We start from the raw sequence: 576,716 nt of genomic DNA, 5'->3' as shown, positions 1-576,716 counted from the left end.
ATAAATAAAAGTAGATATGGTAGGTTTTTACTAAACCGTCGCGCAACGCCCAATAACAAGTCACGGGTATTTGACCATAGGCTCCCGCAGACATTTTTCTAGAAGGGGGGTGGCAATGTTAGGATTTGAGGATAGATATTATAATTTTACTAGGTGTTTTAAAATAATAACCTTTTTTATTATACTCGTATACAATATATTATATTTTATTATATTACAACTTATTTTATAATTAATATTGGTATTAGATACATAGGTATAAGTAAAAGGTAAAGGTAACTAATTCTCAAAAAGAAATTGTAATCGTCTCACATCTCTTCTAAAACGATCAACAATTTCTTCATAATATTTGTTATTAATAATTATAGATCAATTAAATCTAATCTAATGTGATGTTTAATGTTTTTAATGATATCCTACTATTTTTATAATCACTTTCAATTTGTTGTATAGTATATAGTAATTTATCTTTAAACATTCAATTTAAAAAAATATTTTGAAAAAGCCAGGGAGGGCAAATGCCCCAGTTTGCCCCCTCCCTGCGGGCGCCTATGTATTTGATCAATACTTATACGGTTATATTACAGACACTCTACAGAAATTTAAAAATAATAAATATTACAGAAAATGAATCTTGCAACAATCATCGTTGGTGATATTTTCCGTAATCGCCGTCATCGATATTTTATTCTACTATAATATGTATAGGTGGACAATTTATTTAAATGATTCATTTTTATAATTTTGTTTTTATATATTAAAAATGCAATAATAATTTTTTTGGTTGTCAATTAAACCACGTTCCAATGCTTTCGTAAAAAAAAATTGAATGCCAACATTTTGGCATTGTTCAGTGTAATATACTCTCATAAAAAGTGCACGGGTCCAGCTAGTATTAATATAAATTTTTAATTTAAAATGTATTTATATAAATATAATCTAACTAACCAAGAGTCATGTCTGTTGTATATACTCTATAATAAACAAAATTTGTAAATTCTGAATCATTGAAAAAATATACAAAACTTTTTAAATGTTTTACTATATGTTATAAATCCTATGTTTCGGGAATATATTACTAAATTGTTATTTGTAATTTTTCTTTATTGGATTAACCACATTTTTATTTAACCAACTTTTTAATATAATCTATACATATATGAAATTTGACAAAAAATATACATATAAAAACTTTAATTTTAATTATTTAATTTTGATTTTGTATAATTGGTTTGAATTATATTTTATAGTATTATCTCCTGTATTCAACATATTTCCTACCTATTATTTATTTATTTCATAATATAAGTAAGAGTTACCTGCAGATGAGTTGAATTATTGATGTAAATTTTTAATTAGAAAATTAAAACTAATATCTAATAAAATATAACATAATTTTCCCATGATTCAGTTAATATACACAATTAGTCACAGATGAATAAATTCAAATTAATTAACACAATAGTATGAGTACAAAATATTTTACAATAGGGATGAGACGTGAACATGTTTATGTTTAACTCATTTATACTCAATAGCAATAAACGATATATCTATAATAAACATTCTGTTGTTCTTCTGACTCTCTGCAGATACATGGTATTCTATTTGTCGTTCGTAAAATACACCGTTTATATCCCACCATATACCTATATATTATATGTATAAATTTGTTCCAAACTAACTGTTCATTTATTATATTGTGTATATATAATAGGTGCATTATTATAATTTATAATGTAATATGATGTATACATATTTAAATTGTACCACTATAATAAACTGTTAAATCAACCACGGGTGTTTACGTACAGAGACAAATATAAAAGCATTCAGATGTAATATTAAAACATGATATGTATCCAGTAAATATATACATTATGTAAACGTTAAATGCTACGCATTATTTGCTATGCTTATTTGTATATAGGTATACATATATAGTAGACGGTGGCATAGTCCGGATTATGGAATGTAGGGGTGGGGTTAAGTATAAATGAAACCTATTTTTTTTACAGTTTTCGTATTTAACTAACTCATTTATTAGTGAGGAAATGTCAATAGGGGGAGGGGTAGTGATAAACACTCAAACCCTCTACTGGATAGCTACTGATAGTAAATATTAAACGCATATTTATATTTTCTATGCAGAACGGAAAATATAAAATATTAGTCTGTTAAATGACTAATGACTATTTGATGACTATTTGAAGTTCAAAAATCATTACAAAATATCAACTCTATACATACATTTTTTCCTATACTTTGTAATTTTGCTATTTTAGATTTTGTAAAGATTTCACAATTTGTATATTGCCCATTTTTTTTTTTACGTAAAATGTATTATAATTATGTATCAGAATGACTAACCTAATTCAAAATGTATACAAATTTGGTAAAACATCCAATATATTATCTAGATAAAAAAAAAAACCAAGTATATTTTTAAAAACTTTTTTTTTAGAATTTGTGAATAACAAAAAATAACAGCAATAGTGAAATTTATCTGCATTAAATTAAATCATAATATTATATATTAATGTTTTGCATCTTTGCATATATTTTAATGTTATTTTATGATTGGTTTATCATTTTTAATAATATAAAATACAATCTAAATTATATCCAACATATATATAAATGTCCGGTTGTTAATCGGATGTGTCTTTTTAAACTATTTATCATTAACTTTTAATCTGGGATTCTTGATATTATATTATTATCTGATACACATAAAATTAAATTACATTAACTAATGTTAAATTAAAAAAAAATAACAATGGAATATAATATAATATATTATATGCATGCACAATGGACGAGACATAATTAATTATGTGAGTCATTAAATTAACATGAATTCTTACAGTGTTATATAAAATGGGAATGTAAATGATAAAATAATATTTAGAATACGGATAAAAGTTAAGTCAATAGATAATAATGTGAATTAAGTTAAAATATTACTTAGTTATAGAATAAGTTAACAAAAGATTACATACCTACTTAGTGTTCAAGTCAGAAAAAATTATAGTTTTGAGAAAAATACATATAAACATCAATGCTTATAGGTACGTTTTATGTATTTGTAAAACATATTATAATAATGTTCATACTGTCACTGAAAAAATAAATATGTTCATTTTCATTAATCATTTTTCATTTTCAATGTGAAAAAATGAACATGTCCACGTTCACGTTATATATTTTTTTAATGAATAAGGCCATTTTCATTATCCTTATAAAAATTAACACATATTATATATATATATGTTTGATTCATTTCGATGCATATTTCTAAAAGCTAAAAAGCTAGGTATAATATGTAGAAAATTAAAAAATACCGACCCTATTGAATTGTATTTTTGTATAACATGGCGTATAGATATACTTGTCAACGTGTAATCACGATACTTTGAGTCAATCGAGTCGTTGGTTTCCACTATGATTATACCGTGTCACGAAGAGTTGAATATTTAGGTATTTAACTTATGGGTAATATGTATGATAATGTTAAATATTAGGTATAGGTATACTGACATTTTGATATCAATGATTTAAATAAAAGAAATATTACGCGACACCGTGACCGCGTAGTCGTAACCCAGTTTTATTTTTTATGTAAAGTAATTTTCGATCAAATGTCTTTTTCTAGTAACCCTCCACGTGTGTGTAATCGCCATAATAACCATGTACAACATAGCGGTGACCAAGTACCGCATTTAACCTATATATAAACGTTTCAATGTTTTCGATCTTTTACACCTTTTCGGACGTGAAGCGCGTTGCTCATTTCTCAAAAATATTTTCCACTATTGTTGTCACGCTAAGGCAAAGAAGTGAGCATCGGTTTCAACATCATTCGATTATATTCATATTTATTTATTTAATATTTCTAATATTTTAACACCAACACACTTAATTTACAGATATATTTATACTTTTCACAACCGCTTATTATTGCACAGAAATAGCTTTATAATAAATTGCCCCTTTAAATAGTTCCACTAGATTAGCTAATAATACCTATTTTTTTTTTAATTTTACCTTATTATTGAGTCTTTTTGTAGTTATATTAATAGATGTTATTGATAATCACATTTATGTTTCTATTATACTCAAATTATTATGATATTATTACTTTTCTACAGTTTTCCATTTGATTTATACTGTTACTCATTATAATTTATATTTAATCTCACCTATTATTATAAAATATCTATTGGGCTTTAAAGCTGTTTAAATAACAATTAATTAAAAGGTTCATAAACGTACACCTCTTCTCGGACTGAAATATATGTAATATCTGTATACCAACACAGTTATATACCTAAGTACCTATTATATTATTATTATAATTCTTTACAACTTTAATCATATGTTTCTAAATTAAAAAATCTAATTGATACGTCACTGCGGTGAAATAGTATACGATGAATTTAAGTAAAGTTTATAAAAAATAAATATTATGAAGTATTAATGTATATAATTATTGCGTTCATATGGAAGATCGTATATCATATAAATAGATCTACTATTGGACCATTCTTGAAACGTGTCATATTACCATAGTTTATCAAAGGCGACGCATTTGAAACAGGAAATATAGTTTTTAATATTCTTTAAAATGATAAGATTGTATCCATTAAAATCGGTTTGGCTGTCGATTAGTCTACTGCGATTGCAGCAGTGATACGATTTATAGTCGAAGATTAATTTTATAACATTTTTTATAATATTATCAATTATTATTATAATGACTGATGATTATTGTTCCTCTTTAGCGCTTGGTTAGCTATTATTTACGCATTTATTCATTAATCATCACTTCCAAAAATAGCCGGTTAAGTTGAATTTAGTTGTTAAAAATTAAAATTACACAAAAAAAAAATGCATCCTACTAACTTAATCGTATACTTGCCTTAAATAAACAAAGTTTAATCGATACAATATCCATAAAATAGAGAAAAAAATAGTATTTTACAAACATTGCTACTTGCTATAAAGTAATAATATATTGATTGAACTTAATACTATTAAGTATATATAATATGTGTAGTATCTCCCCGCCCCAAGAACAGACTTTGGAATGGGCTACCTAGGGTATATTGACTTAATGACTTGGATACATCTAAAAAAAAATTTCAAAAAATACATATTTTCGCTTCACTTTGCTCAGAATTCAAAATATTTACACGTTGGTATTATAAATATAATAAAAATTGTTAGAAACATTTCGACTATATTAAGGTGAATATAATATAACAGTTTTGTTTAGTGACTGTTATAATTAATGTTAACATAAAAATTATTTAACTAAATGAAATGATTGCCATTGAATTCAAATTGTGTAAATATACCTACCTAATACAATTTATTTATAAATTGAAATAATAAATCATATGGGGAGAGGGAATATTATTAAAAAATTAATTGATTTATATTGTTTTTAATATATACCTTATACCTATATTGAAAACATTTAGTCGATAATGTAATAACGCAAAACATACAATCATGATGTGTGAGCATATCATTACAATAACAAGTTACGAACATGATAGTACATATAATGTATGTATTATTATTTGAGACTACCGATCGCGATATAGGTATAAATAGAAAATAATATTATACGACTGTCTTTATAGGCGTAATTTTTTGTTTGATTGATTAACGTTTGTATAAACTATACAGTCTATGGGTGACGAACCTATGGCACGTTGACCAAAATTCAGTGGTACGCCAAATTTTAAAACTTAATAAAACATTTATCTTAAAAAAAATGTTATTTTAAAACTTTAGTATGAGCAATTTTAAGAATCAAATTTAGAAGTCTGTAATAATAGGTAAGAAAATGTGTTTATAAATGTTATAATAAATAATATTTATGGTTTTTGTACTTTTAACGCTACAATAGAAATACATTCAAAGTACCCAACATTCGAATACCAAGTTTATTTTAAATTTACCAATACCGCGATCGGTTGCGATAATAACAATTTCAAATTTGTCAGCCGTTTAAACGAACCTATAATTTAGTTAGTGATTATTTGTTGTTTTATAGTACTAGTAATATTTTATTAATATGCCACTTAAAAAAAAAAAAAAATGAAATGTTCTGAAGAATCAACGAGTCAAAACTTTCAAGGATGGTGCAATTCAAATATGGTATGGTATTGAAAAATAATAAAGCGTTATGAAGTATACTGTATTCAGAAAGTGTTTTATGTCGGACTTCATCTATCAATCGTCTTTATGAAACTATTCATAAAACACTGCCTATGAACTAAAATGTTTTATTTCACGTGCAATATCATATAATAATGCTCAAAATGATAAATAAATTAAATTTGTTAAGAAATCTTATAATTTAGTGTCTGCCAGTTTTGATGTTGCAAAGTCTATTGCTATTCGGGGAAAACTGTTAAGTGATGGAGATTTTATTAAAATGTCTTGGTTAGATTGTGCCTAACCTAACCTTTTTCGTGACTTAAATAATAAAGATGCAATTATACAACGTATTAAAGACTTGTCAATCAGTAGAAATACTATTAAAGAGAAAATTCTATATTTTTCTATTTGCATCGATGAGTGTACAGATATAACATCGTCTGCGCGTCTTTCAATAATTTCTCGTTTCTGTATTAATGATGAAGTTCGTGAAGAACTTATAAAATTAGCATCTATACCAGCTAAAACTACCGTTGAAAATATATTTATAGTATGTTATAATATAGATTATAGTTGTTGTAAATGTTCTTGAAGATATTGGATTAAATTTATCTAAAATTGTATCAGTAACTATATCGGTGGCGCTCCTTGTATGAGTGGAAAATATCGTGATTTTGTTAACCTTTTTTCAAAGAAAATTGGACATCCTTTAATTGGTTTTCATTCTATTATTCATCAGGAAGCGTTATGTGCTAAGAACGGACTAATGCAGTATAAAAATATTTTAAACTTTATAAACGCCATGTCGCCATCAGAAAATTAAATAAAAGGAAATTTAGTTTATTATTAGAAGATGTAAATTCTATTCATAAAGGACTCGTGATTTACAATAATGTTCGTTGGCTTAGTAGAGGCGTTTTTTAGAACGATTTGTAGAATTTTTACACGAAATTCAATTATTTTTGAGTGTAAACCAAAAAAATTACACGGAATTAACAGATATAAATTGGTTGTGTAATTTAATGTTATTTACTGATTTTTGTTTGCATTTAAATGAAATCAATTTAAAATTACAATGTACCTACCGGAAAAAAATTAGATTTCATGTTTAGTTTAATAAAAAGCTTTGAACTAAAATCAAACGTGATATAGAAAATCGTAAATTTAAATATTTTCAACATTTAAACAAATTCCTGAGTGAAATTGAAATCCACGAGACTCCTAAATTAGATGAAAATATAAATAATTTTTTAAGTATTATGATGGAAACAATTCAGCAGTTCAATAACAGGTTTATAGATTTTAAAAAGTTCAAATGTAATATTAAGTTTCTTGAATGCCCTGAAACTCGTTACTTGCAATTTCGATGAATTAGATTTACATTATTTTGAATGGATGAATACAAATACATTTGAATTTGAGTTAATTGATATTCAATCCTGTAATACGTAGAAACGAAAATTTATTGACTTAAGACAACTAATCGAAGAAATAGAAATCAACCGTCTTAAAGAAAACGTGTTAAAAATGCAAATACTGAAATTCTTAAAGTCTGGAACTCACTTCCAAACACATTTAATACATTTAAAAAAGTAGCTCAATCTATCCTATCAATTTTTTCGTCAACTTATGCTTATGAAAGTTTATTCTCCATGATGAATTTAATAAAAACGAAACAAAGAAATACATTAATCGATGAAACTAGTGCTGCTTGTGTTTCACTGAAAATTACCAATTACACTCCAGACATTAAAATGTAATCTTATAAAAAACAACGACAAAAATCAAATTAATAAATGAAAATAGAAATTTACAAATAAAAATGTGTATAATTATTGCATGCTGTTTCTTTTCATCTTACCTAGTAAAAATCATTTTTTAGATTCTGAACGAAGTGATGAATGTATTGATTTTACAATGATGTGTTTTTTTTTTTTTTTTTGTGTCTGTGTACAGCATAACTAGTCGAAATAATGCTTCGATTTCAAACTTTGGGGGTGGTTTCCGATGTAAAAGTGAAGATCCTTGGTGCATTATAGAGGTCAAAAGCAAACATTTTCCAATATTTTTCAAAAAAATCGAGAAAAACAAAAAAAAAATGACAGAAAAACGGGAATTTTTACGCAAAACCAGTTTTCGACCAAATTGATTTTTTTATATGGTTGTAATTCAAAAACTAATCACTGTTTTTCAAAAATTTTGACTTTCTTTGAGTTATTTATAGACCACTGAAATTTTCAATTTTTATTTGAAGTGTCGGTAAAAAAATGTTGGATGACCAAAAAAACTTGAAAATTTAATAGAAGGTTCCTTATGAGTTGTTCTTATTGTAGATAAAAAAAATTAAAAATCGTAAGTCACGATTTTTAATAAACGGTTATAGTTCAAAATTTTTCGAAATCTGTAGAAAACGCGAAAATTTGCAAGTAATTTTGAAGTTGAAAAATCATAAAATTTTTTGCGTTTATAACTAAGGATTAAAAATACAACACTAAGTTTTCCATAAGTTTTCCTTTAAGTAGCTATAGAGAAAACTCGAAGCATCATTATAGGAAAAATTTTAAGTGCGTTTGAATTTTAAATTTTTACGAAATAGCGTACCGCGATAACGATTTATCCTGAAACGATTTTAAATATTTATTATTATTCAAAAAGTATAAGTCCTAGATACTGGAAAATTTTACGAGTTATTAGGATTGGCATTTTCTTTACATGATTTAATTTTCAAAATATTTTGACTTTTTTGAGATATTTATAAACGACTGAAATTTTCAATTTGTCTGAAAATTTTTGTTTTGAAGTGTCGATAATTTTCCTTTTATATCTAAGATTTGAAAATTTAATACAAGGCGCCTAACATATTTTTACAATAGCAGTTGAAAAATAAAATAAATATATAGTCACAAATTTTTTTTATAAGAATTTACAGTTTAAAATTTGATTAAATACATAAAAAATACGGCAATGTTCAAAATTATCTTAGATAGAAATTCATAAAAGTTTTTCTTTTTAATTCTCAGATTTGAGAATTTAATACAAGGCTCATAATATAGTTTTGCAATAGCAGTTGAAAAATAAAAGAAATATATAGCCACATTTTTTTTTTTTACATGCATTCAAATTTTAATTTTGACAACATACGTAAAAATCACGAAAATTAGTAAATTATTTTATTCTAGAAATTCATAAAAAATTTTCTTTTTAAATCTAAGATTTGAAAATTTAATACAAGATTCCTTACAAATTTGTCAATCTTTATCACAAAAAAAATGTCCACCGGAAATTCAAATTAAATTTTTATTAGCATTTGAATTTCAAATATTGAGAAAAATTCTCCAAAACCATGAATATTTGCAAATTATTTTGTAGTTCAAAATTCATAATATTGTTTGTATTTATATCTAAGGTTATAAAATTTAACACCAAGTTTTCCATAAGTTTTGTTTCAAATAGCTATAGAGAAAATTTGAAGTGTCGTTATGGGAAAAATGTTTTGAGCGTTTTAAATTTTTATGAAATCGCGTAATGATAACGATTTATCCTCAAACCAGGTACATGTATATCTATGATAATATAAAGTATTATGAATTATGATAACTACATGATAACTACACTAATTGATTAACCATGCCATATGCAAAATGCGTCTTAATTGAAAAATAAAATATTTGTTTCAAAATAGAATATATGACAATATTTAAATATAATATATCCTAGACTGACAAATCATCTCCGTTCAGAATCGTTTTTCGTATACAATGATACCTATCATTGCATTCAAATTTAATCCCATCCATTACAGTAACCTACAGTACAGCAGAGCGACATCCACGACTTACCCGCTTTTTTTTTTGGCACGCCGCGAGTATATTTCAAAAAGCTTGATTTTAAGTTTTGGCACTTAACCCAAAAAAGGTTCGCCACCCCTGGACTCTATACAAAATCATATAATGAGTGAATGAGAAACAGGGTAAGTATAATTAAATATATAAAGTAAGTACCTACCAATATTTATAGCTTAGTAATTATTATTAGTTAGCGTATAGGTATATTATCCGCATCACAATATTATGCATAGAACTTCAATAATGCGACAAACCGGTCAATTTAGAAAATCTTTGATTAATAATAAAATAAACGTATTTCGAATATCTCTCGCGGTTTCCCACGCGTGTACAACAATATTATGTTGCCTATAAATTATATTTTAATATAATATAGCAGCAGCTACCATCGGCTCTCTCTATATATAAATACTAAAATACCAAATATTATATTATGATGCGGTAGCTTCACTAGCTACTCCGGCGGGCGAATACCCGTGTATACTATAATATTATAATAATAAAATTTAAAACATTTCACGATTCGCGCGCGCCCGCGCACACACACACACACACACAATATAATATGAAATATTATTATCAATAATGTCACACAATAATATTACATATTGTATTCATGTTATATATACAATGTGTGGTGTGTGTGTGGCTGTCGGAAATCGTGTGCAAAAAGGTTTGCGCGGCCCATCGTCGTCGTAGTCGTAATCTTGTCGAGTACATGCCAAACCACGTCGCCCGAGTTTGTCATAATGTTTTAAAGAAATAATAACAACAACAACATCAACAACAACAGCGGCTGCACGTAATATTATTGTCATTGTCGTGGTGCGTGTGCGTTCGCCGCGTAATCCGTTTGAAGACGCGCGCGCGCGTTATTGCAACAAAAACCCTGCGCGACGTAAGTATATTATTGTTGTGAAAAATTCACGGACACACACACACACACACACACACACACATGATACGTTAGCCCGTGTGTCACGCGTCTATGAAAAGGAAAAAATAATAATAACAATAATCGTAATAATATAAAACGTCGTGTATATACCACCCAAGTCGTGGCGGTGGCGGCGGCGATCGTCGCTTACGCCGGGCGCGCAACACTATTATGCGTATATTATATACATCGTAAACACATTATACGTGTACGTCGCTGACAGGTGGTAACCGCAGTGTTTCCCTAGGCGCGCGTAGCGTAAGGGCTGTTTGACAATTTCAAGTGGTGCACTCGACGCGTTTTGTCCCCGCGCCGAGGCGGCGGAGCAGCAACCACTGCAGCGCCGATATACACAATATAATATAATATTTTACGCTTATTTATAATATATACGCACAATAATAATATATAATATGATATGATCGACGACGACGATTCCCGTACTTGTTGTTTTCATTATTACTATTATTTATATATATTATATGTGTGTATACCCGCGCGCACACATTCTGCCGTCACTCGAAGGCCCGCCGACCGGCCGGCACGCACGCACACGCCCCCCCCCCCTCGCCGCCGCCGCCGCTGGTACTCGAACGTCCCACGACCATATAATATTAATATCTATAATATTTTAGATTATAATATTATACGTCGTCAGCCAGCTCGCCGCGCGCTCTCATACGTTATTGTGCGTGTGGAGTAAAAAAAAAAAAAAGTTCGAGTGGATTATTTGAACGGTTCGAAAAACGGTCGGACGTCTTGTTGTGCTGCCCGGGCGCGCGCGTGTGTTATATATTATATTATATACAAGTGAACACGGAAAGAGAAAATCCCTGCTCGTATGTACTGGGTATATATATATATATATATATATGATATATAGGTACGTACACATACATGCACAGCTATATATGTACTATGTACCATGTACATAGCTCGTAGTATATATTATTATACAATACGCGAGCTACCGCTGGGTTCCGCGCGCGCGTATAATGTATATGTGGTGCGCGTTGTGTGTGTGGGTGGTGCGCGGTTCTTTTTCACCGTACATTATATTATTATTATTTCGACTAAGCAGTGGCGTTTGTAGAACAGCTCTCTCCCGCCGATGTATATTATATATATATATATATACGATATATATAATACAACATTATAGCATGCACTCGTAATCCTCCTCCAAGCGTAAAATATTTTAATATATATCGCGCATAAATAATATACCACCGAGTAGTTCTTTACACATTATTATTATACGCATAATGCGAGAGAAGCTCACGGCGTGTAATATATAATAATGTATATATACATTCGTCGTCGTCGCCTCTGTATAGATGCTGCGCGACGGTCTCATTTTGCAGCCGTATATATATATATTTAGGAAATATAACATATTGTCGATGATAATAATAATATATATGAATTAATAATTACAATTATTGATGACCGATCGCTGTAATATTATTATTGTTATTATGACGTGTTGTTGTGTCGTCTTCGGGGAGAAGGGTGAGAAAAATTATCGGTGCAAAAAAACATATTTACCGCGCGATACATATTATACATTATAGTGCATTGCGTATACGGTTTATAGGTACATGTATACATGTAATAGTTCGTCCCACGAGGATTTACTGATTTAAAACGGCGTGTGTGTGTGCGACGTGTGTATACAGAGCGTTATGTGAAAACAAATCGTGTTTAAATCGCTCGATCCGACACGATACAGTTATTACACACACACACCTACACACACGTATATAATATGTACGCTATAATAATATTATATTATTGTATTTGTTGTAGAGCTATATCGTTATTTGTCCAATAACGATTCGATAATATTTACAAGCAGTATACGCGCGCATTACAAATATACAAGTATAATATATAATATAGACTCACTGCAAGTATACAATATATCGTTACATATGTATATCGACGATAGAAGGACGTGTATTATAGTGGTCGTGTTATTAAATATTTATACGCGGGGAGGGGTTATTAATCGTTGGCGGCGGCAATTAAACGTCTACTAGGTATACTTATTGCTGCAGTGCATTTGTTTTGTTATAATGCACATTAAATAGGGTATAATATTTTAATAAATAAACGCTTGTATAATATATATATATATATTATATTACATTTGTGAGCATGATCCTTGTGTATGTGTGTGTGTGTGTGTGTGTGTGTTATAAATATTTGTCAGTCAACACCGCGACGGTGGACACGGTGACGGTGGCGGAGTAAGTTGAATTTACTCGCGAGTAATGTGATTATCCGACAAAAACAAACAGCAGTGGCTGTGGTGGTGCAAACATAAACTCACCTCTACAACACGATGATTATCAAATAAATATTTATTGTTAAATATTATTATTATTATTATGTTGTGGCGTGGTGTCGCACTGGGTCGTTGTTTAAAAAAGAGTAAACGACAGTGCGTCGAGCGATAAACACTACAATGGTATTTGCCGCGGATGTTATGGTTAGGGGGTGGGTGGTCGGTTGATGACCGGGGTTCGCGTGATTTGATTTCCGCTGGGAAAAACGGCTACAAAAACTATTCGGCGCCACTATCAAATAATTTTACTATAATACAATAATGACGAATATATATTGATATACATCAGCGAATAATAGATAATAAGGCGATTATAATTGTTTTCACAGGATGAATATAATACATTTGTTAACCGCTTCCCGCTCACCTGCACCATATATATATCTACGGCCATCATGACCAAATCGAATGTTACAACGAATATAGTAGAAATAATAAAACTAACCGTGACTGCAGATTACGGAACTCGGATATAATATATTCGTGCGACGACGTTCATTTTTAATAATATGATCATCATAAAATTGTTTAGTTATCTAAGTATAGTAAGTATATAATACGGCGAGACGGAATATAACTCTCGGCGGTGAGAGACGCCGCGACGAGCAGTCATGGAAACGGCGGCGGCAGCGGCAAAGGCGAAGGCGCGTACAACTAATAGTCGACGACTATACATAGGGAGGGGTGTGTAGGTGCACTTGAAAATCGCAATCTCGACGACCGTCGTCGCAGTCGTCGTTGTCGAAAACGCGTCCCTTAAGCCCAACGGCAAACATAACCGCGCCCGGTCCCTGCTGCTGCCGCCGCCGCTCCGTCGATCCGCACGCATAGTTTGGCGGCATCCGGCCCGCAGGCACTTTTTCCCCTCGACCACCTCTCCGCTGACGTTTCCCGCGTTTGGGGTACTCTCTCTTTCTATACACACACACACACACATATATATAAGCATATAGCACACAATCAAAACACCCCCTACCCGCTTTCACTATCTTCACAAACCCCTAGCCACCCTCCCCCCTCACACCACGCCGACGAGTCGCCCCGCAGACGACCCGTTTTTGAACGACGTCGATGATCGCCGCCGAGGCGTCCTCCCTGCAGGCGTTGTCGTCGTCCCGTGCAGTAGTCCGTCATCATCCTTTCCACCATCATCATTCGGAATCGTAGTAAATATACAATATATATCGTATTATACGCATATATATATTTTATATTATATGTGTGTGATGCGTGCACAAAACGAAGGGCCCCAGGACGAATATTGGCAAACCCGTGCCACCGTGATTCGGTCGTAATACGCCTACAATGTTGTTAAATATATATATATTATATATACGATGGCCGGGCGTCACGACGTCTATAACTATTCGTACGGTTCTCCGCGTACTCGCAATCCGCAACGATGACGGACGAGAAACCGGAGAAACAGCGAGCACGCAGCCCTTTCATAATAAATCTCGGTTTTATTTTTCACTCATCGGTATGATAAAATATTAATATGTATACGATATAAGTATACAACTCGTATAGACTAATGAAATAAAACGATTTACAGAAAAAAGAATTATAATATTATACCTATATGTGCAGATTTATTATGATATACCTAATATTATTTATTGTTCACGATTGCGTATGTAGATATATATATTTTTTTTTTTTTTAGAAATACTTATAAGCAATCTTCGAGTGGGTTTGTTCATACAATATTATAAATTTGCAATATACATATTTTATATACAGCTTTAATGATGCAAAGCATAGGCATCTTTATTGACTATGTATTCTTAACAATATGACGTCGTTATATATATTCCATACAATACACGACGATGAACAGTTATTATGAATTATAATAATGTTATGTCCTCCCGCGGCTTACCATCGACTCGAATCATGATCAACAAAATATATGGTAACGTTGCTTTAAATAATTGTTTAACGTGCGCAACACTCATATCCCACAAACGTGTATACAACGAGTACATGGTGTAATAATCGATTAAAATATACATTTTAATACGCGCGCCATATTTACGTCTCGCGTCGGTGGCGTCGGTGGTGGCAGGCGGCACGTGGCGGGCCGCTCAATAAAAGATGCGCGTGCGATATCATCGTACACTGCTATAATATTTTACTCGTCTCTCACGCGGCTCGACTCGGTTATTCATTTTTTTGGTTATATTTCGATCGAAATCCTTTTACGAATTCTCGTTCACACGACACGTCATTGTATGCGTAATACGTAATTATAGTGATCGCCGCGCCGAAGAGACTGCAGTGTAAAGTGATGTTTACCGCAACGACATTGAATACTAATAAAAAATGTACAATGTAATATTATTAACATTATATTTATATTTATATACCACTCTAAAGAGTGGAAGCCGAAAAGTTGATATTTAAAAAATATTCAAAAATGAATAACTGTAGATTTAGGTACTTTAAAATATTTGCACCAAATATTTACAATAATATATATATAACTAATATACTATAATAAATAATAATATATATTAACAGCTCACTGTTATAGACATTTGACATTTTTTTTCTTCAAATAACGATACCAATTTTTCGTTTCGCCAAAAAGCATGAAAATTTAATACAACTATACCTAAACAAGCTTCTTGACAATTTGAAAAGATAAAAATATATTATATATATATATATTTAAAAAAAAAGCATTTGATCTTAAATTGTTATCAAAATTCGTTAAAACCGCACAAGTTGAACCAAAACGTCACAATTTAATTTAAAGATAATTCAAGTTCAATTAAGTACAAACTCAAATATTTAAATGAAGAAAAACGATTTTAGTATTTCTATTGTAATTTAAAAATATTTTTTAGGGATTTGAAAAATTAACGCGTTTTATACTATATTTTATATACCTATTTAATACAATTTTCAAATGCATTGTTTTCGGCAAAAAATATGTAAAATAATCTACTCTTCTAGTGTATAGGTAAGTATTTACTAATTATTAATAGTAAAATAAATGTTTTATTATTAATCAAGTATTAATCATTGACGACTACTGCGCGATTATTAGCTAACATAATATAGGTACCTACCTATGTTGAATGTTTGTTCACATTAAATTAATATTAGGTATCTATATCAAGTTATGTAAATTATTATCGAAAATTTAATAAAACTGCAGGGCACTAACTAGTTATAGAAAGTTAAAGTTAAATTGGAAAGTTACTTTCCATCTAATCTCAAGCGTGATAAAAACAAAAAGTAACTATAGTTATATTTTTATAATTATGTGTGCATAATAATAATTTCAAGATTTCGTAAAGCTGCCACTCTATATAGCGACTATACTGACTGCCGATTGGATAATAGTAAAATTAATAATATTATTTAGCTACAATATTTTTTAATATTTGGTGCATTTCTTATCATTATGTGATATTCTACAGTTTAATCCGAAATTCCATTTCCACGCTGCAGTTGGGTATCCAATTATAGGTATCATGTCTATTGTCTAATTATTAGGTGGCTAAAAATAATAAAAAATGCCCTAAAAACGTCTAAAAGTTCACTTGAACATTAAAAATTCCGAAAAATAAGAAATTTATATTTTTTAGCATAATGTGTACTCGTATTACATTTGTATCTTAGATAACATTGTGTCGACCATTCCAGAAAAAACACATAAATTCATAATAATTAAATCCTTATTATCATCACCAATAATTTAAATTGAAAAGATATTAATTCAATAAAATATTTGTACTTTTACAATTAAATTTGAACGAACGAGTAAAAATTTTAAGCTTCATTAAGAAAGACATATGATATATGCATGTTCAATGCAATAATAATTAACTTGCAGCTTCGCAATTTGAATTTTAAAAGCTGAACATTTGAATATTTGAATATTTAATTAGTTAAATTTATAATGTATTTCAACTTGCATTTAAAACCATTTAAGTCGCAATAAGACTCCAATTTAAAAAAATATATGTATTTATGGGTTTAAACATAAATATATATTATTAATACAATACGAGTATATTAGTATTAAATAACAATGAAGTTTATTGTTTTTCAAATATTATAGTTGTCACCATATTATAACTTTTATGATGTGTTTATAGTATTCGTAGTTTTGAGTAGGTAATAATAATATTTATAATTTTAATAAAAAGTTGTAAGCCACTATTTAGGTACGATATAGGTACCACAATATATAAGTAGCTACCTTCATAAAATATGTTGTATACATTCAGTTAATTAAAAATCATCAAGTAATTGAAAATAAAATTATATAAAATATATTTTTCATAACACATTAAATTTTTTTATAGCAATGTTTTAGATAAAAAATTTTTATTGTGAACTATGTACCTATAATATTTTATCCAGACAATTTCACTTTCTTTTTTTATATTTTTAATAATAATACTTATACGGCTACCTATACATTCTAAAGTTAGTCATACATTTTAGATTTTGAATTTTAAAGTCGTAGAATTTTTTTTTTGTATTGAGCATATTTTCATCGACAACAAAGGCCATTAATTACACTTATTTATACAGTAATTGTATAATATAATATGTATCGCAGAATTTTATGTAGACAATTTCAAGATAAATTAATAGATTGGTATTATAAGACAAAAATCTCACTGTGTACATACAACTGGCGTGATAATATATATATATATATATAGTTATTATTGATAACTAATCTTCATCAAATGAGACGTATCCCAAACATTCGCTATTTGTATCTGTCAGCCTATTTTCATTGAGTTTTTATCAAGAAATAATTGTTACAATTATTATACTGTTACAACTATTTAATGATAAATAAAAGAAAAAATAATGAAATAAAATAGACGGTTATAGTAAATATCCAAACATCAAACACTAATTATTAAGAGAGTCGGCAAATTAACACAAAGTATTATTTTTATAATTAGTACACGAAGGTTAAAATGTTAAGTAGATTGGCAATGTAAATAATAAATATATATATACATTAATTGTAAATAACGCAACAAAAATAAATACCATCAAGTTCACACAACCTTTAAGTCACAAAAGTCCGTAAATATAAAAAGAGTAGGTTCTTATCTTTATACTACCTAAATAGTAGTCTAACACTAAACATAATTAAATTTCGTTCCTTATGAAATAATTATTTTTTATAAGTTAAAACGATTTATCTTCTACACCATGTGTGTAACCATATTATGCTTATTTATTGTATTAAAAGTCTAACGATATACGTACATTCTCGTTTTTATCTAAACAAAATTAATGTTCTGTGTCTATATTGCAAAACGAAAAATGTAAATTTCTTAAGTACACAAAAACTGTCATTGTTTATTTTAGACGAATTATTTTATAAATTCCAAGTGAAACAATGAATCACGTTTTAGAGCGGAAAATTTACTGATTTCTGCTAAAAATTGTCAATTTGATTTTAACAGAACGTACAATAGGAAGGGAGAATAATCTAATAAAAATCCAGTACTTTTCTAATTTTTTTTGACAAAGCACAATAAAATATATTTCGTCGAAAACTGATATTGCATAAATATTTCCACTCTCCGTAATTGTTTAGCATTTCCCGATCATTTTGAAAAATATTGGCCATTTTTTACTTTTGACTTAGGTAATTTGCCAACTTAATTTAATTTCTACCAGTGTCCCACCCTTAAAGTTGATTGAAGATTTTATACTGTTCGTAGTATTATGCTGCAAACGTCAAAATCAACAAAAATAAAAAATAAAATCCACATCATTGTAAAAACAATTTATAAATGTATGCTAATGGTCTCAGATGTCGAAACAGAAATTATTAATAATTTCAAGATCAATAAAAAAAAATATATATATATAAATATATTCATCTTTCCGCTAAGAATTTAAAAGGTATTTTTGCATACCAACTCAAAATTCACATTGAAAAAAATAAAAAAGTAAAAAATAAATCAAAATGTTTGTGATACTTTTAATCGATGACCACCAAGGAGAAATAATAATACATATAAAGTGATTCATTAACAATGCTCCCCCCCTTCATCATTTTCAATAATGCAATGATTCAAAATCATATTTTTGGAATTTTTAAAAATAGGTGTATATTAAAATCAAAATTCGAACGGGTATAGTTTTTGACTTATTTAACTTTTTATAATAGGTAATAACTAATAATATATGATTATATGTTTGAAGATATGGAGGAGGGAGGCTTTGGTAATTTGAAACATTTACGGATACAGGTGTGTGATAAAATGTATATCTATTATCCATACATTTTTATAATACATATATTCTCGTATCTTTGTAATTTACACTTTATACTCTAAATGTTTATAAACGCAATACATACTCGTACAAATTGATATTATATTTTTTTAATTCAAATTTACACACTATATAGGTAGGTACCTATTTACATATATGTCAACATTGTCAACGCATAAAACACGCCGCTGAGAAATCGTTTTCTGCGTTAACAATACTATAATAATATTTAATATATAATTACCTATAAACGAGTATATATATATATATGCGGCCGCTATACATTATTATAAATATTTAATATATTATACGTAAAGTAAAAAAAAAAGTTAACGCTGTTGGTATAAGCGGTACCTATATAGATAATAAACACATCATCGTTTTTTTTTTTCTTAGAAGGCGTTGTAAACGTTATGTAATACTATATAACGTGGAAAAAGTTATTATTATGAGCGTCGGCTTCCGTCGTCATTTACACACCCTCTGCAGCGTACATATTATACATATATATAGTGTCGACGACGTGTGAAAACGTCCCTCGTTCATAAAATATACGCGTTTGAAAAGTAAAAACGAAAATAAAATATTGTACGAAAAAAAATTACCGTCGCGCCACCGGCCGGTAGGTACATAACGTGTATTATGTATATATCATATAATAGCCGCAGGTATATATTATGTTATAGTATCATTATATTATATGTCGACTACTGGTTTCATCGATTTCACGCAGTGGATCCGACCATCATCGCTGCACATATATTATATGTATATATAGATATACGCATAAACACACTGCCTACACACACACACGCACATACAATACGCATATTCGTACAATAAATAATATTGCCTTGCATCGCGTATATATAGACAGGCTATTGCGAAGAAAAAATTACCGTTTTTTTATTTTATTTTTTGCCGGATCGGTCTTGTTTGTACGTGCCGTGAGAATATTTTATTTTATCATTATTATTATTTCTCCATATAACCCACGCAAAAAAAGATCAATAAAATGCGTACCCGTGAACCACCTTATCGTGTACCTATATGTGTTTTGTATACAATAAACATAATATACATTATACATGGTAGGTATAGTCCGGCAATATAAACGTATTATACACTCATCCATAGGTATACTATTATTCGGGTACGCGACCGTCTGATCTGGTCATGTTATATTGGTATTATATTGTGTCCGACAGGCGACGATCAACAGCCGTGTAATAGCGTCTAGACATCCGGACCACAAATAATATAGGTAAGTGTATTGCTGCGACACATTTCCGTGTACATATTTATATGTACCTATATTAATATATATTATATAATACCCATGTCCTGTATATTTATTTAATTGGACGTTATTCTGTGAAACGGTAGTGTCGCGAGCTGGGGACCGGAGAAGAAGTATTGGCAACATAATTTCATTTCCGGTCCTCGGTACCATAAAGGGGGAAAAATACCGTGTGCTAACTAAACAAAAGAAGGCGACACGATGACCGCGTGTATATTAACAGAAACGTTAACGTTCCCATTTAATGTGCGTTAAAATTTTGGTATTCTTTACCAAGGTCGTATAAATGGACCCAATCGTCAGAATGAGGAATCAATCGATACCAGTTTTGCTCACATTAAATACGTTGACATGGCATACATCAAAATATTGCTATAGAATTGAAACTATATAGTTGAACTATAGTTTAATACGTCGAATCGATTAATTTTTTAATATTTTGTGTGATTTTATATACTAGGTAGGTATGTATTATTTGTTCAGTCGGTAATAATAATAATTATTATTTTGTCTTATAATAATATTATTTACAAAGTAATTTTATAGTTTTAAAACTGACTTTTTAGTAAAAGGTTTTATACATTTTTTTGGCATATTATTACTCATGCAGTATAGTAACTATTATTTAATGCGGACGATTATATTATTATAAAACTTGAAAATTTTGATTTTTTTTTAATAATATTATATAATAATATATTATTTTAGTTTATAAAGTCGACTGAGGAATTCGTATGAACTACATTTTACCTGTTTTACCGTTTTCCCCAGTAGAGTTAATACTCTAAAAAGGTATTTGTGCAGGCGGGAGTTTACGTGGGTGCTATTATTATCAACCCGCAAACCGCAATCTCCCATTATCCGCTTGCAACGACTTGACTTCGGAGTCGGTAAATTGCGTCTCCCCAAAAAAAGTCATATATTCATATACTACGAGTATGTAAATTGTGGCTCGGGTACTTTTAAAATATACGTAAATTGCGTCCCGGCTATTATATTTGAAATGTACGTAAATTGCTACCTAGTATATTCCGATTTTCGATGTTCTGTACAATTTAAAGACATGTATTAATATTATTATCGATCGATGAAGATACGTAATATGTTTACTTACCTATAAAATATTACTAGCAGCCAGTGTGACAATAGGCATTTAAAAAAAACGTGCAATGTGAATGTACGTACCTATATAACATTGATAATATTTAGGAAAAAAGGTTAAAAAATTACTATAACAAAGAAACATTTATACATGTCAATAAAATTCATTAATTGCTAACAAAAAAAATGCAATTTTATACCAGTTTAATAATTCACATTTTTACCATACACATTTTTACAGATACATAACTATTACTAATTTTAATAGTATATTTTTTTAATTATAATAAAAAACAGCAAAACTAATATATCTATAGCCATGTATTAATACAATATTATACTTCCGGTTTCAAGTCTGAAAAATGGGAAGGAAAATATTGATCTTGCGAAAAAAAGCGTTAGACGCAATCGGCGTATGTGAATAAAACCTATTTAATAGGTTACATATGTACGAAAATATATCCTGCAGGCTGCAATTTACGTAATATGTAAAAAATATACCAGGGCCACAGTTTACATAAAAAATGTTCAATGGGATGAAAATAAAAGCGATCCAACGACTTATTTGCACGTCTTATATAATATTATATTGGTTTAAAAGACAGTGGTATACAATTTCATCTTTTGTCTTCTCAATCCGGCAACTTATATTATATTTTGTAACATTATTCGTATTGAATTTCTGTTTTCATATATATTATTTAGACCAAAGTCCCCAAAGTCCACCCATCCATTTGTTTGTAATGATGGTACTCAGCAGTGTCATTAAAATTTAATTCTGCAGTATCAAATATGATGGCTGATCTATATTCTAATAAAATATAATATAAAATTATACATTTTAATACAATCAACGGTTGAACTAGTGCGTGAGCTTCGGTTCAATATTATTTAAAGATAAAAATATATATATATAAAGGTGTATTGAATTTAAAAATGAGATTATTAAATCTGTTACATTTCGGGTACAATAAATAATGACGTTTAGAATTGAGTGTAGGTATATAAAGTTTTAATTTTCATAATAAAATGTATTTACAAAATATATAAGTAGCTATCTACATATAGCATTTATATATAATATAAAACATTGTAATTAAATAGAGTTGATCCTATACGGCATCGTCCGTGATGGATTTATCCCGTCTTATAAACTCCGTTAAATGTAAACAATATACAGATTTTTAGCACAGTAATTTGAGTGGTTTTTACCAAATAAAACAAATAGGTCTAAAATTATATCCAATCATAATAACATTTTTATTTTCCCATCACCCCTAAATATAAATATGAAAGTATTCATTTTTATTAGCAAACAAATCTCTGCTAAAATCACAAAATCCCTTATTAAAGCATCTATAATTATTATAGTACTTATATTAATAATAGTATATAAAGATAAATAAACATATAGTTCGCTATAGTTTCGGCTGTAAACGTTGATTATACATAATTCGATAAGCGAATCAGTCATCCAGGAATTCTTCTTCTATATATACAATAAGATACATACTATATGTAGGTATGTAATATATATTATATTATTATATTATTATTTATACTATTGTGTGCTAGATATAAAAGTTTATCAGTTATCTATATTGTATAGTTAATATACAAATTAATCGTCAAGTTTAGCATTGATAAATATACAATATTCAATCTGGTAGTATACAAATTATTGAAAATTCAAGGTTACATTAACTCTAGCCTCCAGGCCACCTCATCAAAAGGAGCCTATACAAGTAAATAACTATAGGAAGTAGTGGAAGTATTAAATACTATAATATACATATAAAGCTTTTTTAGGATGTACGTGTGCAGCTGATAGATTTTTAATTCATTATATAAAAAAAAAAAAAAAATAACTTGCTATAAGCTTTATGTAAGACACATTAAGCCCCATGGTTCGAAAAAAATCATTTCTACCTTACCACTCTAACTTAAAGAAAATACATACTTGAATATTATAGTACTACCTCATAGTAAAAAACATTGCCTATTGCGAATCACGCGTCCATATGTTCAAGTGCATGTATCGTATATCAAACAAGACGTAATAATAACACATTTTTTTCTTTACCATAACATTTTTTTACACCCAATTCACGAAGCATATCCTTGTCCCTTGGACACTCATGGAAACATGAGCAATAAATAAAATAGTTAAATTACGTAAGCTTCAACCTTTGTCCACGACAGCATACAGCACTGTACACCATGAGCACATTTAGTCTATATTTTCGTGCACTTACGAGTATTTCATATAAGTTGGTACTGACTTGTGTTTAACTTAATAAACATCTGTAACTTAAGATACATCTGTATTACAAAGAAGGAATAAAATATTACCTACTTTATGTCTATTCATTGTTCGATATAACAGAATTTGTATGGTGAAAATGCCGGTATAATAGTTAAGTATAATATTATAGCCCATAGGACTATATTTTAATGCCGACATATCATTTATGTTTATCGTATCACACTATATAATATAACTAATAATAAACTAATGTACAATAACAATTTTATATCGTTATATAACCTAATAACTATAACAACTACATCCATGTGCGTAAAATATATCCTATAATAGCTATTACTGCGACCCAGCTAGGGTGATAAATTTGGCCAAATAGTATACTCAGTTATTTACTTCTTTATATATATGTGTGTGTGTGTGTAACAGTAGATGCCTTTTGGTAAAGTCAATAAGATCATCGGCTGTACAACAAGCGTGTCGATTATTCGCAATTCGCATTCAAATCGAATTCGAATCAATTCCATAGTATTATATGTATATAAAACATACATTTTTGGTCTGATTAGAAACGACATGGAATAAATGTAGTTTGCCTGTGTGATATAATACTCATAGGTATTATACCATGCGTATAATAAAAACTAGGTAAAGGTAACGTGTGTAATACGACTGTAATATGGTTGTACAAATTAAATAGTTGTACCGCGGGCATTAATGTGTGCAGCGAGATACGTAAAGAAAAACTTGCGCTAAATTACTTTAAGCTACATAATATATATTGTTAAATGCTCTGTTGCCGAGAAAAATGTGGTTGTACACGTACGTATTATATAGTTTATAAATAATAATTTGTGTTTAACGTTCGCCTCGTTATATAATATGTGCACACCGTAAATCATGTGAAAATGTCTGTACACACGATAACGTGCACACACACGTAAGCCCAAGCGATCACGCACACAAGCATAATATACTTACATGCGCGCACACACACACCATTACGGGGACTTAAAGCGTATGACCCGGATTTGACAAACGTATATAAAATTGATGCAATTTTATACTATTGTCACCACATAATATTATATTATTGTGATCGACGTGAACACAAATACAAAAAATTACTTAGGTAAGTATTATTATTATATTATATACATGCACGTATATATACCTAGCATATAATAATAATGTAGGTACACACGAGAAATATATTTTATATACGTTTGTGTATGTAGGAACATACATTTGTATTTGTGTGCGTATACTATATATGCATACAAAAATATATCCACACACTATATATATATACGTATGTGCGCTGTTACAATACGAGACGGTTTCAACAACCCTCTTAAAGTAGTGGCTTATATACGTTGGCTTAACGGTAGACTTGATGTACCGTCGTTAATTTGTTCGATTGGTCGTATAATATTATATAATAACCGTTTGTGTATCATGATATCTCCGTGTATACGTTTGTTGTGGCATTTACGAAATAATCCAATAACGCTGTTACTGACTGACAGATACCGTAACGTATTTTGACAAAACAGTGTCGAACTGACAACCTGTTCAAATATATATATATATATATATATATATATATATATATATATCGATTTCATGCGGCCAGGTAACCTGCACATAAATACCTTACAATATATTATTATTATGTACTGTACCTATATATGGTTTATACTGTACCATCACCACAGGCCACAGGTCTCCGACAGAAGCGCATAATATAATATTATGTTATTATATTGAATGTGACGTATATATAATAATGTAGCTCCGGCAATAGGCGTGCAACGATTGTATTGTAAGGTACTCACTACTCATACATCACATATTATACACCGTCTATTGTCGAATCGTTTTCATTCATCATTACACAATTATTTTCATCTGCAGCCGAAGTCGAGTACGCCGCCGCCGCCGCTGTATTATTTTTTTTCTACATCTGCCGTGTTTTACGTATTTTTTATTTTTGTTTTATTACGTATGAGCATGAATGCACAAACACTTGACCGCCACAACTTGATTTTTTAAGAGATATTGCTATTAGACTTGAAAAAAAATGATTACGAAAATAAAACCTATTAAAAGTCGCCTGATGTATACGTATAGGTACTTTATAGTTTATATTCTATACTGAAGATTATAACCGTGAATTTATGGGCTGTAGCTGCAGGATATTGCTCTTCGGCCGCCGTGTATCGAACATAACGTTTGTAAATATTTGTAGTACGAGTGTATATACTATTAATACCTACCAATTACACCATTTTGATTTTTGTGTGACAATGAAACTGTTACGTAACACATTTGTAGTATACACGTATTATATTATTACAAACGCGTATAATTGATTTTTTTTTTTAGTACACTTATAGTATATATTAGTTTAATTAGAATATAATATATAAAACTGTGATTTATGTGGTAGAACACTTAACGGAACGAGATGCTTATGCGTTTTAAATTTCATTGTTGATTCACCTCATTATCTCGTTTATTTTCGTGAATATCCGTACCTATACTATACGTATATATAATGCGAGTATAATAATAGCAACCCAATACAGACCGTGTGTCGGCCTATTTGATTTGGGCATGGCTGCTAAAAGGGGGCAGGTAAAAAGCTTTCATACATAGTGGTGATGGTGGATGGTAGTGGCGGTGGTGATGATGGTGGTGCAAGAGACCTCTGTGTAAACAGGAATTTAATATAGTATAAGAAAACAAGGGGACAGAGTTAAGGGTAAATTTACCTCCGGGGAATATAGAGTAATAAACATGAGCACAATATCGCAAGGGCATAATATTATCGGTTTGAATATAAATATAATATATATATACAAGATATACATAAATATAAACTATATAATATGGTCAAATATGAAACACAAACAAAGAACGATTTTTAATTCAATTTTAAGAAGAATAAAAAAATATTAATATTAGGTACTTATATTATAATATTGTATACGCGATTTGAATAGATGCACATATTCGACTTTACACATGGATAGTTAATATATATATATATATATATATATATATGTTCGTTGTTTGTATAAGTTATTATAATTTATAATGCTGAATAGCAAACTATGAGATAAATAAGAATAAAACGACGATGTTTCCAGTACACGAAATGTAGAAGAGTACCTACATATATTATATATAATGGTATATACGAGTACATATAATTAATAGGTACGCATTATATAATATATACTAGGCATTATATAGATATAGAGATATAGTTATTTTTTTTATAATATTTCACGTAGGTTTTACATATATCTATGGGCTGCAATGTTTTCCAATTTGAATCGACAGCTTTCTGAGACTACCTCGATATCTATACCTATACCTATATCTACATATATAACTGAAATATATACTTAAAACGACTACAACTGTGCAGCAGTCGTATATCTATATGTTATGAACCCCGATTATTATTATTATTATTAATTATTACTATATAATTTAGCATTATAATATTACTACTATATGAACAATTATTTGTATTGTGCGTTCATTACGCTGACTCGACGTGCGTACAATGTAATAGACTGTCCCGTACGGGCTAGTCAGTCGATGTATGTCTGCGTCCGTTAAAGATAGTGTGTAGCAAATTTTGTCTTCAATAAATATTTTTTCTTATATAATTAAACCTATCAGTTTATTATCACATCTCATCTTCCTTTTTGAGAGACTTCCGAATTGACGAACTCAACGATATCTGGTGTCAGCGGATCAACCCGGTGAGACCATAACACCTATATATGAGCCATGAGGACAAAATTTAAAAACAGATATCAACGTTGCCCCAGTCTTACAAGCACAGTACATTTTTGTTCAGCAGTTTAATCAATTTTGTATTGCTTTATTAATATTTAGAATCAAACTATTATCAAACTTGAAGGTAAGAATATTATAAAGACCCTTGGGCAACTCATAAAAGTTTTTATTGATGTTTTAATTTTAAAGTTAGTTATTACTATGTAAAACATTACAATTTTGCAACGTTCATAATGATTATAAAATAATATCAACAAACGCTTATTAGTTATTATGATAGGTACAGATAATGTTCTTAACTTTACATTTTATTATAAGTTGATTTATTTTAATATTAAAGCTAACGACAAATAATCGAACATAAATTCGCTATGTTTTATAGGTTTGTAACTTTTTACCTGAATAAGACAAAGGCAACACTGAATACACCGAAGTTCGGGTTCGGACGACCTCGTAAGGGGTTGCAAAAATTATATATTAACAAACAAAAGTTTGACGGTTATTTGTTTTCGGGTTTTAATGATCAATATAGGTAAGGATGAGGACAGCGTAGTGTGTAGAACTACGTCTACGTACAGAATATGTATATTATATAATATATTTTATAAATTATTTTACGCTATTATACGTTGGTATACGAATATTAAAATAGAAAAAAAAATTAATATAGGTGTACATCTTAAGATGATAATTATTAATTATGTCTATATTATGCATTGTTACTACGGACAAAGGCACTTTGTTCTTTATACATTTGTGTTTTGTTTATATGAAATGTGAATTCAAATATATAATGGTTCATAATAATAATAATTGATTTAGTTTTTATCGCATCTATACACAAACATTTAAACATAAAACGTTTTCATTTCTGTAATTAGAATAAAATAATTACATTATATTATAGGTATATACATGATCTTTTTAATAGAACGTAGTTTTAGACTATTAGTATAATTTGATATCGTTGTTTTGCTGATAATCATAATGTCATTTAATTTGTTTACGGGAGACGTATATAATTTATTTAGAGTCGCATATTATGCATTATTTACATCATAACATAATATAACAATATAATAACATTATGCTTTACTTAGGAGCGGAGCGTATTCTACTTTTAATATAGAAAAACTTAAGTGAATAGGATTTCAACGAAATCAGCGCCTAACAAATACGACTGCAGTATTATTTTATGATGTTCTAAAGTTAATTTGATGTTTATATCTTTTGTGCGCGGGACAAGACCAAAAGCGACGAAAATCATAAAACGAACATTGTTAGATCTGATGCGATTCAATCCCACGCCATTATGCTGGGGCGTCCCTAGTAAGGACCAATGGCACTTACATGCGCGCGCACTCTGGTGTATATCAGCATTAAAATATTGATCTTTAAATTTGTGCCCGTGTACCAGGGACTACAGGTTATTTTTCGTGTACAAACACACAGACACGCGCGTTAATATTATGTCAAACAAAAGCATAAAATATTACTTTACCGTATACGACATAATAAAACAAATACGAGTGCATAACGCCCGATGGTCATTATAATAATTATTATAGGCACATTATTTACGCATATTGCATTATACGCAGTATAAATATACGTATACTAAATTGGTACATTAATTTAGTTCTCCGTTTTTTTTTTTTTTGTCATTATTTATTATTATTTTTCAAAAGCTAATGCATATTATTGTATGGCCATAATTATGAATGGTTCTGTTTCTTAGTGTTTCATGAAAGAATATGTATTATGTACGTTAAACACGTTATCCTGTACCAATATAATAATTAATATATGCATTGTGTGCTCTAAAAATATCAATATATGGTAATAAAGTGTCGAATAAGTAATTTAATAAATACTTATACCTAAAATGGTATGATTATATTTGTAATACATATATATGTGTGTGTATGTGTATACACTATAGGTACCTATACATTTTACATGGTATTGTAATAATATACAAAGCGTATAATGTACAACGAGTTTTATTTGTAATTGTGGTTATAATTATATGCAGTGGCGTCCCTAGACCCTTTTACAGGGGGAGGGGGTGAACTTCATACATTGTGTATATAAAAATACATCAATTACTAAATGTTTTACCTGATTTAACTAGGGGTACCTATGTTATGTAATTATAGTGCATCTGACATAGGCTATACAAAAAACAAAGTATAATTATAATGATATGGTGTCCTATACCTACATCGGAACTAAGTGTTATGTCACTTATCTTTATGGTACAAGAAGTAATAGTTGAGATAATTTTTACATCAGCACATTTCAATATCGGTAAAATACCGGCAAGGACTGATGTATTTTCTGTTTTTGACGATTCGTTAGAATTTATATTTTTGCGCGTTTAACCATATGTTGCAAGAGAATTTATTTGTACTGCATCGCGTTTCTTATTGTTTTTATCCATGTTCACACTGTTAACTGTTACACAAAGAAAAACAAAACATAAAACTATAAAAGTACCTATTATTCAAAATATTAATTTATCGTTATTATAAAACTAGTATCACAAGGCAGAAACTGTTATAGCGTTTTCCACCACACTGCACTGACTACACCAGTGTATATTTTTATGTTCCATCGGCTGCAAGATTATAATGTGCACCGAATGAACTTTATTTTGTTTCACATTAATGCACTACACCAGTTTTTTGCACCCAGTGCAATAATTATAAGCACCACAATACCCATTCAATATTTTATTATCTTAATATATCAGTGATAATTATAGATTTTATGTTTCATCTACATTTGCACCAGCCCGCAACTAGGACGATTATAAGTGAACTTTACCAGTGTCACCTTGGTGGAATAGTGCAGTATAGTGAAAAACGCTATTATAATATTATTTTATCACATATCATGTTATTATCATATGTATAGGGTACAGCGAGGATAGTCTATTTCTGTAAACTTTTCAGGATAGCAAAAATAAAGTTAGACTATTCAATATTTCTTCTCCAGTATACCTTATCTTTTCCATTGAATAACTGTTGACTGAATGATATTTTCACTAAATCAATTTCAACTGTCAATACTACTCCTAATTTGGTATCGAATCAAACAATAAAATCAAAATCGAAAAAAATGGACTACTACCGTTTTCCCCCTGTACCCTTCATATAATTATATCCCCGAATATACATGGTTGAACTTCAAGAGAATAATCAGATACCAGAAGAGCCATCTACCACCTGTAATTAATGATATTCAGATAGCAGCTGCCTCGTTATAACTGATAATAGGTTTTTTTTCGTAGTGTTAACATTGGTGTTTTTGGTCTAATATGCAATATCGCATGATTTTACAGCGTACTTATAAAATTATTTTTTATTGTGATATTTTAATATAAATTATGAACATTTTAAGAAAGAAATTAAAGGTCAAGGGGGGGCTACTACTGCCCCATTCACACCCCCTTGAGGACGACCCTGATTATATGTATACTGTGTATAGGTGCATTATTATAACTATAATTCATAATACATTACTATTTATCGATGATGTGTTTATTCTGAATAGCCACATAGATACCGTTAATACGCTTTGTGTACTCAGGGATAAGGAATATTATTACATACATCACATGTCACATACCTATATATAACGCAAAGGCATCACGTTTCGATCTTGTCTGTAAAATGTGGGTAAAAGCTAAGTTGTGTTGGTTGAGATGTTGAAATATGTTCATCCTACTATAGTTAGGTCCTTAAAAAAGAAACTCGTTCATTTTTTCAACGAGTTCATTATTAGGACGCTTATTTAATTTTTTTTATGAATAGTTTACTATCAGTTAATATAAAAACCCATAAACATATAGGACTCAATCCAAAAATTAAAACAAAATTTAGATCATATTATACATCTTTTTAAGTATGTAAATTATATACATTATTTTATAAAATAGTGAATCAATTGAGAGTCTTAGAAATCGTTCAAATTCATTAAAAACATAAACGTCGTTTACGTTCACGATCTATTTTTTAAAAAAACGAGTGATGTTCGCGTATCGTTCACTAACATATTAAATTGAACGTGAACGTGTGAACGTGCGTTCATGAACGACGTTCTTTCCAAACACTGATTATAACTTAACCCGTATGGCTGTATTATTTTGTCGGAACAAATAGATCATTTCCGCCGAATCGGAATTCGGTCATTTACTCAGTAATAAATTATCGTTTTAGTGGCGACGTGACGTGCACAAAGCGATATATGGGTATACCTAATAAATGGTATAAATGGTACAAATGTACAACAAATTAATCAAAACAACCAGAGAGATCAAAGATAAATTTGTCATTTATTTTATAAAATAGCTAGGTAGTGTTTTGTTTCAATATTTAATAGTCTACAATCATGTATTTGGATAAACTTATCATCGAAGAATTCTATACATTATTGTTTGTTTCTGCTCTATATAATTTGAAAAAAATATTATTACCATCACCGATCTCTGTTGAGTTGACCGAATTCGCGTGTGATCGCTTTATTTACCTATACAGGGTGTCCCACAGAGATCTGACAAATGAAATAACTTTTGTTCTAATCAATATTTAAAAAAAATTCTTTTAAATATAATTCATAGACATTTGCGCTACATTTTTTATTTTTTATTTTTTAATACCTACTGAAAATAAAAACTTAAAAATTGATAAAAATTTTTTCGAAATATTCAATATGGCCAATTTGTAAATCTGATTTTTAGAAAAATTTATATGGTAAAAACACTTATTTAAGTCAAATGGCTGATTTTTTACAATTTTTTTAAATATCAATATTTTCGTTAAGTAAATTATAGTAAATTATAGTAATTTATAGTTTATAATCACATATTATTAAAATAAATGCAATAAAAAAAATAATTATATTTTAACATGCACCTATTTAAAAATTTTCTTATAAAATATTTTTAAAAAACTTTATATTATTTGAAATTAAAATGTTTCTAAGATAAACTAGATCGTAATTTACGAAAATATTGATATTTAAAAAAATTGTAAAAAATCAGCCATTTGACTTAAATAAGTGTTTTTATCATATACATTTTTCTAAAAATCAGATTTACAAATTGGCTATAATGAATATTTCGAAAAAATTTTTATCAATTTTTAAGTTTTTTATTTTCAGTATTAAAAAATAAAAAATGTATTCTAAAAATGTAGCTCAAGTGTTTATGGATTATATTTAAAAGACATTTAAAAAAAATATTGATTAGAACAAAAGTTATTTCATTTGTCAGAATGTCAGATCTCTTTGGGACACCCTGTATTTCATCTAAACAGAGTGTCCCATGGAAATCTGACATTCTGGCAAATTAAATAACTTTTGTTCTAATCAGTTTAAAAAAAAAAAAAAAATTAATATAATGCATAGACACTTGCGCTACATTTTTAATTTTTTAATATTGAAAATAAAAACTTCAAAATTGATATAAAATTTCTGAACCATTCAACTGCCAATTTGTAAATCTCATTTTGAGAAAAATTTATATGGTATAAAATGTATTTAAGTTAAATGGCTAATTTAACCCTTTGTAGACCAACATTAAATGGTGATAGAAATTTGATTTTTTTTTTGCACCTTTTTAAATTATTATTTTTTTGATGAATTTAGAAATTAAGAAATTTAAAATTGGAGGTTTTTTAATATTTTTTTAAGGAGTGGGACAAATAAGTCCCATTGGTCATTTAAGGACTATACTTAAAAGTCCCTATGGTCAGTTACGACACTACTATTTTCTTATTCCCTATGATAAATAAGTAATAATAATAAGTAATTAGTTAAAATTTAATTAATTAATTAATTAAAAATATAATGACCATTTAAATATGTATATAATTCATGTTTCAAATTAACAACAATATAAACTTAAAGAAAATAGTTATAGTATCAAAAACTAAATGGTCAATTTTTTTATATAGCAGACTAATATTAAGAACATTGAGTGGTTACTATGTTTAATATTATAAATGTTCAATTCATAATTTATCATATAATAAGACTTTTATTAAAAATATATAAACATAATAGTAATGTACAAAAAAAAAAAAATAATAATAATTTTAAAAATGAACACATTATTTTGAATGATATTCATTAAAACATGGTTTCTTTTCATTCAAACATAAAAAAATATTACAAGTAGAACATTTAGTATATGGTTTAGATTCTATATTATTTTTGCTGCACACTTCACATCTACCTCTTGTTTTACTAAATTGTAACCAGTGGGCCCCTAAGTTCCCTAACCTCACATCTGAAGTTGTTGAAAACAACTGTTTGCCCCTTCTTGGTTGTAGACATGGTCTACCTTTTGAAGTCCCTGGAGATATATCCGTTGTTCTTTTTAGGCCACATTTACCTTGTGTTATTAGTCCTTGGGCAACTGCTCTTCGAAACTGAAGAACGGTTAATTTTGATTCACTAAGCTTGTTATTAATAACAAATTAATTGACAAATATAATATCAATAACATCCCAAAACAATCTATGCCACCATTTTTTTGATTTTCTATTGATATTATATAGAGCTCGTAATTGATCTGCTTTGTCTACTCCCCCCATGTATTTATTATAATCATTAACTACAGTAGGACATTTTATAGTTTTATAGTCATTTCACCAATTAAATAAATTAAAAAAATTAACGAGTAAATAATAATTAATAAATGAACAAACAACACTCAAGAGCGAAAAAAATAGCATGCGTATAAACAATATACTTGGCGCGCGAGTGCTTGACTGAGAATATTCGTCAAAACTATAAAAATGTCGCAATAGACCATAGGGACTTCAAAGTCCGTTGTGATTATTGTCAATAAACACATATTTATACACAATAATAATGATATTCAATGGTACGTTCTGTTTCTCGGGATTATAACGAAAAGAATAATAATAAAACCCATTGCTTATCTATACTGGTTCGCGCTGTGGCTATTTATATAAATATCGATATTTATTTTATGGGCTAAACTATATTTATTTTGTTATGTGATGTATTTAACGCTATCTATTGATTTCACAGAAAATTTTCGGGAACATTATTGATTAAAAATGGAGTGACTTATAAGTCACTATGGTCAGATAGTACTTAATTTATTTTACCTATGTTTAAATGGACAAAATACACAGCGGACTCAAAAGTCCCGTTGGTCGGCAAAGGGTTAAAAAAATAAATATTCTCGTTATCAGTAAATTACGATCGTTATTATGTGAGAAATATTACAATTTTAAAAAATATAAATTTTTAAAAAATATTTAATTTAAACATTTGTAAATACCATATGCACCTTAAGTAAATTTATATTTTTTGAGATTATAATGTTTCTCACATAATAACGATATCTAACTAGATCGTAGTTTATTTAATGAGAATATTGATATTTAAAAAATTGTAAAAAAATCAACCATTTGACTTAAATAATTTTTTTCAAAATAAGATTTACAAATTGTCTATATTAAATTGTTTTGGATTTTTTTTTTATCAATTTTTAAGTTTTTTACTTTCAATATTAAATAATAAATAATGAAAAATGTAGTGCAAGTGTCTATGCATTATATTTAAATTTTTTTTTTAAATATTGATCAGAACAAAAGTTATTTCATTTGTCAGAATGTCAGATCTTCTTGGAACACTCTGTATACAAGTCGCGGCGCAGCAGTTGTCGCCGTTATGGCGGTCGGTCTGTTTGCAATGTTTGCACTGCGCGTATACGACTATACGTATATAGTGTACCTCTAGGTGCAACAACGGGTCTTACGCACGTTCTCATAACATATGACACAAACAATAAAATATGTCGTTTACCCACGTGTAATTGAGGTCATTCGTGTGCACCGTTGAATATTAGAAATTTAGAAATCATCAAAAATATATAGGTACCGGGGTTGGTAAATTGAGTCCCGGGGAAAAATAGGTAGTAGGTAAGTTGAGTCCCAGATAAAATAAGGTAGTAGGTAATTTGAGTCCCAGGGAAAAACGATTTATATGCATTTAAAATTTAAAAATGTGCACTATACAATTTTTATTTGTGATTTGTGGACATTCATTGACAGCATGTATATGATTTTGAAAATAGCAACATGCACTTTTATTGCATAAAAAATAATTATATAATATTAATGAAAATGCAATAAAAATGCATGTTGCTATTTTCAAAATCATATACATGCTGTCAATGAATGTCCACAAATCACAAATAAAAATTGTATAGTGCACATTTTTAAATTTTAAGTGCATATAAATCGTTTTTCCCTGGGATTCAAATTGCCTACTGCTTTATTTTTTCCGGGACTCAATTTACCGCTTTCAAAATGTACCAAACTTATCTCGGACACAATTTACCTAGCCCCATAGGTACCTACACGAAAATCGAATATGCGATTTATAAGCACTGAGGCTGCAGTAGCATGCACAATTGTTCAGGTTTATATTAAATATAATTATGAGTATAGGATATAAGGAATACTATAACTATAATAATTAACTATCGATAGATCAAACCTGCACTTGTCGATGTATCGCTAGTACCTATTCACTTTCACGAAGGCCCGGACTAAGGAGCGAGCCAATAGGGAGTCATATATCTGGACCCTGTATATAAAATAGAGGCACCATAATATAATATTATATTATTGTCGGCTAAGAAGGAAAAGAAAGAAATATAGCAAAAGTCAATGAACTGACATGGACACGTGTGATAGAAATCTTGCTACCACCTGCAGAATGTAGGACATAATCTAATATAAGTACGAGGCATGTGGAATACATGCACGCAATAGGGGTCGCCAGGACCAAGAAAAATGTAGTAAAATGGAAAAAAGAAGATAGTGGCCTCTGTGAATGCGGAAACGTCCTGTACGAAAAACACTTATTGGAATACCCAATGACGTGGTCACAAAATTCATTAATTACTGGCCAGGAAGAGGAATTTAAGGTGACTAACACAAGACTAACTATTGTCAGTTTAAAATTGTATTAATAATTGATAATTTGTACTTGACTTAATTTTTGTAGTGAAAATATTAAATTTTAAGATAAATGAGTGATAATAACGAGTTCCACGATGGCGATAATAATAATAGTAAAACTATTATTATACTACTAGTAGTAGTATATTACAAGTAGACAAGTATACAATATATTGTAAGTACTGAATATGTTTATTTTTTATATTATAAAAATAAGTGTATAAGTCATTAAATATAATAATTAAAAAAATCTATTGACTTCTGAAGCAAAAAGTAACTCAGTTGAGCAGAAAGGAGAAAAATAAAGGAAAACATGAACAATATTTGATTTTCGTAACTCTAATTCCGAAAGTTTAATTTTCGATGCCGACTGAGCGTAAAATGGCCTTTTCCAGTCCAGTGAGAATGGTAATTACATTTTATTTTTGCACAGTGTATGGAAAAGTAACTATAGTGTATCTAAATTGCCAATTGGATTAATATACCTACATAAACCTATCGATACCATTTTGTCTAGTACGTCAAATATAGTAAATACACTTACTTGGTAGATAGATTATTCCCGTAGCCTTTTATAACTATTGTATGAAAATATCCATGATATAATAATAGGTACCTAGCTAATAGGTATAATTAAGAGGTTAGGTTAGCATTATAATTAATGCTACACCCACGTATATATTGTCCTCCCCATCTTACACGATGTAATGCATAGCAAAAACTGCAGTTTTGCGTGGGAAAGAACCGAGCAGGATACAGTTAAATCACTCTAAAATAACTAAGAAACGGAATATTCACACTATAAAGATGAGAACATTTTTACTGTGCAACGAGAGCCACGGTGGGCCTGCCTCACCGCGTCCGGCCCCAAGGAGAATCAGTCGTTGTTAATCCAACAGAGCCTAGGTGCCATGCACATGGGTCTTGTACTGTGGAAAGATTTTTTTTCAACACTACGAAGATTAAAAATATTTTTAAAGTCTACAAGACACAAAATCGTCTTAACGATATTGCTATATTGCATGTCCATCATAATGAAGATAATATAGATAATGAGCAAATAGCTAGCGCATTTATAAATTCAACTAAAATACGTCTAAACACATTTTTTTTTTTTAACAGTTCTAAATGGCAAGACCGATTGCGACAAAATCTGGTACATAGGTATGTTAGACTTATGGGAAGAAGATAGGCTTTATGTTATGTGCGAAAAGATACCCCCCCCCCTGGATATTTAACCAATAATATTATAGATATTAAATGCATTTAAGAAGTTTGAGTTATGTATTTATAGTGTTTGAAAATTTCATGAAATTTAAAAAAATGTAATATTTCAATTATCATTATTTTTGTAGTTTTGTCTTGTAAAATATTAAATAACTAATCTAAATAAATTAAATACTTCATTAGTCATTGACACACATTTTTTACTCAGTTTCAATGTATAATAATATGTTGTATTTTTTTGCTGTACCTATTATTTGATGTAAAAATGTAAAATAAATAAGGAATAGGTAGGTATCGTATATTGTATATGTACCATGAACGTGGTTACTTATATAGTTATATACTTATATGTTAAAAATCAGATCATGAATATTTATGACATTTATTTGTATAAGAAACCAGTACTTATATTATAAAGATCATAGTTTTCTTACTAATAATCAACATGTAATTATATAATTAAATATAACAAAAAACAAAATAAAAATATTAAATATAATAATTAATAAATATTAAAAAGAAACATTAAAGCCCTGACTTTTAGGATACCAGTACTTAGGTATATTATAGTATATATTATAAAGATCATAGTTTTTTTGCTAATGAACTTGAAATAATATAAATTATAATTACTGTAATCTAGTTATCTCCTAAATTGACGGGAAGATAATATTGATAATGCAGTAGGGCCAAATAGTGAAATAATTAATAAAAATCCAATATTTCACAAAACATTGAAATATTTCTCATACTTCAAACACTATGTATTTACCTAGAACATGCTTTATATTTAAGAATTATATATATATATATAAATGGAGCCAAAAATGTATAACAATTCATCAATTGAGAACGGCTGGGCCGATTTGGCTATTTTTTTTTTTTGCCGAGTTCGTAATTGTCAGGAGAAAGATCTTATAGATGAAAAATTTGAGAAAGTTACAGGGTTAGAGGAATATGGCGCCATCTATCCAGCAAAAAGTAAACTTAATAAATAACATAAAATAAATCATATATTTTAAAAATGTTTCGTATCAGCATACCAACAAAACTGTTTATTTACGTGCCAGAAAATAAAACAAAGAATGTTATATATCCAGGGGTGTTCCCATAGGGTATGCTACATATACGCCGTATACTCTCAAGAATTTTTTTCAATATTATGGGTATACTGCGTATGCTATCAATCATAATCGATATTATACCATTATTATACAATATTTATAAAGATTGACGAAATATACATAATATTATAGGAATGTATAAAAAATTTGGTTAAACATTTTTTCCATATTATTGACACACTCTTTACTGGCTTTACTTCTATAAACCATAAGAAAAATATTTTTACTGTATTAAATATTTATATTTGATGATAATATAGTATACTCTCAAAAAAATTAATGGGAACACTTCTGTATATATCATTAAGTATTAGAATAATAAACATGAAGTTTTTTTTTAGTTAGATTTTTTAAGTTCCGGAATGTTTTTTCGAATTGGAAAAATTGAGAATTTTTTGCTTGACTAATGCCTCCTATTAGAAAATCAAACATTGGACGACGTACACTATACGTAATGCAATAATTTGTGAGAATGTCCATTATAATCAAACGCAAGAGGAACGTACAGAAGCAAATTAATTGAGACCTGCTCATTTTACTTAGGTTCACGCTGCACAAACACCACCTCAAATTCGACAACATGGTACCTAATAGAAGAAAAAGAAGTTCAAATGTAGTCTTGAATCGCGCTGCTTTCGAATACGATTCCACAATCACCTACAAAGATCTTAGCTGTGTTGATATCGGTTCATTGTCTATTGTATGTCAGCATTGCAATGTATTAAAGTTTCGATCGGAAACCCTCGACTTATGCTGCGCTGGTGGCAAGGTGAAATTGCCCGCTTTGGCTCAACCACCAGAGCCATTGTATTCGTTTCTCTATGGAAATACAATCCAATCAAAACATTCCCTAGCGTATACACAAAAATATAACGGATTTTTTCAAATTACGTCATTTGGAGCCAAAGTTGTTGATCAACCAGGTTACAAACCGAGTTATAATAAGCTTATAACTCAGTATTCTGAATTATTTTTACACTTAAAATTAATATCAATGAACGTTAAATATCAATTCACCAATGTTTTAATGTAGAATTTAATTTACTTTGATTAAGTTTATAAATTTAAGGGAACTATTGTAGGTGAAATGTGCACAAGAGAGTATACAAACAAAATTTAAATAGTACTTGTGATAAATTTACTAACATTTTATACATAAAATGAATTTATTTTGAAAATCTTTGTATATTTATACAACACATTTAGTTGAAATTTACACGGAAATGTGTGTTTGAACATTATTTATCTTAATATTTGTGACAAATTTACTTACCTTTACATGCAAAATTAACTAGCATACGTATTCTGTGTAAATTTACATTGCGTCGTTAATTGAAATTAAACAACATTTTTTACAGTGAGGTAATGGCGTTTTTTTTAATAATTATAACTAGCTGAGTCCGTGCACTTCGTAGTCTGTTAAAAGTTTTACCTATTTTATAGCTCAAACTATATTTCTATCTATCTAGCAAGATAGCTATAGGTATCTATAAAAATTAGTGTCTGAGTTTATGCATAAAGGCATTCAAATTTCAATTGGTGGACCGAAATTTGGTATAATTATAATTACAAAATTCATCCAAGCGTTGTTATTGGAAAAAATGATAAATTATGCATAATTATTATACAGCATTCAAATTTAAGAATAAAGCACCAGGTATATTCTGTGCTGTATATATATAACTGTGTATTATTATAATAAATATGGTACCATAATTTGTTATCATAGTACCTATTATTAATGATATTATTGTCATAAAAACATAACAATTTTGTATTTTTAATTCAGAAACTTGTAATATTATATCTACATATATTTTACTATTAAAATTTTATATACCTACTCGTACATATGTATAGTTATTAGTTATATATTTACTATTTAGAGATATTAAACAGGTACCTACTCAAAATCAATTATCATAGTCATAGTTATGACAATTCATTGATAACATATGGAAATATATTTGATTTTTTTTGTTAAAAAAAAAAGTTAAAATAATAATCGTTAAAATTTTTTATTCGAAAAAGTAAAAGTATTCGTATATTTTGACTAAAGTTGGCGTTGTTACTTCCGTCGACCTAGTTTTGTCAGCCGATTTTTGATTCTAAAAATAATTTTTATTAGGTATATTAGACAACATTTTATGCATGTATTAAAATTTTGTGTCCAAATTAAATTAGTGAATCTCCATGTCATTGAAGTTATAATTGCAGTGATGTAGAATATATACTGATTTTGTTGATAGTGCAAACTAGATTTATAAATATTTTACTATTCGTTGGCAATAGTATAATAATAAATAGTTTGTTTTCCCTGTCGGAAATTAACTTGAGTTACTTGAGTAACCTAGTGTAAAATAATAATCGTTAACATTTTTATTTAAAAAAGTATTCATATATTTTGACTAAAATTGACAAAATATGTGTACCTTTGCCTATTTGTACCCATTTGACATCTGCTTATCATTTTGACAAGGGCTGTAACCGACATTAATAATTGTTAAATTTTTCTTCAAACCGTTACCGCTATTAAACAAGCATCTGGAATAACAATTATTACACATATTTTTGATTAACTTACTTTTGGACTATATATTAAATTTATATTACCTTGTCCTAGATTTTGTATACAAAATGTTTGAATGTTGGATTGTTAAAATATTGCGTTTTATAAATTGTTTTTCAATAATTTGCAGACATAATTAATATGAAAAGCGTAAAATTCTATTGCAAAACTTAGAATTTTTTTAAATAAATAGTTATTATTACTGTTGGTAAAAAATAATTAATATCAATAAATATTTATATTTACTGTTGTTTACATATTGTTTCTATGGTACTAAATTCATAATATATTAACAAACTTTCAGCTGATTAATATTTAAGTTACTGTTATTATATTATAAATTATTATATACATATATAATTATTATTATTATTGTTATAAATTACTATTATAATAATTATAATATAGGTATATCATTGAAATTCCATTATTCCATGATAAATAATGATAACATTTTTTGGGGGGATATTGATTATCTATTATTTATTGGTCAAGCTATTGAAACTATTTAAAGACCCACTTCAGGAATATTGTACCTATTCCAATTAGTATTCAATAATTTTTATTTATTATATATCAAACATCAAATAATTATATTATTCTAGACTGCAGTGGTTTTCAACTTTTTTTGGATCGCGACCCCCTTCAAAAAAAAAATTTGTTTTATTAATCAAAATTTTATTTAATTACTGATAAAACATTTTTATGGTTTACGATTTTGATTAATTTCCACTTAAAAATTTAATTAATTCATAATACAACACTATTTTAAATAATAATAGGTACAAGCATATTATACAATAAATTTTAATATAAAAAAATACACAAATCAAATTTTAAAAATGTACAATTTAACTTATTATTCAACTGTTTGTTCATCTGTTCACTTGTTTGTTTACTTTGTTCATAGGATACTTGAGCTTGAATTTTTGATATTATTGATTCCCTATCAGATTTTATATTAGAGACTGCAACTCTTAGATCTGATTCTACATTTAATTTTGTCCTATATTTGTTTTTTATTACGATAAGAGCTGAAAACGCCTGGTTTTTTTTCGTTAGGATCAATACTTAAAGTTTTTTTTCTTCCAATTCCTCATTGATAGGCTGGTCCGTTGTAGTTTCCGACACTTGACGTTTTTTATTTTCACTTGCATTTGCACTAGCGCGATTAATTAAAAATGTTTCCATTTTAAACAGTATAGTAGTTACGTAATTTATACCACGTGACATATCACATATACATGTACTGCCCGAATGACACTTAGATAGAAACTGATTATTATAAATATTTGCGACTGAAACTGTTCAAATATAGGTACCAACGTAAACAATACGAGTTACGAACAATTTATTTAATAATCTATATCCGCTACCTATTGATAAGAACAGGGACGGATTAGGAGATCAAAATTTGGACTGAAAATTATAAACACGGAGGCCCATTTGTATTGACCAATATATAAACTTACTAAAATGCTTAGTAATTTATTATAAAACAATATTTTAAAATTCAAATGAACTCTTTATTTTTTTGTATTACAAATTTTAAACATAGTTTCAACTTACAACATTAGACTTTTATACAGCAAATCACTTTGTTGAAAGACTACTCTACAAAATATTAGTTAATAATAATCAAACAGTAAAAAAATAGTTTCATCACTATAAAAAAACCAACAATATGACAATTCTCATAAGTCACTTAAAAATTAAAATATCGTAAACCACGATATGAAATTCGCTTTATATAATTATGTTTACATTAAAAAATGCTGTATCAACATTTTGAAAGACTTCAACAACACGTAAGAGTGTATAGTGTCCTCTTAATTAGTATAGTTACATTAATTTATTTTGGTAAGTATAAAATTTAATGTGCCTAATTATTTTGGAAATTGTAATAATTCATATATTTCTGCTATATTTCAGATACCAAAAAGTAAAATCCAATATTCCAATCCTATATATACTAAGTATAACTAATAGTATATACTAAGTTAAATGTTTAAAGTTATGTTGTTACTGGTTATGAAAATAATGATGAAATAAAAATTTGAACTGGTGGGTAATTCTGTCATTGTGATAACAAGAAAGCTGCAGTTACCACTTAACATTATAATGCTTCACTACAAAAACGAAAAAATATAAAATCTTGAGAAATTACGGATAATTTTTTTCCGGAAATCGCGGTTTACGAAGAAGTGTGAAGTCGCCTTTAAGTCTTAAAACACCGTTGAAGAGAAAATTTAAAAATTTAAACATGTAGTATTATATATTATACATATTATATTATATTTATCTGTATAGGATTATAATTTAATTTGAAATTCCAGAAATCTAATCGTGGTTTATTATGACGTATAGGTACTTACTTCATTTCTTTGCATACATCTTCAGGTTCACTACAATGTTTATCGTTGATAAACATGAAACACTGATAAAATAAAGCATTATTTATACATACCTATATATTTTATTTTATGTTGGTACAAACAATATACAAAGTACACTATAGATCTAAAACAAATTACACTCCTATAAAACTTTAATTATGTTATGTATAATGTAAAATTAATGTATTAATTTTGTATTGTGTTTAATGTAGATATAAGTACGTATATTTTCATAGTATAATATAATTATTTAAAAAAAACTATATCAACATTATTACAACAATAAAATAAATAATTGTATTAATTGAAATTTACATACTTACTATATAGCAGTTCATTTAAATATGTTATACAATTTACAAATATTTGTACTCATATTCGAACAACATTTAATTTAACTGTTTGGATCATATAAAAATGATACAAATCTACTAGGTAAAGCTGGTATAGCCGTGAATAGACATAGTATATATAGTATATGCATCTACATTGGAGATAAATCATGTATTATGGTAATTCAATGTATTCATATATAACATAAGTAATACAATTGCCAACATATATGTTTAACAACTTTCTGTAGTTATAATAGTTATAGGTGAACAACATAATAATTCTAAGAGTACTATACCTATACTATACTGATATACGGCACATTATATAGTATATTACGATAAAAACAATAGTCAAATAATAATATTATTATTAAAGATACCTTTTATACATTGATTTTTATATAATATATTATATTAAATTGGAGTTTTCATCCAGTAATGATGATTAAAACTCATGATAAAACTACCGTTTCCTAACGTAATTTTTAACGAACGAAGTATATCCACATTATTTAAAATAAATTTATATAGGGTAAATTATAAGCCACACGATGGAATTTAAATCGTTGACAGCGTTTCATTAGACTCTTTTGTATACACTTGAATCAACAAACTTCTAGTGTACTTGCCAGATGTAATCATCACACCTGTATTTGTTCTCCTACTACCCCCCTCCACCCATCTATATTATCTGACTACTGACTATTCATCAATTTTTAAACAATAATTTCGGCTTTTTTTTATGTTTGTGTTTGTGTGTGTGTGTGTCTCATTACGCAGTGTTTATTATATCTATGTTAAGTCACCGTATACGCCGGTACAATATGTTTAGGTAAACGCAATATAATATGTAGGTAAATTTATATAATTAATATTATATGCACGGTTAGACACAGCAGCATAATATATACCTATAATAACTAGTCTATTGTCGCGAACGTACGATAATAATAATTCAATTTATACAATATGACACGCAGTTTAAGCATCAACGTTAAATGAATAGGGTATAGTTAAGAGGAGTATTATACCAATTATTACACAGCGTCGTAAATAATATGTATAACAGCCATAAGCAGCACGAACATAATATATATATATATATTGAAGCCTATGGGTGGGAGAACCATAAGTCCGCCCAAAACGTTAAAATATATCTACAGTTGTATAATAAAATTATACAATATATATATATATATATTATGTTCCTGTCACCAATGAAATACATTGCCTGGTCTATACTTTCTGTACTATACTTTGCTCGAATTTTGGGAAACTCGATTTGCCTTGCAAGCATGCAGGGTAATACGTTGTCCGATCAAAGAATAATTTGAACTTAATAATCATGAAAATAATTTTAGAAAAAATACACTTAATTGGCACACAAATGGACCCTAATATATAATGACCGGACCACGTATTAATAAGGTACACATTGTCCGGAAGTCCATTTTTACCGTAAAATTTGAAATAATAAATAGTATATCCTAGAAAAAGACAAAAGTAAATTTTCACATTTTGTCATTATAATCAATTCTGATTTCAACTATTAAATATATAGGTATTTATAAAGGCATTAAACTATATTAAAATGATTTCATAGTAATTGTTAAATTCACCAGTGCAGTATTGCGAGTTGTTTTAGAAAAATAAAAATTTTTTTGACATTAAAACCAAACAATTTAGTTCTACTTAAAAATTTTTTTATTCAATTAATGGCTGATTCGATAAGCCGGCGATCACGCTAAGTTAGCTCACTGTATCACGTTTGCGCAAAGACAATATTATATTATCATTCACTATACGGTATTACGGTGTACATACATGTTGTCGTCAGACAACAAGCCGTTGTGGACACAACTCGGTGAATAAATATGTACGGATAAAGTACAACAACAATCGTCTATTTATTCTCGGTGCAGGTTTGTGATCTGTTTTTTTTTATAAACTTTTGCAGACACCATATTAACATTATGTTATGTTAATAGGGACTTTGTCACTAGGTATATATACATATAATATATGTTTATCTGCTTGGTATATCAACTAACTCGTGCGCGCGTGTATACATAATACAATATTTGGTTTGAAATCAAACACAATAATTATTGAACCCAAAAAGATATAATAATAATATTATTTATTATTTAGTCCGACACGATTTCTTTAATTTATATAAACACATCACGCGTATTTTCACATAAAATAATAAGATGTGCAATGTACTTAATGATATATAAGTGATAACTATTAATTATAAATATACATACAATGTATTAAAAAAGTATAAACTTCCACGAACGGGTGGCGTTGGCTGTTTGAAAATCCTATTTACCCACCCCTATATAAACGACGGCTGCATGCGCGTAAATGTATATTATTCACATTAATAATATATAATGTGTACACACACACAAACATACAACGTTTATACTTTGTTTTCGACGCAAACACACTTAATAATAACATTGATTCGGTAAATTTGGGTATATATACCGCCGAACATCGATATATATTACTGGTGCAGTGACATTGCGGCCAAGTGGAATATTATATGTAGGTAACCGTCGTGGTGGTGTTTTGTGTACTTGTGCCGTTGTACTTTTCAAATGGATGTTCTTTGCCAAACATCAATATTTGTCCGCAATAAACCAGAAACGAACCGCCGCCGCCGCCGCCGCCGCTGCCCAGGCCGAGTACGCGAGGAGGGCTCGCGCGACGCGAGAAGAATGCGCGACGGTGGTGCGGCGGCGTCGGCGCTGGATTGCCATACTTACACGTTACATACCGCGGTATACGATCGCCGTGGTCCATACGACCAACATCCTACGGCATCGGCGTCACCGTGAATTTATAATAATGATGCTCGGAGACGGTGGGCGAAAATCTTTGATAAAATTGGTCATCGCCACCGCGTAATTGAATATATGTTACGTCAGTGCTGGTACCTATACACGGATTTTTGGACTAATATTATCTATATTCATTCCAACCAATAATATACCATTTTTTATTTGTAAGATTTATGAGAATAAATATTTTGATGAGCATTTCCAAGCATATAAGGTGCAATTAACTGAAAAATTAATATGTTGTTCAGTTGAACAATTAGACTGTGTACATCCCACTGTTCATTGTGTCTTATCAAATGGTGTTTATTTTATATATCTTCATAAACATGTTTAATACAAAAATTGTATGTATGATGTATCTACTATGTATAAAAAAACATTTCTTTATTAATAAATATTTTATTATTCTTAATGAATCTGTATTTTTTTTTTTTGAAATTTATATTGTTTATATTTACAGGTCCTTGTACTTTCTTTTTCCTACTTCTTGATCACCCCTAAAAATATTAGTAGTTTAAATTAAACTATCTAATAGACTTGGAAAAATCTGCTATATTTTTAGCAATTCCAAACACAAATGATTAGTAAATTTAACTAAAATTATAGCAATGACTATAAAAGGTTTAGTTCTATTTACTATAAATGTCAAAAATAACAATAGTTGGCTTAACTAAATATTTAGTTAGAGAAATTGTCAACTGCATTGTTTAGTTGTTTCAGAAAATTGACTTGGTTAATTTGACTGTTGCTATAGTAAGACTAATACATCTTTTGGTTGTACCAACTATATATTTACAATAGATTAATAGTTGACTTAACTAAATAATATTGTTAAAAAAATTAGCAACTACATATTGTAGTCAAATTAACTATTAATCTTGCAACTATAACCGTTTGGTACTTGCAACTAAATGTTGGGCTATGCCATACGGAACTACATTTTGTGGCTAGTGTACATATATTTTTAGTTAAACCAACTAATTATTTTTTTCCGTGTAGCTTACCTTATACACAGCAGAAGATGATAGTATACTCCGGGTTCAGACCCCCCCCCCCCCACCACCCCATCAACACCACCATAACCACAAGTTGTAGTGTAGCATTTTATTGTGAACACTACAGCAATTGATATTAAATTTATTTTTGTTTTACTATATCCTAGATAATACTTTTTATTAAAAAAGCCATATACGAATAATATTTATAATGTAATATTTCAACGCAACTTTCATAAAAAAAAGTTGATAAATGTAATGAATTAAAACTACCTTGCAAAAAATAATAGTTACTTACATATTATATTATATGCATATACATTATACCTGCAACTAATATTTATGTAGATATTATTTATTACACAATACATGACTAGTTGTTATATTTGCCTTGAGAAATATGCGGTGGTGGCGTATTATCATTATCTACGATTATCGTAATCATTAACACACATACAGATTATTGACGTAAAATTTATTGTGTGTAAATACATAATAATATACAGAGACCTACGTGCCGGAAGAATATTTCATTTCCTCCAGTCTGCGTATTGGACGCGCACGTGCAGTGTACATATAACATGTATTATTTTCTCCCTGTATATGTGGGCTGTGTCATCGGCGTACCACGCGCACAAAAAAGGTTTCATGGATAGAAAAAAGGCGATAAAAACGTACACAAATATAAAACGATCGATTCGTGTATGACGACTGTAAGTTGGGTTTTTGTTTTTTAATGAAAACTCAAACAGTCAAACAGCGTGCAAAAACATATACATTGGTACAATATTTATATATACAGGGAGATTCTTTTAAGTGGGTACACTAATTATCTCGAAAATTATTTACTTTTTTCAAAATATTTTTTACATAGTTTCAAGTTGTTAAAAAACCAACGTATTTATTAAGAAATTATATTTTTAAATATTTTTTATCCTTATCATTTTTTAAAGTTTTTTACTTTTTTGAATGACAACATAGAGTTTTAATTTCATATTCCAAAGCAGAATATTTTTCTAAGTATTTTGATTCATAAAAATCGAATTTAGGACGAGTAGTTTATGAGTTATATGTATTTAAAGTTTAGTCAACGGAGTAGTGGACAAACATTTTGCGGGGTAACCCCGTACCACTCCAATCGCCAATCTAACTTTTAAATATTAAAATATTTTTATATAAGCTCTCGGTAAACTATTCATAAACAAAAAATTAGATGAACGCGTTCATTTTTTCAAAGAACGTAAACGAATTCATTTTTTTTAGTGAACGTTCCGAACACTGATTTTTGTTATGATGAGAACCATGTCTTTCCTGACTTTCCTTCCTGCACACACAGTACGATTTACATATTATCAAATATACATTATAATATCAATGTGTAAAATATCGCAAAAAGATAGAAAAAAAACGTCATTGGTATCACGCCATGGATGTAATTTGATACGATCCATATCTTGAGATATTGGTGTAAATGTATAACAATATAAGTTAATGATGTTTAGTAAACGTTATAAATGTAAAATGAACATTGAATTCCGTACTCAGAAAAAAATTGTGCTATTGAAAAATTATAATACAAAACATATTATAAGGTACTATATTATAATAAATAATTTAATTATTAATTTTGATTTTAGTTAAAAATCTATAAGAAAATCTTAATCTCAAAAATGATAAAAATAAAAATAATCTAAATGACTGAGTATAAATAAAAAAACACTACTAGATTCTATTGACGAGTTCGAACAATTATTATTAAATAAAACTTATTTTTTTTTTATTAATTAATATAATTGTTTCAATATAATACCAAGTATTGAAACAATGCTTTTACGATCAAACAAAAAGTATACTATATCGTGTGTACCTAATATTTTTTATGATATCATAATATTTTTGATAAAAGTCAAACTATAAGTTGTAATTGACCTAAAAAAAATATTACTTTATGGCCGCAGAAATGTACGGAAATATGTTTTGACGAGCTATAGTAAAGCTGAGATTTCTAATTATTTCTTAAACATCGATACATTTTAAAAGAATTTCGGTTTTCACAAAAATGTCTTTAAATGTATGATCCATCTTCAGTTTACGTAAATCAACCAGCTTATTAAAAACTTTTATGAGTTTCTACATATTAGGTTGAACTGCAATTTCATAAAACTTCAGTTAGATCATCGTGGTTTTCAACACAACGTATTTCAAACATATAGTCGATAAAAAAGTCTATTTAAAATATTTAGTGATTACGTAACAAATTTTTCAAAATGTTTGCTCACATAGGTACCTATAACTGAATTTTAATGCTTTAATGCGCTTCAGCTGTGTAGTCTAAAAGCTTTGTAAACATTCAATGAAAATGTTTTAAAACAGAATTGAATGTTCCTATACACAATTTCTTGTATTAGGTTAATGAACTTGTGCTAAACATAAAGTAATGTGTTAGAGTAAACACTAAACTTTAGTTGCAGGTGTGTGATTTTCCTTAATGATAACATTCATATCCTTGTCCAACTAAATATTAAATGTTAATTAATGTCAACCTCAATTTCTAAGGATATTTTATAATTTAATTGTAATACTACTATAGTAATTTATTTTTCTATCATATTATAGTTAAGCGATATTATGATGAATACATTTTTTCCGATGTAGCATATTATTAGTTATTATAATATTATAAAATAAATTTTTATTAATTTTTGGGTTAAAATACCAAATACCACATTTGGAACCAAATTATGACGCTGTGAATAGCTTCGTATAGTATAAACTTTAAATAATTTAATATTGATCTAATTATCATTTTTGAAATTGTATTTTTCGCTTAGAAAATAATGATATACGTAAGATTACTAAAAGTTTAAAGTTCTTAAGATTTATGACTGATATTATTTTTAATTACTGTAGCATACTCGTATTAACAACAATCGTTTGAGGAGAAACTGTTGTTAAAATTTTAACACTTACCCTATATCTTACGTATCCAATATATGGATCCTATTATGTTAGCAAACATTTTCCTTCAAACGCTAATAAAAAAATTATATGGCTTTGTGGTAAACTTTTTTTTTCACTTTAAGTAACAACAATTTACTAGGAATCTTGTATTACATTTTCAAGATTGTAATGAGTAGGAAATCTCAAAAACATCTTTTTTAAATTATATCTCTTGTCTAAAAAAATTAAAAATAAATAAGTAGTAAAAATTCAAGTTCCAACGGTTATTTCTTTTTGAATTACAATAAAAATCGATTTTGTTAAAAACCGTAGGTGTTCATAAGCATTCGTGTATTCCTATTTTTCAGTAGTTTTTCTTCTAGATTATTTTAAAAAGTATTTTGAACGGATTTTTACTTTTTATTTTAATCCGATAAGGACAAACTAGATCCATTCGGCAAGCAAAAGTTTACCGCAGTTAAATATTTAATATTTAACTGTTCCTAATAAGGTATCTACAGACACAAAATTAGGTAAATTAAAAAATTAAAACAAACACATAATTTGTAATACCTATAAATTGATATATGATATATATATATACACATACCTTCATTGTACGATCATATTCAATAGAAATCGTTAATTCCACTCGAGATGTTTACTAATTAAAGGACCCCTGAATCTTCCTGGATATTTTATACGACAGGTTGCGGTAACGATGTGTTACCGCTTATATCGTTATACTCTAAGTCAAGAGACTGGCCATGCCTGCAGATGTTTGTTGTTTTTTCACGGAAATGTTTTTCATTACGCTGTGATAATATGGATGCATTATACATATAGCCATATAGGTATAATAGTGTATAACATATTATAATATATCTCGATAAATTGCAGTTTATGGACTCTACAGTATATAGTACACAACGTAATCCGTTGGGAATATTAAGTATCACACCGGTAACAGAGTGTTTAATACTGTTTACACTAGTTGTTAAAATATATATTATTATATACAAGGTGTCAGATGATTCACCAAGTATATACTCACACCCCCGTTTTTTCTTTAATAATGAATTTATTTAAATTCTGAACATTGGTATTTTACCTACACTTTAAGACCGTATTATTATTTAAGGAGTATATCCAATGGCGGTACAAAACTTCTGCTTGTCAAATTTGAACTTATTTATTCAATTATTATTATACATTTTATTTAAACCTAAAAAATGGCCTTAGGTAATTTTTAATTTAGAATTTTGCGGGCCTCGAGTTGAGCGTTGCCACAATTTATCGAATACTGAGATGATCACTGTATAATAAATTAAACGTATGAACATTAAAGTCTTTATCAGATTTAAGATTGTTTTCTAATTTTCGCAGAAAAATTTCATTCATTCGATAAAATAACGTAGTATCTATTTTACGTAATTCTTAAATATTTTTTTATACGAAACACATTAAATGTATATATCACTGGTGCAGCTGTTCAGCTGATAAAAAGCAATATGATCACCACAAGTTATACAATTAAAGAAGTTCACGTATTTTAATAATTGCATAATAATATCTATTATGTATACTACTACTTAAAATAGTTCTTTGATTTCAATAAAATTTTGTATGAGTTCTTTATCTACAGATTAATTTCATAATTTACAACTTTTATTTCTCATAATTGTATTAAAAAAATATTATAAAACATAAAATTTAAAATGAATCATAAAATGTATGATGGTTCATCCTTAATAATTGACCTATAATATTCGTCGTTTATTTCACCCAGCTTTACTTGAGCTTCGAGACTCGAGTACATAATACTTTACGTAAAGGTAACTCAATATAAACGTACATATAGACATAGAGCCATCAAGAACGAAAGGTGTAAGCGTGAAATTGAAGAACCCAATACAATTTGAAGAGAGACGACAAATGTAGATTGACGAGTAATGTGTTGCTTATATTTTTAATTGTAATTTGTTTTCAATTGTTTTCGTATACATAATATATAATGATTAATGACAATACATCTTTTTTATATATATATAATATGTTTTTTTTTTAAATTTTTATCATCTTTCTTAACTTTAAATACTCTGTGGAGATGATAACGCACAATATTTTAATAGAGTATATTGGTCATAAATGTCGTAATATAGCCTTAACAATGAACAATATGAAAGTTTTATTCAAATAAATAAACTAATATTACTTTTGAAAGAATTTGAATTTAGTTTAAAACATAATAGTTCTAATAATTAGTTTTGAAAATATTGAAAATCAAAAGATAGGAGTGATTGCGAACCTTTCGATGCGTTTGCAAATACTAACTTGGTGTAATTAAGTTGTTTGAAATCGTACTAAACTAAACACTAACAAGTTAATAACTACAGTAGAGCCTCGATAGTCCGGACCCCCAATAATCCGGTGAACGCGGTAATCCGGACGGCGAAATTCCATTTTGTTCATAAATTAATTTTACGAGAATTCCCGCAACGCAATTAATCTATAAAATATTGTTATCGACATATACAATTTCGTCATTTTTATTACCTACTGTTCCTAGTAAAGACTAATACATGCACCTATGTGGGTACATAATAATAGTGAAATTAAAAATAAAATCTTAGTAATTATTTGAGTATAGGTAATTTTGAAAAACCTCCGGTAATCCGGAAAAATCGATAGTCCGGACGAATTCAGACCGAGCATCGTCCGGATTATCGATTTTTCCGTTCGAGGCTCTACTGTAATGCAAAAATGTAAGGAGATAGAACCGATTTACATAATATATCATACTTGTGTCTTATTTATAAGTTTTACCCAATCGAGTTAATTCCACACTAGATTAGTGGCTGTATCATAACAAATACCAATAAGGTCAATATTAATTTAGTTTACATATTGATTTTAAAGTTTTTTACTTTTTTGAATGACAATATAGAGTTTTAATTTCATATTCCAAAGCTGAATATTTTTCTAAATATTTTGATTCATAAAAATCGAATTTAGGACTAGTAGTTTATGAGTTATATGTATTTAAAGTTTAGACAAGCGGAGTAGTGGACAAACATTTTGCGGGGTAACTCCGCCGTATACCACTCCACTCTGCCAATCTAAACTTTAAATACTTATAACTCAAAAACTACTTGCCCTAAATTCGATTTTTATGAATCAAAATACTTAGAAAAATATTCTGCTTTGGAATATGAAATTAAAACTCTATGTTGTCATTCAAAAAAGTAAAAAATTTAAAAAATGATAAGGATAAAAAATATTTAAAAATATAATTTTTTAATAAAAACGTTGGTTTTTTAACAACTTGAAACCATGTAAAAAATATTTTGAAAAAAGTAAATACTTTTCGAGATAATTAGTGTACCCACTTAAAAGAATCACCCTGTATATATTACAGTATTACCTACTATAGACTCGATATCGTGTAAATATAGTGTCATTTACATACCTAACCATAGCGGAGAATTCATCGAGTATTTTCGATGGTATTTTAAGATTCTTTCTCAATAATGACATTTCTTGCAGTTTTTGGATAGAATGTCGTTCACACATTCACGTTCATACTTAGTGAACGATACGCGAACATCAATCGTTTTTTTTTTTTTTCAAAGAACGTAAACGAATTCATTTTTTTTTAGTGAACGTTCCGAACACTGATTTTTGTTATGATGAGAACCAAATCTTTCCTGACTTTCCTTCCTGCACACACAGTACGATTTACATATTATCAAATATACATTATAATATATCAATGTGTGAAATATCGTAAAAAAAAAAGAAAAAAAACGTCATTGGTATGACGCCATGGATATAATTTGATACGATCCATATCTTGAGATATTGGTGTAAATGTATAACAATATAAGTTAATGATTATTAGTAAACGTTATAAATGTAAAATGAACATTGAATTCCGTACCCAGAAAAAAATTGTGCTATTTCTTGTATAATGTAATGTTTTACATTACAAGGAAATGTGTGAAAATATTGAAAATCAAAAGATAGGAGTGATTGAACCTTTCGATGCGTTTGCAAATACTAACTTGGTGTAATTAAGTTGTTTGAAATCGTACTAAACTAAACACTAACAAGTTAATAACTAATGCAAATATGTAAGGAGATAGAACCGATTTACATAATATATCATACTTGTGTCTTATTTATAAGTTTTACCCAATCGAGTTAATTCCACACTAGATTAGTGACTATATCAAAACAAATACCAATGAGGTCAATATTAATTTATGTTGTATACATATTGATTATTTGTATTTGCTAGTTCGAACTTTTTGTTTTCAAACCACAGTGTTTCGACACAATAAACCGGAAAAAAAAGGTAGCTTACATTCGAATCTAAATAATAATAATATTGTATATACTCTGTACCTCTGCGTCATACGCATAGTGATAGTGCGAATATGCGGAGTGAAAAGTAACATTTCGTTAAAGAATTATTGGACGAGCTTAATAATAATAATAATAATAAAAATAATATATAAATTGAAAATCACCGTTATCGAAACAACACGTGCATATATATATATGTAATATATTATTGATTTGTCGTGTTTTGTTGTCTTTGTGACTCAATATAATATAAGAACGACATGACAAAACACACACACATAAACAGACCGCTGCTCGACACAGCTGTCTTGAAGCGTCGGCGATCATCACCCCTGCACACCCCCCTCAACACGAAAAACACTCACACACATCGTTGATAACGGTGTTGCGGCTGGCGGACAGGGGCGGGTCACGATACTCGCCGTGTTATTATTACGGAGCTAACGTCCGACGACTCTCCTCTCCTGTGTACTTATACACACACACACAACCCCACCCCACCCCCTACACACGCACACACGCGCATATATATATATAGCATCGTACTTGTACGTACAATTTGCAGAGAACCCCGCATTACGCCCCGCACTCAGGCGGAGGGTCGTCAAGTTCGCGTACGGCACGCCAAACGCGATCGTATATATAGCGCGGCGGCGGCGACGACGACGACGTTTATACAAGTCATATAGGGGTCGTGACGGGGAGTGTTTGCAAACATTCACAATCGCCCTACACACGCACACACATCGTGTTCTATATCGCACTCTCTTCCTCCGCTCACTCTCTCGCTCTCTCGTCGCACACGGCGAGCGCCCATAATATATATCCGCTGCTCCTCTTCTGTAGGGCGCACGCACGCGCACACCATATTATTATTGCAGTACAGCATAATATAATATATAAATATATACCTACTTCCGCCCGTGTGTCTCATCTTCCCATTGTACGCACCCGGCACCCATCACCTGGATTGTGCGCGCTTGTTTACCGCGCGCGGCAACGGCGTCGCTGGACATCCGAATAATAATATCACGCCGCCCTATATATAAACACGATTTTAAATACGTTAAACATATATTATATGGATACACACACACATATATACGTATATTTATATTGTTATTGCTGTTGTTGTTATATTTAATATACGTTTTGACAAAACCGTTTATACAACGTATGTATACAAAATATGTGCCTATGCCAGCCAACCTATGATTCAGCGGAATAAATACCTTGTAGATACGACTGGAACAATTTATTGATCTATTTATCGATTCCGTGTAATCCGTATAATGTGCAGTGTTATTGCGCGTGCTTGCCTATACATAATATTTACTTGTGTATAATATATAAACAAAACATGCCAATGGCCAAAAACATTATAACAATATAAAATAAATACAAATTTGATAATTCGTCCATAAGAGACAACATAAATATTGCAATATAAAATTGGAATCGAAAAAATTATTTATTAAAATATTATAAAAATAATAATAATTATTATCATTATTCATTTTATACCTGCAAGTAAAATGTAAGTAATGAATTTTACTATTTGAGCCAATCAGTGGTGAACGCAGGGGGAGGGGTGTATCCCCCACCCCGAAATAGCAGGTGCAAAAAATAAATAATCTGACCTACAAATGTATTACCATTGATTATATAGTAATATAGTTATATAGTAATTATAAACTAATAACATTTCAAAAAATAATTAGTTAATCTATAATACGTAATATGTATATGTATATAGTATAAGTGCCTAAAATAAAATATAGTATAAGAGTATAGATAATACAATATGAATAATATGATATTTATGCATGCCTACTTTAAATTTTTCAACCCCGCCCCCCCCCCCGAAATTTTTTCCTGCGTTCGCCCCTGGAGCCAATCTTAATTGGTAAATAAATAGATATGTAACATATAAAGTACCTAATATACATGGGTCTTTGTTTATTTTCTTAAACCAAAATATCATATATCATATATGTATTTTACCGCTATAGTATTGGGACGTATAAAAAAATTTCTATGTATTTATAAATATATGTTTATTTTGTTTTTATATTTAAATATAGTTCGATACCTTTGACAGCAGTGATCATTGAGATCTGAGTGGCATAGTGTGCACGCAGGATATGCATAACGTGACCCTATGTCCCGCTTTGGGCGAGACAGACCCGCTTTCGAGATAAATGTCCCGCGCTGTCCCCAAAGAACCTAAAAATGTCACGCTTTCAAAAAAGTCGACTTGTAGTAAGTATTTATTGATCACATATTACAATCATACTTTTATACTGTACACAGTTTACAGAATATGTATATTGTACACCTACATATTTTACATGTACCTACTGTTAAACACCAAAACCCATAGTCCATAGATTGTTGGGAGCCTATTATGATTAATAATATGTTATCTGCGTTTTTCTGTTGTCATTTTTATAGAAACAATTAGGTATTAATGTATTTTTTTTCAATAAAAAAAATTATGGTCACGTTAGGTATGCAGAATACGTGCTTGAATTACCAGCAGAAAACTTTTTTTATAGAAGATACCTATACATGAATAAAGTCCCAAAATAACAATTAAAATATAAAAAATACTTCAAATAATCAAATAATTATTTTTCAAAGAAATATTTTTATTTTGTGGGTACATATAATAATACTTATTATAATATGAAATTTTTAATTTTTAATTCAAAATAATCAAATTATTGGCACGACCGATAAATGTTACACATATACGGGTTTTCATTAGCAATAGGTTAGGCTAGGTTAGGCACCTATAAGGCTATAACGATAATTCCATACCCATAATGGTCGAATAACAATTATGTGTTTTTCTATGATTATTTACAAAACATCTATGAATAATAATATTTATAACAGCAACATACTTTTTGAATTATGTATTTGGATTTTGGAAAGTATTTTAAAATTTAAATACCGTATTGGATGTATTTGAAATTCATATATTTTTATGTAAATTGTGAAATGTAAATACTTTAAACATTTAAGACAATAATTATTCGTCAGTCATCATGTGTCAGATTATTTTTGATACTAATTATATTATTTTATTTTTGATACTTGTTCACTAAAAAAATATGTTCAGACTTTGAGTGCATCTATTTTCGATGTATCGTTTATGTTTATTACAAATAATAATAGAATAAAAAATAAAGTAATTAAATTAATTTAAGTTAATTAATAAACCTAATGATAAAGTATTTCAAAATTATTATATGACAAGCTTTATTCATTTTCATTTTTCAGTATAAATTTAAGAGGGAGGTTCAAAAATTTCCGAAATTTATAATTAAATATAACATTACACTATTTTAAATAAGCAATTAAAATTAAATTAACTTTGCAACCTACTTATATCAAGTAAAATTAAAATAATATTTAAAAACATGACAAGAGTTTATATATTTTGTTATTATAAATACTAGCTTTAACTTAAAAGTTAAAACTATTTGAAATGTATTTTAAATACTTTTTGAATAGATGTATTTGTATCTTTATATAAATACAATTTTAAAGTATATTTTACAAGATTGGACCAAGTTATGACTTATAAGTAAAAGATCTACCTAAAAAGCAATAGGTTAATTTAAAGAAATGGAATTGAAATCTGAACGGATTTTTTTAAGAATCGAACCAGAACTATAACTGAAAAATCCTAAAGGTTCCAGTCCCTGCAGTGTATAGTAATAACTAATAATATATATTATTTTTAAAGTGATGGAATGAGCATTTATATTTTTGGGAAGCACATTTTATCAGCCATAATGTTCACATCCTCTGCGATCAAAAAATGCGCACGCCTATGTTTGTTTCACAGGTATTTATTTACATAATATGGATCACATAATACACCATTAACAAACACACATATTATAAGTAAATTACAATATAAAAACGAATTTATATGGTCAGTTATGAGATTATAGTATATAGATAGTACTATAATAATTGCTATATAGTCTAGAGTTTATTTGCGAGTAAATTGGTACCGACAATAAATTTAATGGGGGCGAAGATAGTCTTACTCTAATATTCTACAAATCCTTAAATTATTGAACGCACAAGTGCACAAGTACACAAAGCACAACAACAATATTAATTAATGCCATTTTCAGATATTATAAGAAGCCAAGAAGGCACTACAATCGCTACATAATACTATACAGTTGGTTTATAGAAACAATGGTCGTTTGTCATTATTCATAAATAATTGATTATATTATTCTATTTAATAACCTTAGTTTTTATATAAACAATTATAATCTACACTAATCGTATTATGGAATTACATCTCATCTTATCAACTATTATAATAATGTTATTATAATACAATGTCGAAAAATTTAAAATTAATTTAATCAAACCTCGTGGAAAAAAACAATACAATTAATGATATAATTAAGAAACAGCTTTTAGTGGTAACTTTATACTAACTGTTTATTAAACGTATTGGTAATTAATGGAGAAAAAATAATGATAATGGTTTTAATAAAGACGCAGTCCTTGTTATTTGTTAACATATAAATTTAAAATTGTTATAAAACTATGCAAGTATACCAATATAAAAATAACCATAGTAGTATTTAAATTAAGATAGCATTTACAACAAAAACATTTTTCACGCTAAGTAGGTACATTTGTATCACATGAGGTTAATGTTTCAGAATTAATATTCCGTTGAGGTATTAATAGAAATGCACCACTGCTATATTAATAGATAGGTACTATAGGTAGAAACTAGTAAGATACCTACTAAATTATGTGTGATATGAGTGGACGAGTGGTTTAATTTTTAAGTGAATTGGATCATATAGTTTTGTTTACAATGATTTTTTGCTATTTTTTTGTTTATCAGCTTATACATCTTGCATTAATAGATCGTTTTTGTAATTATCAATCACCATTAAGGTACATTTAATATTATTTGCATTTATATTAAAACACAACAGTATATTATACAATTTTAATGTTTGATTTTACCTTAATAGATTATAATATTAAGTGCTCAAAATTAATGACACCTGCTGCTATACTAATCATTATTGAGTAAAGTCGCCGAGAATAAATTCAAACTTACACAGAAAATCTACTAATATAATATAGTAGGTACCTATATAATATTTTCCACAAATACACACAAGTACACTATACACTTACCCAAACACATCGTTACACTATATAAATGTGATGTACCTGTTTATTAAACTATTATCATTTTATATACCTACATTAAATATCAATTATTCTCATTTCGTTGTATGTGTTAAGTTAATCAAATCGACTGCTATTGAGTATTTTATTATGTCTATATATACCAGTTGAAACATAAGAATAAATAGTGACAGTAAATAAGTATATACATAATATTGACAAATAAAAATATAATATTTGTTTATAAACTAGTATAATTATTATGCATACAAATTGACAATTGTTAAGTATAAAATATTAACTCAAACAATAATTTGTATTGCTTTATTTGCAATAATTATGATGATATGTTTAATATTTTAAACACACAAATCTAACATATCTATATAGCTTATTGTTAAAATTAAAATTAAACCTATTTGTACATAACTAATGCTTATTAGTATAATGTATATAGTATTATGTATTATATATACATAATACATATAATGTGCTTCTGATCTTCTGGACTTAATGCTATTGTGACAATATTATAACGTAGGTATGGTATGTGAAAAGTTGCAGTATATGATTCTACAAACATAGAAACACAATATATTCTTTGCAATGTATAAATATTAAGTAGGTACTTACTCTTTTCTTTGGGAACCTGAAATTTTCCAATATGATTCACTAAGTATAAAAAATAAAAATAAATGACTACTACTTATTTTTTTACAGGAATAAAACAAATGCAATTCCACATTCAACGTAATATAGCATTAACTACCTATTTATAAATAGCACTAAATAATAGTAGGTACACTTACTTTATATTATTCTGTAACTGTTATTTTTTTTTTTTTTTTGTTACAGTCATTGAAAATATACATATATAAGCGGCTAACCTACATTATAGTACATATTGTATGCACAACCATTGTAGGTTAAGTTAAGTCATTTAAAAAAAATTAATTGTAGCCTTAGTATTTGTCAATCAGTAACCAAAGTCATTTTTTCATCGTTTAAGTTTAATATTTAATCAAAACACCTATCTCAATTTATTTTGGATCAGTGTTTCAACAATTTTTATGGTAATTACTAACTAATTACTTATATTAAAAACGACTTCTACAAATGTTGACATTTCGCCCTCAATATTTGTCCTCATATATATGAAATTTTCAACTACACCGTATTTAAATTTTAAGCATATATAGATGAAACAAAAGATTTTCTAATTATGACAGCTAACTTACAAATAATTAATTTTAATGAGTAGATACACTGTAGTTCATCATTAACGCAATTAATTCAATTTTTCTCAATTACTTGTCATCTTCTTAATCTATTGTCTAAAATGTGTATAAGTATTAATAAACGAATAACACTGTTTCATAATATGTTCAAAATAATAAAACCATTATAATAATATTGTGTTACACCTTGGCGTAATACGTGTGATATACATGCACATAATCTCCTTTTATAGGAATTATTAGTTCGTGGTCATTGCATCGGTGGTGGTTATCTAATCCCTCACGTTAGCACCTTTTAATTTAGTTGGTATTTTGATGCTATTAAAAATCTGCCGGTAGGTCACCACGGGTATTAAAGATCCCACCTTTGGCTTAAAATTATTACGATATTTATGTAACGTGAACCGTGGTTTATTAATTAACTTGTGGTATACTGAGCACTTTTTATGCCCGTATAATGAGATATTTATATTATATATGCAACAAATAATATTATAATTGTGTATAGAAAATGTGAGCTCTAAAAAATGAACAGTTGCAGGTTACGATAATACCTACTGTAAACTATAACGACGAATTAATTTTAGATCGGAAAGACAATATTATATGGGATAAAATTGCGATTGGTTTGACCCGGGATAGGTATCAATATATATTTTATAATTGAAATAATTCTTGATTGCTATATATTACAAACCATATCATTCAAAAAACGTATTGTCATAAACGATAATATACTCGCAGATAAATATTTAAAATACCGCATATTGCCTTGTATATATATATACCTATCTATTACCCACAACGTCTATTTTATGATCGATGCGATATCATAGTCAAGTATAATGATATTATTATATTATAATATTGTCATCGTGACATTTCGAGTATATAGTATTGTATATTAATATATTTTTTCAAAAGAACGTTTTGTTCCTTTTTTTTTTTTTTTCAAAAACGTTATCTGTGGCCGTGCTACGCCACCGCTATATCATATTATATTATTATAAAGCGCGTATAATATTATGATATACGTGGTATACTTGGTACGATCGTGTGGCCTGTGTGTGTGAGTGGGTGAGCTGACGAGATAATGTGAATCATTGGGTAAACACCGGGCGGCACCCCATGCGACAGTTGTGGCGTCGTCGTCGACGTTCGGCCGGCGGGCGGGGTTGCGGGAGTAGTGTTGATGATGGATGAGTGAGGGAGAGAGGTTGAGCGACCGAGCGAGCGACAGAGATAGAGATAGCACTGTCGACGCGTTATCAACGATTATTATGACCCGACTTTCCGAACGCGTTGTATTTACGCGGTGATTAGCTCTTATCATCCGCGCGCCTCACCTATACAGGGCCATTGTTGGTGGCGGCGGATAACGCGCGGTTGACGGATGTCGTTTATTGTTAAAACCGTCGCATGACTACGAAACGCTACAGGAGATTAGTTAACCCTACGCACACACACAAACGCACGCACGCCAACTTGCATACACGCTATCGCACACGCACGCACGCACGCGCACACACACACACACACACACTCATAAATTACGCCTATACGTCTCTATGTGTTTACTTATGTAAATATCCCACTCGGGTATAGGTATATAATATATGGTACATAGGTATTATAGATATTATACACGCGGTAACCGGTGATTTTTAAACAAGTTCATACCTATACGTATAGATATACGTACGCCAGTGTATTATAAATTATACAATGTACAGGCATAATGTGTTATAAATAATTTGTTGTCTTATTCTGTGGTATACCACCTATATATAGGTATATTCTGTGATAGACGAGCTGCAGCAGGTATACCTATATAACTTGTATATTATATAGTTATATCGAATACTTATATATATATCCGCTGTTTAATAATGTCGCTGTCATTATAATATTATATGTACCTATACGTACGAAATCCTAATAAATATGCATTTGTTTGTAATCTTGTACAGATTTCCAAACGGTTATTATTACGTCACACACGACGTCATTTTACTAAATGGATATTATAATATGCGTATACCGTAGATTGGCTATGTCATTGTGCAGACATAAGTATGTAGAAGCTTATTGCGTAACGCAGCTAACCAAAAGTGTTAAAAAGAATTTCCGAACATAATATTATGCTTACATCATAAAATGCAATTGAACGTATTATAAGTAATCAACTAATAAAACACATAATATAGTTTAACATAATAATATTACCTATGTTGGTGGCTTTGTGTAATACGTTCATCTGCGGAAAAGCTCTGACTCTGAGTGTACTTATCGGTCGGTGTTGCTAACTCCCGGATGGGTGATCACCCATAGTTGCCGAGCTTATGATCAACAAAAATAAATAAAAACAAAATATGATGTTGATTACAAGATTTAACACTGAATCAATACCATAACACTTATATCCATACGAATATACAAGTATACAACATATTATAATCGTATCTACTTATTTATAATATAGGTAGATAGGTCGTAGGGTAACTACATATACATATTCGTTAACGGTAAAACAATAAATATATGAATGTCACGTTGACCGTCATTCCTCATTATTAATACTAACAACTAATGGTTTTTTAAAACAAAAATATTCTTCGCTTTTAAGAAGGACCTTCGCATGATTTTCTCAGTCCACAAGAGTAGGTAAATATCGGCACCGTGCATTTCAAAAAGAGCACATATTATTTACTTACTAGAGAAGAATAAATGAACACAATACATATACCCGAGAACACTTTTACTAAGTTGTAATACTTATTTATCACAAAAAGTATGTAAACATAAACATATTCGATGCTGACAAGTATTTATTAATTATTATACTCACTAAATATTTAACTCTTTTTTTTCTTTATTTTATATAATTCATTTTAAATCCACAATGTTTTTTTTTTAAATAATACAAAATCTTAAATCACCATTTAAGATATATATTTAATTGATTTATAACTCAGCAATTAAGGAAGGTATGCTTTTGTAGAGATATCTTTGGTGTAGATTTCGAACAGTACTTTCATATGTGTTTACTGATAATAACAGTAAATAAAATCGATGATCATATTATATTTGATATACATATATTATATTAGAACATTTAGAACGCATGAAAACTCCATCGATTGCTACCTTTTAGATTCTGAAGGAAGTGATGAATGTATTTTAAAATGTTTTCTTTTAAATTCTAACAGTATACCTACTTTTTTTTCCTGAAAAAATTATTTTTTATTTTCTCTAAACTATGACAATGAATTTGAAATGTTGATTATTGACTATAGAAAAATGAAATATAAATTTAATTTCCAATAGTCAGGAAGATTTTTTAACCAGTGCTTTGGATACGAAAAAATGGGTTATCGAACGATTGAGAACATTATATTTTTTTGGCCGAACGATTGAGAACACTTAAAAATAACAAAGAACTTACCGCTGACCAAAAAAAAACACAAAAAAGAATACGATTGAGAACGAATTTACGTGAAACGTTGCCATATCATTTATTATTTATCATTTAACAAATATTCTTGAAGAAAGTTATATGTAATATAAATATTATGTTTAAAAATGATAAAAATTTAAAATTATAAGAATATGTATAAAAAATGTAATAAATATGTTATGACAAATGAGTTACCTTATATAATTAGTTAAAGCGGGATAGCATAATCCAACATACTCTAGATATTTTAATAAATTATTAGAACTTTTGTTTGCTACATAGGTACCACACATAGGTATTTATTATGAATATTAATTAATTTTTCCTTTTGTTTTATTGACATTTCTTTTTTTTTACCCTGTTCTATCGCAACTATTTTTAACCGACTATAATACGAATATTTCGTTGAAGTTTGTGCGACGACTAAAACGCCTATTAAGTCATTCTCTCGTATATCTGGTATCAAAGTTACAAATAACATACGGTTAATCCGATAAATATTAAAAATCAACTGTATTAATCGTTCAGTCAAAAAGGTATTACGTTCTTAATCGTTCGATAGACGATTATCGTGCTCAAATTATTGTTCGATTAAATTTGGCAACGTTGAAAATAAATAAAAATATCGAACGTTCTCAATCGTGTTACCAAAAATAACGTTCTCAATCGTATTTTACCGAAAAAATGTACACAAACACTGAAACATACAGCTCAAATAAAACCCCACTGTGGTAAAACCAATATATTACAAAATGTTCACATACAGAATCTAAAATGACCAAAATTAATTTGTAAATATTGTGTTGAATAAATACAAATATTTATGTAACGAGTATAATATTATTATTTACCAACGTTAAGTCCTCATATAGCTATACAATAACGTAATTGTGTGTAATTATATGTAACATGCAGTTAGCTGAAGTATTATCTGATAATAAAACATATCGTCATCATCATGCGCTTATCGTCTAGTAGATAATATCTGAAGACAAAAAATTAAAATTTGTGCAAATTTAAATTTCAGTCTTTCATTTCTTTTTGACTCTTCGAACACTGTGCGGCTATTATTGTGGTTTAATGCATCCGTTTACTTTTATGTCTCCGGTATTCCAAACACGACTGACAGAAATTTATGATCTCATTGTACTCTCTTCGCATCCGGCATTGTCATTACTTATACACATATTGTATGTCCAACACGTATTATTATTATTATTATTACTATTGCGGGGTTTCGCGTACAAAAGTAGGGTGGCGATCTACAATTGCCCGTAAAATTCGTACCCATTGTGTCGCTAAGCTGCGTTTATAATCGGCGTACATGTAATAGGCTAGTTATATCAGTTTAGCAACAAGAAGTCATCTCCACGCGTCGTTATACTGACACATTATTATATAACAATATCAAACGGGAAACGCACACCGTTTCATTATTTGTCATTTGACTACAATAATACATTATTGCTACCCGTGTTTTGTAACCAGATTAACTTTTGCGTGCATGTTGAAAATCCGACTATACATCATATTGACAGAAAAATACAACAGGAACAAAACTGATGCACATATAAAAAGTGTCGGTCTTGCATACCAGGTGTTTTCTTTTAAACGCAATATACATAAATAACATTGTATTAATAACGTTTATTATTTTTCAAAAACCTGCATAACGAAAGAAAAGATACCTATATGGGTACACATTTTGGTAAATGCTTCCATATGATGGGGCTATCTATTCTTCCTATATAAGCTACACTATACACCATAATATTATGTTGATGTATATATGTACATATAGAAGGTATTCTTAATTATTACCAATAATAATTTTTTATGATAATTCTTATGATCTGTATCATATTAGTACAAATACATACATATTAATTATTCAACCTCCAACTAATAACATATATCATTAGTTCATTACTTTTATGATTTTTGTACATACCTGAATACTTGATGATAATCAAATTACTATTATAGTTGACATTTTAAATCACAAATAAAAATAAGCTTAAATTTATGTTATATTAATAATATATATATTATTATGATATAATTTGAATGAATATTCAATATTATAAGGTTACCTATATAATAATAAACACATTTATTATATTATTTTTAAATTGTTTTTAATTTTAACATTTAAATTTAATTACATGAATAAAACTATAAAAACACATCAACTAATCACAACAAAATAATAAATTCTACATAATATACTATATATATGTTTTGTTTAATTTAATTTATCCAAATGTTATATATCATTTTCAATATTAGTCTATATTGTTGGTTTTATACTGTAGTTGTATTTCATTCAAAACATGGTGTATTTATTGTGGAAAATCATAATTAGGTATTAAGTACAATTTATTCAAAACAACTTGATGTATTTTAATACAATAATCACTTAATATTATTTAATATTATTACAATAGGTACCTTACGTTATTATTTGGTTTATACTTTAGAATTATTTATTTAATGAGTGATTTAAAGAAAAAAATGTTCACTAAGCATTCGTGATAAGAACTTGCGATTAGTTATAATTTGTAGCTACACTGATATTGTATGTTTATTTTATTAAATTTCTATACTTACTCTATTTATAAATATGTATCACACTATGGCATATAGGTACAAAATACAAATTAAAATCATTTAACATGCCAGTTATTCTTTATTATTAATTATTTGTTGAAAATTTCAATATGGTATCTTTTTTCCCTTAAATACAAATAAGACTAATAAGTATATAATCACAAAATCAGACATATTAATTAATAGGTAGCTTAAAGTTGTCGACCCAAGGGCCAAAGTATTAGGTAAAATTGTACCAGTCAATATAAAAATTGATTTGATAAATTTATATTTTTGCAAAAAAAAATTTTGTTTTACCTTCATCACTATTAATAATTCTTATTTAGTTTTATATACTTCATTGAATGATCATAACGTAAAATTGAGCGTGTAAAAATGTTTTTCAAGCATTTCAAACAAATAGCTACTACTATTCTAGTATCTCTAAGCTTTATAACTTAACAATAGCGTGGTTCTCAAAACAATCCCAAATATCTTTAACTTATAAGTAGTTATAAACAAAAATGTGTACAACCAAGAACGAGTTGAGCACAGGATATCATACAACCTGGACTCGGTCCCAATCTTAAAAATAACTCAGATTTATTGAATTTTCTAAAACACTCCAAATTGTACAATCATATATTAAAAAAATGTACATCCCATATTATTTATAACTCATCTTTATAAATATCGTTGTAAACACTTAGTCATGTATATCTTTTACTTTCTGTAACTAATGGCATTCGCTGTCGCCTGTCAATGTTTTTTGTGATCAATAAAAAATGTAATAACCAAATAAAAGTAATCAGAGTTTTTGCTTATATGTTTATTCCTTGTGATTTATTTAAGCATACTTAAGTAGGTATCTACAGAGGTGCCAACGTTTATTTATTTTTTGTAAAAGAAAAAGTAAAAATCAACTGATAATATTGTTTATTTAAGAAAGTACCTAGACTAAAAAGTAAAAAATGATAATTATCTATTAAAGTTAAGTTGTCAAATGCTAAAATATATATATATATATATATATATATATATATATTATATACACAGACTTACAGTCAATATAAGTACTATATATAGCAACAGCATTCTCCAAAAGTGATTTTTGTAACAAAGTGTGATTCGGCGAGAAGAAATTTACAGAAACTCTGAATTGGCCGTTTATTGCAGAAGCTGCTGTTTTCAATATTTCTAATACACAGTCAATATCGTTTTTTCTTCAACATCTAGTCTGTGTTAAAGAGGTTTATAATAAAAAAAATTTCATTAAGCAAAATCGTTTGGTCGTTTGGTGGTACCTACTAAGTGGCAAGTTACGTGCCACGTGGTACCTATAACTATATATACATTGTTACACCACGATAATACTATTTATGGATAATGGATGCAATTTTATAAAACTTTTGGAATAAACCTATGTAATTGTAATTTATATTTTCCTACTCGTATTATAATTTGTACTTAAATAACAAATGTATTTTTATGTAATTATTTAAATATAAAGTCAACCAGGTATATTATATCAGTATTATTCTTGTAAGTATTCTATACACAAAACAATTCGTTAAATTATATTATTAAGACAATAATAACTACAGTTTAAACTGTTCATTTTTATTTACTAATTTTAAAACACGTAATGCACTACTGCGGTGTATGTCGAGTGCGATATCATGACTAATTTAATCAATAGGTTATTGATACAGAATACTAATTAACTATTGTTTACACTGTATAATGTGCAGTGAATCAAATTCACAATTTACAATAGATATTATAATTCCTAGAATAGACGGTAAATTGATAGGTAGGTAGTAGGTACCATTGAATTTTAACAAGTACTGTACTAATAACTATATTAGTTATCAAATATATATAAAACATGGATTCCTATACTAATATATCTCAAATCTCAATCCTCGAAACGTTTTTATAAGAGTGTAAATTTGTTTATCGATAATATATATATATATAAATAATTATTATAAGTATCCAACATACCAGTTTTTTTTTTTTTTAATTTCTCGAATTGTTTTAAATAAAACGATATCTATTATTTAATGATATTATGTCTGCACTACAGTTTAATTTTATTAATTACTAATAAAATATTGTTGATAATGTATAACTGTTAATTGCCATAGTGTTATACTGTTATATTTACCGAAGATATATTGGATTTTGTTTATGTATATTATTATATATTTGTATAGTATAACACTATATTAAACGGATTCAGGAAATTTCCATAGATCAATTTAATCAGTTGAATGCTTTCTAAACATATTATATGTATATATAGGTACCGTGGATATGTCTATATTATATTCAAAAGAGTTATTTGACATTTAGTTAGTCATAGATTAAAAAAAAAATAATAATAAATAATATTTATACATAATAAAAAATGTTGAGTTATAGTAATTGAAGGTTTGTGCATTATAATTATTAATAAAGTATCTAGGTATTATTTTATGCAAACTTTGGGGTTGATGCAATAGCGCGGTGGCATTGGGTCACGTGTCAGTCACGTGCATTTGCCTAAGTACCGGATATTAAAAAGTATAAAATGCCTACTCGTCTCATAAATGTCACATATTGTTATTGTTAGAGAACAATTACGTTTGTATAATATTTACCATAAATCAATAAAAAAAAATATGGTTCACCTTATAAATTAATAAATTAAAATCGAAACATACCTATAATTATTACCTATATGGCTATACATATTGTATACATAGGGGCATTAGTCTCCATCCAAATCATTAATTAAATGTTTATAACATAACTACAAATTAGAAATATTGCAGCCTAATATGGCAAATGTACATTGGATGTCACTTACATAACACATGAGCGTGGACATTAAATTAATAAAATAATTGCTATAAATTGAAAATATTGAACTATACATTTTGTTTAAAAATTAGTTTTTTAAACAAATGTAACGGCTATTGGTTAAAATAAATTCAAATATAATACACAATATATTGTATATATTGTATATACAATATTGTTTACAATCTCCAAAATAAGAGACTACACCAACGGCGTCATTTAGTAAATAGGGGAGAGAATTTTCCCCTATCTGATTATAAAAACAGCTTAATGAGACAGTTATTGCCGTTCGACCGTTAGTTTTTTTTATCATTTATAAAAAATATAATATTAAGTACTGGGAAATTGATGATAATAATTAATAGTTAGAAAACATAGACGTCTGAACTTGTATAAAATATGTGTAGTAAGTAAGGTATGTGTGTATGTGTGGTTATGTGAAGAATATATTAGGTATATCTATACCCATCATATGTATTTCTAAGTGCGTACCATAATTATTGTTCATTCTTATCTGTCGGACGAAAAGACTACGTCATTCATATATACAGAATGATTCACTAAGTACCTATCTATTTTCATTCTCGTTTGTCTTTTAGTTATATTTACATTTATAAAATTCTCATATTTGGACCATATTATATTCAAATGTTTATATTTTATTCTCCATTTAAAAAGTGTCATGCGCGATACATTATATTAAATGCTTTTAGATTCCGACAGGAGCGATAAAGATATTGAATTTACTAAATTATGTGTGTTTTATTTTTTGTCTTTTATTGCCTTTTGGGGAAGTAAAATGTTTTTATCTGGCAGGAAAGTGAGTCAAAATGGTACTTTGGGTTGTCAAAAATAACAAATATTCTCAGTAGTTTTTAAAACGTAGGGAAAAAGAAAAAGTTGACTTTGTTTTTTAGTGTAACTCAAAAATGAATTACTGTAGATAGTTCAATTTTCACTAAATATTTAAATTACTATTTTCCATTTATGATACAATTTTATATATTAACTCTTGAACTCTTCTTGAGTTATTTAAATGTATGAGACATTTTAAATTATTATCGATGAATAATTTTTCGCTTGGTCCAAAATCTGAAATTTGACAAAATGTTCTTCACGAGTTGTTGTTAATATAATTTTAAAAAAAGTTGAACATAAATTTACAATCAAATTTAGGGACGTAAGAAGTTAGAATTTTGATTTAGAAATGTTTAAATCAATTTCCTTTAGATATAGGATTTTAAAATTTAAAACAAGTTTTTATAAATAGGTATATCATTTATAACATAACAATATTAATTATGATATAATATTTTTTTAAATATATTGGTTCCATCGTACCGACAACATTTAAGACTATTAAAAATGGTGTGAAAATTCTTATTGTGTGAAAAATATGGTTCTTATGCATACTTAAAGATCCATAAATCAGAATTGATATAAATATATATTATTAAAGCAAAATATCAGAGTAGTCATTCTGCTGTCTTGTATAGGTGTTATATTATGTTGACTCTTTCGTCTACTCGTCTAGTGTATCTTTAGCTCGTCATTGAGTACCAATTGAGTAGCGGGTCATTGTAATAGATTGTTAAATTTGAATTCAATGATAAATCACTGTACAATGAAAAACGGGTATGAGAAAATATATGGTCTGCCATCTCTATTTCTAAGGATATTTTGTTATATACCTATCTTTATAGCTATTATTAGTTAATTTTATAATATTTTTATCAATGTGACAATGCCATATAGTCATGAAATTTCATAAAAATTTACAAGTTAAACTATTGTTCAAATAAAGTAATATAAAACTATATCTAAATTTCTAATGCAGTATTTTATTAATATTCGAAAAGAGTACAATATTATGTAAATTAAAACTATTTAAAAATTACAACAGTACCTATAGGTAGTATATAAGCACCTATAACTAGTAGCTAAATTGTATTATAATTAAATGAATTATAATTTAGAATGTTTTTTATTTTCTTGTGCTTCTGTTGGTAGGTATATATAAATTGAATATACACCTTATATTTACACTCGAACGTTCTTTATATATTAAACGACGATGACTATAATATATTTACATATTATTTATATGCGTATATATATATAAAGGGCTATAGAAATATACAGTAAAATTTCTTTCTTGAGACATGAATATTTTTTTTATTTTTTTTCAAATGTCATCGAAAAGGTGGGAGAGGTCTAAGACGTTAATTCAGGTACGCGTTATAAAAACTATGAATGAAATAGGTTTATAATGGTTCACCTTATATTATTATTATCATTATACATGAACGGGCTGAATCCAAGAAGCCGGCGCAACGTCGTGTGGGGTCCCAGGTGCCTAGTCCGAGGATGTGGTTTTGTTTGGACACTCGGGCACTCAAAAATTATTTACACAGTCACTCTACACTTCTCTATACCTCACTAATAACAATAAAACTCGAAGCGGGACACCCCTTCCATATAGTACTTTATGCTTTTTATTAAATTATGACCGTTGGCGCGCATCACACGATTTTTCGGTTGTAATAAATAATAATTCACCTATATATATAGGCACCTACTATCCGCACGTCCAGCACCGAACACACTTTGTTCTTTTAAATTCTTTTTTTTTTCTCTAAATATCTTATTATTTTAACATCGATATTCTAATAAATATTTTAAATTAAATAAATGCCTTGGAATATAAATCTAAAAACATTTATACATAGGGAGTCAGAGCGAGGGAAAGGGAGTTTGTCAATAACGTGTACTCTATTTGCAAGCTTTTATCTTCTACATACATTGAAAAAGGGTCATTCATAATACAACTAATATATAATCGACCACGCCAATAGCCAATCAAACAGAAACCTAGTAATATTTACTTACTTGCAAAGCGGATAATAGTAGCCATTTCCGTTTCGTATGAAAAACAAAGATGAGAGTTCGGTATCATATTTCCGTCTAGTCGAGTACACAAAAAAGACTCGTCCTTCGTTTGCTAATGGATATGTCGGTTAAGCGAAAACGAAAATAATGTAACTTCAGACTTTCACAACTATCCCTTGGAAGTTTATTTAGAATGTTTTACTATGTACCTACCTCTTAATTAAATAATCTGCATTGTTTACTGTTATTAATTTCCACCTTGGATTGTTTACACATAATATACGCAACGTACACCTTTTTGTTATTTTATGTTGTTTAATATATATAGGTATATTGATATTGTGTTGAAACTAGGGTTTAAATACTAAATACCTATATATAATAATTTTCGTATCTTGTAATATAGTATGAAAAATGATATTTCAAATTAGATATAATATATGGGTATAGATACTCTTTGAACGCATTAAAAATATTATATACGAGTATTTACTGATTATGATATGTTTACTCGCATAACTCGTATACCTGCCAAAAGATATGCATTTATATTTAATTAATTGTATCAATCAATAAGTTATAGGTCAAATAATTTAACACCATGATTGTTTTAACAGTTAAAAAAAGTGAGTACAAAACAAAATAAAATAGTATTATTAATTTCTTGTGTAACCTAATCAAAATCATAAATAAAAACGGTTTAATTTGCATATTTATAAATCGACCCGGGTAATATAATATGGCTTATGGATGTGTGATTAATAGTAATAAATACATAAATAATAGGTACCTATTATATTAAATATTAAAGACAGCATTAATTACAAAACTTGAGAGCTGCGAGAGTTAAACAATAATATTATTATAATATTATCTATAGCTAATCTCAAACAACTATTGTGTAAGTGTAATAGGTACTGTATACGGCTTTTGATGAATTTATTTTAAATAATTTTAATTATTTAAAGTAAATACAAACTATATGTCTGTATTGAAAACTTGTCTAGTTATACTTGTTGTAATTATAGTTTAAATATTTTTTTTTTCAACTAATGTAATATATTTATTAATTTAGATGAATTAGTATTAATGTTAAAACGTTAAACTTAAACAGTTCTAACTTTGATGTAATCTTCCTGATAATAAAAATATACCTAATATTACTTACGTTATGTTATAGGTAGCTAGCTGGTGATATCAATATTACTTAATTCGACTATATCTTATGAGTATAATAGACACAATTTTAAGTGCTTAAGCTATGAATTTTATCATATTAGTTTTTTTTTGTAAGGAGAAGTTTTTGATATATAAACAAGAACATTATTTGAGAATGCTAATTTTAAAATTGGAGGTGCTAATACCCTCTAAGCTCCCTCCCATATTTGCGCCTATGCTTGTAGGGCCCGGATTTAAATGCTATAAATGCTATAAAAAATAGCCATAAACGTCCTTAAAAAATGCATTTTACCTCAAAAATGGCCTTAAAAATGCCATTTATATTTTTTAAATATATAATTTGGTATTTTGATTTGGAATTTATTATTATAATATATATATTACTTATTATTTTGTTAAAAAAAAAAGAAAAAGAAAAATTGACTTGATGCTGCGATGATATTGACAGGCATATGTTTTGGGGCAATATTATTCATTCTAAACATAGATACTAAAATATATATTAATAAATATGCTAAATTTGTATTATAGTATATTAAACAGATATGCATTAAAAACTATAAAAATGACCCAATAATGATGAATATTCTCTTAAAATAAAATTTTTAGCTTTGAAACATTCGTTACATGAAACGAATTATGTACTTGAAGGCATTGCTTTGATCAACTAAAAAAAGATGCACTTTGCATTGAAATCCAAGCCCTACTTATGAGTTATGAATATCTTATGGCAAGCCATCATTAAATTGCATGTATAAAGAACCATACTCATATTATATATGTTACCGGAAATGTTGACATTTAGGAAATGATGACAGTTCCTAGGAAATGATGACAATTCCTATAATAGCGGAAGAAAATGATATCATTGCCTAGTTCATGTTATCATTTCCTAACGATATCAGGCAAAGATGCCATATGGCATATATATTTTTCTTAGATATTTTAATTTAATCTGTCACAATTATTAATTACCCTGCTATTACACTAATAAATAATCAAATATCAATGATCAATAATCAATAAAAAATTAAATATTATTATTTTTTTAATCACTTTATTAAATTCACTTCGCATTTTATTCAAATCCATTTTAACGAAATAATACGTACTGCACTAAGATAGATAGAACACTACCTACTAAGCGAACCGTGTTGTATGGACAGGTAGGGACACTTTTAATAAAACACGTAAATGGTACGTAAACATATTATGCGATACCTATGTGATAGGCGATAGCCATGACATTTTCCAATCAACCGTTTTAACGATATTAGTCATTACCCACCAGATATTTTTTTATAGAACACGGACAATATTTACGGTAATGGCAGAGTATAATGGTTTTTAGCATCTCACCGTTCTGAGTTAGTTAATAGTTACATTGTAAAGCTACATGACCTGCAACATCATATAATCGCCAATGCTTTCGTGTAAGAACTGATACGTAATAACTAGGGCTCGAATGTTTCACTTAAAAACTACTCTAATATAAATAAATAAAATTATAAAATATGTATTTTTAGCCAATAAAAACACAAAAATATGTAAAATAAAAATAGTATTATTTGATTCAGTATAACATGAATTAAATTTGTAACTAGGTTAACATTAAATTGAATAAATAGAAAAAAATTTGCAATTTCACAAACATCCGAGTACTAGTGATAACATTGCCACATTTCCGGTAACATATAGGTACACAACCAAATTTTTTGAATATGAAATACTAATTATACACATAAAAACACGAAACCTACCTATAAAGTTTAAATCTCTCTCTTTAATGATATAAGAAAATTAATTCTAATAGTATTATAATCAGTGGCGTAGCTAGGATTATGAAACGATGGAGGGGGGGGGGGGGGTTTAGAAAGGAAAAAAAACACAAATTTTATTTCTCTACATTAACTACGCCTTTAACTGTTCCGGATAGACATTATAATATACTGTTTATTTTAATAATTACTGGACTAATAAATAATAATAATTAATACCTGGCTTTGACTGTACTACCATAGGCGTAGCATGGTTGATTTTTATGAGGGGGCTATAGCCTTTTTTTCCTCGTAGAATCAATGATGCTGCTGGAACTTCTTGTGAATTATTTCAGCGAAGGGGCTAGGTCTATAATTTGGGTACAAACATATATAAGTACTAACAATTTAACTAAAGAAAAATTTAAAGGAATAAAATATAAAAAGAACTAAATAAGCATATATTTAAGTTTAATATAAATAAATAAAATACCATATATCATATTATCAAATACATATTTTATAATTGAATTAAGTGTAAAAAAAAACATTTTAAATAGGAAATTATTACCTACAGTATCAAGTTTAAACGTCTACTTTTTTGCGCAAATATATTAAGAACATCTTCAGAATTAATAATATTAGCTAAGTCCCTTTCAATATGAAGTAATGATAGATTTTCAAATCTATCATAAGTCATAGAATTTCTAAGCCATGTTTTTATTCGCCGCATTACTGAAAACGATCTTTCGCATGACGCAGAACTTACTGGAATAGTAAGTGCTACTTGTAATAGTTTATATAAATTTGGAAAAACTTTTTTGTTAATTTCTGATACAATAGAATCTATATCAAAATTATCTTTATCAATACAATTCTCCATAATTAGCATTTCAGCTTTAAGTTGGTCCTTATCAATACATAAAGCTTTCTAAAAACAAAACCTTATATTAACATAAATATTATATATTTTTATATATTTTACTAACCTCGTAATGTTCAATAAAATATAAACTTTCAGGATATTTTAACTTCATAAAGTTATCAATACTAAGTCCCATTTTCAAGCTTTCTGTTGAAAATCTGCTTCTCAAACCAGATATAACACAGTCAAGTATCCTAAAATAACCATTAATTTTCCAGTATTCAAACTGTGCGTCTTCATCACTCATTCCTTCATCCATATTATCAACAGAACATTCAGCACCAGTAGTATTACTAACAAAATAGTTTTGTTTAATGTGTTTAATGTGTTGTTTCTCTACGATGGCGATAACATTATATTAGTCTAATAATGATTATTAGCTATATTCATAAATCACACTAAGTGGAAATTCAGTGTATATCATATTTTAATATATAAATAACATTATATTATAACAAAATATTATTATTGCTAATGATATCGATGTAATAAAATGTATAAATAACTGAATAATTTAAAATTTGAATTATCAATTAAAATATTCTTTGGAAATAAAAATACAAATAAATAATAGAACAATTATTCTTCAGTTCTCATAGTACATGGACCATGGACGTATAAAATATTTCATTTTTACACAAGGGGCTAAGAAGAATTTTAGGGAGGCTTAACAAAATTTTTTTTTGGGGGGGGGGGGGCTATAGCCCCCTTAACCCCCCCCCCCCCCCCTCATTCTACGCCTATGTGTACTACTGCATTATGTGTAGATACATACTATACTAATACCTATATTATATATGTCTACATTAATTATTATATTTCATGTGATTTTTGTAGATACTTATACTTTTCTTACTCCTTACACATTGAATATTTGACAGGAAATTGACATAATTTGAATTTCTAAGTAGTTTTTGAATAATCACAAGATGTCGTATGGAAAAGATTATGCAAGCAAGCTAGGTTATAATTCTGTTGCAATTTATAAATAATCATAAACAAATGGAGATTAATAGGTAGCTAATTTGAGCTCCACATAGATGATAGATCATTTTTCAAAAACAATGGATTATAAATAACTTTTGTAAATATAATTTTGAATTTTAAATGTGACTAAATCAATTAAATGCAGATTCTTTTTAAAAAACAACTTTTACCTTTATTTTGGAGTTTCTCAACTAATATTGAATAATTTATTGAAAAAATATATTGAAACACTGATAATATAATTAATATTCATATGTTAGTCAAATTTCCTATACTTATTGAATACTCTTTAAAAATGTTACTGTTAGAACCTTTAAGGTTAAGGGCGTTATTTTTAATACAAAACATGTCTTACCTGAAAAACTTTAAGCCCTGATTAACAGTAGGATTTGGTCAATTATTTTTTAAAAAAGAAAAGATTTTGCAGGTTAGTTCAAAGCCAAATTTTCAAAATTATTATTATAGAAGCTAAAATATGGACAATATGGATTTGAATATTGTACATTATTTGTTATTTTTCTATTACTATTTAAAGTAAAATGAAAATACGTGCTTTGATCCGATCAGAAAAAGTTCTGATTTTTTAGATTAAAAAAAAATTATCAAAATTCGACACATACTAATGAGGCTTAAGAATCACTTTTGTTGATATAAAACTCCAAATCAATCTCCCCATAGAAAAAAGATTGGGCAGTAGATATATGGGAAAGTATTATAATTAAAGAAGCAACTAAAATATAATTATCAAATTTTATAAATGAACGGAAAATTGGAAAAACCAGCTCAGTCACCTTTAAGGTTAGATCATACAATATAATCTAAAAAACACAAACCATTTATTAATATTTTTTAATTGCTAATTTATTAGAATAAATTCATTATTAAAATGAAAAACGAGAGTGCCCTTACTAGGTGAATCTTCCTATGTACAATGTACATTGTACATAAGTAGTTAAAATAAGAAATATAGTATTATACTACATTTATATAATGTATTAGTAAAATATGTGACTAAATTTATATATTTTTCAACACAATTACCAAAGTGGACTAACCTGTGGCTAAAAAAAAAAAATACTATAAAATATAAAAAATACATTAATCTTGGTCAGTGTAAAAGAATAAACATGTAATGAATACTAATTTTCAAGCAGTTATTAGGGAAACATTTTAATGACTTTAATTCTATAGCAGTTAGACCTTAAGACTCAAGTAAAAAGATTTTCTGTAGATGTGATGTGGTTAGTTCTGAGAAATATTTTTACATTTTGGGCAGAGCCAAGGAAGAATGAAGGTTACAGTAACTACATGGTTTTACAATAATGAAATATTATTAGTATTATATGCTTTTAAGTTTACAAATCTTTATATGAATAACAGAGATTTTACTTCAGAATCAAGTTTTCTGGTAAGTGTTAGTTATAATAAAATAATGATAATAATAATAATAAAAAAGCGGGTAAGTCGTGGATGTCGCTCTGCTGTACAGTAGGTTACTGTAATGGATGGGATTAAATTTGAATGCAATGATAGGTATCATTGTATACGAAAAACGATTCTGAACGGAGATGATTTGTCAGTCTAGGATATATTATATTTAAATATTGTCATATATTCTATTTTGAAACAAATATTTTATTTTTCAATTAAGACGCATTTTGCATAAGGCACGGTTAATTAATTAGTGTAGTTATCATAATTCATAATACCTTATATTATCATAGATATACGAATACCTGGTTTGAGGATAAATTGTTATCATTACGCGATTTCATAAAAATTTAAAACTCAAACGCTCAAAACATTTTTCCTATAATGACGCTTCAAATTTTCTCTATAGCTATTTGAAGCAAAACTTATGGAAAACTTGGTGTTAAATTGTATAACCTTAGATATAAATACAAACAATATTATGAATTTTGAACTACAAAATAATTTGCAAATATTCATGGTTTTGACGAATTTTTGTCAATATTTGAAATTCAAATGCTAATAAAAATTTAATTTGAATTTCCGATGGACATTTTTTTTGTGATAAAGATTGAAAAACTTGTAAGGAGCCTTGTATTAAATTTTCAAATCTTAGGTATAAAAGGAAAATTTTTTATGAATTTATAGAATAAAATAATTTACGAATTTTCGTGATTTTTACGTATGTTGTCAAAATTAAAATTTGAATGCATGTAAAAAAAAAATGTAGCTATATATTTCTTTTATTTTTCAACTGCAATTGTAAAAATATATTATGAGCCTTGTATTAAATTCTCAAATCTTAGAATTAAAAAGAAAAACTTTTATGAATTTCGATCTAACATAATTTGAACATTGCCGTAATTTTTATGTATTTGGTTAAAATTTGAACTGTAAAATCTTATAAAAAAAATTTGTGACAACATATTTCTTTTATTTTTCAACTGCTATTGTAAAAAAATATGATAGGAGCCTTGTATTAAATTTTCAAATCTTAGATCAAAAAAGGAAAATTTTTATGAATTTCTATCTAAGATAATTTGAACATTGCCGTAATTTGTACGTATTAAGTCAATATTTGAACTTCAAATGCTAATAAAAAAAATTGTGCCTATGTATTTTTATAATTTTTTGATTACTATAAGAATAACTTATGAGGAACTTTGTATTCAATTTTCAAGTATTTTGATAGGGCCAAAAAAATTTTATCGACCCTTCCAAAAAAATTTTCAGAAGTATTGAAAATTTCAGTTGTCTATAAATATCTCAAAAAAAGTCAAAATATTTTGAAAATTAAATCATGTAAAGAAAATGCCAATCTTAATAACTGGTAAAATTTTCAAGTATCTAGGACTCATACTTTTTGAATAATAACAAATATTTAAAATCGTTTCAGGATAAATCGTTATCGTTAGGCTATTTCGTAAAAATTTAAAATTCAAACGCAATTAAAATTTTTCCTATAATGACGCTTCGAGTTTTCTCTATAGCTACTTGAAGTAAAACTTATGGAAAACTTAGTGATGTATTCTTAATCTTTAGTTATAAACACGAAAAATTTTATGATTTTTCAGCTTCAAAATTACTTGCAAATTTTCACATTTTCGACAGATTTCGTAAAAATTTGAACTATAAACGCTTATAAAAAAAAATTGTGCCTATGTATTCCTATAATTTTTTAATCACTTTAAGAATAACTTATGAGGAACTTTGTATTAAATTTTCAAGTATTTTGATAGGGCCAAAAAAATTTTATCGACACTTCAAAAAAAATTTTTCAGAAATATTGAAAATTTCAGTTGTCTATAAATATCTCAAAAAAAGTCAAAATATTTTGAAAATTTAATCATGTAAAGAAAATACCAATCCTAATAACTGGTAAAATTTTCAAGTATCTAGGACTTATACTTTTTGAATAATAACAAATATTTAAAATCGTTTCAGGATAAATCGTTATCGTTACGCTATTTCGTAAAAATTTAAAATTCAAACGCACTTGAAATTTTTTCTATAATGATACTTCGAGTTTTCTCTATAGCTACTTGAAGGAAAACTTATGGAGAACTTAGTGTTGTATTTTTAATCTTTAGTTATAAACGCAAAAAATTTTATGATTTTTCAACTTCAAAATTACTTGCAAATTTTCGCGTTTTCGATAGATTTCGTAAAATTTTGAACTATAAAAGCTTATTAAAAAAAATTGTGACTTACGATTTTTAATTTTTTTTAGCTACAATAAGAAAAACTCATAAGGAACCTTGTATTAAATTTTCAAGTTTCTTTGGTCGTCCAACATTTTTTTAGCGACACTTCAAAAAAAAATTCTCAAAAAAAGTGTAAATTTCAGTGGTCTATAAATAACTCAAAAAAAGTCAAAAATTTTTGAAAATTAAACTGTATATAGAGAACACTAACATAAACATTTGGTGAAAATTTCAAGTATTTAAAATGATTATTTTTTGAATTACAGCCATATAAAAAATCGATTTGGTCGAAAACTGATTTTGCGTAAAAATTCCCGTTTTTCTGTCATTTTTTTTTTGTTTTTTCGATTTTTTTGAAAACTGTTGGAAAATGTTTACTTTTCGAAGCATTATTTCGACTAGTTATGCTGTACACAGACACACAAAAAAAAAAACAAAAAAAAAAAAAAAAAAAAACACACATCATTGTAAAATCAATACATTCATCACTTCGTTCAGAATCTAAAAAAAAAGAATGTTATTAACTGAACCATTTTTGTTGGTGTATAAATTCAAATAATTCAAATAAGTTTTATTTCATTATACTACTTTATTAAGGTTGTATATTTAAAAAAAATTCCATAATTCCCCCCCTCTAATATATTAATCCATTTAATTGCATTACAAAAAAATAAATAGATAAATATTTGATAAGGTTAAAAAACAAAAAAAAAACAAATATGTGTTAGGTATAATAACTGAAATATTTAATTAAAATCTAATAACAAATAACACAATGTCTAAACACTAATTATAAAAACTGAAATTAAATAAATTTGTTCATATCATAAGTCATGACACATAACACATTTTTTTCAAACAAATTCATTTTACATAATGTTATTTTTATATTATCCCACAAATTTAGTGTGTGAACCTTGAGCTAAAATAACCTTATCATCTTTCCTGAACAATGTCACTTTTAGAAATGCTAAATTTCTTCCCAGCTTAACAGTTTCAGAATTAATAACTATTTTGTCACCAATTTTTGCTGAATTTAAATACCTGAAAAAAAAAATAATAATAAAATAAATAAAATGTACGTTTAAAAGTAATTTTGTTTTTTTTTTTAAATAATAATTATAATATTTTGTTCGAAACTTATAATAAATGTAATTATATTAATCAAAAACAAATGTAATAATTTCAAATATTAATTTGTGTAAAATAATTGGTTTATTATTTTTCATCTTATAAATAGATAGTAGTGATTGACCTAACCTCTGAACAAGCTTGTGTAGGTGTGCAAATATAAAATATTTATAAATGTATATTTATTCATATTTCATACACCAAAAATAATATTAATAAACTTATGATATATTAGAAATATTTCTACTGGAAATATATTTAAAAGGATATATTGCAACAAAAAATATACATACGAAATATGAATATCAACTGAAACACCGGAGTTAGGCACTGAATCAATGTCCTCAACAACTCGTGGATGAGTCAATACAGCCATACTCGACAAAACATCTACAGCAGAAGCTGTAAAACCTCCATGTAGTGTACCAAATCTATTGGTATGTTCTTTTTCAACAACCATCTCAGCAACACATTGGCCATTTCCAGCTGATATTATATTCACCTTGTGCAAACAAAAAATCAATTTGATCAGTGAACCTATAATATTTCAAAATGTGTTATTTTAAATAGATTCTTTATTTGCAATCAACCAATTCTATTAATATATATAAATATATATATATATATAATATATACCATTAAAGAAATCATGCAATTGCATACTTAGAAATTTCACAAAGAAGGAATCCAGATAATTTTCTAAACATATTTAAGTTAGGGACCCCTCCCCCCAACATCTCACTGAAATTGGAATTAAATTTATTAGAATACATTTAAAAAAACACTGATATCAATAATTATTTATTTTTATTACATAAAAGAACATTCATAATATAAAATCTAATCTTCTAAAACAACAGTTCCCAAACTGTGCTCTACACAACCCTTGGTGGCTTGGTGCAATGGCTTATCAAGAGCTTTGTTTGTAACACCACAAAAAAATTAAAAATTGTTTGTTATTTAAAATGAATATATAAATATGCATATATATATATATATATCATGAATACTTGAATGATATAATTTACCGATATGTATACCTACTGCCTAAAATCTCAATAAGAAACAAAATTAAATTTTAAATAATACCTAAATAATATTTTCTCTAGTTCTCTGAACACTATTATTCCAACTTTATTCATAAATATAATCTTATTTTGACTCTTGTATGTATACAATTCATATTTATTATACTTCATAGAAGATAGAACACAGGCAGATAAAAATAAATGTTTAATACTTCTTGAGAGCTCTATCAGAAAATTCTACTCTTATTGGGTTTTGAGGCTGAGAAAGTTTGGCAACTGCTGTTTTAGGACTTAATATGTGCCAATTCATTGATTATTTCAAAAAAAAAAACTAGATATAATATGTTTCAATGAATGGACATCATAACTATTTGCTAGTCCATTTAGCCTCGTAATAATACAATGATAGCAGTTCCAGACCCCATAGACTCCCCTTAATTTGCCACTGAACCGTGAATACATTTAAAAATTATTGTTTTTTGCATTATATCAAACCAAAAGTTTTGATTAACAAATTACTAATAGGATACTTTTGAATATTACTTTACACTTATATCCTGACAGTGGTTGAATTGGAGGAGGATGCAGGAGGATTGAGATAATCTACATTTTTTTTCCATATTATAGCATACCTACCCTTTTATTATATTCATCAAGGAATAGGGTTACTATTATATTAATTTGCTTTGGAACGCTAATCAACTTCATTTAGAGTCCACCTTAATTTTTTTCTCCAATTTAATCACTATACCTTGGTTAATATATATATCTACTTGTTATTTTATGTTCTCTAACAATGTTATATTGGTTATTTTAAATGGCTGATTTTATTAAGTGCCGAATAGTTGACAGTTGTTGAGTACAACATTTATAGAATAAATAGTTTAGTATATAAAAATGAATTAGAAAGCTAGTAACCATTAATAATTATGCAACAGAATTAATTATACCTTTTCAAAAATTTTATCATGTCCATTACGTTTGATTGAAAAGTTTAAAATTTTTCTTACTGATTCTAATACTTTGTTACTATTCATTATAATATTATGTACAATCAATAATAAATCCTGATTAACAAAGTATATATTCTGAAGAAAATTAAAACTATCTAAGCATAAAGTAATTTATACTATTAAATTTGTAAATACTATTAGTTATAAGTTATAACAAATTAAAAAACTTGATTTACCATTAACGGCATTAACTATTTCATTAGAAAATCATGTTTTCACTTTTTAATAGTTAGTTGACTTGGTCCACTGACCAGTAATCACTATCACTATTCAGTGATAACACAAGAACATTGTGATACGATCGCTTGTGGACATACATAAGTCAGCGGTTCCCAACCTATTTAGTTGTGCGGATCACGAATAATTTGAAGAAAAAAAAATTGAGAGGCCCACTTACCTAATATACAGGTATATGTATGATATTAACACGCACAAATAAGGCGATAGAAGAATATCGACGTGTATAAAATTATATAAAAATCTCAATGTTCATTCCAGTAAAAATTTTCAGATCCTTGGCATAGACACTTAATCAGTGTCCGCGTCCCAGTACCACATTTGCCCAGGGCCCATAAGTGAGCCCCGGCCCATGGGTTTGGAACCGCTGACATAAGTCTTAAATACTATTAATATGTTACGTCACGCACGGCTTAAAATATTATAATATTTAAGTATATTTTTAACCATGACGTCATGGATTATGTCGTACGTCGTACGGATTACTTGTCAGCAGTCTACGTTTACGACAGGGATAATAATGTAAGACCATTGGATAAATGTGGGTAATATAATACGCAGTCATGTAGAAAATAATGTAGAATAGAGATAAGAAAGCAAGAAGACAAAACTCCTTTAATACTAATAGTGATACTCACAGGGCTATGATTATGATTTATGATATCTACATGTCATCACTCATCAGGTGTCCTATGACAGTATTACAATATATGGCTATTATACGAGTTACGACTTACGATATTAAAACTACAGCGTCTTGCCACAAGGCAGAATCTTAAGAAATAATAATTACAAACCGTTTAAAGAATACTATTTCGATCTAGCCCAACAGTAAGAATTAGAAATGTAGTAACATTTCTAGTTTCTATTACTACCAAACAAAAGCGAAGAGCATAACACTGATAGTTCTCGATAAATTGTTAATCAATTTCATACTCTTCAAACCCTGAACTCGGTTTTTAATGAGCATTTAGATGGTTTAAATTTTATTTAAATTAATATATAAATAAGTTTTCAATTATTCACAGCCATTAATTAACGACTACCGACTACTTATTCGTTATTGTCTGTTTAAATATTTATATAGTATCAAAATGTGAACATCAAGTCTATAAAATAAATTTATGTATAATAGGTTATACGTTCTTTAAAAATTTAGGTTTCAGCAAGTACTACTCACGGGAAACCCTGTAAAATGATTCAGTCTTAGTAGTAAAAATAGTTGTTGTTACCTAAACATATTTAACTAATTTTCCCCTAAACGTATCTAAACACGATATTGACCAACATTATTAATTACCTACCACTTACATTTATACAATTTACAAACATGTCACCAAACTGTCAATACCTATAAACTTTTCCAAAATAATATAAAAATATACAGTCAAATCTTGTATTTAATTTTACCATTTCACAAAACAAATTTATGTCTAGCTAAAAATAATCTACGATCATCGTTCACTATAGAAATATAAGCTGAGGCAAGATGAGAAAACGCACATTTACTATAAAGGGTAATAGAAATTAGAATCATAGGTGTTTATGAAAACTTTTAGATTATTTGAAAGTGATTACCTATATATTTAATGTTTTTTAGTTACCTACAAAAGTCGGGCACTGAGCAGTCCTCAATTGGCACTTCAGCACGTTTTGTGCTTATTATCAGTTAACAAACCATTTTTTATTGAAAAGTTCTTATCTTCAAGTAAGTACCTATCAAATAAATAAGTGTTTAAAATATAAAAACTCAAAATGGTCTTAGCACCTTATCGTATTATATTATCAACAATCATAATCGTTATCATTATCGGTACGCGGCATATAATATTAATGAATAGGAGGCTTAGAGCCTAGAGGCGACAGCCGAATATTCTTGTGACATTTTAAATTAAAACCTTTAAAACCTTTAACATTCAATTGCTCATAGACCACAGTATTACTAATAATTTATCGCATTATATCTCAGCGTTACTGCAATACAAATTTTTACGTTTTACAATTTCTATGTTCATTATTCTAATTAATTATAATTTATTATGCATTTAAAAATGTATTTTCGTGTTATTTGTAATTTATATTTAACTTTATTCATTAGTTGAGTTCAGAGTTGAGTATGGGAGAAAGAAAATTCACTAAAGGCTTAGGGCGGCCAGGAATGGCAGCTCAACTTCGAGAAACTGTATCTCAAGTTGTCCGCGATAGTTCGAATAATGTAAGTATTCATTAGTAAATTAACTTTGGTTTTAAAAAATATTTATTTAAAATCACTTAGTACAAAATTTTTTTTGTTATTCAATTTAAAAATTAATAACACAAATTTTGTTTTGAAGTAATTTGACCTGGGTATCTAATTTGTAATCAATTTTTGCCCATTCTTGCTAGATTTATATATCTACTCTATGGTTTTATTCAATAATTGGAGTGTAATTTTGACAAAGCTTTTTAAATGTTTAATGATAGTTACTATATGCAACTATTCCTTAATTTCGATTTTTTAATTAGATCATAGAATATAGAATAATTAGATAGTTGAACAAAAGTTTCTGAACCATAGGTCATAACTGTCCTAATAACAGATATTATCATTATTATTAGTAATTGTTATTCTTTTTTATTTCTCTAAAAAAAGGTATTCTCTGTTGAAATTTTATAATTGCTCAATAATAATTTATTAACTATATGACCAAAATAAAAATATTTATCTTCAAATTTTAAAGTTAATTTAGGTCATTTCAGTATTTTAGGTCAAAAAGTCCAGAGCTTTAAAGTTTATTTAGAAAATAAAATTCCATACATTATTTAAATGTTTGAAAAAGGTAGTTAATTAACAAATTACTCAATCTTAATATATTATTATTAATAAAAATAAAATAAATATAATTCATATTTTTAAGCTGCATGATATGTTTTTTCATAAAGTATAATAAGTTTTAATTATTCTATTTATAAATAATGCATAAATAATATTATTTTATTTTGTGGTAGCAAAAATGTTTTCAAGTAGATCCATTAGACTTCGAAGACTATATTGCTAAAAACCATACAGTTTTTCAGAATGATCCTCAAAGAGAATTATTACTTTATCCTTCAGATGATGTTTCAGTAAGTTTATAACTAAATCAAATACTAAAAATCTCATTATGTAATAGGTATTTAATATTAATTTTTTTAAATAGCAAGTGGTTTTACCGAGAAGATATCGTACTATGGACCCCAGTATTCCTTCAAATGCAGACACCACAGAATGTTCACTTTTAACAAAAAGATGTATAGAAAGTTATTTAGCTAACTGGCATGTTATACATTATAAATATAGTGCATATTCAGGATCGTATATTCAATTTCCACCAGAGTAATTATGATTATATAATTGATGCATGTTAACTTAAACAGTATATAATACTTTTATATATTCAGTGCTTACTCAAATTTTTTAGGATATTTAAAAATGATGATTTCAAAGAAGAAGTTTATGAAATTGACACAGATCTAGATGGATTAGATAAAGTAAATTGTTATATTTTATAATATTGTATTACAACAATCTAAATTGATTTTTTGCTCACAGGATTGGAAAACAATAAAAAATGATAGTGCTTTATTTAAACAAGGATATTTATATAAAGGTCCTGATGGTGGCGGAGGTGCCTCAGAACGAATGTTTGCTAATTTAGCTGGTTCAAAATCTTTTAAAAGACGTTTCTGTATATTGAAGTAAATTTATAAATATCATTACTCGTGTTTTTTTTTAAGTAATAATGTTTTAATTATTGATTGAAAGTCTGAAAAGTGAAAATACATATTTCTTAATCTCTATAAAAGTAATTATATGCATTTTAAATCAAATGTATATTTATAGACAACAAGTTGATGGCACATATATATTAGAGGTTTACAAAGATGATAAAAAAGGAGATACTAAGGCAACAATTGTTATGGATTTATGTGACAAAGTAATTCGGGTAAATATTTTTGATTAAGATATACTTATCATATTAGAATATTAAAGTTTCCTTATATTTTATGGTGTTTTTATAGTACTATTTTTTTGAACTTTCAGAACAGTAAAAAAGGCAGATTTTGCTTTGAGCTTCGGATGGTTGATACTGACAAAAGTTATTGTTTAGCTTCAGATACAGAGCCTGAACTTATGGATTGGATGACCAAATTACAATTAGCATTACAGTACAGTAATGACAAACGAGATGATAAAATATCAGAAAATAATAGTATGAACAATTAAATTTAATCATTAAAATCATGTGATGAGCAGAATTTTTAGCTATACTATACAAACATTTAAAAAATTTAGAAAATATAATTATTAGTAATCATAATAAGTTTTTTATAAAATGTCTTGACTTTAAAATAACTATTTTGATTGGTAATGGGTTATAATTCTTAAAATTGGCTTTTACTGTATAGTTAGTAATAACTTTGATAATTATATTATTTTCGAATATCAGGCAAGGGTGCTATTTGGGAGGGGGATTATTCTCCTGTTTATCATAAATTAATGTTTTTATTTTTCTTTAATTCTAAAATTATTGTAGTTAGGCATCTCAAAATTATAATTTAAGCGTTATACAGTTTTATAACTTGAATTTTATTGATATATTTTTGAAATTTAAATAGTAAAAAGTAAAAACAATAATATCATATTAAAATATATTATATATTATTTATCAGTAAATATTTATTAGCTTTATTTTCTAGCTTTGCCTAAATCTAAACAATTTTTTTTTTTGCTAATTATAATATTTAAATGACATTACTACATTAGAATTTAAGCTTTTAAGCTTTTACTTAGAAAATCAATTTTCAAAATTTTTGGTAATATAATTAAGAATTAAAATCTAGTTTAATTTTAAAGTAAACATTTATAGTTTGGGTGTTAAGAACTGCATTATAGATACTTATAAACATTAAAATAATAAATTTAATTACAAAAGCAGATACAAATTTTTTATACCTTCATAATATTTTAGAAATTTTTAATTTTTTTGTTTAGTACAAAAATTCAGTCAACTCTCAATTCTCCACAGAATTGGGTGGCAATGTAACTACAAATAAAAAAATGTTGACATGAGCAGGCAAAAACTTTGCAAAAAAGTATAGCCATTTTCTGATTTCAAAACTCCTGGATAGGACGCCCTATTATTAGAAATACAGCCTTATGAAGTTTTAATGCTTGAGATATTCTTAAACTGTTCTCAAATGAACAAATGTATGCATAATTATTATGGTTCCACATAATATCACATATAATTGAAAGTTTTGTATATTACCTTAAGAAATAAACAAATTTTTGGAGGAATAGACTTATTGACCATGGGTTGGAAAATTTCTATTCTAACTCAGTTCGTGTTTAAAATAAGACCTGTTGGGTATAGGCGTAATTTTAATAAAAAAAAAAAAGACTAAGGGTGCTGAAGCTATGCATTTTCTCATTTTATTTTTTATTTATTTTTGTAAGAAGATATTTTTGATACTTAAACATGAATATTATTTGAGGGTACTAATAACCCCTAAGTCCTTACCCTTATTTGCACCTAGGCTGTTGGCCCAGTTGAATTAATAGAGCTAACTGGGATACATGCAGAATACAGCATGTTTCCAAATAGTAACCAATTATTTTGATCTGCATTTGATCCTATTTGAGTTCAAAAATGATTGAAAAGCTCATAAATTATTTATTCATGAACCCATTATTTAATATTTTTAAATCAATTTGAATGGCTTTGTTTTACACCATAATTTTTGTGTAAAATTTTTGGTATCTATGTTAACTTTATTATATTGATGGATTATTTAGAAGAAATCATTCCTGTTGACAAGAACATGGTACCTAATGATAGTTTTGGCACATTGAAAGGCTTGGAACATAGTGTAAATCCCCAATTGATGAGATATGCGAGAGAAACTGATTCATTAAATTCACATGCACGTCAAGAAAATAGAAGAAGGCTTTTTGCAGTTTATCCATTTTTACAACAAGTAAATTATTCTTAGTTATACTATTGTTTATTTTGGATATTGGAAATTTAATAATATTCATAACAATAATTAATGACATTACTTTTAATTTACAGCCTAGTAGTTGTATTAGACAAGATGTTCTAAATCAACCAGCTGATAGTATATCTGAACCGTACAAAGAAAAGTTTGGTCAGAGAGTTCTAATTGAATGCCAGGCATTGAACTTTCGATTACAGATAAACAGTGAAGAAAACAATGATTCCGTAAATCAAGTAAGTTGTTAGGTGTTTATAATTTAAAATATATCAAATTATTATATTTTAGTTTCTTTTAAAACATTGGATTTTATTCTAAAAAATAATTTTTGAGTACCTAGTAAAAAACTAAAAATACATCACTTAGCATTATTTAAGATATTATTATTTATTTATTTTTTTTAGAACTTTCAGTATAACTATTATAGTTCAACAATTACAATATTGATTGATACAGTGATACAATAAGTAATAATTGGTAATTAATAATAATGAGCATATGATATAATGATAGATAAGTTAATTATGTCAGATAAAAATAAACAGAACGGAATATTAGTGTTTAATGATTAGTAACAGAAATAATATTAAAAGTAAATTTCATAATTATAATTAATTGGTTATTATCATAGCGGAAAGAAAAAAATTAATTATGAACGTTAAATCAGATAGGAATTTTGATAGAGCTAATTTTAAATTTGAGTTTTGTGGATTGATGTTCGGTTTTAAACCAGAAGTAGCAGCCGCATATGACGGAATTGATTGAGAGGGGTCAATGGGGAGGGACTCTGAGGATAAGTTTTTTGTATGTGTGATATTTTTTTTTGGAGTTTGGAGACTTGATTTTGTAGCGATTTAGAATGGTTTGGTAGAACTGGCATCCCTCATCCCTTGAAGCTGGCCGTATGATTTTTGGAACAGTGGACGCATTTAGCTTGGTTGGAGTGATCCTTGATGCAGCTATCTGAATCATTTGACGCAACGGGATGGATGATGGTAGTAGTTTTGTGTGTGACCATAGTCTCGACAATTGAAAAGATATTATTATAAATTGAAAATAGAATGCCGGTTGTAATGTCAAGTGATGTATTTTTGAATTTGTGTTTAATTATTTTTTTGTGTTTGTAGTAAAAAAAACAAATAATAAAATGTTTTACTTCACAATTGAAGGGTCTATTATATGTCCAATTCCTAAGTAGCTAAACTTAATTAAACTATACAAACAATTTAGAGATTTAGACAAAGTTTATCTTAATAATGAGCCATTTTCTTGTAAAAAGTATTTATTCAGTACTTCTCAATCAAATATTAATACTTTTAGGGGGTGGAGTGGCCGAGCGGACTAAGGCATTGTTTGCGACCACGGCTATCAACACAGGTTGGAGCTCGCGTCGAAGTGGCGACCAGAGGTACTAACAGCGCTAGATGTTACTGGCCCGACATTAACACGTCTCATATAGGATATTACTAATTATTGCTAAATTATGTTATTTAGAAGATAGAAACAAAAAACCATTTAATATCCTATATGAGACGTGTTAATGTCGGGCCAGTAACACCTAGCGCTGTTAGTACCTCTGGTCGCCACTTCGACACGGCAGCTACACGTGCAGCATATCCGCAAGCTCCAACCTGAGTAGATAACCGTGTTTGCGACGTACACAGTCGCCGGTTTGAATCTCGGTCACGGACGGCATCGCTCTTTGGGCATTTTGCAGTGTCTGGAGAGAGAGGCCGCCGCCTCCCAACCGGGCATGGCAGAAACCTACTGGTGCCCATTCAAAATTCTGCCAAAAACCCAAGTGTTAAAACCTATAGTACCTTCCCCTACAGTTCCCCAGGCTAATGACCTCAGTTGTCTAAGCCATAACCCTAAAAAAAAAACTTTTAATTTCTATAGTGTTATTTATCATAATAGTTAACTAGTTGTTACCTATGTAAATATTTAAATTATTATATACAATTACAATCCTTGTTAATCATTATAGTGGTTCAATTAATGTTATGTAAAACAATTTAATGCAAAAATGTTTTAATTCATTAGTTTTTTCTTTTTTATAGGTTGAACCATATTTTACAACCATGGCATTGTTTGATGTACGTTCTGGTAAAAAAATATCTGAAGATTTTCATTTTGATATTAACCATGACAGTATGAAAAATCTAGTTAATCATGAAAATCAAATTGACGGTCATAAGTTAATTGAGTTATCAAAAAATTGTAAAGTGACAAAGAATTGGCTATTCAAACAAAAACAAGTAATATACTTATATTATGCTTTGTCAATTTTTACTCAAATTGCTATTTTGAGATTTATTGACAAATAAAAATTAATGATTCTATAGATAACTACAATATATTTTGATAAAATTTTAATTTAACTTATTTTTTGATAATAAGCATTTTAACTATACTAAATTAAATGTATAATATGCATTGTTTCAAATATTTAAAAATAGACATCATAAATAATTAAAATAAATTTGTTTTTGGATTGCTGTAATATTTTACTAGAATGAATAGTGGAAGAAAATATATCATAAAAATTATCAATGAATTATCACTTATTTATTCACACTGTTATGTATATTATATTAAAAGCGTTTTTATTATATTTTTAGGCAATAATGTGTATATCAAAACCACATTCAGATATATACTTAGTGTTAAGAATTGACAAAGTACTTCAGGGTGGCATAGTACGTGTTTCTGAACCATATATTAAAGCAACAACAAATAATAAAGATAATGGTCTGAAAGTATTTAAAGCTGTTAAAAATATTTGTCATAGGTAAATCATAAGCATAAAAAAGCATGATGAATCTTTATCTATTAGAGTAAAAAATATGTTATAACTTTGGTTTTTTTTAGGTTAGGCAATTACCGAATGCCATTTGCTTGGTCTGCTAGACCTTTGTTTCGATTATATAGCTGTGAACTAGATACATCTTCTGATTTTATGATATTGTATAGGCAAGAGCTTTCCAAGCTGGGAGATGATGATATGGTAAAAATATTGATGGAATATCGGAAGTAAGTTGTGTTGATTATAGATATTTTTTAGTTTTAAGATAATACAATAAAAATAATGTATTTTAAGGCCTGAAAAAATGAACAAATGCGTTATAATTCCTGGTCATGTTCAGATAAAAATTCAACAGTTAACCAATACTCTTCCAGAAAGTAAGGATCAACAATTAATTGTATTTCTTTTAAATAAGTTATCACGGCATCATGTGGGTTATTAGATGGTGGGTGGTGGCAGAAATGTGTCTCTTTGGGTTTTTGCTATATTTATTATATTAAGAGGATGTCGTACTTGCATGTATTGTTTCTATTTTACATACATACAACATTTAAATTTTTGTTCACTAGTTTTGATATTAGAAAATTTAAATTATTTAAAACCTTATCAGATGATATAAAAATAGTTCTATGAATATTTGAAATAATTCTCTAAAGTTGAGTTTCTCAAATATGTTTTTGACCTTTGCAATACTAAAAAATTGCATTCATTAGTATATAAAACATTTCAAAAATATATAAAATAAATAAATATGAAGTACAAAAATAAAAATCAATAAAAAACACTATTTTGTGTAAGTAAACTCAGCTTGGTATAAACAAACACAAATGTTATTGTAGTAAAATGTACATGAAATAAAAGTTATTGATAAGATATTTTCAAAAAAGCGTGTGACCACCTAACTATACCTCTTGGCAATAGTTACCAACTGGTTATTAGTGTTATGACAATTATCCATAATTTCCAGTATTCGTTTTCTTATGGTAAAGTTTTGTCCATGAGCAACATTGTGATAGATTATGTAACAAAATAAAGATATAAATTTAAAAATCAATAAAATGCAATTTATAAATATGAATATGCCCTTGCTACAAAGCTTGATTTAATAAATTATATAAATTCTCCTCTAGTTTTTTTAAATATGCTTTTATATATTTTTTGTTATGTCATTGTTTTTTATTTAGACATATTGACTACATGTTGGACTGCAGTTAAACCATTTCCTATTCCACCGAGTCGAAATCATCCGATTATTGAAATTGCTGAATTATATCCAGATCCTCAACCACAAACATCTTATATTAATCACTTGTATGTGTATCCATTGTCGCTAGCATTTGATACACAAAAAAATATTCCTCGAGCCCGAAACATTACATGTATGGTCCAATTATTTGATAACGATAATATAGACTCTAAGCCTATTAAGGTAATTTCATATTTAAGTTGTTTCTCTAAAAATTTGTTATAAAAAAATTTAAAAATGTATTCAAAATATTATAGTGTATCTATGGGACACATGGCCAATTATTGAGTTCTATGTGTACTTATGTTTTATACCATACTACAAACCCAATTTGGTATGATGAAATCAAAATAAGACTTCCAGTGCACATAACTCCAAAACACCACCTACTGTTTACTTTTAAACATATTTCTGTTGATGGTTCACGTAAAAAGCAATCAAATATTTCAGTCGAAACAATAGTGGGATACTCATGGCTACCACTTATCTTCAAATCCAAGTAATAATAACAATATTTATTTTATCATATAGTGTGTTATTAACATATTAACATTACATTATAATATTATATTTATTATATTTTGTTAATTTAGAATCAATATGGATGCAAAATGTTTACCTGTATCTGTAGGTTTACCAGCAGGGTATTTATCAGTACAGCCATTTGGTCTTGGAAAAGGAGTGAGTTATTTATTTTTTCTAATACATTTAATTGTTATTTGTAGATATTATAATACAAATGATACTAATGAATGTCTTGCATTAAATTGATCATCCAAATATATATATATATATATATATATATATATGTAATTATAATGATTAGGGCTCGGATTTATTTGTATTTAAATTTATCACTTTTCAAAATTAGTTAATCCTAATGATGAAATATTGATATTAGATGATACAAATTTATATGATGATAAAATAAGTTATCATTCATTTAACAAAAACATTTAAGTTAATTTATATTGTACTTCATATTTATTATTTTAAACTTTTGCTTTTTTAATAGTATAATTTTGTCTTTAAATTTTTTTAAATTATATAACATAGAAATATAATAAATCAAAAAATAATATATTTGGAAAAATTAGGTTTATTGAAATATATCTATTTGTTTAGACTTAAGATTTGCAATTAAATATTAATAGTTAATATTTAACTATTTTTATTTAAAAATAATAATTTAAAATTAATTGATTTATAAAATAAACTTAAAAAACTATATTTAATTATATTTTTTTGTTAATACTGAACATATTAAAATAATGTAAAAACATTTAAACTTACAATGTACTCTAAAGTATATATAGAAAGTCCACTAAGTCCTCATTTAAGGTTGAGGTTGTGTTCCTGAAAAACACAACATTAACTGAAATAAACGTTAAGTGAATCATTTTATTATAGTGAGTTACTATTAATAATTAAAAATGTACCAAAACAAGATTGGTGATCTAAAAACATTTTCCATTTTGAACCTAAACACTATTTTAATTTTAGTGATGTTATCTTCTTATCTAATAAATAACCGTAACTAAACATATGCATTGTTAAATATTATAAATTATAGATTTTAATTTTAATTTTTATGCATTAATTTAGTATTGTGGGCCTGAAGTATGTTGGATTGATGGACAAAAACCTTTATTTTCATTCAAGTGCCATTTGTTATCCAGTATATATTCATCAGATAATCATATGCAAAACTTTTTTGCTCATGCAGAACGTTTGGAACATAGTAAAATAACTACCATTATACCTCCTGAAACAGAAACATGTAAAATATTAAAAGTAATATTAACTTATAACTAAAAAAATATGCACAATACCTATACAAAAATAAATTATTTTTATTTTGTATTTCTCAGGCATCTCATGCAATTGATTTAATTTCTGTAATCAATTTTTTACCAACGTTATTCAATCAGTTATTTAATCTGCTAGCATTCACATCTTGTACCAATATTGCAAGCAATATAATCAGATTATTGGTCCATATAGTAGATTCAATTCAAGAATCTGGTCGATGCGACACATTAAACATATACATAAAGGTATTTGGTATTATTTACATTATTTTGATTAGTTATTATTAGACAATGAATTGTTAAAAATAATAATAAAAAGAATAAATAATCTCTATTATGTAATAAGTTTGTATTAATTGTAAGTTTTAAGTTATAATAATTTTGTATTACCAAATTTTTAAATTCTATAGATTGATAATAATAAATTTTATTCGAGTTTTTTTTATTATCTTTGAACTGATTAAATAAATTTAAAAAAAAAATATTTTAACTGTACAATCATTACATAAATCTGAGCTAATTAAATTGATGTTATTGAATCCATAGATTTATAAACTATATAAATGATAAAAAGTAGGATTTGGTTAGTCACTTCTCAGTAAAAAGTAAAAAACTGTATTTTGTTAAACTTTTTAATGGAATAAAATATTTTTAAGGCTTTTTAAATGTATAGCCATTTGTATAAATCAACTATATTTATTTTATTTTAATTGGAAATGTCAAGTTTGAAATAGTTAAAATGAAAATATTTAATTAAATTTTAAATTTTATAGGGTCTATACCCATTATAACTCTTGGTAGGTTTGAAAAAAAAATCAACCCGTTGTTTTAAATAAAATCACAAATAAATTACTAATCAATAATAAGTAAATAATGTAATAAAGTTTACGAAAAAATATTAACATAATTATTTCATATTAATTTGACTTATTAGCTACTTTGTAAAATGTGTATAAATTAAAATATTAGTTTAATAGTCTATACGAATATTATTTAATACTGACTATTTTAATTAATAAATAATAATGTAAATATTTGTGATTTAAAATGTTATGTTTATTTTCAGTATGTTTTTACTACTCCAACAACAAACACACCTAATAACACTGTGCACGATCAACTCCTAGCTCATTTACCAAATTTACTCAACCCGGATAATACAGATTTCTTATTGATTAATAAATTTTTAGTCAACTCAAACTTTTTCTTTCAAATTGTAATAAAGAGTATGGGACAATATCTATTGACATCAAACAGAATTAAGGTATAATTATAATTTTATTAAAAACAGTGTATTCACAAATCCCTCTTTCCTTTTACTAAGTTAGTTTTTTAAAAGGCAAATAACAATACTTCAAAACATTTAAGACGACGCTACACACCCATTAGTTGTTTATGTCTTACTAGTGTATAACATAGAAAATTTACCCTTAGAAAATCACGTTTAGCTTGTTAGTTTAATTATTAGAGTGAATCAACCTATTATAAAACTCAATGTGAAGAAGATTATCTGTGATTGTATGTGGGTTTTTACAATAGTTTAATTTTGTAACAAATTATGGGTGTACAAAAAAGCATAAATTAAAAATGCTCATAACTCACTAAAAACTAAGTTATCATAGAAAACCCACATACAAACACAGATAATGTTCTTACCATTAAGTTTCATAATAGGCCAATTTACTCTAATTTTTAAACTAACAGAGCTAAACGTGATCTGCTAAGCATAAATTTGCCAAGTTTTACCCTTGTAAGATGGAGACAGCAAATATGTGTGTGGCATTCTCTTAAATGTGAATCATTAAACAGTATTCAAATATGATTTAAATCTAAAAATACCCATATCATGAAAAGTCTCTATATTATTTAAAACTAGTGCAATGCAGTTTTAGTGGTTACTGATAAGTTGAGTATTAATTCCTCTATTATTATTATTACAATAACATTATAATGAATATTATATAATTCATATATGTATATAATATATTCTATAAATAACAACAGTTTCAATTGAACCGCCTCTAAAGTCCACCCTCATATTTTATTTTTTCAAATTGAAATAACAATAACTTATCTGTATGGTAAAAGTTTTCTAGTTCATTTTTCTTATACAAATGTTTTATCTAGCCGAGACTCAAATTGGCTTCCCAGACTTAAAACTCCTTTCCCTCTTCATAAATCTCAAACACTATTTTATATTGGAGTTATAATATGACTTTCTGTGTAAGTATTAAGCATAGTAAATGTGAATTGATGAATAAAAATAATTATTTTTAAAATTTTGCCTTAATATTTAATCAAAAAATCAACTACCTATAATAAAATGCAAAGGTTGTAATACTTTAAAAATTGTATACAAGAACACACTATACACTAATAAATAAAGTAAATATTTTATTAAATATTGTAATTTTAAAAATGTTTACTTGGATGTGTGAGCGTGTATACATAAACAATTTTTGAAAATCCATTAATATTTTTCACAGATGCGTCGTAATGAAAGATTTTCTTCAGAATATCAGTCTCGTGTTCATCATCTCTTAATAGATGTACTATTGCCATATGTTACTGTTAAACACAAAGAAATGCCATCACAAGTTGCCAAGTTGAATATGGCTGCAGCTCATTTCTTAAAGAAATGTTTGACATTTATGGATCGAGGATTTGTATTTCGACTGATAAATGTATATATTAACAGCTTGTCCACTTGTGATTCAACTTTTGTTAGAAGCGCAAAGTTGTTATTCATGAAAATAGTTATATCACACGAACACTATGTCTCATTTAATTTACCAGTCCAGAACGGACAAACGCCACAAGGATGGTCACCACATTCTCGATATTACATGTCAGATGAATATTGTCGTCATCATTTCCTAACAGCAATATTGTTACGTGAAGTTTCAAATTCATTTTGTTCACCATATGAATACCGTCACTCAGCTATTGCGTGTTTTCGTGATTTACTTGCCAAACACGAGCTTGATGATCGATATCAATCAAAAGTATGTAATAATTTAGTGAAGTGCATAATTTTTATAATTTCAAATTTAAATATACTTAGTAGATATTTGATAAATTGAAGAATTGTTTATTGATTTTAATATACAAGGTTCCACTTAATATATTTAGTTATCCTGTGTGTCACACTAGTATTATATCATTTGTTTTCAGGGACAAATGGCCCGAATTGCTTCATTATACTTACCTTGGCTCGGAGTTGTTATTGAAAATATTGGACGTTTAGATTATAGAAAACGAAAAGTTAATCAAGTTATGAAGCGTCCTATAAATTTATCTTCACAAAGGTAATTCAAGAGAGAATTTGATTACCAAACATATTATTATGTTTGTGTATTAATTATACAACGTATTGTAATAACTTTTAAACTTTTGAATTTTAGACCAATTAATCTTACTAACGAAATTGGTCCAAGAATGTCTTTGAACTTGAGAGATTCCACATATTTTGCAGCAATTGCTAGCCACCGTAAGTTTTTCTTATTATAATTTTATACATACTAGGAAATTTAGAACTATAGGTAATTGCTCTTCTGTACAGTAAATGTTAAATGTACCTTGTCATTGAGTAAGTTACTGTAATATACAGAATGTCCCACGGAGATCTGACAAATGAAATAACTTTTATTCTAATCAATATTAAAAAAAATTTTTTATTAAATATAATTCATAGACACTTGCGCTACATTTTTAGAAAACATTTTTATTTTTTAATACTGAAAATAAAAAACTTAAAAATTGATAAAATTTTTTTCGAAATATTCAGTATAGGCGTATAGCCAATTTGTAAATTTGATTTTCCGAAAAATGTATACGGAAAAAATACTTATTTAAGTCAAATGGCTGATTTTTTTAAATTTTTTTAAATATCAATATTTTTGCTAAGTAAATTATGATCTAGTTTATATTAGAAACATTTAATTTTGAATAATATAAAGTTTAAAAAAAATATTTTATAAGAACATTTTTAATATTAAATAATTAATTAATTAGATTTTAACATGAACCCATAAAATGTTCATATAAAATATTTTTTGAAATTGAAATGTTTCTAACATAAACTAGATCATAATTTACTTACCAAAAATGTTGATATTTAAAATTTTTTTTAAAAATCAGCCATTTGACTTAAATAAGGGTTTTTATCTTATACATTTTCCTGAAAATCAGATTTACAAATTGACTATATTGAATTATTGAATATTTCGAAAAAATTTTTTATCAATTTTTAAGTTTTTTATTTTCAATATTAAAAAAAAAAAAATGTATTCTGAAAATGTAGCGCAATTTTCTTTGAATTATATTTAAAAGAAATTTTTAAAAAATATCGATTGGAACAAAAGTTATTTTATTAGTCAGATCTCCGTGGGAGACCCTATATATGTTACAGACAAAGTGGGGTAGTCAGATATTGTGCAACAATGATCTGTCATTTTGCACAGTGCCCATCAGTTTCGAGTAAAGTTATAAGTTAGTAATAATAATTATTGTTTACTATGATCAGTCATGCTATAACAATGTCTAGTTAATTTGGATTGCTCAACATACTGTAAAAATATAAAAAAAATAAAATTATACTATTATGCAGCATAATGTATGTAAAATTGGCGAGAATGTGATGATAAGAATACCAAAATAATAATAATGTAGATAGAGCAAGATAATGTGATCTTTGAAATATTCTAGGTGTCATACTTTCTGGTAATTTAAAACTTTAAATATATTGTTATTTGTTAGTATAAATGTAAACTTATATTTTATAGTAAAATACAATTTACAGGGTGATTCGTTTATCAAACAACACTCATTATTTATAAAAGTATTGACTTTTTTCAAAATATTGTTTTACATAGTTTCAAGTTGTTAAAAAACCAACGCTTTTATTAAAAAATTATATTTTTAAATATTTTTTATCCTTATCATTTTTTAAGTTTTTTACTTTTTTGAATGGCAACATAGTTTTTTAATTTCATATTCCAAAGCAGAATATTTTTCTAAAAATTTTGATACATAAAAATCGAATTTAGGACTAGTAGTTTATGAGTTATAAGTATTTAAAGTTTAGACAAGCGGAGTAGTGGACAAACATTTTGCGGGGTAACCCCGTACCACTCCACTCTGCCAATCTAAACTTTAAATACCTATAACTCATAAACTACTAGCGCTAAATTCAAAATTTTAACGTAATAATTAATTAAAAAAATAGCTTTATTAAATTATGAAATTTGAAGTATAGGTTACCATTTGAAAATCAAAAGTTGATGGTGGTGTATATAATAAATATAAGGGTGAAAAATATAAAAATAATAAACAATTCAAGAAGAGTGTAAATCTACAATTTTGAAAAAAAAAAAAATTGAAAAAAGTCAATACTTTTTTAAATAATGAGTGTTGTTTGATAAAAGAATCACCCTGTATATGAAATTAGAAGCAAGGAAAAAAAATTAAATGTACAGTTGTGACCAATTTAAGTTATGCAAGGAGTTTTTAATTACGATTGACAAAGTATCTGAAAACATAATTTTACTAAGGGAGGTAGCTCTACAATTGTAACTTAGGTGGTTAAGGATATAATAGATGTGGTTGTACACAAAAGTGTCAAACAAATAAGTGTACATTTAAACCGCCAGATAAACTGTGTAACTCTACACAGTAGCAATTCGTGCTCAAACAAATAAATATAGTTGCTTTTTAATGTTATTAAACATTATTATGTATATTAATATGTATCTAATCAATAATAATAAATAAATGAATACAATATTTTTTTTAATAGGTAAGTTATCCATACTAACATCATTGTAAACAATGTCTGAGCATTGTGTTTTATTTTCACTTTACCCTCTAAAATTGGGCATTTTGCACAATGCCCAACTATCCCATTTTACTCGTAACATATTATATTACATAATATAAATTAAATGATAAATAAAAAAATCATTGCATACGAAAAAAGATACTGAACAAGGACAGTTTATCTACCTATATTACTAAATTTATTTTTTAATATAAATATATTGCTTCACTTTATTATAATTTATTTTACTACAATTTCTTCCAAATTTTCGTGATTTTAACAAATTTTGTAAAAAATTGAACAATATGCTCATTAAAAAAATGGTTTTCCACTTTGCTTCAAATATAATGTATTCTATGTAATAAAAATTGTAATAATATATTTTGTTTTTGTTTTTTTAGTAACGCCGTCAAAAAAGTTAATTAATCTGGATCATCAGCAGCAAGAGAAACTGATTAAAACCGATTCTAACTTAAGTATAAATACATGTGCTTCGAATTCGTCTTCTCCCGATCGAACAAATTCCTTGTCAATTTTTTCACAAGAAACTGCCATTAGAAGAAATTCTTATGTATCCGAATCGGACATTTCAAATAAAAATCGTCATTCTAGATCTATAAGTGGTACACAGACATTTCACATTACTACTGATAACTCAGTGAATGTAGTAAGCAAATTAGAACCAACTGAAGTCAAAGATGTCCTTGTATGTTTTTTGTTTATTTTGAAATATTCTTCTCAAGATCAATTAATATCGTGGTGGCGTTACTGTACAGAATCAGATATTGTGGCATTTTTTAAAATTATGGAGTATGTAGAACTTATCTTTTATAAGATATAATTTATATCATCTACAATATCTACATGGTGTATCTTATATAATTTATCATATAAGGTATTTTTTAATTGTTTTGAAATGAGAAACCTGTATTAATTCTTTACTTTGTAATGACCTATTTTTTTTATAGTGAAATATTGAATTAATTATCAATTCTTCATGATTTGATTTTTAAAATTAGTTACTTTATGCTCCATTCACATTAAGAAGAAATATCAGTGGCCTCTGAATGTGAATGAAGTATAGTATAATTAATTTTAAAGATCATATTCATCTTAAAACAATAAAAATATTATTCAAAATAACTCAATAGCAATTAACTGTATATATTGTTAATTTTTGAGTAAGCGTCAAACATAATATGAATCTATATATTTTTTTAATGTGTAGGTTAAGTTTACAAGAGTTTCGGTACATGGGACGCCGGCATATAGTGGAAGAGACATTAGCTGCAAATAACCGAGATAATGTTCAGCCAATTTCTACTACTACAACAAAGAAATCTATGACATTACCTGCTCGAATGCAACCACCATCTGAATTTAATGCTGAAACAACAGCTAATTCAAATTGTCAAACACAACTATCACAATTAACACCTACCATATTAAGTAGCAATGGTACAGGCAGCATTGGCCGGGTAGAAAATTCAAAAAAAGGTTATATCTTAGTAACAAATATTTATTATTTTTTAGTGTAATCCGAGTTTTAGTTTGGTATTTGTAAAAAGTATATTCTAATAATATTTTAAAACCCTTTAAATCACCTATATTAGTATTTATTCAAATAAGTAATTAATTAAGAAACCTTGGTGTTTTTATTAGTAACTATTTTATTTATAATATATTTATTTATAATTTTGTGAGAATATATAATTATTTAATATATTATGTTAATGTTTAATTATTTTAGATACCGCTACTACTGATGACAACATGACATTTCGAGTACAATCTGAAGCTAATCTTACTGCAGAAGTGGGTTTAGTTATCCTCGATGCTCTTTCATCTTATTGTGTTCATTTTAAGGATACTTTGATGGCGTACAACGGTGAAAATGACATCATGGAGAGCGTTTTTTCCACTCTCTTGGCGTTTTTATGCATCCCACAATCTACATTAGTCTGTGGACATGTGTTCGCTACTTTAAGATCATTTATTAATAACTTTTCTCGTGTATTATTTAAAGGTATTTAAATTTGGTACATTATCAAACTAATTTAAAACTATCATAAATTTTATATATTATCATTGTTTGTTAAGGTACTGCTCAGTTAGTTGGCAAACTTTGTTCCCAATTATTAAATGGTTGTAATAGTCGATCTCCCAAGGTACGACAAGAATCCTGTGCTGCTCTTTATCTGTTAATGCGAAGCAATTTCGAACTTTCTTCGTCAAATATTACCAGAGTTCATTTGCAAACTGTTATTGCCGTGTCACAGTTGTTAGGTGACTTGACGTCTGCCGGTCTCAATAACTCACGGTTTCAAGAAAGTCTCTCATTAATCAATAGCTACGCTAATAGTGATAAAGTTATGAAAAATACTGGTACGTACAAATTAATAATATTAATAAAGAAGTTTTACTTTTCGAAAAATATACTAAACACATTATTTTAATATTTCAAACATCTTTAATCTAAATTTACAGTTTATTATTTGTAATTAGCAGAAAATTTAATTTCTATAGATTATATTTTAGCCTAACTTAACCATATATATAGTTAATTTTATTAAGGTTTGTGTAATTTTTCAATTTTAAGTTCAATACTATCAAAATAAATTGAAATATTGTTTTTTTTTCAATCGTGTTCAAAAACAACTTATTAGTTACCAATTTCTCAGGTTATTTCACTCATCACTTAATACTTATAAGTTATTAAAAGAATGTCAGTACAATATTTGTTTTCTCTCTCAGACTTATGTGTAACATAAATAAATACATTTACCCACTCATGTAAATAATTTTTTATTATTTTTGGAGTAAACTAAGAGCAGTTACCCGTCACAAAAAGTATAGAGAATTTTTTTATTTGAGAGTTTGACATAGGTTTTAAGTTTTATATTTTGAATTATAAATTTAATTGTTCTAAGTCAATACTTCGACAAGTTTATGTGTCAAAACCTCAAAAATTGTATCCACTATAATTTTCGTAATAAGTTATTTTACTCTAAAATAACTCAAAAACACAAATAACACGTTTTGTCTGTATTACGCATGGTCCTGAGAGAGAAAACATACAATGCTACGATATCCTCTAAAGACTTATTTTGAATAAGAAAATTATGTGAGTACTTAATCATGAAATATTAATTTTATATAATATATTTAACTAAAGTTTTTACGTTGAACTTTCGAGTATAGATAATAATTTTAAGTTGTGATATTTCTTACTTAAATTTGTATCCTTGTGACCATGTTAAGTAAATCTCCTTATTACTTTTAAGTTCTGGCTATACAATTAAAAACATGATAACTAATGTTTATTTGTATTAAAAAGCTTTTATATTTAAAAGCGTATTCATAAATACATTTTTATTTATAATCACCTAAATGAGTTTTGGTCTTAGGATTTCCAATGCAAGTGAAGGATTTAACAAGACGCGTAAGGACCGTGCTAATGGCAACTGCTCGTATGAAGGACCTGAACCACGACCCTGAAATGCTGGCTGATCTCCAACATAGTTTGGCGAACTCATATGCTTCAACGCCCGAATTGCGTTTAACTTGGTTACAGACTATGGCTCGAAATCACGATGACAACGGTGACTTTTCAGAGGTTCGGACGGCTCATCTCATTAATACTTTTCGGGATTCAAAGCATTTACATGTCTGTACTCTGGACGTACCAATACACCAGGGAGATTTAAATCTGAAATTTAATTTTGCATATCCAACGATTAGCGTTGATAAATTTTGGAATTATTCTTAAATTTTAATGTATATCACTATTTAACATTAGCAAATGTAAAGTAGGTATTTCTTTTTTAAACAATAGATTAGGAAAAAAATAATGTTTGATACTTAACGTGGGTAATCACTAATAGTGTATTCGTAAGTTATAAGAAGTCCCAAACCCCGCTCATAATCTATAATAAAAAGCAGCACGTGTTTTAACTTTTAACACTATGTAGGTATCTACATTCTACGTATATACCATACGTCCATACAAATAACTATATATGATGTCAGTATAATATTATGCAATTAAAGATAATCGAATTTTTGAAAAATGAATGTTAGGTATCTACAGGGCCGGCGCAAGAAGTTTTGGCGCCCTGGGCGAAACCATGTTTTGGCGCCCTTAACACAGCACCCCCCCCCCCCCGCCAAGACTAGTTTGAGTAGTATTAAAATTAAGTTTTTTAGTAAGTTAAATAAAATTAGCATGTATTTTGTATCATAACAATATTGTAATAAGGTTAGACATATTATTTTATTAACTTATAAAATTGTACAACGAAAATAATATTAAATTTATATTATCATATTTATAGATACTGCGAAAAACGTGTTAAGTTAATAATACTAATTTTCATAATAATAAATATGCGAATGTGCGATTCACCACGTTATATCGACCGTTGCGCCATATATTAATTATTATATATCATCATATATTCATATCAATTATCAAAATTCAAAGTATATCCATTAACATAAAATATCAAATCAAATTATATTATATTATTTCACGTCACCAGCCCACCACTGCCTATAATATAGGAATATTGTGTTTCTGGTTTCACTAACTACTTATTAATTAAAACGAAATTTATTGTAAAAAAGAAACCAAAATACTATGTACAAATTTACTAAACAAAATATATGATCATATGAATATTGATTACCTGTTGGCGCCCACAGAAATTTTTCTAGGGGGGGGGGGGCAATGTTAGGATTTGAGGATAAATATTATAATTTTACTAGGTGTTTTAAAATAATAACGTTTTTTATTATACTCGTTTACAATGTATTATATTACAACTTATTTTATATTTTAAATTTGTTGTATAGTATATAGTCATCTATTTATCTTAAAACATTCAATTAAAAAAAATATTTTGAAAAAGCCAGGGGGTCAAATGCCCCAGCTTGCACCCCCCTGCGGGCGCCTATGGTTGGCAGTTACTTGTTAGCTTATACATTTGAGTATTTGACATTACACAGCAGACCGTACGGAGCGAGAGCTCGTCGAAAACAATAAATTGAATAAATAATTGTGTGTGTCAAACAATAAAATTGTGTCTTTTTGATTTACGCTTTACTCTGCGGTATTTTCACCGTAAGGTCCGAATGGGTTTTACCGCCACGGTTTTTCTAACGAATCTAGCCTTAATCGTCTAGTTATATGATTTTATTTATAAATAGGTAAATATTATAATAAGATACGACCATCTATATTCTATATATTTTATTGACAGTTGACACACACTAATGCGGTGATATGCTTCCGTAGTTCCGTGTATTATTTTTACATCAAAACCAGCGGTATCGATGCACTAGCTGTTATATTATTCTTATATTCTACTAATATGACTTATATGAGACAATTGAAGATGCATCTTCAATTAAAACGACATTAGATAATGAAAATATTTCAAATTGTATAGATTGTTAATGTGTTTTAAAAGATAAATAAATAAAAATAATTTTCAGTTTGGCATCCCTCCGTGCTGGCGCTCTGGGCAGTCGCCCAGGTCGCCCATAGCTTTCGCCGGCTCTGGGTATCTATATAACTATCAAGTTATTATTGTTTTCAGGCGGCCTGCTGTAGGCTCCACATTGCGGCGCTTGTAGCGCAATACCGGAAACTGAAGGGAACGCAGTCATGGGGTGCTGAAGCATTTGAGAAAATCTCGTCGAACATTTCCAGGGACGAGACGGGCCTGCAGCTGGACTCCGGTGGCGGCAGCGTGGCAGTAAACGACACGCTTTACGGAGAGCAGGCTCTTCTTGAGCGACTGGAGGCGTGCGCAGTCAGTCTACGCCGGGCCGAGCTGTACGAGTGTTTCGGCGAGCTGTACAAGCTGGTCATACCTGTGTATGAGCAACGCAAGGACTACCACGCGTTGGCCGACTGTTATCGGACCGTCGGCATTGCGTACGACGCGGCCGTGTCCGCCCGCCAGTCTGGCCGCCGGATGCTTGGCCGTTATTATAGGGTTACGCTGTTTGGACAGGTATATAATATGCACCACAAATATACATATATTCCGTGTTACCTACAGGCTGCAGTAGCGTTATATAGGATTTTAAAATGGGATGGGAGCACACACGAATATACCTACTATATGGTGGCAAACCTATTGAACACATTTGCCAAAAATTACCTTTTTTTTCGAGCGTGCCATGAAAAATATTTTGTTAGTTGTTTTAGGTACCTAGTTAGGTCTTAGCCTCTTAGGTACATACAATATTGTAATAATATTACTTGTTAATTATTTATTTTGATGTGATGTTTGTAGTTGATGCCAATTCGTTAACATTTGGTTTATAATTAGTAACTTTTAATAAAGTACACGCAGCACTGCATTCATCAGTTAGTCGTTTTTCTAAATCAGATTTTTACCTATTATGTATAGTAAAAATATTGTAATTTTTCACGTACCATGGACAAAAATAATAAATGTCCATTACTATATTTAATAATTATTAAAATAATAACCATCAATTTAATGGGAGGCATGACTGCTAGCCCCCCTCCTATATATACACCACTGCATATATAATTATTGTTATTGTTCAGTGATCGTAATAAACAGTCATGATGGTTTAGATACCCATTATTAAGTTTTAAAAATACTTTCATAAAATATAAAAATAAGAATAAATGTTTAAATAATGATTAACTAGAACAAAAGTTATTTCATTTTTCAGGTCTTCCTGTTACACCTTACACCTTATATAATATAATTTTAATATTTTATACGTAAATAACTTACAATTAACCAATGACCTACATTACTTTGGTAATAAGTTTTCATAATCATTATATTATATAGGTATATAGATTATATCAATATACTTAATAAGCGTTATGTATTCATATTTCATAAAGTTCCTTATACTATTATAATTTTTGTGTTCAATAATGAAACGTATTTCTTATTTTGTTTGCAATGTTTGTTTGTTTTTGTTCAGGCATATTTTGGCGATCAACACGGCATCGAATTCGTGTATAAAGAACCAAAGCTAACACCTTTATCAGACGTATCTGAACGATTACTGTGTCAATATGGCGATAAATTTGGCCGGGACAATGTACGCATAATTATGGATTCAAGTACTGTAAGCATTTTTATAAATATTCCAATATAGGCATAATTATGTTTGAATATTTGATAGACTGTAGATTGTGTTGTTTATTGAATTAATTTGATTTGACTGTTTTTAACTTTTGTATTATTGTTTTATATTATTGGCCGTATAGATTTCCACTTCTGAGTTGGATGTGAAATTCGCGTACATACAAATTACTCACGTCGTGCCATACCACGGAGAAAAATATATGGATATTGATAACGATTCCGTTTCCGAGTTTGAACGCAACCATGACATTGATAGTTTTGTTTTTGAAACACCGTTTACACTTGGCGGCGGCCAATCTCAAAGTGGTCCGCGTGAGCAATGGAAACGACAGACAATTATAAAAAGTAAAATTTTAGAGTATTTTATTATATGAAATAAAAATTGAAATAAACTGCAACAGAACAAAACTTATCAATTTATCATCAAAAATTATTATTCTCTAGCCGAGTATAAGTTTCCATATGTTAAGAAACGTTTACGAGTATGTGCTAGACGTGAAAAAGAACAATGTCCTATACAAGTAGCCATAGATGAAATGTGCCAGCGAGTTCGAGAATTGAGACAAACTGTATCTGCTCAGCCAACGGATGTAAAAAAATTGCAGCTACGTTTACAAGTAAATTTTTTTTTACTTTTAATAGTATTCAAAGCCTTTACATATATAGTTATAAAAAATATTAACTAGGTAGAAGTAGTCATCTAACAAAATTTAAGTATTTATTAATCAATTGTTTTAATTGTTTCTTATTCTTGTTTTAATTTCGTCGGTTTCAGATAAATGTATTAATAGTGTGTAACATCCTAACAACAACCTTCACCTTCAAGTTAGGAAATATCCTTTAAATCTAAAACTAAAAGACTTTTACCTTAAATTCAGAAACAAATTAACATATTTAATAAAAGAAACTAAAACTAAATATAACAAAAAAGAAATACATAAATCTGGGAAAACCACCAAACATAAATGGCAATTAATCAATGATATCATATCCAGAAACAATAAAAAAAATAATCTTAATGAATTACTAAATAATATAAAAGCTAATACTGAACCTAATGATAGGAAACCAGCTTCAATCTTAGCCGATAATTTTGACTATTTTATAAATGTGGCAACTGATCTAGTAACACAACTAAAAAACGATGCAAATGTAAATAATTTGTCCAACAATACAATTATGCCAAATGCTTCCCCCTTAAATAAATTTGAGCTGATAACACATAAAGATATTATACTAGAAGCAACTTCTAAATTAAAAAATGGCGCATCGCCCGGTATCAACAACATATCCTCTAATCTTCTAAAGAAAATATATTACTTTCCTTGTTAAACCCCTCACACACCTTTTTAATCTATGTATAACCCAAAATAAAATTCCAGATGTTTTTAAAGTAGCAATTATAACACCCATTTACAAGAAAGGTCTAACTTCTATCATTAGTAATTTTCGGCCAATATCTGTAATATCAAATGTAGCAAAAATATTTGAAAAAATTATAAAAGCTAGATTAGTACACTACTTAAAATCGAATAATTTACTCTTTGAACACCAATATGGTTTTAGTTCCGATAAAAGCACTGATCAAGCCATAGCTAATGTAACCAAAATTATCTATAGTACACTGAAAGAAGGAAAAAAATGTGCAACTATTTATCTTGACCTGGCGAAAGCATTCGATACTGTGGACCATGTAAAACTACTAAAAAAAATGCACTACATAGGTATTACTGGTTCGACTCACTCACTATTCGAATCATATTTGGAAAAAGGGAAACAGAGGGTTAAAATAAATGATACCATCTCTAGTGAGCAAACTATTGTATGTGGTGTTCCTCAGGGTACACCACATACAATAGTTGTACAGGTTTTCTCCTGTACTATTCAATATTCAGTTAAATGATATTAAACTTCTGAACTTAAATAGTAATATTATTTGTTACGCTGATGATACTGTATTGATTTGTAGTGGTTTAACCTGGGAAGAAGTTTTCGCTAATATTGAGGCTGATTCACTGTCAATTAAAATCTGGTTAAAGAAAAACAATCTATTTCTTAATTTAGATAAATCAGCCATACTACTTCACTCCCTGTCTGCATGTACCCTACCTACCTTAAATGAACTAAAAATTCACGAATGTAATACTTTATTATTAAATCACTGCCAGTGTAAATTGGTTTCAATTGTCAAAAATTATAAATACATATAGGTATCGATATGTCTCATGATATGAAATGGAAAAATCAAATTAATAATACTACCTATAAGTTGAGAAAGATGATTTTCATCATGAAATCTCTACGTGAAATACTAGATTGTAAAGACATAAAACTTATATATTTAATTCTCTTTGAACCTTTAATCACATATGGCATTATTGGTTGGGGTAGCGCCTATGATAATGTGCTATTACGTCTTCAAAAATGCCAAAATACTATTATTAGAGTTGCTTGAAACAAAAAATAGAGATATCCATCAAAAAAATTATATGAAGAATTTAATGTACTTAATATAAATAAACTATACATAAAAACCTGTACCATTTTCCTAAAAAAACATAACCTGTTATCCTCTGTAAATCACAAAGTTAACACTAGATATGCTACTATTCGCTAAAATTTCCCAAAAAAGCTTGATGTCGTAAAATGTATGATTTTGTTGGGACACATATACATAATATAATGCCCAAAGAAGTGGCTAATATTTTTGATGCTACTATACTGAAGTATCAGGATTAATTTTGTTTTTACATTAACATTGTTTATTTATATTTGCTGTTCAAACTTATATTATTGTATTTCTGTTTTTGATTTTTTATTGTATATTTGAGTAGGTATTTTAAGGAGAAAATGATAAATGTAAATGTGTTGTATATAAGATAACTCTTAGGCCTCCACACGAGTTTAAACTCAGTGAGGCCTAGTAATCTTTACCGATATTAAATAATAAAAAAAAAAAAAACAGAAAATTTTAGTGGCATTTTACACTCAGCAGTTGTTCCAAATAAGCTCCTTTAGTTTAAAATTTAGAGTGAATTTACCTCTTATAAAAATTAAAGGTAACATTATTTAGGTTACCACAGAGGATTTATATTTAATTTTATTTAAAAGCGAGTTATTAGTATTTTGTTAACTGTTTGTATATCTTACAAACATCTATATACATCTATATAGGTAACTCGCTTTAAAATTAAAATATAATATTAATCCTCTGTGATAATCATGTTACCTTTAATTTTTATAAGAGGTAAATTCACTCTAAATTTTAAACTAAAAGAGCTTATTTGGAACTACTGCTGAGTGTAAAATTTGCTATGTTACGCACTTGTAATACTGAGACAACACATGCGAGTGTGAAAATATTTGTGAAAATTTAAATTTTTCTTTTTTTGCATTCAATCTTTTTTATAAGCATATTATATAATTTTTCTATATGAATAGATGGAATTGATACTAAACATTATATGTATTTGGTATTATGACATATTATTGGCATTCCTAACTTCACTAAAAAATAAAAATACACCTTAGGTCAGCATTACTAAAAAATAATTTCATAAAATTTTAATTTTTTTTTTCGTTTTAGTATTAAAAAATAAGAATAAATGTTTAAGTAATGATTAGAACTAGAACAAAAGTTATTTCATTTGTCAGGTCTTCCTGTTACATCTTATATAATATAATTTTAATATTTTATATGTAAATAACTTACACTAAACCAATGATCTACATTACTTTGTTAATTAGTTTTGGTATGTAGTCAATACATTTACCATATCATAATACCTATCTTTTTTATAGTCATATAAATATTTTTCTATGCAAAATAGAAAGGTTCATCACTTTGCACAACTTTTATTGATTTGTCACTTTACAGGGAAGTGTATGTGTTCAAGTCAATGCCGGTCCATTGGCATATGCCAGAGCATTTTTGGAACCACAAGCTGTTCTTGAATTACAGGCTGATAAAGTTCAAGACCTTAAAGATACGTTTAGGTAAGTCTATGTAATAATATACTTATGCAATGTGTGTTTATACTGAGATATATTAATTAAAACAACTATTTTGTATAACGACTTTATAAAATGTACGAGAATAAAATGCACAAATTATTCTGATCCAAGGGCAGGAGTTCATGTGGATATACAATGCATCAAACCATTTTTTATTTTAAGCAAGTTGTTTTCCTCATGTGAATTAAACGTATTGCTATAAGAGATATAGTCGAAGTAGTGATTATTGACATTTGTATTGATAAAATTTATTTTTTAATTATCAGACTTTATAGAAGACTAGCTGTGAGTATATAGTTCAAATTATGTAGGTAAATGATGATGAAATTAACTGCAGCTAATGGTCACAGCACATACTGCATAAACATTTACCTACTTCAAATTATGATCTAAACTTAACATCTGATTTAATTATGATAACAGTTAACTGAAAGCGATTACCTTTAACGATGAGTATAATAATTGTTTCGCGTTATTTAAGTTTTCAACTGTAATATAATATTACTTCCAACTTATTAACAGCCATTCATATTATTGATTCACATTCGTTTACAATTTTTTCACTTTAGTATTTTACTAAACATCAAGCACGAGCCTTTTCCCGTTTTGATTGGAAAAAAAATAATTTATTATAATTTGTTTTAATCTTTATTATTTGTTTTTTTTTGTTTTTAAAAAATCAGAGAATTTATCAGCGCATGTTTCGATGCGTTGAAGTTGAATAGAATGTTAGTATCTGCCGATCAAATGGAATACCAAGATGTGATGCAAGAAAACTTTTTGAAAATGTGTCGGGAACTTTCAGAGTGCATTGAAAGCGATTCACTGTGGCGAGATGTATTGCAATCCTGTACATCTCCGAGTAACGATAGCCGAACACTTTTTACTGCAATTAGTGGAGCGAGTCAAGATTCGTCTAACGCATAACACCTGAAATACAGGTCTTATTTGAAAAAAAACATGATTTATGTGAGGTTTCATTTTTATTTTTCGAATTGTTACTAAGCTAAATTAAATTATTTTACGTTATTATTACATACTATTATTTATTATTATTATTATTATTATAATAAATTACTATATTATGACTATTATGACTATTATGACTATTGCCATTGTATAACTATCGCCTCTCCAACTTTTGCCATTGGGGCTTTGTTATTAATTTGATAGGATATTTTTAAAGAAAGTATATTATAATATAACTGATAATCTATCTTACTTGTAATTTCTAAAGTGTAAAATATTTAGACATTAAAGTTAGGTTGGACTTATTAAGTTTAAATATTTCGTTCAGTCATATTGAGATATTGATATAATTTCAATCAAAATTGACTATTTAACTATCCTTATACTCATTATAAGTTTATTATACAGTCTTTATTATACATAGTGCAATTTTCCTGAATAAGATCAATTAAAATTAATTTTTTATACTGTATTACAAATTATTATTATAAGTAGGTTATTGATCATTTGTCAGATTTGATGCTCTTTAGATTACATAAATAATTATTGTTATATGATAATTTTAATGAGAAAATATTGTAATTTGTAACTTATTGAGAAACCAGGAAGGAATATATTTGTTGAAAAGTAAATAAAACAAATTGTGCCACATATTTCATATTTGTTATAACTCATACCTATATTAATATTCTATGAATTAAAACTTGGTACCTACTAAAGAGAGTACTCATCTTGTATGCTATTTAATGTCAAAGTGTGACAGTTTTTAGAATACCTACCAAATCAAAATCTGTTATATAATAATGTAGTGAAGGAAAATATAAGTTAATATCAAACTACTGAATGTTGCTTTAACTATTTTCACTGGTATTTAGTTTAAATCCACTATCCATGCCGTAACTACCCTCTGTGGGACCCTTGAAAATTTTTATTTTGTTTCATTTTATAGGTATAATTTTAATATAAATGTAATAATAATACATTCTTATGCTTTAATCAAAAAACCGCTTTTTTTTTTTAAATAATTGAGTCTTAATAGTTAATGAGTTATATATTATATATATAACTCGTATATTCCTATGTTTCATACAAGAAAAAATAAAATATATATTGGTAATATATAAATGTAAAAGTAGTAAACACTAATAAATTAACATCATCAAGGCACAATCCAGTATATAATTTTTGTGTATTACACATTTACTCTTGATTTTTAAAAAACTTTAAATAATTCATGAGAAAAAACAATGTTTGAAAAAAAAAACTAATTTTAATTTAACTCAAATGCGCCCTCGGTAGGGCTCATTTTACCACCTTTAGTTATGGCATTAGTTATATCAATTTATTTTAGATAAATAATATAACTAAAAATATGATCTAACTCAAAAAGGGTAAAAATATTATGAAAATGTTATCATATATCCTAAATGATAAAATAAACATTCAATAAAAATGTTAAGTATTTCAGGTTATAATTTTTTATGTAATACAAAAAAAATAAAATAATCTTGACAAATCTGGTTTTGCATTTTTAAACAATTTAGATTTTTTATTTTTGATCCTCCAATATACAATCTTTTTTTTTTTTTTAAAGAAATTTACAATCTATACCTTAGGCACAATGAGTAAATGTGAAACAGAATATATATAAGGTATCAAAACAATTAATATTAATAATAAAAAGAGTTTACAATAAATTATATAGTACATGTTACGTTTGATGAGAGCAGCCGCCCATTAATGACACTCTCGTAATATACAACCTAGATTCATTTAAAAAAAAAAGACTGAAATAGTTAATCTAAGGGTTTTTACTATCTTAAAAGATGAAAATTAATTTTAAAACAATACATTCTTTGCTCTAGTCAGTATCTAAAACAGTAATTTTTTATATTAAATATTTCTTTTTTATTTTACAACATACTATACTCACCCAATAAATCATATTAGATAACTTTTTAATTTCAGGTCTGTATTTTTTAATTTGTTACTTTTAGATTTTTATAAAACACAAGCAGAAATAGTTTAATCTGTCCCTGTTTTGATTTAATCATATTTAATGTGGAAAATAAACTTTAACAACTTTATCTTAATGTGAATATTGAAAGCGAGGGGTGAGCAATTATTTTTAGTAAATATCTGAAAGTGACTATCAACATCATATTTGTTATTATCTAGTATCAATAATGGATGGCTTCTTATTCAAAATTTACATTTTAATTTTATCGTGTCATTACATATATCTTATAACTACCTATTGTACTAAATGTAAATTAGCCTAATGTAATGTAAATTTAAAAAAAAAATTATTTTTCATTAAATACAATATTTAACAATGAAGTACTTAAGACTTAACCTAAATAGCTATGGTGCCAAACACCTAAGCCTTTCACATGTATCTCATAAATCCACCACTCCTGCCATGTAGAAACATTAGATACAAAGTTTTTTTTTTAAGTAAAAATTGGTCTGTTCAATGTACTCCTCCCAATGTTCTCTATTCAAATAACATTAGTAAAGATAACAAAAAATGTATTCATGCAATAAAAAAACAATACTTTTGATTTATTTAACATAGACAAATACTTGTAATTCATTTATAGGGGATTGTCATCATATCAATTGGTATTAAATGCAAAAATTTAAAAAAATAAATAAATAAAATAATCATTTAATTGTGTTACTTTATATAAATAAAAAAAAGAGCTTCCTATTTTCCAATGATGATTAATATTTTTACCTGAAAAATTGATCTGATATTAAATATTTATAATGTTCAGCATTATTTTAGAAATTAAAAATCTTTTGCTTATTAATATACATGTAGATATGTAACATTGTAACATATAATTAATACACAATGAATTACATTTTATTGATTCATTATTTTATTTAAAAAAAAAAATACATATAATAGTAGTGTACAATTGTTCTTGAAAATCATTTTTCAAGTGGTGCATAATTGAGAAGTTTTTCAATCAAATCAACATGACCGAGTAACATACGTCTACAACAATAACGTTTAAGTCCAAGAGCATCCAGAGCATCACTGAAAAAATAAAAATAATAAAATGTATAGGTAAATTTCAATTAAAGGAAATTTAAAAATTTGACATGTAAATGGCAGAATGTTGGCAAATTGCAAGTTTTCAAATATTTGACAATTGAGTAATTGGTGTAGGTCCACTCATTAAATTGCGCATATCCGGATATCAGAAATTTACCTGATGGGTCAGCCTTTGTGTGGGCTACTTCCTAATTCATTAAGTAATTTATGGCAAGCATTTTTTATTTAGTGTAAATTGTTTTACAGGGAACTTAGCAATTAAGAGTCAGTTTTTTTTATGTTCTCTTTGTAATAAATAAATAACATATTAATAAGTAGTTAAGTCTTGAATATTGTATTATTGTATATTTTAACTATGAAATTAAAAGTTTTGATTTGTATTGAATTTGTAACTTCATTATTTTAAGCCAAAGAGCAATAGAACTATTAAAAAAGAGAATAGAAAAGAGTACAGAAGATTATAAAAAAGGAAAGAAAAAAAGTTATTGTGGGCTGCTAGAATTTAAATTTCTAAGGCTGAAAATATTACTATACAGGACCCATTTGATATCTTGAATAAAATAATGCGTGAATTGTAAGTAATCGACAAAAGTTTAAAAAATATACTAAGCTATTTTTAAATGACTAGGTAGTTAACACTTAGGAAAATGGAAGGGCCATAAAAATTTGATACTAGGGGGTAAGTATCACAATTGAATTATAACAGACTCAAAATTCAAATATCTATGATTCTAATGACAAGTCAAATAACTAAATCATGTTTAATCAAGCTCATTATGGAATTATTAAATGAGTAGTAATTGTTTATATAACCCAGCATTTGACAAATTCATAGCTAGGAAGGAATTACAAGTGTTTTTAGATTTTCATACTCATAGAATAGAATTGTATAACAAAAAATAAATTTTTATATCGGAGAGTCTCTTCTCGCCATCTATTATCTAACCGCCATATCGATTATACACAATACATAACAAACAAATAATCGTACATAGTGCTGCTTTATGCCAAATAAATAACCACATTAATAAACTCACCCTTCTGTGTATTCGGCTTGTAATAAGCCCAAGTAACTCTCCCATTTGTTTGCTATGACCTTTCCACAAGTAAAGCATCGGATTGGAATGATCATTTTGATTGATTTACAGCAAAAACCTTCGTCAGTATGTTAACTAATCGACAATTATTGTCAATAAACAGTAAACACAGAACAGTAGAACACTAAATTGTAAAATAGTGCGGTTATTATCAACGAACTACAATTACAATTATTTCGCTAGACGCATTCCGGTTATCATTAGGTACCCCCCCGAAATTCAGCACAGCCCACGACGTTAGTAACCTTTTATCGTATTATGAATTATGATTGGGCGTTGTAATCATGTTATCATTCATTATCACTACGTCTTGTCGGCTGTCGGGAAATTTTCCAGAGTTGGGTCCATCTCAACTTTTAGAATATAGATATCTGATACAGATACACCATTCACGACGACGCAACAATCGACATTATGGCTTTATGTTAGCCACAGCTAGATCAGACATCAGCTCGGTACCGCATTGCAATAAATATCCCCTCGTCAGTACGCCCATCAATAAAATTTTTGGTTTCCAATGTGAATGTATTGATTTTACTCTGAAGTTTTTTTTATTTGTGTCTTAGAGCGCAATCAATAGTAATTAATGCTTCGATTTTCAACTTCAGTATCTTTTCCGATAGGAAAGTGAATCTAGTTGGTGCACTCAGCAGGTCAAAATTTAAAATTTACAGTATTTTTCAAAACTATAGGTATATGCAATTTTCGATTTTTATTGATTTTTTTTTAACTATCAAATTTTGTTAAACAAAATAATTTTTGCTCAGTCAAAAAACTCGTAAATGTAATAATGTAACACAAGGTTCTTCATAATTTGAGAATAAAAAAATATGTTGAGCGGAAATTTACAATAATTTGTTGAGTTTGTATTTTCACAGAATTCATATAAATCTCGAAAATTTGCAAATTATTTCTGGTTAGAAATTCATAAACAATTTTCTTTTTATGACCAAGAATTGAACATTTCATACAATTATAAATTTGTCTACCTTCATGAAAAAAAATTTCTACCAGAATGTCAAATTAATTTTTATGAGCATTAGAATGTACAACATTACATTAATTATTCACTCAATTTCTCTTGTTGGTGCCGATATTCTTCTTTTGTTGTTATTCAAGAATGAATTAAGTAAAAATTTGAAATTTATATCATATGGCCATATGTTTATTTTATCAATTCCTATACTTGATAAAATTTTCAAAATTTAAAATTCGTTTTTATCTTACCATAACTCTTTCTACGTGTATTCAGGCACTAGCTATGTTTTTTGCACGAATTACTTCACTAGGCGTAAATTGTGAAGTCGTTAAAAACGGAGGAATGTTCAAGGAAGTTCCAGGAGGCAAAATGTCAGATGTTAAAATTCTTTTGTCGGCTAAAACTAAGTCACCTGGTTGTAATATTTCTAAAATTCCACAATGACTTACAATTTTTTTGTCTGAAGTAGATCCTGGGTACAACTTACTAGCATAAGTAATTACACCATTAGGAGCCACTCCAACAAGTCCTTTGGGTATTTCTCTATTTATATGAGCTGTAAGTCAATTTCTGATCAACTAATGAATTTGGGATATCACAGGACATTTCAGTGCAGTCTAAAGTAATCCTACAGTTTTTAAAATCATTGAAGCAATTAAGTAAACAGTTTTGATTTTGATTTTGAGATGGTACTTTACTCATTAAGCTGACAAATAAAATTTCACGGAGAACGCTAATGAAAGTTATTATAATATTGCCAACTGTAGATTCACTAATACCAAATCTGAATGCTAAGTCTGTATAACATAAATTTAATCTTAATTTCATTAGTCATTAGAACTTGGTCATTTAAACATAACTTCTTCACACTCCAAGTATAATAATAATTGATTTCAACTTTAGAAACCAATTCAATAATAAGATCAAACATAACTTTAGTAATGCCACAATAAAAATCAAACATTTTGCCATTGGATTCTATAGAGTGGTGACCAAAAGAACGGTTTTTAAGAAAAATTATTTCCTTTTTTAAACTATCATTTTTAGATTGAAGTGACTCAATTAATTGATTTTTTCTATTTTAACATTGTTACTGGAAGCATTGTTCTTCTTCATTGGGCATACTCAAAGTTTCAATTTCACAATTAAGTTTAGTGTTCATACATTCATCATTATCAATATCATTTCCAGTTTCAACAAGTATTTTTTGGCGCCTTTAATATTAAAAATATCATTATTCTACAGGAATGTAAATTAATTAATTAAATAAAATACAACATAAAACTAATGGAAAAATGTATTCTAAATCAATCATCTTCATTTACATTTAATAATTGGTATATTAGTAATTATAAATAGTTCATGCACTATCTAATAAAAATAATATTTTGGACATAAATAATGTTTTACAAATTCAATAAATACTTCTCCACACATAGAAATAACAGTTATCGAAACATACAAAAGTAATATGACAAAGTTTAACCATAAAGTTTATAATTAAACACGGTTTAATACAGTAACATAATTGAAGACCTTGGAGCAACAATAAGATGTCTCCATATTTTGGTCAAGATTAGTTTTTGATTGCATAGTAAGAAAAAAAACTTGAGCATTAGTTTGGAGGAAACAGAAAATATTAATTAATTTAGGTAATTTAAATATAGGTACATTTATCAGTAGAATTTTTTTAATTAATTTTTTAAACAAAGATTTTCAATTTTTATTGATTAAAATTAAATCTTTTATTTCAAAGAAAATTTATGATAATTTTAAATAGCATTTTTTTTATTTCCACCAACTGGAAACTTACCCCATTGGTCCACTCTGGGAACAGTGGGAACAAACATTGACATAATTAATAGTCACAACATATATCGTGCATCAAAAATCAACTTGGAAAAAAACTACAAAAGGATATTATAACATACTTTGTGAATTTTTCTAGAGAAGCAAAATTAAAATGTGGATTTATATTCCACGTAAAAATACTAGGACCATTGATTTTTAATCTTTCCTTAAAATTACAATTGCAAATTTTTGTGTTTTTTGTTGGTATAACATCTGATCTTCTACATACAATAACAAGAAAATGTTACCAATATAAATAGCACGAATTAAGATAATATACAGAACTGTCGAGGGTCATGACAAGGTTGGAGGGTGTGGGGGGTTGACTACGAAATGTATTACAACAGGCGGAGTTCGGGGGGATATTTTCCTTTTAGCATTACTAGCGCCGTCTTAAATACACCAATCTTCAAGGTTTTTGAATTAAAATTTGTCAAAATATGTATATTTTAAATTATGAATGGTTATATTAAATGAATATCTAGTTCAAATTATTTTTTGTCTGTGTAATTTAAATGGGGACAAGCCGTGGTGAACCGTGAATCGTGATAACGGTTTGTTTTGAACCGTTCGTAATTCTTATCACATATTCGTTATCAAACTATTTGTTATTAATTGTTCCTATTCGGTTAGGTGGGTGCCTCGTCAACCACGATTGTCTTCTGGACGTTTTCATCTAGTGCATTGGGTAACTGAATCGTTAATTTCTAATCGTATTTTGCCAGTTGCCTTGCCACAAGACTGATGTGCTACATTCTGTTGATACTTTTAAGCTGAATTTTTAATTTTGTATTCATTATGTAGTGACATTATCTAGAACAAGGACCATAAGATCCAATATGATTATCAAAACGCCTGTAAGTATAATGATGGTACCCATTATCTTTCTTTTACTAACATAAATATAGATTATCACTAATTAACTATACTTACATGGTATGTTTGTACAGTCTTATTCTACTTCGGATAAAGTCTCTTTGGACGAAAACAATGGAGAATTTGATACCTCCCCTTCAGTGTATGAGCCAGCCGAGGATACGTTTCTAATGTTGGACGTTTTTGAATTGGATTTGGAGCAAGTGATAAAGACTCGGTTGTCAAAAACAAATATTGATTCATCTGCTAAATGTGGACCACTGATGGTTGTTGAATTAGGTAGTGGTTTTGGCATACTTACTGCTGCTATATCAAAGGCTCTGAATGATACACTTTCTTCGATTGCTGTTGGAGCTCACTGTATAGCAGTAGACATGAATCCAACTGCTTGTCTTAAGACTATTATGACATGCAGAATTAATGATGTTGAAGTGAGTGTATAGTTGTATAGTTATATGATTATTTTTAAATATTATAATTGTTTGTGACTCATTTGTGTTTTTATATCTAGGTGGATGCAGTACGTGGTGACTTACTAACATGGATGCGACGTCCTGAAACAACTAAAACCAATAATGACTCTAACAAAGAAGTGTATGGCCCTATTGATATACTTTTATTCAATCCACCATATGTTCGAGGCCCTGATGGTGAACATGCCCCTACACCTAGAGTAACAAAAATTAACGCTAACGACCAGGCACATGAATATCAAAAGCTAGTAGCTATGGAAGATGCCGCTTGGCTGGGTGGTGGCCCAGATGGTGTAGATGTTCTTAAAAGGTTGGTATGAGCGTGACTACTTCATGTACCTAGCAGTTATACCTATACCATGATTATAAAGATTATGTAATGTGGGCTAGATCGGCGGTCAGAACTTGTTACGCCATTGTTCCATTAACTGCCGAGCGCTGCTAGTCAGATGTGTCGAAATTTCATAATTTCATATTATTATGTGTATAATCTATCATAGTTTAGATAAAATTTCACTTAAGTTACCCGCATTTTTCTTTAGAAGTTAACTGATGTTTTGAAAACTATGGTGCCAAAACAATTCTCCCGAATCATTAGTTTAAAAGTTATAATCACTTAAAGTTTGCTATTTTCTGTATTTATATATATGCACAACGCTCTTGTTTACCATTTTCTGTATTTATATATATGCACAACGCTCTAGTTTACCACGTATTTTATGAATTTATATATTATTTTTAGGAACTTAAGTATTTTATTGAATGTACGCTTTAATGTAATTAATCGAGAACTTTAAGTGACTACATCTTGCAAACAGTAAAAAAAAAAAAATGTTTTAATACCTTAATATGTTCTATTCTGTAATTTTGCTGTATTTTTATTTAATTTTTTTTAAATAATATATTAGGAAAATAACAAATACCAATTAGATTTAGATGCCTACATACAGAGGTAGCATGAACTTTTTTTCCTATGGAGTAACTACCTTAAATTAGTACTTACCCACACCAATTTTTTTACATTTTACACTCGTCATTTACACATTGTAAATGCAGGTCTTACATGACCGTGTGAGTATAAACTATAAACAAGTATAGTTCCAGGTCTTGGAGACTGGACTACTGGAGTCATTGCTTCATTGGGATACACACCCGGCAAATTAAGTATTAAAACAGACTTTTATTAGTCCTCAAAATGAATGTGCTGAATATTCAACAGGTGGCAACACAAATTTTCTTTTTTGGTACCAATTTTGTATAGAAATTTCCAACCTACTATAAAATACATATTGTATAGAGTATTTATTTTCCAGGAAAAATGACACTTTCTCGTTGTTTAATTTGTAGCCAGATGTGCAATACACAACATAGCATGAATATGGCATTTTACAAAAGTCGAAAGTTACATAGGACTTATTAATTATAGATAGTTTTTACGATTCAGTCTATAAATAAAACTATCGAAGAGTTCTTCGGTAGATTTTACTATTCAATTGACCTGGAATAAAACTATATGTACGCCCATATGAAATAATATGAAAATCTGACACGTCTGACTAGCAGCGCTCGGCAGATAATGAAACTACGCCGTAACGAGTTGTGACCAGGCGCTCATGTACAAATTGTACTACTGATAACTAACCTGTTTTATAATCTTGACTTATACTAATATAATATATTTTGTATGCATTTTTATTAATTAGAGCCCTGCATCAAGCGGCAGATCTTCTATCAGAGTATGGAGTATTTTATGCACTGATGATTGATTACAATTATGATGCACTAGTGCGAGATGAGATGCAAGCCCGGTGTGAACGAGGTGACCAAAATATTTACGATGATGACTTGAACAATTTAGAGTTGACAACTTTTGGAAGCAGCCCCGGTAGCAGACGATTAGTATGCCATCGTATCTTGTCCCGAAATATCATTGGTGAACGTTTATCTGTGTATCGAATTTATCGTTATACATTTTAATTCATTGCATCCTACATTATATCAGAGTATCAGACTGACTATTATCATTAATTTCATTAACACTTTTTTATATTTATTTTTCATTTTAATATTTGGCATATTGTGTGGGCATTTACTGTGGAACTTAATGTATCCAATTCAATGTATTTCTATTATACTATATGTATTACTCAAGTCAATTAAATTAAGCATATTAATACAATGTCTATTTTATAATTAGATATTATAACTCATTTTTTTTTTATATACTGTGAAATATAAATATATTGTTATAAAATAATCTATTCTTTTAATTTTGTATTATTTTTATTTTTTAGTTGTTTTTATTATTATTTTTTTAAACTGTGTTAAACTCTGAAGCCAATTAGTTAATGAAAATGTTATTTTATACTCTTAGAACTATTAATTATTATTTTTATATTAAAATACATTTCGTTTCTAGTCATATAGTTACTTGGAAAATACATTTATTTTATAGTTATCAATTTATTAAGAATTATAAATGTTGTAAAATATCAATGGCTATTCTAAATTTTTTCATCTTTTCAAGTTAAAATATCTAAATTATGAAGAACCTTCAGCCATGGTTTTTCCGTGTTTTGATGGCCCTTGAGGAAGGGCCTTTTTATGTTGTTGGTTGTTTTCTGCTACATTTATAAATAATATAATATAATTATAAATGTCAATATCTAAATTAACAAAATTAAGATTATTAGTGAAATTTAACAGTAGTCAAACAAATGACAGTAATTATTTTATTAGTATTAATACTTAATAGGTATAAAATATTAATTACCTATTAGTTAATTAACGAATTAATGTGTTTTATTTCACAAGTATTATTAATGTTTAAACTTTCAGCAAAGTTGACAAAATGTATTGACTAATGTTATAAGACAATTGACGTTTATAGTAATTACAAAATTGAAGATGTAGTTAAATATATTTATTTATTTAAAGTATGATGGGACTTCTACCCATGCAAAGCTTGTACATAAAACAATATACAACACCTTGACTAGGAGAATACATTAACCATTGCCGTTTACATTTCTCGCCATTTGGTAACTTTCTTTGAAAAAAAGTTAGTGATAGATGCCTTGTGTGATCATTGTCTAAAATATAAAAATAACTAACAATAGTAATATAATAATTAATGTTCAAGTCAAAGAAAACTAATTATAATAAATATAATGATTTATATTTTAAACTGATATAATATTTTTTAAACTTTTCTATATTCACCAATCACTTTTCTTTCTAGCTGACTTTTCAAATGAACAATTATCATTTTGAAAAAATGCTGGTCCCTTTTCAATAAAATAGGATAAAAAGTTGTCATCAATTATGCTTAGCCAGTAAAAGGAATCCTTGCAGTGCATATTATACATCACTACTGACTGAACTAATACATTCTTTGGTAATCGGAAAAAAAATCCCCGGTAAATAAAATCCCCAAAGCAACTATTTAAAAAATTACATAATTATAATAATATACCTAATTAGTATATTAGACTATTAGAGTATGTATATTAGTTGGTAAAAAAAAAAATAATAATAAATAATAATAATTATACATTAATATACATATACAGCATAAAACATTTAATTTCTATACAATTATAAAATTACATTTAAAACATTAAATTTTTTTAATAAATATGAATTTTTAATTTGTACCAACATATTATTTTATAAGAAATGCACTATAAAATGCATTTAAATTATATTTATTATATCATATATGTAGTTTAAAAATTAGAAAAAAATTGTATATATTGTTTTTATTTTTATAGTGTTGTTACTGTAGTATTTGTTACTTGTTTAGTTCTGGACGTACTAATTGGTAACTAATTCAGTAATAGGTACCTATCGAGGCCTATGATAAAATATTGTTATCGACAATAACTTGTCGTGCTATACAATTTATTATTCGTACCGTCGCCGTTGGCAGTTTGCAGAAAGTTTCTTTTTAATCGCAACAATTTTCGTTTATGTTATGAACGAAATTGGAAAAAATTCTCTAAAAACTAAGAAAATGCACTAAAATCGTCAAAAAATGGCCTAAATAAATGGCAAAAATTTTTTTACCTACCAGCTTAAAATATAACTAGGTTTATCTCAAATTAATTATGACAAAATAATTAAAATTTGAGGACATATTTATAACACATAAATATATAAGTGTCCTAACTATATGTAAAATTATTAAATCAATATAAATCTTACCATTTTTATCGGCAGAATGATTGTGTTCATGGATCTCCCTTGGATTACTATTTTGATGCGATGTTTTCAAAATAGCTAAACATTTAAATTAACTATATTTTGCACACCTCCATCTCTTGAAAAACTTACAGTCTTTTTGATGTACATAAGTATAACCATTTAAGCAAATTTTATCGTTCCCTTGATTAGATTTAACGATTTCCATAGTCACACAGTCACACAAATTAAAGTTACTTAACAGGAACTGAAGATGTACTAACCGTAACCGTTATAATAACGTATAGATAGACGTGTAAATAATTATTTTATAACTTGTATTTTCCCAATTTCACATTTTATTGCTCTATGCAACTGTAGCCCGCGAACCTTTTTTATCTGTAAAATGCTTTCTTATTGCACACTAAATTTGTGGTATGAATGTGAACATTTTGGTCGGTAACAGTCATATTTATTTATACGTGTTCTTATTTATACATTTATATTTTATTATTTTATATTTTTTTCATACTTAGTACAACTTTGAATTTTTAAATATAAATTTTGTAAATGAATATTTGTTGCATATATTAATTAATAATATAGGTATAAAGATATAATATAAGATAATATAATTATTTTTATTATTATAATTTAAATACTTATTAGTTGCTTTGGGGATTTTTTATTATCATTATTATTTTTTTCCGGGGATTTTTTTACGGGGATTTTTTTTCCGGGGATTTTTATTCCGGGATTCCATTCTTTGCATCATTTGAATTATTTATTTCAGAATCTTGAGAATTGAGATACATTCATAAATTACATAAGCATGTTAGTTTTGAATCAATAATTTCATTTAAAAAATTTCTACACTTTTTTTCTTAGGTACCTGAATTTCAGATATTAAACACTAACAATACCTATTGTAAAATAATAAACTAAAAATTTAAATATGTTATGACGTATTTATTACCTGTACAAGAGTTATGAATTTGTTGTTTATCATTATCAATTTGAATTACTGCCGATTGTATTGGTAAATCTGTTATTTTATGTACTTCAGAATCTTGAGATAACATCTATAAAATGCATAACATAATTGTTTTTATTGAGGTGTATATTTAATTTATATATTTAATAATAGTATACCTAATAGTTAACAATAGTTAATTAAATATATTTTTTATATAATATATTACCTAAGATATTAACCTTTCTTAGAACCAGCTGAAGAATTAACACAAAATGTAGGTATCGATTTTTGGTAATTTTTGTATTTTGTCTTGATTTTCTTTTCTCAATTTTCTTTTTTGGCTACCACTTCAATATTTTGTATTTGCAGCTGACATAATGTAAACGCCAATTATACGTATTAATAAAAATAATTCAAAACGAACTATAAAACATTAACTGTTCATCTTTACGACTACACATAAACAATAACATTATATTATACGAAAGAAATAATATAATGTAATGACTTATAAACTATAAAGATAGTTGACAGTTTAGTCAGTAGGTATCTGAATTCTGAGTATCCACGGCCGAGACGGTCACGTCATGAACAAATTTTCCCAATTCTATTTTTAAATACAGTGATAACAAAATTTATGCCTATTCACTATACAGTATACACACAAACCTGGCTATGACGCTATGTGTCCCCACTTACCATGCTATTGGTTGTAAACACGGTCGACGGTCCCCATCGCATGTTAGCAGTGGCGGTTTTTGGAATTTTTTCTGGGGGGGGGGGGTCCTTTAACATTATCTTATAATACATAATGACAAAAAAGTATAACCCATTAATAATAACTAAATATAATTTATAAACCCGAGCTCCTAGAACCCATAATCATTGATTATAAATCAATAAAATCAATGCCATAATGTATCACAGCCTAAACACGGGATCTAGGGGGGTCCAGACCCCGTAAAACCGCCACTGCATGTTAGTTCAAACAAGAAAAGAATAAAAATTAAAAATATTCTTGTAGGTACTATAAAAAGTAGAAATTATCTATCACTCGATGTAATTTTAACCTAACCTAACCTTTACACATGTGAACCCCGGGGACATGCCCCCCTGGCCCCCCTTAATCCGGGTTTGGACATCCACTAGGCCCGATTTTTTATATTCATTTTACTTAGAAAAAGTTCTGTTTTTTTTGTTTAAATGTTCTGTAGAAAATATGTCATATCTTGCATTCTTATCATTATTCTTAAGTTGCTGTTCTAATTGACTGATTAGTTCTATGAAGTAATCGACAACATCTATTTTCTGAAAATATAGGCATAAATAGCTGTTCACCATGAACAAGTCAAAAATTATCATTATAGCCTGTATTTAAAAAAAGTACAACATCAATCGTATGTAGGTAAACAACTATTTTATGAAATAATTAAAGTTTTAAAGTACTCTCTAATTATAAACATATGCCTATATATTGATGCGTATTATCGCCCCAAATTTTCAGCAAAAAGAAAAGAAATAAACAATAGTTGCAGCACATTCTCTGCCGAAATGTTAGCAATAATAAACTCTGCTATAAAATACATACAAAAATCTCTCAACTACCTTATAATTATATTATATTAACAGTCTCATTAAGCTCAGTAAAATGTTTAAGTAACCATAGAAACCACAAGAGTATTAAATCAAAAGTAATAGAAGCAGTAAACATCCATGAAAATAGAGTAATTAATATTGTATGGATACCACAACTTTATTGTCTGTCACAGCAACATATAGAAGAAAATGAAATATCAGATCGTTTATAGCAAAAGAAGCAGAGAAGATAGCATGAGAAATTGAAATAAGCGACAGATTAGAAAAAAATGGTCACCCGAATGCAGAACAAAATAAACTTAACTCGGCGAAATAAAACTTGTAACAGAACATTGAAAAAGCATAACTAATCCTAAAAAGACTCCGCACCCTCATATTGTCCCCGTCTTACGAGTGCGTATAGCATACCAAATTTCACGATCAGCAGATCACGTTTAACTCCATTAGTTTAGAATTTAGAATAAATTGACCTTTTACAAAATTTAAAGGTTAGGGTATTATTTAGTCAAACTCATAGACTTTTTATTATATTTTAATTTAAAAGCGAGTTGTGAGTATTTTAAAATTGTAAATTGTTTGTAGGTACATCTTAAAATACTCATTACTTAAGCTAAAATAAAAATATGGTAAAAAGCCTGTTTGATTGACTTATGTAATAATCTTAACTTTAAATTTTATAAGATGTAGAGTCACTCAAATTTCTAAACTAACGGAGCTAAATGTGATCTTCTGAGCGTAAAATTTGGATATGTTACGGCACTTGTAAGACAGCGACAATACGTGTGGGTGCGAAATCTTCTTAATATAAATGAAGAAGACACGATAAGAGTAGGACATAATCGCTACACACACGGCTATTTATAATGAACAGAGAAAAACAAACCAAGTGCGTAACACGTGAAGTCCATTTGACAATTACTTAGTTCTTAGTTCTTACTCTCTGATGCAGATAAGTAGAAACTGCCAGAACTGAACACAACATTCAAACCTCCAGGGTTTCTGTATTAGTTACTAGGTCCGAACGTATTATATACATCAAACAGACACTAAACATCATGAATGATGTACATATTTAAAATTTATTGTAAATAATTAATATAGTAATAAATTAATTATGTAGGTAATAATAAAAATGTTTGTAAAAATATTTTAAAAAAAATATAAATAATTGTAAATATATTAAGTACGTAATTATTATTTACTCTACTTATTATCAAATGTCATCCTATGGCTTAAGTTAATAAAAAATTATTTTTATTACTGCCTTTATATTAATACAAATAAAAATCAATACATTACCTATATATTTAACTCCTATAGGGGTTTCACACAAAATCTTATAAAACTTTATATTTAATTTTTAAGCTTTTACAGACCTCTGGACTGCCGCCCTCCCACTAAAGTAATAGGTTTGGAAAACGGTGACTAAAACCACCTCAATACTTCTACTCATCGCCATCAAGATGGTTATCATTTACTTGTATAAAACAAATAGAAACGAAAGTATCGTATGTAAATTGTCAGGTGAACAACTACTGCTTTAGTATTTTAATAAATACTCAATGCTGTATTTCTCAGTAAACACCAAAGCTAGTGCTTAAGGAGGTAAATCATTTTTAATATTACATTTTTATTATATGTAACTACTGTTACAACTAAAAGAAGTGCAACTTATAATAAATTGTTTTAATGGACCAATGGGATCATAGTAATATTTTATATTTTATGTTTTCCAATTTCAAAATCGTAGAGTTTATCGCCCTATACCTAATTATATAGCATTGCCCTGGCTTTATTGTAAGGTGCAGTTAGACATTAATTGAGCATTAGGAAAAATAAAATGTGTAGTTGACTTAATAAAGATATTGACAGCAGGTGCGTACAGTTTTGAATATTTTTTTACTGTTTAATAAGATTTTATTAGAAAATAGAAATACCATAATATCACATTATTACCGAACGTTGCCGATTATTTTCGACTTGACATTTTATATCTGAAACCGTATAGGTACATGCTTTTATTTTTCCATTAATTTGCGAAATAACAAAGAGTCATTTGTTTTGCAATATTCACGGGCTTATTGTCACTGTCGTAAATGAAAAATTAATTATTAATATTAATAAGTAAGTAATTTCATACGTTAAATTATTATTATTTTTAATTTGTGACGACGGATCTTGTACTAATGAAGTAATGATGACTGTACGTGGATGGTACATTACAGACTACAGTAGCTATTTTTTAAAGTTTTCAGACTGCACAATCATAATTGGGTTTGTTAAATTGGTTTTTCAAAAGAGTGGATGAGTAGTGAGTGCAAACTATGGCTTATATTTTATAAGTCACTACCTCACGACAAATTAGATAGGTGCACGCTTTTATTTTTAAGGGTACACATTTGGAATTTCAAAGTCCACAATATTTGTATAAATTTTTTTATAGTTTAAATAGAGTATTCAGTGTAGTGAATGTAGGTTAAAACGCGTTGTTTATATAAGTGGGGGACTTATCACTGTAACATATATTTTATTAAAAATTATTTATAAATTTTCCGTTATTATGTTTTATACAACATATATATATATGACTTGGCAACAATAAACAAGTGGATACGAAGACCGTAAAATAAGTTAATACAATATTACTTATTAGATATTAATATGAAATGGATTGACGATTTTGTGTTTATCTGTATCTAGTCACAACTGCACTGTGTCTATATCATAAAATATAATATTTAATAAAAGCTCAATCATTATTTGATGTAATCACGAACGATTGTGGCATGTTCAGATATTCTACAGTATTATAGTAACGTACATGTTCGATGTTAATTTTGTTAGTGCAGATGAAGTTCACACATTTCTAATTTGTATGAATATTTGATTTTAGATTCTGAACGAAGTGATGAATATATTGATTTTACCATGATGTGTGATTTTTTTTTTTGTGTGTGTGTCTGTGTACAGCAAAACTAGTCGAAATAATGCTTCGATTTCAAACTATGGGGGTGGTTTCCGATGTAAAATTGAGGATAATTGGTACATTATAGAGGTCAAAACATTTTCCAATAGTTTTCAAAAAAATCGAGAAAAACAAAAAAAAAATGACAGAACAACGGGAATTTTTACGCAAAATCAGTTTTCGACCAAATCGATTTTTTTACATGGTTGTAATTCAAAAACTAATCACTTGAAATACTTGAAATTTTCACCAAATGTTTATGTTAGTGTTATCTATATACAGTTTAATTTTCAAAAATGTTTGACTTTTTTTGAGTTATTTATAGACCACTGAAATTTTCAATTTTTTTGATAATTTTTTTTTTGAAGTGTCGGTAAAAAAATTTTGGACGACCAAAAAAACTTGAAAATTTAATACAAGGTTCCTTATGAGTTGTAATTATTGTAGCTAAAAAAAATTAAAAATCGTAAGCCACAATTCTTTTTTATAAGCGTTTATAGTTCAAAATTTTACGAAATCTGTCGAAAACGCGAGAATTTGCAAGTAATTTTGAAGTTGAAAAATCATAAAATTTTTTGCGTTTATAACTAAGGATTAAAAATACAACACTAAGTTCTCCATAAGTTTTGCTTCAAGTAGCTATAGAGAAAATTCGAAGTATCATTATAGGAAAAATTTTAAGTGCGTTTGAATTTTAAATTTTTACGAAATAGCGTAACGATAACGATCCTGAAACGATTTTAAATAATTGTTATTATTCAAAAAGTATAAGTCCTAGGTACTTGAAAATTTTACCAGTTATTAAGATTGGAATTTTCTTTACATGATTTAATTTTCAAAATATTTTGACTTTTTTTAGGATATTTATAGACGACTGAGATTTTCAATTTGTCTGAAGATTTTTTTTTTGAAGTGTCGATAAAAATTTTTTGGCCATATCAAAATACTTGAAAATTTAATATAAAGTTCCTCATAAGTTATTATTATAGTGATTAAAAAATTATAAGAATACATAGGCAATTTTTTTTTTATTAGTACTTGAAGTTCAAATATTGACTTAACACGTAAAAATTACGGCAATTTTTAAATTATCTTAGATCGAAATTCATAAAAGTTTTTGTTTTTAGATCTAAGATTTGAAAATTTAATACAAGGCTCGTAACATATTTTTACAATAGCAGTTGAAAAATAAAAGAAATATACATGAGTACATTTTTTTTTTAAAGCATTCAAAGTCTGAATTTTGACAACATACGTAAAAATCACGAAAATTCGTAAATTATTTTATTCTAGAAATTCATAAAAAATTTTCCTTTTATACCTAAGATTTAAAAATTTAATACAAGATTCCTTACAAATTTGTCAATCTTTATCACAAAAAAAATGTCCACCGGAAATTCAAATTAAATTTTTATTAGCATTTGAATTTCAAATATTGACAAAAATTCGTCAAAACCATGAATATTTGCAAATTATTTTGTAGTTCAAAATTCATAATATTGTTTGTATTTATATCTAAGGTTATAAAATTTAACACCAAGTTTTCCATAAGTTTTGCTTCAAATAGCTATAGAGAAAATTTGAAGTGTCATTATAGGAAAAATGTTTTGAGCGTTTGAGTTTTAAATTTTTATGAAATCGCGTAATGATAACGATTTATCCTCAAACCAGGTACATGTATATCTATGATAATATAAAGTATTATGAATTATGATAACTACATGATAACTACACTAATTGATTAACCATGCCATTTGCAGAATGCGTCTTAATTGAAAAATAAAATATTTGTTTCAAAATAGAATATATGACAATATTTAAATATAATATATCCTAGACTGACAAATCATCTCCGTTCAGAATCGTTTTTCGTATACAATGATACCTATCATTGCACTCAAATTGAATCCCATCCATTACAGTAACCTACAGTACAGCAAAGCGACATCCACGACTTACCCGCTTTTTTTTTTTATTCTGATTTGTCACTTATTTAATAAAACTAGTAAAATGAGTGACGGTCGATCACGTTTAAGTAGCTATAAGTATGAAAAATAAGGTATTTTAAGACCTTTTTTCGGCCCCGTTCGCGTTCTTCCTAGAGTTTCACGGTTCCTTGTTAAGCCGGGTCTATACGATGATAGTTATTAGTTACCTACTCTCATACTATCACCGCGTGAACACTATCGTGAGAGCCACACGAATTAAGATATCTTAATTCGTGGTGAGAGCAGCTTTTGCATTATCATACATGCATGAAAGTTGAGAACTACTATCACGATAGCGACTATGCCAGAGTAGTGAGTACTTATAACTTACTATCATTTATCATCGTTTGGACCCTACTTTAGAGTCCGGTTTTCTTTCGTGTGCCATCCGATTTTAAAATTGTAAAATTTAAAACACTGAGTGTTACATACAACAAGTGGTAATTGGTAAAAGATATACACTTAGCAATCAATGTAACAGTGCTGTTTAATTTTTTTACTTTTTAATTATTAAAGTATTATCTTTAATCCTATGAAATTGGTAAGATATTAAGGTATATCTATTATCTGATGGTAAATTGGTTAGGATAGGTACCTATATAAACTGTCATAATTAACACCAATTGACACTACTAAAATAATAAATACAAATATATTTTATTATATTTTTTTAAAGAATCAAACAGAATAAATTGTTCTTACATAAGTAGAAAACCTAAACAGGAAACGTAGAGTTGATATTTAAGAATCGAAACCAAAATCATAGTTTTTTTTTTAAACCAAAAAGAAACCTAATTCGAAATTTTAGTTTTTATAGGAACCGAACCGAAACCAAAACCGTAGAAAACGTCAAGGGTTTCAGTTCGTGATCTATATGTATACATATTTTTGTTTAAAGTTTAAATTCAATAAATATTACATTGTACTGGTTTAGTTTACAACCGCCATTTATATTTTTCATATTTTTTATTATTTATTTTCCATAAAATTAGAATATTATATTAGGTAGGTATTTAAAAAAAATAACTATTTATAACACAATAAAAACGAAAGTATGAAATATTATATTAAATATTTTATCTATGAATCCATTTGAGGAAATACTTAACATATCAGAGTTTTGGACACCTGCATAAGTTAATGTAATTTTAATTTTAACGATTATTTAAAAATATTATCCATAAATGGAATATTTAACAAAATTGTTCATAGTTTTATATTTTAATAACTATTATTTTTAAATACCTAGTTCCAAATTTTGGCCACCTGCATTTTATATTATGTATATATTCATATATAAAATATTTAAAATACGTTTTCATACTTTTTTATTTATTGTGTTATAATTATTATTATTTTTAAATACCTACCTATAGTTCCTAATTTTTTGAAAGTGATTAATATAAAATACGAGTAAATATAGTGGTGGGCGTCAATTAAACCAGTACCCTTTTATTATTATTATACCTGTATGACCCTATCCGCTATCGTATACGTAGACCTTGGTAAATACGTTCGATGTACTACATAATCCATAACGTCATGATTTAAAATATACTTTATTATTATAATATTTTAAACCGTGCGCGATTTAGGTAACATATAGGTACCTGTATGGCTGTATATTTATAGGTAAGTGGGTCTCTCGGTGTTTTTTTTTTTTTTACATTATTTTTGGTCCGCAGTCCGCACAATTAAAAAGGTTGAGAACAATGAGAACCACGGCTGTCTTATGTGATTATGTCCACAGCCATCGTATCATAATGTTCTTGTGTTATCACTGAATAGTGATGTGATTATTGTGATTACTGTTCAGTCGAGAGTCGAGACTCGTGAAGTCGTGAGTCGACCAAGTCAACAAATTACTAAAAAATAAAAACATAATTTTCATAATTTTCTAATAAAATAGTTAATAAATCAAGTTTGTAATTTGTTAAAACTAATATTATTTACAAATTGAATAACATAAATTACTTTATGCTTAGATACTTTAAAATTTTCTTGCATATACTTTGTTAATCAGGATTTATTATTGATTGCACAAAATACTATAATGAATAGTAACAAAGTGTTAGAATCAGTAAGAAAAATTTTAAACTTTTCAATCAAACATAATGGACATGATAAAATTTTTGAAAAGGTATAATTAATTTTGTTGAATAGTTATTAATAGTTAATAGCTTTCTACACTAGTCTATTTATACAATAATATATCAGATTTATTTAAATATTTTAACTTCTCAATACATTGATATCAGGTATTTTAACATTAACTGTGATAGAAGTTATAATAAATATACACAAATATTTTATAAATTTAACTTAAGGTATAGATATGTGGGAGTTGGATCTAGGAATAAATAAGGCTGATACAAAATATGTACTTGCCTATATACTTCAAACTAATATAAATTAAATAGGTAGGTACTCATAGATTTAAAAAGTGATCAACTATAAATTATAAACACATTAAGTATTACCAGTATTTACCAAAAAAACTTGAATGCAATTCACATTTCTGTTAATTAACTATACTCAATCTCAAAAGAAAATAATCAGTTTGTTGGATTTACGTCAGTGCTACACATTTCCCACCGACTTTCTGCCTTTCCGGTATTAGGTTTATAACATTAATCTCATAAATTACATCATTCACAATGTGAAAAAAGTGATTGCTTTTTTTGACATAAAGTAATCCTACCTAATAAAAATGTGAAAGTATGTTTGGAATTCTATGAGGAAATCATTAGCTTTCTTTATATTTGCTCTTGTTTGCACTAAACAACTTTTTGTCTTCAATAAAATCAGCCATTCTAAATAACCAATATAACTTTGTTAAGGAACACAAATTACAAGTAAGTATATATATTAACTAAGCCACCAAGGTATAAGTGTAAAGTAATATTCAAAAAATATATCCTATTAGTAATTTGTTAGTCAAAAATTTTGGTTTGATATAATTCAAAAAATAATAATTTAAAATGTATACACGGTTTCAGTGGCAAATAGGGGGGTGTATGGAGTCTAGACCTGCTATAATTGTTTTATTACGAGGCTAAACAGACTAGAAAATAGCTATGATGTCCATTCATCGAGACATACATCTAGTTCTTTTTGAAATTAACAATGAATTGGAGCATATGAATTATGAAGTCTTAAAACAGCGGTTCCCAAACTTTCTCAGCCTTAGAGCCTATTTTCAAGTAGAAGTTTATGATGGAGCCCCCAAGAAGTATTTAACGTTAATTTTTATCTACTTGATGTGTTCTATATTCTATGAAGTATAATAAATATGAATTGTACACATACGAGAGTCAAAGTAAAACATATATTTATGAATAAAGGTGAAATAATTGTATTAAAAGAAATTGAGAAAATATTATTTATTATTTAAAATATAATTTTGTTTACAAATTTCTTATAGAGATTTTAGGCAGTCGACTTATTGGTAAATTATGTCATTCAATTCTTCATGATGTATATATTCATTATAAATAACATACAATTTTCAAATTGTTTGTGGTGTTACAAACGAAGCCCTTGATTAGCCATTGCACTAAGGGTTGTGCAGAGCACAGTTTGGGAACCACTGATTTAAAAGATTGGACTTTGATACTTTATATTATTAATGTTCTTTTATGTAATAAAATTAAATAATTATTTATATCAATGTTAATTTCTAAGTATGTAATTGCATGATTTCTTTAATGGTATATATTATATATATATATAAATGGAATTGGTTGATTCCGAAATAAAGTACCAATTTAAAATAACACATTTTGAAGTGTGATAGGTTCACTAATTAAATTGATTTTTTGTTAACACAAGGTGAATATAATATCAGCTGGAAATGGCCAATGTGTTGCTGAGATGGTTGTTGAAAAACAACATACAAATGTATTTGGTACACTACATGGAGGTTTTACAGCTTCTGCTGTAGATTTTTTGTCGACTATGGCTGTATTGACTCATCCACGAGTTGTCGAGAACATCGATTCGGCATCTAACAGAGGTGTTTCAGTTGATATAAATATTTCGTATGTATATTTTTTTTTACAATACATCTTTTTAATTTTATTTCTAGTAAAAATATTTATAATATGTATTAAGTTTATTAATATTATTTTTGATGTATAAAATATGAATGATATACATTTATCAATATTTTATATTTGTACCTCTACACAAGTCTGTTCAGAGGAGTCAGTCACTACTATCTACTTGTAATATGAAAAATAATAAACCAATCATTTTACATAAATTAATATTTGAAATTGTTGCATTTGTTTTTGATTAATATAATTACATTTATTATAACTTATAAGTTTCGAATAAAATATTATAATTTTTATTTAAAAAAAAAACAAAATTACTTTTATTTGTACATTTTATTTATTTAATTATTATTATTTTTTCAGGTATTTAAATTCAGCAAAAATTGGTGACAAAATAGTTATTAATTCTGAAACTGTTAAGTTGGGAAGAAATTTAGCATTTCTAAAAGTGACATTGTTCAGGAAAGATGATAATGTTATTTTAGCTCAAGGTTCACACACTAAATTTGTGGGATAATATAAAAATAACATTATGTAAAATGGATTTGTTTGAAAAAAACGTGTTATGTGTCATGACTTATGATATGAACTAATTTATTTATTTCAGTTGTTAAGTAAAAAAATTTTTTTTTTATAATTACTGTTTAGGTATTGTGTTATTTGTTATTAGATTTAAATAAAATATTTCAGTTTAGACCTTATACATATTTAGTTTTTTTTTTTTTTGCTTTTAACCTCAACTGATTATTTATTTATTTCTTAATGAAATTAGATGAACTATTTTGTTTGCAATTTAGAGGTGTCAAACAATAGATTTCTTTGAAAAATAGTCAAAATGTAGTTAAGAACATAATTGATTCTTTTTTTTTTTTTTGAAGTTTATAATGATTTTATTATAACTAGTATTTATCAGAAAACTTGATTCTGAAGTAAAATCTTTGTTTATCATATAAAGATATGTAAACTTAAAAACATATAAATTCTAATAATTTTTAATTATTGTAAAACCATGTAATTACTGTAACCTTCATTGTTCCTTTGTTCTGCACAAAATGTAAAAATGTTTATCAAAACTAACCATATCACATCCACACTCTACAGAATATCTTTTTACTTCAAGTTTAAGGTCTAACTGTAATAGAGTTAAAGTTACTAAAATGTTTCCCTAACTACTTGATTTAGTAAGAATTAACAACTAACATTCATTATTAAATGTGTTATGTACAAAAATAGTACTGATAAAATTTACAATTATGTCAGTAGGAAAAAAAAATATACATATAATAACAACATAGTTATTTTGTTTTTTAAGTTAGCAATAATATTCCTGATCCAGTTAGTACTTTTATAATTGAATCCATATTGAAACATGTTAAAACTAAATTTTGGCTCAATATCGTGAAAATCCATGAATTTTTCAAGTTTATAAAATATCCTTTGTTTAAATGAAGTATATTTTATTTCAAAAAAATCTGTTAATTCCATTGTATCTGAATATGAAATTAAATTTATTTTACAATCGTCTGAGATTTTGGCTAAAAGGTTTTTACAAATTTTAAAATGGTTTGTTACAGTACACAAACTTACATCATTTTTGCTTAAATTAATAAAATATTCTTGGTCTATGGTTATGGGTATAAACTTAAATCTAGGCTGTATAAACATAAATATATTATGTTCAATATGTACTGGATTAGGTAGTACATTATACAATTTATACATATTGAAGGAATTGTATTGATAAATATAACTAAATCATTATTTTTAACATTGTTGTCTGCATAATTATAAAAATTTCATCTAATTTAACAGGAATATTTAAGTCTGATGGAAGATTTAATTTTATCAATTTCATTTCCTCTAATAATTGCCTTGATGATACTTCTAAAGGGTGTAATTTTCGGATTTTTCCAAGTATAGCCGAATGTAAGATTTGAGTTATTAATCCTAATTCTAAAAAAAATTGGTTAAATATTAAATTTAAATTTTGACTTTTTATTATAATTTCTATATTTTCATCATTAAATTATTTTCTGTCTGAATCTATGAAATGGCGATTTTTTCTTATATTATTTTGTATTTCTGTCATTACTTCTAATGTTGGCTTATTTATCATTATTGTATCATTATTACCTGCAGGAGTAATATTATAAGTTTACTTTCTGCTAAATTTTGTGATGTTTGTCCATTTTTTATCATCATTTTGATGTTTGAATATAGTTTATATACATCATCCAGCTCGATTGATCCGAACAGTGTATATATCATTTCTTTTACCTACTTTATTAGATAAATGTCGCTTATATTTGGGATGATCCTCTTCTTTAATTATTTGGAGCATTTTGTTAGTTTCAGATTTAAATTTGGTCAAAACTTTTTTTGACGAAGTTTTAAACATTAAACAAATTTCCGGTTATGAAATCGTTTTTTAAAGTAAAAGAAACTGCATTCATGATGAATGATTCATCGTCAAAACTTTTAGTTGCTTCATTACAAAGTGCTAATGTTTCTTGTTAAATTAAATCATGTGTATGATAAATGGACATATTTAAATATATTGCTATCTCCCAATTTGCACTTTGCAGCTGTTGTATGCATGTCTGAAATGTAATCGAAATAGATTTCTGGTACATTGAAACCTCCTTTAACGGACACCTCTCAATAGTGGACACCTCCAAATAACGGACGGAATTTTGGGAACGGTGAAATGTGTACTCACTGTATTTCCCCTCTTAATAGCGGACACCTCCAAATAGCGGACGACATTTAAGCGACCGAGAGTGTCCGGTATTTAGAGGTTTCACTGTAATTCTTTTTCATAAGAGATGTTGTATAATAATTCTGCTTTAATGAGAGACCACATTGTACATATTATTGTGAAACATCATTGTGAATAATGTGAATTATTCGACCACACTAAAATATGTGTTATAATGTACCTAGTATAATAATAATTATTACACCACATTTTTTTTTAAATTGTTATATTCACTCGTTCCGTGACTGTTGTCCTCAACACACGTATCATTTATCCATGCTCGCAGTTTCTTTTGTTTCTCAAGTCTAACCTAACCAATTTAATGGTGAATGGTGTCAAAAAAATCCGCGTACCGGCCTGTATATCCTCCTACTGTCATTGCCAAGGAATTTCAACCTCTCAAGCCCAAATCATCCAAAAATCGGTAATTATAATTACTTTACATCATATACGTAATTATAATTGTCGTCCACCCTCCCCGTCGTTGCCGGTGGCAGCTATTTATCTAATCTAACACAAGTCGCAATAACGACAATACGCATAATGAACCGCAACAATAATATAAATAATACTAACATGAAAAATAAAATCTCAAATAAAAATAAAACAAATTCCACTTCGTCCAGTCGTATTTTTTGCATTAAGTGATGTGTTTGAAAATTCTTTCATATACAAAGACGATACCGTAAATAATTCTAAAAAATCCGGTAGGATTCTTTCATAATCTGGCGAACCTTGCGCAAACAAAATACCTAAGACGACACAAAAAAGTATTATTATTATATTTTCAAAAACAAATAGATATTCCTGCCTTCATGTCGAGGACAACCATGAGATAGCGTAATTTTTATGTATTTAGTCAAAATTTGAACTGTAAATGCTTATAAAAAAAATTTGTTACTATATATTTCTTTTATTTTTCAAATGCTATTGTAAAACTATTTTAGGAGCCTTGTATTAAATTTTCAAATCTTAGGTATAAAAGGAAAATTTTTTATGAATTTCTAGGATAAAATAATTTACGAATTTTTGTGATTTTTACGTATGTTGTCAAAATTAAAATTTGAATACATGTAAAAAAAAAATTGTGGCTGTATATTTATTTTATTTTTCAACTGCTATTGTAAAAATATATTATGAGCCTTGTATTAAATTCTCAAATCTTAGAATTAAAAAGAAAAACTTTTATGAATTTCGATCTAAGATAATTTAAAAATTGCCGTAATTTTTACGTGTTAAGTCAATATTTGAACTTCAAGTACTAATAAAAAAAAAATTGCCTATGTATTCTTATAATTTTTTAATCACTATAATAATAACTTATGAGGAACTTTATATTAAATTTTCAAGTATTTTGATATGGCCAAAAAATTTTTATCGACACTTCAAAAAAAAAATCTTCAGACAAATTGAAAATCTCAGTCGTCTATAAATATCCTAAAAAAAGTCAAAATATTTTGAAAATTAAATCATGTACAGAAAATGCCAATCCTAATAACTGGTAAAATTTTCAAGTATCTCGGACTTATACTTTTTTAATAATAACAAATATTTAAAGTCGTTTCAGGATGAATCGTTATCGTTACACTATTTCGTAAAAATTTGAAATTTAAACGCACTTAAAATTTGTTCTATAATGATGCTTCGAGTTGTCTCTATAACTACTTTAAAGGAAAACTTATGGAAAACTTAGTGTTGTATTTTTAATCCTTAGTTATAAACAAAAAAAATTTTTTGATTTTTCAGCTTCAAAATTACTTGCAAATTTTCGCATTTTCGACAGATTTCGTAAAAATTTGAACTATAACCGCTTATAAAAAAAATGTTGCCTATGTATTCTTATAATTTTTTTAATTACTATAAGAATAACCTATGAGGAACTTAATATTAAATTTTCAAGTATTTTGATAGGGCCAAAAAGTTTTTATCGACACTTCAAAAAAAAATTTTCAGACAAATTGAAAATTTCAGTCGTCTATAAATATCTCAAAAAAAGTCAAAATATTTTGAAAATTAAATCATGTAAAGAAAATGCCAATCCTAATAACTGGTAAAATTTTCAAGTATTTCGTAAAATTTTGAACTATAAACGCTTATTAAAAAAAATCGTGACTTACGATTTTTAATTTTTTTTAGCTACAATAAGAACAACTCATTAGGAACCTTGTATTAAATTTTCAAGTTTTTTTGGTCGTCCAACATTTTTTTACCGACACTTCAAAAAAAATTCTCAAAAAGTCGACAATTTCAGTGGTCTATAAATAACTCAAAAAACGTCAAACATTTTTGAAAATTAAACTGTATATAGATAACACTAACATAAACATTTGGTGAAAATTTCAAGTATTTAAAGTGATAAAAAATCGATTTGGTCAAAAACTGATTTTGCGTAAAAATTCCCGTTTTTCTGTCATTTTTTTTTTGTTTTTCTCGATTTTTTTGAAAAATGTTTACTTTTGACCTCTATAATGCACCAAGGATCTTCACTTTTACATCGGAAACCACCCCTAAAGTTTGAAATCAAAGCATTATTTTGACTAGTTATGCTGTACACAGACACAAAAAAAAAAAAAAACACACACATCATTGTAAAATCAATACATCCATCACTTCGTTCAGAATCTAAAATGTATAATGTAAGCAATATTTTAAATTCTTATAAAATAAAATTTGGGTATAACAACATCTGGTTATAACGACGTATATTTTACGGTCCCTTGACCGTCGTTATAGATGATACGGACTGTATTGTGAGTCAACGACTGTTCTGCTATGGAACAGCATTAGAGTCGCAGCGGCCGGCGGCTGTACTCGTCAGTGAGAAGTATGGTGCGGCCGGTCGCTGCGTCCAGCCGTCGCCACTAGCTGCGCCTTGGACACCGTACCTTTATTGCGCTATTTGCCTATTTATTAGGTTTATTTTAACTATTGTCGATACAACATTTTTCGGTTGGTCAAAATACTTGAAAATAAAATATAATGTTCCTCATAAGTAATTATAATAGCATTTGATAAATATTAATGATCCCTAGTCACGATTTTTAATTAAAATTCAAAGTTTGAAAAAAATCTCAAAAATTATCAACTATTATAATTTTATATAATTTTATTAAAACGTATGAATACTTAATAAAACATATTATAACCTTCTTCTAATATATGAAAATCTCTTGTCACAGTGTTAGGCTGTGATTATACATGGCGATGGCGTATTCGCAGCGTATTCCGTCGAATTAAAAATGCATTGATTTATATCTGAGTGAAATTTTGAGAAATAATTTCCTAGTAGAAATTAATTTTTATTTATTATTGGTTGCCCTTGGTTATTCAGGCAGATCAGGTACAAGCATGCATCAAATCGCATTTTTGAACATTACCTACCATTTACCAAGGTGGATGAGATTCACTTACTGCAGCGAGTTGACAATCATAAGTTTGTTAAGAGTTGCCATTCGTTTGGAACAAAGTGCATTAGATCAGTAGTTTATAGTAGCATATAGTCATATTCGTATACCTACATAAACCAGGTGCTATTATTGTATGTTTTTCAGTCATTATTAATTTATAGATAGGTACAAATAAACTAAATTATATAAGAATAAATTGAATCAAATAAAATATTAAATCAATATTTAGTAGTCAACAAAGTGTATATTTTAAATAAAAGTATTTAGCATTGGATTTTGCCAAATTTGGTACTGGAATAGGTAAAAAAATAAAATGCTGGGTAGCTAAAGTGTATTTATGCCTATTTTGTGTAATTGTGTATACATTTCCTACATTTTTATCCATATAATATGAAATTTACTATTACAGTAAGAAAGTTGGTAAATTATTTTTTCAACAAAAAGTGGACGTCATAGAATTTTGTTAGCCCCGGCCCGCGGGTGACAAATATTGTTCTAGAACATCACTAGTAGGAGGATAGAAGTACGCACGTATTTGTTATACAACCAATAAGCGGTGGTAAATGAAACATGCTTCAAAATGTCAGATTTTAATTTTGAATGTATCTAAATGTATGAATTATTTAACAGCAAAATATCTGTTTTTTAGGAAGTCAATTTCTAATTTTAAATTATAAAGAACGTTATAAAATTAAGAACTTTTATAATTCAGCGAAATAATTGCATTAAGTTTTTATTTATTTTGGGCACATTAGGTTTTTAATAGAAAAAATGAATCCGAAATAGCTAGGTCTAGAAATTTACGAATTCAATAATTTTTTCGAAATCTTCAGGAAGTCCGAAGTATGTTAAATTGCTTCCGCATTTATAACAATAGTATGCAAAAAAATATATTTCATTTTCTGTGACGTATTAATAAAATATTACACACTACCACAGCCTAATGAATTCCCTAAACATTACTCCTTAAAAAATGGTATGCTCCAGCATAAATTGTGGCGTTCTTGAACCAGGTGATCTACTACGGGATGGTGGTGATCTATCAATTATAAAAATACACAATACACCAAATACACATTGTCCTACCAGGGAGGCTGAAGAGGTACCCAAAAGGAGTTGAACAATCCCGATTTAAATATAACAGCTAACAAATGTTGAACAGTTGATGAAGTTTCACGGTCAATATTGATAGAGAAAGTTCTTTCATTGTCATGATTAGCTTTATATTATGAAAAAATAACACTTAGTACTCGGTGATGTGAGATTCAACAGGTATTTGGGAAACTTGTTATCTTACATGTCTTACAAATTCTTTTATTACGATACCATTTTTAAACTTATGATGGTGCAAATTTTTAGGTTCTTGTGAAAGGTAATATCCATTGCAAAATTCCAATAAATGACTTGTTACTAAATATCGATAAATGTAGTTATAACAATCCCCATCGTAAATGAGTAGTTAATAGTTATTACCAATTATCAGTAGGTAATACTGTAATATTGTAATACTATAACCATGTATGATTTTCAAAATAAAAATAATAACTACCTAGTTAAAATTCTCCAACAAACTTTATTATAAAACTGAAATAATTATTTCAAGTACAGAACACAAATTACGAAACTTTTATGAAGACTCAGAAATAGCTTTGTTATGTTTGCAGACATTTAATTCAATCCCGAATATCAACAAAGATAATAATAAATTTGCTATACAAGTAGTTGACCATAATAATAATAATAATGATCGTATGTGGACATGTGGTGTAATATTAAACTGCAAATAGAGATGTTATGAAATTAAAGATTTTAAGCATAGAGTTATGGCACAAATAAATATTTATAATGAAAAATTCAAAACCCGGTTAACATTTGACATTTCGATTGATCCTAACGATTTCAGATCATATATAAAATGTAATGGAATACTACACTTTAAATTTTTACATAGCATCCCTCTTAACAATAAAAAAAATAAATATTATTTCGTAATTTGTGTTCTGAACTTAAAAGAATTGTTTCAGTTTGAAATAAGGTTTGTTGGGGAAAAAAAATATTGGTGTGTACACAGAAAATATTTTTGAGTAAGGGACAAAACCGATTTCGAGTGTGAAAACTCCCTGTAATTTTAAAATAGGTAAATATTTTGTGTAAGCAGAGAATTCGTGGACAAAAAATGTGAAATCCACATGTAAAATGCTATTCGGTAAATATTTTTGTGTGAGGTGCACATAGGTGGACAACGAGTGTGAAATCTCCCCGTGATTTTTGTTACGGTAAAATCATTGTATTCAATTGGAGATCATCTCTTAAACGTTGTGAAATTACCACGGTGAAAAAAAAACGTACTGTGAAGATACAAATGTATTCTACTTAAGTGTATTATTTTTTCCTTAAAATTTAAAAAAAGCGATAAATACAAATCAATTTGTTATCAATATATTTTAATTATCATGCACAATATATTATCACATATTCACATGAAAATCATCGTGGTATTGGGCGTGGAAGTTTAGAAATCACTGATTCTTTTCCGGCATATTACGTTCCGGGATTTTACATTCTGGAATTTTACGTTCCGGAATATTACGGTCTGGGATATTAAATTCCGGGATCGTACGTTCCGGATTATTACGTTCAGTGGTTTTACATTCCGGATTATTACGATCCGAGATTGTACGTTTCGGATTATTACGTTCTGGATTATTTATTTTCCGGACTTCAACCATTCCGGGTTTTTACATTCCGTAATATTACGATCAGGGATTTTACATTCCGGATTATTACATTCCGTAATTTTACGTTCCGGAATTTTAATTTTCCGTGATTTTATCATTCCGGACATTTATTTTCCGGACAATTACGGCCTACCTAGTATTTTGGTTTTAATCAATGGAACTCTACAAAGTTGGTACTTTATACAAGTAAGAATTATTATGCTATATGAATCTTCTTCTGTAGTCCATCTTCCAAAAGCGGAGGTTTGGTGAACCATCAATTGGCGTTGGCAACAATCCCTTTCCAGATCTCACGATTTTCTGCCGATCGAATGGCCTCCCCCAGTGGATAGCCAGTGATGGCTTTGATTTGGTCTATCCAATGCATTGGTGTTCTTCCACGGCTTCTTTTTCCTTCTATTTTTCCTTCGATCACTAGCTTCTCCAGGCTCGATTCATCCCTTCTTTTAATGTGGGCAAAGAATCTTAGGATCCTCTGCTTACACACCACTGCCAGTCTTGTTTCTATATTTAGCATGGTCAAAATTGAGAATTTGGTTCTTCTTTCCATCTAAGAGATTCTCAACATCATCCGTCTGTAGGCCCACATCTCAAAGGTGTTTATGTGCTTTACGTCTTCTGCTTTGAGTGTCCATGTTTCAGATCCATCGAGCATCACTGAGAAGGTGAGTGCCTTGAGCAGTCGTAACTTGCTATTCCTGGAGATATGATTATCCTTCTAAATAGGTGTTAATCTGCTAACTGCTTCTCTCCCAAGTGTAACGCGACGCTTGATCTCTCTGGATGATCCGCCATCTGTTTGTACAATTGAACCTAAATATGTAAACTCATTCACTTTTTGGTAGTTGTTCAGTACATTGGTGTGTGATAATACTCCTGATTGATCTATAACAATAACCTTTGTTTTACTCCTGTTGATTGTCAGTCCATACTTATTGCTTACTTCTTCAACACGTTTTATTAATTGGCTCAATTCCAATTCAGACTTGGTGCATAATGTAGTGTCATCCACGAACCGCAAATTATTGATCTTTCTACCTCTAATAACTACTCCGCCATTCCATTCCTGGAGTGACTCTCTTAATACTGCTTCACTGTAGATATTAAAGAGAATAGGTGATAAAATGCATCCTTGTAGTAGGCCCCTTAGTAGGTTGAAACTGATCTGATACTGCATTTTGCGCTGTGATAACTGCTTTTGATTTTGTGTATGAATTCTTGATTAAGTGAATGATATGTTCAGGGACTCCCATTTATTGTATGACTATCCATAGTTTAATCCATTGTACACAGTCAAAAGCTTTGTTATAGTCAATGAAGCACAATATCAGTGGTTGATTGAATTCTCTACTCTTCTCTATGAGTTGGCATATATTCAAAATTTGTTCACGTGTTCCTAGGAGGAACACTAGGTAGGTGAGGTATTTGTATTTGACTATCTACGTAGTGCCTCAGTCTTGCATGAATGACGTTCAGTAGGACTTTGGAGGCTAGTGAGATGAATGAGATGGTGCGGTGGTTACTGCAGTCTTCGGTAGACCCTTTTTTGTGAAGTGGTATGAAGATTGATTTCACCCAGTCTTCAGGCCATACTCCTGTAGTCCAAACTTCATTACACAGTTTCCATAAGATCTTTACTCCTTTATCTACAGATAGTTTCAAAATTTCAGCAGTGATTTCATCTGATCCGGGTGCCTTATTGTTTTTCAGCTTTAACACTGCCTGTTCAATTTCCTCTGAGAGAATTCCTGGTTCTTGTTCACCATCCGTGTTTTTATTGTCAGAGTGTTCATCTGAGTCTGTGTACAACTTTTGGCAGTAAGTACTCCAGCATTCCAGAATATTGCTTGGATCTGTCTGCACTTTTCCATACACATCTTTTATAGCTGATCTTTTTAGCTTGAAGTCCCCAGTGATCTTCTTAATTTCCTGGAACAGTTCACATATGGTTCTTGTCTGAAAAAGCTTCAATTCTTTTGCTCGTCTCAGTAATGATCTGATTTTTGTCTCGGCGGATTTCCCTTCTGATCTGCGCTGAGAGTTGCTTGTATTGAGGGGTGCAACGTAGGCCCTTGACTTTCAGTTGACGGCACTGTTCGATGATATCAATGGTTTCCTTAGAAAACCAGCAGTTCTTTTTTTGGTTTCTCGGCCGTTCTTTTATAGTCTCATTCTTAGTAGTCCTAAACACTTGTTTAAGATCAGCCCAGTTGTTAGTGTTAATCTTCATGTTTGAGCTTTTGCTGTAGGATTATTATTATTATTATGCTATATGAATATGTGCGTAAAAAAGATGTTGGATGGTGAATCTGTGAGATGTTGCCCTAGTCTAACAAAAACTAAAATTACGACAATAATATTTCATACTATCATATATTATCGATTTGAGTACTAATTACTGGCACAAAGAAAATTGTGAAAAGTTAAATTTAGAAGGTGGGTGGGGCAGGGGTAACGATACCCCAGCCCCACCCGGGGAAAATTCGACTTTTCAGGAAAACCGTTAGAGCTGCAGGAATTCCGGGGTTTCCGGCAGGAATTGGCAGGAATTGAGCACTAATTACTGGCGCAAAAAAATTGCAAAAATCAAATTGGGGGGGGGGGGCTGGGGTAACGTACGTTCATAATCCGGTGTTTTCTCATTGTTTTGTTTTTTGCATAACACATGCTAGCGTGTGTGAGCTCACCTCGGATACCTATAATAACGTAATTATATTATATGCAAGTAGAAATAACATATTGTTAATATACTAACCATTCTCAATCATTAAAAGCATTTCGTAATCCGACAGTAGCTCTAATTTGATATCCGTGTATTTTAACATCACGTCAAAGAAAAATGCTGCAGCTGTAAAAGTTAGGTTAGGTTACGAAAATTTTCAAAAACATCAACCAGAAGTAAAATATCATTTTTTAGATATAAATCTGAATACTTTCCCAGCGTTTGACAATTAAAATGGTTCCAAACCTCTGTCACAAATCGATATTACGTTTCATTAACGTGCTGTTCTGTTAAAGTGCTAAAAAGTCTTCAATCGGAGGCAGAGTTGTTTATTCGAGCTTGGACCAATCATCAGTGAAATCATAAGGATACACATCTTGTTTTGTCGTGGCGCACAGTTTGGGATCCACTTGGTTAGGGTACATTTAGTCAATCTCATAGGCTTTTTATTATATTTTAATTTAAAAACAATTTATGAGTATTTCAAAATTGTAAATTGTTTGTACATCTTAAAATACTCATAACTCGGATTTAAACAAAATGATTATAAAATGTCTGTTTGATTGACGTAACTATATAATAATCTTAACTTGGTTTAAATTTTAATAGAGATCGATTCACTCTGAATTCTAAACTAACGGAGCTAAACATGATCTTCTGAGCTAAAATTTGTTGTGCTGCGGCACTTGTAAGACAGTGACAATACACGTTTGTGCGAAATTCTCTTAATATAAATTAATAAGACATGATGAGAATAGAACATAAACGCTACACTCTACACACATGGCTATTTATAATGAACAGAGAAAAACAAACCAAGTGCGCAATATGTGGAGTCCATTTGACGATTAACTACTTACTCTCTAATGCAGATAATCAGAAACCGCCAGAACTGAACACAACACTCCAACCTCCTGGGTTTCTGTATTAGTAACTAGGTCCTAAAGTATTATCCAAAAAATAGACGCTTAACTTCATATAATATATGCATGGGTGCAATTTGAGTTTGAAATGTGTGGGGCTGTTATTATTTACATGTATGTACTGAGTGTATGCTCCCAGCGATGTAATAATATGACATGAGTTAAGTAAGTTGACAATATTGTGTTTATTAGACTTGGTTAGTATTTCGAATACTTTTAAAATAGTTTTATTGAAGTATTCAATACGGTATTTTAAATACTTTTTCTGAATACGGTATTCATAATATTTTTTTAATATCCAATCATATTTAAAAAATAATTTTATTCTTTTTCCGTCATATAAATTGATTATGTACATGTTACTTGTATATACTATATTTCTATACAAAATATTTTGTAGTAATATACAATTTTGTTTTCTACTATTTTCAGTTAGACAGTAATAGTTACTTAATGTTAATATTTTCCAATTTTGTTGCAACGAGATAACGAAGACGTTAAGATTAAATTAATTTTTAATATCTATGTTTTTATGAATAGTGTCCACGGTTTAAGATCTTAAGATCTGTTCGCGCCAGACAGCATCGCTGCGCCGCAGTTGGCAGTGCCGATATTTATGCGTGCTAGTCTCCCTCCGTGGGCCCCATCGTGCGGGTTGATTGTTGCTGTTATCACGGTGACACGGTCGCTGTTTTTAGTGTGGTTGTTATTGTAGTCAACGAACGCCGACTTTTATACGCAATTAATTTAATATTATTATTTTTTATATACCTTCGTCCGCTTTTTGAAGCTTTGGGAATTTTCCAAATTAACGAAAGAAAAGATTTTTCTTTCTTCAAAACTCCGTCTATCGAAGTTTTGATTTCTTCCAAACAAAAACCGGTTACTTGTTTCGGCCGTTGTGCTTCGACCGTGTTGCGCTCGAGCGTTAGTCAAGGAATTTGTCCAGAGGCAAGGTGCCTCCAGCCCTCTACCAAGAAGCTGCCGGAAGATACAGTGAAGAGGAGGAAACGGCTGTCGGCTCTGAGATTAGCGCCGTACGTATATTATAAATTGTAAATATAATTATAAATTTTGTTTTATTTATGCAAATTAGTCCAAGTATTCCAATATTGTAAAGAGAATAATAATCAGAAGGATATTATTGTTATTATTAATTTGTTTATTTGTGCTTTAATCCAATTTGTAATTCTCCCGAATCATTTGTAATTAAGTCGTCGGGGCTAACTGCGTGGTAAGATCCCCGTCTGGCGAACTGTGACGCAACCAGGTGGTGGGAGAGTGATTTTTTTATATGTTTAGCCCTTCCATAAGCTATTATAATATTCATTTATTAACAATGAATTCAAAAAAAAATATTTTTTAACTAAAAAAAAGTAGGTATTCGAAGAACTTTTGATATACTTTTTGTGAAGTATTCTGAATACTTTGGAATGTTATTATCATGAAGTATTCGAATACATTTTCTAAATACTTTTAGATTCTGAAAGGAGTGATGAATGAATTGATGTGTGCTTTTTTTTGTGACTGTGTATAAACTAGTCGAAATAATGCTTCAATTTCAAACTTTGCGGGTGGTTTCCGGTGGAAAAGTGAATATCCTTGGTGCATTATAGAGGTCAAAAGTGACAGAAAAACGGGAATTTTTACGCAAAACAAGTTTTCGACCAAATAGATTTTTTTATATGGTTGTAATTCAAAAACTAATCACTGTCAATACTTGAAATTTTTACCAAATGTTTAAGTTAATGTTATCTATATACAGTTTAATTTTCAAAATTTTTTGACTTTTTTTGAGATGTTTATAGACAATTGAAAATTTTATTTTGAAGTGTTGATAAAATTATTTTGGCCCAATCAAAATACTTGAAAATGTAATACAAAATTCCTCACAAGTTTCTCAATCTTAATCACAAAAAAAAAGTTAAATTTTGATGAGCATTTTAAATTTAAATTTTTACAACATTGGATTTTCATTGAATTTCATATTTAGCGATTTTCTTATTTTGGTGTAACTGAGTAACTCTAAAACATATGACTGCAGATACTTGAAATTTCCACTGAATGGTTATATAGGCATTTTCTATATTTGATACAATTTTCAAAATATTTAGATTTATTTTGAGCTGTTTTTGAACTGACATTTTAATTTTTCAATTTTTTAGTTTTTTTCTTCTATAAATAAAATATTAAATATCGATAAAAATGTATTTGTTGGATAGAAAAGCTTGAAAATTTAATACATGCTTTTAACACATTGTAACAATAGCGGTTGAAAAATATTAAAAATACATAGGCATGATTTTTTTTTATAAGCATTTAAAGTTCTAATTTTGACTAAATACGTAAAAATTACGACAATGTTCAAATTATCTTATATTGAAATTCATAAAAATTTTCCTTTTATATCTAAGATTTAAACATTTAACACAAGGATCCTAAAATATTTTTACAATAGCAGTTGAAAAATAAAAGAAATACATAGTCACAATTTTTTTTACAAGGATTCAAATTTTAATTTTAACAACATGACAACATACGTACAAATCACGGAAATTTGCAAATTATTTTAAGCTAGAAATTCATATAAATTTTTCTTTTTAAATCTTAAGATTTGAAATTTTTTAATAATCTCTAATATATCCTAGACTTATGGCCCTGACACTGATAGGAATTAACACATACCAACAGCATAGGCCGAACGAAAAATCGTGGCGGCCATCTTCCCAACAGGCCAACAGTGTGACCATTCTGTAAAACTAAACTTATTGTTTTCAATTAGTATACAATATAATTATTAGTATTTAATTAATATTAAAATTAATTAAAATACATGGGATAGCAAAGCTAAATTGCTGTTTAATAAGTAAAAACTGTAAAAGTTTAAACTTAAAAGATTTAAAATTTAATGTTTTGAATAAATGAAAACACATTTATCTAATGAAAAATGATAACTGATGAGAATTTTTCCTGTTAGGAAGATGGCCGCCAATCCGTCGTGATTTTGTTTACATCTAGACCTAGAGTGTCCTTTCTGATTGTATCTATTCTGTGGATAAACCGTCTCCGCTCAGAATCGTTTTTCGTATAAAATGATATAATATCATTAGATTAAATTTAATTAATTACAGTAACCCACTTGTAAACTACTGTAGTACTGTACAATAGAGCGACATCCACGACTTACCCGCTTTTTTTACTTTGCTCATGAAATCAACAAGTTTAATAGTGAATACCAACCTTGTTATGTTTATGTACAGTGTACACTCTACGGCAATAGTCGCCGTGATCGTCGTCATCGTCCGCTAATGAGTGATGACATCGGAGTTTGTTATCCCGATACCGCTGTTATCAGACGATTTGACAGAAATGCTGGCACTGTATACAGTTGTAGTACAGACATACATTACGCACCTTTAACTTTACACTATTATAACTATTGTGTTTTGTATTTACTATAATATGATATGTGATATTTAATTAATTTTTACATCTTAGTTTTTACTGCCACGCCTCGTATAAACGTCACAATCCGAATCTAGCGAAGCACTATACCCCGTATGTATATGAGCATAAATTCTTATAGTTGTTTACTTAATAATCTGACACTTTCAGTGAACTGAAAACCTATCTTAACAGCCGTACCCGACTACTCAAGCCAACTCGAATCCGTGTAGTCCATGGATAACGAAATTTCTGCAGCCGAGCCTATCGGTACCACCGTCCTGGACATGCCATCGAACCGTTCAGAGGCGGTCTCGGTAGACTACTCACCAGACAATGAAGACCTAGACGAAGCGGCAGCTGCTGCCGTTGCCGCATCAGAGGCTACTCGTGACACACTGGCTGATGGTCTGGTTGCCAATCTGCTCAGACCGTGTGTTGACCGTTTGGATGCAACTGTACAATGTACCAGGTAAAAATATGTGATAGTAATATTTTCATCCTACACCATTGTCTAACTAATAAAAATATACTACTGGTATTCATTTAATTATTTGTATAACACAATTTATTGCTGTTTCTGTGATTTACCTATGTCTGTTAGACTGAGCCAACTCGACCTGAAACTACAGCTTGACTCATTGGCTTCCGAGCTTAAGCGATTGTCATTGACACAGCACGATTACTTGTTTGTTGCAAAGTTAATATCATCAACAAAGTTGCCAGTTTCTGCTGACAAGACCATTTCATCTACAGTAACTGCTACGACAAAAACCGCCACTGACACATGTGTCTTACTAGAAGGGTATGCTCATAGATTAAGTGATGCACGTGCCAAGATAGCCGTTGTTGGAAATATACTGGAGTCTACTCAGGTATCATTGGTTCTGCTTGTACTTCTATTATTATTATATGTGTTTAGGTAAGGATCTGCAATTTCTTAAACTTTTCCATCAGAAAGTTTTTACCAAAATTTTAAGCAACGCTGTGCTTAAAGTAATCAATGAGAAAATAATTTTTCTGAGCAAAGTGGGAGCTAAGACATGTTGTTAGAATACACTTTAAATAGCATAACATTTTAAGGTTACTTTTTAAGAGGACGTTTCACCCGCATGTGTTGTCTCCGTCTTACAAGTGCGTAACATTGCAAAATCTGTTTTGCGCGGGAAAGAACCGAGAAAGACACAGTTATAACTAAGAAACGAAATTTTCACCACATAAAGAGGAGAATTTTGTCTGTGCAATATCGTTTTTATTTTTTCGATATCACTTGTACAAAAAAAATTCTTATTGTTTTATAATACATTAATTTTGCGTTTTTTAAGCATGAATAACTTTTTTTGTAGTTCTGATGTCGAAAAAATAAAAACGATATTGCACAGACAAAATTCTCCTTTTTATGTGATGAAAATTTCGTTTCTTAGTTATAACTTTATCTTTCTCGGTTCTTTCCCGCGCGAAACAGTTTTTGCAATGTTACGCACTTGTAAGACGGAGACAACACATGCGGGTGAAACGTCCTCTTAAGCTTGTCTTGTAGATATTGCTTATTATACCATAAAAAGTGTTCTAATTATTGTTTATCCCATTTAAATTATTGTTTTATGCTTTTATTACAGTAAAATAAATGTTTATAGTATTTTCACCTTTATAGATATAATCAGATGTCTTCTATATTCAAGTTAAGAAACTATACTGTACATTAATTAAACTACATCCGTTCTTTATCCTTACAGGATCAAAAATCTGTATGTCTGTTGTGCTGTAAAATAATGCCCCCATGCTCAATTTGATGACTGTATCAGTTAGATCAGCGTTTCTCAACAAGGGGATCGCGTAGGTCAAAAATAATAAAAAACTGATTTAAAATTGATATTTATAATGATAGGATATTTTTACTGTTCAAATTTTTACTTAATATAGATGGAGGGAGGGATCATGAAGTGATTGACCATATTTATACTTATTTTGGGGATCGCGTCACTAAAAAGGTTGAGAAATGATGAGTTAGATAGATCCCTCCATGACTTTTTTTCAATGTTTAGTATCTGATAACCATAAATTATGTTTGCATAATTAAATAAATATAGCTCATAGAAAATAATATACCTAAAATAAAATAAAATATAGTTTAAATTAGCTATAAAGCTATAATATATTAAAATAATTTAGTTCTTTAAAAAATCAGCTATATTCCCCCTTCCACATGAACAAATAATTTGAATAATTATGTATCATGCTTAGCTCTAATAAAATTTGGATTTTTTCATTTAATTATAAAAATATTTTTTCCAAGACATGAATACATTGTAATCAGGGTTGGGCAGTATCAAAGATACAAAATACAATTGGATCTTATATCTTGTATCATGATATATAATTTTAAAGTATTAAGTATCATGTATCATGATACATTTTATAACAATATCTTGTATCTTTTGCAAAATAAGATACATGATACTTTTATCGTAAAAATGTGTAATTAATAGTACCTAGACATTTTGATTTTTGATATTAGATAATTTGAAGTGGATTTCATTTTCACGAACAATTTTTTAGGTGCGATCAAGTTGAAATTAAAGGTAACGAAAAAATGTACCACACAATTTTATTATTTGTAAAGCAGTAAAAACATAAAATTAAATTAAGGTGCCATTATAGCACATATACGTTATACGTATCTGCAGTTATACAGATAAGCACTTAACTGAAATGCATGATTAAAGATATACCTAAGTATATCTTTAATCATGCTGAAATGTTCATTCTCATATAATATGAATCCGCTACCTTTTTTTTTTTTTTCCGTTTTAACCGATGTTGCCGCAGGATCTGCTTTCGCATTGCTTCCGCGGCGCCGCCATCGTTTATTGACAGTATCAAATATTAATACATACATGGGAGGCAGACGGGACAGCTCCCCGACTTACCTCGTTCAAGCATTTCAAAGTTTTGCTTTAACAAATGAATCCGCTACCTAGATATGAATGTAACCGTGAAGGTATTTCCGCATAAAATAGAAAATAAAATCAAAAGTAAATTTAAGCAATTATTATAGTATACTATTCACATTGTTATACTATTCTATACATTTTACTATTTTTTCTGTCTTCAGTGTGACTGTGACATTGTGTCAACTGACCGTTCACTATTTTTCATATTTTGTTGTTTTATAATTATGGATTTTAAATTTTTTTTAATGGATTATCTTACTGTATTTATGTATTGACAGTATAGTGAATTACGTATAAACATTTTAAGTTTAATAGCAAATAAAATTTGATTAGAAATATAAAAGTATCATGTATCTTGATACACTAAATTAATGTATCATGTATCATGATACTTTTTTTGAGTATCTTGCCCAACCCTGATTGTAATGTCTAGTTTATAATTGTTTATTATCAGTATGTATTACTATTAAGTATTTAATACTTTTTAAAGTATCTATTCTTAATCCTATTACAATGTATGTATGTATATACAATATATACATATTGTTCACTGTGTGTTCACCAATTTAGGGAACACTGAATTTCTCGGCCGGATTATGTTGGAATAAATTGAATTTTTTTTTACAAGCTATTTGTATATAAATACATATTATTTACAGATAAATTTCAAAATTTTAACCCTCTAGGTATGCACATGCGCAATGCAACTTAATTTTTTTAACAGCAACCAGTATTTTTAATGCCAAATTTGGATAGACTGAATTTTCTTAAGTCATTTTGACCTATTAACTATGGCTCTAAAACCAAAATTGACTGAATGAAAGCCATTGTTAACTGGTCAAATTACTTTAAAAAAATCAGTCTATTCGAATTTGGTACCAAAAATACTGTTTGCTATTAAAAAGAAATAAGTTGCATTGTGCATGCGCCTACCGAGAGGATTAACATTTTGAAATTTATCTGAAAATGTGTATTTATATACCACTAGCTTGTAAAAAAATTCAATTTATTCCACCATAATCCGGCCAAAAAATTCAGTGTTCCCTAAATTGGTGAACACACGGTATAAAACATTAGTGCATTAAATTCACTGTCAATAAAAATAAAACGTACATCCTGACAAAATTATTTATTTATGTATTTTTGTTTGTTTATAATGTTAATAAAACAGGAACGCTTACGAGCGCTTTCTCACCGAATAGGTCGTGAGCACAACAACCGTCGATCACTCCTAGAGCCCCAAGCTGTGGTAATTGGTGTGGAAGATAAAATGGAATTGGAGAGAGAAAATGAAAAATTAAATGATAACGTAGAGGAGATAAACGACAACAAAGAGGAGGTTCAGCCAAATAAGAACCTCACAGTTTCTAATGAAGACAACATGGAAGAACGTCAACCTGAAGAAGATGCTTCAGTGATAGCAACATCACTGGCTGCATCGGAAATACCAAAAAAGACATGATGAACCGTGCGAGTCATGCTGGCTCAAAGATATCCAGGTATGTATGCAGTCTTCTGTTGATTTAATAAATATAACATTTATTTATGTAATGTGCACAGGCAGATGCATTGCTTTATGACTTGCTGGCGTTGATGTGGAAACCTGAATCTGCCATCACTATCAATCAATACCTCTATTTTAAATACTTCACGAATTATAATCCAAAATTTAGTTTGGTAGAAGCTCCGTGAGCAGGTCACTAGCATGGTGCTAATATATGCCCTGCGATTTATTAACCATCTACCAAGTGAACCAGCATCTAAGACTACACTAAAGCAATTCTGCAGTGCAGATGTTTTATTAACATTCCAATACGTATTATTGTTCTTGGCATAATTTATCAAAACATTTTACATTATATGATATGTATCAATAATGTTTTAAATATTACTTATGTTGTATTTTAATATATCTGTTATATAAATTTATTTGTGCAACCATGACATTATTAGATTTGATTTATTTAAATAATAAAATAATTATTTATTTATTTATATATATAATAATATAAAAATATATATATAATATAATATAATATAATATATATAATATAATATAATATAATATAATAAAAATAAAAATATAATAATATATAATAAATAATAAAATAAAAATAAAAATATTTATTGATATAAGATGGTATTCGTATTATGTATTTGAACTCTAGGCTTATATAGTTGTCTTTATATCAGAGTTAAAATGTATTTATTTATTTAATTACTGATATATATGGATAATGTTATCTCTGAAGATCCATCATGTACTATACTGATATTGATATTGAATATGGAGATACTTATATATTATTTGCAAATACTAGTTTACTTAAAACCACTGAGATAGATAAGATATACTGGAGCGCAGACTCCCTATTCTCACAATGATACAAAAAACGAGCCGTCCTGAATCCCGCTTTCCCCAACATCGGAGGGCAAAACATTTAATTTTTACGTACGATGGACGTGTAGTCATGATTATTTTTGTACATAATTCTTAATTTATTTAAATTATTTTTTTAATTCTTTAACAAATTAAATGTAGTAGTCATTGCCTTATTGTATTACGGTGATTATAATATATGATATAATGATATGGGAAGATATTAAAAAAAAATAATAACACATATTTTAAAATAGTATATTTATTATTTATACATTTATTACATTAATAAACATTTTAATCTAACATACAATTTAAGACAATTTCTGTAGGATCAACTTAATATAAATAAACATAATATATAAAGGTAATCTAAAAAGTAAAAACATACATCTAATTCACAAATTTTTAAATAAAATTAATTTTGATAATTTTTTTCGGATTGAACATTTATTTTTTAACACTTGTTTCAAATTATATTCTTAAATAATAATAAAAAAAGATTAGCATATTAATCTTAGATAACATACACATTACACAGTAATAATAGTAAAAATAATAATAATAATGTTATATCAATACCAATAACTTTGATCAACTGTTTCATTCTCAACTAATAGTTCAGTACCCTGCTCACTACTTGTAGATTGTTGTTCAACTTTTACATCAACGTAATTTGTCTAAAATAAATATATATCATTACATTTTGATTTGTGATATTTGTAAAGGTAGATAGGTAATAAGTATAGTTAATTCTAACCATAATTCTGTTTAATTTACGACGTTTAACTGGTATTGTTTTTTGTAAATGACTTGGAAACGCTTTGAATATAGATGGAAATGCATCAGTTTTTAAAAGTTTTACTGTTGCTAAAGGCCGAATCTGATAATCTTCAATCTTGAAGTGTTCACTACATAAATAGCTATACTTTTGTAGGTATAAAATTCTTCCTTTTAACTTCAATCAACCATTTTTTAAGTAATTCAGGATTATTATGTGGAAATCTGTATATAAAATATTAATATTTAGGTATAATAGATATGTTAATGTTACCTAATACCTACCTATATTTATTAAATATTTAATTGTATAAAATGACAAAATGTTAATATTTACTTGTGGAGTTGAATACTTTAACCACCTATTAGTACATCCAAAGGCTGAACACGAGACAACCATTATTGAAGATACAATACAAAATTGTTACAAATTACAAACTATTAAACTAATGATGAGGCTTGAGATTATAATTTACTTATAATATAGACATTTATTTTATAGAGCAAATATCTCAGCGATTATGAACGAAAATAAATCATTATTTACAATTCCATTGTATTTTCCTATGTAAAAATGAAATGTGTTGCCCTTCGATGGTGGGGGTAACATCAAACGAGCCGTCGCGTTTTCACGGCCGAGTCCGCGCTCCAGTATATCTTATCTATCTCAGTGCTTAAAATTAATAATAGTAGAAACCATAGAGGAAACAGATCCTTCTTATAATCTATATGGCTGTATAATAAAAATAAAAATCTGTTTGTAACCTCATCAATTGATTAAGGCTGAATTGATTATGTTTGTAATATTTCGAATGAGATTTATATAGAAAACAAAATTGGACAATTTTGAAAAACTTAAAATAAATTATAATAAATTTATTTAAATGGGATTTTTGCTTAGGTATAAATGGTTACTATTAGTTGTATATTATGATAAATTTATATTAGCAAATTATAGTAATTGGTATTACAGGTGCCATAGGTTACATAATATAATACAATTGATGTTTTTCAGAAGTTAATAGATTCATAAAGTACTGGAATTAAAAAAAAAAGTTTTATCAATAGATTCTTTGAGACTTAGAGAGTTCTTATAGTTTGTTTTTTCAGAGATTCCTAATATCTTGGAATTTAAAAGGTAGCTCATAAATGGATTCAGCTCACAATGAAAGAAGATATTATTTGTTGTTTATTTATATGGTTACCATTGGTTATAATATATTTATATTTTATGTATTATATTACTACTAGGTATAATAAAAATATCTCAAATATGGTGCATAGCATATTTTTTTTTACAAATCTGTGGCATGGATAATACCCGACAGAATAGCTAAAATAATAATATTCACTTATATTTAGAATATCATAACAAATAATATATCATAAAGTATATTATTTTAAATATATTTTTACTACATTGTTGTACGTCTGATTTCCAAACAATATTTTTTTACTAAATAGTCCAAATATTAAATAATTTGCTCAATTTCATAGTGAATAATTTAAATCATGACTAGTAATCGATCATGTTTAATTTATCTTATACTACACACGATTTATACTGTTATTCAAGCACATTTTTTTTTTTTAATTTAGAATTTAATTAGGTCTGAATCCCATTAATATTTTATCTTAAGTGTAGTTAACAAATATATAAATCTACTCTAATTAGTTTAATAAAATTATATTTGAATTTGTTATTTAATTATTGATTAACATTTATATTATAACAAATTAGTTGAAAATTCTGATGACTATTTAGTTACTGGGAAATTCAGTAGTAAATCATTAGTAAAAGATTCAAACAGGTTAGTTCAAAAAATAAAATTATTTAATAAATTTGAATGTACCTATTACACAGTATATACATACTCTTAAAAATGTTATGTGCTGAAGTTCAACATTTTGACGAAATTGGAAAATCAAGAGTTATGTAACGAATTTCAACAAACGTATTTAGTAGTAGAAGTATTTTGTTGTAGAAGTGGCAGTTTATGCCATGGCACACAGTACCAGCCAAAAAATTATTAGATTCCATGGTAACTTATAATTGGTTAAAACGGAAATTAACTGTAATAAAAAATATCATTTGCAGCTTTTCATGTTGAGAAGTGGCTCAATTTAACAATTTGCTGAGTCCCCATTTTATTGTGCTCTAGGCAGCAGCTGTATAAATATTATAACTACACGCATTAACATGTTGGTTTATTACTAATTCTTATGCTACTGTTGTTTGTAGCACATTTTGTGTAAACCAGACAATATGTTTGACAAGACGATATGTTTATCGAGCCGCAATGTTGCATCGATTGTCGAAACCATGGCTAAATAATAAAGGTCATGTTCAAAACAATGAAACAATAATGCACCACCGTATATTGGCAATTAAATTCAGGTAAGTAAATATATAAAATATATTACTTGGGTATGCCCCAAAAACAAAATTAATATAATTTATGTAGATAGATCTAGTGTTGTAAGAAATAATTTATAAAAATAGTTGTTATATAATAGAAATATAATAATATAGCAATGAATTATCAAATTCCATAGTCAGTTGATTATTTGCAATTTCTTATAAACATTTTTTGTAAGAAAATAATTTGCAGTTCTTAAGCAAACTTGTTTCAAAATTACAAAAATGTATAAAATATTTTGTAATTTGTATACCTTAGACTTAAAATGATAGTACACAAATACATATAAGTTTTTCTTATTGGAATTAAAAAAAAAAGTTAAGCGTATAATCATATTATAAACTTTTTAAAACTAGGTACTTATTTGAATTTTTGACTTTTTTACCTCATTTAACTCAAGAATTAGAAGTTTTAAATTTTAACATGTATATTCTAACCTATATAATAATGATATCTCCTCAAATGGGTATTATGTTTCGAATTTTAAGATAACATAAAATGTAATTTTTTGAAATATTACATTGAATTATCATGAAACATTTCATTTTCATACTAAATTTCTAAAAAAAAAGTTTATATATAAAACGAATATAATATATAACATATATATATTTATAAAATCAATTATGAAAAATATATAATTGAAAAAAACCAGCAGTTTTATATTTAAATGCATTTATTTTAAGATATAATAAATTAAATATAAAATTTTGAATAAGAGTATAAAAATTATAAATGTTTAAGTATAATAATCATAGGCATGTGCATGGCATATGCAGGGTATGCGCTCGCGTAACTTATTGTCTGTGGCAGTCAATTTTTTTAAATAACATAATATCAATGAAGTTCGAAAAATAATAAAAAATAACAATCCATGTTCATAGCTCAAATGAATTATGATATTATATAATACATTATTTTCAATAAACATGTGTTTATAACTAAATATTGATATCATTTTTTAGCCAATAAGAAGTAATATGAGTTCAAAATGTTATTGTAAGTATTTTAAGGCAGTACTATAATTATTAATATTTTTAGGTAGAACATTTTATCATTCAATCACCCTGCCATCAGTCTGCACACGTCTATGATGATACTAATAATAATAATAATAATAATAATAACCATAATAATAAACTAAAATACAAATATTAACAGAGAATTTTGAAAAAAAAAACTAAATTTGTATATAATAATAAAATATTAATTTTATTGTTAATGAATGATGATTGACGATAAGTTGGACTATAAATAAAATTACATTAGAATATAAGTAATTTTCAGTGCTAAATAAATAAATATTGACATTGATTATTATTGTATAAACTATAATTATTGGAATAAATTCTTTTGAATTATACAATTAAAACAAAACTTCTACTTTTGGTGGAACATGCCATAATTATACTACTGGCAGAATCTAAAGTACACCCCAATAATACATACTACTGTTTATTGTCTATCATAATAGAATATTAACAATACTAAAGAAACCAATCACTAAGCTACAAAGATTAATATATTATTATAACTTTATAAATTTATAATATTAGAATTGAGTAGAATAAGATATATAATAAATAATAATGGATACTGAAGAGAATATTAATTTTGTTGATTATATTGATAGTAAATCTAGATAAATATATACCTATTATAATAAATTTATAAATTGTTAACTAAAAGTAATAATAATATTAATTGCGAGTATTACGCTTGTTGACTACTAACAACTACAAACAATTAATATTAAAAATAAATCCTTGTAAACTAAACCAGTAATACATTAAAAAAATAATTACGACTAAAGCTAATGACATAAAAATTTAATTGTTCGGCCATACAACTCATTTTATAAATAGTTTAAATTGTATGACCAAGCAAAAAAAAAAAAATTGTATTATTCATATAACTAATATTTTTTTAAATGTTTGATAATGGCTCAGTATTAATTGGAGAAAATGAAGTGCATACTAGGGTTACATCAGAGTAAATAATAAACTAATAATGAGATAAATTTAATAAAAAATTAAATAATTAATTATAAAAGTATACAACACTAAATAAGATCTCTCCAAAATCTCATGTAACCTAGCAAAAGTATAGTAAGGATTTAAAATAAATGGTTATGGTATTATGTCTAGAAAATCAGTAAAAGATTTATATCAATATTGATGGTTCTGTTGTCTGGGTCTAGTATAATAATATCTTGTGTGCAACTGGTTTACGGCAAATGGGACAAGGTTGGCCAGGGGCCATACGATCACCGCACAGTTGGCATGTTCCATGCCCACACATAAACACCATATTTTTAATTCGATCCAAGCACACAGGGCACATATTCTGTAAAAAAAAAGAAAATTATTAGTGATGTATTAAATTATACAATAAGTATACTACAGTATATTACAGTATATCACAGTATTATACACGTACCATTTCCTTGAGATCATTCAACTGCTGCATGAGCTTTTCCACTAGTCCTGGCTCCTGAACACCAGGAGGATTTGCTGCAGCCACGTCCATGGGGGAATTTTGTAGTCCTTCCTGTGATGGCGCATTTGCAATGTTAATTTGCTCCTGTTTTAACTCATTAGTTCGCTTGTCTCGTGATCGAGACATTGTGTTATTTATAACTGATAGATCACATGAAGTGGAAGGTTGGCTATTGTTGCTTCCACCGGCTGCTATGTCCATATGATTGCGTGTAGTAGGTGCTCTACTGTAATGAGTAAAAATATGATGGAGGTTAACGTAAATAATAAATAATATTATCATACAATATAAATAAATTGTACAATCTTAATGAAAAGATTTGAAATTTTTAATATGTTATTAAACGTTTTTGTACGTATAATGGGTGATAAACAATATTTTAAGGTATAAGGAAAGAAATCAGTGGTGATCTAATGATTTCGTCATACTTTGTTCTATTTTTTATCATACATTATTCGATTATTTCAAATATAATTTATGGTTTTAGAAAATATAAGCCAGAAGGTGTATTTGACAGATAAATATTTTAACTTTTAAGCTTAAACTTTACCTATTATTACTATTCTCAATCACTATGCTACCGTTAGCATTACTAGTGATGCTTAAAATGCTTTCGTCATCCATAGATTCTGGTTCTGGGTCATTTCTGTTAACGTCATTGACTGTTTCTCTCATCAAGTTTCTATCCACTCTCTCACCAGAATCGCTACCAACAGGCATAGTGGCACTGGAAGTAGAGGGCCTAACATTCAAAAGAACCGCCGGTGTATTATCTCCTAGCAACATCATACTAGGCGACGGGGGAGGAATCCCGATGCTCAAAAAACGGTCGGCGACTGATTTCGAAAGACTAAGGAATGCTGCATCACTTCGAGCAGCGAATGTCTTGTAGCAATCTTTTGGAGGGTCTAGCTCTTTTGACATCAATGGGGCGTACGCATCATGATACGGCGCCTTGATAGAGTAGTCTGGTGGCATATTGTTAAGCATCAGTTGGGATTGATGAGACCGCTCGGAGAGAGTCGGTGCACTGGTTTCGCCTACAGCGGTGGCAGTGGTGTTAGTAGTTTGAACGTTGCGGGCTTGTGCAGCCGCATCACAACACTTTATCAAAGCACGGCGCAAAGGTTGGTCAGCAGGACAAAGATCCAATGGTGTTTGTCCACGGTTGTTGCGCACCCATAAATCAGCGCGACCCGTGCCAGCAAGCACGCAAACAACTACTGTGGCATTCGGTGGTGGCGGAATCACGTTATCATTAATTGGTGAAGCTGGTGCAGATCGGGACACAGGGCCACGCGTAGGCCGTCTGAGATTATCTTGATTACCCTGTTCAGAAGTCGCAGTCTGAGCGTCCGGGCGCCCTTCTCCGTCCATATTATGATCAGAACTTGGTCCAGGTCGACGTGTTGGTCGTTCACCAAGGTTCCGACTACCATAACCAGAAATAGCCATGGCGGCTTCCAGGGCAGCAGTACGTGCCTCTCCGGCCAATTTCGGACCGGTTTGATCGTCGACGGTCTGTTGACGTACAGTTCGCAGTGGAGATTTCTTTACCCGACGGCAGTTTATTATTTTCTTCGATTTATTATTCTTGATCGGGGGTGGCATGTTGTTCAAGACGGGCTGTAAAAAAAAAAAAAAATTAAAAAAAATCAAATTAATAAGTTTTGGAACCAGTATATTCAATGTATATATAATTAGCCTTACCGTGGCATCGACTGTAGAAAGGTCATTTTCATTATTGTCATCTGCATCGTTGTCACTGCTAGAACCGATGCGCAAACGTCTAAACTCATCGGCTGCACCAAGGAGTTCGGCCATCAATCTTTGCACTGCGGACACCGGCGATGCGAACATTTCCAAGTATGCGGGACCCTTGGCCGCCCAAAGTGATGCCGCCTGTTCAACAGGACAGGGCTGGCTCGTTACGGTACGGCTGACTGATGAATACAAGTTTTCTCCGTCATTTGCCAGTTGCGCGTAATCACGAACGACCCTGTTGCCAGCGAGAATGTTTCGCAGTGATATGCCACCACCGCCGTCAAACCGGAACTTAGTGTTGGGATCCCTAGGACTGTTTCCCAAGCCCACTCCAGGCGGAGGTGGTGTGCCGACTGTCTTGAGTTGTAGCAACGTGTGATGGCGCAAAGCCTCGTGCATGGGCGTGTCCCCGTCTTTATCAGGGATGTTCGGATCGGCATTGTGGTGAACGAGGAGCTACAAAAAATATCAAAGGATAACGTACATACTACATAAGAACAGGAATGGCGAACAAATAGTGCACATCAGTAAATAATCGCCACGACTAAATCAATGGGTACGACCCTACGTACCCTGACGATATCTGCGTGCTGACGTTCCACGGCCAGATGAAGAGCCGTCTGCTTGTTGACGTTTCGTTTGTTTGGGTCGGCTCGGCCACGAACCAGTAGCAATGCCGCCACACGGTTGTGATTGTTGAGAGCAGCCAAATGCAGAGCGGTGTATCCGTCGTCTTTGGGCTCATCCACGACCCAGAAGCGATGACCTGTGGTGTTGTTGCCACGGCCGCCATTTGTGGCGATCCAGTCCAATATGATGGCGGTAGCTCTATATCAGCAAAATAAAAATTATCAGCAATTAGTCGAGTAGAATAATAATGATTAATGACACGATACTTATATAAAAACGACGTTTCTTGTAAATAATAAAATAATATTATCTGTATATATATTGAGAAGCCATTGAGATTTTCCACGTTAGGCTCAAGAAAAGCGTAGTAGCCCACCCGATATGTTAATAAATCAAAATGTATTACCTAATATCGACGTCAATATAATGCAAAGAGAGTGCAGTATCAACGCCGATGTTACGACGGGACGGGATGTATTGAAAGTTATTGGACTGAATAATACTACGGTTAGGTGCAAGCGAATTTAAAGGGATCAGCAGAAAGCTTTGCCATTCACGAGAGCTTTATTAATGTATAAATAATCCTCAACATATAGACATACATATTTATAGCATTCATAGTATTCACACACTCATACATATATACAAACAAAATGCTGTCTTTAAAACTCATACACGTTCTGTCCCAATTCGGACTCTTAAATGTTTGTTCACAAATACTTTTTATAGAAAATATACGAGGAAATTGAAAAGATGGTTTAAAAGAAAATATAAACATGGCAAAAACAAAATATTCTGATTTTTTAAGAAAATTCTGTTTTGTTTTAAAAGCGTATTAGATGTTTCACATCAATGATCAATAATAGAAATTTTAATAAATACATGGAAAATTTAACGTAAATTAAACGGAATTGCTGTGATTACGCTTCGTATATATTAAACATTTATTGTTCTTTGGTTTAGTAATTTAATTTAAATTTTGTAGGTAGCTTAATAAATGAAGCTTTGTTTAGCATGTCTATTGCCCATAATTACATTTCAAAATATTACTTAAACACGCTAATGTATTTAAGTGGTATAATATATAATTATTTGTTGACTATAATATTTGGTTTTCGATTATTTATATTTTTTTTAATAATCACAAATAACAATAACTATTAAATAAAAAAGTCGTTTTTTTGGATTCTAATATAAGTTAAAGAATATTATCTGCGTGACTATATTAATTATTGCATGGAATGCATAGTATGTACAGGAATAACAGATCAACTAAAAACCAATAGACGCTTTTACGTATTTTTTATAACGTTATTAAACACACAAGTTCATAAATATTATATGATAGAAAATTAATAAATGATATAGGGCGCGTCTAGATTGTATACGGAAAAAGGCATAGCGCAGATGAGGTCACTTTGGGATCATCCCAAAGTATTATGCAACTATTGATCATTGACCGCTATAAATTGTTGTGACCCTAAAATTTGTGTTGTACATTTTTACTATTTATGGCCCGGGCATACACATACTATTCAATGGTTATAGAAGATACGTTAATAGCGTAGTGATATATAGCGTACTAAAATTTAATATAAGCTGCAGGTCATGTGTGCGTGCATTATTATATTATACCTATATACGCTGTGGCGAGAGCTTTGTGTTTTCGATTTAGTAGAAAAAGAGAAGCATGAATATGTGTGCCAGTGATCATATATACAGCAGAAGCTATCGTCGCTGCCACCAGAGAGCCGAATTGCACAAATTGTTTTTTATAAAAATTAATATATGTATATAACATATTTTTTTATCCAAACATTTATTGAATATGGGTAATCAAAGGATTACTAACTTTCCCCTCGAGTTTATCGTTTCCTTTATATCAATATATTATTATTTATGAGCACACGTGATACATAATATATTACGTGCAATATCGTATAATAAAACATATCGAAATCGTCTACCCCGCAAATTGCACCTCCATCACCAAATCGACACACACAACACGTGTATATAGCACAACATCAGTATAAAATATGTTATATATATCAAACATATTATAATTGGATAATATTATTCGTTTGATGTATAGAGCTTTTGAGAAGAGACCCTCTCCCAGCAGACAAACCCGTGCAGAGGGCTCTATGTGTGTGGATATATTACCTACTAATTAATATTTATTTTATACACGCGTAGTACCATGACCTGCAGCCGAATTGAAGTATATTTAAATATAATTTAACACTACCCGAAATACGCGTACTCAAAGGATGAGTTTGAACGATCCAAAAATCCGTATACGACGATGAGTAAAAAACGATGTATACTTATGGTTAAATGTATATATAATCTATTTCTGACTTATAATGTAAGCTATCAAAATGACTATATACACTTCATAAATCGTGATGTGGCGAATTCTAACCCAATTTGATGGTAAAAATTCTTTTCAATTCCAATGTCATCGTAATTCTATTTAATTAGGTATATCAATAACTAAAAATATTCGTCTATTTAAAAGTCAACTCTACTAACTCTCATAGAATATAAGTCAATATTAATCACCATCAATCATATACTACATAGGAATAAATCTACGGGAAACTACGAATTGACTCTCTATATCATATTATTAGCAGGAGCGACACGATATTTTAACGACACACAAAAATATTTTTATTGGTAAATCTTGCTTTAATGAAAGACGATAAAAAAAAAAAATAACGTAATTTCTAAATTATGAGTAATATATTTGTCAGTATATATGTAATTATAAAATGCTGAAAAATCAAAATTTACCTAAAGACAGATTTTGTCCTAAAAATATGGTTTATTATTCCACACCATAAATGTTCGAGTAAACTAACAGTTATGAAAGTTTATTTTCCGCAATGATTTAATTAAATCGAAACGAAGATGAACGAAGCTAGTGCTGCTTGTGTTTCATTAAAACTAAGGAAATACATACCCGATATCAAAAAACATTCAGTGCATGGGTAGTAAAGTTCAATTATCAGTTATAAAACAGACATAATATAAAAATATTCTTAAATAATTCAGATTTGTAATTTTTTTTGACAAATTTCACCTATACGATTCGTCCTATACGATTACTCAGAAAAAATGGTTATTGATAAATATATATAGCTATTATTACCTATCAGCTATACATAATAATATATATAATATGTATTTAAATTGAATATTAAACATTTAATTTTCAATGAGTACGAAATTAAAATTAAGCAATTAGGTAATATAAAGATCAATTTAATGTTTGATTTTAAAACATTAATAATTATTCATCTTAGAAAATTAAATAAATGTTAAATATTAAGATTTACCTAAGCAATTTAAAATTTGTATTAACTTTAAAATATTTTTTCTCGAATATTAATTAATTCTTGAATTAAACATTACAATCATAACATAAAAAGTTCCACTCGAAATCTAAAATTAAATAACTGTTCAATATTTGATAAAGTTTTAATTTTAAATATTTAAATTCCAATCAATGTTAAACATTAATGCAATTGTTATGATTGACAAATGCTATATGTGGGATACAAATATACATATGTATAACTGCCACGTAAAATTTGCAATAACTTCGATAACAAAATATTGGCATAAAGACTTACGTGACCTGAAAAATATTCGGTACTCTTGATCCATCATATACGAGTACATTAAACAGTAACGCGCTATTTGTAAATACATTCGGTTATATTCTACATCGATATTATATTAAGAAAAACAATTTTAATATTATTTCAACATATTTCATGGGAATTGATTTGGCCGTAACATCTGGTTTTCAAAAAGTACGCGGTTCATATAATATCTATCTACCAATTCTGTTGAGCTTTAAATTTATAAAAATTTTAGAAAGGCAGTCGTGAATTTCAAACTTAAAAATAAATTTAAAAATGTTAACATAAGTCATGTTTTTATTTCTATTTCGACAATTAGGTGATTCATAATGTTTAACGTATTTATGTATTATACTATAGTACAAATATTATTTAAATTAATTTATCAAAATTATTATAACGTAGGCACTTTATCATCACTTATTATAATATGACTACTTTTTAGTCTTTTTACGATTTAAAAAAAATTTAAAGTTCAGTGGAATCCATTCAGCAAATGAACTCGATAGAAAATCGACGAATTCGATATAATATGCCCCGTTTCGTGGGTCAAGCGAGATTATAGGCGCGGTTGGGTCTTACAGTTTTATAGTAAGTTAGAAACCAAGCATTATTTTTCCAGCAGAACTAACTCAGCTTTTATATCGTTTTCGTGTGATGTATACAAGACAATATAACGTCCGGGACGGAGGAAGACACATCTCCTGCAGTATACGACCAGTGTACCATATATATGTGTATGCATGTTGCATATATATATATATATATATACATCAGCAAGCACACGGGACTTTATACAAAAATAAGCCGTCGTCGGCAGAAACGGGAGTAATGACCGTGCGTGACGGATTTGGCGGCGGTGTCGAGTTACCACCTCATCGTCATCATCTTACCGACCTGCAGGGATTATCCTATTCTCAAAATGTAACGGAAACGCTCATCGAAAACATTGCAATAATATTCTATTAAACGTGTCAGTATACGCTTCGTTGCGGGTAGCCTCAGATAAATATACATAAAAGTAATAAAATATTATGTAGGTATAATATAGATACCATCATTATTTTGAAAAAAAAATATGTGCACTAATGATACATAGGAATTAAGTATATTGCACCAACGATCCGTGGGACGCTGCAGTTACACACAATGGCCGAACGGCTGCAACTGCATTCGTCGCGTACAACTTAGAACACCAGTCGGAGCGGTTGCGTATAATATTATAATGTATTATTAGCGTCGAATCCAAGCAATCTGGCGACCCAATGAGATTTTTATACCCCCGATACACGACATTGTTATATTATAATTAAATAAAAAGTAGGGTAGAAAACGATTTCGTTCGTAAAAGTCAAAAGTTCTACAATAAATAATTCCTATGCCTTAAGGATTTTGCCCTACATTTTCGTTTGGTTCACTGATTTAACCCTTTAAGAATTTAATTTTTAATAATTTAATTTAAAAATTTAATAATTTAAGAACACTAGATTTTATTTTTCAACCGGGCAACGTTAGATTTAATAGGGACTTTTTTGAAAGCTAGCTGTCATTACATATCATTATATCAATTCATAGAAACATTTCATATTTCTAACCCTAATTCCATACGAAACACAACATCAATTTTCTTTATAGTATGCGAAACTTATATTTATTAATGCTACATTTTGCCTTATTCTTTAAGCCGATTGACGAAACAACCTGACTCTAAAATCAAAATTGATTTAATTAGAGCTGCTACTTCAAATTTAATCACAAACAAATTTTTTTTGATTTATTAGATTTTTAAAATGTTCGTATATGTAACCGAAAAAGTTAAAATCCTTGCATAAGAGATGGAAACTTTTAATCTCTTTTCCTAAAAGTAAATACGCCAATAAAACGCGTGGAAAAAAACAAAAAATGTTGTATTACAGCTTATCAAAATAAGCTTTCATTAACAAATTAAAGGTAGTTTCAGAATCCATAAAAAATAAAATAGCAAACATTGATCGAAAATAAAAGTAAATTGACTATGAAATTGTAATGAAGGCTAAAACTGAGTGTAAGACGAACTTAACGATAATGGTAATGGTGGTTTTATAGATTTTCAGTCTGATAAATTTAAGTTTTAAACGTATTTTTCATCATTAATAAGAAGACTTAAACTAGTATTATGTTTAAAAATGATTATACTGAACAGAAACTCTTATACGCCTTGTTCACCCGATCGTCGTTATGGTAACTTAATATTATGATATAATGTATGTAACCAAACCTTATAGTTTTATATGTATTATGATTCCTAGTAAATATCAAAAGGTTTAAATGTAATAAAGGTCTTTATAAACATTGAAAGTCGCAATTTTGATAAAATTGGACAATTAAACGAAAAATAACGATTTAAGATTTTAGTTATTATTTTGTAATTCAAGAAATATTAAACACAAGCTTAAACTCTTACCAATTGTATTATTATTTTTTATATACAATGAAATGTTTAAAATACAGGGTACATTAGATCTAACTCACAAAGTTAATGGGGGCATCAGTCAGTAATAAGATAGGCGCGTGACTTTATTAGTGACCCTTTTTAAATTCGATGATCATACCGATTTTATATGTAATTATTAAATTATGGTTTGATGAACAGTTCAGGTGTGCATTAAGGTTTCGTGATACATGCGTAATACAGCCATTTAAAAATTCGTCAGTAGGCTCTACTTTATTCTATATTTAGATTAATTTTAACTTAATGGCACTTGCGAACCTTAAAAACTTATTTACACTGTTCTGTAGCGGTACATAGCATTAACTTTTGAGTTAAGAACACAATAATGTTATGTTATTTGTTAAATAATATATGCAATGTTTTTTACATAAATTAATTCAACGAAACGTATTAATAATAAAGAAAAATAAATTTCTATTAGGAGGACGCCACACCCGCATGTGTTGTCTTCGTCTTTCAAGTGCGTAACATGACAAATTTTATGCTCAGCAGTTCCAATTTAGCTCCGTTAGTTTACAACTTAGAGTAAATTGACCTCTTATAAGAATTAAAGGTAACATTATTATCTAGGTTTTTACAGAGGCTTTTTATTATATTCCAATTTTGAAGCAACTTATGAGTATTTTTTAAACTGTGAATTGCTTGTATATCTTAAAATACTCATAACTCGCTTCAAAATTGAAATATCATAAAAAGCCTCAGTGAAAACCTAGATAATAATGTTACCTTTAATTCTTATAAGAGGTCAATTTACTCTAAGTTGTAAACTAACGGAGCTAAATTGGAACTGCTGAGCATAAAATTTGTCATGTTACGCACTTGAAAGACGAATAGACAACACATGCGGGTGTGGCGTCCTCTTAACAATAAAAATAAGTACTTAATACAATATCCTTAGCAACAGAGGCAGGTTTTAACACACACTATCTCATCCACTCAAAATCATTTTTCATATAATGCAATTATATATATTTTAATTCAAATTTAAGTCATTCATAAGAGTAGTAGCCTGGTCAATGATGAGGTAAACCTATTATACAACAGAAATACTTCCTAGGTTTATTTTTCTATTTAGCAATATAAGATATAGAATTATTCATTCAACATTTTTTTAAATTATGAGATATTTTATTTAAAAAAAAAACCCCCAAAACATGGCATAATATTTACAAAATTTAATATTCAACAATAGAAAATGTAGGTAATATTAAGAGAGGTACCTAATTAAATAATGTAACGATTTCAAAAAAATAAAATACAGAAACCTGATTAGTATGTTTGGCAAGGAGGTCAGTCTATCGATAATATTATTTGCAATTATATACATTGTATATTAGATAGATAATATATATTTGATAAATATTTTAATAATCTTACCAACAATAAAGTTCGAAAATTTGAAATGATTTTACACATCTAAATAACATTGAGTTAAGTTTATAAAAGGAATAACGCACATCGAATCATATACTATAGATAATATAGCGGCAATGGCGCGGCGAGGTCATCATCACTGCAGTATAAATTATCATCTAGTCTAGTCTATAGTGTGTGCGTTGTGGGCTAACCGGCCAGATATAGGAGATTATAACGGTCGAAAAGGATTTGGCTGGACCGAAACCGCTGCCGGGATGAGGTGACCGCAGGTTGTTGAATATATACAGCCGCATATAGGGAAAAGGTGGTAAACATGCAGTGATGGCGGTTTGTTTCGTCGAATAACTTACCATATTAGCGAATCGATTTTACATGACCGCCAGCCGAATTTGAGTTTGTTTTTCGGGATAACAGCTTTTGACGAATAGTCCCGATAAACTCTAGTGACGTGTTACAAATAGCAAATATATGTACTCAAATTAAAAACCCAAAATCATACCTCATAGTAAATCGCCATGAATATACTTTGATTTATTTCACGAACAATGTCACGAGAAAAAGGTTCATAAGTGTCGAGCCATGGCCTGAAAGGTCAAACCTTCTCATGACACAAAATACAGCGTTCAATTGTGTTGTCTTTATAATTAGCCACGCCACTAAAATGTTATGGTGTCAGGGAAATTGTTTTCATTCCTGTTCCTCATCGTGCACGCACATGCAGGAGAGTTCAATACAAAACTACATAATACAGCACCGTAGAATGATAAAAAATTTTTTTTACTGGAATTCGACTACATAACATTATTATTTTACACCATTCAATATACAGCCAACAACATCAAATTTAAGCGCACGACGATTAAAATATTATAAACACGCGCGAAGGCGGCAGCGATTTTTTATAGCCGTCGTAACGTGCTATATACAATATGTGTGGTGCGTGCAGTGCGGAGTCATGACGTTAAACAAGTTCAAATACAAATACTTTATGACGGAGTGTTCGCTTATTAGAATTTTAAAGTTTTTTATGTTTGTGCATATTATACCTACAATGCGTTTAAAGTATTCTTAAAAACGATTTTATGATGTTTTTAACACAATTAATACACTCCATATTATCATTTTTTTGATTTACTCGTAACTTTCAAGTTCTTTTATACAATTATAATGTCGTAGCCAAGTATTAGCACATATAACGCGGATAATATTCGACTGTTTCAGCATTTTTCAGCAAGAGATTTTTATCGAAATTGTTATGTTTTTTTTTCAATCGTGGTTGATATTTATTTTATTCAAGTATTATTCAAGTATTATTCGATTAAATTTTTTATTTATGCCAGCAATAATGCTCGAGTAGTTTATTTTAAATACTTTCAAGTTGTGTTTATACTTAAGTATTTTTTATAATACAACCTTTTCAATAAATACCATACCGGTGATTTAGGTACCAGCGACTGCTCATTACGTACATATTGTCAACAGCTGCATGAGAGGAAGGAAAACTATTAGTATCATTGGCCTGCAAGATGCTATTTTCAAAAGTGAGAATTGTTATTTCCCATAAAAGTATAAAGTCTTTCCAGTTCCAATTTCAAAAAGGGTATAAAGATTACTGTTTTTTTCACATCTGTTGTAAAAGTTAGATAATATTAATGGCTAATGTGAATTATTACACTAACATATTATAAACAATTACAGAAATACGATAAGAGACTATATTAGATAAATAAATGAATAGGAGTAATTTTAAACAATGTTTATACTATGCGACGAGTTTTTAAACATCGATGGCATATACAATAAAAAAATAAACTTTTCCAGATAAAATAATTTTTCAAGTTATAGTTCAACTATAAACAAGAATAACAATTAACAAAATATTAATTATCAAGTTAGATATTAACTAATAAATGAAAAATAAATTAGACATTGACATCAATATACCATAATATTTATATATAATAACTATAATAATAAAATTCAGCATTTTGGAGGTGGTTCGTCTCTTCGGTCCTCGGATAGGATAATGTAATTTTATTGGATTTGAATGCAATGATTGCGTTGGATAAAAAACGATTCTTAGCGGACGAGGGGAAAACAAAGAAAAGAAAAGAAAAAACTCAAATGTTTTGAAAATTTTACCATATAAGTAAACAACCCAAATTTCAAGTTTTTACGAATATTTTTAACTGAACTACAACAAAAAAACTCCCAAAATTAAAATGTCTGTAAATAACTAAAAAATGGCTAAAATTTTCCGAACTTTAAACCACAAGGAACAAAATCCAAAATACAAAGAAAAAATCTCTTGTAATTTTACATTTTAAGCAATATATCTAGTAGAAAACGTCGTCCGTATTTAATAAATTTTTTAAAATCATGAAATCGTACGTTTTTTCTCCTTTAACCGCTTTTATTTCGAGTACCGTTTCGAAAATCGAAAAATGACCTTTTTAAGTACCAGCTCAAGAACATTACTTTTCAGAAAAAATGTTACACTTGATACTTTTGAGCAAGTTTAGAGGTAGAAGAAGTGTTTACAGAATAAAAAAGAAATAAACATCATTGTAAAACCAATACAGTAGATACTTTATCAAAAATAATCCATAAGAAAACTGACTTGTTAAAAAAAAAAAAAAACGCTCGAGTCTATAATCAGGTTTAAATAGGGTGTACTTTATTTTTATATTTATTTTAGATTACATATTGTGGACTCGACCGTAAAAAAAAAAATCATTTCTATAATCAAAAATTACTCCATCATATAATACGTACAATACCTATTATTATATTACAGTGTGATATACAAATAAATATCAAGTGCTTAGTATTATTTTATTAATGTACCGTGGCTATATACGTGTTATTATTACTATTATTATTATTATTATTAGTATATAGTAACGCGGTTAGAAATTCAACGAAAAAATCAATATTTTAACATTTAAAACTGCGAGATGCCCAAAAATGGCTTCCTAATAAAAAAAAAAAACAAACGTCCATACAGAATTAATACAATACTGTCGATTATACTTACATATATGTTTAAAATAATAATCTTGTATGTTTTATATCGAACTAAATGGTAATAAATTACTTTTTTTTATACTCCAGTAATCCTAGTATACATCCCCAGGTGTATTGGATTACCGATACAGTACACAATAATACGTCATATTAGTACGAGAGCCGATGTCATTGTAACTGAAATACTTTTATGATTGCACACGATACATTGGCAATAGTGTTATTATAGCAAACGATAGACTGAGAGAGGATTTATATATTAATTAATTAACTTCAGTTTGTTTTATTAGAAGCCGTTGGATAAAAATATGATTTTGTTGTACAAACAATAATTAGTGAAATTTAACTACCTAAAAATCAAACAGAATATTTTAACAAACTTAAATATTTATATATTTTCATGATATTATATTTATTATTGAGCACCAATTGCTTTTGATATCCAACTTTAATACAAAATACAACGTTGAATTTATACACCGTAACAAAATAATAATATGTATATATTATCCATAAATTACATTTCATTCCATAATAATTGTTTACTCAACTACTTTTTGTTTAATTTGAGTGATACATTAAATAATAAATATATCTACCTACAATTGAAAATATATAAATAAATAAATAATTATTCGTAGAATATAATACGCGTATTTTCATCGTTTCGAGCTCATCATATATAATATACTATAAAAATTGTTTTGGTATTAAATCGTTCTTTACTATGTATAGATTATTTTATTAATATTGGTGTGTGTCACATATTATCTTAGTGCGTGCGATTATTCATTGGGACTTTTTAAATGCATATAGATACAAATATATTATCCTAAAAGCAGTAAAAGCACATATAAATCTACTGCCTAATAATGATATCCGATAGTTGTGAGAAAAAAAAATCCCAAGTACTGTCGCCGCGATATTATTATTGCGACAGCTATTATACGACGAAATCGTCGAATCGCCGTCGTTTGTGTGCAAGTCAGTAAGTGATCGACGACGGGTGTGTGTGTGGTGCGTATTGCTTTACGAAACTTTGGCGGGTTGACAATAATATTCGTCTCGGTCCGACTGTCGTCGTGGCCGTAAAACTGCGCTTTAAACTTTCAGTTTTGTCGATTTCGAACATACAACATATTATATATTATATGGTAAAAAACGGATATTACGTGTTTTCGAAATCCCGGCTAGTGCAGCCAATAGCGACGGCGCTGCGCACAATAATATAACAATGACGAAAAGACGATGACGTGGGTCGGTGTTGTATTTCACCGGCCATTCCTGCAACACGCATACTTCTTCCTCCCCATCCCGCCCCTCAACAAACGCCGACGGTTCCTGTCAATCGCACTCTGCCGATGGTCACACACCGCCTCATCGTTCGACGATGCGCGTCTTTATAGGCATATTAAACATACACACACAAGCGCGATAATAATAATATATAATATATACGGTAACGCGCACACGCGTACAGCGGCAACACGGCTATTCGACTTGTGTGCGGGAGCCTGTATAGCTCTGGTGCGGCGGGGCAGTGGTTATTTATAGAAACTCGGTACGCAAGCGGGTTACGTGTATTATTTTAATGTATTCAGACTCTTCTTGAGCGGCTCCGGAGAGATGACCGTAAATGGCGAGCGGCGGCGGGAGAGAAGGATGCCGAAGAAACGTCGGGTGTATGTGGGGGTTACGAGACGGTGCTGGAGGGATATGCGGCGCGGTTCCTGAACCAACGACGACGTTCCGCAGCTGCAGCCGTCGCCGTCGCCGGTGCTCGAGAACGACCAACGCGGAGAGACCCCCCCCTCCCCCGTTAGCGGTCGATGGTTTTGGGATCACGGGTGGGGAAGGGGCACCGGCACAGGAGTTTTTATTATAGAACGGGACCGGTGGCTGCAGCGGGAGAACAAGCCACCACCGGTGCGAGACGCACACGTGTGCCATGTGTGTACCGCGCTTATTATAAACACACACGGACGGCGGCGAGGAGACGTCGCATTCTTGCCGCACGCATTCGGGCTGGTTTATATATATATATATATAAAGAGAAAGAGAGAGATACCAAAAGAGAACGAGACACAGTTAACGGATATCGCGGTAGAAGCGGCAACGGTGGAGGTCCGATCTTTACACGGAGTGGGGGTAGAAGCTGAGGGACGGCGGTCGTATGGGTAGGCAGGCAGCAATAGCAGATCTGAGAACCTGATGCGTGTGCCAATAGTCGCTCGTATAAGTGCCACAGCCAGCGGACTTTTGGCGTCAGTCGACCATCAGCAGCGACCGAAGGATCAAAACGGAGACCACCATCAGAACATTTCAGAACGCAACTTCTTCGACCACGGTAAAGACGGCGACTAGACAGACGAGACGGCGGGACCGACCAACACCGCCGCGAAGACGGACAAGAGCAGCTACGATGTCGACCATATAATAAGTAATACCTTTAATCTCTTCGGCCAGATCACTAACGATAAAATAATATTGAGCATAACTATAGTTTACTATTTTGATTCCAAATCGTTATTCCCGAATTAGTTTTTAGATTTTTTTTTTTTTTTTGATTTCGATTTTTATACAACATGTATATACGTATGTGAACGTAACCGTAACACGGCCAAATATTGTATAATAGAACAACACCATAATGTAATCGATTATTACAAAGTCGGGTGGACGCTGTACGCGGCGCGCCGCAGTATATATAGTCTCACCGGAATCATATATAGTACTATCGTCATCACACTCACACACACTCACACATACACACACACATTTACAACGTGTATATTATGTACCTATATGAAAGTGCACACGCACACAATATAACGCAATTTCGAATTGTGAGTATACGCGCGTCGTCGTCATCGTCACACAAACGGTACACGACGGCGCGCGGTCGATTCGATTATTCGGTAGGTAAGGTACACGGAGCACACACACCACTCAACCATAGCACACACGCACGAGGAGTTTAGCCCGGTGACTATAGCGGCGGCGGCCTAAATTTCAGGCACCCCCGACGATTATAATATTATCGAAGTCAGTTTCGGTGCCTATACACAATACCAGTGCATAACGATAATAAATACGTTTTCACCACTCCCCCATCACCGGTTTACACGCGAATCAAGTGCGATATTATCGCCGTGCTACATTACAGTAATGTAATACACAATGTACCTACATAATGTTATAAACGTCGTTATATATGAGCATTACCATTATTTACTATGTTATACTGTATATAGACAGAAGTGTACCGATGTAATTAAAGCATAATATACGTACACTGGATACGTTATAAATAGATAACGGGCGATTGCACGGATTTGGCTAGCTACGCGTTGGCGACGGCGCCAACGGCGGTGTAAGTATAAGCGGACGGCGGGGGGAGGGGGGAAATGCGATCGGTCTGCCCGATCTAATAATAGTGACAGCGAGTTGCTGCATTATTTTTAGCGACGATCCGCGGCCACTGGCACCGTACCGTCGTGTCCGTGTACGCCCGTAGGTACCCTGACGCCGCCTCCGCGAACGGCTATCGAACCGCGGTTGGCGGACGTGTACCGATGACAGAGTATAATATTATTGTTGTTAGAACATAGCGAGTGCTGCGGTACACGAAATCACGACACGACGGTTTCGATTCATCATCATCATCCGGCGGACCAGCACGCGGCACCATCGCACCGTGGAACACCCGGCACCAGAGTTCCGTACTTCTTGTATGTTCGCATAGTGTGCGCGAGCCGTTTGGCCGAATTTAACGACGTATGGAATGTAAAGAAGTATGGAGCGGCGGGCCGGGCGACACATCACCGGCACTCACCTTCGACTTTATAATAATAATAATATTATAATATACATGAACCGGAAATTATTGTAATTTGTGTGTGTTTAAACCGTGTAAACTATTTTATCGTTGTATCAAAATAATAATATTATAATGTATAGGTATTGCGTAAACGACGGGGAGGTATACACCATGGTGGCCAAGTACGTGTGTTGCACCAATACGTTGTTTTCTGTTATCTTTATAATAACATATTATATTTATAGAAGGTAAGCACTTACAATATACGAACGCGACCCGAAAACGCGCATCGACGAGGTTCGAATGTGCATTTATAATGTCGCGTGTGTCCCTTTAATTATAATATGAATTGTACAGTGTCATAAATAACAATTAAAAGTCGTGTATACGCCTGTTATACGTTTATTCGTAATATATAACTCCGTTTGATGTACGGGAAAGGGGTTGTAACATTTTTTTCAACAGAAAGATTTATTTAATGTTTATGATTTATTTTATTAATAGCGATTAGTTTATAACATATTATTATTGTTATTAATAATAATACCAAATGATTATTGTACGGTAGGTAATTAAAATTTTTTTTCATAGACGCGTAGGTTCTGTAAAAGTTAATAGTATTCGGATTGTTGGTACAATGGCACGTCAGACAAACGATGCTGTCATCGCGTATAACGTTACTATGATTATAATTATTACGTTATTGTCAACTACAGTTACCGCACGCTAGCTGTATAATTTGTATTCAATTCCGAGATTCGTATTACTGCGGTATTAGTGGTATATTATTATGCTCTTTAGTCAGTTACACCGAATACGTATTACGTGTAAATAATAAGCGCATTTACATGTTTATAGCATATACGTATTTTAGCGTTGTGTTAGTTATATAAATGTCTACATCACACCACCGTAGACGAACTCATGAGGTATAATAAATTATGAATATTTATGATCAATTTATACGACGGAAAAATAAGACATGCAGGCGAGTATAATATAAACGTATACGGTATAAACGTATTATAAAAAATATAAACTAAACGAATAAATGAATATTATATGTGTGCAATTTTATGACATTAGAATAATAAATTGTATAATATAGTAGCAAATGGATTTTTTGGTAACCATCCGAAATAATGGTGCACAAACGTCAATTATTTATGTATGCGTACATACAATAATACTATATAATATAACATTCCCGGTTGCTCTCTTTATGTCTATATAATATATGTATACATATAGTGTGTGTGAGTGTTGTAGTTTAGAGAAGAATTCTGCGAGACGGAGGCGGTGGGAAGTATTTATAACCACACACGGGTCTTCAACGTATACGCACACAGCACGCGGTCCTTGACGAAGAGACAAGTGGGAGGGGTGTCGCGAGGACGGGACGGGCAGCATGATAAAAGGGGAAAAGCGGCAGCGATCCGTTCCGTGCGCGAAAATCGACCGTGGCGGCGCATCGTTAACGCCGCACAGCTTATACACATCTCTGTCGTCGTCGACTCCCTCACCTACCACACACTTACGCGCGGGTGGTTAGGACGGTTCACGGCGGTGTTACGCGCGCGCACGAGGGCCCATCCCGTAGAGCGACGACGACACCGCCGGCAGTGGTATCGATTGCACGGTGGCGGCGGCGGCGGCGGCGGCAGTAAACGACCGCCGATGCGGGCCGACTAGCTGGCTGGCGGTGGCGAACGGAGCGGCGAGGCGGGCGAGAGAGCTGGCGTTAACGCGACGGCGATGCGTATAGCGTGGGCGGCCCGGGCCGCGTACGTGGTACTACTCAATATAGGTTGGATAGTGACTCGACAGCGTCGTCGGAAAGGCTTATGGCGAATAAACGTCGTCTCATATTGTTTCGTCGTCATCGAGCGACCAGAAGAAATACTCTTCTTTCGCCCGTTGTTTTTCTGCACCGTCGCAACGATGTATAAAATATTATATTTACGTATGGCAGGGTCGTCGGAATACATAACCTATAACTTAATAATAATACGATATTTATTCTTGACTGGCGATGGCCCAGATGGGCCCCAGATCCTAACTGCAGACACAGTAAAGGACTCGCTGTATCACGATACATAATATTATTTAAACACGGCGTATACGTCTATGACTAGATACATTTTGTTTTTCAAATATGGACCCCCAAAACTCGTATAACCAACGAATATAATATTATAATAATTTAATACACCTTTAACATATTATCGCACGGTGTACGACGTGTACGTCATATTTTACCAGAATCTCATCTCAGTCTCACATAATTTTTACCTCCAACACTTTTTACTATTTATCTATGATCGTATGCGCTGTCTAAAATGATTTTAAAGTACTATTCTGAATGTGTTTCCTTGAACACAACTGGGGTGGTTGAGCAATACAACTAAAACTCTCAACCTTTACAATTATCAGTTATTTTTAATTGTTTGGCTAAAATACGAAACATAACATAATGAATAATAAATACTATAAGTGTTCATCAAATTGGTTGCATATATTATGAAACAAACTAGTACATCTATCCGCTATCAAAACTCATTTTTAAAGTCACCTTGTGCTTCAATAATACACCAGAAAAATTGAAATAATTAACAGTGGAACTAACCGATATCATAATAAACCATACAAATTAAATTATGACTCTTTCAGTAAATAATATCACCAAATTATCTTTTAGTACTTAGCATATATATTTTAGTACCTTTAGCAGTTAGTATGTTACTGAGAGTCTGAGTAACATCTAATGTGCAATGACTAATAATAGATGAGTTCATTCTACCTCATTGTGATGTAAATAAATTGTAGATTAAAAGAAATAATAAAAACCTATACATATTAGGTAATACTTATTTTATTGGATTTTCAAATGTTTGTATATTACTCTGGACACAAATATTTTTTGTAAACATTTATGTTTACATTTATATCACAATATGCAGAATATAATATACTCTGGTCCCTGGCACGCACGATAACTTATGTCTAGACTTTAGACAATTGTAACTGATGACTGCCGTGACGTACCAAAAAAAAAACCACGATGTAAATTAATCATTTCTTTTCTAAAGTAACAGTTTCAAGTGTGATTATTCATTTATTATTACTATATATGCTACAGTTATGCGATGAAAGTAATAAATATTTAATGGTATAAATACTTTTAATTTTAATCTACTCTTTTAACAGTCTAACAGTCTTATACAAATTGCGGACATTTCTCCTCAGGCTGTTATCGTTTTGATAGGAAATCTTTTTTTATTTAAATCTTTGCCCGATACATTTTTTGATATGGATATTTCTCTTCCCTCTAAACTTTTTTTAGATTTACTATTTAATAATATTATATTATGTACTATTTAGTATGAAAATACTATTATTTGCCTATCGTATAGATTTTTCCTGCAAATACAGAATAAAATTCCAAATATTTTTATAAATATTATAAATTGCAGATATATATTTTTGATCATTATTACTTTAAATAATAAAAATTGCAACTAAAATAATAAAAAGTAATAACTTATTTTTAAAACAAGTATTATAAATTATAAATTATAATACATAGTATCTAGATCTACATATATGACACAATAAAAGAAATGTTTTAAAAACATTAAGTAGTAAGTAGTAATTTTAAATAAACATAAATATAAAAAATAATTAATAAAAATATTTGGATTTCTGTATACAGACAAAATCAAAAGAAAAAAGGCGGGTAAGTCGTGGATGTCGCTCTGCTGTACAGTAGGTTGTCAAGTGGGTTACTGTAATGGATGGAATTAAATTTGAATTCAATGATATTATATCATTGTATACGAAAAACGATTCTGAGCGAAGACGGTTTATCTGTCTAGGATATATTATAGACTATTAAAAATTTTCAAATCTTAGATTTAAAAAGAATATTTTTTATGAATTTCTAGTTTGAAATAATTTGCGAATTTTCGTGATTTTCGTGATTTTGACATATGTTGTCAAAATTCAAATTTTGAATGCTTGTAAAAAAAAATTGTGACTACGCGTTTCTTTTATTTTTCAATTGCTACTGTAAAAATATGATAGGAGCTATGTATTAAATTTTCAAATCTTAGATAAAAAAGGAACATTTTTTATGAATTTCTAGCATAAAATAATTTATGAATTTTCGTGATTTTTACATAATATGTTGTCAAAACTCAAACTTTGAATGCTTTTAAAAAAATTTGTGACAATGTATTCCTTTTATTTTGCAACTGCTATTGTAAAAATATGTTAGGAGCCTTGTATTAAATTTTCAAATCTTAGAATTAAAAAGAAAATTTTTTATGAATTTCTATCTAAGATAATTTGAACATTGCCGTAATTTTTACGTATTTAGTCAAAATTTCAACTTTAAATGCTTATAAAAAAAATCGTGCCTACGAATTTTTAATATTTTTCAACTGTTATTGTTACAATGTGTTAGAAGCCTTGTATTAAATTTTCAAGCTTTTCTACCGAACAAATAAATTTTTATCGATATTTATAGAAAAAAAAAACTAAAAAAGTTGAATATTAAAACGTCAGTAAACAGCTTAAAACAAATCTAAATATTTTGAAAATTTTATCAAATATATAAAATGCCTATATAAACATTCAGTGAAAATTTCAAATATCTGCGGTCATTTGTTTTAGAGTTACACCAAAATAAGGAAATCGCTAAAAGTGAAAATCCAATGTTGTAAAAATTTAAATTTCAAATGCTCATAAAAATTTAATTTGAATTTCCGGTGGAATTTTTATTTGTGATAAAGATTGAAAAACTTGTAAGGAATCTTGTATTAAATTTTGAAATCTTAGATTTAAAAAGAAAATTTTTTATGAATTTCTAGCTTTAAATAATTTGTGAATTTTCGTGATTATTACGTATTAATTCAAAATTTGAACTTTGAATGCTTATAAAAAATAAGTTGTGGCTATGAATTTATTTTATTTTTCAACTGCTATTGTAACAATATGTTAAGAGTCTTGTATTAAATTTTCAAGCTTTTCTGCCTAACAAATAAATTTTTATCGATATTAATTTAAAAAAAACTAATAATGATCGAAAATTTCAAATGCCTATGAATAGTTCAACTTAAGTCGAAAATTTTGGAAATTGCATGGTGGATAGAATATACTTATATAAACATTCGGTGAAAATTTCATGTACCTATGGTCATTCGTTTTAAAGTTACATCAAAAACCAAAATCGATTTTGTCGAAAAATGAGTGTGCGTAATATTTCCCGTTTTTCCCTTAATTTTTAGTTTGTTTTTCTCGATTATTTAGAAAAGTATTAAGAATTTTTTACTTTTGACCCCCCAAAGTACCAACTAAATTCACTTTCTGATCGAATAACGTACTGAAGTCAAAAATCGAAGCACTTTTACTGCCCCAAAATGAGATGACAGAGATAAAAAAAAAATAAATTAAAAATTAAAAAATAAAAACACACATCATGGTAAAATCAATACATTCATCGCTCCGCTCAGAATCTAAAATCATATTAAATAATAAATAACATAAACTTATTTTTTATTTACATATTTTTTGTACGATATAGAATCTATACATCATTAAGTTTTTAATACTAAGTAGTAATTGTCGATGATAATTATTAATCGATAAAGATACCTATTATTTAAGGACAATTCATTTTGAAAAAATTTTCTCTAAACGTTATCCAAACATGATATTGTACGGTAACATTAAATAATTTAAAAGGTGAAATTAGGTACCCACAGCAACATCTACAGTAGTTGTCAAGACAAGAGTCTACACTCATCATTGAGCAAGTTGCTGTAATAGCATGTAATATGTATGAGATTAACTGGAATTCAATAATAAAACATTAAATATGAAAAACCAATCTGAGCTACGACGGTCTCACGCCGTCATCTCTAGTCAGCCTCTATTACTAAGTATATCTTATATTGCTATAAGGTACGATTTATTTTACTTAACCAATGCAGAACATCCTATTAATAATTAATACGGTAGGTTGATTTAATTTTTGCCAAAAACATTGCATTTAAAAAAATTATTGTGTGTAAAATATAATAGTATATATTTATAAATTTTAAAAGTTTAAATTGCAATGTAACAAGTAAAAATGTTATTCTTTGTTTAAATATCTATAAAAAAATTGGATTTACACTTTTTTTTTTTTTTTTGTTACAGTATTTATACTATATACGATAAACTTCTTTTAAAATGTCTAATCCTTAGCTATGAAAATTAAACATTTTATTTGTTCTTTAACTGAAAATAGTTATTTTTTGATAAAGCTTATCGACATTTAAACTTTAAATGCTTATTAAAAAAATGCATGCTTATATGACGTATCTTTAATATTTTTAAACTGATGTAAAAAAAATGTAATTTAAATCTTTTATTAAAATGTCAAGCTTTTTTAAAGAGGTGGAAAATTATTAATCGATGTTTATAGAAAAAAAAAAAAACTACAAATGACTGAAAACTAAAATTAAAAATATTTTGAAAATAATACTTAAATAGTTTATATACAGAAAAATCTAATATAAACATTTGGTGAATATTTCATGTATACGCACTTTTTTTTTTTAGTTAGGTACGATAAAAACCAGAACCAATTTAAGTCAAATAGGTACTGTTTTTGTGTAAAATTAGTCGAAATAAAACTTCAGAATTATTTTCTTTTGATAGGTGAATCTAGTTGGTACATTTCGAAAGTCAAATTTAAATTCAATAGTTTACATAAGCGTCAGAGGAAAAAAGTTAAGAAAAACGGGAATTTTTATGTGAAATTAGCTTTCCCTAAAATCGATTAAAGTTTTTGGTGTAATTCTTAAGAAATAACTGCATAATATACAGATTTTACAAATTGTTTATATATATATATTGGCATTTTCTAGTCTATACACCATATAATTTTCAATTAATTTTAATTCATGTTGATCTAATACTTATTACAGGAATATAAAGTTTTCGATTTTTACAAGTTTTTTTTTTTTTTTTTTTAATTTATATCGATAAAATATTTTCGCTCGAACAGAAAGCGTGAAAATGTAATAAGGTTTTTTAAAATTATTGATAGATAAATTAACAATAATGAGCGTCAGTCAAAGTATGAATTTTAACAAAATTTGCAAATTATTTTCAGCAAGTAATTATCTAAGATTTGAAAATTGAATACGACATTCTTATTATAGTATGTCTGCCTTTATAAAAAAAAACAAAATAAAAAAATATGCCTACCGGAAAGTCAAATTACATTTTTTATGAGCGTGAAGTTAAAATGTTTACAACAGTGAATATTCTCATGAAACGATTTTTTTTTTTTGTTTATATGTCAATAAAATTGTATTCGTCGGAAAATTCAATGCATGGCCTCATCAAATATTTTTAGGATATTAATTTTAAAATATCAAAATATAAAGGCAAGGCTTTTTTAAAAGCCTTTGAGGTTAAAAATTAATAAAATGTTCAATTTTTATACCTAAATTCTATAACCAAGGAATTACGTTTATATAATATGATATAGCAACCTATGTCGTATACTATATATTGCATACATGCAATTATATTTTACATTCAAAATGTATATTCTCGATACATTTAAAAATATCACTTCATAACCTTATTTTTGAGCCATTAATATTGTATTACTACATTTATTTAATTATCATAAAATAATATTGAATTAACTATTAAAAACACTATATTTTTAATACAAAAGAATCAACAATTTATCATACAGTGGAAATCTAAATAGAAAGAGAAAAGCGAAGAACAAATTCATACATAGGTATAGGATAGATAGCACTTAGCATCGAATCAAACCCTGCGTAAGTTTAAAGTTTGATAATGTATTATACATATTTATGTATAATAAATTATTATCAGCACACTATTACAACGATTTATGAAGAAAAATAACTCTCACACGCACACGTAATACAATGATGTATTCTGATGAAAATGTTGTATACACATGGTTGGCAGGGGAATAAAATAATATCGTTAAAGCTAAGGAAAATAGAAAATCAAAAGTCTCTGTCGCTATTATTTGTTAGTTTGTTTGTTGCTATATTATAATTGTAACATTATATAATTTCAAGAATAATCATTATATACTCAACAAAAGAGGGAATACACATCATGCACATACGTTTTCATCGTTACCTACAGGCTACAATATAGGTACACCGACACCGTTCGCAAATCATTTACATAATACATAATATAGTTTGCAAAGTTTTCGAAAGATTTGATTATGTGCCCTGCAGTACGTACGAGCTAAAATGTGTTCAACATTTTAAAGCGAGCAATATATTTCAATATTCCACGACAACTATATAATATATGTGTGTGTTAAGGGAAGCGCTTGACATCGTCTCCGTGTAAAAGTCGAGACTATATACCTGGTAATCTATATCTAGCACGTCAAAATACAATGGCCTACTATATAGCCACATTGATCAGCGTGTATTGTCGGTCGACACGAAGGCAGTCATGAAACGGCGTGCATGTATGTACTAATATAACTCCGGTCGACAGTCGTATGTTATTTGAACGCAAAATTGATACTGAATTCAGTTCACTAACCATTGCAGAAATGTCAAGGTTTTTTTTTATCATTTATTACAATTTACAGCAATATATTATGTATTAGGTATAGTAGTTTAAATATAATTTACTACTATTTATAATACACATAATAAAATATTTAGTGTAAGTAAGTTATCCGAATATATTATAAATTATATAAATAGGTAGTGCCTTCGTCATGTGAGGTATGACCTTATTATTTTGGGCGTATGTAATTTGCGCCAAAATCAACCAAAAAAAAAAAAAATATATTTGTAATTTGCGCCACATCTAAAAATGTATTTTGGTAATTTGCGCCACTTTTTAAATTTGTAAATTGCGCCAAATAAAATTAAATAAAAAGGAATTATGTAATCTGTGCCCTAGAGTACCTACTAAAATAGTAATTTGCGCCACTTATATTATAATAATATAAATAACTCCATGTATATTAAATATGTAAAATATCGTTAAGTAATAAAACATATTATAAAATTCAGTCATATTAAACTCGTAATTATAAATAAATGTATATAAAAAATCAAACTCCATGCATATTAAACATCTAAATTGTCGTTAATTAATAAAACATATAAAAATCATAATTATAAATAATTCAACGATATTGAGACGATATGTGACACGCGTCGGACGCATCAGAACGTATTATTGTATATCCTATGCGATATTTAAATTTATCTGCTGGTAAATTCCAACTGCTATTAAAGTTGAAAGTGTTGCGAAAATTACATATTCCATTTTGTTTTCTTTAGTGGCGCAAAATACCAAAATTAATTAGTATATGTGGCGCAAAATACATGTTATATTTTTATAATTTGACGCAAATTACATACGTACTTAAATGTACCTATTCGTGGCGCAAATTACCATCTCCCATTATTTTGTGTAGGAAGCGATTTGCGATTGCGTTTTTACCATTATTTAAAAACCACCTACTTAAATGGAAAATTCACGACTTTCATCCAATGCGTGTTTTTCGATAAATGGCCTTTATCACGTATATATAGAAATCAAAATAGCCCTACAACCAAACTATATAACTTTTATACATATACATACATCATATTAAATACAATATAAAATATGTAGGGTAGTTTATATATTTGCAATTTTAAAACCACTCGATCTCACGATCGTTCTTATCACACAAATCATATTCGGTGGGAGCGTGGGGCTATAGCAGTATTATCTTTATTTTATCGGGGCAGCAACACACTGGTAAATATAAGCGAAGAAAAAACTTCATGAGTCCAGGGGTCATCGATATAGCTTTTGTACCGTAAAAATACGATATAAAAAATACTTCAAATGTAATAGAAAAATATTCCATATCGAGCAGATATATTCTGAACGTGAAGTATGGTAATATAAAACTTTAAACGCTTATGAAATTATAATGCAAAAAGCAATTTTCTTGGACATTTCTAGTCTCAATATTATAATGTATAATATAAATTATGAGTTGAGAATACAATTTTAAACTCTTTTAATATTAAATATTTATGAATGTTTATAAATACTAATAATACAAACTGAAATATTTTCAAGAATATTACATTTAAATGCTTGTTTAAGAATCCATGAGTAATAATTTGTTTCATTGTTTAGCACGTAAATAAGTTAATAGAAATTGATATTTCGTTTTTTAAACATGTAAATGTACCTATCTTAGTAAAATATTGCTTTAGTTGAAATAGAAAATAGTATAACTTTAATTTATAGTTGTTAAAATTGATTATTAATTACGATTTTTTTAAATAGTTCTAATGAATAAATATAATTTAATAACATAGACGTGTGCACGGAGATTTATTGGAACGGTAAAAATATTTGAACATTTTATTAAACACATTTTTAAATTACAAATTTAAAAATAGTATACACTAATATTAAATCATTGTATTTTAAAAACGTATATTTGAGAAAGTTTTTAAATCATTTTTATTTATGTTTAATGGCTAGGTAGTTGAAAATTTAAAAAGAAGAAACATAAAATAAAATAAAAGATTTTGAAAATTGATCAAAGTAAAAAGTCCAAGGCCTATATGCTAACATATAAACACAAATTTTTAGTTCTAATCTATGTTTTATGCAATGTATAAAAATATCGTAAAATTTTAATGCATAATGAAGTTATAACAAGTAATATTTTTTCAAAATAATTAGGAATTGAGATTAAAATAGTTAAGTAATTTTTATGGATGCTAATATTACCTAACCAAACAGTCAGATAAGTGTATATTATTGTATGATAATTAGATAATATTAAATCGACTATCAAAATCAAATCATAAAACACTAACCAGCATTTTGAAACATTTTTAATACTTCATAAAATCATAACAATATTATCAGCTATCATAGGCGTGTCTAGGCCTCCATGGCTGGGGAGGCCATTTATAAAATTTAAATTTTTTACTAACTACAACGATATAAATATTTGTGACTTTTTATTTTTGTATTGAAATTATATAGCACTACTAACCATATAGAAATCTGTGTTTCAACCACGGTAGATTATACACCAAGAGGCCAAGTCGCCAAGAATCAAGTCACTGGGGAGGCCGGTGCCCACCCTGCCTCCCCCGTAGACACGCCTATGTCAGCTACCACGATTCACGACCAAGTAGGTATCGGGCGATACCCGTTTGCGCACATTGTCCTTTTTTGCGACTCATTTGCTTACAAATGTATAACTCGATTGCGCACACGAGATTTTAAAACCTGTGATAAATGACCCAAAACGTAGAAGTCGTTTGCGTACATAAAGTATAGTTTTAGTCTACTAAAACCCTTAACAAAAATAATGTTTAAGATTGTTTTCAAACATTTTCCTTCTCACTTTTACAGGCTTATGACTGTCTGTTTACAACTGGCGTGATTAAAAATTTCTTTTTTTTTGTTAATTTAATTTAAATTAAATTTGTCATGTTTTTTCAATGTTATGTTTGTATTTACTATTTTAATAATTTTAATGTAATGCTTCTTTAGAACCGCACACTAGTTAATCAATTACGTGTATCTTATTAAAATTTGTTCACACGTAACAATATAAGTCTAATTTAATAACTGTACGCAAACGTGAAACGAGTAGTCATTTTTCAGGTCAAAATTAGAATTAACCGGGTTTTCACGTTTTTCGATGTATGCAAACGAGTTGTCAGTTTACGGGTAAAAAATTGTGTACTGTGCGCAAACGAGTATCACCGTAAATATCGTGTGTTGTTTATAATTTGATATAGTGAAATAAAAAGGAAAATAGCTACCTATATCCCCTTGAACACGTTTTTAATTTTTATAATATTATACCTGCGTAGGCCAAGCACGTATCCAGGATCAATTTTCGGGGGAGGGGAACCCCTAACCACCCCCACCCCATGTATACGGGCCTGGAATAGGTAATGTGTTTTGATTGTGGTTTAAATCTGATCTTAAGGTAAACATTGCGTATAAAAAAAACTTAAAATGTTCACATCTTCATCAAATTAAAATAATATGTAGGTATTATTTTACAACTTTAAGTTTCGATTAAAAATGCTAAACTTATTATTTTTTATCCAATACGAGTGTAAGACAACAAAAAATCTCAAGAATTCAAATAGGTATAATACTATTCAGATCTCAGAAGGAATAAATAAATAAGGAAATTTATATGACTGAGACTTTCTATAAAAACGATTCGGAATATTTCAGTTTAGTAAAACTATAGTGATGTAATATATATTGATAGTATTCATAGGTGATGCCTAACTATAAACTAAAACACATAGACAATATTAATAATTAACCAACAGTCGCATGATTCAAATAGAATATATTTGGATAAAATGTGGAGATACGAGAATATGACAAATCATCGCAAAACCAACAGCAAGCAACTTAATGTCATCGCTCAGAAGGTTTAAATAAAAATACATTTATACTATTATATTTACTATAAGAAAAATAAGTTTTTTTTTCAACTCTGATTTTTAAACATTTACATCACAATACTAAATATACTAAAATTTGTAAATTAGGAAACTGAGTTTTATACTTTATGCGATAAGTATCATAATAACTATTACGTTGTAAATCATAATTTATAAATAAATACATATGTTCAAATTATTATTTTATTTCCTAATTCCATCCAGGTTATTAAATATGTACATAGGTATTATTTGCCGTTGATAACTTCATCATAGGTACTCGAAATATTTAAGACAATCAAAATAAAACCTCTATATATCATTATGATAAATAAAAATGTTAAATATGTTATAGAAACGTGAGTGTTTTAGAGTAAATAAATTATTATTAAGTTAAATTCATATTTATATTAAATAGGTATACATTTAATGATATATTTCCTTAATAGATGTGTTTGAACAGAAATATTTTTTTTAAATTAAAACGGTAAAAATGTAATTGTTATAGTAAAAAGGTATATGCTATTTTATACTCCCATAGTCCCATGTGGCTGTATACAATTTGTTCAGCCTTTCCACTCTTAAAATCCCAATACGATTCAGGTAGGAAAATCGGAAATATAGTTTATGACGTTTTTTAAAATACTTTTTTTCCGAAGGCATAAAATAACTATTAACGAATAATTATAATTTTATAACTGAAGAAACTTTTCAGAAAAACCAAATTATTATATAATTGAACTGGATAGACATAATTTTTTTTAAATTTCCTGCTAATTGAATTCTGTAGCATGCGCACGGCTGCTGCACCAGCATTTATATATATATATATATATAAGGCCCTGACGTGTAGTGGCTGCAGTAAAATAGCGAATGGAAATATCGTTTTAAAAGGGATAAACTGTACGAGGGGTTGAAGTCAATGTCCAATTATAATAACGACAATAATAACATTATATTTATGTGACACTCGGTAATTGGCGAATGCGCAATTAATATATAATATAAATAATTGTTACGTTGGATATTATACGTGTGTAGATGGTGATTAGGCAGTCGTGGTGATGTAACGACGATAATATTATAATACACAACGATAACAATAATTATGTCGTGTATTATATCGAGAAAGTCACTGGTGGTGGGGACGTAGTCGTTTGCAAAGCAGAAAACGAGTTCAACGAGAATATAGTAGCTGGCGGCGGAAAAAGCCGTCGCGGAAAAGCGGAGACCACGCGATTTATTATTATTATTCGCGCCTCGTCTCACCCGTCTACCCGCCAACCCGACGGTTGGTCGTCTGCCGCCGAGAGCCGCCGGTGATGCGCAAAACACCCTCCCCGACTAACCAACGGGATACAGCGGCGGTATAACGGGATGAGATTGCAAACTATACACGCTTGACGTGTACGCTATACACACACACACACACACATATTCAGCCTCACTGCAGATAAAAAGGCATCGGCGGAGGGGGTAGTACGACCAGATGGCTGACGGAGGAGAGGACAGTTTCTGCTCTCGTCGGGAGGGCAGAGAGGCAACCGCCGCTATTATCACCCCTCGCATCGTCGAGCGAGCTGGTGGCACAGCGCTTAAATACCACCGCCGTCGCTCACCCGGCCAAACGCCCTCATCCTACCCATCTTCACCACTGGCCCACAACCAACCCCCACGCATTCATTTCAGATCAGCCGGGCAAAAAATGTACGTACACAGAAACGGTGGCGACAATTGTTGTTATCGTTGTGTGCGGCGGAACAGACAGAGGTGCAGGAAACAACGAACACAGTGAAGGGAGGGAATAGGGCTGCAACAGCGCGCGGGCCACACCCTCGCCGTAACTAAAACACCACTCCGGCGTCACGCTGAGTGGCGAGAGGCCACGAGAAGGCTCGCTCGCAGGCTGCCAGCTCCGCGGCGATGGAGGCGGTCGACCGACTGGCCCGGGGGCCCGGGCTCAGGCCGCAGCCGAATAGCCGCCGCTGCAGCCCCGCGCACCGCGCCACTACAGCCGGCCGAACGGGTCCCGGGGATATTCTAGGCGGCACGAGTGCCGCGGCCGCTGCGCAGACGCTACTGAACGACAACGCTCCTCCTAATACACGCTGACAGTATTTTACACAGCGGCGGCAGTACGCTGCACCAGTTACACCCACCCCCCGTCCACCCGCGCATAACGCTAGCAAGCTGGTTAGCGTACCGCCACCGCCGCCGAGCTGCTGCTGCTTGGCTGCTGCTGCCAGAGGTCCCGCCGTCGTCCGTTCAGTCCGCGGCCGGCCGTCGCGACGACAGTGCACATTAAAATAATAGTCGAAGTTTAGATAATAATATATGTGTAAGCACTATATTATGGTGAGCACTCGGTCTATAATAAACTTTTACAGTAATAAAATGCGCACGCTAACTTAAGACGAAACGTCGTCCATTCAATTGTTTCGTTTTTTTTTCGCATATGCACAATCCCGTGATGATGGAACACCGCCACTAAATGCGTACGAGGGGGCAACACAGAGGTTAATCCATCGAATCTGCATTATAATGGTCTGAATATTGTTGTAATCGTCGTAATGTCCGTATTATACAATATAATAATTATATTACTTATAAGTCGTACCTATAAGTAGTTTTAAGTATGAAATGTGTCGAAAACTTGGTGATGGTTTATTACTAAAAATATGTACATCGTTGATATAGAGTGTCTTTTGCATTATAATACGTAAATAAATTGTTGGCACGGATATTACGACGACAGTAATAGTATAGTTAGTAGGTAGCTATATTGTTATATAAATAGATCGCTTATGACGACAACAACGGTGGTTATTACTTAGGACTTAAATGATTGTACTTTTTTCATTTTCATGATAATATTATTATACGTGCATCTACATCATTATTATTAATATTATTATTATTGCTTTAATGGTCATTACATTATGTCCATTTTAATTAGTTAGGTACATTAGAAACACGTTCGTCATTAAAGAGGTACATTTGCAGCATCTTTATGGAAGTAATCGTTGTCAACATCGAGATACCAAACTGCTACTACTACTTCTAAGAAACGCGTGTAGCTGTAGCTGGTTGGATCTGGGCCAAATACACATTTATTAATTGAATTGTGTGCAGTAGCGGCAGCATGCAAAGATAAATAATAAGTTTTTATAAGAATCACTCCGTTCTCGGTCATCCTGACCCTCACACATGATTTTCTGGGGTTATGATTATGATGCTGTTGCCGTTACTTCCACAATCACATTTGGTCCCCTTCAACCAGCTGTAGCCAGCACGCGAAAAACTACAATTTCTATCAAAAATCATCTCTCATCAAATAACGTGCATTGGTTATTTAAGGTTAAGTCAAATTTTTGTATTGTAATTCTAACCCTTTAATTTAATATGTTATGTACTTTTTAAAAATATATAAATTAACGAATATTAGATACTTTGATTATATTTAATAGTAAAAACATGTAATATTTTATAAAAACAATTCTATGTACCAACATTTAATTTTAATGTATTGTAATTTATATCATTATATCAATCACGGTTATATGTATTTTTGGATTATAGAATATAGATATGTATGAAATATTGTTGTACCACCACTAATATATACACATATAGTAGTATTTAGTGGTAGTTTTTTATGAATATACAATCTTTTTGAATGCACAAAACGGAGCTAACATTAAACTTTATCTTGACGCGCGCTGTAGCTAGGATTCACGCAAATCTAACTCGGACACGTTAAATAACCTGCAGTATTATTTATTCTCAGGCGCTACAAAATCCCGTGACTTGATAGAAAAGATAAAAAATAATAGTTACATTTTTGTATCGTCGCGCACCACTCATAAAAATTACTTTTTTTTTCATTTCAAACTTGACTAGCATTCTAAACCAATAGTAATAATAAGCAATATGCGCAAATACGTGTTCATAAGTCGTAGCTAAAGTAAAAAACTTTAGTCGTATAAGGACCATAATAATAGTTTTAAATGACATGAAACGGAAACATATTTTTACAACTTAATATATGCGTTAAACTCTCGGCATACTGCGGTGTTAAATAGAAATTTTCGAAACTTCAAACATTAAATGCGTAAAAATTAATTTTTCATGAGTTCGCGTAGGCTCGTAGTCGCTGCGATCACGGCTGTTACCTATCAGTCGCCGCCAACGGTGCATCCAGAACGTAATCCATCTTGATGCGGCAATTACTCGTATAATTATTTCGTGTAAAAACATTCAGCTGATCGACTACTTCAAAAGGGAGTGATTGGAGTCGGCGCTTCCGTCCGTTACTGTAACAATCAGCATGCAATATCCAAGAGTCTTTTATACAGTTTTGTCTCGTTTCTTCACCACCGCTGGTCCTTGGTCCTCACTCCCACTATCCCAACCCTAACAATCCCGCAGTGATGAAGCACGATCGCATTGTATGTGCACCATGCCACCGTCAGCAAAAGCAAAACACACACGACTAACATATAATATCACGAGTCACGGCAACTAGGTATTTTACAATCCAGCACATTTAAATTGGCTTCCTAAAGTTTTATTTTCAAAAATATATCGGTTACCAAAATGTTGTTTATAATTTGAAGAAATAATAGAATAGTTGACGTCAGCTACACTTAAGATAACCAAATAAATTTAGCATAATTCTTAATTTTAACACATGGTTTACGATATCGTATTCGTATATTTTACTTCATTACATTGAAAGTTATAAATCTATTTTAGGTTATTTAGTAAATATGATATAAAGATTTCACAAGAAAAGAGAAATAATAACACAACAATAATTTAAAAATTAAAACACAAAAGATATTATAATATCTGAGCACATCGTTATGAAATATATATAATATAAATTAAAAATTAAAACACGGACAATATAAACTCTGTGCTTCGTTTTTATTTTTCATTAGTTAGTAAAATAAATTAGTATAATCCACTATTTTTCGAGGTCTATACTTATTAGCTAATATATAGATCATAATATAACATAATAGATCAATGATAATCTATTATTGTAGTAGACTACGACGGTTAAAACGATAAGACTAAATTCAATATAATATATATTTATGTATATAATAGTATAGGTATCAAGCGTTAGACTATATTTGAGTGCAAATTTCCAGGCTAGGTTAGGTTGAAGTTTTAAAAATAAACACATAATATGAGAACCCCTTGTTAAATAATAATAGTTTACAATTTCAGGAGCCAATTCAAGGGTCGACTTCAAATTTATCCAAAATTGGAAGCCAATTCAATAGTGGTCTTACAATCTATAATCTGTCACAGTCAAACTGTAATTGTTTATATGCTCTTCCTACCATCTTATTCACTCCTAATCCTATTCATATATAATATATACTCATCAAACGTATACCAAAATTAGTTGGTGAGGGGATGCTTAATAGTAAGTATAATATACTTATGATACTAGTGTAATTTAAAATTAATACTAATTAATTATTTAAATCATAATTTACCTGTTTTATATATAATTTACAATGCTAATAATAATAATTAAAAAAAAACCATTATTTTGAAATGTTTGAACAGCATAATATTTTGTTCATTACCTTAAGTCTGAATAGTAGACATTATGCATAGTAAAAATGACCAATTTATAGTAATTATTTTATCAACAACTTTAAAAGCAATCAATATTTTTTGTTAGTATGATAAATTTAATTTTCAAATTAAAAACATGTAATCAATTTTTCTACATTTAAACTTTTAATTTATAAGCTTGCGTTTAACCTGAATATTATGCACTAAAATATCCTTCATTTCTAAAAATTATCAGACTAAATTGCATTAATTAAATAAGAACTACCTGGGGTACTATACAGGAATTTAACTACTGCCATATTGCAAAATGTACAGAATTCATAGGTAAACATAAATTAAATTCAGTTTTTTAGGCTTTTACTCATCCTAATCTAAATTCTTACTATAGTAGTTAACAGTATATGTTTAGATAAGTAGGAGATGTATATTAAAATTTAGTATTTATCACTCACCCAGGATTGCCACGTAGTGCTGCATGCTGCAGTGGATTGAAACCATTAGTATTAACCACCATAAGATCAGCGGGTGGTGATCCAATAGCTGGAAATCCTGGTTCTGTATCAGGAGTTGTGACACCACTTTCACTTGTTTCTGTAGATTTTGAAGGTTCCTCAGAGGAAGAACATGCTGTGGCAGCAGAACAACCAGCAACACTATTTTCTTGACCACTCATTATTGACAATGTACTTTTTTCATTTTCCACTTTGGTTGTAACAGTATTTGCAACATTGTTATCTTTAGGTGCTAAAGAAGCATTGACAACTATACTGGACGTTGCTGTGTTTGAACTATTCATCAAGGTAGAACTCGTCATAGCCTGACCTGTAGTCGCTGATTTAGAAAATGAGCGGTCATAGGCACGTTCACATCCATTCAAAACACTGGCAGCCACAGCACTTGAAGGTACATTACTAGTGACAATGCTTCCACTTCCTCCTTCCAACAACATAGCTACAAGGTCATCGCGTCTCCGAGATATGGCATCGTGTAGTGGTGCGTCACCCTCGTTATCCTTTTAGCAAAACAGTTATAAACACTATTCATTAAAATATTATATTGTTATCTTGATTTAAACCTAATATACAATAATGATTTATAATTTTTCCATTATTATATATATATATACAATAAAAAGGATGGTACAACAAGATTTATGGTCTGTTCTTAATGGCCAACACAACATCAAGAATATTTTCTATATTTACATGGAACTTAGGTAATTATTTATGCTAAATTGTATACTGACAAATTTTAGAAAAAGAAGTATATAGTTGTCATACAATGAAATGGAAATGTATCACCTGAGAAAAATTTTTTTTAATAAATTGGGCTTAACAAATAAATACCAGGGCAAAAGGTAAATTGTATTTTGTCAAATATTTTGCAACTAAACTTTGCATCTCAGGGCCTAAAATTAAGATATTTTGCTACTGCACACCTAATACCACATCAAAATATTTTAAGATAATGAATATACTACATAATATTACTTCGTCAGTAGCGTACACACGGGGGGGGGGGGGGGGGGTCAGTCCCTTTTTTAACTTTTTAAATATACAAATAACTATATTATTAAAATGGTTAAAAATCGTTAAACAACAAATTTTGATAAATATATATACGTATCATTTTTAATATACCCCCACTCACCATTGAAAATATTTAAGTATGCCACTGCACTTCGTTGCATAATTGTTTTTGCCGTTTATTATTAGTTTTAATAAGTTGCAATCTAAGAAAATCTATAAAAGTCCTTGATACCTTATGGCTATATGACTAGGTTTATATAGGACTAAATTTATAAAAGCCAAAAAAAAGTACTGCACACTTTTAAATTTGCTACTGCACAATTTATATTTGCTACTGCACATAGTGTGTGCTACTGCACACAATTTTAGGTCCTGTTGCATCTTACTTTTTGATTATCCCTCACAATATCACATGAAAATTATTTCTTTGTTAATTTATTTCCTTGAATATGGCCAAAATTATGAAATTTTGAGAAACTGTTGCATTTTATTACTGATATAAATACAGCCGTGAATAGACAAAGATACCATACGATTAGGGTTTTTAATTTTATTCAAGGTGATATCCAATATATATTAAATAATCGTGATATGTAACAATTTATTGTTATTTTTATAATATACTTTGTATATTGCGGTTGATCTGCATGGCTAAAATATTTTATATTTTATACCGTAACAGTGTTTATATTGTAATTTGCAATTAATAAATTAATGACCAATGTAATTTTTAATCAACCAAAAATCTTTGTTTGTAGATGTTATATGGTGCATTCCTAGTGTGTCTAGACCTGTTTTAATGGAAAAAATTAATCATTATTAAATAATTTTCTATGGACAACTTTGGGTACATAATAAATTCATCAATTTAAATTTGATTATAAGTGATATGAAATAACATTTTTAACTTAATACCCACAATGTTGAGAATATATAGCAACAATATTTTGAATACAGAAAATTTGAATATTTTTTTATTAATCTTAAAAATCAACCTATCAATTTATAAACTTAAGTCAAAACCTATAATTTAAGTGTCAAACAAAATATACATGATGAATGACGATAATAATAATAATAATAACAAAATTAATAATAAAAATAATATTATCTTTTTTTGGTTACCCTTTGACGTAAAACTATAACATATTGGGGATAAGTAATTAGTGCAAATTCCATACAAAGTGTTGATCTTGTATAAAATTGGATTTTATAGCACTTGTTAATTATTATAGGACACAGATAAAAATAGCAAAGTGAGCTATAAATTTGTTTTATGCACGAGGGACTCCAAATATAAAATTGTATTATGTTATTTTATGTATATTTGAAGTATTTTAGATTTATAGTACAATTTTTCAATTTCTAGCGCTATTTTTTGATAATTTGCATAATATAAAGTTTTATTTTGTATTTTCATGATCTATTTTATAGTATGTGATTTTAAAAACATAAATAGTTAGTCATTTATTTTAATTATATTTTTTTATTTGAATCTATAGTTAAAGTAATAAGTACCCACATTTTTAATTATATTAAAATTTATTTTAAAATAGTCTGGCGAATTGATTTGTCGAACTGTAAGTAATTATAATTCCTTATCGTTTGTATTTGTAGTACTTATATATTTCAGCCCAGAATATTCTGTCATACATTTGTACACATTTTTATTTAATTTTCAATAGAATAAATTTAAATTTTTGCTATTTTCCAGATTTTTAGAACATATTATACTGCTTATTTTAAGATTTTTAAAGTCATATTAAAGTGTATATTTCAGTTAATTTTAGTACCATTAAATTCTAAAGCCCTGATAATAATCATTTTAGTTACTGAAACAAAAAATAATATAAACAGATTTGTTTAATATTAAAATTAATCAATAACAACCTGTAGGTTTGGCAAGCAGTTGAGGCGTAACAGAATGCGACATACATCAGCATACCCACGGTTAACAGCGATATGCAGAGGAGTCTGTCCTCGTTTATTACGTGCATTTATATCAGCATCATAAACAACACACAGCATATGCACCACTTGAGGCTGGTTACCAAACGCAGCATGATGAATAGCACGATCACCATCTCTATCCTACAAATATTCAAATACACTATGTTACAAGTTTTTGAGGAATATTTCATAGTTGCTAAAATGAATTAACAATAAAATAACTCTCGTACCTGAAATTCAACATTAGCACCAAACTCTCCGATTAATGCTCGACAAACATTGATATGACCATTTTGAGCAGCGGCCTGCAGAGATGTGTGCCCACTACTCACAAAGTTTGTAAATATCAACTCGTCATCTGTGGGTGGAGGAGTGTAATTACCGGACAAGGCAGCTAGTCTTGGTGTAAGAGCATAGCTGAGTGTCATTGGCTCTTCAGTTGACTGTAGCTTCATTAGACATAATTTCCTTAGTCTTTCCTTTTCCAAAACCTTACGACAGTTTTGGACATCACCATTAGCTGCTGACATCACCAGCTCACGTCCTAATACTTCCCTCTCACGAAATAATCTTAGTCGTTTATCATTTTGAGTTTCATCTCGAATCACTAATTGAAATATTAAATAACATATGAATAATATTAAAAAGTTAAATTTTGAGTTAGAATTTTTAATTTTAAAATAAAAATGGTGCTACTTAAAATCATAAGGAAAGCAAATTTATTTAGTTTGATATAAAATATTATTTAATAACTAATCAAAATTATTCAAAATAAATGTTAAGTTCCTAAATAAATAATCAATACTATTTAGTGATCCATCAATATGGAAAAATTGGTTTGAAATTAAATATCCACTAACCCAAATTTAACCTGACAAGCATCAAAGTAATGAAAATTGGTAATTTTAATATGTTACATATTATCTCCCACATCAACAATTTTTTATACCTATATCTATCTATAAATATCAAATTACTTTGAGTGATTCATTATCGCCTAGTCGGAGCCGAAGAAGCTATGAGTATGAAATTTGGACAGTAGTTTTGTTTAATGATTTGGACATCCACTATAAAAGGATTTTTCAGAATCCAACCCCTACAGAAGTTAAAATGATTTAAAGAGGTAAATCTATGAATACATAATGATTGTCCTATGTAATCCATCATCGCCTAGCTGGAAACACTGAAGATATGGGTATGAAATTGTGTCATTAAGTTCATTTATAATGCAAAAACCCACAAAGGATTTTTCAAAATTCAACCCATGCAGGGATCAAAGGGTAATATAAAAAAGGAAATTTGTTCATTTGATCAGTTTAATCTCTGGAACTATTAAATAGATTTTTTTACTAACAGAAAGCTACACAATCACATGATTCTATAGGCTATAGCTATATTTTATCTTGATAAGTGCCTCTTAATTTCTTTATTGAAAATTTAAGATTTTTTATGGAAACAATAAATATAATAATAATAACATTAAATATATTTTTGTTTAGTATATGGTTGCTTTGGTTATACAATTTAGTATAGATGAATAAAAACTTAACAATATGTTATTAGGTACCAATTTTAAAAACTGAATCACCATTACAAAGTTAAAAATGCTATAAAATATTATGATTAAATATAATTTTTAGTCCTGTATTTTAAATGACTATGTTAAAGATCTTTTATGGAGATTAAGATAGGGTAAATCCACAAGAATTTATCACAGTAAGTTTTGATTATGACTAGTCGGGTATAAACTACAAATTAAACAAACCTTTTGTATCATATGGTCTGTACTTTTAACGGGCAAAGAAGTGCACGGGGATCAAATAGTTTATCATAAAATTTGTTAATATATTATATAAGACAATTATATACAAATACAAATATATACAAATTATGTACAGTTAATGGTTAAGAAAACTAGAAAAAAATTATTTATAATATAATATATCATTATATATTTATATATTTACATATAATATGATTATTTTTATTTTTTATTATTTTTTTAAATCAATTAATTAATAAATTATATTTAAATTTAAAAAACTTTTACGCATTATAATCTCTTGAAGATAAGCTTGACTGGGGGGTGAGTAAATTAGTTTACGATGGTCCATTTCCAGTTCGCAATTTATGTACAAATTGATGCTGGGTCACATGAACATTAAATTTTATTTAACTATTAAAAATTAAATTAACCATTAATTTTTTATTCAACCCAGTGGAATATGAGTATTATGCTCTATCTATCTAGAGAGCTCAATCCTCTCGCCATCTCAAAGTCTTAATTCTCCCCCCCCCCCCTCCATCTGGTGGAAAACTTTAAGGTACAGTAGAACCTTATTAATCCGGACTAATAGGGTTGTTTGATTTAATGAAAGTCAAGATTAAACAAAATAACCAAGAAACATGTCCCTATTATTGATATATTAATATTAAATTAAACTAATAATTGCAACATAACATTAGATCCAGCAAAAACATTACATATCAATGTAATGTATATAATAATAATAGATAGAATTATTATACAGGTGTCCCAAAGAGATCTGACATTCTGACAAATGAAATAACTTTTGCTCTAATCAATATTTTTAAAAAATTTCTTTTAAATATAAGCCATAGACACTTGCGCTACATTTTTTATTTTTTATTTTTTAATACTGAAAATAAAAAACTTAAAAATTGATAAAAATTTTTTTCGAAAAATTCAATATAGCAAATTTGTAAATCTGATTTTTAGAAAAATTTATATGGTAAAAACACTTATTTAAGTCAAATGACTGATTTTTTACAATTTTTTTAAATATCAATATTTTCGTTAAGTAAATTACGATCTAGTTTATGTTAAAAACATTTTAATTTCAAATAATATAAAGTTTTTTAAAAATATTTCATAAGAAAATTTTTAAATAGGTGCATGTTAAAATATAATTATTTTTTTTATTGCATTTATTTTAATAATATGTGATGTATAAACTATAAATTACTATAATTAACTATAATTTACTTAGCAAAAATATTGATATTTAAAAAAATTGTAAAAAATCAGCCATTTGACTTAAATAAGTGTTTTTACCATATACATTTTTCTAAAAATCGAATTTACAAATTGGCTATATTGAATATTTCGAAAAAAAATTTTATCAATTTTTAAGTTTTTTATTTTCAGTATTAAAAAATAAAAAATGTATTCTAAAAATGTAGCGCAAGTGTCTATGAATTATATTTAAAAGAAATTTTTTTAAAATATTGATTAGAACAAAAGTTATTTCATTTGTCAAATCTCTGTGGGATACCCTGTATAATTAGGCACACTTTCATTAACTGGTTTGAAAAAACTGCTAGTCTTTTGTTGTCTTTCTTTCGCATTATTTCTCGTATTAATAATTTCCGTAGATGCCTCAATGTTTGTAACATGCAGATATGTTTTTATAGTTGATAACTTCAACTTATTAAAGAACAATATTTGGATGGTCTTTAATTTCACCAAGTTTAGCTTAAACTTGATACTATCGTCTACTTCATCTTGTTCATATATTCATCTGTTTCAGAGTTTTCTGCAGCGATGAGGATTTCAGAAATCTCTTCTTGTGTAAAAATGTGATACCTAATATGTTTATTTTAGTCTACGGCATATACTGCATATTTTTCGTAATATTATACAACTGTTTAGATTAAGCAAAGTCCGGACTACTGGGGTCTGGATTAATGAGGTTCTACTGAATATACAATGAAGCGGCTGCACAGTTTTAGTCGCCACTAAGTTAGGCTATGGCACTGGATAGAATATCGTTGCAAAATAATTGTGCAGTTAATATAATGAAACACCCATATTTTAATATACTATTCATGTATTATTTTTATGGTTTCATTTTGATAATTTGATTATGTACCATACATCTTTAATTCAAAAACTCTATCATCAATTTTATACATGTACACACACACAAACCTTCACTGACTGATCCCATGATTCCATTATTATGTGTATTTAGTAGAGTAACTGCTCGTGGGTTATATGTCCACGATGTGTTGCATACAACTATCTTGAGATCACCATCATCATAAACTTGTTGCACGTAACCAATTTCACCCAAAGTCTAGAAAATAAAATAATTATTTTGTATTATATTAAATGTAAATTAATATTATAATAAGATAATATATGCAGCAGAGTATTAAAGCACATTTAAACATCATACCATAGACATGGCATCAGCCCATTCGCCATGACCTTTTTGCAATCGGCGCACAAATTCCAAATCGTTAGAAATCCTTACAGTTGATCCTACTTTGATAACATATGCATCATGTGATGAACTTGCAGCTGAATTAGAACTACCTGCCACTGGATTATCACTAAGTCCACCAACTTTTGTAAGTACAGCTGCATTAAATGTCCACCTATTGCCACTTGGATACAGAACAACAATGTCATGATCTTCATCAATACCAACCACCGATCCAATAGAAGCACTTTCTCTAACTCCGCCTCCCAAACATTCTTCATACATGCCTTCTGTCCAACCTCCATGATCTTGTTGCATAGCTCTTACAACATCTAATTCCAGATCAACTCTTACCTAATAAATACAATTTATTTTAAATATTTTTTATATTGCAGATTATATTACACATTACCAACAATAAAATACAAAAAAAAACGAAATGTGAAAAAAATATTCTTACCCGATCACCAATCTCTAGCTGTTGGTATTGTAGTTGGTTATGTAAATGATTTAAACTTAGTACTCCTTGGTTATGCTGGTCATTCCACTGTTGGTGCTGATGTTGGCCTAACAATGGCAGGTGGTCTCTGTACACGGTTGTAAATCCTTTAGATGGAGACACACATTTCAAGTCAGACTAAGGCAAAAAATTGTGAAATGTTAACACACATTAAAATATTATTTACAAAAAAAAAAAATACAATTTTATATTATTTCATTAACTAAAAAATTACAAACCATTCCTTCAAATCCGACCCGGTACAAATTTTTGACACACCCAGCTGTGTTACCATTTACATCCCATTGGACATAAGCGGCTGAACGAACACTGCCTGTCGTAGCAGACCAGTCTTGAATTTCACACACTTTTCCACGTTTAACGTTTGTCGGCGAGACAGCATTATTCAAACCTCTCTGATTAACAGATCCTCCATCCTGATCATCCCATTGCCAGTCAACACCACGTACAACGCGTGAACCAGGGAAAATACCACGCAATGTTATTTTCTTAGATTTTTTTCTTTGATCTAATATAATTGGATTTTCACCTAGACCACGGGGGTCTTTTAGTAATTCTCTTGGTACAGGTTGTTGAATCAATATAAACCTATGTCGAACATTGTGTTTGTCACTATGATAACACATAAAACACAAATCGACAGAACTATCACTTGCAACTTCATTGCCTGGACAGCTCATGCATTTCCAACGATGTCCGATGATAGGTGTCTGTTTACACGCATTACACACAACCCCTTCATGCTTGGAGTGTCCTATGAAAAAAAGAAATTTAAACTCTAAATATTTTTGATGCAAAAAAATAATGAAACAAACATTTTTTCTTCAAAATTGGGTTTTTAAATATATATATATATCAACGACCAAGATATTTTTATACATTAATAATAATAGCCTAAAATGTACTTCATTTTCTACCTAAATTATTCAAATTAAATAAGAGGTATTTTTTAATGATATTATGAGTTCAAATATGAATAAAATTGGATATTTAAACAAACAATAAAAATTTAGTTAAATGACTAAAAATTACTTTGGGAGTGATGAACAAGTGTTAATCATACTTAGACAATTAAAGAAACTATAGATATTATTTTAGTATTTTAATTTATGAATTAAAACATTTAATCAGAACTATTAAATTCAAAAGATACTGAAAGAGTAATCTAGCTATAAAATAAGATATACAGTTATTTAATTTGATTTATCACACCTAAACATAGTGTTAAAAATAAATAAAAAATTAAACATTTATATTATAATATTTTAAAATAAGTATTAATAAGCTTGATTTAAAATAGGCCTATCATGCTATCTAAAAAATAATTTTTATTTTAGATAATAAATTAGAACCTTGATTAACCTTATCTTGATTATCTGTGATTAACCATGCTCTCCCTTCCAAAAATTTAAAAATAAGTATGTACTATAGATATTGTATATTATTTAATTATAATCAAACATTTTATATTGCATAATATCATCATTGATAATATGTATACAATATTGACAAAGGTATTAATGATATTTTTGACGATAACAATATGATTGTAAACATTATTGAACATACATTGATTATTATAAATTAGTTCCGACAAAATTTAATAATGAGTGCTAAACGAAAACGCATTGTTTTTTCTCTAGAGCAGAGGTATTCAAACATTTTCAGCACGCGGCTCCTTTGGGTGTTCACAATATGTTTACGGCTCCCAAATTATTATGAAAAAATTGAAACAACACACGGATACAATATGGGAGATATGTTATATGGGTGATAATAACAGTGACTTTAGTACTAGAAATAAAATTTCAAATGTTCGAATCGTAAGGTGTGTCGTTTTCATTTCAATAATGATTGCAGATAATATTTATAATAATTATACAGGACCTAGGTATGATGTGGCTTTGACGCGGCTCCCTTTGCAAACTCTCGCAATACCCCTGGGAGCCGCGACGCACAGTTTGAATACCTCTGCTCTAGAGAAAAGTGTTGATTATTAACCAGGATGTAGCTAACAACAGCCCGATTCTTTTTCTGAGAGCGATAATAACAAGTTTTGAAAATATATAGACAAGCCAAGCAATGGAAGAAGTTGATGACCTCCTGAACAAAGGAACAGCAAGCAGGAACATTTTGACTTCACGTGGGATTATTGGTTTTAAAAATAATAAGAAGTGAAGTAATAAAATTATTTCAAACCAAAAAAAAAACTAGGATTGATAAATTCATATTTTAACTTGTTATATATAATATTATAGTTAAGAGATATAATATAACATTATTGCATGTATTTCTAATTATAATTTAATTTAATATTTAAAAATTTCATTATTATAAAAAGTTTTGATTAACCATGATTTTCATTTATTTTCTCCCAAGCCCAACCATTACTTCAGAAAATCGGGGTTCTACTGTATCACTGTGTATAGGTATAATGAATTATAATTTACAATACTATATTATAAATTCACAACCTTAATTATTTCTAATGTATTCATTTCTAAAATAGCAGCTATAACAATCAAGTAAAAAAAAAATAATGGAACAAAACCCAACTGAATCATTAAATAACTTTTCTAAAACTAAAAACTGTTATAGTACCTTCAAATAACTAACTATTCATTTAAAAGCAAGTGTTTTTTTTTTTAAATTAAATTATATTAATTTTACTTTATTATTTAAAAATTACAATTAAATAAATAAATGATTATTATTAATTAAGTACTTTAAATTCACACATATGTCCTCATTGTATTTAATACAATTTACAACTTTTTTACCAACATCAAATTAATTATTACCAAGTAAATTTAATTTGACTGAATACAAATACAATTAAATAAAAACACTTAACTATTAACATTTATAATGAATATTTGAAATCTAAAATGTTTTAAAAATATTTTACCAGTTGGTCCACTGTCATAAACACGCAAATCATATTGACCGGAACATCTATAGTTAGCCGCTATTCCATTATCCCAAACAACGACAACCTCTTCGTGAGACTCAAAACTCCTAACTGTTCCTAAAAAACCTTCTCCTCCATCCTAAAATAAACAATACATAAATAATGTTTAATTATAAACATTTGTTGTTTCTGTCACCCAACCATATGACAATATTTTAATTAAATTGCATGCAAACTAGCAACAATTTTATTTGAAATTACCTGCTTGTTCCATTTCCAGCTAGGACCACGTATGACACGGGATCCTACAAGATGCAATAATGTAGGGCACACCACTGACATCGCACAAGTCAAAATCAGACACCACCTTGAATATCTTAATTATTCGCAACCACCTAAGCAACCATATTGCCTTACTAATGTACTTCAGGGCTGAACAGAACGTTCAAAGTGTTTCTAAGAACGAGTGATGAAAATTGATAGACTGTAACACCAAACAGTGTAGATTTTATACTATAGAAGAATGAAATCGACGTCGTTGAGCGAACGCCTGTCGCCGCTTAAAATTGCAATGATTGTCGCCGCCCGATCGATGGATAAACAACGTCAGGTCGAGAAAAACACACATACACACACGCTGACGCACACACACCCACGGACAAAACAAAAACGTATCTTGAGTTGAGTCGGACGCGCACGGACGCGTTATAGGTAACTCAAAACTATTGACTACGACGCATTCACAACCAACCAACCAACATTATTAGCCATTAGGATACAAATATTGTATAAATTATTATAATATTAATAATAATATACTGTTGTTTGTTGCTATTTGAACACAACACACACGGCGGAATAGTATCACAACACCATTCACGTTATCAGTGTACACCATAGCAGTTATGCACTTATGCACAACAGATGGTCGTCGGCGATGATACACAATCCAGCAGCAGCTTAGATCATAAATCTAAGCCGTCCAGACGACGTCTCCCAAAGTGATGAGATTAAAAAATAAAATTTCCACAACAAATAGTTTATAACTGCCAACTTAGAAAAGTAAAAATCCCACTAATCTATTCGCAATTGTAACACCTTCCAGCTTAATAACAAAAAGATAAGATAACTTGTCCTAATGGCTAATACTCCTAATTCAAATTGTTATATTTATTTTCCAATCGAAATTCAAATATTATGTATATGTTAGTCCAGTCTCCAGTACTCCAGTGTTGGGTAGTTGAGTAGTAAATTAGGATACTAGTAATCTGTTGTCGTACACTCGTACGTACATAATTTCATGAAAATTATTTTCAAGTAAAGAAAATGCAATGGCTGGTAGCGTTTTAATGTTTTATGGTTTTGATAATATGCCTAGAAGGAAGTGCAATGAACGTGGAAATGATGGGTGCCCGGTTTCTTACCTCACCCTATTCATGTTTTTTAAATTATCATGTAGCACATATTCTTATAATACTTATACCTTTTGTATAGATTGTATATTCTCTAATGCAAATTAAAAATATGCATTTTAGGTACAAAATCTTTGTCCTTTTATTAATGCATAAATATTTTTATAAAACATAAGAAAATTATAATATTATTTTTCTGATAGATGTGTTATAATATGTACTGATAAATTATAAAACTTATAAGTTATAATTTTTAAACAGCTATTATGATTTTATTTTTATTTCGTATTCAGTGTCGTTCCATCAGTCAACCACTGTATGCCCGTTTTATGTATTCATGTTCAATATTACTAATGTAGAATTTAATTTTGTACATATTTTTATTTGCTATACTTTTTTACTGTAGTATATTTATAAATAGATTGCTCGTAAAAATGACGATAAATTTATTGGAAATAAAATTTTTTTATTGTAACTAGAAAGTAACATAGTTATTCTTCTATTTGAAAAGACGAAAGCAACATTGAACATAGGTAATTACTTTTTAAAAGTAATTTACCCAACACTAGCTGCATATTACAAATTTACAATGTTAAATAATTATAAAAAAAAAAATAACATTATTCAGTTATTTGGACTTTAAATACGCAGTATAAAACTTGTTTAGCTTGAGCATAAACCTGGAAACTTCTAAAAGGCGTTAAAAAGTACCTAACAAATATACCTGACAAATTACTTCTGTTCTAAGTGATCAAACCAATATACTATTTTTTATTTTTATATAGGTACAGTATATGCCACTTAATAGAACTATTTTGGGACCACGGTGAAAAGTGTCAATCAACCGATTGTTTCTAATAAGCAATTGGTTTGTTTAGTACTATAACAAAAAAATGATAAATATATTTAACTAATAGGTACATATTATGTATTGTTTTAAAAAAAATATACAATGGATTATCTATGAATGATTGATTTAAAAAAGTATATTGTATGTATATTAAATTATGTATGTACCATTTAGAAAAACTACTTTTATTGAGTACTTATAGTTGTTAGTTCTGATGGAAGACTCAAATTTAGATACATTTTGTTCAGCTTTTTTACGTGACTTGTTGAAGCTTTTAAAAATATTTTTTCTTACCTCAACAATTAACTTGTCTAATAAAGAAAATTTAGCTCTAATACCTAGTTTTTCCAATTCTATGAAGTCCATGAGTTCCACTTTTGGAAACATGGAAAATTGTCTGTCTTTGTAAATATAACCGTATATAATTACTAATAAATCGTAAATGAACAAAATATCAAAATATGAAGGTAAAAATGGAACTATTGAGAAATATGTAAAAACGCGTACTTATGGCAAAATATGTAAAATAAAATATAGTTAATTTCATGAAAATTAAAAATGTATCACTTACCCAAAACAGTAAAAATATTTATTTACAATTTTAAATATAAATGATAAATCCAAGCCCTAGTCATAAACTAGTAACATGTGTACCGGGATGTATGGCAACTCTACATTACACTTATGACCCTTTACATCATCACACATAATTTTACATATTTTGTAACACAAGGACATTTGTATTTAAGATAAATGTATCATTTATTTAATCATTTTTATAATATTAGCTAGTAAATAATAAATTTTCTTTAATAATCTATGAATAATACTTTTACTATTTGAATAAAATCTTATAAAGTGTGAAGATAATTTCTAAAATGTATAGTAAGGATTGTTATATAGGTACACTGCCTATCCAAGTTGTAGCAATAAATCTCAATTTTTTCTGCTGATCCAAATGATCCAATATTATTTTATATTTATAGCTTTAAAATTCTTATAATGAATAGGTTGCCGTATAATATTATACTCAAGGCTGGGCAAGTTAACTAATTATTTTAACTCGTTAAGTTAAGTTAATACAGAAAAATGTAAGTTAAGTTTAAAGTTAAAAGTTAGTTTTCTTATTTATTTAACTCGTTAAAAGTTAATTTGAAAAAAAGTAACTTAACTTAGTAAAAAATAAGTTAATTTTCTTTTTTCATGTACAATAAATTATCATACATTTTTATCAAAGCTTAACAAATAACACAATATAATGGAAGTCTAACTATTTTCAATAAACATATGTAATTGTATTAATTACAGTAGGTATTTAGTAAGTACTACTAACATACTTCAATCAATTATAAAATCTAACATTAAATTAGTAAGAGTATATTATCTCTGTATACAAGGAAATTAAATAATATGTTTTTCTTTTCTCAAAATAATGATTACCCCTATTATGGTCCTATAACATTTTTGTTTTATAATAATATATACATATTTTCTGCGAATAAGCAGAATAAAATAAAATATTATTATCTAATACTATTATTATTACTCGTAAATCGTTTCCCAAATTTTATATAGGTAGATAGTTGTACTTATACACGTTATTCTAATATCTATTGAAATTTCAAATATAGAAATAATGCAAAACACTCACATTCATATCGTAAAGTATTTGGTTATTCCCACAATTATTATTTTTATATATATAATATCAATAAGTTATAAAAATCAAAATATAATTTTAAATATATGAAATTTATATTAGGACAAATTAATAAATTAACTCGTTAAGTTAGAAGTTGTTTAAAAAAAAAAGAAACTTGTTAAGTTGGAAGTTACTTTTGAAAATAAAAGTAACTCGTTAAATAACTTAGTTAAAAGTAACTTAACTTTAACTTTTTAACTTAACTTTAACTTTTTAACTCGTTAATGCCCAGCCTTGATTATACTTACCTACTAATTTTAATTTGTTTCATATTAAATTTATTGAGTGACTCCATTTTTATAAAACTTCAAAGAAATACTAGAAAAATATATAAAAATATATAAGGTATTAATAAATTTACAAGAGTCCCTGCAAAATCTAGCCTTCCAAGCTTGCACTGTACATACACATTACACATGGTATAACATTTTACTATTTTATTTTTTAATACTAAAAACAAGAAACTTAAAACCTAATACAATTGTTTTTAAAACATTAAAAAAAGGCAATTTGTAAATTTAGTTTATAAAAAACTGATAAATATAAACATTTTTAATTAACAAGTCCCAATTTAAAAATTCTTATTAAATATTTTTTTAAAGTTTATAGTTTTTGAATTTAAAACATTTTTACAACTAGATCAAGTTATTTGACTTAACAAAAACGAGATTTAAAAAAAAAAAAATACAAATAAACTGCATATCTTAATTAAATGTTTTTACAATTGACATTTTTTAAAAATCAGTTTTACAATTAATTCACTATTTTGAAGTTTTCAAAAAAAGTTTAATCCAGATTTAAGTTTTTTTTTTAATTTTCAGTATCAAAAATAAAATTGAAAAATATAAGGCAATAGTCTGTCAATGATATAACATTAAAAAAATTATTGATTAGAATAATATTTGTTTCATTGTTTAATCTGTTATACCTTTAAAAAAATATGTACTATTATATTCTATATAGGTTCCTAGTCTCTATCTAAGATGTATTAGTAAATTGTTACACTATTCATTATCATTATGGCAACATTATATTCTTGGGATTCCATCCCAAAAATTAACAAACTAAAAACAGCTCAAGATTGATTAAAAAAATCTAGATAATAATACTTATCGATTATTATAAATTATTTAATTTTATAATATATTTTTTTTTTTTTATGATACCAATGTTTTAATGTAATAATTTAAAACAACTTCAAAATTTGCTTTAGAAATTGCATTTATTTCCTTAAAACATATATTTATAAACAATTGTTTTTTCTTAGATACTTATGTAGGTAACAAATGAATAAAATAAATATAATTGTAATTTTATATTTTTATATATTATAAATAATATGATGACAAACATGATTGTCCATAGCTATAATGTGTTGATATTGACAGTGTTGAATAGTTGACAAACCAATTTGCCAATGTGAAACATTCTTATTCTAGTTCTCTCTGAAAGCTCTGATTTGCTGACTATAACAAACAATCAAACGAATAAATATATGAACTTTGTGAATATATTATAGTTAATCATAATTATATTATATATATTTTTTTTTTTACGTTCACCACCCAAGACCTTTTTGAAAATCTTAGGACAAACCCAAACCTAATATTATTTCGATTATGTGTATAGTATATAGTATATAGTATAGTATATATGTATGACATGGGTTTTTTTAAAGAGACCTCATGTCACACATATGTGACACTTGGCGGCGAACGTGTTAAAAAAAATTAATGTTTTTCTAATTTAATAGATTATTATATATTATTTATATGTTTGTTGTAATTGTAAAAACTAATGGTTCTCATCAATAGTTTCTTAAAAAAAAAAAAAAAAATATTATATAATATACATTGAAGCCTATGATACATTACCAGGTACCAAGAACCAAGAGGTAGTAACTAAAAACATCGTTTTGAATTCAATCAAACAATAAATATGCAACAAGCAATAGTTAATTGAAAATATATGCTATACAAATTGTCACAATTATTACATTGATCCTTGCGTTCTTAGACTCGAGTAAGAAATTCACATGTGTGTATAATACAGGGATGATTATACTTATAGATAATACAACAAATGAATGGTTACTGAACGTACAATAATACAATACCATGAACTAATTCATTGAAATTTAAAATGACCTAAATGAATTTGATTGAGTTTAACTGTTTTATGATTGAATGAATGAACTACAAAGTTGAATATCTTAGTTCTTGATACTTATTAAGAAGAATATACCTACTTTGTGGCACTCGACAAGTTTTGTAGCATAATTTAAAATATACATTATCATTGATTAAATTAAACATATATCATGTATTCATGTAGCCTACAGAAAAATAAATTATAAATCCTGAAATAATTACACTGAATTATAATACATTCACATAACTGAATTTTTTTTCAAACTTCCTCTACTCTTATGGCAACCTTAAAATCACTAATAATCGGTTTAAAATTACCTTAAACAAATACAGGTTCTAATGACTTACTTTTTTTCAACACAAAAAAGATGGGGAAACTAACTACGCTTAACTAAGGATGATAATAATGATTAGGTTAAGTGATTAATTATTTATAGTGACAAAAAAAAAAGAAACTGCCCAACTTGATCTTTATGAAGCTGTAGATAGGTACTAGATAGTTTTACTAAATTAAAGACAAGAAAAAACTCATCATTCTTAAAAAATATTATATTTTATATAATATGGAGTTTATTAAACAGTTATACAGTGAAATCTGTATCTAATGGAGTCGTGGGACCAAAATAATTGTCTGTAATAGACAGGTGTCCGTTGTAGACAGGTTTCAATGTTTTAAAAATTACAATTTGTACGTACATTTGTATTATTTTTTATTTTATAATATGTACTAGATATAATCTGTATTAATATGTATTATGACACATGTCACAATTGTCAGATACATTATAAATTTAATTTTAATTATTATTTTTATATTACATGTAATACATACATACACACAATGACACATTATAAATTGTTAAATTGTATTAACCTAAATTGATGTACAAATTTAAACCTTATAAATTAAATAGGTACTTGCAATTAGCGTTATCGTAATCGGCGATAATGTAATTGGTCGTAATCCTAATTGCGTTTATTATAGACGTAGTATGTATGTTTTTTTGTCTGTTATGAAACTGTCGAGTAAAATATTAATGTCCATGTCCGTAATAGAAGGAGTCTGTTATAGACAGGTCAAAATACATTGGAATGTCTATCTTTTTGCTGGGACCTGGTCATTTTGTCTGTTAAAAGAGGTGTCCGTTAAGTCAGGTTTCACTGTATTTAAATATCAATTTACAGTAGGTAAATAGTGTTGATGGAAATAACTTTTATTCAAATAAAATTACATGTTACTAGTAATTCAGTAGATAATTAATAAGAACTCTTTTACACTACCTTCAATATTAATTGATGATTCTAAACGGCGTTCAGCTTTTCCAAGTAGATATTTAATCTTCTAAGTAAAATCAACAAAAAATGAAAGAAAGTGTGTATTTATAAATCCTGCACAATGTACATTTTTTAGAAAATACATAGATAACGAAAGTCTGTAATTAAATTTTTATTTATTGATCCCTTTAAACATATTATAAGTGTAAAATGTAAAAATATGTATAATAAATAATATTAAATATTTATTAAGTTACATATTATATTATAATGATATTCATCGTAATAACTTTCATTTAAATATTTTATTTGCTTAAAAATTAAGGCAAAACTTTCAAAAAAATAAGCTGAAATATAATCTAATTTGTTGATAGATATTTAGAAATCAAAAAAACCTTATGGAATCATTTATAAATATATGATGACTATATTGTGTTATTTGTTAGAGGCCGTATATCCTAAAAATGTACCTAATAGGTACCTTATTTTTTACTTAGCTCGTCGATTTCTACCTTCATACTTCAATAATAAGAATATGGTTTTCGTACTCAAAAAAATTGTTTAAAAATCATAAATTTGTTTTTAATATTAAATACTTTTTGTACATCTATATGATTTATTATTTACGATACTTGAACTAATTGATCAGTTGTGATTATTTTATTGATTTTTTTCATTCTGTAAATAAGTATTTAAAATATTCATAATATGGAAAAGAAAAAAGGTATGTTAATATAATGTATTTATTAATATTATTAATAAGATTTCCTTAAATCAACTAAACTTAACGTACATCTCGCAAACATCACTCCTTTAATTTAATTTTTTTTTTTACAAACAATTAGCATAAATTTACATGACTTTTGTCAAGACTTGCATGACATATATTATGTGTGAGTCTCACCAGCAACATCCAACATAAAAAATAGGTACCTATTAAGAATAAAAAATTTGTAATACCAAATTTTATCAGGTAGGTAATTACAGACTAGAAAATTCTTACATGTCTCTTTAGCGAGTAAACTAGTTCAATTTATGGGCATCACTGTTGTATATCAGTGCATTATATTTAACTATTAAATGAAGTTCATCACCTACTATGACACACAACGCCGCATTATAATGTTAATACGGAGTGCACTACGTTACTGCACAGGTACACGTCGTCCACGCAAACAACGAGTACAATGAGGTGTAAGTATGTCACGAGAGGTGTCTCGTACTCACGTTTGAGCCCAATGGGAAATTAGTGAATCGATTACAGACGATTGACGATAGAAACTTATGAATTAGCTACACGCGCATTTTTTGTTTCCGTTTGTATAAACACGACAGATGTATGCTCAGCAGTTCACACTTCACGTTTAGACATGCAGATTTGTTAGTTAAAAAAATCATAGTGAATCGACCAATATTACGAAACTCAATATGGTGAGAACATTATCCGTGTTTGTAGGTGGGCTTTTTCGGTAGTTCAGTTTTTTAGTGAGCTAGGTATCAGAAATGGGTCAGTCTAATTTACTGAACTGCTGATATATTGTACAGTGTACACACTAAACTTTCCAAAAAATTAGGTATCGTAAAATATCTACATGACCACATATAAACATCAATGTTCTTAAATTTAAGTAATTTTCTAAGTTTCATAATAGGTTGACTCGGTCTAATTTTTAAACCATCGAAGCTAAATGTGAATTGCTAATCGTAAATTTTCTGTTATGCACTTGTAAGACGGAGACATCTAATGAGTGTATACATGTGTGTGTAGCATCCTTTTAAACGTCGTAAACGGATGTGAGTTTTGTTAATATAATTATTTTGCGGCATATTATTTGCATATTTTTTCATAGCGTATTGTTGTGCTTCTTCACTGAGCACATCTGAAATAAATACTAATAAATATTTGGAACAACAGCATCACTAGCTGCCAGCTAGAACCTTATATTAAGTGATAATTATTGTTATTTTTTCCTTCGAAATTCTACATTAAAAAATTGATCTATAATATTTTCCTCGAGGGATTATATTAGGTATATTTTTAATATTTTAATATTCTATTATCGTCATCGTGTGTCCTGTGCGATACTGCGATGACTTTGAACTTTGAAGACCATTGTCCATTAGTATATTATATTATGTTATCTATGGAGGTAAATAATCAAATGTCGTTCAGCGTTTGATATTTTGTTTTCAAAATCAAAATTCCAGTGGATACCAACACATAAGTGAGTACTGCCATACAGTGCGTACCAACTACCAACTCTCCCAAAATATTATTATTTATTACGTCGTTCCCGCTTATCGTTGACTTTGTTTTGTTTCGTGAGACGTGTAACGTGTTGAGCGGTTCATCGGTGGCCGGTGCATCAGCTCTCTCTAGCCTCTAACCTCTACTCCTCTCTTCGTCTATTGCTCACTGGGCATCTGGCCTTAAAACACGTTTTTACGAGTTTAGGTTTACGACCGACGTTCGCAGTTCGCTGCCTTCTCTTGCACATAGAAAATGGATTAACTCTCTAGCAAGTTCTTACTGACGACGGCTATAGCGGCGTGTCGTTTTATTAAAAGAATTAAGAGATTAACACATTTATTCTTCCTATGTTACGTTTGTTGTTTTGCGCGTTCCTCACTGTAAACATCCGAGTGTTTTGAAGTTTTGAGCGCCATTTTTGTCCATTGTTTGGTAAACATATTATTTATTATATTTCAATTTTTTTGTAACAATAATTTAAGATAACATTTCATCGTCTGTTGCAACAGCGGTACTAAGATAAAATGCCAAACAACAACTTAAATCATAACGTTCCTGGATACAGCGGTAATTGTGACCCAGGTCCCAGCAGTCGTTACTTACCCATAACCAGTGACAATGAAAATCCAGAGCTCACTACTTCTAGTCCTGAAGTTCCCTTTGTCTATAGATATGGCATGGTAAATGCTAGGAATGTGAGTATTACAATTACAATTTATTGTTAAGCAGTAGATAACATTTACAGACTAATCTGTCTTACACTTAATCAACGTCGTTTTGTTGTTATTTATATTGCTTACCTAGAAGAGTGATCGGAAACTGGTAACTGGGAATCGACTTGATGTTTGGTGATAAATAAATATACAAAATAATATAAAAAACATCAAAACTATGTTGGAAATGAGTAAACATATTTTGTATACTTCCTACATTTTAAGAAAATGACTAATTTGCCATCCAAAATCCCTTTTTCCATATTAACTTATGCCTAGTATATATAAGTACATGAAAGACGACAACAAAGGAGTATGTTAAATAATTGTGTACACTAGAAAATGGATTTATATACATTTGTTTTTGAAATTAATACTTAAGGCACATTCTAACAGAAAACCGACTGCCCGAACAATATCTGTAAAATAACCATGGGTCTGTGTATCCATCTGATATTGCAGCTTGCTCTTTTTTGATGTGTTCCGTTTTATTATTTTAAAAGCATCTTAATGGCTATTCAATTAAAAATCGTTGTTTTGTCAAAATTTCTAATTTTAACTTAAGAATCCATTTCAAACTAAATTATTTTTTAGTTTCTACTTTGGTAGTTGTGTCTTATTTGTATTCACTTAAAATTTTTAAAACTATTTTAATTGTCTTAAATAGATAACAATGATTTTAAAATATCTAGAATCTATGGATGAATAGATGTGTAATACCAAAATAATTATACAATTATTGTTGATTAATTAATTTATTGTGTATATTAATTGTGTACACAATATAGGTTGTACTCATATTAGATACCTAACCAGGCCCACACTAGCAACTTTTTATGGATAGATTACAAAAACATTAAAGGGCTCCTTAATTTTTGTTATTTAATCCTATTGGCTGTAAATAAGGTATATTAGATTACAGGTTAGAAAAGGGCTAGTGGGTATCGTTCAATCAAAAATCCCTGATTTCTTTAATTGATTTTTGGTTTTTTATCCATGCATACATTGCCGATTATGTTTACATATTTATTAAGATTGACTCTTTATCCTTCACTAAAGAAATTAATATTTTTAACTAAACAGTATAGGATAACATCAGGTTTTTATTGAATGTAGTCAACAAAGATGTTGAGGGGCTAGTTGCATATTCTAGAAAAGCTTGTTTTGAGATAAATAAAGTTAAAGTTTAAAGTCTGTGTCACTCATTTAGTGTTGCTCAGTTGGTTATAAAAATTGTATTAGATGAAAAATCGAATTTTCAAGAAATAATTTATCCTCGTTTTGTTTTTCTTTGCATCCACAAAACTAAATAAATTAAGTTTTTCATGACTTTTCAGTTATCAATTATTATACTATTTTCATTGATATATGCCTAGAACAATTTATTAATAAATTAACCAGATATATATAGTTCTATTCAAGAAAAGAATTTATAAACAATTATGTTAATGCTATTGTTGTGCTATATTCGTAAGGTATCAAACAAACATTTTTATCACATATAATATAAAGATTAGATACTGAATCAAAAAAAAAAAAAAAAACGTTCTACGCAAATCAGTATTTCCACAAAAAAAGGCCATGTTAATTTTATTAAATAATACATTTTTAAACATTTATAAAATCATTTATAATCAATTCTTATTGGTTACTTTTTGAATATTTGTACAAATTTTTTTTAAATGTTATAAATAAGGCTAACATCATGTGGATACAAAATTATTTTTTTTTAATTTATCTTTTAAAACGCATTAACAATCTATACAATTTGAAATATTCATTATCTAATATCGTTTTAATTGAAGATGCATCTTCAATTGTCTCATATTAGTCATATTTGTAAAATATAAGAATAATATAACAGTGCATCGATACCGCTGGATTTGATGTAAAAATAATGCATGGAACTATGGAAGCATACCACCGCATTTGTGTGTGTCGATAAAATAAAATATATAGATGGTCATAATAATTATTTTCATATTATAATATTTACCCATTTATAAATAAAATCATATTACCAGATGATTAAGGCTAGATTCGTTAGAAAAACCGTGGCGGTAAAACTCATTCGGACCTTACGGCGAAAATATCGCAGAATAGCGTAAATCAAAAAGACACAATTGTCTGACACACACATTTATTGTTTTCGACGAGCTCTCGCTCCGTACGGTCTACTGTGTAATGTCAAATACTCAAATACATAAACTATAAACTAACAAGTAACTGCCAACAGGTAATCAATATTCATATAATCATATATTTTGTTTAGTAAATTTATACATAGTATTTTGGTTTCTTTTTTACAATAAATTCCGTTTCAATAAATAAGTAGTTAGTGAAACTAGAAACACAATATTCCTATATTATAGGCAGTGGTGTGGGCTGGTGGCGTGAAATAATATAATATTTGATTTGATATTCTATGTTAATGAATATACTTTGAATTTTGATAATTGATATGAATATATGATGATAATATTTAATAATTAATATATGGCAAAACGGTCGATATAACGCGGTGAATCGTACATTCGCATATTTATTATTATGAAAATTAGTAGGTATTATTCTTAACACGTTTTTCGCAGTATCTATAAATATAATAATATAATTAATATAATATTATTTTTGTCATACAATTTTATAAGTTAATAAAATAATGTCTAACATATTACAATATTGTTATGATACAAAATAAATGCTAATTTTATTTAACTTCCTAAAAAACTTAATTTTACTACTACTCAAATTAGTCGTGGGGGGGGGGGGTGTTAAGGGCGCCAATACTTCTTGCGCCGGCCTTGTGTACCAGTTGTACCTAGTTGATTTTTAATAAATAATGTTGTATCCATATTATATGTTAGTCTTGTTTATAACATTTCTAAAAAAAAAATATGTACAAATATTCAAAAAGTAACCAATAAGAATTAATTATAAATGATTTTATAAATGTTTAAAAATGTATTATTTAATAAAATTGACATGTCTCTTATTTAGTCAATATTGAACTTAGAGCCATTGTTGATACATGAAAATTACTTTAAAAAAATAGACCTATCCGAATATGGTGTTCAAAATAGGTATTGCTATTAAAAAAAAAAGTTTTTACTGTGCACGCGCAGACTAAATTCTCGAAAAATTTTGAAATGTATCAAAAAATGTGTATTCATATACCACCTGTTTGTAAAAAAAAATCGATTCATTTCAAAAAAATCCGGCCGAGAAATTCAGTGTTCCCTAAATTGGTGAACACTGTATATATATATAATATTAATATTTTTACTATGTATATATAGTTTTATGTTATTTTATAATATAGTATTTTGTCTTTTGTTTGATAAAATAGGGTCTTGAGGAAGTGCAAATGTATCGTGCGACATTGTTTAACTTGAATTCTGAACCAGAAGAAGATGGAGAAAATCAAAAAAAAGAGGGCGATTGTGTGTTCTTACAACAGTGTACAAATGATGTAATGAATACATCAGAAGAAACTATTACTAAAATAAAAGCTGAGCCAATTTATGAAGCTGAAGAAAACCCATGGTCGGAAATAAAAACAGAACCATCTGAGAGATACTCAGATTCGATGGAAATCTCTACTAACATCAATTTAACTAATCTTGAAGAAAATGATTCGGAAAATAGAAGAATGGTTCTACAAGAGAATGCAGAAGGAGTTGATGTGGCGTATGATAGGAATGCACCCAGACCTTTATATTTAAAACTAAAAAGAAAGTACACTAGAGCCTATGGATCTGAGGCTGGACTGAATTTAATAATCTTTGAACGGTGTGATAAACCAGAAGAAATGTATGGGATACCAGATACAGAACTACCACCTAATGTAGGTGTTGTCGAAATATCACTTGATCCATTCGTAGATGATATTGAAGAATCTATAGTTTTGGGAATGGAACACTCCTCTTACATCAACAGACTCATACATTTTGTAAGATTAGAACCAGAAGAAACTCCCTCTTCAATTGATAGATTAACTGTCCCGATAGATAATAATTATGAGGGCCTTCAAAGTTTAAATGAAGGAGTTATAGATTTAATAAACGAAGATGATAATGAACTGCATTTATTAGACGAATTAGAACCAGAAGAAACTCGCTCTTCAATTGATACATTAACTGTCCCGATAGATAATAATTATGAGGGCCTTCAAAGTTTAAATGAAGGAGTTATAGATTTAATAAACGAAGATGATAATGAACTGCATTTATTAGACGAATTAGAACCAGAAGAAACTCGCTCTTCAATTGATACATTAACTGTCCCGATAGATAATAATTATGAGGGCCTTCAAAGTTTAAATGAAGGAGTTATAGATTTAATAAACGAAGATGATAATGAACTGCATTTATTAGACGAATTAGAACCAGAAGAAACTCGCTCTTCAATTGATACATTAACTGTCCCGATAGATAATAATTATGAGGGCCTTCAAAGTTTAAATGAAGGAGTTATAGATTTAATAAACGAAGATGATAATGAACTGCATTTATTAGACGAATTAGAGCCAGAAGAAACCCCCTCTCCAATCGATACAATGACTAACCCGACAGACAATAGTCGTGACGGCCTTCAATGGTTAAATGAAGGAGTTATAGATTTAATAAACGAAGATGATAATGAACTGCATTTATTAGACGAATTAGAACCAGAAGAAACTCCCTCTTCAATTGATACATTAACTGTCCCGATAGATAATAATTATGAGGGCCTTCAAAGTTTAAATGAAGGAGTTATAGATTTAACAAACGAAGATGATAATGAACTGCATTTATTAGACGAATTAGAGCCAGAAGAAACCCCCTCTCCAATCAATACAATGACTAACCCGACAGACAATAGTCGTGACGGCCTTCAATGGTTAAATGAAGGACCAATAGCATTATTAAACGGATATAATGAAGAAATGTATTCATCAGACGAATCAGAACCAGAAGAAACCCACTCTCCAATTCATACAACAACTACCCCGACAGACAATAGTCGTGACGGCCTTCAATGGTTAAATGAAAAACCAATAGCATTATTAAACGGATATAATGAAGAAATGTATTCATCAGACGAATCAGAACCAGAAGAAACCCACTCTCTAATTCATACAATGACTAACCCTAGAGCTAGTTACATGGATAATGGAAACACCAATAGTGAGTTTCAATATTATTTCTTTAAAATAAATTTTTATGACAATGACAATTATTAGTATTAGATTGAAAAGCATTATATAGTTTTATTATTATTTTATTTCATATTTCAATTGTATATTGTAGCGTCTCAGCATACAGAAGAGTGATCCTTGTAATAAGATGGAAGGGAAGTGGCAAAATTAATTAACAAACTGTTTAAATGATTAAGTATTTGGTTTTTATTGAATTAAAACTGAGTAGAACACTATTTAATTTATTATGGATACTAGAAATAGTCCAACCGTCAGAGTACATTGGTGCTTAAAAAGTATCCTATTACTTGAATATTTTCTAAGTCCCAAATTTATTCGATTAAAATAATATTTCAATTTCAAAAAGGCGATTGGCGTGAAGGTACTAGCTCTAACAGTTCACGTCTGAACTTATTTTATTCAGGTCTCTCTTAAGCCTGACTGTCTTCTAAATTACTGGTATCGTGAAATGTGTATGTGCCGATTTCCAGGTATACTAATGTTTCACATCCATGCGGTTGCTTTGTGGCTATATCCAGTTATTCATGAATCATGATACACTATCTGATTACTAGCATAATATTATTACACATATTATGTATATGTATGTCAACTGTCATTTAAATAATGCCATACTATATCCAATCTAATATTTTAGGTTATCTTATATTTCTTTGGTATTTTATCTATGATTCACTCAGGCCAGTCTAATCCAAGGCTGGTTGGCTGATGTAATTGTATAATCTGGTGTGAAACATATACATATATATATGTACATACTTTTTTTTTTTTGTGAGCAAAAACAAAATTTATGTGAATAATACCCTATAGTAACCTTAATGGGTTGAAAAACAAAGCTACAAACTTTACCTCAGTCTCAGGGAATCTATTGATACAACTGTTATAACTGTTAAAAATATTTGAGTCTAGGAGAAAATAAGAATTCATTTTTAAATTTCGGATATAGATTTTGAAATATAAAAATTGAATTTTGTACAAATCACAGTAAAAATCTGCTGGGTCACAGTGTAAAGTAGGTATTCATTAAAATATTAAATCGTTTATAATTTTTAGGCAAAATTTTTCTTTACAATGCCCAAGACCATTTATTTAGGGCTCCTTAAAAGATTTTATTTAATCAATCAAAGTTCACGTTTAGAGTTAAATGAACATATGCAAACAATTAAGTTTGACAGCTTAATATTATTGTAATTTACTGTTCAAAAATAGTTAATAATAATAGTTTTTAATTTTAGATTCTAAGGGGAGGATGTGTTTCTTTTGTATGTATACCTGAAAAGTAGTTGAAATAATACTTTGATTATCAAATTTGAGGGCGATAAAAAATTTGATTTAGTAAGATGGAAGTACATTTGAAAATTCAAAATAGAAAATTCCAAGAAATCATATGAAATGAGTATCTGGTAGCATAGAGAACAATGCAAAGAACGTTGAAATCTTTGCCTTACTTATGAGGAATCACCTTGAATTATGTTTTCAGGTCTTCGCTTTTAAAATTTAAAACTAAATATACTGTTAATAAGAAAATAATCTATGAACTTGATTTTGACTTATTTAATAGAATTAAGTGTACCTACCAATTTTTTTTTAAAAACCAATAATGTTATACCTTCATAAATCAAAAAAAGTTATTTTTAAATAAAAAATGAATGATTAAATTATTTATTTTAATTTCTGTTTTAGGAATAGAAAACCTGGCAGTTATTGCAAACAACATACGAAAGAAAAGAGAAGTTGTTTCTAAGGCATCCAGCGTTTCTAGAAGCATAAAGAAACCTAGACTGATGTATGATGTTTAATCATGAATGCTCTAATTTTCTCAATTTAAATATTTTATTTATAGAAGTTCACTATTAAGTATTACTGTGATATTTAATTAGTTGACTTTCATTAAAAAAATATGTTTTATTGTTTTAATATATAATTATTTTATTCCATTTAATTTTTATAACTTTGTCTAAAAGTTAAAAATAAGACATTGTACATAAAACAGCCTTCAAAGATTTAATTTTCGTGGTCATAATCTACCTCCTATAAATTATTCTAAAAACTATTACGATAAACAAGGTTATTACATATGTATATATATATATATATATATATGTATATATTTTTTTTTATTAATTTATATTATATTTATAACCACATAAAGAACAAGGCTTCAAAAATCAATCAATAAATATAATTTCTTTGTTTTTTTATACATTTATATTGTAAATAATATTTTTTTAAATAAATGTATTTTTTGCTCAATAAGATTATTTTCTTGCTTGGGTTTTTTAAAGTCCACCGAATGAACAAGTACTTTTAATTTATTTCCGCAAGTTACCAGTTTTATACTTCATAGTTTTTTCTAATAGTACCATGAAGATCTGAGTTTTATTATAATAGTAAATTATTACATTTTTCAGGCAACCCAGCTTTAGTATAGTTAGATAAAATACCAAAAGTTGTGGCCGTTGTGGTCCCCAAAACAGCGATTAAAAAATTACAAAAATACATATGCACGATTTTTTTTTATTAGCATTTGAAGTTCAAATTTTGACTAAATACATAAAAATTACGGCAATGTTCAAATTATTTTAGATCGAAATTCATAAAAGTTTTTCTTTTTAATTCTAAGATTTGAGAATTTAATACAAGGCTCATAATATATTTTTACAATAGCAGTTGAAAAATAAAAGAAATATATAGCCACATTTTTATTTTACATGCATTCAAAGTTTAATTTTGACAACATACGTGAAAATCACGAAAATTCGTAAATTATTTTATCATATAAATTCATAAAAAATTTTCCTTTTATACCTAAGATTTGAAAATTTAATACAAGGCTCCTAAAATATTTTTACAATAGCAGTTAAAAAATAAAAGAAATGTATAGTCATATTTTTTTTTTTTACAAGCATTTAAATTTTAATTTTGACAACATACGTAAAAATCACGAAAATTCGCAAATTATTATAAGCTAAAAATTCATAAAAAAATTTCTTTTTCAATCTAAGATTAGAAAATTTAATACAAGATTCCTCACAAATTTGTCAATCTCTATAACAAAAAAAATGTCAACCGGAAAATCAAATTAAATTTTTATTAGCATTTGAATTTCAAATATTGACAGAAATTCGTCAAAACCATGAATATTTGCAAATTATTTTGTAGTTCAAAATTCATAATATTGTTTGTATTTATATCTAAGGTTATAAAATTTAACAACAAGTTTTCCATAAGTTTGCTTCAAATAGCTATAGAGAAAATTTGAAGCGTCATTATAGGAAAAATGTTTTGAGCGTTTGAGTTTTAAATTTTTTTGAAATCGCGTAATGATAACGATTTATCCTCAAACCAGGTATTCGTGTATCTATGATAATATAAGGTATTATGAATTATGATAACTACATGATAACTACACTAATTGATTAACCATGCCTTATACAAAATGCGACTTAATTGAAAAATAAAATATTTGTTTCAAAATAGAATATATGACAATATTTATACATAATATATCCTAGACTGACAAATCATCTCCGTTCAGAATCGTTTTTCGTATACAATGATACCTATCATTGCATTCAAATTGAATCTCATCCATTACAGTAACCTACTGTACAGCAGAGCGACATCCTCGACTTGCCCGCTTTTTTGTTTAAACGAAACATATTTTAAGCTCACTCAGCAATAAATATAAGCATTTAAAAAAAACATGCAAATGCAACAACTGATCCACTGCCCTAGTCATAACTAAGAAAACGAAATTTTCACACTGTAAAAGGAGAACATTATTTTATTGAGCAATATCGTTTTTATTCTTTTGATATTACAAATACAAAAAAAAAATTTAATGTTTAAAAAATCATTATTTCAAAATTGAATAATTTTTTTTTGTATTTATGATATCAAAATAATAAAAACGATGTTGCATAGTAAATGTTATCCTTTTTTAGTTATGACTACAGCCTGAGTGGTTCTATCACGAGTAAAATAGTTTTTGTACGTTTGTAAGACAGAGCAACACATGCAGGTATAGCGTCCTCAAAAGTTAATATTTGTCGTCTATCTAATTATTCTAACTTAAGCATTTGGAATTTAGTAATTAAATATATTATTTGCCAACTTCTGTATTGTTTTTAACTTAATAAATCAATATTCTTAATATGGTCTCAACTAATTTAAGCCCGTTTTTTCATTAACTTGCCTACTTTTGAATTATAAATCTATACTCTATTCGTTTAAGTTGACCCACTCTCGCGCACGCATACTAAGCCGCCGAAACAGTTAGACCCCTCTGGTCGGTGAATGGTGATCCGTGATTGGTCGCCGATCGTCGTTAACTATCGGAGACCGGAGTCGACCAGTGTCATAGTCACCACATTAGGTGGTAAGGCGACATCGGACACTAGCGCTGCGAATGAGTGCGAGAATCATGACCGGTTTTCGTCTGACGAGTGGGTCAACTTAAACTGAATAGAGTATACATATCACACTGATTATGTTAGTACACGTAAGTATACACCAATACACCTATCAATATCTGATATACCTAATGGAATTTGACCATGGCCACCAAGTCTATTTTAAGCATAATTTCCCAACCTAAATAAAATAAAAACTATAATAATAGTTTAAGAAAATGTGAATAAATGTGAAGTCAGAATAAGAAAAAACCTGTTTCCAACAACATAATCTTGATCATTTATATAATAATAATAAATAAATCATTTATTAACAAATAGATCACTAAAAAAATTTGAATTTTGAAAATTCGACAACTTCGTCGCGTTCGACACAAATACAATATTATACGCAACTCGTTATTGTATGATTTATGGAGTAAATGGGAAAGAACTGGGTGAAGTCTGAAGTATACCTGTATTTAATTTTATCATTAATAGTTGGATTTAATAAAATGTATTAGCTTTAACTTGGCTTTCCCTGTTATTTTCATAAACAATCTGTTTAGTTATAACTTAAAATGAATTTTTTACTATTTTATTTTTTAATTACGTTTTTTTACGATACAATAATAGTAACTTATAAATACAAAATTAAGATTTTCATAATAATAAATTATAAATTATACATGGATAAATTGATAAATATTATAGAATCTAAAGTTTAAATCATATAATTTGATATAAAACTAAGGTTTATAGCCCTGTTTATAGTTACTAATGTAGATAATTAGATAAAGATGCTATTACTTACAATAATTAAACTATTATCAAAGCCCGCAAATAGGGAAAACATTTTTAAAATAACTAGCTTATCGAATTCCGAAGTACTAACAACAAATAACGAGGAATTAAATTATTTATTGATATTTATTTATTCTGGAATGTTTAAAAATAGTTTTTTTCTATATCAACTAGAGATGTTACGAACTGTTCGATTTTCGCAAACCGAACTGAAAATTCCAAATTATCGAACCGAATCAAATATCGATAATCGAACCAGAGAAATAAAAATAAAAGTCGATGGAGTAACGGCTAAAATTATAAATTATTATTAAATATTTAAATAATTAATATTTAATAGATTAATATTAGTTGTTTAATGTTTGCTTGTTTTAAATATTGATGTTTTTCGATTTTTCTTATCAGTTATCATCATATTAATAATTAAAAATTAAAAATCTCATGCATAATAATTATTAACTAATATTAAAGTAGGTATTTAAATACTTAATAATAAAAATCTTTATTCAATAATTCTGAGGTATGGTGGCTAAATGATAAATAAATATTAAATAAAATAATATCCAATTTAACTTTTATGTTCGGTTCGAGTTCGATAAAATATTTGATGAGTTCGGTTCGGTTCTGGTTTGATTAAAAGTGTGTAGGTTCGGATCTGTTCGAGTTCGTTAATTTAAAGAAAAGTTCGGTCCGACCTTTAATATTATGGTTCGTAACATCTCTAATATCAACCAATGTCTTAAATTAATTAGGTATCAATTGAAAAATGTGAATAAATAGTAAACACTGCGCATAAATATAATAGTAAATACCACTAATACTAGTGTTTATAATCAATGATAATATTGTATGACACAAACAGAAACTAACTAAAAATTATATTAAGATAATTAATGTACTTACGGTTATGAGCAGAGATTAATTAAAGATCCTCGGGCCATCGCCGTGAATTGCCGGCACTTGCGAATCAAACTAAAGGTGAATATTGGAGAAGTTACAAAAATACGCTATAAAGGTTAGTAAATGCTCGCACGACTGCCGTTTGGCTGCAGAATTGTGACTAAAATAATAATATAATGTATTCGAAGAATTTAGTCGGTAACGGCACAGTTTTTATTCGACAGTCCAAAATTTTTAATATTTTTATTGTGCGGCACGACGGAAGTAAGAAACTAAGAAATTTCCATCGCATCAACTATCGAGCATTGGAGCACACCGAGAACAATGAACTGTGAACAGTGTGAACAGTTGTTGAACAATACGGGAGTACCTCTCTAATAGTCTAATGTATGAACGACCTCTCATCCCCTCCAATCAGCATAACGGAAAGGATGGATAAGCATCGTGGGGTTGATTGCATCAGTTGTTCTCACAAAGGATTGCGGGCTACCCATCAAGGCATCAACGAACACTAAACTACCTAACCTATATAGTAAAATGCCCAGTTATGTATGCCGTTTGGTTTGACGGCCTGTTGCCACATGTACAATTAAAGTAATCAAGACTTGAGTGGGGGAAAGAAAAAATATAACAATAATTATTAATTATTTTATATTGTAAAACATTTCAAAAACACACACACACATGACACATTCGACACGTCACCGGTACCCTACCTAGAAACGATTGCAGTAAATATTCTCACTGTCACTTGGTACCAACATTTAAAAATGATATCCTATAATAAAGTAAAATGTATTAAGAATAGGTGAAAAATTAATATTGGAAAATTCTCGAAATTCACTTAAAAATTTAAAAATCGTAAAAAACAACGCAGATAAAAACGCATTTACTTAAAAACTTGATAATAGGTCAATTGACTCTAATATCATAACTAGTGATGGGCATAATCGAATGATTTTAATAATCGAATGATTAGTAATCGAGACATTTTCATAATCGAGATATCACTCGAAATATCCAAATGAAATATTAATAATCGAGATATCACTCGTTCAAAATAATCGAATTGTTTTGAATGAAATATCGAATAATATTTAGTAATGAGAATTATCATTAGTTATCAAGACAATTGTTAGAAACTAAATTTTTAAATAAATCTTATTCAATTGGTAAGAAACTAAGAAATATACAGATTTTTAATTTTTACTACAGTAAATTGTTAGTTATTAGTTTATTACTGTTATTTTAGTACTTATTAGTGTTAAATTCCCTCGTTTCATGGACGTCATTCATTAATTCCAAATAATTTATATCCGATTATTAACATTTTGACTATTTTGAGGCTAAGAATTCATTGTTTTAAAAATAAAAAGTATGATTCGATTATATAATCGATATAATTTTCATAATCGAGATATCTCGATTATATATCTCGATTATGCCCATCACTAATCATAACTATCAGTAAGACTGAGACGACACATCCGACATCCTCAATGTATCCACTTCGATTTCATTAGCATACAAGGTTTTTATCTTTTATCAACGGTTTTGAATTACGATAATTTTGTTTTGGACTCTGTCTTCTTTTAAATTTTTTTGCAAAGCAAGTTTTGCTTGGTCTGTTGAAAATTAGTATTGTTTATTAATTTATACGCCCAAATTGATGGATATTTTCCTCCAAATAATTAGCAAAATCAATTATTCCATGACTCATAAAATCACAATCATTATTAGTTCGGTGGTTATCTAATTATCTTCATATGTAATGTGTTTGAACATTCCAACTTCCAAATTGAAGTTTCACGCCCCAACAAATAATATTTTTAAATAACTACAAAAAAGATAAATCGTTATTCTTTGTTAAAAATTAAAATATTTAATTTCATCCAAATTTATAATAACTTATAATATTTATAAAAAAAACTGTGTTTTTAAACTTTTTGGTTTCAGTAAGATAGTAAGAACTACTAGAGAAACCTTGTTATAAATGTTCTTGGCGCTTAGGTATGAAAATTGAGCATTTCATATATCATAAATATTTTTCAAATGCTATTATAATAAATACGAGGGATGTTGTATTAAACTTACAAGCTATTTGACTTAAAAACTTTAAATGTTCATAAATATCCAAAAATAAGTTATATTTTTAAAATTTTTTCATGCACAGAAAATACCATACTTCAATGTATATATTTTGTGTAACTTTTAAGTATTTACGGTTATTAATTTTTGAATTACGCCTAAAAATAAAAATATAAATTTTCAAAAATGTGATAAACGAATAAATGCATGTTTTCCCTTAATTATAGATTCTGAATGAAAACATTCAAATTGATTTAACAATGGTTTTTTTGTGTCCATCATCAATTTTGACAAGGGTTTTCCTCAACACCCGAATAAAAAATATACATGCCACTCATAGGTATTAACCAATATTAAACGTTTGAGTAATTGAGTGTTAGTAACAGTTATTATTTGGGTTACATATATATCGGCGTATACAGTAGTCTAGAGAAAACATAATTTTTATTGATGGTCTCCATCCTCCCCCCGAAAATATTCCAGAAAAAAAATTAATATATAAGTGATTTGTGTTATTTATAATAAATTCATAACACGAATTCTAAACATTTGTTTTAGGCAAAACTCGACCGAATAATGTACAGTAATTATATTATGCTTAGAAATTACAGGAACCTATAGGTATAGACGAATATAAATTTAATATGTTTAAAATAGGTAGATGGCCAGATGGATGGGCGTAGAGCCGTAGCGAAATAAAATATTGATGATTTTGGAAAAATGATAAATATAACCACGAATCACGTTATACTTTGTAAGATTATATTAATACCACTTATAGGCAATTAATGCTATAAATAAAGTTTTTATAAAATTATAAGTATTTTATCGCGATTTTTAATACGTTGTTCAATTATATTCAGAGCCGGATTGAGTAGTCTCGGCCCTTCGAGAAATATTTTTCAATCAGCCCGTAATTTATTGCTATAGTAGCCCATATTGGACGAATTATAATATTAATAAATAATAATGACCTTATCACGTTTGTTGACCGTATACTATTATATTATAGCTGTCATTAAAATCGTTAAGTGGAAATTGCAGCAAATTCACCATTCCAGTCCAAAATGTTAGTGGCCCTTCGAGATTTTCTCGAATGCTTGACTGGCCTGGCCTATCCGAGTCTGGTTATATTAAGATTTGAGACTCTGTCTTTAATATTTTATATTGATTGAATATAATATAGGTAATATAATTATATTATATTAATATCATATTTGGATTTATTCATTATTGCATATATTATATAGACAGCAGGTACCTACTCATAAGGTAATTAATTACATATATATAATATTATAAGGAATAATCTAATTCTATTATATTGATTCTATAGGCTATTTGGCTAAGAGGGAGCAACATCCGTATACCGTATTTATTGTCTCAGTCTTACAAACGCGTAGGTACCTAACATGGCAAATTTACGATCGGCAGCTAACATTTTACTCCGTTAGCTTAAAAACTAGAGTGAATAGACTTATGAAACTTGATGGTAAGAGCATTATCTGTGATTTTTGGAAGTATTTTTACGATAATTCAGTTTTCAAATGAGTTATGAGTATTTTTATTTTACAATTTATTATACGCGCATAACTTTCACTTAAAAACTGAATTATCGTAAATTCGTAAAAACACTTCCAACATAACATAGATAATGTTCTTACCACCGAGTTTCATTATAGGTCTATTTACTTTAATTTTTAAGCAAACGGAGTAAAACGTGTACTGCATGCCGAGCGTAAATTTTTTATGCTACGCGTTTTTAAGATTGAGACAACAAATACGGGTGTGACATCGTCAGATTTAATTAATGGATTTATAGGATTTTATTGTGGGAACTAACCACTAGAAATAAATAAAAAGAAGATAATAATCTATAATAATATCATAAGATAGACAACAATATTCAGGTTTATTTGAGTTTTGGTTAGGTTGCAAGGTTTAGAGGCTTATTTATATATATAAGCCTTGATTTTCTGTAACTGAATTTTTTTAATACTATAGGGTGTAAAGAGTAAGAACTATCAAACGTTTTCAAAGGCGACGGGAAATACAAGAAACAAATAAAAGAAAATTTAGATTTTTACGCAAATCTAGTTTTCGACAGATTCTACTTAGATTTTTGGCGTAACTCTAAAAATAATGACCGTATACAACACATACATAAAATTATCAATGAATGTTTATAGATACTTGACATTTTTAATTACCTTCTGTTTAATATTTTCTATACATGATAAAATCACAATAAAACAATCCAAATATTTCGATTAGTTTTGAGCTATTTATAAAATGTATATTTTTAATTTTAACATAGTTATTTTCATAAGACATATATTTCATATATTTCATAACAAATAGTTATGGTCTTATGAACTAGTGAAAACAATTGGTCTAGCATATGGTTATAGTATATACTATATACATATGGTTATATATATACTATATAGCATATAGTCTATGGTTGTATCATAAATAAATATTAGATTAATTATTAATATAATAAACATAACTACAGAATTTAGCATTAGACATCGTTATTTGAAATATTTCATGTATAACATCATTGAAAATATCAGTGCCTATTGGATAGTCTACTGGTCTTACCTCTTAATTATTATTAATAAATATAATTAACAAACTTCATTTAGTTCATAATAAAGCATAAAACAATTAAAATAACTATAACAATAATTAATTACGTGATTGTCTACTACAGTTTTAATTATTTTCATAAATTCTTCTTATTAATATTAACTTGATTACAAAAAAAAAAAAATTGTAGGAATGACGCTTTAGGCTTAAGATTTGGGCAAAACTATGATTGCCAAATAATTCAAAATTATTATTTATCAAGACAGTATTATGCCTATAATTATTATTTTCTTTGATCTTTCTGTTAATTGACATTCGGAATTATGGATTATAGGTTTGATCAAAAACTAGAAATTTTGATAAGATGCAAAGCAATATTAGTAATCAACATGTTACATAATTAGTTCAGCTTCAGATCATAGACGGAACATAGTAACCTAACCTAACCTTATTAAGGTCAAAGGTTTAGATACAATAAAAAAACAACCTCGTATATACTAGCAAAATTATAATAATAATAATAGGTACATTCATCGCTCAATAAAGCGTAAGACCATTTGCGAGTATTCAGTACTCAGTTTTTCACCCCTTCTGACAGTCTTGCATGTTATCTACGATTGTTGATGATAAGTGTTGATGAATTTGTTTTTTATTATTTGCGATAAAATAGTTACAATTATTGATGATTTGTATTTATTTATTGCCTATAGTTATGTTCTGTACATAAGCTTTTATGGAATCATAATTTATTGTGCTATATTAAAATAAGTTAAGAAGTTGAGAATTTAGGTACTCGCAGATTGAACTTTTCTAACTTCTTCGAATAATTAAAAAGAAATAAAATTTCTTGGAAGATTGATCTTAACATTATTTAACATTTTGTGTAGATGGATTTGTTGAAAAATGTATAAATCTTAATTACTTAATAAAAACTATTGTCTTTACTGCTCACACTATAATAATATTCTAAAATATGTAAATCCTATTCCAAGTATACCACTATATCTATGATATGCAGCAGATTTGACTTTAATGTTTCCCAGACTATACTTAAAAAGAAAAATTAAATTTTAGAAAAATTAAAGGAATATAAAAATAAAAAATAAATTTACAGTAAAATTATAAATTATTAGCAATAAAAGAATAAAAATACTTATGATTATTTTAATTTGTTAAGATGTCGAAAAATTTAATTTAAATTGAATACTGTAAAATACACTACAATTAAAATAATAATATGAGTTTATTATAGATTTTCTAGATAATATTTGTTTTATGACAATAGCAAAAATTACTCAATTCTATATGGTGATGACTAAAAAATGGTTTTGTTTTAACAACTTGTACATGTAGAACTTTTTTAAAATTCAGACAATATAAAGACACTCTTTTTTTTTGTTATCTTAAAAACTGTAATGAAAACATGTTAGACAAGACTAAAAGCTAAAGAGATAACAAGAAATTAAAATTAATATTGATTATTATCTGTAGATTATAAGTAGGGTTCGGGACTTGTTACACTAAAAATTATCGAAATATGCAGTTAAAATGATCAAAATTTGTAGCAAATTTTTTATTTTGTATTTAAAAAACGCATCGAGTATATTATTAATTATAATTATAAAAATAAAAATCGAAAAATTAGGTTGGGACATATAAGCCTGTAGTATAGGATTCATTAAGTTTTACCACAGCTATACAATTGTCGATATTGTCCATAAAAAGGTTGATTATTAAATAATAAAGAGACAAACAGACGTATGTATGTTAGATATGACAAACTACGACCATTCAAGATTCAATTATGATTTTTTCCCCACAATTTTACATTTATAAAAATGTGAAATATGCTAAAAATTGCTCAATTATGCGCTTTTTCTTAAAATATGATGAAATATGCAAAAAATATGCAAATTCAAAATTTGTATTTAATTTCGTCATTTCATAAAACAAATTTATAATTTGCCTAGAATAATCTACGAACCAATACAAAAAAACATGCAAATGCAAGAAGTCCCAAACCCTAATTATAAGTAACCAAACCAATATCAAATTTAAATGCCACAACATCATCATCAATTTCTAAGATTTAAAACTTGAGGATTACAGACTACAGCATCCAGCATTATAATTTAAGCATATTTAAATTTTGAATTTTGATTATAGTAAATAGATGACCATGTCTTAAACAAAATCTAAAACCGAACAATTTTTCAATCAACAACTCAGTGATTAGTAATACATAAAACATCTTTGTACGGCATAATATTTTTAAATATATTATTTTTTAAATAAAATGTTACACTTTTTGGAAATATGAATATCATCTTTTATAGTAAATATTTATTTCAAGATAACAGCAATGTTTATAAATGTATAACCATGTATTTTGTGGTTAACATATAAATATAAAACAATTTCTAAGTAGGGTGAATATAGTTACTGTAAATATGTAAACAATAAATGTTGATAAAAATGACCTTTTAATAGTGTATTTTGATTCACTATAAACTTATTGAGTTTTTTCTTTTAAAACATCAGCAGAAAGCATGAGAGATGCTACTCCTCAACCATCCGAAGAATAAAACTTTTTAAGAAGTTTCCAATTAATTTAATTAATTTTGATTGAAGTCTTCAAGTAAGTAATTAAGTCTTATTCAAACTCAAAACCACAAAACTATCAAATCAACTATATAAAAATTGAGGAAAATGAAATGCAGCAGTCAGCATTAAGAAGTCCTTATACAAAATAATATTTTTTAATAAAATGTTATACCTGTTGGGAATATCGTCTTTTACCATAATCATTAGTCCCAAAATAACAGCATTGCTTGGAAATATAATCTATAGCAGCATATTTTACGGTTAACCTATAAACATGTAACAATTTCAAAGTAGGGTCAATGTAGTTATAGTAAATATGTAATCAATAAATACCTTATAATAGTATATTTTAATGCAATATTATCGTTGTCTTACTTCCTAAATATTTGCCGTTGCACTTTTTAAAGGCTGTTACACACTTAGTCTTTTCAATGTAGCATTGTAGCATTATAACTCCCAAAATTAATCATCTTTCTACATATAATCATGTTTAAACTAGGGAAAAAACTGCGTGTCCCAACATATTGAAAAACAATATGTAAGATTTCAGTAAACACTTTGCATAATATATTGTTTTATGACTAATCAATGTTAAGATGATTTGCATGAATTATCCAATATTTTTAAAATAGTTTTTTCAGCAAAAACAACTGAAACAATTTTGGTATAAATTCCATGTTAATTAAATCAAAATATATACATAATATACATCACTAATATTTATTAGTTTTAAAAATACTAGATATCAATAAATTCAATCATAAAATAACTTTAATATTAACAATCCAACAGTAGATCAGTGTTTGATAACTACTTATCGCTTATAATTGAATGATTAAAATTTAAATGGTAATGTAGTAATTTTGTTTTATTCACAAAATATATCAGTTATTACTTACTCAATATAAAAAAGCTATGAAATATGGAAACATAGTTTAATTTTACATGTGTATATATTTTAACCAATTAGTAAAGCAGTTTGTATATTGTTTGTATAGTTTTGTAACAAGACATCAATCAATTATGATAATTATACAGTCCTACATGAATAGAGCACTAACTGTATGTTATCTTTTAAACAGTTTTTGTATAATATAAAATATACTATGATCACTAACATAGCATAACTAAAGCCTAATTTTATTCATAGTAACTTCTTTAAAAAAATAGTTACTTAATACTTAAAAGATAAATATTCATATATAAGAAAATAAGTAAATTTTAACACCATTAATGAGAACCATGACAGAATAAATTTAAATAAATTTTGAGTGTTGTCTGTAGGTAACCAAGTCTGACTCAATTTCAAAAACAGCAGCATCATGATCCATTAAACGACTCACAAATTGAGTATTACGAAATGCAGCTGCTGGCGTTAAAACTCCTCTATACAAAATAATATTTTAATATTTCAAACTTTATTATTATTAAATAAAATTGTATACCCTTTTGGAATATTAATTTGATCTTTTATTATAGTTATTGCTCCTAAGATAACTGATTTACTAGTGAATCCATAACCTGGGTTTTTAGCTTTAACCTATATAAAATATATAAAAAATAGTTTCAAAGGTAGGTCCATAAATATATACATATATATATATATAATATATATATTTAACAACATACACAAAATTAGAATTAATAAAAATTACCTTAATAATAATTTTTCTTGTGGAAGCATTGTCATTAGGTTTTATTTCGTTAAGAATAGCAGTAGGAGGCTTGTCAGGTGTTTTCCCATAACCAATCAAAGTTAATGACATGCGTGAATTATCTAATATTTTTTCATTTGGACCAGTTTTTGTTGCAACCCCAAACGAAAACAATTTTGGAAACTAAAATTCAGAATAAGTTACATTCATTAATTTAAAAAAAAAATACTACTATTAATAATCAGAGAGGCTTTAAGATCATGGTCCTAAGGAATGTAATAGTAGTTGAGAAATTTAAATGAATTATAAATTATTTTTAATTGTATATAGCTCATAAAAGCTCAAACACACACTAAAGTAACAATAACTATACTATAGGATGATTTTTCTAATAAATAATCCTGGAAAATTAGTCCCCAGAAAAATAACCCTATAATAAAAATGGTGCTTATGGTGTACCTATCTAATAATACATTTGTATTACAATGTCAAAAATACATAAAATAATGAATTTTTCAATTATGGCAAGTGTATGTATGATATAATATTTAAGATCAAATTACATTAATAGGTTATATGTAAAAAAAAATTAGATGTATTTTAATTTAGTTAACATTATTTGTAGGGACAATGATTGTATGTATGTTATACATTTTATTATACACAATTATATGACACTAAAATTAAGATTAATTTTAATTTTTGATGATCATATATATATTTTTTGATTTTGCAAATCTCAGATGGGATTATTTTTTTGTGATACCTATAAGATAATTATATGTTAAGAAATAAATATGTCATAATTAGAGCGCGGGTTTTATGCACTTATAAGTATCAAATTATGCCATATAATATGCAGCTAAAATCATGAAAATATGTAAAAAATATGCAGTCAAAATCATGAAAATATGTAAAAAATATGCAAACATTTTTATTTATTTAAAATTTACAGTAAAACTTATAATAATTAATTATTGAAATACTTAATTAAAAAAATTAAGGGAATTTTCTGAAAACCTTAATTTATTTTTAAAATTTTATTCATTATTAAAATGAATAATCATATGCATTTCAAGTTTTTCTTCTGTGAAGTTGTGTCGTTTATCGGTTAACATATTTTTAAAGACGGAGAACGAACGTTCAACGTCAACCGAAGTTATTGTGGCATATTTAAAGCAACTTAGTATTGTCGGGTCTTGATAAAGATCTTCGAGCTACCTAACCGATGTAACTGAGTGTCTAGTGGTATGTCGATAACCGACTGACACAGCATTACTTTACATCGTAATCGATTATTTATCTTATAAAGGTTCAAATAAATATATACATAAATTATTATTTAGTGACTATGAAGTTTTAATTTTTCTACTTGACAAAATATTATTTTATACATTTTTTTAAATTTTCTCTTCAATATGCAATAAATTTTGAATTTTGCCAAAATATGCAAAAAAATCCAATAACCTTTAAATATACAGAAATATGCAAAAAAAAAATCACCATTTGCTTCAAATTATGATGATTCGTGGACATAACTGACAACAATTCAAAAATATTAAAAGGAAAAAAATATGCAATTACATAGAAATCCGCGCTCTAATCATAATGTTTTAAGTATTTATAAGCCTCAAAAAAATATATTACATAACCTTAAGACCACTCTGCTAATAATAATTGGATTAGCGTACCCGGACAAGGAGAATTCTGATAGGTTCAAATGAAGCCATGATCGACAGAAGTAAAAATATGAACAAACCAATAATGGCTGATATCAAACTACCAAAAACCATATAGTTTCGAACAGTGAAATTATAAGGTAATTTTTCTATAGTTTTAGCATGATGAATTGATCTAGCAACAACAGCTTGATCTGGTTCTGGAAAAGCCAAACACCATTCTTTAGTGTCACCTTGCATGCTGATTTGTTGTCTATGTAATATCCTAAAATTTAAAATTCATAGTTTTATACACAATAAACTTAAATTAAATATTCAATAATCAGTTTCATGTAAAAACAAAAAAATATTTTTACAACTGAGACAAGGCACATTTATATTTTGAAAGACTATTCTATAAGCATTTTTGAAAAAAGTTGTAAGTTAACAACAATGATTAAAGGTTTTTTAAAAAGAAAATACTAACTTCACAACAGTATAGAATAATCATTTGTCTGTAATTTTTAACATAAATGTGGAATTATTTTAATATGTAAGGTAACAATTTTTAAAATGTTTTATACATTCTATTTTTTTTTAAATATATTTAAAATTAAAATAATAGTTTCATTTTGATGTATAAAACAATAAACCAGAACCCAGAAAAATTATGTTTTTCCATAATTAAATGATAAAACATTAAAACAAAAATGTGCTGTAAAATAATACTTACTTGGAAACATTTGGTTTTACTCTAGTTATTCCCATCAACTCATCTAACAGATTTCGATAGTATATGCGTTGTTTTTTGGTAGCCAAATGCAATATAGCACTAATCCAAGTACCGTCATGTATGAATGCACTCTAAATATGATAACAGATTATTATGGTTTGCAATCAAAAATGCCAATATATTTTATTAGTCTTATTCTCGGGAAAATTTTAATACAATCAAATACTTAAATTACATACTAACAACCAATATTTTTTTATTTCAAAAAATAAAAATATATGTGTAAAATATAAGAACTGAGTCTGATTTTAAACAAGGAAATCAAATTTAAAACAATATTATTATTTATCAATTATTACAAAAGATTATTGGTTAATAAATAATATTTTATTATACAAGCTGATTCTTTTATCAAACAACATCCGTATGGTGTTTGTGTGTAAATAGTAAATACCACCTAATATACACCTATAACACACAAACACCACTCAAAACAACCCAACATTGGGAGGCTAAATCTTGTAAACGGATAAATGAAAAATGAAAATTTAAAAGTGAAAATTCATTGAAAAAATAGCCTTTTTAGCTAATGAAATTTTAAGAATAGGTTTTCATTTGAAAATCAAAAGTTGATAAATATAAGGCTGAAAATATTAAAAAAATATATAGTTCTAGAACAAGATGGATCCAAAATTTTGAAAAAAGTCAATAATTTTTAAAATAATGAGTGTTGTCTGATAAAAGAATCAGCCTGTATATTATTTATTTATCAAATTATGGTATGTTGATAGTATATTATAAAAAATATATTCTATATTTTAATAATATAAAGAAAAAAGTATTACTTACGTTAGTTAATATATATGAACTGCTATAAAGTTTCATGTACATGTCAACAGTCTCCAATTCACCTAAAAATAAAACAAATAATTCAGGCAACTACATTACTTTTTTTGAATTCTATAAACTGCAAATATACCACTAAAATTTTTGTATAAAAATTCTACGCCAAGATCCGCAGGTACACTTTCCATACCAAGTGCACTAACAATTATTGAATTATTTTTTTCAGCTTGACTATTATACATATATGCCATTTTCTCCATAAACTATAATTATAAAATAATTATGTGACTAAATATAAAAAATTAGCAAATATTAAAATAACAATATATTCCGAGCAACTTTATTTTTATATTTGTTAGTTTTCAACTATACAATATTATAAAAATAAAATAAAAATCATTCCTTAAATATTTAACATGCTTTTAGAAATGCATTTAAAATGTTTGTTGATTCTTTTAGGTCCTAATATACATATATATATAAACAATTAATCTAAATTTGAACAACCTATATCACTTACTAATGATTCACCAGTTACATCTACATAATGAGTAGATGTCAAAACACAAGATTTTACTACAACTTCTCCATATATATAGTATGGTCCAGTACAATTTATAACTACAGAAGTTGATTGAGCCATTCTCATAACAGTTTTAATATCTTGTACATCAGCATTAATAATATCAATTTTTTTATCTTCATAACCATCTATATAATATTTGATACATACATTAAAAATTGCTAAATATAAGTAATAATACGTATGATTATTTCTAGACCATAACATAACATCCATCGTTAATGTTTTTTTTCAAACAATAAATTATTTTATACAAACTAATAAAAAAAAGTAAATACAATTAAATTTTAAACTCTCAGATATTTTTAAAACTGAAGACAGTGCTTAACATCATTTATAGAAACGAAAAACACCATTGTTGTTTTAAAAGTCAAAGATTTAAACATATAGGTACACAATGGTTTTTAACGTTCCTTAAAAAATGAAAGCTGTTTATTTGTAAGCCCTAAATTGAACAAATAATTTAACAGTAATTATTATAGAAAAATAAAGAAACTTACCAATAGTATTATACAATTTATCCAATATGTTTTGTAATTTGTCAGCATTACGTCCAGCAATAGCCCAAGTTAGATTGTATAGTTGAGAAAAGCGACCCATTTCCATAACAACAAATTGCCCAGTGAATCCTGAAGCACCAAAAACGATTATATCATATTTGCGCTTAGATTTTATATTAGTGATTTGTTCATTGGCTGGATTGTGTTCAGCAGTGGTTTCCCGGTCAAGTATTTTATCTTCCATTTTTGCAACTTAGTCCAATGCTGGAAACAATATAGATTTAGGGTATTAAAAACATATTACTCCAGTAGTTTTTGAATATAAAGGTATTATTATACTGCTACTGTTTTTCAGGTAACCATTGTCAGAGGAGTGGCGAAGAGTAATTTCAGAGACAATTGCCCTGGGATTTTTCAAATATTGGGGGAGTGGTGGGTATCAAGGATTGTACTTATTTACATGCAAATACATGTGGAGTGGGTCATCTATATGGGGGGTTGCTTCTGGAATATTTTTAGTTTGGCACGCCACTGACCATGGTATACCAAATAGTTAAAAATATTCAATTACTTTACTAATTGACTAGATGTCAGGTGGTTATTAATGGGTAAATGACCAGTGAAAATGTTTTACCAAAATAATATTATTTAATTAGATGCATAATAGGATAATTTTTAACACAAACTATAGGGCTGGGGATAGCATCTACCATGACTAAATAAATGAGTATGATTACAAAAACATAGTTTTTGTCCGGTCAAATTATATACTAATGTCAGGCCCCCACAATGGGGTGGCGGGGGGGGGGTCAGAAGGACCAATGGTACTGAGTCTCGACGTTCATGCAAATAATTACCTACATTAAAATTACTTAAATATATATTTAAAAAATGTTCAGAGCCTGGATTTAGTTCTGTATCAAAGGAAAATATATGATGTAAGGGGCCTGGGTATAGTACATTGACGTCTATGATGTATGGCGTACATCAGTACATGTCGTACTTAACATAACAGTCAAGAACCCATTAAATTCCTTATGGCCCGGTCATATGGTACTCACCTCGAATAATGTAAGTAGGTGAGGTTGACACCGGTGAGTTTTAAAAACGACAACCACAGAATCACCGCCAGTGTCGATCCCAGACTTCAAAGGAGCCCGGTCGGAATCAAAATAGGCTCGCCGGAAAGTGGCACGTTGAAAAATTTTAAAAAAATGATATTGAAAAACGACAAGTTATTGTTAAGTAGTGAACTAGTGAGTACTGCGCGTGTGCGATGTGCCGAACTGCCGATTGTGCCGTACCGCCGTGTGCTTGACGGCGATGACGCTAGTCGGCGTTCCCCTTCCCGCTCAACAACACCAATAATACGGCATAATATAATAATGATAATAATTACTAGGTATATACTATATAGCATATATTCTGTTATTAAAAACTGTTAATGATAATACGAAGATTACAATGATAATCATTTCAGCATTCAACATTTCAACAGTCAGTGGTTATTGGACATGCGAAATTAGTAACTACAAAGTCCACAATATTATTGCACTGTTTACAAAAGAAATCTTACCCAAATATAAAATGTCTATGGAGTATGGGCCATAGTTGTACTAGGGCCGTATTTGAACATCTATTTAATAAATTTAACAAATTGTACATGTTATAACTTAAAAGAATCAATTAATTACAATTACATACAGGGGTGCCTCCAGACCTTGGCTATAGAGGGAGGCGAAATGATAAAAAGTTAATATTTATTTACACAGACAATTGAGCATAAACCGATTGAGTTTAAGTTTGGACAAGCGTAGTAGTGAAAAAACATTTTTCGGGGTTACCCCGTACCACTCCACTCTGCCAATCTAAACTTCAAACACTTATAACCCATAAACTACTAGCCCTAAATTCAATTTTTATGAATCAAAATACTTAGAAAAATATTCTGCTTTGGAATATGAAATTAAAACTCTGTTGACATTCAAAAAAGTAAAAAACTTAGAAAATTATAAGGATAAAAAATATTTAAAAATGTAATTTTTTAATAGAAACGTTGATTTTTTAACAACTTGAAACCATGTAAAAAAATATTTTGAAAAAATTAAATACTTTTTTAAATAATGAGTGTTATCTGATAAAAGAATCACTCTGTATATGGTATGAATTAATAATAGTTATAAATTATTATATTATATTCTCTGAAAATGCTATGAGTCTATGACCAAGAATTTAAACGTGTTTTTTTATTTTTTATAACAAGATAATATGAATAAATTTCATAGGGGAGGGATGGGGGGTACCCCTTCGCCCCCACCCCTCACGCAGTCGCTACCAGTGAGGGTATTTAAACGAACATTTTTAGTAATTTTTCTTCGTTCAATAGTTTATAATTTCACATGATTAGGCGCACAAAATACATCGGTTTAAACAATACAGCTGATTCCCCATCGGCTTCATATCGCTAATCGCTACTATCATTCTATGCTATCACAGAACAATCTCAACACGGACGTTGTGTAGATAATATCAGTAATCACGAGCTAAAATAATATTATAACTACTTCTGTTAAATGCTTATTAGTTCGTGGATTTTGTATGTACAATATTAATTTTATTTAGTCTGTGATTTTAAATGGCTCATGGCTATATTGTACAATTTTTGATACCTGCGTGCTAGGAAAATTAAACTGAATTAGCTTCACCACTATCTGTACTGGCTAATGAAAAACAAGAAAATAATTTTACTATTTAACCTAATCAGAATCTCAAATACATAATTGATAATTGAACAATACATGCTCTAGTGTGGTAACAATCAACTTTTATTTGAGTGATTTGTATTAAAATTTTTAACTAGAAAATGTGGCAACAACAAGCCTTTGTCTTGGATTCCAAATTTAATGCCTATAGAACTTCAAATCACCCAAATTTTAGTAAGCTTTATACTGCAATTAAATACATTGAAAAATGTAACATATATTAAGCGAAGTTCTAGCATTGAACTTTGTTTTAATGAATTACTTATACATGTGATAATATTATAGAAACAAGCTTTATTGCTCTATTACTTTTGTTCATTTCATCATTTTATTTTGAATATTAAATTTATAAAATTCCATAGCAAAATATATTAGCTATTAATATTCAAATCATAAATCACATTGGTAAATAAATGAGAACGAAAGAATCTTAAGAAAATTTTCTTATATTTGTGTGTTTATTTATGTATGATTATGAAATTATCATTATTTAGTGTACTACTAATTATTATTAGTCTATCAATAAATAATTTTTATTTAAAAATTTTTTGAACTTATAAACTGTAATACCTATTTAAATAAGTCATAATTTCTGCTTCATTACCTATAACCTATATGAAGTTGGGAATAATTAAATTCTTTAAATCCATTATTTTTTTTAGAAACACTTTACATTAGGAGAAGAAGTCAACTTCTCCGAGAAAAATCTAAACAAGATGTAGGTTATTTATCAACAGTATAGATTTTTGTAGCTACTTTTAGTAAGCATCTATTATTTATTATTTTTTAAAGGATATGATTCCGGGTATGCGAAGAAAGTATTTACGAATCAGATCAGCAATTTTACAAAACAGATATAATGTAAATTTTGATATGCAATCCAACAGTGCCTGTAGCCAAAGTACTAGTATGGTAAATATAATATTAATTATTATTATTTCTACCCAATAGGGTTCACAAAGAGATTTAATATTAAACATTTTTATTTTTATAAAACCACTAAGGCTTTTTAATCATAACAATCAACGATCTTTCAATACATTTCAAAGGTATACATAAATGTTAAATTAATAAATATTTTTGGTGGATATGCACAAACATATTTAGGTTATCAGTCCCAGTGGACAAGCCCTGGTTTCAAACTATATTATTTTATACTAAGTCATTTGGTTTTTGCCATTTGATTCAATATAATTATAAACTTATAAAGGTTATTAATGTTTTTTTTTTTTGTTTCTTAAATTAATATATAAATTACAATACCAATATAATATTTATATCACAGTGAACAAAATGTATATAATTGAAAAAAAAGGATTAAAACTTATAATTTATTTTTGTTATGGGGTCCATAAGCACGTTTCCTGTCTATAATTATCCTGTTGTTTAATAAGTATAAGGTATGCTGATATAAAGAATAAATTTAAAATGAATTGAACTATTAAACATAGCTTAAAATTTTAACAGATGAGTTTAAATAAAGATAGACAATTAGAAATTGATGTATTACCTCGAAAGTATGATTTTTTATCATCGCCTGTTCCAACCACTCATGCTCAAGCTTCCAAAGCTATTGTTGGTAACAGTACCATGGAAGAAAATTATGCATTTAATAATGTTCATCACATCTATGATCAGGTACATATCCCATTTTTCTCTATTTTTTTCTCTTTGTTATTTTCTTGTATGATGTAGCATTCAGATGCAGTAACAATGTTGAAGTTTGCTAATAACGATAAATCTAAATTATGTTGTGCGTCAAACGATGGAACTCTTAGTATTTGTGATGTTTTGACATCACCTCCGTGTGTAAAAGCTATACTAAGATGCCATACAGGCCCAGTAACAGGTATTATATTTAATATTATGCTTTTATTATACAGAAAAATAAGACAAATAGACTGAAAGTAATTATAAGAATAATCCAAATTATTTCTTTATAGGATTACTGGCAAATAAAATGGGTTTTAAATAGGGAAAATACATGATTATGAAAGAGAAAAGGTTTATAAGTTTAAAGAAACTCTTTTTTTTTGCCAAGATATTATTATTATAGACTAAGAAATAATTCAAATTCTTAAAAATGGAAAATATTTACTGAAGGATATGAATGATATGATAGTTCTCCTTCCCACATACACACTCAGTTAAAGTGATTTGATTTTCAACTTCAGTACCTCGTTCGATCAGAAAGTGAATCTAGTTGGTCTTTTTTTTTTGGGGGGGGGGGGGCTCAATATTTTTCTAAATAATCGGTATAAACAAACCAAAAATTAAGGGGAAAACTGGACATTTTACACACAACCAGTTATCAACAAAAAATATTTTTTTTATTTTGGTGTAAGTCTAAAACAAATTACCGCAGATCCTTGAAATTTTCACTGAATGTTTATATAGGCATTTTATATATTTGATAACATTTCAAATATCTTGATTTGTTTTGAGCTGTTTAATTTTAATTTTTCAACTTTTTTAATTTTTAATTTTTATAAATATCGATAAAAATTTATTTTTTGGGTAGAAAAGCTTGAAAATCTAATTCACACATTGTTACAATAGCAGTTGAAAAATATTAAAAATACATAAGCACAATTTTTTTTATAAGTATTTAAAGTTCAAATTTTGACTAAATACGTAAAAATTACAGCAAAGTTAAAATTATCTTAGATAGAAATTCATAAAAAATTTTCTTTTTAAATCTAAGACTTGAAAATTTTTAATAATCTATAATATATCCTAGACAGATAAACCATCTCCGCTCAGAATCGTTTTTCTTATACAATGATATAATATCATTGGATTCAAATTCAATTCCAAGTAACCTACTTGTAATCTACTGTACAGCAGAGCAACATCCACAACTTACTGCTTTTTTTGTCTTTAAATCATTTCTATGGAAATAAGGATTGGAGTAAGATTTTTTTTCTGAACTTAATTTATTTATTCTTTTAATCTTTCGGACTCCATAGAAATTACTTATTGATCTATATGTTATACTATCATATTATATAGTAGTAATAATGAATAGCAAATAAATTGAAGTAGGACTTATCTAGCAAGGAACTAGATTGTCTATATTAATATATATATATATATATTATATTTATATATATATATATATATATATATATTTATGACTATTTCTAACTACAAATATATTTAATATAAATCAATAAAAAAAAATAATATTTTCTAGGTTGTGATTGGTCCGCTTCAGATGAATTAATTGCTAGCTGTTCCACCGATGCAACTATTTGTTTTTGGGATGCAATTCGACATTGTTGTCTAAGATGTGTCAGTGATCCTTTTTATTCATCTGTTTTGGCCTGTTTATTTAATCCTATCAACAACAATATTCTAATTGTATGGTATTTATTTTTTATTCTTTGCTATGTATTATATAGTATAATTTAATTTATAATTGTAGACTGGCAACAAGGCTGGATTCGTGTGCATATTAAATGTTTCAACAGGTATGTATCCAAAAGGTGGAAAGCACAAAATTGGTGGTCAAATTTTATCTCTTGCAGTTAATAGTAGTGGACAAATAATATGGGTTGGAAATGACAAGGTAATAATATTCCCATAACTGTTTGACTGTGTAATTAAAAATATAATTGTTAATGTACATATAGAGTGAAATTGTATCTCTCAAGTTAAATAGCAGTGATAGTATTCTTACTAAGTGTCATCGAATTATAACATCACCAAATCGTGGTGCAATTACTTGTTTGAGCTGGAGATCATGGATTAGCCGAGAAGCCAGAGATCCAATGTTATTAGCAAATTGTGCAAATAATATATTATGTCTTTTTAAGTTTGTTATTTATAATTAATTAAAAATAAATAACCAAAAAATAATATGGTTATTGTATTTTAGAGTTTCTGAAAATGATGGAGGTTCGTTATATTTGAAAAAGAAGTTTTTAGTTCATCATGCTCACAGCAATCACTTGTTACGTTCAACATTTTGTCCTATTATGTCTTTTAGACAGGGTGCTTGTGTTGGTATGTATTCAGTTTATATTTTTATAATATCAGAAATATGTAAACAAAAATAAAATTGAATATTTTTATTTTACAGTTACAAGCAGTGAAGATTCTTGTGTTTACTTTTTAGATGTAGAAAGAGAATCTAATTATGCAGTCAACAAATTGCAAGGGCATGCTTGTTTGACATTAGGTGTTACTTTTAACTATGATGAGACTATATTAGCTACTAGTGATGTACAAGGGATAATTATTATTTGGTCTCGGCAATGTCAAAAACAACAACAACCATTATAATTACTAGGTATTGTTGTTTATATATATATATATATTATATATTACGCTAATTGTTATTTTGAATATACCATGATTAATTAATATTAATAATCACAGTTTTTCTGTAAAATGTTGTTCTTTGTTTCTTCAGTCTTCCTTTACTTATATTTCATTCTACATACTTGTATACAGCTGTCGCTTGAGTTGATACTGCTTTATAGTAAAAATACATCAATAAATAAATATTGCTAATTTAAAATAATATTTGTATTAGATTTTTTTTTAATGTATTATTAAAAAACGTTCATCAAAATATAATTATACATGGCTTTTTTTTATTATCTATATTTTTATTAGATATTATATATTTATATGTATAATTGACACTCGATTTATCGAATATACTGCATAGATTTAAATATTTGTTTGAATGTACCCAATTTATAAATATATTATTTTGTTAAGAATATTTCTATTGGGTTTTATTTCCTAGGGATTTTTTTTTATTTATAATTACAACATATTTTTATTTTATTTATGTATTTATTTATTTATTTTTTTTTTTTTGGGTGGGGGGGGGGGTTCTTTAAAAGATTTAATACAAAAGTATTTAGATGTTAAGCTTGACAAGACACCAATATTAAAGATACTAATATTCTCCAGGCATACTCAGCATGCTTAGAGATGAAAACATTATTAACATAAGTCCAAAAATTATTTTGTGATCAATAATATACTGCACATATTTTAAAACTTTAAAAGAAACATTATGTATGGAAATAATGTTATATATTTCTGATATACTTATATGCATTTATCTTTATTGTAACATGTAATGATAAGTATGTGATAGATGTGTTTATTACTAAAAATTATAATATTATAACAAGTATATTATTTTAAGTACATAAATAACATTATGACTATCATAGAAGCTGAATGAGTTATATTAAGTGACTTGATACCTAAGGCTTTTTCAAGGAGCTATTTTACTGAAATTATTATTATAAATTTATAACTTTCAGTGAAATAACTTAATAATCAAAAATAAGTAGATAGTAGGTACCCATTTAATAAGATAAACGAAGGTAGGTAGTAGTGAACTACATAGCCTATTCACTAGACAGTCGATAAAGACACGTTATAAATACAATTATTTTGTGTTATCTGGTTCACAAATCAAAGCAGGTATCAATCAAATCCAAAATTACTGTATACAAGGTAATTATCTGACCTGTTCTTTTGTATGCGTGTAAAACATGGCAAACAACTAAAGGAGATGAAAACAAATTAGCAATAATTGAAAAAAGAATATTAAGAATATTTGGGCCAAAATTAAATCATATCACACAAAAATATGAAAAAAGAAGTAATATAGAAATAGAGCAGTTATATAAAGAACGAGACATAATAGCAGTATTAAAATATAGGAGAATGGCATGGTCCGGTTATGTATGGAGGTCAAATAGTCTTATAAAAACAGTTTTAAAATGGAAACCTCAAGGGAAAAGACCACTTGGCAGACCGAAAAAAAGGTAGATAAGTATTTAGCGGAGATTGGAATACCAGATGGTGAAACAATAGCAAAGGATAGAGACAGATGGAAGCAAGTTTGTGTCGCGGTAATGGGCTTTAATGGCCTTTAAAAAAAATGAAGAAGGTGTGTAACACAGCTGCAAAACTTGACAACTGAGAAAGTTACAGTGGACACAAGAGATAAATTAGTGCTTTTGGCTGCTAAATAGTAACAGATCTAGTCCTGACTTGAAAAAAACGAACCTTAGGCATAGATAGTGGCCTAGTAAATTGTTTGTTAATTTTCCAAAAATAAATTAATAAATAATGCCAAAATAAAAACAAAAAAACTCAATATTTTGAGATTTTAATCTAAAATAGAAGAAAGCAAATAAATGTATTGATCCTAAAGTATTGAAATAATAATTGTTTGATAAAATGTATTCAATATTATTATATTTATGATTTGTCTGATGTGCCTTTGCTGATTGGTTCATTCCTCAGGATATTCGAGCTGCTACTTATTTTATAATAAAAATATCCTTAATGTTTATTATACTTTTTACTATGTAGTACATATAGATTATATATTATAACACTAAATACGAAATAATTATAAATGTATCATATCTTATCATACATTTTTAAATCATCGAATAAGATTTTAAAAATAAAAAATAAATAGTTTTTCCAAATAAGTATTTAACATAGTATTTTCACCAAATTAGTTAGGAAACAAAAATTTTAGACATCTTAAAATATTTAATTTCAATTGTCAATAAAATTTGATACTAGATTATATTTTTACAGGAAAATTGGACATTATATTTGAGTTTTAATCATACAAATGTAATATTGCAATAATATTACAATACAAGCATGAAAAAATTAACCAGTTAAAAATCTATTAATATATAAAGATAATAAATAGATACACATACCTTGAGTTTCTTTAATTTTTTTTTAATTTCTTTTTTTAATAGAAGTAAAAATCAGTATAGAAAGTATAGTTTGATTACTTAATAATCTGTAACAGTTTTTGATCTGTTTAATAAAAAAATTCACTAATTTTTAAAAATATAAAAATGTCATAAAAAAACTATATTATATATATATATTGTTCATACAGGAAGTACAGTTTCTAGTCTAGTTATTAATTATAATATTAGAGATAGTTTGTATGCTAAAAATGTTTAACTTATAGCATAACTTTAAAATTTTATCAATATTAAAAATTGATTCAATGTTGTATCAAGAATAAATGATCACTATAAAATTAAGGTTTATTGATTGTATTGTAGTTTGAGAAAAGATTAAATACATAAAATGAATTTAAATTATACCTAAGGAGCAAAATGAAAAATAACATGATAAAATTTCATAACATAAATACTTTATATGGTAAATTAAAGACTATAATATATTCATACCAATAAATATATACTATTAATATTTTACAAGATTATCAAATTTGTATTAAAATATTTGTAACTTAATTTATTGAAATACTTCATGTATATAAATACATCACTTTCAAACTAATTGAGTAGAAATCAAGCAATAATAAATTTAAATTGACATGATTAGCACTTCACAAAGTATTAGTTAAAATGTAAATTAATTTGAAAATTAGTAATTACTAATATTATAACAAATTTGGCATTATGTTAAAGCACCAACATTTTATAAAAATTATTAGCTGTCAGTTTTAAAGAGAATTATTATTAATAATAGAATAATAATTTAATGTTTAAAACAAATACATAACTAAAGCAAACTATAATTGAATAAAAAGTATAAAAAAACTTATTCATATAATACTAGTTATTATAAATATAAATAAAAGGTATGTTAATTATAACTATACCCTACATAAAGATTTGAAAAAAAATCACAATACTTTGATAATACTGAATATTAAAATTAATATTTAAGATCAGAAAAAAGCAAGAGTATCTCAACAAATATGTCAGAGATTTATTAACAGCTAACTTATGATATTAAAATATTTTTTAAAAGTTATTAAAATTATGTGAAATATCAAATAAAACAACTTTTGCATATTATTTTTAATTCTAAAGTAAAATATTAATAAGTAAAATTTAATTAATTAAACAGAAGAGTTACATTTCAAATAGAAAGAATGTTTAAATTAAATCATCTTATATTTGAATATATTACATTCATAGAAACCTTGAATGTCTTTGAAACGTTTCCCAGCGGGCATCATCAGATTCATGTGTTAAAAACCGAACACCATTTCCTGTTGATTTTTCGAGTTCTCTTAAATCACACCACGTTTGATAATCCTAAACAAATAAATAAATAAATAATAAATATGTGTATCTTATTAAAAATATGAATTTGGAAAATAGTTTATCAACCATAGTTGATAAGGTTAATATATCTATATAAGTTATAACAATTTTCGTAGAAAAATTCAATACTTAGCAATGATTACGTTTTTTTCACTTCAAAATAATTTAATAATGTTAATTGTTAGCTGTACTATGTATCTTACATTTTTATAACTTGTTTATTTACATAATTAATACATTTAAAGTCATTTTAACTTCTAATCATTATGTATTTTAATTTAAAATATAGATAATAAGAACAGACAAGAAAGTATGGGCACTTTTCTACTTCACAATAGACATGGATTATTTTTATTTTTATTTGACAGAACATAATATTTACAATCTGTATTTACAACTTATCCAATAAGTAAATGTGATGATGATTGATTGACAGGAGGGGGAAGTCACCCAGTGACGGCACCCCGAAATATATAGGTATGTTAAATTTGATAATCTGAATTCAATTATGTATTATTTTATACCAAAAAAAGTCTGAGCAGAGATAGTTCACTTGTTAAACTACATTATTAAGTATATAGTATTTATGTTGTTATCATAGTAATTTATTTTACTATAGCAATAAGAAATAGTAGAAAATAATTTAGATATTTTGAAAATTTTATTGCATACAGAAAATGTTAATTTAATTAAGGGTAGAATGTTTTAAGATTCTAGAACTAAAACAAAAATAATGTGGAATAATTTAATTTAGGAAAAATTTAAGCTTTAGATACTCATAAAATGTATTTGTTGAAGTACAACAGTTTTTAAATTCAAGTATTCTATTATAATTTGCTATTATTTATTTATTTTTTCAATATCAACATTTAATACTGAACAAATATCTCAAAATAATTTAAAATATTTTTATACATATATTTTTTTATATAATTAATCATATCATAAAATAAAATGCTAGTATAAACATTTGGTGAACATTTAAGTATCTACGGTTATTAGATTTATTACACTTAAGCTTACTATAATATTTAAAAATGGAACTATATTATTGTAAAAAATTGTCTTGGATGCATGATGGTTTACGAAAATACTTGTGAATACATTTTATTTAAGTTTACAAAAAGAAAACAATATTAAATATTTACCTGTAACCATACGTGTACTAATGATTTGTCAACAGTAAATCGTTTTCTTTGCTTTACTTGTAACAAATTGGTTATAAGATCAATAGCTGAAAAATGTATTTAGATTTTAGATATATAAATATTTCAAAAAATAAATAAATAATTTATATTATTAAGTGAATTATTATACCATCATGTGAAATTTCTTTCCACGGATTTCTTGGATACATAAAAGCAGCATTTTGTATCTGGTCATTAATATCTTCATCTTCGTTAAAAGGAAATGTTCCACTAAGGCTGACATAAACTATGACTCCAACACTCCACATATCTAAAGATCTGTTATATCCTTTATTTCGTAAAACTTCAGGTGCTGAAATCATATTATTCATACATAAATAAATAATTACACAAAGTTACAAGTTAAAACTTATACTTTAGTATTTATACTAACCAAGATAAGCGGGGGTTCCAACTACTGACCGGCGAAATGATTTTTCACCAATTATTCGAGCGAATCCAAAATCACATAACTTTACTTGTGGAAAATCAGAATTTGAACTAAGTAGTACATTTTCCGGTTTTAAATCACAGTGAACTATGTTTTTACTATGTAAATGCTTAAGCGCTATTAATATCTAAGGTAAAAAATCGAATCAATCTCTAATTATTTTTACAACTTTGTTGTGCAAGAATTATTTTTGAAAAGTATTTGAAAATTTGGTATATATTTTCAAAAAGTTTATTTTTTGTATATTATTACATTTATTATGTATAATTACATATTATGTATAGAACAGGGGTGGCCACTAACCTTAATTTTGGGAGCCGAAAAATTTATGAAACTATTTTGAAATGAGACACATTTTAGGTATGTTTATAAAATGAAGACAAATTTTTAATTTTATAACAAATAATGGAAAATTTATTTTTACATTACACAGAGCATTATTGTTCAGGTATAAATTAAGAAATGAGATTAACTTGTAAGAAGTGCTTTTTATATTATATGAATTAATTTTACTCTAAGCTTGGTGTCAAAAGCCACACGAGACTTACTCAAGAGCCTCATTATGGCCATCTCTCATATATAATGTTACAATTTCAAAGATAACATGATTTATTTTTTTTAGTCATAGTTTTTTTAAGTATCTGTTTTATACATACAGTCACTATATAAATCATAATAAAAAATGTATTTATATAATAATGTTACTCACTTGGGTAATCAAAAATTTGGTAATACGTTCTGATAACCGTCTACGTTCACTGGATAATATCATTTCCAACATATCACCTCTCAATTTTTCCATGACTACAAAAATACGTTCTGTTGTCTCAAACATACAATCAAGATTCACCACACCAGGATGTTCTAATTTTCCAAGAATGGCTACTTCATTTTTTAAAGCAGCTTCTTGTTTAGTAGGAAATCTTAATTTATCTATTACTTTAATAGCAACAGTTTTACCTGATTTTCTATGTTTACCTGTAATAATTCAATAGAATACACCAAACATATTTAAATTAACTTAAACAAATAAGTTAATTTTTGTTAGAAATTGTTTAATTCTAGTACATACCTCCATAAACAATACCGAATTGACCAGAACCTAGCACTTCGTCAGGGAATATTTGATACAGTTGACTCATATCTGTGACATTTTGTTGTTGCTCATTTGACTCATTAACTGAACGTGACACTATAATAATATATACATAATATTAAAAATTTTTTAATTATTTGGCTAATCTCACACATGTGTATTTAAAGATTGTAATTTTAGAACATATTAATAAAAATTAACTAAGTTTAATTATTATAAATATATTTGACTTATTATCTAATAACTATCCATTAGCAAATGTACTAATATTATGTTTGTGTGTGTGTTATATTTTGATAATAATTGTAAATATTTAATTTAAATCAACCTAAATACAGGTTATATTTAAATTTACAATGAAAACCTGTAAAAATAAATATTGTCATTATTCAGACAAATATAACTTACAAGTCCAAAATATATATTTTCATCAAGCAGCACAGTAAATTTTTTGGATGTTGTGTTCTATTTGAAATATTATATAAATTTTTGCTAGAAAAAAATGATAATACACTTTAGTTTATGTTTAATTAAATAAGATATTTTCAGATATCTATAATTTATAATTGTATGCAAACGATTCAATTTAAGAATACATAATTATGATATTATGAAAAATCTTTTTTTTTTACAAAAATAAGCCCTCATAAAAATATTAGGTATACAAAATATTTTATTAAGAAGAAAATGAAGGGCATGTAAGTGTTTATCTTAATAAAAGTAAAAAAAACTTTATTAAAGTAATATTATATAGCTGAATTATTGTGCTATAAAAACTATAAAACATGCTTTTTGACAAACATATTAATTACAATTTAAGTATTATATACATAACAATTATAGAAATATTATAAAATATATAAAAAAACAGCAATTAAAAATTATAAATTTTTTATTCAAACAATTAAATAATTAAGTTATGTTATTTTGAATAAGGCAGTATAGTAATTAGTGGTGAGTAGTTACAAGGTTATAAGTTTATAACCCTTTCCAAATAGAAATTTTTTTGACATTTAAATAAAACCAATTAAATTAATTATTTAGATAGCTATTGAATAATTGTATCATATTTGACAACACAAAAACTGGCACCATGCAGTTTAAGAACCCATGCAACACAGACAATTAGGTAACATAATTTTATACTACACTTTTCCATCTTCAATTTTTAAGATATCAACTAATAGTCGAATACACAATTTTTATTTTTTATTTTTTTAAATCTCATTTATGAGATTCATCAGTAAAATTAGAGTTAGTTCACGTGTTTTTAAATCTCTAAGATATATATAATAAGTGATTATTAACAATATTTATAAATCTATGGAGTAGTTAAAACCTATTCAATTATGTTAAAATAATTATTACAGAAAATATTAATAGAGTTGTTCTAAACCCTTTATGGCTTTTTAACCACTCTATTTTGAATATTAAATATTTATGGAATATATATATATTATAGTTTATAAGTAGTAATTGGTATTAACTATCTTTTTATTTGAAAATAGTTATCATTATACAGTTGATATTATGATACTCACATTTAAGCACATTCATGCATTTGTGTATAAATACAGTATATACCAATAGCATTATAATATAGTATTAAAACTTAGTATTGTTAAAAATTAAAATAAGACATGTTTAAAGTAAATTAATTGTTGCAAAAATGCAAAATAATACATAGTTAATTTCATTGTTTTAATATATACATGTGCAGCTTATGTTATTATTTTTTTATTATTTCTATAACATGTAACACAAAACACACAAACATAATGATATGAGAACACAAATTAAGTAGTGTTATGAACAAATGATACTTCCAGGGTATTTACTAAACTATAAACAAGTTAAGACATTGCACATTGGTGGTACAATGAAAGGAATAAAAAAATATTTTTTAAATTAATTTGACAACTCTAAGAATTATTGTTAATTAGGGAGACAAAGTGTTGCGTTTCAGCAAAAAGATGGCAAATAGCTTAGTAAGCAGCCCGGGAAAATTATAAAACTACTAACTTGTAGGATTGGATGGCACAGGCATTAGGGCTTGTTGAATTATACTCTCCCAGTCTTTTTCTCCCTTGGTCCAAGAACTATTGGAATTATCTTCCGCATTTATCCCAATAGATAAGTTTTGTTCTTCACCACCAACATAATATTCAAGGTTAGTAGTCTTAAGTTCAAAACAATGAATTGGACCTGAAACAATTATTTTCATTAAAAATATAATAATTTATTGTATTAGTTAGAATATTACCAGGAGCTCGAGGAACCGTAGCACTTTCAATGTAAAGTATTTCTGACAAAGGAATCTCTTTGTAATACTTTGATGTTTTGTCATTAACAAATAGTGTAATAGCTTTTGAGTCCAATCTCCAGTAATGACTTTTTCTCTTTGGAAAAAAGATTTGTACTTAACATGTTATATAAATGTTAACTATAATAATTAGGAAACACTTACTTGTTTGTCTTTGTTAGTAAAATGAACCAACCAACCCTCTTTGATGACTTTTGAACCACATCGTCTCTTAGTATGTTTGATAGATTGAACAATTCGCATCAATGGGATGTTATTACTGGATGTAGAACTAATAAACAAATGGTTCATTAATAAAATAAATATTAATTTATCATTATAGATTAGTAAGAAAAATAAGACTAATACTTTACCCAACATAATTTAAATCATCTTGAGGAGTATGATTTATATTATCTGTAAAATGACCTATTGTCTCCTAAGAAAATAATAATTTATATTAAATAAATATATTTATGTATATTATATATTAATTAATTTCAAAAAAAATCAATGTAAGTAATAATTTATATTGTTACCAGATTACAAGAACTTTGTCCATTCTGAGAATTTGGTACCAGTGATGGATCAACATAAGGAGGTGATGGTGTATTATTCTCACCATCACTATCATCTTCACCTTTACTTCCAGACCCTTCGTGCTCAGATTCACTGCCTACACCACTTTCTAAATAGGTTATGTTATTATTAAGAAGATAAAAATACATTGACAATTGTATACACGCTATTATAAATATAATTAGAATCATAAAATATGAATTACAAAACTATTAAATCTTCAACAGTTTAATAAAATACATATATTTTTTAATATTTTTTAATTTATTTTTATTTTTTAAATATTTTTTTCTATTCCAATTAGTTTTACTAATTCTATCAAATTAGAAGTATACTATAATGTTTTACATTAAGATAAATTAAAAAGGTATTAGGGATATCATGATAGTAATATTTAGTAGTGTCATGTAATTTAGTAATATTCTTATAATATTGATAATTTTATCTGTCTTAATTGTTTTTTCATATATTTATATAAATATATATATTAATTATTTTTACTTATAAATAATTATAAGTCAATTTAAACCTAACATTTTTTTAATGAATTAATTAAATTGATAACAGTATGTATCATAAATGTATATTCTATGAGTTTATACAAGGTTACAATATTTTTAAAAACTGTGATACAAAAATTAAATATATCTACAAAACAATTCTCTTTACATAATAAAATTTTGAAGAAGTGATACCTAATAGTTATATAGGTTGTACAGTTAATTGAACAATATTGAATCATGCTATCATATAAATTCACATTATTTTCAAATTATTGCAGTATTAATTTTTGCTTAAGACAATAAATGTATTACATTAAAACAACATATTTATAAAACTAGCTTAATAAAATCAATACAAGATAAATATAAAAATTATTGAATAATATAAAAATAAATCATTCAAACAATGTTTATAATTTAAAATGTGAACAGCCTTGCATTAAAAATCTAATAAGGGTTATGAACTTAAATACAGAAAATAATAAAACTGTTTTTATGATTTCACAATAATTTGCTGAATTTAAATACCTAAATATTTTGCGTTTTATTTTAAATTTGAAAAATAGTCAGTTAACTATAGTATATTGTACTTATTATTGTATATCAAATTGAATGGGTATTTCAGTAATCAAAAATATGTACTGCCATACTAGTAGATACTTTGTAATAGGAGTAGCAGAATACTTCTGAAGTTCAAAATATTGTTCTATGTAACAGTTTATCCAAGAAAATATTTGATTATAAAATATAATATTAAAGTAAAACTTATTTAATGAATCTCGCAAGAGATTTTGGTTGTTTTTCAACTTTCACTTGAAAACGAATATACTCTTGTGTTACAATTATTTAATTTTTTTGTTTTAAAGCCGGACTATTAATTGTAAATATAATCTAAACATGCATTCTGATTAAGATTTTTTAGAAATGTTAAGCCTTAAATGAAATTTTAAGCATATCATATTATAGTATGCATTTATAGGCTGGAGTTGCACAAGTATTTTATTGACGCATAGTACATAATGTCTATTAATGAATTTTCCTATTACTAATAGTCAAAGGTCACACATTTGACATCTGACAGATTTACAGTCTGTTCAATGCTACCTATGCCCGATAAATATAGTATGTTACTTTAAATGTCCAATGACATGTGTCCCTCATGAAAACCCAGCCATAAATAATTAAGTAGATTACAAATTACATATAAAAATTAATGGTTGCTACTAACCGTTTAAATCAATTGGGTAATCACTAATGCAATCTTTTGGCACATCTTCCATACACTTTTTATGTACATTATAATGACAATCTTTGCACTGTACTCCTTGTTTATAAATTCCTTTAAGCAATTTTTTACAATGTTGACATATTGTAGGTCTAGTATATGAATGTATAACAAATGTGTGTGGTATTTTGACAGGTGATGGTGATCGGCTTTTGCTCTTCACGGGTACATTTAATAAATTTCCACTAATTCCCTAAGAATAAAAATATAATGAGCAAAGATTAATACAAATTTTAATACAAAATAATTTAAAAAAAAATAAAAACCGTATAAAATAAAGTAATTTTAATTTAATATTAGTATAGTGATATTTAAACAGTAATTATATAGTTGAACATACTGATTCATCTGATACTGCAGATACCAATGAAACATTTGATGGACTACGATTTGAAACATTCAAATTAGAAGTACTTGATTTATGTCTATTTTTATGTCTGCTTCCACCTCCACAATCATTGAGCAGTTTAACAACACATCTTTTATGGTAATTTAAGTTGCAACCTAATAACAGTAGTAATAATTAATATCAAAATATATGTGTGTGTATGATTACAAGTATCCTTTAATAGTAGATATTTTTAAGATCTTTATCAAAAATACACATTTACAACAGAGATTAGAACCTCTGTATAGTAGAAACCTTGTATAATAAATTGATAAACACGGACACTTTATGTGTAAAATATAATGCAACAACCTTATAAATCATAATTTTTTTTTTTTTTTTGCTTAATTGGTAGACTTTAGATTCTATACATGAAATTAGTTAAGTATATTAATTACCTGAACATTTTAAACCTTGACGTACGATCCCAAATAACATTTGACCACAATAATCACAAAATGTTGGAGTTTTGTATGAATGTACTGCTAAAGAATGTGGCTTAATAACTGAGCTCTCATATTCTTCAGATAATGATTGACCTAAGAATAATTTAAATTGACATAAAAAGTACAGAATTACTTAACTATACTAATGCATAATTTGTTGATTACCATATAAACATATATATATACTCAATCTCAAAAGATCATAATTTATTTTTACACATTGTGAATGATGCAATTGTAAAGTAAAGAACCACCTGATTACCATAACACCGAGTAATTAGTTGAAAAAGTGCAGCACTGAAGAAAATCAGTTGGTAGACTGATTATTTTCTATTGAGATAGAGTATAGAACTATATAAAATTTATAATTACCTGACAAAATTATTTCAATTATAGTTTCATCACTAATGTCAATAACATTATTTACAGGCACCAGAATTTGGTCACATGAATAATTATGTTGGAAAAGTAAAATTCTCTCAGCTAATCGAGTAAGACCATGATCAGGACACTAAAATTAATAACAAATCACAAAATTTTAATATAATAGCTTTATTATATAATATTATAAATAATTATTAGGATGAATTTAAATTCTATCTTAATTTTTGATACTTTACACAAAGTGAGATAGGAATTGAGTAAACCATACTATACTCCGTACCAAATAAGAGCGCACCGGGCGGCCACAGGCAAAACCGGTTTTGTTACGTAAATTTGGAGCGCTCTTATTTGGTACAAGGTATAGGTTGATTAAATTATCAAATTTTATAAACAGTTTTAGATGCTTGATTTGATTTGTAATACTACCAAGATTTTGGAAAAGTTGTGCTTACTTCAATTTCTTTATAATTTTTAGCCAAGTTCAAAAAAAATACATTTAAATTTTAAAAATTATTTTACCTTAAGAACAATCTGTGGTAAAATTCTAATAGTTAATATAATACAATTTGAATTTCCATTAAAACTTCAATTTTTAATTAAAAACAAAAAATGTCATAATTATAAAAGTAACAAGCAAAAACATATAGGAATCTACAATTCATATTAATTCAATAAAATTTAAAAATTGAAGTAACTAATAACATTTCTCTAAAGATTTCATAAAATCAAGAAAATGAATAAAAATTAAGAAGTTTATTTGTAATTAATATTAGAAATTTTAAATATAAAAAGTAAATATTTCAATATTAAATCCATCATTAAAAATATAGTTTACTTTTTGATTAATTAGATTAATTATAGATTATAATATATATTTCCAATAAAATTAAAAAAATGTAGTTAATAATTCAGGTAGCTATGCACTTGATTATTAATAAAAATAACATTGCAAATGTATTGGGTGTTTGTTATTTATTAATACAAATAAATAATAAACATAATTCTATTTATATTAGTCATTTGTGAAACTACCTATCTGAGATTTAGGTAATAGGTTCTAGAATAATTCTATAAATGAGTAATAAAGAAATATTTAGAGGGAGAGGAGAAAAAAATTAAGAATTTATTATGGATGGCTAACTTCTAATAATTTCAAATATTCTAACGTATAATGTAAATATTATTTATGCAGTGAAATATAAAATTATCTAACAAAATAAAGTAATGCAATAAATATTTATTTATTATTTAAATAAACATTGTTACTACTTACTTTTATGTTTACAAAATCACATGCTGCTTCTTTTAAAGTTCTTAGAGTAAAAGAAGATGCATTTAATGTTACTGAGTCACGGATCAATCCAAGTTGCAAAATAAATGTTACATCTTTTTCATCCATGTCACTGAGTGTTTATTAAATTGTTCATACATTAAAACTGAAATAAATTAATAAATGTATCAGATATTAAATAAATTATTTTTAAGAATATTAATTTAATCTATTCAAACTTCTGATAAATAATCTTTAAATATAATTATTAGATTCAATAATAACATCCAATTTAAACATAAACTAAGACATAAATAGCTGAATTTCACTGTTATGACAACAATGGCAGGCATATTCCAGGCATATTCCAGGCAGTGCCAACAACGCACAGCATTGCAGCAGACGTAGGAGTAGTGGGGGTTGTAAAGATGTGTGAATGCACACAGCAAGCAATGCGCATCACTATGTAACAATACGGCAAACTTTATATTTCCAGTAACTATTTAAATAGGTAATTCATTTTTTGCACTTTTCTCATTAGATGGCTCATCTACACACCAAATACTTGCGTTTAAAAATCAAACATCGGCCCGGTAGAACTTCAGATATAACTGTCATAAGAAATCGCCACACATTTTAATAATATAATTAATAATATAATAGATAATAGATAATAGAAGTAAAAAAATTACATGAAAATCATATTAACTTTACACCTATTTTCAATTAGTTTTGACTTTTCATCTTAAATAATACTATGTAAGTACAGTAAACATACAATTTAAGAAGCACTTACTTAAAATAATTTTATTACCTGATTTCCTGATATGGTAGTATAACATGTTATATTATATTATATTATATTAGCCACACTTGTTGTATTGAGTATAATTTATTGTTAGTTACCTGCTTGTTATTAATTATTCACTTATTGATAAAATATATAACAATAAAAATAAATCTCTTAAAAAGTATATGTTTTAGATTTTTATTATTGCCAATTAAAAATAAATTAAAAAATAATAATTTATAAGACTGTAAAAAACAAAACTTATTATGATTTAATTTATTATTTTAAACTTTAAATAACAAAACAATTTTATTTATAGCTTTTAATTTACATAATTATTGTAATTAAAACTGATTGTTAAATTATAAATATTAACAAACCTTACTATTTAGGAAGTGCTTAAGTAGTTTTGGCTAGGTACAAAAATTATTGAACCATTAAATACCAAATTTTAAAATCTCAAAATAATACAACTAAAAATGTATTAAACTTTCTATTAATTTAAATTAAACTCATAGCTACTAATATCTAAGCTAGAATTTAAAATTTAATGATTCCAAAACTAATTAGTACTAAATATTAGTATAATTTCATGAACGAATACCAGATACATTAAAAGATAACAAATACAGAAGAAATTGATTAAGACTTACATGACATCAGGACAATTTAGTATGTTAAGCAGTAGGATGTATATTGTATAAGTTATAATACAAATCAGTTTTGAAAATATATTAAAAATTTACATTTTTGGTTACTTAAAAATTAATTATTTTAATTGAAAATTATACGTTTATGTATCATAATGAAAATGAATATTAGATGATGAATAATAATAAATACACATAATGATCAACATTATATAATTTATATATCTGCATATACTATATATTATATAAAAGAACATATTTTGACTGACTGAATCATCATTGCCAGCTTAGTTCAAACTGCTAAGTGAGTATGAAATTTGTTAATTAATTTTTTATATAATGTTAAGACAAACATTATAAATGGTTGCCATTGATTGCTTGGGTAGATGGGGTAAAAGCATTCATCACGGTTCATGACTAAAATTTGCCCACAAAGAGAGTAATGTGAGTCAAATTTAATTTGTACCTAGCCAGGACTGTTGAAGCTATGATAATGAAATTTGATCAGTAGTTTTTTTTTTATGATGTAGAGATCCACAAAAAAAAGATTTTTCCAAATTATAAAGAATGTAAAAATGAAAATGTCATTTCTTGGTCAGATTTTTTGGAAAGGGGTAAAAATTTTAGCTTCAAAAAGTAGTGCTAGAAATGTTACGTATAAAATGGTATTGCTATGAATAAAATAAATCAATTTAAATATTGTTGAGTTTTTATTTCACCATAACTTAATTATTTTACAAAAAAATTATATGAACCAGAAACAACTATTTTTAATAAATCAAGGTAATCAAATAAATATTATTATTATTATTATTATTATTACATTAATAATGCTAATGGTCTATTTATATTCATCAGTAATATAAAAACTGATAAAAAAAAAAGTTATTACACAAAAAAACTGCACACTGGCAAATCCAGGTTATTCGGCTAGTGTATAATTATAATGATAAATTGATATAATTTTAATGATTTTTTTATTCAAATTCATTTTTGACCAACTGCAAACCTAAACTTAATAGATTGTGAAGAGATTGTATCAACTACAGAATTGTAATTAATATTATATACACAAAAAATTTAAGTAATCAGATAACTGATCGATTTTAGACATGATCACAAAACAATCATAATTATATTCTTATATCATAATAATACAGTTGTTAAATAAGTTTTTTTATCCATACATAATCTCTATTACTGTATACTTTCTGATTAAAATAGTAGAAAACGATTCTGGACTAACATATTTTAGTAGCTTTATGAATGCCAATGCCATTATAACTGGTTTCATCTGTAATAATAAGCTCCATAACTTAAAAATAATTACCCCAATAGTCAAAGATAGAAATAAACACAATAAAAGTTGCAATAACTCGAATTTTGATCACTCAAAAATTTGACAAGTTAGTTATTATTTTATTCTTCTCAAGAATGGGTTAAATTTAATTTTATTTAGGTATTTTGAAGCAATTTCTTATCTCCTTTTAACTTTAATTTAGAGAAACTTGACTGTATGTAATAATATTAAAAATTCAAACCATAGGCTTCAAATTCAAATAAATCTCTTTAATGTCATATAAATAAAATTTTGTCATCATACTAACTGATTATTGTAAAAATAGATTGTAAATATATTCTTCTAAAAAAAAAAGGCTTCAAATGTATACTATAATACAAGTTTTTAAAATATCCTTTTTTTAGATTTTAATATTACACAGATATTTAAAATTTTCAGTACAATTTTAATAATATCAGATATTAACACAACCGGATTATAATATATTATATTATTAGGTAGTCTTGGCCCTTTAAGAAATATTTATTTTTCAATCGGCCCATCATTTGCTATAGTACCAACATTGCACGCATTTTAATATCAATAGAATAATAATGACCTTATCATGTTTTTTTACTGTATTAAATAGCTTTCATTAAAATTGTAACGTGGGCATTGCAGCAAATTTCTCATACCAGTCCAAAATGTTAGAGGCCCTTCGAGATTTTCTCGAATGCTTGACTGGCCTATCCGGATCTGGATGCTATGAGAGATCTTATAACAATAATCCTAAAATACTTATCAACTACCTATCATAAAATTAAATGTAAAGATAACTGTTTACTTAAATAAATAATAGAAATAAAATAATTATTAATACAATAGGTAGAAATTAGAAATGCCTTTCTTTTAGATTCATTCTGAAATATTGTGTTTTTAATTATTAATTCATAGAGGCAGTATTTGACCTAGTGATTAATATTTATTTGAAAAATAAAATATTAAATGTAATTTAATAGGTAAGCACATTAATTTACTGTCAGAAAAATGATGAATAGATCATACTGAAATAAAACAAAAATTAACATTCTAAATCCATTATTATTTTAGGAGTAGTCATATTTCTTAAAAGTTACATTTTAATAAGACATATCTAAGTATATATAATGATCAACAACTAGTTTTATAACTTCAGTTGCATAATTATAACTAACTGCCCTCACTACCTTGCACATTTTAAGTTAATAATATCAACAAAGATAAGTATTTATGGAAGTATCTATTTTTGATTTGACTAAATTTCAAAAACTAAAAAGAAAATATGAATATAATTCTGCTCTTTACAGTCAACGTACCTGGATAACAACAATCTTAATGTACAATCTCAAAATGATTATTCACGAACACAATAATTACAACGTAAAATGTATTTCACTAGCTTCGCCATATTTCTTACAGAATAACAGAGGTAGGTACTCCATTAAGGACAACTTTCACCTAAGTATGAATCAATTTCAACCCAAACAATTGATAAAGACAAGTATCGTCTTATCACTTGGTATTTTTATCTTCTATATATTATTCTATAATATATTGTACAGTGTACACAATAATTATAATATAGGGAGAGATGACGTCGTCCCGGGACGGCCGTCTACTCGAATTTATTCCGGATCGTTTTAATCTGCCGTTTGTCTATACAAAACGATAGAAAAATGCATATTAGGCTATTTTTTTATTTAGGACTAATTTTTGCGGTTCTAGGTAGCTCGATGCAACCGGATAAAAATTGAGTATAATCGAAGATGGGGACGCAGCAAACTATCGATATCGAAATAATATCGCGTCGATTATATTTTTGTCCTGCAATGATTTTCAGGTCATAATTTAAACATTTTACTAATATTAGAAGTAGATATTATTGAACGATTCAACAATAATTCAGAGTGGTGGTTACCGTGGACCACCATCCAAACACAACACGTAACAGTACCACTTTTCGATTTAAATCCAACATTTCTATACGAATCCGAATTCATATTTGTCGGTCCGTAACGGCGGCTCAGGTGTAGTTATATGTTTAAATATATTATTATGTTTATCTGTGGACACCGGTAATATAATTTATTCATCGATTTATCGTAAAAGTTTGTGCGTCCGACAATAATTATTGTTGTAGAACAGAAGCGCCGCGTATGGTTATTGAGAAAATGTTGAGAAATTTGTGATTATATAACATGCAGGTGGATAAAATATAATGATGGTCTAGCTATATGAGAGAATTTTGATCAGTTTAACTATTGTTCTCTACTAAATATCTACCAATTTTTAAAAATTTATAGATACCTATGTGTACGCGTTAATATTGTCTTCTGTCTTAATATCCTATTATTTTGATGTTAACGATCAACTGTTGACTGCGCGTGCATCGACCTTTAAACACATTTAATGAATATTGTATTTCAATATTTGATTACTTAACTGCATTTTACTATCGATTTGCACCACCAAAAATATACAAATAGGTATGTAATATTTTATTTGTTGGAGTAAAAATATAATTTATTTATAAGTAGGTAAATAGGTATATATTTTGGTAAATTATAATGTTATCTTACATTATATGTGTCGAGTATGGACACGTCACAAAACCAAGATAATATAATTTATGAATTTAAATTCATAATTCATCACCGTATTATGTCGTTAAAAATTCATACGGTGAAAATGTAATTTTAAAAAAAAACTAAAAAAAGAATCGTGTTGAAATTCGACGTTTGTATACTTTTTGTACCTATTTAGTACTTGCACTACTTGCAGTCTAATAATATTATTTCTCATGTCTCCAAGAGTACAGATATTAGACTTGTACAGTTTATAACTGTTCAACCACCATTTATCTAAACAAGTACATTTTTACATGAGGTTTAAATTGTAACTAAATTAGCAGGTATTTCGAAATTATGAAGGTTCGATAAATTATATCACTTTTACCTACAAGGTTAATAATTTAAATTGGAAATCGAAATTTTTTCCGATGGATTAATACAATTAATTGAACGAAAAAGTTAACATCTAAATATCTTTTAACTGCAATCGCAAATATCAAGTACTTGCAACACTAAACGGAGAATCAAATATTTTTGAGTCTTATATAGCGACATAGCGTTTCCACTGTAGTCAGTATTAGAGATATGTTTTTATAGTAACACATAATTATTAATAAAACCACCAAGTATAAATTGATTAATTAACTATCACTAATAGTGCATTTTTGAAAAATAGTTTATTTAAATTTGTACAAAGCTAGGTTTTTTCTCAAAAAAATATTGAAATGGTAGGTACCTTATAAAGTTGATTTGATTTTATATATATATCGTAAAAAATTAAATTATACCTAAATACTATTAGACGTTTCTTCTCTCACAAATAAATAACATAATATAACGGTACATAACTGATTGCGCTCGTCTATTTATATTAATGTAACCATATTAAATAAGTTATACAATACATACCTTTATAAGTTTTTAATCGAGCGTACTGCGTAGAAGAGTGCATATTGCGCAAATAGTTACATTTCCATATAAAATATATATTATAAACATAGGTTGTAGATAGGTACTGGGAACCGTAGGTATTTGATGATTAAAGATTTATAAAGTTAATTTTTCTCGTCGTTAGTAAAAAATTCAACAAATTAAATAGAAAAACGAACCGATTTATTATGTTCCAAGACTATATTTACAAAAATACATGCAATTGGTCCTAAATCGTTGAATTATCTTCTAATTTTTATTAGAGATGTTACAAACTATAATATTTAAGGTCAAACCGAACTTTCCTTTAAATCAACGAACTCGAACAGATCCGAACCTACACACTTTTAATCGAACCCGAACCGAACCGAACTCTTCAAATATTTTATCGAACTCGAACCGAACATTAAAAGTTAAATTGGATATTATTTTATTTAATATTTAATATTTATTTATTTATTTATCATTTAGCCATCATACCTCAGAATTATTGAATAAAGATTTTACTATTATTTACTTAAATACTTTAAATACTTTAATAGTTAATAATTATTATGCATAAGATTTTTAATTTTTAATTATTAATATTATGATAACTTATAAGAAAAAGCGAAAAACATCAATATTTAAAACAAGCAAACATTAAACAACTAATGTCTAATATTAATCTATCAATTATTAATTATTTAATAATAATTTATAATTTTAGCCGTTACTCCATCGACTTTTATTTTTATTTCTCTGGTTCGATTATCGAACGGAACTATCAGATATTTGGTTCGGTTCGATTATTTGGAATTTCCAGTTCGGTTTTCGAACCGAACCGACACCCAAAGTTCGTTTCGAAAATCGAACAGTTCGTAACATCTCTAATTTTTATACATTTTTACTATATTGTGATATAAATAATTTTAATTGAGTAGTTACCTTACCTATGTCTTGTACCCCGGTACAATGAATTACTAAAATGTGTTACTTTGTAGTATATTTCTATATTATATTTTTATACACAGTATACCAGTATACGAATCTGTTTAATATTATACTTTACGATGTGTACCTGTACAATGTATACCAGCAAAGGGGAAATAGCGTATCCGCGAAGTGGGTGGAATGCTCAAATTCCCGATGTTTTTTTTACACCATAAAAATTTTACTACCTATAACCGTGAACATATATTTATATATATATATATTGATAACCCTTCTATAGGCATAATCTGCGGGGCAAAACGGGTTTACCCTAACATTTTATAAGAGTCAAATAGTCCTAACTTAGTTTATCGTTTTGCTCCTTTTGTTTTAAATAGCTTAATAGATCTAATTTATAATGATTAAGAGGACGCTACACCCACATAATTGTTGTCTTCGTCTTACAAACGCGTAACATAGCAAATTTTATGCTCAGCAGATCACGTTTAGCTCTGTTAGTTTAAAATTTAGAGTAAATTGACCTCTTACAAAAATTAAAGTTAACATTATTATTGAGGGCATCTCGTAGGCTTTTTATTACCTATATTTTAATTTTAAAGTGAGTTATGTGTATTTTAAAATTGTAAATTGTTGGTATATCTTAAAATACTCATAACACACTTTAAAATAAAAATATAATAAAAATCCTACGAGGTGCCCTCGATAATAATGTTACCTTTAATTTTTGTAAGAGGTCAATTTACTCGAAATGTTAAAGTAACGGAGCTAAACGTGATCTGCTTGGCATAAAATTTGCTATGTTACGTATACTTATAAGACGGAGATAACATAATATGCGGGTCCTCTTAACAAGACGTTTATTTTGGATTCTGAGTGGATAGATGGATATTCTGATTTTACAATTATGTACCTGTGTTTTTTTTTTGCGTCTGTCATCATTTAGCTTAAATTTTCTTCAACAGCATATTTTCTGTTAGGAAAGTAAATCTATTATGGGTACTTGGTACTTCGGGGAATTGAAGGTAAAAATCTTCAATAGTTTTCAAAAGTGTCCGGAAAAGCAAACCAAAAATTAAGGATGATTATTTTTTTTTTTAAATCAATTTGTTTTTTATTGTTAGGTACTCTATATAAAAAAATTATCGTATAAACATGACATTTTCTCTGAACATTTATATTGTGATTATCTAAGCTATTTTAGACATAAGATAATTTTGATATTATACAGGGTGATTTTTTTATCATGAACCACTCATTATTTCAAAAAGTATCAATGTTTTTGAAAATATTTTTTTAACAAAGTTTCATGTTGTTAAAAAAAACAACGTTTTTATTAAAAAATTATGTTTTTTAATATTTTTTATCCTTATAATTTTTTTGCTTTTTTGAATGACAACCTAGAGTTTTAATTTCATATTCCAAAGCAGAATATTTTTGTAAGTATTTTGGTACGTAAAAATCGAACTTTGAACGAGTAGTTTATGAGTTATAAGTATTTTAAGTTTGACAAGTGGAGTAGTGGACAAACATTTTGCGGGATAACCCCGTACCACTCCACTCTGACAATCTAAACTTTAAATACTTATAACTCATAAACTACTCGTCCAAAATTCGATTTTTACGTATCTAAATACTTAGAAAATTATTCTGCTTTTGAATATGAAATTAAAACTCTAGGTTGTCATTCAAAAAAGTAAAAAACTTAAAAAATTATAAGGATACAAAATATTAAAAAACATAATTTTTTAATAAAAATGTTGTTTTTTTAACAACATGAAACTTTGTAAAAAAATATTTTCAATAACATTGATGCCTTTTGAAATAATGAGTGGTTCATGATACAAAAAATCACCCTGTATATTATTAGGTAGTTTTGAAAAATATTGTCGGTAAAAAATGTTATCATAACTTGTTAATGAAAATTAAAAATTAGATATTAAAAAAAAAAGTTAAAATTAATTCATAATATTTTTTTATAACATCTTTATAGTTAAGAATTCATCAAAATCTTGAACATTTTAAAATCATTTGTAGTAAACAATTTAAAACAAGGATTCTCATAAATAGTTCTTATTGTATTCAAAAAAATCTAAAAAATGTATGAATAGTTCTTTTTACAGACATTTTAAGTTTAAATTTGGACAAAACTAAGAGAATAACGATTTTACTTATTTTGTTGTCATTCAAAAATATTATTCGTGGCCTCGTGAGTACTTGAAATTTTTAGAGTATATATATATTGTAATATTATAATATTATATACAGTATACAAACAATAGCATTTTCAAATGAAATTCTTTTTGGCAAAAATTAATTTAAAAAAATAATATAAATTACTTCAATCACAATAATATCATAGGATTTACTTATAGTATCATCACAGATTATATAAATAATATAATATAATTTAATAATTTATATAATCTGTGGTAGCCTGCAGACAGCCGTTTTTGTTTAGAATTATTTTTTCGTTTAAACATTTTGTAGTTTTGGCCCTTATGTTTGAATATTACTTTTCTAGTGTATTTTATGTAATTACTATTTAGTTAAGTTGTTATAAAAATTATTTTACATTAGAAAACGTTCACAATTGCCTTGAATAATTAATATTGACTTATAGTCTATATAGACTTTAGTTACAAAATTAACTAGAATTTTCAAGATTAATATGGAAATAATATAGATATTAACTTGGCTCAATTAAAATTAAACGAACAAGTTTATTTTTTAATCATCACCCAAGTCATACATTAGTCATAGGGCATTATTGATTACGGTCAGTGGCGCAATTTTGATTTTTTTTATAGGGAACTGATAAAATGTACTTCAACCTCCTTAAGTTAGGTTAGGTTAGTAATTTAATTTAATTTTTTTTTAAATTACTTCTAACCATTTCGAAATTTTGTATAAATTCATGTTAATATTCCTTCTCATTTCACACTATAATGGTTGAGCATTTTCAATTATAGAATCTTTGGTCTGTTCTAAAAAGGCTTGCCACATTTAAATTTATAAGTCACTATCCGCATTCCATTACTATTTTCTAGTCTTCCCCCCTTCCGAAATGATTAATAGTTGAACGATAGTTTTTGTATTTTGAACGTAAAAATAATAAGTACCCAGTATTCGTACAACAATTATGTTAGATCTCCCTGAACTTTTTTCAGTTAGGTACGGCCTTGGTTCAAGGCTTTAATATTTATGATATAATCATCTACATAAAAGTAGGTTTTGTTTCTAAACATTAGTTAAGAATATATTATATTATCTTCGATCCTCGTTGTGTCTGACGCTTATCCGTTAGTTATTACTAGTAGATACTACTTACATTTCTACTCTCATTTTTGTAGGTATTCATTCAATGCTCATATCATCATGATTTTATAGTCCCTATAATAAAATACGATTCCATACTGACTATAGGTACCTACTGTAAAATAAGTAATAACGTAGGTATATACAGGGTGATTCTTTTAAGTGGGTACACTAATTATCTCGAAAAGTATTTACTTTTTTCAAAATATTTTTTTACATGGCTTCAAGTTGTTAAAAAACCAACGTTTTTATTAAAAAATTATATTTTTAAATATTTTTTATCCTTATCATTTTATAAGTTTTTTACTTTTTTGAATGTCAACATAGAGTTTTAATTTCATATTCCAAAGCAGAATATTTTTCAAAGTATTTTGATTCATAAAAATCGAAATTAGGGCTAGTAGTTTTTGAGTTATAAGTATTTAAAGTTTTGATTGGCAGAGTGGAGTGGTACGAGGTTACCCCGCAAAAAGTTTGTCCACTACTCCGTTTGTCTAAACTTTAAATACATATAACTCATAAACTACTCGTCCTAAATTCGATTTTTATGAATCAAAATACTTAGAAAAATATTGTGCTTTGGAATATGAAATTAAAACTCTATGTTGTCATTCAAAAAAGTAAAAAACTTAAAAAATGATTAGGATAAAAAATATTTAAAAATATAATTTTTTAATAAAAACGTTGGTTTTTTGACAACTTGAAATCATGTAAAAAAATATTTTGAAAAAAGTAAATACTTTTCGAGATAATTAGTGTACCCACTTAAAAGAATCACCCTGTATATTATGATAAACAAAAAAAACGTTGTTTGGTCAAGTAGTACATAATATAATGTTTCAAACTGTGTAGGTGGTGGTGGTATTACGCGGATGTAAAAAGGTTGAAAACCGCTGATCTAAATTCGTGCTATCCCGAGTATTATTAAAGAACACCAAATTCTGTTTCTTAATTGTAATTGTAATTATAGTTTATTGCATTGTACCTATTAAAATATGTTTGGAAATCTGGAATTTATCACGTTTGCAGAATGAGCTTTTCTAACACATTTTATTTTAAAATAAATCAATTATAATATTGTGCCCAGGACTCAGGAGCGTCATTTTAATTTTTAATAGTAGGTGGCAAACGATTCTACAATCTCTATAACCTCATGTAAGTTAAAGCCTCGGTTAAAGCTAAAAAGAAAAAAACTAGATTGCTTCACACACAAGCTAACAACTATTCTACTCGTATATCCACTTACACTTTTTCTATGTGGAATTCACATCTTAGATAACCAGTGGCGGTCCTTGACCAATTCCAGGGGGGGGGGGGGGCGAAATATTTTTCACAATAAATACAATAAGTAGGTACTAAAAAATAGAAGTCATAAAAAATTTATTTCATGTAATAATTTTATATTTTATATTTAACCAAGGGGGGCGATCCACTCATCGCCGCCCCCCCTCCCGTTATACCGCAACTGTAGATAACTTAATGTGTCTGGTGAACAACACGTGAAAAGCTAAATAACTATAAAACCTACCTCAGAGGCGTAATTTTATATTTTTTTAGAGGGATCGAACAAATTAAATCACCATGTGTTTTTTTCGAAATCAGATAAATTTAGGAATGATCTATAGTTTTTAGAATTTCTATGTATTATCATCGTCTATATATTTGAACTAAAAAATTATAGATATACATTTTCACCGTGAAAATAGTTTTCTAGTCCTCAAAATTGGAAAAATTATAGTTATGTCATTTCACTATAACCGTCGGTCTCTTATATAATTAGACTATTTTACAAGCAGATAGGGGTGAATACCCAACTTGACACCCACAATTGACGCCACTGATTGTGCATACTAAATTATTGAAATAAGTATTATATTTTTCCTATTTTTTAATTTTGAAATCATTTCTACAAAAAAATATTCACTTAACTTTATTAACTTATAATTTTTAACCATATACTATTAACGATTTCTATATCTAAAGATGTTTTTAATTTAACATGTAATAGGTTACCTAGAAATATTTTTAATAATAATCTGTTATTCAAATAAATGTAATAGTTAAAATTAAAAAATTAGTAAAAAGTTTTTTTACTAATTACTATAAACAGTTATTGATCTAATTATTAAGTTTATTTGAAAATTAACTAATTAATAAGAGTAAAAATGTTCCAACTATCTAATTAATGTCCACCTTTCATTATAGATTCACTTCAGATTATTCACATTATAATGATAGGGATAGCTATACAGCTCACATGTAATAATTCCTATTGTATTTTCACTTTTTTTTTAATTCTTCAAAACTTCAAGGACCACATTACATTTGGTGTTAACATGTATAGGTTTATTTTTATTAAAATGAATTGAGGGGTAGGTGGGCGTCAACTCCACTCCTACTACTTATACTTTTAGTAAATAGGTAAAAAAGTATTTTCATATTTTGCCCCCTCCCCAAAAACAGATTCAAGTTACGCCACTTCCCCCACTCAACTAAAAATGTCTGTGACCTGTGGTCTACGCCTATAGTGTGTGTATAGTGTGTAGCGTTGGTTATATAATGTACGACATTAGGAGTAGGTACTATAATATTATTACCTATGTAATTACTAATTAGGAATAATAAGTCTCCGCCAGTCTGTACGTTACCTACGGTTAAACTGTATGTCTGTATGTATTATGTATAATGTATGTAATATATAATATATAGATAATCGTTTATTAATTAATATTTGGTAGGTAATTATATTTCATAACAATATCCGTGAGTTGTCATTTATTAATATTGTCATAAGAATTAGCATTATAGCATTCATAAGTTGTTACTCATAATGACAAATTTACAATTTAAATATAATATTCCTTATATAAAATAATAATATAATATTATGAGTTTTGAAATTATTATATTATAATACCCATAAACTAATATACTATATATAATCATAGATAATCATCTATAATATTATAATAACATATATTATATATTATATTATAAATATATTATTATGTATAATATAATATATTATGCTATCTACTCCACTAGTCATTATCAATAGTACGCAGTGTATGAAATAGACGGCAGACACAGTTGACATCGGGACAGGTCGCATACGTCCAAGTTTTTCCCACTACTTACATTACCGCCGTTGGTTCTATGGACTGGGTGGTGCGCTAGCCGATGTTCCGGGGAATGAGGATTGCAGATACAAAAAGTTTTTTTTTCGTATGACGTTCAACAATATTCCTATTCGTCTTGATAATCATTTTATTATTTTATTAAACATTCTGATAAATCTACATCTTTTTTTCGTTTTTCTATAAGAAAAAAATTTTGAAAAAAAAATCACTTAATCCCGTAGTTGACATATTATTATGATTGTATGAATCAGTCTGCAGTTATCAGAATCAAATTGCACTTGCAAATATGATAGTAGATAATATGGAAATTGCGGAGAAGTATATTATACCGAATAAATGTTATTAACACGGTACACTAGCGTTTTGCGTTTTACAGTTTAATGACCTTATTGATATCTATTTTCAATTTGTTTTTTTTTTTATGATAACCATGTTCTATTATTTTTTTTGTTTTTCTAATATTTACTGTGGTGTGAATCGAGTTTTGAGTATAGAGTAGTCACTAGTCATTAATTACTTATCCCCGCATACTTCTTATCGCTCAATTTATCATTTTAATAGAGGGTTTTTCTTAATTTTGTGTTTGTTACATTAACAATTAATTGTTATTTCGTGATTGGCGTGACATCGAAGAAGAAACAAACTACTAAAACCGAAAAAGGCTGGTAAGCTACCCATATCTGTTGTTAAAATGGACATTTTAATTGACCGCATTTGTAAATTTTAACAAGATTATATCTTCATATAATTTGACAAACTTCTATAAAAAAGTGCAAACTGATAGCCTATGTAAATTGTGTGAAAATAATCAATTTTTTCTGTTATTTTTGTTTTTTTAATGTAACTGCATTACATCCTCAAAATGTCTTTAATTAAATATAATAGTAGGTTGGAATCAAAGATGTTAAGTACTTATATTCATTAAATATTTGTATACCTAACATATATTATCAGTATTCAAAATTAAAATGTGTTCTTTACTGAATTGGTATAAATATGTACAAGCAATTGTTATAAGTTTTTTTTCAATTTATTTGGCTTAATAAAAAAATTTAGACTTTTTGTGATTAAGTTTTTAATTGTTGAAATAACTATATTTTTTTAAATTTATTAGTATTCATTTAATTAATTTAACCTATAATTATTGTATAATACACTAAATTTAAAAAAATTTAATGTTAGAATTATTACATCATATTATCATTAATATTAATAGCTATTCTTATTATAATAAATACAATTATTTCTTAAATGATATAATTGATAGTAAATTATAATTTTATTATTCAATCAAACATTTAAAAAACTATTTATTAACTTGTTTTTTAAATATAGTTCAAAACAAATTTCATATTTTTACAGAAATTATGTTTTTAATTTTTTTTTTTAATATTGTGCATTCTGTATTTTAATAACCATCCAATCAATTTGGTTTTAATAACATGGCATTCTATTTCTTATTTTTTAATTGTAAGTATGTTATTGCATGATAAAAATGAAAGTGGAACATATAATTATTATATTCACTATGCCTATTTTGCTGACTTAATTTTGAACGTTAAATCAAATATTCTTAGTGATGATATTTATAAAATGAATTAGTGATTAAGTTTTATTGTTCATAATAATAAATTTAATAAATTCTTTAAAGGTATGTTTAAACCTACTTAAGCTTAAATAATATCCCAATTAATTAAATATATTTTCAATAAAGTAAGACCATACAATATAGATATAATAGAATAGGTTTATATATTTATTTTTTATATCTCCCTTTTGGGATAACTCTCTAAGAAATGATAAGTTTATTTTATGGAATTGGATCTTAATACTATTATAATTATATAATTTATAAATGATTTCAATTTTACTTCAACTCTTAAATAGAATATTTAAATTTTTTAAACATTTCATATGCTTCCTAATTAAAAAAAAAAATACTAACTTAATATATCAAAGACAAAGATGTACTTAATTAAAATTTAAAACTTACAGAATTACTTAGAAATTCTTGATGGAGGTATTATAATTCAATATAATGTAATGTTTTGAAGCTTATTTATTCTCCTATACTTATATTATTAAAGCTAAAATTTAAGTTATTATTATTATAAATTTGTGAAATGAAATTAAAAAATAACATCTAAATTCATTATTTTGGCATTTGTTAGAATTATAATATCATATTTTTTTGCTATAAATCAAATGCTTTTTAGAAAAATTGTCAATGTTGCTTAATTATGCAATTGGATAACTTCAATAATATTTTTTTGTTTTGTTAAATACATTTTATAAACAGTAACTTTTTATTCAAAATAAATTATACCATAAGAACAATAAATGATGTTCATTATATTTTTAAAATCTGCAATTAAAAATTAATAAAAAGGATACTAGAAAAATATATTACAATAAATTAATTGATAAACATGTACGTGATATGTGGTTGAGGATCAAAAAATAAATACACCATTGAATAAATTACTTTCATTAGGCTTATAAATATAATTTAAAGAATTTAAAAAAATTTGAATGCGCATTTATGATTAAATTTTATTATTCTTTAAAATTAATCAATAATTTTATACTAAAACCTAGTTGTTTTAAAAGTTAATAAATCCATTCATTTTATTTTGTTATGTTACACTCATAACATAAACACATTAATTAATGAAATATAAAAAGTAACTATTAACCTAAAAATATTGAATACATTTATCTATTGTTTGCACATAATTATACATTTTTTTATTATTATTGTGATTTATTAAAATGGCATTTTTTTCTACATTATCTCAATATTAATCATAATAGTATTTATATATTTTAATACTCATTGTTTATTTAATTCAGTTGCCACAAATATGATACCTATTATAAATTAAAAGTTAATAAATGCACTTATACTTTTTTTATTCAACCTTACAAATATAATGTGCCATTAACTATATAAATGCAATTAGGTAATAATTTGATAGGTTTGAAATAATGAAATCAAATAAACCTGAGTGTTTTTTAAACAAGTCATTTTAAACTTGATTTTAAGTTTTATAGAAATATTATGATTATCATTCTAAGAAATAATTTCATAAATACAATTCAATTAATTATTTGGAGAAATCTGGTTAAGTTTGCAGGTATTTATTATAAGATGTTTCTGTAACAACAGATTTAGGGATGCTGGAGAAATTAAAAATATTTTTATTCATTATTTAAGTTGTCTTCCAAGAAGTGTTACTGGCATAACTAATAGCTTATTATTATACTTGTTGTCCAATATGTGTGTAAATAGCTTATACTAATCTATTCTTGTGTGGAAAACTATTATTTTACTTTTTATTTTAAGGATTACAATTATATTAATAGAATCTTTGTTCTATAATAGTTTACCCTTTATTAAATCAATAATATTTATTTTACAACACTGATCAGATATATTAGCTATCCATGATGTAAATAGAAAATATTGATATTTATGACGCATCAATGAAAAAATAATTATTTACCATGATTAAGTATATATAGTATATATTTAATCAAAGTATAATATTGAAAAAGCCAATAAATTATAGCCCCTGTAATAATAAATTGATTGGTGAACCACATAATTTCTATGGTAAATTTAACTTCTATAAATAAGATAACAGATTTCTAGGCTTGTTGCAAAGTGAGAAGAAGTGTTGATGCTAAGATTTTTTTAATGAACTTATTCTTTTATATTATTTTTTGTTAAAACTTTTAGGTAAATGTAATACTATTAACCTATAACTAGCAATTATTGTATCAAGGATTATCAATTTGCTAATAATAAAATGTTTAAATATTATTTTGTGACAAAAACATTTAAATTAATAAATGGATATTAATTATTATTAAACTATGATCTACTTGTCATTGATTTTGGACTTTGAAAACTATGCTATTACTTTGTATCTTACAATTTTTTATGAAAATTGGTAAATATTACACAAATGTTGTAGGTTCCTTTTTTATTTTTAATACCTAGAATGCTTTTTAAGCTGTGATATAAATCAACTTAGTCAATATTTTTCATTGGTGCAACATTCAGTTAATTCATATTTATGAAACAATGTTAAATAAACTTAACTATATATTTGAAACTTAAATTGTCTAAATAATAATTTTTAGTATGCAAGGTTAGCCATTATGTTTTCTGTATAGTCTTTATTGAAATATAAAGATAATATGGTAGATAGTTGGTTAATTAGTATTTATTTTTTTCAATAATCATTCTAATTGAAATTAGTTATTTTTGTGTACATTAAAATAAACTAAATAACTAAAGTTATTAATAATATCTTACAGCTGTTTTGTAAATAATTTAAACTTAGTTGTTAAAATCCTCAAACTAAGTTTGATGAATATCAAAAATTAGGAAATGATAATATATATGAGTTAATATAATTAAATAATTGATAAAAATAATTATATTCAAAATTTGTCTGAATTGATTTTTAAAATTATTTAAATAATCCTTAAATGCATTGTAAAAAAATATTTGAATTATAATTTAAATACTACTCAAATATTTTTTTAAAGTATTTTTAATTACATTTATTGATATTTTTTAGTAGTTTCTTTTAGTAGAGAAATATTGGTTTTACAATAACAAAGTTACTCTTTAAATTGAAAATAAAAGTCAAGAAGTGTTATGAAGATTTTTTTGACTGTTCCGTATTATTTAGAAACACTTGATCTTTTTTTAGTTTTTTGGTTAACAGCATTACTCATATTCATTTTTTGATGCATTCATTTATGTATCATTTCTTTCAAAATTAAATTTAGCTTCCATAACCTTTTTTTTAAATCTGCATTTTGTATCAAATATACTCAAATATAAACTTATAATATATTGTTCACTAATAATGTAAGATATAGTTATGATAAGTTAAAATATAGGTATAATTATTTTATAATAATTAACAATTTTAAGAATTTGTATATTATTAAATTTTTTGTTAGTTGATTAACAATTTTATGTAAATATCTTAAATAATTTATAAATACAAAAAAGTTTTTTAATTAATAGTCACAGTTATAAAGAAATTGAATGGTAGGATATATATAAACAATTAGTTAAGATGCCTAAATATGAGTCCAGTAAAATTAAATTAAATTAAATTAAATCAACAGTGACTAAGAATTACATATTATAATGACATATTAATGGTGACATAAATCAATACTCATTTATTTTTTGATGTACAGTAAAATCTAATAAAATTGAAAATCTTTTTTATCATCTATCTTCTTCTTTCACCCTAGAATTTTTTTATCAAATTTTTATATGTTTCATTATTTAAAACGATGTTATTTAAATATTGTTAACTGTTCAGATTTAATTGACAACATAATTACAGTCAGTATATTCCAATTAATTGATTAGTACATCTAGCCAACACCCTCATTTTATTTTTCTTGTAATTTTTTTACCTAGTTCCTTCGCACTTCTACTAAACTAATACTATTTGTAAATACGTACTAATGTACATCGGGCCAAGCCAAAAAAATGATATTGAAATATTTGGTCAATATCTTATATGCTGTAATAAAAAAATCAAAATCAAAACAGAAACAATAAAGTATACTATTTTTCACTTTTATAAATTACAAATTTTGATAAAATTTTAATCACTTTAATATAAGTATGATCTCTACTGTGATAAAATAAAAAAAACTTAAATTACTGAACTCAATTCTTTAATTAAATGTAAATGAATGGGAAATTATAGACTAGCATACCAAATAACAATACAATAACTCTTGAATTTATTTGATTATTTACATATTTTGTTCTAACTTAAATGTTTGGAATTGTGATAAAGATATCATAAATACATGCTAAGTTATCTGGTGAATCAGAAATCTAGCATTTTTCATTTTTTCTTCTAGCACCTAGCACTTTTTCTTCTCTTGATAATAATATGTATTTAATTATTTTAGTCACATAAATCCTGTATTTAAATTAATTAACATATTGATCAGACTTGATTTTAGACATTTTATCAGAAACTTACTTTGTTGTTTAAACATTTCACTTTATAATAATTGTGTATGAGGTAGTATATGTATTGAAAAGTTTGATGCTCATTTTTATTTAGGTATTAATTTGTAATCTATATAAGTTAAAATCTATCATTGTGTCGTATTATTTAATTCCAATAAATAATTATGACCATTAAGCTATCAATATTCTAAGGAATGCTCAAGTATATTTGTTATCACTATAATATTTGGACTCAGATATTATCTTTCAGTAAAAAAAAAAATGTCAATTGTCTATTGTCTATTTAATAAAAATCTTAGGTATATAAACTTTAAACTTAGAAAATAATCTAGTTAGTTTTCACTTTTGCAAAAAGGGATGAAACAAATCTATAAATAAAATTGATTATAAATTAAAATATTCAAATTAAGTATTTACTCAAATCAAGAAGAAGGGATTATTCTAGAGTATCCCAGTCTTTTTTTGACCCACAGCACCCTAAAGTATTTTCTAAAAATCTGGAAGTTGGTTTTCTTTAGCTAGGTTTAACCATGTAATATATAACTGATTGAACAACCAAACATATTATACACACGCTACCTATGTCTTTCATAAAATCATTTTAAATTGTGAAAATTATGTAAGATTGCTTTATATTTGAAATGATTTTTAGGAACCATTAATTCAAGTTTGAGGTACCCTTGTTGAGAACCTCCGAATTAATTCCTTTTAATCACTCCTATAAATATGGAACTGCCTGTAGAGGTATTTTTATAACTTTATTATTATACAATATAGTATAATAATTATATTTGTTTAAGGTACTTGTGCATTAACTATAAGTGTTTATTTGATTATAATTTATGATAATAATTAAAAATTAGCAATTTTAATCTGTAATATTTTATATAGTCATAACTTGGAAACAAACTGAAATATTATAAAAACAAATTCCAAACTGCAAACACATTTAATGTTTTTAACAACTTATCTTTAAATTTGACAAAAGTATTCACTTTGATGTTAAAATTAATAACACTACAAGATTGATTTGGCTAAAAGGAAAATGTGCCATGTTGCTGTGTGTAGGTCAAAGAAAAAATAATCTATGCATTTATATGCACCTAATAATTTAAATTACAAACTTGAACTGTTAAGGAACAAATTTAATTTTTAAATGATTCATTTTAATGAATATAATCTTAACCTTATTATAACACAATATAAATTTGATTTTTCAGGTTTTTATCATTTGTATTCCTAAGGTTATGATAGATTGAAAGATTTTGTCAGGTTGTTCCCAAACCAGACATTTTTTAATATATCAATGCGGCCCACAACTGAGGACAATATGAACTCATTAGCACCCCAACAATACTGTTTACGGTGGAAGTATCATCACTCAAATTTACAAGCAATGTTTTCGCAACTTTTAGAACGGGAGAGTTATTGTGATGTTACATTGGCTTGTGAGGGAAAAACCCTTAGAGCCCATAAGGTATATACTTCATACGCTTCAGTTAAAATTTCTACAAAAATTATATTTATATGTATTTTCAGGTTATGCTTTCTGCTTGTAGTACTTACTTTGATACTATATTATCACAGCATGATGAGAATAAAGCTATAGTTATTCTTAAAGATGTTAAGTTCTCTGATATTCAAGCTCTAGTCAGTTTTATGTACAAAGGAGAAATTAATGTTGAAAATGTAAGTATTATGGCTTACATTTAATTATAAATATTAGTCATTAATTATATTATTTATTTGTATTTTAGACTGAGCTTTCTTCTTTGTTAAAAACTGCAGAAGAACTTAAGATTAAAGGCTTGGCTGAAGTATCGTGGAGATCAGATCAAGAACAGCAAAATCAAAGTTTTAATGTAACTGCTGATGAGTCAAATATTAGCAAGAAAAGAAAATTGGATTCAACGCTTGCTACTACTGCTAATATAAAAAAAGAGTTTACTGATAAACAACAAGTAAATGTTATCAAGTTATACTTATTTAATGATGATTTTTAATTTATAATTATAATTTCTAGGAAAATGATGAAATGATGGACACAGCAGATGTTGAAGATGAGTCTGAACCTGACCAGTCAATTTGGGAACCAGAAATGCAACATGTTGTTGATACTGACAATGTAGAGCTTCCTAAACCAACAGTAAGTAAAGGTTTATTTAAAAAATTTCAAATAAAAAAGTACTATTTTGTTTTTGTGTGGATATGGATCTGATAAACATTTTCTATTTATCACTTATAAATACATATACTATAATGCATACAAAATATAATAGCAACTCTAAGCTTTATGACTTTTTTTAGACTGGTACAGTAAATGTAACTAGTTTTTCTTCTGAAGAAGAAAGAGCAAGTAGTGTCACTAATGTTAGCCAAGGATTCAGTGAACAACCAGCACATGTTCCGGGTATAATTCATAATTACAAGTGTTATTACAATATTTATATTTATAATTAATTATTTCTGTGTTAATAGATTTAAGTCAATTTTCTGATGTAATGAAAATGAATGACTATTTAGAATCAGGTGGACGTCGTCCACAATTTTGGGAAGAACCTTTTACGAAAAGACTTATGGAAGCAATAAAAAATAAAGAACTAGAAATGAAAGTTGCTGCAGAATTAATGGGAGTGTCTTATGGAACCCTTTACGGTAGATATCGAGATGCTTATGGTTGCTTAAAACATCCTTATAGGTAAAGTAATAACATTTGTATTTTATTTAAAATCTTTAATTGGAATTATATTTTATAGAGTTCGAGATTTTTGGTTGGAACAAGGTCCAGCTGATGTTTTGGCTAAATTACAAAGAAAAGAACTAACTCTATTCCGAGCAGCGGAAATATTGAATGTCACTGTAACCACATTGGCTAACTACTTGTCAACAATGAGACAAGGAGATAATTCACTTACTGTAGCCTCTGCTACTATAAATGCTACTGACAAATCAACATTTAGAGTAGATGCTTTGTCTGAAAGTGATAGAGAAGAAGGTTCTGATGAAGATGATGAAGACAATGAAGAAATTGAAAATATTATAACAAGTAGTACTACTCAATCTCAACAAAATAAACCAGATATCACTTTTGTTACAGCACCAGGTTCAATATCTAAAGTGAACAATCTAAATGGTAACTAGCACTATACCTAAATAAACTATTGACTAGGAAGTAGAATTTCCTTAAACTTGTTCTAAATTATAATTATAACGGCGGTTCTATTGACAATTATTTTTTCTCTATTTTTGTTTTTGTTTTGTTTTGTTTGTTTTATTTTTTTAATTTTAATTTTATTATTTACCTATTGTTTTTATTCATAAATACTTATGTACACGTCATTAGTTTATTTATTTTCTTAACATTTGGACCGCTGTTAGAAAATATTTACTCTAAATTAACTGATAATGGTAGTGTTGTTACTGAAAATATGTTACAATATTACTCAAATTGGTGCTAATCTATAATGCATTCTTCCATTTAGCTCTCTAGTGTCAAACTTTTCTAATCAAATACATTTTTTTTTTAAATTTTTATTACTACACAATTTTTTTTATGTTGTTTGCCTATAAAGATGTTAAAATTTATATTATTCTTTTTTTTCTTAAATTTCAAAAGAAATTTCTAGTGGGTAATCTGCCAATTATGATTGCTGAAAAGCACTTTAAATTCAACCCTTTCAATACTTGGTTATAATCATGGAAGTTTTTTTAGTAAATTCATAACATTATTGTTTGTGTAATCAAATAAACAATTGAAATTTATGAGTAATATTTTAAGTTTGAACAAATAGCTATTTAGATAGTAGTTATTCTAATAACTAAAATCTTTATGAATATGCAATTATAAATTTGATATTATTGATATTAATATTATTATTATTATTATTATTATTATTATTATATATATATGTGTGTGTGTACAAGATATTGTGATTTTATTGGGTGTTTATTATAGAACTAAATTAAATGTATTAGTTTTTATGTATCATTTATGTTTTGATATAATTCAAGTATTCAATAAGAAATTACATTATATATAGATACATCCTAGATAAAATATTTTCTAACTATGTTTATAACATTTTTATTATTATTATTTTTTTTTTTTTTACACTACAATTAATATTGATCAATTATGGAAATAACGAAATAACATTTAAGATGTTTCATTTTGAAACTATTGAACATATATAATGTAACGTGGGCTTTAGTGTTTATTATTGTGAAAATTGATTATCTATCTATTAATTATATTTAATATTTAATTTTAAAATCAATACTCCACTAAAATCAGGTATGTTTAAGAATACTGAAATATATAGTGTATTAAACTATAAATGTATTGAATATATTATGTATTTATTCGCAAGAAACATTTTTTACGTTATTGAATGACATGAAATTCTCGGTTTTGAAGTATAATTATTTATATTTATAATTTATAATAATGTATAAATGTATTAAAGTTGTTTGCAATTTTACATTCAAGAAATTCATATATTGTGTTGTTTTTTATGTATAATGTAAATTTTGCACATCATATTTTTTTTTCTTACTGCACTATACATGTTATTTTTCTTACTACAAACATAAGCCTTAGTTAGAATGTTTAACTGTGCAAGTCACTCAAATATTTACAGATTTTAAATAATTAAAATAGTTATACAAATTGTTTTTATACTGATATTATTTCATCATTTTAAATATAATATCATTATGCCGTTCCATAAAAATTTCAATTTATTTCAGTTAAATTTTTATATAATTATAATTGATACTGAATTTCAATGCCGAGAATTTTATTCATGTAACTTAATAGAAAAGAATAAATTAAGAATGGACAAAAATACTATAGGAATTTTGTTGTGCAATACGAATCATAGTCCTAAATAATAGTTGTTAAGTCTGATCAAGAACATTATATATATTATATACATATTAGCGAGAATATTAATATATGAATTATAATAATAATTATTAAAATTATTACTGTAAATATATTATGCATTGCAATTATAATTACTATCATAATATTAACAGTATCAGTGTTTATAAACGTAAAATAATATATTTAATATTAATTAAAATATATATAATTAAAAAAAAAATATATCTTTATTGAAGACTTGAAACCCCAAGACTAGCTGAAAATTTACTATCTAGAATCTATATTTATATACTAATTTATTTACTTATTTTATTGATACTGTTCTATGGTACAATGATACTATAAGATACATATTTAAGCAATTTAAATATATTGTATATATATATTTAATTATTTATGATGGACTTTAGGATTACCTAAACTTATTATGAATAATTATACTACATATTTTATGAAAGCCTTTTACTTTTTGCACTTTTATTTTTTAATTAATCACAACTATTTGAAATATACAATTCATGCATATGAAGATTTTTTATTGTTTTACGCGTTCCTAGAATTTAATTATTATTATTTTGTTAAAATAAACTTACTATGAAATAATTAACTATGTAGCTGAATATTATTTTTTATTATTTATTATCACATTTTAACAATAAATAAATGATCTATTTTCATATAACCGTACAATTTTGATCAGACTATTACTTAATATTTATTATTATATCAAGAAAAACAATTTTATTCAGCTACATTTTATAGTTAACTTATTAATGTTTTATATTGTTTCAAAAATATTATTATTTAAGGTGTGTTTTTTACTATTTATTTTTATTTTATTATTATTTATCCTTTTTTTTAACTTATACAAATAAACAATGAGAAATCACTAAGCAACTTATGTAAGTGTTAGGTATGATTTAATAACTTTTCTTTAGTTTATTTAAAATTATTTGATTTCAATAATTGGGTTATTTTATATTATATTATTAATTTTCAATAAATTATATTAAAAGTAGTAATTTTTCAGTGAAATAGTCTTAATATATAATCTTATATTTATCTATATTACAATCATTTATATTTTCAATGTATTTAAATATTTTGTTAATATTTGTCAAATCTATAACTCACTACATATAAAATTGAATTTTTAGTTAATTTTTTTACCATGTTATTTCAAAGTTATTCATTACCGTATTCATGAATTTATTTACAATACTACATTATAAAATTACAATTTTGCTACAAATAATTCTATTATGCACATACTGAACAGAAAAAATTAAAATTATAAATTATAAAAATATACAGATACATTATATATTTGAATATTACATAGTATAATATCTAAGTTTTTACTCGATATTTGCAACTTCAATTAATTATATTGTTAAAGAAATTTTTTTGTACCTATAAATTAGAATGTTATGTGAAATTCGTTTTCAACTGTAACTTGTATGCAAGATATTTATAATTTTATAAATCTATTGATATGTTCTTTAAAGTTTAAAAATAAATGGAATTAAAAATAATGATGTAATATGCTGGTTTAACCTATTAGCCAATTCAAATTTCCCCATATATATATTCATATATTTAGTTCATAATTTATAATGTCAGTTGATAACTCTCAACAATAATGCAAACTAGAAATGTAATCAAAGAAGTATTTTGCCAAACAGGTAATCTGTATCTATTTCTAGCCATCAAGTATTGTATGAAAAAAAAATTCTGCACAAATATTTTTCATTGTTTTGTTGTTTTCATTACTTTTTAATTTATACAAAAAAAGATTTTATTATTATTTATTAAATTGTTATATTTATATATTTAATATTAAAATTTAATGTAAAAATTCATTAGTAACTATTGAATCAATTAATCAGGTTAAATGGTTAGGCCTTAATTATTCTGAAGGCGATTGATTCTTTAGCTAAGCAACGCATTGGATGAAAATAATTTATCATTCATAAAATACAAAATTAAGAGTACGTAACAGTGGTATTTGTTGTCTCCGTCTTACCAGTGCGTGATATAGGAAATTTACGCTCAGCAGAACATTTGTAGCTCCTTTAGTTTAAAAATTGTGAATCGACTTCTTATGAAAGTGATAATTCAATTTTTAGTGAGTAATGAGCATATAATATACAGTACATTAAAAATGCTCATAACTCGCTTAACAATTGAATTATCGTAAAAAACCAATGTACAAACACAGATAATGTTCTTACCATCAAGTTTTAAAATAGGTCGATTCACTGTAATATTTAAACTAAAGGTGTTATAAGTGTTCTGCTGGGCGTAAATTTCCTATATTACGCACTGGTAAGACGGAGACAACAAATACCACTGTTACGTACTGTTAATATATGTAAATAATAATAATGACTAAAAGCTATAGTAAGAAAAATAGCTCTTACCTAAACTAAAATCCAATATACATTTTAAAATGTAACAGAACTTTCTTAGCAATAATCTTCATTGATATTGTTGATGTAGTTTTCATAATAATACAAATAATACATATTTGAATATTTAGAACTTAAAATTGCTAGTAAAATATTTAATTAAAGACAGATTGTGTTGACTATCTATTTTCCACATATTGCCTTAGAAATTGAAATGTTACAAAGATGATTGACTTCAAATTGATTGTGTATGTTCACAAAATTGTTGCTGTTACATGATCACAACTATAACATATTATCTATCAATTATTATACATTATGTATTTATAACAGCACACAATAAATGACCCAATGAAATAATAGGAAAGGATTTTAATGTTAAGTTTTATAACATTTAGAACAATGTGTACTCGTCAACAATGAACAATATTAGATTTTATTCATAAATTCTTTATGCATTATACTGAAAGACCTTTTAATGAAACTGGTTTGTTAGTTAAATCTTAAATATAATTTTCAATACGACCTGCACAATGAAACATAATATTCTTCTAGTTTCTATCTTGCATAGATTTTTGCAAATATGACCACTGTCATAAACTGTACAACATTATCACAAGCCACAACATTTTTATATATCTAATTCAAATTTTAAAAGCACCACAAACTAGATTAGTACTTAAATAGTTATTAAAGTAACAGTGGAAGTTAAAAATCAAAAGAGAATGGATCGTCATAAAAAAACTGATTATTAACTTTCAACTTAAAATGAAATACAATAAATACAATTTAGTCATTATAAATTAAATTTCTTGCAGGTTCAATCTGGATCTAAAAATGATTGGATTTCAAATTAACAAAATTATTTAATGGATCAAGAAAAGTTTTCAATCAATTTATGCTATTTGTGTAATCTATGAATGAACCATAACACTGAACAAGTTACAGTTATAGATGAATCAATGCCAAAATTATTTATCCCCCATTAAATCAGGTAGCATACTTATTAAAATGAACTGTGTATATTCACAAATAGTAAAACATATTTGTCTTTTTACAAATTTTTATTTTGAATAACGAAATAATGTACTTAGTAAATATTCTTTAAAAACTTATTATATTAAAATAAAACTAATGTCAACATGTGGTTTTAACTTGTACAATTGTTTTTCTTTTGGGTTTCAATTATAAATTTTCAGCGGTTACAAGTATGTACAATGTTTGAGAATAATGAAAGAAATCAATATCTATACAGTATTTTTAATCTATATAAACCAGATATTAATAACAATACATGTTTAATAATTGATTTCAATTTACACATACAAGGATATAAATAAAAAATTAATATTACATCTGATATAAAAACACAAGAAAAAAAAATTAACATTATCTGTTCTAAATTAATTCACAGACAAAAAGATATTATATATTCAATGGGAAGTAATGTACATTTCAAATGCTAATATCAATTTATGAAACACTTCTATTTTTTGATTTAAACTTAAGTAAAAGTGTACGCCGAGCACGTTCTCGTTTTGCTTCTATTTCAGCAGGTGTGCAATATCTAGTAGTAGTAGTTGTGGATGTAGCTTTTGAATCACCAACACTAAAATATACATAAAATACACAATAAAAAAATGTTTTGTAGTCAAATAGACATTATTTTATTACCTAGAGTTATTTATGGTCTCAACGACATTGCTGAATTGTTTAGGTTGTTGTATTGACTGTTGCTGCTTGTTAACAATTGACGATGTCGAAGTAGATCTACGCCAAAGTACTGAACTAGAATTTGAACTACTGGTAGAAGCACAATTATTAAAAGCTAGAAAAAAAAACTTATATAAAATATAACAATTTATTTATATTAAAAAAAAATTAATTTAACTACCTATATTTAACCTATATATTATGTGTTCTATATGAGCTACTAAACCTTTAAATTTAACACTAGAAACTTGTGGACACTATTTAGCTTTCATAATTTATATTTCAACTATATTTACTCATATTCTTACCACAAATTCAAGTTTTCACCCAATTAGCTATATATATATATCTTTTTTTTTTTTATTTTAAATTGAGCTGGTCATTTGTTAATTTATATATTTGCACTGTTGGCTGTCAAAGAATAAAATTATAAAATATACATAAGTAGTTTAATAAGCTTGTTATTATTTTATTTTTATATATAATAATATGTATTGAGACTGTTAAGATATTTTTTTAATTATTTATATTTTTTATTTTATGTTTGGTAGGTAATCAAAAATAGTATAAATTAAAATTAATTGAGATTTACAATATATGTTTTAAATTGCTCACGAAAGCACGTTAATATAATTTAACAGGGCTAAGCCAGGTAAGTTAGCTTGAAATTAGGCAACTAAAATTTAATTCTAACTAGTTGACAAAAATATTTCAATCGAGTTTTTTAATAACATTCTTATTAATTGCAATTGACTTTATGAATCAATTCAAAACCTTAAATAAAAACATTTAGATCGTACATTTGTACTAATTATATAATAATCAAATACCTGGTTTTTTTCCGAATTGTACACCAACATTAGTGTTAGGCTGTTCATAACAACTCTGAGTTGCTGATACAGTAGTAGTTTCTTTAACATCTTTCATAATTTGCTGCTCAATTTCTGAAAAATCAATTCCCAAAAAAAACTCATCTTCTTTGGCTAATGTGTCATCTAAAAATGATGAAGAGAAATCATCTGTCTTAGAATTAGTAACAGTGGTAATGGCTGAAGATAGGCTATCATTTTCAGATTTGTTTATCATATTTGAAGTTAATGTGTGACATTGTGATTTACAATTATTGCTTTTCTGTTCCTCAACAAATAGTTTGCTGTGTACAGGTTTGAACTTTTTGGCAACATGGAAATATACATTATTATTTGTAGTATTGTTGGTATCTTTTAATGGGCTTATTCCATTAATTGACAAAGAATTTGTAACAATTAGTTTTGTAGGTTTCATTTCATTCACTGTATTATTAGTATTATTAGCATCAGCAGCAATTTTTTGTTCAATAGCTTGACTACACAGCATCATCATCTCATCATCAGCAGAATCATCTAATAAGCAACCAACATTATTATTTTCTGATGAACTGTTCGTAGAAGAACTAGCTTCCATTTTGGCTTTCATTAACTGTCGATTTTTCTTTTTGGCACCTGTAATGCAATGTAAACAGAATTCTTAAAATATATTGTTCATTATTCAACAATGCAGTTTTAAGAATTTAAAAAAAAAAACTTATGCAAACAAAATATAAAAGTTAGTGAACTTACTAAGACAATTCAATATGCATTCAAGATAATTATTTAGCTCTTCCTGCATAGCAGTATTATTTACACTTGCACAACTTCTTGGAGAAGGTGATTCAGGGTTTGATGAACTATAATGGCTCGATCTAAAGAAAGATCGATGATGACGTTCAGAGAATAATCGACTTTTTTTACTCCTTTTTGACCTCCTTTCAGTAACTATAAACATCAAATCAGAAATTAAATAGAAATTTAGTATGATTCCTATAAAAATAATAATAATAATAGGTAATAAAGATACTATTTATTTAATAAAATAGTTTGAAAATCTATAATTATTACATTAAAATTAATATTATAAATTAAAATTTGAACATTAAAATAACTTAATAAAAATATGGTATCGCTAAATTTAATGAAGTTCCAATATAGTATATTTTAAGAAAATTGTTAATACTAGTTTGTTTTAGTTAAATATTATATATTATTCTTACCATAATCATCATCTTGATAACAAACACTGCCATATCCATCATCCCAACCAATACGCACGCCTCCTAAATCATATTCATCAGGTGTTCTCCTATAAATTGGGATAAGATGCGGAAACTTTGGGCTTTCCATTTCATCTGATTCATCGTCATCACTATCATTGAATGTGGCTCTGACAGGTGTCCTAGGACTGGGCAAGGCTAGTAGAAAGAGTAAAATAAGAGACATGTTTATGTTAAATTAAAGTAGGTACAATAAACTAGGTTTATGCCTGATGTCAGTTAGAAAATGGCAAAAACATAGATATTTAACAGTAGAAGCTTATACTTAGTTGTAGGTAATATAAATTAGTGTGTCAAGACGGATAGGTACTCACTGTCAGGCGAATATAAACTTGTATATTGTTTGGAATACGGGGAAAATGTCTGGGTATTATTTACATTATTTGTGAGTAACTTAAATATACTACCTAGTATACAAAAAAATAATGAATTACTGGGACAATGTGCTTATAATTATTATGTGACTTTTGGCTCGCAAGACTGGATACTGTGAACCGAGTTGACAAAAAACGGACGTTGTCCTAAATAATATGCGTTCGGAACGTACCTTTCAACGGGCTAGAAGTCGTAGCATCGTAATTTCCATCTACGTCGCGATGTGATGGCAGTGATTTTGTCGGTGTTTCCATTCTGTTCTATTTTGTTTGGACGCGCGTTATATTGAGACCGAAAAATTACAATGAAAAATACTTTAATAGTAATAAAAGCGATTGGAACAAGTTTCAATCAGTCAAGTTGAAGAGATAAAAAAAATGTCGTCAATACTTTTAACCATGATAAAGTACCGAAAAAGTAACAAGTAAACAACAATTAAAAAAACGTGTTTGATAGATAGAAAACCAAAACTAGTAACTACGTACAATCTCGAACCGCAGCACTGCGGCAAAACAAATAACAATATGGATTCCTATGGTACGACCGGTTGTCCGTTACAAAACTGGGCATATGAAAATGTGTTTGTGAGAGCGCTCGTGTGCGTGCAGAAGTCTGGACGTAGTATCTACCACTAACGCTCCGTTCACCGATGCGGCGATACGTGACGGCCGAACACTCGAAAACGTCGAAAACTATTCGTGGGCCGTGGTCGATTCCCGGCCAAGGCGTACTCACTACTCACTAGTCACTACGGCGTTACTCATTAATGGTGGCGGTGGCGTTATAGCCCCTGGGGCTACTAATTGCCTACTATGCATACCTCCATAGTCTATACGGGTGAAGGATTGTTTATACTACCTTTTTTTGCTAACAATCATTAAGTTTTTTACTAAATAAAAAAGTCTAGTGTATTTAATGTTGATTGGTAAGCCAGTTCAATATTCTTATTTTATTTGTAAACTAGGGTCTAGGGGCCTAGACTGCAGTTGACGATAAATTAATTTTTGTAAAAACTACTTTGTTTAAGAATAAATAAAATAAATATGAACTAATTCTAGAGAACGAACGAAAATCATAGTTCCTTTAATTTAATTTTAAAAACATATTATATATTGTAAATTTTGTAGTATATAGTTTTCTTTGTTTCTATGCATAAATAGATATTTTTAGATGAATTACGTTTAATTAATTGGTTTTTGTCCTTGCCTTACATTATAAAAGTATAAATAGAGAAGAAGTATGTATTCTAAAACTAAAACTGAATGTGCAGGGAGTTCCTTCTTGTTCCTTGAAAAAGACACAAGGATCTAGAACGAATTCATATTATGTTAATCCTTTAATAGACCTTTATTTAAATGGAACGGAACGATTTCCCTTTAAAAAAGAACTTTCTCTAAACAAGCTTAGTGTAATAATGTGAAGTTAAAATATTTTAACTTATTTATATTCACTAGTTCATCATGTAACGCTGATGTTCCAGTTGTTCCACTAGTTCTATGTGTAATGCGTACTATTATTATTACCTATAGTACATAATATAATCATTCAATTTTTCTAGTAGCTAGCATCTTATTTTGATGCTCATAATTGTTGTAAATAATAATCGACAATCGTATGCAAGTAAATCAGTATCTATTATAGCCACTATAGGTAGCAAATGCCAGGTTGCTGATCACAGTGCAGACTGCAGCAGCTGCCCACCAGCTGCCGAAATGTCGAAACACGCATTCACAAAGCATTGTCTATTTTATGCGAGTGCGATTATTATCGTACGCTAACGCGATTATTATTGTACGGTCGTGCGATTTATAATCGTAAGATCTGAACGAAATCGCTGACGGCATCGGATGCGGGAATGCCCGCCGTTGTCTGCGGCGGGGAGAAGGACAATGACGATACCTACCGCCTCACCGTCCCGTGTCAACCATAGTACGCTCTACCGTAACATTATTCGCTCTACGCCAGTCGCCTGGGACCTGTGCCCAGGCTGGCGGTCATGGGAATGTGGGATACTGGGATAATATTGAACGACGACGATAGTGGCGGCGGCAGCGGAATATTGATGCGCGTCCGCGGCGCATGGCGATAAACCACCTACGCCGTACGCCGCCGCTGCCGCCACCGCCGATCAGAGGCGGCGCACGCGCCAGACGGCCGCCCGTGATTTATGAGCTTAGCGCGGGAGGCACCAGCCACTAGCCAGTACGATTGGGCGACGACCGACCGAGGTGGCGTTTTGCTATACCAAAACCGGGCCGGACGGAGACGTTTTACTTTTACATCTCTCGCACACAGTAGGTATACGAATATTCAATCGTTTCGGCGGTCCGTATTCATTACCTACCTACCTATCGTACTCATTCGTGCAGATTTCTCATTCTTCTCGACTCGGCGGCAGTGGCGGATCGCAGCGGATCTACAGATAACCTCGTCGTCGTAGGTAATACATATTTGCACAGAAACATTTCGTAGATTTTAAATAATTGATGCGGCCGAAAACCTCGTCTATTTTTATGCTAGTACCTATTTAATACATCGTAATGGTGATGCACACAAATACACAATGTAGTATTATGATAGATATTAATATGTGTATTGAATTTGAGTTCCACGTGAAAGCAAACGACGTGGCTTCAGCACTTTTTTAAATCGTTGAAAGCATTTTCCTATCCATGTTCGCTGTATGCTTAATAAAGCAATATTATAGAAACATTCGAAACAAACAGGTTGTACAGGTGCGCCGCACGCGTAACACGATTTACGGTCTAATTTTGTGATGCGTCAAAATTTTGCGGCGTTAACATATCGTGTATTCAAGTATGTGCGGTTAAGCGTACAATATATATGTATATTGTTTGTATATATATATATATATAAACATAAACGTACAGATATATAACATAATAATAATAATTAATAATTGCGATGTTTAGTATAGGTATATTCGTTTTGTTTTTATAATTCGTTTTTTATTTTCTCGTGTTTGTAATTGTATTACGCGACGTGCAAGCGCCAAGCATTAATAATATTATGTTGTCGCCTCGTCATAAACACAATATGATATTATATTATGTACATTATATCATACGTTATACCTATAGTTATGTCATATGCCTATTAAACCCAATTGTACGGCATCGTTAATTGCCTCAAGTATATGAAATAAACTACGGCAATAGTTTATTTTGTGTATTACTGAACTATACTTATGGTGTGTCAGTAGACTCATTCATAGGTTTTATATTTTTGCAATTAGTTATTACTGTAGTATTATTTGTCTATAAATTGTAAAGTCTTCTAAATACACCTTGTATACATCATAATCGTGACCTGCAGAATAAGATAATAATAGGTACCTATATTTCATGATATCGTTGTTATATTATTTGTCTTGTACGCATGCGTTGACAGCGGTCCGTGTATGGAAATTGTGTATGTTTGTTGTTCTTCCCGTTATGTGAAATAATTCGATGTCGGTCGGAATGTGCTATATGCCTATATGTAGGTACTGAACAAATTATTCTTGCGCTACGTGCCGCCGTATCGTTTAAAACATTTACCAACTACGTAAATATTGTCTTTGTCTATATACATACATTAAAGTGTAAACCGGGGGTCTTCAACTCGACTTGTCATTATTTGAGGCACGCGAATACATTTTAACTTAAGCATGTATTTTTTAATAATTTATCAATTTAATTAGTTAATTGAGAATACGGCTGCGAGATTTAACAATAAGTCATTGCGAGCCCGCGCGTTGCTTAAAAAGAGTTAAAGACCCGGGTGTTGTAAACTGTTGTGGATTATTTTATGGCTTTATACGATGTATTCACAGACCTTATACTATAGTAAAGACATAAGACATACGTCGTAAGACATTTTCCGTCCTAAAGCGAATAAAAATAATAATTAAATTTCTGCCTTTTTTGGAAATTTAATATTACAATTTGCCGCCTCAATTTTTTAAAATGTTATGCCGCCCTAAAGCAACGCATGGCTTGCTTGTACCCTAGCGACGGGCCTGATAGTACCTACCTATAATATAATATTATACTGAGTATAAGGTCTATGGATGTCTTACATACCTAATATAAAACAGATAACTAGGAAGTATAATATTGATAATTTATTACAATAACACTTTTTAAGTTGTAACCATTGCCCAGTTTATAAAAATTTCATTAGCAGCAAATTCTACAGTATTTCACATTTTCGTGTCTCCATGCGAAAAGATTACCAACTTATATATAAATAAATACAAAAAAATGTTACCAATATCTTTACTTTTTCTTCGGATCCAGGTTCCAAACCCTATAGGCCTTTTCATCTATAAGAGCCTTATATTACTGATGTAAGTTATGATATATACATACCGATATTACCTATAACTATAATACCCCAATAGTCCAATTAATTTTATTAAGGGCCATTCTTACAATGCTCGGTTAGTGCCTGATAACACTAACCGGAAGAATTTATCATGAGTTAACCGATAGAATTCTACCGGTTAGTCTTAACCGACACTTAACCGGAGATTGTAAGAACGGGTCTAAATAGATTGAAAATTTGGCATTAAATATGTATCGGATGAAGTCGGATACCGTGAAAATATTGTATATTATGTTAAAAATATTTGTATTTCATTTTTTCTCAACCAATTTCATAGTTTGTTCAGTCTTATTGCAATCAGCTAGTCAGCATCCCAAAACAGCTATATTAAATTAAAACATGATTTTAATATGGACATCATCTTTTATAATTGTAATTTATAAAGAATATTTTTAATTACTATATTATATCGTTGTTTCTTGTTTAGTATTTAGTTTTAGTACCTATGTATTAGAATAATGTCTAAATGTTGTTAAGAATATGAATGCTGAATGCTGAATCAATTTCTTGCATATACTTTTATTATCTTGAATTAGTTTTTAAACAAACGGTTAAACGAGGTACATGGATATATTACTTTTAGTTTTACTGCTCGTTTGTTCATAACTTTGTTCTAAGTTAAATGATTGTTCAAAATGACGATATCTAAAAATATCTTTGTAGGTAATTAGGTATTAAGTTATTCAAGCAAAATTTTACTTTTTTATTTACCTAACCATCTAAGTATAGGTACCTATGTTGCATACTTGTTTGCATATAGGTAATATGTTGTAAGGTATGCAATATATCTACCTACCTAACATTCAAGTACCTACTTAGAAGTTACAACTTACCAAACAACACCACATAATAATAATTACTATACAGTATACTTGACGTATAACTGTCTCTGTATTTTATACATATACGGAAACCACGGCGATAAAGCTGCAATCATATTAGTCATTACATTATGTAATTATTATACATTAGACGTCTGCATTTATCGCGAACGTCTCTCGATTTGTTTTCTTTTATATTTTCAGTTTTTTATATCCGACAACATAATGCAACAACAACGTGCAATATAAGTACTTACAAACATAGAAGGGTGCGGCGGCGGTAATGGGTCAAGGTTGCGCGACACCACCGCTACTGCTACCATCACCGCTGTCGCCGCTTAAAGTACACTGTACAGCTAGTACACAGTATATCGGCCATTTATAATGACTATATCCAAGGGTCTGTTCAGTGTTCACTATTAAAGGGAAGACCGGAATCGATCCCGCCAATTATGGCGATGTGGTTTTGGCTGGCGAGTGTGTGGATACAAGAACTTGTGTCATCAAGTATTATTTATTTGCCCACTCCTCCGCTATTTTAATAAGAGTTCTTATCGGTATAGATGGTTGGTATCTATAAAATAATTTAGGTATTTAAAATTAAACAATAATCAATATACTTGTATTCTATCCCCAGGCACGTACACAGAATAAAATTTCTGTGGGGTGTACCCCCCTCCCATCTATAAGGTAGATCTACTTACATAGTAATTATTGGTGAATTTTACAATTATTTATATTAAAGTATTTGACTTTTTTTATTACATAAAATCATAATATTTTATTAAACTTCATATCTTGCTATCATAAATACGTATTCACGGTCATAGACCCATACAATGTTTATAGAATATAATCTCAGAGTAATAATAATAATGTTATATAATATTATATTAAATTATACAATTCTCATTGAATAAACAAGTTTATAACCATAATCGCTAGACCACTTTGCTAAAAATAAAAGATGTTTAGATATTGTTTTAATAACCATTAATTATTGAAATAAATTTGCGTATACTATTATGACTATGATAATTTGTTTTCAATAATGTAAAATATCTGTTAAACAAATATTTTGTAGAAGAGACTAGTTTTAAATTCCAAATTTTGAAGAAAAAAAATGGTTTTATGTATATATATACTGTATATCCGAATCCTATGTATATTAATATTAATATGTTTTATTATTTGCCCCCTCCTCCCCCATAGACAGGTCTAGAGACGCCGCTGGGCCTTACTATCCCTATGCTCAACCGCTCAACTCAGTAATCGTAGTATTAAAATAATTATTCGCAAAAAAAATTTAAGTGGTAGGCTTAATCATTTAAATTTTAAATTTTTTTTTTAAATTATTTATTTGTATTTCAAAATTTCAAATTTTAAAAGTTTATTTTATTTTACTTTTATTTGTACGTGTAAATTATAAACATATTATAATATAAATCATTACGATCTTCGATATAGGTAGATACATAATATAGTACTTAGTAGTAGGCTAACAAAAGTTCAATCAAGGTGGGGGAGCTTTTTAAATACTATATTATTTTATTACTTATATAGGCTATAATCATGGATTAAACATCATCAATAAACAATTCCATGGGGGGGGGGGGGGGGGTATACATCCATCATCTAGGATTAGGTGTTTAAAAAGAGTTAGAGTTAAAGTTTGCTTATGAATAAATATTATTCATAACTAATAGAACAACAAAATTGTTGTTTGCACTAATCAGAACCAATGTATGCAACTATATGCAAGGATATTAACCTTCAATCATTATATTATAATTTATATTGCCAGAACAATTGTAATTTTTCTGGAAGGGGAAAACAAATACAAAAATTCGGCACAGATTTTTTACTAAATAAATATTTATATAGTATGATTTTGCGACACAACCTTCGTTCTTCGAGTTACATAAAACATGAAATCGGATTTTTGATATATTTGACTACTGAAATATTTAATATTATTCATTGGTGTAGGGTGATCAAATATATTGGGGGGAGGGGGTTGCAAAAACAACAATAATAATAAAAAAAAAACACTAAATTAAATGAAAATAAGACATTTATTTGTTTCTAACTATAATTCCAAACGTCTTTTAGTTTTTTAATAGGTACATTATTAGGATCAATATTATTAGAAATATCTCTTTCAGTATTTAGTATTGCCAGTGAGGAAAAACGGTCTTGAGTCATAGTTGACCGAATATATTATATGTATTGATACGTCTCATTGTCGAGAGTTCAGTATAATAAGCACAATAATTTAGATTTAACTAGACGAAATGAGCAAAAATAATACAAATAATTCTTGGGGGGGGGGCTAATATTTGCACTGGGAGGCTAAGCCCCCCCCCAAGACCCTCTAGATACGCCTATGATATTATTAATTCGAAAAATAGTTAAATTTATTTGTATTTTTAAACTTTCTTTAAGTTTGATATCCGCGGATATTTATCTGTAAGCAATCTTTATATTTCATTATAATATGTACGTGGTAGTGTGGTACGTTTATTTTATCTGCGAAGGAAGCCTATACTTAATTTCTCTTGAATTTTAGTGAATGGTTTTTAAATGAATGTTATTAGTTATTAAAAACATATATCGCATTATAGATCATAGATACCAACTTTCTATTGAACACATAATATAGAATTAGGCATATTTAATAATAAATTATAAAGTTTAAATCTTGAAAATGATTGATTTGTATAAAATGTGTAAAACCTCGATCTTTTTTACATCCCAATAAAAGATTTAAATTTTACTACGAACCATGAGAACTAGAAATAACCTTTAAGGCTTTAAAGTTTTTACGATACAAACTTACTAATTTAAAATCATTATTCATTAATCAATATTCGTTAATCGTATGTATAATAATATATTATATTTATATATTCGTTATATCTTATATCGTTATCATAGTATTTCCAATGTTGGTATCAGCGATACTACGATAGGTCGATAGTAGCACAATAGTCGTCATATCTCATATCCTTATTCTTCCGGTTGTAAGTTACTGTTGTAACTTGTAAGACAGTGCGTCCGCGTTTATTGCCAAGTGGCCAAGTGGCTGAGTCAGAACTCGGAATAATGATTGTACCATACTACCATTCATTCGATGACGTTTCATTATTGATGTATTAATGTTAATTACTGAATTTCTTCACTGTTTGTTTATTAAATAATAATTTAATAACTGTAATTAAAGTATTTAAATGAGGACATTTATACATTTATCAATACAATTTATTATTTAAACAAAATCACAAGATATCCAATTGGAAATTACTAATTAGCAATTGGTGAAATTATTTGAATATTTAATATACCTTCAACATTCTTATTTTTTTTTTTTTGATTTACGAAGAACAGTGTGATGCAGAGGTATTCAAACTTTTTCATTTCATAGTTCTATTGTGTGTTCACAATATTATGGCAGTTCTCTAATTATTATGAAAAAATTGAAATAATACAGATACAATACGGCCAATAATAACAGAAATATCAGTAGGTACTAGAAATAAAACTTTAAATGGTCTCATAAAGTGATTTGTTAAACACTTTATTGATTATAACTAATATTTATACATGAACTACATTAATTTTGGTTTCCCGGTGTTTTTGGCATGGCTTCTATTTCTAAATTCCGTATCGTCCCTAGGAGCCGGAATACACAGTTTGAATACCTCTGGTCTAATGTATAAGATATTTACAATTGAAAGTATCATAACCAAATGTATTGTATTTTTATACAGCTCAAGTAAAAATAAAAAAAGAACTACCTCATTAAAAATTCAACCATGCCTGCACCAACAAAATCAAATGCAGCGATGTCACCAGACGGTGGAGCACCACAGCCAGCTGTACCAAAAACTGAACTTCAGGAGCTGCAAATGAAAGCTGGAGAAGTAACAGATGAAGTAAGTTATGTGTTTAATTATTATTCAAGTCTATTATCATTAAGTTTTAGGTATAGTTAATAACTTAAGTAAAATATTGTTTTTTGTCATTTATAACTACAGTCACTTGAAAGTACCAGAAGAATGTTGGCTCTATGTGAAGAGGTAAGATATTATTTAAAGACTATTAAATATAATACATTAATTATTTAATGAACCTTTGTATTAACCATATACCTACTTAAAATATATATTGCAAATTAATCATTATTCTACTCATAATTCTTACATGTGCTTACTTGAAAAATTCAAAAGTATAAATATTTATATTAATTTATAATACTTAATTTACTAAGGCAACAATATTGTTGACTAAATATTTACTATTTTTGAATTTTATAGTACTGCAATGAGATATTTTAATAATAAACACAACATTTTAACTATTGGCTAAGTTACGAGGGTAATATAATATATATTGTTCTCGTATTTTCTTTCATTAAATCCGATATTAACTTAATCATGAATAAAATTATATTTATAGGTGTGAGTGTAAAATATAACATATACTATATTTTTGTATAATAATAAAGCTACTGGTGCTGCTTACTGCTGCTGCTGCATGTCGGTGTGTGTTTGTCTTGTGCATTTTTGCTTGTTACATTCTCAAATTAAAAATTGATAAGATTCGTTCTTCAATTTTCAAACACATGTGAATTATTTATTTAGAAAACAATAATATTCAGTAAAATACAAGCTCACAAAATGCCAACTCATACAAATACATACTAATATGAAAATATAAAATAATATTACTTCAATAGTTTGTTGAAACAAACATAAATTATTAATATATTTCTCAACAAGTATAATACAATGGAGTTTCAATAACTCAGAAGTCCGCCTAAAAAAGAAAAAATTGTATACACATTTTTGTGGAATATTTATGTGAACACGCTATGAATTGATCAATAAACTAATTTATAATTTTGAAAAATAATTTGTGACAAGTGTTTTTAATTGAAATATAATTAAAAATGTCTTGATTGTATGATGAAACTTCTATGTAACAAGCACCAAAAAATTACGAAAAATAGCAACTTTAATAAAGTGATTGCTCATCAGTCACAGTTGTTAATTTTATAATACTTGACTGAACTAATAATAGTGATTGCTAAGCTTATACTTTTTGTCGGGAATCTGAGTTATTGATACTTGACTGACACCTATTTAGTATAAAATCATTTATTTAGATACTTTAAACAGTGATAAATATTGCTACAAAGATAAATAGAATTATACAAATATTTGCTTACAATTTAAAAAATATGATATGAAAAAAAAAAATTTAATTGGTATCTACTGAGCTATTTTAAAATGTAATGTTTTGTTCCTAACGCGATTGTACACAAAACAACCGTATTTGTAAAATACATTACCTATCAAAGTTATTTTCATTATAGACTGTTTACGTTTATTTATAAGAAGTATGAATAATAACTTTCCATTTTGGCAAATTATCAATTAACAAGTATGAATACAAATAATATACTGTAAGAACCATTTACACACATTATTTTACAGAAATAAACTAATAAAAACTTTTAATTATACACATGAAAATAAAAATATATTTGAATATACTTTTAAAATTTAAAACATTATTAAAAATTATACACACCAAAATTGATGTATACAAAAATGAATAGGTTACACTATCTCTCATATAATGTTATTATTATTGGTTTTTTTTCTGTCACACGCACACCACACGATCACCACCACCTACCACCACCATCACTACTACCACTCTTCTACTTTCAAATACTACAATCATAGAGCAAGGAGGCTGGAATAAGGACATTAGTTGCACTCGATGACCAGGGAGGTGAGTTGATGTTCTTGTTGCTGCTGCCGTTGCCATTACTACGGGATCTTGTCTACTTTTAAAGGACACAATCTCATAGACACACATACATATATACATATATAAACACACATACACCCAAATATACAGTGTACACAGACATATATCATAATGGTTCACTTCAAAGTGCACGCGCGCTACTCACATTGTGTGTCAACTTATTTTTATTTTTAAGTTATTAGAAATAAACTTAACTATGCAAAGAATCATGAGCATTACCGGCGGTGGTAATTATTGTCTTTCCACCGACCGTGTTTCATTGAGCACTAAAATCACAAATTCACAGATATTAATAAAATTACCAAACCAATATATTTATAACTATTAATATATATATTTTTATTTTTATCATCAATCACAAAAATCATTACACAAACACTAATAAAGTAATAACACTTATGTATGAAAATATTGAAAGAAAAATGTTGCATTCAAGGGTTTTTTTTTACTCTGTTATAAAAGCAAGGGTGCTAATCACTGATTAATTGTATAGTTCAATACAATGTGTATTTGCTTAGTTAAAAATACCTTTTATAATTATGTCTTTCAAGCTTGATTTTAACGATATACATAATAATTTTATATATTTTAATAGTTACCTATTTCACTAATATTTATATTATTTGGTGATTAATGATTATAGATGGTATTAGTCAATAGTACTTTAAATATGGTCAATTATTTGTTGCTATAATAACGTTTTTATATTATTTAATAATTCTGCTTTTATACACCATTATTAATTCTGTTTATTTTATTCCACAATATAGCATTGATGTTTATTTTTATTTTTATTTTTGTATTTTATTTGTAGAGTGTAGATGTTGGCACAAAAACCGTAGAAAATTTGCACATACAAGGCGGTAAGACTTATGTTGCCTAAGGTTATTTTATTAAATTGCTTTTAATTTGATTTTGCCTAAACTACCCTAACTATAGTGTTATAGTCTATAGGTATAATACATCTTAGAAGTGAAAATTATGATATCATATTTAACTCAATATTAGAAATGTTATTTGGGGATATATAAATAGTAGAATAAATCTAAAGTATGGATGTAACTGTATGTAGAAGTTTGAAGTACAAACAATTATTTTCATTATTTTACCACTGTATATTTCTTTCTTTAAGACTTACATTTTATTAAAATATTTAACGTTTTTCCTCGTTTTGCATACCATATTATAATAGTAGTAATTAAGTTTTGTGTTGTTGTTGTTGTATGAATTTGGCATAATTAATTTTATTTATTTATAAACCTTAATTGTTAAATGTTGATTATTATTTGTCCTGTCATTCTTAAATTACCCAATCCATATTGTGTATCATTTTAATTCAATCGTCTTAGACAAAATGTTATAAAATTAATAGATAGATAAAAATCCCTGTAGACGTTAAAATACATTAAATATTTATAGATATTATATATAAATAGATACATACATATATATTTAGATAGAAGACAATAAATATAAAATATACATCGACACACTATCTTGATCATTACGACAAAGGCTTTATTGTCGGTGATTATTGTTGTTGTTGTTTTTTTTTTTTTTGTGTAGAGCCATGAAGTCGGGATGAAATCTCTAGTGATGTTGGATGAACAAGGGGGTAAGAGCTATGAAATAAAAAAAAAACGTGTTTACAAACAAAGTATAAAAACAATAATATTAATGCTAAAATCTGAAATGCGATAAATGGTATCGAGTTGGAATTTATTATTCTAAAAATGTTTGTAATTTATATATTATCCATATTTATAACTTTATCATTAATTAAATATAGTTGATGGAATAAAAATAATAAACAATTTTAATTCATGAAACGTTTTAATAAATATAGTCAACTACAATGTCTAATAAAACATTTAAGGCAATTTAAATTTCTCTTCAAAATGTCATTACATAATTGAGAATTAAATGTATTATAACTTTAATTTAATCTTTTCAGTGGCGTATGGGGACATATCACAAGTGCATATTTTAAATTATGTTAAAAATAATTTATAATTAATATAAGCCTAAATAATGATTTGCAAATTATATTACAACTTAAAAACAGTATTTTTAGTATGTTTGTGTTAGACAAAAATGTATTTAAAAAAAACAATTGGATGGTTATTAATTATTTCAATTACTTTTACTAAATTAAACATCCTTATACGTCACTGAACAACAATTATCATCTATTGATGTCAAAAATTAACGAAACAACAACATATTAGTATAACACAAACAAAATTATTCACTAAATACAAATGCGAATCTGAGGAAACGTTTTTAATGCAAAATTAAAATAATACAACTATCTTATAATATGATACTGCTGGTAATGTTCTTTGATATGAACATTCTATTTTTATTAACCAATTATTATTTATTCATAAATTATAATGATAATTTAAACTTATGATATTCTTTTAATATTTTATTTATATAAGCAATTGCGCGTTTTTGTTGAAATTCTAACTATCACAATTTTAGGAAAATCACTACACACAAAAACAATAATATATACACTTTTGTACAACTATTATTCAAATTAAATATTATTATTAGTGTCTAATATATTTTTTATCTGTGTGTGTGTGTGTGTGTGTATGTGTGTGTGAATATTTCAAAAACCATAGAACAATTGGACAGGATTGAAGAAGGCATGGATCAGATTAATGCTGACATGAAAGAAGCAGAAAAGAACCTTACTGGCATGGAAAAATGTTGTGGAATTTGTGTACTGCCTTGTAACAAGTATATTTAAAACTTAATTTTACATTTTTATGAGTAGTGACTTTAATTTGTTTAATAACACCAATGTGTACTTAAAAGGTCAGCTTCATTTAAAGAAGATGAAGGTACGTGGCGAGGTAATGATGATGGTAAAGTAGTCAACAATCAACCACAGCGTGTTATGGATGAACGTAATGGAATGGGTGCCCAAGGAGGTTATATAGCAAAGTAGGTACTATTATAATAATAGTTAAAGTTATTAAAACGATTAAAATTATAAACTGCTTACTAGTACAATTACTCTCAGTCAGCTGTTCAGGTATTCCTCGGAAATTTTCATTCGTTATATACCTATATAATATATATTTTTTTGCTTAAAATTAAAAAAAAAAACCCCCAATATAACATTTCTTTATTAGTTATAATTTTTTCTTTTAATAAGTTATGTATATAATTTATTCTGATATTATTTATTTTTTATGATTAATGGTTGTGGCCACGGTAGATTATAGAGGTATACGCACGGCCATATATTCATAATGCAAACAATTGTCCCAGTGGATGTGTTTTATTCGCAGGTTTGCCGGTAGATCACGCTGCAGTCTTTTGGCCCTAATTTTCATATTTGAAATACAGATTTCATACAATAAACGAACAAAAACTCATCAAAAACAAAATTGTACATAAATTAATGTAAATGAAGACATGTATTATAAATTCGTCGTTATACTAGATTAATACACATTAACAAATTAAGGTAAAATTATAAAATCAATAAATAATAATGGACAGTGCTAGAATATCAGCTGTTCTTTATAAATAATATTTACATACATAATAAGTCAATAAAAATTTAAAAAAAATTAAAATACATTTGTAATTCATTTTTGTTAGGTCTACCCACTAAATTGTTCTAGCATGCACAACTATAAAGCGAATTTTTGGATTACTATGTTGAAAGTTATCATGTTTAATATTAAAAATTTTTTATCAAATAAATATTTTTAAATTTTTAATAGACAATTAAATGCAGAATGAATTTAAAATTGTAAAATTATACATAATATAATATCTAAATAAATTTTCATGTTATGAGCAAAAAATAAATTATTGTACCTACCTGATAATATACTGTATGATTTAGCACTAATAATTTTTTTTTCATGAGCAATTTTTAAGATTGTGGACACATCATCTCTTTTTTAGGACTTTTCCTATTTTTTATAATTTTTGGTATGCACGATATAGGGCATCCTGGAAATATTGAAGGAATTGCTCCATTCAATAATTTTGGCTTTTTTAATTGCACCTGTCAAAAAATATATTTAGAAAGATATATTTTAACTTTGTAATCAAAGAAAATATTTTATAATAGATACCTATTTACAATAAATAAATGAAAAAATATATATGGATAATTGTATTACCTGGAATAGCTATAACTAGCTTTGTTACAGTCTCTTGTTACATCTTTTATTATTTAATAATATTTATGTAAATATATTGGTACTTAATTTAACATGATTTTTTTAGTTATTGCACAGATTGTTATTTTAAATAAAACAAATATTAACAACATATATTATATTATTAATTTATTATTATTATTAAATACTTTTATTTGTAAGTCTCCCTCTCTAGAACTCCAAAACCATATAATTTCTTCTTCTTTGAAGTGCTTTGAACAAACAAATGAATTTGTGCTTAGTTCAATATCCCTTTTTGATATAGCTTTTTATATTTATCAAAATCTGGTTTTTTTGTAGGAGCTTTAATCATTGAAACCTAATATGATAAATTATATTATAAAACTGTAAAGCATATGTAACCAGTGCTTGAACTGGGGAGGTTCTTCTCTTTTAATAATATTTGAACATAGGTACCCCTTTAATTATATTCTAGTCAATAAGGTAGGTAGGTAGGTATATAATTAGGTATCTGCAGTTACATACAATTCTTATAATTTTTGCACCACTGTACATTTTTTTTTTAAATTTAACCATTGGATGTATCCAATAATTATCATTTCAAAATGTATATCATGATTATATTTTAATGGTTTATTTTCCTTATCCTTGCAAGTTGCATAACCAGATTTGCAATATACTATAAAACACTTAACCATTTTACACAAAAACAATTGAAAGCATTCAAATAAATAAACAATTTATTATTATACTTTGATTTTGTTATGGTGAAAAATGTATTACAATATAAAATATAATTTATATTTCATTGTAGACAAAATATAATACGTACCTACCTATAATATTAATATAAATAAACATTTTAGTTAGGGCCAAAAGACTGTTACGCGATCTAGCGGTGAGAACCTTCTTAAAACATATTTCTCGGGACACAATTTTGATGGTCGTGCGTATACCTCTATAATCTACCGTGGTTGTGGCTACACATAGATGTATCTTCTATAATATTTTCTATTTTTTTTTTTATAGAATTACAAATGACGCACGAGAAAATGAAATGGAAGAAAATATGGGTCAAGTAAATACTATGATTGGGAATCTCCGTAACATGGCACTGGACATGGGAAGCGAATTGGAGAATCAGAATAGACAAGTTTCACGAATAAACATGAAGGTATATTTTGAAGTTTTCATTTGATGTATTTGAATATTCATACATCATTTTTTTTGATTAAAAATTAAAATTAAATTAAATTAAGTTAAAATCAAAATATATAGTTTGAAATAAGTTTGAATATTAATAAGCTATCCAATACTTAAGAAAAGCTATTTTAATACTACATTTTATTAGCGATATACTCGTATCACATTTTTGTATTGTATAAATTTTTTAATTTTTCCACATTCACCTAACTATTATTGATTTATTTTCATAAATTCATAATAGATAACTTATACATAATTTTTATAATTTTACTTTACTTTTACAATTGTTATTTGTTTAGGCTGGATCTAATGAAACAAGAATTTCAGTGGCAAACCAACGAGCACATGAATTGCTCAAGTAATTTGACACGCAAAGTATGGCTAGGATAACAGCAATTATACTACTACGGCTATTTGTTTTAATTTATTGCTACAGCTATCAGAAATTTACTCTTTTTTTAATTTGATAATTCTTCAAATTGTATTTAAAAAAAAAAATATATATAATTTATTTATCGTGAATTATTGTTATGTATTATTATAGTTATAAATATTTTACATACATTTTTATGTCTTTTGATTAATTTAAAATTAGTTAGTTTAATAATTTTTAGCCTTTTGTTATTATTGTTAATATTGTTTAAGAATAAAAGGCTGGCAGCAAATTTGGTTACAGAGATAAATAGCTGTGTTATGTGGTCCAACATTTAAATTTTCATTTACTGTTAAATTATTTTAGTTTAATCATCATTAATATTAACCCTATCACTAGGACTAAATACAGCAATAATATGTAGAAAAATCCAAAATAACTTGGCAATTCTCGTTAAATTTATTAACATTTATATAAATATATAAGTTTTTAAGATATAAAAATATTTAACCAAATCATAATTATTATTTTTATTTATGATATTTATAAATTTAATACTTATTATTGTTGATTCTTGAAGCAAATATCAAATCATTATTTCATAGCGTAATATAAAATTAATTATAATTTGAGGGGGGGAAGTAATATTTGTTGCCTATTCTCTATACAATATATTATTACATATTTATACACCAAATTATTCCTAATATATTATTTAAAACAATTGAAATATTTTTTTCGCATATTTATATTATATAACATTTTTATGTATGATATTACTAAAATAATACATTTAGTATAATATTGATTATTTACATTAGACTGCATAATAAAAGTGCACTTGCGTATTATCATTAAAACTATTATCTTAGAAAAGTGCAATATTTATTTTATACTTTTGTCATAGCTCAAAAAATATTACCACATTGTGCTTAATGTGCATTGTTATTAACATTTATTCTTAGTTAATTATTTGTTTATTTTTGGGTTATTGGTGTGCGCGATTGTTATAACACAGTTATAATATGGTTAAAAAAGTTGTTATTTTGTATGATAATTTTAATAAATATTTTTTAGATATTAAAAATCTAATATTTAATTAGATTTAAAATTGTTAGTGTAACTTTTCTTTATAATAAAAATGATAATAAACTAGACTAAATTTATTTATTTTATTTATTATGTTATACCTACTTACTAAATTCCATTAATTAATTTATTTATTTATTTAAACACATTTTCTTTTTAATTATTTCATTTAGAAGATATATTATTAAAAAATGTTCTTATATTTGTTGAAAACTGATCATTAAACTTTTAAGGATTAATTTTGAATTAAAAAAAACTACATTCCTTTATAAAATATATTCTTAAACATATCTTCATTTATATGATTTTGATATCTATTAATTTAAATAGACAATAGATTACACATACTTTCATAACATGTTTTATTGCTTTAAATTATTTGTAATGGTATTATTATTCTTTATTTTTTTTAATACTAGCTAGTTAGAGTGATGTGTACTTTTTACCATCTAATTTAAAAATGTCAGTGTAAACTGTAAGATTGAAGTTAAATATGGTTAAAATATTTTTTCCTTATATTAGTTGTTTCCTGCATACAAATTATCTTGTAACACTGTTACACATTAAAATCTTCATTAAAAACTTTTGTATTTGTTAGAATCTTTAAAAAAAATTCTTATCTGTATTTTAATCATTATTAACAATTTAAGATAATTATATATTTAAAAATGTTTATTCAAGTCTTAAACAGTACCTAGTCAAGTAATAAAAAAAACTGGAATATACCTACTTATACGTGTGTCAATTAAATTTTACTCAAACAACTTAAAGTTACAAATAAAGAAATTTTGATAAATTTGTTTATTAATTTTGTTAGGAAATTGAAGTTGTAAATACATTTAGTAGATCCTATTGTTTTTCTAATAAACTATGTAGACTAAACCCATTATAATAATTTCACAGTTTAGTCCTAAATATGTAACTATCAGATATTCAATTTTCTTACTATTGATGATTGGTATTAATCAATTATAATTTCTCAATTTTTTTCAATAATAATAAGTCTATTACATTAAAGTTAAAATACATAATATTTAGTACTATTTGCATTGTTGTTGTGTTCAACTTCTTTACAATAATTAATGTAATTTAATATTATTTTATTTACCTATTTTACATTTATCAAAATATATATTGTTTTACACATTATTGTTTCATTTTTATCATCAATAGTATTGCACTGATATCTTTGATTGTATTATTGAATAAGTATACATTATTATAATCTTTTTATCTAAATACACATGTAAAATATTATTAAAATCCATTATTAGATATGTGTTAGTATAATATAATTATACTATTATGAAACTTTTATTTGTTAACTATATACTTATATACTTATATCTATTATCTATCTATCTTCAAATGTAATAACTTCTATAGATACCTTATATTCATTATCTATCTATACTACGCAGTGTGCATGTAATCTTAAATTGATTATATTATTCTATTGTGTTATAAAATTTAATTTAATGGGTTTATTTTTTATAAAAAAAACAAAAACCTACATATTTTTGTTGAACAATATTGTATGCACATTTAAAAATATACCTAGGTAGGTGAAATTTCATTATTGTCAAATTTATAATGTAACCTGCTTATTTAGAATTAATCTATCTTTCTTTAGCTTGTGCTGTTGTTTGGAAGTTAAAGTATAGGTTATACACAAGTCACAAATTGACAAATTAAAAATATTAATAATGAATTACATATCATTTAAAGTTCTATGTTCCGACATTGGTGGTGTTTACATGATGGTGACGGAAATAATACTATTTTATTTAAAAAATTTAATAGTTCTATTTTTTTTATTCCAGTAGATATTTTAAATTACCCTGTTTCAATATTTCTGATTTCCTTCTTGCGACAGCAAATTATTGTACCAATCTAGAGACCTATACCTATGTATTAGGTATAATTAACATAATTGATTAAAGTGGAAAATTGTATTCATATAATTCGGTTTACAGTTCTTAATCTTTCTCAGTGCTGAATGACCTTGCATATTGTAGAGCTGATTGGATTTGTTAATGAAAGCTGTTTATTAACAATATGATAAAACTCTGCATATATGATTAGGATACTTTCATAGGCGGAGTCAGAAGTGTTGTTCAGCGTAACATGCTGCTTGGGAGGCTAATCCATACAATTTCTAAAATGTTTTAATAGTTTCTTTATATTTAATAATAATTAAGATTTAAGTATGTAGTAAAGATATAACTACATTAATTATGTCATTAGGTATTGATGAAAAAAAAAAAAAAAATTATAATATTAGATAAATTTCACTCAAAAATATTATAAGGATATTTGTCTTTTGTCTCTGAAAATTTATTGCTATTTTGAAATTGTCTATTATAGTATCAATATAAACATTGACTGCAATTTCATATTCTACTATCAATACCATCAAAGCATTTAATCTATCTATCTCTGAGGTAGATCTCAATTTTGATTTGAATATGGTCAATTTAGAGAAAGGCCTCTCTTAGTACAACTTGTTACTGTGACCAATGACCACTACAAACTTTTGAATGACATTAAAATATTGGTTAAAGAATTTCTAATGCTCATTAGACATTAGCCAAATTAACCATTCATGGATTTTACTTTTATTACTTAACATGTTTTTATTAGGAATTGTAGAATTGTTTTTTAATTATAACATTAAGTACTTCTATTTCAATTTTTTTGGTATCATATTGAAACATTTTCAATAAACAATATAGATTTATTTGCGATATATCTAGGTTTAGTAAATTATTTAAAATACTACCTTTACATTTTAGCCCGACTTAAGTTAAAGTGGCTTGCCGGGGCGATTAGGGCGTGAAGCTACATACCCTGCATGACCCATGGCTCCACCATTTTTAAATTAAAAATGATAGAATAAATATTTGGTAAGAAATTTTAGAAACTATCCACAGTTATTCTTTTTTAAATTACATCAAAATGGTTCGATGAGAATTCGTTAGTTTATGGATGAGTCTATGTCGAAAAATTTGAAGTTCAAATGCTTATGAAAAATTCATCCGACTTCCGGTAAACTAAAAAATTCTGAGCGGAGACTGTTTCAGTCTAAGAAATTTTATATTATAAAATGATTTTAAAATAAAAGGTACCTATAAAATAAATTCTAAATTAATTAAATCAGATTCATTAAGAGAACGCCACACCCACATGTGTTGTCACCATCTTATATAAACACGTAACATAGGTAACAAATTTACGTTTAGCAGTTCACGTTTTACTCCGTTACCTAAAAAATTAGAGTGAATAGATATTATAAAACTTGATAGTAAGAACATTATATTTGTGTTTTATTGGAAGTATTTTTATAATAAATCAGTTTTTAAGTGAATTATGCGCGTATAATCAGTGCCATAGCAAGATACTTGTGTGCCCCGGTGCAAATTGGTGTAGGTGCCCCATAATTTTATAACATAATTTTCTTTTTTCTTTGTTGTATATTTTAGGTCACATTATCAGATAATCAGTAAGAGCCCTTTCAAGATCAAGTGCCCCGATACATTGCACCATTGGCGCCGAAGCAGAGGCGGATTGGCAAAAAAAAATTTACCGGGAAAATATTTATGGGGTGGCCTTAATTATTCTACTATACATATATGCCATATATTATATGGTATACAATCAGGGATACCAAAACTTTTTTTCCGATGAAACCTAAAAACAATTACACAGATATTAGATACAGATGAAAGATGAATAATATAAAATAATTCAATAACTAAGTTTTTGAAAGCTTAAAAATTTATTTTGATTATACATGTTATACCTAGGTATTTCATACAGAATACAAATTTGCTTAGACGCTAAGTAAAAATTAATTGAAGGTCCTAAATGTAAAAAGCCCTATGGATTCCATCTTGGAAAAATTTACACCACTGCATATTGGAAGGGGGTGCCGGTAGGCGGTAATACGGGGGCGCACCGGGAAAGTCCCGGTATCCCGGTGTGCCTATCCGCCCCTGCGCCGAAGTCCTAAAAATCTAGTAGGGCGAAAAATATTTCAAGAGGCCCAACATCTTAATATCGGAAAAAATGGCATACCGTAGAGAGGAAAATGGTCAATATGAAGCGGCCCCTATCTTAAATTTTCAAAATATGTCGGGCCATGGCCCGACCTTAACATAGGGTTCGGCGCCACTGCATTGCACCCCCTGCCCCGGTGGTTTGGCACTGCGTATAATAAATTGTAGGTAAAATAAAAATGCATATAATATAACTCATTTAAAAACAAGTAGTATCGGAAAAATACTTGAATTCCAACAAAACACAGATATAATGTTCTTACTAGAATATACTACCTAGTCATTAGAATTGCTATGTAACGCGTTTGTAACTTGTTGATGAAATTTAAAAAAAAAGTTGAACTTAATTCTTTAATATTTGATATAAGTATCTTAAGTTTAAATTTCGAAAAAATATGTAAATATCACGAAAATTCGAATTTGTTTAGTTTAGAAATTCATAAACATTTTTCTGTTTAAACATTAGATTTGCAAATTTATCACAAGATTTCTCATAAGTTATTATATTTTTCATAATCAAAAAAAGTTTAACGGAATGTCAAACTAATTGAGCGTTAAAAATTATATACGTTGGATATTTTGAACGATTTTTCAAGGACTTATTTTTTTATTTCGTTGTAATTAAAAAACGAATAACCGTAGACACTTTAAATTTTCACCATGTGTTGAGCTTGAGATTATAATTTTTTCATATCCAGTAAAATTTAAAAAATATTTTGACTCTTTTTGAGCTAATTGTAGGCATAAGAAATTTGTTTTTTCTCTATAAAGATCGATAAAAATAAATTGGTTTGATAAAAACACTTTAAAATGTAACACAATGTTTTTCATAAGTTACTCTAATTGCAGTTTGAACATTTTAAAAATGCATAGGTACGATTTTATTTTACAAGCATTTTAAGTAAATATCTATTTTAATAAATTGATATATTCCCACTCCTTCGTGTGGAAAATTGACAAACCAAAAATTAAATGCAGCCATTTTCCTACCTCAGAATTAGGGGTTTTATATACTCTGTTTGTTGTTTACAACTTTGAATATTCCTCCGCCATGCTTGAGCTAAATGAAATCTACATCCAACTTGAAGTATTGAAGGCCAAACTTATTTAGCAGTAAAATGTATAGCTTGTTAAAAATCCGCAACGGCTGTTTTTGGATTAAAATCAAAATTGAATGATGTACATTTACTAAATACAAGCGCAATTGATATATTGGCCGTAAAATATAAATATTGTTTTAAGCGCAATTGGTCCATGCCCTCTGCATGTAATTATTAATTGTATATTTAGTGCATTTAATGTCGATGTCCTAGTTTATGCAATGTATATAATTTACCTAATTTACCAAGTTATTTGATCCCGTCAATCACAAAGTTCTTCTCCATATACTTCATGTTTCTGAATTTGGTGGCCTCTTTCTACATGGTTTGAATCTCTTTTAACATACTAGCCTCAATCGATGAAGCTTTTGTGTGTGAAGTAAAATATCCTTTTATTAGTTTTATTGATACTACTGGCAATAATTTTGAAATAATTTTTGATTTAATTTAAATCTATTTTTAATAATAGACATTAGGATTATAAAAATTATTCAATTGTAATTTTTAAAAATATAATATGTTTTTTAAATTTTAAGTGAGTTTTTTTTTAAGAATAATAAATAATATAAATCGTGGACTTCAAAGGATCCAAATTTACAGCAACTAAATAAAATCTGTTTTCAAAATTATTATTAAAGTAAAACTTGAGTTAGTGTGTTTGAACCCACATAGGTTCATTTTTCTTCGAAATTCTGTACCTAGATTTGAATCACTTTGATTATTTCATTCCTTATGCATCAAGGAGTCACGAGGGACTAAGTTCCGTGCAGCTGAGTGTAATATTTATCAACTTTTATGTTTTTATGAGTTAAAAAATAGAGGCCGTTCTTAATTTTTGTTCCTTTTCGAGCACTATCAGTATGTAGTACCTATACAAGATGGCAACTAATTGTTGGCTATTCGATTTAGCTAGATGTCAGTATTTTATATTATATGTAGGTAACTACAATCTCGGCTAGTCGGCTACACCAATTAACCAACATAATGTACTGAGAAATATACTTTTATTTCTGATTATTATATTATATATGCTTAAATTGTCTGTTTTATCTGTACTAATCTATTATAATACAGAAAAAAATATTTGTTTGTTCAAACGAAAATTTAACATACAATTTTTATTATGATTGAATACGATTTCAAATCTATATTTTAAATGATTGTTTAAAGGTGCGTATCGACACGCCTTTAAAAGCATAGTCATATAAAATTAGATACCTAGAGTAGAGATGGAGTAAATCTACAGTAATTTGTCTCGGGGCGTTTTGAATATAACTACGCAGAGTATAACATCGTTGAATTGGACATACATTTTGAATAAAATAGAAGTTTTATTTTTAAAGGAAAACAAAGTGCATGGAATCAGCTTGTATATAATATTATTGTACTTATTGTATTTTATTATATTTATTATATTCTGTGTACCACTATTGTGTATACATAGGTACTATACGATAAATAAATAAACACAACATCTGAATATGGTCTTACATTCATACACTGAAATGACTAAAATTAATAACCTACAGCAAGAAATTTTAATTTTAATTCTGTTATAACCTCTTTTCTGATAAGTTATTATTATATAAATGCACGATTTGTAATGAAATAGTTTATATTTTGTAAAATATGATTAGTTAATAAAATATAAGAAAAAATAAGTGTAGATTAAAGATATAATATATAATATGGTACGGTTATGATCATAGGCGTAAATAGGGAGGCTTACAGGTGGGCTTAGCCCCTCAAATACTTCTTAAGCTTAATACTTGATTATTTAAATTAACTTCGTAAGTATAACGAGCTATGCTAATATACTTGCTTATTTTTTACATTTCTAACACCCTAGATTTTTAACCGTATTTACTCCTAAGATTGATATAATGCCTTTACAAATGCGCGTTTAATGAGGTACACCTATTTATATTAGCTGCATATGGCTCAATGCTTGTATACTCTTGATTCCACAGTCATACAAGTTATTAAAGACATATTTATAATATAGTAACTTATATTATATATATTTTTTTATATCATGATAATAATAGAAGTAATAATTGTAATAGTAATAGTATATTATTATAACAAAGTACAAACGGTGTTACATTCCATGTAGGTATACGGATCGTGGCGGTGTTATGTATAAAACTATGATGCCACACTATTATATAAATTATATATTATGTAGATAAGTAAACCGTTTGTAAATGAATTTATGTACCTATTATAATTGTATATGTGAATAATTTATATAATTTTATATTTACGCAAAACTACGTCTACGTTTCAACGGTTTCGTCTTTTTGCTTGAAGAAGTCATGGTAGATAAGTTTTCAAAAGTCTTCTGTAGTTTTTCATTGAGGTTCTTCACAGACAAGAGATTCTGAATCTCGTCCCAGTACGTCTTGCTGAACAACGGACCGTTGGGTTTGTTCACGGTAGAAATTACCAGCAGGCCGACCTTGTTGACAATTATGGGCATATTGGGTGACGTGAATAGGGAGGACATCATTGATAAGATGTCCCTGAGCCCAGAGCTCATCTTCGCTTCGCCGGCTGTGGCTGCCAGCACGTGCGTGGTGCTAGCCAGCATATTGATCATGTTCGCAGCGTTGTTGGATGAAACAATAGAGTTGAAGTTCTGGCCAAACGTGCCAATCACCCGAGACGCTTCCGGGCCCTCTAACATCAACTGCCATTGGTGATTTGCATCAGTAAATCCAGCTTTGGCCACATCCGTGGCCATGGCGCTCGTGAACGTGTTAGTCAGGGCCTCCTTCTCCTCGCCGTCCTCGACGAATACCTCTGAGCTATCCGTCATGTTATTCTCCATCTCTTCCAACCATTTGCTTTGTTTGTACTGAAATTCGGTCTCTTCTTGGGAGTTCTGTGTCTGTTGATCTTCATCTACCATCAAATCGTTTTCATTATCGTCACTCAGTTTGTTAGACTGTGCCTACAATTCATAAACGGGGTGATTTATTTTGATCTGTATATATTTATGTACATTATTTTATTTAAAAGATGATTAATAAAGGGACACGTGCTTAATAAGATAAATAATTTAGATTTGGTCAATATACCTCTCACGACATTACAATTGGCGACGAAGATAATAATATGGTATATAGTATTCAATCGCAAATTTTCGATTTAAATAAGGTTGTGAGGATTACGAAACTGAAGTCAGACAATCGTTAATTCTAAGGAAGCGTGTCATGTGTAGCAAAAAAGTAGTTTAAGGAGAACACGACCAAAGATAACGGGTGGGTATGTTCGGTTCATTGGCAAGGTTCCAAATTGATGGGGACAGGTCAATGTATCAAGGCAGAATGGAACAATTTTCTTAGTGAACATGATACCAGAGAAACGCAAGATACCGTTATTAATTACATGTGTGACTGTGTGAGGGAATTATCACTTATAGATTTGTGCCACACCTTTATAGTATCTTTTAGACCGTATATGTACTGTATGAAATAGGCAGTTCTCTCCTAAAATGTTAGTTTTTAGACGACGGGAAGAATTTTTTAATTATTTGATAAAATTCAAGTAAAAACGTAAAATATTGGTATGCAAGAATTAAAAATTCAGCAACATAGTAGAAGTTTGGAAAAATGTTTATTGACATTCTTAGAGATTAGTTTATAACAGGTATGAAAATGGATAAATTAAAGACCGATTATGTGAAGAAGATGAATTAAAAAAATTAAAAATAAATGATAGAATTAGCAATGCAGAAAAAAGTAACCTTGCAACCAAATGTTCCAGTGGAAGTACACAAATTAAAAAAATGGAACATATCAAAGGATGTCAGAGAGAAAGCATCAAAAAATGAGTAAAGGACGAATAAGAAAAAACCAAGACTTTTAGACAACAATAAAGGGCCAGGTCAAAGGAAATGTTATATACGTGTGGCTTAACAAATCATATTTTTAGTAATCGTAAGTATAAAACTTATAAGTGTAATATTTGTAATAAAGTAGGATATTTAACTAAGATGTGAAAAAGTAAATCCAAATATAAATATGTAGAATTAGAAATTGAATCAGAATCAGTATAAATTTTTCAATTAAAAGTAGGTTATCAAAAGGATGTGGAACCAATTTTTGTAAAAAATTAAAATTGAGAGAATACGAATTGACATGGAGTTAGATTCAGGAGCTGGTAGATCTATAATACCTTTTAAATTATATAAAAATATTGTACTAAATTAGAAGTAATACTCAGTTAAATTAAATTAAAAACTTACAATGGAGAAATAAATAAATCCAGTTGGAGAAGTTAAAATTGGTATAGAGTATAAGAATAAGAAGGAACAATGTAATTTACTATAATAGTAGAAAATGTATGTAGATCTCTATTAAGAAGATATTTAATGAGTTTATTTAGTATACTAAAGTATATTCAAAGTATATTCCATTTGCGTATATTAAAAAAGTTGAAGGTGAACTTGTAATCGACACTTGGAAAAGGAAAATGTAATTGAGAAAGTGGAAATTGCACTGCGGGGTACACTTCTAGTCCCTATGATAAAACCATAATGAAACAGTAAGGTTGTGTGCAGATTATAAGACAACTATAAGTAAGTATTTAGAAGAACAACTATTCAAAATTTTTTTCAAATTTGTCTACACTATTGGCCATTGGGTCCTTTTTTATAAATTATTAAAAATTAATATAACATTCAAATGAACAAATCGATGTAATGAAGCTCTTAATAAGTCCATGGAAGTGATGACATCAAATTCAGTGCTAGTACATTTTAACCTAGAAATACAAGTAAAACTATTGTGTAATTCTTCTAAATATGGGGTAGGTGCGGTTTTAGTTCATGTTTTTCCGACGGAACATAAACTCGTATAAAGTTATGTTTCGGGTATTAACGGTAGATAATAGAAACTATGACTAGATACAAAGAGAGACTAGCTATTTTTTGGAATGTAAAAATTTTCACAATATTTATTAGTTAGAAAATTAATTTGGTGCATACTAGTTGACTCCCAAAATATAAAAATTGCTTCCCAGCCTTATCGTAAATTAAAAGGTTAATATATATACTAGTTGCCTCTAATGATCAAGTAGTTTATAATTGTATATACAAGTTGCCTCCCAAGAATTTTCACACTAGTTGCCTATTGTATTGAATCAAGTAGTGGTTTATAAACTTCACTATGAAACACCTCGTTAATACGTAAATCAAATTTAATTATTTATAAATTAAAACCATAAATCATTGTAGTATTATTTGGGGAACATTATGGTATTCCACGTACAGCAATGAATAAATTACAATGTTGGACTTTATTTTTGTCAGAATTCAATTGAATTAAAATATTTACAAGGCAAAAATAATGGTGAGTCGATGGATTGTCCCGTTTATTATTAAAAATAAAAAGTGATGAAATTGATAATGATTAATGAGTACAGTTATATAGATTTTGTAGAAGAAATCATACCTTTAAATTTATTAAAAATTAAAATGGATACAATATTAAGTAAAGTTTGTAGTTGAATTGAAGACGGGTGGCCATAAAAAGTAGAGTTAGAATATAAAGGTTATTTTGTTAGAAAAATTGATCTAAGTATAGAAAAAGGTGTAATTATGTGGGGCTATAGGGTAATTATGCCAGACAAATTTATTTTTATTGAAAGAAACTGAAACACATATCACACATGTAGGAATCACAAAAATAAAAGAGATTACCGAATCATTTTTTGGTGGCTTGGACTTGATAAAAGGTTGAAAGTGATGTAAAAAGTTGTGAAGTCTGTGTATTATTTCAATTTAGTTCAGTAGTAGATAGGTAAGCTAAGTGGGCAGAAGCTTTTGGTCCTTGAGACAGAGTAGAATTTTTTGTATTTAATTAATAAAAATTATTTATTACGGATTGGGGCATTTACAAAATGGCCTAAAGTGGTAGAAATGAGTAAAATGAATAGTGTTTATTTAATTGATAAGTTGAGGGAAATTTTCGGACTTTTGGGTTACCAAGTAAAATTATTACTAATAATGGTCCACAGTTTCGTGATAGTGAATTCAAACAATTTTGTAAATAAAATAGAATTGTATTTTACACTATCAACACTTTTTTTATCCTGCTACAAATGGTGCAGCTATAAAAATGCAGTAAAATCTTTTAAAAGAGGGACAGAAGGAATTAGAAGATAAAAATGTAACGGTGAGCACTTTTATAAACAGATATTCATTCTAATATAGGAACTCATCACAATGGACAACGAATGAATGTTCTGTAAAATTGATTTTTGGACGAAAATTAAAAACCCGGTTAAATTTTCTTAAACATCCAAAGATAAAGAGCAACACTGAAAATTGTAAAAATAAAAAATTTAGAAATGAAGTTTTCAATGAGGGAGATATAGTATACACGAGAGATTTTTCAGATCCTTATAAAAAAGTGGGAGAAGGCAGTGATAGAAGAAGTATTATAGGCAACAATAATTATATAGTTAGATTTGAAGATAAAAAATCAGTATGGAGAAGGCATAGGCATCTAAATCATATAGGTAATTAAGTTGGAAGAGTTTAGTAAGTATGAGTATGATTAAGGACTATGAAAAAGATGTTTTTAAGAAGTTAATGAAAATGAGAAGTATAAAAATATGTATGAGTTATTAGAAATTAAAAAAGGTAGCGAAGTAGTTAATAAAAAAGAAAAAGAAAATATTATAGATGTTAATGTTCATGATAAATTTAGTTTAGCGAAAAACAAAAAAAAAACGTTTAGATTTATAAAAACAAAAGATGATTAATAAATCTATTACGAATTGTATTATTACATTTATTAATACTTTTATAGTAATTAATTTAATTCGATTTATTTTGTATCATATATATTATGTGTGTACCTTATATTAATTTAAAGAAAAAATGTAAATTATAAAATAAAAGAATATACAAGCTCAATAAGACGAATGATTAAGTAATATTAGATAATTATGTATCGTTTATTTTTTTATACAAGTCATACTTATATTATGACAATATAATAAAAATACTACAGCCAAAAAATTAGAATCTTCAATAGTATTTTAAATTATTATTAACATTCATTTTTTATTAAATTATTATTTAAACATAGACTACTTTGTATAGTAATAAATAAAATTAAAAATTGCATACATTTATTTTTCAGCTTAATTTATTTTGATATTAATAAAATAGGTACCTACTATTATTATATTTGGTAGGTAGGTAAGTACCCAATTTTTATTAATAACATTATAACATCCTTAGATCAACTAGGTGGTTGAAAAATAGTTTTTACCACCCTCAAGTTCTAATTTAGCACCACTTATTTTTAGGTTTAACTATTATTACTATATTAAAATACCATCGCTTTTGTTTTTATATTATGAAATATTTATTGAAAAAAAAATATTTTAGTCATGACGTAAAGTTATAATATTAATTCGTTATAAATTATTACATATTCCTATAATTTATATACGATTAACAAAGAGGATGCTACATACGTATTTGTTTTCTACGTCTTTACAAGCGCGGAACATACCAATTTTACGCATAGCAGATCACATTTAACTCCGTTAAGTATAAAAATTAAAGTAAATTGACCTATTATAAAACTTAATGGTAAGAACACTAAGAACATTATCTGTGTTTGTATATGAGGGTTTTTTACGATAATTTTTAAGTGAATTATGACTATTTTTAATTTATGCTTTTTTATTAACTTGCAACAAAATTGAACTATCGTAAAAAATCTTACATACAAACACAGATAATATTCTTAATATAAAGTTTCATAATAGATCGATTCAATCTAATTTTTAGACTAACGGAGATAAACGTGATCTGCTGAGTGTAAAGTTGTTATGTTATTCACTTGTAAGACCGAGACAACAAATGGATGTGTAGTGTAAACATTACGGATAAATGTATAATAATATGGATTCCTTACGAGTAACGAGCTATTTTTATTCGGTGGGTCACATAAAAAAGCACTATGTCTATGGATGTATGCCGTGATGGACTGGTTTATTACTGATAAACCCCCAAAAGTTTTATATTAGTAAAGTCTTAATATGTTAATAAAAATTGTATTCTATTTGTATAATATGTTTGTTTTTATCATTAGGTACCTAATGTCCTAATATGAAATGTGTTGATAGATGTCTGTAAAAAAATTAAAAGCGAGATTAAAAGTTTTTAATTAATTTTTGTAAGATTAGGTATGTGATATTAGTAATAAGGGGTGTGAGGGACAACCCCCCCCCCCCATGGCTCTGTAAGGCATTATTTACAATAATTATAGCACCCCAAGTTTTAGCTGCGCCTATACCTATATAACAAATCAACATTCACAATTGATTTTGAATACGATAACCATAACATTCATGATTCATCAGTGATTTCAGCATTTACGAATTGTGGACATGAATATCGTTATATACGATAGGTATTCAATAAATTTATATAAATTATTCATAAATAACATAATTAATCTATATCATGATAAATATCACAGATATTATTATTTATTAAAATGCCTATTACCGAATAACTTAAAGACAATTAAATACGTAGATAATGTGTTGTACAATGAACCTACTAGACCAGCGGTTCTTAAACGGTGATATGCGTACCACTAGTGGTACATGAAAGACTACATGGTAGTACGTAGAAGGCGCAAATTTAAAAACACTAATAAAATTATATTACCTAATAAATAAATAATAATTTTATTGTTGTATTTTACTGCCTTTTTATCTAAAATAAATGTATTTAACTCAATGTAAAGTATGTATGGTTCTATTTTTAATAATTAGTGGTACGTGGCTGATTGATAATATTAATATACCTACTCAAGTGATACGCGAAAAAAAAGTTTGAGAACCGCTGTACTATATACGTGTAATACTTTAGACTATAATTTCACACAAACAATTTTAACGCATTAATATTTACCTTAATAGCAATTATAGCAGAAAAAAATAGACATATAAACATTGATGTATTCAATTTCATTTTGACAAGTCAGGTGAACGTTTGTAATATATTATATTTTTACTGACTAAAACAAAAACTCTCTACACAATATTTTCGTTTCATCAACAACACATACTTTTATAGGGAGGTACCTCATATATGAAGATAATTGCATAAAAATAAATGTTCCAAAAAATATGTGAACGTTCTTATTTTTTCATAAAACATTCATTGTACATATATATTAGAATAATAGAACATATATTGACATACCTATCCAATGAAAATTTATGCATTTGTTATACGACGATAATTACCCATATTGTTTTATAATAGAAAATACTCAATACCACCTGGTAACCACAATTATACAAATAACTAAATGAATTTATATTCTAGAAAAGTATATTTTTAAAAACTGTGCACTTTTTGTCTGAAAACACATAGGTAGTAAAAACAATGCGAGTACCAAGGTACATAACGAATAAACACGTATTAACATTATATTCACATGCTCATTATTATAAATTATAATTCTAATAATTCTAGAAAAACTTGAGGTACCTACCTACCTAAAACCAATAACCATTGATTTTAAATGCTACCTATAGTATTTATAACTAATGCTAATTGTCATTATTAAATTAAATTTTTTCTTTAAATAATGAATGCTATTAAGACAAAATAATTATACAACCTATGCTATGGGTTGACAATTAAGCACTGGATGCGCCACTATAATCCTAAGTAAATTGTATGATATATTAATAATAGTTATTTATTTTACTATAAGGCATAAGTATTACAAATTTGCATCAGTACATAGGTTAAATAATAGTGTATATAATACAATAATTTGCTATAAAAGTCTTAAGTTCTCATAAATAATATTTTTGAATTACTGCAAAATAACTAAAATCATTATTCTTGGTTTTATATATAATTTCGCCCAAATTTGAACTTTAAATGTTTGTAAAAAATAACTGTGTTTAAATATATTTTTAGATTTTTTGGTTACAGCATGAACTATTTATGACAATATTTTTATTTAAAATTTTCATTCATTAGACATAAAAATTGAAAATTTTATAATTTTATAACTATTTGAAATTTGAAAATATATTGTTGAAATTTGAATAGTTAAGTATAATACTAATAAAAATGTTGTAACAAATGGATCTTTAATATTTTTATACTATTATTATTCCTACTTATGATTGATCTTGCAATAAATTGGAAAATTTCTTTTTCTTAAAGAATTATGTTATCAATTAAATTTGTAATTTTATTAATTTTATTGTTATTCAAAACCAATTTTCATCAAATACTTATTTTATCATTATTGATACATAATAATTACATATGTTAAACTTTTCTAAATTTTCAAAGTATTTTGGCTGTTTTTAAGTTGGATATTCAAAATTTAAAAATTTGAGTTATTTTTCGTTAAAATGTGTCAATAAATTCGAATTCATTGGGTCATAAAGCTTGACAATCATTCTTTATAAGTTGTTATAATAGCTAGTTGATAAATGATAAAAAATTAAATACCCAATGGCATAGCTTTTTTATTATTATATGTATTCAAAGTTCAAATTTTGATAAAATGTAGTAGATAAAAAATTATAAAATGTTCAATTTTTATAGCTCAAAATTTAAAATTTAAATGGTTTTTTCATAAATAATTGATACTGTTATCAAAAAATAAATATAATATATCATGTTATTTTTAAAAGGTATTTTAAATTCATATTTGGACGAAATTACATATTAAAACAAAGAATAACAATTTTAATTAATTTGTTGCAAATTATGAAATTAACATTTAAATGACATTTTTAGAGTATATTATTATTATTTTTTTTTTCGTATGGTACTATGTCCGAGAGTAGGCACACGAAGGCATAGTTCGGACACCTATTTGGCAGAATTTCTATTGGGGCACCCGTAGGTTTCTGCCATGCCCCGGAGTGGGGGGGATGGCGGCACTGTTTCTCCGGACACCGTGACTTGCCCGGAGAAAAATGTCGCCCAATGGTCGAGGATCAAACCCGGTCCGGCTGAGCCACAGCCGACGCGTTAGACCGCTCGGTCACCTCGTTCCCCATATTATATTATTATATTTTATACAAACAATTAAATTTTCAAATGTAAATTTTTTGGTAAAAATGAATTTAACTTCTGTAGATACTTAGTTATATTATAAGCTGACAGACTGCCTTCACTCAGAATGATTCAACCTATACAAATATACAATAAATTAAATTTATATCATTTAATTCAAATTTTATCCATTACAGTCACTGTTTAGAAATCTTATGTACAGCAGAGGGTTACCCACTTTTTAATTTTTATACTTGAATATCCTAGTACCTAGGTTTTGACATACATTCTACATTTATAACTTATTTTAATAACTTGTAAAAGACACATTACTCCATAGAAATTTGCTACTGTTGACTTAATTTAAGCGGAATATAATGAAATTACTAAAGCATTACTGCAAAAATAATTTTATTTCAATTATTTGTAATTTGACTGATGTTACGAACCAATAATGACTGTATCACAAGCTAACTCTTTATAAATGTACATAAGTACTTCACAAATGTTAGACACTCAGAAAATATAAATAAATAAATGAATAACAATTTATTGAAATAATGATTAATTCATTTACATCACAAAGTATTCGTAGTTATATATTTCCTGAAATTACATTATCATGTAGTTAATGAATTATATAACCATAATAACTAAATTAGAATTAAAATTTAATACTGTAAAAAAATGAATAACAACTGTCTTAAATGTAATAAATAATTGTTTGTTAAATAACACAAAAAATACCAATATTTGATTTCCAAGTAATAAGTTCCTAGAATAATTTAAGTATATATTTCCAATTTATTGTTATCTACATAATTTTCGCATTGCAGTCATCGACGCAAATATCACATCATTGATACTAATTCCAGCATACGATGAACCAACCAATGTCAATGGTAAACGCCTAACATTAATATATTCTTGAATTTTTGTTACACGTTCATAATGTCCAACTGTATATTGTGGAATGCAATCTTTTAATACTTGCGTGCTATATGTATTAGGTTTTGATTGAATATCAAGCACACGTTTGACATGACCAACAGCTGTGTCAGCAAGTTTTTCTTCAGACAAACATTTAGAGTTTTTAATAAAATGTTCTTTAAATCCATATCCACCCATCATGACTGTAAGATCAACACGATCACTATGCCCATAAATATAGTTATTAAATATAATACCCAACAGAGACAATTTTTCAAGTGGCGAAGAAAGAACTCCAAAACCTTTGTAAGAACCCATCACTTTAGGATTATCATATGTTAAATTTACTGTTGCAATGGATACCATAGGTATAGATGTTAATAGCTGTATTAATGTTGAATGCTGAGATTTAACAGGGAAGAGTGAAGCTAATTTATGTGCAGGCAATGCACTAATAACATGTGAACATTCCAACTGTTTGCCATTAGACAACCCAATTCTGGCACCATTTCCGTTTTCGTGAAAATGTAACTCTGTGCACTCAGTGTTTAGATTTGTATGAATTCCTTGAGACTCGTTATCAATATCTAAAGCATGGATTAAACGTTGCAGGCCTCCATCTAAATAATAAACTGATGGTGGAGGTTTAACAATATTAGTTGCCTTTGTATCATTTACTTTTTCACGATTCCAAATGGAACTTAACTGTTCTTTTAATAACCCTAATCCAACTGTTCCATGTTTACGTTCTGCTTCATATAAGGCACCAAACATAAACTTAACACTCATTTGCTTGGCATTTCCACCACATACTCCACACAATAACGGTGAAATCAAGTAGTCAGCAAATTCTTGTCCGTATGTGCGACAAAAAAAGTTGTAAGCACTTTCATCATTATCTGATGATTTAACTTTGCTACTATTTGATGAAAAACACTCACGTAAGACATAATATATCCATGGTTTAGTGAATGGTTGATTTACTGTAAACAGAGCTTTCCAGACACTCATAGGTAATTGATGTATATTTCCATTTGCAAATATGTATCTAGCAGAAGCATCAATACCTACATTACGCACTAGATTCTCAATACCTAAATCTTTTATTAAACTGTATGTATTATTGGCCGATTTTCCGCGACCTCTAATTGTTCGAGGACCAAGCTCACTAATAACATTAGTATTTTCATCTTTCCACGATTGGATCCAGCCACCTGTATGATTGCTGGCTTCAATAATTTGTATTGATTGGTTTTTTTCAATTCCTCTTTCTCGTTTTAGGTAATATGCAGCACTTAGGCCAGCGAGTCCACCGCCTAAAATGGCTATGGTCATAATTAAAATAATAATTTGCTTAAAAATAAACACCAATTACAAATAGTACCAGTGGTACTAAGAAATAATAACATGAGCAAACAAAATTACTTTAATTTATGAAAGGTATACGTTGAAATTAAAATCGAAACTTAAGTCTTATATAATTTTTAAATGTACACTTATGTGTCATGTGTATTTTAATTATTTTATTTTCATTTATAAATCAAAAACTTAAGTTTTTTCCATTATAACCAGATAACAATTTTTTTCTAAATAAAAATAATAAAATTATAACGTGATAACAACTGTTTGTTTATTATCAGTGTATCAATCTCTTGCTTATCTATTAAATAGTTTTGTGTAAAAATTATTAAAAAATATAAATATTATACTTTCATGTAGATTGTAGATTATACTACTTCACTACTTGCCTCTTGCCAATTAATTTAATCTTGATTATCTTACAATTTTTTTTTTTATTCTACAATAAAACTATAATTAAGTAACTGCATTATAAATATGTGTACGTGAAACGTGAACATCAAATCACTTATATCAAAGAACAAACTTATATGTTATGTCTTATGTAATAGGTATTGATATTTTAGATAATTTACAACGATGTCTATTATATACTCAATATAGGTACTATCTCGTTACGTATTCTTAATCAACTAAATTAACTTACATAATACTTCATTTAAAACTTTTATTAGTTTGATTTAGATTTTTTTCATCATATTTATTGCATATTTATCAGAGAATTTTTTATGATATTTAATTAGAAAGTTTTTAACAGGTAATACATCTCAAACAAAATTAATTAATTAAATTTAATCACAAGCCATGAGTCATACTGAATACAAAAAAGAAAATGGATTACCATTTTATGCAAGTGGTCTAGTTGTTAAAGGATTTGGTCGAGGATCAAAGGATTTGGGTATTCCTACTGGTCAGTATAAATTGAAGCATATTTTAAAAAATTGAGTGTTCACTATTTATCATAATAATAATAAAAAAAAATGTATCATTAATTTTTATATCTGTACAAAGGAAGTTTTTTTTCATGAAATTATGATTTTAATATGATTTGATATGAAACAAAAACATGGTTGTACATAAAATTATGAAAATTGATCTTGAAATTCAAAATATCTATTAAATATAATATTATTCATACCTTGAATATCTATATTAAGTTTGAAATTTTAATTTTTAAAATATTGTTACTATTAAATAATAATAATTACATAACAGGTAATTTAGGTAAATATGTATTAATTAGGTAACTTTTTGTTTCATAGCTAATTTTAGTCGTGATGTAATAAAAGATTTACCTGAAAACATAAACACTGGAGTATATTTTGGATGGGCACAAGTTGACCATTCACCAGTTTACATGATGGTTATGAGTATTGGTTGGAATCCGTTTTATCAAAATGTTGAAAAGTCTATGGTAAATTAAAATATATTATTTAAAACTATATTTAGTAACCATTATTGTATAAATAAACAATTATTTAGGGTATAGGACTAAAACATTTAAAACTTGCAATTCTAATGTTAATAACTTGTAAATATAAACAAAATTTTTCTTGTTAAAAGTAGGTCAAATATTTTTATTTATTTATTTTAGGAAATCCATATACTCAAACAATTTGATGAAGATTTTTATGGATCAAATTTAAAAGTTAAGGTTGTTGGTTTTATTCGACCAGAATTAAATTTCAACTCTGTAGGTAAGTTCAACTGTTATTATTGAAATCATAAAACTCAAATGATATTCAAATTACTTTTTTTTTTATAGAGGAACTAGTCAAAACTATTCATTCCGACATTGAATATGCAAAACAAAATTTAGATGAAAATGACAAACCGGACGTCTACTTTAGTTAATAAATTATAATTATAAATTGTAAGCAATTTAAATTTAAATTTATTATTCCATACTGTAATGAGTATAAGTATCATAGGTGTGTGCAAGGAAGCAGCAAAATTTGCTTCTGTTGTTCCTGAAGAGTTTGAATAGATTTGTTTGGACCAAATGGTAACATATAATTAAAATATCATGAATTAATAAAACCATTTTTTTTTTTTTTTTTGTGAATTTACGTGTAAACATTTTTCATTAACTGGTTTGTGAGATACAGATTCTCAAAGTATTGGTGGTTATTACCATTTTTTTCAATAATTCTAAAGACCAGGGCTAGTGATAAATTCAATATCGCTGAATCCAAGGTAACAAAATAAATAACAATTAATTAAAGATTACTATTATACTTTGAATCCTAATCATTTATTAACTTATCGACTGATTGGATTTATTTTGCTACCTTGGATTCAACAATATTGAATTTATTACTAGTTCTTGGTCTTTAAAATTATTGGAAAAATAGTAAAAACCACATATACTTTGAAGAGCTGTATCTCACCAATCAATGAATTAAAAATAAAAATGTTAACATGTAAATTCACAAAAAAAAAAAAAACGGTTTAATTAATTCATATTTTAATTATGTGTCTTAGCATTTGAAAATTAAAAGTTGCTAGTGGTCTCACCAATTATATATAAAAGTGGAAAAAATAAAAATATTTTACTGTTTAAAAAAACATAAACCTATAAGTTAAAAAAAAACAAAAATTAAAAAAAGTTAATACTTGTTGAGATAATTAGTGTACCCACTTAAAAGAATCACTCTGTATGATTATTGTTAAATAATTTTATTAGTTACAAGATTAAATCGTTTATAAATTTATATTAATACTCACTCAATAAATATAATTATTACTATTATTATAAATAAAAATGCATGTTTCCTGAGTAAAAGTATTGTTTTGTTCTTAAAAAAAAAATTATTTACTAATTATTATTTGTAAGTTGCTAGTCAGTGGTTAAAGTGGAACATTTTTGTTACCAAAACTTTAGGAACTAAAGTTTATATGTAACCAAATTGTTTTAACTTCTAAGAAGCCCACAAGTCTAAACTTCAATCATTTTTTCTTTCACATACCAATTTTTTCATACAAATTTTATGTTAATTGGATGTGAAAATACACAATTTCAAATGCTCATAAAAATTTAATTTGAATTTCCGGTGGACTTTATATTTGTGATAAAGATTGAAAAACTTTTAATCTTGTATTAAATTTTCAAATCTTAGATTTAAAAAGAAAATTTTTTATGAATTTCTAGCTTAAAATAATTTGTGAATTTTTGTGATTTTTACGTATTTTGTCAAAATTCAAACTTTGAATGCTTATAAAAAAAAAATTGTGACTGAATTTATTTTATTTTTCAACTGCTGTTGTAACAATATGTTAAGAGCCTTGTATTACATTTTCAAGCTTTTCTGCCTAACAAATAAATTTTTATCGATATTAATTTAAAAAAAACTAACAATGATCGAAAATTTCAAATGCCTATGAATAGTTAGACTTTGTCGAAAGTTTTTGAAAATTGCATGGTGGATAGAATATATTTATATAAACATTCAGTGAAAATGTCATGTATCTATGGTTATTTGTTTTAAAGTTACATAAAAAACCAAAATAGATTTTGTCGAAAACTGAGTGTGCGTAAAATCTCCCGTTTTACCCTTAATTTTTAGTTTGTTTTTCTCGATTATTTAGAAAATTAAGAATTTTTCACTTTTGAACCCCCAATGTACCAAGATTCACTTTCTGATCGAACGAGGTACTGAAGTCAAAAATCGAAGCACTTTTACTGCCCCAAAATGTGATGACACACACAAAAAAAAAACACACACACAACATGGTAAAATCAATACATTTATCGCTCCGCTCAGAATCTAATGCTACATAATATAGTCTTATAGGTGTATCTTGGTTTAAATTACGGAATAATCAATTTTTGTGTTCTAAACCATAATGGGAACACGACTAAGGTAGATGGGAGATATCACTAGATATTTTTCAAACTATTCTCAAAACTTTTCTAAAAACAATCTTTGAAACTTGCTAAAATTGGTCGTGTAATGCATGATTTAAACTATAGTTAACATACATCAATTTATATATGAATACTAGCTGAGCCCATCCTCTTTGTAGCCCGTTAAAAGTCCTACCTATTTTATGACTCAGGCTATATCTTCTATTTTTCTAACGAGATAGCTATAGAAATGTCTGTGTTTATGCATATAGGCATTCCAATTCCATTTGGCATTTGGTATTTTGGTGGACTGATTGCTATAAAATTTGGTATAATTATAATTACAGTATTCATCCAAGCATGATTATTGGAAAAATGGATAAATTATAAATATAATGTAGCGCATTCAAATTTAAGAATGAGGCACCAAGTATGTGCTATGCTGGCGGAAAAGTTAATTTGAAAGAATTACATAGAAATTAGAAAAGACCAATTCATATTTTAAACTATTTATAATTTCTCATCGCAACTAGATATTAGCAACTTTTATTTATCATAATCTATATATATATAACCATCAGTAATAGCAACCAATTATAAATAAACAGAAATGTTAATTGGAAATCTCAAAATGTCTGAGCACCTCCTGGAATCAGGCCTATCATCTGCCCATTGGTCTAATATATCTCAGTACCGAATTTGGTGGTCCAGCAGTTTAGGAATGCATGAAGGATAGACAGACAGAACTCCATATTTAAATATATAGATATTTTACAAGTCTTTTATTTTTGTAATCACAGGCAATCCTGTAATAAAAAATGTTAAATTTCTGTGTTTAACAACTTACACATTTCTCAGAATAATACATTTGTTTTTCAAGATGGATTTAAGTAAAACCAAATTTTTACATTATAATTTATTAATTTATAATTATAAAGTTATCTTTATATTTTTAACTTTTTAGATTAGTTCATAAGTCTAGTACTCAAAATTATGTAATTATTAATTTCAATCTATTTCTATAAATTCAAATTCACAGATTTTTATAAATGGGTATTTTTTTTGGAAATATTGGCGATCAAAATATTTATAGTTTTTACATTTATTTTTCCGATAAAAACATAGATATTATAAAAATGGATAGGACACGCGTTACGCGTATACTGGTTTTGCAAAGGTTACGGAATTTTTTGGGGAAGAGAGAAAGTGCAATATCTACAAGAGAGATATAATATAAGAATTCTTTTTTGAAATTAGGTTTTAAAAATTGATAATTTAAGATTCTTATGTTATCTTTGATAAAAATTTGAAATAATATATTTTACATTTTACACTATATTATAAATTTATATAGTTTTAAAATTCCTCTCCTGATTGCTAACTGTTTGCTATATCTATCAATAATTAAGAAACATTTATAACCTCAAAAATGTTATCACTTTATTCTCAGTTAATAAAAGCTCAATGTCCAATCCATTCTTATAATATTTATGGATAAAAGCCTAGCAGGAACTAGTCCTATAAAATACTGAGAAATTTTTAGTGGCCTGCTCCATTAGCATCTGGATGACTGTTGGAAATAAAAAATATGTAGTAGTCAAGTATTCCAACACACATTTTTCCAAAATTGAGCATTTGTCAACCTTTAAAATAATTGATGATATATAAAAAGTTTTTTTGGAAATTATAATTGATAACCGAGTATTTAATAAATATTTAAAATTCTAGATTTCTAAAAAGAATCAACTTAATAATATTAAATAATGAACAAAAACATTTAAATTAATTAAAATTTGTTACATTTTAAGTCATAACTTAATATTAATGTCAATGAAAGTTTCTTAACTACAGATGTGTATTAAAAACAAAAACTGAAATTTTAGAAGATGAAAAATAAAAATAAAAAAGTGCATGGTAATATTATAGTACATACAAATTAAATGAAACTTTTTTACAGACAGTTTGAAAAATAAAAGTTTGAAATTTGAAATTATTACCATTCAAAAATGGGACGATGGATTATTAATTATCAGTAACATAAAAAAACCTTAATGCCAAGTAAGCCACGACAGTAATATTGTTTAGTCACAACAGCTGAACCCATGAATTTGACTCATGCTACCGTGGCTAAAAAAGTTTCACTTAAATAAACATATAATATAAAATAATAGTCTTAATAAAATGTTTATTCTAGTTTAGCAGTAAAAAAAATTAACAAAACCAATTTAAATTTAATACTTCAAGAATTACGAGTATAAAAAGAATATAATATATAAATAATATAATACTGAATTATTTAATACAATTATAAATAAATATATATATAATGATTTAATTACTTCAATGGTATTTTTTATAAATTACAAACCAAAGCCAATCCATATTGAAAACTATTAACTACTATTATATCAATTAGTGAACTTAAAAAATATATCCGAAAACAACAACTATTAATGCAGCCCAATAGTTGGATAAGAATGGTGTACCAGTTATGAATGAAGATAAATACCAAATTCCAGTCACTACCAATAACTGAATACCAGTATTAGCCAACATCAACCTATAAAATAACATATGTAGTTAAAATAAAATAAAATTGAATATAAAACTTCAAATACTTACATAAAATTTTTCTTTATAGCTTGTTTCATTGTTTTATCACTTTCTTTGTGTAAATATTTCCGTACACCTAATGTGAGGTTTATAAAATATGGAGTCCAATTTAAGGATGTAGGATCAATGTAAAATGTAGATTGGTCGTCCACACTTAATTCTTCTTGTAGACAAAGTGTACGGGCATTATCAAATTTCCATTCGTTAAAAATAAATGGTGCAAGTTTGCTGAGTGATCGGTTCACATTTTTATGTAATCGTACAAGGCTGGTAAATTATAATATCAAAATATTATAACCACTTAACACCAAGAAGTATATGCGGTCAGGGACAGACTACATTACAAAGGTGGGTAGGTGATTAAAACCCCCCAAGCTTTCTGAAATGTTATATATAGGCCTAAAGCTATATTTTTATTTTCAATGCCTAAACATTACCGAAAGCCAAAAACAAAAACAATATAGTTTAAAAAAATAAAACTACATGAACAGTCGTGAAGGCTATGCAAATAATAACCTATTAGATTTATTTTGGAATTATGTAATGCCTAACGATACACGTCAAGGCATCATGAAAACTTATTCATATATTTATTTTGCCGTCGTTCTGGTTGCCTATACTGCCCCCCACCGGACCCACTCCACTGGGAGTGATGTCCACACACGTGTATATTCTCTTCTTAGAGAAGAGGGTACAAGAGCTACACACACTCTATCCCTCCCAAAGTGAAAAAAAAGTTGATGAAGACCTTGGGGTCGTTTCGATACAAAAACATGAAAAAAAAAAAATATATTTATTTTGTTGTCTACAGTCCATGATAGTTTGATCAGTATAAATAATTAAAATAGTAAATAATGAGTATTTTCTAAATTATTTGTAATTAATATTTAATTATTGTTAAGTTCATAACTACTCCAAATTCTGATCATCTCATAATTTATTCACTAAAAAAGAAATAGCCGCCCCTGTATGCATATATTTCAATTAATATAAAACAGCCTATCTATGTATATGATACATTACAATGTATTCAGAAAAATATACTCACATTGGTCTTCCACCAAAAATTTTGGTAACAAAATCTAATATATAAGCTGGAATAAAATGAAAAATGGCCGAAGAAATCCAATACATGAATAAATTGGGCAAAAATTTTATATTTGGATACCACACAGCTCCACGTATGGGATATTTATGTAAAGTAGTTGTCAATATTGATGAGATATCATTCCAACGGAAAGGATTACATGTGCTTGTTGTAGAATGAAATATTGGCGTTTGTCCATCTACGGTTGGTGTACTACAATCAAATAAAACAATAATATCATATAATACATTAATAGAATTGGACATTTTTTAATTTTACTCATATAAGTGTAGAAAACAAAATAATATACAATTATTTTTTTTAACAAATAGTAAATTAAATTTCAATTTGTTTGTACAATATAATGTTAATTTAAAATACAAATATAAATATTTACCTATCTGGCAATTGAGCACTAAACCATGTACCAGCAATCATTGTATTTATTACTACATCTACTGGAATATAATCATATATTAAAAACTTGTTTACTGGTAAACGCCTTACTACACCCTTTGAAGCACCCATTATGAATCCTTGAGGACCATTTTTTGATACTGTCCAGCCTTCAATGGGTTCTTTCCATGCAGCAACAACTATGAAGTAAATTATTTTTATTTATATGAATAATTGGTAGGTATATTATGTAAAATCATACACATCACTAAAGTACTTTTTTCAATTACAATACACATTACTTCAACTTGAAATTTAATGATAGTATTAACTATGCTTAAAGCAAGAGTTTATACTAAACAATTCTATTTTAGACAAACCCGACATACAATATTATATTTTAACGAGACATCAAAGAATTTTGTTTCATTGTAATCATTGCTCATTAATAGTCACAATTAGAGCATAGATTTTTATGCATTTGTTTATTTATTCTGGTTGATTGGATGCTAAGTACAATTTGTTTTATGACATGAAAAATTAAAATTTTAGTACATATTTTTGTATATTTTGACATTTATCTATTTTGAGGCCATATTTTATAATTTTAATTGCATATTTCATTTTTTAGAGCATATTTCAATGTTTGTTTGTTTTTTTAATTTTTGAAATATATATTATTGTATTATAAGAAAATAACATTACATATTTATAGTTTCAAATAATATCAAAATAAATTGTAGGTATACTTTTAGGCAAGGCTGGGCATTAATAAGTTAAGTTAATTTAACTATATCTAATAACATGAACAATTTTAGTTACCAATTATTTTTATTTTACCTATAAGAAAACAAGAAACTTTTTTAACTTAACTTGAGTTAAAAAGTTAATATTAAATTTTGGTTAACTCTTAACTTAATTCAATTGATAGAACATTTTGAATTAACTTTTAACTATTAACTTGATTTAGATTTTAATTTAACTTAACTTAACTGAGTTTAAAAAAATCATTAACTAGCCCAGCCTTGCTTTTAGGTATAAACGGTTTTTCCTAAGATCTTAGATCAACAATCCGTAAAATAAAATACATCTACAAAGATAAGAAAATATTGATTACGACTTTTCTGTATTCACCATTGACATTATTCCAGAAAAGTATTTATACTTATAGTAGGGTTCTATAATTTTAAAGATGTTGGTTAAATAAATGTTCAAAAAATATTTTTATGTATATTTTTTATTTTTCATGCATATTTCAATCATACATATAAATCCGTGATTTAGTCTAAACCAAACCAAATTCATTTTTCATAGATATTACTAGTTAATCACCAATTTGCTTAATGTTCTAGAGAATATAATGATATTTTAACTATATGTATGTATCATAACCAGGGCTCGGGACTTACAACACTTGATATCATTAAAATAAGCGCTTAAAAAAAAAAGCTCTTAAAAACATCATCATAAGCACTCAAATGAGCATTTAAAAACTTAAATTTTTGCAAAAAAATTTAAAATTTAAAATTTAAACTAAAATATCAAACAAAATAAAAATAAATCTTTATCTTTATATTATAAAATAAATTTAACTTCACTTTCGATACTTTAAGGATTTTCTGAAAAATTAAACGTAAATGATATTTATAATAGTTGAAAACATTATAAAAACATAAAAATACTGGTCAAATAAGCAAAAATAATTAGAAAAACTGGAAATAAGCATTTTTTTGAAAAGTCGCTGAAACAAGCAAAAAAAAGCACTTTCAGACTTCATAATTAAACGTATTATAACATGACATACACTTCCATAGCACTATGGTACATTTTAAGTTAATCCATAAAAATAAGCAAATGCTTTAAGTCCCGAGCCCTGATCATAACGCAATAATAAGATAAATCATTGAATTTAATAAACAAAGCTTTTCAAGTGCTCATAATCAAATTGTGAGCAACTATCATTTCATATGAAATATCAACATACATAATATTTTTATAAACACTTTTCTTTTAACTATAAGAACCATAAAATGTCGACCCTTATGCTTATGAAATAACTATAATATAATTTTACATACTCATGCTTGGTCGTACTATACAGGTACGAATAATATTTCTGGCATCATTAATGACATGTTCAGCCAAAGCTTTAGTGAATGTATAAGTATTAATGTGATCTCCCATAATTCTAAGAAAATAAAAATTTCACATAAGTAATTATATATAGGTTTGAAAAATTATTTTCATAAAATAACATAAATAACTAGTATAAAAGAAAGTCACAAATCAAATTATGCAAAACATTAATATTTATGTGAAAACATTATTTTTTGAACACTGAAAAAAGGGTGGTTACTATTTAAAAAAAAATTATAATTTTCTAATCCACTTTTGAGTTTATGATAGAATAGTTAATTTTAAATAATTTTATTTTAAAATTCATTTTTTTTGTTTATATACTCTGTTTAAAGTTATTTTTTAGTAGACAGCTTTGTTTTTATGAAACTGAAGTCAACCATAAATGTTATTTTTATAATACTTACAAAAGTTTAATATTTATATAATTGTAAAGCATTGTAGTTCAAAGATCATGATTAACATTAAGATTTCAATAAGCATTAGTTCATGTCATTCATGATGTGATTATTTCATACTTATTTTATAGTACCTTCTTAACTTAAGTTTTATAGAATATTAACTAAATAACTTACTTTTCAGCACTGCTGTTTAATTTCTCGGTATCCATAGTTTGAGCATAATTAATAACATCATTATAGTTCGCTGGTGCATCATAAATTTTTTCCATTGCATAATTTTTATTACTATTAACATAGGCACTAGACACATGCAACAAACACTAAAAAAAAGTAGAATAATTTTCAATATTGCATTTTAATTATCAATAATAAAAATATAATTATCTTTACTTGAAGGTTTTTAATTTTTTTGCTTAGCTCTACTATACGTTTGGTACCCAATAAGTTTACTGTTATAGCTGTTTTAAGATCGGTTTCAAAATCTAATGTGGCTGCACAATGAACCACAATATTAACATTGTCACATAACATTTTGAAATCGTCATCTGATAATCCCAAATTTTCCTCAGATATATCTCCACATACAGGTTTTATTTTGTTTAATAATTCATCAAAACCTTCAGAAGTTTTGATAACATCAAATACCTAACAAAGTAAAATGACAAATGTAAATTATACTTGATATCAATAAAAAATTGTACTTATGAATTCAACTTTACCGAATTGTTTTTCATAGTATCCAATCTTTCTTGGATGCCTTGTCCCTTTCGTGGGCGAAGTAAAATAAATATATTCCCGACATCCGGCATACTTCTGAGTACTTTTTCTATGTAAGAAACTCCAACAAAACCAGAACCACCAGTTAGGAATATGTTTTTGTTTTTGTAAAATGTTTTAACTGTCTGGTACGTCATTATGCCAGGTAAGAAAAAGAAATATTTCTTCTTATCAAATATGAAGCACAAAAATTACTAGAAAAAAATAATACTTATATTAGCATGGATGTATTAAATTTATAAGACACTGATAAATTAGCAATTCAGTTATGATATCTATAATCATCAGACATATAACACAAAATTGATCAAATCTATAAGTACGTAAAAATACATACGTTAGTAACTTACGGATGTGTAGCACAATACCAACAATTTGACACAACGGTAGTAGATTGAAGATTGAACACAAGTCAACAGCAATGGATGTGATTTATCAATTCTGAACAGAATCATTAACCGAGTAGAATATTATGAAAATATAAAAAAAATAAGAATATTATTATAATGATAGACAATAAATAACGAAAACAAAAAAAAACCGGTTTGGTTTTCGTGTGGTATGGGGTCAATATAACTCGTATCCGGTATTTCTAGTGTAATAAGAACATCATCGTCGAAACATAAATCGTACTTTCATCTGCCTACTGCCACGGGAAAACGTGCATAGTCGTTGTCGGGTGTTTGGTGGTGGGGCGATGGAAGAGCGGTAAATGTAAGCTGCGGACTATATTATAGTAATTAGGTACCCGCTGTGCCGCTGTCATTATTATGATTATTATCATTTATGTATTCGAGCCCGACGTACGAAGACACAAAACATGCGTTGTATTGCGTTCGCATCGAAAGCGTTGGCCAACTTCAAACGAGCTAAACTTTTCGACATCAGACATATTATTTTGATAAAAGTTAATGTTCTGTATCGAGATTTTTATTATGAAATTTCGGGCACGACGAACACGCCTACATTCTGTATTAACGCGTCCGGTTCAATCCAGGCGGGAGGTTCGTAAATCGGTTAAGTACCAGTGTGCGTACGGGTTACGAAAATAAGAAGTGAACGCATACAAGTATGGAATATACATTTTTAATTATGTCATAGAGAAAAAGAGAGGGATGAGAGAGAGAGAGAGAGTTACAGTGACGAAACAGATGGGAATATATAAAAATATACTTACATGGAAGCGGGCTGCACGTAGAAGAACGTATACGAAATAAAAAGTTTAGTTCAAGACGTTCACGTGACATCAAACGATAGAATAGAATAATCGTATGCGATAATCCGCATACGTGCATAAAATCGAGTCAACAATTCACACGAAGTCCGCTATGATAACGATTATACGATAACGGTAACAAAAGCGAAACCGATAAGACACCAGACACCGGTAAAGTTTCTCCCCGCGAACTAAGATTCGTGGTTTCTCCGGAGAAATTGAGTGAAACCGCACTCGCGCGATGGGTGCATATTTGATTTTGTGGTATAGCTATAGCGTAAATACCATATTATTATCGTATATATATATTATTATAAGTATTACTATATGAACGAATGCAATTCAGCTCACAAAATCGATTTTTTGTTTTTGTTTTTTCAAAATATTCGTTTTTGTGTGCTTGTCATGATGGTACTTCAAAAACTTGTATAAATGTTAGCTATGAGCAGTATGAGCAGTGATGTCTTGTTGAACGTTGATGTAATGGTGATGTCTGTCGTCTGATATACTTTTATTAAGTTTTAAACTTATTAGTTATTGGACGAACCGGTTAAAAATTGAAGTATTCTGTATTCGTTCAAGATTTTCTATCGTTTTATACAAATATTTTAACTCATCATATAGCTGCACATACGACATACCTGTATGTAACTGGCATAAATACGCCATATTCGTGGATATAAGTATTTTACAATTATTATAAATTATTATTTATTATATTTTTCTGGTCGTTAGTCGTACCTAGGTATATGGCTATATGTTATAAGTAGGGCTAGGGTTTATATGCAATAAAAAATTGTAAAATATGCATTTTATTTACCAAAATATGCAAAAACAAATTTTTTTTTATTATTTATTATAATTCATAATTTTTTATTACTTATTATTAGCTCATATTATTACATTAAATATTAGTTTAATTAGGCGTAACTTGGCACTTTCACTTTGAACTTTCGGTATACTGGACACTGTTATTAAAACCATTCAAATTATTAAGTATAAACGTCTGCACATTTACGCAACACACGACGTACCAATACAATTTTTCTGTGCTATCTCACTGTATAACAATGTGTATTGTGTAAGTAATTCTATCAGTCGTCCGACCAACTATAAGGTAACGAACGGATATTATCTGACCTAAGATAAAATAGGTAGTATTTATGCTATATATTTACGAAAATTCAACGGATAAACCAAAAACTGTCGGTTAGTGATGTAGTGAAGTACCATTTAAAATTAGCAATAACTTATGAAAATTAAAAATGTTAGTTAAAAAATATTGAATTATAAAAAAATCTATGAATATGCAATTATATGCATTATGTCCAAAATATGCAAAAATATGCAAAAAAAATTGGTCCTATTTAAACGAGAATAAGCCAAATCGTGGACAAATCTGACAATCAATCAATTTGGACTAAAGGAAAAAAACGCAAATGCATATAAATCCTAGCCCTATAGGTTATAAGACATAAGTACTGCAGTACTACCTATATAATATTATGTTTCTTTCTTTTTTTCGTAACACTTTAATTTATTGATGTTATATTAAAAAAAAATTCCTATTTATCATTTATTGAGAAAATATTAATGCTGATTATTATGACCTTAAATTAAGCATTAGTTCCGTATGACGTATGACCTTACTCATCATACTTATAATCATAAAGCATCATAACACAGTTTTTCCTGACTAGGTACCAAATTACGGTCGTAGAATTGTAGAACCACTAAAAACTAAAAGTTAAAGATAATATTACATTATTACAAAATTTTATGTAACTATATGTGAGTTCAGAGTAGGTATGTAGTATATATTAGTATGTTACCTTGATTTCATTTATCGCTGAGAGTAAAACTAAACATATATACAAAATTGTCATCATTAGATACAGTGCCGGCGCAGGTTTTGCGGGGCCCGGGGCAAATAAAAAATGTGGGGCCCTCACTCCTATCTTATACATTACATCCCCATTCTAAATTAATTATATATTTACTTCAAAAGGTAATTTTGTCCATTGATTTAAAAACAAACAATTAGTTACTGTACAATAGTTAAGTATGTAAATTGTAAATAAAATCAAAACGATCCAATTTTTTTTTTGCATAAAAAATAAACTTATCATATTAAATTATTAACCATTATTATAAAAACTCAAAATACAAATATTATTAATAATTAATTTTAGTAAATAAATTTATAATAACTAATAGGTAAGTAATAACTTTAATTTATAAAAGAAGTAAAAAAAAAAATAATGTGCTGAACAATTTATAATATTTTAAATAGGTACCTACATAATAGTAAAATATAGTCAATCATAAATTATAATTCTTTAACTTTTCTAGCTTTTTTGGATGCAAAGTCACTTATAATATCTTCATAATAATTTAGTTGTTCTGAAAGTTCTTTTTCTATACAAATTGCAGCAAGTCCAGTAAGTCTTTGTTGTGATTTAGTACTTCGTAAATACGTTTTAATAAGTTTTAATTTAAAAAATGTTCTCTCTGCTCCAGCTGACGTAATCGCAATTGTTAACATAATTCGAAATGCAAGGTTTGGAAATATGTTGGTTTTTTTTACTTCAGATAGTACTTGAAGTGGTATAGTATTTTTATCAATTAAATGGCGGAAAATTAATATTTCTTCATATAAATCATAATCATTTAAATCTTTTTTGTCATTATCTGATATACTAATAAAGTACTTTCACTTACAATTTATCAAATAAATAAAAACCAGGAGTAGCAAATTTACCGTAAAATTTAATCAAAGTATAAAATTACTTACTTAGGATACAAAAAGCTATGTTGAAGTATATATTTTTTTCTTAATAACAGCCCGCACTCCGTATCATCAAAATAAAGAAGTAAAAATGTAAAATAAATAATATGTTTTGTGTTATACGTCGGCTGTCACATGAATATTCAGAATCCGATAGGAAATCTAGCCGTATCACTTTTTATCGAATATTTTACGGGTTTTCAATGTATTTATATCTTAAGTAGAATTTAGCCCAGTGTTATACTATATTATATACATAGTACTGGCCACGTCAAATGCGAATATGCGATAAGCCGATAACGAAAATAAAAACGCCGAACATTAATTTAGTATTTTAGTTTTAACAAATATTATATTTAAAACATATCTAACGAAAATAATCTGGTAGAAATCAACTTAAATTTATGTGATATTTGAGTATTTTGGGTAATATGTTGTGAGTGTGTGTTGGGTAATACTAAGTCTCATGATCAAAAATTAACTTTATTTTTTATTTATTTTTTGGTTTCATTCAGGTGAGAGCACTATAAACAACGGGGCCCCAAAATCGCGGGGTTTGCTCCGGCACTGATTAGATATAGATAGCGCAAGCTAGAAATATCTTATTGTATTTATAATAATAATGGTAAATAAACGATATATATATATATATATATATATATATATATATAATACATCAGCGATGTTATTGTCCCCCGTGGACCTAACGGAGTTGATGAAGTTGCTAAAGAGCTACAAACTATGTTGCGACGGTTATAATATACACGTATTTGATTATGTACAATATCACGTACGATAGATATGTATATATATATATATATATATTACACAATTGGGTAAAAATAAAATACAATTTTGCTAGCTTTTATCAATAATTACATAATATTACCTAACCGTGCACGTCATTAGGACGTTTGAAGTTTTTGTTTATTATATACATTTTAAGTTATAATATAGGTAGGTAACGTCAAAATATTAGGAATTTCGTGGAGATTTCATTTCCTAGGGACAGAGATTTTTTTTCATGGTATCTTTTGTCCATTAACTTACACATTTTGAACTCAGGGTTGGAATGGCCCGGTGAGTTACCCAGTAAAACTCGGTAGGCCACAACAATTTTAGCCCGTTTAAATGATGAGGCTGCTGAGTGAAAATTCGTTTAGAGTTTAAAGTTGAAAAACTGGAGTCTAAGTGTTGAACTTGCACACACCATAGTATATGGTCGTAGACTGTAGCCTATAAGTCATAGGCGAATCTACAGGTGTACCAGGGCACACCCTGCGACTCGTATAAACCTGTGTAGGGCCCATAATATACTCATTTCAGTTACAATGGTATTGAGTCTAAACATTAAACAATTTGTATTTTAATTTTAATATATTTTTATGGGTACAAATATTGTCAATAAATATTATAGTGATAAGCATAAATGATAAAAGATCAGCAATATTTTCAAGAAAAGAGAAAACATGGCTGTTTATTTATTGCACGGCTATAGTCGTAATTTATAGCCATAATCATAGTTATTTTATGTAATTTAATTTTACCAGTAATTATCATTTTTATGGTTATTGACAAAATGAAAAATACTTTATTTATTATTTCGTATTAAGTATTAACATTTAACACAGAAGTATTAATAGTATAATACCATTTCACCTATATTACTAGATACCAGTTATATTTTAAATGTGTACCTACCAGCAATTTGTATTCCTACAATAGTTCACAAAATTAAATTAACTTAACTTGTTTAAATGTAAAATTAACTCAAGTTAATTAAAAGTTAATTCAAAAGCTCCTAAAGTTATTAATTAAGTTAATAAACATAAAAAAAAACTTATTAAGTTAAAAAGTTAAATTAACTTAACTTTTTAACATAACTTAAACGTATTAACGCGTTAATGCCCAGCCTTGCCTAAAATATAATATTAGGTATAATCATAGGCACCCGCAGGCGTTACCCAGGTTAACCTGGCAAGCTGGGGCATTTGCCCCCCTGGTTTTTTCAAAATATTTTTTTTAATTGAATGTTTTAAGATAAATTACTATATACTATACAACAAATTTAAAGTATAAAATAAGTTGTTATATAATAAAATATAATATATTGTATACGAGTATAATAAAAAAGGTTATTATTTTAAAACACCTAGTAAAATTATAATATTTATCTTCAAATCCTAACATTGCCCCCTCCCCCCTAGAAAAATTTCTGCGGGCGCCTATGGGTATAATATATTTCATACAATCCTTTGTTACCTAAGAATGATAATAAAATAAAGCTATATAATATTTAATACAATTCTTTGTTATTAATAATAATAAAAATAAGATGTTATATTAAACTTCCAAGAATTTTAAACATAATTGATTAAAAATTTAATTGTTGGTTGTAAGTATGTCCAAAAAAAATAATTGAGTAACATATATTGAACTTTGCAATAGTTGTAGTTTATTAAATTGAATAATTTTGAAACATTACATGTGCATTTTACAGCATGAAAAGTAGCATCTAAAATAGGTAATAAAAATTAATCTTAATAATATTATTTAATATTATTGATGTTATTTCAAATGGGAAACATATTTTAAACGTGTGATAACTGAGAGGTATTTTGAACTACAGAGGGCCTTTTTAAGGTAAAGGGCGAAGGCACACTCTGCTATGAATTCCTAGATTCGCCTATGGGTATTGTTGATATTAAGTTTGTAAGTGGGCCGATAAAGCACAAAAAACTCGGTGGGCCCTATTTGTCTAATCTGATTTTGGTCACTGGACGTCAATACATTATAATTATTCATTTATAATCGTGTATACAATGTTCAATGTTGACTTGAACATATTCATAATTTTGATTAGGCATGAGATTACATTAATTATTAATTATATTACTCTTGCACAACCTTTAATAAATTCAAATAATTATGGCATATACTATACTATGTAATGATTTAAATAAATACAAGGTTATTATACCCAAATTTTAGGTAACTCAATTGTAATTTAAATAAAAATATTTTGATTACCGAGTAACGTATTTTCATTACTTTCTAAAAGTAATTTACCCAACACTGCATGGTAAATAAGTACTCAAGAATTTTTAATGAATTTTTTGATGAAATTTTTACGAAATTAGATATTCTTGCAATCACTCATAAAATAACGATTTATCATCAAACTGTTTGAGATTTTTTGTAGTAGATTAGTAGATAGGTAGCTCATCTTGGTATACAATCTAGGTAGGTAGGTACACATAATCATAAATCCGCTGACTAACTAGAGATTTTATAATATATGATATAAATTATTTTCATAATAAATTGAAGTGAAAATGCTCTTTTGCAGAGTTAAATATTTAGATACCTATTATGTAATACAATAACAAATAAAGCATATCTATAGAATACCCTATTTATGGTACAAACCACAAGGTAGTTATATAGAGATTTAAGGTATTAAATTTAGTATTTAGACAAAAAAGAGATCATTAAAAAAGACAATTTTTCACTTCGCCAAAAAATATTCCAAAGTTGTACATTGGGAACCAATATAATAAAATTTATATTTTATATAGCTAGGTACCTACTAATTAAATATTAATTTACAATTTTCAATTGCGTATTCAAAAACATCGTATTATACTTATTTACAGTCGCCGTAAAAATATTATCGCCCTCACTAAGTCCTAACATAAGCCAGAGTGGGCTATTGCCCTTTCGAACACCCCTTAAATACAGCCCTGGTGTATACTGTAGTAGTGTAGTCTGTATTAGTAGGTACATACGTATTATTAATATATTAATAATTAACGTAATACATAGAATATAGATTATTATTTATGTTGATAGGTGGTACCTAGGTAGTATAATCCTACATGGATTAAATAAATCCACCTTATCTTATCTCTTATCAAATAGCCATTTGATAACACATCTCGTCTTTATCTAAGGTACACAATCTTTTAAACTTACTGACATAATAAGAATAACTTACTTTTATTAGTCTGCGTATTTAAAAAAAATAATAAATTTGTGTATATAATATATTATTTTTAGAATATTATAGAATCATTAACTAGTTATTATGTTATTGATACAATTATGAGTTATGTCGTTTGAGATTATATTTAAGACTAGTGTCTAGTTTATTATTTAAGACATTTCAGAAAATTAAAGTAATAACTATTTCTGTTGTAATTTAAGATTATAAGCAAATTATTACAAAACTGTTTACACATAAAGCGGGAGCTGAAGATAAGGTTTGTTACACTTTGATTACATCGGTATCACAAGGTAGAATTTATACCTTTTTTCAATATGGATAATTTAAAAAAACCAAATATTACAAAAAAGAAAAATGAACAGTAAGTTTGTTAAATGTTGATTTTAAAGATTTATTATCCTGTTTTCTTGTATTTTTAGTTTATCAAAAAATGTACTTGAAACATTAAAAAGAAAAAAGGAATGCGAGAAAAAAGCATTAGACATTGTGGTAGAGTTAATTGATGGTGGATTGGAAGAAGCAGACTTGTTAAATAAGGTAGATTTGAATATTATATAGAAGCATTGAAAGTTAATTAATTCTATATCTAATATTTGTAAAAGTAATTTTACTTTGGTCTACATACCATGTTTGAAATGTATGGTAATCTTTCCTAACTAATTATGATAACAGTTTTTTTTATTAACATCAATAATATTTCATTCCAATTGCGAGAATCTTGTTTTCTTAAAACGGATAATCTAAAAAATAAGGATAAATAAAAATAGTTACTTACAAAAAACTTCTAAAACTAGTGTACTTCACATTAAAGAGTATTATTTCATTAAATTTGTTTAGTAACTTCTCAAGTTTATCAAATGAATAAAAATAATATCATCAAAAAAAATTTTTTTTTTTGATCTTTACAGCTTCGGGACATGGGCCATTAGCTTTATACATATTTTACATTATACTATAAACTATTACTTAAAATTTACACGTTTTAGGTGACAATTTAATTTTTTGAGATTTACTAACACTTTTGAATTGTATTTATGTGTAATTTATACAAATGCTTATCTTGATATTTCTAATCCAATTATATTTCAAATTTATCCTCTGTACCTACTTGTGTCCTATTCAGATATCACAATTTCAATTAATTAATTTCCTATATATATTTGCTTATAATTTAATTTTTGTAGCTGGGTTCAATTAATGCTTGCCACTATGAAGATGTAATAGAAGAAAGATTTATATTGAAACAATGTGGGTATGTGATGTGTGAAAAGAAGTTGAACGATATACCAAATCAAAAATATAAGATATCATTAGCCCTCAAAAAGGTGTATGATATTACAGAAAGAAAGGTAACTACACAATTTTTACTACTTTGTCAACAGTTGCTCTATTTTATTGTTGTAATTATTGTTTGTTATCCTTATTTTTCTGATAAAGTTAAATCTGTAATTTCCAATACTTTCTGTTAAAACTTTTTTCCGAGCTTATTAATTGTTAGTAAGTACCTATCTAGAACTAAATTATAATTAAATGGAACTTAAACAAACATTTTTGCAACACAGTAAATTTAAAAGAAATCCAATCAAACAAAATATTATTCAAATATCTTTTATATCAAATTATTTAACTTATATTTCAAATCTATAATTATGTTTAATTATTCAATTAATTGTAGGATTGTTTCAATACATGTGTTTTTTATTTTTAAGGCTTCAAATACAAAGTGTATAGGCTTTAATTATTTAAATTTATAATATTTTATTAGTAATAGTTAATAATTGTTTAATTTTCTTGATAATATTTAACATTATTTGATAGTGTTGTAACATTAATCCAATGTCCCATATTCTTGCTGTGATTTTAGCTCTCTTTACATGTTTTGCGCCTGTCTTCGGGCTCTTTACATATTTGATGAGAATGTGTTACTCTTGTATGTACAATGCATATTCTAGTGGCCATAATCTTCTTGGGTCGCATAAGCTTGATTAGTAAGTCTAGCAATTGATTAATTGATGGTTTTATTTACTCGATCTTATCAATGTTTATTTTTTTCATTAATTTCACACATTTGATTTTAAGGGCACAAATAGCATCTTCATAAGTTATATGTAGATATATTTTATTTTAGTATCCAGAGATATTGATGCTTTCAACATCAAATCATCACCTAGTTGTTGCCTGGAATGCTGCTGTGGGATGAAATCCACACGAGTTTGATAATGTTGTCGGTTACCAGAGTTATGTTTTAGATGCTTTAGGCAAAGTTGCATTATGTTGGCTAATAAGGTTACTGCGCTTTTAAAGTCACTTTAGGTGAGTAGTTAGTGAAGAGTTAAATAGGTATAGCTCGTGTATATGGAAAGTTTCAACAGTATATATGTTTTAGAAGGAAACAATTTTGTGGAGACTGATGTGTAAACTAGTGAATGAGGTTGAATTTGTTGTTCTAGAAGCATCTGTATGGATACAGATTTGTTGTTTAGACTACAGGTTATGTCTTTTATTTTAAATTGGACAAGTTTTATATTGTTTTCTATGTGTTTATTGTTTCATCAAAGATTATTGAAATGGTTTATATAGGTTTTATGTTATTGATGTTAGAATATATTTCTTTTGGGGATGTTGTGGAACTTTATATAAAATGGTTAAAATGTTTTTTTTTCTATATAGTATCTATCACACCACATTTTTAATATTTTGCTGGAATTAATTTTGTACATAAAATATTGACTTTGATGATAATAATTGTGACATGAGAATAACGATAACCAATAATAATTTCTTGGTATGTGAAGTTACATTTTTATTTTGGTTAATGATGTAGAGGAAGCCAAGTATTCTCTGCTTATTTAAAAATAATGAAAATAAATATACTACAATAATCATTTTTATTTGTTTTAGAAATTTTGCTCCAATGTGTGTTATAAAAGTTCAAAATATTTACAAAATCAACTACTTACCACACCACTGTGGCTACGTGAAAAAAATACAATTCCAAAATTTAAATTATTTAAGTATGTTAACAATTATTATTTATGTAAATTTGTTTATTTCTAGTAGTTTAAACAGGGAAAGTATATGGACACATGAATGGTCACTGCAATAATAGTGGTGTCGGTTAGTACATATTATAACAAATAACAACAATAATACCTAACATATTTAGAATAGTTTGATAAAAAAATAAAGTTTAATTTTAAAATGCATGATTTAAATAATATATATATATAAGGGAAGTAAAAGGGTTTATATTCTATGTTCTATTAATTTATGAATTAGAACTTATTTTATGACAAAATAGAATAAAATAAAAAAAAATCTTAAGCAAGGTGCTAAAAAAATTAATTAAAAATAACCACTTCCATGTTGTGGTAGTTTTAATATGCATAACGTAAAATAAAACCTTAATCTAACTTAAAGCATCTTGAAGGTAAATTGTTTTAATTTAATTTTTTGAGAATGAACCCATTTTTATGATCAGTTTATTTGTCTATCATTTTTCAATGTTATAATTTACAAAGATATCATAAATAGAACTTTAATTTTTTTTTAAAAATCTAAATATTCTAAACCACAAATTTGATTCTTGTAGTCTGATAATTCAGTAAAATCTAGTAAAATAGTAAAATGTAATGACTCATATGTATTAAGCTCGGAATAATATTACAATGATGTCAAGATTTTTATATAAAAGAATTATTTATATTTAAAATATGCATATTAAAAAAAAAACTTAATGGAGAAATGGAAATTAATAAATAATGATTAAAAATCAAAATATTCAATGCAAATAAAATAAATAGCTTCAATATGACTGAGTGGCTTTCACTCAATGTTGTCAAGTCATATCAGTACATAAAAAGTAAACTAAAATAATAATAACAGAAGTACTTAAACTGAAACAGATACAGAAATTGTATGTGGTCTATTATCATAAGATAATAAATATTATTGCTAAGGGTAACAAATTAAGTAACAATATTTAAGCTTAGATTGTATTAAGGAGCAAAATACAAATGTGCTTGAAGATACTAAATATGTGCAATCACAAATTATAGATATATATGATTTATACTATTTTTATTAAATATAGAATAAATGATGTTTAAACCTAAGAAAAGAATCAATGTATTTAGAGTTAATTAAAATAAAATAAATTTTTTTTATAGCACTCATACAGAAAAGGATGTTCCATACCATTTTCACGACATACCCAATGGTCACACAAAATCATCAACGCCATTAATTACTGTTCCTACACCTAGTGATACCAATGAAATCAAGCAAAATGTTTTTTGATTAAAAAATGATTAATATTTTATAGTATTTTGGTTTTGTTTTATTGTGGTGCATTTTTGGTATTTTTTTCAATATACTATGGCCAAAAGAGAACATAACTGAGCAGCAATAAAAATGTGTCCAAGTTGACTTATTCCCCATCAATTTCACATGTTGATAAGACAACACATCGGGTCGTGGTGGTTAACCATCATTAATGCTACACAATATATAAAATGGGGGACCAGTAGATCAGAATGGTTGTTGCCTTCAATCTGCATGCACAAAATAATTGCATTCTCTCATGATCTAGAATATAAATTCTTAACTCTTCTGCAAATACTATGATAAATTAACAAGAAGATTAACAGTGGTTGACGAAAAGTCATAATATTTCTTAAGTATTTCATAAAAAAGGAATTCACTAATTTTATCAAGTCAGTTATACATTTTTATATGGTCTAAATATTTAATTTTTTTATTAAAACGTTTATTTATTCAATAAAACTGAACTATAACAATATTCAGTAGCGGCTCGTGAGTAAATATTCTGGGGAGACTTAAATTATATAAAATAAATTCCATATAACAACGAATAAGAAAAACTTTTTTATTGAAATAATTAATCATATTAAATATTAATATTTATTTAATATTTTTAACTTAATTTAATACTAAATTTGTTTATAAACTAATTCAATTCTGCGACCAGTAAGCCATGGGAATTTATTATACCAATTCTTTTGAAAAGTTCTAATATATTTACCGCCTTGACATGTTAATAATAAATGAGGAGTTGGGCGATTAAGTTTTATTTGATTTTTTTGTTCATATATTAAGGCATTAAAACCACTGGTTAGTAAAAATTCTATTATATTCTATTAAATCGGGTGGGGGGATTGGAGTCTGGACCTCCTTAGCTAAAGTATTGCCTCCCCTGTCTAGAATACGTACCCACGCTTATGCCTATAATATATTAATATTTAATAGCAGTGTTTATGTCAACATTTAGTTTAACATACCATGTATTACTAATAGAAAATTACTAATTACTAATACTACCTAGTATAATATGAATTAATTTAATTATTAGTATAGTATTTTAATAATATAAATAAATGATAAGACATCCTGATTCCTGATAATTAAATGCTGCGCATCAGTATATCGCGTATACAGTTGAATAAATTCAACCTATATCTACATCAATAATACTAATATAGTAATATAGCAGTATGAAATCTTTTTGGCTGACATACCGGTTTTTGTTTGGGATCATTTGTGTAATAGGTAGGTATATCGATATATCATTGAACAAAAATATAACACATCAATATAAAATATCATAAATATCAGCAACTACAGCAACCCACTCGACATCTACTGAACAACAAAGTGGCACCCACTTTCAGTCCACCTTTTTTATTACATATTTTAAAGAAAAATATTATACGGAGTGTTTTGACCTATAAAAATCAAATTTTGAACAAGTATGGCTTATTAAATATCCTATTGTATATGTCCAAAAACAGGCCTATTTTTATGTTCAAATTTTCTGACAACACTATTGAACTTTTTTCCAATTTTTAAATTATAAAAAAAAAATTCTTTCCATTAAGCGTCAGAGCCTAATTACTTCTCTCAATTCCTTGAATGTTCCTTTCAATCTCTATTCCATTTTAAATTCTAACTCTGAACAAGTTATTATTATTTATTTTATTCAGGAGGCTGGCTTTATTATCTGAGTCTTTTTGTTTATATAATTTGTAATGTCTTTAGCTATTTATAACTTCATTTTACTATTTTTCTATTGTTTTCTTTTTTTTTCTACTTATAATATTGATTGTTAATACTCTAATGTATTGTAATTGTTGAGCTAGATTTAAAATAAAAAGCTAAAAAAAAAAAATATTATACGTTACGTGGCCAGCTTTAGCTGTTTTTAATTCACCGAACAAAAATACACTTATTATCACACATTTTCTTAGTGCAATGCAAAGTCCGGCTGCCTGGATTTTAAAAAAATATAATTTTTTTTCTTCTAAAAATTGCAATATACTCATATTTATATCTACAATCTACATAGTATTGTTTATTTTCCAATTTTTGGTCAGAGGATTGAACTAATAAACGGGAGGATTGCACTTAACCAATAAAATAAAAATATTTAAATAATATTATTTAACACACGAACGTAGGTAGCCAATTTATTCAGCTAGTAACTTAAAAGTAAGTACCTATTATTTAAAGTTTTAATAAGGGGAGTAGTGGACTAACATTTTGTGTAACGCACCAATGTATGACTTCACTCCGTTCATCTCAGGGGCGTCCTCAAGGGGGGACGAATGGGGCAGTCGCCCCCTCCATGACCTCTATTTTCTTTCTTAAAATTAATTAAAAGGTAAAAAACCTAGTAATTGGTGTATTTTCATATAAATATATAGGTGATGTATGAAGTTCGCCCCCCCCCCCTATGAAAGGGTCTAGGGACGCCACTGGTTCATCTAAACTTTGAGCACATATATAATTATGTATAGTTTAACTCATACACTGATACACTACCTACTCGTTTAAAAATTTGATTTTGATCCAAAAAAATATTGTGATTTTGAATAAGGAATTTAAAATTCACGCTGTCATAGCGATATGAATCGTGTAAAATATTATATGTTTTAGACGTTCAATTTAAATATATTTTACAGTAAATATTCTTTTAACTTTTTCGAACTAGTTTCCTACCTCATTATTATTCTTGTTGCCAACCCGTATTGTATTATGTATACTATTATATTTTTATATACGTTGCACCTGCCTACATTATTCATGACCTATTATATACGGTCATACGGATTACAGATAGATACTAGTTAGATTATATTTAATATGTTGTACAAGCTTACAACATAAAAAAAAATATTAGCATAAAGGCTAATAGTTATAATATTAATCAGAATTTTTTCACCATTAAAATACTTAAAGGTATTTTCATCCATATATCTATAATTAAACATTGGTTAATGCTAACATTGCTAACATTAACTGGATAAGCTGATACCATCCAAAAACTTTTGGTTAATGTCCTAACCATAACAATTTTTAAAATCATTTTAAATTATTAACAGTATTGAATATATTTAAAACACAATTAGTAATTACCATAAAATGCATAGGTACATTATTAATATTTTAATAAAAAAATAAAATGTATTAACTAAATTAAATTATATTAAGAAGTTTTAATATTTCTGGATATTTGAATGGGCGCGACCCGTTTCGCCCAAAAATGACACTCTCCGTTTCGTCCGGGTACCCGTTTAGCCAAAATTTTATTTTTATATGATTTCCGTTTCGCCTAGAGTAGTTTAGACCAATTTAAAATTAAGTTGGCAATGATTATAATATTTGAGTATCATTTAACGTTATCCAGAAATTTTAATAAAATTCGTGATTTGTTTATACGTCGATGTCACATATACGCACTACGATCAAATCTGATAATCTTTTTTGTAAATTAATTAATTTTATAAGTTTTAAGTATGTAATTTGTTGTATGGTTATGTACCTTTTATATTAGATAAGATAAGCTACGGTGATGATGTAGCGCATTCATAAATTCGTAGGCATTATTTTTTCGGTGCGTTTTATATATTTTGATCGATTTAAATTCGATAACGACTGGATTTCTTATCTACTATCGATTTTATATATTATCATTTACCTATGAACGATATTCCTTTTGGCTTTATTTTTTTAACTCAATTACCGTAGTTTTATTACTATAGGTTTTATAACGTTCCCTAAAATATAATATTTGACTGAAATATTACCAATTTAACTTTAAATTGGTCTAAACTACTCTGGGCGAAACGGCAATCGCATAAAAATAAAATTTGGGCGAAAGGGGTACCCGGGCGAAACGGGGACGGTCATTTTTGGGCGAAACGGGCTACGCCCATTTGAATACTGTGGTTTATAAAGTTTATTTAGATCCATCTGTAATCTTCAGGATTTTAAACAAAATACAGGTAGTATGTGATATTTAAATTGAGGACTAAAGCAATGTGGAAACTTGACTGAGTTTTTGAGGTGACTTAAATCATGTTTAGAACATAATGGCGAAATCTTTTAACAATTCATAAGATAAATTTAGTAAATAAATTTTATTTTTATTATAATTTCAATACCTATTACTATTATCAGTATAAATATTTTGTTATACATTTAATACATTCAATTGACGAAATATCATACTTTTAAAATAATGTTTTATTATTTCCAGTGGTTATAAATGAAAATTTAATTAAACTCGAATTATGCATAATTCCAAATTTTGGCTTACTCTAATTTGGTCAGTTTTGTAAATAGAAAAAAACTTTTGATACTAAAAATGTTTAAAAAATAAATAAATATTTTATCCGAATATATAGAAAAAAAGTGTTTCCATTTAAAAAAATGCAAGTTGCATTGCGCACGCGTACACCAAAAGTGTTGAAATTTATCTGAAAATATGTATTTAGGTACTCCCTATCGCCTCTCGAAAACCCCATTTCAATACAAGGCCATCCACCTGAGATATTTATTGTTACTTTGAATTGTGATCAGAATGTATATTGTTCACCTTATCGGTAAGATAATTGACATTCGGTTATAGGTTAATTAGGATATTGTACTCCAGCAGTCCAACGCTTTATTATTGTATAGAATGGTATCAACTCTATTTAATATATCACTTTTAACAATATCCAATATTGACTACAGGTTAAAGTCAACATTAACCGGATAATGTTGATATTTCATGTTATAAAAGAAAAATTAAACATAAGCCATAACGAATGCCAACATTATCCAAATTTTAACATTACCCGTAAGCGGCCATAACTTATTTAGCAATTTAGGTACCTACATAAGTATAAGAGCACCTTATTATAGCGCTTATAGGTAAGCACCTATTATAGGTATTATGCCTTGACAACTGCGTATTTTTTTGTCAAATTACAGATTTTCACCTAAATCCTAATAAATGTAATGTAAATTGAGTTTAGTTTTAGAAGATAATATCTAATATAATTTATTATTTTACACATATTATATAATAAACAATATATAACTGTAGTGTTATGAATTATAAAATTATTTATAATTATTATTTTATGTTATAAAATTCAATTGAAAACATTTTTATTAAGTTTAATGTAAATAAGAAATATAAACAAAAACCCCTATAGAAGATATATCTAATAAATTTGAGTACAACAGAATCAATTTTGATGTCGCCAACTTAAATATTAAAGCAAAATATATTGACCTTATTCATAATATCAAAAAAAAAAAAGTAAAAAATATTATATGATTATGATAAATACAATAATATTAAGAAAAATGTATTTGAAAATATAATTTTTAAAAATATGTAAATAGGTATAAAAATATTATACATAAATAGGTATATAAATATATATATATAATATACTATATAGTACTCTATAGAAAGGTATTAGATACCTAACTATAAAATTTAATTGAACTGGTTATAATTTAAAAACTATCATTTCAAGTAAAACTTACCAATAGAACAAGAATAGTTTCTTTCAAAATTTTTTCGGTATAGGGAAAAAGGAAGAAATTGGTTTTTCGTGTCTTACAGTTGTCTAAATATTTTTTTTGCAGTTATAGTACTATTTAATTGCTCCCGTTTTTTCCACAAACGCACATATGATATATATATGAATATACACACACGAACCCAATATCTAAAAATATTTTTTTATACAATATGAAAATTCAAAATTAACTCATTTGGAAATATTAAAATGTATGTAGATTTTGAGTTAACTTAGAGACAAATTAAATAAGTTGAAGTTTAATTAATAAAAACATCCAACTTGTAAATTAAACTAATAAGTATTAATAAGCACGCAAGAGCACATGAATATTAAGTAGTTCACAAAATGCAATTAGTTTTAATTTCTATTTTAATTTAATTTATTATTGGAACCAAGTCAACTTTAATTAATTTTTTTTAATGCTACTAACTAAATTTATATAGTTTTGGAGGATAAAAGATGGATTCCAATTCTATCTATTTTGAACAAATACCTATACAAATTAATTTAAATAATAAAATTATGTATACAATTGTACATCATTGTGTAATATATTGTATTATAGATTTTCAAAAAAAGTCAGTGTTCTGGTAGGTATTTTTTTCAAGCATATAGTAATGGATGTGCAATATTTGAATTTAATAATAAATAATTGCATTCGGATATCGATTATGAGCAGAGGCTCATCGTAACATAATTATTGTATAAATTATCAAGTTTACCTGTTAAACATAAAATAATAAATATCGAAAATATATCGTAACTTTACGGTAAACTTTTTTGTTTTGTTTGAGGTAGAAAAACTTGATGAGAATCTTCTACTAAAATTATTAATATCAGCTACATGAAAAAATCTTGTATACATTTTTAGCTGAAAAACAATTTCTTAATTTTTAAAAATGTTCATGGTAAAATATTTCGAAAACGTTACTATGCATGTTACAAATATTGGGTGAAAATTTCTATTGTCGTTCACAGTTATTAGTTTTTTGGTACCTACACCAAAAAAATTATTTTGTGGAAAAAGTATCTTTTTATTCACTTCTCTTTTGTTTTTCAAGACGCTTTCAATAATTTTTGGGAATTTTGATCTCCCAGAAATATCAAATAAATTCACTTTTTTATCAGAAAATCTGCTAATGTCGAGAATCGTAGCATTTTTACTATTTTAAGAGTTGATGACAGATAGACAAAACACATTATTATAAAATCAATTACATTCATTCGCTACGCACAGAATCTAAAATAATGAATTAAAATTTCCTCATAGGTACCATCAAATTTGTCTTTTAAATATTCATTAAAATTTACAGTGTTATCGTGTTTAATTTTCCATTGCTCTATAAATAAAATATCATTCAAAATTTGAAACAGTTGGTTTAGTTTGAATTTACCTACAGGGTAAACATCGTTTTATTATATTATGTTCTTGAAATAGTAATAAATTTTAAAATATTGTTATACCGATCGACGTGAGTACGTCTATCCATTATGATGCTTTCAAGTTCCATTTAATAAAATGTAATGATATTTATTATCATAGAATTGGGCGCGCGCGGTGGCGGCAGTAGTGATTGTCGTGTACACGCTCCGCACGGCGCCGGCGCCCCCCCGCAGATAAAAGCTACCCCCGCCGGCAGCACACCCGCCACAAGTTCAATGGTTTGCAGTCGCCTCGTCCACGCCCGCCGCCGTCCGACCGTCACGACACTGCAAGCGCCACCTTACAGTCCTCTGTGCGAACAATATTTTCATCGTACGGATATTCGTTCAAGCAGTCAGCGGCTCCAGTGTGTCGTGCTATCGCCGTGGACCAGGAGGTGCTTTATACACACGCGCGCGCGCACTCACATACACAGACCGTCGCTACAGGTGATTATACTATGCCATATTATATTATCATGTTATAATTATTTTACTGTTATTGCGATTGTTGTCATTGTCTACGGTGGCGTACTTAACACCGTTCACAAACACGCATATCGTACACGTATATACCTACCATAATATTATAATGATGGACTGCCGCAATGCTGTATAATACAGATACATCTACTGTACGTCGTATTGGCAAGCCGACCGGCGACCAGATCGCGACGACCATGACCGGGTCGGACGACAACAACGGCGATTCGGACAACGCAGGAGCCGGGGTGGGCGACGATGGCGATGGGAGGGCCCGGCGCCGCGACAAGTTTTCCTCCGGGGCGTTGCTGACCTCCGCGGCCGCGACACTGCTGTGGTGCGTCCTGTTCACAGCCTTCGCGCCGCAGCCGCTTGCCGTGGCCGGCGTTCAGCTGTACACGAACACGTTCGCTGTCAGGCTACACGGTGATGTCCGGGACGGTTCCGGGCACGTAGATGAGGCGGCGGCCCACAGGGTTGCCAAGAGGGCTGGCAGTGGGTTCGAAAACATCGGCAAGGTATTAACGTAATGCACTATACATAGTACTACGACAATAGAATTATATAATTTATCGCATTTAAATGGCATAAATGACCGTACAATATTTTGATATTATTATTATTTATTAGACACCTTTAAACGAGTATACTCGACGACCAGCTCATTGGTGTACTTGGTGGTGTAGTTGGGTGCAGCATATAGGCACCCCGTGGCGTGTGTGCGGTGGTGCATACACTCGCGTGGCGCATATTATGTCCAATTTAATGTATAGCTGCGGGTAACCCCCTACGCCCCTGCAATGACTGCTATAGCCACGCTATTACTGAAGTACATATGTTATTTAATTTTATTGTCTTAATATTATTTTGTATGTAGGTGCTACCTAAAGTTGCATAATCGTGTATAAAATTATTTTATATCTTAGTACTAGACGAAAAATATAGGAATTTTAAAATAATACATGTTACCACGGGAACACTCAAATTGAATGCAATTATATAAATATTTAATCTGCGTGTTTAAATCGATTAGATACGAATTTCCAGTGCCATCTGCGTGAAATGATAGTGCCGTGGCTGTGGGTGAGCATCAGGTGTATTTTAATTAAGTATTGTGGTGGAGGTTAAGGGTAAAATTCGGGCGGGTGGGCGAAGAGATGGTGGTATTTCATAATAATATATCGACCGCTGGTGGCTGAGGTGGCTTGAGTGGAAAAACAGAGTGGGTCGAGAGTTTTCGGAAAAGTATACAAGTAGGTGTAGATAGGGCGACGGCCGGGCGTGGAGGTGCAGAGGGGCTGGGAGTTAAACGCGGCTGTCGCTAGTCCTACTGACGTCATTGTACCCGACGGGATTTATATTTTATTCAATTTCAAAGCATCATATTTTTATATTTATTTATCTTTAATCCTATTAGACGGTGGACAAATTCAATTTGGAGATGAATTTCTATTACCTATATATTATTACAATGTTATATTATGAATTATGATTAAATAGATTATGCTTATGCACTTACCTATACTTTGATGTTTAGATGGACTATATATGACTTTATATTATATATGACGATATGTAGTTATTTACCATGTCTACTATAATTTATATCACGGTCCGCGTTCTGAGTTTCATTCAATTATCAGTGCTGGTTTTTGAAATGAAAAATATTAACCCTTATTATTTTTATGTACATACACTCATATATATATATATATATATATATTAGATGGCGGTCGGGTTACTAGCGATGGTCAGGGTCTTACGATATTGATTGATGGACATGAGGGACGGTAGATGTCAAAACAAATATAAGTGATGATGGTATATATTTTAATGGCTGCAGCTAGCGAAAGCTTTTATAAAATGACAGAAGGTTCAAGTTGTTTAGTTGAAAAGGGGTTGACATAAATTAATTGAATGTTTGCGATTAAATTTCCCTCGATTTGTCAATGCATTATGTTATTATATTATATCAAAAACGATACACACAACTATAAGTCTATAATTATATCAGTTTTTAATTACGGGGTCAATATATTATAGCGATATAGGTATCATCAAAATATTATTTGATTTTGATTTGTATTTAAAAATCTTTATAGTAAATGTAAGTTTTAAAACTTTTGTGTGAATTACCCCGGGTCCTTTTTTGATACGACGATACATTTATATATGTGTGTCGTATATACTAGATAGTCTATATTTATATTATCTAGGTATAATATAAAATATCTTGATCATTATAGCTTATAGCATCATATTATCGGTTTGTAATCGTTCGATTCGGTTTAAAATGAAGCATTTATTTTAGTTGATACTACAGTTTAATTTACAAACATAAACATCAAAATAACATATGCTTCATAAAATGTACAAATTATTTTTACCTCTCTAACTGTACACCTTTGCGAAAAAAAGTACGAATGAAAATTAAAAAACACTACATTTTATGTAAAATTGATACAGCTCCTTCACGCTATTTAAAACTCAAAAGTATTTATATTTTATTCATATTATTATGGGATCCTACCTAGGCATAAAATGTGTTAAAGAATGATTGGATTTTAAATCATAGAAAATAGAAATTAATTTATAATTATAGCTCAAGCTATATTGTGTGTAATGAAAACAAAAAAGTATATCGTAATGGTTACAAATTATTGTTACTATTTTACTAAATATATATTATGTATAATCTATATTATACACTAGTAAACTTTTTATTATAATTCTACTTTTTGAAATTTTATGTACTTATATACTTATATGTAAGGACCATATATTTTCAAATCTGAACTTTTTCTATTCTAGAAATATCACGTCATAATAGCTATCGTTTTTTTAAAATAATAATCAGTTTTTTTTTCGCATAAAATGTCAATCAGTTAACTGTTGTAGAAATATTGATTATGAATCTCATCAAGTTAAATATAAGAGAGCGCTACATAACCATTTGTTGTCTTCATTCATTGCCCATTCATATGCTTGACAATTCGATAACTATCTACTGTACAGCAGAGTGGTTCCCACTTGTCCACCTTTCTCTTTTCCCTAATGCATTTTAAAACTGTGATTTTCTTACTTTTTATTCCCCGACGAGCCAAAAATATCATTTAAATTCACTTTTCAACCAGGAAAGGTGTTGAAGTAGAAAAATCAGAGCATTTTCATTGCTTCAAAGATGATGACGATAAAAAAAACACATTATTATTAAATCAATACATTTTCACTCAGAATCCAAAATGTATTTATATTTATAATCTACACTAAGGATAATTCATTTGAAGACTATTATCTCATTTCTCGAATCAATTAGACAAAATAATATTCGTGGGAAGGGTAGCTTTATTGGGACAAAGCTCAATGAATTCATACGTTATTCACTTATTTTGGAAATCTTAAAATGCGCTATTTCCAATTATTTGTAATTGATTAACGAAAATGAAATATAAATGCATTTTGAATTCTGAGTGAAAATGTATTGATTTAATAATAATGTGTTTTTTTTTTATTGTCATCATCTTTATTAAGCAATGAAAATGCTGATTTTATATTTTTCATATTATTCTTAAATTGTTGGATTGTTGTATTTATGTAGTGGTTATTGTGAATTAAATAAAATATTATCAATCTTTTTATAAATCTCAATAAATTATTACAGATTCGTGGTACTAAGGATGAATTCCAATTCGTGCATCATGGGTTGCCAAAAATACGTGGCCGCCGTTCTCTACCTTCAGTCTTACTTTTGAAGAAGGATCCATCTGTAAGTATTATATAATGTAATACTATTAATAATCAATGTACATAATATTAAGAATATAGTGTCTACTTTAAACTTTGCATTTTAAACTAATATTTTTAATATTTTCTAATCTATTATATAAATTAAAAGAAACACATAATAAATTAAATCGCTGTTGGTGCTTTTCAAAATTCTTAAAATTTAAAAAAAATAATGGATGTAAGCACAAACATAATTTAAATACAATCCAATTGTTTTTGTTTTGATAACGATCATAAGTACGATCAAATATTGTATTAATATTATTTAATCATTTAGAATACCATGTAAATAAAATCTATTATATATTGGTAATATATTATTATACTTATATATATTATATACAGTATACTGAGTACTCCCGTCAATATCAATTTTCTAATAAAATTCTTAAAAAATGATTTTTAAACAATTTTTTTGTATTACAGATTAATTTAATTTATTTTATTATTATAACTATTAACTTAATATTTTAGTTTTCTACAGACAAATAAAACAATAAACCAAAAACATAAATTGTATAAAAATTGCATATACGATGCGCCGTCTTACAAAATTTCTGTTATTACTGTTTTGGTTTCTATACACTCGTATGATTTTGTGTAGGTGCTATAAGTAGTAAGTACCAATAGTAAAAATTCCATATCGTATATTTTCCTCGGAAAAACTAGCAATATCATAAAAATTTAATAGTGGACGATAAGGAGAGTGTTACACATGAATTCAGTTACATTTGAATGTCACGAATCGAAGAAGACGGTTTTGAATATTATTGAAATATTGAATTTGAAAGTTTTAGTATGGGGACTAAACTAAAGTGTTGTATTCCAATTTTTATCGGACTAAAGAAGTATACTATAATGTTTTAATAACTACAGGATTAGTGAAATCCTTACAATTTATTGTAATAAAGTCTAAAATTATCGAGGATTTCCTAACTGTATGTAACAACTAATAAGTATTTATTATTTTTAACTTTTAAATCAAATATTATACCTAAATCGCTAATTGCATGCAGCTAATTATACAGTTAATTTATATTATAATTCAAAAGACTATAGCGCCATAATTTGAAGTTCTTTATGTAATAATATGCCCTGGCTTATAATTATATTAGCCTCTAGTATTAATCTGGTCCTGAAACCTTATATATCCTATTACAGATCTCAGAGAGATCTTTAATTATTTTAATGAATAATAACTATTTTATCTTATTTTCAGAAATCTAAAATACCAACTAAACTAAACTATAGTATAAAAAGAAATACTTCAGTGTCTACGATAGGGACCACGTTGAATTATTCGAATGCTAATTTTCTTTAAACACAATCATATGTGATATGAATGATGATGATGTCTATGTATTTACAATTTTAACATAATAATTTGATATATTATGTGATATAGTGTCTATTAAATTACTATCAATATTCGTTGAATTTGATCATTAATCACTATTATTAATTATTAACCACCACGACTGTGCGTTTCATACAATTAGTATATTATTATATTATTGACATATTGTTGAATACAGGAGAGGCTAAATCATGGATAGACTTATAGCACTTGCGTCTTAATATATTTACTAATTTAATAATAGGTATTATTCCTTTTTCTGCTTTTCGTATTATTGATCGCTATATTGTACGGCTCATGACTATCTTATCGCTGGATACTCCTAATACATATAATATGAGTATTATGATTGAGGATTAAAGCGTTTAAATTCTTGGGGATATTTTTTATAGATTTTATTTCCAATCATAATTTGGCTAAGAATTAATACTTCCATTATTATCTATTGGTATAATTTTATATTGATAATATTATTTTGATATAACTGAAAATACTAGAGTCCTCTTTTTGAAGACACCACACCTTTGTTCATTATCTCTGTCTTATAAATAACAACATGGCAAATTTTACATTCACAAAAAATCCACTTTACTCTGTTAATTTTTTTAAATTAGAAGTAATTGACTTATTTTAAAATTAAGTAAGATTATTATCGAGGTTTCTATTGATATTTTGATAAACAAGTTAAGAGCATTTTAAAATTATAAATTGTTTATACGTTAATTTTAAAATGACCTTTACTTGTTCCAAAATTAAAATATCAATAAAAGCGTCAAATATGTCGTAGATAACATCTACTTCATAGTATCATAGTTACAAGACACACATTAAAGAATACTTTTGGAATATTATAGTAGCCTGCTAGAAACAAAATATTAAAACATATAAAGATCAAACAATACTCTTATCAAGTTTAAAAAAAATCGTGTTTGTTTCTTTACAATAATTTATAACATGATTAACAAATAATTATAAAAAATAATTTAACGTCACTCCTTTTTTAAAAGTTGAAAATAGTGAAAATTATTGGAATTTATATTTTAAACAAATTTATATAAACATTTTTAGGTTAAGTCTGTTCATCAGCAACCAGGATTCAAGAGAGTGAAACGTGGGTATAAGCCATATATCCCATCTTTATACTTGAATAGAGATGAATTTATTGCAAATCAATATAAAGAATATTCTGGTAAACCAATTGAAGTCGATGATGATCTGGATCGTTATGGTAAGTTACCAATGGATCCATTATTCAAGGAGCAATGGTATCTGAGGAATACAGGACAAAACGGTGGTAAACCGAAATTGGATTTGAATGTACGAGCTGCTTGGGCTCAAGGGGTATCAGGCAAGAATGTAACTACAGCTATAATGGACGATGGTAAGAAAATGTCTTGGTTTTTGAATCAGCTATGTTAATAAAAAAAAAGTCTAGAAATTATACAAAACATATAATTATATTTAATTAATTCTCGAGTATTAAAGATTCAATTCTCTTTGGAAATCGTATTTCTGATTTTTTAAATTCTAATTTTTATTTTTAATGGATGTCCACTTTTATGTTAATTTTGGATTTTTGATACATGAGTTCTCTTATAAACTACATTTATATATTTATCTTAGAAATTTTTCAAACCAAAATTAAAATAAGCTTAAAAACTTATGTACTAAAGAAAATTTCTAATAATTATATGCTTCATAAAAATTGGGTATAAGTTATAGACTTACTAGCTAGTATAGCGTTATCTCACATTATTTGGTATAGTCGTCGTACTATTTGTACTTTAGTACATATCATTTTCAAAAAATTTGATATTATAACAATTATAAATTTACATTTTTTTCGGTTTAATTTCTGATTTAAATTATATTTTATACTTTTTTTTTCTAAAAATTGTAAAAATCTTGTTTGTTTTTTATGTACAGGAGTGGATTATACACACGAAGATCTAAAATATAATTATGTGAGTAGTATCAAACAATCTACCTTGCATGCACAATTTAATATTAAAATTAGATTTATTCGAAAATATAATAACTCATTGTAAATTTATATTATGCGTATACACCAACATATACTCGTACATGTCACTTGCCAACTATATTTACATCATATCTTATCTCCTACAACTAATTTAACTAATACCGTTTTGTTTAGAATGCACGAGCTAGCTACGATTTCAGTTCAAATGATCCATATCCATATCCCAGGTATACCGATGATTGGTTCAACAGCCATGGTACACGTTGTGCTGGGGAAGTGGCAGCTGCACGTGATAATGGTGTTTGTGGTACCGGTGTAGCATATGACTCAAAAATCGCCGGTAAGTGCTTGAAATGGTTAGATTTATAGAAGGGTCTATAAAGCAATACAACAACATGTAATGTGCGCATCGTATAATATATGTTACGCATCTCTATATAATGTTGATTTGGAGAAAAAAGTAGTTAAGCATAGTGTAAGTTTTTACTTTTCAAGCTGATAAGTTTACATCGTTATATGCTTGCATACCACTATATCTACTAAAATAGTTTGGTATGGTTTCAACCAGCTTCTTTTTAATAAACTAATGTTGCTTATTTTTTATATGTAACCTAATATATCCAATCACTACAGGGATCCGGATGCTCGATCAGCCATACATGACAGATCTTATTGAAGCGAATAGTATGGGTCATGAACCAGACTTGATTGATATTTACAGTGCTTCTTGGGGACCTACGGACGACGGAAGAACAGTCGACGGACCTCGTAACGCCACTATGCGAGCTATCGTCCGTGGTGTAAATGAAGTGAGTTATATATAGCTAAACTTAAATAATATTTATGTATAGTATATAAGTTAGTGGTTAAAATCGTTATAATATACAAATAAACTTGCAATCATATTATACATATGGTATATAAACATGTAAAAAAAATATGTCTGAATAATAAAATGTTGATTTTTTTTTTAATGATAAATTAAACCGGAGAATTTGCTTTACCTTACTATAATATAGTAGCTGAACAGTAGGTTATGACTTTATGAGTTATATATTACAGTAGAACCTTATTAATCCGGACTAATAGGCCCCTATTAGGCCCCTTATATCTAGGTTGTCCGATTTAATGAAAGTCCGGATTAAACGAAATAACCAAAAAACATATCCCTATTATAGATTTGAGAATATTTTATTAAATTAACTATTTAACTATTTAACTTACATATCAACATAATGCATATAATCATAATTATTTGTTATTTAGACACACTTTCATTAACTGGTTTGAAAAAACTGCTAGTCTTTTGTTATCTTCCTTTCGCATTTATTTCTCGTATTAATAGTTCACATATAGATGCCTCAAATGTTCGTAATATGCAGATATGTTTTCATCATCGTTATCTTCAACATATTTAAGAACAATATTTAGATGGTCTTTAATTTCACCAAGTTTTAGCTCAAACTTGATACTATCGTAGTATCGTCTACTTCATCTATTCATCCGTTTCAGAGTTTTCTGCAGCGACGAGGCTTTCATAAAATCTCTTCTTCTGTTAAAATGTGATAGCTATTATGTTTATTTTAGTCTACGGCATATACTGCGTATTTTTCGTTATATCAGGCTACCGTCCGGATTAAGCGAAGTCCGGACTAATTGGGTCCGGATTAATGAGGTTCTACTGTACCACGTCATGGAGTATATTTATACTTAAAAAGATAGTGGGTTGAATGCATATCCAACCCTTAAATTAGTAGTATCTGCCTAAATTATACATTGAATATAATAAGTCAGAAAAAAAAATGTTTTCTTCAATGAAGTACAAAATTGGAGAAATATGTCTTGCCCAGTGGCGTAACTATAGCAGCAAATGTTTGGGTTAACAAACACTTTTATATGCTTCAGCTCCTCTAATAAGCACAATGGGTGGGTCCCACTTACGCATAACTTCCTCCTAAATAATTCTAAAAATAATTATTATATTTACAGTTTTATGACACAAAAATTCACAAATAACGTATTTTTTTCCTGAAAACTGCTTAAAGATTAATTAAGCTTTTTATTAAAATTATTAAGCTAATTGTGTAAGTATCTATACTTAGAAATATAAATAATTCGAAAATATATAGTCCTATATAGTACCTTTATTTAAAAAATCTAATAATCATAACTATGAAAAAAAATTGTGATCATAGCAAGTTATAACGTCACTGCATTTACTGTTTTTTGTTTATCGATTACCTACTATAATTAGTGATTACACTAGTTATCATAGCGTTATATCATGTCTTATTAAAATTATAATTTGTATTTTCATTTTATCAGCAAAATCATATTATTATACATGTAAAATAATCATATTCTATCTAACTTTTTTAATGTTTTGATCAATTCTAAAAAGATTCATATTATATGTATGTTAGGTCGTTAGGTGTCAATTTTAAACCATTTTTCTATAAGAACTTTAAAATTGTATTTTAATTTTCGTTATTAATCCAGTATGGATATTTAATGATAAGTGTATTTTTAAGGGTCGTCGTGGAAAGGGTAATATATACGTGTGGGCTAGCGGTGATGGCGGGGAGGCTGATGATTGCAACTGTGATGGATATGCTGCTAGTATGTGGACGATATCAATCAATTCTGCTATAAACGATGGACAGAATGCTCATTATGATGAGAGTTGTTCTAGCACACTGGCATCAACTTTCAGCAATGGTGCCAAAGATCCTAATACTGGAGTAGTAAGTATTCTGTTTACATACTGTTTAATAAAAATCTTTGATATGTATCTACAAGTTGAGTTTCAATCAGAATAATTGTGTATCGCTTGCAAGCTATAGTTTATTGTTTATATATAGCTACATTAATTAAGTACTTCTTACACACACACAAAGGAAAATAGTTTAAAAATTAAAATCAAGTTTTAAATCCATATACCTATTGTGCTATTTATATACTATATTCAATATTGGTCCAAAAATGTTTAACTTTTTTTAGGCGACTACAGATTTGTATGGTAAATGCACTAAATCTCACAGTGGAACATCTGCTGCTGCACCGGAAGCTGCAGGTGTGTTCGCTTTAGCCCTGGAAGCAAAGTATGTATATTCTATACAAATAAAATAATATTATATTAGTTAATGACTTAATAATGTCTTATCACAATCTCAATAGTATATTTAATTCATTATATTTTATTATTATTGCGTTTATATATGTTTAGATTTTGACTTTTGGTTATTAATTAATTACTATATTTTGCGAACATTTAATAGCCCCGATTTGACTTGGAGAGATATACAACACTTGACCGTATTGACTTCAAAACGAAATTCTTTATTTGATGCCAAACGTCGATTTCAGTGGACAATGAACGGTGTGGGCTTGGAATTTAATCATTTGTTTGGATTTGGGGTGCTGGATGCTGGAGGTATGGTCTCACTTGCCCGACAGTGGCATACTGTACCCGCTAGATATCATTGTCAAGGAGGATCACATACGAAAATCAGGTAATCGTGTTGAATCATAGTATTGTAATAGCTAGGTTTAACCGGTCTTCACCCGGGCCATCACTCAATTATATATGGATAGGATTTTATAGTTTTATTTATTGACTGCGAGATTAGTAAAATACAATTTTTATTATTAACAATTGTCTTTATTGACCGTATTTTAATAATTTTATCGCTAATTCCACTCATTGCGTAGATGTAACCTAGGTTTTTATTTCAGTGGATTACTAATCACTCATCCATAAACATCCTTGTCTCGGTTCTTCTTATTTAATAAAATTTCTTATTTTCTTGCATCTATACAATATATTAATAAGATTTATATATTAATGTTGATTCATTAAAAATAATTTAACCCAAATTATACGATCGAACTCCATAATATGAACCGATGATCAGCTGAAAAGCGTATTATATATATATTCAACCTATACAAATCCAAAAATAATTTTATCAAGTAACCGAGAAACAAAACAGGATTATTGCAACTCATTTAGAACCGGAATATAATCATCATACGAAATAGTTACATTTTTGCACACTACAAATGTTGGTTAATGTTCACCGAACTGTGATCAAACCTTTTGGGTGAAAAATCGAAAATTTACCTGAGTAAAGCATATTTCATTTGGGCGAGAAATTGATTGATCGTTTAGGAAAGTTTATAAATTATTGAACAATAGGGAAGTAGCATGTTAATATTTGCCCAAATGAAAGCCTCCCAACCTTTTAAGAACGTTACCCGAGGAAAAATCAATTTAATTCCACGAAACAGTTTTGCTATTATTGCTAGGATAATAATTTTAATTTTAATTAAATATTTATACTTCTAACGATTTACCCTTCTATTTTAGGCATTTTTTTTACATTTTAAGCTATTCTTGATAAATGGATGGATGATAAATTTTTGGTTAAACTAAAAAAAAAAATTAAAGAAAAAAGGGATTTTTTACGCAAAATCAGTTTTTGTCAAAATTGATTTTGGATTTTGGTGTAACTATAAAACAAATTATTGTGTATGACATTTTCACTGAATGTTTATATTGGCATTTTCTAAATACCATAAAATTTTCAAAATATTTTGAATTTATTTAAACTATTAAAAATCCAATACAAGGCCTATAATATATTGTTACAATGTTAATTGAAAAATATTAAAAATACAAACAACAGACTGACAAATCGTCTCCGCTCAGAATCGTTTTTCATTTACAACAATATTGTATCATTAAATTTAAATCTAATATTATCTATTACACTGACCCACTTGTAACTTATTGTGCAGCAAAACGACATCCACTTACCCGCTTTTTAGTTATCTATATATAATATATAGATAAATCTATTAGACCACACCTCTGATAACGAACTTATTTCGTTATCATTTGATGAAATAAATTGGTTTTTATGTATCACCTATATAACCTTATAATAATATAGTAAGTTATATTATGATACATATTATGAGAAATAATTATTTTTTAGTGATATGTAATAAATAGAAAACCATTTAGTAAGTATATGAGATTTAAACTTTAATTCTCACTTATTAATTGCAGATCATGTTTTAGTGGCATAGACATGATTTTTGAAAGGAGGGAGGATAAAAAAAAAATGACATAGCTAAATGGGAGGGTAAAAATTAGAAAATTCCCGACCCATAAGACCAGTATTTAGCGAGATATTTGTGAGTTAATATGTTCACAAATTTGAAATTAACTAGGTATTAAATATAACGACTCGGTGAACGGTGTGTACCCTTACCCTGGTATTGCGAATTTTGAAGGTTCTTGTTTATATAAAAATTCACTAAAAATCGTACAACCACACTATTGGCTGAAAATTTCACAGCTGATTGAAAATGTTGTGATATATAATATATAGTAATTTCATATATAAGGATAAAAGACCTTGTTATCACAGTGCGGACGGCTGGAGTTTCACAAGTTATGTGGAATCACCAGGCAGTTTCATTTTCATAAATTAATTAAAAAGCATAGAATAACGCTATCGACTTGATACATTTACAGTTAGATTAGGCATTTTGTGGGCTATCAGCCCTTAAAATTTTATATTGGATACTTGATAAGCTCGTACTACAATATAAGACGGCTGAGTTTTGATCGAGTACGAGGCTCACCTAGCAATTATCGCAAATTTTATGCTTAAAAATGAATTTAAAATGTAAAAATTGTTCCATCATTATGAAACTTATGCCATTATATAAAAAATTTTCTTGGCTACCACTCCTGTTAAATTCATGTATAAAGATAAAACACCCTGTCATCAAACACGATATGGAAGATTATCCATTCTAATATTCATCAAGTTAAAACTTTGAACTGAACCCGTAGCGATAATGATCTCATATTCTCATACTTTATTACAAATAAACGAAAATAAAATTATAACGGTAGGTATTCAGTATTGGCAAAATCGTCAAAATTCAATAGCTCAATAGATCATAATATGATAAAATGATACATTATAGTGTAATTATAAAGTAAGCAAAATCAAAAAAAAAGTCAATGTGAGGGGATCTGACCCCCACGTCTCCCTTGTATCCGCCTCTGACATGTTGAACAAAGTAGTTGATTATGTCAAATATTAAAATATTAATTTTATTTAAGGAAATTTACCACCAAGTCAAGCATAATACTGAAATTGAATACTGATGCATGTCGTGGCACTGATACTCATGTCAAATATCTGGAACATGTGCAAGCTGTAATTACACTCAATTCTACAAGACGTGGTGACGTTGAACTTTTTTTGACATCTCCAATGGGCACAAGGTTAATGTTTAACTTAATTGTTCAATTAAACTATTCAACGAATTTACACATATTTTTAATATTTAAAAAAATTATCTATACCTATTAATATTTTTATAGATTATTCAATAAATGTATCAATTCAATATTTTAAGTACACATTTATATTAAGAAATAATGATACATTTTTAACATATGAGCATGTTTATAGATCGATGATATTAAGTAGAAGGCCTAATGATGACGACCGAAGAGATGGATTTACAAAATGGCCATTTATGACAACCCATACATGGGGTGAATATCCTTTGGGCGAATGGACACTCGAGGTAAATTAATAAATATACAAAATTATTGTACTATAAAATGTATTTAGATATACCTTTAACGAAAATGTTAAAGCCTCAGCTACAAAAATTGAAAATTTTATAAATTTTTAACTAGGTACAAAACATATGCTAATTTTCATGATTTTGACAAATTTTTGTTGAAACTTGAATTTTAATAATAATAATTTTAAATAATGTCAATTTATCTTTAATTTTTTTAAATATATATTATAACAACGCATGAGATGTACAACCATGTATTAAACTTTCAAGTTTTTTTTTTTAATAATAATACTGCCTCGGCGACCAGGTTAGGTTAAATTGCGACCAGGCAAAATTTGGTAAAATTTACTTACAAAGTTTTGCCGAGTAGAAATCGATATTATGTTCTATGGGTGAACCGATATCTACTTGTGTATAATACACGAAATGAATAATAAATCGTTGTTTAAACTTAAGAAACTAATTTCTTCAAACAACGTTCACTGGATCATATAGATTAGATAATAAATTAAGGATCTAATACTTTTATTAAAATAAAAATGATTAAATTTAAATATAAAAATAAGTGTGTACTCAATTTTATGTCTTTTTTAGTTCTTTTTTTAATTTCCTATTGTTTGATTGCATCTGTATTCAACCGGGTTTCAGCCACGTATACTTATACCGTAGTAGGACGAATGCACGTCCTATATTGGCTCCTCAAATGCTTACACCCTTTATTACGTCTTGATGGCATAAAAAATATATGTAAATTGTTATATGAACACGCATATAGTAATTTAATTACCCGTGTATCTTGTGTTGTACGGTGTAGGCGAAATTCAATACACCGAATCAGTTTTCGCAACATAGTATCAACGGCGGCGGAGCACAGACGAACAATGGACAAGCGTCTAGAGCGGACTCAACGTTGGCAGCTAACGTGGACGGGTCCTCGACAAACCGGGATTCGGGCAGAGAAGAGAGAGAGGAAGACGATTACGAAACAGTGCACACGGGTTTCCTGAAGGAATGGACTCTGATGCTGCACGGGACCAGGGAGCCGCCGTACAGCCAACTGTCTGTCCGAGATCCCCATTCCAAACTGGCAATCGTCAAGAAAGCACACACCATAGCTGGACCTGACACTACCGGATCACCACAAAAGCAGAGCGCATATTAGATTTAAAGAAGCTGAAATTAAGACACCAATGAAATAATCACTACGGGAATATCGCGATTGTCGTTTACAAACATATAAAATTATTAATCTATTATTATAATATATACATACATATTATATATTATATTATAATAATTCCCCCAAAAACAGTCCCTTATATTATTATATTGTCAATGTGACGCGTAGACGTATTATATATTATATTATATTATATTTTTCAAAGAATCTATTCCCATATTATATATGTAATTTTATCTTCAAATAATTTACTCCAAATTAATAAAAAAATTATATATTATATGATTAGATAATTATTAACAGCTGTCCTACTATATTATACTAAATAACTTTCATCGAAATATACGTATATATTATTATAGCCTCAGTAATTTTAGTCTGAAATAACGCCAAATAAGAATAATTATTATATTTACATACATTAATTATATATGTAAGTATAATTTAGAATATATTCATAGGAACTAAATTATCATATTTTAAGCACCTATAAATACCTAGCTCAGCGTTTCCCAAAGTGTATTCCGTGGAACCTTAGGGTTTCGTGGGACAATCTCAAAGGTTCCACCAGATGTACGTATGTACATATTGTGAAGAATATGTTATATTTTACTTGGGGAAAAAAAATTCACCTAAATAATGAACACTAATATAATATTGCTATAAAATATTCGTTTTACAGACATTAGGGTTCCACGAAACGGGAAACTTTTTCCTAAGAAGGTCGTGGTCGTAAAAGTTTGGGAACCGCTGACCTAGCTAATCGCTGTCAATACACACGGTATTTATTTGATGTTGTTATCCTTAAGTTATATTATCCCATTCGTAAGCATAGAGTCCCATAGGTACTTATTTACCTACTTTTAAGTATAGGCACTGGACCAATCAAATGCTTAGTCTTTTTTATAAATTAAATAATTTTACTACCTACAGTTCTATTAATTTCAAAGACCTATAACCTATGAAGTACCTATATAACTTTTCACAATTGCAGAATCAATATTATTCATTATTGTATCTATTTCAGTATTTCAATATGATTACAAAAGATTTATTGTTAACTTATATCTTGACATTTTTCAACTATTCATAATAATAATACTATTGTTTACCTGTTTATGTTTTATCATTATATTTTAGTAAAATCACATTTTAAACTTATTTGAATGGTTAAACTATGTAGTAATTACATTGCATAATTATTGTATTGTGTTAGTTCATTGGTTGATTTAAGTAACATTGAATATCAACATAATATATGTATAGTAAGCGCATGGCTTAAAAGAATTCCGATAAGTGATGAGTGAATTTCAGATATTTATGCGTGTGATTAAAATTACTTGAATATTTACCAAAATATTTTAAAAACGTTGAAAGTTAACATAAATATTTTAAAAGTAGGTAACATTCTGCTGTACATTAAGTGTCTAGAGAGAGTCACTGTAATGGATGTGTTAAACTTTAATTAAATGATACAAAATCATAATATACAAAAAACAATTCTGAGCGAAGACGGTCTGTCTGCCGCCTGCCTATAATATTAATAATAATTGATAAGTAGGTATATTATTTTATGATATTATTATGACTAAAGTAATTTATTTTACTATATTATAGATATTACTACTATAATAGATTAAATTAATTTGTGTCGAAAAAATATAATTGTATATATATAAAGTAGGATAATTTATCGACTATAAAAGATTAGAGCATTCACGAATACAATTTTTAAATTACAACAAAATACCTAAAATCATTATTCATTGTTTAAATACTTCATTTCATCTAAGTTTGAATTTAAAATATTTGTAAGATAAACTATGTTAAATTTTTTTAATTTTCATCAGTCCTAGCTATAAAAGTTAAAAATTTTTTAAATTTTTAAGTACAGCATAATTATTATAATTTGATTTAATAAATTTCGTTAAAACTTTAATTCATAAACTTTTTTAATTTGACTTTCCAGTAAACATAATGTTGATAAAGATATACTAATTTATGAGGAATCTTGTATTAAATTTTCAAGTCTAAAATTAAAAAAAAAAATTTTATGAATTTCTAACTCAAAATAGTTTGCAAACTGTTGTGACTTTTACGTATTTTGTCAAAATTCAAAATTCAGACTCTTATAAAAAATTATTTGGGATATTATATGCTTAATTTTTTTTTAATCTGCAAGTTTTTGATTGAACGAAAAATTTTTCTATAGATGTCTCGAAATCTTCGGATTGCTCTGTAGATAGGCAAAAATGTAGTTCAGTCTACAGCTTCTAGGAAAAATGTTTTCTTGAAATTTTTTGACTATTTCAATTAAGGAGTAGGACTGTGGACGTGGTTTGCGGGAACAGATATTAATTCAACGTATAAATCTACCAAGAATGCAGGCTTTTGTGAAGTTGAAACTTCTATTAAAAGAACCTTTTAGTGATCTGATTCTACCTAGGATTTCACATGATATGTGGCGGTGTTTTGAGTGAGGGATGGGTTTTTTTGAAACGATTTTGATGGCCTATTGTCTGATGTATTTACTCATAAATATTATGTCTGAATTATATCCCCTCTTCTACCTACTGCTATTAAAGGAGTAAGGTAGCTTTGGGTCATTAATTCGTGATAGTTCGTCGACTTCGACCAATTTCTCGACTTCTTCTCCGTCGTCATTTGTATCTACAAATCAGTCCACGTATCCCCATGCTTCACTATACCTGTTAAGATCCCCTAATAATCTGAGCGTTCTGATAATCAATATTCATAGGTTTTGTGAACTGAAAAGGTATACCTAGATACATATATTATATTAATGTTATTCCGCAATTTGTCAGCTTTAAGGTTGGATTTGTATGTTACCACGATCAGTGTAATTAATTGAGAGGAATTTTAATTCTTGTCTGACGAAAATAGCGCTACCATATTTGTTATGGGGCCTTTCTATTACTAACTTATCGGTCATAATTTCGAGTTTGTGTGTGACAAATCGTTCTATCGAAGGTGGAATCTGACGGCACACTGGCGTGCACACACGGGAGAGAAGCCTTTCCTGTGCAATACACGCAACAAGTCGTTTAATCGAATGAATTCTTTGATAGTACACGAGAGTACACACACGGGACAGAAACCTTACCAGTGCATCATATGTGACAAGTTGTTCAATCAAAGTGACCAGTTTACAGCACACCAGCCACCAGCGTACGCACATTGGAGAGAAATTATAGCCTTGTGTCTTGAAAAATATTTGACACTTAATTCAAACCAATCCAATGACTGAAATATGATATATTCTTTCACCTTGTATTCATAATTCTTAGTTTTGATTATCGTTTAGTATATAATTGGTACACATGTTAATTTTTCATTTATTAGTTTTTTATTAATACATTGCAATTGGTTTTTGTGTGTCGATGATGAACATTTCCTTTTCAAATATATGTTTTGTGAATTTTTTATTTATAAAGATTATTGTCTAGTTAATATTGGGAAGTGGATAGGGTTCTATGTTATTTTAAGTCATTTTTAATGAGTTAATTTGACACTTCAATAGATTTTATTCTTCGAAAATATGTATACTTTAAGAATGTTGCAATCAATTGTAATGTATTGTTATTTGTTTGAACAAAATTAACATTTTAAAAATACATGTATTAGTGAATAAACAAACATCATAAGACATCTCAACACAACAAAAATGTATACTTAATGTAATTATAAGTTAATTTAGATTAATTTTAACCACGGAAGAAATGCGAAAGCAGTCCCCACAACGTAGTCGGTTCATAAATGAATAAATGAAAAAAAAAAGATTAGAGAAATAAAATAAAGTTTAAACTTTCACGTCGACGACTGAGGTCATTAGCCTGGGGAACTGTAGGGGAAGAAACTGTAAGGTTTTTAACTCGTGGGTTTTTTTTTGGCAGAATTTTGAATGGGCACCCGTGGGTTTCTGCTATGCCCGGTTGGGGGCCGGTGGCCTCTCTCTCCAGACATCGCGAAATGCCCAAAGAGCGATGCCGCCTGTGACCGAGATTCGAACCGGCGACTGCGTGCGTCGCAACCGACGCCTTAGTCCGCTCAGCCACTCCACCCCCAATAAATAATTATTCATGTTATTTATATCCATACTTTTAAATCATGTGATCTTCCAAAATTGGCAATAAAGAATTAATGATTTAAAAGTTAAGTTAATTTCAACTCATTTAATTTGTCTTTAAGTTAACTTAAGCTCTACATACATTTTTAATATTTCCAAGTGATTTAATTTTGATTGAATAATACATTTAATGACTACTTGAATTAATAAATCGTTGAATATTTTTTCTACCTTAGTGCCTTCTACATGATATTCAAATTTATTTGTATAACTTCTTATTTATACAAAAAAAAAATAATAATAATAATAATAAACATATCAGAAAAGTTAATGTGCGTTTGTAGAAAAAATGGGAGCAAATTAAATACTCGTATTACTAACTGCAAAAAAAACATTTAGACAACTAAGGCACGAAAAACCAATTTCTTCCTTTTCCCTACACCGGAAATAGTTTGAATGAAACTATTCTTGCTCTATTGGTAAGTTTTACTTGAAATGATAGTTTTTAAATTATAATTAGTTCAATTAAATTGTATAGGTATCTAATACCTTTCTATTGAGTACTGAACCCGTATACCTGAATCCGTGCACTTCGTAGCTCGTTACAAATTCTACTTCTTGAATGTCTCAAACTATTAATTAAATTCATTGTTTGTGATCATGCTAGCAGTATTTTTTTTTATACATATAGATAAATAATGGTTAAAATATACTAAGTAAATAAACTTACTCTGATAATCAATTTAGTTTATCATTATGTAAATTTATTCGTTTTATCGAGAAAAGTCTGACAATTCATATTTTCAATAGAATGATATTTAAGTCTGTCACTTAACTTAGCCTATCTTATGCCCATAGGTCTAATATATCTCTGTACCGAATTTCGTCGCAATTGGTTCATCCGTTTAGAAATGCATAAAGGATAAACAGACAGAAATCAATTTTTATATATAGATGATACTAATAAGTACGTAATTATAATTTATAATTTTTGGCTAATGCATTTTTTTTTAAATATACTCTAGACTTTTTTAATTTGGAATTTTTAGGCTTAGGACTTTTTCACCACGATTCGATTATGTTACATGGCGATGTAATATTTAACTCGCCGCATGGGCCATGAATCATATTCTTGCATACTATTTCATAATGCATAAGATAGCTGCCTTTGTTCGGTATCTCGGCAGAAATAATTTTATCAATTTCATCTGGCTGAATTTTCGTCTGTAACCACAAAAGAATGTGGCAGTGTGGCAAACCTCGTTTTTACCATTCAACACTGTAACCATAACAATTTACATCTCCGAAAATACATTTATTTTTTAATACATGCATAAAATTATTTAATTTGAGATGAAAAACTCTAGAGATTATATCGTGTCTATCAAACGACTTTTGATCTTGAAATAATTCATTTTTTATTTCCAGCCATTCCGGGTTGCATGTGAAAGTAATAAATAAATCTGGACGGCCAAATTTACGAACATAAGTCATGGCATCCTGATTTTTTTAATGCATGTAACGTAGGGAGCCAGTAAAAGAGGAGGGAAGAATTACTTGTTGCCCCACGTTATTAGCATTAATATTTGCATCATTGTTAACATCATCTCGGAGGTGAACATAATCATCCGCACGTAGTTGTTTTTTATGGTTACGAATAAAGTGTAGTCTTTTAGAAATCATTTTTGCAAAAACATATATCAACGGCGAATTGGCTGAATAATGCTTTGTAATAATGTTCGAATAGATATTTGATCCGACTCTGACATAAAAATTGTAAAAATTTCAAATTTCGGGTAATAAACTACCAATTAAATTATGCACTTGACCCTGAACATTAAAAGTGGGCATGAAGTTCCCTTCAGCTATTTCGTTTGCTCCAAACGATGTCATTTGAAGCAGAGTACTATACTGTCTAGAATTATTAAGGAAATGTTTTGATAGAGGGTGAGAATTATCAATCCCGTACGGGTCTTATCTTTTTTATTATTATTGTGTTTAAATGTCCTAATCGTCAATCGTTTATCGAATAATCCAAATATAGACATTATATAGTTATTAGTTAATAGTTTAATAGTTTTTACTTATTTGACGGCCATACCTACTGGTGAACGGACTGAGGATACAGATGCTTGGTTAGCAAAATGGACAAGTAAATTAACAATTTTATACTTATTTTTAAGTGTTAAATTTAATTATTTGTATACTAAAGCATTACTACATGTAAGATCTAGGTATTTATTAGCTAGTTATTAGTTTTCAAACCAAATGCACTTCGATATAATATATGGAAATTCGCAGTGTCACAACTTGGTGTATATTAGTGGGTGTGCAAGCAAATATTATAGAATATAAGACCCATGTAACCATGTATTACCTAAATACCCAATAAATCCTTTAAAAATATCACTTACTGTTTGTAGCTATATAGATTATTATACATAAATGGTTAGGTTAAGTTAACCAGTTAAACAGACTTAATAATTAATATTAATATTATATAAACTATATATAATATATATTATGTATCTAATTAATAATTTATACAATTAATATATTGTATTCGACAATAATGTTATAACTACTAACTAGGGCGTGGATTTTTATGTAAAAAAAAATATTTATTTATATTTATATATATTTTTTTTCTATTGGTAAATATATAATTTTATTGAATACAAATTTCTCAATTTTGATTTAAAATAAGCACGGTACATTACATCCTGAATAAAACGAGTCTTTTGTATTTTACATATTTTCACATGTTTTTAAATATTTCATTAATAGGTATTTACAATGTATTTCGTAAATATATCGCTTTTTTATACCTATGTATACAGTTTTTATTTATTCCTATTAAAATTATCATATTGGAATGGTCCCACATGAACGTCGTTTAGCTTTAGCATTATAAGTCTTAACTTTAAGATAGCAATTTAAATATATTTACTATCTGTATTTTACATGTAAAATTTAACTATTTAAGTTTATATTATAAGTGATATAATTTAGTTTTAAATAACATCAATAAATACTCATGTTATACATTTGTATTGTAATAAAAAACATTAATATTCCCTATCGCCCTCCACTCTTATTTCCTTTGAGTATTCTAAGTGCAAAATGACTCTCGAGAGTGGCCCAGTCTAATTAAAATGTCTAGTTCCGCCTATGATTGGAATTACAATTTTATAATATGCCCTATGCCTATATTCCGCCATAATATTAAATTATTATTGAATGTCCAATTATAAATATAATTGAGTTAATAGCTTAAGTATAATCACGATTCACTGCTCTCGTGCTGTTTCTACATAATAGTTATATGATTATGTTGTCATACACTACTAGTTATTTAAATGAAATTTCATCACTATTCACTCTAGTCTGTGTTTTGATTATTGGTTGTGTGAATTTTGGTTTTGGAAAAAATAACAGAAAAAAATTCAATTTTTTAGTCTTGAATTTATATAATGTTAATAATATGTTGTCCTTTTTGCTTGTTAGATAATTGGAACCATACCAGTAAAATCCAAAAAAATTAAATTAGAGTTTATATATATTTAGAATGAAAAATAATTTTTACAGTAGACACTACACACAAATGATGTAGATTTAAAAAATAAATAAAATAAAAAGATTCAGACTAGGCTTTTGTGAATTGTGACCATCCATTGATGGATCTTCATAGTAATTATTTTGTTGCCGTTTTTTGTTAGTTCACTCTTAATTTTAATAGTTTCACAGAATTGATATTTATATTTAAGATTGCTGACAAAGTGATATCCTTTTCTTTGTAATTTTCATTTCATAATTTGATGAATTTTAGGTTTAATGGATTATCGGATTATCCATACAATTTGTAAATAATTGTAGTAATTAAAAACACTGTATTATTATTAATACTGTACTTTTGAGAACACGAAAATGCAAAAGAAGAATATAATATTTTTATGATGTTTATGTAAAGAACTAGTTACTAGATCGATATCGCTATAACGTAACTTTTAACAGATTTCTGATAAGAACAATTGGTGATCACAAAATAATGACTCGTCGTGCAACAATTCTATCTAAATCCATGGAACGTACTGGTGTGATATCTTGTTGAATTCTGTTATACATTCGAGTTGCAATGGCAGTTCTTCTTCCAATGCGTGCTCTTGATGCTCTCGGCATGATAAGTAAAAATAAGTATATTTTATCAAACTAAGCACAAACTATTTAACAAAAAGATTTATGGCACATCTATAATATAGAAATTAATCGCAAAATGTGTTGGTAAGCGAATAACTCAACAACGCCCGGACCAATTTGGCCAATTTTTTTTTAATGTTCGTTGAAGTCCAAGGATGGTTTTTACAGCGAGAAAAATTCGAATAATTGCTGAAAAGACCCTAAAAAAAGCGCTTTTCTTTTTAAAACAGCCCTTACTATAATATGTCGATTATTTGTGAGCTCTCTGTTAATGGGCGATTAAAATTAAAAAATGTTGTTTTTCTTGGATTTTCTGTTACCTACTCTACCGAGTTCGCTTTTGTCAACTGATACACGAATTAAATTCGTATATTGTGTTTTGTGCAGAGTGTTAAGTTGCCTATGATCACTAATTATTGCATGTGATACAATAATTTATATTTTATATATGCCTCCTATACCACGAAGCAATTTAGGTAGAAAACCCCAAAATGTTACAAACCAAGGTATTTACCGATCTAATCAAAGTGCACAAGAACGTGACGACTGAAATGAACGTGAAAGAATTCGGATATCACAAACGCATGAAGCGCGAGCACGACATTCAACTAATAATCGCGCAAGTTTGAATCGAGCTACTTTCAGTTACGATGTGTCAATTGACTACGGTAACTACCACTGTGTTGTTATTGGTTCTATATGAACTCGGTTTGCTCATATTGTAAGGCTTTGAAATACAAAAACGAATCCAATGGATTGTGTTGCGCAAATGGTAAAGTGAAATTGATAACATTGGATCCATCATCAGAGCCATTGTACTCATTGGTTTCAGGAATAGGAACAGATTCCATACACTTTTTGACAAATATCCAACAATATAACAACTGCTTTCAAATGACTTCATTTGGGTCAAAAAATGTAGTTCGGGAAAATGTTAAGTTGTTGACATGTATGTTAAAATTGAAACGGAGAGATTAACATTCATCAGGTTGAATCAGACCAAACTCCGATCTGAAGAGTATATTCACCTTAGTACTGATGGAAATGCACAAAATGTTGGTCGGATGACTATTCTTCCAGCAACATACATCGGAAGCCCTCGACATATGCACGAATATGCTCAAGATGCCATGTCGTATATTCGTCATTATGGTACAGCAGATTTGTTCATCACATTTACATGCAATCCACACTGGATAGAAATCAAGCAGGAATTATTCCCTGGGCAATCACCCATTGATCGTCATGACTCATGACATTACAGCCAGAGTCTTTAGACAAAAGTTGAAATCATTAATGGATTTCATCGTAAAACATTATGTGTTTGGTGAGACACGCTGCTGGATGTATTCTGTGGAGTGGCAGAAACGAGGATTACCACATTTACACATTTTGATTTGGTTGGTTGAAAAGATAAGGCCAAATGAAGTTGATGCAGTGATATCAGCTGAAATCGCTAATTTACAAGTAGATCCTAGATTGCACGAGGTAGTTATCAAAAACATGATACATGGTCCCTGTGTAACCCTTAATCAAAATTTACCGTGTATGATGGATGGTAAATGTTCAAAACGATATCAACGGACATAAATATTAGAAACAATTACTGATAATGATGGTTATCCACTGTATCGTCGCCGATCGACAGCAGACAATGGAAGATCAACAATTGTCAAATTAAATCAACAAGATATTGAAATAGATAATCGTTGGATTGTTCCCTATTCACTCATTTTATCAAAGACCTTCAAAGCACACATCAACGTCGAATCTTGCCATTCAGTGAAATCTATTAAATACATTTGCAAATATGTAACCAAAGGGAGTGATATGGCTGTGATTGGAATCGGTGCAGAGAATTCCAATGATGAAGTTACCCAATACGGCCAATACCTAAAATGTTAGTAGTAATGAAGCAGTTTGGCGAATATTTTCTTTTCCTATTCATGAGAGACACCCTTCTGTTGTTCACTTAGCTGTGCATTTATAAAATGGACAAAGAGTGTATTTTATAGCACAGAACGCAGTACAAAGAGCTGCTCAGCCACCTTCTACTACATTAACCAGTTTCTTTGAGACGTGCCAAAACGATGGTTTTGCACAAACATTGCTATATTCTGAAATGCCAAAATATTATACTTGGAATCAATCCTCAAGGAAATTTATACGACGGAAACAAGGAAAACCAGTTCCAGAATACCCAGATGTATATTCCACCGATGCGATTGGTCGAATTAATTCAGTACATCCAAGCAATGATGAATGTTTTTATTTACGACTGCTATCAGTCAATGTACGTGACCCAATATCATTCCAAAATTTACGAACTGTTGATGGTGAATTTTATGGATCCTATAGAGAAGCCTGTCAACGTTTGCAATTGCTAGAAAATTACGATCATTGGGATCAAACTCTCAATGATGCTGTAATATCATCACATGCTCACCAAATACGAACATTATTTTCTATAATCATATGTATATGCTTCCCATCAAACCCAATCAATTTGTGGATCAAGTACAAAGATTAAATATGTGATGATATGTTTTATCAAATACAGAATAGAATGGGAATTCCAAATATACACATCAGTGAAGAAATTTACAACGAAGTATTGATTTCAATTGAGGACATGTGCTTGATGATGTCAAACAAACTATTAATTCAATTAGGCCTGACCGCGTTCAATCGTCCAATGCATGATGCTTTTAAACAAGAGGTGCACCGAGAAAAACTGTATGATCTCAACACTTTGGAAAGAATTAATTCAAACTAATCTTCCACTATTGAATGAACAACAGAAGTATGCATTTGATACTCTTATGAAAGTAACAAATGATAAAACTGGAGGGATATCGTACTTCTTAGATGCACCTGGTGGTACAGGAAAAACTTTTTTTGATTTCATTAATATTAGCAACAATTCGCTTACAAAATAAAATTGCATTTGCACTCGCTTCGTCGGGAATCGCAGCAACTTTGCTTGAAGGTGGTCGAACAGCCCATTCAGCACTAAAATTGCCATTAAATATGCAAAGCAATGAAACTCCAACCTGTAACATTTCGAAGAACTCTGCAATGGCAAAGGTTTTGCAGCAATGTCAATTGATTGTTTGGGATGAATGCACGATGGCTCATAATAAATCGTTGGAGGCTTTAGACAGAACTTTAAAAGATCTACGGAGCAATTATAACCGTGGTGGTGCAATGATTTTATTAGCAGGAAAAGGTCAAACATTGCCAGTGATTCCACGATCAACGCCAGCTGATGAACTCAATGCATGTCTAAAGTCCTTCAATTTGTGGAAACATGTCAAAGTACTTCATTTAAGCAAGGATATGCGTGTCGAGTTACAAAATGACCAACCTGGAAACACATTCTCTAAACAACTCATTAACATTGGTAATGGCAAATTTCCTATAGACATGTTGACTGACTGCATTAACTTTCCTCGAAGTTTTTGTCAGTTAACTCGATCAAAAGATGAACTTATTCAGAAGGTGTTTCCAGATGTTGCTTGAGATTACAGAAACCCTGATTGGTTGAGCGAACGAGCTATATTGGCTGCTAAAAATATAGATGTAAATGAATTAAATTTCAAAATTCAAGAACAAATTACAGGTAAATCGAGGATATATAAATCAATTGATTCGGCAAATAACCAAGATGATATAGTCAACTATCCACCGGAATTTTTAAACTCGGTGGATTCACCAGGATTGCTACCTCACAATCTTCAATTAATCAAGTTATAATGCTACGAAATATCTACCCACCGCGTCTTTGCAACGGCACACGGTTAGTGATAAAAAAATTACTAAACAACGTGATAGAAGCAACTATACTGAAAGGAAAGTATAAAGGAGAAGATGTTCTCATACCGTGCATCCCAATGATTCCGACTGATGTGCCATTTGAGTTTAAACGACTACAGTTTCCAGTGTGGCTTGCTTTAACTATGACCATAAACAAGTCTCAGGGGCTAATCATTAAATGTTTGTGGTATTAATCTGGAAAACCCATGTTTCTCACATGGTCAATTGTATTTTGCCTGTTCCCGTGTTGAGAAACCATCAGATTTGTTTGTCTATGCGCCAGGTAATCAAACAAAATACATCGTATATCACAAAGCATTACAATGAAAATAAAACTGATTTTTTTGTTTGTTAATAATTATGATTGACATGATTAACAATAATGCGACTACTTACTTTTAAATGCTTGTATATGTGTTATTTAATTATTTTTAATTCACACCACCCTATCACCAGGGTGACGGTTCTGTTCAGGAGAATTTTTTTTTTTTGCCCCGACAGGACGAATACGGTGATGGGGAGGTGATACAAATTAAATTAAATAACAAATAATAAATAAAATTGAATAAAGTTTGAGTCATATGGAGATGGTACATTTAACGGGCGGGGGGCATGGTAAGCGGCGCCCCCTGCATAGTGATATTTCTAAACCAGAATTTATCGCTAACCAATCTTACCAACCCCGGACGGATCTCAATGTCAACCAAAACGCCAAAACGGTCCTTTTCAGGACCAGCCCTCATAACGACTTCAATAAATATCGAAGGATTCTCAAACAATAAAAGCGACATCTTACAAGAACTATGCCAAAAAAATACATGCGACGTTATATGCGTCCAAGAAACACACCGAGACTAGGACAACATCCGTCCGAAGATAAAGGGAATGAAGTTGGCAATAGAGAGACCACATAAGAAATAAGGCAGTACGATATTTGTAAGAGATAATCTAAAGATCCTCTCAACAAGTCATACAGAAACCAACGACATAGAAATCCTCACAGTAGAACTTACAAACTGCACTGTCACATCAATATACAAACCGCCTAATATCCTATTTAATTTTACAAAGCCAACAAATTTTGAAAACCAAAGAACAAAAATTATTATTGGCAATTTCAACAGTCACAACAGCGCCTGGGGCTATAACGAAACAAACGAAGGTGGAGAAGAAGTAGAGAAATGGACAGAGGCAAATGACCTAACATTAGTACACGATACAAAGCTTCCATCGTCGTTTAATAGCGGCAGATGGATAAGAGGGTATAACCCAGACATAATCTTTGTAGCAGCAATATCAAACAACAATGCAAAAAGAAAGTCGAAGCACCAATACCAAACTCCCAGCACAGACCAATAACTTGTCAAATAAAGGCTATTATACACCCAGAAAACGTACCGATGATAAGACGCTATAATTTCAAAAAAGCCAACTGGGACAACTTTAAAACACAACTGGACACTGAAATCAACAAAATCACTCCAATACCTGAAAATTATGGCCAATTCTTAAACTTAGTAAAGAACATATCAAAACAAAATATACCAAGGGGTTGCAGAACACAGTATATCCCGGGAATGGGGAATGAAAACAAAGAACTACTTGAAAACTATATCAACCAATTTAACAATGATCCTTTTGCTGAAAAAACAATTATAACCGCGGAGAATCCTTAGTGGAAAAACTGTCAGAAGCACGACGATAAAAATGGAGATCACTAATAAGCGAAACAAACATGACTCAAAATAGCTCAAAAGCATGGAGAATGCTGAGAAACCTGGGAAATGACCCAAAAAACGCAGAATCGCATATAAACGTCACACCAAATGAAATTGCTCACCAACTCCTAAAAAATGGAAAATGCCCTGGCATTAAGAAAGTGAAGCCAAAAATAGGCAGAGAACCAACAAACGAAAACAATCTACTACACACTCCATTCACGTTATGTGGCAATGGCACGGATGAAAGAAAAAAAAGCACCAGGTCTATCAGAACCGAGGAGATTAAGAACTTTGGACAACAAACCAAAAGATGGCTATTAGAATTGTACAACAACTGCATAAAATGCGTAAAGATACCAATAATATGGAGAAAAAGCCGAATAATAGCACTAATAAAACCGGGTAAGCAACCCATGGAGGCGAAAAATGTTCGCCCAATCTCCCTCTTATGCCATACATACAAGTTGCTAGAAAGATTAATACTTAACAGAATAAACGACATAGTGGACAAATCACTTATAAACGAACAAGCTGGTTTCAGAGGAGGAAAGTCATGCACTGGACAGATACTGAACCTGACGCAAAATATTGAAAATGGATACGAGAAAAAACTGGTGACTGGCGCAGTTTTCATAGACCTAACAGCGGCATATGACACGATTAACCACAGAATTCTTTTCAAAAAATTGTACGAGATAACAAGGGACTACAATTTAACGTCCTTCATCGCTGAAATATTAAGAAATAGAAGGCACTTCCTGGAGTTGCAAGGAAAGAAAAGCCGTTGGAGGACTCAAAAAAATGTACTTGCACAAGGTAGCGTATTAGCACCTTTGCTATTTAACATAATGCCAACGCCATTAGGAACCCAGCGTATCATATACGCTGATGATCTAGCGCTCACTGCTCAGAATCACTCGTTTGGAAATATAGAAAGCACTCTAAACAACGCATTAGAGGAAATGCCAATTTATTACAAAAAAAATTGGTTAAAACCAAACCCCAACAAAACCCAAGTATGCACTTTTCGTCTAAGAAACAAAGAAGCAAAACGAAAATTAAGAATAATATGGGAAGATGTTGAGATTGAAAATACCGAATACCCAAAATATCTTGGTGTCACACTAGACCGAACCTTATCACTCAAACTTCATTGCGGAAACGTAAAACAAAAAACCCACGCGAGAAACAACCTGATTAGAAAGCTCACAGGAACATCATGGGGAGCAGACCCAAATACTGTAAGAACATCAGCACTAGCACTATGTTACTCAACAGCCGAATATGCTGCCCCCGTATGGGCCAGATCATGTCACGAAAAAAGTTGACACTGCTTTGAACGAGACATGCAGGATAATCTCAGGATGCCTCAAACCAACACCGGTCGAGGAAATACAAGTACTATCAGGAATAGCCCCACCAGATATTAGAAGAGAGATTGCATCAGTGATAGAACGACACAAACAACAAAACGATCCCCGGCACCCCCTACATGGAAAGAGCCCGCCGCAACCACGACTTAAATCCAGGAAAAATTTCCTTACTACGATCCAACCAATAAAGAACCCCCCAGAAAAAGAAAGAATCAACAGATGGAAGGAGAGAGAACAAAACACCACCACGTGGGAATTAAAAGAAGAGCTACCTAAAGGAAGAAACTGGAAATGGGAAAAATGGAAAGCAATAAATCGTTTAAGAACAGGAGTCGGACGATGCAAAACTACACTCAAGAAATGGAAAATATTAGGAGAAGACGACACAACCAACTGCAAATGTGGTGAAATACAGACAATGGCCACCTACTACAATGCCCTTTAATAGGAACCACTTGTGATGAAAATGACCTACACCTGGCAAATTACAAAGCGGCAGCAGTCGTGGCTTTTTGGATGAACGAGATCTGAACGACACGAAAGAAGAAAATTTAACGGGCAACGAGTGCGTGGGATCAGCTAGTTTATAATAATAATAATAATATGAAAAACAAACAAACATAGTATTCGGTTTCTATGAATCAGTAACCAATGTCCAATAGTAACTATATGTCATACAACAAGTTTACCATATGTTTCCATTTTATATAAGAACAAATCATCCTCTTTGGATCTGCAACCTATAGAATCATGACAACTAAAAATATTTAGTATATTTTTTGGCCGAAAGAGGGCGCCACTACTGTGATTCTGTTTTTGATTTTTTATGAACTTTAAACCTTTTTTTTTTATTGACAAAAATGGTACTAAAACCTTCAGCAGAGTATCGTGTTTCAGCCAAAAAGAATTTTAGCCAAATCGGTTCAGTAGTTTTCTCGGTTAGCGAGGTCTAAGAAAAACCCATACAATTTTATATTATAGTATAGATGTAGATTATACAGTAGAGCCTTGATAGTCCGGACCCCCGATAATCCGGTGAATGCGGTAATCCGGACGGCAAAATTCCATTTGTTCGTAAAAAAATTTTACGAGAATTCTTGCAACCCAATTAATCTATAAAATATTGTTATCGACAAATACAATTTCGTCATTTTTATTACCTACTGTTCCTATAGTAAAGACTAATACATGTATGTAGGACGTAGGTACATAATAAATCAAAGCTTCTTTCAAAGTTTCTCCTTCAAAAGCTGTGAATGCACTGAATACTGTATTGCAATGGGCGGAAGATGAGAACATGTATAGTACTGATATTTTGTTGGTACGTTGATTAAGGGAACTCGCTTTTGAAATTAAAATTAAAAGTATTATTCACAAAAAAATTACCGACTACAGTAGGTACTTAAGGTCTACATATTATTATAAACATTTTTTTTTGTAATTCATTAGTTTAGTTTTAATTTAATTTAATTATTATTCTTGTAATTTAAAATGCAATAAATATAAAGATAGTGAAATTCAAAATAAAATCTTAGTAATTTGAGTAGGTAATTTTGAAAAACCTCCGGTAATCTGGAAAAATCGATAATCCGGACGAATTCAGACCGAGCATCGTCCGGATTATCGAGGCTCTGCTGTATATTATATATTGTGTACCATAATTCAAACTCAGTGCTCGAAATGGACCGGAACGCACCGGAACGGCGTTCCGGTTCGTAAAATAAACTTTGCGTCCGTTCCCGTTGGTTAAAATTAAAATTTAAGAGTTCCGTTTCGTAATAATTCACAGTATCACAATTTCGAGGATTAAAATTATAAAATTTCCTTTCGACAAAATATAAAATTAATATACTTAATAATTAATATAGAGAGAAGTTTAATTTGTAACTCCTTGAGGCTTCACCTGACATCACGCGTGTATAATCGTTTTATCGTATTATCGCAATTGTTCGAAATAAAAACGTAAACGATTTAATGACCGAAAAGTTCCCACAGGCTACGCTATACAATTAAAGTCGTGATCGCAATAAAAGGCAATAAAACGTAAAAATACCCAATTTACTATCGATAACGTATTCTGTCACAAATTGTAACAAACTCTATCTACCGACTATCTGTAATCGTTATACATGTGTACATTGTGTATACCTACCTAATTATATTTTGATTGTAGTTTGATAATACTTGACAAGTGACAATGTCACAATATATTTAGTCGGTGTTTTGCTTCGAGTGCGGTCAGTTACTGCATCAGTATATGTGTGAGGTGCATTTTACTTTTAAGTATTATAATTATTATAAATTATGAGTTCGTTTTTATTAAATTGGGTCAACAAACGTCCGAACGATTCATTGGAAACAGAAAATCCAAATAAAAAAGTAGCATTAGAACATCCTGAAACGGTCGTCGAAAATGTTGAAAGTTCCGACTGTGATGTACATATCCCAACTTGCTGGAATAAAAGTCAGTACGACGGGTTTAAATTATCATATAATTGGTTAATTGTACAAAATAAAAAGTTAGGTTGTAGTGTATGTAAAAAAATAACTCAATTAGGATTATTTGGTGAAAAAAATTTACGTATTTCAAAACCTTGGCAAGAGTGTTCAATAGAATCGAATGGACAAACAAAAGATTCCCAAATGTCTAGTTTACGAAAGAAAATACATGAACATAAAAATTCGGAGGCCCATATTAAAGTAACAAACATTTTACAGCAATCTGAAAAAAAAAACAGATAGAAAAAGGTATTAGTGAGTTACAACGGGCAAAATATTTAACGACTGAAAAAATCTTTAGAACCGTTTACAAAATAATTAAAAGTCAAAGACCATTTGTTGATTTACCGGTAGATATTGATTTACAAGTATTAAACGGGATTAGTATGGGGAACATATTACACTCAGATAAGACCTGTGCGAAAATTGCGATCCACCTGGCTACTGAAATGAAAACGATTATTTGTAAAGATATAATTTTAGACAAAAAAAAAATATCAATTTTGGTAGACGAGTCAACGACTCTTAGTAGAAAAACTACATTAGTGGTCGTTTTGCGAACATTTTTTGAAACATTTCCCGGTGAACCATATACATTTAATCTCGATTTAATTGAACTATGTAGCACTTCTGCCGAACAAATTACTATTGCGTTACTTGAATGTTTGAATACATATGGATTTGATCAACAATTTTTAAAAGAATGTCTTGTTTGTTTTGCGTGCGATGGAGCTTCCGTAATGATTGGGAAAAATTCGGGAGTAGCAACTCGACTTAAAAAAATGTTTCCAAATTTAATTATTTGGCATTGCTCGAACCACCGTTTAGAGCTTGCCGTTAATGATGTTGTAAATGAAGTTGATGGAATAAATCATTTTAAAATATTTATGGACAAATTGTATTCTTTATATCATCAATCGCCAAAAAATCAAAATGAGTTAAGACTAGTAGCAAGTTCTTTAGAAAAACAAATTTTACAAATAGGAAGAATTTTGTCTGTTCGCTGGGTTGCGTCTAGTAAACGAACTATAAATGCTGTCTTAAATAATTATTCGGCTCTTTATGAACATTTTAAATCTGCTTCAACAGATGTAACAAGAGATTCGAAAGAAAGAAGCAAGTATAACGGGTTAAAATTAATGATCTCCAGCGTCGAATTTGTTAGTAATCTTAATGCAATGGCAGACGCTTTAGATGAACTAGGAGACTTATCGGAGTATTTGCAAAGGCGTAATATCACTCTTGTAGATGCCGATAAATCTATTAGAACAACAATTAGAGTATTTGATTCGATGGTAAGTGAGCCCGGACATAAATTAGCCGGCGCTTTAAAAGCGATTGAATTAAATATTTATAAAAATGTTCCTATTCATAATGGAAAGGTAAAACAAATTAATACGAGTCAACTATACAGAGGTTTAGCAAATAATTTAAGAAATCGGATGATAACAACTAATTCATCACATGTAAGTCAACATGAAAAAGATCAACAGGATAACATATATAATTATACAAATTTAATCGATAGTCTTAGCGTACTAGATCCAAAAAAATGGCCTACTTCCGATAATGATGAAATCGAAAATATTACATTTGGAGATGATAAAATACGTCACTTATGTCGCCACTTTCAATTAAATAAAGAAAATGATATTGTTCGGGGTTTTCAAATATTCAAATTGGAAGGAGGAAAAGAAGGTGTTCCAGACGACTTACAAATACTTTTTAAAACCGTAGCGACTATTCCGATATCTACAAGTGAGTGCGAGCGAAATTTTAGCTCAATGAATGAAATTATAACACCTCTCAGATCTTCATTAAATATTAGTACAGTCTCTGCACTTTTATTTATTAATTGTGTTGGCCCTCCACTCACTGAATTTCGTCCTGAAAAATATGTACGGTCATGGTTAGCCAAAGGTGGACATGCTGCTGATGACAATGCAAGTCGCAAACGTGACAAAAAAATTGACGACAAATATTCAGCATTATGGAAATTATTATAAACTATGTATTCAATTTGAATTGTAAATTTTTTAAGCTTAAAATTACTTAAAATAATTAAAATTAAAAATTAATATTATAATACTCATATTAATTTTTTAAACGTTCCGGTTCGTAAAATTTTTCATTTCGAGCACTGTTCAAACTCCAACCTTCTTCTATTGTACTATGGGGGTTCTAAAATGTTAAAAATAAAATAAAATTGTTAGGGATGATAGTCCACAACATACCTAATCAAACTATGAAGGTATCAAGTCAGTAACGTTGTTCTTCGGTTTATAATTAATTTATAAAAGTGAAATTTGCATAAATACCTGGTGATTCCACGTTATCTGTGAAACTCCACCCATCCACTAGGTGACTATAGGGTTTTTGATCCTCATACCGTGAAACTACCATAGCTTATACTGCTTATAGATCACAACATTTTCACACCTAACCTAATTGGTGAAACGTCTTCTATCCTCCTATTACTTCGTACCACTTCTTAGGTGTCTTTCTGTTTATATTTATGAGGTCTCAGAGACTCGACCTCGGTGTGTGATATTATTACTGAGGGATTACTAAGGGTTACCTTATGTGAAGCAAGTACTCAACAGATGTATAATACTATAATATATATGTAATATGTATCTATTATTAAATTGAAATTATTATTATAGCTACAATATCAAATCTTATAGTATATCGAACATCAAATATTACTTTACTTATAATTTATAAATTATAATTGAGGGTTACCGATAGGGCTGTGGTGTGTCGTGATGTATACCGATAACCAATGTGAGTTGCACCGGTCGTCCGTAGGTCCTCTTTGGGTCGTTATCAGCCCTTGACAATTTCGCCATCAACTTTTGAGACTCAACTGTCCATTGCCACCGCTAGGAGTTCCGGTCGGTAATTAACTCGATGTACTATGCTAAACTCTAATCAGCATAATATTATATTGCGCATTTCCACGAGTCCACGGTCGTGGTTGCCATAGTTGCCATTACTAACACTAAGCATATTAGCCATGCTCAACATAAGGAGCAATGTACGATTTCGATGATGACAATCGTTACATGTACCTCTTGTCCATTTAAATCTGGACTCCAGATTTAGGAAGTCAATCAATGGTAGCTGTGTTAGTGATGGTAGTGTTGTATTTTCTGATATCATGTTTATCCAGTAGCAACGAATAATGGTACTCCAACCGTCCAACCTCCTCCGACTGTATTTTCTTGCTGAACTGAAAAGCATAAATTTGGTAGATATTCCTACCCCAAGCTTCAAAGGCAATATTCATACGCATATAATAATATACACTTACATCTATTATATATTATAATTTTAAGATTTCTGGTTAGTGGCCTGGATTGTCATTGACTCTTCTGTTCTTTAATACCAACACCCACTAGCCGCTGTCTTTACTTACCCGTTTTAGTTTCCCTATAGTTTATTATAACATACATAATATGTATTCAAAGACATTTTTTTTCTTCAAAATAATTCGTTAATGCAATTATAATATATAATACATGTTTAATTAGGTATACACATTTTAAAATTGGGTTTATCGATTCAATAGATACTTAGTAATACATAATGATTATAAAGTCAAATTTAAACTGTAAACGCATTTTTGTTTTTTTTTTTGATACTATTATTATTATTTATTTCATTTTCAATTGGTACAAATTTCTTTTTTCTTTTTTTTTTTTTACTGCAGGATAAATTACATTTAGCAACTTAACATAAAAATGTTACAACATTTTTCGTTTACGATTTCATCAATCTAATAATTTAATGACCATTGACATCACAGTATCACACATACACACACACACACAAATTACATTATTTTTGGTAGGTACGTTAATTATAATATATTATCTACGTGTAGCCTTCTACCTTTGGTTCTCACCATTTTTTTTTTTGGCTCTCTCTCTCTCTCCTCTACCATACAATTTTATTTTACTACTAATTGTAGGAATTACTAAATATATCCTACGATACCCTCTATTAAATAAAATCCATAAATGTGTAAATTCTGATAGTTATTAGTTACGAGTTGTCTGGTTACGACGTGGTAAATAATATGTTGTGAGATCATAGTTTTCAGGTTAGACAAACTTTTGGGGGGGCTAAGCCCATCACATCCCCCTAAAAAGTTTTATATTTTGTTCTAAATTTAATAATATAAGTAAAAAGTACACAATCTCAACAAAATTATTTTAACCTTAAACACATATAAGTAGTATCTATTGGTAACTGGTATGTATTATGAATATATACCTACACTATAAATAGGGTAGGTATATAAATATATAATTAATTACCGTCAATAGAATATGTATAATTTTCTTAAACAATATGTGAATACATAAAATACAACAGTTCTTTTAGTCTAGATTGTAATAAATAATTGCATCAAACTTATTCAATAATATTATATTACCTGATAAATTAATTTACAGATCAGATATAAATTGTTTTATTTGTTAAAATTGTAGTTTTAATATACTATATTTTAACAGCTACTTTAAACTTAATGCATACTAAATATGTATATTCAAAAGTTATATAAATTTAAAGCAAAAATAGAGGCTTACTTTTGACTTCGATATTTTTACAAGAAATATGTCTACTTTAGCAAGCTGTCGGAAAATAAACGAATATGTATTTAAACAAATAATAATTTTAATCTATATAAACATACAATAATGAAACACGTTTTCATTAACAACATTCAGCTACCATTGAGACTTGAGTCTGCCAATCACAATAAATACATATATTGGTAGGTAAATTGTCAAAAACAAAACTATAAGAAAATTATGTGGAACGTATATATTATAATAATAACTCCAGTGATTCAAAACAAAATTAAAAATTGGTTTTCAAAATATAAATTAGTTAATTAATTAAATAATAAAAATAAATAAATAATATTTCAATTTTTTGAAACAGTCTTGCGACTCTATGATATTTTCAGAGGTCGCAAGTGCTACTCCGTGCAACCACTACTTTATGCTACTGCTCTAAGGTACATGACAAAATCATCCTTAAGTTTTTTAGTTAATTATCATTATTGTACAGTGATGTTAATTACATTTTTTTTATCACGTGGAACCAACAGACACAACTTATGCTTTCGATTTTGGTAGTTTAATTTTCTAATAATAATATAAAATATAATAGGTCTAACGTCTAACTAAGATAGTATATACTTACAGTAAAATGTATGCCACTACTAATACTTTTCCTAGACTCTAATAAGTTTAGTATAATTTAAAGTTTGTAAGTTAACATATAAGTTTCTAGCATCAATGTAGGTACTATAATAATAATTTTAAGTTTTATCATTGATTATAGAATAGACCATTCTAATATAATACCTAGTCTATTCTAAAATCAATGGTTTTATGTTTGCATATTTCTAAGTCTTGGTAAATGACAAAAATGTTTGTAAAAATTAAAATACTTGGGCAATTTATAACTTATGAACACCTAGGTATTATGACTTGAAAAATGAATTAACTTTTTTTTAACTGGGTTAAGTTAATTTTATTTTCCATCTTATGCAGTTAACTTTTAACTGTACCTAACTGAAAGCAATTTAATTGAATTAACTTAACTAGCCACACTTAATTAGTATCATTGCCTTGCTCACCTTTGAGAAAAATTAAAAAATTGAAAAAAATATGTTTTAAAATACCTACCTATAAAATTTAAAAACCTGCATTAGGTACCTAGGACCTGGTTAGTACACGTTGTAAAATCAATACTATATAACTTAAATACATATATAATATGTAGCATATTATCCACTTAGAATTTAAAATGTTTTATAATAATATTACACAACATTTCAGTTTTTTCTGTTTTGCTTCAAGCCCATACACATATAATGGTGGGGGCTAAGGGGGCTTAGCCCCCCAGAATTCTATAAGCCCACTAGAAATTTGTTTAGCCCCTTGTTAATAAATTTACTGTTTTATGCGTCCATATGTGAGAAATCATTTTCAGTAATGCGGCTACGAAATTCTATGACTATAACGATAGATTTTCAATTCTATTGTTAATTCAGATTGAAATGGATTTAGCTAATAATATTTAATCTGAACCTGAAGAGGTTCTTAATATATTTTCCCAAAAAAGCAGACGTTTTAACCTTAAAAATAGTAATCATTTCCGATTTAAATTTTTTTTATGTATATATATATATAGGGCTAGGATTTATATGCATTTGCATGTTTTTTTCCTTAAGTCCAAATCGATCGTTTGTCAAATTTGTCCACGATTTTGCTTACTCTCGTTTAAATAAAATCAATTTTTTTTTGCATATTTTTGCATATTTTGAACACAATGCATATAATTGCATATTTATAGATTTTAAGGTTTTTTATTTTTTTTTTAACTTAAATTTTTATAAATTATTGTTAATTTTAAATGGCGTTTATTTCATAATACCGATAGTTTTTGGTTTATCCGTCGAATTGTAAATATATAGTATAAATATTACCCATCTAATATTATCTTATCTACGACCGATAGGATTACCTACACATTATTTAACGACGTATTTAATTTCATTAGTACGACGTGTGTTGCGTAAATGTGCGGACACTTATACTTAAAATTTGAGTGGTTTTAATAACAGTATCAGTTAACAATTTTATAAAATGCCGAAAGTACAAAGTGAAAGTGCCAAGTTACGTCAAATTTGTAGAAGAATTTTCAAGTGACGTTTTTAAAACAGATGGTAAAATATTATATTGTATTATTTGTGATCAAGCTGTGCCCGTAACAAAACGTTTTCAGGTGGTACAGCATTTAAATACAGGCAAGCATAACAAAAATATTAATTTAAAAGCCAAATCTAAACAGTCGTTCATTAAAAATACATTAGATAACCAAAATAAACAAGCAAATTTTCCTCTAGATTTATGTCAAGCAATGTTAGAATCGGATATACCTTTATGGAAGTTAAATCATCCATCATTTAAACATTTTTTAGAAAAATATACTGGTAACTGTGTTCCTGACCAGTCTACAATTCGCAAAAACTATGTTTCTTCAATTTATGAAAATACTATTTCTCGTATTCGTTCGGAAATTGGTGATGGGCCAATTTGGGTTTCAATAGATGAGACCACGGACGTTGACGGTCGATATGTTTGTAACGTCATAGTTGGTCTCCTCCACGAAGACAATTATTCAAAGCCGTATCTATTAATGTGTGAAGAACTAGAAAAATGTAATTTCCAAACTATTGGCAAAATATTTAATGATGCAATGCACCTATTATGGCCATCAGGAGTGAAGTACGAAGAAGTTTTACTTTTTGTTTCTGACGCCGCGCCATATATGGTTAAATCAGCGAATTCCTTGACTATGTTATACCCTAATTTAATTCATTTAACATGTTTGGCACATGGGATTCATAGAATTAGCGAATGTTTACGAAATGAATATTCTACTGTTGATAAATTAATAGCGACAGTTAAAAAAGTATTTTTGAAAGCTCCCAGCCGAATTATCAAACTACGTGAACTATTCCCAAATTTACCTTTACCACCTCAACCAATTATCACTAGATGGGGTACATGGTTAAATGCAGTAGAATACTATTCAAATAATTTTGATTCAATAAAATCTGTAATATCAAATTTAGACGACGAAGCAGAATCAATTAAAAAATCAAAAGAATTGTTTGAAGACAAACATTTACAAAATGATTTGGCATATTTAAAAAGTAATTTTTGTTTTCTCAGCCAAGCTATTACTAACCTAGAAAAAAGTACACTATCCCTTGACGAAGGTTTAAACACTATTTTAAATGTGAAAGATAAACTGAATAAATGTAACGGGAGAGTAGCAGAATTGGTAAAAACTAAAATGGATTTTATACTAAAAAAAAATAAGGGATTTAAAACACTATTAAAAATTCATAGAATTATAAACGGTGAATATGAAAATGAAGAAGAAGATATTGATATTAATCTAACTCCAGGGAAAATCGCGTCATTCAAATATGCACCAATAACCTCGTGTGATGTGGAAAGGAGTTTTAGTCAGTATAAATCTATTCTACGTTCAAATCGCCGGTCGTTCATATTTGAAAATTTGAAACTACATATCATAGTAGCGTGTAATAATATAAACTAATATTTAATGTAATTATATAAACTTATATTTAATGTAATAATAATAAATTATGAATTATGATAAAAATACATATCTAGAAATAATAAAAATTTGTTTTTGCATATTTTTGCATATTTTGGTAAATCAAATGCATATTTTACAATTTGTTATTGCATATAAATCCTAGCCCTATATATATACATTTAATTCATCAAATACAAAATATGTATTTGATAATAATATGATGTATAGTATATTATTTATTTATATTTTACTTAATGTACTTCTTTAGTCCTATTTATATTTTGTTCCTTTACATTTTTCTATAGTTATTTTTGTAGGATATATGTTCTGTAACTGGTGTAACTCTGTGCCTGAATCATTATAGCCTTTATGCGAAATATAAAGTATAAGTTTTAAGCCTGATATTTTTTTAATTAATTTTTGGTTTTGCTATTTTTGTCTTATCGACTCCAATCTCTAGTTTAATTTTTTTAATTTGCAGCCATATTGTGGGATGACTATGACCTACCAAATGTGTAAACTGTTCTACTTCCAATATTATATTCTTATCGCTGGCATGAATGCATGATTGTGTTGCTTTATTAATTTTGGACTAGAAATGTCTTTTGATGTACATAACATTGCATCACACTATATGATCCTATAATAGCTAATATTGAAAGATTATAATAGAATTAGCCATTAGGTGACTCAACTTAATAAAGTCGCCAACAAACGATGATATACATCACAATTTTTACGTCAATATAATGACTAATATAATTATAAATTAAATGCCAATATTTTGTGTTAAGTGGTTCAGTCCAACTGTATGCGACTAAAGGAGTTGAAAACTGATTTGTCACTTAAAAATGAAATGTTTTATATATATATATAACCTCTTATATTCTATATATTACACATAACTATAAAAGTATAATATTGTGTATATAAACATATTATAATTCACTTTTCACTTATAAATAAATATATAAAACAAATAAACCGGACTTTTATAACATCGGACTTTTTTTCGCGGGATTTTCTCACCTGACTATTGTTCGCCCGATTTTAAGGTAGAATATATTATATTATATGATCTAAGACTTAAGAGATATCTTATATTAATATGAATGTGATACACATGGCCGACATGGGTAGTTGATAAATTTTTCCATTTTGTTGTCGATATAATAAATATCCTATAACAACCGTCTGTCAAAAAAATTTAATAGGTACTTAGGTACTAGCTAAAAAGCTAAAATATGGTAGCAACAGTAGCAACTTCTGCAATTCTAACCATGACCGAGTCAAAACTTTAAAAAATTAGTGTTCCAATTCCAACGTTATTGTTTTTAACAATCACAACAATGATAACAGCGTTTTATTTACGCTATCGAACGATTTTAATTCCTGACGATCGATGGAGTGTTAACTTTTTACCGCTGCTCACCGTTGTCGGTTTACGATTATTCGAATTTTGAATAACAAGTAACAATACTGTCGTCGATACCTGACCATCAGATTTAACTGAATAAAATTATGATATTTTTTTAAATATTTATAATTTTATCAATAATTATTTTATTTATTCACAGATTGGCGATAGAATCTCCTAGCTACGGCGCTTTCGAATTTACGATAGGTACTTGTGAATTTGTTATGGAATTGCTATCGATAGTCTGTTTTCGATACTAGGTACGAATGATAATATGTATTTAGAAAACAAAATATGGTTATTGTAATATTGTGTTGTTAGTTAACGTTAGTTTAATTTTTCAGCCAACTATTTTCTAATATGTCTTTATTAATACTGTTTTCATTGTTTCATACCGTTAAGCGCCAAAGTGGAAAACATTTTGCGTAACTATCTACTAGACGGTCAGAATTATCGATCCCATCATTGCATCTTAAGTCAGTGTCAAACCTTCTAGTTTTAGGTGAGTATTCAATAGCTGTTGAGCAGATTAATTTAGACCCCATTCAGTTTTAATGTTTTGGTACTATTCATATCCTAAAGCCCTTGCATGCTGTTAAGTTATTCCAAATGATTATTCAAATTGATGGTTCCTCATTGTTGAAATCATTGTGTCGCTTAAATGTATTTTCAGGTTATTCCTTTCTGTTAATGTATAGAGTTGGTAGTTTGTATTACAAGTCTACAGTTATTCGGAATTTCAGTTGATATTACTTATTTTTGAAGTAAATAATTCACTTTTACTAGACCTTAAAAGTATTACAAATAACATTGTGTTAATTGTAAATTAAGTGAAATTGGTAAATGTATTGTTTGTAATACTATTTTCACATTCCTTATATTCATATCTACACCTTCATAGTTTGATTGTATTGTTATTTATTGTTACTTGATAGTATATTATATACACTAAAATTTATAATATACTCATTTTTACCTTTTAAATTGTATGATGACTAGGGAACGGATTTGAATGCAAATTGAATTTTTTTCTGAATGTCCGAAAACATTGGCTTCCAAGCAAAAAGTTCATTTCATACATCAAAGAATTAAAAAATGTAACTTTTATGTTGCATTTTTTTGCATTTTGAAGACTTTAATGCATTTTTTGAAATTTTTAGTGCATTTTGTGGTTTTTAAGTCATTTTTTCCATATTCGTTCTAAAAAAAATTTGAATACCTAAATATGTATTATGTTACGAAATTGTGAAATTATTATTGATATGTGTAGACACAAAATATATACATACAAGTTACAACAGATTATTACCCAAATTAAGGTAAAGATAAGAGATAAGATACGATAAACTATTTATCTAAAGTTAATTAATGAAGGTTGTATTGTATTTAAATATTTTTTATTAGATTTTTCACAATAATGTGTTTTTTTATAAGTTTTAAACACAAAATTTTGTTTTTATTGAATATAAACCCATTTTTCTTGTTTTTTAGAGCATTTAAATCCGTTCCCTAATGATGACCAATGCAAATGTTGAAATATAAAATTATTGATTATTGGCAACAAAGTGACCACAGATTTTAATGTCTTAATACGGATGAATGTATTAATTTTTTAAATATATTTGGTGTGATACATTATACCGTCTATATTAATATAAAACCGATTTGGTGATAGTGATATTTAATTTTTTTTCTGGTTAGGGGGTCAATACCCTCGCTTCAATATGTTATTGGATATAGTAGTACAGTGGCGTACATTGGATGGTACAAGTGTTTATTTTTGCACCACCAGAAAATCATAAAAATTTGTATAGGTACCTATAGTTTCTATTTTCAAAAGCATATATTAGTTAATTAAACAAGTATCTGTAAACATATTTTAATTGGCATCTAAAGTATTAGAATAAAATTATAAAAATTTCCAAACTATTTTGAGTTAGAACTTCATAAACATTTTAGGTTCTAAGCGGAGCAATGAATGTTATCATTTTACAGTGATGTGTTTTTATTTTTTTGTCTCTGTGTAGTTTAATTTAAAACAAATGACTAAAGCATTTTCTATACACGATACAATTTTCAAAATATTTTGATTTGTTTTGACCTGTTTACGGACATTTCCAGTTTCCAATTTGTTTAGTTTTTTTTGTATGAATGTCAATAATATTTTATTTGTTGGGTAAAAAAGATTGACAATTTAATAGAAAGCTCCTAATATATTGTTACAAAGGCAGATGAAAAATATTAAAAATACGCAGTCACAATTTTTTTTATAAGCATTTCAAGTCTTCAAGATCAAATTTTGAAAAAAAAAATAATCGTAGATTTGACTGATAAATACATGCTTGAAACTTATACCGAGTGATTTTTTTATCATTGAACACTCATTATTTCAAAAATTATTAATGTTTTTGAATATTTTTTTTACATTGTTCCAATAAGTTTTTTCACTTGTCTAAACTTTAAATGCTTATAACTGATTAACTACTCGTCCTAAATTCAATTTTTATGAATCAAAACACTTAGAAAAATATTCCGCTTTGGAATATGAAATTAAAACTCTATGTTGTCATTCAAAAAAGTAAAATACTTAAAAAATGATAAGGTTAAAAAATATTTAAAAATATAATTTTTAAATAAAAACGTTGGTTTTTTAACAACTTAAAACTATGTAAAAAAATATTTCCAAAAACATTAATAATTTTTGAAATAATGAGAGTTTAATGATAAAAAAAATCACCCGGTATAATAAATCTGTTATAGTTAAATTATAATCTGCGTGTTTCATTTTTTTTTTATATTACTATTCACAAATTAAGATATAATATTATATATCTTAATTCATGGCACTATCTACTTAAGATAGTGTCTAGGAATCTAAGATAGTTTATTCAATTATAATTATAATAATAAGAAGTTAACTAGGTATTCAAAATTAAATCAGCACTCACAAACACTATTATTTAAATACCTACACTATCACTTTGCCAAAAAATCATATTTTCCTTGGTAGGTACCTTATTATCTTGTTTAGTGTTAAATAATATAAATATTGAAAATTTTCACACTGTTATAGCAAATATGATGTATGTATATTAATTAATTAAACATTACACAAATTAATACAATTTCTAAATTTTTTCTTTTCAAAAACGTTACTTGAAAAATAACAATATCTCCTTAATATTTGTTATACTAATTTCTAGGTACAATTAGGACACTAGATTACTATAGATAGGTAAACAATTTCACGGCACGAACTTCTAAAGGAATTTAGAGTATTGGTGGTTAGGTACCGAAAGTAAAATATTTCTTTACACCACCAGAAATTGAGGCCAATTTACGCCACTGTAGTAGTATATCCTTACTACTTTTACTAGTGTTCATAATCCTAACTAAAGTATTGATATTTGAACCCAATATTGTCATATACAATTTGTTTTTATTGATATTGGACCCATTAACTAATGCAAAAGTTATGGATTGTAACATTGAGGGATCCAGACAGATGTAATGAGAGGAAATATTAAAAACAACTTAGAATTTTTTAGGATTCTTTTTTCTAAGTATTTTTCCCTAAATTAAACACCGTTTACACCTTCTCCCCCACTGAATCAGTGCCTGGTTTGATACAATTATTATAAATATGTGTATGCGTAGCAAGGATTTTTTACTAAGGATCCTGATGGTTGCCCATCCATCAATAATGTAACTGACTGATGTTGACACTCTAAGCACATCAATGGCTGAAGCCAGATACCAAAATCATATATTTATGTTTTTGATTATTATTCAAGTATTTTTCATTTTAATTAGGCAATAATTTAAAACAATTTTTTTTTTGTTAGGGGAAAATTAACCTATTAATACAAACTCTAATTTTATTTTATTACAATATATTATTAACAAATTACTTTTATGTTGATTTAACATATTTTTTTGTAGGTAGCTTATAAGTTATAACAAATATGGAATTAGAAATTGATGAAATGATCAATAAATCTCATCATAAAAAGTATTCTAGTGAATTAGCTACTCAAGGTATGTTTATTATGTATGATTTACTTATGTTTCTTACTAATATTAATTAAAGAATAATATTTTTATTTAGATAAAATGATTATTAGAATAAAAAAGCAAGAACCAGACGTTGACATTGAAGGTAAAGATTCACCTACGAAACAAGATGAAGTTGTGTAAGTTTCAATTCCAATATTAAAAAAAATGCACAATTTTATAACCTGGGCTTGGATTCAATAGAATTTTATAACTATTGTAGTATTAAGATAAAAATAGCAGAGTAAGCTATACATTTGTTTTACATTGAGAATTCTAAACATAAAATTGATTGTTGCGTATTCTAAGAATTTTAAATTTGTTCTACTATTTTTTGTTAATTTACAAATCAGATTTGTTTTATTTTTTATGGATAGTAGTTCAATAATGAAAGTTACGTAAAATAAATTTATAGATAAGAAGTTAATTTAATATTTATTCATGGGTTTAAAGCTTTAACATTTTGCTTTTGCAGTATTTAAAATAAAATTATACTTATTATTTTATTTTAACTACATTTTATTTAAAGTTAAGAAATATTTTTGTTTTTATTAAGTATTAACAATCTATGTACTTCTATGAATATAAGAAAAAATATTTTTTAAATTAAGTATTGAAAAATAACTTTGTAATTGCTTTTTGGCTTAGATTATTTTTACCTGAAAAATATATTAGTATAATACATAAATATATATATATATATATATTAATTATATATTTTAAATTTAGTTTTATGTTTTTTCTTCTATCATTATATGATATAGGTTTTAGCCTTTATATCTGATTTTGAAAAATCCTAGAATAAAATAAAGATTTAACAAATAATTGGTTAAACATTATTTCATGCTTATAAAACATTCATTGACATGATAAGAAATAATAATTTTTAAGTAGAAAAAAAGTGAATTTGTGTAGTTATAATATTCGTGAACATACAATTATTTAAATACTTGATCATAAACAATTAAAATATTGTTATTAAATGAAACAAGATATATCATACTGTGTTTTATCAGTAAAGTTATATTTTTTCACTGTACCAATTGTGGGTTAAGTGAAACACATTTTGAATGAAAAGACCCCGGACATTATGATTTCATTTAAAAGTTATGAAAAATAGCTATATAATTTTTTAACTTGGTGAAAAGCAAAGGTGTCATTGAATATGTTTGACCAATATATATATATATATATTAAATTATATCAATAACATGATAAAATGTTTTAAAACCATGTTAATTAAAGAGATATTACCAAAACTGATAAACTTTTAACAGAAGACGGGTAAAATTGTATGGCATAACAACAAATGAATAGTTTAACTAGAACTAATTTTTATTTTTACAATAGTCTTGAATAGTATTACTTAACACTTTGAAGATTATTCGAATGAAAATGATTTGTTTATGTTTTTATAATTGCATAATCTAAAATGTAGTATGCCTAATAATTATTAAGTAATAAATAATAATTCATATAAAAATACTATTCGATTTTATTATTATTTTCCATATTTTAGTGAATATGATATTTTAAATTTTATATTCTTTTTTAATATTTTATGGATTATATTATAGTTTTTCTAAATACTAGAAAGTCCAATCCTTGTTAATAATAAATAGAATATCCAAAATAAAATATATATACAAACTATAGGTCGTACACTTGCGAATTTGTTCAGAAAGTTGATGAAACTGAATCAGAGTTGATTGATATATGTGATGAATCAATTGAATCTATTCGTCAAGATGAAAATTTTAGTAAGTTAATTTAAAATATTTGTTTGTATTATATTGATTTAGTAAATCAAAATAGTTTTTTATAAGTTTATAATCTACCCATAAATGGTAGTAAAATATAGTAGTAAATATGAATGTAAGATACATATTTTAAGATTGCATGTAAGATAAAAGAACCTAGATAGTTGATTTACTAGATAACTTATTACTTTTTTTATCATTTACAATATTCATTGTATCCAAATAATACTACCAAACCTATAAAACATTTTGAGTATTAACTAAAAATTTTTAATATTAGTATATTTATTATTTATTATTATGAAAATCAAATTGATTATAATTATTCATTACTGCTTTTTTCTAGAATTATTAAAAGTTAAGGATTTAAATTGTAAAAATATATCCATATAAAAATAACAGCTATAGTTCCTGGGTGATTAGTAAATGTTGTGTTCAATTTTTTTTGGTACAATAATTAAATCTAGATAATCTGAATCATTTATTGAACTATCTCTTGTATTGCAAAAAAAAAAAAAAAAATTATATAAAATGTCTAATAATTTGTATTATATGTAATAATTGTAGTGTAATTTACAAACGTAATTTTTGTGGTTTTAAATGTCTGTAGTTCCCAACAACAGCGACAACCTGAAAATGTATATTTTCTCCATGTGTTATACCAATAATTTATACAGCAATATCGATAGATTGTTTGTATAGTATTTTAAGAGGACATAACACTGGAATTTGTTGCCTTCGTCTTATAAGTGCATAACATACCAAATTTACCCTCAGCAGATATAGTACCTTCATTAGTTTAAAAATTAGAGTAAATCTACCTCTTATGAAACTTGATGTTATGAATATGATCTGTATTTGTATGTGAGTTTTTTTCAATAGTTAAATTTTAAAGTGAGTTATAAGCATTCTAATTTATGCTATTTTATATATGAAAAAGTTGCTAAAAAAAATTGTACTTTACTAAAAAAAACCACATATAAACACAGATTATGTTTTTTCCATCAAGTTTCATAAGAGGTGGATTCACTCTAATTATTAAACCAACAAAGCTACAAGTGATCTGCTTAGTGTAAATTTGCTATGTTACACACTTGTAAGAATGTGACAACAAATGCCAGTGTGACATCCTATTTATATATTTGATTATCTCTGAATGCCTGTTAATTCTATGAAGAATGTATTTCGATGATTTATGAACTTGAAATGTGTAAGATTAGTACAGACATTTCTAGATTTTAAAATGAATATACCAAAAAGTCCAAGAAATATTAAAATATTGAACTTATTTTTTTAGAGAAATTTCATATTAACCATACATATTCTAATTGTCATGAACTGTTAGGACAAATACATTTTAAAGTAAGTACTTACATAAAACAAAAAAAAACTGCATGTACTTTTTATTTTAACTACTTATTCTACTAATATGGTTTATTTAAATGTTTTAATATTCAATTTAATCTAAAAATTGTTGTAAAACAATAGAAAAAAGTAAAAATCATCACTCCTAAAAAAAATTAAATGTAGATAAAAATAAATATAAATTTACTGTTGGATCAAACATTTTTATTTAGGTTATATGGTATGTCTATTAATTTTAAATATACGAATATTATTAAATTGTAAGTATAAAACATGCAACTTAGGTAGAATTGTTGGTTATATTTATTAAATTAATACCTAATAGATTTTTAGTTTTTATTAATTTTATAGTAAATTACTGTTATTTATTGTTTACAATTAAAATTAATGTTATAACATGTTTAAAATTTATATAGTATAAAAATTATGTTTTATCAATTAATTTTAATAACAGTATATCCAGCTATAACTAACTCTGATGATGAGGATACCAATGATGTGACTTGGAAACCACCACCTAATATCTTAATTCCTGGGGACCGCTTAACACGCAAACATATCAAGTGTTTGTATCCTAAAGTTGAAAAACCTTTATCAAAGAAAAATAAATGTAAAAATAATAAGAACAACATAGCAGCAATCAAACGTTTGGTATGTAATTCATAAAATGATTTCAGTCATTGAATAATTAATTATTTATGATCTTTTAATTTACTCCAATTAGAAAAAAGGTCGTTTACCAAAAGTTAAACAAGTTTTAGAAGACATAGATGTTTCAAAGCCAGCTACTGATTTTACAGACGAGATAAATATTGAGGAATCAATAAAAAAAAAAAATTGTGATTCATTGACTCCCAAGGGTAATACAGTTAATATTATTACTATATATCTCTATTTTGCAGTTTTAATACTCAGTATTCTATTTGAAATCATACACTGTATAGAAACTAGTATTTTAAGCAAATACTTTTTAAAAAGTATTTTAAATGCTAATACTAATAGGCACCACAGCTTTAACCTTTGCACATAGGCGAAAATTACGAGCAGGCTTATCCCATAAAAATGTAAAAAAAATTTAGTTATATGGGATCTAAGACCTCCACTCACATGTCAACATAATCATGTTAGTCCCCAGAAATTTTAATGAATTAGACGCGTCTTTGTGGTTAACATTTAAAGTTGTGAATTGAAATCCCAAATATATTGTATTATTTGTATTGTTGTTTTATTGATGTTTGGTTATAATAATGTTTGTTTACAAATTTTTGTATATTTTATTATGTTTACCTTTTAGTTGGGAGACCAAGAAAAGGTATGGCTACACCAAAACAACGCCTGGGGCGTATTATAAAAATACATAAAATGATAAAATAACTATTGAAGATAGATGCCAGATAATTTATTTTTTTGATGATCGATAGATAGTAACTTATAATGTTCCCATAAAGCATTTGTATATAGATGTAAATTGAATTATAACTATCAAAAAGTATTCTTACTTTTGCAGTCATTTTGTATAAATCAAAAATTGTTATTAAAATGTATATTTTATTCTGCAATTTTTATTCAAAATAAAAATTATTTAATAAGTGTTTTGTTGAAATGTTCTTTAATCAATATTCTACTTCTTAAAGATAACTTTTTATATAAGACAATATTTATTTATTTTATTACTTCATTTTATATAATAAATAAATTCTTGCTGTTGACCAAATTTGCTTATTGTAAATATTAATTACTAAAAATAATAGACTGTATTTTATTAGGTTTTTAGATATTACATGTAAGAATTTAATACAAAATAAATAAGTAATCCGTTTATTAATTAAGTTATTATAAATTACTTATCTTTTAAATTAAATAAATTTTAAAACATTATAAAATAAAAGACGTTTTCAGAAATAACACAAATAAAACAGTCATTGAATTGTCTTTATAATATTGTTATGCTTATTATTAAAATTTCAAATTAAGTAATATATTTTTAAATTTTATGATAATTATTTCAATATGTAAAATGTTTTAAAATAAAAACTATTTCAAACAACATTTATATTAAGTAAAAACAAACTTTAAAGAATCATTGTTTTTATAGAATAGCAATTGTAATGAAGTAACTTTATTTAGTTACAATTTGTAAGAGTATTAACTTTATTGAATATCTATATTTATATTATTATTATTTTTTTACAATCTATAATTAAATCCTATTTTTGTAATTTTTATTTTATTTACATATTCATTTTGTTTTTGTTTTTGTTTTCCATGTATAGATAAATACAAAGTTTTATATGAAATTTTTATTAATAATCTGTCTTAAAGATATTGATTTTGATCTTGTACTTAAAGAACATTAACTTTATTTAAAAAATGGTAATATATAATTTTAAATAATAACATTGTTTTTGAATTTTTATAAAAGATATAGGTATTTAATTAAAGTATGTCTTAAGGCTTCTATACTTTTTATAAGTACAATGGTCCTAGCTTATAGTGTTCACTGGTTATAAGAATCGGTCGCTTATAGTGATCAAAAATACCAGAAACGGAACAAACAGTCGTTATAAGTACATTTTTCATCGCATACTGTGATCAGGTTTTCAATTATTGTGATCAGAAATATAAAATATAAATATAATTTACAATAATATCACCTCTTTTTGTGTACAGAGAAAACGATTACAAATGACAATTATCCTAATTATGTACTTTAATCGAGCTAATCTTATCTAATGTAACACACATAATGAGCGATACTTCATAATATCGTACATTCGTACATGTTCGAAACAGTTTTTGTTCTCACAAGCACTAATATTTTACACTTTATATGCAGTTTGTTTTAGTCTGCCTGTCAATCAGTGTACTGTATGTATAGTATAAAAATAAAAATATTAAAACTATAATAAATAAAAAATAATAATAATGCATAAATATAATTTTAATATTTAAACATTGTTACATTATTTTCTACTTTTTTTTTTTGAATCGCCACTTACAGTAATTTCTGGTTATAGTGATCAAAGTACTCTTGAACGAATGTGTCGAATGTGATCACTGATCACTATAAGTGGCAACCACTGTATTAGAGTACTTGATATCATAATAGAAGCATTGATAAAATTGTGTCAATGTGTACAGAGTGATTAGTCTATCTTAGTAACAGGTGTGTATGCTGAGAATACTGCTTGCTATTATTAAAAAGTAGTAGCATAAACACAGGAGAATCATATAGTGGAACCATGGATATTGAAGTTGAGCACTTAACGTTTTTTAAATTATTGACTTATGTCAATCATTCCAATTAGTCAGTCTCGAGTATAGTACCATAATATAATAAATACAATGTGACAATAAAACTAATAAAAGTCAAATGTATACTGTGGTTGTGGCCTTATTATTATCAAAAGTTGATAATCATAGTTGCCTGAATCTTGATTATTGTTTAATTTTGTTGGACTATTAATGTCTTGATGTCAAGTGGGAAACTCTCCTCCCGATGTTTTTCTATGACTTATTTAATTTTAAAATATCAAACAAAAAAATGCAGGTAAGCGGATGTCGCTCTACTGTGCAGCAGGTTACAAGTGGGTTGCCGTAATGTTTGATATTAAACTTGAATTCAATCATATAGTGAATTTAATACAAAAAACAATTCTGAGCGGATACAGTTTGTAAATCTAGGATATTTTATACTAGGTATATTAATTATAATGTTATTATTTCAAAAAAAAAAAAAAAATGTAAGTACCTATTTTTGTTCGTTTTAGAAATGTTCCAATATATGTTATAAAAGTTCAAAATATTAAAAAAATCAACTACTTATCATACTATAGTGGTTGCATGAAAAAGATTCAGTACCAAAATTTGAATTATTTAAATATGTTAACAAATATTATTTAGGTATATCTATTTATTTATTGTAGTTTAAACAGAGAAATTACATGTGTCTAATTAAAAATAACCAGAAAAGAGTACTTTTAATACACATAACACCAGTGGCGAAGCGTCATAGGAGACAAAGAGACAACGTCTCCCCACTTAGAAATTAGAACACGGGACAAACAAATAATTATTTTGTTTTATTTAATATTAGAAAATGTGAATTTTATTTTATATTATAAAATATATTATGTATATGTTTCAGTATTGTTAAAATCGGTTTTTCGTTGTAGTGTTGTACAGTTATGGATTTCTTAAAATAGATTAGAAGCGCGCGATACGGCCGTGCGTACGAGCTGGCGATACGGGTCATTCCAAATATGGTATTATATCTAAGAGACGTTGCGACGCAACGTCTCACAAATATGGGGACGCGGGTACAGGGGATTGTCAATCAGAGTGGGGTTTACTATGTACGCTATGAGACATGTCTCGCCGTTCGTAATTACCTCAATCCTTAATATTTATTATTTAATACGTTGCCGTTGCGATTGTCACACTCACGCCGCGCCATCGTAAACTTGTAGTGTTTTATTTTATTGCATATATTATGTTTATGTACAATATATTATGTTATATTAAATATTAATTAATATTATCTTTAGTATATATTTTAAGTTTTTAAATATAATTCAATTTTGTTTTTAGTTTTTGAACATTTATTTTTTACCTTATAAGTTATAGATAATGTCCATAATTGCCGGGCTCAAGCACGAAAAAAAAGGGGGGGAGTCTAGGCATATTAGTGCCATTTTTTTTCAGTGTCTCCCCGACCAAAAACCTCAAGCCTCGCTACTGCATAACACAAAATAAAAATAAAAATCTAATTTTGAGCACCTTAAAGGTGAATAATTTTAATTTAAGGTTTTGATGAGTATGATGACATTTGATAGAAAAGTGGATTTATTGATTTGTCATTTGTCAATGTTACATTATACATTATACATCAACAAGACATCTATTATATTCACAATTTTGCAGTAGGTATGTAAAGCTTTTGAGTTCATTAAATTATATCCGATTACTGATTAGTGTAAACATAGCTGAACTTACAGTTTGACTGAAAGTTTGAGTAGCTATGCATACTCTCATTGGTGAAAAGGGTGGTAATTGTATGTGCTGATCTCTAAGTGGTTTTATTTTGATTGATGTTACAAAATTGTATTATATCTGACCATGAGTATACTTAATTTTGTGTATAAAACAGATTTAATTAAGTGAGGCATAAAATATATTTTTTCATCTTCTGCAAAATATCAAGAATGGTTCGTCAATTGTTATTTTTTATAGATTTCTCAGTTTTTGACTATTTATGCCCAGATCACAAATTATTACCTAGAAAATAAATAATTTTGCGAATTATACTGCTTTTACCGATAGAGTTGGTAATATAAATTTATTCTTTATATTTCCAAAATATTATCATTGAGACCACAAGTAAAATTTAAATAATGAAGTAATTATCTTAATGATCTTATTATTGGCAAGCTTAGGTATTTTCTCATAAATAAATATCCTTTAGGAGAGTTATAATAAAGACTAAGAGCAAAACTTTTTTTCTTCCTCTTTAAATCGCCATGATTTTTTTTTCATATGCATCAATCTTAGTTGTGTTTTTAAAAGAGAATTGTTGTATATTTCTTGGCATTTTCATTTGTTTATCAATTGTTTCTTCAGTTCACATATTTGTTAATTTTTTGCATTTATAGATTTCTGATAATATCTTATTTTATTTTTAAATTTATTAATTTAATTTGTACACTCATTTAAATTGTGACTGGTGTTTTTTAATGAATTACCTAAAACCATACATTACATGTAACATTGATTTTTTTAAGATTTATTTATTTTATTTTATTTAGTAAGTATGATAATTCAAACATAATTCAATACTTACAAGAAAATAAAAATCAGTTAGTGATTGTCCAAAGTTTAAGGATCTAGGTGTATGTGCTTGAATTCTACACATATTGTTTTCTACAACAACATAAAAATTATTTTAAATTCAATGATAACTAATAATAGATTATAATAATTAATATGTATAATATAATATGTTACCAGATTTACAGCTTGCCATTTTTGGACTCCATCCTGGCACTTTATATCAACTGTCGGGATAAAAATATGTGTATCTTTATAGTTTATACTCTATTGATGCAAGCTCTTGAGTCTGTACATCAATATTTTCATTTACACCTTTTTAAATTTAATAATAATAATAATATAAATATATGTAGAATTGGTCTTGTAATTGATTGTATTACTTGTATTCAACCTTGGTTTTATTGGACTCCATCCTGGTACTTTATCTACTGTTGGGATTGAAACATTATTATCACTAAACTCATTAGATGCAGATGATATTTCCAGTTCTTTCAATGATGTTAGACATTCTATAGGTTGAGCCAATTAAATATTTCCGGGAACAGACCATTTATAGAGGATTCTTAGTATTTTTAAATAAATTTTATATGTTAAATATATAATTATTTTTGTTTTGAAATATTTTAATACCATTTACATTTTATTTTGTTTTACCTTTTTTTATCTATCCAAATACAATTAAATGATCATTTTTTATAAAATGGTTGGAACAAATTGTATAACATTTTATTTTTTGAAATCCATAATTGGCATAGTCGCATAGATACTAACAAGAAGTTATAATACTTTGATTTTTACTCTGATCAACTAACTCATATTTTACAACAGAAATAGTTAATTAAAACTATTTTAATACAGTATTTGATATTATTATATAAAAATCTCTATAAAAATAATTATAGTAATAGTGTTTCAAATGTATCAATATTTACTTATTTAACAAAAGGTTACTTGTTGAACAATCCATTGTTTGAGAAATTATTTTTATTTTATTTTTTTGTTATTATATGCAATTATTTATCATTGAATTCATATTTAACCTATCCATTATAGAGAATTATTCAATGACTTTTTTACAATTAGTGAAAATGTTTTTTTAATAAAACTATGACCTTTATGATTACGATGAACACAAATCACAATAAATAAAATTAGTTCTTAAAATGTATTGGGGGAAAAAATTAACAAGGGATTGCTACAGTAATAAAATAACTATTATTATTTATAATTAACTTTCTATAAAAGTTAATTCAATCGCCAAAAATTACTTGTAAAGTATTTTTTTGTATTAACTTTTAATATAGTGAGTAGTGATGTCACAAGGAAAAAAAGTCACAATTATATTTTAGTGGATTCATATTAATAATATGTTGAGCCGTACTAACTGAAGATTAAATTTATTAGGAATTAACTAAACTTTAAAATAATTTTAAATTTAACTTACAATTTATCATTCGTGGGAAATTTATGAAATGTGAATTCGGGTATTTTATGCTATTGTTTTGACAATTCCAAAAAGAACAACTCTTGTGTGAAGTCATTTTGCAATGGTTAGTATAAAAGCAAAAGACTTAAAATGCAAAATATTTGGAGAAAAACAAATACAAGGAGAGATCAATCAAATTTCTAAAAATGTATATGATACCATCCTCCCCATCATAATTAATAGGAAAACCTTGCATAATTTATTTTAGCTCATATTTTTCGTATAAATATTCAATTAATTATTTAAATTATTTATTAATATTACAACCAATCAGTATTTTGAATAAAGACTGGATATTTGAATAGAAATTTAAATTGTTTTCATACAGGCAACTTAGGTACACGAGGGGTGGATATGTAACCACTACAATTTCGGGGTGCTATGTCGACGTTTGTTATCATTGACTGTCCCTTATTGTCATATAGAGTATATTTTGTTAACACTAAATAACTATTTGTTATGCAACCTTTAATAGTTTAATGTTATGATGGATAAACCGTACAGATAACTAATACCTAACCAGTATTAAGGGTTCAACTTGTATAATATCCACACTGAACTTTTCCCTAAACGAAAAAGCACTAAAATTCAATAAAAAAACATATTCCAATTCACCAGTCAATCAAGAACCTAGGTTTCACTCTGGATAAAAAAAATAACCTGGCCTAACCACATTAAGCAAAAATATAAACAACTTAAATCCCGCATTCACCTGCTTAGACTTCTACTTAAACCTAACTTGAGCCTTAAAAACAAATGTTCTGCTATACAAAACAATTATCAGGCCAGTATGGTCATACGACATTCAAATTTAGGGCCATAGCAGAACCCACAAATATTCACTCTGTCCAAGCCATTCAGTCAATCACCCAAAGAGTTATCACCAGTGCTCCAGGGCGGTACCTACATGACAAATGCAGCTCTCTAAAATGATCTAAATTTTCAAATGGTAAACGAGCTTCTTAAAGGTAACTATAAAAGTTTCCACTCTAAATTAAGTACTTAACCATACAAACTCCTGTATTAAAAACAAGTTTTCTCTCATATTACCACAAATTCTCCATCCGCTAAAAAGAAGCTTCTCTATAGAGATAGATCTCTTAAAATGTGAAAAAAAAATTAAAGAAGATTTCCGAAGTTTTGTTGGTTAATGGTCTCCTTTTTGTCTGATTCATGTTTTTCTTTTTATACCTATATACTTTTGATATTATCCTTATGACCTTATTACTTATTGTTATTAATCTGTAAACAGATGCATTATAAATCTAATAAAATATCTAAAAAAAAAACCACACTAAAAATATATGCACGATGCACATGCGTGTGGTTATCCGTGCTCTTGCCATTCTATCAAATATATATGATTATATATTTATACGAAGCACATTACCTCTCTTTAAATTTTTCCTTTTGGTAATAACATAGATTAACTTTTTAATTTTCAATCTAAAAACTCTTGTTACTACATCAAGTCTACATAATGCGTTATATCCTGGCGGGAGATCATCAAATAATTCTGGTCAACTTGTCTTACATGTAAATGTTATAAATAAATCTGGATGACCAAGTGTAAGCACATAATTAAACGCGTCTTGTGTATATTCGTGTAAATACTGGGAGCTATTTATAAATGAAAACATTAAAATAACCGCTTTACCTAAATTATTAGGATCAACACTATTCTAATTTTTCTACAACATCTTGAAGATGGATAAGTTCTCGGCCCTTAATTTGTTTTAATTCAATGACATAGAATATCTTAATCGTTCACTTTCATCTTGTACGTATTACATGTCAACATAAAACTGATTGCCAGTTATCTGCATCGTTGTATTATTTTAAAATAATTTTTTCTAAACCTAATAATATTGTTGTCGTAATAACCCAAGCACGATACTTCTTTATTGGGTAAGGTTAAGTCAGTTACAGGATTTACTGCTGGTGTTGAGTAGTACCCATCTTGCCCCTTGATAACATGGGCGGATAGACCATTTTTGGCCTACCGGAAAATTTTAAAAAGGCACCTCCACATGAAAAAAATTTAATAATATATGATATCAAAGGGCCCCATTACCGAAAAAGGGGCCCAGCGGGAAATGCTCGGTTGCCTATCCGCCTATGCTTGATAAACATTGGCAGATCGCAAAATGTAGGTATGTGTCAGGTTCCGGGCATTATCATGCGAAGTGAACGGTTTGCCTACAGTGATCACAGCTGTGACTTCATTAAATAATGGTGCATTATATCATCTTGTATGGTCGCCACTTGGCGTACGTTCAGGGTGGATACAGAATAACTAACTTGTAATATTCTTCCGACATTTTTTCTAAAATTGTTTTAAATGTGTTAATGGGGCTATTATTGGTGAGCAACGTTCTCTGAATTTTAAGAACGGCATCCCTTTCAATCCTTGAATATTCATAAAGAGCCGTGTTTATCTTGTGATAAATTTGATCATTGTTGAAAACCCAGGTAAAGCAATCTCATTAACTTATTATGTACATTGTACACCAAATAACGTCATTTGGAAACAATAATTATACTTCTTTATTGTGTTAAAAAAATACTGCTGTTTATTGTTTTCGTACTAAATTAAAGATTTTAAGGGTTCCCCCGGCTCAACAAGTGAAGGAAGAGTAACTTTACCCCTTAAACAACATATACCCTTTTAAGTACCTAACAAGTACTTATTTAATCATACATATATTTCATTTATATTTATAAAACCAGGAATCTTTCTTGATGCATGTAGTAGACTTTAATAAGCGTTTATTATTATCTGGTAGCCAAAACCTAACAGATAATGATTTTGATTATATCAAATACGGCTTTTGGTAGTTGCGTGCTATAGCATGATGATGTTATACCATAAGTCGAAAAAATGTTTTATGATAAATTTATAATGGAGTAGGTACCAGATACGAATTTACGATGTTATAAATTGATCAGACTCGAATTAAATACTGATTAAAATAACATACCATATATTGTGATTTACAACTTTTATAAATATTATCCTAACAGTTTATTTTAAAGAATTTGAAGGTCATCATCAAGTGACTCAACGTCAAGAAAATTTTAAAATTCAATAATTTATTTTTTTATTCTTAAAAAAAAACTAAACCAACACTCCACTGAATATTTTTATCGTGTATTTGTAGACGGTTTCTTGAATTATAATTATTTAAGATTGTTATATCTTTAATTAATCATAGTAATAAACCCTATCATGAATAACTTTTTAAAAAAATGTATATGATCTAAATAAAATGTATCTATACTAGATAAATGTTACAATAGTTACCAAGATAAGATAATTGAGTAGTTTTTATCTAGATAAGTCTCATCAACACTGTTTTCAGAGATATTTCTATGAAATTAGAAGGAACCGTATAAACGTATATAGATTTTATACGTTTATGATCCAAGATTTTAATGTACAATTTTACCACTTTTACAACAAACTAAATATGTTTTACCATTTCCCATTACAAATCAAACAATTGTTCTAACAAATTTAAGTAATTGCACCTATTTGTTAATCTATATCATGAATAGTTTGTTGTAGCACTTTTAGAAAATCAGCTACCTAGTCCAAATCTTAAAATCAAAGTACCTATACAAAGTAATATATTATGTAAAATAAAATTATAACCATTTATGTATACATTTACTAATTTTCTATATTATATTGAAATACATTAGTAAAAGTAAAACATTGTTTTTATCTTTCTTTTTTTAATTTGTTAAATATATTTTACAATAAATGAATTTGAAAAAAAAACTTTTAAAATGTACAAATGATTTATGGAATCAATGTTACATTTTAACTGTATACAATATTATATATGTAAGAAGAGAATTAAAATCAACTATATAATTAAAAATGATGAACTTAAAAATATAACTTTGTGTTTTGTAAATGTTTTTAAGTTTTTAAGTGTATTTCCAATATTACATAACACTCATCTTCTTTTAACTAAAATATACTATAGTATACATAAGGCTTAATAATTAAAAAAGGGAAATTACAATTAAATAAAAATATATCTTAAAGTCTGGAATTTATATATAACAAATAAGTCTAGATTATATAAAATTGTATTAGAAAGAACATAAAATTAAAATTAAATTAACAAATAATTTACAATGGTATTAAAAAATACAACTAATTAATTTTCGAAGTTTCCTTCTTTGGAAATGCATTAAATTAACTTACAGTAAATTAATATACAGTTATACATAACATACAAAATGAAATAAAATTTGATTTTATAAAATAAATAAATATGCCAAATATATTCCATAAAATATTAATAACATAAATTAAATTAACTCATATCAAAATAAAAATTAGTACTCAGAGTTGGGAAGATATAAAATGTTATAACTATAATTTATATAATATGTCCTAACTTAGAAAATATAGGTATAATGAATTTTAAAAATTTTGATTTATATAAAAAGGAATAAGAGCATGTTTGATGACAAAATCAAGATTTGCTTGAGTCAATGTTTCATTAGAATATTATTCATCATTCATGTAAAATACACAACTTAAAATCTGAGAAAAATGAAAATAGGATTTGAACTAACAAGAACTTTCCATTAAAAATAGATATTGTGTTAGATTTTTCAATATCACATTTATGGCAGTTCCACTGTTTAATAAATGTATATTTGACAGAAATATTTATTTTTATTTTTATATAATTTTATAAATTATTATGGCTACAATAAATATATTTGACTAGATAAATTATGATCAAGACTTTATTCCATTAAAAAACACCATCAAACTTTACCTCGACAAAAATATCCTACTTTTTAAAAAATATTGCTATGCCCAACTCTGGACTGATACTTTTTTGAATGACTAATTCTAGTTGACTAACTAAATTGATTTATGGTGACTTGGTTTATGATAAAACACTGTTATTATCAGTATTTACACCACCATTTCCTGTGCTATTTTGAACTTGTTGATGATGATTTTGAACACTTCCACCACTAGATGATACAGGTGTTAATCCTGTTCCACCGTCCATGAGCGAATCAAAATTCAATACTACTACACCCGTAGAGCCATTTTCAGATACTTTTTTATTATTACCAAAATTGCCATTGTTTAGTTGCAATAGTGTAGTGGGTCGTCTTCTATGAGGCTGTTGCATTACAGAAGTAGGAATACTATTTATGGAATCTTTGGTGTCAATATCGGTTTGCATTATAGAATTATCTTCATGCTTTATTATAATATCTTCAACATTATTACTATCATTATCATTGATTACTATGTTTGTACTAATGTTTTGCTGTAAAGAATTTCCCTTAATTGATGATAGATGATTACTTAATACAGCAGGCTTTGTTTCAGAAATTTCATTTGAATCTAATATTGTAGTGGCATGATTTACAGTAGAAACAGAATTGGATAACTGCACATTGTTCATATTTACAGCACACTTATGCTGAGCTAACATCTGTTGAAGGTCAGTTTTTTGTTGACGAAGTCCTTGAATTTCCACTTGTAGCCTCAACCTCTTATCTTCTAATTGCCCAGTTTCCTAAACAAATGCATAATATGACAAAGTTAATAAAGGGTATATAATACAACATTAAGACAAATTAATAGAAATATAAATATTTTAGGAATGTGAAAATTTATATAGTTGGACAATTCAAAATTTAGAAGAAATTACCATTATATTTCGATGTTATAGCACTTTTAAAATAAAAATATTGAAAAACAATTAAAGATTAAATTATAATGATTTAAAATTAAAATAAATAAGTGATGTCTAATTAAAAACATAATATTTTGCCGTATACCTCTAAAAGTTCATTTGTATGGTCCATCCTGCGTTTACGACAACGAGCTGCTGCCAGCTTATTACGTTCTCTTCTAACCTGTCGACGTTGTTCTTCTTCAGCTGACATCTAAAAAATATTGATGATAAATAAATAATCAAGTGTACACCAAATATCAATGAAGTTAGTTAAAAAGTTACTAAAATATAGGTTTAAACAAATAACTAGTATTGCATCATAATAATATAAGCTACATCATTTTAAAAATTATATTAAGAAGATTCTAAATTACCATTTTGTTGTCTTTATTATTAGTTCGACGACCACCACTTGAACTGCCAGTACTATTCTTGAATTCATTTTTAACACTATTTTTCGAATTTGATTTATTATTTTTAGTATTTTGTTTGCGTGTCATTTTACTAGAAGTTGTATCACTACTGTCTGTTCCATCATCAGCTGCAGAATCATAATCATCATCACCATCTTCATCATCAGTCATCAGTCGTTTTGTTACACCTTGTGTTCTATTATGAGGTCTTTGAGTAACTACTACTCCTTGCCAGTGTGAAGATGATGCTGAAGTAGATGAACCTTTTGCACTAAATATAGAGCTTGAACCAGAACTGTTGGTGTTGTTTAATAAAATTGTTGTACCTATGTAAAATAAATGTATTAGTTAATTTATAAATGTAATACTTAACAATTATAAATTAAAATGTTGTAGGATTAAATACCTGATGATTGTTGAGCACTGGGGTTGCTGGAATTGATTTGCAATACTAGTGGTGGCACAAAACCAGCCTGTCTTGATGTAGCCGTTGAAAAAGAATTATTATAATCATTACGCTGCTGTTGATTCAAAGTGTTTTGATTTACATTTTGGTGGTTTTGTAAATTATTGAGACTAATTTGTTGATTATTTAGACTTTGAAGACTTATTGTTTGATTACTTAGATTTTGTATGCTAACACATTCTTGTAAATCAGTACGATCAGTAGCATCTAAAGTTGATGTGTTTATAGTAGAACACGAAGACAACACAAGATGATGTAGGTCAGAAGCTGCAGCTGCAAAATTTTCAGATGGACCAGGTGACAAACTAGCTATGTCGGCAGCTATGGTACGAAGTGTAGTTGGTGTTAAAGTTGGTGTTGTCCGTGTAGGTATACCACCACAATTGAGACCATCCAACTAGAAAAAAAAAAATGTTTTTATTTATAGAAATGATAGAAATTACATATGTTTATTGTATAGATACTAGCTATTAATTATTAGTATTTAAAACTTAATTGTATAATAGGTAATAAACTATGGTTAGGTAAGAATGTTTAATTTGAATATACAAATTCATCCCTTAACCAAATTAGGATAGGCAAGCATCTGAACAATAATACTTAATTTATTACAAATTATTTATTTCCATTAAAAAATTAATCTTGGTCTTTAGTAAAGAATAATTTAAATTATTATTTAAAACTTAAATTTATCAATAAGATTAGAAATATAATATATTTAAAAAATTCAAATTTTATTTTAATTCAAACACTCAATAATTTAAGATCTTATAAAATGCTGATGTTTTTAAGTCTTACACTCATTATATTTTATAATTTATGCAAGGGGATATAACAATATAGCATTGTTAAGTAGGTAGGTTTTATAATCATTTTAGATATTATATTTTTGAGTTTTTAACTATTTATTTTTACGATTTTGAAAATTTCAATCATCAGTGAAATATGAAGATTAATTTAGAAAGTATAGATACTAAATTAAGTAAAGAAGAAAAACATTAATTTTTTCCATTACAAAAAGACATCGTGGATTCGTGGAGTACCAGTTCTGATAAGATTAAAATTGTGCATTTATATCGTGCTACAATATTATAATGATATATTTGATAATGCACGTATAAATGCATACACTAAACTTATACACATCAACCAGAATAAATGGTTTAGATAGTCAAAAAGTTTATGGTATCGAGAGTTTCAGTTATCTTTTGCTTTTACAACTACATCATATTAAGAAAATGTATAGATTATTATTTTTTAGCTACTTGATATTTTGATAAAAAACAAATTTCATAATTATCTTCTTTTTATTTAATTTTAAAAAGTTTAGTCTCTTTAACTATTTACTAATAACCTAAAACGTTTATGATTTCCGAGGAAAATATATTACCTTTATTTACTGGTTATTAGTCACGAACCATAATAAATAAATATACCTATTATAGGTTATTCATTCAGGGGCCTCGCGCTATATAAGCACTATCTGGAAACCCAAGCAAACGTCTCAAGCGAAACTGGCGTCGTGAATTAAAAATTGTATACATAGGTGCCTTTAATGTGAGATTCCTACCATGTCATTATAAATTGTTAGTTTTCTCATTCACTACCTATACTATTACTTGTCTTATTATACAGTGTACACTTGTATAGATCGTAATATTTTACAAAATAATCACAAATATATTTACATTTATTAAATACTGGCTTATTATTAATATTATTATTATACTAATTAATTTTATGTTTATTATAAATAGACAAATCCTAGGGAAATATTGTAATGAGATAAGTACCTATATTGTGCAAACGGTACACCCCCGTGGCAATACCATGAGAAAAAAGGGATGTTGGGATGGAAAATTAAACAATTATTACACTTATACAAATAATATTTATATATTATACATTATATACAACTATGTCTTCGTGTTGAACGCTCGCGAAGAAAAAATTAAACTCTATTAAGCTTCATGGGCTCACCTGCGGGACTACAGCCCACTACTCCCGGTTGCGGAATCGTTAACGTACATCCTAACCGCTTTTACAGTAGTTAGTAGTAAAGTATTAACTAACTTAGGTATTGAAAACTTTAAAACGTATAATATTATATAATATCAACCTTGTACATGTCGCTAACGACCGAAGACGTTGCTGATGACGGTCGTTTGGCCATGTCATCATTTAATGTGGTGTAAATGCTGTAGCTGGCGTCCAACTGCATGATTTGCCAGTTACAAGTACACGCGCCAACGGGTTCCAGACAATCGCGGCAAACGGACGCGATCGAATCGTTGTAGATATCGGACGAAGGCACCATTTGTACGGATTGAAGCATAATATTTCAAAAAAGGACCAGCGAAATTCGTGTCGGTCCTTCGATCGGTTAATAAACGGTGCGGTCGATAATTATCAGGCGGGAAAATTCAAAAGCTGCGCGGACGAGGACCACGATAGGATTGTCCACCGGTGGTATAGTGTGCACACGGAAGACGAATGCTACGGTAACCGACTGTCGAGTAGGGACTTAAAGAGCACACTGAATGACTAAGAAAACGTCTCGCGTACTATACCGTTGTCGCGCAGTGGGTGACGGACGCAAGCAATACGAGGTACTAAAGACGGAGTGGGAAACCCGTAGTAGATAGCGCGACGGTGACGTTTCATGGACGGGCGGGGAGGGCACAGTAATGTATCGTTGATGGCTGTGTTAGTGAATGGAACTTTGCGTACGCTCGACGGTCACTATCCGCTACCACCACTATGTATATGTCGATGACGCGCTCAGTAAATCCGGACGGTCGCAGCCGAGTGACTCACCGGCAAACGGATTTACGTCACGACGGCACGATTCATGATCGTTTGTCGTCTTGTACTGCAGATACGCGCATTAATATGATAATAATATATATTTTTTTTTTTTTAATACGGGTAACCATCGCCGCTAAGCACGCATAGTCCGCGATTTTTTTCTGAGTATCCTCAGAATCGTGTATGAGTCAGTCGTAGATAATGATTAGTAATAAACTAACAACAAATAATATTACCATCGCAAGTAGCGTATACATACGCGTTCAAACAACCGGTAGTAATATTATAACAACATGACGCGAAAATATTATATTTTAAAATTTATATAAATTTATACACTCCTCTTAATTTTACTTACATAATACTATGTAACTTTATTTTTGATAATTATTTTTTAATCATACATACGCGGCACGCGGAATACGTACGTATTGAATTTATTACGCGGTTCGTGGTCTGTATTATAATATCATGAGTAGGGCTGGGATTTCGATGCACTTAGCATTGTTTTCCAAAATTTACTGCGCGATGCTCGTCTGGTAACAAATTTGTTTTTTTTTTGTTTTATGCATTTATGAAGGAAAAAAAGAAAGTTTATTTTGCATTTTTTGGGAATTTTTTAGATCATTTTCATAATTTTGTAGGGCATTTTAGAGTTATTGGAAACCAAGTATGAATTTAAAATTTTTACACCAACATGGTTTTTATACAAATATAACAGTTTATAAGTAGGTAGGTACTAGTGATACGTATTATATATTATCGGACAAGGTTTGTGTAAACACTACCTGCATTTCCTGTTAAATAATCTTAAATCGGTAAAATCGACGCCCGTTCGACAATCGACGTTCAGTACGAGTTTTGTCGTCGTAAACACCGTTTTATTGCTCTAGTTAATTTTTTAAGGTCATTTTTTAGGTTCTTTAGGGCATTATTTAGGATTTTTAGGTCATAAAAGCATTTTTTTAAGAGCATTAAAATCCCAGCCGTAATCTTAAGGTTTAGGATTGATTTAATGCTCACGAATACACTATTTTGACAAGTCTTATAGTAACATATCAAAAGTTTAAAAATTATTTCAGCAATCGCTGGAATTTTTATTTTTTTAGTCCATGTTAACCCGTAGAATTTCAATCCATATAAAAAGTTAAATATAACTAAACGTATATTTCAATAATCATACACAAAATATTTACCATTAAATTTATTTGGCTCTACCATTACTGAAATGTTAAATTATTGTTTAATGTTTGAAGTAGGTATTTTAAATACTCGCAACATTTCCGAGAACATTTCCAATATCAATACAAATATGGAGGGAACCAAACGCGAAAGCATCGGATAACTTTAAATATCTATAAAAAGAACTTGTGAATTATTTTGAAAATGATACGCATATTCGGTATGTCTATCTCTATATAATATGATTTTAGTTCTATACTATTGTCTATTATAAAGAAATATCTATTCACAGCTTCATTTTTATAAAAGTTGAGTTAAAATTACTACTAGTTTTAATAGTTTTATTACTTAAAAGCACCAATCGTTGCGTTAACAAAGTGGTTCCCGATGTTTTTGCTTAGGAATATACACTTCTGATTATTTTCATGATTATTGTATACATAAAGTAAAATTCGAAAAATATCTAGTACAAATTTAATTTAAATTATGGATACCTACTCTTTGTTATACACATCATAGGCTTAGCCAGGGGGTGTGCAGGGTATGCGGTGGCACCCCTAAACGCACAGTTCAAACGTTGTATGATATTGTGATTGGCATTGTATATAATTATTATTGTGATGTAATATTATGAATATAATAAAGTATAGTATTAATTTTTAATTTTTAATTTTTTTTTTTGAAGGAGAAGGGACTAAAATATTTGCACCACCTGAACGTGAAGGCTGGCTCGGCCTATGATACACATGTTTAATGTCATCTGTTATCAGCTCAAAATTGTTGAAAAATATATTTAAATGTTATTAATTAGAGGTGTACATAATATATAACTTTTTTTATACTGGTTGATAAAACATTATCGTAATATACTAATATTATTAAACAGTTTATCATAATTTATGACCAATGATAAAGTTATTTCATCAGTGCAAACACCAATTTACTAAATACATATATGGTACATTTATTTATATCAAAATAATATCATGAACTCGTGACTTCATTAGGTATTAAAAGAATAATAAAAATTCAAAGTGGTATACATAAATACAAATATACAGATTTTTCGAAATATTTATCTCAATAATACTTAATATAAAATAATAAAATTAGGAACAACCTATTTTTATTTACCTATCACTTTTTCCTTTTTTAAATACAATATTCATAGGACAACTAATATGTAAGTTGATTATTTTAAATTTAAACAATAACCTTATACTGATTTAGGCACGTTTAAAAATGTTAAAAAATTGAACAATTTAATTCCTGAAAATTGGGTAGAAACTTAAACATTTATACGAAACTATTTGAAAATATGACAGTAAACATTTTCCTTCAAAATTGAGATTCATACTAACCTTCCCCCCTCAAAAAAACAATACTTCAATATATATAAAATTACAACTGGTGTAGAACTATATAAACTCCATTCCTCTCAGGTTCCCACCAATTGAAAATAAAACAAAAACCTTACATTTTGTTACTATTAGATTCTGAGCGGAGCAATGCGTATGTATATTGATTTTACAATGTGTGTTTTTATATTTTTTTCTTTTGAGTGTGTATACGATAAGTTGTCGAAATAATGCTTCAAATGTCTACTTCAATAGCTTTTCCGATTGGTAATTGAATCTTGTTGATGCATTAAAGAGGTCAAATTTTCAAAAGCGCCAAGAAAAATAGAAAAAAAAAGGCGGGTAAGTCGTGGATGTCGCTCTGCTGTACAGTAGGTTACAAGTGGGTTACTGTAATGGATGGAATTAAATTTGAATCCAATGATATTATATCATTGTATACGAAAAACGATTCTGAGCGAAAACGGTTTATCTGTCTAGGATATATTATAGATTATTAAAAATTTTCAAATCTTAGATTTAAAAAGAAAATTTTTTATGAATTTCTAGTTTTGAAATAATTTGCGAATTTTCGTTATTTTTACATATGTTGTCAAAATTCAAATTTTGAATGCTTGTAAAAAAAATTGTGAGTACGTATTTCTTTTATTTTTCAATTTCTATTGTAAAAATATATTGTGAGCCTTGTATTCAATTTTCAAGCTGTTCTGCCTAACAAATAAATTTTTATCAATATTAATTTAAAAAAAACTAATTATGATCGAAAATTTCAAATGCCTATGAATAGTTCAACTTAAGTTGAAAATTGCATGATGGATAGAATATACATATATAAACATTCGGTAAAAATTTCATGTATCTATGGTCATTTTTTTAATGTTACATCAAAAACCAAAATCGATTTTGTCGAAAATTTTTCACTTTTGACCCCCCCCCCCCCCCCCCCAAAGTACCAACTAGATTCACTTTCTGATCGAACGAGATACTGCAGTCAAAAATCGAAGCACTTTTACTGCCCCAAAACGTGATGACAGACACAAAAAAAAAACACACATCATGGTAAAATCAATATATTCATCGCTCCGGCTCCGCTCAGAATCTAAAATGAATTTTTATGCAAAATCTATTTTCGAGAAAATTAAATTTTGATATTTGTATAATTCTAAAGCAAATTACATAGACACACGCATATTTTCAGTGAATGTTTATGATGGTATTTTCTATATTTGATAAAATGTTCAAAATATTTCAACCATTTTTAAGTTATTTAAAGACATTTGAAATTTTCCGTTTTTTAGTTTTTTATTCTATAAATGTCAATAAAAATTTATTCATGGGGTAAAAAAACTTGAAAATTTAATACAAAGTTTCGCATAAGATGATATAACAGTAGTTAGAATTATTATAAATACATATAGGCCCGTTTTTTTTAAAAAAACCATTTAAAAATCAAATGTTGACAAACTGTAATATTTGAAAATTTGCCAATTCTTTGGTTGTTAAAAATTTATAAAACGTATAACTTTAACAGCAAAGGATTGAAAATTTAAAACAAAGTTTCATGTAAGTAGGTAGATAATTCTACGGCAAAAAAATACTAAACACTATACAAACAGTTTTTTTCAATAATTATTTTAAGTTCAAATTTGGATGAAATTACCTATTAAATAACCAAAAACAACAATTTTAGCTATATTATTGTAATTTAAAAATATTATTCGTGGGTATTTTAAATTGTATCTCCCAACTTTAAATGATTGAATGATTCGTGTACATAATGAATCTGATTAGTTTGATTTTGAATTTATTTTTTAGGTACCTACCTTAATTTTTTGAAATAATAGCAATATAATAAATATAGTATAAAACTATTAGTTCAGTAATAGTTATTAGTTTGTGGCTATCGCTAAAATTTCTAAAATAAATAAAAAAAACTATAAAATATCCTAAACAGACAAATCGTCTCGTTCAGAATCGTTTTTCATATACAATTATAATATTATATCATTGAATTCAAATGTAATACCATCCATTACAGTAACCCTCTTGTAAACTACTTCACAGCAGAGCGACATCTACTTGTCCGCTTTTTTTAATTATACTTATATATCATTATTAATAATTTAGCTTGAGTTAACTAAAAAAAGAAATAAAAAATATATTTAATTTTAAATTACTGAAATATGACAAACTCTGACTGATCTTACAGAGTTAACCTAATAGTTTAGGTCATGTTACACTAGGTAATTATGTTTCCGATAAATAAAGAAAAAAATTAGTGCATTGTATAACATAATTTCAGACTTGTTTTACTCATAATTAGGTGATGAAAAAAAAAATGGAAACTTCCATGGTAAGTTGGCATTGAATAAAAATAGTTCATAACTAAAAAATATTAAATAGGATAAATACTACAAAAAAATATACAATAATAAGTGCGATGTTTTCGGCAAAAATTAATTCAACTTACAATAGTATTAGGTATCAATAATAAATTATTATGATAGAAAATAGAAATGTATAGCAAAATAGATACTTAGTAATAAGCCTGGCAGACCGTCTTAATTTTAAATCGATTTTCGTAAATGCAATGATTTATCATTGAATTTAAATTAAACACATCCATTACACTATTACAGTGACCTGTAAACCTTGTGACCTTTTATTCATTAGTCAATGATGAGGCTCACTCAATATCTACAGTTCAGCAGAACGGTTACCTACTTGCCCAGTTTTTTATTAATAATTTTATGATGGAAAATAAGATAAAAAATATTGTTTGTAATTTAATTTATTAAGTTATCGCTAAATACGTAAACACTTGTCGATTAGAAAGACGTTCTTTTTAAATATTTATTTAAGACTAAACAGTAAAATCTATTGCATATTTTTATTTATTTTAATGAATGGTGCAATAAAATATGACTAAATTTTAGTTTGACTATACTATACTATACTTTAGTTAGATCTATACAGAGCTTAACTTTAGAGAAAAACCATCGATAAAAATAAATCAATTTGTTTATCTAGAACTACTAAAATCACTCTTTCAACAAAAACAAAACAATAAATCGGATACCGAAATTAGTTACCTATTATGTAAAAGTAGTTTTTAAAGAGCAGTTACACAAAAAAATACTATATAAATCTGGCGAACCAGTAAACCAGTTATTTCAGACTTGAGTGGTCAGTTACACTCGTAGAGAAAGTTTTTGTTATACCCATTAGCCAGTGGTGACGGTGTCAGGTATGTGATGACGGGAAATACCAATATGACGAATTCATAATTGACGTCATGAATCTCCTGTCCCACCATTATCAGTTATTTCGTAAACTCAAAAAATTCATCAATTATATTATAATAACTGTATTCATACATGGTCAAATCGTCGTACTGTTTTTCAAAAGAAAATTTAAATTTTTAGTTGACAAACAAATAAGTATCTAGCACTCTAGCAGCGTGTTTTTGAAATACAAATATTTAATATTTAGAAGTTACAAAAATACTATGCCCAAAAGTAACAGCTTAAACAAAATCCACACGAAAAGTTTTTTTTTAGTTTTTAAACAATTTTAAAGCAAAATAACCAAGAACAAAAATTACTATAAAATATTTTGGACATTTATTAGTTATCTAAATTATATTTCGAACAATTTAATAGAAATCCATTAAAAATCATATATAAAACAAAGTAATAAATAAAATACAAAGCCGATATGTCAATCCCTTAAAAATATTAACTTCTAAAATTCTTGTAATAGGAGATTTTACTCTAAGAGTAACCAAATCATGAATAACCATTTTATATTTTGTCTGTGTTATACATTAGGGAAAACAAAATAGCATACTGCATGCTGGCTGCTAACATCCACTTACTATGTAGTACCTATTATAATAATTTATTATTGTAATTATCGTCATGACTAAAATGAGCGAATCTCACTGCTCACAAAATGTTGTTAACACTAAAATAAAAACTGAAAAAAATTGTAGAATGAATTATGATAACTAAATTCTTAGCTAAAATAACAATAACATTTTTTAATAAAAAAATTAAGTACTTCCAAACAATACTAAGCATCAGTCGATACACACGGAAAGAGGTATTTACTCCCCCTCACAATTAAGTATTATATTGAGCAAAGTACAAATTGAAAATACATAGTTAAAAATTTATCTTAAAGTTTATTGTTGTATAAAATAAAAATTTTTTGTTTAAAACTGAAGTTTGATTTAATAAAAAATATCTAAATTTGTTAAATTTTCTTACTGAAATCAAATGATAAAAAAATTATTGGTACTCTTACAGGACAAAATATTATATATTGCACAAATTTAAAAACCAAATTCACAATAAAATTTTAACATTTTGAAATAGAATTTTATTTAGCATTTTAATTTTTGTTCTATGAATGTTGGTTATTTTAATTATATATGCTAAGCCCTTAGCATATATAATTAAAATAACCAACATTCATAGACTTTTCAACAGTGCTATTTATATAATAATAACAGGCATATTTCAATTCAAAAGAAAAATAAATATCTAAGAATTAAGAAGATACAAAAAATAAACATTAATATATGACCAATAAAATAAATTGTACTTACTGAACCAATTAAAATAAATATTTTAAAATGTAATTAAATCAAAGTTAAGAAAACAAAAATTAAAATGCTAAATAAAATTATATTTCAAAATGTTAAAAGTTTATTGTGAATTTGGTTTTTAAATTTGTGCAACATATAATATTTTGTCCTGTAGGAGTACCAATAATTTTTTTAATATTTGATTTCAGTAAGAAAATTTAACAAATTTAGATATTTTTTATTAAATCAAACTTCAGTTTTGAACAAAATTTTTTTATTTTATACAACAATAAACTTTAAGATAAATTTTTAACTATGTATTTTCAATTTGTACCTTGCTCAATATAATGCTCGATATGTCAACATTTTTATAAATAATTGAGTAATAAAATATCATTTATTAAAAGTCTATTCATGAAGATAGATATTTCAGTATCTATTTAAAAATAACTATCTATATGTTGAGTTTGGAATGTACGCTAGTCGCTAGTGAATACTAGGCAAAATAATTGACATCTGACATTATAAAAATTAGTGTTACTATTTATATTTTTAATTAAACTTCTGAAATATAATATTATTTGATTAATCATTACCATAAACATGGAGAGTATAGCTTCAAATAAAGGTGACACAATATTGTAATGGTTAGTTTTACATGATTAAACATACTTAAAGGTTATTTTTTTGGGATGTTATTGGAGGTGTTGAAAGATATGTTTATGTATGCCTAAAATAAAAGATTGCATTTTAGCCTAATCGCCTAACTATAGTCTTTCGGTGCCTAGAAACATGATCTTTTTATTTTAATTGGTCTTAGGTATTGATAACTATAACCATGTGTTATTATTAATAATAAATTATTTATTCAAAATATAAATATGGTTATTATCAATTATTTTATTGTGACAGAGAATTTTGGTTTTTATATATAAAATGTTCTTAGGGCTTAGACATAATTATATCGATAAATAGTTCAGGTACTAACTTAGTATTATTATGTATACAATATTCATAATATATTAGATTATTAGATGGAAAATATAAAGATTCTAATTTAATTCTAAAATGTTTTTGTATTAACTCTATATTACAATACACAAGGTGATTTTTTTAAGCACGAGTTTAATCAGTCTCATCTTATTTTTATGGTTAAAACTATGCATATATTAAAATTCAGATTTTTAGAATTTTTAACTACACTTGGAGACCATTTTTTGTACCATTTAAGGATGATCCTGCAAAAATACAGACTTCAGTTTTTCAAATAAGAAACTCCATTTTTAATTTTTTTTTTATTGATAAACAAATTTTTTTGTCGAGAATTTTAATGTATGTAAATCAAAATTTAATCTAGGTAGGTAGTAGTTTATGAGTTATATAACTTTGTGTGTTTAAAGAAAATAAATATATGGTAAAGAGTAAAGTAGATAGGAGGCTTAGACGATTTGAAAAAATTAGCAATTACTATTGATTTATCAATAAAAATAATTTGTGAAAATTATCCAAGTATAATAAATAATACATCTAAAATTATAATATAGTTTTTATTTTTAAAAAACCATTTTTAAGGATTATTATCCTTACATTAACATTTTATTAACTTAAAAACTACTCATTAAAATGTTGATTTACCTAGAAACATCAAAATTTTTAAACAATTGTCCTCTAAATAATTTCCAGTAAAAGGGGGGGGCCTTATTTGAAAATTAGAAATTGGTATTGTCACGGAATACTCCTTAAGTAGTACAAAAGATATCAGATGTTTATAAATATGGTCTTTAAGTCTACTTAAAAAATTATCCTGTATATTGGCATCCTGTAAATAGTTTTGCCCTGCCTAGTTAGTAGCATGCCTTTCAAAAAGTTTAAATGACATCTGTGATTATACATATAATATATTATACTATAATAGATACATTAGTACAGTCAATTTATATCACTCACAGAGTCACTTAAGCTTCTTTTACCAAAATACCAACTACCGAGTTCATAGAAATATAACAGCGTCAGGTTTCCATACAAGCAGAACAAGCAGATGATTGGAGCGGCAAAATTTTGGGGGCGGCAAATTTGCTACTCATAAAAAAAATATTATCTTTCATTATAATATTTTAATAATTATTGAATATTTTATTTATTAAAAATAAAATTGAGTGCTGCGGTCATCAAAATAGATATTTATATCGATATCCATGTTTGACTGGTGTTGACTACGTTGATAATATTGCCCCGGTCGATGCGTCTATTTATATTTTTGTGGAACTATTAAGTTTTACTGTGGTTTTCCTAGAAACTTAGAAATTGCTTATCTTATCATAATATGACAATAGTACAATACACACATTTTGTCAAATATATTTTAGTTTCGTGATTTCATTGAAATACGATAAAAATTTTACACGTTTCATTAAACAAAATTATTTGTATGAAATACGGCGCGCGGACAGTGTCAACTATTTGCGTTTTTTTATTTTTGTTTATTTATTATTCGGTTGCTGGTGTTAATATTTAGGGGCCGAAAGACTCCAACAATTTTACAAAATAGACATTGATGAAAACACTTTTACACAAGAATGCATACATTTTAAGATGTATATTCATAATACAATTGAGAAAAAGCAACCTGGCCAAAGTTTATTTACATTTATTTGAAACCAAGAATTGGAAGAAATATTTCCGAATGTGAGTATTGCTCTAAGAATATTTTCCTGTATGGCGGTTACGAACTGTTCGGCAGAGAGGTCTTTTTCTTGTCTTAAAAGAATTAAGACGTTTTTAAGATCTTCCATTGGCAAAAATCGTTTAAATTCATTAGCCTTACTATGTATCGAAGCGGAATTATTGTCAAAAATACATTTTAATGATATAATTGAAGAATTTGCAAGCATAAAAAGTCGAAGAAAAATTTTTTAATAATGTATATAGATTAATATTTATATTTTTTATGTTTTGATATTATTTTTATGTATTTTTAAATAATAAAAAGTAATTTTATTAATAATACATTATGCTCAATAACGTATTTTGCTGGTTATAAAATAACTTATAAAAATGAACGGGCGGTAAATTTCCTTTTGCTTGTAGGCGGCAAATTGCTTAATCCGCCGCTGAAATATAATGTTGCAGTAGTTGATAATTCCTAATTATTCAAACTTTTTTTTCATTAAAAACAATATGGTATAAAAAAATAAGCCTTTTTCAAGCTCTTGGATAATGATAATGGGAACTTAAATAATTAAAATGTGATTTGTTTTTAAAACAATATTTATCAATCTGTCACCAGCTTTGTTTATAAACATTAAGATTGTAAAAAATTAATTAAAAAAGAATGTGAATTCAATAAAGTTGAAGATCACTGATAAACATAAGTAAATTTATAGGTGCATATAAAAAGGTGTGTCATCCTACATTTATTCTGTATTATTAAGGAGTCTTACCATATTTAACTATTTGTTATAAATTAAATAAAATTTTAATAAAATAAGAATAAAAATGTTTCGGCTCAAAACAAATACGATTGCCGAAGAAGTTTCATTTCATTTGTAACTCAGTATATTGCTACCAGCCAACTTGCCATAAGTAAAGTCAAATATTCAACTACCTATGTTTAAATTAAACTGTGCGTAAGAAACCTTGTTAAATTTAATATAACATTTAAGAGAGCGCAACACCTGTATTTGTTGTCTGTCTTACAAACACATAACATAACAAATTTAAGCTCAGCAGTTCACATTTTACTCTGTTAGCTTAAAAATTAGAGTGAATAGACTTATTATGAAACTTGATGGTAAATAACATTATCTGTGTTTTGTTGGAAGTATTTTTACGATAATTCAGTTTTTAAGTGGGTTATAAGCATTTTTATTTTACAATTAAACGCAGATAATTGTCTTACTATCAAGTTTCATAATAATAACCCTTTCAACATCAAAATCTTGCTGTGTTTCCCGTTTAGTATTTACCAATTACTGATATACTCTATCATTCTATTTAGAGATGTTAGTAAAACATCAAATTTATATATTTCACCAATTAAAATTAACTAACAATTTGACAATTAACATAACATTTTTACTAGCATCATAACTATTCATTCAAGTACATTATAGGTAATATTTAGTAGTAATATCTTAGAGCATTACTTACAGCCAAGATGGTGGTAGCCACTGTTGTAGTAGCTGAACTATTGCTTGATACCATTGTAGGAATAGCAATTGCAGGTGGTGGAGGAGGTAGAACAATTGAACCAGATGATGAGATTGTTTGGTGTAACAAATTTGAAGAATTTTGTTGTTGCCGATTTGAAAACATTATTGATGGCCTTGTAACTGTAAGTTTACCTAAAATAAAACAACAAATTGTAAAAAAAAATACTTATAATGCAAAGTTGACTTAATTGCCGCCGGCAGCCTCAAGAATATTTATCGCCAAAGACTTTTTTCAGTGTCATTATAAATTTGTATTTGTATATATACTATTGAATTTGAAAAAAAATGTTAAAATTATGTTTATTACATCAAAAAATTTCAATTATTCCCACTACACCACAGCATATTTTCAAGATCATTATTGTAGCGCCACGGAAAAGTTAATAATATAAATCCAAATTAATTTACGGCAGCCTGCGGCCATAAGGCGTCCTACGAATGATATGGTGTGGCAGTTGGCGGTGTAAAAATTATCAATACCTAATTATTATTATACGGATGCCGGCAGCGGTATGGCAGTTAACGTGTTAATAAATCAAATAAGAATAATTTTGTTCAATAATAGAAAAAAGATGTGAGTATGATACATCTATTGTCTACCTCGTACTTGTCAGGTTTACAATAGTACATTGAACTATTGAAGTTATGTTTTAATCTATATATAACGGCCAAATCGGTCAATGATCATGTTATCATGATAACATTTTAATGTCCAGATTATATATTATACAATAAATTAAAACAATATAGGTGGAACTGAGGAAAGGATTAGAAACTGTGTTACTCTACCAGGTATTGTATTATAATATCATATTATCATGTAGCTACGGTGTACGCAGCCATATAATCGAGTATTTTACATAAAAAAGCTCAGGTATAAAATATAGACCCATTTAGGCACAAATATTTATTCAGAAATTGTTCAAACGCTTGCGTATGCACAGATAAGACAAATGAGTCATTTGTCAAAATAATAAGATCAGAAGGTACTTACTTCTATAACTATACTCATGTACGACTTTTGTCAACAAATCGAAAAATAAATCGCACCGAGTGTTGATATGCGGACGTACTCAGGTGCTCAACGATTACCTGATGCTGATGTTGTTGAGGTGCAGGGCGCTCAAACGAGTCGGTAGTCAGGAAATGTCGAAGTTCGTGAAAAATGCAGGAAAAATAATCAGAAGCAAAATGAAAACGCGATAACAGTATTGCGCGGACGAAATGTTTTCCTGATGACTCATCGCCGGCACTCTGTAGTGGGGCAACGAATTTTGGGTGGCAGCTGTTCAGAACAGTGCTCGGATAAGTGGGGCAAGAGCGACGTGTTAGAGCAGAACGGCAACGGCCAACGAGTATTATTGAAGTAATAATAATAGTAGCGGTGGTGGTAGTAGTAGTAGTAGTAGTAACTAGTAGTAATGGTAGTAGTAATCGTATTAGTAGAAGTAGACGACTATAGTAGAAGTAGAGTATTATAGATGGTTATATTTTCGTCATGGCCCGCGCAATTTGTCGGAGTGTTAAAATCTTAAAATAACGACGGAGGGGACACGCAAATCTAAAGAGTTGAGTAGATGCATTATATTCGCGTTTGTTATTGTAGCATGTTAGTTATGTATCTATAGAGGAAACCATAAGAAAAATAAAATAGGCAACCACTTAACGAATTCGAGTCGACATTTCGACAAGTGGTCGACAATCAAAATATCGAAAAATTAAAACGTATAATGACGTGACATATCAATATGTATCACTTTAATTTTTAATGTTATTTATTTAATAATTACTGCTTACTTACCAAATAGGTACCTACTAAAATCAGTCCCCAGGTAATCGATGGTATACACTGTATTATACAATTATAAGATATCTACGTAGCTACGTAGCATCCGTAGTGTAGGAACACGCATATAATAGATACTTATGTCATAAGCGGACTCCCGTTATAGGTATATTATGAATATTATTGTTTGTGACTATTTATCATGGACTTATATTCTATGAGTTATGATACACTTGATACAGAAGTCAGAAGGTGCATAATATTAATTGCCCATAACTACTTACTAGATATCAATTATCATTTACTCTAATATTATAAATTATAGTGTTTCATTATTAGTACATTATCAAAAGATATAATAAATTAATGATATTTAATAATGTATCTAGATACAATTTTTTTTTTCTTTTGATACGTTTACCTGTATAATATATTATTAATATATAGTTCCCATATGTTGCATTTTGAAAGAAAACACTGACGCAACCAGACATTTTTCATAGGGAAGGGGGAAGGTCCAACAAAATCAGTGGCGGCCTGGCCAGGTCGACGAGACAGCGATCGCCGACTGGGCCCGCTTTAAATGTATTGAAAAAATATGTTCAAGGCCCCACGTCTTTTTTATTTAGCCGACCATGTAATCTGTCCCCAGGCCGCCACTAAACAAAATAAACCATCTTCATTTGTATTAACATTAAACAATAAGTATATGTTTTTACTAGCAAGTTGCAAGTAACAATACTATGCGTGCCAAAGGGGGAGGGAGTCCGATCCGGACCCGCAATCCACCCCCCTGGTTGCGCCACTGGTGTAGTAATGTACCACAATAACACACTTTGTGCACTACGAAAAATAAAAATAAGCACTTGCCGTTGCAACCTAAATTTTTATAAAAATCAGGTGGGATTCCATGTTTAACCATGGCACCTACTGCAGCAGGTCTGTAGATGTAAAATTGTAATAAGATTTATTGTTTTTGAAAAGAAATTGTGTACATGTGTGTTTACTGGGAGTAATGAATAATATACTATAGGTAATACACTATCTTTGCTCTAAATATGTGCACATCTACAATATTTATATGAAACACTAAACAGAATAATAATAAAGTACCTAACCTAACAAGGAAAATATTATAATTTTTTACCAAAGGTATGGTACACAGGATTTTGTTTGGAGGCTAAATTAATTTTTTTCAAATATTTATAATATTATAAAAAATAACAATTAACAATAATTAATGAATAAGCTAACAAAAATCAATGATGTCGTCAATTATAGATGTATGAAAACACTAGTTACTACCTATATTTTCAAATAAGTAGTAAGACGTAAGTTGAATTTGTTAACGCAACAATACTGGCGATCTGCGATAAACCAAATTGTATTTATGGACAATAATAATGTAACTATTGTAACTCAAGACGTTTGGGGTAAGATTTGTAATATTTTATGCAGTTATACCCACTCAGTTTCGACAAGCAACGTTAAGACGATAATTATAGCAGAAATCAGAACTACATCTGAATATCTCCTTGTTCCTGGTTAGGTGGTTAGGTTAGTGCCCATACTTGGTGGAATAGAATTTATTTTGTAACAGTTTGAACACATTTACAATCATACTTTATTTCAAAATAAGGTTGTATATCAAATTAATTCACCACAGTCTTATTATTTTGTAAGCCAAGTCAAAAATATCTAATAAACATCTATTTTGCATAGCGATCTAACATCTATAACTTTATATTTTTATATCAAGTGTAAATTTAAAACGATATTATTTATTATCAAATATGTTTTAAGTTATTCAATTATTTTTTGTTTTATGAACATTTTGAGATAATTCCACTGAAATTCATAGTAACCATCACATACATTTCTCTGATATATTTTAGTAAATACACATAATAGATTTAAATTTATTCATTTTGATTTTTTCAGAAAATTGAACAATTTTGATACAACATAGATTCATTGCACATAAAGATTATAAAATACAATTTACTAATTTGAGTACTTTCTGCAGGTTGCGTGTAATGGACTATAATATTCCAAATAATTTTTGATGTGTTATCACACTGATTAGATTAGAGTTAAAATATAGTTAGGTTGGGTAATTAATTAGATTTTCAGTAAATTTGTTGTCATGCTTATGATCCGGAGAACAATGAAGATACATTTTGAGTCATATTTCAAAAATGCTGAATGCTGAGTAGGTAACTGCAACACAGAAAGAGTTTTTTACTGGGGTACTTGTCATTTGTCACATTTGGAGAATATCATTTTTTTTAAATAACTTAAATCATTTAAAAATTAAAATTATAAGCTTATCAACTGAAAAAACTATCTTATATAATATACTTTGTAAAAATAAATTTTTTTTTCATTATATCATATACATTTTTTTTTATCAAATAAAAAACATACATAATAATAGTATAAATATAAAATAGATTTTGGTAAGGAATTATTAAAATTCCACATTTATCTTAATAATAATAGCATACTGCACATTATCGCACATAAATATAATACATAAACAAATATGACAATTATAATCAGTTATAACATTTATTAGACAATTTATCAAGACATACATCACAAAACAATTTATAAGAGATTTAGATTTAACAATAAGTCTTTTAAACACTGTTTAAAAATGTATTTTAAAGAAAGAAATGGATATTTATCATATTGCAACAATATTCTACAAGATAAGTGTTTAAAAAGAATAACAATTACTGCCAGCTAATGCTAATAAATATATGTAATGCAGAGAAAATAGTTAATGTTTTGAACTTAAATTTTAAAAATAAAATAAAAATAAATATAAAACTAAATTTTCATTAAAATTCAAGGTTTTGTGTGAAAAATATCACTATATTAGAAACAATTTTAATGTAATATTTTTGCGACTGATAAAATAACTGAGTGAGAATCTCACAATAAAATATAATGATTAATATGATTGCACAATGATTTGCAATGAAAACAAAAAAAAAGTTTATCTTTTAATCTAATCAGAAACAAATGGTACATCAAAATTATTAGTAATATTACTTCAGTTACATTTAGTGTTACAAATTGTTAACATTGAAGCTTTTTAAATTTGTTGCTACACCATCACTATTATTTTCAATATCATCTCCAGCATAATCTATGCTGTTATTATCAAATGGTTCATTATTGGAACGTGTATAACTAGTAATAGCTACTAATAAAACTACAATTATCAACAAACAAAAAAGAATTATTGTGGCGATTCTTGTAGTACTATAATCTTCTACTTTATTGTTTGTACTGAAAACAAAAATTACAATATTATTTTAATAATTTAAATGTACAAGCTAAAATATTCTATTAATTATTACTAACTATAAATATGGTTACCAAACGTACTCTTTTTCGCAGGACTGTACTCTTTTTTTTGATGTGTGTCCTAGTGTCCTTAACAATAGTGTTAAGTACATGAAATTGTACTCTTTTTTTAAAAAATATAAGCTAATACGTATTTATGTGTTTTTACTGTTTTTTATATTTTGATTATTACCACCATTTAGATATTTACAATAATGGACATACCAAATAACTAACATAATTGAAGATAATCTTAGAAAATTTTACACTTGGTATTTTTACCTTTAAAAAATAATTTATACTTAGTTTAGGTTTACTTAAAAAATCTTAAATTTAAAGTATTTTCATCTTAGACACACACCAAATTAGTTGACATAATTTCGAATAATAAGTTTTAATTGTTGATTATAGGAAAAAAAATAAAAGAGTAATCAGATAAAAAAACAAATTATATAAATGGAGATGACCTATGGCCGCTAATAGCTATGGTATGGGCAAAATGGGTAGAAAAGTACACACATTGGTTAATTATGAGTTATGACAGAGGAAGACCTAAGTTTTAATTTTTTTGGGATTTTTATATCTGGTCACCTTAACTATAAATAAGTTACAATTATTATAAATAATTTCACCTCTCAAGTTGATTCATTTTTCTGATAAACTAAACACTAAATAATTGTCATGCATTTATGGAATGTTAATTAAGACTGAGTTTAAATATGATGGTTAGGAGTTGGGATATACTTCTATTGTTAGTCTCATAAGTTATAACCAAGTGGGCTTTTGCACAAGATAATTAACAGCACTAGTCCGGATAAAACTAATGAAATAGACCAGTGAAATAAATACTTAGTGTATAATAAAATTGTATGTAAATTATAGATTCATTATTAATATAGTTCTTTAAACATAGTAGTAAACTATTATACTATGTTGATTATTATAGGTTATTTAATAATTATATATTATTTATTTATATAACTAATAAATTGATGAATTATTATCACATGTTAATATGTAATGGGCGTTTATTTGTTTATGAGGGTAATTCATATAAGATACTGAGATTCATTACCCCCCGTAATCCGGAATTAAGTAAAAGTTGCTTAAGAAAATATCATTCAATATCGGGAAGTAAATCGATATTCCTAATTAAGGAAGGTAATTTATTCATATTTAAGTAAATTTTGATTAAAATGTATACATTTAAATTAATTGTAAGCATAATAATAATTTATACAATCATACCTAATAAACAAATTATTAATAGGAAAAATAAAATACAGTATTCAACTGTTTCTTTCAATTTATCATGTTTATTAAGTATTCATACATTATCAACTGCTCCATTAAACATTTTATCTATTATTTTTAAAATGATATTAATAGTTAAATTTGATAATCTTGAAGAGAAAAAATTTATCTTAATAATGAATTATTTACACATTACTCTAAAATCTTAATTATTAAAGTATATGACATAACATAAGATTTATTGTTTAACTACAATCAGAGTGTGACATGAAACAAGGATTACTAACGGTTTAGTTTAACAATACATCGCTTGTTTTGTTTAATTACAACTCACAACTTCTAAAACTTAGATTTCTAACCTGAGTAGATAACCATGATTAAAACAATTGTATTTATTCAAATAGTATCCAGTAATCGCTAGGATATTGTCCTTACCCTCGAAAATATTGCAATAGACGTTGGTAACTTAAAGACCAAGATTGATTGTTAAACTTTTTAGGCCTGTATTTTCCACTAGGATCTTGTTGTTCATCATGATTCAAATTATTTTCATTATTTAATAATAATGGAGTAATGGACGTTATCACATGTCTATTATTCAAATCTGAACTCTGTGCAATTGTTGTCATATTAACAGATGAACACAGTTGTTGTTGTTGTGGTTGTTGATGATGATGATGATTATGCTGCAACTGCTGTAATGTTAATGCTGAATCTTGACCTAAAAAGTAAAATCATAATAACAAATAATTTTGTTTTAGCAGTAGTCAAACCAAAGTTATATTGAATGAAAGATATGCATAGTAAAAAATTGTATTTATTTGAATGACAATGATAATTGAATGATATATGTTAAGCCCAATTATTATGTGAAACTCTGGTATCTTGTTCAATATCTTGTAAATAAGATAACCTGTAGCATAAATAAAAATTGTATTACACTATATTTAATTTCAGAATAAATATACTATGATTTTTATAAACAAGTATTACATTGTTTGTTTTTAAAATGTCATAAACCATTATTTGATATTTAAAATGTTCATACAAGATAAAATCTACGGTAGGAATGTAATAATTTTTTTCATTTGGCCCCGCCAATTCCAATAAATATCTTCACGTCATCCATACTACTAAAAGTTTAAATGAATCATTCTGTTATAAATAATATTTAATTACCTAGGTATTATTTGCTATTTTTATCTTCAAAATTGCATTAAAAAAAAAAAAAAAAAATTAGAATTTAATTTTACTTTTACAATAAAATAAGAATTCAATTAGGTAGTTTATCATAATTTAAAATTAATATACAATCAGAATAGACATGACATAATATAAACTTCAAAATTTCTGTTTTTTCTTTATTTATTTTAAATTATTTACCATAGTTATTGTTGAAGTGTCGATGATGAATTGGCTGATATATTTGATTTGTATTATTACGGTAGTTGATAGTTGTTACATCTGGTGCTGTATTTTTTAATTCAAAACGATTGTAATAACCATTGCTACTATCAGGCAAATGCATTTTTTCAGCTAGTGTGATTGGGGATGAATTGTCTGCAATAATATTTATTTGAGAAGTATTATCTTTAAATGTTGATAGGCTTTCGAATTGTTGTATTTCTTCATCTGATTCTTCTCCAAGTTCACGCATTTCATCTTCAATTAAATGTTTCTCAATATCATTCACCTTATAAAAAAGAAATTACTATAATTTTTTTTATAGACACAATTTAAATAAATTTATATTATTATCTATTACATACATTTCCATTTTTAATCAATGCCTGGCCCCACCAACTGCCATTATCCAATAAATGTTTGTACAACAGTGATGCAACAGGTGTTAAATCATTAGATTCAACTCCTGAGTTGTCATCAGAAACTTGTGATTGGTTTTCTTGTTGCATCCACAATTGTCGATCGCATGATGGACATTTCAAAATATTTCCTTCTTTAAATTGCTTTTTAACATAAGATGATAAACATCGTGTATGCACTACATCTATAAATTATCATTAAAAATAATAATTTATAAAATAACTATTGATTAAATAAATAAGTATTATATCAAAATTGTCAATATGGTAAAACCTCATTTATCTAGACTAATTTGGATTCTAGCCTACAAAATAACCCAAACATTCTGTTAAGAAAATAATGGGTATTTTAAATTTAAGAAATTAAGTCTATTTCATATACAATATATGATGCAATACAGTATTAAGCCCTACAAATAACAAGTGCATCACAAAATTTGTTCTATCAAGGCACATCTTAATTCTATCACACTTGACACTCTTACTGGTTTAAAGAAATTGTTAAATGTTGAGAATATTTTTATAATATTAATAATAAGTATTGTTAGGTAACTATCTGAATTAAGCAAAGTCTGGATTAATTAGATGTAGTTTTTATTTAAAATTAAAATTCAGGGCAGAAATCATTTAAGAAGATTTCTTTGCATATCTAATTAAAGTTATGTGTAATATCAAATAGGTAAATAATAAATATGTATTTAAAGAATTTAATAATGTATTATAAATTTGTTATATGATACCTAGGCACTATTTATGACTATAAAAACTGTAGACATCTAATATTTATATTGTTTACTTACGATAACATAAAAGCCGTATAGGAATTTTAGTATTACTTCTAGGACCATTGGAATGAACTGATGAATTATCAACTTCTTTTGATGTTAAAACAAATTGTTTTTGACAAACAGCACATAATGCAGCTGATGTAACCGATGATGACGATATGCTACCACTTGCTTCTTTCAGCCAGGTGGTATATGATTTAACTGTGCACTAAAGCATGGTTGATATTAAAAACTATTTAGTGAAAAAAACAAAAATTAATAGTATTATTTGTTATGAATAATTACTGTTGTATGATTGTTAACAATGCAATGCTCACAGACATTGACACAATGATGAAAACAAAAATGGCTCGTTGTTTTGCGTTTTGGACATTTACAAAGCCCCATTTCTAAAGATAATACTGCTAAGGGTGTGGTTTAATGCAAATACTAAATTGAGAAATTTTACTTAACTACACATAACATTTTAAGGCAAAAATATATGCACTTAATTAACGAATGGAGCAATCTGTATGTATTAGAAATAACAACTGACAAAATATGTGATTGAGAGATTGAGTCGGAACGAAATCAAATAGGTATAAACATTAAACGTAAAGAAATAGTTATTTATTTGAATGTATTCTGAATAAATTATTTTTTTACGAAGTAGTCACAGTGCCTATTAAAATTAATATTGTAATGATTACTGTTTAGTGTTTAAGGCGTTTTATACTTTTGTACAGTGTAGTCAGTGTACACTCATTTTCCTCGGGACTCGGCTCGATGCCTCGATAACATGAATGATAGGAACACGTCAATTTTTTACTGAAATCTAAACGGATAATAAATTGATAACACAAACAAAATAGTAATATTATGATAAAAATTGTACGTTACGTACTATGTAGTACGACAGTCACGTAGCACATAGGTAGTACTGACGTAGTGTAGATAATCATTAATCACTTATTGATCAAAAAGTTCTCTTCTAGCACAGTAGCTCACTTTGCAATTTTGCAAATCCTAGTTCCAAGAGTACAAATTATTTAAAATAAAAAAAAAATTTTAATTTAAATAAGGTGGGCAGTGGCTATCGTTATGCTGTACACTGTACAGTAATACAGTCCTTTTTTTTATGTACACCACGACACACAATGTGAACCATGAACGTACAAGTGTGCACTACGTCACTATGATTTGAACGGGTGTGTACTACGGTGTTTTACAAAACAATAAATATTACATAATATGCCAGCTACTTGAAAATATCAGTATTCCCTGAATTTTGTTATTTTATTTGATGATATTGTTAAATTATTACATTTATATACATTTATAAACATATATATAAAAATGTAAAACATTGACTTTTCTAAGACAGAAGCGAGAAATTTTCGTTTAAAGCATTAAAATTAAGTGAACAGTCCGAAATTTTACAAAAAAAATAGATCCTGCAGTACCTATAATGGTAGTGTTTAATTAAAAATCAATGTTACTATGATATGTGTATATAATTATTTATTAGTTTATTAAATTGTATTATTTTTATAAAATGAGCGATTCTGAACAGTCGTAATAAGACACTGAATGACTGAAACAGTCCATTATAGCGGCATCAGCCAATATTACTAATTATATTTTATCATATTGTCCGCAGCTTATTTTATTTTAGATTTATAATATAGTCATTTTTTTTTATTTTTAGGAGCTTATTAAACCTCAAGAGTAAAGACACCTATTAATATTTTATATGCGCTAATGAATAATAATAATTATGGTCTTGGATTGGAGTCACCAATTAATATTTTTAAGGGCCACATTAGGAATCTTGAAATTGTTCGCGTGCCATCAGAATTGCAGACATTGGAAAACCCAATGAACAAAAACGATAAATTACAACACCAAAACGTATAATATTAACAGTATTTATATGTTTTCCTCTTGTCTGCGGGCCGTATAAATAATATTGTTCACGGGCTGCCATTTGGCGACCCTTGGTCTAGGATAGATGAACATGTTACAGGTTCATTACATGTCTTAAGGGAATTAAATGTAAACAACTTAATACAATCAGGCAACTTTATCAATAAGAAAAATAGTAAGTGGATTTTAGAATTTGTTGTGTAAAGATATGCTAGCACACATCAATACATCACTATAGCATTCATAACAAATTAAATTAAATGAAACAGATGAATTAATAATGGCTAGACCGTCGCACGTATAAATCAGACATCAAATGAGATCATTGTCATTGGCAGAAATAAACAATCTATAATATGTTATACGCGTATACGACCATAGGAGGATCGGCACGTCCCTATTACTTGAAACAGTTAAAACGGTAGGTAAAACGTGAGGCGTGTGTCTTTGGGTAATCGGAATAAAAATCCTCAGGAGAATAAAACCACGACCCTGGGACAAAAAAATCCCTAGACTACAATATTACTCATAACCACATGAAACTAATTTTAATATTGAATTATATATAGCCATATACGAGTAGGTACCTATGTTATAAATACCTACTATTATACTTATTCAAAAAATTAATATATATTATATATAGAGCTGCAAAGAATAACTTTTGATCAAGCAATCGATATAATTTAATACGGTTACCTTGACTAAAATTTATACCTATACCTCTCTAAATATGAATACAGTTTGTTTTCTTGTTATTTTTGTTCCAAAATAATAACTATATTTAGGTATACACCCAGTGGCGGCTCGAAGGGAGTATATTTTAATCATGTGATTCACAAAAATATTAATGGGTTGGTGGGTGGGTCTTATGGTTGGAAAAGGTAGACTGGACCATTTTTGCATGTTGGTAATTTAAGTATTAAATTATAAATAATAAATGTAATATATACCTAGCCGTAATGTGTACTCAGCAGATAATGTACAGTAATAAGTAATAAACTAATAACTATATTTTAGGGTGGGTGGTGTAAAAATATTAAACGTGATTCGAGGGGAAAAAAGTTCAAGCCGCCACTGTATACACCTATATATAATATAGTGTATAAAAATAATGCTGTGGTATTGGTACCTATATAAGAATAATATTAATTTTATACATTCTAGCTATTAATTATATTTTTTACTAATTTATTATAATAATTACTCACGTCCATTTATAATTCCACTATAATACTATATTATTTACAATTATTTATATTTTATAATTACTATCATCAATAAAAAAGTAGTCTTTCCGAATATTATATAGTTTATTTGTAAATGTAAAGTAAACAAAAAAATTATAATTTTTTCAATTTATAGGAAAATCTACAAAGGTGGCGTAGAATAAATAAGGTTGGGAACCACTGCTGTAATGGATGGAATTCAATTTGAATCCAATGATATTAAATCATTGTATACGAAACACAAATCTGAGCGGAAACAGTTTATCTGTATAGGATATATAAGAGATTATTAAAAATTTTCAAATCTTAGATTCAGTGTTGAATCCAGGTATACTTAAATACTAGGGGAAGCGAACGCCCCCCCCCCGGACAAATACAACTTTCTGACTTTCAATAAAATGTACTTATTTATTAAATGCACAATACTAATTTAAATATAAATAATTAATAGGTTTCTTATTTATTTTGTAATTTTTTCAATATTTATAATTTCTGAATTGTAATAAATTATAATAATACAATTTATAATATGTGACGACCTTAGAATTAACCTTAGATTGATTTAAAAATTTTAAAAAAATAAGTTGTTTTGTAGTTTTATATAAATTTGAAATGTCTTAATTATAAATTGTAATAAGAATAACTCCCTATTAATAGATATAATTCATAATACTAAAATTGCGTATCACCATTCACCAATGAAAAAAAAGTGAGCACCCTCCAGAAAAATTCTCTGGATTCAACACTGCTTAGATTTAAAAAGAAAATTTTTTATGAATTTCTGTCTAAGATAATTTGAACATATCCGTAATTTTTACGTATTTAGTCAAAATTTGAACTTTAAATGCTTATAAAAAAAAGTCATGCCTATGTATTTATATTTTTCAACTGCTATTGTTAAAATATGTTAGAATCCTTGTATTAAATTTTCTGGTGGACATTTTTTTTTTGTGATAAAGATTGACAAACTTTTAAGGAATCATGTATTTAATTTTCAAACCTTGGATTTAAAAAGAAAATTTTTTATGAATTTCGAGCTTAAAATAATTTGATAATTTTTCTGATTTTGATGTATTTTGTCAAAATTAAAACTTTGAATGCTTACAAAAAAAATTGTGATTATGAATTTATTTTATTTTTCAACTGCTATTGTAACAATATGTTAGGAACCTTGTATTAAATTTTCAAGCTTTTTCTACCCAACAAATAATTTTTTATCAATATTAATTTAAAATATACTAAAAATGATCGAAAATTGCATATGCCTATAAATAGTTCAACTTAAGTCAAAATTTTTTGAAAATTGCCTGGTGGATAGAATATACTTATATAAACATTCAGTGAAAATTTCATGTATCTATGGTAATGTGTTTTAAAGTTACATCAAAAACCAAAATCGATTTTGTCGAAAACTGATTGTGCGTAAAGCCACATACACACTTGTAACATTTTCTGTTACGCTGTAACGCAGTAACACCGTTCGACCAGTTGTCGGTAAATTGAGTCGCATCAAAGGATGTTACGCGCTAATGTTACAAATGTGTACGCGGCTTAAAATTTCCCGTTTTCCCCTTAATTTTTAGTTTGTTTATCCTGATTATTTAGAAAAATATTGAGAATTTTTTACTTTTTACTTTTGACCCTCCCTAAGTACCAACTAGATTCACTTTCTGATCACGAGGTACTGAAGTCGAAAATCGAAGCACTTTTACTGCCCCAAAACGTGATAACAGACACAAAAAAAAAAAAAAATAAATAAATAAAAAAACACATCATAGTTAAATCAATACATTCCTTAATCCATTTAAATAACCTAATAAGTACTTGGTTTTCAAAGATTTTAAGATTTTAAAACAAGAAATAAAAATTCACGGACATTATTAAAATTGAGATTTTTTTTTAATTTAAAAAAAATTGGATTAAATTTAATTTAAATTCTACGGCTCACAGTTAAAACTTTGAAACTTTGAAAACTATTATTATACCATTTAGCTCTTTTAATTTAAAATAATACTATTTAGCTATGAAATGTAATGGTCATAAACTCATAACTCATCATAGCTCCCCACAAGGACGATAGCATAAGCTTATATCCCACCCTAAAACGAAATTCTAAATTACGCCTCTGGTAGGTATACAATTAATTTTAAAATTATAATTAGTTAATTAATTAACTTATTGTATTAATTAATTATACAACACAAGATTACAATGCATTATTTTTAATTATTTATTTGCTCTGAGTCATTTAAACTATATCCTAATATTCTTTCATTCTTATAAAAAAGAGATACCTAGTTATTACAAAAAAAAGAAAAATTATTACTTATATTAATCAACAAAATAATAATACTATTTTAATGACAAGTAACTTCTGTGGATAAAAATGTCAAAAGCATATTTGCAAATTGGAGGGGGGAGGCTAAGCATTAATCAAATAATAGTAGAAATAACCTGTCCACAAATTATTGTTAAATAAAAAATATTGTTTATTATACATATAAGGGTAAATTATTATCATTTATTTCACAACATATCACAATATCAAAAGTAGCCAAATTTAATTGTGTTTAAATTTTAATTATTATACAAAATAATTTTTATTTTTTTTTAGCATTATAGACCATTTAGGCCCTTTGCTGCCAATATCAAATTCTTCCACTCTTCTCTATTATATGCATGCATTAGGTCTCCATGCCAATCTGGTCTTAACTCCTGGATATCTCTTTTGACTACATCTATCCAACGCTGCTTCGGTCTGCCACGAGGTATTTTCCTGTTCAAGTTGTTTACAAGTACCTTCTTGACAATACTATTATCCGCTCTCCAAACGTGACCAGCCCACTCCAGTCTAGTGCCTTTTACAAATTGTACTATATTTCCTTTCCCATATAATTGTTGTATTTGTTCGTTTGACCTTCTCTCCCACACTTGGGTATCAGGATTATATACGGGACCATAGATTTTTCTTAACACCTTCCTTTCAAATATATTAAGTTTATTCTCATCTCCTGCTGTTGTAGCCCAAGTACAGCATGCATAAGTCACAACTGGTCTGAGGTACGTAGTATATAGCTTCTCTTTATTTTTCCTAGATAATAATTTTGACCTAAACAGATGTGACATAGCAAAGTAACATCCATTCCCAGCTTTTAAACGGAGTTTTATTTCATTATGCATACAGTTTCTATTATTTATGTTGACTCCGAGATATTTGAAGTCATGTACTTGTTGAAATGATATCCCATCGACTTCCAAGTCTGAATCATCTTCATTATCTCGTGCTTCTCTTGTCATGAACATATATTTGGTCTTCTCCTGGTTTATAGACAACCCTATATGTTTGCATACTTTCATTAGATCTGACATACTGTTTACGGTATCTTGCTTCGTATCACCTAAAATTAATATATCATCCGCATATGCCAGTAGGGTACAAAATAATGAATATAAAATAATAATTGTGTTAATTACTCATAAGAAATGGTTCATGGTTCATTTATTGTAAATTTGAATTCACGTAGAGCATTTCCCCAAAGATTAAATTTATGTTTTTTGTTACATTTATTATTTTATTTATTTTCATTAATTTTTGAAGTGAATACTGTTTTACTATGCATACCAGTTTCATAATAATTTAAATTAGTTATCATAGGAGTATTTACATTTTTATTTTTATTTTTTTGAGGATGGTTGTTATAATTCAAATTAAACTATTAAAGAATTATAAATTATATTAACACGTTGGCTACCAGACTTGATTTTAAAAATATTTTTTTATTTATGATGAGTATCACCCGTGACTCTCAAAAAATATAAGTTTTCTTGGTTATTAAATTCTACATAACTTTAAGAAAACGAAATACCTGAGAGTTACCAGCAACTCACACGATACACACATAATGACGATTTGTGAGTCCCCCGTGACTCTCATGGTACATAACCAGAGATCGTCAAAATTATGTCTATTGTATCATGGTGTGAGACACCCGTGATACTCATGGTAGCCAACGTGTTAAAAACTCTAATTTTATTTTTTTATTTTCAAGAGGTTTGCCATTTTTACTTATATGAAATACAAATATTGAATCTGAGTTTCCAAAGATTAATTAGTGTATCATTAATTTCAGAAGGTTATATACTTTTATTCATAAAAAATATGATGTAATTTGAGCTGAAATTAATAGTATCAATTAAGTTTGCTAGATGCACATAAGAAAATATTTTAATTGCATAACTACTTACTAAGTAATACTAATCATAGGGATTTGAGGTATCCAATTTAGTATTTAGATGAATAATAAAAAAAAAAAAAACAAGAAAATGTAGTGACTGGTAAATAAGATTAATATATAGAAGGTAACAAATAACAGAATATATAGGTAATATAATAATATGTATATAGGTAATATACTAATATATAACATACTATTAAATATATTTTAATTATTAATATCTTATAATTTATTAGAAAACTTTTTATGGTTTCTATAAAAATATTGGCGTTCTTTAACATATTCCAGGGGGGGACTATTGCTTGCTCCTCCGAACCACCCCTTAAATATAGCTCTATGTGTTGATACATCATTTTGAGGTATTTTTTACTGCCGTGGGATGAATGCATTTGAATATCTCTGATAGTTATGAAATGGTAAAATATTTTTGTGAAAATATCTACAATTTGAATCAGTTTTATACCTATGAAACGAGGAAATTGTGAATTGTAACACATGACAATATAAGATTTATAATATATACATTTTTTGGATGAAAATGTTTAACATTGAATCAAGAATTAATTTTAAGTGTCATTGAAAATTCCAAATTATATATTTTGGTTAATTTAATTTAATTTAGTTTTGATATATAGAACTGACTGTAGATATTGAGTTGAAGTTTTGATTCATCATGATTTCTATACTATTTGTACATCATAAAAATTATAAATAAATAAAATCATATTAAAATATGAAATTATTTTCTTAAGAATACTAAAATAATATTATTATCCAACACAGTTCTAATCACTGACAAAAGCATGGAATGCAGAATAAAACTTCACTTCCTTTTCTTTCAAAAAATAATGTTGAATAAAATATTCTTATTAATAATAATGACAAGAAAAAATTATAATGTATAAAATATATTACATGTTGGAAAAATGTATTTGAGTTTAATATTTAAATAATCATTCATAATCAGGGCTCATAAGATCATGCTTTTGCATGTTTTTTTTGCTACACCAGAAAACATGCTAAGTGAGATATACATCCGATTCAAAACAATGATGATAAAAATTTAAAGTTTAATAAAGCATTTTTTGGCATGTGTTGTATTGGCATATAGTTGATTTTTTGGAGTTATTAGCACACATTGTCATACTAATTCATCAAAATCATTTTTAGAGGAAGTTAAAAAAAAAGATTAGAACAATAAATGCTTGGATCTATTCTTATTTACTTTGGCGAATATGTTTAAAAAAAATCTTAGTACTTAATCAGTTTATTTTTATTCATGTATGACAATGAGTTTATCAGTAAAAAGCAGTACATTTTTTAATGAATATTTTCTGAACATTTTAAGGTATATTTTGTCAGTTTTTAGTGTATAAATGTATGCTTATTTAGTTATTATTAAAGGCATGAACTTACGAGCCCTTTTCATAATGTATGCATAATATACAAAGTTGGAAAAAAAACATAAGATAAGATAAATATTTTGATTTTGTTGAAAATGCAATGAGATTATAAACCATAGTATTTTCGAAAATATAAATTCAAATTTAAATTAAGACTCCACTTAAATTAAATTAATGATAGTTTCAATTCAAAATAAAGAAGTTATTATATGGAATATATATATATATATTCATTATCTTCGTAAAAGCATACATACTACATGTTTTTTGTAACTGTACAAAAAGAGCATAATGCTGAAATTAATTTTGGAAATGCAATTAGTAAAAATATTTTACAAACTATTTATAATGTGGTATTTTTTTTTTTTTTTATTAAAAAATACAATTTATATATATGTATTACATTCTTAATTTAAAAAGGCCAAAATTAAATTGATAAATTATGCTATTAAAGATATAAAAAAAATTTGCTGTTAATACATATTTCAGTATATGGAGTATGATACATTGTTAAAATGTAGATCTAAAAACATCATACCAACAGGCTATTAAAACATATGAAAAGAAAATATATACAGTTTTTAACAACATGATTGCATAGTTTCATAGCATAAATTATTTTCTTCTATATCCAGTTATATTCATCTCATAGTAAATGTTAAATATGATATAAGGTACCACGTCGTTATTGGTTGAATGACAACTGCCATAATCAAGAAGTATAATGTTCTTTTACGTTTGTATTCAACCATTACTACTGGTTGGCCAACATTTGAAACTGTCGCTACTGAATTCAACTGCCACCTCATTGAAAATAACTAAAGATTAAAAAGTATAAACGGTACATCTATAGTTTTATCTTGGTTTATTGAAAAATTATAATAATAACGTATAATATATATTTACCAAAAAGTACATAAATGCAATTCCAATGTATAGTAAGGCAAGATAAAATGCAGTTTCACCAAAAAGTAAACCAATTGGAATACAGCTTATAATTCTGTAAATTGAAAAATATTTATATGATATTATTTCTTAAAACCCACATTAATCAGAAAGTCAGATCTAAAATATTTCCATATAAATAATACAACATAAGAACAGCTCACATTTCAGACATATTAAAAATTACTTACCCAAAATATTTGTATCCTGAATAAGCTGTTAGATCAAAAGCACGTAGTGAACTTTGTATATTTGTAACATATAGTGCAATTATCTCCACTAAAACTACTATTACTTCCCAAGCAAGAACACGAGAAGCCTGTACACTTAAAAGTTCTGGGCTGAATTGCCCGTGTTTACCAAGTATGAGACCCAAAAACAGTAAATATCTGTAAAATAGTCAATAATTTAATTTTGATAAAAAAATGAATAAAACAGTTATGTTTATCTTACGTTACAAAAGAAACAGTAGGAATATAAAGATCTGGTGCATTGAGATCTGTTTTTGGTCTTGCTCGTCGACGATCATCGGTTTGTTCAGTTGATTCTAGCATAATTGACCAATCCTTTAACATAATAAAATGAGTTAACTTTGTTCAGTAAATTAAAAAATAATACATCATTTTATTTTTAAATAGTAACTTAAAAGCTATTTGGTCTAAAATAAAAAGAATAATATTTTTTTAATAACTTACTGTATGGACAAACGGAAACAATAATAAACCAAGTTTGCTGATCACATAACGGGTATCTACAGCAAAATAACGTTTTATTTCTGAACTTATTCCACTTGTATATTTGCCAACATTTTCATCAACAACCTGTCCTAAAATTTTCTGTCCGTACCGTACAGTAACTCCAGCTAAGAGAGGATTACTTCCGAATGCATCAACTAAATTATTTGAAGGATTAAACATCATTGGTTGAGTTTGTTGAGGACTTGGACCCGGACCTGAAATTATAAACAATAACATTTACATTTTGAAAAAATAGAATTATTTAAAGTATCATTTTTATTTTAAATACACATTTTTAAAAGAAAATAATAATCACTGAGTCTCACGTGTGTTGGTCTAGGATTGTTATAGAATACAAATAGAACCAGAATTAAAAATAAAAGACACTTTCAAGTTGTTTTTACTATTTTAACGCACAATCTGGTTATCTTGATTAGCAAAATATTTCTAAGACTGCCTATTATGATCATCAGGGTTATATCGACTACTGCGATTATTAAATATTAACAATTAAAAAATAATTTACAAGCATAAAAATATTCTTGTTGCATTGTTATTATTGTAAAACTAAATCAGAAATTTTCTTAAAAAAATGCAATTAATAATTTTAATTAACAATATTTTTAAAAGCAAAAGTATATACAAAGATAGTACAGTAAAAATTTAACTATTAAAATCAAAAAAATTCAAAGTTAATCATTTTTTTACAGAGAAAAGTATGTCTTAATACCTATAAGAATTCTAAATGAATCATTTGCCAAGTTTTATCACCAAATAAATTTAGTTAGAATTTAGATGATGGCAAACTGTTATTCTCTAGATTTTGTTTCAACTAGGTATTTTCCAATCTCCAAAGGTGTTCAATCGTTTAAGGTGTACTCCCGTGGTTGGGTTCATAAAATATGATTTATTGTATAGTGTTCGAAACCAGATGATTTTAATAATTGTATATTATAAGTAGTTTATTGGAATAAATTGTGGTACCTTACAAAATGTTATTCTTGATTGCCATAAAAAAAAGTTCCTTTTTAAGTCTAAGCAACAACTCTTGGGCAATTGAGATAACCAGGAAGTATTTGGTACTTGGTAAGGGTAAGAGTACTGCTTTTAAATCTATAGATAATTATTCTAAGATAATAAATAAATATACTAACAATAATTATTATATGTTTTAAGAACCACATTAAAATATTGTATGTAATTATTAAATACTAGTGCACCAAAATATAATAAAACTTACAGGTAATAATTTATTTTTTGAATAACCATTAGTTTCGAATATCCTTAAATGCATAAAAAAAAACTATGAAATGAAAATTGCCAAAATAAAAAAATTGACTCTGCTGTTTAAATAATCAATACCTTTAGTATCTAAGCAAAATGTGATAAATGTAAATGTATCAAGTTCTAATATCTATTAGAAGCATGATAACATGATAATTTAATATCTTCAGAAACATAATTTATTGCAATGTGTTAAAAAAAATACAATATTCATATTTTTGAATTTACTTAAAGCTTTAATCTCTATATTGTAAGCCTATCAATGATATTTAATAGATTTTTAAAACTCAATAACTGTAATTTTATAAGTTGTAAACTAAGTTAATCTAAGTAAGGATTTTTTCCTAATTTATGTAACCTTTCACACTTAGATATAAGAAACTATGCTATAGGAGGAAACGCTAAAATTAAAAACCTTTATGTACCACTATTAACATTAATATGGTGTGAGCATTAAACATTTTAAATTTAGGTGGATAGGTAGATAAATATTATAAACACAAGATTGTCTTACAGACAGGTTATCAAATATATATTAATTCTATACAATATAAACATAAGTTTTGTTATTGCGTATATTTATTATATGGATAATCTCCATTCTTCATTATATTTATTAAGGATATTTTTCTTTAAAAAACAAAATCTTTCTATATCTGAATAAAGATGTTTACCATGACAGATTAACTGAACTATACTACCAAAGGGGGAAGAATTAAGGGGGTGAAGAGGGAGATAGATCTCCCCAAAACTTTTATTTTATTGCTAACATTTAATGTTTAGTGAGGTAGGTTACAGTATGAGGCCTAAACATTTTGCTAAAAAGATATAATCCCCCCCCCCCCCAAAAAAAAAATAAATAAAAATAAAACCAATTCCTAATTACGCCACTGCATACTACAGCTTTTAAACATAATATGATTCAACACTTTAAAGTAGATATATTTTATCAATATAAATTATTATTAATAATTACTTGGCGTGTAATGTTGACGGTGATTAATGTTTTCGGTTGGCATTGATCCAACGTATCCAAAATTGCTATTTCCATACCCATGTTGTGGTTGTGATGGGATTGATGTAAAGTCATTATAATAGAATTGTTGTTGAGAAGGTATTGTCTGAGGTTCTGGTGGCTGAGAATACATAGTTGGTTGGGCATAATTATACTGTACTTGTTGTGGAGGCATATTCACATCTAAGCCAGGAGTTTCCATGGGTCGTCGTGTAAGACGTTTATTGCTGCTGTTACCCGGCATAGCTAATAAGAAAAAATATCTCTTACAAAATATCTTACGATACTATATTATATTGACATAACATTATGACTCACTATTGAATGTGTTGTCGTTATAATTCATTACACTATCAATCGAAATTCACAATACCGAGAGTTAATTTATAAATTGGCCGAGATAACGTGATATGAAACGCATGCAGTGAATGTTTTAATTTAATTTAAAAAAAAATACAACACACGGATGAAAATAATCTGAAAAATGAAGGTAAAACGTCTGACAAGTAAACGTTAAGTTTAGTCGTGTACATTTTAATACAACTCACGATTAAATGATAGCATACTGCCTTATCATTATTCACTATCAATGTCACGTTCTATACTCGACAGTTGTAAATTAGTTGTAGCCGCGTAATTTACACAGATTTTTGTGAACACAGAACAATTTAGAATAGATACTCGATCAGAATAATTATTAGTCTGTCGTGGTAATTTATCGTGTAATGTAAATGATAAAGTGATAAGTGATAACTGAAAATGAACAAAATTGTGGACCTGGGTATAGAGCCATTGCCGAATATTTTACCACAACCATGGTATGATGCCACGGCCACTATGACGTCAATCAACCAATGGGAGTCGTACGTTTCGTACTTCCGAACGTTGAATGTATGCCGTTTCTAACATAATACACATAGGCCATAGTGCAAGTCATTTCGATCGTTTTTTGGCTTGTGCGGTTATACATATTATCGTTCTCATCCCCCCTCGACCCGTCCTCAACACTACATTCAGCGTCCGACACACTCACACGACTGCGCGAGCTCCGAGTCCGCCGCTTGGCATTCTCGTCTCTCACCTCAACCGTCTTTATCGTGTTAAGTGTTTTCTGTTCTGCGTCAGCGTCACTACTCACTAGTCTGTTTCTTTTTGATTTTTTGGGGCGTGGGTACGTCCTGCTGTGGATGTTTGTTGCTGATCGCTGAGTGAAGTGCTGGTCTTTGATCAGGGGAAGTCGTCTTTTACGATTTTTGGTTCGTACGTCGTACACAAACGCCGTCGAACCAAAGGTAAGCATTGAACATTTTTTACTTTCTATATGTAAACTTCAAACAACGCTTTCTCAGCTATGGTTGTAATTCGTTCACGCGAACGGTTTATGAAGCGTGAGTGGTTATGAGGATCTAACCAGTTCACTAATTTTGATTAAATTAGTTTTATTGAACAGAAAGCAATGGCCGCTTTGTTGTAAGGTATAGGTAATATATGTTAATTAAATAGTTTGAGTTCAAATATCATCTTTTGTTACTCGACGACATTTTGCTTACTACCATTCCGATTCGTTTAAAAAACATTGTTTCTACTTTATTAAATTCCTTAGTGTTTCTTACAATATTTACCGAACAAATGTGAGCAACGAAATTTGCAGAGATCGAATAAAAAAAGTGTTGTTTTCTCGAGTAATTCGCTGTGACTACTTTACCATAGAAAGGCTTGAGACGCCATTTTTATTTTACGCATTGGCGACGGACCGGTGTTTAATGTTAAGGTACGACTATCGTCGTGCAACAGTTAGTAGTCGAAGTTTTAAGTCTGTATTTAAATTTTATCGAGTATAATAATGTGAATTGGGCGTATGGCGAACTGATTACTTAAATCTAACACCCTATAATAGCATAGGCTTCAACCAGAGTTAGGTGTTTGAGGACGCCATTTTTAAACTTAATTTATCATTGGTATCATGACGGGCCGGTCTAATGTCAGGGCTTTATATAGTGATAGTCATATCATCCGTATGTCGGATTGTCGTGCTATATTCGACCTTTATACCGTCTATTCGAATAAATTATGTTTCATATTTTTGACGATCACGCGCGCAATGCCAAATCGTTCTTTCGATATTCAAACATTTCAAACGGTGCGCGCCCTGTTGAGCGCGAGCGAGTTCCGTCCCGCGTTCGATTGTTGGCGACGCCGAGTTGCCGACGCGCCCGACGCCGGTTTATCATTACTCAAATATCCGTTTCGTACAAACGGTGTGGAGAAGTAGCGAACGCGGCGCTATATTAACCCACTCTGCCACCGCGTTGTTACAATGTTACCAACCCGGCAAACTGCTCGGGATTGCGGTATACTACAGATACCATTACCGACCGGACGCCATATACTGCCGCCAAGACGTGTTGCGTTGTGCGTACCAAACATGAAACAACAAACTCCGGTTCGTCAGTCGTCGGTTATTCAATATTCAGTATTTCAGTCGTTGTAGGCTATCCGATCGTTTGTGTTTCTTCGGTTTCAGTTTTTATTCTACTGTTAACCATTTTTAACGTTAACGTCTGATTGTGGCGATCGGTCGATTATCGTTTTCCCCGTTTTATGTAACTTTTAGCTGTGGTCGCAGTCGTGTATCACCGTCGTGCACTCGTGCGTTGTTCACTCGTTCGTAACGTAATGGCCGCCGCCCGGCGACCCGTACGTCGTTCGCGTAGTTCGAAAACGCGTGCTTGGTAATTTTTTTCTACCCGACCGCGACGTAATTGTTTCGCGCAGTTCATATAAATCATTGGTATTTTGTTTACAACGCTCAAATTGTCTGTATACTCTTTTAATTTTCTCTGGATGTCTATGTCAAGTAATTATTTGTTTTTTTTGCTTAATAATTATGTCGATAGTACATTCACTATTACTTATCTATAAAAATAATTCATAATAATTGTGAATGTAATTAGTGTTAACTATTTTAAGTATATCAACTTACTATCATTGTCTGTATATTTAATGTTGTGTTATACAAAAACATAACAATAATAACTAATTAGTAACCATTATTTTGACTACTGTACGATAGCATGACTATACTCTTCACTGTAAGTTGACCCGCTTCTGCGTATGTATATTAAGCCACTGATCTCAGACTCCTTTGATTGGAGATTGGTTAGTGGTGTTCGGTGATCAGCATTGTTCATCGTAGTAGATAGCTGTAGCCCTACTCATAGCCCAGTATGACCCACTGTTGCTACAAAGGGGTGTTGACATGCAGGGTCGTTACTGGTCTTGTTGAACAAGTAGTCAACTTACAGTGAATACTGTTTACCAGTCAAACTTTTTTGTTTGAACATTATTAAATAAACAATATTGTATATTTTAACTAAATTGTGCATTTATTGCATATTCATGTAAAATTAAACTACCAACACAATGTTTTTAGAATCTAAAATAATATTTTGTTGAGCAGATAATTTTAATAATGCATCTTGTTGGTTTCTAACCTATTACCTATTTTTTGATAAACATAGATCAATTAAAGTGAAAAAAATATTAAATTAGTATTAGGTAGATATCTACCTAAATTTCCAGGTTAAATGTATTTTAAATTATTTCTTTAATTAACAATGTACCTATTAACTATAAAAAAACTATATTATTGTGTATATTTTCATGATTTACATAATATACCTTCATAGGTAGGCACCTACCTAAATCATGCGATATAATCTTTTATATGTACAAAATCATTCTCTTATCATTAACTAATCGCAATATAAATTATATTTTATTTTTATATAGTATCCTACATAATTTTGCCTGATATATAAGTTTGATTAGTAATAAATTCTGAGGCCTTAGACAACTTTTGAGAATCACTTCTGAATAAGTACATGCTTCCTAGTCATAAATAATAGACTTTTAGAATGAAGTTTCACAAATATAAAACATTTGTTATGATAAACTCCATCAAAATAAATAAAATAATATTCAACTCTCAGTTGTTTGTATCTTAGAAGTTCTTAATGAATGAGCTAAGATTTTTGCTAGTTGACACCAGTTCCTCATATAGATCAGTAGACGGTTAGAAATACTGTGTTTTTTACTTTGAATATTTTTGGCATGTGTTATTTGGGGTTAATATTTTAATCACATTGGAATTTCCGTAATGGTGTGTTATCGCCCCGCCATGGGAATGAAAAATTTTATCACTCCGCCAATTACGAACCATATCAAACATATTATTTTATTTATACCTACGACAATTATCGCTTTATTTTATTAGTTTAGGTGATTTTACTTAGCAGTATGTCCAGTATGTCTAAAGCTCTGTCCCTATCAGTGCTCAAACTTTTGAGTTTGTAACAAAACATTTTTCGTTTGGAGAAAATTAATAGCAGAATCTTCATTAGAGACTTCGGAATACAAATCTTTTAAATTCATTTTTCAACTACTGCAAAAAATACTTTGACATCTGATACGGACAGAGCTTTAGACATACTGGACATACTGCTTAAAATCACCTAAACTAATAAAATAAAGCGATAATTGTCGTAGGTACAAATAAAATAATATGTTTGATATGGTTCGTAATCGCTGCGTTCGTAATTGGCGGGGCGATAAAATTTTTCATTCCCATGGCGAGGCGATAACAGACCATTACCGGAATTTCTATTTACTATTTGTTATACAACCTTTATTATTTATACTAAAGTATTTGATTGTTTTTTAGCTAGGCTATATAATTTTAATTTGTTCTTTGTACCTATACCTATTGTGAATATCTATTATAAAGTAAAATAATATGTATTGTATATTTTATTTTTAATAGTATTTTTAATTATAATTGTTTAATTAGTTATTAGTTATATACCCGACCTAGAAAATTACATTATTTTTTTTTTTTTTAGATAAGATGGGTGTCTGTTTTCTTTGCGATTCAAAATTGTATGGCGAACGTACACGAGTATGTTCAAGCATTACACCACATAGTAATGTACCGTACCCAGAAAAAATTGTTGAGCTTATGGGAGATGAATTTGTAGTTATTGTAACCCCTGCTGATCACATGTGCAAGAAATGTACCTCACTTTTAACTCATTTAGACAAGTTGGAAAATGATCTGAAACTTGTTAAAAATGCAATGTTGTCATATATACAAAAGAAATATGGAATATTGCCTCCTGATCAAGCTGTTAAGGGTGTTGAGGTAAGGATAAAATCTTCTTAAAAAAAAGCTATAAATATTAAGTTGTTATAAAAAAATATCTTCTGCATAGATTGTCAATGGACATTTAAAGGCAGAGGAACAACTAGAACAAGGTCAGCGTAAAGTACCTAGTGGCCTGACAGTAGGGGTTTCTCCTACTGTATCTACCACTGCCGTTGCAACTCCGGTGCAAACCCCATTAAAATTATTAAAAACACAACAGCAGCAGCAACAACAACAGCACCAACCACAACAACAACAACAACAGCAACCACCTCAGGAAAGTGCTAACAAAATGAAAATATATAAGTGTGGCTTTTGTACATTCCAATCGAAAGAGCTGGGACATGTTCGGTATGTTAATTTTTTAATATTATTTTAAAGTTATTATTTATACTTTTGTTTTAGATTCCATATGCGCACTCATATGAACAAAAAGGAGCCAGAAAAACCTATCCTTAATCAAGCAGCTGCTAAAACATTGACTCCGGTAAGAATAAGAAGAAAAAAATATACTTTTACTATATAAATTTAATTTAAAATTTTTAATATTTTTTTTGTATTTTTAATTTTACTTATGAATTTATTACGTCAACACTTTACAGCTTTCAATAATATATTATAATACTAATGTTTTTATTTATTGTTTTTTAACTGTTAAGATATTTACTTTTATAATTTATGAAACTCATTTATTATTATTATTAAGGCAGTTAATAATATGAGACAATTCTTATTTGATTTATTAATTTATATTAATTTAATTTAGGTACCGCAACAGAAAAAACGACTTTATAGATGTCAAGTATGCTCTAAATCCTTTGATAGCCGAATTAATTGTCTTGATCACATTCAGAAAGACCATAATCAGCCAACTCCATCAACCTCGAATGGAGTAAATAAAAGATTAAACATTTAAGTAAATCTTCCTATCTTATTTATTTATTTATTTTTATTTTTAGGAAAGAGAAACTGAAAGCTCTCGTCCAGCTAAAACTAAAGTTATGAAACCAGAAACATCCAAAACTCAAGAAAATAATCAGCCAGCAGAGACTCCTATGGATGTAGACGAAAATCAACAGGATAACAATAAAAGCACTGTAGATACGGATATGATGTTGAATGATAATGTTCCTACTGAAGGATCTGCAGATGTTGGAAAAGAAGAAGAAACTGAAAATGCCGGTGAAGGAGATAAAACTGAAAACTCTCGGGAAAAAAAGACTGTTAAAGAAGCTAAATCGGTAAAAAAATCTGAGTCTGCACAAGAAGCTGCTGAAGCAGACGAAGAGGATGAAGATACAGCCGTGCCCGAACAAGAAGAAGGTGATCAAGAAACTCCTGGTAGCATTGAAAAAGAAGTTAATGATGACAATGCGAATGCGGAAAACAAAACTGGGGATTTAGACATAGAATCAATGTTAGCTGCAATCCATAATGATAATCCTTCAACTAACGCTGGAGATACCCAAAGCAAATCTTAGGATTAATAGACCCTAATTAAAAGTTAGTAATCAAATTTATATTTATAAGTATCAGTTTCAGAATTCAAAATTTATTCCTCTGTTTGGCAGTTTCTTTTACATATTATAAATAACTTTAGAATGATAGAAATTAAGAGACTATCACTTATCATAATCTTATAAGTTAAATCACTATTTTTTCTTTTTTAAATTACTAAAGAGATTTAGATGAGGAATACAATATAAATGAAATTAAAAAAGTTAGATTTTGTTTGATAATAAACAAATTCTATTTAATGAACTACTTAAAATATACTAAACTAATGGATTTAAATCTAAAAGACATATTATGCATTTTTTGTCATATTTTAAGATATACGTTACATCAATTATGACAGCTTTGTTGGAAAATAAATCAATCAAATTTAAATTAAAAATAAATCTTAAAATAGTAGCTAGAATTATTAATTTTTGTTTTTCCATTTTAAAAGTAATCATTGATTTATTTTAAGTTATAATTCACAATTATTCATTTAATTATTATTATTATTTTATGGTTATGAGTACAAATATTAGAATATTACCTTTAAGAGGCTTGTAAACCTAAATCCATCATAGGTTTAACCATCTAAGTAGGTACCATTTACATACTAATAATTAGTCCTTTACAGCATAGCAAAGTTCTAAAACTAAATTTGTAGTATACATTTTTTTTTCTTTATGTGTAAGTTAGGTTAGTCTATGTATATTAAATAGTGTATTCTTTATTGTGAGCTGCTGTTAGTTTTAACACTAGCATAATAGGCATATACATATGCTTAAATCTTAGTTTAAGCTTAATCAATAATTGAAAAAGATACTATTAAACTACATTTGCGTAGGTAAATAAAGTACTAAAATTAAACTTTTAATAGTAAAAGAAATGACTATTTTTAGTTCTTAATTTTTTTTTTATTATTATTATTTTCTAAATGTGTATGTTAAGTCAGTATACTGAAAAGTATTTTACAAGTTCTGAGTACATATGTATTAGTTTTAGGACAAGTTCAGTGCATTATCCTGTATGAATCTTTGTCATAGTTTTAATAAATCTTAACTTAACCAGTGAGAGTGGTAAACAATTCATAAAAATTAGTTATTAATATTTAGTATTCCCTAATTAATGTTGATTATTTCCTAAATGTATAAGTTAATTTATTATACTGAAAAGTATTTTTCCGATGAAAACCTGCTAATTATAGACAAGTTCAAGCGCATATAAATATCGTTGAATTTTTGTCATAGTTTTATTTAATTATCTAATTTTAATCAATAATTGTATGTAATATATTAATAAAATTATCATAATTTAGTTCTAAATTTTTACTTATTATTTTTGAAATATGTATATTAGTTTTAAGACAAGTTCTGAAGCCTAAATATGCATAAATATTAGTCTTAGTTTTAATTAATCTTAGCATAATGTATGAACTTTGTAACATTAAACTAGATACTTTGGATTCAGTTAAATATTAAAATTTAACTTGAAATTATATAAAAAAAAAAAAATTAAAAAAAAAACATAATTATTATCTATTAAAATCTAGTAGTTCTTAATATTAGTTTATTATTTTCTAAATGTGTGTGTTAAGTTAATATACTGAAAAGTATTTTACAAGTTCTGAGCACCTATGTATTAGTTTTAGGACAAATTCAGAGGCATGAATCTTTGTCATAGTTTCAATAAGTCAAATCTATAATTGTTTTTAACATAAACATAAGTTAATTATAATATATTGTATAATTAAAATATAAAAATATTCCTTTAATAAAAATAAAAAATAATAAATTTACTTGTAGTTAGTAATTAATTATTTTTAATTTATTATTAATTCGCGATTATGATTTATAATACTGCTAATAATTAAACCTTCACCAATAGTATTGTGATAACTTTATTCAAGTTTTACATGCTGCAATATAAAATACAATACTTAAAATAAAATAAGGAATATCAAATTGTATGTATTATTAATTTATTATCCAATTTCTATAAGTCAATATTAGATGTTAAACTTGTAAGTTCATATTTAACTTTTTTCAAGCTTTTTGATTTTTTTAAGACAATTTCATTACATCTATAATATGTTTGAATTTTGATCATAACTTTTATAATATGATTTTATTTTTACTCATAGTAAGCTATTTAAAGAAAAAATATATTTGTACAATTCAAAAAATAACTTTTACTATTAATTATAGATTCTTAATATATTGCAAAATATTTTTATTGTAATCTTACATTTTATGCAAACATTCAGTTTATTGTAGTTAATTCATAATTCGACATAAAGCAAATTTAAAAATGTATTATTTTAAGCAATCTAGTTTACATCAGTGAACAAATAATAATATAGCTTGTAATAATATATTATACATCTTAATTACATTTCTTAAATATATTTCACATTAATATACTAAAATTACTTGTTTTTTAAATAATATATGTGTTTATATTCTAAATAAAAATACATAATACAATTCTAGTCATGATGATCGGGTGTCCGTCTAGATGTTTCGTAATCATAAGTAACTGAAGAAGTCCTACTGTTAGGCGCTTCATTGTTTATACTATGTGATTGGCTCACCACTGGTTCAACAACAAACAATAAACTAGATGTACTGGGTGTGTGGTGGTTACTACTGTCACTATCACTGCGCATCAATGTATCTTCCTGTTTTCCATCTTGAAAGCCAAAATCGTCGTTAGTTGATAACACTTCTGTGTATGTGACATTTGATAAGTTTGGTGATGCAGATTCGTTTGGTAATGGCGGTTGGGGTGGGAACACAGTGCGTACGTTTGGTTTTTCGCTGCGCCTCTCTAGCCGCCCTCCAGCTGTAATTGTCATTTGTTCATCTAATTCCTCAATCACCTAATCAAAACAATAAAATAATTTAAACTCATTCAATAATGATTTGTTAGTTTTAGTATGATTTTTTCTTAATACCTGATCGGCAATTCGAACACTACCAAACTGTTGTTGTAGTAATTTACTACTGCTACTCTGTAAACTCTCTTGGCTCTGCCAACTACTACCTGGCAATCTATTGCTGCTCGACACTCTCGATAACAGTCCTGCTCGAAACAAGTTGATAACATTACAAATAGACAATAAAGAATTAGTTATTGAAGCCTAAAAATGTTGAGGCAGTACCTATGACCATTCCCATGTAAATAAAATATTAAAACTTCAAATCGATATTTTCAATTCTTGATGCACGTCTGTCTAGTTTTATAAAGAAAACATTTTTAGATTCTAAGTGGTGTGAAAATGTATTTATCTTACCTAGATGCAGTATTTTGTTTTTCGTATTAGTAAGTTGAAAATATACAACTATATTTAAACAGAGGCGGATAGGCAAAAAAAAAATTTAGCGGGAAAATATTTATGGGGCGACATTAATTATTCTACTATATATGGTATACAATCAGGGATACCAAAACTTTTTTGCCGATGAAACCTAAAAACAATTACACAGATATTAGATATAGATGAAAGATGAATAATATAAAATAATTCAATAACTAAGTTTTTGAAAACTTAAAAATTTATTTTGATTATACATGTTATAGGTATTTCATACAGAATACAAATTTGCTTAGACGCCAAGTAAAAATTAATTGAAGGTCCTAAATGTAAAAAGCCCTATGGATTCCATCTTGGAAAAATTTACACCACTGCATATTGGAAGGGGGCGCCGGTAGGCGGTAATACGGGGGCGCACCGGGAAAGTCCCGGTATCCCGGTGGGCCTATCCGCCACTGTATTTAAACTTCTAAGGTATGTTTTGGGACTAACAACGATTATAAGCGCACTTAAAACATACTAAACAGCTGGTTCGTTTATTCATGTATTTTGATACTACTCGTAATAGAGATTTTTTACCCCAGCACCGTAATAATCACTACATCAGTTTTTTGTATAATTTATAATTATTACAATTAATCGGGTTTTGATACAGACTTTTTGAAGGTGTTAAATATAGGCAATTTTTTAATCGCGCGTATGAGTTAATTAGTAAGGTAACTTAACTGATTTACAAATGTGTAAACAAAAAAAAAAAACCGAGGGCTTCCCCGCACATGTCAATAACTTCTAAAATTAGGTGCTCAACCCTTAAATAATGGCAATCGATTGTGTTTAAGACACCTATCTGTCCGCCTTCCTAGTTCTTGTTGTGTCCGTTCAGCCTGCTTTCCTCCCGAACTCTGTTTCATAGAGACGCCCAGTCTCTATGCAAAAATAAAACGCCACTAACCGTCGCCAGCCAACTGTGCGGAGGTACCACCGGTGCGTTTGAACAGATTTTTCAATATGGACGTAACCGAACCGACACGGTTTAGAGAGCTAGCCACGCTCTGGTTGTTGGGATGGTGGTGGTGGTCGTTGGAACTGTGCGACGACATGGGACGGCCCCGCAGCTGACTGTTAGATCTCTTGTAGCTGCCCGCTGTGGCAATGAAGTGTATGCCACTGTTCGCGTCGTCATCGTCCTGCAACAAAAACGGGCCATCAAAACGTGTGTTTGTTCTCGATACGCAAGAACGAGAAATGCAATCAAATCATAGACTTATTGATAATAAACGTTTCCCATACCTCCTCATCATCGGTTACCACAAGTGCTAAAAATGTTGTTATCTTTGTAGATGAACTCTCTCTCTCTCTCTCGTTATTAATAGATATACATTGTTCCTATAAGTTGTATGCTATCTTTTTTTTTAGCAATGTTGGCCCCTGGACCTCTCTCTATAATCAGTCCATTTCTTTTAGGCCTATCACATATAGTTACGATCTATCCGACTATACCGCGTATCTATCGCGTATCGATTGATTATTATGGTTTTTTATAACATTGTTTTCTATTATGCGCGGGTACGATTTTTTACAGTTCATTCATAATCTATTTTACTTGTATGTAGGTACCTAAAATATCCTTAGTATAAGACATGCGATATGACTGAAAGTTAAACGCTGGCAAGACTTGGCGTGCCGTGACAATATTGTGCAAGTCAGACAGTACAATTTTTTTATTTCAAAAAGATTGTAAACCACTTTTTTAAATTTTAAATTGTAATACAATAACGTCGCCAAAAATTTTGAATCCTTAAGAAAATAATTATTAATACAGACGACATTCAATAAAATAATTGGTAGTAAATAATCGGCAGATTGCTGGGGTTGGGGTACTTACTATTCAATACTTACTACATTGGATAAAATAATAAAATTGGTTAGTCTTACTGCAATTGGTTCATTTTTAGACTTAGGACCTATATACCGCACTTTTTAATTACCAGCGAATACCTAACACAACTCAATAATGCTATTAATAATAGGTATATACTAATATTGTAGTTATTAGGTAGCCATTTAATGCATATACGTACCTATTTCGGTTAGCACAATTAATTTATTGGCCTCCCCAGATCCCAATAAAAATATATTATTTATAAACTAAAATTTAAAATAAGTTCCACTACATTATTAGTAGATTTACCTATATCTACCTATCCAACCAACAAAATCTAATCATGTTTTGTACAAAGATATAAGGATAACATTTAGATAAAAATATAACGACTGTTTAAAGTTCCCAATTTTTCTAAAATCGTATTTAAAACCGCATGATTGAGTCAAAAACTTCAAAAAGTAACTAAACCTAAATACATTTTTTTTTTTTTATATATATACAAATTTATAATCCCAAAAATGTATAACTTGCATGAGATGTATGAGCACAATTTTAGCGTTTTTAAAAAATTCGAAATCTACAACATATGCTATACTACATCAGCTATGAACCTATGTATGTTCTAAAATATATTTACTATGGCTTGTCCGTCGTCGCAGCCCTTTGGCGGCAGTGAGTATTCGGCGTCTGCATCTGACACAGCTATATTAGCTGTCGATGGCTCAGGGTGCCGTTCACGTTCTCCGGCAGCTACAGTGTATGGCAATTCCGTCGGGAACACTTGATCCCAATACTGATCTCTGATCAACTCCGGATGTTCGTGATGCATTTCGTCAACTATTAGATACGAGACCTGAGACAACAAACGATAACAATATGCAATTCGATAATCTATATTATACGTTTCTGATCAGTTACGATGTTTTTTTTAACGATTGTGCATTTACTTGGACATTACGATCAATGATCCAATTGACTTCAAAATCGTCATCGTCCTCTCCAAATGGATTTATCAACGATTCGGCCACTTTCAGCCATCCCATGTAAAAGAAAAACTGTAAAGTAGTAAATACCGGAAAATACAGATCGATATAGTTGTAGTTCGCCGAATTTGATTCCGTTTGGTGCTTAAGATTTGCCAATGGCATTACTGGTTTATCCAGCCATTGTCGCCCCATTACAGTTGTGATGAAAAATGAATACACGGCCAATGTTACAACCTAAAAAATATAAAAAGTATTTATAAATAAACAAATATGTATAATTTATTTGTGATTAAATTTTAAGTAAAAATAACAATTATGTTAATTTATAGGAATGTAAAATTTACCGGTAAACGATTTTTGGTAAATTTACTTAAAACACTATTATTATTTTTTTTTATTCGTATCATTAAGTAAATTCAATTTATATTATTAAATATTTTAGAATATTGGTGTATTATTTAGTAGGTATTTTATATGCAGTTGCACGAGTGTCTCCGTGCTAGCCCGGATGAATTATATTATAAGCTGCAGATCAGCTGAAGGCTGAAGGCGCCCACTGGTTTTCCACGAACCAGGGCAGTTATAACTATAGGGTCTCCAAATTTATTTGTTTGCATATTTGGCACTGCCAACTCTACGCTTTATTCAACGATCTAAATATTCAGATGGACCAGATGAATAGTTATGTATTTATTGTGTCTGATCAAGAGACCAGAGTGGGGTCCCCGAATGTATGTAGGCCCCGGGACCTACGAGAAACCAGTGCAATTGCACCACTTGGTACCCTACGTGGGCGCCACTGGCTACAGCTTAGGGCGCAGTATTATTATTATAATAAGGGTGCTATATATAGTCTTATCTTCAGTTAGACCAAAAAAATATTCATAATATAAAATCATATCAATAACTGATGAGAAATAATATAAAAACATAAATTGAGATAAATACTGGAAAATATTTGGAATGCCATACAGTATACACGAATAGACACCGCCTGTTATTTGTGATTTATATATGTTGAAAAAAATACAATAAAATATTAAATAATAAATACAATACTCAAATAGTTGCTGTAATAACTGTTATTATTTTATAAAATTAAATATACCTAATTGTAATTTTTTGAAATAGTGAATTGTAGTCATTTTAATATAAGTGGATCTACCAATATTTTACTTAAATAATAATCAAAAATTGATTTTTCATATAGTTGTTAATTTCATAATTTTTATTTTTGCTGATTTTATATAATATGTTCAGACGTCTTATATAATATGATTTTGTTTGTTTTTTTAAATTCATATGAAAACAACAATTTATCAAGGCAAGCTTTAGTGAATGTTGTGTTAATAGTTTTTAATGAAACGATTTAAAACTAACAGTTGTACGTTCCGATGATATTAAGCCATCATGTGTGGTTTAAGGAACCTGTACAACAAATATTGTTTTAGCTATTTTGTAGAATTTAAAATTGCAATAATATACGATAATGGACACATACTAATTATGCAATCACAGCAATACATTTTTTTTAGTTTAATTTGATTTATAATAAAATATTTATCTTCATATAGTAGGTATTGAATAATATTATTCATTATTATTAATGATCAAATGATAATTTTTGTACTGTTTGTTAAATTTTTTTTTTTTTACTGTTATTAGGATAGTACGCATTGAGATAAGACAATGCGTTTTTATGAGTTAAAAAAACAATATACATTAAAAAATAGACGGCATAACTAAGTAAATTCCCCATAAAACCTATAATAGTTTACATATTTATGTTAATATTTATTATTTAGACTTAAGAATATAATTATAAATTAAAAACGACTTGAGTGCAGTACAATAAACAGCTAATTACCAACGGACAGCGGAATATTGAATATGAAAACCAATTAAATACAATTTATATTATTATTATTATAGGATCACTGATGACTGCAGATGAGCTCATTGCTTATTATGATGTGATCAAATGTGGAATTCGAAGCTTTTTCTACTTATTAAGTACAAATCCAATCAAGGTACCTACAAGGCTACAATAAATAATATGTCCGAAGCAGAAAGGATATAATAATATGTCAATACGACTTTTTTTCTCGCGTTAGGGTTAAGTGTTAGTCTTTAAAAAGTACACAACAGTCATGTTATCAGGCTTTAATTATATAGATTTCTGCAAAAAAAAAAAAAAACAAGAAAGCAAAAACGACACATTTCACAGATTTTATTAAATATAATACACACGTTACCTGCGTATAAACTAGTGGCACGCTTATTGAATCGTAATTGAGTAACAAACCGCACTGACCGCGAAATGTGTTCAACTCGTCAATAATCGTTTTTACTGCGAAATCGTCGCGGATCCGTCCTTCTTTCCTCGCCCGAGTAACTATGCTCGTCGCCCACACGACTGGCAACCAGTGTTTAGAGTGTCTGGGAAACTTGTCGTTTAAATCCAATACGATAGTTTTTTCGTTTTCCAACAATAAACCTGTACAACAAACAACAATAACGCGTATAATATAAATGGGAATATATAATTACAGTTACGGATTCAAGAGAGGTACATAGGGGCATGTGCCACCTGTTAATTTTTTACCAACAATTTTTTTTATCTAACTACGACTGTCATATAAATGAATAAATTAGTAAATAAGAATAATACTACCAACTATTAATTATTTAAATCATTATGTTTGTATTGAAACTGATAAAACAGCTTTTATTGCAGCTTTAGTATCTTATCGATACCTATTTATAATTATAACCATAAACTATTAATTAAAATTAAAATTATAGAATTTGTATGTGCCCTCCCTGCTAAAAATCGAAGATCCGTCCCTGTAAAGGTATAGGTACATATTATATTAATTATTTTATCTGTTAGGGAAATGATTGGCATATTATAGGGATCCAAGATTTATTTATTTTTAGATATGGGAGATTTTAAATCATACCTAAAATACTTATAATTTACATCGGTGTTAATTTGGGAGCAAGGGGACTTATGTTAGCAATTAACAAAACTTCTGTTCTAACACATTATTCAAATACGAGACAATCCCGTTTCTAACATATATGTATGTATATATATAATATAAACTATATGGGGGGTGACCAACTTGCGGCTTTCTTAAAAAAAAAAACCCAATATTTACTCATATTAACGATAAAACACGATAACATTATAAAATGTATTTATAACGATTTTGGCTTTTGATATCATTGTATTTATCCATGCGGCTCGTGTGGTTAGGTTAGGTTAGGTTCATTCATCGTGTTGGCCATCCCTGTACTATGTTTGTTATATATAGGTACACTATAATACATGATGGTAATAAGTCCAATAATACTTACCCGCTTCAACAAAATGATCCAGCGTAGGAAAGCGCTTCTTTACTCTAGGGCTGATGTTAGAGAATACCATTGTCAGACCCAAACAGACATACCGCATGATCGTTCGTCTCATCAATCTCCCTCTTTCGTCCTATACGGTTTTACAACGAATATTTGTTTAAATCCAGCGTACCGGTATATGGCGGTATATTTAGATAGTCACGTAACGTGATTTATACGTATGTGCATAGTGTTGTTGAAATAAATTGTTCGTACCTGTCCGTGAATATGCGAACTCACGTAAACTGCTATTGGATCAGGCCATGGAATCGAACAGTATTGGTCCCACCACCGTTGCATTATTATGGATATATAAAATCCCAGCACAAAAGACAACGGTATCAAGTCGCTGTATGTTTCACAATAATCCGATATGCTTTCAAATATTCTTGAATGAAACATAATTCACAAAATTTTAAAATTTTGATGCGAAACGCACATATTAAAAAATAAACTATTAAAAATACTATTGCCAAAAATTGCACAACATTTTTATCACTTAATGGTTCACTTAAATTAAATGTACCAATAATGGACTCATAAATCATATTTATGGACCATTAGCTCACTATATCGATTCATTAAAATATTGTATGCCTACTAATGGTTGCTTATGAAACTCGATAGAATTAAATATATTATTTTAATTAATTAAAAAAACAAATATTTTTAACCAATCAATATAAACTGTAATAGAGTATGAAAAAGCTTAAAACTTGGACACGAAACTTCTTTATTTTTATCGAATTCTCGTTGTTATAGACCTTTTGTTTAAATGCATATTTATATATTGTAAGACACTGTAAGTAAATACATAAATTAGGTAGTAAAAATCCGAAGGATATCTATAATATTGTTTGGTATACTACTTATAGTTTATACTAAAAAACATAACCGTTAACAATTTTAATTTCAGTATCTTTCTATTCGTTTTAGGATTATAATTGCAATGTTTTTATTCAATATATAGATGTAATATTGAATTAGCCCTAAATAGTTTAAATTTAAATATCACTACGAGGAACACTTACCGTTTTTGTTGTGGATTCAATACAAAACGATAAGTCAAATTTAGTGTATAATAACAAACAAGGAATGCAGCCAAATCGGGCCACACTAACTTGTATATACTTCCTCGCCACCTAAAAATCAATAAAATCATTATTTTATGTTTGAAAAAAAAACAACAAAGACATAAAATATTAAAATAAAATTAATGCTCGGACTTCATCATTAACTTCTAGCTCTAGGTGCTGTACCGTATTGTTTGGTTATCATTAGTATATTTTTATTTATATTGTATTAATGTGGTCTCGTCTATACAAACTAAAATCTCACGTTTTGAACAAAATTTAATATTATGTTTTATTGAATTATCATGCTATACAGGTAGGGGAAGACGGGGTATTACCGTATGCGGGGCAAAATCGTATTATCGGAATATTATCAATAATTTTTATCGTAGAAGTAAACTGAATACAACGATTTGAAACGTTTTGTTTGTTTATTTATTGAATATGACAGTACACGTGTTTTAATATCACGTTTTTTAAAATAAATACGTTTTATATTTTTACATTCAATTACTAAAATATTATCAAAATTTCAAACAGTGAATTTTTATATGCGAAAAAATTGTTCAGGTATGCCATATTAATTATTCAATAGCTAATTAAGTGTAATTTACATTTTTAGTATAAATACATTCATTTATTAATTTAATGTTTGCAGTGCCGTCCCTAGGCAAGGGCGAGCGGGGTTCCGCGCTTTGGGCTTCTCATTTAGGCCCCGCGCTCACACACATGAAAAATCCCAAGTTTTCTTTATTATAAGTACAACAATTTACATAATATATTACATATTATTTAATTTGAAATTTTATTAATTAAATTAAATTAAAAACGAAAAAATTAAATAATATTAATAAAGTAAGCAAAACTCTGCAAAATGAAAAAATTTCAATTGATTTTGCTGTAAGCAATTTGAAAGGCCTGAAACAGTTTAAGTATCGTGAAAATGAATTTAATGAAGCAGAAGAAGAAGCTATTCATATTTGCAAACAAATTTATATAACACCAGAGTTTAAATCTATAAAAGAAGAAGTTTATAGAAACAAATGTTTAGTTATGAAAGCTCTCCTGTATTATGCTCAACAAATGAAGAAGAATGTTTTGTCAACGCTTATTTTTCCAATTTTAGATCAAGGAATTGTATCTATAAATCAACGATTCACCCACTTAGATCATTTTAACAATTATTTTGGATTTCTGTTTGATATTGGTAATCTATATCGACGGCTGATTCAAATATATTGTTAAAAAGTTGCCATGACTTACAGATTATGTTACAAATAGGGAAAAACACGGACATTATTGGAGTGGAATTATATGATGAACTTTGTCTTCTTTCAGAAATAACTGATAAAGGTACCTCACCTTTAAGAGTCTTACAAAAAATCCTTTGCAATAGTGTTGGTGATGTTTATCCTAATGTTGCTATAGCAATAAGGATTGTGCTCACATTACCAGTTACAACAGTAACAGCTGAAAGATCGTTTTCAAAATTAAAGTTGGTAAAAAATTACCTAAGAACACTAAGTCAAGAGAAAACTAAAAATTTAGCAATAATATATTCTAAAGAACGTGAAATAGTAGATGAATTGTATTTGGATGATGTTATTTGCACATTTGCTGATCTCAAATCAAGAAAAGTCAATTTTTAATTATTGTTATTTCTGTCGTTACCTATAATAAATAATGTTAACAATCTATTATAAAAATATACAGCAATTTAATCATAGATAATGTATACTTGTGTTTGGTGCAAAATGGTTATGTGAGGTACTGGTAAAGATAATAGGTAAAAATACTTTACATACTGAATAAGGGTGCCTGCAAAAATGTAAATGAGTATGAATTTCTTTTTTGTGGGCCCCGCTAAAAGAGTTTTTGCCCCGGGCCTCGCAAATTGTAAGGACGGCCCTGAATGTTTGATATGAAGCTCGATAACTTTTAATAGTCTTGTGGGGCAAAATCGTATGGTTATACATTATATATAATAACTATATAGGTACTCAGGTAAGTTGTATTTGTTGTACTACTGCCAATGGGAGTAGGTTTTATCATCGCATGTTGTGTTGTGTTATTAATTTGTTGACATTTTGATGAATTGAAAACAATGTTTAGGTACATTTTTAATTAATGAAAATGAAATCATACATAACTTACTACCTACTGTCTAATTTTAGTTAAACTTTACAAGTTAATTAAATAAAAGTCTAATACCAATTAATAATTTACCAATAAATATAATGAACTGTGTTTTGGTATAACAATTACCCTCATACGATTTTGCCCTAGAGTACATACGGATTTACCCCGCACCTGGGGTAAATCCGTATTTTTATCAAAAAAGTAAAACGCAAATTAAACAAATTTAAAAAAAAAATAGAAAAAAGTTTCGAATACAAGTTATAAACCATAAGTTTTTCTATATATACCAGTTTAAAAAATTTAATTTCGTTAAAAATTGCATGATTTATAAGTCGTGGAAGCTTAACCGTACGGTACTGCACCGCCTTCCCCTATATCAATGTTAATATACATTATTAACAGTCTTATTCTATCGACTTAGTGAACAAATGTGCTTATTTTTAACAACTAAGATAAAATATCAACTAAATATCAACGTTTAAATTATTACAATATATCCAGACAATTGCGTGTCTTAAAAAATAGTATTATTTTGTGGTTTGTGGGATAACGAATTTGTAAAATGATTAGCTTTTATATAGATAAACGTCAAATTTTAGCGATTTGCGTGGGTTTAGCAAATCTACTGAAATGAAAAGGCCAATCTATTGTAAACACTACTTGAGTCATTTCAACAGTTGTTAATTATTGTATAAAATACTTGCGGGTAGTCGGGATGTGAAATGAGCGTTTACGTTATCTGATTGAAATGGTCGAAACACGTTGTTTGAACATGTTCAACGTGAGAACGTTATTATTCGTGATGATTATCGTAATTAATTTTATGTATCACATGCGTTACAATAGTGAATAGTGTAGGTATGCGTGCAATTCAATCGGACGACTGCAGTAGTGCAGTGTCGTGTTAGCAGTTACGATTTGGCAGAGCGTCTGAACAAATTTTTTTTGTTTGTTTGTTTTTTTTTTTGCGGCAATTGTTCTCAAACTGGATCTCATGGACCCTCTGTTGCCGGGTTTGCAGACAAGGTACAACAGTTTAAATAATGTACTCGGTCGGGTAGCAGCAACTAGCAAATATAATTCTGGTGAAATTGATGGACGAAAATAAACGTTAAACTGTACTTTATACTTGTAAACGCAGAGTGATTGAGGTTTGATTTATTTTCTTGACTCGTATATACGCGACAATGCGTATATTGATATGACGACGATCTTATAATCACAATCAGTGATACCAAAACGCTTATATTAGTGTATTATTAATATCAAAAACTCGAGAATTTAGTGTAAACATTTCATAATGGGTGTATACAAATAATATCATCCAGATACAAATCGATAACATGGCTTGCATTAGTTTATGAAATTAATTAGTTTGCGACCGTGACTATATTATATTTTATAGGTGTATTCAATTTAAAAAAAAAAATGAGAACCATTGTTGTGCAATGGCCGCTATGCCAAGTTATTTGGCGACGGCTGTTGTACATCTATATTGATTTCATAAACAAAATCTTTCTCAAATGTTCATTGATAAATGAAAAAACACATTATAACATATAGGTTCATAAGTTTACCACGCTATATCTAGGTCTATCCAGGGATTCTGACTTAGAAAGGTTGAGCGTTCCATGTTGTACGTTGTACTTATTTATGATTAGGTACTATGTATTTTTGTAATACGTAAATACCTATACTATCTACTCGTATATCGCATGTGTTTATAAACTGTTTAATTTTGTAAACTTGCAATGACAATAAGACATTTTAATTTAAAATAAAATAATATTAATCATCTAAATTTCATGTATATTCAAGCTCTAACACAATTTTTTTTGTATTATACAACGTGGAGTTTCAGTAGTGTGGTGCATGTAGTTCTATATTACTACTTTTGAAGTGCTACTTATTCATAAAGCTTATTATTATTTTTTTTTTAACAAATACTTTTGAACATAATGAATAAAATGTAAATTTTATAAATTATACAAAAGATAATTTTAAGAAAAATTGTTGTTTTAGACTGTTTTATAGGACGCCGTACCCGAATGTGTCAACTTTGTCTTACACACGCGTATCTTAGAGAAATAAATGACACAATGAAGAACATAAACTCATGATTACAGTTTTTCTTCATATTTTTATTTAAAAATGAGTTATACGTACTAATATAATTCATTTTTGTATTCATAATATTATATAAATCGTTTTAAAATAAAAACATGTAAAATCTATAAGATATAGATAAACATTAGTAATAACACTAATAACTAATAATGGTATGGTACATGCTATTTTACCCGTGTCTTCGACTGAGAAAACACCTTCTGTTAAGATACGTATAATAACTGTGCCACAATGTATCAACTATCAATTAGCTATATTCAAATATGAAACCATAAACATTATTCCAATATCTATGTATTAAGTAAGTACAGTTTATTGAATAAAATGAAAAAAATCTAAAAATTTTATTTTTATCACTAATTTACATTAATTTTACTCAAGTTTTACTTAAAAAATTTGATTAAACGACACTTTTCGGGAGCTACTATTATAGAAATAGAAGAATGGGAACCTCCAATTTAAATTTTAAGCCTTGGCTATATCATGGAAAATATAACAAATATTTTTTATATTTATCTTCTACATTTTTTTAGATAAAATATTATTTTATGTAAAAATTGTAGTTCAAAAATATTTATTCTTTTTCCACATTTATAAAATAAAATAAAAAACAGTTGATATCAATTTTTGATTTTAAAATGATTGTGCCTACCTAACTAACAATTTTTATTTTAAAATCATCAAAATTTAAAGAATATTCTTACATACATTATAAAATAAACATGTAATAATATTATATAATTCTATTAAATTTAAATTATTAAAATTATTTTACAATAGATTTGAGTAGAGTAATTTATAATTAATTATCTATATTCATAGCATAACTGCATACGAGTAAGTGTTTATTGTACCTACTATATTATAAGTACCTATAGGTGCTAGGTAAGTCACATATTTTAAACAGTTATAATTTATAAATTATAATACAATTAATAAGCATTAAGCACTTATTATAACATCTATATTAGATAGTATTGTCTAAAAAAAGAACTCAAGATTGGTATCACACAAAATAAAAATTTACATCGAAATTTATGTACTAAAAAAATGTTTACAAAGTTTGTTTATATTTTATTATGAATAATCTTTGTTTTTAAATTATATAATTGAAGGTGGATACAATAGTAAAAAATTATCTAATGTGTATACCAACTATGTGATTATGTGAACTATGTATAGAGAACTAACGCAGCCCCTATTTTTTTTATAGCTGAGTCCATATAATTATATAATATATTATATATATGCTCAAAAATCTATAGTATATAAATATGTACTATTAGAAATTAAACACATAGAAACTGGAGTTTACAAGTTGCACTTAAAAGTGACCTTTTCTATACACCAATAAATTACGTTAATTTTTTTTAGAGTTTATAATTACGTTAATTAATGATGATTGATCATAACTCATTTAAATTTAAAATAATGTTTATTATATTTAGTATAACTTAAGTTACTTCACTTAAATATAAACACTAAATATATATAATAACGAATACTTATTAAGTATCTATTATAAATAAAATGAAATGAAAGACAATTATCTCTGATAATAAATAATACTAGTATTTATGCTATCATACAATTTATTATAGAAGTATCAATTAGAATTATACTATCATTATTACTGTAATTACTGACATTACCCCATATTATAAACATATAAAACAAATAGTACCTATTGTGGAGTGAAATGAACTGATTCTCGGCTGATAAATATCTGGATTACATTATAGGTTTATTTATAAGTACCCGATGTATTAATCAAATCCATACTTGTGCATGTTGGTTAAGTGATATTTCTTAAAAGTCCCGAAACTACTAAAGAATATTTACAGCTTATCAGCTATATTAACATTTTAAATGCAAATTTATATGTTTTTTTTTTTTTAAACCAAACATTTGTAATCAATCATTTAGAAATATTATATTGATTAATACAAAATAAGTTTTAATTTACAAATATATTTTTCATACCTGAATGTAAAATTAAATATAAGAGTAATTAATTGGCTTACTGGCTGTAAAATATAAAGAGCGCAATTTGTATAATAATCTTAAAATATTATGTTTGAGCAAAACTGGCCTATGGCCATGACCTTTCAAGATTTTTAAAAATAAAATTATGGCTACAGTAAGTTTGTAAATCGTAAGAACAGTATATATTATCCATAATAAATCAACTACAGTGTTCTGTTTACCGTTACTTTTATTAATTATTTCAGTTATATAAACTTAATATTATTGTATTATATTTACAATTTTATAGGCACAAATCATTTTTTAAATTTAAATTTTATTTCTTTGTCCTCTGACGACCCTGTACACAAAAAAAAAAAAAAATTGTTTGATTTTCGTGAGCAAAGACGATAACCATAGTATCAAAATCTTTAAGGGTTGAAAAACAGAATAATTCCCTTAGAATAATATTATGTGTACAATGTGCAAAATTGTTCCATTTGGTTCATTAGTTTCTAACCAATTAAATAAGTTTATCATCACCATACAGATTACATTAAATTTAGTAGTAGTTATATGTAGATATATAGATTAAAAATAGTGTTAATATTTCTAATTATGTATAAAAAATCTACATACTGCTAAATTTTGATTGTAAAAGTTTCAGATAACTTCAATGAATTAAATTTAAATTGTTTAACATGCATTTAAAAATTGTATTCCAAATGATGAAATAATGAAATGTTTAGGTTTATGTCCATTATCGTATTGAAGAATGAATAAAAAATAAAAAAAAAGCGGGTAAGTCGTGTATGTCGCTCTGCTGTACAGTAGGTTACAAGAGGGTTACTGTAATGGATGGAATTAAATTTGAATCCAATGATATTATATCATTGTATACAAAAAACGATTCTGAGCGAAGACGGTTTATCTGTCTAGGATATATTATAGATTATTAAAAATTTTCAAATCTTAGATTTAAAAAGAAAAACTTTTATGAATTTCTATCTAAGATAATTTGAACATTGCCGTAATTTTTACGTATTTAGTCAAAATTTGAACTTTAAATGCTTATAAAAAAAAATTGTGACTATGTATTTCTTTTATTTTTCAATTGATATTGTAAAAATATATAATGAACCTTGTATTAAATTTTCAAATCTTAGAATTAAAAAGGAAAACTTTTATGAATTTCTATCTAAGATAATTTGAACATTGCCGTAATTTTTACGTATTTAGTCAAAATTTGAACTTTAAATGCTTATAAAAAAAAATCGTGCCTACGAAATTTTAATATTTTTTAACTTCTATTGTTACAATGTGTTAGAAGCCTTGTATTAAATTTTCAAGCTTTTCTACCGAACAAATAAATTTTTATCGATATTTATAGAAAAAAAAAACTAAAAAAGTTGAAAAATTAAAATGTCAGTAAACAGTTTAAAACAAATCTAAATATTTTGAAAATTTTATCAAATATATAAAACGCCTATATAAACATTCAGTCAAAATTTCAAGTATCTGCGGTAATTTGTTTTAGAGTTACACCAAAATAAGGAAATCACTAAAAGTGAAAATCCAATGTTGTAAAAATTTTAATTTCAAATGCTCATAAAAATTTAATTTGAATTTCCGGTGGAATTTTTATTTGTGATAAAGATTGAAAAACTTGTAAGGAATCTTGTATTAAATTTTTAAATCTTAGATTTAAAAAGAAAATTTTTTATGAATTTCTAGCTTAAAATAATTTGTGAATTTTCGTGATTTTTACGTATTTTGTCAAAATTCAAACTTTGAATGCTTATAAAAAAAAATTGTGGCTATGAATTTCTTTTATTTTTCAACTGCTATTGTAACAATATGTTAAGAGCCTTGTATTAAATTTTCAAGCTTTTCTGCCTAACAAATAAATTTTTATCGATATTAATTTTTAAAAAACTAATAATGATCGAAAATTTGAAATGCCTATGAATAGTTCAACTTAAGTCGAAATTTTTTGAAAATTGCATGATGGATAGAATATACTTATATAAACATTAGGTGAAAATTTCATGTATCTATGGTCATTTGTTTTAAAGTTACATCAAAAACCAAAATCGATTTTGTCGAAAAATGAGTGTGTGTAAAATTTCCCGTTTTTCCCTTAATTTTTAGTTTGTTTTTCTCAATTATTTAGAAAAGTATTAAGAATTTTTTACTTTTGACCCCCCAAAGTATCAACTAGATTCACTTTCTGATCGAACGAGGTACTGAAGTCAAAAATCGAAGCTTTTTTACTGCCCCAAAACGTGATGACAGACAAAAAAAAAAAACACACATCGTGGTAAAATCAATACATTCATCGCTCCGCTCAGAATCTAAAATAAATATTTTGTATTTATATATGTATACTATTTTTTCTTTGTGTGTCTGTCATCACGTTTTGGGACAGAAAAAGTGCTTTGATTTTTGACTTCAGTACATCGTTCGATCAGAAAGTGAATCTAATTGGTACTTTGGGGGGGGGGGGGGGAGGGTCAAAAGTAAAAAACTCTCAATACTTTTCTAAATAATCGAGAAAAACGGGAAATTTTACGCACAATCAGTTTTCGACAAAATCGATTTTGGTTTTTGATGTAACTTTAAAACAAATGACAATATATGTCTATAGATACATGAAATTTTCACCAGTAGTTTCACAAGTATTTTTTATCCACCATGCAATTTTCAAAAATTTTTGACTTAAGTTAAATTATTCATAGGTATTTCAATTTTCGATCATTATTTAGTTTTTTTTTAAATTAATATCGATAAAAATTTACTTTTTTGGTACAAGATCTTTAAAATTTAATACAAGGCTCTTAACATATTGTTACAATAACAGTTGAAAAATAAAATAAATCCATAGTCACAATATTTTTTTACAAGCATTCAAAGTTTGAATTTTTACAATATACGTAAAAATCACAAAAATTCGCAAATTATTTTAAGCTAGAAAATTCATAAAAAATTTTCTTTTTAAATCAAAGATTTGAAAATTTTTAATAATCTATAATATATCCTAGGCAGATAAACCGTTTCCACTCAGAATCGATTTTCGTATATAATGATATAATATCATTGGATTAAAATTTAATTCCATCCATTACAGTAACCCACTTGTAACCTACTGTAGGTACAGCAGAGTGACATCCACGACTCACCCGCTTTTTTTTTGATCAGTGTTACTTTTAGAAAGTGCCCATCGATGGGTGGCTGCTTTCATCAAATGTTCGATGTCAATCAAACTCACAGCAAATATGCTTATTGTATATGTGTCTAGTCTGATACAAATTGTGTATTACGTTTAAAAATAAAAAAGTGTTACTATAAAAAAAACTAACCTTAGATGTACTTTCACAGAATGTTTCTATTATCTATACCCATGCATTATAACATTTTCGAAATATTGTAATTATTTTTGATCTATTTATAACGAGATTTATAACTATAAGTATAAGAAAATGTCGAGATTTACAATTATTTATTTTAATTATTGTCGTCTTGTCGATGAAAATCTTTTTTTCCCAGTCGTAAAACTTGAAAATATAATAGGTACAACATTACTATTATATTTTTGTTGGTAAAAATTAAAAAAAGTTAAGCGTAAATCTACAACAATATTTAATTAGCTTCCGAATATTGAATTTTGACAAAATTCATCAAAATCATGAAAATTGGGAATTTCTTTGTGTTAAAAATTAGTTAGGTTGATTTAAATAATAATTTTTTTATATTTATATATTTAAGCTTTGAGAATTTAAAGCAGGATTCCCCATAAGTTCTCCTACAATAAGTAAAAGTTTACAAGAAAGTCAAATTAACTTTTTACGAGTACTTAAAGAAAAACATGGGATATATTCACATATAAATTAACAAATTCGTATTCAAAAATGTTTTTATTTTGTTGTCATTCAAACAATTATAGGTAATCATAGTCCATACACACATTTTAAATTTAAATTTCTTTTAGTTTTTTTTTAATGTCAATAAAATTGTGTTTAACGTGTCAAAAAGCTTGAAAATTTAATATAAGGTTCCTCATAAGTCATAAGTTTAAAGTTTTTGAATGGTAGTTGTAAAATATTAAATAAGCGCATATATATAACACGATTTTTTATAAGCACTTAAAGATCATTTTTTTTTACAAAATTCAGTATTATCTCGAAAATGTTCTTATTATTTTGTAATCAAAAAATATTAAAATTTAAAATAACTTTAAAGTTATATACCTATATAGTAAAATTTAAAGTTCAAATATTGAAAAATTATTCAAAATTATGAATTACCTAATTTAAAAATAGTATTCTTAGATACTTGAAAGTTATATATAAATTATAAGTATTATATTTTATACAAGAAATGATACTATCAAATGTATCTAAAGGTTTATTTAAATTACTTTATTACTTATAATGTCTAATACTAATAATAAAAACAATACATTTAATTTGATAGCAATAATATCATACAAATATATACTTATGGACTATAGTAATACATAGGCCGACAAAACTATCTTAGCTAAGAATCGTTTTTCGTACACATACAGTAATTTTATATCATTAAATTAAAATTTAACACATCAATGTTCCATTACACGACATCTTGTATACAGCAGAGCGTCCTCCACTTGCCCATCTATTTTTAAAATAATTATTCGTTCCTTTTGGTATGGTTATACATTATTTACCTTTCTGTTTGTAACCTGTTAGCTATATTTAATAAGTGTGTCTATACTTAAATTTTTTATTAGTGTATTCGTGTTTGCTGTTTGGTTATATCAATGTAGATTATACATATACCTAGACACCTAGTTGTATATAGGTATTATATAACTTTATTTTATTCATAATAACGGACTTAAAGTCCAAATCACAAAAAATAATTTACAGCAGTTATTGATGTAACGAATGTTTTTAATCGAAAATTGAAATATTATTATTATGTAAAAAAAAAAAAAAAATATTAGATGTACATGGGGAAGTCTATAGTGTCCTTCAGAGTATTTCATTAGATTAATAGTATATTTATAAGGGAGGTATATGCAAGAAATTTAGAATATAAAATAACTTTTGGTTTCTAATAGTATGAGGACTTACATATATTATAATTAATTTGGCTTAAAATAAAATTGTCATCAATTTAATATAATTTACTTTATAGTATATTAATATGTAAGTATACGCAATGAAGTTTATTTTTGTTTCTATAACCCATTTTCTAGCTGAGCTTTTTTAAATAATTGTTCGTAATACGCTTTTGTGTTACCACTTCTTTTTCTTAATTAATTGCCTTATTCAAGGAAAATAGACAATGTAATTTTTGTTGTGAGCAATCAGTCGTAACAGTCGTATGAACTTACATAGTGGGAGAAAGCAGATAATATTGTTGGTTGACGTATTTAATATTGAAATTATGTATTGTGGTATAATCGTATCAGCAGAAGAGTAAATGACCAATGATAATAAATATAAACATTAAACATACTATGTAATAATATGCAATTTAGGAATTAAATAATATTTAGCTATAGCCCTATGATAGCCTATAGGTAAAAAATGAGACACAAATAATATAGATTTAGTTAAAAGTTAAATAAAAATGTAAGAATATGGTTAATTCTACTATCTGTATTGAACACAACAGTCAGCAGTATTCGATTCAAAGCGATTAATTTATAAGATGCTATTATGATCTTTTATAATAAAATATATTACCTAAAGTAGGTACTATAATAGGCAGACACGTGTAAGTGTTATTTAGGCGTTGAATCGTGTTTTGATTTATTATTACAAATTTGTAGTGAATAACCTTAGATTCAATCATCAATCATTATTTCCTGAAGTATTGAAGGTTTTTTTTATTACTATGACAACGACTGTGTTATAGTTTCCAATAATTATTTGATTATTATTATTTATTATTTTTACGTATTTTGTCAAAATTTGTGATCCAAAAGCTCATGAATATTGTTATGGATTTACGCTCAAATTTTGTTTTAATTTCCACTAACAAAAACTTACAAGGAACCTTGTATTAAATTTTCAATTTTTTTGGCAGATTAAAAACGTCTTATCAATATTAATTAAAAAAACTAAAACTTGTATATACCTATAGATAACTCATCATGAGTCAAAATATTTTGAAAATTGTATAATGTATAAAAAATTTGTATACAAATATTCAGTGAAAATTGCATGTCGAATTAATGTTGAACAAATCGAAACATTACTTTGACCGCTTATTATATGTAGAGATACCTACAAAATAAAAACAATCATACATCATAGTAAAACCAATAAATTGATCACTGCTCAGAACCTAAAATCTAAAATGTGAGAAAGTCGATCTCAATTAAACTTGTTTACAAATTCGAATTCAGAATTCCTACCGCTTAACTATATGAATAATCAATTGGTACGTTTGGCAATGAACTATAATGAAAATCCTACGCCAACCCTGTGTTAGAGAAAGAAAGAACATCACGGTAACGAATCCCTTTAGTATAATAAATGTGTAGGTACCTATATCGTGAAGAGTGGAACTCTATTTTGCAATAAATTACAACGTTTTAATGTAACACAAACATGTTTAATTATCATCTAAGAAAAAAAATGTCAGTACCTACATTTTTATCATTATACAATGGATGGTTAGTTAATTTTATGTTTGAAATCTTTAGACTTATATGATGCATACTTAATACTTATTAGGTACTTGCTGTCAGTGTGTTTATGTATGTTCTTATATATTATACATTCTTTTGACTATAACTTTTTTATTTCAAGTACCTTATAATTATTACGTTATTTACATAATAACCTAATTAAAGTTTACTTTTTACGATAGTATTGATATGATAATTATGTACCGTCCTACCTACCAATTTATTATAATTACTAGTTAATAATATTTTTGACTATTCAAATTTTTTTTTATTATTATTTCTATCTAACCAACACACCTAATTACAAGTTACAACAATCATATTAGTATATTACGTTCTAAAATTATTTTTAAACATCTTTTACTGTATTGTAAGCTTTTAGATATAGACTATATCTAAAGATATAGATATGTACCTATACTATTTTAGAACATATACACACACCTTTGTTCATTTGTTAATAATTGTGAACACATATCATGAACCATATTATAAAAACAACACACTCTTCAAGAAGAAACATGAATAATATATTTTAATTAAAAGTAGACAATAGTCATCATAGAGAATTGTTATGATTTATGATTGAGAGAAATAAATACATATTATCCAATCCATCCTAATGATTGTAACCAACCTTGAAAATTATTTTTGTTAAAAGATAATGATATCAAACCTGATATGTAGCAATTTTAAGTTACAAGATTACAAACATTGAAATTTTAAGTTTGTAATTATACTCATGCATACAAAAAAATGTTCAAATTAATTTTTCTGCAAAAAAATACTATAATATTAAATATTTAGACTTCATAAATATATCATATTTGTTAATCAAACAATAACAGAGAACAATTCATAAATTCATAATTGATTGTCAGAGACAATGCATATTGGATATATTACTGTCTACTAACGGTATATATAATAAGTATAATAAGTATTAATTGCATAAATATTAAATAATAAATTGCATCAGTAAACAACTGTTTCATAAAAATATAATATAAGTATGTTAAAAAAATGGTGTCTATTTTTCAGTATAACAGCTGAAAACTAAAAGTGCTTAGTTCCACAATCTATATGCACTGTGATAAGTAATTTTTGAATATATATTTTATACATTTATAATTATTAAAATTATTTATTTGTTATAACTAGGTTTTGATTTTCTTTTGAATTTTTAGAGATACAAAAAATAAATAAATGTATACTTAAATGTATACCTAGTCAATTTAATTGAAAGTTTAATTAATTTTAATAGTAGTATTCTGAATTTTACAAAATAAAACATTCGAGGTTTTTGATAATAGTAACTCAAGCAAAATATTTTAAAACCGGTGTTCGATCAGTCACTTCCCCAGTACAAGGTCAATCACGCACGCTAATATAGAAAAGGCGGCTCGAACAAAGCCATTATCTTTACATTATTACATTAAATCACGTGGTCCTTCATATCGGCCAATGATCGAGTAAAATAAAAATAATAATTTGTAATAATGTATTTTTTTCATAGAGCGGCCTGTTAACAGTGCACAACCGCAATCCACTTATAACTTAGGGCAGGGGTCACCAATTAATATTTTTGAATGGTAAAATTTGGAACCTTGAAATTGTTCGCAGGCCATCAAGATTTTAAACATTCATAGATCCAACAAATATGAATAATGATCCACTATAACACCAGAATGTAGCTATAATAGTAAAACTAAAAGCTAATAAAAAAAAAAAACACCAGAATGCATAATATTATAAATTTTCACTTTTTTTATATTTTCTACTTGTCCAATAAAATGTGCTACAGGCCGCTATTTGATGACCCACTGGGTCTCTAACTTTCTTAACAAAGAGCCAGACGAGTGATGGATTTCAATGCTAAATGCATATTTTTTTGGCTGATCTTAGGAAATGCTTTCCTACTCCATAATTTGTTTCGTGTAACGAGTATTTCAAAGTTGAACATTTTATTTTTATTTTATATTATTTTCTACGTGTTTTTCATTTTTAGCATTTTTAGTATTATTATCGGGTAATCTGGTTGGATAAGTTGGCTTTGCTCTTAATGCATATTTGTTCAATATACTATTCAAAATTAGCCTGGTCAAAATATTATCTAAAGATAAATAGTTTTCTTGATATTTAAGTTATTTTTGTTTAATAGGTTTATCAGGTTTTCCCATAGGTACACATTATCAATCTTTATTTTTCGACTGTTTAAAGTTTAGTGAGAAAACTTAAGATTTTAATTTTACATTAATCTTAGGTAATATATACCTATTTGGGTGTTTTTAGAATGAATAATATTTCCCCAAAACATATGCTTGTCAAAACCATCGCAGTATTAAGTAAATCTTTAAAATTTCAGTTTTTATAATAAAGTAATAATTATATCTTATTTATTAATTTCAAATTATATATAAAAAATATATGGTATTTGTGTCGTAAATTAATTTTTAAGAGAAATTATGGCTTCTTTTATACCATATTTGTATGGTTATTGGTTTTAAGGCATTTAAATCTGGACCATGCATTTTAGAAACTTGTAAGAAAAAGCTCGGCAGATTCAGGTGAGTACCTTGGTGACTAGTCACCTTGCCTCGATTCACAAGAGGTTTCGTTTTGATTCATTAAATTTAATCTAATAAACAATAATAATGTTTAATTTAAACAACACAAACAGGAAAAACCAATGTTATAAGAGTTATACAATTCTGTAACGTAGTGTATAGGTAATAATTAATTACTTAACATTCTTACTCCGTCTTAGACACATGTAATATAGTATAAAAACATTTTCCCGTATATCACTCATTGTGATTACATTGTTGAAATTAAGGTAAAATAACAATAATAGGCTCTCTACTATAAAGAATACTATAATCAACTATAAAGAATAGCAATATCTGTGTTTGGTTTAAAGCCTTGTTAATATTTTTATTTTAAAGAAATTAATTGATGTAAAAAATAACTGAAATATTTAAAAATCTCGAAAAAAATATATTATACCTATTATTATTTATAATAATTTTAATATTCTAGTAATTGGTGATGACGACTTATTTTCAATATTTTGTCATCGTAATTCCTAAAATACAGATGATCTTAAGACGGGACTGAATGATGTATTGCGTCTGTCTTACATTCGTGCAACAGAGCAAATTCGCGTTCAGCAGTTCTAATTTTGTGTTTTTTGTTTTAGTTTTAGTTTTAAAACAAAGAGTGGATTTATCTTATATTAAAAATAAAACATTTTAATTTTTAAACAAGATATTAGCATTTTAAATTGTGATACTTCACATACTACTGCCGGGTTCCATATATAATATTATTAATCAATAATCATATAACGAATCAATAGTGATTAGTGAGGTAATGGTCCCTTAAATTTTATTCAACCATTAAATCAATAGATTCTTAATCATGCAACCCCGCACGAGTATTAAAAATTGTGCTTTAAAATTAAAATGTCAACAAAAAACTACCACACCAAACAGATAATATTCTTTAAACTATAAGTTTAATATTATGACAATTCACAATAAAATTAAAACTAACAACTCAAAATTAGATCTACCGAACTGAAATTTGCCATGTTGGACGTGACATATTCTTAAGATTAGTAATACATATTGTTTAATATGGTAAGTCAGATGTTAAATGTAACTATTTGTAAGATATGAAAATTTGTGTAACGTTCAAAAGTTATACATATGTATACATATATATATATATAATATGCGTAATGCGATAAACGGCATAGGTGGTATTTGACCAATCGTAGGTCATTTTTACTTTATAAATACAGCAATAAATTAGAAACTGTGAGGCGTTTTTAACAAACGACGGTGGTGCACTGTAATATAACTGTGAGTACAAACCTAAAAGCTAACCATAATATATATACCATTGAACAAATACAAACACACTACGAATGTGCCTATATGAAGGGAAATAGGGATAAAAAAAGCAATATACATTGTATAGCCTTTAATTAATATCAACCAATTAATCACAGGTAATTGATAATATTGTAATACACGACTACCTGTAGTACCCACTACGATAGTGGTACCCACTACGATAGTGCGACGTTTAATCGGGAGTAACACGTTTCCACCAAAAGTAGACCTTTCCTTTTCCATCAATACCCGTTTCCACCAAATGAGATGTACCTATAATTAAACCACTGCTAATTTAACAAAATAATTTGTATACTACACTTATATTAAATTCTTTAATACGGTAATAAGTTTATTTAAAATACTAATGCTGGATTTAAAAAATGATGTATTAGTGTATTTAGTTATGTATATACTGCGTCTACTTATATATATATAATTGGTTGATATTTTTTTTTTCAATCGTAGAATATAGTGGTATACAATCGTTTTTGTAAAAATGTGGTAAATAATTTTATTCGCTTTTGGTGGAAACGGGCATCGCCCGTTTAATCGTGGTGATCCAATAATGATTGTGTGTTTGTGGGTACAATATACATCTATAGATATTAAACGTGTTATGAGTTATAACCTTACCTCAATAGTAGTTTGAGAAAACATCCGAAACCCCTGCACGTGGCCACCTCCGCTGTGTAAGTAACCGTCATTGTTGTACGATATTGTCGTCACGTCGTCTTATAATATTATGTAGTCATATAATTATATTATTTATTAATTAATATAATATATTAAGACACAGTAGGTACTGCTAAAACACCGCTGCAGTTGACGAAGTGACCATACAATGTTTAACTATAATAACTAATATTATTATATTAGTCACATGATGCTCCGAACTAGGTTTGATTTATAATATTGTTACCGTTTCTTGCGGTAACTCCGGTCGAGTGATCGGCGGACGGAAGTTACGACGGTTTGGTCGTGAACTATAATATGTTTAATTACTATTGTCGTCACGATAAAGCGCAAACTATACGATTAATGCAGCCGTTCTCGATCGACACGGTGGTGAATTTTCTCTGACCAACTGCACTCGGGGGTGGTGTGGGGGAGGTTGAATGAAAAAAATTACCCGAGTACGACAAATCTACTGGCCCCGGCGTCCGACGACATCCCAACGAGTAGCGGTCACGATGTTGCAGTTGCTCGCGCGAACGTCGGCACGACACTGCGGCGGCATGTGCGCCAACTAATATTCGTATTGTAGTGTAGGTATAGCGCGCACCGACATCGAATTGCCGCCGCCGCCGCCGACGCCACCGCCAAGTATACCTATATCTCATGAGGTCGACGCGCCAGCCGGGCGACTTGCGACTTTAGTTTTTTGCTCACACGATTGTACACGCAATACGCAAATGAACTTTATAAAATCATAAAATTATAATAATAATACTACGTCATCTCGCGGTGTTTTTCTAATGTATAGGTATACCGTACAATAATAACGAAACGCGGGTAATAACAGTGAGCGGGTGGGTTAATCATGCTCACTATATTTATCCCCGCATTGTAATATTATGTTATACGTATATTGTATACAGACGATTACCTGTATTATACTGACGGGTGTTAAAATAACTATTTCATTCACGGTCTTGAATTTATTATTATTATTATTATTGTTATATGTATACCTATTAGGAAGTTTCGTTTTTTTTTTTAATTTCGTATCACGTCATCACGATTGGTACAAACACGTAACGTTGCGGTTGTTGATGGTAATTTTTTTAAACGTTACCTATATGTAATGATATGATATGATGTTATTTTGATTTAAAAAAAAAAACAAAAACAAAAATGTTAAAAATCAAACAAATTGTTAGTTTTGTTCAAAACATTCGACCAAATCAATAATAAATGGATAGAGCTTATATCGACAAATATCATATTTTACTACTTTCGAAGAATAATTAATTTTTTTAGTATTAACATGTTGGGTTTTGTCAAATTTTATATCAAACATCAATTGTCAACTATATTGAGAAATTATTTTAAGAACAGATAATTAAGTTAAAATCATGCCGATTAAAAATCAAAATCTATGCATGTTATTTCATATAGATATCTTAGTTTTAAGCGCGATAGATACTGCAGTGTAGCATAGTAGATACTCTTAAAAATATTTTGACAATAAAAAAATATTTATTGCCTTGTTGGTTTACCCGTCTACACAAATTTAATATATCATGAGTTTATGACCGAAGTTACTAGTTCGCACACATATCGGCGCCTCGGGTTTTAAGTTAGGAAACTGTTTTGGTTTACGAATGTATATTTGGCAGTTATTGTTATACTTGAGAATGGTAAAACTTAATATTATAACGAGTTTCAAGTGACATTCTCCAAATTGTTCGAATGATATTTTTGAAGGAGATAGATATATTATTAATCTGGGCGTTGGAAAACCCATACGGGCTACGTAGGTACTACGATAATAATAAGGACATGAATTGTTTCATGGTCATGGTCATATTATAGGTGCAATCGTATAATTGCAAGGAACAAAGTTTTAATATTGTTATTTAAAAATTATAATACGTTAACGTATAATTATTGTCACTAAATAGTGATGGTCGTTAAAACTACTCGTTACCAAGCAAAAACATCAATATATCAATAGTCAATACAATCAGCATACCGATACACGATCAATTGTCACCTGTCAGCTAATAAAATACGTCATTGACATAAAACTAGTACAGTACGTCAGTATAATATAAGATAATAAGATATATTATGTAATATATGTATACGACAGCGAATGACGATAATGAATTATTGTTAATTTTATTTTACTGTCGTTGTATAATATTGTATAGTTTATAGAGTATACTTATTAGTCATGACTCGTGAGACAACGAAAGATTATGTACTCAATAATAAATATTATAGTAAATAAAGGATTGGTTGAAAAACCGTTTGGTTGCAAAATGTAAGGTAACATAGTTTGCTATCTAAAATATCTGAAATGTTATATTCATTTAAAATTATTCATTTTTCATAAACGCAATACTTATTTTTTTTATCAGCGTTTATGTCGAACGGTATTTTTAAATTTAATCAAAGCGTAGTTTTTTATCACCAGGTATTGAGTATCTTAAATACTATATTCTGTATGATAGATATATTAAATTTTTATTCAAATATGAGTAAATTAAATAAATTTTAGTTATGCACTCTGTCCTTTGAAAAATATTTATATAATTAAAATTATTTAGTAAACAGAATATGTGAAACTTATGATAATGTGTTATTCCTATATTGTAATTGGAAGGTAGGTAGGTATATAAGTTATTATCAGTATAGCCCATTTGTAATACTTTGTAGTGTCTTACCATTTCAAAATACCAAATACATGTTTATACTTTTACTTATGGGCAAGTATCTAAAATAAGGTGGCTTTCATTTAATAGCTTTTTTTTTGGAGGAGGGGCTTCTGTAAAATTTACTTATTCTATGGTCCACTGAAAATGTTTTGATAGCTTAAACTACTAATTAATAATTATTTAATTGTATGATTGATAAAAGTGAGTTACGATTAACAGTTTTAAAATACAGGTCACATTTATTATCATGTCGATGTGTCATGTGTGAAATGTAAATGTTTCATCATGTGTGCGCTGTAGATAATTAATACATGTTGAGGTTTAATAACTCATTAACATATTTCATTACTGCTACCGATTAAATACTGAATAAATATACTTATTTATTCTGATAACCATTGATGGCGGTTTATTCATTATTTTTACGAGTAAGTTCCAAAACTAATTTTGTTCGTTATAAATTCAATAATGAATTATCCACACATTTTATCACAAATATTGTCTATGCTTCATTGAATAGCTTCTAATAATTACATGCTGTCATATAAAACTTATTAATGAGGTTACGTTGAAATATTTTGTAGATTTTCAGGAAATTAAATTTTTATATAATAATAATATTAATAAATAAAAAAAATCTACAATAAACCAGAGTGTTAGCATAAACAATTTCTTTTTTGGTCTTGATTCTTTTATTTAAATAACATAATAACAAACTCTAACAAACTAACTCATATCAAATTCATCTGTCGCTACTCATTACTCAAGAGCGACAACAGAGAGTTAACCGTTATATAATTATAACATAAATATGTATAGTGGGTACCTATAAAAGTGTATTCCATTAATTCTGTAATCTGACTATCTATTAAATTACGTTCACAATTGTTTTTAAAATACAGGGATTTAGAGTACCTCGTTAAAAGACACCCGACACGGCTTACCAAATTTCGGTGTTATCCTCATCTTCATTTTATCTTATACACCAGATACTTGCTATATCTTATAGTTATTATAATTTTTGGTCCTATAATTATCAATATTTTGCAGTCTTATACTTTTCTCGATATATTTTATTTTAATAAGTATAGAGAGAATTATTATATTATATTGATAGAATAGAGATATATAATTTTAATAAAGTTGGAAAAAACAAACTTTATTAAAACTCCAGCATGGTATTAAAATCTGTTAGGAGCCGTCACGTTATTACATTTACTATCAAAATCCTAATTGGTTTATTTTGAAAATTGAAAGTCATCATGCTCCATAATATGAATTATAATCATTAATTTCAGACTACCGAAGTCAAATCCTGTTGGCCGTGGACTGTGGTCGCCAGTCGGCACTGGGCGGTTGGCAGTTGTCCGCCGTGTTTGATCCTTCGTTGGGTTATTTTGCAGTGTCACGCACAAATCTCCCCTCTTACATGCCGAGGAACGTTGAACCATTTAAAATTTAAATACGCATTACAAATACTTCGATATAATATGCACATATACACATACACGCACACGCACCACTCTAAACCAGTTTTATTTGGTACGAAGGTGATCAGTGGGCCTACAATATATACCTATATTTTTATTTATTATTTTAGGAAAATACAACCTTCCTGCAGCAAAACATATTTTATGTTCGTCGAAGAACAATTATTTAAGTGCTTACAAGAGATTTTGGATTTTCCCAGAAAGTTTTAATACTTGTTAAGTGGCGCAGGCTGAATCAATTAGTTAGGTACCATATTAATTTTATTTTTTTTTTTTAAATCATATACAGGTTACTTGAATTAACAGTTGCCTCTTTTAACGTGATGCCGTACAATTTAGGATTTACATTCATTTTTTAACCTTGAAAGTTAAGAATTTTGGACTTGAGGCACCAACTTATATGTATATGTCTTATATCCGATGTTTGTGGACTAATTTATAACATATGCTATTTGTGGGTAAGTATTAGAAATAATTTATAACTTAAAAACTAATTAATTGTGATCAGTAATGATATTTATAATGCAGCCCATGAATTAACTCACAAGGTCATAATAGCATTTCAATATTTCATATGAATATTACATGACTATTTACATTTCTAATACTTATTATGAGAAGTTAGTTGTGGTCTTGTGGAATTACGATTTGGTTTTAATCTTAGACATCTTGGATAGTATATTGACTGAAATTTATATGAAAAGTATTGTCGATAATGTATTATTAATATATTATAAATATGTACTTAGGTACTTAGTTTATAACTTGACTTTTTTTTAAATCATTAATTTGAAATTGATTGTTCAAATCGAATTATTAAACATTTGTTGGTATTAATTTATTTGCGTAAGTATATTGCTTGTTAAAAAGATTTGTGTGCCTAATTGTATATTTTGGGTTGCCCTTGGTTCATATTTTTTGCTGATGGTCGACAGGTGATACAAGTACTGAGCAAAGAATGTATATTTTGTTCTGTTTGTTGAATAGCACCAATATATACCAGGTGAAGCATAATAATAAACCAGCCTATTTATTGACAAGAGAAAAATCTTACTATGTATAAAGTGGTATAAGTATCATAGAAAATAAGAAAGAGAATAAAATAAGCATAGGTATACCTACCTATATTTGTCCTACATTTAAAAAAATGTTTTTATAATTTCAACCCATAATTTCATATTTTAATTTATTCTTTGTATTATGATAATTTTTTATGTAAAATAGTTTTTAAGTTGAGATATACCTATGTATGTATTATAATATATTTATCTACTTAAAATGTTTCTCATAAATTAAATACTTTAAATTATTTTTAAAATTCATAACATAATAATATGTGTAATTTGTATGTAATGGTTTAAAGTAAGGGATACTTAATATTTTGTTTAAAATTCACAATAACTAATAACTATAATTAGTAATGACACTTTAAGAGATAAATTAATGCCAAAGAAATATTTAACACATCATAAAATATCTACCCAAGTACCCAACAGTACTAAAGAAATAACAATCATATAGGTACTCGTCGAATGCAGACAAACTGCAGAAGTTGCCAGAATCAAACCCATTACCTAACATTTCTGATTTATTTCCTGTAAATAGAAGTTCCTAACTTAACCGTCTAATGTCTATCAATCCATATTCCCAAGGTCCAAATGAAACAACCATCAAACAGATACTTGATTTCATAAAGAAAATTAAAATTTAAAATTTGTCGTAATAAAATATTATTCAACTTGTAAGCCGTTCTATAGACATTATGACACATTATTATCATTGTTACTATTTTGTGTAAAAATTATATAAACACTGTAGGTACAGGTTGATTCACTAAGCATTAATACCCTCTTTTTTTTTTAATAGTGAAGTTTAAAATTTCTAAATTACTCAGGATATTTTTTTGTACAAATAAAGGAGTATATATATAATTTATATATACTATATATTATATTATATTTCATTATATTATATTATATTACATTATATTATATATATTATAATGGAGCTTGGTCGCTTGGACGTTTCGTGCTTATTAATTTAGATAATAGTATTTTAGCACAACGGTTATTATATAAAAATATGAAATTATTTGAATTTATAGTTTAGATTTAAAATTCGCAAACGTACCTACTTTTTTTGAAAATATCTTCAAAAATATTTAGTAATCTAGTCTAATATAAATCTTAAATAAGTAATTGTTGATGAATTAAATGGTTGAGTTATAATATTTTAAATATAGTTGAAATTTGTCAAATTATTATTATAACGTATAGACTTCTTCCACCTCAATTTAAACATAAAAATGGTTGATCAATGATCACCAATTGATAAATAATAATACCATCAAAATACTTGGTATTATATTCCATATAAGATCCTCCTGGACCTAATTTCAATTTTTCGAAAAACTCAATCTCCCCACTTCTCAATGCTAGGTATAAAAATATTATCCCACATATCGTGGGGTTCCAAATCCATCTTTTCAAAAAAAAAAACTTTTTACAAGTCTCTAATACTTTCTAAATTCGATTTCGAATCATTTATTTGGACATCAGCAAATAAATTAATATTTTATAAGCTAAATATAATCCACAACTCAGGTCACCGTATGTCAATCGGTATAGGTACACGAGGATGTGATACCCGCATGTGTCCTCGTTTTACAAGTGCGTAACATACCAATTTTTACGCACAGCAGAACACGTGTAGCTCTGTTAGTTTAAAATTTAGAGTGAATAGACCTATTATAAAAATTAAAAGTAACATTATTATCAAGGGCTTCTTATAGGCGTAAATTATATTTTAATTTTAAAGCAAGTTATGAATATTTTCAAATTGTAAATTTTTTGTACATCTTAAAATACTCATAACTCACTTTAAAATAAAAATATAATAAAAAGCCCATGAGCACCCTCGATAATAACGTTACCTTTAATTTTATAACAGCTTAAGTTTTAAAGTAACAGAGTTACACGTGTTCTGTTGAACGTAAAAATTGGTACGTTACGCACTTGTAAGATGGAGACAACACATGCGGGTATCACGTTAGGTTAGGTTAGGTATACTTCAAAATACATATTTTTAGATTAATTTTTTATTTGTTATTGTTGTATGCATATTTGTTCTTATAAAATGTATACAATTGCTTTAACACAATATCATTACTAAATAGATGAACAAGTTGGTAGCACTCTGCTGTATAGATTATTTGGTCACTATGTTGGATATGTCTACTTTTAATTTAATTATATAAAACCAATGTTTACCTAACTTAAATTAAACAATTCTGATCGAAGATGGTCTGTCTACTTCATTACCAAGTATATTTTATGATACGATTTTAATTAAAATAATTTATTTTATTATTACCAAATAGTTATATAGTTGGAAGGTTGAATTATTTCTTGTCAACAATATTATGTTTGAAAATTTCATTGTATGAAAAATATATTGAAATCCTCAATATATTAAAAAGGTTTCGAATAACAACGAGTAAAATATTTGTACGACTAACAACCTCAAAAACGTTCACATTCATATTACTGAACGAAACACAAAAGTCACTTAATTTTTCAAATTGAACGTGACCGTGAACTACGTTTATACTATTAATTTTTATGAATTTAAATGATTTTTCAGACGCTAATCTATATATTGTTTAATACGAACGTGAACGAGTTCCTTTTTTATGGATTGAACGTGACAAAAGAACACATTAATTTTTTTGGTCAACATTCCGAACACTTATATCCTAAAAATACAACTAAACACAAAATTGGTTTATAACTAAACCATGTTCTCGGACTGTCACAGTTTAGAACATTCTAGTAACGTGGTATCACGAATCACGAGAGTCTGACACTGCGACATACTACATACTATCAGTTTTTAAACAGGAAAATATAAAATGCGTAATTTAATTTCAATTTTTTTGAGAATTTTTTTTTGAAGTGTCGGTAAAAAAATGTTGGACGATCAAAAAAACTTGAAAATTTAATACAAGGCTCCTTATAGCTAAAAAAAATTAAAAATCGTAAGTCACAATTTTTTTAATAAGCGTTTATAGTTCAACATTTTACGAAATCTGTCGAAAACGCGAAAATTTGCAAGTAATTTTGAAGTTGAAAAATCATGAAAATTTTTGCGTTTATAACTAAAGATTAAAAATACAACACTAAATTTTCCATAAGTTTTCCTTCAAGTAGTTATAGACTATAGAGAAAACTCGAAGCATCATTATAGGAAAAATTTTAAGTGCGTTTGAATTTTAAATTTTTACGAAATAGTGTAACGATAACGATTTATCCTCAAACGATTTTAAATATTTTTAATTATTCAAAAAGTATAAGTCGTAGATACTTGAAAATTTCACAAGTTATTTAGATTGGCATTTTCTTTACATGATTTAATTTTTAAAAATATTTTGACTTTTTTTGAGATATTTATAGACACCTGAAATCTTCAATTTTTCTGAAAAATTGTTTTTGAAGTGTTGATAAAATTTTTTGGCCCAATCAAAATACTTGAAAATTTAATACAAAGTTCCTCATGAGTTATTCTTATAGTAATTAAAAAATTATATAAATACAAAGGCACAATTTTTTTTTATTAGCATTTGAAGTTCAAATATTGACTTAATACGTAAAAATTACGGCAATTTTCAAATTATCTTAGATAGAAATTCATAAAAGTTTTTCTTTTTAGATCTAAGATTTGAAAATTTAATACAAGGCTCCTAAAATATTTTTACAATAGCAGTTGAAAAATAAAAGAAATATATAGTCATACATTTTTTTTATAAGCATTCAAAGTTTGAATTTTGACAATATATTATGTAAAGATATAGATTTATGACAGATAAACCGTCTCCGTTATTCAGAATCGTTTTTCGTATACAATGATACCTATCATTGCATTCAAAAATTAATCTACCTTAGTCAGAGGTCCACCCCACCCCCAATGTACAGCAGAGCGATACCCACTTACCCGCTTTTTTAGTATATTATTATATAAATATATGATAATGTACCCCTACATAATACGAATAATTTGCGTATAATTAAATAAATATATTTTTTGTATTAGTAAAACTTTATAGGATAAGCGTTGTATATATTCAAATCTAGTTATTGTGTTTGATTGCAGTATTTTATATTTCATTCAAAATTATCCTCAAACTCAACTAGTATACTATTAGTTTCCTAGTTCCGGACTCAATTAGTGTATTATATTTTTCCGGTTCAAGTATATGGACTTAATTGGCATACAGTGACGATTAAGGTTCCCGAAGTATTATTTGGACATAACTTACATTTTACATAATATATAAAAATATCAATTAATTTTAAATAGGTTTTTATTTTATATTGATGAGTTTTGCATTTTAGGTTTTCATAAAGACATAAATTTAAATTAATATATTTTAAAATCTACTCACTAGGATATTTTTATGAAATATATATATATAAAAAAAAAACATTACTATGCAGTAAAATGAAGTTTTATTTTAAAATATACATATTAAGTCAAAAATATGCAAACCAATATTTAGTTTTTGAACTCATTTGGTTGTGATTCAAATTTATAGCTGATCCAGCAAGTTTTTTATGTATAGGAACTTAATAAAATGTAGAAACATGCAAATGCACGAACTCCCGGATCCTAGATCACTAATAACACTAAATATCAATAAAGTAATAAGGCGTAATAACGTTTAACTAGGTAATCAAAATGGATATATTTTTTTTACAATTAAATTTCTCACTTATATTTTCGGAATAGGTTAGGTTAGGTATTACACAGCCAGTAGTGAAACAATAATCAAACCGAATAGCGTTGAGTGCTCTGTTGGTTATAAGTTATATCTTATAGACTGAAAGTATACAACTATTATTAACTCGACCTTTATGGATTACATTATACCATTATGATAAGTATATAAAATGAATATAATCGAGTATAGGTACGTTATAATACTTAATCGTAGAACGAATGCGTTTATGTGGTACTGATAAAAATACTATAGTTAATCTATGTTATGTAATTATACGTTGTATCTTGTATGTACGTATGGATCATCTACTATAATATTATAGTATACCAGTATGGCATAATTATCGTATACCTAATAGGTACGGCAATAGATATTATCAACTATTGCCAAATTATTACTATCATTAGTAGCAGCAGGTATCTAGACATAATATAAAATATAATGATTATTATATCTATCATTATATTTTCAAGGTAGAACTATTTAAATCTAAAGACTTGGTTGTAGGAAAAATAATAAAATCGACTTCTGACGGAGGATTTTGACTAGCAACTGTTTGAAACAGAAACAGTTTTTCAATTGACCGTCGTCTGCTAGCAGATACCTCCTGAACCCCTAATACCAGATTCTCATTCTACTGACCAAAAGTACCAACAGCGACGTCTTTCACTCTTATGTGTATTTTATTTATTAAGAGTATTTTTCACAATTTTTTTCATCCTGATTTTCAAGTATCAAGTTTTGTTTTGCGAAACACTGTATGCATTTGGCTGGTAATTTTTATAGGTACATATATTTTATTGTAGACTTAAAATAATAATTCATAGGTTATTATTATTCCGTTCCTACAATATTCATTAATATTGTTTGAATTCAAATTAAAAATTATTTTGAAATTAAACTTTTATGAAGATAAATCAGTTTATTATTCGATCAGTTTAGCATCAATGCAGCATTAATTATTATATAGGTATATATTATACTATAAGTTATTAGTAAGCTGTTGTTATATATTTATAAATTTATAGCTTACAATATTGGATAATAATAAATAATAACATATAAGTTAATAATAAATTATATATATTATATATATCGAGAAAATAATTGGCATACATAATTATATATATATTTAATACTTTTTAATACCAACATTTTAAAATAAATGAAATTCAAACATTTTAAGCTTATTTATAGCTTATAATTAGTCTAAATATTGTACACTTATGAAAATTTTGGATGATAATGATTAAAGATTTTTCTGTATTTGATTCATCTTGCGATTATGTCACACTGTTGAATTACTAAATATTACAATGTTTTTTGCCTATACAATACGCCTTAAAAGGATGCAACGCATTTGTTGTCTTCGCCTTAAAAACGTACGACATATCATATTTTTGTTCAGTAGTTTCAATAGTGTGCTGTAAGTATTTACATTAGATTGACCTATCATCAAACTTGTAGGTTTAAAACTGAAAATATGAAATAGACCAAATTTAATACTTTAAATAGTAAATGCATAGAGATAGTTTCTTTCCCTTTTTAAAGAGACATACTCGTACTTTAAAATTAATAAGAAAACATTTGTTTTTCTCTAGTCGATCGTTCAAAATATAATTATAATTTTTACAATAACATTTAACGGCTTAAACAAACCCAATATCCGTAAAATTGTTCTAACTCATTAAGTACGAAATACCAAAGAGGCATTGCCCTTTTTATTTTTTTTGAGAGAGGAGTGATAGACTAGTACAGTAGTTGATGCTTACGGTGTTAATTTTGGGTAATGATCACACTTATGATTCATAAAGATCATGTAATTTTTCCTATAGGCAAGCCTGGATTAGTTATACATTTTTAAAAGTTAATATTATATTACAGTTTGAGTTAAAAGTTATCGTTATTTATTTTTAACTTGAAAAAGTTAGAAGTTAAGTAAAAATAATTTAGCTTCACATTTGGATACAATCTATGACCAACTATAATTAGCTTAAGTGTTGAACCGTCCAGAAATACGGGATTTAAATATATATATACTATACATCTCAATATATTATTAATCACGATTGCATAAAAAATACAGTTTACATTTGCAGAATTATATTATTTTAATGTAAAGTGACAAAGATTGTCCATTAACATTGTGGGCATTTTGTACACTCTATATAACACCCGTTGTTCCTTTTTCCATTTATGATCAAACTCACATATCAAACCTATTTAAAAATCCATTTTCATAATCTAAAATTTAGAATCTTTACACCACTCTCGTCAATTCTAAAGTAATAGCCAGCCTCATACCACCCTTACAATAAGTCCCCGGCTGTTCATCCTTTAAACTTTATCATTGTATGTAATTGATTCTAATACACACCAGTACTGACTACTGAGAGGTATAGGTTCATCGTTGTTAAAATATAATAATAATTTATCTACAATGCATTATAATTATACTTTAATTGGTTTGCAGTAAAAATTGTATTATTGAATTTCTGAGGTAGTGCTGGCTATTTTAATTTTGCTATAGTTAATATTAATATTTTTTTACATCCAAACAAATTGACAATAATTGTTTTATAATATTGTTGTGTAGTTTTATCAGTGAAATTTGATGTCCTAACTTGAGTTCTAATATACATTTACTTATTATAAATTATAAATTTATCAATTAATAATTATGCGTGAAATATGTCACTTACAAGCTGGTCAATGTGGAAATCAAATTGGTGCAAAGGTAATATAATATTCCAGGTTCCATGTAATGTATATATATTGTAAGACCCAACTTTCGAGTTATAATCAGCATAAAAATAATTGTATAATATATTGCCATAAACATACAAAGTTGTATAATTATTAAAAACTACGGTTACTAATTTAAACAATTATTTAGTTTTGGGAAGTAATATCCGATGAGCATGGTATCGACCCAACTGGATCATATCACGGAGATTCCGATTTACAGTTAGAAAGAATCAATGTTTATTACACCGAAGCACTTGGTAATAATCTTTTTTAGCAAATATTTAACAGTATAATACAATTTGAATACCGAGTGGCATAAAAAACTGATAAATTTAGTAATAAAAAGCTTGATTTTTTCTTTTTGCTGCACGGAAAAATATTTGATGTGTTTATTTTACATTTTATTTTAATTTATAAAATAAACTACTAAAACATTCTAATCTATAAAAAAATCTAGCTTATCGCGTAATTAAAGACGACTTAACAAAATAATATTTATTTATATGTCGATGTTTGGTTAAAATTGCAACTGTAATGCGAATTAATCTAAGTGTTGTTAAGAAAATAATCAATATAATCTAATAACGACTATATTTTGATATTATACATAATAACGAGTAACTATTAAATTAGAAAATATAATTTTAGTTGATGTTTGGTATGACAACTACAATGGTAAAAAAAATTATTTTGTATACAACCAAAAAACATACTTTCATTAAAATATTCTTTTGTATTACGTGTGTTGGGGAAAATTATCCTTAAAATAATTAGATCACTCATACATTCAAAAAATGTAATATCCCACACGCAGTTTGGCTTCAGGTCAACTTACTCGGCAATACACCAAATACATAGACTTATTGTTAAAATTTAAACTTAATTTGAAAATAAAGAATACTACCCCAGGGTTTTCCTAGATATGGCCCAAGCGTTTGATAGAATCTGGCACGATGGCCTCCTCTACAAATTAAAATTATTCCTCCTAGCGTCATACTATCTAATAATCTGATCTTACCTCTGCGATCGTAAATTTGGAGTTTGACAAAGCTACTCAATATTTTCTTACTTTCCGGTGTTCAATAGGGAAGTAAATTGTTGCCTGATTTACTTAATATAATATACATCAGATATTCTAAAAACAGTTAACACGACCATAGCAACTTATGCAAATGATACACCTAAACTATATCTCAAGGAGTCGAGATTGTTATACGACTTAGCTACTCAGGTAAAATGTTTGAGTATTTTACTTGTCAAAAGATTAATCTGAGGCCTACTTTTAAAGTTAAAACGTAAAATCCTTAAGAACTACCTTCATTTGCTTAGTCCGATTCACAAAATCTAAACTTTCAATTCACACAAAACTTACACTATACAAGTCTCTACTCAAACCCATTTGAGCGTACGGTATGCAAATCTGGAAATGCGCAAAATCATCACAAATCCGCACCATCCAAGCCTCCCAGTCAATTGCTTTTCGGCTAGTTCAAGCGGTCTCGGCCCCCTGGTACGTAACAAATGAAACCCTCCATAAAGATTTGAAAATTTGCAACAGTTAACCAACTAGCCAAATTATATTATAAAAAATTTCATTCTAAGTTGTAACACCATCCTAATCCTTTAATGTTCCACCTTTCATCATGTACTCTTTCTGACAACCCTCCACGCTGCCTTATGAGGAACTTGTTAATACTAACAAAATTACTAGAGGGTACCATCGTTGGATGATTTCCCCCATAATGTGCTTCATGTTTTGATTTTATTACGCATGTCGCATCATGTGTTATGACTTTATGAGGGTCATCTTTACTTATAGTGCTATCAAATGCAGATTGTAAATTTTTCAAAAAAAAAAAAAAGGTTATTTGTAAGCTTTTTGAATTTTAATGTAGCATCAATATCAATCAATATCATATTTAATGTTTTGTCAACATTTATTTTTATATGCAAGTTAAATAATTTTAAAAAAAAACATAATATACCTAATGTTGTTTTGTATAATAGATTATTGTTATCTATTTTAAGTGACATATTTATTATTTAATTTTATAATTATTACTATTCTATAATAATAATAATATCTACTGTATTTATTTTTACAATTATAATTATACTACTACCATATATATATATTTTAGAAAAAAGGTTTCAATTAAAGTCATTAGACTGGTATTTTTTGTGCATGTGTGGAGGGGAAGGGGGATGGAAGGTTGGTTGGAACACGTTTTGTATGTATGGAAAGGATTTGTTGCTGATACATAAAATAATACATATCTCACAATAATTTTTTAATTTATCAGGTGGTAAGTACGTACCTCGAGCAGTTCTTGTGGATTTGGAACCTGGAACCATGGATTCGGTAAGATCTGGCCCTTTTGGTCAAATATTCCGACCAGATAACTTTGTTTTTGGGCAATCTGGTGCAGGCAATAACTGGGCTAAAGGACATTATACGGAGGGTGCTGAGTTAGTGGAATCAGTGCTAGACGTGGTCAGGTACATCAACACTATTATTAAATTATTCGACTTTTAACTTCCACATTGATTATAACGAAAACAATATTGTCTTTCAGAAAAGAAGCAGAGAGTTGCGACTGCCTGCAAGGGTTCCAACTTACTCATTCACTAGGCGGTGGAACTGGTTCCGGCATGGGCACTCTTTTGATATCAAAAATTCGTGAAGAATACCCAGACAGGATCATGACTACATTTAGCATCGTTCCTTCTCCCAAGGTAAATCTAGTTATATGTTCAAAATGCCTTCCGAGTTTTTTTAACTGCATGAATATATTAGTTTCTATAATCTAATCAACCATATCTGACACAGGTATCTGACACAGTCGTGGAACCATACAATTCTACATTATCTGTCCACCAGTTGGTAGAGAACACCGACAAAACATTTTGCATTGACAACGAAGCCCTATATGATATATGCTTCAGGACACTGAAGCTCACAACACCTACGTACGGTGACTTGAATCACTTGGTATCGGCGGCAATGTGCGGTGTGACCACTTGTTTCCGGTTTCCCGGGCAGCTCAATTCAGACCTCCGGAAGCTGGCTGTTAACATGGTTCCATTCCCGCGTCTACATTTCTTCATCACTGGCTTTGCGCCTCTAACATCCCGAGGAAGCCAACAGTACCGTGCGCTCACCGTTCCAGAACTGGTGCAGCAGATGTTTGACGCCAAGAACATGATGGCTGCATGCGACCCCAGACACGGCCGGTACCTGACGGCTGCCAGTATATTCCGGGGACGTATGTCCATGAAAGAAGTCGATGAGCAGATGCTAAATGTACAGACCAAGAACTCTAGCTATTTCGTCGAATGGATACCAAATAACACGAAGACCGCGGTCTGCGATATACCACCCAGGGGTCTTAAGATGTCAGCCACATTTATCGGCAACACAACAGCCATCCAGGAGATGTTCAAGCGCGTGTCTGAACAGTTTACATCCATGTTCCGGCGCAAGGCGTTTTTGCATTGGTATATAGGTGAGGGTATGGATGAGATGGAGTTTACTGAAGCCGAGTCAAACATGAACGATCTGGTATCTGAATACCAACAGTACCAGGACGCGACCGTCGATGAGGATGGTGAAGGAGATGACGACGATGAGGATGCCGAAGCTTAAATCCTGAACGTCTATATTCGATAACATAGAATTTATGAAATAAAACAATATTTATACCAAAACTCATTAATTTTTTATAAATATTTCAATTATAAATCCTAAAAAATCATACTATAAAAAAGAAAATAGAATATTTAAATTTTTGAAGAAGTTAAAATCAAAAAACCAAAAATTATTCTGAAGTTGACTCGATGACAAATTAAAATCTGTTTTTAGAATTTTTATCGAGATCAATCGGTATATTTCAATGAAACTTTGTCTAAATTCGTATGTTCCTCGTGTGTTAGACAAAGACAGAATATCATTATTCCCAACCTCTTTAAATGAATCACTGGTATTGATAATATGTTCCCGGCATGATAAAACAACGTTTATAAAAATTAATTGCCAAAAATCAGTGAGACAAATATATAAAACAGTTTTTCATCCACCCTCGTTCCTCTCTTTTCATATTGTAGTTAACTTCCAATATTGAATTAGGAGGTTGTCAACACATGTAAAAGCAAAAAAAAATAAATGGTTTAATTCAAAATCTTACGTATAATAACTAAGTGTCAAGCGATATATACATTTTTTTTTTCTATGGAAGGATGGTCAATAAAAACTTAGGTACAATTTATTTGTAATAAAATAACTATAAAAATATTTCTTATTACAGATAAGATAAAAAAATAACGCACTGTTCTGAGTATTTTATCGGCGTTTCGTCAGATGTACTATGTACGTAAATTATTGACATTATGCTATATTTTTGTCAAATGTAAGTCCAACCTCCCATTATATATTACTAATTATGATATAAATATCCTTAAAAATAGATGCACACTGCCTCTGCTTAGAATCGTTTTTCGTTTGGAATGATGTATCAAATCGTTCAAATTTTAACATAAAAAAATCCATTACAGTGACTTACTCAATGATGAGATTTATTTGAAATCTACTGTACACTATTATAAAGCAGACTCTTCCATGTTATTTTTTAACAACTTGAATTTATTAATACTACTATACTATTTAAATTACTCCCATATTTAGTTATTAATTATTTATCAATTAAATTACATCTGTGGTCTAAATGGAAACTTTTTGGAAATATTGTTAGTTACTTTGCTGCTGCAGTACGATTGCATAAGATGTTATCTTCCTATACAGAGGCTATAGCTGATTATATAACTCATCTTCGAACACGTCTAGGATAATTCAAAGTAAACGTACGACTCATTAATATCATCAGCGTTAAAACGTACGAGTTGCAGTTCTATACAGTCATTTCCTTTAACATAAAAATATTAATTTTAATTTTAATTTTCTATTAATCATTGAGTGCTTAAAATCTATATTTATCTGTTATATTATTGTAATATTGTTACTTATTTAGTAGGTATGTCAGTTTCTAAAACTCACAATACTAGACACACAATACAAATAACAGAAATATTATCTTAACATTTTTGCGCATAAATAGTTTTCAAAATTCTCACTGGAAATATTTGGATACATAAATATAAATAAATATATATTTATATTTTTTATGTTTAACAAAAAATTCGTATCACATTTTTAAAGTTTTTGTCACTATATTTATCATTATCAACATTGTCATTATCAATTATTATTTTACAATCGTTATACTGTAGGTGTATATCGTATATGTGTGTGAGTGTGTAAGTGTATATGTGTATGTTTGTGACTGTATGTTGCGCATCGTCACAGTGATTATTTCTTTTGTTTACACGGAAAAAATATGTGTTTTATGTGTATTACATATCGTAATATAGTATATTGCAGTATGCAGTCGTGTTTTACATCCATACATATTCAACACAATATTTTTAAAATTCTATTTTAAATAAACAATTAATTAATACGACTCGGTTTTTATAGGAACAATATAGGCTTTTTTATTTTCAGTGCTCGAAATAACAAATCGTTCAGTACCGAAACGCTTCAAATAATATATAACTAAAAATGAGTTTATAAAGGTAGAAGGAAAACTTATTAATTTCAATAGTTATTATTTATTAGGTTTTATTAAATATTAGGTAGGCGTGTCAAGATAAGTATAAATTAATACCCACTTTTTAAATTAAAAACAATAAAATTGAATTAAATATTACATGACGATCTTAATTATTCGTAATTTTGATATTCAATATTCATCATGATAAAATAATTTCATTTTCGGATTATATAAAACAAATTAATAGTATAACACACATTTAAAGAAACAAAACGTTTAAAAATAATATTATTACCAATGATCTTCAACTTAATGATTTTTATGATACGCTAAAACAGCGTTCCGGAGTGGATAGGTGTTTCTCCGAGCACTGATTATTTTGTCTTATTTCAAAAATCAATATCGTTTTATTTGATTTGTAAAATGTTTTAGTTAATTACAACACAGTTTAACGAGATAGAAAGAAAGAGAGCAAATCCGTGTCGCAACTTACACGTTACAACAAAACAATAATATAACTAATTTAACAATTAAAAATTATTCTATATAATATTAATAGAAATATATATTTATATATATATATACATATATAGACATGATTATTAACTTTATAATATATGTATATATGTATATATATATATATAAATATATATAAACATATATAATTATTATTATCATCGTTTAATATTTTTATTGTCTGCTGCCAATTAAATTTATAGGAAAAGAGCATTCGTTAGTGCGGCGGTGTTGGTATATTAACTATTTTAAATAATTTAAATATTAATTATAATACACACACTTATTATAATTGTATATTATATTATATTTATATATATTTCAAACGCGTTCAAATTATACATTTGTTGACCAGCAGTCTTGTATTTTAGTTCAAAATGAACATTATTAATAACATAATAAATTTCTAATAATAATAGTTTATTTTTTTTTTTAATACCAACAAAGCCAACACCTCAACAATTTGCAAGATTATATAGATTTATAATAATTATTATAATATATTATTATCGTTTGTTGAATACACCCTGCACAGCTGATTATCTAATTTATTAGTAATTCAATCAAAAAAAAAAAATAAAATAAAATACATAGTAATAAAATAAATAAATAAATAAATAAATAAATAAATAATAATAATAATAAAACTTATTTAATAATATTATAATAGTACATTTTTAAAATTACAAAATATAACAAATAGATAGCGAAGAGGATGGGAGATATAGGCTGTTTGTCTATAATAATGTATATCATATATACATACATACACACGTAATATATAATAATATTATATGTAGGTATATTGTATACATATTACACTAATAGCATTAAAATTATTTGTATTATATATTATCACAGCGGAAATAGCAAACGGCAGTGGCAACAATTTTGAACGAGTATAAAACTGATTTTTAAACTAAAATCAAGAAATTAGACAGCAGATTATGTTATCTACCTATCATATAGGTACGTTACTTATGATTTTTTCATTATTAACACATAAATTGTATTATTTAAATTAAATGTTATATTGTTGCCACCGGTGTTGCTTGCAGTTATCTTTTCTCTCGACTCGTCATCACTCATCAAACACAATAAATAAAATCTACTTTAAGTAACAACAACAGTCTTTACAACAATTCTATCGTGGTGGTTATCGTTATTATTAATAATATTATTATTGTCTTTATTTTTACTATTAATGCCAAAATTATCGATAAACTTATTATTACTGTTAAATTGTTTTTCACTATTAACACTATTAATTTGGTTCCGACGGACACTGGTATTTTGAGTCCTTCTTCTTTTTCGTCGTCTTGTTTTCCTCCACCACCAGTCTTTTTTGTTAAAGCTATCGTTGTTATTATCACGATATTCAACAGAAGTAATATTGACAGTCTCCCTACTGTTACTGTCGTCATTGTTAACCATGTTTGCTTGTCTACGACGCCTAAGACTCCGTTTAACAACATCTGGCTGTAATTTCGTATCTTTAGGTTGACTACTGGTATTTTCGTTAGAAATGTGATGAGACTGATAAGTAGACACATTATAGTTGACGTCTGTGGTTGATGATTGATTTGATGCACTGGCAATAGCACTATTATTGCAGTGGTGCACGTTGTAAGAACAACATAGTACTCCGTCCTAAAAATAAACATTGTTTATTATTCACTAACGACAAAATGCAAGTTGGACGTCGCCGACAGATGCTCGTTATTTTGATGCCATGGATGCAACCAAAATAAAAACTCTCTGTCGGCGGAAACCAAGTATATATATTATATTTATATATTTGTATATAAAACAAAAAATTGTGCGCTGTCTAGTAATTTTTGCAAAGAGCATCATCATATTATACTACTATTTTTTACTGCAAGTTATTATTTTTATCCCACTTAGTAACCGCGAACGATTAACAAAAATATTTTAATTCAAAATAACACGAGAGCAAATTTAAGTGCATGCGTGCGTGCTTTAAGAACATTATAACAATAATTGTTCATTAGTGTAAAAATTTTAACGAGAAAAACAAATTATACAAGACAATATTACGTGCTACCGGGTAAAATCGTGCAAACTAATGTTATTAGGTGTGCATGCGTGGTGGCGGTGTCTTTGATGGTTGGTATAATAACAATATGCAACGGCTGCAACGCGCTTAAACGCTGAAACATCGAACGGTATATCGACATCGAAAACATGATTTACGATGAACGGGTTGAGATAAAAATCTTTAAAAAGCTGATAAATATCGTACTGTAGAAAAAGATAATAAATTGATGTAATACATTAAAATAGCAGTAGAGAAAGCCGAAATATATAAAGGTTATATTGGATAAAAAAAAAAAGATGTGAGAGTTTACCGATGCACACAACACGCGATATTGCTCACCGATTGGGCGCAGTACGGCGGCACCTGAATGGAAACACACAAAACTTATATTAACACACACACAAACTAATAAAGAAAAAAAGTCGAAAATTTATGATAATACATTTATAGGTAGTCGTGTAAGACAAAAGTGTCTTGTTTTCATTTGGGATGAGTATATCCTACATTAATCGTCGGACTCATATAAAAACCATCTATTTTGCTAAAATCTCCAATAGTATTAATTGCAAAAAAACTTTTATTGCACGAAACATCTATATAATATTATGTAAGTACTAAGTAAAATTCGGTTAAACCTCATAGTAATGTATGATAATATAATATTGTTATGTAAATCAGCCACTCAGCGTTATTAATACGCGCACACATTCTCATATTATACATTATACAATATACACACACTATATTATGCATGCACGACAAAGATACCGAATTGCAAATATATATATATATATATATCGAAAGGCATATAATATTATATACATAATATATAATAAGATTTAAAAGCGACTCGACACGCATCGGCTATAAAATAAATAATAATGATATTATAATATTGTATGATGAGTATTCAAAATACGCGCCGTGTGCGTACATATACGATGTATAATTTTCTATTATTTTTCGGCATTATTGTAACAGGAGGTATATGTATAAATGTATAATGTATGTCTACATCATTGAGCATGAATGATATTCTCAGTAAATATGTTATGTACTATATTATTATTATATGTTCTATAGTAAAATAGTTATATATTATGACATTGTATAAATGTGTGCAGACGGTATAGTGTCCGGCAACAAAACATTAGAAAATTACCTAGTACCTATATGTCCCATGTAGTTAAAAAAATCGAACCAATGACATTATATAAATTATTAATACTCGCTAACGCCTATTATGTTACACGTTCTGTACAATAAGTACCTATATATGCATATATTAATATTATGTTAATCGATTTTAGGACTTTATTTAATGGCGTCGAAAAAGTATTACCTTGCAATCGCACGACGTGCACATATCCACCGGATCGTCCCAACGCGCTCCAGACTGGTAGGCGCGTCCACCGTAAAAACACGGTTGGCCTAATGGCGACGGTGCAGTGTTGTTGTTGTTAGTTCTGTTGTCGTCACCGTTGTTTTTGCTGTGGCTGTTGTCGCCGCCGTCGCCGCTGCCGCTGCCGTCATCGTCGTCTCCATCCTCGTCGTTTACTTCGCCGCCAAAGTGTCGGTAGTCGTCGAATGGCTGTAGCTGTTGCTGTAGACACGGGTCAGCAGCGGTCATCGCAGTCGTGGTCGTCGCTGTCGACGAACCAGCCGCAACGGCTTTCGAATCGCATCTCGGTGCGCAGCAGTCGGCTACCGGTTTGTTATATTCAGCAAATGTGGCTGCCGTGGAGTCGCTACAGCTGCCCACGCCCGGGGGCAGCATCGGTGGACACTGCATTGGCCAGCAATCCACTTGGCCCATCTGTGCAACAACGATGGTTTAATTATTGTGCTGCTTCGAAAAGGCAATTGCCCGTGACAAGTTCGTCAACAATATTTGATGTTATGGTTGGGATACCAAACGTGTGAAGGTACGTGCTTGGAAAGTCTATATTTATGTATAACCTACCCATACCTGGCATAGGTATGTAGGTACCACAATTTATGTACGCTAAACTTGGCCAAGTGCAAGTATTTGCGATAATCGGGTAATATTGTCGGTACTATATAGTGATGACGGATCTAGACCATTTGGATACATTTCTTAAGTTTTTTTTATACGTGACTGGTAGATTTCAAATACATATTTAATCGTTACATCTAATTTGTCTGTTTAAGAAAATGGACACCTTATGGTTTTGTTGTAAAAATGGGACATACATTAAGATCATTTTGTTTTCATAAATATGAAACTAGGTATTATATATTGTAGAAAATATGAATTATTTCGAATTGCAGTAGGTATATTAGCAGTATACTATTAAGAACCTTTTTATACAAATATCGAATAATAGCATTAAGGTACAAAAATAAAAATAACTCGTTTGGTTCAGAATATCTTGAAACACTTGTCAAAATCAAAAAAGTTGTACCTACTAAGGAAAACATTTTAAAATACGAATTCTACATAGATACCCGAGCCCTTCATATGCACAAAGCATCCTAAACACAGTAAAAACCAGTATTATTATTTTTCATTTATACTCACCAAACACTCGCATGTCTGACACTGGTATATCCATTGTTGGCCACTGCGGAACCTCACATTCGTCAATTCCTGATGGACACATGACGCTTGTGCATTACAATGAGCGCAACAAATCGATTGTATGTGGTCGTTATTTGTGCAATCGCACTCAATTCGTGCACAACGTAAACGTCCACTTGTGCACGTGCAATTGGTGCATTCTTTTGAGAACCAGGCGCCGTCATTCACTTCTGTCACTGCGTTACTGTCGTCCCTATACAAACAACCTTCGCGACGTGGGAGAAAAAAAATTAGAACATCTGAGTCTTAAATCTTAATCCGACAATACGGTTAACCGCACATGATATATAAACTTACTCGATTTACATTTTGAAGATATGTTACCGGAATCGGCTTGGTTCGTAGGGCATTTGCATTCATACGATCCTATAGTGTTTACGCATGTAGCCGTCGGATGACATGTATGGTTATTAGTCGCACATTCGTCAATATCTAAACATTATGCACAGAACAAAAATATGTCAGAAATAGGAATAATTTTCATTTCGTTGGTAAATGCATCATAGCTGCAGGACTGCGTAAAGCATGCATACAGTATGTCCCAAAGTATGAAGTTAATTTGTTTAATATTAATAAACAAGTACTGTTATTATAGGATAAATAGAAAAAATATATAAATGATTAATTAAATTTTTGTAATTTTCAAAATACCCATTGCTGTTATATTATTTTATCAAACTAGTTTAAGATTCAATAAAAAATTAACAAACTAGAGCAGAATAACTTATTGTGATTAATAAATAGTACATTTTTGATTAAGTTAAAATTTTTAACGAGCTTATTAATTATTTTTATTAAATTTATGATTACCTATATCAACCCAGTATTTTCATATAGATTGCTTCTAATTTAAATATATCGCAGCAGGTATATTATATGATAATATTATGTAAGATGAATCGAGTCTTTTAACTAACTATCTTTAGTTTCAACTGTAATATCCACTGTAAGACAGTAGCTAGGTAGGTACCTATTCTTAAAACGAATACTCTTATGGACAAAAAATTGCATTAATACATTTTAATAATGTACTGAACAATTATGATAAAAGTGAGTTGTCTCTGCCAGTGGGTCGTGGGTACCCTTGGTTTTTATATGCAGTCAACTATGTAGAATTATTATCTTACCTTGACACATTGTACCCAACGAAGGCGACCAGGCCGATTCCATTGCGTTCAAGTCACTAGAAGTTGTGGTGGCGATGTCGGCCGAAGCCGGGTACATGATCACGTTCTGGTACCCTGGGCTACACGCACAGTAATACCATCCAGCCATATTGACGCACCGGGACGAGGGGCCTAGACATCCATGCGCCCCTGTGGAACACTCGTCCACGTCCAACTCGCAAGCAGGCCCCTCAAACGCGTTCGGGCATGAGCACACATCCGGTCGTATACACACACCGCCGTTCAAACACTTTTGCTGGCACACAGCTATAAAATACGCACATCATTATATCAGTGTTTTTAGTATGGAATGCGATCGATTATTATGTCCGTAAATCATTAAGGTGAATCCACATAAGTATATACATATGTTTTATACTGAGCAACTCAAGTACTTTTCTATAACTTTTAAAAGCAACGATAACAGATATATGAAGTATTCATATATGATCTGGATTAATGAAAGGCTTATTGTAGACAAGAAGAATATTAAATTAAAAAGTAATAAACACACGGACTGAATTTGCGTAAGGTTTACGCGATGAACGAGAAACGGAATAATAAAATCCGGACTGTAGAGGTATTAAAACTACGTGCACTTACGCCTGCAAGTATATCCATCCCCTTCGTAACCGTCGGTGCACTTGCAGCTGTAACTACCCAGCGAGTTGGCACAAGTGGCGTGTACGTGACACGGCGGTTCCGCGCTGCTGCACTCATCCACGTCTACACATTCAAACCTGTTGAGACGCGCGTACCCGTCGTTGCACTTGCACGAGTACGATCCTGGTGTGTTTACACAGATAGTCGTGTTAACGTCGCAGTGGTGTCCATTTGGTCCGCCGACGCTCGAGCATTCGTCCACATCTGAACATTTCATCAATTCGAATCGTGTCATTATTAGTTATCATTATGCGCACACGACGCAACAGCAAGACGCATTATTATTAATGTAGGTAATAAAAGAAGTTAACAAGCGGAATTTATTAATATGGTTAGTTACCATCACACTGTAAACCGGTACCAGCGTACCCAACAGCGCACGCACACTTGTGTGTGGTTTTTAGATTGATACAAGTAGCGTTCGGATGACACGAGTCACGTCCACCTCGTGCACAATAATCGACGCCTGCATAAGCGTTTACATACAAGACACACACATACAAGATTAAAATTACATTAATAAAAGGCGTTATGAAAACAATAATTGGGCCGGGAAATCATAATTGATCCAGGCCGCCCCCTCCCAACACCAGCTACTTATTTAAAAAAAAAAATTTAATATTGTATTTTTTTGTTACTTTTTTTTTTAGTATTTCAAATTATATTGATTAACACAGCAAACACATTATTTACAATTTACAGTGCCTGTAAACCGTCTGGAAAATTGAGATTACCAAACGGGCTACTGTGTCATTGGCCATTGCAATTAATTATTTAAGTACAAATTGTTATAAAAAAAAAGCCACATCCAAAAGGGAACATGCAAGTTTAAATGTTTGTTAAATTATAACTGTTAGTACCTACCTAGTAAACAATAATATAATATATTTGTCTATATCTACTAAAATTACACTAATATTTAGAGAGAGTAACATTCCGTTGGTTTTGAATACCAAATTTATTGTTTACGTTTTTCAAAAGAATTTATTATAACATTAAAACATGTGTTATTCATATTCACACATGGTTGCGGTAAAATATTGAAGGTTTGAAAACATATTGAGACCAATAGTGTTATATGACTTATAATAATGTCAGTGTTGAAATACTTTTTTTAAGAAAAAATAATTTTTCAACAGCGAATGGATATTATTTAGTTATTGCCTATTAATAGTGTGTACAGATAATTTTATTTAATGGGTACTTTATACTCAAGTTGGCAACATAATGAAAGCAATATTTACTTCCGAACCCTTAATAATTTTAAACTGTTGGCATATGTGACATATGTGCACAAGATTAAATGCACATGTTTTAAGACATGTGTTACTAAGAAGGTTATGCACTTAAACGTATCTTATTTCTTTGTAAGCCACAAACAATATAGGGGCTTTATTTTGTATTCTGTGTTGAAAGTTATATATTATATTATAGTAGGTATATCAGATATAGTAGACTATTGACATTTCACCACACCAATATGGTAAATTAGTCCTTAAATTACCTTCATCTATTCGGAGAGTTGTATTTTAAATTGTATAAATATTTTATTTAATATAAAAACATAAAATTAAAACTAAAGTACTAAAGTAAAAAAAATAATTTAATAAAAATTTATTTTGAGCCATCGTTTAACTAGCTTTTAAAACAAAATATTGTCATGTATCATTGTGTGAAGTAATTTTATATCTACAATATATTTTAAATTAATAGCAGACAAAGTTTGCGATCCGTATTCTTGTTTATACGGCTGTACCTATAAATCTACATTAAATATGTAGGATACCTACTCAAAATACTTAATGATTATTCATGTATTAGTATTAATATTGTCTCTTGTATTGTTAGAGTACGTATTTTATTTTATGCACTTATTTTATTATTTTTGATTTTTAATAGATTTTAATCATATTATTTAAAAAAAAATTTGGCGTATAAATATGATTTAGGTGTACAAATGTACATAATATTATCATGATATCGATATGTTTTCTTAACAAACATTTATAAAAACTTAACATTTGTTTGGACGCGGCTTGATCAAAAAACTGTCAATATTATTTATTAACAACACTTCTATTAGAATAAAAACGAATTAAATGGTTTTGTTATCCATTTTTACCTGGACAGAATTTGCAGCACTGATCGGGTACGGAAAATTGTTCAGATATGTCACATTCCAGGACTGGGCATTGAGTTTGTGCGTCTACTTTCTCACACTTGACAACTCCGTTGAGACAAATGCAGGTTAAGCATGGTTCCAAAGTTATAGTGTCACCGTGTTCAAATACAATATTACCTTTAGCTCTGCATGATTCTGAAAATTAAAGTTTCATTAGTGTTGAGACTTGTGATATATAGTATATCTTATAAAATTTTAATAGTTTTATAAATATTATATTATATTGTTTTAACACTCTTAACGTACTTTGACAAGTGTCGCAACATTCTCCTGGGTTTCGTATTGGGAACTTGCAATTGACTAGGGGACATCTAACCGGTGAACATTCTACTTGACCGCGCTGAAAATATGATATGTAATGTTAATCATCAAACGGTTTGATCGATTTATTATTTCATATGTGGATCACGTTAATGGTGAATTATTGGTACTTACCAAACATGTACACGTTTGACATTCATGTTGCCACACTGATCCGTCAACTTTCATTACTGTGTTATTACTTCGTTCGTCAAACTGTACGCATGGTTTGCGACATTCACAAGTTTCTAATTCGGTAATTCTCATTTCAGCTGCCTCAAGCTATATACGTGAAACAAATCGATAATTTTCACACAAAGTTTAACAGTACTTACGTACCTTGTTACTCAGCAGATGCACAATTTTGTTCAGGTTTTCCATCGTTTTTTGCATGGCGATGAATTGACCGCATGTTGGACATGACGTGTCCAAGTTAGGGCACTGCACACGTTGACCGTCTGCCCCTCTAATCAACCGGACGTCTTGTAAAAGTCCCTATTGACGATAGGTTCACTTAGTATTTATTTTTTCAAACCGTTTTGGATAATTTGTATTGTATTACAATACCTTGAAAATTGAATGTACTCCTCTGTTGCGTTGGCCTACGTACAGATCTGGCGATCCTAGAAAACTAGTGTCAGCTGGTCCAGCGACCAAAGTTCGCGTGTATACGAGACGGCAGTCTATGAACAGACGTGCCTGGGTACCGCTCAGTGTTACGGCCACAGCATGCCAATGGCCATCAGCCAAAGAGTACGCAAACACTTCGGTGTGAACACGGCGACTACTCTGTGAAACATAGTGCAGCCTCACTTCATCTTTGCGTCCACTTGATTCTAATTCCAAGTATCTAAATGACACCAGCGCAATTAACGTTAATTGGTCAGTTCTCTTCATTCGCACTGTTTAATTATTTTAATTATTTTTGTCGATGATACCTGTTGGAGTCGAGGGAAAATGATACTATGGATCCAGTGTTAGCACGCTCTTGCCGTACTACTGCCGCTATAGTTAACTCGTCCGCACCTCGTAATAATTGAATTGCACGTTTATAAATTATGTCAGGAACTTTTAACTGCCTTAACGCACCTAATTTGTTCAAATTATATTAATCAATGGACAAATTCGAATTGTTCGTTGAACTATTGTCTAATATTTAATCACTCTGTTATGGATATACCTTGCATCCTATATGCTGGTCTCAACCGGTTGGGAGGAAAAACATCCAGATTAGAAAATTCATCTTCTGATACAGCTACGAGTAGGACTCCCAATGTAAAACCAGTAGTATCACTTTTATTACTACCGCTATAATAATGTTGATAATTGTGATATATTTGCATAGTAGCTTCAAGCAAATCCAGTATGGCCAACGGTGAATTAGCTTCGTTTACGGCGAAATAATTGATATTATTTTGGGAAGGTGATGATGATGCTATTATATGTATATAAAAAATAAGTTGTATTAAGTTATGTACATGTGTAATGTATAATGTATAAAGCACAGTTATTCAGTCAATTTAATTTATAAAGTGTCGAGTGTGTCTCTATTGCTCTTTCCTACTAAGAAAAGTTCTTAGAAGTAAATTTAAATTTAGATTAGATCCTAACTTATAATGTTATGTCTAAAACATTGATGTAACTAAAGTGAATGTAAAACATAATATTTAAATTAAAAACGGAGACCCACATATTATTTGCATTGATTTTTTTTTTATATAATTTAAAATTTTAATATTTAATATTTTTTTTTTATAAAATCATTAAAGTAACCACAATTGGTTAGTTGTACAATCACAATTAAAGCGACTTTAAGTCATGAAAAAATATAATTGTACTTAGTGGACTTGTATTATTTTACTATATGTATTATTATTTATTATATTGATACATTTTCTCGAAACATTGTAAACAGGTCATTGATACTAATTACTATAGATTATTTATAGATGATTATATTTATATGTTAAAGCAGTTATAGGTATATTAGGATGTATTTCATAGAATTATATAATCTGTATAAATAGATTATTGATTCGGGAAAATAAGTTAATTTTTATGAAAACTATATTTTATAAATATTAAAAGGTAATTTTAAAATACTAGTCTTGTATAACTATGTGATAAGCATGTACTTAAAATAAATATTCCATTTGAATATGAAAATATTTTCAAAATTTAGAAAACGAAGTCCAAATCGACTCCCTGCATGGTCACGTGGAGATTTGAAGTTGTGATTCGCTTGAATAAATCTTATTAACATTCAAATATAATGAAATATGATATTAAATTTACTGATGACTTAAATAAAAATTAATTATTTTTTCTGCAGTTTAAATAACATTTACCAGTATGGCTATTGGCCAGATAGCTAGGTGTTATAATTTTTCACACATCAAAACAATATAAATAGTTTAAAATACACAATCAATAGGAAAAAATTGCCTAATATTAGTTGTGCCTTTTACAGTTGAAAAAATTTAAAAAAATATTTTGTATGCTGAAATGTTTCTTTATGGAAATGTAATTTACCAATTCATTAACATTTGTGATTAAAATGTATTTATTATTCTCAAGCAATTTAACGTAATTAATGGTTTTTATCTCATTTTAAAAACAATTTTGCCAGCAGAATATCGTTAAAATATATTTTCATACATTATTTAAATAATATTCTTAAGTAGCTTTAAAAATGAATAGGCATTTGTATTTTGCACATTTCAAAATATAAAATATGTACCTATTTATTTGAATATTATTACTATGTTCTTTATAGTGAGAATACAGTAAGATTTAAAGAAAACCCAAATTTCCATAATCAAAATATTGTATTAGTAAAATGGTATAGTATAAATTATTATGATTAATAAATCAGTGATAATTTTACGTATATTTAATATTTATGTATTAAATGGAAGTTTATGCAGCACTTTTAAATAAAAAAAATCCATGAATACATAAATTGTATAAAATATAACTTAGATAATAAAAGAACAACTCTATAAGAAACTTTTAGAACATTTTTATTATGTTAAAATGTACTTAAAATACATCATTGTAAAATCAATAGTTCCCTAGTTCTATTTGAGACATAAAAACTATTTTAAAGGTTTTTTTCTTTCAAAATAAGTTCATTTTCTGCCTGTGCGTGTATTTTCTGATACATTTTATTACATATTACAATTATAAATTATATAAGTGCTTTTACTTTATGGTACAGGGTAGGGCAGCGAAAAGGGTAATTTTCATATCTAACTATATAGGATAATCGTGTTCTTCGCTATCCAACACTGTATACATATAGGAACTGTAACGATTAAAATATATATATGCATAAATAAATCACTTAGAAAAAGAAATTATTATTTTATATTTTTATTTAATGAAATTATTTTATGTGTCATAATAAACATAATTTTTAAAAAGGATATAAAAGAAAAAAATTAATTCGAAAGTATACGATGTACATCGGAATTTGAAATATGAGATACTATTCTATTCTTGTATACTTCATCACGAAAAGTGAAGAACTATTAAAATATATTAATTCTGTATTATTTAATGCAATAGGTATATATCATTTGCTGAATATATAAATAATATAATTTTTTTCTATATAATAAATGACATTTTAAAAAGATTTTAAAATATGGTATTTGTATAAATATTATTTAATACCTACAACATATATGTAGGTACGACAATTACTATTAGTAATGAAATATTTGAGGGAATTGTTGAATTTTAGTAAAAAAAATGCACTTTTGAAAATAAATATGAAAGTAAGTAATTACTGATGAATTAATGACTTTAGTATGACTGTATCTATATATGTATACGTAATACTAGTCCAATAGTGTTTTAGAAGATATTATTATAATATTATATTTTTATTGAGTTTTGATCATTAAAAGGACGCTGTTACCCGAATCATATTGCGTTGTCTCTCCAACGAACAAATCGTATATTAAGTACAAAAAAATTAATGTTCAGCAGAACCAATTTTGTGTAATTAACTTTAATATTATATAAGAACCAATACCAAATGCTATATTTAAAGGTAAGAGCCAATACCAATTGCTATATTTAAAGGTAAGAACGTTATTTGTTATTTTTTCTAGATATTAAAGTTTTTAAGGGAGTTATGAGTAGTTTTATATTGTAATGTTTTATAAACCAACCAATTAAACATTCATTAAAAAATATGAAAAAATTGTTTACAATCGAACACAGATTATATCTTATTCCGATATTTTATTACTATGTAGGTTATTTCACTTTTACGATATTAACACAAAATTAGTTATGGTATAAACACTATAAACATAAATTATTTATATATTGTACATTTGAAAGATGGAGACATAACGTCATGTAGGTATGATGTTTATATATTATACCGCATAACAGTGTAAATGTGTAATATACGAATTGCATACAATAAAAAGTTTTTAAATGCTAAAATTCCTAATAGGTAAGCTAGATATAACGTCGGGACCGTCGGGTAGATTTTATTATTCATTAATTGAATTAAAAAATATTATTAAAATTAAATTCAATAACACATTGCGTTATAGGCTATAATTTCTGATCTCTGTCTTACACAAATATGTAATATTTACGTATTTAAAATAGGATCATTTTTATTTATTTATTGATAGATATATTATTAATTTTTTGTCAGCATTACTGTAATATTTTTACCTAAAACTATTAATTGACGGTTGCAAATATTTTGGAATCTAATTAAATAGTAAAATTATGATCTTTATTTAATTGTATATATTAGATTATAATCAAATCAATGGCTAACTAAACAAATTGGAAATACAGCCCAATATTATATCGATATTACAAGTGTGTTTGACTGGGGCGATTAATTTTATTATTTTAATTTTAATGCGGCATACTCTTAAGCATATGGAAACAAACAAGTATATGATACTATAGTATTTTATAAGTTAATGACTATCGTATCATTGAATCTTAGTCGTCATAACAAGAATCTTATATACAAACAGAAAATTACGATTGTATGTTATCTTTTACTGTTGATCCTTGTAAAATAACGTCATTGATATTTTGTTTATTGGATACGGAATACTGATATAAATTTTCAGTTTGTAATACTATAAAGATAAACTGCTCAACGATTAAATTGTTTACCATAAATTATTCCTATGATTTATCACACATTATTTATTCATGTACGGTGTAGATGCGCATTCAAAATTACCATCAGGCAGGTCACTATATAATATATGATTATATGCTATTTAATACAACATCTGTGTTAAATATCATAAAACATTATTTTACTTTTATACAAGTAAAAATAAAAACTTTACGTCCAAAATAAATAATAAAAACAGATTTCATATTATATAAGTAAACATAACTATTAATAATTAATATCCATATTTATTTTATATATACGATAAATATTTATTGGCTATAATAAATAAAACATTACGTAAAGTATAAATCTATAATCTTAATTTATTATATTATGGTCTGTGTGATCTTTAAAAGCAATACAATTATATTTATATAGGGATGTGTTAGTAATGGAAGCAGGAGATTGCCCTATAGCACCACCGCAGTACGATAAATGTAAATAATTGTTACATGCGGTATATGCTGCCAATCTCGACATACATTTTAAAAATTATAACGTATATTCATAAATCATTAGTTGTGTTAAGTGATAATTGTTAATTTCAATTGAATTAGTAAGCAATCTAGTTTATACAACAGTGTATCGACTTTACGTACGACTGCCTACTTAATAAATGTAACATGATTTTATACGCATAAATACTTTCCATATTATACATACATAGGTAGGTACAGTACAACAGTTTCAAAATAATTGTATGAAGGTAATATTATATTATATATTCCTTTCAATTTTTTGTGTAATTATCATCAATATTTACTAACAAAATAATAGTATTACATTACTGACGAACGATTTATTGTTTGTGTTTGTGATTTAACCCAAAATGTAGTACACTAGTACCTAATGCATTACACTTTAACATCGAGCGTATTCAGGAATCAGCGTAATATTTTCGGTTCAATGTCCCTTGTTTTTTATGCATGTACTTGCAGGATAATTTATAGAAAGGTATGTTTATTATTTTTAAGCACTTTCCCCATAATATGTGTTTGTAGCCAGTAAGCAGATACCTTTCTACTTACCATCCGTTTTTCATAAATTAACCATGTTAACTGTCGAAACATTTTTTACGATTTTAGATATATAAGAACCTAACTGAAAAATAATAAAAGTGCCTATTTCTGTCATGCATAACCAAGAAGTTCGGAAAGGTACACGCGAGAAAGCACTAAAACTGAGTAAAACATCATCAGTAGTATGACTTAACATTCAGATAACCCTGCATGTTCTATCTTTACTATTACTTTAATAGTATTATAATAATTTATTGGCCATCAGATATAAAATATCGTACCATTCGGTACCATTTTGTTTAGAACTATTTTAGCTATTAATCAATTCCTACGCCCTCGTATTCTTCAAATACACCCCTTTTTTTCTACATTATATTGTCTCAGAGGGACCAACTTTTTATTACATATATATTATATACTATACCTACGCGAAATATGAATGAATGCATATACTTAACAATATTAAATAGATATGAAAATAATTCTTAAAAGTGGGTACAACTGTACAAGTATAATAATAATTAGTAATCACGCACGTGTATATCGTCATTGTTGTCATTATATAAAAGTTTATCGAACTCATGATGAGCTACGCATATTTTTTTTTTTATTAGGATTGAATAATTCGTAGTATTATTCTATAGTAAAAAAACCACAGTCGATTATTCATTTATATTATGTTTTCGAGAAATTAATGTCGTCATCAGTAGCGTTTAGCTCATTCGAAATCGCAGCATTTGTAAATAATATTATATAAAACGGCGCGTGGCTCAAATTTTAGGCTCTCACCTTTTCTCACACTCATTTAAATATGTCATATATGTTACGTAATAAATGTAGAGTTTTCGACACATAGTGCTGTTTAGTAAAAAATTAACCTAATTTTAGTGCATATAAAGTATCAACATAATAGTATCTAATATATAAATACCTTATAAAATGAAAATTTAAAATATTTATTAAGTATAATTTATGGATTTAAAAGATTGTACTTAGTTGTAACTTTGCACCTTGTTCACACAGAGCCTTTTCTGCTGTTGGTTAAACAGAGGAAAAAAGGTGTAACCGCATGCAGTATGCATATTTATAATAACTTCAGTGAATATATGATGCATTTTTTAAATTTTAATACAACTAATTTTAAATGAACCCACCGAAAATGCTGTTGAAAAACTAATTAATTTTAAAATAATAAGCTAAAACGCAACTATAATTTTAGTGATGATCAAATGAAAAAAAAAAAAAAAACTATGATGAAGTTGAGGAGCAAAACACTTTTTGATTACTAAAAACCAAAAGCTATCGTAAATAAATAAAATGTTTTCGGTTAACCTTAAAATAAATAATATTTTAACTTTTACTTCAGTTTTTTAACTATTCATATTTCATTCATCATTAAAATCGTATCCCTCAATATCATCGACGCCAAGTTACAGCCAAATTGTAAAAGACACACTACTTAAAAATAGTTTATTATCTGTTAAACAAAAATATATATTTCTATATCTTGTTCGCGTGCCACATGTACCACAATAATACTCCACAGCACAACTGTTGGTGTATAATAACGACGACATGTGTACTATATAATGACAATTAATGATACTTCAGGCACTATAGACACATACACTCGTATCGCGTTACCAAAAACGGGGAAAAAAAGCATTAAATATGTACTTTTGGGGGGTTTCACACGGCTGACCAACGTTGACAGCAGCACAGCACGTGTCTTTAATTATAATTACCGTCAAGTGGCGTAGAAGAAATGGTCTGTGAGAGGTATAAAGAAAAGAAGGCAATGTGTGTGCGTTCATGTGCATTGAGATGTGATATGATGATGGTGCAAAGAGACATGGTAAATTAACAGCTGGTCAGTTAGTGACACACGATAGTAACGACAGTAATGGCAACGAACCAAATACCCACCGATATTGAGATATTAAAGTAATTTTTGAAACGTTAAACGTTATTTATTTGTTCGTGAAATTTATTACGTCTACAAGGATGTTTATAAATGACGTTTCTATTTCGATAACATGGATGTATGTAATATGTCTACGGTAGGATTTATCTTTTAAAAAACATTTTCATTTTCCGTTTGTATAAAATTAAAAATATAAAGGACAAAAAAACAAAAAAGAATAGTATCATATCTTACGTGATGCATGTAAGTATGAGACATTAAATTTTATATTATTACAGCGACAGACGATGCTAATATGCTATTATACATGTACCACTACAGTCATGTGTCAGCGGTTATATTATTCACTGCCATCGCTCGTACTCATAGTAAAAATTATATTACAGACGTAGCAGTAATAATCAGTATCAGATGGTCGCCGAGTAAAATATAGACAAATTAATGTAAAATGTGTATACACTTTTAGTTTAATACTCACCCTCTGATGAGCAGTTTCTGTTTGTATGGAAATAAATAAAATAAAAAAGAGAAGTGTTTTTTAATTAAATTTGTTTGCGATCATCCGACAATACATTAATGTTATAAATAAAACGGTGTTATAGTTATCCTTCTCAGTTTTCAATGACTATCTATCGAGGTTAAGAAAAATAAAGTATAAATAATGCTTAATCTAAATTTGGGCGGGCCGTTGTAGCGCGAGTCTTTAGCAAATTAAGTCTTAATAAAAAAAGGTTTTAAGCGAATGCAATTTTACCAAAAAATGGTCAAAATATCAAAATACTGCGCTTGTTCATTTTTTTCATGGTTACATCATTTTATCAAGAATTTCTCCAAAACTGCTGATGTGATGTATATATATATATATATATATATAGAAGCTTTTATGACCTATTTTAAATACGAGTATCATCCATAGTTTTCACCTATTAAACTTCCAAACTTTATAAAATTAAAGTATAGTACTTTTTAGAACTTTTTAGTATCCGAAAAATATTTTACAAAAATCCCGAGAAAAAAGAAATTAAAAAGGAATACATAATTACTGAGAAATCTGTTATAGAAAATGAGAACGGATTGTAGACAGAATATTGTACATATGATAAAAAAAAAGTCAATTTATTTAGCATTAAAATATATTTGCAATAGACTCACGTTAGCTTAATGATAATGATGGTAGATAATTACTATTATTTGTGTATTTTTTAATTCGACGTTTGTCTCGAGTAAAAAATAAACAGTGCGACGTCTGAGGACTAACACGACGACGGTGGCTTATTCAAATACGTACGTCTTGCCAAATGGTGACACAATTTTTTTTTTCCGTTCGACCAAATACAATATCTAATTCACGTCAATTGCAAACGCGATACCAATACGGTAATACACACATTATAGCATTCGGCCGTCGGTACAGTAATAATCGGTTTCACGTGGTTGCAAATAATTTACGACGTTAATTCGACTAATTTAAACACGATCGTTTTGTTGTTTTCAGTTTCGTAATGTATAATATACTTAAAAAAAAAAAAAATAGATTACCTGAAGGAGTTAATCCGCCTTTCGTTGGTGTTTGTAATAGCTTCTGTGCTGTCGATATCCGTGGTGTTAATACCGCGAGCGCCAACAACACAGCCGCCACTACCGTAGTAGGCCGCCGTCGCCACTGCACCCGATTGCAGGTATATAGCATAATATCGCAGCGGCCGCAAAAATGTTGCTGTTTCGTTTGTCTGTGTGTTTTGCTACTAACGATCAATCATTGATTGAGAGTGATAGTGGGTGGCTACCACTGAGTTTTTCTTTCTTCCACAACAATCTGCACAGGGTAAAAAACACAAAAAAAGTTTCCGCCGTTAATGTTAGGTATAATAATAATAATATTATTTTCATTTTTATAGGTATAATATTATATGTACGAAATTCTCGTGTGTGGAAAACGATATTGCGTGCATGTGTTACTGTAGGTAATTGTACTCGTGTAACTTTTCGGTTAGTTGGAAATAACAGCAAATTTCCAAATAAAATATTACATCAATTAATACCCAAAGAGCGGCGACGACCGCAGCCGCCACATTAATTCGCGTTCGCCACCACCGTTACAGCTGACCGACCGACCGATCCGCGACATCACCTCGCCTCCTACCCCTTAAATTATCCTCCAAACAATTTTGTACATCAAAATATTAACTTAATAACTAAAATAGATTTTTTTTTTAAATTAATCACGTCTAGGCTAGGTTGTTACTAGCAGTTTTCGAGAATTTTTTCCGATGTATAGTTATTACATATTAAAACATGATAACAGTGATTAATATTATTGGTTTTTGGTTTCACGAATCATGATGGAATTATGTATCAGCTTTTCTGAAACGAATAGCGTTCCTACCTACTTACGATTAATGTTTGTATTGCATGTTCGTGGGCCGTAAATACGGTTTTCAAAAATCAAAAACCATCTTATTACTAATATAGAAGACCGATATGGCCTAAAAACTTCAACAAATGCATTACGACTTTGTGAATAAATTATATTCGAATAATAACTACCTATTTCAAAGTTGTTATAAATATATAGGTACTCAAAACATTTAAATTTGTAAATTGTAGTTAAATAATAACGGTAAAAACCTATCAGAAATCAAATGCTCGACCCATTTAATTTATTATATCGGCGTCGACTTTTTGTCACGGGATTTTAAAACGAATTTAATGTAAAATCGATGTAAGTAGATGTTATAGTGAACTATATTATTATATATTTGATAATCTAAACGACTGGAAGTATAATATTAGTAGACAATGGGTAGTATACTTCTCGAATATCATCGAAATCGGTTAAAAATCGTATAGACGTATCGAATAGTAATAACTAATTATATAAAAACAAATCGGGTTAGCTAAAATTTAACTAAGAGTTTCTTATTAATTCTTGAAGATTATGAAATAAAAAATTGATGATCGTGACATAGAAACTCGAAAGATTTATTTCGAAATTCAAATGTTTCGTTTAGGCCTCGGCCGTAAAATAACTCCCTCAGTATACCTATATACATATATATATATATATATAAATACCTGCAGGGGTAGAATAAAACTGTTCGTGACTGCAAAACTGTGTTTCCTATTGCACCTCTATACTAAATAATATAAAATATATCTAAGTACTACTGATGCAAGCTGCACGATGATATAATAAAGCACCCACGACCTTATAGTCATAACAATCTAACATCACACGAGTGTCGCACCTCGAGGGTCGGCGTATAGAAAGCATTCGCATCGTGATGATGTGTGATTTGTACGTATTATAAGCGCACCCACCACCGCGGGTACCTGTGTAATAAACAATAATACACGATTGTGTGCCGTTTAGAGACCAATGGAGTTATAATAATATAATTATATTGGCTCAGAGGCATGTGCGTACATATTAGAGCGAGTTTTGTAGGTATATTATGCGTATTACGGCGAGCGGCACAGCGTCGTCACGGTGGACATTACAAACGACAACAAATGTAATAATAATGTCTCCGTGGTGATATATTATATAATATTGGATTAGACGAATATAATATGGTAATCGCGTGTACTTACACACTGCTACGCGTCGAGATGAGAGTCACATCGAAGTATTTTATCGGTGAAACGGTAGAAAACGAGCCAGTGGCCGATTTGAGGGGGGTGACGTGGCGATTGCCCCCCCACCCTATTGCTTTTTTTTTACTTGAATTATTATAGAACTGAATGATATAATGAATATGAAATTCATAAGTCAATAATCTATGATATCAATTTGCCCCTCCTCAAATGATCTTCAGATTTGCTACTGAAACGAGGTGCTACCGAATCGCGACACACAGGAAATAAAATATAATGATATCATTGGCGCGGCGGAGTGGTTAACGAGTGAATGATAATATATTTGTCCAAAACAAGGTAATATAATAACAGGTAATATTCAAAAAAAATTATGATAATATTGTGGTGTGTATATATATACGTACAGGCAAAAAACGGAATCGGATGCAATAATAATTACTTTTTCCGTTGTTATCTGAAGGTGCTGTTATCAGCAACACGATAACGACTGATGCATCGGGCGGTGTTGCTGGTGCTGGCGCATTTTTATCACCACCGTAACTATCGATCCGGAAGACACCACGTGCTGCAGCCACTGCCGTCTTAACCGTCCGACCCGATCCAAGCAGTCCATGCGTATCGCCGTACACATAGCACCAATCGAGAATGCAGGCCGCAGTGGTGCACGCGATCTATATATGTATATTTATATATATATATATATATATTTGCGTTATATATCGCTACACCAGCTTATTTCGACGATGCACCGCTGCCGCCGCCGCTTGCGAATTTTTGAGCGGACCGATATCGTTATATTATTATTCGTTACAATATGTATTATATAATTTAATTATTATATCGATATGACGTTGGGGTTGTATCGGCGGTATATTATGCAGTATACGCCTAAAGTGTCGCCATCGTTTCGATATTTAACGAAAATCGAACAATTATTTCGAATGTAAAAATGAAAACCCCCCCCAGAAAAAACGTAAAAACACGAAACTCCAAGACGACTTTTAATGATTATTGTTTTACGTCGCGACCAAACAAACGCGTATGCATTACACTCGCGTGCGAACTCGAACAGTAAAATTATAGCGACTAGCGACCGTACTATAGTACATATAAGCGGACAGCAGTACTCGAAGTACAGTAAACTCGTACCAATTGACGTACGTCGTCGCCCGCTATAAATTCGCGTCCAAATTGTCCAATTTAAAAATAACGATTATAATGTGCGGCCGCGCAAAAATATAAGACGATACAGCGCGACAACAGTATATAATAATATTATATTTTACAGTAACGACACGACACGTCCGTATATGTTTCAATATATTATTATCAAGTACTGTATATAAATAATAATATATGAATATGTATAATATATATATATATATATATGTATGTATATTGTATATAATATAGTCACCCCGTTGCTTCAGGTCGACGTCGCGATACTGCACCGTGGCCGCGATCGTGCACGCGAGCAGTGGTCGGCGGACTGACTGACTGACTGACTGACTGACTGTGACCGACCGAGCCTACTGGAAAACGAGTGGCACGCGCCTATTCGTGTAATAATTATGCCGCCGCGGTGGTGTCGGCCGTGGACTCTATATCGTCGTAGTGCCGTGGAAGAGATACGCACACGCACAAAAATGAATATATATATATATATGTGTGTGTGTGTGTGTGTGTGCGTGTAACTTGAAAACGCTTACGCAGCTCGTTTAGATTAAAAAAAAAAAAAAAAAAAAAATTATAAAAAAAATTATAATAATTTTTTCACTCTCTCGACTCTCCGATGTCTGCTACGTCTATGCGCGCGTGTGTTCGAGTGTAGTACGTGTTCGCGCGCGTTGCGTGCCGTCGCCGGTGTGGTGCCGGTCGGGTGCTGCTATCGCCACCGCCGCTGCTGTCGTCGTCGTGGTCGCCGTGATCGTGATCGTGGTCGAGACGACACTGCCGTAGCCGCCGCCACCGTCAGGCTACTCGACTCGGTTCGTACACCGGCGGCGTGTGCCAAAAAAAAAAAAGAGAGAAAAAAAAAGGAAAAAAAAAAATGAAACGATTATTGTGCGGCGGGGATCCCTTCACCACCTCGTCACACCCGCGCCACGGCCGATCCCACCCCTTCATCGTCACACGCACACACACACCGTCATCTCCACCACAGCCGCTACTCGCCCGCCGCCCCCGCCACCGTACCGGCCGACCCAGAGCCGGCGGTCGCGCGCACAGCTGTACGTACGCGCTCACCCGTCCGACGGCGGCTGCCAACGACGTCTACGGCAGTAAGGGGCGGCGAGGTTACGTAGGGGAGGTGGGGATGGTGTATAATATAATCCCTCCGCTCTGCCGCCGACACGGACCGTTGACACCACCACCGCCACCACCGCCACCACCGCCGACACCGTCGACACCGCCGCCAACGCAGCGCCGCCGCCAGTCCGCCCCGCTTTGTCGCTCGCGTATATACACCATACGCGCCGTCGTCCATCCGTCCATCGTCCGCGCTCTTCCGCCGTCGTCCGCGCTCTTCCGCCACCGCGCGCGCGCGACACCTACCCGTCCACCACCCTCCCTCCCCTAAATCGTTACAAAACACATGCGCGCCCCGCACAGGGACAAAACTCACTCTCGCCGCCGCTACACGTTTTCCGCGTACACAGTGAGCAGTGGCGGCGGCGGTGCGGCGAAAGTGGTGGTGAAGCGGCGGCGGCTTGTCTCTGTACGCCGCCGTTATCGGCGACCGTCTCGCATGCGCTTCAGTCTTAGCATATATATTATATATATATATATATATATATATATATATATATATATATATATATATATATATATATATGCCGTGTAGAGAGAGCCCACCGGCACACACAATAATATATTATATTATTATTATATGCACACGGTCATCGCCGTGTGTATGTATTATAAATGTTATTATTGTCGTATTATTATTATTATGTTGTGATTTATGACCGGAAGACCTTTCTACAAACATTCGTGCATTATATTTTTTTCGGCGCGCATAGCGATTCATTTCCGATTGTATCGATTGTGCAGTCGGCGGTCGTGTGGGGCTATGCGGACAACATTTAAATGCCATTGATTTTTAATGCCCAACATGTAATGCATAGCGAAGTCGCGGGACGAACATAATATATTATAATGTTGTAAAAACTCGAATCGTCCTGCTGCGATCGGCGGCGGGCAGGACATCCCGAAAAAGTTCCGAGAAGCCGCAGGCGGATACCTGCAATGCGCACCACCGCAATAAGAAGAACAATACAATATTAAACCGATGCGTTTATACCATTTCCTCATCACCCATCACAATAGTGTACACAATGTGAAATTTTGTAATTTTGGCCCTAAAATTGAAGTCCCAGAGCTTAGGGCTCGTATATTATTTTTATTGATGTTACTATACATAAAATTAATTTAAATTTTTTCTAAAATATGGTTAAGAATCATGGTTCACGATAAAAAATAAATAAATTATAAAACATCAAATATTTATTATTTTAATTGCATGGAATAACTCATGATTATATAACAGATAGATGTCGTCTACTACAAGAATATACAATGACATTTCAATTATCTTAAGGAAATAAATATTTCCTTAGTTCCTTATCCGGTCCTCGATACCATAGAAAAAAAGAAAAAAAGGAAATAAATATTAAATCCTAAGAAATGTAATACATAATACTTAGTACAGGTAGTACCAAAAATTATGTTATAATACCATCACTGATTGATATGTGATCTGATGCTGCCTTGTTAAGAGAGGTTCCAAATTCAGAAAAATGACCAAAAAATATTGTAGGAGCCCCCTCCCTCCAACATTCAGGTCTGCGCACGCAGTAAACGCACACAAACCACACGATGTATAAATTACGCCGTATACTAAATATAATAATAATAATAATATTACGATGATGATGACGTCGCGTTATTATTTAAAACCAATTGATGTGCGTTGGACAGCCACCGATTGACGTCTTCGTCGCAATAATAATAATATTATTTATACATCGTCTGTAAAAAAAATAATGATTAATAAAAATACGACGTTCGACCGTCGCCGGTATAGCGCCTACGCTCGAGACGCGATTGATATATTATTATAATATTATTATGATCTTTTGAACAGTACATATTCTCTATGTGTGCATTTCCGATTTCGTTTGATGACGATGTTTACACCATCGAACCCACTCGATATCGTTGTCGTCGTCGTCGTCACAAACACATGGCGAGACAGATGACATATTTTTTTGGGACGAGCACGAGCCATCACACAGAGCTGTATTATAGTTGTGTGCCAGCGTGTGCAGTCTCTTTTATACTATTATTATTATTATTATTTTTGATAATATGTATAATATGTGTTGTATATACATATACGACGCAGCATCGGTAGTTTAGCCGACAAAAAGACAAACAATAATCGTTATATTATTATGGCGTTGACCAAGACACGCTATTATATACAACGAGATTATATGAATACAGAATAAGTATATGACGCATTGGTCGATATATTCAGTAATTATTTTTATTTTTTCAAACATTTTCATATACGGTTTAGTGGTTTTTATTTTTATTTTCGGTCTTGAAACGTATAATAAATCACAATGCGCGTATTACTGCAGTAACGGGAACCGATACGATTATGTATGTGTGTTTGTGTGTGTATGTGTGCGTATGTATAAAACACTAAACATTTGCATATAATAATATTCGACGTATGTATAACACATATTTATTATGCAGATTATTGTCTCGTACGTGACGTAAAATAAACTAAACTTTAGTGAAATCCTATTTCGATATAGCGTTATACTTACCTACACTATTTCTAAACGATGCATATTGTATAAAATATGAAATATATTAAGAGTTCAGTACGATCATTTCGAATCCAGCATTTTCCAAGGGCATGCGTCATAAATTTTAATATTACATTGCGTCCCGATTGTATATAGTAGGTATTTAGAATAAAGTGATTTATGTCTTAAAAACCCCATGCGTGTATACTATTACAATATATTATACTATCTGACGAGTGATGAACTATTATAATACTTTTTACAGAAATGTCATTTTATATATTATTATGTTTTTCTTTAATATTTGTGACATCTGAGCCCGGGCACAAAAATTAATATTCTGTTTCCACTTCAGCAGATTTATGGGTCACAATTCACAATGGAATATACTGTTCAAATAATTTTGAAAATAAATATTAAAATGTTACATCATATTTGTTTCCGAGATAATACCTATATAATGTACACCGAGTTATACCGTTTTGTGTTTATTTTAATAATTAACAATATAATATAATCACTGATTTGCGACTAATTATTATTATACTGCTGTAAATTTTTGTGTCAAATAAGTATAAATTCCACGTGTCTAACTGACTGAGGGTACCTAAATTTATAGTAACTTATTATTTTTTCATCATTTAGATATGGTTACAGACAATATACGGTTAGGGTATTATATTATTATATTATGTATATTATACGGTTCTATAGCTAAGCCAGGATTAAGTATCGATTGGGTACCGGAACACCGTACGCACTTAATGGGCCCCCTTTCAATTTAACCTTAATACAAATTGTATCTCTATATTTTTTATGACTGTAATGTATAATCGTATTATTTTGTGCTATATTACCACGTACATTCATTGATAATAAATACTATTTCTATATACGTATATAATGTAGTTCACAACTCTCATTTTATAAACTTCATCAGTTAGTTATCAATTAATAGAAAATCAATTTAATATTTATTATCATTTATTTCTGATATAAAATTAAGAAAATTTTTATTTTATGATAACTATATACCTACTAACCTACTAAAGCACTAATTATTTTTTTTAAGCTAAATTGACCGCATTAAAACAAGAATATTTCGGGGATAAAGGCGAGACTCTAAAATCAATGGGCACCGGGACAGGTCCTCCCTTGGACCTTTCTTAATCCTGGTTTGTTTATAACATCCAACTTTCAACTTAGACGTAGATTATACAACAGACTATGATGAACGGTAAAAATATCTGTATACGAATTGATACCAAGAGAAAAAAGTTTAGCATAAGATATCTTTGGAAATAAAATCAAAAAGTAAAAATATCAAAACTTATAAGAGATATTGATAATTCACTTAGAGAAAAAAATGTAAATCTTAATTTTTTTTATATTTATTAAATAAGTACCTATAGGTATATCAAGAAACAGAGAAGCATTGTAAATGTTTTAAGGCATAATTAGCATTAAGGTATTATATTATTTAAATTTAAGTAAATAATTGTTTTAAATAAATTATTTTTAAAATGTATTATGTAATGTTTACCAATATTTAATTAATTTTTAACAATTTATATTGCAGTAACAATATTAAGAATTGTGAATGAATTATGAATAAGAGATAATAATATTACAAACTATCAAAGGTATAAATTATTATAATATGGGTTGGGCCCCTTCTGTTTTCTCGTTTTCCTATATAATATGCTATTTATGCTGGAAAACGGGAAATATGATGGCCGCCCCTTTCATTTTAAACTTGGTATATGTATATAAATCCGAATACCAGTCCATTTGAAAAAGCGTGTATACTCATTTATTTATAAACGCGTTATATTAGTATCAATATTGTGCTATTTTAAATTACAGACACTCGATTTTAAATTATTCAATGTGTGATTATGTTATAGTAATAAGCGGAGGCGTATTTACATTTATGGATCTCTCTTCCCTAGGGCCCAAGTATATTATACCACACATGATCCCTCTTTTAATATAAAACCAACGACGTCAATGTTGAACGTAAATCTATTTTCCTGGCTCAAATACAATTTGTACTCGGTGAATACGTCCTTTTTGTTCCTATATTTATATCATATACGTATTACTGACTACTGTAGTAATAACTACACATTTTTTATTAATTTTAATTTTAAAAAAACTGTTTTTTTTTCCAATATTCCAAACAAATTCAACTGACTATTTTAATTAAAATATCAATAAAAATTGTTCAACTATAATATTCATATAGATGATTTATTCAAAGTGTTTGTGATTATAGAAAATAATATAGAAAATTTTGCCACGTTTTATTTTTCAAGTTTCTTAGAATACATTTATATCAACGTTATAAGGCACGAGCCACACACATAACCGCACACGCACATGTCCATATATATATATATATATATAGGTACCTACCATATTAATAAGTAATTTAGCAACATAAACATATTAGATGATAAATAATAATGTAACAACACAACACACTACCCACATCATATTATATATCATCTTCATTTAACGATTTTTAAATTGTGCTATTGTATTATGATAAGTACGATCTTCATGAACAATATAATATTAATTTTTTGTGCAACAATTTAGTACTTATTATTTAATTTACCAACAATTGTATTTTCAAGCACTTGAAAAATATTTTTTTTTGTACATTTTCGTTTTGCTGGAATATCTCGAGTAGGAACAAAATATATGACCATAATGTAAACCTATTATTTTTTTTCTATCTGTGTACATTAGCAACCAGCTAATAATCATTGTTACCCCCCTATAAACCATAAATATATATGACAGTTTGTTGTCACCTGCTGTTGTTGTTTTATTCGGTTACGATTCAGTAAACACAAAGCACAGCTAGTGGGGAGTGAAAACAATACCTATCTAGTACCTGCAACTTACATGCCTTAATAAAACGTTATTCAAAAATTGTATTACTGAAAGGAAAACATGAAAGAAATAAAAAATAAAAATATTGTTATAATATTTGAATATTATATTAATATATAATATATAATATTGTGTATTTTAATTAGCACTGCAGGTGTATAGGCATATGGTGATTTTGACACTGTTTTTATTTTTTTTTAATGGTCATAAAACAATAAAAGTTTTTTTTTTAATTTAGATATAATATCATGGCCTCTTATACTTGAATTTTGTGTTCACCGAAAACCTCTGTTGTAAATTAATAAATTATTATTATCATAATCTACGGCCTATACTATACTTAATATATTTTTCAATAATTATACTTACAGCATAATGCATTTAATTTCAAATGAACAGTTTGTTAATAATCATACATCTCGTTGTTGAGTAAGCTGAAGTACCTACATATATTATTCTATAATATAATAAATGATTATATATATCTATAACCTATGTATAGGTATGTAGTAGGTATGTTTCTTATTTTGTTTTGGAAAGTAAAACGTTATGATGGTAAATGATAATTAGTGTTACGGACAAATATTACCGACAAACACACTGAATAAAACCGTTCACAGATTTTGAAACTATCACACGGTCCAAGTGTTAATGTGATAATCGAACTGTTGTCATTAATTCATTACCTATGAATAATATTGGTCCGGGTACCACTATCGGTTATTTTTACAACTATGATCCGATGATCGAATTGTCAACAAACCACAAAGTAAATTATAACAGACCATAATACAACGTTGTCTACATGAAACGTTTATTGTTACGCTAGTGTAGTATATTTAATAAAAGTAAAAATATACCTATCACTATATTTTATTTTATTATGATTTTTTTTTTATATATATATATTAATTTATTATCATAACTATAATTTGAAAACAAAATTTATCATAAATTTATTATAATCTAAATTCTAGATAAAATAATCTCTATTATAATTTATTTTGTCGTTTTATTAATACTGCACAGGTTATGAAATTTGATGAGTTTGCAACAATCGATGTGTGCGGGATTGCCGTATTCGGCTATGCGTTTTGTGCAGTATTAAATCGTGTTAATGTCATTAATTTGGTTGATAATTACCTATCATACAAGTATGATGTGTGATGGAACAAACAACGAAAAATCAATTTCGCTTGTGCATTTTTTTTTTAATAGTTGCAATTTAATCACATTGAGTATACACATATATTTACCTTGTTATATAAATGTTATACACTACGTAGTACCCATAAAATTTACCCATGTACGTATATTATGCTACATTTTTGGTGTACATTGTATAAAATCCTGAAACACTTATTATGTTTTTAATGACATTGCCGCAATATTGCATGTTCCGTGTACTAATAATTAAATGCGTGCGTCGCTCTACGATATTGTCCTTTGGAGTAGGTACATACGAGATCACACCATGGACTTGTAATATGTTACACTACGAGTATGTATAATAAACGATAAAATATTGAAACCTTCAGGTATCAATTAATGATATTGCGAAATGTAATGTTTTATATTAATATATTATACAATGTCACGATGTATACAAACATTGCTGTTATTGTGTTTTTACATCTCTTATTATAATATAAAACAGTTTGAGTGCCCAAGTATCTAGCACTATAGGTATATAGTAAGTACAATATCTTATTGGGAATTAGTAGGTACCTCACGATAAATAACCGTGTTAAACGGTGTTGGAAAATAGAAAGTAACATCTGAGTGTTGAGCATTGTGTGGCATCACATTGGTCGTATTTAACGTCTTTTTGTATAATTGTATAATCCATATATCATTATATCTCAGGTTCACGATTCTGAGAAATATCTTCCAAATATAACACAAAATAATCCTTTAATGTTTTTCATTATGTTATTGCTTTTTTGTTTGCAATTCAATTTGTAACATCTTTCTTGGAATTTCGAACACGAATTATTTGTAAACGTGATCAGGGATTTAATAGGGGATGCCAGTTTGCCACACCTATAAGCTGGTATTATCTCCGTTTCTTTGCTCTCACGGCTTATAATACAAGCAATAAGTCCACCGTAATCCATAGTAAGAAATCAAACATGTATAGTGATTTCAGAGATAAAACATTTATTTAAATTATCGAAAAACGATGTTTTTGTCTTTCAATGCTATAATACTATGATATTGCGTATTACGAGACTTTTTCATTAGGTAGTGACATTAAAATATGTACCTACCTCTCAATAAAATATATAATGTAATATAATATATATAACCACAATATAAATTGTTTCTATGCGGTATTTTATGTTTATTACGAGTACATCCAAACAGGATGGACTTGCCAATGTCTTGGAAAATATTATTTTTATATAAGCTAATAGGTTAGGTAGGTTACAATATTAGTTATTTAGGTTCCTACCTATATTCAGTTGTTGTAGGTACAGCTACATAAATACATATAGCACAGCTATATAAAATCATTTATCAATAATTCATAACTGCAGGTGAACTCGTTTAGCATTATATAATGTTTGGGTATTCCACGTGGGAGGGAAACTGATGAACAGAAAAATGAAATTATAACAATAATACTAAATAATTAAAACGTTAACGTACGGTGTGAGTGGCTGATGGCGGCGTTTCTCCCCGATGGTTTCAAGTGATTTGCCATCATGCACCGAGGACCGACTGATCTCGTATCGATGAATTTAATATAGTAATATTATTTATTATAATATTTATACTTGACAAGCCATTATAACCGAGTATCGGTCGTTATTATTATACGTGTGCACACAGATGTGCAGTGAGGCATTTTAACCGAAGCCTGTAGCAGACACTTCACCATATAAATTATGGCGCCACCATATTTAAATGAGTTGTTTTAGGCATTTTCTACTATACTACGTTTACTCGTATATATAGGTAATCTTAATAATAATATTATTATTACTTATACAATATTATTATGTACGTCGGTTGAACGCCTTATGCGCACCCGAAGTAACCGTATATCCACTTCTGCTGCGACCCTAAAGCTGCAACTCTTGCAGCCTTGCAGCAGCTAAATAATATACGCATAAATGCATAATATTATTACCGTGCAGGTTTTGAGGTTTTCGCATGCTAGCCATTCATGTGCGAAATTAATAAAACCTATTCCAATAGAACACCAATAATATACATATTACACGTGGAGGGGGTGGCATCATATTATATTATATCTATCATAATATTATAGTTTATCACACACATGAACGCGCATTAATACAACATGTTGTTGCTCTATATATCGACATTGAATATTTAATTAAAACGTCTACGAATATATTTCGTGCCTGTCTACACCATTATATGTTATTATATTGTTATATAGATGATCGCATATTATAATATAGCAGCTATATAGTATATTATTTAGATGCCACGCGGTGTCACTTGAACGTGTTCTGCACGCCACATTTTATATAGTGATATAGGTATTTTGTTATAATATTATACGATATATAGGTACGCGTCATAACATAATATGAACGCATCGAATTCGATTATATAGGAAATAATATTAAAGTTGTTAAATTATTATTGGTGTATCGTTTTTATACTCGAATTACGGACGTAGCCGATGGAAACCGGAAACTTGACATATTTTAACCATCACTGGGTTTTCGGTTTAATGTGGCATGCATAATTTGTCGAAATAACAATTAAGTAAAATACAAATTGTATTTCTATCAATTACATCGTTTACGGTTATTAAAATTACTTGTCTGCAACCGCTTTAATCATACTATCATTGGGCACATTACATTATTAATTATTATTGACGAAAGTGAAACCGCGGTCTTACTCTTACACCGCGACTGTAATAATATGAATGGCGCCATTGGCGTAGCATCAAATAACTTAATTAGGCAAATATGTATATAGCGGGGTGGGGGGAGAGGGTTATATGAGCCTAAAGGTGGTGATTGGATGGGTGGCATTATTTGACATGGGCATACTTGCTTTGTAAAAAATTTTATACGAATCTCTGTTAAAATATTGTTAAATGTTGTAATTGATTTATTGACTTTCCAGTTGGGAAACTTTTTTCATTTATTAATCCCGTTATCATACCCTCGAACGCCGAAATCATTGCTTTGAAAAAAAATAAAGAAGTCAGTATTCGTGATCAAGAATGAGTGATAAATGATTTAACAATATTGGCATACTAAATAATAGTACCTACATCTAACAAGATAATAAAAATATGAAGAATGATGACAATATAAACATAAAAGCTTGTGAAAAGTTATATACTTATATTATATTTTATTAAACCATCCGAATAGAATTTTATATAATAGGTACCTGATATGTATGATAATATAATATTAAGGATAAAAAATAAAAAGCAATGAATAAAATATTTATTTGTAATTTTTATTTAATTATAATTTCCTTGTCACTTCAAAATCAAAGATTGTTAATTTAAAAGGCCAATTTATATTAATACTTAAAATGTATTCAAAAAACTCTTAAGATATAGACAGGGAGAAGAGTGGAGGACAATAGATAAAAAGACTGGTGGTACTTACGCGTATATTAAAACAAACATAGTGATACAATTTATTGCCTGTATAGTGTATACATGTAATATATATATATATATATATGTATGTATCTGTGAGTCTTAAGTCTGAATAGAAAGGTTGGTTAATGGTTATCCATAAATATATCAACCATTAATCGTTATGGTCCCATTGCAATATAAATACAGAAATTCTAACATTATATTATGTATAGTATCTTACAATACTGGGAATAATTTAATTTAAATAGATTTTTTCAGATAAAAAAACGTTAATCTTCGCTTTTTTATTTATATTATAATATTTTGAACAGCTTGAAAGTTTCCACTGTAATTGATTTTAAAATATTCATCATTTTTTGTTTCAATAAAAAGTTAATTTGCATTTTATTTTTTGTCCCAAAAACTTATTGCTAATGTATTTTTAAATTTTAAATTTTAATATTACACTGTACAATTTATTAAATAGTTGTGACGATTTACTTTTTATTTTAATTTTGATAAAATTAGTAAATAGTGTAATTTATTACTAATTAGTTATTTCATTTAATTTGTGTATTTATAAAATAATTCACCACGTTTTCCTTGATAAATAAATATCCCTTCTATATCTGCAGAATGTAACTGAAAGGCCTGACAAGTTTTTACTTTTCATCTAATAAATTTTCTTGTTCGTTTATACAATTTTAATTGACTCTTGCGTCGTTACACGTATAGTATACAATATTTTATTTTTATTTGAAACATTTCAAATAGCAAATTTTGTAAATCTGATTTTTAGGAAACTTTTGATTTCAAAAACATTTATCCAAGTCAAGTGTATGGTATCTAAATCATTTGTACACACGCCAAACTCGCTATCTATCCAACTAGTTATTTTAATCGTTTTTAGTTATAATTAAGTTATAAGATAAAGATAGGTTGGTTATAAAACAATATTCCGGTAGGTACAATATTATAGGTATCTACATTTTACATTCTGTGCATATGAATTGTATATTTGTATGTAGAAATCTGATGATTGTTAAGTTTACAATTATAGATTTATATACCTACCTAAATCACAATTTATTATTGAAATTTAAATACTGCAACATAGTTTTATAATTAAATAAAAATATTTAATGATTGATTTATTTACATTAAAACCAAATAGAATTTATTCATGTGTGGGTGTACACAATCATTAAATAAATTTAACTATACATTGTTTTGGTATATATTCCATGAAGACAATATGAAAATGTTGAAAGAAGCCACTATAATAATATAGGTATAGGTAACATAAAATAAACTAAATAGGTACCTATTGGTATTTAAATTACAGGTACTTAGTAAGCGTTATGATTATGAATTCATTTATATTAAAATAAATGTGTATGTGTATGGAATGCAATTTCTTTTGTAGATTTTCTAACTATCTTTTATAAAAAGAACAATCTCTCAGCATGAACTGATTTTATATTCAATTTCATGGAATAAAAAATAATTTATTTGTTTTATTTATTCTATTTTCTCATTACACTATAGATTAACTTTAGTAGATATTATTTTTTTTATGTTTCAAATTAAAACTATTTGATTTTTTTACCGGTAAGTTTATAAGAAAATATAATAATATAATATATTACAATAACCTAAAAGCGTTTCAATAATAATTATTATATGGGTACATGATTATTACATATTTACTACAAATTGAATAAAATTACAGACTTACAGTATCCTATAATAAAACGACACTTCGTCTCACTATTGCACGCTAATTATTTAATATCTAAATAGTTAATTATAATAATAATCAGATATACATAATTTATATTTGTCGCCATCACAGTGTCGTGTCGTGAGCATATTTTTTTGGCGTTGTAGGCGACATCTGTAAAGTAGTTTTACTTCAAATATGAAAAAATAAATTAGCACAAATTGTAATGATGTTAAAATTTGGACTGGATATGTAACTGTGTACAACGGTCAACGGACTAGCATTTTATAAGAGCATCGTAAAGTAAACACCATTCAATAAAAAACTCATGGAAAAAGGAATGGTTGCATTATAAACGTTAAACACAATAGTGTGAGTACGTGACACATATGGTGCTTGGCACTATTCCGTTTTATCCTGGAGAACCGTTCAGAAACACATTCACAGTTTCACACGTATTTTGTAAGTCTAGAAGTCTGAGACCTATATATATACATATCATTGACACAATAAATCCATAAAAAAAAACCCCAAATGCATATTACACATAACAGCACTAATGGTCTACATACCTACGTCCTATATAATATATTTCTTTTGAAACATATTCAATAAGGGCAAAATCGTCCAAGGTTACATTTTATTTGTACCGCAGTCCGCAATATATTAAATTTCGGTCTCTCCGTCGTATACAAAACGCCACGTGTCTCAATAAATTACTTTATTTGTTGTAAGACATTTCAAACAAACCCGATTTTCGGGGCATTTCTGGACTCCATTGAAATACAACTATTTGAATTCAGTCGATAAACAATCGTTTCCTCTGTATAGGATGAAAAAAAACGTTAAACACACGATGGTAGTTATATAATATAATATTATTATTATATTGAAAGTAATGTTATTTATTCTTCTTATCTTTGTTATTTATTTATCTAAAATAATCATTTAAATGGTTATACATATGTTTAGTAGGTATATTGTGTTTGGATCTGTTTACAACATTAAGAGACCGTTATACAGAACAGATTTGTGGTTTTCGTTCATCCTGCACAAGTAGGCATAACGTATCAAACGCAATGTTTCGTGCAACGAAAACCGTTGGTTTTAGATAGATATTCAAATAAAAATAAATATTTTATATATTTCTTTAGAAAAAGTTTAAAAAACATTTTTATTTAATTTGTGGATCTGTCATTGGAGATTTTTAAAGTATACATAGTTGGTTATAATTAGTGTTCGAAGTATGAGAAATATTTCATGAAATATTTCAATGTTTTGTGAAATATTGGATTTTTATTAATCATTTTAATTCACTATTTGGCCTTACTGCATTATAAATTTTATCTTCCCGCCAATATAAGAGATAACTAAATTACAATAATTATAATTTATATTATTTCAAGTTCATTAGTTAAAAAACTATGATCTTTATAATATATACCTACTAATATACCTAAGTACTGGTTTACTAAAAATCGGGGCTTTATGTTTCTTTTTAATATTTATTAATTTTTATATTTAATATTTTTATTATGTTTTTTGTTATATTTAATTATATAATTACACGTTGATTATTAGTAAGAAAACTATGATCTTTATAATATTTACCTGAGTACTGGTTTCCTATACAAATAAATGTCATAAAGATTCATGATCAAGAAAACTCTGATCTGATTTTTAACATATAAGTATATAACTATATAAGTAACCACGCTCATGGTACATACAAAATATACGATACTTACCTATTCCTTGTTTGTTTTACATTTTTACATTAAATAATAGGTACAGCAAAAAAACACAACATATTATTATACATTAAAACTGAGAAAAAAATGTATGTCAATGACTAATGAGGTATTTAATTTATTTAGATTAATTATTTAATATTTTACAAGACAAAACTACAAAAATAATGATAATTGAAATATTTCACACATTTTGAAATATTTCATTTTTTAAATTTCATGAAATTTTCAAACACTAGTTATAATATCCTACATAAATATTGAAAATATTAATATTTTAAAAACTACTCAAATTCGACTATAGCTAGTGTTTCATTAAAATAAAAATGTCTACAATTCTAAAAATAAGATTAAAAATTTGCTTATTAAGTTTTTATAAAAAATGATATTATTAATGTTTCCACACTTAAAAAAGCACCAATGGTATTTTTTTAATTTTCAATAAAAATGGAAAATGTTAAAGTAAAATCCATCAATTCACTGATGACATCTCATCATATTAATATGATCCAACTAAAAGCTACAGGCGGTAGAAATTGAATTAAATATTTATCAGTTGAACGCAGTCCACAGTGATGAATAAACTCGAGATTAGCCTCTTTTCCAAAACAGTTCGTGCTCAATGCTAGTAAATATGCCGCAATAAAGAAATCCATTATTTTTTTAATTTAAAAAAAAAACCCGTATAGTTTAAGTTTATTTTAATTTATTTTTAATTCTTATAAGTGTATAAATAATAAGGTTAATCCAAAACACTGATATTAGACTGACGTTTTTAATTTGACTCCTTAAGATAAAATATGTTTATTATTTTTAACATCCGAATATTTTTTCATTACTTAAAAAACCTTCTAGTTTTGCCGCCAGTTCTACTGTATGTTTACGAGGGGCTTAAAAACTCACTTAAAATTATGAATACATTTGTAATAACGATTATCAGTTGGCTGTATCTACATATATTCAGCAAGAACACAGTTTCTATTAGTATTATTAAATTACGAGAAAATTAAAATTGTTATAGTCAAATGTTTATATTGGCATCTATAAAAATATATGTTTACACAAATTTAATAACTTTTCTCTGTAATAAACTAACTGTCTGTTATGATTGGAAATCATATTTTTGTTAATTAAACAATACACAAATGATTATTTTTATTTTTATTTCTATTGCTGTAATGAAACCCACGTGCAGCAATAATTATTGTAGTGGACCTGAGTGATATGAGTGAAAGTGATCAATCTCCATAGATATTATTTTTTTATTTCTATCGAGTAATATTATATAATGGTAAATTAATAAATATATAAGGTGTGGAAATCGCATACTTAAATATAAGAAATAATAACATAAGAAACATGGATAAATGATATTATGTGTAAAAAACGTTTTTTAAAAAACGACAAAAAATGAATAGATTAATATTTAATTATATTAGCATGAAGTAATTATAAATATTAGGAACTATAGTCTATATTACAATTTTCATCACTATTGTATATTTTATATACAACAATGATTATTAAATTCTAAAAGGGTTGATATAAAATTGACATTAAGTTCTACATAATATCAATTTGGTACGGTTATATTAACCTATACATTGAATACACATAAAATAGGACATAACCAGTGGCGTATTAAGAAATGTCTTATGGGGGGTGGGGGCACAAACACATAAAGTTCAAATTATACACAGCTATAACTTATCCCATATTTTTTATTGTGGCATCTTGTCACTTTATTTGCACTTATACTTTTAGAGTTTTATATCATGTTCGGATGATATTTGGTCAATGGGAAAGCCACAGCTCCACCCCCCCCCCCCCACAATAAATACATCCCTGGGCATAAGTGGTTCCATTAAAATTATAGACCAAGAATCGTACGATTTATTTTTTCACTTTTCCGTATCTCATATAACTTTTAAAACCCTAATTGTAGTTAATTTAATGTATAAACCTAGCTACTGTGTAGTGTACACTGCACTTATGTAACTTCTGGCTGTTATTTTTCCTATTTATAGTTTTATTTCCTATTTAATTGACGAATTTAATTAAAATTTGAACTTTTAGGTGCGCTATTTGTAAATTAAAAATAATTTTACTATACATATGAATCGAAAATGTGTGTATGAAATTTACTAATTTACATTTTTCTCTTTAATAACTACAACATTCAATATTATTCAAATGCTATATGAGTTTTTTATATAATATGGTGAAAAAGACAATCCATCAAGTTATTAAGTATTTGCTAAATCAGCAAAAAGGAAGCTATACTTCTGAGTTCTGACAGCAATAGTAATTCCCAAAAATCACTAAATAATAACTAATTAATAGTGTTCACAAAGTAGTACAATTATAGAACACAATATTTTTTAACCAAGTGCTATAAGAACAACTTATAATAAATGTTGTATTAAATTGTCATGTATTTTAACTTCAAAGACAAACATTTTATCATGTCTACTTTAATTAAAAACAATTTTTAAAAAGTTTGAATGTTCAAACGATTATAAAATATGAACAAAACAAATAAATTCAAAATTGTATAATCATAATTAAAAAATGCTAACATAAATTTTTGATGAAACCATGTGCGGTTAATTATTTTTAAATTTCAACATCACAATTTCTTGGATGATTTGAAAAATGTTAAAATATTATTAATATATTGAATAGCACATAAGCATCTATACGACTATAATACTACTCCAAAAGTGATATAATAATATAATACACCCACAAAAAAAAAACAACAACACATAATAGTAAGTTCAATATACATTTATCGCTCAGCTTAAAATATAAAAAGAGGAAAAAAAAGGAAAAAAAAAGGAATATCAAATATTAATGAAATAATGGATTCGAAATGGAATATGTCAAAAATAATTTTTTTTGAAAATTCAAAATACATAACTATTTATATTACGTTTTTAAAAACACGATATTATTTTGAGTATTTTTGAGCTACTATAGACATTTAACATATGTTTAAATATAATATAAAATATTTTTGGTATATTTAAAAAACCTTTTTCTGAAATTATATATGAATACCAAATTATGTCAGAAAAATTGTATTCATTCAAATTGTCTCAAACAACAATTCATGAGGGTGACTTGAGTTAAGAACGAATAAGGAGGCATAGGTGCAAATAAAAATTGAGATTTGGGGTGCTGAAAATCCCACATTAGCTCAATGAACTTAAAAATATAATAAAAAATCTGTGAGGATAAGCCGCTTAGTCCCTAAATTCCATCTTTATTTGAGCTTATGGTAGGAAATGAGTTACATTACAATCAACAATTTCAGTGATAAAAAACATGTATTTTTTCTTTCTAATCCACGTGCAACGCATAATTATAATCATATTAATTTCTAAAATGAAAGTTAAAAACTTAAATTACTTCTTATAACTTAAAGGTAAGATAATAGTCTTAATATTATCCATGACATCTCATAGACTTTTAGTATATTTAGTATATATATAATATGTAATATTATAATATAATATTTACAGACATACAGTGTATAAACACTAACTGAGGACACTCAACAAATAATTTATGTATTGAGTCCTACGATTTGAATTCTGGTTTTTGGTCCAAAAATACACATTTTTATGTGTGGCTATTATAAAATTAAACATTTAGTAGAATTATATCTACCTTAGAGTAAATATTTATCTGTACGACGATTTGATACAAAATTAAATACGATAAAATAAATTAAGTAACTGAACATTTCAATATTTTTCATCGTTCAAACACGTACGTTACTTCGTGACCAATATGAATCATTCGCAAAAAGTCGATAAGTTATTTATTTATTGGGAGTGTCAAAAAAATGCACGTCGTGCAAGCACGACGTTACCCAGGTATGTTTAGTATAATTTGTTTAATTTTTATTTAGATAATTTTCTAAGTTAATTTCATTTTTTTTATTAATAACTTAAGATAGATAACATCCTGCCCATAGTTTAATTTATAACTTAGAAAGGAATCTCAGAACATATGGGTCATTTTCTAAAAGGGTTAACAATCAACAACAAAGACGAGGTGATGGTTTAGGTGAAAAGGTTGAGAAACAATTATTAGCCCATGTTAGAGCAAATCCCAGAGTTTCTACACGGCATGTTGGTAGAGAGCTTGGAATATCTCATACCGCAGTTTGTAAGATTTTATAGAAGTATAAAATGCATTCATATCGACCGGATTTAGTTCAGCATTTAGGTACGTCAGGGTGATGCAGATCGGTGACTTACTTTTGTTGCGTGGTTGATGCCCGGTTTAGATGGAAACCCATTAATTCTAAATTCTGATATTATGGACATATGAATCGAAGTTTACAAATAATGGTGTTATTAATAAGCAAAATAACCGTTACTGGGACGATCAAAATTCACATTGGACATTTGAAACCAATGATCAAACTGTTTGGGGAATATATTGGTTTAATTGGTAGTAAATTGCTTGGTCCATTTTTATATGAAGGAACACTCAAGTAGTTCGCGACTATTTAAATGCTCAATTTCCAAATCGATGGCTCGGAACTTACGGACCCATTGAATGGTCACTACGATCATCTGATATTACGTCAATAGATTATTTTTATGGGATCACTTAAAAACAATAGTCTATGCCGACCCTCCTATAAATATTCAAAATTCAAAAGATAAAATAACAGCAGCATGCAATCAACTGTCTCATGAACAAATTACAGCTGCAACAAATAAAGAATTTATGCGGCGCGCTGAATCATGTTTAGTTCATGGTGGACAACAATTTGAACAATTTATACGATAAATGAAATAACAACTAAATAAACTTATGTGAGTTGTAAGAATTGAATTTTTTATTAATTATTAATACATTATAATAGATCCATTAAATGTAATGAAATAAACATCATACTTATATTCGTTTTTTCTGCTATAAGTTATAACTCTTACACAAATTACAGTGAAAACTATACAGTAATTGAGATTATGATTATGTGTGAATATTGACTTAATAGTTAGGGATGAAAATGTCAAGCCTAAACAATCCTAGAATAATTATTTTAAGAGTTACAGTCAAACAACTTTAAATAGCGTGAATTTTACAGTTTTTTGGTTGAGTTGCTATAACTTGATCAATTTTGGACTTACAAAGTTGGTTTAACTACCAAAATTCATTAAAAAATTAGGCAACAAATAATCAGTGGTTAAAATAGGTGGTTACCATTTAAGAAACAAAGTTGTACTGCGTATGATGTACATATCTAATTAAGTTAAAAAAATTGAAAGGCCATAAAAATGTGTATTTTTATGTAATATTAACAACCGACCAGAAAACAGAATTCAAATCGTAAGACTCTATACGTAAATTTATTGAGTGTTCTCAGTTAGCGTTTACACACTGTATATACGATATATACGATATATACGTATATATATATATATATATATATATATATATATATATATATATATCATATATTTAGTAAAGTTATGAAGTAGGTACAAACAATTTACAATTTTAAAATACTTAAAAAGTCATAACTCACTAAGTAAAATATAATGAAAAGCCTATGCAATGACCTAGATTATAATGTTACCTTTAAATTTCATACTAGGTCATTTTGCTTCAACTTTAGAAATTGCCATAGTTATAATTATTATTGTTAATGTAAAATTGAGATGTTGCGAATGGGTCAGAGAAAAAAATAAAATGCGCCAACATCATAATGTTATACGTATACGAAAATGATATACATGTAAATTTATACAACGGACGTCTAGGTAATGATTATATAAATTTTAGAAACCTCCCCAAAAGTTGGATATTGAAGCGTTTTTGATCACACAGATACATCATAAATTCATAAAGAACACATCATTGTAAAATCACTAAAACCAGTAAGTTGATTTCATTTTCATTTTTGATATTATCGCTCTACTTAAAATCTAAAAATCTCAACAAAAAAATTACGGAATACCAGTATTTAAAAATATCAATACGTAATATAATTTTATTCATGAAGACTTGATATGTTCACAAAATTATCATTTTTTAGGTATGAAATAGTTTTAAAAATATTTAAGCTTATTTCAGCTTTTTATAGATTTGTATGATTTATTTCCCATAACTTTATAATTAGTACATTTTTTTTTAGTGAAAAATGTATAGGTATACATTACAACGTTAATTCAAGTTGTTTTTAAAGAAAAATATTGAAAATGCATGCAAACAACAATCTCTTTTTATAAGCATATTATGATATTCATATTTTGACAAAATTCATCAATTAAACATCATATTATTATGCACGATTTTTTTTTTTTTTATTCAAAGAATATACATTTTTAATTTGGACAAAACTATATATCTAAATAAAAACTGACGATTTGTCCATTATTGATTTTAGTTATTTTGTAATTAAAAAATATTAATAGAAGATAGAACGCGTGTGTTTGTCCTTTTTGATAACATGTGTGCATATGCGAATTTTCATCGGTGAATATAATATAAAAAAAAACCAATTCGATAATCGATTGCCTATGAAATTGTATGCAACATTGTCAAATTTATTAATTGCTTTATAAACCTATTAATTACCCAATAAAATTTTGTCAAAACTATAAAAATTACTTATCAGTAATAATAAAATTTTAATAAATATAATATGAATCAATAATTAATGATAATAATAATCATAATAATTATAAATATTATTATTATTAATAATAATTAATAATTAATAACTAAATAATAATAAAATAAGTAAAATATACGTATGGTATTGTTTAAAGAACTCGAAAGTAATAAATGAGATTTTTTTCCCTTTTCATAAATATTTATTTGAACCTAAATAATGTTTGTAATTTTCCAATCACAACTAACGTTATTCATAGTTATTTTAGTTATGTTCTATTAATTTTGATGGGTTTCTTTCACATTTCGTCTGCTGCAATCTGCTCCTTATTATCTCTTAGAATTTTTCTGCAATATTTGTTATTCTATTTTTGTATAAGAAATCGATTCATGTGTATGTTCAACATAATTTCTTTAAATTTAAAAATGAATTTTTATGAGCGTCGGTGACTATACTCGCGTAAATACCTACGCATGGGCGATCAATAACGATAAACAGATAAAAGCAGGCCGACATTTTTATTGGTTATATTTGAAATAATGAAATTGCTAGCTTAAGATAAAATATTTTATTAGATATTGCATCGATATAAAAGCGTACATATTGTATTTTTAGTGATTTATTAAAAAATTATATGAGGATTGAATATAACAAAATATGTTTACATCCCGTCCGACGTCAAATTAAATTTTCAAAATATTTTCTTTGTAAATCATAAGCGATAAGCCGTTTTTATTATCCAGATATTTTTAACATTAATTTTTAATTAGTAGAATGTAGAATGTATATTACTAATACAATATTATATTGAGTAGATATAACTGAAAATAATAATAAACTATTTAATATATGTGGGTATAAGATATTCATAATTTTATACAACATTTTCAATTAATTTCAATTAATTTTCAAAGTTAATACATTTTAATAAAATAATATTTCATAAATCATGTTTTTTGTTTTATTATTATAAAATGGATAAGGAAGTCTATGAACTTTGTTTTTGCTCTTCTGTGAAATGCTCAGAAATTATTATTACCGTTTTTCCTTAGTTTCCTTCAATTTCTGATTAGGAAAATAATATTAAAATTAGATAATAATTTTACTACAATTGATTTTTATCGTTTTGGTGAATTACCAAAGAACTAAAAATTAACTCGTCAAATGCGGTTATGTTATAAATAATAAAATTAATTGATTCGTAATAGGTATATGCTCAACAATTTATCACACAAATTTAAAAAAACATTTTCTTTTCTTCTAAAGTGTACAAAAAAATGCAGGATAAATATTATGGATGTAGTCTAGTTTAAAAATCCACCCATTGAGTAGAATATAGTAGTATGTACCTATATGTTTTTGTGATTATTATCCGTTGTGGGCGAGAAGAATTCTACATAAATTCATGTTGGCATAGCTGGCTAGTCACCTAGACATGTAATGGTGTATGAATTCTTAAGTGATAAAAAAAATGATTATATATAAGTGATATATTAAACTTAAAATTAAAAACGTATAAATATAACCTACATAAGATGTTTTATTGTTACTATACTATATATGTAGCACTTATACTACTAAATCCCTAAATGGTTATGTGTTATTATCAAATGTATATAGTTGCGTTACCTGACACATATATGTATGTATAATATGTAATATGTACAATATATACGACTACATCATTCTATTAAAACTATATTATCAAGACGTCTTCTCACAATAACCCTCTGCAATAGGATTTTTATCGAATGCTTTTCGCTTCAAGTACCTGTTTGTGCACGCAGTTTTTCACGACTTATAGAACTCCAATATAATAATATGATATCTGCAGTATACTGCTGTGCGTCCTACAATCAATTTAAAATATTCTGCAATATAATAATAAGTATATGATATATAATGTAATACGTTCATGCAATGGACAAATGGATATATTTTTCAAATAGTCGATGTCAGCGTTTCTTAACTTTTTTATCCGTGGAAACCTTTTCAATGTCCACTTTTATCGTGGAACCCCTACTTCGTTTTAGCTTTTTAGTTTTTTTTTAGGATTATTTGCAAATAAATTATAATATTAAGTAGAAGTATAGATTATTGAATATATTGAGTTAGCTGATAGATTATTCCACATGGCTTATGCATTATTATTTAATATACAAGTATTATTTTCCATAATGGATATTTTTGAGTAATTTTCTTGAACATTTAAAACAAAATTACTTAAGCTTCCGGAGTTCGTCGATTGCGTCCCGGGCACAGGTAAACGATTTTTTCCCTACCTTTTCTGTGTTCAGATTGCGTCCTATTGTTTAGTAGGTAAGCGCAAAATTGACAAGATAAGGCTGGTCATCGATTTACGATCGATCTATCTACTCAGTACGTCTGAAAGTGCTTTAGTCGCAAGATATATTATAGTGTATTAGTGTTACAATATTGCAGTCATGATGAATACAATTTTTAGTGAAAAAAATAAAGAAATACGAATTATTAATAAATTTAAATATAGTTTCCACAAAATGTTGGCCAATGATGTCGAGCTTTGGGGTTGCACAAATAAGAAATGCAATTAAGTGTTGTTTTAAGAGGAGTGGATCAGTGTTATTAGAAAATGAAAGTAACCTAACTAATCATTGTCATGAGCCGGATTCTTCTGAATTATTAAAGAGACAAAGTATTCGAAACAATTTAAAACGAAAAGCAACTGAAGATATTACTTTAAGACCAGCAACATTGATACACAGTCAAATAAACAGAGATGATGGTAAGCAGAATAGTAATTTTTAATTATAATTAACATTCATAGTGATATTACATATATATATATATATATATAATTTGGTATACTAAAATCTGAGGTGAAAATGTCCATAGTAAAAAAGTCGGAAACTTAAGTAAAATAAAAATACAATGTGATACACAATCAAACTTCCAATTAGTGTTAATATAAATTATAACTAAATGATTTACCTGACGAAATTAATAAATAATCTTGTAGGTATTGCAATTTAAAAAATTAAAATAGTGTAATTTAATACATATTATTTATTATACAATAGGACGCAATCGGAACATAAAAAGGTAAGAAATTATAATTTACTTGTCCGAAAAGGTATAAAAGGTTTAAACGGGACGCAATCGAACGACGCCCTAAGCTTCGCGGAACCCTGAAGTGATCTACGTGGAACCCCAAGGTTCCACGGAACACAGTTTAAGAACCGATGATGTATGTAGTGGTTCGAAAATCGCAATATGTTTATATATTATACGTTCAGCGCTCAGCTCAGTTATCGCAGATTGTTTGCGCATTTTAACTGCAGTGTTAACAACTTATCTCTTCCATTACGACTCATTGATATTTTCTTCTTCGTATCCCACGGATTTTCTATTTAAATTATGCTCGGAACTCGTTATTTATTATTTTTAAATTAACTGTAAAAATCAACTCCCTATTAAATATTTAATTTATAGTATTATAATATATATAACATGGTCTGCACTGCTGTTGCAGCTATGGTTTCAAAATAGTGTACGACGACTTTGTACCCGAGACACTTGGTTTTATTGTAGGCAATTGACCGCAAACTATTGATCGCAAGCCAATTTATCGCAATTACAATTTACCGCACAATAATTGATCGCAAACATAGCTAAGTAGCTAGGTTATTTCAGAGTAATTTAAGGGCGAATAGTATTTTTTTCATAACATTATTCGATCGTTGACGATCGAGTCTTATCTAAAATTATAGTCTTACTCTATTTTATCAGTCCGCATTGTTCTCTAAGAATCCAATAGTCGTATAGATCACTATGAAACGCTACGACAAAATACTGACAAAATCGTCAATCGGTATACTAATAACATCGTGCAGCTGAACGTGGCATTGCATACAATTTTCAATTGCAAGTTTAATTTTTAGTGTTTTTCATTATTATATACCTATCTTGATGATTTATTATTTTTTTTTTTTATTCAATTACATTTACCAATATTATCGATTTATATAAAAATATTGCATATTATAATTTTATATTGTAAGCTTAATTTACTTCATTTTTATATACCTAACAACATTTTTTAAATATTTTTAATCTAAGAAGAAAAAATATATATTTAACCATACATGTAACCAGAGTTGTGTGAAATTCATTCAAATTAAAAATTATTCCTGAAAATGTTATTTTTTGATCAATAATTTGCAGTAAATTGTTTAAGACCAATTGACATGTATCCGAGACTCTCACTTAATATATTAATAGTTTTTGGCTCGTGTCAAATACGTTCAATTCAAAATATATCATCGGATCAAGGCAACCCAAGTCAAGGTGTCATGTAATTCGTTTAAAAGTAGACAATTCTGTACTTATCAGATTATTTGTAAGTATTATATATACATCACGAACGACTAAATGCTGATGATTTGTGCGTGTAGACAGACAATTACTATAATTATTATACGTCTCGAACGATTGCAGCATGAAAAACCAACTATAATGCAAATAGTTTGCAGGTTTGGAATATTTATATAATATTGAAAAGGAATAAATCTCATTTGTATTGGTCTGAAAAAAAAATCGACAGAATATAAGACGTCATATTTTCGCTTGCGTAAGTCTATCGCTGTTGCTGATATTTGTAATTTAGTAACAATATTTACGACAATGGCGCACTGCGCTGTGGTAGGTATTTATTAAGATAATTTTTAATCTCCCCTTTGAGCTGAATTCTGCCCAAAAATGTGCATTACCTATTATTATAACACAAACCGAATTTCGAATGTTATAAAATATTTTTAACCCGGGTAAAATATCATTGTATTATGTAGGTTGCCTATACGTTTATTTTGGCGCAATTTGAAATCCGTCGATATTCCTTGTCTGTTGTTGATAAAGTAGTCACTTGTCCATATTTTTTGGTTATGCGACTAATAGGCTTCTAAAATGTCATGAAATTTATTTTTTTGAAATATTTCATTTTTATGGAGAATAATAACACAAATTTTAATCTAGAGTAGAAATGTTATTGAAATCTCGTATTTTTTACATACCTAGGACATTTTAAAAATTACATAAAATTCGTATAAACATACCTACTTAAAAAAAAGCTTCTAAACACCTGACTAGTGACTTACCTACTATATCAATTCATGTTTATTTAATATTGTATAATTAGTAATTACTATTAGATATAATTAAAACCATAGTCCCTATCAGTGGCGTGACAAAGGTTAGGACACTACATTTGTGTTTAATGTGTATTAATTATTTCGAATCGATTTCGTGGGATTCTGTCCGACGTGCATTTTGCACCGTGCTAATATACATATAAGCTAATCCTGCAGCAAGCTCAGTATAACACCTGCGATTTTTCACTTATGCTACGTTTTCACCAATATTCGTATTTAACAGAAACAACGCGAACAACGAGTGAAATGAGCCGTGTCAGTTTATCGGTGAAGAATATAAAAAAATATATGTCAAGTTTTTTTTCTACGTTGTAAATTTTTTTTACGTGATATTTTTTTTAAAATTTTATTTACGCGCACAGTATTTTCACAACTTATTAATGTGTTCACTATATATATATAATATAGTAGGGATGTACCCATCATATAATCATATTGCGTCGTGTAGTATACAACGGAGCTGATGATGTTGAATTTAGCGTCGAAACAAAAGCTGAAATTACACTCGACTATACTGTTTTATATTATAATCGTATGCGCAGAATATGAGCATGTGTATATATATATATATACAAACATGACGATGTGTACGTACATTACATAGCATGTATAACATGGGCGTGTCCAGGCCTCCATGGCTGGAGAGGCCATTTATAAAATTTAAATTTTTTACTTACTACAACGATCTGTATTTTCTAATCTATATTTGTGACTTTTTATTTTTGTATGGAAATTATATAGCACTACTAACTATAATATAGAAATAATATAGAAATCTATGTTTCAACCACGGTAGATTATACGCCAAGAGGCTAAGAATCAAGTCACTGGGGAGGCAGGGTGGGCCCGTAGACACGCCTATGATGTATAAAATTCACAAAAGACCTATGAAAATTAGATATGAGTCATAGCAAGTACGTTTTACCTACATATATCTATTTATAATTATTGATAGCAAAGAATAGTGTAATGGGTATATGTGTGTTCATCAATAACTTTAACAGTTATTATATGATAATAATAACTATGTCATAACGATTATATTATGTCGTACATTCGTACTCCGGCAGTAAAATGGCAAGACATTTTTAATGTTTTAATTTGAAATAAAATCTGACGGAACACGACATTTTCTGTCTACAGTTAGACTTATAAATAAGACTCATTAAACTACTGGCAAATTGTATATACGTGCTATATCTCTCGAAGGAATACAAATCCCATAACCATCTACCAAGGGTTTTAAGCGTTTTAAGTGCTTGTCAGTTGTCACGTGCAGATAAACGACGTACAAAGTTTCTAATTATAATTTTTTTCAACCGAATAAATGGTTTTAAACGTTACACTTAAAAGTGAAAATTCGTTTGATTTAACGGTAATGCTGAACAATAATGTCTTTTATTACAGTGTAAGGTCTCCGTGTTTCTAAAAATGTCGATCTCTCCCCTCCCTTTACTTAATTGATGTTTCCCAAAAATAGATGGAGTCTAAGCAGTGAACACCCTTTCTATCCACCTAATCGAAAAACCCCCTTTTTAAATAAAGCTGCAAGGATTACATTTATTAATAGTAGACATAACAGTCCCCGAAATGAATGGGCAATGGGCATGGTTGTTTTAAAAATAACAAGTCTCCTTTTTATTAATAATTTTATGCAAGTCGTGTTGATATATTCTAAGAGGAAAATAAAAACAAAAATAAAACATATATTGCGTATAGTGTATGGTATGTATTTGACTATGAATTATAACTTTATGAGTATCGTATTTTCAAAAATATTAGCAAGTTTATGTTGGTTAAAACATTCGTAAATATTGTTAAAATATTAATTAAAATATTATTCTACAGTGAATACAGACGTTGCTCCTCGTAGGTTTTTATAAATATTTCAAAAACAAATGAAAATATCAACAAATGAAAGTGATTAAAAAAAAATTATTGTGGAGTGGTAGTTACATATGGAAAAATGTAATATATTTGAATACTTAATTAATATAGGGCCCGGATTTAAATGCACTTAAAACCATACTAATATGCTCTAAAAAATAGCCAAAGATGACCTTAAAAATTCCATTTATATTTATTTTTTATACAATTTGTTATTTTAATTTAGAATTTATTATTAAAATATATTTATTATTTTATTGAAAACAAAAAAAATTGGAAAAATTGACTTGATGCTGCTATGATGTTGACACGCATATGTTTTGGGGCAATATTATTCATTCTAAACGTAGACACTAAAATATATTATATTAATAAACACGCTAAATTTGTATAGTATATTGAACGAATATGCATTAAAAACCATAAAAATGACCCAATAATGCTAAAAATGCTCTTAAAACATAAAAACGCCGAAATATACAAAAAATGCAAAAAGTTCAAAATAAAATGTTTAGCTTTGAAACACTCGTTACTCGAAACGAATTTTATACTTGGAATGCATTATCTATGATCAATCAAAAAAAGATGCACTTTACTTCTTTTAGTAAGGAATTTTGCCAAAAAATGTCACCCCTAATTATATAGTAATTAAATATTTCAACATTGAAAATGTAACTCTTCTTGAAATGTTTCAATGGAAAATATATTTTTTCTTTAAAACGTATTTGATTATAAAGGATCAGAAATTATTATTAATAAGTGATTATACAGACTGAGACTATTGATAATGAAAGACTTATCATGAATTACAAAAAAAAAAATAAAAAATGGTAATTGGTTATTATACATTATTCAACTATCAGTTGATTAGCGTATTTGATACAATAATTTAATATTGTTTAATTAATTTTAAAAAATGCTCTCTTGCTGTAAGTTAACTCTAAGATATAATAAACAATTTTTTACGTAAATGAAATATTTTACGAAAGTTTCATGAAATCGCCATAATTATACGTATAAGAGCCACTTGCACTAATATATAACATTAGCCAGTTCTACAGCCCAAATTACAACAATAACTTCAAAATATATTACCTGCAAACGTGCACGCCTAAATACTAAAGTATGGTCATAAGGCGTGAGCGCAGGGTGTGCAAGTTACGCAGCTGGACACCCTGCGAAATTCCTACCGATTTTTGGTTTGTGAAAAATAAATTATTATAATTATTAATTGCGGGTAAAATCGAGTAACATGAAAATATAATATATTCCACGTGGCTGTATAGCAATATATATATATATATATCAGTATATATAAATCAAAGAAAAGTTACCCTTAATAAAATCGTTCCGCACACACCGCTGAACGATCTTGCGAACTCCCATGGAAACAAATACTAAATAGCGTCGTTACAACCGCGTGGACGTGGGTGAACGGTAAATTAACTGTGACGTTTAAAAAAGAAAAAACGTCAAAAAACCATTCTCGGCAGTGAATATTAGCTTTGGTATGATATCCCGGCGAAAAATATTAATATTTGAATATTCGTTCGCCGTGATGAGTTGGCTATAGGCAATTTGCGTTTCAGATGAGTAATTTTCACATCGTCAGCGTCATTGCGTGAAAATGGGCGCTAGTCATTGTAGTTGTATCAGTTGTACGCGGTACATCGTCAATATTATTGTGCACTTATTAGTACTTATTCAATTTAATAATGACTAATGAGTAATAAACGACAAAAAATGTCAAAAACTTTAAGTTTATACAAATTTCAAAAAAATCTAAAAATAATCTGATAAAAACAGATGTATAAATTATAAATAAAAATTCTGCGAACTCGGTTATGTTTAATTTTTTATAGATTTATAATTATTGATGATGATAGTTATCATAGAAGATTAAATTATACAGAAATCGACATTATATTATTCTATGTAAAATCTGAATCAACAAAAAAATCATTACATTTTCAGTGTAGTTTTTGTATAAGTATAAACGTATATAAAAAATATTACGTATCTTTTAAAACGATTACCTTTATTTGTTTTTAAAATAATGTAAAATGATTAAAAGTTTTTTTTGTTTTAACACAACAATATCAATCAAATCGTAAAAACCTCAAAAATGAGGATTAATAATATTGCTGGTTATTCATTTATATGTTTAATTTTATTTTTCTTAGTACCTAATAATCAAAATTAGATTAGTTAGCTAGTTAATATGCTTAATAATTTAATATTTTCATTGGAGTAATTAGCATGTTCTGCGCATTTAGTCTTAAACAAACGCATAATTTATTTGTTTTCATTGCACGTATAGATTTTCTAGCATATAATATCAAGTGTTTCAACGTAAGTACATTTATGCATATAATTCAACTCTTAGAAGATGATAAATACCAGAGCTCTGTCTATGCATTATATTAAAGTATCAAAACCACTTAAACACACTTGTGTTTGATATTTATTAAAACATTTTAAAGAGGCTTGGAGGATTTATTTTTTCTCTAATTACAACCATAAATTAATTACGCCCTCGAATTACGGATATCCAGATACTCTTATATTTTTTAAGTATTTCTTTGTATTCGATATTGTAATTGATAGACCTTTTTAAATATACTATAATATATACTTTTATTTAATTTTTATTAATGCTTTTAATAATTAAAAATATTTTTAAAAAACATATGATTTTTCGTAATGATCGTAAAATATCTATTACACTTATACACACATACCGCTTATTAACCATTTAAAAATTAAGTAGATTTTTTGGGTATGAAGGTGTATAAAATTGTATTCGTTGGCTCAAAAATGTAATATTAGTCTACTCACATATTGTTATATATTAATTATACTTTATAGTTTATTTAAACAAAATTACATATTTTTCAATGCAATTTTTTCGTTAAAAATGAATTTAACCTACTGTAGGACTAAAGCCAATAGTAAAATAAATTAGCTGCACAATAATATCATAAAATAAACTTTATAACATATGATAAAACTAACAAGGTTGATAAGGCTGACAAAACGTTAACGCTCAAAATCTTTTTTGTAAAGAATGATTCTATATCATTTAATTCAAATTTAACACATCCATAATAGCGACTCATCAGGACTCTCTACTCTCTAGACACGGAAAGTACCCACTTCTTATCCGCTTAACCACTAACCGTATATGTATATATATATATATATTTCTTTTATGTTTTAAATCTCAAATGCCTAATTAATTTTGACTATAAATTATTTTAATAAATATCGTATATTCAAAAATTAAAATAATACATACTTAAGTTTTGTTGATTTATCAATAATGAGTATAATAGTAGGAACCCGAACACGGAACAATTATGGGAAACCATTTTAAAATTAAAAATGTGCTCTGACAGCTTCACACTAACATTCCTCATTTTTTTGTTTTGTTTTAGATTCAAGTAGGTATTGAACAATAAATTCAACTATAAACATTTATATACTAAATGATAATAACCAAAAGAATTATTTTCTCATATTTGATTATATTTGATTATGTACACATGTTTAAATTAAATTCATTGATTGTTGACATTTGCCATATGAAATAACTATTTAAATATCAATATATTTTTTATTTCGTGTTTTGTACAATTTTAACCATAAGATTGAGTAAAATGGATACAGTGCTATATGACTATATAAAATAAGTACCTATATAAATAATTGTCCTATTATTCTATGTACAACAATTTTGCGATTTCCCATATTCAAAATATCGTCCTAGACCCCTAGCCCTCCTTTTCCTATTATTCGTGTTAAAGCCACTTCCGTGCGTCCTTTTGTATATGTGTAAATACCTAAGACATTATAATATAAATTCTATTCTAATAATGTAAACATAATCATTTATATGGGCTATATAAGTTCATTACATAAATAACATTACTTATTACGAATGATAATAATTTAATAGTCAAAAGCCAAAATGGTTAGAAATAGAACCCTAGACACTCAGAATTATTTTGTTAAGTGAAAAATGCTTTAAATATTTATTATTTTTATTTTTTAATCCATTATTTTTATTATATTTTTAAATTTTATAATTGCACTAGGTCATTATTATTTAAATTCAAAATTAATGATAATTGATTTCACATATTTTAAAATATAACTATTTATAAATTGTTCCGTGTAAAGAAGTGTTGTACAGGGTTGACGATTGATGATAAACAATATTTTTCGGAGTACGGACAAGTGACAAGAATTAATAATAATAAAATGTTAGATTGTTAATACATTTAAACCATAAAGAATTTGTTAATACCTATACTTTATGATTTCAATCAAATTGGTAGGATAAAATATACGTCATCACATTCAGAAATATTTTCTAAAATACTCTAAACAGAAATCAGGGTTTCGTTCATCATACACTGACGTATGCTTGTATACGAGCTACATTTTATCGGTTTATTCAATCTAATGTCATGTAGGTACCTAATTACGAATTTCGATACCTGATATTAAACGAACATTGATGTTCGTACAAGTAATATTTTTTTCCAGTTGATTCTTACATAATATTTTACTTATTGTACTGACGTGTGTTGTGTGTAGGTTGTATGTTAACTTGAAAATAAAATAATGATAACAACATTAAATATTACAAAATTCGTAGTCGCCTATTTTTGTAGACACCAAAATATTCGTTGGTCCTATCACTCCTATCTCCTATATAGTTCCCATAATATTAATTTATTAATAAATATTAATACATATTATGTACTAATACAGCTCGGTATTTTATAGGTACTCACAATGATGTTTCAGATGCAATTTTTTACGACGAAAATGAATTTAACCTACTGCAGTAGTGCAGTACTAATACCTAATAGTAAAATGAACTACTTTAATCACAATGACATCATAAAATGTACCTACCTACTTGGAAATACTATAGGCGTTACTGACCGTTTTTTGGTTTACGATGATTTTATATCATTATTTATTTATTACAGTTATACATATTTATTATTTATTCCAAAGACTCTCTATAGATACCTATAATATATTGCAGAGCGTTATCCACCTACTCGCTATTTTTGAATATTGTAATTAATCTATATACCTTACCTATGTTCATTAATATTATTAATATTGACATTTTGTATACTTTGTGTCTTGATAACTTATGTGGTTAGCAGTTTGCTATATGTATATTATAAAATATTATAACTAATTTACCGTATATTCAAAGTTTGATTGTTTTTTTTTTTTATTATAATTATTAATTGTTTAAGGCATCAACAACGAAGTTATTAACCGGCGTTAATTTTTTTTGGAATTTACATTAATTGCATTATCATTATATACATTACATACTTAAAAGGACGCCACACCCGTATGTGTTGTCTCCGTCGTAGCAAATGCAAATTTTACGCTCAGCAGATCACGTTTATCTCCATTAGTTTAAAATTTAGAGTGAATATACTTATTATAAAAATTAAAGGCAAGATTATTATCTAGGGTACGTCATGGGTTTTTTTATTATATTTTAATTTTAAAGCGAGTTATGAGTATTTTTAGACATGCAAACAACTAACAATTTTAAAATGTTTATAACTCGCTATAAAATTAAAACATAATAAAAAGCCCAAGAGATGCCCTAAATAATAATCTTGCCTTTAATTTTTGTAAAAGGTCAATTCCATCTAAACGGGGATAAACGTGATCTGCTGAGCGTAAAATTTGCTTTGCTACGCACTTGTACGACGGAGACAACACATGCGGGTGTGGCGTCCTTTTAATTGCTACTTATTTACCTATATTTTCATATGTACATTGATGCCTTAAGTTCTAATTATTTAAATCAGTTGACGCAGTTCTGTTGTGTTGACACAATTGAAAAATTCTTTGGTCATCTCGGGAGTGGATGCTAGTCTCGTATATTGTCTCCGGAAGTATCTGTTCGATGCACCTTTCATTGAATTGTCAACATTCTGTCAGTATAATATGCTTGACCCGTTAACCGTAATGATTGTTACACACGTCGGGCATAAGGGTGGGTCTTCTTTGGCCATAAGATATATGTGAGTCATGCGGGCGAATTTGATTAATATACATACAAATTCTATGAGAAGTAATCTACTTCGAAATACCGAAATATGTTATAAAACAGAATGCTGTCAACAAATTAAAGAACATGGAAATCGATGGTGGCAAAAAAGATAAAATTATTCCAAATTATTTTTTAAAAAAATAACTTTCAAAACCATTAATACTTTTTTAAATATCAAGCGTTATTGCTATT

The 576,716-nt window shown here is 28.0% G+C and overlaps 30 protein-coding genes, 3 long non-coding RNA genes and 3 pseudogenes across 67 annotated transcripts; 18 read left to right on the top strand and 18 right to left on the bottom strand.

The window, feature by feature from the left end:
• Positions 1-83,336: 83,336 nt before the first annotated feature.
• LOC107161779 (acyl-coenzyme A thioesterase 13-like) lies at positions 83,337-86,066 on the bottom strand. 2 transcript variants are annotated; one of them, XM_015508327.2, is made up of 3 exons: positions 85,963-86,066; positions 84,039-84,247; positions 83,337-83,658 (listed from the first exon to the last, which is right to left on the bottom strand). In XM_015508327.2, the coding sequence occupies exons 1-3, from the start codon at positions 85,972-85,974 to the stop codon at positions 83,505-83,507; spliced, it is 375 nt and encodes a 124-aa protein (XP_015363813.1). In that variant the 5' UTR covers positions 85,975-86,066; the 3' UTR covers positions 83,337-83,504. The 2 variants fall into 2 exon arrangements, with proteins under 2 accessions (XP_015363813.1, XP_015363811.1); XM_015508325.2 differs by lacking the exon at positions 85,963-86,066 and adding an exon at positions 85,724-85,941.
• Positions 86,067-87,845: 1,779 nt separating this feature from the next.
• Positions 87,846-116,612, top strand: Ziz (dedicator of cytokinesis protein Ziz). Its single transcript, XM_089215089.1, has 33 exons — positions 87,846-88,238; positions 89,012-89,128; positions 89,203-89,378; positions 89,464-89,533; positions 89,595-89,740; positions 89,886-89,988; positions 90,087-90,255; positions 91,842-92,023; positions 92,119-92,277; positions 94,102-94,299; positions 94,663-94,832; positions 94,913-95,074; positions 95,142-95,224; positions 96,032-96,276; positions 96,351-96,592; positions 96,687-96,774; positions 97,699-97,887; positions 97,965-98,150; positions 98,971-99,168; positions 100,391-100,909; positions 101,079-101,212; positions 101,309-101,394; positions 104,124-104,532; positions 104,951-105,219; positions 105,473-105,748; positions 105,823-106,107; positions 107,130-107,338; positions 109,323-109,742; positions 110,704-110,850; positions 110,993-111,215; positions 111,315-111,487; positions 114,748-114,866; positions 115,568-116,612. The coding sequence occupies exons 1-33, from the start codon at positions 88,140-88,142 to the stop codon at positions 115,809-115,811; spliced, it is 6,495 nt and encodes a 2,164-aa protein (XP_089071215.1). The 5' UTR covers positions 87,846-88,139; the 3' UTR covers positions 115,812-116,612.
• Positions 116,613-118,718: 2,106 nt separating this feature from the next.
• On the bottom strand, positions 118,719-120,206 carry Polr2L (DNA-directed RNA polymerases I, II, and III subunit Rpb10). Its single transcript, XM_015508333.2, has 2 exons — positions 119,958-120,206; positions 118,719-118,902 (listed from the first exon to the last, which is right to left on the bottom strand). Exons 1-2 carry the CDS (start codon positions 120,050-120,052, stop codon positions 118,794-118,796), a joined length of 204 nt encoding a protein of 67 aa, XP_015363819.1. The 5' UTR covers positions 120,053-120,206; the 3' UTR covers positions 118,719-118,793.
• Positions 120,207-121,190: 984 nt separating this feature from the next.
• LOC149060419 (uncharacterized) lies at positions 121,191-122,044 on the bottom strand (annotated as a pseudogene).
• Positions 122,045-123,461: 1,417 nt separating this feature from the next.
• Positions 123,462-126,466, top strand: HemK2 (HemK methyltransferase 2). Its single transcript, XM_015508324.2, has 4 exons — positions 123,462-123,704; positions 123,798-124,154; positions 124,235-124,506; positions 125,900-126,466. Exons 1-4 carry the CDS (start codon positions 123,687-123,689, stop codon positions 126,171-126,173), a joined length of 921 nt encoding a protein of 306 aa, XP_015363810.2. The 5' UTR covers positions 123,462-123,686; the 3' UTR covers positions 126,174-126,466.
• A 638-nt stretch (positions 126,467-127,104) lies between these two features.
• Positions 127,105-129,727, bottom strand: LOC149060418 (zinc finger MYM-type protein 5-like). Its single transcript, XM_089217282.1, has 3 exons — positions 129,581-129,727; positions 129,355-129,460; positions 127,105-127,288 (listed from the first exon to the last, which is right to left on the bottom strand). Exons 2-3 carry the CDS (start codon positions 129,458-129,460, stop codon positions 127,128-127,130), a joined length of 267 nt encoding a protein of 88 aa, XP_089073408.1. The 5' UTR covers positions 129,581-129,727; the 3' UTR covers positions 127,105-127,127.
• A 7,982-nt stretch (positions 129,728-137,709) lies between these two features.
• On the top strand, positions 137,710-140,662 carry LOC107161770 (acyl-coenzyme A thioesterase 13-like). The gene is made up of 3 exons (XM_089215700.1): positions 137,710-138,043; positions 139,735-139,943; positions 140,325-140,662. Exons 1-3 carry the CDS (start codon positions 137,957-137,959, stop codon positions 140,476-140,478), a joined length of 450 nt encoding a protein of 149 aa, XP_089071826.1. The 5' UTR covers positions 137,710-137,956; the 3' UTR covers positions 140,479-140,662.
• Positions 140,663-155,552: 14,890 nt separating this feature from the next.
• Positions 155,553-160,851, top strand: Snapin (SNAP associated protein). 2 transcript variants are annotated; one of them, XM_015508370.2, is made up of 5 exons: positions 155,553-156,067; positions 156,149-156,425; positions 156,558-156,828; positions 160,079-160,406; positions 160,468-160,851. In XM_015508370.2, the coding sequence occupies exons 2-4, from the start codon at positions 156,190-156,192 to the stop codon at positions 160,367-160,369; spliced, it is 798 nt and encodes a 265-aa protein (XP_015363856.2). In that variant the 5' UTR covers positions 155,553-156,067; positions 156,149-156,189; the 3' UTR covers positions 160,370-160,406; positions 160,468-160,851. The 2 variants fall into 2 exon arrangements, with proteins under 2 accessions (XP_015363856.2, XP_015363855.2); XM_015508369.2 differs by having other exon boundaries at positions 155,555-156,067; positions 156,125-156,425.
• A 682-nt stretch (positions 160,852-161,533) lies between these two features.
• Positions 161,534-163,714, bottom strand: LOC149060417 (uncharacterized). The gene is made up of 2 exons (XR_016189490.1): positions 162,048-163,714; positions 161,534-161,967 (listed from the first exon to the last, which is right to left on the bottom strand). It is a non-coding gene; the product is annotated as an uncharacterized LOC149060417 (long non-coding RNA).
• A 1,431-nt stretch (positions 163,715-165,145) lies between these two features.
• Positions 165,146-213,993, bottom strand: mib1 (E3 ubiquitin-protein ligase mind bomb 1). Of its 2 annotated transcripts, XM_015508345.2 has the most exons (15): positions 213,271-213,993; positions 213,007-213,148; positions 210,317-210,852; positions 210,039-210,215; positions 209,552-209,932; positions 209,302-209,449; positions 205,580-205,956; positions 205,290-205,490; positions 202,693-202,882; positions 202,323-202,614; positions 169,323-169,578; positions 168,697-169,206; positions 167,537-168,612; positions 166,927-167,212; positions 165,146-166,833 (listed from the first exon to the last, which is right to left on the bottom strand). In XM_015508345.2, the coding sequence occupies exons 1-15, from the start codon at positions 213,349-213,351 to the stop codon at positions 166,684-166,686; spliced, it is 4,803 nt and encodes a 1,600-aa protein (XP_015363831.2). In that variant the 5' UTR covers positions 213,352-213,993; the 3' UTR covers positions 165,146-166,683. The 2 variants fall into 2 exon arrangements, with proteins under 2 accessions (XP_015363831.2, XP_015363830.2); XM_015508344.2 differs by having other exon boundaries at positions 202,323-202,882.
• Positions 213,994-218,176: 4,183 nt separating this feature from the next.
• On the bottom strand, positions 218,177-235,789 carry LOC149060416 (uncharacterized). Its single transcript, XR_016189360.1, has 2 exons — positions 234,664-235,789; positions 218,177-218,439 (listed from the first exon to the last, which is right to left on the bottom strand). It is a non-coding gene; the product is annotated as an uncharacterized LOC149060416 (long non-coding RNA).
• Positions 222,715-230,504, top strand: LOC107172418 (uncharacterized). Its single transcript, XM_089215699.1, has 4 exons — positions 222,715-223,081; positions 223,159-223,344; positions 226,712-228,530; positions 230,246-230,504. Exons 2-4 carry the CDS (start codon positions 223,174-223,176, stop codon positions 230,359-230,361), a joined length of 2,106 nt encoding a protein of 701 aa, XP_089071825.1. The 5' UTR covers positions 222,715-223,081; positions 223,159-223,173; the 3' UTR covers positions 230,362-230,504.
• Positions 235,790-242,648: 6,859 nt separating the features above from the next.
• On the bottom strand, positions 242,649-249,449 carry LOC107161773 (saccharopine dehydrogenase-like oxidoreductase). The gene is made up of 10 exons (XM_015508312.2): positions 248,984-249,449; positions 247,923-248,186; positions 247,360-247,550; positions 246,973-247,102; positions 246,843-246,904; positions 245,994-246,124; positions 245,294-245,546; positions 243,603-243,785; positions 243,393-243,487; positions 242,649-243,333 (listed from the first exon to the last, which is right to left on the bottom strand). Exons 2-10 carry the CDS (start codon positions 248,164-248,166, stop codon positions 243,204-243,206), a joined length of 1,419 nt encoding a protein of 472 aa, XP_015363798.1. The 5' UTR covers positions 248,167-248,186; positions 248,984-249,449; the 3' UTR covers positions 242,649-243,203.
• A 985-nt stretch (positions 249,450-250,434) lies between these two features.
• On the top strand, positions 250,435-259,303 carry LOC107161792 (WD repeat-containing protein 13-like). 4 transcript variants are annotated; one of them, XM_015508349.2, is made up of 11 exons: positions 250,435-250,858; positions 251,347-251,402; positions 251,477-251,596; positions 252,152-252,322; positions 252,380-252,533; positions 253,881-254,047; positions 254,112-254,255; positions 254,320-254,501; positions 254,565-254,692; positions 254,769-254,978; positions 259,073-259,303. In XM_015508349.2, the coding sequence occupies exons 1-10, from the start codon at positions 250,786-250,788 to the stop codon at positions 254,969-254,971; spliced, it is 1,398 nt and encodes a 465-aa protein (XP_015363835.2). In that variant the 5' UTR covers positions 250,435-250,785; the 3' UTR covers positions 254,972-254,978; positions 259,073-259,303. The 4 variants fall into 4 exon arrangements, with proteins under 4 accessions (XP_015363835.2, XP_015363833.2, XP_015363836.2 ...); XM_015508347.2 differs by lacking the exon at positions 259,073-259,303 and having other exon boundaries at positions 254,769-255,080; XM_015508350.2 differs by lacking the exons at positions 251,347-251,402; positions 259,073-259,303 and having other exon boundaries at positions 250,436-250,858; positions 254,769-255,080.
• On the bottom strand, positions 257,859-272,912 carry PKD (serine/threonine-protein kinase D3). Its single transcript, XM_015508346.2, has 17 exons — positions 272,749-272,912; positions 268,678-268,840; positions 267,393-267,531; positions 266,973-267,113; positions 266,527-266,690; positions 266,130-266,379; positions 264,359-264,507; positions 264,194-264,258; positions 263,985-264,111; positions 263,781-263,916; positions 263,540-263,722; positions 261,494-261,613; positions 261,131-261,399; positions 260,365-260,548; positions 260,101-260,283; positions 259,932-260,017; positions 257,859-258,774 (listed from the first exon to the last, which is right to left on the bottom strand). The coding sequence occupies exons 2-17, from the start codon at positions 268,801-268,803 to the stop codon at positions 258,649-258,651; spliced, it is 2,448 nt and encodes an 815-aa protein (XP_015363832.1). The 5' UTR covers positions 268,804-268,840; positions 272,749-272,912; the 3' UTR covers positions 257,859-258,648.
• An 871-nt stretch (positions 272,913-273,783) lies between these two features.
• Positions 273,784-296,801, top strand: LOC107161794 (uncharacterized). Of its 4 annotated transcripts, none has more exons than XM_015508355.2 (9): positions 273,784-273,918; positions 289,569-289,825; positions 289,888-290,037; positions 290,106-290,309; positions 290,372-290,494; positions 290,656-290,758; positions 290,827-291,046; positions 291,105-291,481; positions 296,466-296,801. In XM_015508355.2, the coding sequence occupies exons 2-9, from the start codon at positions 289,655-289,657 to the stop codon at positions 296,480-296,482; spliced, it is 1,365 nt and encodes a 454-aa protein (XP_015363841.1). In that variant the 5' UTR covers positions 273,784-273,918; positions 289,569-289,654; the 3' UTR covers positions 296,483-296,801. The 4 variants fall into 4 exon arrangements, with proteins under 4 accessions (XP_015363841.1, XP_015363840.1, XP_015363839.1 ...); XM_015508354.2 differs by lacking the exon at positions 273,784-273,918 and adding an exon at positions 282,355-282,670; XM_015508353.2 differs by lacking the exon at positions 273,784-273,918 and adding an exon at positions 282,680-282,985.
• On the bottom strand, positions 296,746-300,438 carry LOC107161793 (uncharacterized). Of its 2 annotated transcripts, XM_089217922.1 has the most exons (7): positions 300,036-300,438; positions 299,803-299,895; positions 299,429-299,626; positions 298,959-299,153; positions 298,191-298,841; positions 297,322-297,475; positions 296,746-297,256 (listed from the first exon to the last, which is right to left on the bottom strand). In XM_089217922.1, exons 1-7 carry the CDS (start codon positions 300,115-300,117, stop codon positions 297,121-297,123), a joined length of 1,509 nt encoding a protein of 502 aa, XP_089074048.1. In that variant the 5' UTR covers positions 300,118-300,438; the 3' UTR covers positions 296,746-297,120. The 2 variants fall into 2 exon arrangements, with proteins under 2 accessions (XP_089074048.1, XP_015363838.1); XM_015508352.2 differs by lacking the exon at positions 299,803-299,895 and having other exon boundaries at positions 300,036-300,434.
• Positions 300,439-302,051: 1,613 nt separating this feature from the next.
• Snap25 (Synaptosomal-associated protein 25kDa) lies at positions 302,052-316,995 on the top strand. 6 transcript variants are annotated; one of them, XM_015508363.2, is made up of 9 exons: positions 302,076-302,157; positions 302,233-302,303; positions 308,844-309,008; positions 309,111-309,152; positions 310,827-310,875; positions 313,548-313,665; positions 313,744-313,872; positions 316,101-316,245; positions 316,577-316,995. In XM_015508363.2, exons 3-9 carry the CDS (start codon positions 308,889-308,891, stop codon positions 316,637-316,639), a joined length of 666 nt encoding a protein of 221 aa, XP_015363849.1. In that variant the 5' UTR covers positions 302,076-302,157; positions 302,233-302,303; positions 308,844-308,888; the 3' UTR covers positions 316,640-316,995. The 6 variants fall into 6 exon arrangements, with proteins under 6 accessions (XP_015363852.1, XP_015363850.1, XP_015363846.1 ...); XM_015508366.2 differs by lacking the exon at positions 310,827-310,875 and adding an exon at positions 312,481-312,529 and having other exon boundaries at positions 302,052-302,303; XM_015508364.2 differs by lacking the exon at positions 310,827-310,875 and adding an exon at positions 311,729-311,777 and having other exon boundaries at positions 302,053-302,303.
• A 7,956-nt stretch (positions 316,996-324,951) lies between these two features.
• LOC107161780 (uncharacterized) lies at positions 324,952-332,008 on the bottom strand. The gene is made up of 2 exons (XM_015508328.2): positions 331,848-332,008; positions 324,952-325,853 (listed from the first exon to the last, which is right to left on the bottom strand). Exons 1-2 carry the CDS (start codon positions 331,905-331,907, stop codon positions 325,161-325,163), a joined length of 753 nt encoding a protein of 250 aa, XP_015363814.1. The 5' UTR covers positions 331,908-332,008; the 3' UTR covers positions 324,952-325,160.
• A 483-nt stretch (positions 332,009-332,491) lies between these two features.
• Positions 332,492-338,282, top strand: Rfk (Riboflavin kinase). 4 transcript variants are annotated; one of them, XM_089217350.1, is made up of 5 exons: positions 332,492-332,615; positions 337,018-337,170; positions 337,523-337,674; positions 337,855-337,957; positions 338,026-338,282. In XM_089217350.1, the coding sequence occupies exons 2-5, from the start codon at positions 337,065-337,067 to the stop codon at positions 338,112-338,114; spliced, it is 450 nt and encodes a 149-aa protein (XP_089073476.1). In that variant the 5' UTR covers positions 332,492-332,615; positions 337,018-337,064; the 3' UTR covers positions 338,115-338,282. The 4 variants fall into 4 exon arrangements, with proteins under 4 accessions (XP_089073476.1, XP_015363817.1, XP_015363816.1 ...); XM_015508331.2 differs by lacking the exon at positions 332,492-332,615 and adding an exon at positions 336,609-336,863 and having other exon boundaries at positions 337,855-337,953; XM_015508330.2 differs by lacking the exon at positions 332,492-332,615 and adding an exon at positions 336,612-336,811.
• Ppox (protoporphyrinogen oxidase) lies at positions 334,506-336,469 on the bottom strand. The gene has a single exon (XM_015508323.2). The coding sequence runs from the start codon at positions 336,234-336,236 to the stop codon at positions 334,782-334,784; it is 1,455 nt and encodes a 484-aa protein (XP_015363809.1). The 5' UTR covers positions 336,237-336,469; the 3' UTR covers positions 334,506-334,781.
• A 3,509-nt stretch (positions 338,283-341,791) lies between the features above and the next one.
• Positions 341,792-348,850, bottom strand: LOC107161802 (putative fatty acyl-CoA reductase CG8306). Of its 5 annotated transcripts, none has more exons than XM_015508376.2 (10): positions 348,695-348,850; positions 347,855-347,958; positions 347,460-347,711; positions 347,131-347,385; positions 346,915-347,060; positions 346,282-346,391; positions 344,205-344,403; positions 343,769-344,020; positions 342,730-342,987; positions 341,792-342,667 (listed from the first exon to the last, which is right to left on the bottom strand). In XM_015508376.2, the coding sequence occupies exons 3-10, from the start codon at positions 347,652-347,654 to the stop codon at positions 342,529-342,531; spliced, it is 1,554 nt and encodes a 517-aa protein (XP_015363862.1). In that variant the 5' UTR covers positions 347,655-347,711; positions 347,855-347,958; positions 348,695-348,850; the 3' UTR covers positions 341,792-342,528. The 5 variants fall into 5 exon arrangements, with proteins under 5 accessions (XP_015363862.1, XP_015363860.1, XP_089073475.1 ...); XM_015508374.2 differs by having other exon boundaries at positions 347,868-347,958; XM_089217349.1 differs by lacking the exon at positions 348,695-348,850 and adding an exon at positions 348,151-348,576.
• Positions 348,851-352,040: 3,190 nt separating this feature from the next.
• Positions 352,041-359,853, top strand: LOC107161783 (putative RNA polymerase II subunit B1 CTD phosphatase RPAP2 homolog). 2 transcript variants are annotated; one of them, XR_016189735.1, is made up of 6 exons: positions 352,041-352,146; positions 355,728-355,783; positions 355,947-356,064; positions 356,712-356,876; positions 358,429-358,644; positions 359,697-359,853. XR_016189735.1 is itself a non-coding variant. In XM_015508332.2 (5 exons), the coding sequence occupies exons 1-5, from the start codon at positions 355,842-355,844 to the stop codon at positions 359,824-359,826; spliced, it is 573 nt and encodes a 190-aa protein (XP_015363818.1). In that variant the 5' UTR covers positions 355,496-355,841; the 3' UTR covers positions 359,827-359,853. The 2 variants fall into 2 exon arrangements, 1 of the variants encoding a protein (XP_015363818.1); XM_015508332.2 differs by lacking the exon at positions 352,041-352,146 and having other exon boundaries at positions 355,496-355,888; positions 358,429-358,541.
• On the top strand, positions 357,317-358,408 carry LOC149060415 (uncharacterized). 2 transcript variants are annotated; one of them, XR_016189737.1, is made up of 3 exons: positions 357,317-357,515; positions 357,656-357,840; positions 357,914-358,408. It is a non-coding gene; the product is annotated as an uncharacterized LOC149060415 (long non-coding RNA). The 2 variants fall into 2 exon arrangements; XR_016189736.1 differs by having other exon boundaries at positions 357,656-358,408.
• Positions 359,854-367,128: 7,275 nt separating the features above from the next.
• amon (prohormone processing protease amontillado) lies at positions 367,129-383,402 on the top strand. The gene is made up of 13 exons (XM_015508368.2): positions 367,129-367,280; positions 367,455-367,831; positions 370,975-371,079; positions 373,525-373,837; positions 374,383-374,420; positions 374,615-374,780; positions 375,074-375,249; positions 376,972-377,184; positions 377,441-377,541; positions 377,719-377,952; positions 380,586-380,750; positions 380,941-381,058; positions 381,876-383,402. The coding sequence occupies exons 2-13, from the start codon at positions 367,511-367,513 to the stop codon at positions 382,221-382,223; spliced, it is 2,298 nt and encodes a 765-aa protein (XP_015363854.2). The 5' UTR covers positions 367,129-367,280; positions 367,455-367,510; the 3' UTR covers positions 382,224-383,402.
• A 7,571-nt stretch (positions 383,403-390,973) lies between these two features.
• On the top strand, positions 390,974-391,781 carry LOC149060414 (uncharacterized; annotated as a pseudogene).
• An 8,539-nt stretch (positions 391,782-400,320) lies between these two features.
• LOC149060413 (E3 SUMO-protein ligase KIAA1586-like) lies at positions 400,321-401,940 on the top strand. Its single transcript, XM_089228999.1, has one exon. The coding sequence runs from the start codon at positions 400,321-400,323 to the stop codon at positions 401,938-401,940; it is 1,620 nt and encodes a 539-aa protein (XP_089085125.1).
• A 7,851-nt stretch (positions 401,941-409,791) lies between these two features.
• On the top strand, positions 409,792-421,278 carry LOC107161785 (uncharacterized). Of its 2 annotated transcripts, XM_089215914.1 has the most exons (7): positions 409,792-410,013; positions 413,454-413,549; positions 413,620-413,704; positions 415,221-415,324; positions 417,144-417,340; positions 417,414-417,549; positions 417,984-421,278. In XM_089215914.1, the coding sequence occupies exons 2-7, from the start codon at positions 413,477-413,479 to the stop codon at positions 418,061-418,063; spliced, it is 675 nt and encodes a 224-aa protein (XP_089072040.1). In that variant the 5' UTR covers positions 409,792-410,013; positions 413,454-413,476; the 3' UTR covers positions 418,064-421,278. The 2 variants fall into 2 exon arrangements, with proteins under 2 accessions (XP_089072040.1, XP_089072041.1); XM_089215915.1 differs by lacking the exon at positions 409,792-410,013 and having other exon boundaries at positions 413,448-413,549; positions 413,602-413,704.
• Positions 421,279-428,294: 7,016 nt separating this feature from the next.
• On the bottom strand, positions 428,295-446,111 carry LOC107171665 (uncharacterized). Of its 2 annotated transcripts, XM_089216366.1 has the most exons (6): positions 445,757-446,111; positions 444,701-444,894; positions 430,553-431,009; positions 430,108-430,472; positions 429,837-429,944; positions 428,309-429,571 (listed from the first exon to the last, which is right to left on the bottom strand). In XM_089216366.1, the coding sequence occupies exons 2-6, from the start codon at positions 444,863-444,865 to the stop codon at positions 428,924-428,926; spliced, it is 1,743 nt and encodes a 580-aa protein (XP_089072492.1). In that variant the 5' UTR covers positions 444,866-444,894; positions 445,757-446,111; the 3' UTR covers positions 428,309-428,923. The 2 variants fall into 2 exon arrangements, with proteins under 2 accessions (XP_089072491.1, XP_089072492.1); XM_089216365.1 differs by lacking the exons at positions 444,701-444,894; positions 445,757-446,111 and adding an exon at positions 432,732-433,183 and having other exon boundaries at positions 428,295-429,571.
• A 3,137-nt stretch (positions 446,112-449,248) lies between these two features.
• Positions 449,249-454,794, bottom strand: LOC107161772 (uncharacterized). Its single transcript, XM_015508311.2, has 7 exons — positions 454,654-454,794; positions 454,056-454,584; positions 453,783-453,978; positions 452,929-453,167; positions 452,543-452,852; positions 451,595-451,880; positions 449,249-449,848 (listed from the first exon to the last, which is right to left on the bottom strand). Exons 2-7 carry the CDS (start codon positions 454,155-454,157, stop codon positions 449,626-449,628), a joined length of 1,356 nt encoding a protein of 451 aa, XP_015363797.2. The 5' UTR covers positions 454,158-454,584; positions 454,654-454,794; the 3' UTR covers positions 449,249-449,625.
• An 8,090-nt stretch (positions 454,795-462,884) lies between these two features.
• Positions 462,885-467,234, bottom strand: Yif1 (Yip1d-interacting factor 1). Its single transcript, XM_089218118.1, has 7 exons — positions 466,842-467,234; positions 466,485-466,769; positions 464,183-464,439; positions 463,941-464,053; positions 463,679-463,876; positions 463,449-463,542; positions 462,885-463,360 (listed from the first exon to the last, which is right to left on the bottom strand). The coding sequence occupies exons 1-7, from the start codon at positions 466,867-466,869 to the stop codon at positions 463,184-463,186; spliced, it is 1,152 nt and encodes a 383-aa protein (XP_089074244.1). The 5' UTR covers positions 466,870-467,234; the 3' UTR covers positions 462,885-463,183.
• A 289-nt stretch (positions 467,235-467,523) lies between these two features.
• Positions 467,524-475,018, top strand: LOC107161801 (uncharacterized). 2 transcript variants are annotated; one of them, XM_015508373.2, is made up of 6 exons: positions 467,524-467,815; positions 471,425-471,723; positions 471,794-472,077; positions 472,132-472,213; positions 472,493-472,618; positions 472,686-475,018. In XM_015508373.2, exons 2-6 carry the CDS (start codon positions 471,430-471,432, stop codon positions 473,205-473,207), a joined length of 1,308 nt encoding a protein of 435 aa, XP_015363859.2. In that variant the 5' UTR covers positions 467,524-467,815; positions 471,425-471,429; the 3' UTR covers positions 473,208-475,018. The 2 variants fall into 2 exon arrangements, with proteins under 2 accessions (XP_015363859.2, XP_015363858.2); XM_015508372.2 differs by lacking the exon at positions 467,524-467,815 and adding an exon at positions 468,942-469,380.
• On the bottom strand, positions 474,157-501,943 carry LOC107161766 (bestrophin-4-like). Of its 3 annotated transcripts, none has more exons than XM_089218114.1 (11): positions 501,620-501,943; positions 501,334-501,558; positions 483,841-483,951; positions 483,026-483,197; positions 482,771-482,900; positions 481,663-481,904; positions 479,369-479,641; positions 479,059-479,274; positions 477,489-477,723; positions 476,177-476,304; positions 474,157-476,101 (listed from the first exon to the last, which is right to left on the bottom strand). In XM_089218114.1, the coding sequence occupies exons 2-11, from the start codon at positions 501,402-501,404 to the stop codon at positions 475,709-475,711; spliced, it is 1,971 nt and encodes a 656-aa protein (XP_089074240.1). In that variant the 5' UTR covers positions 501,405-501,558; positions 501,620-501,943; the 3' UTR covers positions 474,157-475,708. The 3 variants fall into 3 exon arrangements, with proteins under 3 accessions (XP_089074240.1, XP_089074242.1, XP_089074241.1); XM_089218116.1 differs by having other exon boundaries at positions 501,334-501,549; XM_089218115.1 differs by having other exon boundaries at positions 501,334-501,943.
• A 3,535-nt stretch (positions 501,944-505,478) lies between these two features.
• On the top strand, positions 505,479-517,743 carry LOC107161787 (tubulin beta-4 chain-like). 2 transcript variants are annotated; one of them, XM_089220585.1, is made up of 4 exons: positions 505,479-506,031; positions 516,401-516,596; positions 516,674-516,833; positions 516,928-517,743. In XM_089220585.1, the coding sequence occupies exons 1-4, from the start codon at positions 506,019-506,021 to the stop codon at positions 517,741-517,743; spliced, it is 1,185 nt and encodes a 394-aa protein (XP_089076711.1). In that variant the 5' UTR covers positions 505,479-506,018. The 2 variants fall into 2 exon arrangements, with proteins under 2 accessions (XP_089076711.1, XP_015363827.2); XM_015508341.2 differs by lacking the exon at positions 505,479-506,031 and adding an exon at positions 514,250-514,354.
• A 1,557-nt stretch (positions 517,744-519,300) lies between these two features.
• On the bottom strand, positions 519,301-542,876 carry LOC107161786 (protein NEL-like). 5 transcript variants are annotated; one of them, XM_015508336.2, is made up of 18 exons: positions 542,328-542,876; positions 541,350-541,581; positions 538,850-539,126; positions 530,372-530,626; positions 530,130-530,280; positions 529,759-530,041; positions 529,531-529,686; positions 529,327-529,473; positions 529,138-529,231; positions 528,832-529,026; positions 527,050-527,175; positions 526,650-526,913; positions 526,008-526,313; positions 525,178-525,312; positions 524,821-525,086; positions 523,621-524,094; positions 522,589-522,641; positions 519,301-521,869 (listed from the first exon to the last, which is right to left on the bottom strand). In XM_015508336.2, the coding sequence occupies exons 3-18, from the start codon at positions 538,998-539,000 to the stop codon at positions 521,353-521,355; spliced, it is 3,573 nt and encodes a 1,190-aa protein (XP_015363822.2). In that variant the 5' UTR covers positions 539,001-539,126; positions 541,350-541,581; positions 542,328-542,876; the 3' UTR covers positions 519,301-521,352. The 5 variants fall into 5 exon arrangements, with proteins under 5 accessions (XP_015363822.2, XP_089071866.1, XP_015363823.2 ...); XM_089215740.1 differs by having other exon boundaries at positions 522,618-522,641; positions 542,328-542,875; XM_015508337.2 differs by lacking the exon at positions 541,350-541,581.
• Positions 542,877-560,907: 18,031 nt separating this feature from the next.
• Positions 560,908-561,517, top strand: LOC149060412 (uncharacterized; annotated as a pseudogene).
• Positions 561,518-576,716: the final 15,199 nt, after the last annotated feature.

The sequence above is a fragment of the Diuraphis noxia genome, unplaced genomic scaffold (assembly GCF_037042655.1).
Source record: "Diuraphis noxia isolate RWA-SAM2 unplaced genomic scaffold, SU_Dnox_SAM2 contig0001, whole genome shotgun sequence".
Classification (NCBI taxonomy): domain Eukaryota; kingdom Metazoa; phylum Arthropoda; class Insecta; order Hemiptera; family Aphididae; genus Diuraphis; species Diuraphis noxia.
This window is presented reverse-complemented; position numbering and strand designations above follow the sequence as displayed.

Bases quoted from the DNA above. Each gene is read 5' to 3' on its own strand.
- LOC107161779 (XM_015508325.2), bottom strand. From the start codon at position 85,810: ATGAATAGTAACAAAGTATTAGAATCAGTAAGAAAAATTTTAAACTTT. The intron at 84,248-85,723 runs GTATAATTAATT...TGTTTGCACAAG, and splicing joins ATGATAAAATTTTTGAAAAG to GTGAATATAATATCAGCTGG. The intron at 83,659-84,038 runs GTATGTATATTT...TTTTTTTTTCAG, and splicing joins TCAGTTGATATTCATATTTC to GTATTTAAATTCAGCAAAAA.
- Ziz (XM_089215089.1), top strand. From the start codon at position 88,140: ATGGGAGAAAGAAAATTCACTAAAGGCTTAGGGCGGCCAGGAATGGCA. The intron at 95,075-95,141 runs GTAAGTTGTGTT...ATGTATTTTAAG, and splicing joins ATATTGATGGAATATCGGAA to GCCTGAAAAAATGAACAAAT. The intron at 96,775-97,698 runs GTGAGTTATTTA...GCATTAATTTAG, and splicing joins CATTTGGTCTTGGAAAAGGA to TATTGTGGGCCTGAAGTATG.
- Polr2L (XM_015508333.2), bottom strand. From the start codon at position 120,052: ATGATCATTCCAATCCGATGCTTTACTTGTGGAAAGGTCATAGCAAAC. The intron at 118,903-119,957 runs GTGAGTTTATTA...TTATTTTTTCAG, and splicing joins CAAGCCGAATACACAGAAGG to TGATGCTCTGGATGCTCTTG.
- HemK2 (XM_015508324.2), top strand. The intron at 124,155-124,234 runs GTGAGTGTATAG...TTTTATATCTAG, and splicing joins GCAGAATTAATGATGTTGAA to GTGGATGCAGTACGTGGTGA. The intron at 124,507-125,899 runs GTTGGTATGAGC...TTTATTAATTAG, and splicing joins GGTGTAGATGTTCTTAAAAG to AGCCCTGCATCAAGCGGCAG.
- LOC149060418 (XM_089217282.1), bottom strand. From the start codon at position 129,460: ATGTTATCTCAAGATTCTGAAGTACATAAAATAACAGATTTACCAATA. The intron at 127,289-129,354 runs GTAATAAATACG...TTTATATTTTAG, and splicing joins AATTCATAACTCTTGTACAG to ACAATGATCACACAAGGCAT.
- LOC107161770 (XM_089215700.1), top strand. From the start codon at position 137,957: ATGAATAGTAACAAAGTGTTAGAATCAGTAAGAAAAATTTTAAACTTT. The intron at 138,044-139,734 runs GTATAATTAATT...TGTTAACACAAG, and splicing joins ATGATAAAATTTTTGAAAAG to GTGAATATAATATCAGCTGG. The intron at 139,944-140,324 runs GTATGTATATTT...TTATTTTTTCAG, and splicing joins TCAGTTGATATAAATATTTC to GTATTTAAATTCAGCAAAAA.
- Snapin (XM_015508370.2), top strand. From the start codon at position 156,190: ATGGATAACGAAATTTCTGCAGCCGAGCCTATCGGTACCACCGTCCTG. The intron at 156,426-156,557 runs GTAAAAATATGT...TATGTCTGTTAG, and splicing joins GCAACTGTACAATGTACCAG to ACTGAGCCAACTCGACCTGA. The intron at 156,829-160,078 runs GTATCATTGGTT...TTAATAAAACAG, and splicing joins ATATACTGGAGTCTACTCAG to GAACGCTTACGAGCGCTTTC.
- mib1 (XM_015508344.2), bottom strand. From the start codon at position 213,351: ATGTCAGTGGTGTGCCCTACATTATTGCATCTTGTAGGATCCCGTGTC. The intron at 210,216-210,316 runs GTTTGTAATTTT...TTTTTGCCTTAG, and splicing joins GGGTCGGATTTGAAGGAATG to TCTGACTTGAAATGTGTGTC. The intron at 169,579-202,322 runs GTGAGTGATAAA...TTGCTGATATAG, and splicing joins GCACTACGTGGCAATCCTGG to AGCTACCGCCATCATATTGG.
- LOC107172418 (XM_089215699.1), top strand. From the start codon at position 223,174: ATGCCAAACAACAACTTAAATCATAACGTTCCTGGATACAGCGGTAAT. The intron at 223,345-226,711 runs GTGAGTATTACA...TTGATAAAATAG, and splicing joins GCATGGTAAATGCTAGGAAT to GGTCTTGAGGAAGTGCAAAT. The intron at 228,531-230,245 runs GTGAGTTTCAAT...TTTCTGTTTTAG, and splicing joins GGATAATGGAAACACCAATA to GAATAGAAAACCTGGCAGTT.
- LOC107161773 (XM_015508312.2), bottom strand. From the start codon at position 248,166: ATGGAAGATAAAATACTTGACCGGGAAACCACTGCTGAACACAATCCA. The intron at 247,551-247,922 runs GTAAGTTTCTTT...AATATTATATAG, and splicing joins TAAATTGTATAATACTATTG to ATGGTTATGAAGATAAAAAA. The intron at 243,786-245,293 runs GTACGCTAATCC...TCTGAATTTTAG, and splicing joins TCAGAATTCTCCTTGTCCGG to TTTCCAAAATTGTTTTCGTT.
- LOC107161792 (XM_015508349.2), top strand. From the start codon at position 250,786: ATGTGGCAACAACAAGCCTTTGTCTTGGATTCCAAATTTAATGCCTAT. The intron at 251,403-251,476 runs GTAGGTTATTTA...TATTTTTTAAAG, and splicing joins GAGAAAAATCTAAACAAGAT to GATATGATTCCGGGTATGCG. The intron at 252,323-252,379 runs GTACATATCCCA...TGTATGATGTAG, and splicing joins TTCATCACATCTATGATCAG to CATTCAGATGCAGTAACAAT.
- PKD (XM_015508346.2), bottom strand. From the start codon at position 268,803: ATGGATGAAAAAGATGTAACATTTATTTTGCAACTTGGATTGATCCGT. The intron at 267,532-268,677 runs GTAAGTAGTAAC...TATTAATTTTAG, and splicing joins GTGATTTTGTAAACATAAAA to TGTCCTGATCATGGTCTTAC. The intron at 261,614-263,539 runs GTTAGTAGTTTT...ATATTATTATAG, and splicing joins TGTGCCATCCAATCCTACAA to TGTCACGTTCAGTTAATGAG.
- LOC107161794 (XM_015508355.2), top strand. From the start codon at position 289,655: ATGCGGCCCACAACTGAGGACAATATGAACTCATTAGCACCCCAACAA. The intron at 290,310-290,371 runs GTAAATGTTATC...TATAATTTCTAG, and splicing joins AGTTTACTGATAAACAACAA to GAAAATGATGAAATGATGGA. The intron at 290,759-290,826 runs GTATAATTCATA...CTGTGTTAATAG, and splicing joins ACAACCAGCACATGTTCCGG to ATTTAAGTCAATTTTCTGAT.
- LOC107161793 (XM_089217922.1), bottom strand. From the start codon at position 300,117: ATGGAAACACCGACAAAATCACTGCCATCACATCGCGACGTAGATGGA. The intron at 298,842-298,958 runs GTAAGTTCACTA...ATTGCATTACAG, and splicing joins ATGCATATTGAATTGTCTTA to GTGCCAAAAAGAAAAATCGA. The intron at 297,476-298,190 runs GTATTTGATTAT...TTTTTTTTCTAG, and splicing joins ACAATTCGGAAAAAAACCAG to CTTTTAATAATTGTGCTTCT.
- Snap25 (XM_015508366.2), top strand. From the start codon at position 308,889: ATGCCTGCACCAACAAAATCAAATGCAGCGATGTCACCAGACGGTGGA. The intron at 313,873-316,100 runs GTAGGTACTATT...TTTTTTTTATAG, and splicing joins CAAGGAGGTTATATAGCAAA to AATTACAAATGACGCACGAG. The intron at 316,246-316,576 runs GTATATTTTGAA...TTATTTGTTTAG, and splicing joins TTTCACGAATAAACATGAAG to GCTGGATCTAATGAAACAAG.
- LOC107161780 (XM_015508328.2), bottom strand. From the start codon at position 331,907: ATGAAATTGAATACATCAATGTTTATATGTCTATTTTTTTCTGCTATA. The intron at 325,854-331,847 runs GTAAATATTAAT...TATGAATTGTAG, and splicing joins CTGCTATAATTGCTATTAAG to GCACAGTCTAACAAACTGAG.
- Ppox (XM_015508323.2), bottom strand. From the start codon at position 336,236: ATGACCATAGCCATTTTAGGCGGTGGACTCGCTGGCCTAAGTGCTGCA.
- Rfk (XM_089217350.1), top strand. From the start codon at position 337,065: ATGAGTCATACTGAATACAAAAAAGAAAATGGATTACCATTTTATGCA. The intron at 337,675-337,854 runs GTAAATTAAAAT...TATTTATTTTAG, and splicing joins AAAATGTTGAAAAGTCTATG to GAAATCCATATACTCAAACA. The intron at 337,958-338,025 runs GTAAGTTCAACT...TTTTTTTTATAG, and splicing joins ATTAAATTTCAACTCTGTAG to AGGAACTAGTCAAAACTATT.
- LOC107161802 (XM_015508376.2), bottom strand. From the start codon at position 347,654: ATGACGTACCAGACAGTTAAAACATTTTACAAAAACAAAAACATATTC. The intron at 346,392-346,914 runs GTAAGTTATTTA...TTATTTTCTTAG, and splicing joins TTAAACAGCAGTGCTGAAAA to AATTATGGGAGATCACATTA. The intron at 344,404-346,281 runs GTATGTAAAATT...TTTACTTCATAG, and splicing joins TATAGTACGACCAAGCATGA to TTGTTGCTGCATGGAAAGAA.
- LOC107161783 (XM_015508332.2), top strand. From the start codon at position 355,842: ATGGATAATTTAAAAAAACCAAATATTACAAAAAAGAAAAATGAACA. The intron at 355,889-355,946 runs GTAAGTTTGTTA...TTGTATTTTTAG, and splicing joins ACAAAAAAGAAAAATGAACA to TTTATCAAAAAATGTACTTG. The intron at 356,065-356,711 runs GTAGATTTGAAT...TAATTTTTGTAG, and splicing joins AAGCAGACTTGTTAAATAAG to CTGGGTTCAATTAATGCTTG.
- amon (XM_015508368.2), top strand. From the start codon at position 367,511: ATGACCGGGTCGGACGACAACAACGGCGATTCGGACAACGCAGGAGCC. The intron at 373,838-374,382 runs GTAAGAAAATGT...TTTTATGTACAG, and splicing joins TACAGCTATAATGGACGATG to GAGTGGATTATACACACGAA. The intron at 377,542-377,718 runs GTATGTATATTC...AACATTTAATAG, and splicing joins GCTTTAGCCCTGGAAGCAAA to CCCCGATTTGACTTGGAGAG.
- LOC149060413 (XM_089228999.1), top strand. From the start codon at position 400,321: ATGGGGAACATATTACACTCAGATAAGACCTGTGCGAAAATTGCGATC.
- LOC107161785 (XM_089215914.1), top strand. From the start codon at position 413,477: ATGGAATTAGAAATTGATGAAATGATCAATAAATCTCATCATAAAAAG. The intron at 413,550-413,619 runs GTATGTTTATTA...ATTTTTATTTAG, and splicing joins TAGTGAATTAGCTACTCAAG to ATAAAATGATTATTAGAATA. The intron at 417,341-417,413 runs GTATGTAATTCA...TACTCCAATTAG, and splicing joins TAGCAGCAATCAAACGTTTG to AAAAAAGGTCGTTTACCAAA.
- LOC107171665 (XM_089216365.1), bottom strand. From the start codon at position 432,947: ATGCTTCAATCCGTACAAATGGTGCCTTCGTCCGATATCTACAACGAT. The intron at 430,473-430,552 runs GTATTTAATCCT...TATTTTACATAG, and splicing joins CAGTGCTCAACAATCATCAG to GTACAACAATTTTATTAAAC. The intron at 429,945-430,107 runs GTAATTTAGAAT...AATATTTTTTAG, and splicing joins ATAATAAAGACAACAAAATG to ATGTCAGCTGAAGAAGAACA.
- LOC107161772 (XM_015508311.2), bottom strand. From the start codon at position 454,157: ATGGGGCTTTGTAAATGTCCAAAACGCAAAACAACGAGCCATTTTTGT. The intron at 453,979-454,055 runs GTAATTATTCAT...ACCATGCTTTAG, and splicing joins TTGTTAACAATCATACAACA to TGCACAGTTAAATCATATAC. The intron at 449,849-451,594 runs GTAAGGACAATA...TTTTGTTTTCAG, and splicing joins CTATTGCAATATTTTCGAGG to TACAAACAATAAAGTAGAAG.
- Yif1 (XM_089218118.1), bottom strand. From the start codon at position 466,869: ATGAATTATAACGACAACACATTCAATA. The intron at 464,054-464,182 runs GTAAGTTATTAA...ATTATGTTAAAG, and splicing joins TGTTTCCGTTTGTCCATACA to GATTGGTCAATTATGCTAGA. The intron at 463,543-463,678 runs GTAAGTAATTTT...TTCAATTTACAG, and splicing joins TCAGGATACAAATATTTTGG to AATTATAAGCTGTATTCCAA.
- LOC107161801 (XM_015508372.2), top strand. The intron at 471,724-471,793 runs GTAAGGATAAAA...TCTTCTGCATAG, and splicing joins AAGCTGTTAAGGGTGTTGAG to ATTGTCAATGGACATTTAAA. The intron at 472,619-472,685 runs GTAAATAAAAGA...TTTTATTTTTAG, and splicing joins CTCCATCAACCTCGAATGGA to GAAAGAGAAACTGAAAGCTC.
- LOC107161766 (XM_089218115.1), bottom strand. From the start codon at position 501,404: ATGACGGTTACTTACACAGCGGAGGTGGCCACGTGCAGGGGTTTCGGA. The intron at 483,952-501,333 runs GTAAGGTTATAA...ATTGATTTTTAG, and splicing joins TTTCTCAAACTACTATTGAG to GTGGCGAGGAAGTATATACA. The intron at 476,305-477,488 runs GTTAGTGGCGTT...TGTTTCGAGCAG, and splicing joins CGCACAGTTGGCTGGCGACG to GACTGTTATCGAGAGTGTCG.
- LOC107161787 (XM_089220585.1), top strand. The intron at 516,597-516,673 runs GTACATCAACAC...ATTGTCTTTCAG, and splicing joins TCAGTGCTAGACGTGGTCAG to AAAAGAAGCAGAGAGTTGCG. The intron at 516,834-516,927 runs GTAAATCTAGTT...TATCTGACACAG, and splicing joins GCATCGTTCCTTCTCCCAAG to GTATCTGACACAGTCGTGGA.
- LOC107161786 (XM_015508336.2), bottom strand. From the start codon at position 539,000: ATGCTATATACCTGCAATCGGGTGCAGTGGCGACGGCGGCCTACTACG. The intron at 526,914-527,049 runs GTAACTAACCAT...TGAAATGTTCAG, and splicing joins TACCGGTTTACAGTGTGATG to ATGTGGACGAATGCTCGAGC. The intron at 524,095-524,820 runs GTGAGTATAAAT...GTTGTTGCACAG, and splicing joins GTCAGACATGCGAGTGTTTG to ATGGGCCAAGTGGATTGCTG.